Raw genomic sequence first — 516636 nt, forward strand, 5'->3', positions numbered from 1 at the left:
ATAGCCCTCGTAATATAACATCTAAAAATAAAATGAAATGACTAGCTTTTAAAATTTGCTTACAAAACAGAAATTAACAGTGGCATTGTTACCAAACAAACCTGTGTTGTGTGAATATACCTGAGTGTGTAGAAACCCAAGTTGCATACTATGTGAAAATGAGAGAAAAACACCTATACTCTATACAGGTAGTCCTTGACTTAGCACAGCTTATTTAGTGACAATTTGAAGTTACAGTGGCAGTGAACAAAGTGACTTATGACTGTTTTTCATGTTTGTGACCATTGCAGCATCCTTGTGGTCACATCATCAAAATTCAGATGTTTGGCAACTGATTCATATTTATGACTGCTGCAGTGTCCTGGGTCGTATGAGCACTTTTTGTGATCTCCTGACAAGCGATGTCAATGGGAAAGGGAGATAGCAGTAGCACTTAGACTTAACAAGATAAACTTAACATTCATGTGTCAGGTTCCGTCACACGACCAAAAGAAAGCACAACAGCCACAACAGGATTGGATGTAAGCAGTTTATCTTCCTCTGGATTGTGCAGGCATTTAACTGACCAGCTGCTAGACAATGCAAGCTAGCAGAGATTAAAGTCAGGGCTAATTACTTAGCCCACCCCACCACCTTTATACACCCAATGTGCCCTGCCCCGATTATCCTGGCACACGCTCAGTTAGTCTTCCCGAGAGGAGCTCGCCCCCAGCTGTCGGTCCTATGCAATTTCCCTCTCAGCTCTTCTGCTGTCGCTCGAGTTATGCCTGCAGGCTCGCAGCAGCTAAATGATCAGGAGTCACAGGGCTTCACAGCAATGTCACAGCCTGCAGCTTGTATGATTGGGAGTCTTAGGGTTTTGTAGCAATGTCCACGGATGGCCCACCCCGCCCCCCATGGCAGCCCACGGATGACGTCGGGCTGACATCGTGTTACTAACTTAACAACTGCAGTGATTCACTTAGCAACTGTGTCAAGAAAGGTTGTAAAATGGGGTGCAACTCATTTAACAACTGTCTCACTTAATAGAAATTTTAGGTTCAATTGTGGTCGTAAGGTGAGGATGTCCTGTATTTGTTCTGGCATTTAGCAGGATTTAGTAACTTTCCAGTTTATAGAATCTTGTAAACTATGGTTTGGAACCAGAGAAAGATATGTTGAAAGAAGCAAGCAGAATTTGAATTTCCTTCCAAGCCTCACTCTACCACCACCTGTCATGAAAATATCAGTTCGTATTTGTAGGAAGATAAGGGAATGTGTTGATTCCCTTATGCCACATGCTGAACGAGGAAATGATTCCCAATAGTCAGGGAGAAGCACTTCAGAGAAGATCTTCAGTAAGAAGATCACTTCTTGATCACAGTTGGAAGTGCTTTCATTAAATTTTGGGTGAATCATTTTCTCCATTCCATATTCCTAAAAGATCCTTTTCAAAATATTTGTTGAATTTTATACTGTAATAATTATTAGTCTGAAGAAAAATTTCTCATCCTTAATTTCTCATCCTTTAATTCTAGAGAACAGCCAGATAGCAGGGTGCGTCTGTGAGTTTTCTATTTATGTTAATCATTATTTATAGTTAACTGAAATGTAGTAATAAAATAACCACTATTGATTTCCTCCCTTCCAAAGGAGTATCTACCAGCTGAGAAAAAACAAAGGTGGGAAGTGGGGTTGAGGTTGAACTGGTGGGGGTGTAGAGAAGGTGATCATTTGCCTTTTGACAAATTGATATTTGGCTATTATGGCCAATCAGTGGTTGTATTTTGGGAGGATTATCAGATCTGGGCTGCAAAAACCTATACAATAACTAAATGGCAACTAACAGGTTATTCCCTCACCCCACCTCACCCCACAGCGATTTTCTGTGACTACCTCCAGTTGCCCAAAAAAAAACCCCTACTGATTGAAAATACTAAATTGTAGTGGTTTTTCTTAATAATCTCTAGCAAGTTTCAACTAAGTAAAAAACAAAACAAAATAAAGATAAAGTTTGCCTTCCAGCTAAACCTCACTCAGAGTGATTATACAACATAGGGTTTTTTTTTTTTGTAGCAGAACAAAAGTGGTAATTTTCCAAGTAACTGGTGTCTAAGAATGTGCAAAACTGTCTCTTTCATTCTTTCTATTTCAATGGCATTTGTTCATTTAATGCCTTTTTAAAATTATAATAGTCAGTTCAAACAGCTGAACTTTTCATCGTATTATATAACTCATTCCCCCCATTTCTGCACACACAAAGGAGACATTATATTTTTGATTTTTTTTTCTTTTGAAAAACTTGGTTTTAAGATAAGGCGCAAATTAACAGTTAACCCTTTAATAGGCAACAAGAAGATTTCATTTTCACCTCTCTGCCTTCAATAGAGGGATTGGCAAATTCATATAATAAAATCAATATAATAAAACCAACCCTCAAACAATCAGGACAGTATCTTTTTGAGACTGTCCTGATTATGAAGGAGATAAGAAATAGGAGTGGAAGGGTCAAGACAAAACAGGACATGCTTTGAAGCAGATTAGTTTTGTACCGTCATTATGTGTCTAAGACATGCTTATGGTATGGTATGTTTTGCATTCCAGAGGCCTCTCTGTATCTTTCTTCAAGTCCACAGGCTATGGGATAAATGTTAGGCAAGTGATGTCAGACACATATCACAGAAAAGAAAAATCAACCCCAGCTGCTATGATTATGGATGTCTTCAGATTAGATCAGAACAGAGAAGGAAGAATGAGAAGCACTTGGACGTCAGCTAATTAAATGAACTAAAGAACACTCTTGATTTAGGGGACTGGCATTATCTGTCAGGTGACTTTTATGAGTATAAAGCAGAGCCCCCTGGAAACAAAAACCAAGCATTTCCCTCCCATGCCTTCCTACACTTACTTTTCTTTTGTAGTCTCAATTGCCTTAGCAACTGAACAGAAACCTGTCCTCCCTTCCTGTTCAGAAGTAAGTCCCCATGAAGTTTAATGGGACATACTTTAAAAGGATGTAGACTAGTTACCTTCAAACCAACATCAGATTAATTGTATTTTCTCTAACTGTATTAGTATCTTGAATAACCGTAGTTATGCTATTAATCCAATTTTATATGATTACGTGACATAATGAAACACGTTAACTACACAGTTGGAGTTGCACAACTTTGGAAGCTTAGTTTTATATAGTATTAAGATGTTGGCCTAGGACTAGAGAGACTGAGGTTCAAGTCCTCCCTCTCCCAGGGAAGCTTACTGGATGAGTTTGGATTAGCCACTGTCTCTCAACCCAAATTAACTTGTGATAGGAAACAATTGGAGGAAATTCTCCATACATCATCTTGAGTTTTCTTGTAGTTTGGCACCCAGGATGCGTAATGCTTTAAATATGCTGGTTGTAATATTTTATTCAGAACAGATGAAAAAAGAAAGTTTCTGTTTTTGTGAAGGTTTATAGTTAAGCAAATAAATACTTTGTCTTTAAACCTTCTGGTACTGCGGTAACAGGGAGACTTAACTTGAAGCAGAATATGGGTGATGATGTACAACTAGTGATGTCAATGGGTAAACATTCCTAACCAATATCTAATTACACATCACCCAGATTCCACTAGAACTAAAAATAAATTACTGAATTGTGGAAAGCATAAGTCTGGATGTCTATATAACCTGGGTTCTTATAAACTGTTTGTAAGTTTACACTAAAGAATACTTAAAATTGCCCATCAAAATTGCATGTGTTTAAAAATTTTGAGAAAATGTTTATGAATCATTTGTTCTTTTTCAGTCCAATACTCATTCATATTTTTTGAGAGTATTGGCTATACTTCTGTGTACTAGAAAGAAATTGCCTTTTTGAAAATAAGAAACATAACTGAAGAATTATATAAAGAAATTAGAATTGGTGTGTGTGTGTGTGTGTTTGTGTTGTAACATAGTGTTGCTTATATCATGTCAAAATATATATTCTTTCATGGGTATGATAAGGGTGAATGTTTGCTCTCAACAGCCCATTTGATTTGGGAAGATCAAATGAGTGTCTGTTCTGATGTTTCAGTACACCAGTGCACTTTCTCCAAGTAATAGCAGTTAAGAGTCATGTATAACTAACTGCAGGATGAAAAAACAATGCCTCCAGTGCTATAAGTCACCAACAGGTGGCAGTACTGATGCACTAGAAGATCCAACATGTTCTTTAGCATTTATCACTTCAGCTGGCTGGAAGTTGTTGTGAGAAAAGGTATTGTTCATTAAATGGGGATCTGCAATGAGTACTTGTTGGTGTGTATTAAGCAATGTGTGTGATAGAATTTTGGATGTCAAAAGGATCCCTCTAAAATGGATATTCATCCCCTAATGCAGGTTGTTCCGGATGATTGTGTTGATATACAATCATCAAAAAATGTAAAGGACCAAAAAATGTAAAGGAGGTGAGCGGGAAGAGCTGATATATTTATTTATTTATTTGATTTGCCAATTGTTTACAAGATAATAAGTATAAGTGTATACATAGTTGTGAATACATGAAATGGGTACATATAAGAAAAATAAAAAAGAAGAATAAGAGAAACAATAGGACAGGGACGGTAGGCACGTTGGTGCGCTTATGCACGCCCCTACAGACCTCTTAGGAAAGGGGTGAGGTCAATAGTAGACAGTCTAAGGTTAAAGTTTTTGGGGTTTGGGAAGAAACTACAGAGTCGGGTAGAGTATTCCAGACATTGACCACTCTATTGCTGAAGTCGTATTTCCTGCAATCAAGTTTGGTGCGGTTAACTTTGAGTTTGTATCTATTGTGTGCTCTTGTGTTGTTATGGTTGAAGCTGAAGTATTCATTGACAGGTAGGACATTGCAATGTATGATTTTATATACCATGCTTAAATCAGACCGAAGACGGCGTAATTCAAGGTTTTCTAGTTCTAGAATTTCAAGTCTGGTGGCATAAGGTATTCTACAACGAGTAGAGGAGTGGAGAACTCTTCTTGTGAAATATTTCTTGACTTTCTCAATTGTGCTAATATCAGATATGTAATGTGGGTTCCAGACTGATGAACTGTATTCGAGTATTGGTCTAGCAAATGTTTTGTATGCTCTGGTTAGTAGTGTGATATTACCAGAGAAAAAGCTACGTAGGATTAGGTTAACAACTCTTAATGCCTTTTTGGCTATGTAATTGCAGTGGGCTCTAGCACTTAGATCATTAGAGGTGAGTATTCCAAGGTCCTTTACAGAGCTTGGGTCATCAACAAGATCTTGACTATTCAGCTTGTATTTTATTTTCTGATTTTTTTGCCAATATGTAAGACAGAGCATTTATTTGTTGAGATTTGAAGTTGCCATTTGTTTGACCATTCTGATACATAGTCAAGATCTTTTTGTAGGGTAGCAGTATTGTCTGTGGTATTGAACAGCTTTACATCATCAGCGAAAAGAACGCAATTGCTCTTAATATGATCACAGAGGTCATTTATGTAGAGTATGAAGAGAGTTGGTCCTAGAACACTGCCTTGGGGGACACCACTATTGACAGGTACAGAATTTGATAGGACGCTCCCAATTTTGACCATTTGTTGTCTGTTTGCCAGGAATGCTTCTATCCAGTTATTCAGTTGTCCAGAGATACCATAGGATTTTATTTTTAGGAGTAGTTTGTCGTGTACCACTGAATCAAAGGCTTTACAGAAGTCTATGTAGATTGCGTCTATTGCTTTGCCCTGGTCGAGTTGTGTCGTCCATATGTTTTTGCAGTGTAAGAGTTGCAGATTACAGGATAGTTTTTTTCTGAAACCAAATTGTTTATTGGAGAGTAGGTTGTTTGTCTCTAAGTGGAGGATGATGGATTGGTTAATAATTGATTCCATGACTTTACAGGTGACGCAGCATAAGGAGATTGGTCTGTAATTTTCAACTAGGCTTGGGTCTCCCTTTTTGAAGATGGGGATGACAGTGGCTTGTGACCATAGGTTAGGCAAGGATCTGGTCCTGAAAGATTTTTCAAAGATTATGCTTAGAGGTTTGGCTATGGCAGTGGATAGCTTTTTTAAGAAGTAGGCACATATTCCATCCGGTCCAATAGATAGAGATGGTTTTAGATTGCGTAGTGCTTTTTCAACATTGTCTTCTGTAAAATCGATATGTATTAGATCATTGTTGTTATCTGTGTGCGGCTAGGAAATACTGGGCATGATCCATTGCTGTTTACAAATACTGAGCGAAGAATGTGTTAAAGAGGTTGGCTTTAATGGTGTCGTTGTTGCAGTCTTTACCATCAGGTCCTATCAAGGGTGGGATGGACCTTGAGTCTTTTAGTTTGTTGTTTACAAAATTGTAAAAAGCACGGGTGGAATTGGTGCTTAGAAGGTTTTCCTCTTGTTTAATGTGATAATTGGTGCATTCGGTCTTTATCTGGTGGCATAAATTTTTGTATCGGCTTTTGAAATTGGCAACGTGACCAGATTTGTTTTCCGCCAGAGTGATCTCTTTTTTGGATTGAAGTTTCCTTATTGTTATGGGTAATCTGCTTTTTGTTTTGTTTTGGAGTTGTTGTTGGTACATATAGTTTGATGACTCTTTTGACTTCAAGTAAAAATATGTTGTAATGGTCTTCAACAGTATTGCATCCAGTGAATAGAGATTGCCAATCAAGGGATGAGAGATCGTTGTCTATAAGATCATAGTTGCCTTTTTTGAAGTTACAATTGGGATTACATCATTGTGGTGATTTTTGTGTGGGCGTATGTTGAGACAAAAGTCAATCATATTCCTCCCATCACTGCTGGAACAGGGTTACTTTAGTTTGTAGTCGTAAATTAAATTCAAACTATTGCAAGATGAGATCGAGGCAGTTGTTTAGTCTAGTGTTGTTGGTTACTAGTTGTTCCAGTCCCCATGAAGTTTGTGTATGACATACATTTAGGGTATGAGGTAGATTGAAATCACCAAGAAAGATAAAAAAGGATGTAGACTAGTTACGATTCAAACCAACATCAGATTAATTGTATTTAAGGGATTTCACAGATGATGGTCTAACTGTATTAGTATCTTGAATAAGGACGTAGTTATGCTATTAATCCACCTTTTATACGATTCGTGACATAATGAAACACGTTAACTACACAGTTGGAGTTGCACAACTTTGGAAGCTTAGTTTTATAGTATTAAGATGTTGGCCTAGGACTAGAGAGACTGAGGTTCAAGTCCTCCCTCTCCCAGGGAAGCTTACTGGATGAGTTTGGATTAGCCACTGTCTCTCAACCCAAATTAACTTGTGATAGGAAACAATTGGAGGAAATTCTCCATACATCATCTTGAGTTTTCTTGTAGTTTGGCACCCAGGATGCGTAATGCTTTAAATATGCTGGTTGTAATATTTTATTCAGAACAGATGAAAAAGAAAGTTTCTGTTTTTGTGAAGGTTTATAGTTAAGCAAATAAATACTTTGTCTTTAAACCTTCTGGTACTGCGGTAACAGGGAGACTTAACTTGAAGCAGAATATGGGTGATGATGTACAACTAGTGATGTCAATGGGTAAACATTCCTAACCAATATCTAATTACACATCACCCAGATTCCACTAGAACTAAAAATAAATTACTGAATTGTGGAAAGCATAAGTCTGGATGTCTATATAACCTGGGTTCTTATAAACTGTTTGTAAGTTTACACTAAAGAATACTTAAAATTGCCCATCAAAATTGCATGTGTTTAAAAATTTTGAGAAAATGTTTATGAATCATTTGTTCTTTTTCAGTCCAATACTCATTCATATTTTTGAGAGTATTGGCTATACTTCTGTGTACTAGAAAGAAATTGCCTTTTTGAAAATAAGAAACATAACTGAAGAATTATATAAAGAAATTAGAATTGGTGTGTGTGTGTGTGTGTGTTGTAACATAGTGTTGCTTATATCATGTCAAAATATATATTCTTTCATGGGTATGATAAGGGTGAATGTTTGTTTCTCAACAGCCCATTTGATTTGGGAAGATCAAATGAGTGTCTGTTCTGATGTTTCAGTACACCAGTGCACTTTCTCCAAGTAATAGCAGTTAAGAGTCATGTATAACTAACTGCAGGATGAAAAACAATGCCTCCAGTGCTATAAGTCACCAACAGGTGGCAGTACTGATGCACTGAAGATCCAATATGTTTTTAGCATTTTATCATTTCAGCTGGTGGTTGTTGTGAGAAAGGTTGTATTTAGGTATTGTTATTAAATGGGGTTTCTTTTTGGCATGGTACTTGTTGGTGTGTATTAAGCAATTGAAGGAAGAATTTTGGTGTCAAGCTCTAAAATGGATATTCATCCCCTAATGCAGGTTGTTTCGGATGATTGTGTTGATGTATTACAGGACCAAAAAATGTAAAGGAGGTGAACGGGGAAGAGATGATATATGTGATCACATTTGACAGTAACCAACAAGTTTCACATAAGAAAGATTGATGACCTACAATCAGCAGATTACTCAACTGGGAAATGGTTAAAATTGCCATTTCACAAGAATGTATGGATCACATTACTGATGTTCTTCAATATCAGATGTATGCAAGATGTGTTCTTCCCATGCTGAGGGCAGAGATGAAAGCTTCCAAAGTTGAGATTACCAGCAAGTAGACCTGAAGGTTAAGAATTTTTTCACATCATGACAGATGATGAAACATGGTGCTCGTGACTCAGAAACAAAGTATTAGTGCATGGAATATTATCACAAAATTGATATTATCACCTGGAGGGGGAAAAAATCAAAATTCTGTGCTTCAGAGGGAACATGTAGAGTTGCATAGGTTCTGGGGATGAAAATGACCTGGATTTCCTTCAACCTGGAACTAGTGTCAACTGAGTCCAACACTCAAAACTTTGAAAAACGACTAAGCAGAGTTTGGAAATAGGAAAAGGAAAATCTACTGCAAAGTAACAGGCCTTTCATTTAATAAATCACCAAGAGAGAATTGCAGTTGGATTGCAACATTTTACCCCATCTGACACCTGTCTCTCTCTTTCTTTCCTCAAGGCAGCAAACATTCCTAGTATTGTTGTTTTCTGTTTTCCCCACAAGCATAACCTTGTGAAGGTTGGGCTAAGGGAAAGGACAGGCTCAAAGTCACTAAAGCTGGCTTTCATAACTAATCCAGAATTCACAGAGCCCTCGGAATATAAACATTATATTTCAGACTATGGTTAGGTGTGTTTAGGGATCTACATAAGGGCAGTGATGTTGATGAGTGTGATTATATCCTTATTGCTGTATATTATTCTGATTTATTCTTTTTCCATTGTATTATAAGCTCCTTAGAACATAAAGTGAGGCAGCTTATGAACTCTTGTAAATAAATACCTAAACATGGAAATAAATAACTGGTGAGGAATTCCTTGATTTCAAGACACAAAAGGGGCAAGACCTTTGATCAAATTAAGTTGTAGTAGCAATGCCACAAGAACTTCAGGCTTGATGGGAAAAAAAAAATGACATTCATTTCATAGCTGATGAGATATGATTGAAAGTCTGAGGTGTAACTGAAACAGTTCTACACTCACAAAAAGCTTCAGAAATATATACAGGTCATTGACTTACAACCATTCATTTAATTCCAAGTTACAATAACTGAAAAAAGTTGCCTACAATTGGTCCTCACACTTGACCTTTGCAGCAACCCCACAGTCATGTGATCAAAATTCAGATGCTTGGGGGTTTCTGGTTTGCTAGCCTTCGGCGGTGGCAGGGATTTGCGACCGCGCGATCCCTGCTGCGTTCGCCACCAAGGTTCCCCCGATCCATTTGGATCTGGGGGATATAGCTGCCCCATAGAGGCAGCTGAAGATAGGGGGATCCGGCAAGGGGTTTGGGGGTGCCGCAAACCCCCTCCCCAGCCGGCTAAACTCCCTTTTCCCGAGGCAGAGGAACGGCGGTCAGTAATGGCCGCCACGAAGAAAGCTGCAGCCAGATAAGCAAGTGCAGGAGGGAGAAAGCTGGAGAAAGTGAAAGGTGCTTTTAACCGGGACAAGACGGGAGAAAGTGATTTGGAACCTTGAAAGCTGTTAAGGATATATTGTTCCTTGTGAGAGCCACAAGCTGCGAATACCCTAAAGGGGAAAGTTTTTTTTTTCTTTGTTCTACTCTCCTTCCTAAAGTGACAGCGGGGAAAAAAAATCTTTTTGGCTGTGAGTGGGAAGGAGAGTGAAAAAAAATCAGAGCAAAATTTGAAAATAAGGAGAAGATTGCCTAGAATTGCAAAGAGTTTAAAAACTTCCAAAAATATATTTGAAAAGGATTTGTGATTATTTTAACCTCAGAAAGAAAACGTGAAGAAGAAGAAGGTATTTAAAAGAAACAGTCTGTTTGGATTGTTTGGTGATTTTGGAACCTTTGGAAATTATTTCTGATTAAATCATCTGGGTGGTTGTTTGGAAAAACTTTTTCTCTACACAATGGCATCATCTGTGGATGGATTGGAACTTATATATCAAAAATATGAAAGAGAAAAACAAGGAGGGGAAGATGGACTTGGCACTATTTTTCAATACTTAGAAATGGCGGTTTATATTTATTGAAGCAGAATGAGGATGATGGGGACAAAGAAGAAGAAGAAGCCATCTTTGATGAAAAAAGGACTTTGATTGGAGACGGGAAAAAGCAAGAGAAAAAGGAAAAGAGGTCTTTAAGATCTGAAAAAACAGCCCAAAAAGAGAAGAATAAGGTGAAAAGGGGACATTATGTTAAGAAACAACAGAAAGGGGGAAAGCAGATTAAAAGGGAGGTGGAGAGGCAAGGAGAAGAAGAAGCAAGGGAGAAAGGAAGGGATGAGAAGCTCTAATGGTGGGGAGCAAGATATTAAGAAGCAAAAGTTTTTCAGAGATAATGGATAGATCTTATTGTTAATGGGATTCTAGAAAGGTACAGAAGATTGCATTTTTATATCTGTATTTAGAAGTAATTATAGAAAATTAGAAATAATATGTAGCTTAAAATGTGATAAAATATCTAACATAAATAAGTGAAATTTTTGTTAAGAAAAAGAGAGTACTGTAATGAAATATGATTCAAGATTGTGATGTGGGGGGTAATAATCGTGGAAAGCATAAGTGTTCCCACAAAGGCATGATATTCAATTGAAATGGATAAAATGTTTAAGATATAAATGATTGTTAAAATTAATGATTAGAACATGGTATACTAGCAAAATCTTTTGTGAAATGAGATTTGAAGTAGAAGAAGGAGGAACATTTCAACGAAATATTGAGCTATAATATGTGATGTGGGGGGGGATAATTATGGAAAATAGGGCTCTCATAAAAGCATGTGATTTAATTGAAAAGTAATGAGTTAAACATCTAAGATATGAATGAATATCAATACTAATGAATAGATTTGTATTATTTTTGATAATATAGTATAATTTTAGAATGTACCAGACAGAATCCCAATGTATGTTATGTATTTTATATTAAGTACTATAAATATAAGGGAAAAAGATAAAGGCATCATACTCCATATAGTGTACAGGAGAAGTATTTCTTCTTTTTTTTAAAGAAGAAAAATAAATGATTGGCTGGAATAGAACAGACAAAGAATAATAAATATTAGGATATGAATTGAGAGGAGGAAAAAAAAATTGAGAAAATTTAAAGGAGAGGAGAAGTTATATAGAAAATTGAAAATGTTAATAAGATATGAAATGGTATGTAAAATGAATATGGAACTGAACTTGTGTCTGTACCAAGAGTTTTAACCCGGGACTAAGCAACTTTCAGAAAAGAGATTTTTTATGCTTTTATGTTTTGTGTTTATGTGTATTTATGTATTGTTTGTCTTGAAAATAAAACTTGTTTTAAAAAAAAAAAATTCAGATGCTTGGTAACCGGCTTATGTTTACAACACTGAGGAGTCCTGGGATCATGTGATTGTTATTTTTAGTTTATTTAGTTTACTTTATTGTCATTGATTTACAACGAAATCAAACACCATCTTCAGTGCACATCATGACCATGAAACTAAACACAAACACACATCCTTCACCCTCCACACATTGAACTGAAAACCCCTGACACTGCACCAACACTACACTATACAGCAGAATTCAAAAGAGCTACTGCCCTGGGATAGAAACCATTTTTCGGCCTATTTGTCCTTGTTTTTATTATCCTGTACTGTCTGCCAGATGGTAATAGTTCAAAAAAAGGATGCCCAGGATGAGATGGATCTTTAAGAAAGTTTTGAACTTTCTTAAGGCAGTGGGAGCTATAAAGCTCTTCCAAAGAGGGAGAGGGCAACCAATGATCTTCTGGGCAATGACCTTAACCCTCTGGAGTGATGTCCTATCTGCCATTGTGCAATTGGCAAACAGAGGTGCAGTAAGTTAAGATACTCTCTATGGTGCAGCGGTAGAAGGTCACCAGCAGTTTTTCATTCAGTTGTTGTTTTCTGATAAGTCTCAGGTAGTATAATCTCTGCTGGGCCCTTTTGACCAGGGCTGCAATGTGAGCACCTCAGGTCAGCTCCTCGTTTATGGTAACACCCAGAAACTTAAAACTGGCCACTTGTTCCACTCGGTCTCCATTGATAAACAAGGGCTGGATGTCTGAGCTATTCCTTCTATAGTCCACTATAAGCTCCTTGGTCTTATTGGTGTTAAGGACCAAATTATTGTCTCCACACCATGAAAGAAACTGGTCCACCTCATCTCGATAGGCAGACTCATCATTTACGTCCTTCCCAGCTGGCTTCTGACAAGCAAAGGCAATGGGAGAAGCTGGATTTGCTTAACGACAATGTGATTCACTTAACAATTGCAGTTATTCACTTAACAACCATGGCAAAAAAAGATGACAAAATTGGGTGTGACTCACTTAATCAACACCTTGCTTAGCAGTGGAAATTCTGGTTTCAGTTATGACTGTAAGTTGAGGACTACCTATAACCATTCTGATTTGAATGGGCAAATGTATTGTCGTTTCTTTCTTTTTAGCAAGTTCTATATTTAAAATTCTATCCTTGAATTTTAAACATAGAATTTGTAAAAAACAAAACAAAACTATGTGACTGCTAGGAGTAGACACTGACTTGAGGGCGTATCATAATGGATCTAGCACAATTGAACGTGGCTGCCATACCATGCCCACTTCACCATCACAGCTGACCCATTGTGGGCATTCATACTCGGCTAGCCCTCGGCTGGCACTCCTCTCCTGCCGAGGAAAGTGTGTCACTCCCATAAGTGCAAGCGTAGTAATTCTGCCACTCCCGCTTGCAAACCGGCACTGCAACCTCCCTTGCGTGGTAGGGTTAAACATTGTTGTTTCCTTTCATCCTCCCTCATCCTGAAACTGCAATCCTCCTTGCTTCAAGCACTCTGAGCACCAGGAGGAACCTGGAGCCAGATATCCCTGAGAAATCATGAGTGACTTCCCTTTGCACTTGCACAGCAGGAATCTGGTGGTGTGAAGATCACCTGGGCTTCTTCACCCCAGCAGATTGCAACAGCTTGGGGAAAGTGGTAATGGCTTGTTTCCTTCTGCTGAATGTACAAAAAAATCACTATGCTAGTTCGGATGGAAAGTGCCAGGCACTGCTCCTTTTGAATTTGGGGTTGCAAAGTGAGGGGCAAGAAGATAGGAGGAAAAAAAATAGAAGAACAACCTGCTTAGGCTGGAACCTGTCGTTCCCCCCCCCACCACCACTGGATCACAAGCACAAGGTTACACATGGCAAAGCAATTATTACCAACCCTGCCTCCCTAGCAGCCAAGACTACCCACTCCTCAGCACATGGATTGGCTGCTGGGATGCATGGTTAAATGTCCCACGCAGCCAATTGGCTGGGGACAAATGTCTGTCCACGAATGGCCTGGGATGAGGGGCGGGGCAAGAGTGCTAACAGACCAGTAGTGGAGGAGGTGTGCTGGTGAAGGGCCAGCTGAGTATGAATGCCTGTGGTAGGTTGGCTCTGGTGGGAGGGCGGGATGAAGTGGGAATAGTAAGGCAACTGCTTTTGTCCCGTTCTGCATCAGACCAAAAGTGGTATTTAAAATAAATTGTTTCCAATTTAGTTAGCATTTTTTTAATAGAACAGAATATATTTATCCTGAGGTTCTGTAAAACATGTTGCCTTCTGAGATCAATGAAATGAAAGTTCTAAGAAATAAGGCATTGGCTATTCCTGCCAGATTAGTGTCATATGCAAATTTGATGAGTTCCCCTCTATTCCCTCATCTAGATCATTTATGAAGATATTGAAGAGTACTGGGCCTAAAACAGAACCTTGGGGTACCCCACTACTTCCCTCCATGTGGTTGTAGTTCTGTTGAGGACTACAGGTTGAGTACAGTTTGTTGACCAGTTACAAATCCATCTGATGGTAATGCTGTTTATCCCACATTTTTCTACCTTAACAAGAAGCAGGTTATGATCTACTTTGTCAAATGCCTCACTGAAAATCTAAGTTTATTATGTCCATGGCATTTCATCTACTAATTTAGTCACTTTGTCAAAGAATGGAATAAGATTTGTTTGACATGGTCTGTTTTTGATGACTCCATATTGACTACTAGTTATACTTTTATTTGTTTCTAGGTTATAATTTTATTTGTTTCTAGGTTTATGCAGGTTGTTGCTTGTTTTTTTCAAGATCTTTCCTGGTATTGATGTCAGGCTGATTGGTTTTTAATTTCCTTGATCTGTTTCCCCCCCTTTTTTTGAAGATAGGGACCACTCTATTCCAGTCCTCAGGTAGTTCTTCTGTGCCCCAAGAACTTTGAAAGAACTTTGAACTTCGAAAGATGTGGTTCAAAGGTTCTGAGATCATGTCTGCCACTTTTTTCAAAACTCTGGAATGTAATCCATCAGGACCTGGAGATTTAAATCTATCTAGAGCTGACAGGTACTTCTTACCTTATTTTTGTTTATTTTAATTTGCATCCCTGTTTTGTTTTTGGTAAGTTGGTTTGTATTTTCTTTTTGCAAGAAGACAGATGCAAAGAGTGAATTAAGCAGCTGTCTCTCTACTGTCTGTAACTTCCTTGCCATCTTCTCCCATTAATGGACATATTGTTTCTTTGACTTTTTTCTTGTTTTGATGTGCTGAAAGAAACTTGTTTTATTATTTTTAACATTTGTTGTAAGTCTTAGTTTATTTTGAGCTTTAATTTCTTAAGGTCATCTTTGCAGGTTCAGGCAATTTGTTGGTATTTTGCTTTAGTTATTTGTCACCCTTTCCATTTTTTTGTACTTATTCTTTTTTTCTTTCAGTTGGTCAGAAAGCTCTTTATGCATCCATGCTGGATTTTTCTCAGCTATCCTTTTCAGTGGTATTAAGTTGGACTGAATTTTTAGAATCATATTTTTCAGAGTTTCCCAAACTTCTTGAGTTGATTTCCCCTTTAAGATTTTCATCTATGGGATCTTTCTCAAGCGTTGTCTCTGAGTTAGTCAAAATCAGCTCTTTTAAAATCTAAGACTCTTGTTTAATTCTGTTATTTTGCTTGTCTCTGTTTTAAATTGAATTTTAATATGACATGGTCACTGTCCCCCCAAAGTTCCTGCAACTTCAATCCCCTCTATCCCTTCTCTGTTAGTAAGAATAAGATCCAGTACAGCTGTCCCTCTGGTTGCCTCCTCTATCTTTTGGGTGACAAAGTTGTCAGCTAGGTTGGTCAGGAATCTGTTCGATCTCCCACTTGCTGCAGAGTTTGTCTCCCATTTGATATCAGATTAGTTAAAGTCACCCATTACTACTGTGGTGTATTTTATTGCATACATTTGTTAACTGTTTGGCAAAAAGTTCATCCATTTCTTCTGGGTGGTTGGGTGGCCAATAGTACACACCTATGGAAATATCATTCTTTTTTCCTTTTATGTTGACCCAGAAGCATTCTAACAGGCTTTTATCCTTAGTGTTATGTGGAGAGGAAGTGATCTCTAATATATAATGCAATTCCCCATTCTTCTTTTTAAAGGTCTGTTTCTTTTGTACAGTTTATATCCTTCCATCAGCACGTTCCAGTCATGAGTTCCATCCCACCAAGTTTCTGTAATGGCAACTATATTATACCTACCCTCATGTACTAGTACGTCAAGATTTAGATCTCCAGCATTTTCAGGAACATATTAAGTATACAAAAATACATGCAGGCCAAAGTCCTGGAGATATCTGGCACAGAGTTCCTTTGTATTATAATGTGGTTGAGCCAGCAGGAGACAAGGATGAAATTTACCCAGGAGGACTTATGTTTGTGTAACTGATTGTAAAAAGCTACGCCTTGACCACTTACTGTACTGTTCTCCATAGTCATTCAAGTTAGCCTTTGTGAATCCGGACTGTTTATCAACTTAATTATTTATTTATTTATTTATTCCCTATGATTGTTTATTTGTTTTCAAATGCGCAAACTTCCTTATTATCAAATGAAACAATTTTTATATTGTTTTTAAAAAGTTACTGATTTAAATAAGTGCATTCAGAATCTCACAGATGGAATAGGAAACTGAAAATTGCATTTATTAAATTGAATAAGGCTTCAGCCCTCTGTACTGTTAAGTTCTACTGAACTTAGCAGGAGTTGATCCAATTTTATAGGCAATTGTGAGGATAAACTAGATTAGACTCACAGAGGAATGAATTAAAAAACTGCATATACCAAAAAGGGAAAAAAAATCATTCAGTCATTCTACCATTTCACATATTAATGTTATCCCAGGAATGCATTCAACTATCTTATATTGGTTTACATTTATTATTTATATTATCCATTCTTGCCTAACTCAATGACTTTATTTCAAAGCGTTTTGATTACGAGTCACCAATTCACAGCAATGAACTTCAGATTATTGTTTAATTTAGGTGGTAGTGGAAAGGGGGAGGATGATTTGGGAAAATTTTATTTGTTTGGTTCTTAATTATTTCAACAGGACTTGTCATATTAATGATTTAAGCAACATAGAGGCGTGGGAGGGAATTAACAAATGTCTGAGAGCCCCTCAAAAGTTAAAATAGTCATGTCTCAACACTGATTCTCTTCTAGCACTGTGATTTCAACTCAAAGTAACAAAATATGGTTTCAAATGCTTGGTATATGAACGGAATTAAAATCTCAATTTTCAAAATTTACTAGCATTCTGACATCTTAGCGGTGGAATGATTCAAAGGACACACCAGTTTCTTGAAGAAAATATTATTTTTGTTAATTTCCTCTCTCTCATCTTCCAGTGTCTGTTTTGCATTACTTACCTCACAAATATTGACACCTATAAGGAAGCTAATGCTGTCACTCAGGGGCTTTTCCTCCCCCCCCTTCTAACAACTCTTATTAAAAAATGGAAACCTATTATGTTTTCAAAAACAAAGTGATGTTTGAAACAGCAAGGTAAAAAGAAGAGATAATTGCAAATTGAATGCAAACGATTATATTTAAGAAATAATGCCTTTCCATTTTAAAATAAGAAATAAAAGATTAATAGTTTGCTAAGAAGTCAATTCTTATATTCCAAAACGTCCAAAGGAGAATGGACAGCTAATTTATAATTTCCTCCCACATCTTTCCAACAGCATATCAAAAATGATGCAGAGATATGAGCCCAGAAGGTAATCTTGCAATCTATTCTTTTGTAAAAAGAGATAAATGCATATAGTTTCCACAAAAAAAAAAAAAAAAGCCAAACTGAAATGGCAGGCATTACCTAAGCTATAAAATGAACATAAACATCCAAGATATTTCCTACTTCTTTTACAACATGAAATACTGGTATTGGTGTGTAAACACAACACAACAGACATCGCTCTGCACTGTCTGCTATATGCCTACAAAGCAATCTTGGCATTTGGAACAAACATCACCTCTTATTGAGCAAGGTACCACACATACTGTACCTATGCATTTTATTTTTCTTCCCTAAATGTAGAACCTAAATGTAGAACCTTACCTCTTCAGCAGCTCACTAGAAGAGGGTTAGATTTTGTTCTGAACTGTTGTTGCTGTGAATCAACAGACAACTTGCAATCTATAAGTTATATATTCAAATTAGAAAGTTATGAACAGCTGCTTTCCAGCTAATGAATTAAGAAAAATATCTGTTTACATCCTTGTTGATATTATTACTCAATTTATTTAGTGTGACAAGATAAATACTTTGTAGGTGTATTTATCCAGTCAAATTGTCAGAACATTATTTCTAAGAACTGAAATGTAGAACTGAAAGAATAATAATTGTCCTCCTCCCATGGAAACTGATTCATATCAAAGCTCTCCTGAATTCCCTACTGCTTACCAAGGGAAGTGTCATGCAATATTAAGCAGTTCATATTTATCCTGTGCTATTGCTGGATGCCGCTCTTACATACCAAAAGTGTAGTTCTAAGTAACCTGAAATCCTACCCTAATTAACTCTCATTTAACAATAGCTTTCATATGCAGAATGCCAATCCCTTCCTGTTCAAGGGATGGATGCAAATGAAGGTTATGCAGTATTTAAAGTATGGATCAATATTTATAGATTGCTATGATTTTCCAAAACTGAACGGTCCCAATGACGATATTCTGAGTCAGCAGATTCAACCGGCATGCAACTTAGATAAGGATTTATTTAAAATTAAGGGACTGAAAGCTAAATCCAAAGGCAGTCTGTTTTGCAGAAAGAGCACTTCTCTTGAAACCTCTAGCCAATATTCAGTCAAGCAAGTTCTACATGATGTATTTCTCCACAGAACAGGTTTCGTATTGTAAAAACTGTAACCATATATTTCAACAACTGAGTCATGAGGCACAAATTTGAGAACTGGAACAGAATGTGGGAAATAGAACATATATATCATAATTTAGCTTTACTGTCATTGATTATGCTAAATAGATCCCCCTTCAGGCATGATGGATGCGTGAAAATGACCCGTTTCAACAGATTTATGAATCCTATAAAAAGTCTAGAATGATCAGAGGTGCCTTATAATAAATTTTGTTAGTCTGCTTCATTTGGGCTTACCAGAGCAGAGGAAGAAAGGACTATTACCCTTAATAATCAGGACTGCTCCAAGATCAGTGATGGCTAATGACAACCATGAATATCAACATTGTCTGTCCTTCCAGGTAGGTCAGGTGCAAAAGATACTGCAATGAGAACTCATATTATTGTAGGGTATATGAGCAGAACCCTGAAAACCTGCCTGTTTTCTTCTGTCTCAATTACACCATATAAAATTGAGGCAGCTATTCTGAGTCTCCCATACCCGCACCATTCCCAGGCCTGAGAGATTGTTTACTATCTTTTTTACAGACCCCTCACATCCTGGACATAAACTGTTTCAACTCCTTCCCTCAAAACGACGCTATAGGGCACTGCACACCAGAACAACTAGACACAAGGAGTTTTTTCCTGAAAGCCATCACTCTGCTAAACAAATAATTCCCTCAACACTGTCCAACTATTTACAAAGTCTACACTACTATTACTATTAATCTTCTCATCACTTCTTATCACCCATCCCCTCCCACTTGTGATTGTATGACTGTAATTTTGTCGCTTGTATCCTTACGATTTATACTGACTGTTTCCTAGTATTTGATTGCTTATTGTACCCTATGACTATCATTAAGTGTTGTACCTTATGATTCTTGACTCTTGACAAATGTATCTTTTCTTTTATGTACACTTAAGAGCATTTGCACCAAGACAAATTCCTTGTGTGTCCAATCACACTTGGCCAATAAAGTATCCTATTCTATTCCTATTCTATTCTATTCTTATTCTTATTCTATTCTATTCTATTCTTTGCTAAAGGATCTTGCATTTCTTTGCCAACATTGCCTCTGCCTTCTTGAATCTGGTTGACACTCGTCAAGCATAACAATTTTCACTACAAGGTATAAACTTTAATGAACTGCAGGTTACCTTATTAGCTGTTCACAAAAGGTTGTGCCTCATAATTAAATGTCAGTCTTACAAGGTGCTCTGGAACTCTTTCTGATATTTAGCTACTAATAATTTACATTGTATCTCTCCTCCTATTTCCCCCCCCCTGCCCCATTCAATTGTGTCAAATTCTTTGAGACTGTCTGGACAAGTCCCTGAAGTTTTCTTGACAAGATTTTTCAGAAGTGGTTTTCTCTTGCTGAGAGAAAGTGACCGGTTTAAGGCCACCCAGCTGGCTTTGTGCCTAATTTGGAACTAGAACTCACAGTCTCCTTGATTCTAGCCTGATACCTCAACGGCTATACTCCTGGGTTTTGCTTCATGTACTACGTTCAGACAAATCTCTCTTGACATCTGCCAAGCTACTTGCCCTACCTATTTCTTTTAAAGTAACTTTAAAAAAAAGTGAACATGGGAAATAAAGAAAAAGTGAAATCTTGCCTAGCTAAGTGTTAGCTTTTAGGTAAAGGTAAAAGTTTCCCTCGCACATACGTGCTAGTCGTTTCTGGCTCTAAGGGGCGGTGCTCATCTCCATTACAAAGCCAAAGAGCCAGCGCTGTCCGAAGATGTCTCCGTGGTCATGTAACCGGCATGACTAAACACCGAAGGTGCACGGAACGCTGTTTCCTTCCCACCAAAGTGGTCCCTATTTTTCTACTTGAATTTTTACATGCTTTCGAACTGCTAGGTTGGCAGAAGCTGGGACAAGTAACGGAAGCTCATTCCGTTATGTGGTGCTAGGGATTTGAACCCCTATATCTTCTGATCAACAAGCTCAGTGTCTTAGCCACTGAGCCACTGAATCCCTTAGGATTATTTTATGTTCAAGGATGCTTCTGAGCTCCGAGGAGGTTCTCTAAGCCTTAGAAAATAAAAAGGACAAGAGGCTAGAGCTGACTGCTCCATGTGGAACACCTTCTACTAGACAAAAATAAAGGATTGCAAATTGGGGTATACAAAGCATCCTGTAGGGTTAGAATGGTACTGGGGAGCAACCTGAATTTATTTTCTGATAAACTGATATTTCCTAATGCCACACCTCTAGATAAATCTCAGTATGTTGTTGACATTTGAATTTATCCATCAACCCTCTCCCCACCCAGCAATTATCTCTATTCTAGATGGCATTTCTTTTGTCTATAGTTTGTGCCAAAAGATGATGAAAATATTATAGCAAATGTTAGAAGTTCAGCAAATAGTACCATTTATTGATAATTTTTCAAATGATTATCATTCACAACTTACAAGAGAATGTCAGTTGATATCTGGACATCCAAAGTATATTCAACATAATATCAACATTTACTGGTTAATATTACTTCCTAGAACACTAGGAATATGTACAGATAGTCCTCGTTTAACAACTGATTCATTTAATGATTGTTTGCAGTTATGGCTGTGATTAAAAGTAACTCTGAGAACAATCCTCACATTTATACCTTTTATAAGTGTGTAAAGCAAAGAAAATTGGAAGTAAGATCATTGGCACAGTCATAGCCACCACTTCACGTAATGATTAAATTCCCCAGGGGTGGGGAATGATGGCCCTTTTATGACTTGCGGACTTCAAGTCCCAGAATTCCTGAGCCAGCCATGTGCGCAAGTCATAAAGGGGTCATCTTTCCCCATCCCTGGATTAGGTGTTGGTCTCAGTTGTCTGCACTAAACAAGGATTACCTGTATAGCGATTTTCTATCTATGGTTGAAGTAGGCAATATGAGAAATTTGATTCATGTGATAGCTCCTCTGAAAATAAATTTCATTTCTATTTAGTTATTATTCTGGCAGACAGAATTCAGTTAAGATTCAAATTTGCATGTTGGAACTTGGGATATTAGATAGATAGATAGATAGATAGATAGATAGATAGATAGATAGATAGATAGATAGATAGATAGATAGAGATATAGAATATATAGTCAGGGACAGTTTCTGTTCTTGTATCCCATAGAAATTGATTATTGCATAAATTTATTGCATAAATTCTTTTCCCCTAAATTCTTTTCCATCAATCATTGACCTTATCGGGAACGCTTAGTGGATAAAATCCATTGTTTTGTGTAGCAAGTCAAATAGGATTTTTTTTTCCAAAACAGATATTCCTCCCTCTTTTTTTGGGGGGGGGGGGGGAGAAATTTTACAATGATCACAAACTATGTATAACAAAATGGACATGCTAATTTTTAGAATAAGATCACCTATGTCTGAATAATAGATGGAGCTTGTTCCATAATTTACACAGGTAAATTATGAATTGTACATTTTACGGACTTTGCATCACAAGCAACTTTTGAAACCTGCTCAACTATCCATTAAATAATAGATATAATGAGAAATATTTCTTTCTAGGAACCTTAAATGTTCAGCAAATCTTGCCAAGGTGAGAAGCAGCTGCTGGCAGGGAAGCTAATGTTGCAATTGTCTTGAAATTATTGTCTGTCATTCCATCACAATGTCTTCCTATTATGTACAACCTGCTAAACTGGATGGCTGGATACACTGAAACCTGATTCCATTGCCTTTCTAGAGGGAGAATAAAATGTCAACAAAACCTTGAGTAAACATATCTTGTGCAAGTTTCATAAGATAAAAAAGTATCAGAATGCCATAGAGCATGCCCCTTCTTGCAAATTTATCGTTTTAAAAGTGAGTCGCATAGACTTCTCAGAGATCCTGAAGAAGAATGTACAAAGCTCCAGTCCTTAGTTCAATGTCCCTGCATAACTGAGAGGCAACTATTTGCAATAGTAACTGTTTAGTAATGATCTTTTATACCTTTGAAGTGGTGCTATTCTAGAGACCAGACAGGGACCATGACAATTGTTAGCTTTGAAGGTCCTATCTTCAACTGAAAATTATTTGAAAAGAAATGGGAGGGGCAAATTTTTCAACAAAAATTATTGAATATCCTTCAGTCTTCAGCCCCTCAGAATATGTTACTGTATATATCCAAAAGGAAGATGACTCTGATTTGTGATAGTTCTCCCATACCATCACTCAATTTATCTGTCTCAATTATTGTATTGTAAGGTAATATAAGACCTTTCTCCTATTATAAAAGTAATTGGGGGAGGGGGAGAAAAAATCTATTCTTTCTTCTTGGTAACTATTTTTTAACCACAATCTTGTACACTATCTCGAATAATTTCCAATAGATATACCAAGGTTTTACTGCAAATTAAAAATGTAGAAGTTGCATTATTTGAAAATATGTCATCCTGATTATGCTTTCTCTAAAGAAACATGTTAGGGGACCTTTTTTAAAGAAACACATTACAATTCTTGGTCCTATTTTCATGTTTGTTTTTAAGATTCATATTCTTAACATACAGAAATAGACTTCACAACTTAGACACAGAAAGGAAAGCTCAGATGGTCCTGCTACAGTGGTATTCTATCCATAACATTTGTTCCTTTGGAAGGCAACAAGCTAACAGGTGCCAACAGATGAGCTGCTGTACTTGTGCTGAAAGGTATTCTGTGAAGAGGAGATTCATATTTCCTCATATTTCAATTAGAGGCTCGTACACTCCTAGCCAGAATTATAGGTCACAAAAGTCTCACCTATTTCTCTTTGTGTACAGTACATACATTCAGACAGAGGCCTTCTGGGCTATCAGTCAAAAGGAGCTACACAATTACTTCATGTATGTCTCAACTTTTTCTCAGAAAAGAAAAAATATTTAAAAAATTATAAAAGAAACAGTGAGAAAAGGATTTCACATGAATGAAACATATCACTGGGACTTTTTGAAAAGTCCCTTGAATCAGGTCAGTCATACAATAAAAGAAGTTGAAGTTTTCTTCACTGGAAATACCCAGCTTGATTCACAGAACTCCTCCTGACAGGATGCCATACACAAGGGAAACAAAACCAGAAAGACATTTAAATATCGTGAACATTATGTATAACACCATGGCTTAATAAGCTGCATAAATGTAGGGGAAAATATTTTACTAATTTCTTTTTTATTACTTCAGCAAATAGATTGAGCGTTATTCAAAAACTTTGATTTTTAGAGCAGACTAATGTGTCAAGAGGCCAATTTTTTTCAGACATAATTTTTCAAAGATTTTAAATCTTTCTTGGTTTTTAACCTTAAAAATATATCTCGTAATGGCTGTAGAAATTTTTCAAAATAAATTATTGGAACAAAAGTAGCTGAGGTAGAACAATCTCATTTACAAAACAGAACTTTATTTCACATTTTCCCTTAAATATGCTTAAATCCCTGTGCACCCCCTCTCATTGCGGTATAATCTCTCAAGACTGGTCTTCTAGAACCCATTCCTAAATCAAATAAATTAACAGTAGATATTATCACACAAAGGAATTAATCTGAAAAACAGTTTCATTAGTATGTTAAATGAAATATATTTAATTTTGAAAGAGCACATTTGAAGGAAAAGGGATGGGTACTCCGAAACCCAGATTCACACCTTTTTTTGTGCTCTGTTTCCAGGCATTTATTGGCCAAAACCAAACATCACAAACTAGAACATTGTAACCAGCATTCAAAAAGTATTCAAAAAAGGTCAGGACTTACTTTACAAGGTTATATGGCATCAACGCAGCAATTTCCATTTCAATGTTAAAATACTCTCCTGGGAATAAATTAGAGTACAGTCCACCCATTAGTCATAAAAAAAACAAACAGAAGTGCAAAAGAAGCCAAATTTCGCCCTGGCTTTTATCTGAAGTCAAAGCACTTCTAAAATAAATTTATCCCACAATGTCACCCATTCTGTTTATGCTTTAGGGAAGGACTAAACCAAGGTTCTCCCTTGCTTCTGCAGCACCTGGTTCTCTCTCTCTTATATACACAAAGATGTACATAACAAGCCATGGACATCATCCACTTTGGTGGGCCCAGCATATCTGTCTTAGCCCAGGGGTGGAGTCAGCCTTTCCAAATAGACCAGTGGTCAGATAAACTGTTTTTACATTTATGTAAAGCTACATTAACAGAATCTTGTAAGTCTGAAAGTACAGTTCTTCCGCCCTCTCTCTTATGGGCTGAGAAACTAGGGAGGGTACCTTCTGAGCCTCTTCCGCCACCAACTTTCCAATTACAGGCTATGTTATTTCTTATCTGACTATTCTCTAGGCAGCGCCTTTCACCCTGTCTCCTAAGGTCTTTCCCACAAATCATTATACTGTAGATGGATGCTGGACCTCTTTGCTGCCACCCTGAATATCTGCCATTCCGGGTGACCTTGGGGCTCCCGTTGGTTGAGGGGACTTGTATTTAGCCTGTGCAATCCCTGCTGCATAGAAGCTACTGGGGTGCTGATTCCCCCCAGAGACACAATATTAGACCTATAATCCTCCCAGAGTCATTGATTGAAACAGTGGCTATAGAAATTGAATAAATAGACAAACATTCCCAACATTCTTAAGGAGAAACCAAAGGACTTGGCGCCTCTTCTCTTGGGGGCTCAGGGATGCAAGAGGGGACTTCCCAACTCCCACCCCCATAACAGGTGCAGGTAATGAGCGATCAGCTCTATTAACAGCTGCAAACCTAGGTCAGATGGAGAAGGAAGGCCTGCTTTTCTTCCACTTTATCTCCTGCAGCCACCTTGGATCTAGCCTTAACTGTGACCTTTGATCTTCCACCAAAGGACATCGTTGAACTGTTGATTTTGAAATCAAGGAGCTACCAAGACAAAAGCCCCACAAACCTGTCAACATTGGCAGTCCACGCTACTGTATATAAGCATTACTGTTGGCATTACCCAATGAGGGAATGAAAGGTCTGCCAGTATATAACCCAGCTCAAAGAAGCACCAAGGACTTCCCCAGTTCGGCCCTGAGCTACAGATATTCTCTTCCAACAGACCCATCTCTCGCCCTCAAGGAGACCCGGGGGACCCGGGGCCTGGGCCAAGTGCCGAAGAAAACAAACGTGCTGCGCGCAAATTGCCAGGAGGTAAATTATTCAAACCAGGAAGGGAACGCAGCCAACCAAGGACCTGGACGGAGTAACTCTTTCCCTTGCTTACGGCTCCTCAGCCCAGCCCGCGGGCGGAAAAGGAAGCCGGGGATGTAGTCTGCGGCAGCGCAGGGATGGCGGAACCGAGTTGAGGGAGTCAGCCTGGTCTTCCTCCCCCTCCACCCGCCCTTTGACTTCCCCTCCGCCCAGCCTGCACCCCCAGGGCGCAGCAGCGAAAGGGTTAAGCGATCGAAGGCCTGCGGGCGGGGAGGCGGCCGGCTGTCAGGAAGGAGCATGTGCAGTTTGCCTTGCAACCGCATCCACGCTATGGGTTCTCTTCATTGGCACAGTTGATCTTCGGCCGCGGCGCAAGAGCGGCTACAAAAAGAACAGCTGCCGGCTCGCATCCATCCATGGAGCTGAGGCGGATGAAGCGCTGCTGAACGGATCCCAGCCGCGGCGCTGCGGCGAGCAGGCACCTGCGCTGGGCGGCCCTCCTTGCGTCCCGTTGCCCAGCGTCACCCGGGTAGGTACATCCGCAGAGGCCTCCTCCTTCTTCTCCCCCTCCTTCCTGCAACGCGTGTGGGTCGCAGATGCTCGGAGGCGGAGGACCAGGGCGCACGCGATGAGCGCCGCTCGGGCTTCCCCCTTTGACCCGATGCAACTCGCAGCCCCGGGCAATCCCGCGGGAATCCGCGCAAGAGGAAGAGAGAGCCCAGCCCGTAACAAAGCGAGGAGGTGCTTAAGGAGAAGCGGAAGGCGAACGGGCAGTTTTCCTCCGGCTGCCCTTCTTTAGCCGGATCCTGCTTCTTAATCGCCCAACCTCCCATCTTCCTGACTCCGTTCCCGGCTTCCGATCCGCCAAGCCCCCGGCGGCCTGGGAAGGATGCTGAGCTGCTGCATCCTGTGTGGTGGGCTTGGCCTGGAGCGGGCTCGGAGGGTTTCGGCCCGAGGCTCTTTGGCGGGCGCGCTTCCCACCCCCCCACCCCGCGGGAGCTGGGAAATCCCCGCGCGTCTTCTGCGCTCGGCCATGTGTATCGCGGGGAAGCGGGGAATCCTCTTGCTCGCACGCTGGCGTAGCTACTTGCGAGCTTCGCGTCACGCCTGGGTATTTCTTGCCTCTTCCAAAAGGGTTTACTTGAACGCGGTGCCCTCCTCCAGTTGTCTCGCACCCTTCCCAGGCGGCGTGGTCACCTCCCGCTGCTGTGGGAGGGTATTCCAATTGCTAAATCCTCGGGCTTCCCTCAGATTGTCTGCTCCTCTATTTTCCCTGTCATGGATTCGACTTTATCTCCCCAAATTCTGAAGAGCCCCAAATAGGGAGGATGTGCCTTCCAGCTCTCGAGATTGTTATTTCTGATCCTACTCGTCTTGCCCCCAAAATCATGTTTATAAAACTTATTATACCCCCCCTCCCCCCCCCCCAAAAAAGAGCATTGGGCGCATTGATTTTAATGTCAGTCCTGTGAGACAGGCTGGCAAATGGTTCTTCCCATTTTGTAAATGGGAAGCTGAGGCTAGAAGAAAAAGGTAGGAGGTGACTCTTGAAGCAGATCTAAGCATTGTTCTCTCTTAAAATTCACAAGCTTTTTGCAAGCTTTATTTCCTCAGTTTCTAGCTCACAGCTCACATGGTGTATGTCTCCTATCTAGTCTGCCCACTTTGACAGTTAAGGAGTTCCTTGGCTGTCTCCTATCTATAAAGACACATGTTCCCCACATAATTCAGCTAGTGATCTCCAACATGCTATTATACTTTTAATGGATTTTGATGTTACAGAACATGAAGTCTGTTCTCTGAAATCGGTCGTGGTCCTTCTTGCTAACTCCTACAGCAAGATTTATTAGATTGTACAGAAGCATCTATGAGTCCTTGGATGTTTAGGGAAAACTCTTCCAACATGATGTCCTCCAAAGTGTTGGATTATGCCTGGCACTCCATAACCAGCATGCTTTGGTAAGCTCTCCAGAGATTATATGAATGGTAGTGTCACATATCTTGGGTGCCAGTTATAAGGAGGCTGCTGAAGACAAGAGTTTTCTGTACATCCAGTGAATAGAAATTCTTATCCCAGGGGTACGGGGATATAAATTAAGTGCACTTGGTGTGGGTATATCATGTTGTGACGATAGATTTGACCTAATCTCTTGCACATCATACTAACAATGTATATTTATGTAACCAGTAACTATTTATTCATGTAATCAACTGGATCATTGCATTGAATATTGTTTAGGGGATGGATGTTAAAATATGCCGGTGTTGATCACTGTGGGATTCATTAAATAATATATGACACAGCTTCTGTAAGCTGTGTTCTTTTTATCATTAGCAGTATTATATTTATACCACACCAAAAGCCAGGAAGTTTTTCCTCACTTGCTGTGATCAGCAAAACAAAAGTATATCTTCCTTTTAAAAGTTTAAGCTGAAAAATACAGTTACGGACTAAAGTTGAGTGAACGGAGAAGTGTTACTTTTACTGTTTTTCCTGGTTATTCCTAAAGGGGAAAACATCACTAAATGTGTACCAGCATCCCACAGAAAAATGTATTTTATTGTGTGACCAAGAATCTTGTGCTGAAACCCGTTGGACTGTATTGATTGAAGCGGCCAAGTTTTTAAAATAGTGATGATAATCTCCAGCACTGAGGAATAAACAGAACCTTGGGTGGGAGACTGAATGTCCTTCTACTTGAAGTAACCTTCTAACCCTATGAAATTGTTGCATTTTTGTGAACCATTAACTTAATAAATATCCAATTCCAAGAACAAGTTTTCTGAGTAAACTGGAAAACTTAAATACAACAAATTACTACAACATGATAACTTTATTTTCTTCAGAAAATTTTATTTACGCAAAAAGAAGAAACTTAATTAGGCCTTCATATTTCCTTATTTGAAGCACAATCAATTCTGTTCCTCTTTTTCATGGAGAGAAATATTGCAGTTGAACACCCAACCTTAGGAAATTATTTTAAGCCATATGACTTAACTAATGAAGTTTAAATAGGCATAGACTGCATATATTGAAGTCTGTTAGTTATAGCTAGGAAATGCAGAAAGGTATTTAAAAAAATAATATGAAATTTATGGAATACTGGATTAAGTAGTTATTACCATATTGTCTGATTCTGTTCTTTTCATTATTTGTTTTTTCGCCCATGATTTTAAGCAGAACCCTGATTAAATTTAGTAACCTACGCAAGAGCAATTTTGATCTTATATTGTGGTATACTTTACTTCTGTGGAAAAACTATTGGCCATCTATGTTGCTTGAAATTAGAAAAAGAAATCCTTAACTTTAGAAATTTGCATGTCACAAGGCAATATTTTTCTACACTGAAAAAGAAGAAAGTGATACTGGCAGTGGGTTAATTCCATAGAATCTATGATGCAGTTTTTGCTTTCCACATATTTTAAATAGTAAAAGGATTGGTTAGTATGTATGACAGAAAGAATAAGTAGAAAGGGTAATTAAAAATGTATGTTTGAGACAGGAGAATTTGGGGAGAAAAACATTAGACTCCAGTAACAGTAGTGTATAAAATACATGTAAGTGCTTATCCAGCCAAGTTGAAGCCTTTTTAGCAGAAGCATTCTTACTTTCATTCTGGTTGGAGAGCACCTGCCTTAATTTCTAGGAGTAGCTCTTGAGAAATAACACAGTTTGAACTTCTTAAGGTTTACACCCAGATGTGTCATATTGTTAGTATAACTCACTTCCTACTAGAAGTACACATGACATAATCCTAGAAGTAGGAGGGTTTTATAATGGCTGAATTGCAGAACTTTGGAAGTCTGTTTATAGACTCACAGTAAATGTATTTTAAAGTTAAAAAAAGAAATCCTATCAGGGATTTTTGTTGTCCTTTATTGACTAAAACTGGATGGAGGAGCAAAGTAATAAAATTTATAGACTTTCTCGAAAACATTGCTAAAAAGCAGTGGATAAATACATATTAAAACAAACCTGCACAAAAGGACAAAATATCCGTGATCATAAAGCAAGTCCTGCAATGGAATCTACTGGATTCCACCGTGTTTCTCATATAATAAGGCCGGGTCTTATTTTTTTGGAGCCCTGAAAAAATGGCTAGGCCGTCTTTTCAGGGGTGACTTAATTCCCCCCCTTGCATCTTCGGGCGGGCAGGCGGCGATGGCTTGGATGTTGACCTCGGCGTTGGTGGGGCACTTCGTATCGGGGTCAACGCAAGCAGCACCATATCCGGGTGTGCAACAAAAGTACTTCCTAACAGCAACCATTCCCCCCATTTTGCATGTTTTAATATAGCCCTTAATTTGGGGGGAGGGGCTTAATTTCATTTCATGCCTATAAAACATGCTGGGACTTCCTATTGGGGGAGGCCGTATTGTTGGAGAAACAGGGTAATTCTAATGGAATCCAATAGCATCAGACACTTTATTCAATGCAAACTCACGATTTTTCCCTTTGAAAAATAAAGAAACAACTATCCAGTGTGAAAGGAAACAAATTTCAAACTACTGTATGATGTTTGTAAAAATATAAGCCACTGGCTTGGCAGTCAACAAAGTTTCATGGTATACAAACTTGCTGGAGTGATTTTTTAAAAGAAGGGAATCAACTTTTAACATTTGCATTTTCTGAGTTGGCATATAAGCAATTTTAATTTCTAGCCAAATGTAAAACTTTCTCTCCCATTGCTGCTAAGCTGCTCATTCAAAGCAAGAAAAGGAATTTGGTGAATAAAATACTGTGTGAGAGTGCATACATTCTTATTTCATTGTGTCAAATAGAGTATCCAGGAAAAAAAAATAGCATTCCTACTAATGCATGGGAAGCATTTGTATTTACATCTCACCTGATAGATACAGCTTTAACTCTTCCAAATCTTAGAAACTGAGACTTGGTGCAACTTCTTCCTTTCTTGCTTATGTTTTGCATAATTCTCAGCAGCTTGTCCTTTACTGACTGTTAGGTTTGAACTATGGATTTGAGCTTTGACTTTGGCCTCCAGTCACCAGGAATTTTCTGTTCTGTAATGAACGGGGCTTTTTAAATCGGAAAACTATGGCTTAAATCTGATATTTTACCCATAAGGGCTTTCGTAAAAAAGCGTAAATCATTGGTGCTAACCAGGTTCCAGAAAAATTTTGATTAAAAAAAAAAAATCTTCCCATTGGTTTTTCAATTTTTTCTTCTTCTTTGAAAATGTGTGGTAGAAGGTGCTAGGTTGGGAAAAACTGGTTAAAAGGATAGAACATAATAGTGAGCCCAGCTACTACATCTTCTCCTATATATATCAGAAATGGGAAGCTGAATAGTACTTGGTGGGATTAGAACAGTGCTTTTTGTCCATTTCTGGCTGATGGGAGTACTCCCTTCCTAATGTTTGTCATCCTGTCTCTTGCATAATAGTTGGATATAGTAGTGCTGTGCTTGTGGTTCTTCAGAACTGACTAATAACACAAAATTGTTCAGCCACCAGTACCATAAGTGCTTTTATCTATGTCCTAGAAAAAGGCTGAACTGGAGTAACAAGCTGAAATGATGCAATACTGAAGGGGTAATCTTGTTTTCTCCTCCCTATATTTCCTTCTGAAACCTCACAGTAGAATCTGGAAGGTGACAGAAGAAAAGGAAAGGAATACCAGATAGAAATACTGCTTATAATTCAGCTCCTTTTGTGATTCAACCTTTTCATCCTTGACCGTTGAGTTATACTACAGTGGGGAATAGGAAGAGTGGGAAAAGAACAGGAAAGCATCTAGACCTACTTTATCTCAATGCAGTCAATATCTTTTTCCATCAGCTGTTGACATACTGGTGAGGGAAGACAGCAACACTAGAGGACTCTACCAAGCTCTCCTTATCAGGCACTGCACATGCATAATTAGGAAAACACTTCTTTTTTTCTTCTTGTGCCATATCCATCATTGGACGTTGGCAATCATGTTGGCAACCCTATTTTTATCAACAGCCCTACAAAAAAGTGCTGTTGAGTTTTGTCCAAACCAGTCCCTTAGATTTTGAAGCCATGATGTTCTTCTGACTGGACCTCGTTTGCCTTCAATCTCTCCTTGGAGGATTAAGTGAGGTATGCTGTATTTTTCTGGATGTCACATCACATGTCCAAAATATTCTAACTTTTGCTTTTTTATGGTTTTGATGATTTCTCCCTGGCTTTCCCAGGCGGCTTATTACCTCCTCATTTTTGATTTTGTCAACCCAGCTTATAAGTAACAGCCACCTGTAAATCCACATTTCAAATGCTTCTAGTCTCTTCAAACGGCTTTCTGTCAGAGACCAACTCTCCACTCCATAGAGCACTGCTAGGTGGACCAAATACAATAGAGGCTAGATAGTAAATTGTATGCAAATATAGCCTTCTACAAATTCAAGGATGGATGGACAGCACTTTAACTGAGCAATATGGAAAGGCTTTTAATCTGTAGATGATGGTTATAGAGGTAAGTCATTTTTTGCAGGTCAATATGTGGTGTCGGGATTCAGCCTTCGAGATAAAGGAAAATGGTAACTCCTTACAACTTGTAAGAGGGCATAGGGAATGGCTGGGAAGGACTGGAGAAAGCGCCGATATCAAGGCATTATTCAGACATGAACCCATTCAAAGAAATTGATTTGTTGACTGGGATGTTGAGCAAATGTCTCACACAGGCCCCTCCCTAATTTGTACAAAGATAAATTGAGGGAGACTGGGGGCACATGGAGACTTGTCAGATTCTGTTGCTATAGCTATACTATAAAAGTACTTCTAAACTTGGATGGCGTTGATTTCTTAGACTAGCCTATGAGTGGTGGGATTCAAATGTTTTTGCCACCAGCTCGGTGGGCATGTCTTGGTGGGCACCCTTTGCATGCATGCACACACTGTGTGCACGCACGTGCCAAACGCGCACTTTGTGCAGGCGCAGAGGCGTTCTAACTCGCCTCCTGCAAGCCTGCACAATCCCGGTCGCTTCAGTAGCTGCCGCACAGCACTCTTCTGTGCCGCGCAAAGCAGCTGCACTTCAAATTCAGCAGATAGAAGTGAGTATGGGGCCCCTGGTGGGTGGGCCCAACAGCAGAGCAGCAGAGAGAAGCAGTTCGGTCTCCACTGCTTATCGCTCCTACTGGCTCGCCAAAACCGGGCCAAACCGGGTGAATACCACCACTGTAGCCTATCTAATAGGGCTGGAACAATTCTGTAAATGGGAAGTTTATTATTGTCCATTCTGTTGCTTCGCAAATAAACTTCTAGCTTGACAGAATAGTAGTTACTTAAAAAAAACCTATATGGTAGTATAAGCTTGGCTCCCAGTGATATAACTTCATTTCCAATTCTAAAAATAATTAGAGTAATATTCTGGAAAGAAAAGAAGTTTTTCTTGTCACCAAACCTGGCTGGGTTGGTTTAAGGAAAGCATGATTAATCCCATCCCCATGTCTGCCCAGCTTTAATTGGGACAGATTATAAGACTAAGCTCTTGGCGAAATGTCAAAACAAAAGATTGGCCTACTTTTTAAACAAATGACTTTTGTCACATCAGCTTTGCTTCACAGGTAAACATGGAAAGAACATTTCCTATTATGGAGCTGGAAAGACTTATTTAGGGCACCAAATTCCCACCCTTCCTCTTTACTCAGAGCAGGAATCCAAAGTGAAGCTTTTTAGACAGATGGCTGCCTATACTCTCCTTGAACTTGTTCCCTGAAATGAAGCCCATCACCTCTCTAACTAACGTAGTCCATTGGTCCTCTGGTCTCCTTTTCAGAAAGTGTTTTGTAATATGCAAAGTCTACTTTTTTATAACAAATCTGTACTTGGCGTTCTGTACTCTGGATCAAGAAAGGACAGAGTACTATAAATCACGCTAGTTATCCTATACCTATCTATTTCTCTGTTTTTTCTGGGTTCCATTTGGTCTTTCTTAAATTTCATTCCTATTATTTTAGACTATTGAAAATTTCATCCTACGGGTAGTTTTGGTTAAAGACCATTCATTCAGCGACTGTTTGAAGTTGAAGCATTGCTGAATGAGTGGTACTTACCATTGGTTCTTGAAGTTAGGGCCGTTACAGCATTCCTATAATCATGTCATTGTGATTTGAACACTTCCCAGCCAGTTTGCAATTACACAACTGTAGCATCTTGTGGCCATGTGACCACACTTTCTGACATTTCCTGCTGATTTCCCATGAGAAAAATCAACGGGAAACTGTCAGGGAAGGTCACGAGTCACTTTTTCTCTCAAGAAGCAGAAGTAGGCTTCAGAGTACAGGGTGGCCAAAATGGCAGAGATGGCGGAGAGAGAGATGGAGGATGGAAGTTGAAGCAGAGTCAGTTTGAAGTTGGTGGAAGTTGAAGCAGAGGAGGAGATCATGACCCTGGAATCCTGCACCTGGTTGTAAATATGGGCTGGTTACCAAGTGCCCAACTTTTGATCACGTGACCGTTACCAAGTGCCCAACTTTTGATCACGTGGCCGTAGGAGCACTACAATCAGAACTTTGAATGTTGGCCATTACCATTCATTTTGGGTCATCATAACTTTGTTCAAAGTTCACTGAACAGATAGTTGTAACCCAAGGACTACTTGTAGTTATGTTGCTTTGCAGAAATGGAAAGGTAGTATTCTGCTATGCAGAGAAAAGGGTGCTCTAAAAAAATGGTGATATATCAGATCAAACTCAACGTGGAATCTCATTGAGAATGAACCAAAGGATACATGGTTGATGCATCAGTATGATGACCAAATCATATTTTATTAGTCCAGTAGAAAACAGATCTTTCTTCTATCAAATCGCATCTTGTGGTATGAGAAATTTGTAATTCTGTAGTTGTAACATGTTAACATGTAGCTTATTATCTGTGCACTCATCCGAGTTTGCCTATTCTAATGTTTACTTCCTTTGTTGATTAAAAGGGAAGAGATGGAGTCTGCTGAGGAATTCTTAAGAGTCACTCTTGGAGGAAAAAAAGCCTATAAAATTTTCTTTGAGACATAAATGTATCATTACCACTAACAATGAAATGAAAAATAAAAACAAAATCCAAATAAACAGTACTAAAATAAACGGCACTGTAATTGCCATCAAATTACAGATTCAACAGAAACTCTGGGGGGAAAAAACCATGAAGATGGGAAAAAAAAGCATAAACCTATTATTATCTTAAAGGGCAATGATATCATGCGTAATTATTCCAAGAATCAAAGTCCTGTTTGCTTGGGGAGGTGGCTAGTGGGAAGGTAACAGGTGCTTCACTGCGACCAGGCAGGCATTTAGTCCCTGGGTGTTCCAAACAGAACCTCCCCAAAGGAACTCCGAATCTCAGCCCTCCAAGGATTCTGTCCTGAGGGGGAGAGTTGCAGTTTTCCCTGGCTCGGGCATGCAGCTGGTGTATAAGATCTTCTGGAAAGATGACGGAGAGAACAGGGGCCACAGAGAGACTGTCCTCACAGTTTTATAGCACTTAGCAATAGCGCTTCATATACATCTTCATTGTGCTTTACAGCATTCTCTGGATGATTTACAGAGTCAGCATATTGCTCCGAACAATCTGAGAAGAATGGAAGGCTGAGTCAATCTTGAGCTGGTCAGGATCAAACTCTTGGCAGTGGGCAGGGTCAACCTGCAATACTGCATTCTAACCACTGTGCCACCATGGCTCCTTCCCAGCTCCTACATGGGCTGGAGATAACAGTAGAGTGGTAGGCTACTGTGCACCCTTCCTCCCCACAAAGGCCATTTCGTCTTCTGCCAGAGAGGAAGAAAACAATGCAGAGATAGTTGACCACTTGGCATGGATTCTACCAGGTAGCTGCCTATGTCTGTGGACAATGGATTTCCTACGAAGACTGATTCAGAGACTCAGAGGATGGGATGGGTGGGTGGAAAAGGAGTCCTTGACCAGTTGGGTGAGGGTAGCAGGAGAAGGGTCTTTTGTGTGGAAGTGTGTTTGTGGGTGGAGTGTGGAGGTGGTCAACTAATGGCCCTGACAGCTAGTGAGAGCTAGTGAAATTAAAATGCCTCAGCATGTCTGGCTTCCCCTTCCTAGGATGGGTGAAGTTCAGGATGATGAGAGGTTCTTGGCTTAGGAATTGAGGGGGCTATATTGAGAGATAGTGCTACCTTTGAGAGGATGGGGACGGGCTGAAATATTATGGTGACAGATATAAGGAGATATGGTGGAAGGCAGGGAGCAGGGCATTCTCAGGAAATAGCGGGACTGATGTCTTATATCAATTTCAAGTTCTAGCTCCTTGGTATCAATCTCTCTACTCAGTCAGCAGATCTTCAGAAGTGCAGTCTTTTGGCTGCTGGTTCTAATTGCCAGGTCAGTCTATAATAAGGCTTCCCTCAATGGCAATTTAATTGTTGATGAAAGGGCCAACTTGCCCGAACTCCTTGACTTCATTTCAGGGTTGGCAGTTGAGTTCCCCAGACTTATGGCCTTGGGGGACGTCGGGCTGCCTTATTTAGGAGTGGGCTCTGAGGACGCTTAGGAGTTCATGGCCACCATGAGAGCCATGGTTCTATCCCAGGTCCTCCAGAATCCGACACACGTAATAGTATTTGGGAATGACCTTGGAAAACAAGGGGAACATATGCCAAATGTTCCTCCTCATGTTTTATTGGCTTTGTGTTACATAATATAGTCCCATCCCTTCATAATTCAGCTTCTAAAATTAGATTTGTATTATCATCATCTAAAATCTTCAGAGATATATTTATCCATCAAAGCATATGCCTTCAAAGCCAGGGCATTTTAACTATATTTTGTAGATTTTCCAGCTCTTACCACTTTTCTAACTGCCAGGAGGCAGTTTTATTGATGATCAATATAATGGAAAACACTGCACAGAATACAGAGAGTGTAAAAATAGAGACATTTCCTTCCAAGGGTATGTATAAAAGTCACATCAAATCTTCGGGGGTTGTGTGTGTTTTGTAATATAATACCTGCATTTTTTTCTCTCTCTCTCTCTCTGAGTGCTGAACAGAAGATAGACTGTATACTATATACTATTCTGATAGAACACTCTTCTGCACCTATCTCTTCTGCACACTGCAGTCACAGTATGGAATGAAACGACTTGAAAAACATATTCTGTTTTCCACACTGAGTGCTTGTTTGTAACAGTTGTAAATTAAAGTTCTTTTGAAAAACATCTTAGCAAAGTATTCTTAAAATAAATTTAGTAGGAAAGAAAGGAACAGGATGACATTGTGCTGTGACTACTGCTGTTGAATTAACTGATCTACTGCAGTAATTGGGAACTCTCCATAATAAATCCTCTCCATATGCAATCTTGTCTTCAGGTTCTGTATAAGAAACACATTTGAGTAAAGAACCTCATTTGTTAAGCACGTTCAGGATTGCACCTTATTCTCTCTACATATGGCATAACATTTGAGAACTGGTGATACTAGCTGAAAGTTAAGAAGGCGTTCTTCAACTTCAGTCTGTCGCTTGTTCCATGCAACCTAGTATCTTTGAGCAGAATCAAGTGTCTGATAGATATTTCCATATCAGTGAAGAGAAATGTTTAGCTAATAATTATACAATCTATAATCTTCAAGGGATTTGAGGAATGCAGCCTGATAAGAAGCCAGAAACAAAAGATTCAACTGATAAGTGAGATGAGTACTGTATTTCTTTGATAAAACTTTTTCTGCTCTCAGTCTTACTGATGGTTAACTTAAAATATGGTGCGTTGTATCTCAAGGCATTGCCATTCTTATTGATGCAGAAGTATTGTACTTGTTCTGCAGTTTTGTGCAAACTATTTTGTGGAATGAAATAGAAAAGCAACACATTTATTTTTCAAAAAAATTAATGACAGTTGATTTAAAACATTTTAAAGTTCACACCCATTCATCTACTGACTTGGCTAATAAAATGAGACCGACTAATAGTGTAGTCCATGGGTGTCCCAACTTTTGGCTTGCCTGGGCCACATGCGGTCTGTGGGCTATGGGTTGGATGTGCCTAGTGTCGACCTAGACATTTTATCTCAGAAGTACTGTAAATCTCATTAAGTTGAAGTGTGTATAAAATAGCAGGTCCAATTCCCTGCTCAGAATAAAACCATAAAACAGTAGGAGAGCCTGGAACAGAATTGAAGTGTCCCAGTAAATCACCCATTGCTTCTACGGAGTAGGTAACAGTTGGAAAATGTTAATCTGCTAAGTTGCTAAGCAACTACATCCTGACCTTAATTCCTATTGGATCACTGTGAGTTTAACCAGTGAATTAAATATTCTGCTTTAAAATGTGATAGAGATGATGTGATCGTTTTTATACAATTAGATCCCTTTTTCCCCTTGTTCGTAAGAGATCCAGTGGCCTATTTTGTCATTCGGTGACTTTGGAACAGCATACATATAATAGCTTTTATCACTGTGGATTAAATCTTCAAAGGAAACTGATCCTACTAACTGGAAGTTGCACAAGTTATGGGACTGGGAATTCTGAATGATTGTTATAAAAAAAAAGCTTCCTATTATAAATAGCAGTTGGACAGTTGGACAAAGCCCATTATCTACATAATAGCGGGAGATTTTTCTTCACTGAATGTGTTCAAGAAGCTAGATAGCCACCTCTCTGGGATGTTTTGAATTCTTGCATTGATCAGAGATTGAACTCAAGGGTGTAAATGCAATAAGAATAGCAATAGCACTTAGGCTTATATACTGCTCCATAGTACTTTCTAGCACTCGGAATGGTTTTCAAATGTCAACACATTGCCCCCAGCAATCTGGGTCCTCATTTTACTGACTTCAGAAGGATGGAAGGCTGACTCAACCTTGAGTCCTGTCAGGGTCAGACTCCAGTTATGGGACAGAATTTTCCTGCAATACTACATTCTAACCACTGCGCCACCAGGATTATGGCTCCTTTCTATCTATTCTAAGATTCTGATGTTAGGATTCAAACCAGGGATGGGATTCAACCAGTGTTACTACCGGTTTGGTGACTACGTTTTGCGCAAAGCAGCTGAGGTTGAAAAAGCAGGAAATAAAGAGTTTGGGCGGGTGGGTGGACCAAACAGTTCGATGCCTGCTGCTTTTCAGAGCTACTGGTTCTTTAGAACTGGGCAGAACCGGTAGCATCCCACTCCTGATTCAAACCCTAGTAAGCATTCTCGGTTCTCAAGGCTACTGCACTGTTTGGGGAACCAAGGAGATAGCAGGACTGACACCTGAAAGCACAAAGGCATCTTTCTTACTAAAATTCCTCGTCAAGTTTGGAAAATTCTCAAGCAAGCAAAACTCTGTGGTTTCTTCCCCAAAGCCCAAAAACTTTAACCTTAGACTGTCTACTATTGACCTCACCCCTTTCCTACGAGGTCTGTAGCCCAACACAAGCGCACAACATTTCTACCGTCCCTGTCCTATTGTTTCTTTTAATTATTTTTATTTTTCTTATATGTATCCATGTATTCATAACTATGTTTTTACTTATACCTATTATCTTGTAAGCAATTGACAAATAAATAAATAAAGAAAGAAAGAAAGAAAGAAAGACTGACTTAAAGAACATCATAGGTAAGTGTGACTACACAGAGAAACATAAGAAAACCCCGCACACAATAAGCAACTTCACATTCTTTTTCTTCACTATATTCTTTTTTTTCTTTCTTTTCTATTTTTCCATTTTTTTCCCATTTTATTCTTTTAGGTTTTTTTATTTTGTAGTTTTTAGCTTATTAATTACAATTGTAATATGATTACTATAAAAAATGAAAAGCTGTGGGTGTTCAGACTTTTGATCATCCGTGTAAATGTTTGATGAGTTTTTCTAATGATAAATAAAGAATAGATGGTGCTTGGTCATATTGTGGCATCAAATTTTGTTCTCCAAAAGACGGGAGCTGATAGAACTTCTTGAACATTGTTTTTTGCGTGCTCTGTTGTGCTCTTTGGTGTACCTTCCAAAGGCATATTTCTGGAGTCAGTCTAGCAAGTGTCAGTACGTCATTTTATTTTAGAGATACAAGGACTGCAACTTCACAAACTCAGACAATGCTTTGTCCCATTTTTTAAAGAACTATTTGAACACAGCCAAGGCATCCTTCTTCCTCTCAAAACACAGGAGGGGCATCTAAGACCTTCAGGTTTAACCTCATTAAAATAGAGTGAGCAAACTTAACATGTCTGGCCAACCTCCAAAGTAGAGAAGTTCAGTGCTTGCAGAACCACTTGTTCATAAGCTTGAAAATTGAAGCATGGCTAATAATGTGGGGGCATCACTATAAAGGACAGGGTAAAAACATTGAGTGCTTTTCTGTGGTTTGGGACTTGTTTTAAGATAAAATGAATGTATAAAATAGTCAAAGCTTGACATTCCAGTACTAGCCACAATTCTTTAGAAAATTCATTGCTGAAAATAAATTTGACACTGAATTTGAGAGCCGGGCAAGGGGGTTGCAGGTAGCAAATTGATTGTGGGTAGCCTATCTCTTCATTAAAATATCGGCATTCAGAATACTTTGAGGTGCCTTCTCTGTTTTAAGAATCTCTGAGGACTTTGCTTCATTTCATATACTTTACTTGGGAGAGCAATCATTTTCCAGATGCTATCAAAGTATAGTGGTTTTGCACAAAGTTGGATTTCTGTTATTTCAGTGTATTTGGGATTGAGTCTGTTATTATCAATACTTTAATTATCATAAATGCTACCTCAATTATAATTTATATAGATGCAATAGAAATGTTGGCGTAAATGAAAATACTACCCTGTTTCTCCAACAATATGACCTCCCCCAATAGGAAGTCCCAGCATGTTTTATAGGCATGAAATGAAATTAAGCCCCTCCCCCCAAATTAAGGCCTATATTAAAACATGCGAAATGGGGGGGAAATGGTGGGGGGGGCTTGCCGTTAGGAAGTACTTTTGTTGCACACCTGGATATGGTGCTGCCTGCGTTGACCCCGATACGAAGTGCCCCACCAACGCCGAGGTCAACATCCAAGCTGTCGCCGCCTGCCCGCCCGAAGATGCAAGGGGGGGGGAATTAAGTCACCCCCCGAAAAGATGGCCTAGCTATTTTTGGGGGGGCTCAAAAAAAAAAAAGACCCAGCCTTATTATATAAGAAACACGGTATTTATCTTGTTTAAAAGAGAAATTATGCTGATCTATGATTGTAATAACAATTTGATTTGATTTGATTTTAAATAAAAATAAGGGAGAGTTGCCATTTGCGTAGATAACAGGATATACCTAATCTTGTTACAGTATAAGATTTAACTATGGTTTGATTAATCGAAACAATAATTAAATTTTGGAAAAACACATGACCAAAGTATACAACACTCCCATTCTTCTCTCCATCATATCAGTATGGTGAGTGTCCTCCTCCCAGTTTCCCAACATAATTTTGTTTAATTGCAGCATTGCACTGGGGGGGGGGAGAGATAGATCTGAGTAAAGAGCCCTCTTGTAGCTCAGTTGTCCGTTGAATTGAGTGAAGCAAGTTTTCATCAGGTGCCCTCAAGAACCATAAAAAGAAAAATTAGATGCCTGCTATTATTGTTAAATTAAAACCTGAAGAACATAGATACTTTGGCAGCTGAACTGGAACATGAATAATTCATCTTCCACAAACTATGTCTCCCATGACTTTAGCTACTGAAATACAGGCGGATTTATTTCCTAAGCCTTAGGGATTAAAGCTGTACAGGTTCCGATCACCTAGTAACCAACAACACTAGACTAAACAACTGCCTCGATCTCATCTTCTGCAATAGTTTGAATTTAATTTACGGAATACAAACTAAAGAACCCTTTTCCAGCAGTGACCACAATATGATTGACTTTTGTCTCAACATACGCCCACACAAAAATCACCACAATGATGTAATCCCCAATTGTAACTTCAAAAAAGGCAACTATGATCTTATAGACAACGATCTCTCATCCCTTGATTGGCAATCTCTATTCACTGGATGCAATACTGTTGAAGACCATTACAACATATTTTTACTTGAAGTCAAAAGAGTCATCAAACTATATGTACCAACAACAACTCCCAAAACAAAACAAAAAAGCAGATTACCCATAACAATAAGGAAACTTCAATCCAAAAAGAGATCACTCTGGCGGAAAAACAAATCTGGTCACGTTGCCAATTTCAAAAGCTGATACAAAAATTTATGCCACCAGATAAAGACCGAATGCATCAATTATCACATTAAACAAGAGGAAAACTTTCTAAGCACCAATTCCACCCGTGCTTTTTACAATTTTGTAAACAACAAACTAAAAGACTCAAGGTCTATCCCACCCTTGATAGGACCTGATGGTAAAGACTGCAATGACGACACCACTAAAGCCAACATCTTTAACACATTCTTCAGCTCAGTATTTGTAAACAGCAATGGATCATGCCCAGTATTTCCTAGCCGTACCACAGATAACAACAATGATCTAATACATATCGATTTTACAGAAGACAATGTTGAAAAAGCACTACGCAATCTAAAACCATCTCTATCTATTGGACCTGATGGAATATGTGCCTACTTCTTAAAAAAAGCTATCCACTGCCATAGCCAAACCTCTAAGCATAATCTTTGAAAAATCTTTCAGGACCAGCTCCTTGCCTAACCTATGGTCACAAGCCACAGTCATCCCCATCTTCAAAAAGGAGACCCAAGCCTAGTTGAAAATTACAGACCAATCTCCTTATGCTGCGTCACCTGTAAAGTCATGGAATCAATTATTAACCAATCCATCATCCTCCACTTAGAGACAAACAACCTACTCTCCAATAAACAATTTGGTTTCAGAAAAAAACTATCCTGTAATCTGCAACTCTTACACTGCAAAAACATATGGACGACACAACTCGACCAGGGCAAAGCAATAGATGCAATCTACATAGACTTCTGTAAAGCCTTTGATTCAGTGGTACACGACAAACTACTCCTAAAACTAAAATCTTATGGTATCTCTGGACAACTGCATAACTGGATAGAAGCATTCCTGTCAAACAGACAACAAATGGTCAAAATTGGGAGCGTCCTATCAAATCCAGTACCTGTCAATAGTGGTGTCCCCCAAGGCAGTGTTCTGGGACCAACTCTCTTCATACTCTACATAAACGACCTCTGTGATCATATTAAGAGCAATTGCGTTCTCTTCGCTGATGACGTAAAGCTGTTCAATACCACAGACAATACTGCTACCCTACAAAAAGATCTTGACTATGTATCAGAATGGTCAAACAAATGGCAACTTCAAATCTCAACAAATAAATGCTCTGTCTTACATATTGGCAAAAAAAAATCAGAAAATAAAATACAAGCTGAATAATCAAGAACTTGTTGATGACCCAAGCTCTGTAAAGGACCTTGGAATACTCACCTCTAATGATCTAAGTGCTAGAGCCCACTGCAACTACATAGCCAAAAAGGCATTAAGAGTTGTTAACCTAATCCTACGTAGCTTTTTCTCTGGTAATATCACACTACTAACCAGAGCATACAAAACATTTGCTAGACCAATACTCGAATACAGTTCATCAGTCTGGAACCCACATTACGTATCTGATATTAGCACAATTGAGAAAGTCCAGAAATATTTCACAAGAAGAGTTCTCCACTCCTCTACTCGTTGTAGAATACCTTATGCCACCAGACTTGAAATTCTAGAACTAGAAAACCTTGAATTACGCCGTCTTCGGTCTGATTTAAGCATGGTATATAAAATCATACATTGCAATGTCCTACCTGTCAATGAATACTTCAGCTTCAACCATAACAACACAAGAGCACACAATAGATACAAACTCAAAGTTAACCGCACCAAACTTGATTGCAGGAAATACGACTTCAGCAATAGAGTGGTCAATGTCTGGAATACTCTACCCGACTCTGTAGTTTCTTCCCCAAACCCCAAAAACTTTAACCTTAGACTGTCTACTATTGACCTCACCCCTTTCCTAAGAGGTCTGTAGAGGGCGTGCATAAGCGCACCAACGTGCCTACCGTCCCTGTCCTATTGTTTCTCTTATTCTTCTTTTATTTTTCTTATATGTACCCATTTCATGTATTCACAACTATGTATACACTTATACTTATTATCTTGTAAACAATTGGCAAATCAAATAAATAAATAAATAAAATAAATAAATATAGATTCAGCAGCTGCTACGATTGTGATTTAAGAGATTGAATGATGAGCCCTCAATTGTCAACTTAATGGTGGTAGTCAAAGAAGTTTGGCAACAAGGAAAACCATTAAAATTGGTTCACCTCTAGATGAGTCATGTGGAGAGGTGGTTTCAGAGGTGGGATTCAGCAGGTTCTGACTAGTTCTGGAGAACTGGTAGTGGAAATGTTGAGTAGTTTGGAGAACCGGCAAATACCACCTCTGACGGGAGATTTTACAGTATCCTTCCCCTGCCATGCCCACCAAGCAATGCCCACAGAACCAGTAGTAAAAAAAAATGAATTCCACCATTGGGTGATTTGGCTGGTTGCACCAGGAAGTGTGGCAGGTTTAGGAGGGCAGTAACAGGAAAATTGTCCTGTAGTTGTGCCAAGGAGCTCTTCTTGGGGGCCTAGAAGAGAACAGCACATTGTTTTTAGCAAGGCTTTGGTGGTGTAAAAAATAAGGTATTGATTCTGTCCAAGCCTTCATCTCAAGAAGCATAATTGCTTAAGTATTGCTCAGCAACATGAAAATATGCTACTCAGAGTTACTTGTTTTGTGAGATGGGCAACTATATAAATTTGAAAAATAAATTAAAACATTCATATGAATTACGTGGGGTCACTTACATGAGAAGCATGAAAAGCTGGCCATATCTTGATTGGCAACTAAGGATTTCAGAGATAATTTCTCTCCCTGTTTCTGTGGGACACCTTTTAAGGTCAGGAGTGGGGTACATTGGCAGGCCAGCATGACTGGGAAGAAAAAGGGTAAACTGAACTTTGTTCTCCTTTGCTATTTATCCAAGCACCTGTTAAGCAGTATCTCTGCTGAATATTCCTTCTTCCTCCTTCTTTGTTCACTCATTGCCAGCTATTGATTTATAGTGAAGCCTTTGTCCAGATCGTTTGCACAGGGGATAACACTTCTTTCACTTCTGTTCAAACAACAATTTGTATCACAGAAAGTACTCTGTAGAAGAATTCAAAGTAAATATTTAATCTTAGGATGAGTCAGATATTAAAAAAAAAACCAATATATTATTATTGACTACTCAGAAAAATTGCAGTTTGGAGTGATGGGTATCCACTTTGTATTTTTAATTGGAAATCTGAGATCCACAACTGAAATAGACACAATAAAGATATCCTTCCCTTCCCTTTCCATTCCATTCCATTAATTTTCCTTCAATTAATTTTCCTCCAGTTAATTTTCTTTTAGTTAATTTTCTGTGTACCCTAGGCATACTCTATCCAAAAATAATTTCAACAAGATCATCTTTTCTATAGCTGCCAGCTTTTAGACATTGCTCTTATATTCTTGTTACAATAAATGTACACATTAAACATAATTAAAAAAGAAAAAAGACAAATATGAACAAAAATCTAAAAGAAAAAAAGTACAGAAAAGAAGGGGGGGGAAATGAAAGAACAATTGAAAGAAAAAAAGAATACCAATATTCCTCGACTTATAATAGTTCATTTAGTAACTATTTGAAGTTACAACGGGACTGAAAAAAGTGACATGACCATTTTTCATACTTACGACTGTGGCAACATCCCCATGGTCAGATGATTTATATTCAGATGCTTGACAACTGACTCACATTTATGACAGTTGCAGTGTCCAAAGTCATGTGATCCCCTTTTGTGACCTTCTGACAAGCAAAATCCATGGGGAAACCAGATTAATTTAACAGCCGTGTTACTAATTTAAGAACTGCAGTGATTCACTTAACAAAGGTGGTGAGAAAAGTCATTAAATGGGGCAAAACACACTTAACAAATGTGTCAATTAACAACATCATTTTTGGGCTCAGTTGTCGTAAAATTGAGGACTACTTGTATAGTAAAACAAGAAAAAATATGCAAAAAATGGCTTCTCCCTTCATCACATTTCTTTGTTCCTTCTGTCAAATCTTCAAAATATTAACAAGTCCCCTTTGTAAATCCAATATGGGAAAGTTATCCAAATTGCTCTTTGGGTTTGTTATTTTTATACCCCTTTTAATTATTAAGACATCAGCTGATTTCATTTGTATATCCAGTGTAACATCTTTTTCCTCATTGTTTTTATAGCCTACTATTTTTAAATATACCTTTAGATCAGTCTCTTGTCTTGTACCTCTTCATAATATCTTTTAAACATAGACAATCTATAATGGCAAACACTCTAAACATTAACATCTGAATCCTTTGTAACCAAAAATCCTTCAGTGAATAATGGCTGATGAAATCTCAGAAGGTGAATGTTTCTAAATCCTTCTAACTCTTCATAACGCTTTGAACAAGAAAAATAAGCAAAGAAAATGTAAAATATATACAAGTTAAGCTATTACACAAATCACAATTCAGGTTGTCTTAGTGCCAAATTGCAGGGAATTGATATTCATAAGCAATAATTGGGTTTTGGAATAGCATTCAGTTCATCTGATTGTCCATCTTCTTCATGGGCCTCATTTCTATTTCTATTCAATATTATTTTTGTCCTTAATTTCTTATTTTCTTTATATTCTATATATTTCATTTGAACTGTATTTAGCAGAATATCTAACCTACCTGAACTTAAAAGTATCCTAGGCAGCTTTCTGTGGTTAATTATTTTTCTAATCTAAAAAGTTAGAAAGTATCTCATTTAACAATAACACACCTGTCAATAGGATTTGATTTCACAAGTGCCATTGTCAACTTCTCAGAGGGAGGCAAACTTGGGAATCATTAACTAATTGGATATCTAGAAAGATCTATATTGCTGGAATTTTGAAAGCCTTCTAAAGCAATTCTCCAGATCAACTTATACCTAGGATACTTATATCAAGGTTAGTCTGATTCTCTTTTAACAGAGTTGAGAGGGACCTTGGAAGTCTTCTAGCCTGCTCAAACAGGAGATTCTCTACCATTCCAGGCAAGTGGCTGTCCAGTCTCTTCTTAAAAGCCTCCAGTGATGGAGCGTCTACAACTTCTGAAGGCAAGAGGTTCCGCTGGTTAATTGTTCTCACTGTTATCTACTTACTCCTTCATTCTAGGTTGCTTCTCTCCTTGATTAGTTTCCGTCCATTGTTTCTTGCCTTGTCTCTAGGCTATGGTATCTCTCTGTAATAGTCCAGTTTTCTCTCCACAACCTGATAGACATTACATTATAGCCACAGGGCAAAGGAAGTTCTACAGGAAATTACCGGTTGTCATTGTAAGGCAATGTTTTTCTTTTCTACAAGGTTGAAATTTAAAACTTTGCCCTATGGAAAGAGAATCTGGCACCTGGATGCTGGCTAATTTTAGTAACCTTGTACTGAATGGAACACCAATAATGAATAAGCTTAAGAGAAACTTTGTGCTAGTTGTTTTTTCTTATCTTTAAGATTTTATCTTAACATTCAGTTAAATAAAAGTTTTAATGATAGGAGGAAAAAACCACTTCATGCTTCAAAATGCTCACTCCGGAGTGGAGACTTTTGTGGGGTTTTTTTTAAATGTGCAACCCTTTTAAAGGTTACGGTACTTGGTATGCTTTCCTTTTCAAATACTGGAGCTCTTATAGCTGATTTACTTCTTTTTGGTGTAGCCAACTCTCATGATTCAATCTTGCAGAGAAATTACCAAGCTTTACTCATGCTGGAAGCGAGGAGGACAAGATTTGGATCAGTTACATTAGAAGTATTTTAAGTATGATGCAGTGGGGAACAAAGGATTTGGTATTTGCCAAATGTTTAATATTTATCTGAGAAAATAACTCAAATATAATTTCTTGAGCATTGCATAGTAGTTCAATCATATAAGCTGTCCTAGCAAATAAAGGTAGCCTCAACTTACAAACCTTTGTTTACTGACCATTTGAAGTTACCTATGACCGATCCTCACACTTATGATTGTCCCAGAGTATCTATGGTCATTTGATCAAAATTTGGACTCTTGGTAACTGGCATGTATTTACAATGCTGCAGCATCGCGAAGTCATATGTTCACCATTTATGACCATCTTAGCCATCTTCTGACAAAGACAATGGGACAGCCACATGATTCACTTAAAGAATGTGTCAAAAAAGGTTGTAAATCAGGTGCAATTCACTTAATGATGGCATTGCTACGTGATGGAAGTTCTGGTCTCAATTGTAGTTGTAAGTTGAGGAATACCTGTATAAAGCTTTTCAGACATATTTTTTATAAAAATGAATTGAGAATTGGGGTTAATTCTCTGCACAATGAATAATATGGTGTTCTTTAAAACGTTTTGCAAGAAGAAAATGCTCCTCTTGTTGAAACTGCTGAATGTAAATATGTACTGAACTGACATAAAAGTACCAAGATATTTGGCAGTCTAGTTAGGTACACTTGAAAGATTACACTAGACACAGTGCAGACATTCACTCAAGAAAACTGATGAAACTTAAAGGAGAACAATGCACGTTTTTCTTCTTCTTAGTATTTGCAGAAAAATAGCAGTTTGTACTATGAGTAGCTATTACAGGTTAAGAAAAGATAGGGAAAGGGATTTTCAGTTTGTTGAGCGAAACAGTAGAGTTAAAATAGCAAACAACATGGGGTAGTTTTTTTTAATTCCTTGGGAAAACTTAAGTGTTATGGCTGAGATTTGAATAGAGTTAACATTAGCTTGTTAGAATTGATAATGTTTTATAGAAGGGGGGAAAACAAATAATTTAAATGTCAAGCTATTCACAACTTCTTAAAAGTTTCATGGAGGGGGATGACTACTCCGGTTTCACTGTAAGAGTTTCAAAATCAGAATAGGAGAGCATCACTCTGGAACTGTAGACCAATCATCTTGACATCAGTTTCTGGGGAAACCTGGAAAAAATAATCAAGCAGTGGATTTGTGATCATCCAGAAAGGTGATTAGTGGTAGCCAGCATGACCAATTCTGGTCATCACAATACAAAAAAGATGCTGAGACCTTAGAAACTGTGCAGAAAAGAGCAACCAAGATGATAAAGGGTCTGAAGGCTAAACCATATGATGGATGGCTAAGGGAATTAGGTATAACATATCCTAAGGAAGAGAAGGCTTACAGGTGACATGATACCTGTCTTTTAATACTTGAAGAGCTGTCAAAGGAAGAGGGGATAGATTTGTTCTCCAAAGTACCTGAAGGAAGGACAAGAAGCAATGGTTGGAAGCTAGACAGAGAGATACAACCTGGAATTAAGGAGAAACAGTTGGTCAGTGGGACAGTGGGACAGCTTGCCTCCTGGAGTTGTAGGTGCTTCATTACTGGTGGTTTTCAAGAAAAGATTGGACAACCATTTGTCCAGGATGCAGTAAAGATGCCCACCTTGGGCAGGGGATTGGATGAGAAGACTTCCAAGGTTTTTTCCAGCCATATAATTCTATGATTCTATGTTCAGAAGAGGCAGGTTTTGGTGTAAACAAAGCCACTGACAGAGAACTGGCAGTAGTCTAAGCTATTTTTAGGGAATTGCTAAAATAGAACTCAAAATACATAGAGGGCAGTGAAGTGGTCCCTTCCTTGAAAAGTCAATGAATCTGAAGAAAATAAGAACTGGCAAGACAACTGAGGAAAATTAAGTAAAAGAAGAAGCTGAACATTCTCCGTATGTAGTCCCCCATCTTTAGCAAATTGTTACCTTGGCTAGGAGAAAAGTGAATAACTGCATAGAAACCCAACAGTTTTGCATATGCAGGTAGTCCTCAACTTACATCCATAATTGAACCCAAAATTTATGTGGCTAGGTGTTAAGTGAATTTTGCCCCATTTTAAGACTATGCTTGACACATTTGTGAAGTGAATCACTGCAGTTGTTAAATTAGTAACACAGTTAATTGGTTTTTCCATTGATTTTGCTTGTCAGAAGGTTGTCAGAAGGTTGCAAGAGGCGATCATTTATGACACTGCAACAGTCATAAATGTGAGTCAGTTGCCAAGCATCTGAATGTAAGTCATGTGACTGAGGAGATGCTACGATGGTCATAAGTCATGGAAAAACCATCATGTCACTTTTTTCAGTGCTGTTGTAACTTTGAACGGTTACTGAGTGAACTATTGTAAATCAAGGACTTCCTGTATTTCTCTCTTCAAATAATTGATCTCCAAGATCTTTCTTAAATCTTCAAGGAAATAGATTTGTAAAGGTGCTAATATTGTGATTAAATCAGCAGAGTTGAAGGCTCTTAAATCCTTCGTATGCTTGGAAAGGCAATTGGCTAAGGGTGTCAGGAGGTGCTTAACTAAATGGGATGGTGCATCTGGGAGAATAAAAGAGAGAGGAAATGGAAGCCCTGAAAAAAACCCGGACCTGGAAATGTGGATTGGCCCCAAAGAAAACATAGTGGACTATGGCAGATGAACAGTGTGACAGAAAATCATTATTAGAATCACATTATTAGAATCACAAAGTCTGTTGAGTGATTGATTATGTGCCATGAAGTCATTATTGTCTCTCAGCGACAAGATCATCTCCCTGATGATCTGTTCCGGCACCACGATGAGGGATATCCAACAGGGGATAAAGGAAGAAAATTACAGCGTAAGCATCTATATCTTTTTGTTTTCTATGATTGGGAATGTTTAGATGGATATTTTAATGGCACATTCAATTTCCCCTTCATTTTGCCATGTGCCATCCGTTTAGTAATGGACAGTTTATGGCTTCATCTCCCTTCGGTCTTGTGCATCAGGAACAAAAATGGCAGGTTAATATTAGGTTGCAAAAGATAATGAGCAGGAGGGGTAAAAAAGAACAACTCTTGGTTGGAACAGAACAGCTGAAAACTGTCACTTTGGATTTTAACAGCATATATTAGAACACAATTAGAAATGATCAGTGGGTGATTCTCAGTTTCCGAGATAATATAGAGCCACTTTTTATTTTCAAAGAATAAATATCTATCCCCTCTTCCCTCCCCCACTTTTTTTCTTATTTTTTCTCCCAAATATTGTTTTCTTCTGTAAAGACTTGCTGGCACTTCTGCTGTCTTTGCAAATGCACTGAGATGGAAATTTAACACCAGGGTTGGCTAAGGACCTTGATAAAACCGTGGAGAGTACTTCCAGACAACTAGTTCAAATATCTTGTCACCAAGTATCTTACAGATGAGTTGGTGAGTCCTGAGGCTTCAGTCAGTTCTGTTGTAAGCAAACTAGCACCAATGACCTGCCCATGCTTGGTGCTGCAGCGAATGCAAGTGGGGTGTTACTCCTGTGAAGAAGCAGCAATACCCCCAAAATACTCTTTTACATCATTTCTGAGAAAGCAAACAAGAAAGGCATCAAGTTGCTTGATCCACCCTGAAGTAGGAGTGCTGGTTGTGAATCACTCTGTATTAGGAAGATTACATTCCCAAAGAACTAGCCTTTGAGTCCATCCTTTTTTCTTCTTACTGCACTTTATATCAATGTAACATGTTTATCCATGAAAATTAATGGCCCAGTAAAAGGAGGTGTATGGGGAAATCCACAGTGCTGTAAAGATCTTGGAATTACATTTTCATAGGTTAATTTTACTGCTGGAATGAAACATAAGATAAAGGTAAAGGTTCCCCTCGCACATACGTACTAGTCGTTTCTGGCTCTAGGGGGCGGTGCTCATTTCTGTTACAAAGCCGAAGAGCCAGCACTGTCCGAAGACGTCTCCGTGGCCATGTGGCTGGCATGACTAAATACCGAAGGCGCACGGAACACTGTTACCTTCCCACCAAAGTGGTCCCTATTTTTCTACTTGCATTTTTACATGCTTTTGAACTGCTAGGTTGGCAGAAGCTTGGGCAAGTAACGGGAGCTCACTCCATTACGCAGCGCTACAGATTCAAACCACTGAACTGCCGACCTTTCTGATTGACAAGCTCAGCATCTTAGCCACTGAGCCACCGCGTCCCTATGAATGAAACATATGGACCCATATAATTATTTCAGATGTGGAAACTTACTTTGAGTAGGGTTCACTCCTATGCATGACACAAGAAAATTGTCCCCTTTTTGTTCCCCACATAAATGGCTGACTTATGGAATAGCTGAAACTCTAGGAATATAACTGAACCAAGTATGACTGCAGACAGTTTTGAGGGAGAATATGAAGTCCACGTCTATATATATACGAGAAGAAGAGGGCACAGAAGGTTTACTACTTACAAAGGGAAAATGTTGGGAGGTGATCCATGTCTCTAAATCAGGAAGGCAGATGTTCTCTTTTTTATTGGCCCATCTGCTTTCTTTTGCTTCTGTTTGGTGATATATCAAGAAAAATAACAATCACAGGCAACCTTCTCATATGCTCATCTGTTTAGGTACTGACGGGACAGAGAGGGATAGGGATACCACAAGTAAGTTGTAAGATGGCAAGTCCATAGATAAGAAAATCTTGGGTAGAATCAAAATATCAAAACGTGAATTGTTACTTTTAACTTTGTGGACATTTAGACTGCCCTTATTCTAAACTGGCTGATGTTTGTTATATACCTTCAGAGTATAGAAGGCTACCAGTGATGGGATTCAAAAAATTTTACTACCAGTTCTATGGGTGTGGCTTGGTGGGTGTGGCTCGGTGGGCATGGCAGCGGAAGGATACTGCAAAATCCCATTCCCTTCCCACCCTACTTCCAGTTCCGTTCTCCTGTGCAGGACAACAAAAGAAGACCCAGCCGATCAGCTGGGACTCAGGAGGCAGAGAATAGATGGGAGCAGGGCCAGTCAGAGGTGGTATTTGCTGGATCTCAAAATTTGTGCTACCAGTTCTCCAGAACTGGTCAGAACCTGCTGAATACCACCTCTGAATGCTACCCAAGAACCCAATTTCTCTCTTTGATTTCTGTTACTGAATTGGCTTGGTGTTGGGGTGTGAGAGGATTAAAGCTTGCAAGGCTGTGAAAAGAGATTAGAAACAATGGTTAGCGAAGAAGAGTCCAGGTGACCTTCACATCAAAGGTAGAGAAATGAGCAGGAAAAATCTCCACCTAAGGGCACAAGATGTGTAAATGGAGATCCTAATTCAGGGGTGTCAAACTCTATATCATTGAGGGACACATCAGGGTTGTTTTTGACCTCGGGAGCTGGGGTGGGCATGGCCAGCTTGATGTCACTCATGTTGGGGGCATCTGTGGTGGCCCAAGTGCTATGCCAGCGAAAACGGACTCCTGAGCTCTGTTTTTGGCTGCTACAGCCTCCTGCAACCCTCTGCCAGTGAAAACGGAGCTCGGGAGGACCGCACATGGTCCTTCTGAGTTCTTTTTTTTGCTGGCAGAGCATCGCAGGCCAATTCTTCACTGTTTCCAGGGCGGCCCTGCAGGCCAGATCTTAGTACCTCGTGGGTCAAATCCTGCCCCCCGGGCCTTGAGTTTGACACCCCTGTCCTAATTGTTTGATTCTTCAGTGGATGGCCTTTATTATTAAGGGCTCATCCTATCTGCAACAGAAGCAACTTATCTATCCCAACTATATCCTTAGGTCTTTGCTGCTATATTCGAAGAGGTTTCAGCTTCTAGATAAAAATTTACAGGTGAATCTGTCCTGTCTCACTCACACACACAACCATGATTTAATGGATTTATTAATATTCCCCAGCAGTTCCATTCATCAAAAACTCAGAACTGTCCCAATTAAGTCCAGCCAAAAGCAGACCAACGGCCAATGAGTCCACAAGGCACTTGAAAGTTTCCCAGACAATATAAACCCACCAGGCAAAATTAAATCTGCAACACAAGAGGGTTCACAAGGCAAGAAAAGTCCAGAGATCACAAGGCACAACCCGAGGTGTCAGTTCAAAGCAAGGATCATGAAGCACACAGCTAGGAAATGAACACATTGTTCCCAGCATTGCCTCCATGTTTCTGCTGTGCTAAATAGCCAGCTTCTGGTGCAGCCCATTAAGAATAATCACAAGTAATCAGATTGACCTATGCTGCCTTTTCTATGCCCTACATGTTCTTGGATCAGGTGCAGAAGGCAGTTCCTTATCACTGCCTGGGCTATGTGCTTTCTGGGCTATGTGCTTTCCTTACCTGAAGCCTCAGGGCTGTCTTGTTGCAGCTGTGCTTCAGCTAAATCCCTCTCAGATGGCTGCTCAGAGCCATTGACCAACTCCCTGATATGCTGGGAACTGGTTCATCCTCCTCCAAACTGACATTTGGAGAGGTATCTGAAGAAATGTCCTGGGGAGTCATCACACTATGTCTGTTAGGATATGGCATTAGTTCAAACATAGGTTAGATTTAGTCAGTACTATATTTTTGTGACTTGTAGAATTGGGTTTGTTTGAAAACATATTCCTGAACGTTCAATGCATCATCAGAAATCTTGCATCTATTATATTATTTGTACATTTATATAACGGTATTCAGAGGGATATGGATTACAAGAGGAAAAAGGTTAGATACAAAAGGGGGCCTCTAAATGTGCTAGAAGTGTATTTTCACTTCTGGCCTAGCTGTCCCAGCTTGGGTATTGATGGCTGAATCATTGGTAACTCTGACCTTGAGTTACTGATTATAAACATCAAGGCTATTTCTAAAAGAGCCCATGGTGGCACAGTGGTTAGAATGCAAGTTTGTGTCCACATCCTGGAGTTCAATCCTGATGGGGCTCAAGATTGATACAAGCCTTCCATCCTTCCAAGATCAGTAAAATGAAGACCCAGATCATTGGAGACAATATGTTGACATTGTAAACCATCCAGAGAGTGCTGTAAAGCAGTATGGTGTAGTATATAAGTCAAGGGTCTTCAAACTTGACAAGTTTAAGACTTGTGGATTTCAACTCCCAGAATTCCTATGCTAACATAACTGGAAGAGGAATTCTGGGAGTTGAAGTCCACAATCTTAAAGCTGTGAAGTTTGAAGACCCCTGGTCTAAGTGCTATTGCTAATAAGCCCTGAGTCATTCATGACTTGATTGTAGATGAGCAGATGGACCTGGTATATATCAGGTTTCATCTAGACCTGGTTGGGTGATGGTAATGATGTTATCCACCTGGAGATTATCCTCCAGTGGGTTTTAGATCATTTAGCAACCTCAATTCCAAGGCCAAGGGGGAGAGAGAATAATGATTTTGAAAGACACCTTACTGTTATGGCCTTGTCTGAATTTTGAGTTAGAGGCTGACGATATAGACCTGAGACAGGAACAGCCTGAAGGCAATCAGACACCAGCAGCCACTGCAAGAGACATTGACCCTGAGAAATTTGATTCCAGTAATGAGGGACCCGATCCTCTGGCAGGGCATCCTAGCCCAAACCATCAGCTATGAAGGGCTGAGCAAAAGTATTCAGCATGCTTTTCTGAAAAGATGGAAAAGCAATACATTTTAATAGGCAATACCAGCATCTGGAAGTACTTAGAGAAATCTTCGGGTCTTTGTTCCACCACTGGAAACAACTCTCTAACTTCAGATCTGTGTTTCTGTCTTTCTCTTGCTTCTCGCCTTGCATCTGGACTTTCAACTTGACATTTGGGCAGGCTTGTGGAGTTCTGTAATGCTTGAACCTTGGACTTGTGCAAGCAATCTCCTATTCTGCTTTTCTCCTGCAGATGACTCAGATTTCAAAGCAAACCATAGTGCTCTGGTTCATTATTCATTTGATTATCAACTGTTATCAGAAAGTTTATAGCTAGTAATAAAGCCAAACTTGGAACTGCCTAACTATCTGTTTTGAGTTGATTGATAGAGTACACTGATATAGACCAAACTGGCCCTGAGATGACAGAGTGTGCCTGTGTATTAAATTGGGCTGATGTAGTAAACTGGGAATCCTTCTTGAACATAGTCCAACCTGCTTCCTGATAAAGTCCCTATCTAAATTATTGGACCAGGTTGTTGGAATTCTTTTTTTGTCCTGCTGTTGAGTGACTTGTCCTCATGACTAGGATCTAGGAAGTATCAGAAGTTCATGGCCTCCATGGAAATAATGGTGCTTCTTTCAAATGGTCTTGGATTCAACCCTTTGCTGTGGACATTTTGATCCAGAGGAGACAGATCACTACACCTTAACAAGTCTCCATGAGATGATTTAATTGGATAGACAGATTTGCTTCTGATAAAACACTTCATAATGTACCCCATGTTACACTCATAAGACTTTATATATATTGTAAGCCTTATGAGTAACTCATAAGTGTAATTGATTTAGGCCCAGAAATTTGTTGGCAGGCAGTACATTGACTTCAGGAGAGGTTTTATCTCTCAATGATGAGACTGAACCATGATTACTCTCACCATAGCATTCTGGACCAGTTGTAGATTCTTAGTCAAGCTCAAAAGTCTCCCTAATGTAGAGCACACAAAAGTAATTCTGTCTGATGATGATTATAACAATTACCGGAACACTTGCAAACCAGGGCAAGACCTCCCTGACTGACGTTTCTACTACTTTTTAAGCCATTGCTGTGAATCCAGGAGGATCCCCAATTTCTTCCAAGGGAATACAACCCCAATGGAGTGGTTATGTCTGGATGTTTATTGAAGGAACTACCGGTAGGTCTTAAGAGTCTGTAGAGATTCTCAGTCATCCAAGTCATGCTCTTCAAGGAGGATAAACCCTTCCATTCCCCACTATCCTGTCAGAGCTGAAGAAACTTCTTGGATGAGAAGCGAAACGACTTCAGAGAAAAAAAAACAAAAGTCCAGTTGCCTCCTGAAAAAGCATGTTTAGGTCTTAAGAGAGATTTAGTGGGAGTAGTAAGCAGCTTTACTCTCTCCTTAAGTATGCATACCCTGCCTAGCTGCCTGGAAGACATGAATTTAAACTATAAGACAAACCACCCAGATCAGGGGTCTCCAACCTTAGCAATTTTAAGCCTGGCGGGCTTCCCCTAGCTGGGGAATTCTGGGAGTTGAAGTCCACCAGGCTTAAAGTTGCCAAGGTTGGAGGGAGGTTACGTACACTTCCAGGATATTCCTGGATCTGGTAATTACTGCCTAATCATCCACCTCCCCTTTGGGAGAAGCTTATTGAGAAGGTGGTAAGGTAGTAGCAGCAGAGTGATGTAAAAGATGTGAATTACATATTGATCATTTCCAGTCCTTCTTCAAGGCTTGAATGGAATAGCCTTAGTTGCTGTGATCAGGTTGATAATTTCTGTCAACCCTGAATGAGAGAGAATAGCAACTAATGCTATTTCCATCCCAAGCCTGGTCCTGAACATGGACTGAAAATGATCAATATAATTCACATCTTCCATATCATACTGATGAGAAGGCTAGCATTCATTTCCAAACTGGACTGAGACTGTCCCACCTTCACAAAAGACCAAGCCTCCTCTTCCTTATTTGAAAAAGTGAAAAAAATAACCAACATCTTGCTTTTAAATTGCCTACCTAGAACGACTCATAAATGTAATCCACTTAGACTAACTAGATTGCTTCATATTCACTAACATCCCAGGTATTGGCTAAGATGTTACACAAGGGAAGAACCATTGTAAATTTATCCCAAAGCATGGAAACATTGGGATAGATACTCCTTAGCCTAGTCTACTTTATTGGAGGAGGAAGTCCTATGTATGCCATCTGAGCTTTTGATGGAAAAGCAAGTTATAAAACAAGCAGAGAATGGGGTATTGTCTCTGAAGGACATGTACCAAAGTACAGCCCGATCGAATTATTCTCCCATTACAGTATTCTCACAAACTATATTAGAGGAGATATTTGTGGTATATCTGTCTTCAACACTGATGCACGTACCATCTCTTACTTTTGCTATATTCCAGTCCTAAAAACGGGAAAAAAACTTGCACTGAAAAAGATAGATTGTGCTACCAGATTTTTGTTTCTGCTTTTATTTCGTGTGTTTATTTTCTTTCTTTCATTGTTTTATTATGTTTGGGTTTATGTACCTGTTGTGAGCCACTTAGGGTTTATTTCTTTCAATTATTTTTATTACATTTAAAACATTTGCATAGTTGTCCATCTTCAAATCAAACTCTGGGTGGCTCACCAGATGTACAATCCTAAGAGCTGTGCTTCTAATATGGGTGGCCATACAAGTATTGAAATGAATGAACGTGTAATATACAGGGCTGTCTTAATGCATGGGCCTGATGGGCACTTGCCCGTGGGCCCCACAAGCATAGAGGCCCCATATTAATCTCTGTATGTTAACCCTTCAATGCACCTTGTATCACATAAATACAGCAACATATTTATTACATTGTACTGCATTTTTATTAATACTAACATGCAAATATGTGTTTAATCTTATTGACCATTTACATTTTTATTCCTGTGAGTAATTGTCATAGGGGCCCCAGTACACTGCTTTGCCCGGGGCTCATAATGCTGTTAAGACAGCCCTGGTAATATATGCATATATTTAATCCAGAAGTGGGGATTTTGTAGTCCTCGCATAATTTCATGTGATCCTCAGTTTAATTCCAGTACACGTTCGAACCTCTAGTGAGTCTTGCATATCCTTGTAGCTGGGGTGTCAAAGAAATTGGTGTTTTGATCGTTTCTTTAATCTGACTTCACCCTTGTGGTCCCTGAGGAAATATGGCAATTGGTAGGAAAAATAGCACACTCATGGTCTCTTTCACTAAGAGGTGCTTTTCCTTGCTTGCCGAGTACATAAATAATTTGCAGCGTCAAATTATCATCCAAAGATTATTATTGCCTTACCCCAAGGGTTGATGTAATGCATAAAGCTCTGGTAATAGTCAACAACTTAGCAGCTTTTCTGCTAAAAGGGTTTTCTAATTCTGGAAATACCAGAGATTGAACTGGGACCTTTTGCATGCAAAGCATAAGACACTGAGCTATGGTCTTCTTCATTCTTTTAGTCATTATTTTCATTTTAGCAATTCCAAAAATAGCAGAAGAGTAATCAGACTTCTATAAACATTTAAAAAATATATCCAATAATCAAATGCAACTGGATTTTGCTGTCTGTTGACTAAAAGCTATATGCGGTTGCATTTTATTGTCAATATTGGTGTACTTATTTTCCTAGTTTTTAGCTGGCATAAAAAACAACAACAATGAATGCACAGAATATTTTTAATTTTATTATCTAATAAAATGTGAATTAGCTAATAAACAATGAATAGACAAATAACATTGAGAACACTAATAAACATTTGTTCCGCTCCTAATTTCTAATATATTGATTGTTCAGAGGGAAAATGTAAATTTTCAGAATCATATGAACACAGTTTCAAGCAGCATATCTTGATTTCATTAAGTATTTTAATGATAGTGTTTTTAAAAGATTTGATATATATATATTCAATCCAGTTTTGAGTTGAAAGTGACTGTGATTTTTTCAACAAGGGGAAGAGAATGAGAGGAATCAAGGCAGTTGCTTTACATTTCACTATATGGAACATTTTTATTCTTCTAGCATTCATAATTCTGAAGCTAACCCATTCTTACTGTGACATTTCAGCTACTGAAAATGTGAGCCATTTGACAGGACATTCCATTTGAATTTGTTAATAATTTTAAGTATGTTTATAAGATTTTATTCCTTGGATTGTTTCCTTTTATTGTTAGTCATCTTTTGTGCTCACTTGATGAAAAGATGGGATGTAAATTGAATAAATAATGAATAAATAATAACAACACATGTCCAGAAATGAAATAGACACAAGCTACGGTATAGTTCCACCAGTGCAGAAATTCAGATGTCTTCCAAATATTGGTTTTGGCAGCAAAAGTAGTTCAGCTATGGCTAACCTATTTGCTAGGTAATATACAAAGCCCTTGGAATAAATAAGTTGGAATTGGCTGTGTCCTAAATAAAAAAAGAAAGGCAAAAGCCATTCCACCTACCCATAAAACATTTTAAAGCCAAATCACCCCAGACACAGTAATTCTGCAATTGGAATGTTCAATGTTGTTTTAATAAAATGAAAGGAAAAAGAAACGCTGGATTAGAGTTGCAAATATCTAGTTTTTGTTCCATTTTCTATAATTATTATTAAAGTGTAGAAAGCAGTTGCTGTTAGGCTCAGGAGGGAGGAGACTCCCAAGCTTGAAAACTATTCCCTTCCTGCTTTAAGACTAATTCAAATTAGTTTTTTGCACTTTAATTTCCGAAATGTAAGAAGACATTGGAAAACTGCACTGATAATTTCCCCCCTTACTTGTAGTTTGTTCTAAGGAACAACAGAAGGTTCCTGATAATCTACTGAGCATTATTAGTACCGTATTTGCCGGCGTATAAGACGACTTTTTGCCCTGAAAAACATGCCTCCAAGTGGGGGTCGTCTTATACGCGGGAGTGACTCGACTCCCACTTGAGCTTGAGTTGCAGCCGGGAGGGAGGCTGGGGGAGCGGTGTGTGTGTTTTTTGTGTGTGTGTGTGTGTGTGTGTGTGGCGGGTGTCACTCGCCACGCGCTGCGCAACCTTTCCCCCTCTTCCTTCCTTAGCGGTGTGGGGAGGAGAGGATTGAAGATCCTCACGTGCAGGCGTACTTTTCTTTTTCTTTTTCTTTTTGCACGCAGGTTTTGCATGCGGGCGGCTGTAGGTTAAGGATGGGGAGCGGGTGGGTTATCAGGTTTTACGGTGCTTCCAACATGTGCGAACGGTGGGAGAGCGGAGAAGAGAGCGAGCGGCGCCCGCTGTGTGAAATCCTGCCGTCAAAGCAACACTGGGGGAGGCAGGGTATAAATTTACCAGGTTAATGTAGCAATGGTGATTAATGCCCAGAACATTGTTTGCGGGTATTGGGGTGTGTGTGTGTGTGTGGTGGTGGTGAGGAGAGGTTGTCCTTTGAATGCGGAAAAGTAGGTGTGACCTTGTGTAGGAAAATAAAGAGATCCCTTTTAGCGTGTTTGGCTTCTTTGCCTCCTCGTTCGTTTTGACGTGGAGATAATGGCCTTCGGGCAGGAGGAAGAAAGGCGGTAGCTGGATCATTTCAAATTTCACTTACTCTCCTGCCTCACTTCAATATGTCTGAGCGACTCCAGATACTGGAAGACTTTTTGAATGAAAGTGTTACCTCCATTTTTTTTTTTTAAAGAGGGCCACTTGGGGAAAAAAAAAAAAGATTCTAAGGAATTCCTTGTTTCTTGATTAAAGAGAAGGCATTGAATATACTGTTCCTTGGCAGCCTTTTCAGTGTCCGGGTTTTTGGTGTGTGTGTGTGTGTGTGAGAGAGAGAGAGAGAGAGAGAGAGAGAGAGATCAGCTGTATTGAGAAGAGAACGTTTCCTGTGTTCTCATTTTTATTTACAACATATTTTACGCTTTAATGGTAAGCAATGAAAAATATTTTTAAAACTCATTTCTAAACTCCATAGCTATTTGCATATTCTTGGTTCAAAATTGGATTAGCTCATTTCAAAATTGTCCAAAGCAGAAAAGTGCGTAAAAAAAAAAAAAAAAAAGTGCAAAAGTGGAAGGTGTGTGGAAGAGGGGTAGTCTTATACGGCGAGTATATAACAAACTCTATATTTTGAGTGGAAATGTTGGGGGTTGTCTTGTATGCCCAGTCGTCTTATACGCGGCAAATACGGTATATATTCTGCCTGGACATAAGTGTTGCATTCAAAGCTCACTGAAATGAATTAAGTAAGTCCAGCAATAGAGCCATTTAAAATTAATTCGGTATAAAGTTGAAAGGCCTTGTCTTGGAGTAGTAAGCACAGAGAAGACATCCACCATAACTGATCATCAGTCACTTCAGCCTGGCAATGTAAGTTTAATTATATTCAACATAGCACAATTGTATTTCCTAATATGAATGCAGTTGTATCTATTTCTCCTTATGATATATGGCAAATGCAGAAATAATTTGATTAGGAACATGGCTAAATTAAATCCACTCCTAGGATGTATGTTTCATTTGGAGAGTTACTGGTGTTAAATGTGCCCTACTCTTAAGATGTCATATCACATGTCATATTATCTACCAGAGAGCCAGTCTACAATAAGATTCAAAAGCTAGGATCAAAGTCAAGGTCACATTTCACAAAGCAGTCTACTAAGAGGATTTTCTCTTGTTACTTTTTATATCTTGTAATTATGAGAGACATAGATGATACTGAAAAACGATGTGGTCTGCAGTTTCAGAGGATAGGCCCCATCTCTTCTGGACACCATCAATCATGGTTGATGCATGTGGTTTTATTTTTTAAATGGAACTAAATAAGAAATGTATCTGACACACACACACACACACACACACACACACACACACAGAGAGGGAGGGAAGGAGGGAGGTAGATGGTAGATGGATAGGTAGGTAGGTAGGTAGGTAGGTAGGTAGGTAGATAGATAGATAGATAGATAGATAGATAGATAGATAGATAGATAGATAGATAGATAGTTATCTCTCTGTGTGTAGGCCCTGGACTAACATGCATTCAACAAATTGCAACGGTGTCTTCAGTTGGGGATAATAATAGCTCAACAAACCTTACTAAATCTTAGTAACTGCTATTGAGCTACTGACCCAAAAGTAAATAGATCCAGCTATGTAATAATTCTTGGTTTGTTCAGAGCACCCTGCCTAGATTGATCTCTCTTGTAACCATATTAATGGAGCTCTTTTTGTCCACAATTTTCTAGGATACTCACATTTTGTCAAAGGGAATGCAAAATAAAATTAAGAGAAGAACTGGTAGCAGAGGGATATAGTTGTCAATGGTTCCCTATTTACAATTATTAGAAAAAAATTAAAACAGACAAAAGAATGGTTCTGAACATTGTATGACTGAGTTTCAAATAGAATTCTGTACAAATAATGAACATGCAATTGCTAAAATGCATAAACTTATTAAAAATTGAAATAGAAGAAAAACAAGTGAAAGAATGTAAAATAAAACGGGCTAAAGATTTTGGTTATAATACAGGATACAGATGGAGCAGTGGAAAAATATGTGGCTTGAAAAGGATTGAAATTTGCACTGTGCTATAATCTTAAAAAGAATTTTTATAAATGAATTTTTATAAATTTTTATAAATGGATGAATGGTACTGTTGGTATACAGGTAGTCCTCAACGTTTAGCAACAGTTCAAAATTATAACTGACCCCCCAAAAGAGTAATTAGGAACTAGATTCGAAGTGTTGACAGTTGTCTCCCCCCTCCATAGTATGTGACCGAACTTCGAGCACTTAACAACATGGCCACATTTATGGCTGTTTGCAACATCCTGAAGTCATGTGACTGCATTTTACACCCGTTTTGCTAAAAAACAGCACTTCTTATTTTAGGCTAAACCGGAACCATAGTGTACAAATGGTTTACTTAATGACCATGATGTCCACTTAATGACTGCTGCAGCCACTTTAAGGACACCACGTTCACTTAATCTTTGCCACAAAAAGGGTAGTAAAATTGGCGGTTTTATGACCATTACAACATACAGTCATAATGAGCAGGCTCCATTATGGTCAGACTTTAAGGAGACCCATATATCACCAGAGTATGTTGTGGATGTGTAAAAATGCTAGAAAATTCTGGATTCAAATGCATAAACTACTTCAGAGAATTTCAAAGACTTAACATACAATTAATCAGAGGTTTTTGGTTTGAGATTGATAGACAAACAGTTGGAAAAAAGTTATGGAATTTTGTTTTTGTGCATGATAATTTAAGCAAGATTATTATATGCACAAAGATGGAAAGATTCGACAGTACTCACAATGGAAGAATGGTTGGTGAAGACAATAAAGTTGCTGAGATGACTAAATTGATTTCTTTGATCAGAGAAAAGACAATTATCTATTTTTATTGTTGAACAAGACTTACAGACTTTTACTTGAGTCAGAAAAACTGAAGTTATGTTTCATGGTTTTAATGATTAGAAGAGAAAGTTTGTAGAAAAAAGAGAGGTTGTAACCATGGAGTAAGAGGTAATTTTTAATTGTATTTATCAAAGGAAGATTGGAAGCTTCTTCTCTGTAACTTTTTTCTTTTCTAATTTTCTTCTACTTTTCTCCACTTTTACACACCATTAGCTTTCTCTTTGAGTTCCTTACTTTTCTTTTTCACACTTTATATTATAGATTTAAATGTATATATATTAAATATAAATAAAAGGTTTTCCCAGTCCACATCTGGTAACCTAATTTAAGACAGTCATTTGACATTGGAACAATCATCCTACCTGTGGCTGTTTTTAAAAGGTGAGCTTGAAATGCCATTAACTATACATGGGAAGAGATCAGTCACATTGGCTCTCTTAGTGTGCTCTGAGCTATGAAAGTCAAAAGCTTGTACTAAACAAGGAACATAAGTGGCCTTTTAAGACATACAGTACAATCCACCGCTTGTGAAAGAGCACTTTTTTGTGCTGGCAGCAGGTTTTAAATTGATCCAATTCCATGGTATGTCCTGAATGCTCCCAAGAGGTTTGTTTACAGCTCATTTTGATATGAGCCTTTGGAGAATTATATACTTTTCCCAGAATCTTACTTCACTTTTTAATTTCATTTTTTAGGAATTGTTTGTGGCCAGACATGCCCATGAATGTGGAGAAATCTAGGCAGGTGAGCTATGAATTGCTAATGAAACATTTTCTTTTAATTTAAGTTTTTATTGGTTTTTAAAAACAAACATAAACAAACAAAACATAAAAACATCAAATCATCTTCCATATATGTACATACAGTGTGCCGGTTGGTTTACAAATTGTTTTGTGCTTCCATTTCGTTGTCTTCAATTACATTGCATATAATCTCGTATTTTCAATCAAAAATTAGTATCATTATTAATCAATCATTTGACTATACTTTTATTTATTTTTATTTATCATTTGACTATACTTTTATTCATTCATGTTTTACAGGATAATCATAATTTACTTAGTTTGTTTTATAACAGTTCATATTATCATCTCAAATCTATCCTAAAATCATTTTATAGATATAATAAGAAAGAAGTACATCTTTATATATTTATTATTTTCTAAAAGTCTACATATTTCATTACTGTATTTTATTGTCTAACCATTGATAGAATAGATCCCAAATTTTATAAAATTGTTTATCTTCTTGTTCTCTAATTTCAAATGTCAATCTACTCATTTCAGCACATTCCAGTATTTTTTTAATGATTTCCTCCTGTGATGGTGTTTTCTCATTTTTCCAGTTTTTGGCAAATACAATCCTAGCCGCTGTTAATACATTTACAATCAGATATTTCAAGTCTTTACTATATATTTCAGGTAAAATTCCCAATAAAAATATCTCTGGTTTCAAGTCTATATGTTTTTTTGTCATTTTTTCCAACCACATGTGGATTTTAGTCCAGTATTTTCTAGCGTCCGCACAAGTCCACCACATATGGTAATATGAGCCAGGTGTCTGATGACATTTCCAACATTTTTTGGATTTATTCTTGAACATTCTTGCTATTCTTGTCGGGGGGAAATGCCACCTGTAAAACATCTTATACAAATTTTCTTTATATGCTGTTGACATTGTCATTTTATAATTTTGAGACCACAATTTTTGCCATTTCTCTAAATCAATCCCATATCCAAAATTCTTCCCCCAAGCAATCATAGTTTCTTTAACTTGTTCTTCTTCTAATTTAATTTCTAATAAATATCCATACAATTTTTGTTCTGTCTCACCTTTCTTCTTTCCCAAAAGATGAAAGAGTACAAACTCACACAAACACAGGCAGGCAAGCTGACTCGGACTTCACAGAGTTAATTCTTTGGAACTGATAATGTCCTTGGCAACACACCAACCTGCCAACACACTCTGCCTGCCAAGTCCGAATTGATAACAAGTAAAAAGCTACTCACAGAGAATTACAAGGCAGACCACAAGAATCATTCACAACGAAAAACCTGAAGTAAGATTAAACTTTGTCCCGTACAAAGTTTCAGCCGACAACACACCCACTTTTATCCCCTGTGGGGTGTGGCTCAATGACTCAGCTCACTCTCTGACCCTCCCACGCCTCCTACGTTGCTGCTCACGTTTCTCCCTACGACGCTGCTTAGGATCAAGCCAACATTCTTCCTCTTGACTCCCTGTCAGGGGCTGCTCCGATATGCCTTCCTCCTGATTAATCTCAGGCTGTTCCTCTCGGTTGTCTGATGAAACCTGAGGCATTATCAGGGAGGAAGGCATTGCCAGAGAGGAAGGTCCTGGGGAGGAAGGCATTCCTAGTTCCTCCTCCTCATCTTCCGAGTCCTCTTCCTCTAACAGCACAGGCTCGGGAATCGGAGCCACAACAATTTTTTAATCACCTTTTCATCAGTACCTGTCAAAATCTTATCTAAATCAGTCAATTTATCATAGAAACCTTCCATTTTAGAATCTTTATCATACCCTGAATGTATTTGCGCATATGAAAACCAATTCATCTTTATACCTTGTTCCTCTAGTTTTTGTATAGATTTGAGTTCACCCTTTTCATTCAATATTTCACCATATCTAACTGTTTGTTCCTTTTTGTATATTATAAAATAAGAAAATGCTTCAATAGTCGATAGCCAGACTGGAATTTTCAAATAACATTGTCTTTTAATCTTCTCCCAGTTTAACCACAGAGACTCCCGTATATAATGTCTTCTAAAGTACCCCTGTGTTTTAGTTCCTTTATAAAAAAGCATGCCACCCCAACAACAAATCATGTCCTTCTAATGTCAACAATCTAGTATTTCTTAGTGTTATCCATTCCTTAACCCACATCAGATTTGTAGCTTGATAATACAACTCCCAATTAGGCAAACCAAATCCTCCTCTAATTCTAGCATCTTGCAAAAGCTTTAACTTTATTCTCGCTTTCTTACCTTGCCATATATATTTCAACACAATTTTATTTAAATCTTCAGAGTAATCTTTTCCAAGCCTAACTGGAATTGTTTGAAACAAATATAAAATTCTGGGTAAAATATTCATCTTGATTGTTGAAATTCTCCCTATTAGTGACAGTTGTAAATTTTTCCATTTCGCCAGATCTAGCGCTATCTGCTATTTAAGTTTGATATAATTATTCTCTTTTAGTGTGCTACATGTTGCAAGTACTTGATCTTATTCGTGACCTGAATTTTCAATAGGTCTGCCAATTCTTCCTTTTGTCTTAATAGCATATTCTTTGTCAAGATCTTTGTCTTATCTTTATTTATTTTCAAACTAGCCACCTTTCCATATGTCTCTATCTTTTCTATCAATTTTGATGCTGTTTCTAGAGGGTCTTCTAAGATGAAAACCAGATCATCTGCAAATGCTTGCAGCTTAAATTCTTCCTTTTTGATTTTCATTCCTTTTATATTCTTTTCATCTCTAATATTTCTGTTTAGCACTTCCAAAGTTAACACAAACAACAGAGGTGATAGTGGGCACCCTTGTCTTGTTCCTTGTCTTATATTGATATAGTCTGTCAGTTCTCCCTCTATCATTACCTTTGCTGTTTGCTTATAGTATTTAGCTTCTATTGCTTGAATAAATTTTCTAGCAAAGCCCATCTGTTCCACCAGTAATAACATGAATCACCAATTCACATTATCAAATGCCTTCTGTGCATCTGGAAATATCAGAGCCATTTGTTTTTCAGGATGTGCCTCGTAGTATTCCAAGGTGTCCAAGATTACTCTCATATTATCTTTAATTTGTCTCTTTGGCAGAAATCCATTTTGATCAGGATGAATAAAATTATTTAGATATTTTTTAAGTCTTTCTGCCAATATTGAAGCAAAGATTTTATAATCTGCATTTAGTAGAGAAATAAGTCTATAGTTCTTAATTTGTAATGGGTCGGCCTCCTCTTTTGGAATAAGTGTAATATAGGCTTCTGACCATGATTTAGGTATCTTCTTCTTTAACATAACTTCTTTCATAACTTCTAGCAATGGAAGATTCAACGATTCTTGTATTGTTTTGTAAAATTCTGCCGGAAGTCCATCTGGGCCTGGTGCCTTTCCATTATTTTGCTTCTTGAGTGCTTCAGTTAACATTGTTTCAATCTCTTTAGGTATCTGAGGTAAATTAGCATTCTGTAAGTACTGTTTAACTCTTTCCTCATCAATATTCTCTTGCATATGTAGTTTCCCATAGAAGTCTCGAATGATTTCCTTTTTCTCTTTACTACCATAGCAAACTTGGCCTTGGTCATCTGTTAATTGCAATATTTTCCTTGATTCTTTCTCCTTTCTCAATTTGTATGCTAACCATCTGCCTGGTTTGTTTGCATCTTCAAAGTAGTTCTGTTTAGCACCTCTAATTTTCTGTGCTAATTCTTCTTTTTCTATTTGACCCATTTTATGTGTAACTATATCCATTTTTAGCTTGATGTCCTTTTTCTATGGCATTTTCTGTAGCTCTTTTTCAAGTCTTTTAGACTCATCCTCTAAGGCCTTAGAGGCTAATCTTTTCATAGTATTTCTATTACCAAGCCTCTAACACAGGGGTGGGCAACTATGGCCCTTTTATGAATTATGGACTTCAACTCCCAGAATTCCTGAGAGCTAGCATGGCTTGCTCAGGAATTCTGGGAGTTGAAGTCCATAATTCATAAAAGGGCCATAGTTGCCCACCCCTGCTTCTAACATATGCCTTCATATGAGAGAGAGAATGATATTGTTTAAAGGCAAAGATGTGAAGGTGGAAGAACCCCAACAAGTGTGTGTGTGTGTGTGTGTGTGTGTGTGTGTGTGTGGAAACAAAGTTGAAATTGCGAAAATAATATTATATATATTGATACATAAAGAATCTATTATAATTACAATGAGCATATTAAGGTTAGAAGTTGGGACAAAGATTATGTATATTTAATTGTATTATGATTGTCAGCACTGTGTAAAAAATATATTGACCCAGTCAATACGCTGTCCACAAAATATGTTGGTTGTTAAAGGAAAATTACAAATAAAACATATACAACAAAACGAGATAGACCAATATCACAAGAAATATATGAAATCAAATGTCATTTTTTAAAAATAGGAAAAGAAAATGTAAACATCATGTTTTACATTTTGAAATACAAATATTCAGTTTTGAAGAAGATAAATTACACAACCTTTCAGATTATGTGGGAAGAGCACGTGGATTAAAAAAGAAAATGCAAGAGGCAACACAATATTCTCAATAGACCACGTGTTGGTAGACAACTGCCACAAATAGGATTTATCCACCCCACAGTACCAGTAAAGCGAAGAGCGCTCTCCAAACTGGTAGGAAATTTTTTGAAACCCACTCCTGATGCCAGCATGAAGAAAATCCCAAAGGATGAGAAGATCCTCTCTCACATCTCCAGATAAGATATACACTCAGTGAAAGAATACCTTACAGCAGAGATCCATGGACTGACACCAGTCCACAGCATGCCAAGGCTGTGCAAATAAGTTAAACCCCATCCGTGGGATGCAGGTGGCATGCAAAATCATGCCCCCTCCAGTCAGCGGGAAAACCTTTCTCCATGGAATCGGTCCCTGGTGTCCCAAAGGTTGGGGGCCACTGCCTTATAGGAGTGAGCACCCTTCGTAGATGTTGATAGCAGGGCAGAGAAACAGTTTAGTAGAAGAGCTGTTCTGCAAGTGTCTTGGCCTGTATGATTTGGCAAACGAATATCTTGGCTACATTATTTAGCGAAGATATTTGTCTGCCAATACAAATAAATTGATCTTTATCTTAAAGTACATAGTGATAGTGTTTCTGTAGTGTTAATTAGTTTTAGTATGGCCATTTCTTCACTGTCTCTTTTCTGAAATGCACTCCAGTAGTTTTGATTAACAAGAAAGTTCTGGGTTTAACTGTCTAAATACTAGATTTTCCCATACATTTTGTCTTTTTTGTGTCTCTTACAATCTGTCAGCCTCCCAAGTAAACCATACAGGAAACATGACCAGATGATTTAATTCCACTTTATTGAAAGGCCACATTAACAGCAACTTTCAAGTTGAATGGGAGAAACCCAGCAAAATTGTAATCAGCTGATGACAGTGAAACTTGGACACTGATGCTGTCTTGACTTCGCTTAATTATTTGACTGATTTGATCTTCTTTTCTTATTCATTTTTATCCTATATATCCTCTTATGCAGGATGGATTGGCAGTTTGACAGGGACTGTCTGACTGACAGCTTAAAACAAAAGGTTAATGCAGGGCAGTTAATTTAAAGAAAAAGGCTGAAAGCTAGATCAAATGGATATAATATGGGTCTAACCTTTTTAATCCTTATGGGCATATTTGTACCGTTGAGAACATGTAATTCTAGAGAAATTAGGCAATCAGAAAATGCTCATTTACCAGAAGGCAAATTGGTGAGGAAGCATCTCATCACATGTTTCATCAAGTCATCCAGGATGACTTTTGTAATCTCAACTTAGATTTGAAGGGGACAAACCTTCCCAAGCAAAATTGTGGATTGGTGCTATCCATGATTTTTTATTTTCCAACAATGGCTGTAGAACACATATTGGGCATTCTTTGAAATAATGAGAATCCTTATTCATTGCAATTTTGTTCTTTAAAAACAAAAACAAAAGGGTCTTGAAAAATAGATTATTGGGTCAAGGAATGTGGAAAAGAGAAAAGTCTGTGGAGATACTGAGGTCTATAGATATTACTTTAAAGGCCCTAATTTAAAATAAACTCCAAGCTGGAAACAGTTCACTTTGTTTTCCCAAACTTGATCTCTACAGTTCAAATACAGCAGAGTTATCCTGTCAGGTTCAAATAGGTTAGAAACCTTCTCTGTAAGAAACTTCACATTCTGCTAATAAGACTAATCTCTAGCACATAGCTGTATTAATTAAACTGCTTGGGGAATTGTGTGTTATATGATTGATGTGGGGGTCTGGATTGCACCTTAATTATATCATGTAAGCTGAATGATAATACTGCAAATGATTGGTGGAAAGTGATAATTATATGTTATTCTCATACAAATCTCATTTTAAAAACAGTAAGGAAAAAAGCTTTCTTTTTTTGCTATATGCCTTTGTTAGACTAGATGGAAACAATAATAAAACAGAGCTGGGAGACTCGCTGAGGCAAAAGCCAGGGTCTATTTCCCAGCAGGCCAGATGTTATATAGGAAAAGTGTTTCAAGGAGGGAGCTATCTGGCCATCTCCCTTAGGAACTCCATCGAAGGCACAGCTATGAACCAAGTGTTCTTGCAAGCAGAGTAATGGTTCAAATAGACATCCAAACAATTCTTATTGCTAGAGAAGTACTCTAGATATATTCTAAGAACACTACAGCTTTTCCTCTCTCACCCTGTGGCTTATCAAAATCTGACTTTCATTTTTCCCTCTCCCCTCCTACCCTTGGAGATGTATCAATGAAACTAGCATTTCTAAATCTTGGCAGTTTGAAGATGTGTGTACTTCAACTCTCAGAACTCCCTAGCCAGCCATGCCTATCCCTGACAAGAACGCCTGTCCCTGAAACCCACACCCAGGTAGATTTTTTTTTAAGTAAAAAGCAATATTTCTGAGTCTTCTCCCACAGAAATGACCTATTTTTCTTTTCCAAGCATTCAGCAAGTCTCTCTAAAGAGAGAAAATCCTCTAATCTTCAATCTGAAGTTGTTAAAAGATGAGAGGTTGTCCTCTGACCATCCACATGTTCAACACTCGGCCTTTTCTTGGTGGGATTAGAAATGTTAAATAAGGGAAAGGAGACGGTAGGCCAGGTAGGATCTTGGCATGCCCAAATTTTCTCCAGGAAGTGCTAATGGAAAAGGGCAGTGACTTAAGTCAATGCAAGCTGTACCTAATAGCCTGGTTACTTAGTTAAAGTGTAGAGAGGGGAGGGGAGTAAGAATGGAGAAGATTGTTTCTTGACTTACTTCACTGAGAAATGGAAGATTTGAAGATGGCTAGCCAGTTTTGTGTAGTGATTAAGGAATTGGGCTAGAAACCAGGAGACTGTGAATTCTAGTCCCACCTTAGGCACGAAGCCAACTGGGCCCAATCAATTTCTCTCACACCTAGGAAGAATCTTGTCAAAAAAAAAACTCCAGGTAGTTTTTCAGGCATGATTGAATGGAAGGGGGAAAGAAAGTTAAAGATTATGCAAGACATTACCAGAGAAGAAAACCCTAATCAGTAGAAAAGCATCCTAATTAAGGAGAACATTTACAGATAAGTCTACATACACATTCTCTTGTGTTTATACTATTTGGAGTTTCCTAGTACCAGAGCAGAATAGATCCTGTTGGTAAAGTTGTTAAGTTGCATTGATAAATTTAACTCATTTACATATTTAAAACAAGATTTGAATTTGGTGATAGAATATGTACCATCAATTACCTTTTATGTACCATCTATCCTGTTCCCTAGCAGTCTCCCTGTCGAGTCTAGCAAAGCTGGTCCCAGAACTGAACATTGAATTTCCTCCAATTAATTTCATTGGGAGATTTTCCATGTCAGATTATCTTCAGATTTGAAGTAGCTTGGGATCTCATAGTTTCTGGGTCAAATATGAATTTATATTTGTCTTTGTACATATAGTAAAATTAATATTTGCTTAATTAGGTGCTCTGTTGGCAGGAGAAGGAGAAAGGAGTTTATTAATATGAATAGGTCATTACTGAGTGAGGTTTAGACCTACTGGGTGCATCAAGATATTGTTGTCAGCATTCCAAGTAATGCACCCATAGAAACCAGAACGCTGAGGCAGGCAAGTTCCTCAAAGAACAATTTATTGGATACATCATATTGGCACAACTGGTGAAAGCCGACTCTGAAAGTTCCTGTGGCTTTCACCTAATTAAAAAATAAAAATTTCCCCTTCCCCCCCAAGTCACTGGTCATGCTGTCCAATCAAGGTGCTGGCTGGTTGCTTGGTTACTTCACTCCTCCTCTGGCCAGTCACCTGTGAGAATGTCCTTGGTTCCTATAGGAAAACTGTATTGTTTTGGCGACAAAACCCCATCTAGCTATTTCCCCTCCTCTCTCTGTTGTGTGGCAACCCTGAAGCCTCCAAGATGGCCTCAGCCAGCTTCACTTCAGGGTTGACAATTGTTTCTGCAAGTTCTGTTTTTGGAGGACCAAATGGCTAATACTCCAATTGTGTCCTTTCCCTTAAAGGAGTGGATCCAGCCATAATGATTTGTGCATTAATTAGCTCTTACTAAGATTACTTTAACACACATACACACAAGGATGGTGATTGTTTCTTTTTCTTTTTACGCCTTTGAGTCATTGTTGACTCCTGGGAACTGCCTGGAGTAGTCCTGCCATTTTCTTGGCAAGATTTCATAAGTGGCTTGCCACTATCTGCTGCTTAGGACTGAGAGAGAGTGACAGAGCCAAGGTCACTCAGCTGGCTTAGTGCCTAGGGTGGCACTAGAACTCATGGTCTCCCAGTTTCTAGCTCACCCTCTTAACTTCTACATCCAGGTGGCTCTTATATACATAGTTAGGATATCTAAAGTGCCTCCTTCAGCAATTTGCATTCTTCATCAAAGGACCTGTGATTTATCCCCTCACACAAAAAATATAAGTTGATTTGTGTGAGAGAGACTACTTGTTGTGTGTTGTGTGTCTTGTTACTTCTTTCTCTATTTTGTAGCAGGTGCTAGGTGGAAAGCCTTGTGCAGGAGGTTGGGTTGGCACCAGTTGACTGAATGTTTAATAGGCAATAGAATCTGCAATATTTTGCTCTGCTGTTTATGGCATTAGTCTTGCTTTCACACTGGTTACAAAGAAGGTTCCACGCCTTTTGTTATTTTTCTTCAAAGATGTTATTCTATTACCGTAAACTTGTTTTAAACCACATGCATATTGCTGTGGAGTTTTGATAAGTAGAAAAACATTTTGAACATATTCTATAACATCCTACTTCCACATGGAACTCTCTAGATGTGTTGGGCTACCTAATCTCATAATTCCAATTAGCACAGCCTTTGGTATTTTTCCCATCTCCATTTTGGTTCATATTTTGCATTTTTTGTATTATATACATCATTTGTTCCAGCTGTATATTTTCAAGAAGAGTTTTGCAATATTTGTGCAGCAGCCTGTTGAACAGAGGGGAGGGGGAAAGAACCTTACTGGTGGAGTAGAACAGCATGCTATGGCTTCTCCTGAATGTCATAAAAGTCACTGAGAACTTATATATCTTTTGGCACAGCTGGGCATGAAGATATAAACACTGCCTCCCGCACTATCACTTTTAAATATGCTCTTACCTACTTTATTCCCAAGTCAGCAAAATTCTTTTATGACTTCATCAATGACAACTTCACAAGATTTAAAAAGGCTGGGTAAGATCCAGCCTAGGAGCAGGGGATAATGTGCCACATTCAGGAGGCCTAAAGTTGGATTTCTGGCCTGAACATGTCTCTTTGGGGGGGCTGATTTTTTAAAATTATTATTATAGAACAGGCAAAAGCAGAATGTCAACAGCATCATCTTAATCTGAGATGGAGGACCCTTTGATACCAAGTAGGTACTATCATTGCCTTTCTATTTAAGCATGCCCCATAGATGTAACACATGGAAATGCCCCTGAGGTAAAATGAAGAGGACCTAGCACAACTGACAAAAATAAATACCAAAGTGAATATTTTAATCCAGCAGGTCATTAAGCTAGTATTCCTGGCTCCGTTCCTCTTCTTTCTTCCCAGCAGCAGCCCTGCTATATCTCATCTTCCTGGAAGGACAGGTTTCCCTGGGGGATGGAAGCCCTGTTTTCTCTCACAGAAGCGTCTGCTGTAAAATACAAGTCTATTTGGGCAAAACATTTCAGCCCTGTTCTTTGCTGTAAAAGCTTTCCGAGTGGTTTTCCAGAATGAATTAAAAATAATAATAATCCTCGCTTTGAAATTTGTAACCTGAGAGATGCAAAAAGAGAAAAGAAAAAGAAGCGTGAGAGAGGATGAAAACAGTAAATCTGGACCCAGCAACTGATACAAAATCCTAATAAAACTACTGGGGCAGGAACAGCCCAGGTAGAGGAGAAGCTCACAGCATTGGCCCCTCAGCAATGCCGACACTATGGCCTTGCCTCCTAGATCTCTCTCTCTCCCTCTCTCTGCTCTGCAGCCTGATGAAAGGCCACAGCAGGTCACTTGGTGGTCAGATAATCCTTGGCTCCCACAGATGGAGTTAGTTGGTATGATGCAGTAGCTAGAGGGCTAGGTTGGAATTGGGAAGACCACCCCAGCTGCCATTGACAATATGGCATTTTTCACTATACCGTAGAACAGGGCCCCCCAAACTTGGCAACTTTAAGACTTGTGGACTTCAACTCCCAGAATTCTCCAGCCAGCATAGTTGTCAAGTTTGGAGACTTCTGCCATAGAACGTCTTCTACCTCCATATGATTCCCTTTCCCTCTTGGCATCAACAGTTACAGACGCTGCCACTTCAACCATCAGAACAGAACAGAATAACAGAGTTGGAAGGGACCTTGGAGATCTTCAGCCCAACCCCTTGCTCAAGCAGGAATCCCTATCTCATTTCAGACTAATGGCTGCCCAACTCCTTCTTAAAAGCCTCCAGTGATGGAGCACCTACACTGCTCTCCTCTGCTCTTACGTTGGGAAATTTCTCCTTAGTTCTAGGTTCCTTCTCTCCCTGATTAGTCTCCATCCATTACTTCCCATTCCTCTTCTCCTCTTCCACTTCCTCTTCTCCATGACAGTTCCTCAAGCATTGGATAGCACTGCTATCACATCACCCCCAGTCCTCTTCATTAGACCAGACATACCCAATTCCTGAAATCATTCTTCATATCCTAGCCTTCCAATTATGTGATGACCCGGGTGTGACACAAAGGCAACACAGTCAGATAATCAGTAGGAGACCCTTTATTAGCTCCAACTTTGCCCCCAATGTCTTGGTTACCTTCTGACTGGAGAAAACTCTCCAAGGAACAGCCTTTGACTGGGGTGAATCAAGTCCAAAATGTGGTCAACAAAAACTGTAACTATAAGTCCAATCAAGGCAAAATGAGGTAATTAGTCCAGCAGAGCAAGAGCAAGAATTCCAGATGTGAAGGCACAGCAATAACTCAACACAGTTGGGAAGATGCCAGGAACATAGATAACCAAAGTCAACACAAGATAAACTCACGTTTGCTCCCAGCAGCTGCTGCACTCAGCATGCATTTCTTTTAAACTCTGTTCCTAGCTGTGGCTAATGAAGGGAATTAGGTCCCATTCCTCCCCCATAAGCCACGCATCCCATGTTGCTCTCTTCTTCTCCATTCCTCCCTGTGTGGCCTAGGATGAAGAGAGGGTGGGCCTGGATCTTCCTCTGAACTCCCTCTCCCTTGTTCTCCCTTGCTCTGCCCAGCTGGACTTTGCCCTTGCCCAGTTTTCTCCATAGCCATTGGAGCCACACTCCCACTCTCTGTCAGCTTTTTGTCTTCCTCCTTGGATTCAGACTCTGACAGGGGAATGACAAATTATCTCCGTTGCTCCATCAACAGCAGAGCTCCGTGTATTTCAGTGTTACCGGAGAGTTCTCTAACCATTTTTATTTGGAGTTAATACAACGTCTTGATTTGAGCAAGAACACACTAAGGACAAAGTATATTGGACCTGAAATGAATCTTTGCACTGTATCTATTTATGTGCATATGATTGTGGTTTGAAATTGAGGATAGTGGCTGATGAACATAGGCATAGATGGGAGGGATTTAATTTGGTCGAAACTGATTTAAATCCATTTTATCATTGAGATTCCACGTTTCCACCAAGCCATCTACAAGGCACTGCAACCAAGTGTTTACAGGTAGTCCTCAACTTACAACAGTTCATGTAGTGACCATTCAAAGTTACAACGGCACTGAAAAAAGTGACTTATGACCATTTTTCACACTTAACAACCTTTGTAGCATTCCCATGGTCACATGATCAAAATTCAGACACTTATCAGCTGACTCATTTATGATGGTTGCAGTGTCCAGGGGCCATGTGATCACCTTTGGCAATCCTGACAAGCAAAGTCAATGGGGAAGCCAGATTCATTTAAGAAGATTTCTAACTTAACAACTGCAGTGATTCACTTAATTGTTTCAAGGAAGGTCGTAAAATGGAGCAAAACTCACTTAGCAACAGATATGTCGGGCTCAGTTGTGGTTGTATGTCAAGGGTTACCTGTACTATGTTTTGTTTTTTCAGTGTCATCTGCTGTAAATTTTTCCTTCTCATTCTTGATATCAAATCCATTTAAACATTATATTGGAATAAGAATTTGAAAAATGAGAGAGGAAATATGAGTATTTAAGGGCAAAGGGTAAGCAAAAATGGACCTCATTTATCTAGCCAAATTATCATTTTAATATATCTGTGTTGACCCATTATTTTTTGTTGCCCTCTCTTACAGTTTAAAACATGTATGATACTTATGTCATTTTTCACTACTTTTCCATTCTTTGGCATTTCACCTGTCTTTCTTTCATTTCCAGTCCTCCGTGATGGGATTCAAATTTTTTTTACTACCGGTTCTATGGGTGTGGTTTGGTGGGTGTGGCAGGGGAAGGATACTGTAAACTGTCCAGTCAGGTGGTATTTGCCGGTTCTCCGAACTACTCAAAATTTCCACTACCGGTTCTCCAGAACTGGTCAGAACCTCCTGAATACCACCTCTGTCCGTGATGCTTTCTATTTGGATTAGAGTTGTACAAATCTCTTGGCTAAACAGTCTGATTAATCAATATGTTAAACCTTAAAATGTTGTGTTTGGTTTTGGGTGTATATGTTGTATGAGCCCAAACGCTGTTATTCTGTATCCCGCAGAGAGGATAAAACAGAGAGGATGAACTGCATACAGACTGGCAATGCATTAAATTATATTTTGCTTCTAAATGTAAATTAAATATTTGGCTATGGAGCGGGCATATATGAGTGTTAGTGCTTCCTTAACTTAAAACATACACATTTTTCTAGGGTTGTGTACCTACTTTGGGAGCCCAGAAAAAAAAAAGCTATTTCTAGGAAGGCACTGATACCTGTAGGGACTGCTCAGAAGTCCTTTTGAGTTTTTAAGATCTGAAGTGCAACTCATTTCTAAATTTAAACCAAAAGCAGATAGTCCTTCTATTTTCTAATTGTTGCCGGTTGCCTCCAGTTTTTATTTTATACCTTAGCTAGCGATTTTAGGCTCTGGACACATTTTGGCTATCTATTGCAACGATATACATAATGTATCCATCAAGATCTGGCTTTGGTAAGATTAATGGCATTATCTCTGTGTGTTTATTTCCTTGCAGAGTTCCTGCTGGGGACTGTGTGGAAGGATGGCAGCTGCAGAACCTTTGACTGCTTTCTCCCGTTGGTACCTATATGCCATTCATGGCTACTTCTGCGAGGTGATGTTCACAGCTGCTTGGGAGTTTGTGGTCAACTTCAACTGGAAGTTCCCAGGTGTCACCAGTGTATGGGCACTCTTCATCTATGGGACATCCATCCTCATTGTAGAAAAGATGTATCTGTACCTGAAGGATAAGTGTAACATACTAGTGCGCTGCCTGATTTACACCCTATGGACGTATCTTTGGGAGTTCACAACTGGCTTCATTCTGCACCAGTTTAATGCCTGCCCATGGGACTATTCGCAGTTTGACTTGAACTTCATGGGCCTCATAACCCTGGAGTATGCCATCCCATGGTTCTGTGCAGCATTTATCATGGAACAGCTAGTCATCAGGAACACCCTACGTTTGCGTTTTGATGAGAATGCTGAACCAGGTGAACCCACATCTGTTGCAACCTTGGCCAATGGTCATGTGAAAACTAACTGAATTGTACTTTAGACTACACTAAGACTAAGCAATCTCTCCCGCCCCTTCATTACAGATTTGGGATGATGGCCTCAACAGCAAAACTCCTGTTTCCTTTATGATAAACAAACCTCCTTGGTTTGGAGGTGTGCATGAAAAAGTGGAATCAGTAGGTTTTCTATGAATTTTATGCTCTTTCTCTCTCTTGGTTCCTTTTTTTAAAACAAAACTTCAAGTATCATTGTCAACTACCTGTTGACTAGATAGTTTGACTTATAACTTACTCAGAAAACAGTTCTGTGATCAGTACTTTATTATATCTGGGTTAGAAAAAACAAAAGGTTGGCTCAAACTGTTCAAATAACATTAGTATATAGGCACAGATTTGCCCAGTTGACTTAGTGATTGGCTTATATTCCATTCAGGTGCTTGCTTGAAACCAATACCTCCCATGGGACCTGAGATGCTGCAGATTCTATGAAAAACCATTTCCTGTTGAAACAGCCCAACAAAGTGGCAGACTACTGTGGAAATAGAACTTGCTCTGTTGTGTGCTTTCCTTAAGGCTTTTTTTAAGTTGCACCACAGTGTATAGTATTACGGTGCTGGACATCCTGCTGAATTTCTATAAAAATATTACTTTTTGAAACATCCATTCTGACACTCACAGAGAGTTTGTTTCCCACTCTCGTGTACCTATTTTTTAAATAAAGAACTATTTCGCTGGATAAAGTCAATCATTGCTGTGCAACCTGCATTATAGATATGTAGGCAAAAGGAGGAGAAAAATGGCCCAAGTCATCCCTACCTCCTCCTCTCATACTTTCTGGTGGAACTCAGTAGGAAGGCCCCTTCAGAGCTGATTCTTGCTAACTTTCATTGTGACTGTTTACACATCATCTAAATCTTCTCTGGCTTCCTTCGTGGGGAATTTTCTAGTCTCAAAAATCCAAGTGTCTATAAATATGGACTACTGACATCACATTGAAATCTTTGTTTGATGCCTGGATTCATTGGGAGTTGAAATCCTGCAGGACAGACTTTTGAAAGACCTGTGGTCAATCTTTTTTGTATTGATCTTCTCAGCGCTGGTGTTCCCAAATGTACAAATGGCAGAATTAGTAGTGTGGCAGTATCTCTTCATAAAGCTATTTATGAGCAACTGTTGATGGCATCTCTCTGTAGGAACTTTGAAGGATCATCCTTTAAGATGGTCCAAGTAAGTGGAAAATAATACAAAAGGGCTGCAGATATTCTAAAGTCTGAGACCAAAGTGAATGTCCCAAAAGAAATATGTGCTATGCAGGGGCAGTTAAAGAAGAAATAGCAACGAACAAGAAGGGATTCTTTCTGCAGCCATCAAAAGAATCTCTTCTTTAGGTTCATAGAATGAAAGAGAAATGAAAAAAGGAAAGGGAGTCACTTGAACTAAATACATCCAATAGCTTTAAGAAGAAGATATGCTATCACTAGGCTTCTTGGACCAGAAAGAAGTCCAGGTATCATTTGCATAGAATGGAATGCACTGAGATGGAATTGCACCAGCGATGGAATGGGCTTTGTACTTTTGTGGTGGCAACAATTTTTTTATTTAAAATAAGACTGCCTTGTTGTTTGGTAAACAACTGTTCATTTTTAACTACCTGGCAGTTATTATATTGCGGGTCTCCTTGCCTGATAGGGTAGGATCACCATTTGAAGAACTCTCTGCCCCCAGTTTCCACTGCCAGGGAACTCTGGGATTTCCATTCATAACCTACCTGATGGCTATTGGAAAGGTTGAGTTCTGTTCTAGGAGCAACAAAATGGGCAAGCTGCTACCCTGAGTAAATGTTATGTGGGCATGATTAAGAATGAAGGTAATATTAACTTGATGGGTATTTTCAGAGTGTGATTATTTTATTTCTTTACATTTCCCCACAGACCTGATATCCATTGCTGGTAGTGGATGAGCAGGAATATTAACAGTGGAAGTATTCCCAGGTCTACCCTACTGTATTTATTCTCCTGACACACTTAACAGGATTAAACTTTGTAATTTATATACAACTTCTTATAATTCTTCCTTTTTTTATTTTTAATCGCTTCTGATCCAAACTATGTTTCAGGGAAAGGAGGGACCATGCAGAGCAGAAATCTCTGTTATTAGCCCTGCAACGATGGCTATCTATACTAAAAAAAAGAAGAAGAAGAAGGTAGTGGTGGTGTTCATCATATTTCTTTTACACCTGGCAGGAAATGGGCTACATTTGCACTTTCTGGTAACCATCATCTGTGAAGCCTTGGAAAAGACTAAAGGAGTTCAGTCTTGCCATTACTTGAAGATATGTATTCTTGGTTCACTTGAACTCCATGAAATCGTGCTACAGGGGTTAGTAAGTTGAGGAGGAGGATGTTATCCATTCAGTCGTGTCTGACTCTTGCATTACAAATGCACTAAATGAAGGTTAAAGATAGTTAAATTACTGAAAGAGTTGGATTTTTATGCTGGTAATACCATTTCCTTGCCTTTGACAATACTGTAATACAATTCCATGTTCTTTAGGGATTGGAGACTATACTCTGATTCTAAATGACCTCCTGTTACATAGTGGGTCAATAATTATGACATTCTGCAAACGTGTTGCATTTTCCTCTGTTACGTCAGCACCTTCCAAAACTTACTTGATGTCATTTTCTTTGGTACATTGTGCACAAATGTATCCATGCACAAACACAGAAAATCTGTATGCCAGAAACTAGGCTGAGCTATACGTATTAATATTGTTGATGCAGGAATCTTCTTGAACCTGGTGTGTTTGAAATGCGTTGGACAGATTCCCAGGCAGCATGCCTGGAGGTACCAGGTCAGGGAATATTCAACATCCATCAGATAATTCATTGACTGGGTAACTTTCCTTTAACTCAATGCCAAATTCTCTCCAGGTTATCCTATTAGCTGGACTATGCAAATCTCATTTCTGGTCTGGAAGAAATCAACTTACTGGCAGCCAGAGATTTTTCACTTTTATTTTATTTATGTTTCTTTTTTCCCCCTGAATTCAAATGGATGTGGTGGGTGGTAGGAAAAGAACCAAACTACTGATATTTTATTACTGGATTATTGATGGCAGTTATAATATTGATAATAGTCGCCAAAAGGCAGTGGAGGATGCACTGGCATCTGAAATGCATAATAATGAAATAACTCACTTAAATTTTTGCTTGTACGTGTATCCTCCTCCATAAATTAAAATTGCCTGTTTGAATTCACCAGCAATAAAAAAAACTTGTGGTTTGTTCGTTTTGCCCTCTGTCACTTATAAAATGGCCTGTGTTTTAAACTGTGAAACATTGAGATGGACAGATAATGTCTGTAGGTGATGAACTTTCTTATGCATACCCCAAATTCAAAAGCAATTCATCTTTTAAAAAGATAGAGAACTCAACAGTCTTGGATATTTAGTATCCATATTTTGGTAGACAGCTGTCCTGTCCCATCCGGTTAGATCAGTCTTCTCAAATGAGCTTCATTCAGATGTCCTGGATTTAACTCCTATAAATTTCTGGTCAGCACGGAAGACTCTAAAATCCTGGAATAAACACAAAAGCTCCATCATCCTGTTTCAGTTTGACATTGGGCACCATATATAAAAATGGGACATTCTGGCTAAAATGAGTTGGGCCTGGACCCAAGCTCATGAGGACTTCTAGCAGTGTGGAAAATGCTTCTCCCATGTCATAACCCAAGAGTCTTTCCTAATCTAAGGCTCACATGAGTCTCCAACAGATGTTCCAGATGCTGTATTAGAAAAAAAGTGAATCTGGTTGGTAGATTAGATTTATATTTAATTAAAATTAAGTTAAAATATTTGAACACAGTGACTACAGCAGCTTGATTTTTATAACTTTCCCATTGACCACATTAAAGAGTACAATTTTTGATCCACCCAAGATTTCGGGGCTTCCTATAGCTCTGAATTGGAGATATTCTATTTTGGAGACATTTTGTTGTTCCAGCATGACTTAACTTTTAGTTTAGTTAACTTTTACTGTAAATAGGGGAAGTTTTTTCTGAATATATCAGCATGAAGATGATTCAGAAGTTTTCTATTCAGAATGCTTCCTAATATGCAGAGAGGTCAACAGAAGTCAACAGAAAATATATTAATGCAAATCAAATGAAACAAGCATTTTGCTCTCTGGTTTGTCGAAATGTGCAAAATGAAGCATCTTACATTTCCCTAGAATAAAATATTTTAAAATTTGCTTGCATCCTGCTGACCTGTTTGGAACATTGCAGAATAATCAAACTTCCTCCATACTTAAAAAAAAAAAAAAAAAAGAATGCCTGCCAAGCATAATGATGTTGAACAATGCATTTAATCGAAAAGACAGTTGGTACTTATTTGCTTTATCCATTTGCATGGAGCTGCTCATGTCCAAAACATCTCAAAATGGCATATGAACATTTTTGATAAAGCATAATTAACACAGAATTATATAGCATAATTACATTTTAATATTTTAGAAAATTAATAAAATATTTTTAAAAAATCCATTCACAAAACTCAAGGTCTGGATGTTGGAATAAGGATTCAAAAGGTTTCTGAAATGCACCAAAGGCTGGTGTCTTTGAACATTAAAAAATATGACCACATTCGGAGGAAGAAAAGAGCATTTCTATAGTCTTTCTCAAAAGCAACACCGAGAGACATAGCACAATTTCAAGAAGCCTATTCCCCCAGACAGATGAGGTTAGAGAACACTCTCAAGCTATAAATACATGGATTAACGGACACTTTTATCATACATTAGCTGTCAAGGTTGCATTCATATTTTGTGCTAGCGTGGGTCCCTCAGAATGGGTGAGATTGATCTGCATCAGTCCCTGTGGTTGTCTCAGACTTTGTACATTTTAAATATAAGTATACAAGTTAAAATTCAGTTAAAATATTAATTACTGCTGGACATGGCTACCTCATCAATGTGTTGTGGCCCTCCGGTGGCTAGCAGACCTGGCAGCAGAGTCAGACAGTGAGGAGGTTGGGGAGGAACATGGGCCAGTCCTGGAGGCTGAGGAAGGTTCAGACGAGAGCTCTACGTCAGAGGCAGAGATGGGGCCAGGGCAGTCTGGCAGTTGTCAGCTGCCTTCGGAGTCAGACGGGGAGCAGCTGGAGCCGGTTCCCAGCCTGTGCATGCGCAGAGCTGCCAAAGAAAAGAACAATTATGAACTAAGGGTCAATGTGAGAGTAAAGCCACAGGTGGATGGTGAATTACCCTCCCATAGGGATTAAAAGAGGAGTAAAAGGGGAGGGGGCTTTTGCAGGAAATAAGGTGTTCATTGCAGCAGTGTGAAGATCTGTCTGTGCATCTCAGAGACTCTGGCCGAGTCCTTCCTTGTCAGCACTGTGTTTGAAAATATTTACTTGGCAGCTCTCCAAGCTAGATAAAGTCTGTGCTCCTAATTACACCCTTGAAAGACTGTTTGCCAGGCTTTTGGCTGAAAATGAATGCAAGAAATTCACCTTCATTTAATAAAAGGGTTTTGCCGGGACAAAGAGTCTGCTTAGTGCAGGGGTCTCAAACTCGCGGCCCGCGGGCCAATTGCGGCCCGCAGGACGATATCCTGTGGCCCCCACCGTGATATGAAAGTATAATATTAGTGCGGCCCGCAGGGGGAATGGACCTCTGAAGGAAGTCCCGCCCGCCGTTCCTCGTCGTGGCTTCTTCTCCACTCTGAACTTTAACAAGTCCAAGTACAGGTCCAGACTTACTGATGATCATCTTCAAGCCATACTGAGGGTCTCAAGTGCCTCCTCTCTCAAGCCAAATGTGGCTCAGATATGTGAGAGGAAGCATTGTCAAGTCTCTGGCAGCAAGGAGTAAGCTGGAGAAGCCATGTTCTGAGGAACTGTTCATGATCTTCATTCAATGTTCCATTCATGTGTTCAGGACAGTTCATGTATTGGAGAAATCATTAACTGTTGATGACATTTGAGGATATTTTTTTAACAACGTTTTTTGTGGAATCCCTTATGCGGCCCAGCCTCACCCAGACTCTGCCTCCAGCGGCCCCCAGGTAAATTGAGTTTGAGACCCCTGGCTTAGTGCTTTTGGGGGAAGCCTAGGTCAGAACCCAATGTCTGATTTTCATGCGCTTGTCAAGAATATGATAATTAGTTCTGGGCTAATATAGAAACTCTGGAGGCTCAATGGGTTTTATATGGATGAAAAAGTTCAAGCATCTGGCATAGCCGGGCTATGGAGAAAGAAAAGCTGAGGGTCATTTGGCAACTTCTTTCTCACAGTGGCCGCAGCAATGGAGATTGGGCTCCTATGAGCCTCTCCTTGCCCCAGTGACCTCAAATAGGCCTTTCCCACTCGTCTTCAACCTCCTGCACTCACAGCCTTCTCAAGGGTGATTGTAGGAAATGGTTAAAGAAAAAAGTCAATATGGTTTAATTACAGCAGTCAAAGTTCTGCCTTTTTTGGTCTGCTCTGCAACTATCTTCATTAACCTCAAGAATGACCACTAGAACAGGGGTCCCCAACCACCGGGCCGCGGACCGGTACCGGGCCGTGGAGCACTCTTTACCGGGCCGCAAAGAAAAAAAAATAAAAAAAAATGGCGGCTTTCTTCGCCTTCGGTGAATGCTGCTGGGATCGGGGATCAAGGACACAAATGAAAGAAGGGGAGGGAGGAAGCAACCGAAGCCTGTCCTGCTCTCTGGTTGCCTGTCTGGTTGTTTGGGAGCAGTTTCGGCTGAGAATAATAACTATTCGCCTCTTTTTATCAGCGAAGCTGCTCCGAAACGAAGAAGGCAGGCAGGCAGGCAGGTAGAACGGAGCACTGTGGATTGAACCGCGAGCGGGCGGGCGGGCGGGGTGGGGGTGAAACGGGCGCCGGGAAGCTGTGGCGACAGGAAAAGCCACCCCACCCCGGCTTCTTTGAAGCAGTTTCTTCCTGGGCTGCTGTAGGAGCGATAGAGTGACTGAGAGAGGAACGAGGCAGACACCTGAGGGAGGGAGGGAGGGAGACACCTGAGGGATGGGGCTGAGGGAGGCAGGACCAAGGCGCTCCCTGAACTTGGTGGTTTGCTGGCAGACGTTTTATTACCCGACTAGGTAACAACATCAGATGTTACCTAGTCAGGTAATGAAACGTCTGCAAGCAAACTACCAAAGTCGGATTCTCTCTCCTTCCCCCCGGTCCTTGAAAAAATGTTTCTGCTTGAAACCGGTCCCTGGTACAAAAAAGGTTGGGGACCACTGCACTAGAAGGCAGCAAGAATATTTTTCTTGTACAGGTGGTCCTTGACTTAAGACCACCATCGAGCCCAAAATTTATGTTGCTAAGTAAGACATTTGTTAAGTGAAATGTGTCCCATTTTGCAACCTTTCTTGCCACAGTTGTTAAATGAATCACTGTCGTTGTTAAGTTGGTAGCGTCAGGGCTCCAACAAATCCACCCTCATTCAAATCAAAAGTCTCTAGCCGCATCTCAGAGAAAAGCAAATTGATTTATTAGGAGTAGCCATGGCTGGGTGCAGCCGATACTAAATTACATCATATATTTCCCCCTTGACCCTGGTATTTCCCCCACCCACTGGATGTGACTTCTCTAATGGGACACATCCATCTCCAAGAGTCATCCATCATGCTCTCCAATAACCTTCTTATGCTCCGACAACTTTGGGCTACTGGGGTTGATTAGGCATTTTAGGAATGCCTTGTTTTCCCCCACTCCCTTTTTCTGGCAGCTAAAAAGACCAAAGGAGTATCTTTTTAGTTGACAGGTAACACAGGTGGTTAAGTAAATCTGGCTTCCCCATTGACTCTGTTTGGCAAAAGGGGATCACAGGACTCCATGACACTGCGACCATCATAAATATGAGCCAGTTGTCAAACATCTGAATGTTGATGACATGACTATGGGGATGCTACAGCAGCCGTCAAAAGTGTGAAAAATGGTCATGTCACTTTTTTCAGTGCCATTGTAACTTTGAGCGGTCACTAAATGAACTAATGTAAGTCAAAGACTACCTATATATTTTGATTGCCTTCTAATGGCAATTCTGGAGTTTTGCAGCCCAATACGCAAAATTAAATGACCAGCTTTTTTGTAGGTGTGGAGCAAGAAATGGAGGCAAGGATTACTCCAGCAGACACCCTGTCCATGTCAGCCCCATATGGCATTGTTTCTGTTTTTTACTGTTCCTAAGGAATCTACACTGAGATCATAATGACAACAATAAATCATAATATAATCCCCGTTTGAAATGTTCAGGTAAACTTCTGTTTAAAATTGTGAGCAAGTAGGGTTATTAATACCATCACTAAGATTACTGCCATGAAAAATACAGATGGCCTATATTTTCTTTTCTTTTTCTTTTATGATAGCAATAGCGTTTAGGCTTATATATGTCCTCATGCCATTTTAGAGTACTGTCTAGGGCAGGGGTCCCCAAACTTGGCAACTTTAAGACTTGTGGACTTCAACTCCCATTCTGGGAGTTGAAGTCCACAAGTCTTAAAGTTGCCAAGTTTGAAGACCTTTGCTCTAGGGCTAGGCGGTTTACAACGTTGAAGCATTATTTGCACATTGCCCTCAACAATCTGGATCCTCATTTTACCAACCTCGGAAGGACGGAAGGCTGAGTCAACCTTGTGAGCCCCATCGGGATCAAACTCCAGGTTGCAAATGGCGGTCAAATAATTGCAGGGGACTTGCCGTAAATACGAACAAGTTGCCAAGTGCCAGAAATCAGTTATGTAACTGTAGGGGTGGGGAAGGGAAATCATTTACAACAGCCAGAGGCCATAAAACATCTACTCTGTTAGATGAAAGATATGAAAGATTATTAAATGGCAGGTTGTAAGTTGAGGATTACGTGTATTCTTTATCATGTTTAAATATTTTAAAAGGGCTGGCTCTCCATCTTATGATGGGGTTTTAAAATCGGATTACTTTACCTCAGATAGATTGCTTAACTCTTATGAGTTTGTTATCACATTTGGGTTTAATATCCATAAGTACACTAATATTCCAATACAAGAATCAATATAGTTTAAAAGATGTAAGTGTACCTTTAAATTACATATAAAAAACCTGGACCTTATCACCGTATGAAGAATTATGGGTTTATTGAGCATGGAGTACAGCCATAAAGATTAATTATCAGAAGAATAATCATTAGAAAGGCAATCCAAAATAAAACACTGCATCATTTGTAGAGAGAGATTACATTATATTTATGATAATATATAGGGACTCAAGTGTAAATATGAAAAATCTGCTCTACATCCACAAATTACATCACATTCAATAAATATTATTCACTGTGGCATATAGATTTTAGCTATAGGATACAGTGGAAGACAGAAGAATAAAGTAAACCCATTCTTCTTGACCAAACACATTATTCATATACCAAAGATTTGTTGGCAAAAAGATGCTGTCATTATTCCAAGGAGTTAAACCAAAATGAAATAGAATTTTGTTTACTTTTATAAAAATCGAGATTTTGATATTTAGGATTTTTGTTTGAATTTAAACAAATGCAGTGACAATTGTATGTGTGTGAAGGCATTCTCCAGAACACGAGTCCATGAAGATTGTGATGTGAGCAGAGTTTGGTTCAGCAAACGTAGGCCATGAAGAGCAGAACAAGACAGAGAATTCTAGACATGGCAATGACATTAACAAGTTTGTAAAAACTTCTTGGGAAATCCATTGAAGAAAACTCAAGTCTTGGCATGAAGTTGTTTGACAAGACAGTGGACATCCAGAAAAATAAAGTTAAAATCAAATTAATGCTGAATGCAAACAAAACTTCTTAAATGATCAAACTTATCTGTAATCACTGTTATCTGAATACTTGGTAATTGGAATGCTATACCATAGCATGTACATTTATTTATTTATTTAAATGTATTTATTTAAATAGCATTTAAATGTATTTATTTAAATAGCATTGTCTGTGTAGATGGATCTTTTTAAAAAGAAGGGTTGACATGCTCTTGTCATAAACTGGCATGTCATGCTGTATCATAAAGTAGTTAAAACTAACATGGGAAAGGAAGTAGAGGCCTTTTTGTTCATTGTTTTTCTGCTTATCACACCTTTCAAAAACTACACTTCTGGAAGAAGGGTAGGAAAGCTATCAAAATGAGCAAGAGGCTGGAACAACTCCAAGCTGTTATATAAAAATTGAACAATGATGAATAAAGAAGTCCTACAATGGAGGTATATAAAGTTATGTAAGCTATGAGGAAAATCAATAGGGAAGCATCTTTCCCCTTCCTCTTACCATAGGTCATTCACACAAGCTGAACAAAGGAGGAGTCAAGCAACATCTTTAGACAGCACAGAGATAAATTGTGGAATTTTCCAAAGAGCAGATTTCATATAGAGGACTCCAGAAAGATGAACTGATATATTCATGGGAAATTCAAGGATTTCGATAGTAGGGCCAAAAAAACCAGGATGACCACCAGACAGTGACAAACAATTAGATTTTTTTAGAATTATAATTTCTCTAGTTCTTTTTAAACTTGGCCTTTTTAAACTTTACTAAGCTTAAAAAATGGAATTAGCATTATTGAAAAATAATAATTACTATGTGTACTATTATACCTAAACTAAATAGCTTTAGAACTTTACACATTGGGGGAGTCATAGCAGGAAGTGGTTTTGGCTATTTAGGAAACAGAATACTGGATAAGATGGGCTAATGGTCTTATCCATCACAACTCTTCTGTGATTAGCAGAATAACACAGTTGAAAGGGACCTTGGAGGTCTTCTACTCCAACCCTCTGCTCAAGAGTTGCTGATGAGGGAGATCATTCTTTATATTATGAATGAAGTGGATGTCTTGTAAGGAGTTCTCACAATTTTGGCTGTGACCGTGACACTTATAAAGCAGGTCACTACGTGAACAGATCCAATTTTATGACTCTTTTTTGCAGCGGTTAAGCAAATGTGGCAGTTGTTAAGTTTATGCAGTGATCCTTAAGTGAATGCCATGGTTGTTAAAGGAACATCAGGTTGTAAAGCAAACCCATTGTTTGCCATAGGGTGGTTTTTGCCAGAACAGGAAATAAAATTTGGTTTCTGGCAAAACATTGAAAATCATGGTCATATGACTGCGTGGAGACTGCAAGTGGTCATAAGTGTAGTAGGGCCACTGCCAAGTGCCCAAAATGTGGTCCTGTGACCGCTGGGAAAGTGGGCAGTCATCAGAACTTTGAATCTGGGTTGTAAGTTCCATTTTGGGGATCCATCATTATAAATTCAAATGATCACTAAGTGGCTGATCATAAGTCAAGGACAATCTGTGCACCCTAAATGTGCTTCTTAGGACAAGGGGATGGAAGCAGTGTTGGCCTGGGTTCTTCTTTCAGTTGCCATCTGCTGAGTAGGGCATGTACTTTCTATCAAGGACACCTGCAGTAGTTTGTTCCTTTGTGGAGATAAGTGCCTTGTTGAGAATTTATTGGTACTGTTGCAAAGCCAGCAAAAATCCCCCTTTTTTTGCAGAGGTAGAATTCTAAAACTGCTTGTTCCCTGTCATGCAATTTTTTTTTGCAAAGGTACTTACAGGTAAATAAAGATCCATGTCTAGACCTGAAGGAAGCAAGTGTAATTAACTTGTGTTTTAAAAGTGGCCGGATTATAAATAAATATGTATAAATAAATAATAGATTGAAATGGAGCTTGATTCATTGGGTCATTATGAAACAAATGCAGGCTAATGGGTTTCATTTATTTTAGTTTTCCTATTTCCAATATATGTTACTATTTTTCTGCCAAGGAAAAGCATCCAGAACGATGCAAAGCATAATAATGAAAACACAGGACAATGTATCTTGAAAAGAAATCCATAAAACAGTACAGAAATAATATTAAAAAACCCAGGGCAGCTGGAAAAACCATTAGTCAGCAAATGCAGAGGACAGAGTAGGTAATCCTGGATCGATTTTGGATGAAAACAGATGGGGGAAATGCTTTCCTGTGGCTTTATGTAGATATTAAACAAACCTGGGGCCAGGATAAAAGCTGAGGGCTAAATCTTGTATTAGCCAACGCCAATCCTACAGCCCTAATTTGGGGATCTCAGGCAGTTTTTAAAGGTGGACCATATCTGAAGTGTTACAACATGAATTGTTGAACCTGGGTCATCTTTGTTCAGATAGTATCACAGTCTACGTACTGACCTGAGATTATAAAAGATACCTTGCTACGCTTAATTTGCTTCTTCAGTGACAACGTCGAAAACTGAGTATCTCTATATCTGTTCATGGGGACAGCATCTTCTCAGGTAGAAGATGAATGTCACTTGCTTATAGAGGTGACTCATTCCCTGAAAGTATCGGGTCCAAAGTGATAATTCACCTTATTAGTCCTCATCCAAACTAGTCCAGATTTCAAGTACTGATTTAGTAACCTCACCATCCCACCATTCTATTGCCACAGGCAAGTATAGGTGAAAGCAATGCTCATACTGATGAAATTGAAATAATATACACATCTCCTAGGTTCATTTACCAGCCGGGTTACTAACTTATCAACTGCAGTGGTTCCCTTAACAACTGTGGCAGGAAAAGTCATAAAATAGGGCAACACTCATTTAACAAATACACTTTAAAACGGAAATTTGGGGCTCAATTGTGATCATAAGTTGAGGACTACCTATATTTTCATCATCATAATGTCTTTAGTGTGCTGGTAAATGTTGTTTGTTTGTTTGTTTTTAAGTAGTTTGAGACGAAAACTGGCTTAGTAAGACACCTAGGAGATTTGTATATGATTTCAATTTCATCAGTATGAGCATTGCTTTCACCTATACTTGCCTGTGCCAATACAACTGTTGTAAGCCGAGGACTACCTGTATGCAATTACTCTCCCATCTTCACCTCAAAGGAATACACTTAAGCAATGATCAAGCTCACCCTGCCTTACCCCTAGTAGAAGACTCCACCAGAGGAATAATTTGGATCATGCACTTATGTGTAATCAAAAGCCCAGTAGATGAGAAAATAGTTTTGGTGATATCTGTACTACGGATTACTTCCACTTTATTATCTGATCAGTTGCTTGAATTGCATATTCTTCTTCCCTTGTAAGGAAAAGTGCTCATTTTTATTAGTAGGTGTGTCATTTGGCCCAGTGGGTTGATTCTAGGAAGATGTTTGTTCTGGACTATGTAAAAATGGAAGTCTTTCTAACTCCATTTGTCAGATTAACTTCATTGGCATCTCTGGTTTAAAGGACTCAGTAACAATCTTCTCACTACTTCTTATCACCCATCCCCTCTCACTTGTGACCGTATGACTGTAACTTTGTCGCTTGTATACTTATGATTTATATTGACTGTTTCCTAGTATGATTTGATTGCTTTTTGTACCCTATGACTATCACGAAGTGTTGTACCTTATGATTCTTGGCTCTTGACGAATGTATCTTTTCTTTTATGTATATTGAGAGCATTTGCACCCAAATTCCTTGTATGTCCAATCACACTTGGCCAATAAAGAATTCTATTATTCTATTCTATTCTATTCTATTCTATTCTATTCTATTCTATTCTATTCTATTCTATTCTATTCAAATGACAGGCAAAATTTTCTTTGAGTCTGGGAAACTGCTACCATTCAGGCTGGAAAAACTAGCTTAGATGTATCAACAAACTTGACTTAGCAGAAATATGCCTTATAAATAAATCATACAACACCCGTAACATTTTCTGCATATAATCTATTTATATAATTGGTTCACAGGCTTGTCACTGAAGAAGAGAGATTTAGCATTAAGTAGACAACCCACGATCCTCTGGCTCAAGGGTGTCAAACTCAAGGCCTGTGGGCCAGATCTGGCCTGCGGGATGCTTAGATCTGGCTCACGGGACCACCCTGGAAACAGCAAAGGACCAGCCCATGGTGCCTCTGCCAGTGAAAACACAGCTGTTTTGGGCCATAATGGACCCTGTTTTTGGCTGTGACGGCCTCCTGCACCTCTCTGCCAGTGAAAACTGCCCCCATTTTTGCTGGTAGAGCGTGGGGGGAGGCGCGTTGCAGCTGAAAATGGGGCCCGGGGAGGCTGTGGGAGGCCCCCCTAGCTCTGTTTTTGCTGGCAGAGGGCTAGCAAAATAAACTTAAAACCAAAACAAAAGGAGAAATGTTTCCCCTTGTGCATTTGAGCATGCAAGAAGGGACAAGAAAGGAGAAAGGGAAAGACAAAGAAAAAGAAGGAAAGATGGGAGAAGAGCAAGGAAGGAAAAATAAAGGAGAATGAAAAGTAAAGGAAAACAATGAGAAGGAAGGAAGGAAGGAAGGAAGGAAGGAAGGAAGGAAGGAAGGAAGGAAGGAAGGAAGGAAGGAAGGAAGGAAGGAAGGAAGGAAGGAAGGAAGGATTACAATGAGAGTGAGTTGAGGGTCCGAGGGAAGTTCTTTCACAGGTGCCACCCACATGAGTGACATTGAGCTGGCCACGCCCACCCTGGCCTTGCCTCCCCCCCCACCTCCTGAGATCAAACACAACCCTGATGCGGCCCTCAATGAAGTTGAGTTTGACACCCCTGCTCTGGGTCATTGTTTCAGAAATATTTCCTTGCCTGAACAGAGAAATAGAATGACCAAGGACAAAGAAGCAGTGGAAGCAGGAATGACTTCTGACTTCCTTCCAGTCTGAATGTAGCTGATGATCCTGGGGCAGTCAAAGGAGATGCTGGTCCTCCTGCCTCTGGAGGACTAGGGTGGGACCTGTCTACTGAACTTCTGGAAGTAGCCTGATAGCTTTGAAGTAGTCACAAGTTTGCCAAATTTAAATTCCACAGGAGTCATGGGCCCTGAATTTTGGACTCATTCTTTAAATTAGCCTGTTTTAGATACCTTGGTTCAAAAATTGTTGTCCTATGTTGCATTGTTTCACCCAGTTACAGGTTATAGTCATGACTGTTTTAGTAGTATGTGGATAGAAAGCAGCAAAGAGCCCAATTTTATTTTTGTTTGAATGACCCTTCCCTCTACGTGGTGTTTGAGAGAAAAAAATACTACAGTATATGCATTCCAAAAGGGTCAATCACAAATACTGGAAAGAATAAACAATTCATTATTAAACCAACCTAGTTAATTGGGTAATAATTTTCTCTACACATACACACACACACAAAGAGCAAAGTGGGATAGAGTGGTTTTTCTTACAGAATATGTGGTAGCACCTTTTTGATCTTTGTTCATTAGTGGAATCAATTGTTTCATGCATTTTAATATACTATTAAGCTACCACAGTTTATTTGTGTGCTACTGCCCTCTGCTGGCAATATTTCATAGCACTAGAAAGTTCAGGTTAGGTTTTTTTTAGGTTTATTTTTTATTAATTTATCAAAATATAAAATACAGAAATATAAATAGAAGTGAAAATAATGGTAAAATAAGAGAGGGAAAGGGGAAAAGAGAAAAGTGTAGGGTGGAGGGGAGAAAGAAAAAAAGCCTTGACTTCTGACTCCATTGGTGCAAAGAATACGGTAATCACATAAAATCTATTTTTTTTCTTTTACATAATAATATATACTACCCACTTCTATAACAAACAAACCTATTTAATCAGAAAAACCCAAAATCAAAGTTTTAATTTTTTTACCACTTCAAGCACAAAGTCCAAAAGTGTAATTTGTTTGCATTGAAGCTTAATCTTAATCAAACCTTAAGCTAACAAAAGAGGCTGCCTCTATTCAACTATGTTAATCCATAAAAAAACAAACCATAATTTAAATGAACACAGTTGACTTTAGAATGGAATGGAATGGAATGGAATGGAATGGAATAGAATAGAACAGAACAGCACAGAACAGCACAGAACAGAACAGAACAGAACAGAATAGAATAGGAAGCTGGAAGGGAACTTGGAAGTCTTCAACCCCCTGCTCAAGCAAGAGAACTTATACTGTTTCAGATAAGTGGCTGTCTAGTCTTTTAAAAAAAAAACCTCCAGTGAGGGAATACCCAAAATTTCTGAAAGCAAGCTGTTCCACTGGTTAATTATCCTCAGTTAATTTTCTTAATTCCAGGTTGCTTCTCTCTTTGGTTAGTTTCCAACCATTGCTTCTTGTCCTGCCGTCTGGTGCTTTGTAAAATAATTTGACTGCCTCTTTTTTGTGGCAGCCTCTCAAATACTGGAATACTGCTACCATGTCGCTCCTAATTCTACTTTTCTTTAGACCTGTCACTAGCCAAACCCAAATCCTGCAGCCATTTTTTAGTCTCCAGGCCTTTGATCGTCTTAGTTGCTCTTCTCTTAACTTTTTCCAAAGCCTCAACATCTTAATGCGTGAACATGATGTTTCTACTTTTTTTAGTTTTCATCCCATGTGGCAATAGAATAATCTCTGCATTATTTTCATGTGAACTCTGATTTGAAACATAACTACAGCAAAAGTAAACATTGTCTTTTTATATACACACACACACATATTTATATACACACATACACATAATCTACCCACACATTTATATATACAAAAGAACAGTACGCGCAGAAACAAACGGCATTAAATGTACTTTCTCCTTTCCTAAAGATCCTTAAAGCATTTAACGGCGAAGACGAGTCCTTCACCAAAGCCGAACTATAATTCCCAGAATCCCTTTCATCGCGGAAGACTTGTTGCGACGAAGAGCTAGAGTCGGCGGCCAATCATAACTCGAGCTGCACTTTCGGGGTAGTTTCCTGTAAGAGGAGTGGGAGGCTTTGAAAAGAGTCCAGGTTAGGATGCGTGGTTTTGGTTTGGCTTGGGGTTGGGCGGGGTAAAGCGTTCTCCCAACGGGGGCATAATTTTTTTTTTCCCCTGCAGCGGGGGAGGGGGCGTCGTAAAAAGTCTTCGCATCTTTCCCCCTCCATGATGGAGAGAGAGAAACCCGCGCGCTGTAAGGTGTAGGCTGCCATTTGGTGCTGACTTTTATTTCAGGGCGTTTGTGCAAACGTGGATGCATCGCGGTCTCGCAGAGTCTGTGGGGCGGCCGTGGGGTAGCTGCCTTCCCGGGATGCATACCCAGCATGCATACCTGAATGCTTCTCCGTGCCCCCGGGTGCGTTGTTGGACTACCCTGGCACTAGGAATCCGGTTGCTGTTTAGCACTTGGGTGTTAGGGTCCCCCTCCTTGCTTCTCTGCTTTTGCTCAGATTTATGTGACCAGCTCTATCCTGGTGAAAGTTAAGCGCCGCTTCCAAAACACGGAGAGTTGCGCAGCCCCATGAAAATCTTGTGCAGTCGCTGTGTCACCGGATCACAGGCCATAGTCTGTCCCGCAGAAGGCTGCTTTTTCTAGGGGAAAAAAATTAGCCTAATGACAACAAGAACTTTTGGCGGGGGTGGGGGGGGGGAAGGAAAGTGTGAGTGGGAAGGAGACTTGATGGAGCTGAATATAGTTAGGCGATGAAGAAAATTGAAATCATTAAAGAGGATAAAGTAGGATAAAGGATGCATCTCTTCTAATAGAATATACTTGAACTGTGGAAAATTCTGCAATATTTGGGTGGCCATGAACTTAAATGGTTCTAAAAGAGTTATATGGAGCATGAAGATCCATAACAATAAGGGTTCTATATTGCTTTATACCCCGAATATCACTTGCTTGAGAATATATGCAGGATAGTCATGTTAACTATTATTTTGAGTATCGAGTGGTGGACTAGATAGGTCAGATGTCCTGTTTTTCTTCTGTGATTCTTTCAATTCGTGTGCAGGTTGATGATGGAGATAATACTTTGTGTAGTGAATAAAGGCACTTCTCATCTCTTGTATCTTCCAAATGGTCTTTTAAAATAAAGGGATGAAAAGAGTGCTAGGTTTGATATTTTTTCATCATCATCTGCTGGGTAGAATTTGCATTTTCTCGCAAGTTCCAATGTGAAAAAAACGAGCAGAGAATTAATTTTATTATTTTTAGACCCAGAAAAAACATCTTCATTTTGCAATGGGCTGTATTCCAATACCAGTTTGCTCCCTTTGACTTTTTTCCTCAGAGTAATTTTTGTAAAAGTAATAATTTTGCTTTCAGGAGGAGAGATTAAAGAAAGATATATCAAGGATCTGCAGGAAGCAAATATCACTTGTAAGAGTCTGGCTTCAGTTATTCCCTAAAAGATTAAATAAAGAATTGAAATGTAATTTAGGTGGATGGATTATGAAACAAATGCCCTCTAATGGATTGAATGAATTTTCCTACTTCTAGTATATGTAACTGCTTTTCTGCCAAGGAAAAGCATCCAAAATGTTGCAACGCATAATTAAAATATAGTACAATGCACTTTAAAAGTAGAGACATAAAATCAGATAAGTAATACTAAAAAGCCAGGCAGCAGGAAGAAGGCAGATTGAAAATTTCCTAAAGTCAAAAGAACTACAGGCAGATAAATTGATCCTAGCTGCGGTCTCCAAGTGAATAATAACATTTGGGTATTTACAATTAACACAACTAAAGTTGGCTTAAAAACAGTTGTGAAAAAAAAAAAGGTTTTAGTGGACACAGAAAATAAAAGTGTCGTGCAACTTGTGGCTAAATCTCATGGGGGTGGGGTGGGGAAAGATGTAAAATCATTACCCAATATGACTTTTCTTGAGTCACCCAGGTAATAGAGGCATAAAGAATTAGTGGAATGTGGATTATTTATTTACAAATGATTTGTTTTCATTAATACCACATCTGGCCCTTTGGGTCTCCTTGTCCAGTCCGTCTGAGGTCAATTGGAAATTAGAAATCAAGTGTAAATAAGGGTGCCGCAGGGAACAGAATAAAAGCCAAGCCAGGTCTGGCTCTCTGCGGTAGCCATGCACTCCTTCAGCATTTTGGCAGCCATGAAAAGGCAAGGAGAAAAACTGCTTTTCTGCAACTGTGCAGAGCTCACCTCTTACCTGGAGCAGCCTGAGTAATTGAGATGGCAAAGTTTGAGGACATCAAATATGGTTACTCTGGTACACTTCTTCACAACAGTTCTAGTTCCTCAAGTGGCTCCTTTGGAAAATAATTATTCGTATCTGATTTAAACTATACTTTTCATCAGTAAGGCCAGTGGTCGGTCAGTCTTATACAGAACCCATTCCAGACCTCTGATGCAACCCAAATTAAAGTGACTTTCATTTTGAAATGGTATAATCTGAAGATTCCTGAAGTGAAGTCAATTTAGTTTAGTTTAGTTTATTGTCATTGCACCTCGTACAACGAAATCAAACACTATCTTCAGTGCACATCATGACCATGACCATGAAAATAAACACAAAGACACATCCTTCACCCTTCACACATTGAACTGGAAACCCCCGACACCACAGCAACACTACACTATACAGCAGAATTCAGAAGAGCTATTGCCCTGGGATAGAAGCTGTTTTTCAGCCTATTTGTCTTTAATTTAGTAGAATGTGCTAGACTACAAGAAAGAGAAAGACACTTGTCTTTGCTTGCACCTTGAATAATGCAAACTGAGGAAGAATAAAAAATCTTAATAAAGAGTATGTTACAAAGAATGTCATGGTAGAAAGAGCAGGAACTGTTACTGGACAGCAAGTTGAATACATTGAATTGAATATATGTTTGTTCAGCACACATGGTATTATTTAATACAGTGAAAAATGATTTTATTCTTTAGTGGAGATTCTGAACTAATACTGTTTCTTTGTCAGTTGGTTATAGAAGTAACTTTCTGGCCAATAACTATGTGAACATGGCAAATAAAAAGCTAAGAAGAGCAGGTTTACCTCAAGATCTTTGTGAGAGACTAAGTCGACATCAGATTATTACTTGCCGGGTAAGAAAAGTCCTTTTACGAAGGAAAATATATAATAAATGAGACTGTCAAGAATGAAACTTGAAGTTTGAAGTTTTGAGCATATGTAAAGTGTGTACTTAATGCTTGTTGCAGGACTTCTTATGTCTTTCCTTCCTGGAATTAATGAAAATGACTGGACAGAGCTATTGGAGTGTCCAGAAACTTTTTCGGACTGTCAGCCTATCCTGTGCTCCCAGAATGCAAACAGTAAGTATTCTTTCACAAATCAGGATAGGAAAAATAAATCACAAAAGTTGTAAGTTCAATCTTTACACCTTTCTGCTTTCCACCAGCTGACTAATATCTCTCCAAGTTGCTTTGATCTTAGCCTCTAACCTTGTTTTCTGTAGGGGTGGGGTATGTATTGCTGTTCTTGATTGTGTAACCATACATCTCCAGGATTACAGCAGCTGTAACATAGATCAATTTTTGGTTTGAATGCTAATGGCATATTCTAGCATACTGTCTAATGGCCACGGTGGCACAGTGGTTAGAGTGCAGCACTATAGGCTACTTCTGCTGCCTGACAGCAGCCTGCAATTTGGCAGTTCAAATCTCACCAGGCTCAAGGTTGACTCATCCTACCATCCTTCCGAGGTGGGTAAAGTAAGGACCCAAATTGTGGGGGCAATATGCTGACTCTGTAAATCGCTTAGAGAGTGCCCTAAAGCACTGTGAAGTCTAAGTGATATTGTTATTGCTACTTCTATACTGAGCCTTGGTAACCCATTTTGAGGATCGACTATAGCTAGTTTATAGATGATCTTATGTTTCATATTAGCAGTTGTGCTCTGTAATGGAGAGTAATGATGTTTCAGCTTCAAGTATTGGCTACACAACCACCTGTTGTTCCATGTCTTGTTAAGTTGAGTCTGGGATGTAATGTGTAGTTAGTCTTTTGCTGTGAGCAGCTTCCTCTTTACTATGTTGAAGTGTTGAATACCTAGCTGTTTCTCCGTTAGTGTGAATGCAAATTGTCTGTCCATCTATAAAGTTCATTCATACATTTCATATACCTTCTATCATTAAGTCAGTTGTTGTATGAACATCCTATCAATTCCAGGTTCTCTTGTATTATCCATGTATGGTTTGTTAAGTACACCTATCAGGTTGTTCTGGTTCTTCAACATCTGACACAAATCTTATTCATCTGGGCAATATCTGAACTGGTATTAACTCTCCTACATTACGTTACTCTTAATATTTTGAGGTAGGGAATCTTTGCCCAAGGACCCATAATAGTAAAGTAGGTACCTACCAGGTCCCTGATCTCAAAGGTGCTATCCAGCCGCGTTCTCTCATATATATACATGGATGGATGGATAGATATAGATATCCTTAATCTTTTTTTAAATAATTGCCTATATCACCAAAAGATTGGGGAGTAATAAGGTCAATTTTGGGATCCAGTAATTGTGTAAGAATGGAGATATAAGATACTAAAAGCAGGTTCTGGGTAAATTAAAAGAAATTTCTTATTCAGAACCAAATTATCTACTAGATATATTCTTTCATAATCTTGTTCAAAAGGAAGCAACTTGGTTTCTATAGTACAAAGATAAATCCTTCTCACCAGTCTTAGAATTCTTTGAGTGTTATCAAGTACCTGGATTAGGTGACCTGCTGAACATCATTGATTTGGATTTGAACTAGGTCCATTGTCATAACTTCAAACAATCCTATCATTATAGTAGCTTTTGAGTCTGCTTAAAGAATGGACTGCTGTTTAAACAGAATGACTGGCTCTTGCAGTATAGGGATATGGTTCTATATGGGGACTGTTGCTTTTTAATTTATAACTGATTTTGTGACAGCATTCAAGTCTACTGGCAAATATTAAATCATTTATGGTGGCTAAAAGTGAGTGTCCAATTCAAAATAAATACATTTCAATGGTTTTTTTTATGCTAATATATAGAGAAAGTGAATGAAGTTAGAATTACTAAATAAATGGCACAAAGGAAGATTGAATGGGTTGGCAGGAGGAAGAGAACTGAAAAATACGTGATTAAAAAGAATCGATGAGATTCTGAAAAAGGAAAAGCTAGTAGTTTTAACATACAGAAAGCAAGGCATGAAATAGTGGGAGGATATGGCAGAACTTTGCAAGTATAGAAATACAGTGAATGGCATTGTGAAACAGATTTAGGTATCATTTCATTTCTGTTTCTTGTGCTTTAATTTCTTAGATATAATATTTTTTCCGTTTCTCCACATTTTGCATAAAAGAACTTACGTTAAATGGAATAATGTGCATTTATGTCTCATCTCTGTGTGCATGTCTTATCATGTCATGAAAAAGTCCAAAAGTATCATTGCAAACTAGTAGAATAGGGATTAAAATGACAAACTTGCTTTAGCCTAAACTAGTGTATAGTGATATTGATGGGGGTCAGCAAAATACCTACTAAACAGACACACTGATGAGTTTGAAATAGCAATGACAGGCAAGAAAACAATTTTAGGTACATAGTTAAATATAATATATATCAAATATGTGGTTGCTGTAAATCTGGTTCACCCACTTTTTAGTGGAAGCATTTCAAATAATTCCAATCTCTTGAGGAAAAGCAAACTATTAAAAAATATTGAACTTTCCCCTATCTTTCACTTATTGAAATTTTGGATAAATTCCTTTATAAAAATTCATAGTTGTTCTTCATGGGGACTTCAATAAACCTTTCAGAGAACCCAGACATTAGAGCCAGTCAATTTTCCTGGACAGGGATATCACTAAGTGGGCTTTCCAGCTATTTTTAACTGAAACTGGTAAAAAAAATTACTCTCCAAAAAAGGAAAAGACATATAGCTACATGCAGAGGTGGTATTCAGAAGGTTCAGACCAGTTCTGGAGAACCAGTAGCGGAAATTTTGAGTAGTCGGAGAACCAGCAAATACCACTTCTGACTGGAGATTTTACGGTATCCTTCCCCTGCCCATCAAGCCACACCCACAGAACCAGTAGTAAAAAAAAATTGAATTCCACCACTGGTTACATGTCATTGTAATATCAAAGTTGAAGTTTGCATTATACAAATATTGTAACTATTTTAGCCTTATCTTTGGCCAGAAAGCTTGAGAAAATCTTAACAAAGACAAGAAAATAAATTAGAAACTTACCAGGAAATTTCTTCTACATATTGGTAAGCAAATGTACTTTTGTACAACACAGCAGTTGTACTTTTGAAAGAAAGTAATACTAACCAGTTTTCTTAACAATTATATATAGCATTTTTAAAAACAATTCCTTGATTTAGGCTTATGAAATGAAAATGAAAAGAGCGCTCAATCCTTTAGCAGCATTCTTGCCGACAACTCTAGAAGATCTGGATAAAATATTGCATGGTGGAATTGCCTGTGGCAGTCTGACAGAGGTAAAAGGTGGACATTTTGCTAAACTTGTATTTGTTTATTTAACATATTTTCAGTGAATATTCATTTATGGTTTAAAATATGAGGCGTAAAGGTCATTCCTACATATCATTATACTATTTCAAACTACTCTAGATGGTATACAGCATCGGCCTTAAAAACCACATAGAATAATAAATACCTGATTTTTTAAAAAAGTATCAAAACCAAAACAATCAGAAAAAACAAAGATAAGCCCCAAATAAAATGTTAGATAGGTACCACAGTCAACATGGACAAAAGCAGATTGAAAGAAAACAATGTTAAGACATTTCTGGAACTGTACCAATAGAACTTATACACCGCTTAGACTTATATACTTATATAGCAATAGAACTTAGACTTATATACTGCTTCACAGGGCTTTCCAGTCTCTATAAGTGGTTTACAGCATATTGGTAGGAGAATTGAATGTATTTCCTGGGGAGAGTGTTCCATAAGGTGGGGGTTGTTTAAAAAAAAGGCTCACAGACCTCATGAAGGGAGGGATCTTTTAGCTGGCCTTTTCTCTGTGACCTTAGGACACCAGCAGATTCAGTGTTGCCTTGATGTCTCCTGCTACTGCACCATTTAGAGCTTTAGAGATATTAATCAGCATGTTGAATTGGATGTGGAAGTCCACTAATAACCATTGCAGTGACTTAATATTAAATATGTAATTCTGTATTGGCAGTATCATGCCAATAATCATGCCACCGCATTTCTTTTAACCAGCTAAGTTGTCTCCAAAGACAGCCTCAGATAGAGGGCACTACAATAGTCCAATCAAGTGGTGATCAAGTTTGGGTACTTCTGCTCCTGATTGGTTTAAAAGTGGTGATTCAATCAAAGGTAGTCATCAGTGGTGGTATTCAAATAAAGTTGCCACCGGTTCGGTGGGCGTGCCTTGGTGGCCGTGCTTTGCGCGCATGCACACACTTTGCTTGCATGCGTGCACCAAACACGCACTTTGTGCAGGTGCAGAGGCGTTCTAACTTGCCTCCTGCAAGCCTGCATGATGGTGGTCGCTGCAGCAGCTGCCACACGGCGCTATTGTGCACCGCGCAAAGCAGCTGCACTTTGGATTCTGGCCATAAAAGTGAGTATGGGAGCCCGGGCGGGCGGGTGAGCCAACCACAGAGCAGCGAAGAGAACTGGTTCAGTCTCCACTGCTCATTGCCGCTACCAGCTCTCCAGAACCGGCCAGAACCGGTCAAATATCACTACTGGTAAACATAATCTCCTCAGCTATAACTTCTATGTATTGTTTGAGCAGGAGCTATGGATTCAGGAGTACTCCCAAATCACGAACCACCTTCTGTGTGGGGAAATACAACCACATGCACTACTGGGACCAGGTTATGTTTTGCCTCATCCAGGTCTTTATAACCTCATCATCCATTGTGGTTATCCTCTGCTTTAGTTACCTATTCTAAAACATAGGAGTCAATACCTAGACTGCAGTTTTATCACAAGAGAACAGAGTTTTTTTAATCCATACTTTTGTGGCTTCATTTAAAGAACTGATGCTGAAAAAAATTTGCTATTTATTTTTATGACAGATGATGTGGTTGGAAAGTTGGAACTCGGATACACTTTTCCCCTATTGCCAGTTCTTATCCTGGTTCTCTGAGAGTCAGAAAAACGTTCTGATTCTCCAGCATTTTTTTTAAAAAAACCATTTAAACGAGGAATTGAATCATATCTTTTTGTGATTAATCATTGTTTGTCTTGAAAATAATGAACCGTTACATGTAAAATGGCATTATTTCTATAAAGGAAAAGTTAAATGTTGTTACTATACTATACTATACCTAACTTCAGATTAAAAATAGAACAAGGTATTTTCAATGAATTCTCAGCCATGATGGAATAACATGTTCAGCACGTTTCTCTCTTTTAGCATTCATTCCATCAGTTTCTAAATGAAATAATATACTTAGTCAGATTTTTGTGGGAGAGAGTTAAGCCATGCTCACATGGAAATCGATTGGATTCTAAAGCTGTCAACTTGTTATAGTTTCTGCCAAAATGTGAGATCATACAAATACACAAATATGTCTTCAGTTAATATATATATATAACTGTATATATAGAGAGAGACTGGTTTTGAAAATAATACAGAAATAAATTTTCATTTTCATTGATGATAAAACTTAAGATGTATATGGTTTGCAAAGTTTGTGAATATATGCCAATATGTGCCAATTGGGCATGTGTCATCCTGCAGGTGGTTAATGGTTTAAGTTAAAATCCCACCTTCTCTCCATGTGCTTCTTGCTCCCTTCCTTCCTTTGTTAATTCTAACTCCATTTTAATGTTTATATTTATTGTTTTAATATTTAATGCTTATCAATTGTAAACCAGCTAGAGTCGCCACCAGGTGAGGTGGTTGACATATAAATCAATCAAATAAATAAATAAATAAATAAGGACTGATACTGGATACAGAGCTTTAAAGTTTAGATTGGAAAGAATTGCGCCCTATAATGAAAGCAAGCAAGCAAACAAAACATGGTTTAATTACTCATGAAAGAAGAAAATATACGTTTATGAGAAATCTTATGTTTATGTTCCTGGCAATAGTCTGTGGGAGTTTCCAAGTTGAGCAATCAATCACTGGATTGATTTTGATGGTTGTGATAGAGTAAGGACAGGCAGACACAGTGGGCTGGGATTGTGTGGTGAAGCTGTTTTGTTTTGTACATTTGATTATATACTTCATCAAGAGGAGCATTCGGTAACAACTCTGTTGTTTCTGGCAAGGCTGCATTCTTAAGTTAAAGTTAAAGAAAACATCTCAAATGAGCTAAGAGCCTGTTAAATTCTGGCAGCTATTCCAAGCAATGTATGTTTGTATTTCATAATCATATTATTCTGAGTTTAAAAGAAAATACTTTATAACCCACCCTTTCAGTACTTTGGGGGAAAATAAGAAACAAGAAAAGCCCATAGGGAATATGAAGAAATAACTTTTTATTGAATTTTCAGCCTCCAAAACTCAACCATCTCAGTTGGAAATGTTACAGTATTCCATATGCTACTAGAACTGCAATCATTCACTATACTAGACTTAAGACCTGAACCATCAGCTAAGCATACAGGGCCTTCACCTATGTTTTAAGTAGTAATTGTTGTACTAGGGAAAAGAGAGGAGAAGATGTCTGAAAATAAGAATAGCAAAGTGCAGATAGAATTTAGCTGGTGAAAATATCCTGATAATTGCATTCATCTAGTTGAAATAGTATAGGTTCTCCTGCTTGAACAGGGAATTGGACTAGAATACCTGCAAGATCCCTTCCAGCTCCTACTCTACTCTACTCTACTCTACTCTACTCTACTCTACTCTACTCTACTCTACTCTACTCTACTCTACTCACAAATTTGAACCTGAATTGAAACATTCAGAAAGCTGTGAAAGTTGCTCCATGGGTATAGTACTAACCACAGTGCAGCTTTCTGAAAGTTTCTCCCTTGTCATGATATGTGGCTTGGACTTTAGGTATCAAAGAGACAGCCTGCCAAATCCTGATCAGGAATCGAATCTTGAGGTGTGGTGGGGAGGAGATATGAGAGGAAACAGTCTCTTTTTGAGCTCCCCTTCTTTGAAATGGCTTCCCACCTCCACCAATCTGATAGCCTTACAAAGGCAAGTAAACACTTGGTTTTTTAGAAAACTTTGGGGGATTGAAATGATAGGGACCATAACGGTTCTATTGTTTTGTATATTACATGTTAATTACATATTAATTTTGTTATTATAGTCCAAGTTATGCAAAATTTGGTGGAAATGTATTAGTAGAATGTGAGTTGTTGGAAGGAATACATGTGGATCAACAGAAGTAAAACTAGCTGTGTCTATGAGTGTACTTTTGCTTATTTTATTATATATTATAAAATTTGGATATGTCAGGAGAACCCTAAAAGGTATAATGAATAGTGTTGCTATAAACTAGATTTGACTGTTTCCTTATCTTTTCTTATATTGTGCCTTTAAATTATTTGGTATAGCATTACTATATTTTACTTGAAAGAAATGAAGGGTGTTTTAAACATATATATTTTTGAAAAATGACCATATATGCTTTTAAAAATAACGTATTTGGACATTGCATCATATTCTCAAAATTATCTCAAAATCTATTACTTTGGGTATTTTTCAAATTAACCTGAGATATGGTCTTGTAAACATACATGATACTACTGAAGTCTAGCGACGTGTAGTCGAAAATTAAAAACAGTAACTGCAAGTTTACAGAAAGATTATAATGCTGTTTGTGTTTATTTCTGTGATTAGATAACGGGTCCATCAGGTTGTGGCAAAACTCAGTTCTGTATTATGATGAGCTTGCTGGCCACAATGCCCGCTAACACAGGAGGATTGGACGGGGCAGTTATTTACATTGATACAGAGTCTGCATTTACTGCTGAAAGGTAAACACTGATACAAAAAAATATTCACAGCTTTAGAAGACATGTTTCATTACATATATAGTGCATATGCAGCCTGGAATTAGTTGTTCAAGTGCCATAGGCGATGAAAGATCTAAGTCAAATTCCAGTATTGTCTTCTCTTCCCTCTGCCCAATTACATATTTTGCCACCTCCAAACATAGAAACCAGATTTTGTATAGACCAACACTCCTTTGCAAAAATAGCCAGCTTTATTTTTTTGGAACTTGCCACCCATCGGCATTAAAGGAAAACATTGCTTCATTGCTTTTCTAATGCTAATAATTCAGTGAAATTCCCACTAGAGTGCAGTCCTGATCCAGTTGAATTTAATAATGAAGCCATTAGAAGCATCTACAATGTGCTCGTTTCTAGTCCTCTTAAGGATAATGGATAATAAGGATAATAAGAAATATTTGTTAAGTTTTTAATCATTTATGTAATTTAGTTTGGGGCAGAAAGTTTATTCCAAAATAATTGTTAGGATTGTCATTAAATGCTGCTCCTTTGTGTTTCTGTTCACTAGACCTTTCTGGCTACATAGGTATTCCATTGCTCACCTTCAAAGAGGTTAAGCCTCTGAATACTTTCAAAAATTTGAAAGTTTGCACATTTTTCAGAGTAGTTGTTTGTAGGGACTCAAAAGCACTCAATCAAGTGCCCACCTGTCTGCTATTTTTTTGGGATGCACAGAGAAGGTGATTTATAGCAAGAGCTAAAAAAAGAGACCTCTGAAGTTATGCTTGACTCATGATATGATTGGCATGTCCATATTGTTTTGTTTGCTACAATACAGGAGTGATATGCCATGTTCTCTTAAGGGATGTTTTTTTGACATTCCAGAGTGTACTGTAGTTTACAGTAGTAGGAGTACTATAGTCTCTCACTGAATTACTGCATTAACCAACTCCAGCCTCACTTAATTTTTGGAGACCAGCCAAAATCACCTACGATGGATGGAGCAAGGGCTACAATCTACAATCTCTGAAGAAAATGGAGACCATGTTCCTTGAGAAGTGAATCTTTTGTATTCTCCCTTTCTCGATCTTGAAAGAATTTGAGAAGTTGATAGGTAGTCTCTCCTTTCAAGAATCTCATACATTCTTTCCTCGTTTGTTTATGATTCCTACTTCTTTCTATTTCTCTCTGTGTATCTCTCTGTAGTTAGTGAAAAATGAAGCAGTGGCAGCAGAAGACATCTGCTTTCAGTGTTAGAGTAGTTATCTTCCTCTGTCAGTGATGTAGCAGGTTTGGTCTTCCTGAATGATCGGTGATTTAGCTCCCGCAAGCTAGTTGGTCAAGTGGATAATTGGAAAAATGAGAGGATGTTTATAGCTATCTGCTCTTCGTTATTCATCTGTATTTATTGCTATTTTTGAGAATCAGAATATGCTGCTTAGTATGAATTTCACAAAAAATTGGGGTGGGATGTATTTAAAGATATATGTTGAAAAATATGAGAAAGAATCAAATATATACATTGTTATCAATTTGTGTTTACTTTTCATTTAAATTTTCTGCATGGATAGCTTTCTTTCAAGTTCAATAATTCTGAAAATCTATGGTTATCCTCCCTCAGTAATTTTCTCTGGATCCCAAACAGGCTTGTTGAAATAGCACAGCATCGATTCCCAAATTATTTTGCTACAGAAGAAAATCTGATTGCAATGACAAACAAGGTTCTTGTCTATCAGGAGCTAACCTGTGATAGCGTACTGAAAAGGTAAGCAATAGCTCTCTTGGAGGCAGCATTGTGTGTAAAACATTTCATATAGAATATGAAAGCAAATGAATATCTGAGCCCTTATTGTTATATTCGGATACACACATACATACACACATGCCCACACACGCACACATACACAAACACATTCACACACATACAACTTACACGAACACACGTACGTGTGAATAGACATAAACAATACAACATCTCCAAATCCTTAGTGAATGACAGTCTGCTAAAACATTTTCTAAAAAAATGTTCTATCTTACTTTTTTGACCTACAGAAAACAGCAGCATTGAGGATTTTATAGGATGGGGAAGCACTTTCTTAGACGTATTTTTTTAAGTAGATGTTCCAGATAGATTGTTATTTCATACCTCTCTTGCTGTGCAGTGTCATTTCTTTGTAGCACTTCTTCTTATTGTACTTTTATTTAAACCTCAAAAACACTACAATTAACATTTAAAAAAAAGAAAGCCATAGTATAGTATAAAACCTGTATAATAATATATTACGCAGTAATATATAGCAGGGATCCCCAACCTTTTCACGCCGCGCCCGGTTCCGGCGTCAGCTGGCGCCGCGCCGGTTCCGGCGTCAGCTGGGCGCCGCCATCTTTTTGACGAAAAATCACTTCGGTGACGTCACTGGAAGTGATTTTTCGTCAAAAAATGGCGGCGCTAGCGCTGGTGAGCTTTTTCGGGTAGAAATGGCTTTCTACCCGGAAAAGCTCACCGGCGCTGCGCCCGCTCATCTTTTTGACGAAAAATTGCTTTTTTTACCAAAAAGATGGCGGCGCCAGCAACCAGCGGCCCGGTAAGGCTTGTTCATGATTCGGTACCGGTCCATGGACCGGCGGTTGGGGACCCCTGATATATAGTATAATAGTATATAGTAATATATAGTATATAGTATAAAACTATGTGTAATAATAGCAATATGAACTACATTTAGAATAAATAATGTTTATTTAATTATAAGCTTTATAGGCTGCCCCAATATGTAGATAATTAGTCCCTTACAAAAGTAACAAATAAGGTGAAGAAACAAATGAAACAAATATATTAAATTACCTAAAAACAAAACAATAACCAAAAACCTTAAGATGAAACAAAACCTTGTATCAAACTAGAAAATCAAGATAACAAAGTAAAAGTCCAAATATCTAACTTACCTCTTTTTCTAAACTATGCATATAAAACTCATTTAAAGATTTTTTTTTTAAATTTCTATGTATTTATCTATCTAAGAAGCTACTAAGATAACATTATTTAATTTTTCCTCAAGTTGGGCTTCACTTTTTAAATAATTAACTTAAATCTAGGATTTGTGAGAGACTTATGGATACTGTGCTTGGCACATAAACAGCATTCTGGGCCAAATTTTAATATATCAGTTTTAGGAATACATTTTCAAGGCAATAGTTTTACAATTTACCATTTGTATTACAATTTATTTGGGTAATACTCTAACCAACATTATTGCAATGATTAATAGAAAGGAAGTATGTAGAGAGAGTCCAGGATGATATGTCCAAGTTAAAATTATTATTTGTAGTCCTTGGGAGCTTCTGGATAAAACTATCTGAGTATGAAAGATAGGCTGGATCTTTCTCTGGGAAAATGACAATAAGAACAATATGATTCATATTGAAGATAAGAACATTCATGGATTACTTTTCGTAGTAAAATGGAAAAATTTCTAGGAAAATACTGAATTATGAGGAATTGGCCATAGGATCAAATGAGTTTCAGTTGATTCCAAATAGAGAACTCAGCTCTGGAATGGCACTATAACAAAAATACATGCAAAATAAACTTTGAGTTCAAGTGCAAATAAAAGCTTCTAATGAAAGATTACACAAGGATTAAGTACTCTAAAACTCAAGATCACTAGAATGAAGTTGTCAATAATTAATAATGGGAAATCTCAAACAGATTCTTTGCGTTAAAATTAGCTGACTGAGTTTTTTCAAAAGCTATAAATTTCAGGTACTATTAAAAGAAAATAACTAAAAGGAGATAATATACTAATGGTACTAATCTACTGATCCTTCTTGAAATGAGAATGTTGCATTACTGGGTCACAGTAGTGGCTAACAAATTGTTCAGCTTAAATATCTCTTGTTGGGGTTGACTTGGCAAGATGGCTTCCATTAATGTGCAACCACAGTTCCATAGTAGGAATTATTTTAAATTACTCAATAGAAGACACACAGCAGCAGCAGCAGCACTAGTAGTAGTAGTACTGTTAATATAAAGGATCCTGTTAATATAAAGGATCTCTTTTGTGGCAGCCTTCAAGTTTATGTTATTACTTCCCTAATAAAACAAAATCTTTAGTAAGATGCCAGAATGATATTAATAAAACGTATAAGACATATATGCAGATTTCAGCGGTTGGACTTTTCTGTAGTAAAACAGATAATATGTCATTCAGACATAGGATTTCAAAATGTACATATTAAAATATCAAAGCAAGAAATTTGCAAACACATATGCCACAGAAGTACACTTTCTGATATTGGCTGCAGTTTCCTGTTGAACAAGCGGGTATGATGACTTGGCGGTTAAAAATGCTGAGCTTGTCAACTGGAAAGCTGATAGGCCAGTTCAAGACACAAGTGCCACGCAGCAGGGTGAGCTCCTGTTACTTGCCCAACTCCTGCCCCCACCAGTAGTTTGAAAGCATACACACACACACACACACACGTAGATAAATAGGTGGTATTTTGGTGGGGTGATAACAGCATTCCATGTAACTCAGCCTATAATGCTGGCCATATCTTTGGACAGTGGCCTCCCTTGACTAAGAACCTGAAATGAGCACTGCCCCCTATAGTCAGACATGACTGGACAGGGGAAACTTTTATCTTTACCTGTTGGACATGCAGAAGTGGGGGTTGTTTATTTAAACTGGAGGTCTTGGGTATATATTATAATGCATTCATATGCAGATATGGTGCTTAATTTGCTGATGTGAAAAAATGGAGATTGTTTCAAGGCAACAGAGTATCTGTGCACACTTACAAAGTTTATAGAATAACCATGCTACAAAGTGTTACTTGATTTAAAAAATATTGTACCAGCATGTCTTTGTTTTTGAGCAACAACTTAACATTAACTTCAAGAATGCCTTTTCAATTTCCTATCCTAGGTTAGATTTAGGATTTCCTGAAAATCTTTCTCTTAGTTACTGATCAGGTTCAACCCTGCTTCAGTCTTTCAAAATTAACCAAGATCCATTTGCAACTAGAATCTAGAAAGGTATGTAGATATTTACATCAAATTTTACAATTGCTATTTCGGTTATTCTTTTTCCTCCAGAATTAAATCTTTGGAAGAAGAAATAATTTCTAAGAATGTTAAACTAATAATAGTTGACTCTGTTGCTTCAGTAGTCAGAAAAGAATTTGATACAAAGCGTCAAGGTAACCTGAAAGAACGAAGCAATTTATTGACTAAGGAGGCTTCAATATTGAAATACTTGGCTGAAGAATTTTCAATACCAGTAAGCTATTTCTCTATTTTTCATATGTCAAATATTATAAAGCCTTTTGTATTTTTAGTGATTTTGAATGTCTGAAAACTTACTTGAAATACTGTTATATATACGTGTGTGTGTGTATGTGTGTGTGGTATTCAGCTTTGTTTGGGTATTTTCCCACGTGATTATAGTTGTGCTTTTAAAGTTGTAGCAACGTTTCGGCAGAATCTCATCTGCAATCATCAGGCTTCTGTATAGTGTTCGCCTGCACATACTTCCAGCAGATAAAGGTAATGCCACAGTAGTAATGGATAGAAAAGACTACGAAACAAAATTGACAGACCTACTCCAAGACTCCACATACAAACCCATAAACACGGACCCAACCACATATCTGGAAAAAATAACCAAGAAGAAAATTATAACCAGCCACATGAGCAAAGAGATCCAACAGACGATCATCCCAAGAGAAAAATCTTCCAGATGCCCCAAACTATACAGCCTCCCAAAAATACACAAAGAAGGCATACCTCTCAGACCCATAGTCAGCTCCAGAGGAGCACCACTACAAAACCTAGCCAAATGCCTAGCAAAGCAGCTACAGCCCCATGCTGAAGCAGCAGCTTCAAGTGTACAAAACTCATACCACCTCTTGGAAATGATCAAAGATCTACACATGGAACAAGAAGATCTGCTTGTAAGTTTCAACATGGTTTCACTATTCACTCAAGTCCCGATAAAAGAAACCCTACAGATCATCAAAAATAAATACCAAACACCCAAACACCTCATGGAACACTGCTTAACCAGCACATATTTCATATACAAAGGACAAAGATACAAGCAAATTGATGGAGCCCCTATGGGATCACCACTGTCACCCGTCATTGCAAACCTGTTCATGGAAGAATTCGAATCCAGAGCCCTAGCTAATGCCACCCACAAACCCAAACTATGGTTAAGATACATCGATGACACATTTGTGATTTGGCCCCATGGAAAAGAAAACCTAAACAATTTTCTAACACACCTAAACAGCACACACCCCAAAATCAAATTCACCATGGTAACGGAAACAAACAACTACCATTCCTAGATGTACTAATCTACAAAAAAACAGATGGCACACTAGGACACACCATATACCAGAAGAAAACACACACCAACCGCTACCTCAACGCCCAATCCCACCACCACCCAGCACAGATAAACTCCGTGGCCAAAACACTAATTGCCAGAACCAAACGCCTGGCAGACAAGACATACATAAAGACTGAACTATGCACCCTGACTAAAGTACTGACAGCCAACGGCTTCCACAAAAGCAAAATCACCGGCTTGATCCACAAAAACACACTGAGACATAATGGAGACCTAGAAGATGAACAGACCTATGGAACAGCTGTCCTGCCCTACATAAGAGGTACTACAGACAAAATCAGTAAGATACTACACAGGCATCACATCAAGACTGCCTTCAAAACAGACAGAAAAATAGCAGCCATCCTAAGAAACCCCAAACGTAAAATTGACCTGGAAAACCAAGGCACATATGAAGTCCCCTGTGCATCATGCCCGGCCACATACATTGGACAGACCAATAGAAGAATAAGTACCTGCCTAGATGAACACAAAAATGCAGTAAAAAAGCTGGAACACACTTCCTCACTCGTCCAACACATGAAAGCCACAGGTCATAGCATCGACTTCAATGGCACCAAAACCCTAGCCACTATAGAAAACTCCAGCTACAGAATTATCAGAGAAGCCATAGAGATTGAAAAAAGACCTGAAAGCATGAATAGAAGAGATGACTCCACCAGACTGTCAATTATCTGGAAGCCAGCACTCTCAAACAAAAAAATCTCCACACCACAAGCCAGGCAAACACCTGGGCAGAAACAGACCCCCCCAATACCTCCAGCTCAAACACACCCCAATGATAGCCGTCCGTTTACTTGGAGCCAAGCCGCACTAAAAGCCTCCAATACTAGGAAACACAATGTTGCCAGCCAATCAAGACAAAAAAAAAGCCACAAAACAGACAGAAGATATTAGAAACACCAATCAAGCAGAACACAGCAAACTCCAAGACCAATAAACACAGACCAAGACTCCCAACCAATCAGGATGAAGAAAAAAACTAGACGAACACAATACAGAAGCCTGATGATGGCAGATGAGGTTCTGCCGAAATGTTGCTACAATTTTAAAAGCACAACTATAATGACGTGGGAAAATACCCGAACAAAGCTGAATACCATACATATAAATACCCGTAAAAACTTAAGAAAACTATATATATATATATATATATATATATATATATATATATATATATGTATATGTATATATATGTATATGTATATGTATATGTATATGTATATGTATATGTATATGTATATGTATATGTATATGTATATATATATATGTATATATATATATATGTATATATATATATATGTATGTGTATGTATATGTATATATATATATGTATATGTATATATATGTATGTATGTATGTATGTATATATGTATGCACACACACACACACACACACACACAATTTGGCAAGAAGACTGATAAGGTAGTTTTTCTCATGTAGTAGAAAGAATAATGTTTGTTCTGGTTTTTTTATCACAACATGAACAATTAATGCTATCTTTTGCAGATTTGTCCAAGGATATTAGCATCTTGTGTTCCCATTCCTTAGCATTAGCCATTTACTGATGAGTCAAACCTTCTTGTAGAAATGAAGTGGTGGATTATATTCTGAAACATATCTGAGATTAGATTATTCCACCATGGGGATGTTTGCAACCAGCTTTAGGATTAGCCAATATGCTACATGGATTATAGTACAACAGGAGATTCTTGCTGCTGACATGGCAGATTAGCTATGTTCTTTGCATCATTAAGATACTGTATGAGATATTTGAGTGAATAGTCTCTAGTATTTTCCTCAAGTCAGAGATACCTTGCATTTTTTGAATGTGGACTCTGGTAGGATAGTATCATGGGTTTAAAAGAAAACCCCTTAAACTCAGGATTATCTTGTAATTTTAATTTAACTTTGGAAAAAATAAGTTTGTTACATATTTCACATTGCTATTTTTCCTTAGCTCATAATATGCATCTCATGTAGTCAGGTCTTTAATTCAGATCTTTCTTCTACTGGTTACTCATTGTTGTTTTGAAATACTTATATCCCATTAATCCTTCTATAGTTGAATTGTGGTAAAAATAAATATACAGTATTTTTTTAAAAAAAGAAACAATCAAAGCACAGGACAGAGATAATACAACTAGAAACCATATCAGTAGTAACAGGGTATTTGAAAGCTATAGAAACATAATGAAGGGAAATTACATGATAAGAGTCAGAAAGGTAAGAACATAACACCAGGTTTGGATCCCTGAGAAATATTTATATCAATTTTATTTAAAAACAATGTAGAACTTGCAAACAGTTCAACATAAGACCAATGTAAGAACAATCTGGATGACATCTTTCTAAGTGCTATTAATGAAGAGAGGGAATTGCTAGAATTTTGGTAAACTAAACTGAGAAGTTCCAAAGGTGTTTTTTCAAGAGGCAATTGGACTTTCTGGTTTTTCTTTGAAGATGTTTCTTCAGAAAGTTCAGTTTCCTCTTGAAAAAGTATGTTTGGGACAACCATGGTCTGGATGACCGAGAATCTCCATGGACATTAAACTGGGAAATGCATCACTCTTGTGAGGTCTTAGTGGGTTCCTAATTTGATGAAAATTATTATTTTTCAGGGAGATAAAATCAATTGTCCATACTGTGTTTCCCCAAAAATAAGACCCAAGCAGAAAATAAGCCCTAGCATGATTTTTCAGGATGCTTGTAATATAAGCCCTACCCCAAAATAAACCTCAATTAAGATCATCAGCCAGACGAACGTATTTAGTATCATATTTCCCTGAAAATAAGACCTAACCGGAAAATAAGCCCTAATGAATCTTTTGGATCAAAAATTAATATAAGACCCTGTCTTATTTGGGGGGAAATGGTATTTGCTATGAGAATTTAGTAACGTAAGTTGCACTTCCCAATTCAAGGATGATGCACAGTTTGAGGCTCTTGGTGAACCCACAGCTCCTAACAACTATGGCCAGAAGGGCTTTTGCCCAGTTTCACCTGATATGCCAGTTGCACATTTTCATCTGCCTGCCCTTCAGATCGTGGTCACTTCATACCCTGGTCACTTCATGGCTTGACTACTGCAGTGATGTTCATGGGGCTGCCTTTGAAGACTACCTGTTTGATTTTTTTTTTTTTTTAGGATGATATGCCAGGAAGCCCTTCCCAAGAACAATGTCTCTGGGAAACCCTTAACATTTAGTTTTGTTGTTTTCTTGATCAATGTGAATAAATTTGGATTTGAAAATATAACAAGCTAAACAGCTTCTACAAAGAATTTTTATGAATTTTGTGACCTTCTCTTACATTACAACACATCAACATAAACCAAATCCTTATGCTGTTCTGAAGGATTGACAGTTTTATTTATTTTTAATCTGTGCCTGTTATATTAGTTGTAATATAATCCAGACATCAGTTCGTGAATCATTTCAGTTTTATAAAAACAAATTCATTCATCTCAGTGAGTTCAAGTTGCATGATTTTTTTTGAAGTATCTATGTTGTATATGACGAAACAGCCACTAGATGGTGCATATTTATTATGTAGGTAAATCATTGTCCATTACAAGAGGATGCTCAAGGCTTTCCTTTGTTTGACAGGCTTTATAGTGGGAATTAAAAGCTTTGGTTCTATTTGTTGAAATGAAGTAGCACAGGAATTGTCTAACTTCCCACAATGCTATTGCCCCTCTTCATCTGAGCTGTACATTGTTAATATCCAATCAGGTTGAGCACAGTAGTTAAGGTTTGGTTAGTTTTTCATGCATTCATTAGGATGCAAATAGAATTTATTTTATTTTTATTTATTTTATTTATTTTGATTTGTCAATCGCTTACAAGATAATAGGTATAAGTATATACATAGTTATGAATACATGAAATGGGTACATATAAGAAAAATAAAATAAACAATAGGACAGGGACGGTAGGCACATTGGTGCGCTTATGCATACCCCCTACAGACCACTCAGGAAAGGGGTGAGGTCAATAGTAGACAGTCTAAGGTTAAAGTTTTTGGGGTTTGGGGAAGAAACCACAGAGTCAGGTAGAATATTCCAGACATTGATCACTCTGTTGCTGAAGTCGTATTTCCTGCAATCAAGATTGGTGCAGTTAACCTTGAGTATTGTGTGCTCTTGTGTTGTTATGGTTGAAGCTGAAGTATTCATTGACAGGTAGGACATTGCAATGTATGATTTTATATACCATACTTAGATCAGACCGAAGACGGTGTAATTCAAGATTTTCTAGGTCTAGAATTTCAAGTCTGGTGGCATAAGGTATTCTACAACGAGTAGAGGAGTGGAGAATTCTTCTTGTGAAATATTTCTGGACTTTCTCAACTGTGCTAATATCAGATACGTAATGTGGGTTCCAGACTGATGAGCTGTATTCAAGTATTGGTCTAGCAAATGTTTTGTATGCTCTAGTTAGTAGTGTGATATTACCAGAGAAAAAGCTACGTAGGATTAGGTTAACAACTCTTAATGCCTTTTTGGCTATGTAGTTACAGTGGCTCTAGCACTTAGATAATTAGAGATGAGTATTCCAAGGTCCTTTACAGAGCTTGGATCATCAACAAGGTCTTGACTATTCAGCCTGTATTTTATTTTCTGGTTTTTTTTTTGCCAATATGTAAGACAGAGCATTTATTTGTTGCGATTTGAAGTTGCCACTTGTTTGACCATTCTGACACATAGTCAAGATCTTTTTGAAGGGTAGCAGTATTGTCTGTGGTATTGAACAGCTTTACATCATCAGCGAAGAGAACGCAGTTGCTCTTAATATGATCACAGAGGTCATTTATGTAGAGTATGAAGAGAGTTGGTCCTAGAACACTGCCTTGGGGGACATCATTATTGACAGGTACAGAATTTGATAGGACACTCCCAATTTTGACCATTTGTTGTCTGTTTGACAGGAATGCTTCTATCCAGTTATGCAGTTGTCCAGAGATACCATAAGATTTTAGTTTTAGGAGTAGTTTGTCGTGTACCACTGAATCAAAGGTTTTAAAGAAGTCTACGTAGATTGCGTCTATTGTTTTGCCCTGATCGAGCTGTGTAGTCCATATGTTTTTGCAGTGTAAGAGTTGCAGATTACAGGATAGTTTTTTCCTGAAACCAAATTGTTTATTAGAGAGTAGGTTGTTTGTTTCTAAGTGGAGGATGATGGATTGGTTAATAATTGATTCCATGACTTTACAGGTGACGCAGCATAAGGAGATTGGTCTGTAATTTTCAACTAGGCTGGGGTCTCCCTTTTTGAAGATGGGGATGACCGTGACCATAGGTTAGGCAAGGAGCTGGTCCTGAAAGATTTTTCAAAGATTATGCTTAGAGGTTCTGCTATGGCAGTGCATAACTTTTTTAAGAAGTAGGCACATATTCCGTCTGGTCCAATAGATAGAGATGGTTTTAGATTGCGTAGTGCTTTTTCAACATTGTCTTCTGTAAAATCGATATGTATTAGATCATTTTAGTTTTCTGTGGTTCGGCTAGGAAATACTGGGCATAATCCATTGCTGTTTACAAATACTGAGCCAAAGAATGTGTTAAAGATGGCTTTAATGGTGTTGTTGTTGCAGTCTTTACCATTAGGTCCTATCAGGGGTGGGATGGACCTTGAGTCTTTTAGTTTGTTGTTTACAAAATTGTAAAAAGCACGGGTGGAATTGGTGCGTAGAAGGTTTTCCTCTTGTTTAATGTGATAATTGGTGCATTTAGTCTTTATCTGGTGGCATAAATTTTTGTATCGGCTTTTGAAGTTGGCAACGTGACCAGATTTGTTTTTCCGCCAGAGTGATCTCTTTTTGGATTGAAGTTTCCTTATTGTTATGGGTAATCTTTTTTTTGTTTTGTTTTGGGAGTTGTTGTTGGTACATATAGTTTGATGACTCTTTTGACTTCAAGTAAAAATATGTTGTAATGGTCTTCAACAGTATTACATCCAGTGAATAGAGATTGCTAATCAAGAGATCGTTGTCTATAAGATCATAGTTGCCTTATTTGAAATTATAATTGGGGATTACATCATTGTGATGATTTTTGTGTGGGCGTATGTTGAGACAAAAGTCAATCATATTGTGGTCACTGTTGGAAAAGGGTTCTTTAGTTTGTATTCCGTAAATTAAATTCAAACTATTGCAGAAGATGAGATCGAGGCAGTTGTTAAGTCTAGTATTGTTGGTTACTAGTTGTTCCAGTCCCAGATTTGTAACAGCTTTGTAGAAGGTTGCATGTATGAGTTCAGTTTTACATTCGTTTAGGGTCCAGTTAATATGAGGTAGATTGAAGTCACCAAGAAAGATAAAAGCGTGTGGGCAGGATGTTGCTCAAGTTAGTAGTGAATTTAGCTTGTTTACATGTTCGATGTCATAATCAGGTGCTTTGTAACATAGTAAGAATCGAAATGTGATATTCAAGGATAGTTCACAGATGATGGTCTAAGGAAGAGCAAGTTCCTGGGTAACTTGGATGTTTTTTAGATGTAAGGACTTTTTATAGAAGACAGCAACACCACCTCCTCTACGAATTTCATGATCTGATCGGTAAACATGATAGTCTCTTACTGTGGTAATGGAGTCAGGGAGAGATGTGTTGAGCCATCTTTCACAGACAAATATGTCGAATTTAGCCATATTTAGTAAGAGGAGAAATTCAGGTATTTTATTCACAAGGCTTCTTGCATTGAGTAGCTTGCATTTAAGGCCAGCAGTAGTTGGAATTGAGGTAGTTAGGGGCATGTGTGCCTAGTCTTGGGTGATGGTGGATTGGTTGAGGTAGGGTTGTTGTTGAAGGTTAAAGCTGAGTTGCTGGTGGTGTGACTTACTTTTGATACAGTCAGCATGGTAGTCAATGAACAGGTCCTTCTCTCCATTGTCTAGACGTTTTTTGAGTTCAGTGCGGAGTACACGGGAGTGGGCACGTTGCTGTATGGTTAGGTCAGGGCGGGAATGGAGGTTCTTATGGTTGGTGTTGCTTTTGGCAAGTGAATTTATAGTATAAATGAATTTACGTTTGCTTGATTCATTTTTGCAAATGATCCTGCAGAAGTGTGGGACCACAGAGCCGTCTTTGTTTTTGAGCTCTCGGACAATGCGGGAAATGTCAAGTATTTCATCAGGGGAGATGGCTGATCCTTGATAATCACTGATGATGTTTCGGACAGTTGTGATGTCATCATTGTCATTGATGTCCTCTAGACCAAATAAGATGGCGTTTGGACATTTCCGTTCACGCTCAACAGCTTCTCTGATGAGGATTGTGATGAGGATCACAATCATAATCTGCTTTATTGGGGCTTACAATTATGAGAATCTTATTTATGTTTAAATGAATTGCTAGTAGAATTCTTCGGATCATGCTGCTTAATATTGCAGCATTTGAAGCTGATAAGATTTTTGTGGAAGGAGACTGTAGAAGATAATTTCAGTTTTAAATGAGTGACGAGGGCTATGTTTTAAGAAACTCTTCATTTAGTTGGATTACCAAGAATGTTATGGAGAATAATAACTTAATGTTAAAAGAAACAGATCTAGCGACGCGGTGGCCTAGTGGTGAAGACACTAATCTCCCACTTGAAATCCTAGCAGATGTTTCTCTCCTAGAGCCCAAAGAAAAAGTATCTTCTGCAAAATCCAGGTAGGTATTAGGAAGGGCATCTGGCCAGTAAACGCGCTCAGCTCCATCCAGTTGCCCTGGCTGTACCCTGAATAGGGACAAGAGGGTCATAAAAAGAGAGGTTGTTTTTAAATGAAAAAGCACAAATAAAACTGAGATAAAACTGCAAGGAAGAAGTATTAGTGTAAATCAATAGAAAGTCTCAAAACTCCTTTTTCAGACAATATTATTTCAGAAGTAACTTCTAGGAAATAAAGGGGAACTTTCTATTATTATTTTTTAATTTACTTTGTCCTGTCAAATTCCATTGTATTCGTAGCCTTGATTGAAAAGGGACTGAAACTTTTTAAATAATAAAAATATTTGCCGTGCTTATTCCAGAGCCAAAGAGACATCAAGCATTTTGGGGTTAAAGGAGGTTGTACTTAGGGAACAATTTTAATTCCTAAGGAGCTTAAGAACAAATTCCTATTTTCAAAATTTTGGGGGCATTACTGTTTTACCATCTACATAAACAACCTTCCACTAACATTTAGAGTTTGGGAGAATGTTTATATTAATCAGTATGAAGAGTTCCTTCCCTGTAATTTTATTTTTTCTGAACCTATTATCTATTCTGTGATATGGACAGAATATAATGAAGAAAGTTATACATGGCATAATTTTGAAACAGTTATTATATTATGTGCCTTGTAATCAAATATTGTTGATGTATTTGATTAAAAACAATTGTGTTATCCTGCTCTTTTTTCCTAAAGAGAAACTGACTTGCTGGGTGGCTGAAGTTTGGTCTTTGATTTGTAATAAACAGAATGCTTAATATGGCCATATGTAAATTGCTGAAATAATTCAATTTGGAAATCTGTAGATGGCCATGGTATTGTTGATGGAAATTAAAGCCCATTTCCTTTTGAAGTCTTTTATGTTCCATCATACTGCTTTGCCCAATTTACATCTTTCAGATCTTCTGTGACAGTTGTATTGAAATTCTGTTTATCGTATAGGGAATTGATTATAAAACATTAGTTAATCGAACTAGAGAATGATAACTATACATTAGTGAGGAATCTTTTTTTTTTAAAAAAATGATTTTGAAAGAGATGGCTAAAATTTTGCATGTAAGAAAAGCTTTTGCTTATTTGCTTTTTTTGTTTCTCCTATGTGTGCACATAAAGGACATTTTTGTGTGTGTGAGTCAGTGTTGACTCCTGGTCATTCCCTGGGCAAGTTCCCTGGACAAGTTCCTTGGTAAGGTGTTTTGGAAGTGTTTTAATATTGCCTGCTTCCTGGGACTAAGAGAGAGTAACTGGCCCAAGGTCACCCGGCTAGTTTTGTATCTAAGGCAGGTCTAGAACTCACAGTCTCCTGGTTTCTAACCTGGTGCTTTAAACACCACACAATTTTGTGATGTAATTGTTCCACTTTACTTTGTTTTGGTCAGATGCCATTTCATATTTTGTGTCCAATTCTAGAAACTATATGTTACAAAGCAGAAGAATTGAAATAAGTTCAGAGAAAGGCAATGAAAAGATTAGGGGCTGAAACAGAGAGACTGAAGGACCTGGGCATGTTTAGCCTCAATAATAACAGAGGGAAAATGTAGTATATTTTAAATACTTGGAATGAAATCTCATTTATTCATGTTTTCTCTATTATTCCAGATTGAAAGGTATGAAATAAAAGATGTAAATTAAGATTGGCAGACTGTAGATGAATAAACCAGTTCCTTAGACATATGATAGGCTTCTCTATGCTTTAATTTTCTGAAGCATCAATATTAATGGTTGATAACTGTACAGAAGACCCATTCTGTCGGTTTTATGCATTTCAATATTTACCTACATACCAATAATTTGACTGATTTTTTTTCTAGAGTTGTCTGCATAAAGCAAATTTTTTTGGAATTTAAATTTCTGTTCAAGAGGTTTTCTTAACATCAGATCTCTGCTAAAAATGACCAGAATTGATAATAAAATTATACCGTACATAATGTAATCCAGTAATACTTTCCTTCTTACCTATGGCTATCAGAAGACTTAATTATTCAGAGAATAGTGTTCTGTTATCTACTGGGAAAGTTCCTACTTTGTTGTCTTAAAAGTTCCTTTTTTCGAGAGGCAACTGGACTTTCTGGTTTTTCTTTCAAGACGTTTCACTTCTCATCCAAGAAGTTTCTTGGATGAGAAATGAAATGTCTTCAAAGAAAAACCAGAAAGTCCAGTTGCCTCTCGAAAAAGCACCATTGGGATAACTATGACCTGGATGACTGAGAATCTCCATAGACATTTCCTACCTTGTTATGTTAATGAGAGCGACTGCCACTATGTCATAAAGACGAGACTGTGCATTCTTCTGATCAGTGCTACATTCTCAACAAAAACAGGAGCCACAATAGCTCATGTGGTTAGGACACTGGATCAGAGGACCAATGAGAGTGACAGGTCAGCAGTCTACCCTGAGAGCATGAGCCACATGACAGAATGAGCTCCCATCAATGTGTCCCAGTTCCAGCCAACTTAGCAGTTCGAAAGCATTTGAATGAAAGTAGATAAATAGGTACCACTTTGGTGAAAATAACAGGGACATGCAAGGTGCCCCTTAGGGTGTTCTCTGGACAATGATGATGTTACTGGCTAATCTTTCAATCTGAAAGCACCTTGGTAGGTGTTTCTAACATGAATGTAGTAGTCTCACAAAATATCATAATATATTTGCTTCATAGAGAAGTCTAGGAAGGATTGCAGTTAGATTTGCACGTTGCAGTGTTGCTAAAAAAAATCAACTTGTTGGAAAAACAGCTTTCCAATTATTTCAGAACTTGCCAAAGATACTGAGATTTGTTTTTCCAAGACTGGATTAGAATTCTATACCAGCGTGATAATTGTATATGTTTTAGAGCCAAAAAGACCTTCATCCATCCATCTGAATATATCTTTTTGGTTTTGTTGGTCTAAACTCTTTATAGAATTCTTTTAGAACAATGTTTCTCAACCTCAACAATTTTGAGATGTGTGGACTTCTTTTCCAATAATTCCTCAGTCAGCATGCTGGCAAAGGAATTTTGGGATTTACAATCCACAGATCTTAAAGTTACTGAGTTTGAGAAACACTGCTTTAGAGATGATAGAAGTTGCTTTAGCTGAAATCTGCATGTTCCTTTCTCAAATTACATGTCACTTTTATGAATGCAGTACTACTATAATAAGAAAGCAGGGATGCCAACAAATAAAGTGCATAAAAGACTTCATATGTCTTTTGTTTCTGTGTTGGTCTATTTATTCAATTATCCATTACATTTGGAAACCAATTTTTTGGGAGTTGGAAGTTTTTGCCCTAAAACTGCATTTGTTTTTCCTCCTGCTTCTTGCTACTACAGTTACTGAATTGCAGGCACAGTAAGTGGTGCATTATATCTTGTTTTACCCTTATTGAAAATGTAGCACTTCATCAGTCAAGCATTAGAAACTTCATCTTTTGACAAAAGTAATTAAAGACTAGGGTTTTTTTTTCCCTCGGAACACATGGCTGTTCTGAGAAGCCATGTTTTATATCCATTGATTTTAAAAAATATAAAAGTTGATCAGTTGGGATCATTAACCAGTGTTGTACAGATAGTTTCTTTGTATAAGTAATAGTTTAGTAGTTGCGTATATACTGCATTAAATGATAGTCTTTCTGTGTTGGACAGTATTGTCTGAAAGACAGCTTGAAATCTTGAATGATGATCAATTTTCTGAGTTATTGTTCCTAAATAAGTTTTCCAAAGAGGCTTTTGCAACTTCCACTTACCAAAGTGGAACTTCCACTTACCAAAGTGGAAAGTAAAAATTTCTAGGAGACTTGTGAAGTATCATTCTGTTCCAGATGAAATAATTAAAAGAAAGGAACTGGCACACTCTGTTCCTGATTTTCTGCCTTGCATGTGATTTTGTTTAATTAAAAAAAGTGAGCTTTGAATCAAGCTGTCTTTGTAGGTTGCTCAACTATTTGTTTGTAAGACTAGATAAAAAAGGAATTCATTCCTTCCCCTTTTCTTTCTTTTCAAATTCACAATATATCATGATAAAGACTTGTCTTTTTCTTATGCATTTAGCAGTTGGAGTTCTTTCCTTTTTAATCCTGCAATTTTCAAACTGGGTCAGTTTTATAGTATTTTTTTATTTCACATATTTATGCTCTCAGCTTATTAATTAGCTTGACTATTTAAATACCTTCTCCCACCTTTCTTACCTTTCATTTGGGAAGATATTTGCATACTGAACATAGAAAACTAGGTGCTAAAAGCACAAGAACAAAACCCATAATCTTGTTGTGTTAGGAAGATGGATAATTTTTTCTACCTAAGGTGACAGTTCTGTAATTATGAAAAAGATGTTTTGTAATATGATTTCATCATTCCTAAGGATTTATATTGACTTTATCAGATGCTTGAATATTTAGGAACATTTCAAAGGTATAGAGTACTAATGATTATTTATTTGTAATAATACAATCAGTCATCTGTCTGTCTGTCTACCTATCTCCTTTATTCCCAGGAATTTAAAATAGACAATGAGGAATGAATTTTATAGGTGAGAAGAGGCAGGTATGAATAACATGTAAAGATGAGTATATAGAACAAAGATTAAGCAGATAAATTGGTGGCACTGTGAAAAACTGTGTTACACAAATGGATTTGAAAAAGGATGAATCCATAGCACCATTTGCATGTTTAGGAATGGAATTTTTTGCCATAACATTGATTTGTAAAAAGAAAAATAGAGATGGAATAGAATTACAATTTAAAGCTGCTTCCTAATATGCAAAGGGTAGGGGGTTATTTGCCGTTTTTGGCTGGCAGAGTGCTGCAGGAGGCCATGGAGGCCAAAAATGAGGCACAGGGGAGTTGTGTGTGGCCACCCTGCACCCCATTTTGTCTGGTAGGGTGCTACAGGAGGCGTCTGTCCCATCTCTTCCTCACCCCCACTCTCCCCCTCTGCCAGCCTGCGGAGGAGAACTACAATGTTGATCCGGCTCTCGAAGAAATCCAGTTTGACACCCCTGTTTTAGAGCATTACTTCTGCAGTTTTGAAAATGTCTGAAATCCTGAATAATACTCATGCAGAGAGAGTCAGAGAGAGATGATAGGATGTTTAGTGCAACTCAGTGAAAAAATACCTGTATTGGAAACGGCGGGCTACATCTCCATTATGCATAATTGTTGGCAATAAACAAAATGCAAACCTCTACCCCATAAACTAACACACACACACACACACACACGATGTCACTTTAAATCTATCAGTGAAGAACCAATGATTAGCTGTGTTCTTTGAACAATCTTTTCCCCTTGGCCTTGTCCCATTAACACGATGATTTTCAGTCTAGATAGACAGAAAAAGAGCAGTGGTCCCAGACTAGTCCCCCAAACCCCAAACAAAAAAAGCCGGGTTGGCCCAAAAAAACCTTATCCTTGGACTTCTTTTCAGTCTTCTTAGCATGGGATATAATCAGGCCGAAGCACTTATTAACATGTAGTAGACACAGAGCACCAGTTGGGTTTAGGCAGGTCTTGGGTCTGCCGCAAAGGTGCTTGGCAGGAGTAGGGAGCTCTCTGCGCTCTACCATGATCGCCCATTAGGAGCAGCTGGTGGCAAGGAATTGCTGCCCGGGCGCTCTGAACAGCAAGTCCCTCCGCCCTTCCCCCCATTTTGCATGTTTTAAAATAGGCCTAAATTTGGGGGGAGGGGCTTAATTTGATTTTATGCCTAGAAAACATGCTGGGTCTTCTTATTGGGGGAGGTTGTATTGTTGGAGAAACATGGTACTAGTCTCATTTCATCATTACTGCACCATTTCCCAGGAAACATGACAATTCTATACCACCCTGTTGCTTGGAGGTATTAATCCCGCTACAACGAACAGTGTTGTCAGGTTTTGTGCAGCAGTGCTTAAAATCCAGCAGATGATGGCCTGTGTCACAAACTACTCTTGATGAGCATTTAGTTTGTTATTTAAGAGTGCTTTGTATGGAAATTGATTTAGTTTGTTATATGCTTGCTTTTATGTTTCCCTACATTTATCTGATATTCCTAACCTTCCTTTTGGTGTGTGTGTGTGTGTGTGTGTGTGTGTGTGTGTGTGTGTGTGTGTGTGTAAGTTTTAAATTAGACTTTGATGTATCTTTTATATATTTTTAATCATATACACACACACACACATCTTTTAGCTTTTTTTTGTTTAATTCAGCATTCTGGCTGGGGGATACTATTTTTTTTTTAAATTATTGTTTGTATCCCATCTCCAACCTAGTCCAAACCTCAGTCCAGTGTAGGAATTAACTGCTGCAATGTCCTGGTCAGGTGGATCATTCCATCTCTGTTTTAATTGTTTCACCAAAGGAATGTCTACCATATTTTGAGGCAGTTTGAGTCCAACAGCTCTTATTGATAGGATTTTTTTCCCCCACAAAGTCCAACCAAAATCTGTTTCCATGCTATTTGTTTCTTGCCCTATCATTGAAAAACTTTGAACAGTTACGCTCCATCTTCTATGTAGCAATCTTTTGTATATTTTAAGAGGCTTATCATGTTTCATGTTATGAACAGAAACTGAGACAATTTCTGTATGTTCAGAGTTTGACACGTTTTTCTGCAAATATAACTATTTTATGCCAATGTTTACAGAATCAGAATAAGAAAACAGCTTTTCTTGATATGTTGTAGAAGTTGTGTCCACCTCTGTTCACTACGGCAGTGATCTTTTCTGCATTATTGAAATCACCTCAAGAATCCTAGGCCATGTGGGGTGAAAGTTGCTTTTGCCAAATCAGAGTGGTTCCAGTTTTTGAAGCAGGCTGTGCAGGCTTGAGATTTAATATGTTTATTTTTGAAGCTCATTGAGATCAAAACACAGTGGAATAAGCTCACAGTTTTACAGTCCAATCAAACATGTCCTGCAGGCTTTGGCCTTACTCCTTGACTTGCGAAGACACGTTGTTTCTCTTTTCCATCATTTTGAGGCTTCTCTTGTCTTTTGCTTCAGAGTGTTTTTCCTAAAACAAATTAGACATTTTGAAAAGGATGTGAATTGTTTTGATTTCTACTAATGTGGCATTGGTTTCTAATATTTCAATCATATTTTTATAAAAACATTGTCTAAAAGGATATTGTGACAAATAAGCAAGGTGATGCTTGTGCATCCTGAAATTCAGTCTAAATTGATTTGAGTAAAAGAAAATCCTGTTTTCTTTAAACAAATGCCAGAGAGTTGATAAAATTCAAATCATAGATTGAAAGGGCATGATTATTATAGAATTTTAGAACCATCTACTGATATTTTTATGTATGAAAACTCCTTTTCCTATATGTAAAACTACCAGACCATTTTAGTTAAATTTTTAATTAAAAAACAAAACAAAAAATGTCATAGATTTAAAAAGAGGGAGATCTTCATCATATAATCCAGTAATTTTTCAGTCTTACCTTTCTGTGCAACACACAAGAGATAGGTTTCACAAATCTAGAAACTGAAATACAGCCTAGAATGATGACTTGATATGAACTATCTTTAGGACTTATTGACTGGAGATACTGTAGACCCTTGGCACATAAAATGAGTAATTTATTATTCAGAATTACTACATAAAGATATTGCATGCTTTCCATTATAGTATTGCTTGCCACTATCTGGAGACATAATTCCTGGACTTTGTCTACCCTAATTCTATCAAATTGATTATCTGTTGATCAGTATGTTGTTATTTAAAGTTTACCACCTTTAAATGCTTTCTTTTATATGTTTATTTTTTAATCTTTCCTGCTCATAAGAAAAAAAAAAGACCCACCCTACTAACTGAAATATAGCAGTTCTTCTTTGTAAATTGACAATTTTCCCAGTTTTTTCCAGCTTGAATTTGATGTACTATGCCTGGCAATCCTCATTGTAGTTATGTTGTTAGGCTCTCAGTTCAGGGGTGGGATTCAAATTTTTTAACAACCAGTTCTGTGAATGTGGCTTAGTTGGTGGGCATGGCTTGGTGGTCATGTTATTGGCTGGGCGTGGCCAACTGAATATCACTCACATCGAGGCATGCATCTCCTTGCCTGGCCTCTCATGACTGGGGATGCTGCAACAGTCGTAAGTGTTGGAGGAAAAAAAAACTCAGAGAAGTTCCTGAGACAGGAAGTCTAGTCCTGCCAAGAATGTAATAAAGGTTAATGGAGAGGCAGTTTCTGTAAGCAACACCAGAATGTTTCCTTCCTGCCCTCCTTACAGGATTAGGCCAGTAATTTCTTCTAACAACCAGTTCTCCAAACTGCTTAGAATGTTAACCGGTTCTAGCGAATAGGTGCTGGTAGAATCCCACCACCCCTGTCTCAGTTACTCTGTAAACTGTTCTCTTTTATATATTGTTAGATTACACTATTTTATTAACATAGGTATCATCCAGAATACAACCCCTCATTTGTTATGTACTGGCTATGTGTGGGTATAACAGTTTCTATATTGATCCACCCTCTGATATAAACTTTATACCGAGTCTTTCAAAATCTGTAATTCAAAAATTAGCACTGTTATGTTGTTCATTCCACATGAGAGAGGCACTATTAGAAAGTCCAGATTTCCCATGCAGTTGAATACTTTGTCTTGTTTTCTATGTGATGAATGTCCCACTTCTCAGAAGATGATTATTAAGATGGGGAAAAGTTGCTTTAGAAAAAGTATGTCATCACTTTTAATTGTATTGTTAATTAATGGGCGTTAATACCGATTGCATATAGTAAGATAATTGTATCTTGGCAAATACTCATCTATCCTTTACTGCAATGTTCTGCATGTTCTGTGGACACATAACAACATTTCTCATGGGAAGAGATACACTGAAGATACATGGTGAAATAAATAATTACTTTGTGGCATGTGGGAAAAATCCCACCATAAAACAGAACTATTACAATAATCCTAGAAAAAAGTTTTCTGAAGCATAACGTTCCCGCTTAGATTCTCTTTATCAGGTTCAAGTCGTTTTTCATGTAGTCCAGCTATTTTTCTTGGAATCTGTTTTCATGACAATGAATCCCTCATTAAAATTAGCAGCACAAAGATATAGACCACAGTAATACATAATAGATGGATCAAGTTCCTTTAGATTAAATATCATCTTTTAACGATCCCATAATCCCTTGCGGGGTGGAGTCTCAGTAGCAAAATCTTCACGTAGGGCAAATTAACTATTCCTAGACTAATGTCTTAATGAAGGCCATTTGTCTAAGTTGGTTTATTATTTATTATTTTACAGATTAATCTTCATTTAGTGATTGCACTTGGGACTGGAAAGTCAGTCATTAAGTGAAGCAATCGCTAAATGAAACTGTGACTCTGCTTATTATATTTCTTCAGCTTTCCTTTGCTTTACAGATCTGTGAAGGTTGTAAATGCAAGGATTGGTCATAAAGGACTTTTTCATTACTGTTGTAATTGTAAACATTTCATTATTGTTGTAAAGCTAAACGAGGCTATCGCTAAAGTTCACTCCCCTAAAATTCTAAAGTAGAATTACTTGTAATAGGAAAACTAGACTTCAAGTATAGTTTTATCTGTGTCAAAGATATTTTGATTATAAACACACATACAAACTACAACCAAGTATTTAGGATTGTATATACATTGATGAAATCAAAGGAATTATCAATGAAATATCATGTACTATAATTACTTACAACTATTCCAGAATAAGGAAGATTAATTTTACTGATTCCCATATAGAAATATGTTTTCCATTTATATAGTGGTGATTTTGTTATGTATAAAATTCTGAAAGCTTTCCTATGATCATTATTAACTTGGTACTGTCTTGCTCCATTGAAGAAATGAAAATCTGAATTTTTAGCTCAGTATTGTAACAGTTTAGCTTTTTTCTAATAAGTAACCGTGTGCATTTTTAATAGAGTTTAGACTGGGAAATAATAGGAATACTTGAGGAATGTGATAGTATCACCCCATATGAAATAAAGGGAACAAAGATCTGATTGCTTGTCTACTCAGTAGCTACTTCCATTCTTTGGAGCACCTGGCCTTTTGAGATAAAAACTGCCTTTCACCTCCTGATCTTTGGAAAACTCTTAAGACTTGATTGTTCTAGGCATGGCACCAATGATGGCAAGGCTTTCTAAGTTAGTCATCTCACTTTTCAGTATTTTGTTGCTTCTATTCTATTCAGTATTTTGTTATTTCTATTTTGTCTGTTTGTATTCTAGTCTTTAAGTTGATGTGCAGTAGTTGTTTGATTGTAAGCCATTTTGAGTCCAAAGAAGTAGACAGTATATAACATTTTGTATAAAATAAATAAAAGTGTTTCAAAAAGGATACCAATACCCCCACCCCCAATATATTTTAGTGTTTCATTTTCCATTGTGAATTTTGAATGGATATGATTTGCTTTGGCAGAAAATTGTTTGACAAGTGTAATAATTATAGGGATATTTTAAGAAAGAGACTCCTTAAGCAGAGGCAAAAAAGTCAAATGTGTGTAATATAAATTATGAATCTATAGAACAAGTCTGAGAATCATTCATCCAAAACATTCATTCATCCAAAACAAAATTTTTGTCTACAGAAAAACACTAATCATTCAAAGTGGTAACGATATTGCTTATATACATTTTTTAATATCACATGACCTACAAGGTCCCTTCCAACTCTGATTATCTATTATCTGACATGTATATGAATTTTTCCAGACATGTTGGCACTTGTGGTTGGTTTCGGGTTTGTTTCCTTTGATCTTTAATTATAACTGCCTTCTATCAATATGCAAAATAACTTCATGTAAATCATAATTGATGTTTATACTCCCAAGTTTTGAATACTGCACTTGTTGCAACATGTGAATGATGTTATAAATTATTGGCAGTCTTGCACATAATCAATTTGCTTTCCAAACACTTCAGAAAAAATAATAATCCAAATATTCTTATAGTTTCTGTATCCATTCCTGAGTACATTAGAATTAGAAGAAGTAACAAATGTAATTACAGGATAATAGGTTGTATATCTTGGTCCAATTATTTGATGAACCATTATCTAATGACAGTAAGTCCTGATGTCTGTGGAGATTCTCTTTTTTTAAATTGTGAAAACAAATAATAGGAAAAATAGGGAAGGGAAAAGGGAAGGGAAGAGTGTAGAAAAAAGGAAAAAGAAGGAAAAGGCATTGACTTATGACTCCCTTTGGTGCAGTAAAATAAGAGAGCAACATCGAACCTCAACTTTTTACTTTTACATAATAGTATAAACTAGCCATTTTTATATCAACAAATCTATTTAACCAGTAAAACCCAAAATCAAAGTTTCATTTTTTTTCCACCTCAAGCACAAAGTCCAGAAGCAGTTTCCAAGTAGAAACACAAGTAATTATGTTTTTTTCTTTATCAAAGCAGTCAATTAACAGATGACAGATAATCAGAATTGGAGGGGATCCTGTAGGTCATCTAGTCCAACCCCTTGCCGAAGAGGGAGACTGTACCATTTCTGACAAATGGCAGTCCAATCTCTTTTTGAAAGTCTCAAGTGAGACTTTCCCACAACTTCCGAGGGCAAGCTGTTCCATTGGTTGATTGTTCTCACTGTCAGAAAGTTTCTCCTTATTTCCAGGTTAAATCTCTCCTTGTTCAGTTTCCATCCATTGTTCCTTGTCTGGCCTACAGGTACTTTAGAAAAATTTAGCCATCTTTGCTAACTGCATCAACTTTTGCAGCCATTCATCCATTTTTGTGCATAAAATAATATTGCTGTTGTCAACATATATAACATCACAGTTCCAATTTCCCCCCTCATCTTTTCCCATTAACCCAAAAGAAAAGTTTCTGGCTTTATCTTTATATTCACTTTAAGAATCTTCTGTATTAGAATATGAATCTTACTCCAATATTTCTTTGCTTTATCATATGTCCACCACAAACAATAAAAAGTTCCTTCTTTACATTTGCATTTCCAACATTCATTTCAAGTACCTTTATGCATTATCTTGTGTTAAATATCAATGATACATCATCTTATAAAAATTTCTTTTAAACTGTAATTTAGTGTAAATTTTAAATCTTATGTCCACATATTCTCCTATTGTTCAAGCTTTACATTATATCTAAAGGTCCTCGCCCACTGAATCATACAATGTTTTAGACACTTACTTTCTAAATTCAAATTCAATAATGTTTTATAAACCTTAGCAATAATATGTTAATCACTACCACACAGTAGGATTTCCAATTCATTTTTAACAAAGTCAAACCCATAACTCTTTTTGTCTAATTTAATTTTTTATTTCAATTATAAATATGTAAACCAATGACAGACATGTCCCTCTGATTCTAGCTCTTCCTTCAGGATAGGATCACCAAGATTAAATGATATTATTTTACCAAAGGTCCACCAGTTCAGCTTCACCACCATTTCTTTTCTGAAAAAGCTTCCTGAGCTCAAAGAGGCATCTTCGCAGAAAACCTTGTTTTATTCCAAACTCACATCTAACAAAGTGGCGGTTAAAATCAACATTTACTTTAACTTTAGCATACCATAAATAACTGTGCCATCCAAATCTTAATTCAGGACCCTCTAAATCAAGTAGCCTCTTATTCTGGAAGTTCACCTACTCTTTTTGCCAGACCAAACTTCAAGCATCGCAGTACAGTTTCAAATCTGCTAAACCCAATCCCCCTCTTTCCTTAACATCCTGCAGTAGTTTATATCTAATTCTTGGTTTTCCCCCCCCTTGCTATGATGTATATGGAGATTCTCAATCTAGGTCATGGCTGTCTCACCCACACCTACACCTGAAGCCCTTATAAATAGAAGAACACCGACACTGACATCCTCTAAACTCCACTGAAGATGTTAACTAGCCTGGTAACGAAATGTTCGGAAACCAACCCACAAGCTCAGAGAACGAATCTTCACCCTCATCCTCACCTGAGCTACAGATATTCACCACTATTGCAAACACATTTATATCATATTACAACCTTTAATATAGAGCTAGACAATATGGTATCTTCTAATTGTCTTAGAACAGAGCTCCTATAAACCATGGCCATTATTATGGGGATTAGTGCTTATTAGAGTTTTAAATAAAACTCCCGGAGGATAGAGATGCCTATGTGTTTTTCGTTAGGTTGGCACATTTTTTATGCAGTTCATTTTACTATTCCTTTTTGTTCTTAATGTTTTTTAAATTTGTCTTCTTGAGGTAATTTAAGGATCTTGTTAGGATTATATGGGATTATTTGTAATACATAATGCATTGTTTATTATGCTTATTTATTAGATAAATAAAATATAGATAATCAAGAAATGGTTTGTGTTTACCACGCTACATTCAGATAAAAGAAAAAGGTCTGGGTTTTGTTTGTGTTCTCAATGCGTTTTATATGACTATCTGGTTTCCATAGCCCAAGCTGTCTCCTATCAAACACACAGTTGATACATTTTATACCACAGTAATTTAATGTAATATAAGATTGGACTTCTTTGTTCTTTGGGAATATATATGCAGGCATTGCATGCATGCATTTTCGAAGGCTGTACTTATATTACAAGGTTAAATATGACCTTGGCTCCTTGGGGTCTGATGTAAACAAAATTCTCCCTGATGTAGTGAAGCTTTTCTCCCTTTAAAATACCTTTTCAGCAGCTGGCCTGATTAAAATCAGATAGCAAATGGCATCAAGCTAACATATGTTTATAATCTTTAACCATACATTCTGTATTTTGAGTGTTATATTAATTTTGTTACAGCATATGACATACTGTTCTCATTACACAGTTTGAAGCTGTATTTATTCTTAAGGAATTATATTTGGTTTAAGAACTTTTTACCCTACTTTTTCTTCTTCAAGGCATGGCCAGAGACTTCTGGGAAGGATTTGACATTTTCACTGCTTTAAAAGGGGTTGTAGACCAGCAAGAGAGCCTGCAAAACATATTTTTAGAGGTAGTGATTGATTTAAAGGTGGATTAAATGCATCCAGGTTGATTACATTTTAAGAACAACTTGATGATTTCAGTGTAGGATACACTTATTTTTGGTTACTCCTGCAAATAGTACATATTTTTATAGTAGGTTTATATGTTGAGGACCACCAGGAAACAGTGGCTTTTCAGGCTGTTCATGAAAGGAAAATTATAATAAATGTTAGTGCTGTTTAAAATGGCAAAATAAATGTGCACACATTTATTTTGGAATAAGTAAGAAAAGGATATTTCAAAGCTTTTTAAAAAACAACTTTTTAAAGAAGTTTTAATTTAATTTAATAATTAAATTAAAGTTTAAAATAATTAAAACTTTTAAATTATTTGAGCCGCTGTGTTAAGTCTAAAAGCTGCCATGCAGAATTCTACTACAGTGGGTAACCCAGGAGTTCATTAAGATTTGAGGATAAGTATCTTAGAATACTTAGAATGTTCAACTGAAAAAACCCTTCACGTCAAATAATATAATTTTTGTTAGTTTATTTGTTATTGCCAATATATTTGCACTGATTATACAGCACCTTGAATCAGAGGAAATTGTTATTCCCTGAAAAGAATTTCTCTTTTCTGTGTGGAATGGGCTTTTATAGAAGCCAGTTGTTACAGTGGTTTTTCAAATCCTTTCCCTTTTCTGCCTGGTCTCACAGTGTGTCTCTTTAAAATTAAGTGGCTTGTGTGTGTTTTAAGTGAGGCATGAATAAGGCCCTGCTCTGAGAATGCAAGGAGCCTAAATTGGTTTGGTTAGTATTTTTCCAAAGTCTATCATAAATATCATTGGAAATCATTTTAAATTTAGATAAGATGAATAATCTAGCCTAGTTACTGAATTCAGAGAGGCTGCTTTCCACATTGAATACACTGGGGAAAAGGATACTAAATGTACTCTTCTATGAACATTATTTTTAGGCAGCTTACTGCTGAGTCATGTTCAGAGAAAATAAATATGAAGGGAAAAGTGAAATTATTGTGTGATAACCATGTTCTTATTTATTTTTAACTCTACAAATGTACTGAATGCACTCTTTGCTGTCATTTGATATATTAAATTTAGATATAATGCTGTTGCCTGCCCGATCAAAATGCTGGAGCTGATTTAGCAATACTGGAAGAAATTAGGAAGTCATGCAAAAGAGTTGAAATCATGGGGACATCAATTATCTTCATACAGGTTGGGTATATTGATTCTTAGGCTGAGACAAATTCCTTCAGTGACCAAGAATAATCAGTATTGGAGCCAAACAGATCTTTACCATAACTTAGGGCAAGGACCTTAACCTATGGATCATGGACTACATGGACTGTTCATTTTACATAGTTACATCTGAAACACAGCAGGACAGAAGTAGAACAGCAATTTGCGAGCCTTTAGAGTGGAGAAATTCAGGATTCTTAAGGATCCTCTAGGTAGGGCAGTCCTACAAAGGGCTACAGTTTCCACCATCACTATCCTTTTTTTCCATGCATTAAAATGAAAGGATAGTCCTATATTTGTGCTGGGCAGCCCGAGAGATAGCTGCAGTCCTAGTTCTGCAATTACTATCTGCCCTGAGCCATGATTTACAGCTTAAGCTGAAGTGATAGTAGCACTGTGTGCAAGTCTGGTATCTTGGCCCTAGTTATGATGGCTTTCTGCCTTACCCTAGGCAGGTGGAGCTGAGCTTGTGCAAGGCAATCAGTCAATTTTTAACAAGAAAATCACAGTTGATTGGGATAAAATAGAAAGAAACATTGTTCTACAATATCTAAGAAGGATTAGAGGAGACACTGTGGCATACTGTACAAACTATAGAACAGTGTGAATTGATCAGAATGTTTCGTAAGGAATAGGTAATAATTTCTGGCCAGCATCTATATAGATGGGTCAATACAAATTAATATGTTCCATCATTTCAATTATTCCTTCACCGCATGGACAAAGTCTCTGTTCAAAGGGAATCTTTTGCAACTTCCCTGTTGGGAGGGCATTGAATCTGACCCAAGGATAAAGTCCTTCTAATTTTTTTAATTGATATGTGATTACCATATCTGGCTAGTTGGAGAAGGTGTCTAGGATGGTTCAGGAAAAGGTTTCTAGGCAAATCTGCTTGCTGATTTAAATCCATGCTGGCCAAGCAAGGTGATGGCTGGACATGAAAAGCCTGAAAGTTGCAGATTAGCATGTACTGCCTAGCACCAGGCGGACTGAAGGCTATTATAATAAAATTTTCAGTGAATCTAGTTGGAAAAGGAGAGCTTAAGCCAGTAGGGAAAAAAAAATGAAAGTCCAAGTAGAAGTTTCTATTTTAATTTCCCAGCTTCATGGCAAAGCACCACATTTGAAATGTACTTGAAAAATTGATCTCAGAAATCTGAAACACTGAAAAAAACCTGAATCCTTTCAAAAGAAAGGAATGATCTATAGGGGACCAAGTGAACTCCAAAAAGGACCTGAGCTCAGATTGTGGCGGAAAACACTTTCATCGCTGCAGATATATGCTGCACTCCTTTGGAGAAGTAGAAAAATTGTAAAACCAATGTTTTTTTGTGTGTGTGCATTTAGGGTAACATAATTAGTGTGAAATTCACAGTTGCCCATAGCATGGAAAACAATTTCCAGATAATTAAAGGTCTTGACTGATGAATGATTATTTAGACTCCAGACATGTGCCTTAGGGGAGTTAGGAAAAACTATGACTTTGGTTTTGAAATAATTAATTTTTAGCAATTCTTCACAGTGCTCAGCGAGTATATAAAGTTCCCATTTCAGGACAAACTGTGTTTGAGAATGCAAGAGTCCAGAACTAAGTCTTGTAGCAAACTGTGTCTTTTGATTATGAATGTTTGCTAATCACATGAAGTGTTAATACCACTTTATAATGCCTTGGTAAGGCCACACTTGGAATACTGCATCTAGTTTTGGTTGCCACAATGTAAAAAAGATGTTGAGACTCTAGAAAGAGTGCAGAGAAGAGCAACAAAGATGGTTCGGGGACTGGGGGCTAAAACATATAAAGAATGGTTGCCGGAATTGGGTATGTCTAGTTCGATGAAAAGAAGGACTAGGGGAGACATAATAGCAGTGTTCCAATATCTCAGGGGCTGCCACAAAGAAGAGGGAGTCAAGCTATTCTCCAAAGCACCTGAGGATAGGACAAGAAGCAATGGGTAAAAACTAATCAAGGGGAGAAACAAATTAGAGCTAAGGAGAAATTTCCTGACAGTTAGAACAATTAATCAGTGGAACAACTTGCCTCCAGAAATTGTGAATGCTCCAACACTGGAAGTTTTTAAGAAGAGATTGGATAACCATTTGTCTGAAATGGTACAGGGTTTCCTGCCTAAGCAGGGGGTTGGACTAGAAAACCTCCAAGGTCCCTTCCAATTCTGTTATTCTATTCTATTCTAAATGGGAAATTATGTCATCATGGCAAATTATGTTATTGTGTGGAGACGCAAACCAGGCTATTTATATAATTTGTATCACTTAACATTTTTATTGATGTATCCCTGTGGCAATTTGGTGCCTTGCATAAAGTCTACTGTATCAAGGTCCACTTAGTCATTAACATTGGAAACAACATTAAATGAATACTTTTGATTGTTTTCCTTTCAAAAGATAAGTGATTTCATAAAACTGGAGAAATACCCTTTGTCTGGAACTAATTCAATCCATTGTGCCTTGGTTAACATTTGTATTACTTTGGTTTAAATTGCTTTATAGTTTTGGTTTGTTCTTTTTATTGGCTTTCCTTCTTTCTCTTCCTTCATTCTTTTTTTTTTTAAAACAGCAGGTGCATTAAACTTTCTTGTACCAATGATCTACTAGGATATGTGAGCCCAATTTATATTTTCATCATTTAATACGGGCATAGGCAACACATGGATTGCTTGTTGATTAAGCATTGAAAAGGGGTATGTCAGATATTGTTGCATCTTGCAACAAAGTGATTGAGTATAAATCTGTCCAGGCATGTATAAATGGTAAAGATGTAATTGATTGTGATTTTGAACATATTTTATTAACTGAACAGAGTATATACAAATCAACATTTTATTATTTAAAAAATACTTAATCATTATGTAATTCTTATATATGTCTTACATGCGAATATATTATTGTACTTTAATTTTAATTACTCAATAGCTCCTAAACCTTATGGAAATTGGTTCAACAAATATGACTTGGAGTCTTTACTCAACTTGGTGAACTTTCTGTGCTGTCTTTTAAAACTATTTCCTATTTTGTAAACCTATTTGAAAATGTTTCAGCTGACTCACAAGTGCAACCAGGCTTGATCGGATATTTTTTCTGGTGTGGTGAGACAAGTCCCGAAATTTACTGGCATGCATCCTTCATAGAATGCGACTGATGTCATGGAATAACAAAATCTTTTTAGTAACCCTACCAAAATGTACAGTAAACAATAAAAGTTACCACCACCATGTTTTTGGACTTCAAAGATGTATAACAAGATCATGTCTTTCTGTTGAGAAACATGAACGTGCTATTTGTAATATAATTATCCTAAATGCAGCAGCAAATAAGAAAGAGCTATCTATGGCTTATCCATTCTTAGAAAAAAATGTGAATATTTTACAATCCTTTCTTTTACCTGGATTGAGGAAAGTAGAAGAGAAGGATAATACATAAAGTGATAGTTAGGATTAACTAGATTAGTGGAATGTTCTAGGAATGGGCATAGAACAAGATGATGAGCATTTGCCTATTAGGTTACCAGCGGTGAAATATAACGGATGATAATTAAGCTGGTTGGTTGTGTTGGTTTTGAAAACTTGGCCCATAAACATTTAAAAATATTCTAATAATTAGTGAAAGAAATTTTCCAAATAACTTTTTTAATTAAAAAAATTAATGAGATTTTTTCTATTCGTCAATATAAAACTGGTTTGTTAATTAAAAAAACTGATCTTGAAAGATATGGTGATTTGTAGGAGCTTTGTAAATGCATGGTTGCTTAGTGTCTAAAGACTGAAGTGGTATAAAAGCCTTAATAAATTAGTGAATAAATTATGTTTTTGAACAATACTGTTGGAGACCAGCTGCAGTATATGCTCTTAGTATTGGTGTTTATACTATATGGTAATCATAGAAAGTATGTGATGGTCTTAGATTATAATAAATTTAATTAATTATTAATTAATTATTAATTATACAAAGTATATTGAGTTATACTCTGTCACCCTGAAGTGAACCGGGTTGAGGCTATCTTTGAGGTTCAGGGTTGCCACAAAGCAGAAGAAGGGACAGGGAGGGGAGAAATAACTAGATGGTTTTGTAGCCGAAACAAAAAAATTTCCTGTGGGAACCAAGGACATTCTAACAGGTGGCTGGCCAGAGGAGGAGGACCAAGCAACCAGCCAGTGTTGGACAGCGTGACCAGGGACTTGGGGGAAAGGGGAAACTTTATTTTTTAATTAGGTGAAAACTGTGGGAACTTTCAGAGTCGGCTTTTACCAGTTGTGCCAATATGATGTATCCAATAAATTGTTATTTGAGGAATCTATCTGCCTCAGAGTTCTGCTTTCTATGGGTGCATTACTTGGAATGCTGACATCTTCAGTGACAAAGCGTCATTTTTCCCAGAATTTTTAAATAAAGCTATAACTGAAATAATTATTCAACTGTTCAAAAATCATTTTCTGAACAAAACTAGTTCTGAGAAATGATGGTGTATGAGAGAGCTTGTATAAATACAGGTAGCTCTTCACTTATGACCATTTTGTTCAGTGATTGAAGATAGAATGGCATTGAAAAAAGAGATGACCGGTCCTCGCACCTATGACCCTCATAGCATTCCCATCATGGTCACATGATCAAAATTTGGGGAGCTGGCAACTAGCATGTATTTATGACAGTTGCAGCATTTCAGAGTCGTGATTTCCAATTGTAACCTTCCCAGCTGGCTTCCCACAAGCAAAGTCAATGGTGGAACTGGATTCACTTCATGACCACGTAATTCACTTCAAAATTATAATGATTTAATTTACAGCCATGACAAAAATAATAATAATAGAATTGCCTTTCTTAACAACTGCCTCACTTAGCAACAGAAGTCCCAGTCCCAATTGAGGTCAAAAATTAAGGACTACCCACATGGTAGCATTTTCAACATAATGAAATGAAATGTCTATTTGATTTAAATAGAAATTAAATATCTCATATAAAATATGTACTAATGTAAGTTTACAAGTAATTCATTTTTATTTTAGCTTTAGAATACATATAGATAAAAGTTTCCACAAAATAGCTGCAGTTGAATGGACAAGTGGAGGCTGTGGTCATATCGATTGTGAACCTTCTTGGATCATGTGGACTCTGCAATAGTGACTCATATTCTCATTAGTTCTTGACCAATAGAATTCCAGGTGCAATTCAATGTGTTGATTTTGCCTTACAAAGTCATGTATGGTTCGCTGACTAACAACCTGCAAATTGCTTTTCCTACCTGAAGTGGCCCATGTGGTACATTCTTCCTGGAAGAAGCTTATGGTTACACAATATCCCATGTTTTAAGTGTGGAGAATGGAGGCCAGGAGGTGCTGTTCATACTGCTCTGGCTGTATTGAGCATAATTCTCTTAGTATTACAACTTATTTTGTCCCTCCTAACAATTCTGGAAGCTTGTCAAACCTATCAGGTAGATCAGACTAAGGAAAGGACACCATGCAGAACTACTTTTATTAGAACAACTGTAGTAGCAGAATCTTGCAAGTCTAATGTGCTATCTTTCCTCCTCTTTTAATTTTCATGAGAATTAGAGGGTGGCGCTGCTTGAGGCATTTTCTCAAATTAGTTTCTTGGCCTGGATTCCAGTTTCATTTATCTGAGTACTGAGTCTTAGTACTGGATCTTCGCTCTGTGCTTCCAGGCCATTCTTCTTGCCTATTAGAAAGCTGCTGAAGATAGAACTTTGATGAAGAACATTTGTTTGAATAATTTGTTCTCATCATGCTTAATTTAAGTCACTTGGAACTACTTATAATAATGTATTTGTAAATACAATGTTGTTGACTTTTATTTTTATTATAATTACTTATACATTTTCCTTGGGTTGTTCTAACTTTGGTTAGTACAGGTAGTCCTGATTTATGATCACAGTTGAGCCCAAAATTTCTGTTGCTATGTGAGATATTTGTGAAATGAATGTTGCCCCATTTTACAACCTTTCTTGCTACAGATGTTAAGTGAATCAGTGCAGGTGTTAAGTTAGTAACATGGTTGTTAAGTGAATCTGGCTCCTCCCATTGACTTTGCTTGTTAGAAGCTTTCAAAGAGTGTTTACATGACCCTGGGACATTGCAACCATCATAAATATGAGTCAGTTGCCAAGTGTCTGAATTTTGATCATGTGACCATGGGGAAGCTGCAGTGAAAAACGGTCATAAGTCACTTTTTTCAGTGCTCTTGTAACTTCAAATGGTCTCTAAATGAACTGAATGATAAATTGAGAATTATCTAATTTATTGATATTTATTGTGGATGTTTTTCTTGATTGTTTAAACTCGAGAGTTTTTACTGATTTGGCAATATGCAAATAGAATGAACAAATTAATGAATAAATAAATAACTTTTTGCAACTGTACATGTCAATTTTGGGGTTTTATCCCCAGAAAAAAAGTAAATTTGTCTGCTCAGTCTGCTGTTTTAGTATGTAAAGGCTGTAATAGATGTCCCATACTCTCTGTATTTCTACTGTATATCTTAAAACAATGTATGATCGCTTGTACCGATAGTCCTTGACTTGTTTGTTTAATGACTGTTTGAAATGCCATGGCACTGAAAAAAGCGACTTATGACCTTTTTTCACACTTAGAACTGTTGCAGCATCCTCATGGTCACGTAATCAAAATTGGTGTGAATATTATATATGCAATGTTGTATTTAATCCAAAATAGTCTGAACTAAAGGAAAAATATCCCACAGGATCACAGATATATAAGCTATGGTTAATGTCTTCTAATCTGGTCAGCATTTGCCACTCAAGGTTCATTTTGGTTTTTTTAAATAAATGGTGGACAAATGTCTTCATTGCCCATCTAGGAAGCTTATGACTGCACTTTTATCTGCTAAAATAGCACTGGACTCCATTTATTTTTCTTTTCCCAGAGCTGAGTAAGACATTTAGTCTCTCAATTTATTTGTCTTAAATAAATGGGACAAAGTAAGCAAATTAGGCAGATTAATTTAGTAAACAAAAAATGGTAAACGTGTTACCTACTAAGATTAGCACATTGTAAATATGGGAAGAATTGCACAATGTTTACAGTATTTTATATAGACTGTTCTCTTTGTTCCTCAATACATTCAATACATTTTATGTATTCTAGATCTTAATACCTATAAACAGTATTTTCCTTTTCTTTGTGTTGGTAGTAAGATGAAGAAAGATTGCTAAAATGCTTTAAATGGATTTTCTTTTCAGTGAATTTGCCCAATCAGTGTGTCTACCTCACCTCCTCTGTCTTTAGTTTAAGAGGAAGTGTTTGCAGCATCTCAGTAACCTGATAAAACTAGGCAGTGCCAAGTTTCCGGCATAATGTAACCGGGTTCCTTCACATTACTGGGGGGAAAAAAGGGATGTGCTTCTAAACTGTTGCTCAATTTTCCATTGAAAGTGAACCAATCTGAGAATTATTTTGAAAGTAGCAAATGACTCAGTTGACCTCTGGAAAAGAAACAGCCTCTAACTCGCAGGAGAGAAGCATAAATGTTTGTCTTTTCTGTCAGTGTCCCTAGTTAAGGAGTGAATTTCTGATTCTCTGAAATAATGGTCTCTCAAGGTTCATTCTGACTTGATCTCGCTGCAAAAACTGATAAATTGCTACCCATTAACATGTGCTTTTTATGATATTTTCAGGGAGGGAGGGAGGAAGAGAAAGAGAGATGGCCCTACTTGGTTATCCCTGTTTTTAATTTCAGCATTAGGAACAGGGGTTGTTGTTTTCATTGCGTCTTCTAACTGCCTTCAAAGATGCGAATTTTTTGGACCAATGCAAGAATTTAAGGAGGTTTTATGAGAGATAATCCTCGACCTATGACCACAATTCAAAGCAGACTTTTAGTCAAAGGTCATGGTGATTGTATGTTGAAGAGCCCACGTAACCAGACCCAATTTTATGACCATTTCTATAGTGGTCATTAAGCAAATCACACAGTATTTGTAAGTTCGAATCTCACTGACTGAAGGTTGACTTGGCCTTCCATCCTTCCAAGGTTGGTAAAATGAGGACCCAGATTGTTGGGGGCAATATGCTGACTCTGTAAACAGCTTAGAGAGAGCTGAAAAGCACCGTGAAGCGGTATATAAGTTTAAGTGCTATTGCTATAATTTAGGGAAATAACACCATGTTTTCAATCTATTCTTTGAAATAATCACTGTAATTTGGAATAGGGATCTCAAACAGCTGAGGTACACAGTTTACGAAATTGTCAGTCTGTCACCTATGATTCCAGGAATGTTTTGCTATTTAGAAATTCTTATGTTTACATCAGGCAAAAGAACAATTACCACACTACCACACTGATCCAAAGTGTAGGAGTTTTTTTCCAGACAAGCCCTACAATCCTGAAATAAATTGGGTGCAAGTAATGAAATTGTATGAGGCCTGATTTTATTGGTAAATTATAGATAAAGACGTAAGTAGTTTTCATAGAATCATAAATTACTAGAAGCTTAACTCTGAATAATTCAGAGTTAGTTAATTCCTTAATTCCTTTGGTAATTTTATGATAGTATTGCATAGAAAATGGAATTCATTTATCTCTATTGTTCCAGCTGTTCATCCAGTGGAATAAGTTATTACATAAAATTGTGAGTTGTCAATCATTGGGTGTTTTCAGACAAAAGCTATCAGAAATGTTTGCTCAGTTCCTATGCAGGTTTACATCATGAGTTTTCGAAGTTTTTCAGGCCATAGAACCCGAGTTAACTTTAGTTAAAAAATATGGAATCCAGGATCAAGGGAAAAAGTTTTAGTGACAGAAAATGGCTATGTTTGACTGAATGCTTGTAATGGCATCACAGGAAGTCCTCACGACCTTAAGACTTGGGATTAAACCTTGATTAAAATCAATCGTACACCCCCCCATAATCACATGACTGCAATGCATTATAGGCACTTGGCAAGTAACTCACATTTACGACTAGTTGCATCATCCTATGGTCAGGTAACCGCAATTTATGCCCTTTTTTTGCCAGATTCTGGTGCTTTTTGCTGGCTTCCGGCCCATTCAAGGGAATGTATTTGGACTTACACAATTAGCCTGCAATGCTGTGTTCTAACCTCTGCACCACCACGGCTTTTTATATCATTACATAATTTATGTTAATTATGTAATTAAAGCTATATCTGTTTGGTATGTCTCTTGTGAAATGGCAAAAACTATTTTTAATTAGTCACAGGTCAAAAATATTACCACTTTTAAAATGATACCAAAATTTTAAAAAATCTATTTTGCCTCAATCTATTTATAGATTATAAGAATTTGTTATAATTTACTATGACACAGAATCATTAGAAGGAGAAGTATACAGAATAACAGTTGGAAGAGACCTTGGAAGTCTTCTAGTCCATGCCCATTTTGTTGTTTTCAGATTTATCAAAGCAGATTACTAGCTCTTTGTTAATCTTTATTTGCAATTTGCCATCAAAATTCCATGATACAAAAGAGAAAAGCAATGCAGAAGAGACTCCTTTAATATTTTCAATTACTTGTCTAGCAATATATTTAAAATCTGTTGTGTGAGACATAATTTAAGAAAACACTTATTCTAAAAATATAGATTATTGTGAAAGTTTTTTTCTGACAGTATTCTGTCAGTCAAAACCCAATGCTTAGATGTATTAAGGCAGTTATTTGCAGTACTTGCACTTATATAAATAAATAACTCAGAGCTGAGTACGATTACATGACAGTCTTTCCCCCTTTTAAAATGCTTCCTTTTATTTAACGCACTCCAGCAAACATTTCACAACTGAAATTGGCAAAAACTATTCCATTTCACAAAGGGAATATTATAAAGCAAACAACACTATAAGGAAAAATCCACATTATTATTTTTTTTAAAAAACTTGGAGACTGACCTCATGGTTATATATTGTTGCTTACTTTTATTATTAACTTTTTCAAAGCAACACTTCTAAGCGAAATGTATAGCAACTTTATCCTTCAAATCCTATAATTAATTTCACTGTACTTAACCAGGATCTTCACATTTGCTATTCTTCCAATTCTCAGTTCCTCAGCTGACAATACAACAGGGGAGCCCAAAACTTGCATCTGCACCATCTTTGTATCCTGTCTGGCTCTTTGCTTTTTCAGGTTTGTTTTCATGACTGGGGAAAACTAAAAATGGTGCCCCTCCCCTAAACTTAGGAGGCCTGGTAAAATGATGGAGGGAAAGAGGAAGTGAAAAAGCTAAGCGGTGGGTTCGTTAATTGGGAAATTTTTGCCCCATAGTTACACATTAATGCTGTAAAACTGTCTTCTCAGCATTATTCCTAGCTGAGCGGCAAATTACTTTTGTTAATTTAAAAACTGTGACTTAATTCAGAGCACTAGTGAGTGGACTGGCTGTGCTTGAACCAGTCCCATGTCTCAGTCTAGGTCAGAGTCTCTCAACCTGAGCAACTGTAAGATGCAATTTTGGGGAGTTGAAGTCCACACATCTTAGTGGCTCATGCTGAGAAACACTGATTTAGGTAACTGCTCATATTACCTATCCAGATATCCAGTAAGAGTCAAATATAAATACATTGTCATCGCTTATCTTCATTTAACATGAGGACCAGCAAATTTGTTGCTGAGGAGCTGTGGTGGCGCAGTGGTTAGAATGCAGTATTTCAGGCTAATTCTACCAACTGTCAGCAGTTCAATTCTGACCGGCTCAAGGTTGACTCAGCCTTCCATTCTTCTGAAGTTGATAAAATGGAGACCCAGATTGTTGGGGGAAATATGCTGACTCTATAGACTGCTTAGAGAGGGCTGTAAAGCACTGTGAAGTGGTATCTAAGTCTAAGTGCTACTGCTATATGGTTATTAAGTGAAACTTCCCATCACTACCATATGTTAAACAAACTTCATCTGACTTCTGATTGTCTATTCCAATGCAGTTATTAAGCAAATAACAACTATGTGATATCACATGACCATGATTTGGAACTTCTGGCTACTCTGTTGACTTTGCTTGTTGGGAGCTGGTTTTGAGGGTCACAAATTGTGATCATCTGGCTGCAAGATGCCATGGCCATTGTAAATGTGTGCTGATTGCCAAGCACTTGCATCATAATCATGCACTGCAACGGCCATAATTTTGAGGACTGGTTGTAAACCAGCAGAGTCATAAGTTTAAACTGTTGCTAACTGAATATTACCTATAATTTAATTGAGTATTTCAAGCTATTCCTTGCCTATGGGTTAAAGATAGAAAGTTGTCTGAAACAGTATTTTGTGAGACAGTGAAGCTAGCTATAGGGCAGAGAGAATGTTATTGTTATCCTCCCAGTATTCCAAACTAGATTGTACAAAATGCTGTAACTGGTCACTATCATGGCCATGTTTGAGCAAATGGGCTATGGAGACAGAGAATTCTTAAGCAACTCTAAGAGATTAATAATTCGTATTGAAATCAGTATTGGTACTACGTAATCTTCACTTCCCAAACATAATCTTTAGATGTATTGGGATTACAACTCCCTGTGAATTCTGGAAACTAGTCCAAGCATAGCTAAGGGCTGGCCAGGTTTGTATTTAATTTAATCTTGGGTCTTAGGTGTTGAAAAGATCTGCTGGTGTTCAGAGTTTTTTGCTTGTAGGATAGAATATTTTTTCCCTTCACAAATTTTGCTGGAGTGACAACATCGTAAAAAGTCAATTCAGAGGTTATATTTGTCTTCCCCCAAGAATTTTAGTAGTTTACTAAAGGAACAGGTTGACATCATTTCCTGCCTAGCTTCCTTGTGAAGGAAGGTGTTGTATATGTAGTTTGCTAATGGGATGACTTCAACTTTTGTTGGTTGGTTGGTTGGTTTGATTTGTAACACTTTGGTTTCTATATGGAAAGAGAACTTGCAGCGTTAGAAATTGTTTACCTAATTGTTGCTTGGTAAATATGCACATAACCTTGACATCATTAAAAAAGGAATTGCACTGGTGCAACATAAGAGTAGTAGCAAATTAACTTCCACTGTTACTTCAGGGTGTGCAATCTGTTTGATTTGAAAAGTTGGTGGCCTCTAGGTTTTTGTTCTTTTGTACCCTGGCAGTCTAAGCATGGGAACTGCCCTCTGAGGTCATTTTTATAGAGGTGGGTATATATTAAAATGTGTCAGTCCTACTGGCTGAGAGCTCTGCTTTGCATTGCTTAGTGACTCCAGCACAGCAAATGCATAGTTGTGTAGCTCCCCTGTAGGTGGATACCTTACATTGAAATAATGCAGAGTAATAAGACTTTGTAAATTTTTGTCCAATTATTGGTCTTCCAAATTGAATATTATAGTATTGCTAGTTTATTATGCCAATTCGTGTTTTGGAAGATACAGGAAGCGGTTTTTCTAGTGCCCTTTTAAGTTGGTGAATCTATTTTTTCCTGTTTCTTACAAACATTTAGATGTAAGCTTGAAGAAGCACTCTTAATGCTTTTGTTATAAGAAATTTCTTAAGGTACTAGGAACATACCACACAACCTACAAATATTAAATCATTGACGTCTTGTACTTTTCAGAGGAAGACATATTACTCTATATAATGACTAGGTAAAACAAATTGTTTTATTTGCTTTCAAAACTTACTGAATTAAGAAGGGCAAATGGATTATAGTGCTATATATTTCATGTAAAAAAAAGCTACAGAAGAAGAAAAATATGACAATAGTAAGATATTAAAATTATGATGATGTTTGTCCATCGTATTTGAAGAGGACCTTGACATCTAACAGGTTGTGGGCTGTCCATGGTGTGTCCGCAGGTGGCTGGTAAAGCCTATACGGGCACGGAATGTTGGGAAACGTGTGGGTACCATTGTTTTAGCATTTGCAGCTCTGGCTTTGCGGAGTGCTTGCTTTTCTTGTGCTGTGGTTGTTCTTCTGTATTCAGATTAAAGTAGATTTCTCTGTATCACATACAACTTAATATTCAGGCTAGCATTTTATGACATATGTAACTTCATAAAAGTGTTCAACCATATTTTCCAAATAAGTTATTCAATTCTAAGCAACCACCCGATTTCATTTTCTTAAAAGGGATGGAGAAAGAATTGTTCATTTAAAATCTGGCTGCTTGAAAATTGGGAATGATTGCTGCGTTCTATGACACTGTTTTTAATGGAATAGCCACTTCTTTCTTTTAAAGCCATAATATTCCCATAGGCTGGTACCATTTTTTATATAACCGTTTTTTCAAAGTGTGAACATAGCATTCCATTTCACATTTTTCATTATGTCGAAAACTAGGAAAATAAAATAAAAATAAGATGAAATAGAAAATTGTATTGGTGACATAGAACTCCACTTAGAAGTAGGAAGCTCAATAGTTTCTTAGAGAGACATTTGCATAAAGCACAATAAACTTACCAGGCATATTTAAAAATACTTATTATTTTTGACCACCTAAAAACCATTGAGGATTATCCATTGGAATGAAACACTGAAACTATTTTGATTGTGTAATAGCAGATTGTTATTTGTTTGATTTTTGCTGTCAGGTTTTTTTTTTTTTTCGTATGGTAGCTCAAAATTTTATACAAGCTAAATAACATGGGGATTTCCTATAGTTGCAAGAGTTCTGAATTTCCAATTTTATGATATGATTAGCATTCAGTACAGTTAAACTTTAACGTGGGGGCTGCTGATTAACTAAAGTCAGTCATTATCTGGACAAGGCCCAAAGAAAACTACAGAAGCTTAGATTGTGCAAATATACACAGGACCTGTGCATAACAAATGTCCAACCCTATTGTTTCATGTTCTGTGTTTCTAAATTATTCTATATCTATAGGTATATTCAGAAGTAAGTCTCACTGAACTCTGGGTAGACTGAGCCAGGCATAAACATGTGTACAAGAGTACAACCTTAAGTAGGATTTGAAGAGCTGTAGTGTTACATTGTTTTTATCAAGTAAATGTGCCTCAAATATTTTTTTCTCTTTTCAGGTATATATAGATTAAAGTCCTTTATTTAATAGGAGACTCAACATTCTATAAGGTGGACAGCCAAATTGTACAGAATCACAACATGCAGAAATGAATTTTAAAATCACATACATTGTAGAAATAAATATTATTTTGAATGACTAATAGTATAATTTCTATATCTATAAACAGTGAGCTCCTGTTTCTCCTTAGAGCTGCTCGGATCGTCCAGAGAGTGGGTGGAGCTTCAGTCTCTGCTGTTGTAGGCTGAGCTTAATTCTGAGGAACGCTCCTCCTTCCATCACGTGGCTCGCCACCGCGTTCCCCAGTTTATGCTCAGCCCTCGTGCAAGTAGGCAGTTTTGAATGTGCTCTTGGCCGTTTCAGGAAAGCCCTATTTGATCGTATTTCTTCTTCTCCAGGTTGTATTTAAATTCATTTAATTGTTTTCTTCTCTTAGCCCTGCGCAGTTGGTCCTATTTAATTTCTAGAGTCCCCTGGGAGGCTCTCCCCCAGGGGTGTCAGAGGAAGGCTAGCAAACCTTACAAGCTGCCCCCCACCCCTTCCCATTGCCTTACTGCCGTTTCGTTCCGATTGCTTTAAAACGCTCCGTTTCGCTCCATTTCCCCCCCCTCCGAACTCCATTTTTCTGCCGTTTTAAATTCTTTTGGTTCCTTTCTGTTTGTCCTCCCCTGGGGACCTTGGATTGCCCTGGGAGTCTCCTGGTCACTGCAGAAGGGCCCCTGCAGAGTCCACGTGGCGGCCGCCATTTTAAGCGTCGCCTTGTGGCGGGCGCCATTTGTTTTCTCCTTATCTCTCCAATCGCTGCAGCGTACCTAATTAAAGCAGCAGGACCAGCAGGCCTGCTCAGAAGCGACTTATTTCTCAATTTTGAATTGTTCTGTTGGAGGCTTGGTTTCCTACCTCCGTTTGTTGGCTTCCCCCGCAGCCAGCCGTAGCGGCCGCGGTTTCTTACTCACCACTTCCGCCCGGTTCCGCCTGGGAAGGCAGTCTGGTACAGGCCTGGCTTCGCCCTTAAGGCCTCTGTCATGCCTTGATCAACCCAATCAGTCCTTCTAAAAAAAAAAAAAAAAAAAAGGAGATCTTCTACAATTACAAGATCAGAAGAAAATTAAGAGACAGAGAAAGGCGGCCTAATTGAATAAGTTTACAAATAAAAAAAATAAAAAAATAAAAGAATAAAAATAAAAATACAAAGAAATAAGAACAAATAAGACAAACAGATTAAGCATAAGCGAATAATAAACGGGGCGTAAAAAGAATTTCCCAGGGCTCCCGGCCTTCGTTGTAGGTCGACCCTAGCGCGCCAACCGCCTCATATTTGATCCTTTATCTTCCTCAATTATCTAAGATGGCAGAAAGCAATCCTTCAAGAGGCCCTTCTTTAAAGGCCAAATCAAAAACCCACCACCTGCGCAGTCAGGCTAAGGAGTCCTCAAAGCCTCCCAAAGGGACGCCCTAAGGCGACACAAGGCGCTAGAAAAGAAATAGACAAACGCACCAGACAGGCAGGCCCAGTGCCTCCAGCACCAGCCACTCCTTCTACCTCTGCTCTACCCCCCTCCTGTAGCCTTTTCCTCCCTATCCAGGCACAGCTCGCCCTCTCAAGGGCACCAGGCCCCTGGAACACCAGCCAGGCGAACACCAGAGGCTACCTTCACACCCACAGCCGCTGGCCTGCGCCAGGAGGAACCTCTCATTCAGGCGGTTCCAGAGCAGCTGAGAGCCTGGATGGAGCTGGCTATCCGCCAAGGAATTGCGGAAGGACTCCAGCAGATGACTAGGCCGGGTTTGCCTCCGCCGGCCACGAATCCGTAAGATCATTCCCACTCATTCCGGAACAGTCTCAGGATCAGGTACCTCTTCAAGGGAGGTTTCCCCCTCAGTCAGGGAGGACGAGGAGGAGGCGGAGGGAGACCTAGATTTGTGCAGGGAGGAGGAGGAGGAACAATTTGATTTGGGGTCCTTACAATACGAACCCCTTCCTGACTCAGAACCATCAGAGGCAGAGATGTCCGAGGATGAGGGTCTCACCCCCGACCAACCTGCCTTTGTAGGGCTCTTCAAGCCCCAGCTATTCAAATCCCTCCTCTTCAAAGCCAGTAATATCTCGGGTCTAACTTCTCAGAACCCCTCTGATCCCACTCCTCTTGCTCCGGAGGGACCAGAGGACTCCATGTTTAAACAGCCTGTGGTGGAGGCCGAGGTCATCCCAACCCCCCATCTTCCTGGACCTGGTGTCCAAGCAACTTGCCTCCTCAGCTGCCCCCGGCCCCTTCGGCCCATGATAAAAAGTTCTTCAACCTTGACCCAGAGCTCTCCAACCTACTGGCACCCGGAGGTTGATGAGCCCGTCGTGGGCCTGGCCTCTTCCTCTGCCCTCAGCGACCCCTTAGAGGCCCTGAGGCCGGAGGAGAAACAGTCGGAGCTGGCCTTACGGCGAGCTCACCAGTCGGACGCATGGGCGATCAGGGCGGCCGGCCGCTTCCTTCTTCATCAGGTCGTCCATCCTCTGGCTTCGCCAGCTTAAGCAACATGTTCGACCTCCAATATCCGCGCCCATCAGGACATAGCCAAGATTACGGCTGCGGCCGAGTTCTCAGCAGACGCCACTTTTCACTCGGTAAATTCTCCTCCCGCGCCATTTCCTCCCACGTCTCGGCCCGCCGCCTGCTCTGGCTAAGGCACTGGCAGGCAGATCTCAAGAATAAGGTGAAACTAGCCTCTGCCCCCTAGTGGGAAATAAACTGTTCGGACCATCCCTGGATCCTCTCCTAGTCGAAGGAAGAAAAAGAAATTCCTCCCATCCCTCACCCGTAGAGTCAGAACCCAGATCCCTGCAGCCCTTTCGGAGGGCCCCCTTTCGATCCCTATCCCCAACCCCCTTCCCTCCCAGGTACCAAAGGCCCCCCTTTGGTTCGGGACAGCCCCAGGACAGGTCCGACCCCTTTGATAGGCACAGGAGGCGATAACTTCAAGAGGCCCTTTCGTGGCTCTTGCAGCAGGCCCTTCCGGCACTCAGATAAGCCACCTGACTTAATTCCCATTGGCAGGCGACTTAAAACCTTCGCCAACCAGTGGGACTCTTCCACTTCGGACGCCTGGGTCAGGGACACCATCAGGTTTGGCCTTGCCCTCGAGTTCCTCTCTACCCCCCGATTTCTACATGACATGTCCCCTCTCCAAGAACCACACCAAACGCAACCTCATGGATTCAGCAATTTAGCACTTTGACATATAGGCCATCCAGCCCGTTCCTCCGTCCCAAAGGGGACAGGGATTCTACTCCCACTTATTTGTGGTGCCCAAACACTTGGGGTGATGGAGGGCGATTTTGGACTTAAAGTGGCTAAACCGCCATCTTGTATACCGCAAATTCAAAATGAACACGCTGCAATCCATCCTCCTGGGTGTTAGACAGGGAGACTGGTTGTCATCCATTGACCTCTCTGAGGCATATTTACACATCCCAATTGACCCTCCCACTCCAAATTTCTGCGTTTTAGCTACAATAACCTCCACTTCCAATACGTGGCCCTCCTATTCGGGTTGGCCTCTGCCCCAGAACCTTCACCAAGGTCGTGGCCGCTCTGGCTGCCCACCTCAGAACCATCCCGGTGCGACTCCACTGTTACCTGGATGATATCCTCATCCTATCCTCTTCCAGGGAACAAGCCGTCAGGGATACCCAAATTACCCTCACCGCTCTCCAGGAACACGGGTTCCTCATCAATTGGAAGAAAAGCCAATTGGCCCCTTCCACCAGGATATCCCACCTGGGGACTATAATAGACACGGTCAAAGGGAGGGTATTCATCTCTCCGGAGAGAATACTCAGCATTCAACAATCAGTCAAACTCATCAGGCGACTTAAGAGGGTCCCCTCCTCGAACTAACCAAGTTGCTAGGTAAAATGATATCTTGTATTTCCGTTATTCCCTGGGCCCGTTTCCACTCCAGATCCCTCCAGTGGTTCCTGCTCCGTACCAAAGAGCCGGATCAAGCAACTCAAGGCGCAAGGTCAAGGTCTCACCAAGGGTTCTCACCTCCCTCCTTTGGTGGAGCAAGGTGTCGATCAACAAGGGCTGCCTCCTCAAGGAGCCCCAAGACTCACCGTGACCACAGACGCCAGTCTGTCTGGATGGGCGCCCACCTACAGTCCCTTACAGCGCAGGGCAGATGGTCAGCAACAGAAAGGCTGTGCAACATAAACTGGTTAGAGCTTCACGCCATCCACCTGGCCCTCCGCAGTTTCCTCCCTCAGGTACAGGGCTGCCACGTTCTCATTCTCACCGACAACATAACAGCCAAAACTCATGTCAACAAGCAGGGGGCACTCAGTCATCACGCCTAATGAGGGAGACCAAGCGCCTCTGTCGGTGGGCAGAGTCTCACCTCCTTTCACTCAGGGCAGACCACATTTCGGTATCGACAACACCCGAGCAGACTGGTTGAGCAGGGCCACCATAGACCAGGCGGAGTGGCGCCTCCACCCAGCCCTGTTCAGGAGGCGACAGCAATATTCGGTCTGCCAGTAGTAGACCTGTTTGCCTCCCCCCTCAATACCCAACTCCCAAGGTTCGTTTCGAGATTCCCGTCTCTAGGGGCGGAGAATCACAACGCCCTTCGATGCCCGTGGCCCTCGGGCCTCCTTTCGCCTTCCCTCCTCTGGCGCTGGTGCCCAGAGTCCTTCAAAGGTACTCCACGAGAGGGCAGAATTGCTTCTCGTAGCTCCCTATTGGCCCCGCCGCTCTTGGTTCGCGGACCTCCGCAGCCTATCTGTAGCCCCTCCTGGAGGATCCCAGCAGACAGGATCTTCCTGTCTCAAGGCCCCCTTCTTCACCGGACCCCAATGGCTCCAACTAGCCATCTGGAGGTTGAGCGGGAACGTCTGAAGAGGGAAAATTTCTCCTCCGAAGTCATTGCTACCATTTTAGCAGCCAGGCGTCCCTCCACCAGAAGGATTTACGCGCCACTTGGGCCATTTTCCACAAATGGTGTGCCAATCTCTTCATTGACCCAACTGACCCATCTATTGCCCAAATTCTCGACTTTCTCCAAGAGGGTCTCAGCAAGGGACTGTCCCCAACACACTAAGGCGTCAGGTGGCAGCCTTATCCACCGTCATTTCCTGCGAGGGTGTCAGTTCCCTCTCTCACCATCCCCGCATCCGAGGCTTTCTGAAAGGGGCCGCAAACTTACGGCCACCGTCCCTTCACCGGTATCCGACCTGGGACCTCAACAGAGTCCTGACTTCTCTTACTAAGCCACCCTTCGAACCCCTAAGAGAGGTCTTTCTCCAGTTCCTATCCTACAAAGTAGTGTTCCTGGTCGCAGTTACATCAGCCCGTAGGATCTCAGAGATCGCTGCTCTGTCTGTTAGGAAAGACCTGTGCGTCTTCCATCCCGACCGGGTGGTCCTCCGACTTGACCCTTCCTTTCTACCCAGGATTAACTCAGTTTTCCACAGGGCTCAAGAACTTATCCTCCCCAATTTTTGTCCCAAGCCAACTCATGAAAGGAGAGACTATGGCACACTTTAGGCGTCAGACGTGCCTTGTGGATCTATATTAAGTGTACTCAGACCTTCCATAAATCCGAGGCCCTGTTTATATCCTTTCAACCAAAGTCACAAGGGCTCAAGGTACCCTCAACCACCATAGGCCGTTGGATAAGGGCGGCCATTTCCAAGGCATACCAGGCACAGGCCCTCCAAGTGCCCAGGGGTATCACGGCTCACTGCACCAGGAGTGCGGCAACTTCAGCCGCCTGGGCTACCCAGGCCCCAATACTCGACATTTGCTGGGCAGCAACGTGGGCCTCCCTGTCGCCCTTCATTAGGCATTACAAAATCGACAGGTATGCCGCAGCGGAGGCTTCTTTCGGTAGAAGGGTCCTTCAGAGGGTACTCAGGGAACCCGAGGAGTCTACAGACCAGACCGTGTCCCTCCTGTAGGACAGGTCCCAGCTTTGGTATGTCCCACTCTCTGGGACGATCCGAGCAGCTCTAAGGAGAATGGGCGTTGGTTCTTACCTGACACGCCATTTCTCTTCGAGCTGTGAGGATCGATCCAGCCCCCCCTTTTCTTTCACCATCTGGTGGGGTCTTGTTTCGCCAATGCACTTTAAGTCTAGTAAGAGGAGAGCAAGAATGCCTGTTTTCCTCTCGTCTTCGCATAAACTGGGAACGCGGTGGCGAGCCACGTGATGGAAGGAGGGCGTTCCTCAGAAATTAAGCTCAGCCTACAACAGCAGAGACTGAAGCTCCACCCACTCTCTGGACGATCCTCACAGCTCGAAGAGAAATGGCGTGTCAGGTAATAACCAACGCCCATTTTAGAGAAGAAAAGCTATTATTTGCTCTTCCGTTTTACAACTATCCTCTTCAGGGCTGGTAGGTGACAGACATGGAACAATTCAAAACCTACCACGTTCTCAGATTAGAGGAAAAGATTAGACCAGACCACAAATATATTTAAAGTACTTCCTCCCCCATCTTCCCAGATCGATGTGTTTAATTTCCAGAGCAAAGCCTACTGAAGCCTCTTTTCCTATGAGATACTTTGCACAAAGTATGTAGCCTATTCTGTGGGATTATTTGGATGAATCTTTGAAACTGAGGTTAGACGTTCTCAGAGTAGTCATTTATGATCTCAATATGTTTCTGTAACTATGTAGAAAGATTTTCCTGGAAGTATCTCTGTCTTCCCCCTTCCCCCTCAGCCACACTTAAAGTGGCTGCATCCTGTTGTGCAACTTTATGATTTCAACTATACCCTTCTATTGTTTTTTCCATATCCCGTGATACTGTTCATATATAAGTTATAGTAAATGTGTAGTGGTTTATTTGTATTGTTTTTCATCTTGGAGATAGACATAGGTATAATGTTACTTAATTTATTAAATGGAGAATTAGTGTTGTGCATGTCTGAAATAATTACTCATTTAAATGTGGTGGAGATTACTTGTATCTTTAGAAATAATAGTGGAAAATTATTCTTGTGGAACAGATTTTTCCAGTATAATACTTTCCAGATGTTTTAGGAATAGATCTCTCATACTGATGGGAAGGACATTGTTGGTGACATTGTGTAGAATTATTATAATTAGCGAAAGTGAAATTTCAGCAGTTAGCTTTGGAGGAATATAAAACACATCTGTTTTAGTGCTCCTTAAGGTAGGAATTGGAGGGAACTTCATATAAAGGCAGCTAAGGTACTTCTAAAAAAATGTAAAGAGCTTAAGGAGTAGTAGAGCACAAATACGTTTTGAATAAGTCATGCATTTTCATAATGAAAATCAGTAATTCATAATTAGGAGACTAATAATTATGAAACAATTGTTTATTTCACACATCATTATAATCTCAGAGTTATAGTCTAAAATTAAGGCTTGTGCAATAACATATTAACAATTTTTCAGAGACAAGAAATATAGCTTAAAGTTGAGTATAATAAATACAGCCTATGTTAACTCTGAAGCTCCCCAAGTGCAGTCACCAGCCACTTCGATCGGCTGGTAGAAGCGGCCTCGGGGCGAGCGCACACACACACTCCCCTCGCATGCGAGGCCACTTCTACCAGCCGATCGAAGTGGCTGGTGACTACACTTGGGGAGCTTCCATCGCCCGAAAGAGACTGCCTAAAGGTGAGGAGATACAGGCAGCCATGCCATGCCCGAAGCAGCTGGGGATTCTGCCTTCAAGAGAGCTTTCGTCGGCCGATAGAAGCGGCCTCGTGGCAAGGGGAGTGTGTGTGTGCACTCGCCCCGAGGCCGCTTCTACCAGCCGATCGAAGTGGCTGGTGACTGCACTTGGGGAGCTTCCATTGTCCGAAAGAGACTGCTTAATGGCGAGGGGACACAGGCAGCCATGCCTTGCCCCAAAGCGGCTGGGGACTCTGCCTTGAGGTAGCGGGGGAAAGAAGGGGGCCCCACAGAGAAGGGAGGGGGGGGGGGGGGGGGAGGGGGGGGAAGAAAGCAAACCCAACACAAAAAACCCCCCCCCCCCCACAAAAAAAAAAAAAAAAAAAATAAGGCCCGGCCTTATTTTGTGAGAAACACGGTATTAGTGACAGTCCAGTTTCCAAGGTCAGGGATTATACAAATTATTGAGTTCTGGGTGCTCTCTGAGTACAATGGAATGTGACAATGACCTTGGAAGGTGGGGATTAGTGAGTGGGTGGGAGAAGAAATTCTGCCTAGGGGACAATCAGATAACAGGGGAAGGAGGATCCCACCGCAAAGACACAGACAGAGAAAGAAACTTGCAAAGAATCTGGCCTAATTTTTGTGGTAGTTCAAAAAAGACTGAGATTTGGACTTTCAGGTATGTAAGGTTCTATGAATGTAGCCTTACAATAAAGTAGAATTAACTCATCTTGTAATGTTTCCTCTCTGATCTACTTGGGAGTCTGACATTGAGTTTGATTGTTTTCTTCCATACAGTTCACTATCTGGTCAGGTAGCAACATCAGTGTGAGGGAGACATATATAACCTTCCTGGGAGGCTTCTGACAGGCAAAGTCAGTGGGGGAAGCTGGATTTGCTTAATGACCACATGATTTACCTATGACTGCAGTCAAAAAGGTCATAAAATTGGGTGCGACTCAATCACCACATAGCTTAGCGATGAAAGTTCCAGTCTCCTTGTCTTTTTAGGTCAAGGACTCCTGTATCAGAGACTTACCAGTAAATCATAATCAGTCTGTAATCCTCGTTGTGTAATATCCTTGAATAAACGGAGATTCCTCAGCAAAATATAGTATAAACTAGTCATTAGAAATTAGCTAAATTTTAATTTCAGATTCAAGCTTATGTTCAAAATAATACTAAATTATTGAAGTATTGATTACCGTAACAGTAGCAAGGTGAGCTGTACTTCATTTTATTATTGATGTTTTATTTAGTGTTGAAAATTAGTGGCAGATTGTAATAATTACAATAATGAAATAAGCATAATTTGATAAAAGTAAAAATAATTGCTTATCTTCCTTTCACTTTATTTATATAATCAGTTATTGCCCCTGTTGTAATAGAATAATAATTTTCATAACTAACAATATTGGGATTTTACTTTATTATTTAATAAATAATAAAGTAAAACATCCCAATAATAATTTTCATAACTAACAATATTGGGATGTTTTACTTTATTATTTAATTTTAATAAATTCATCATAAAGTCTATAAATGGCATATTAAATCTATCCATGAAGTGCAATTATTGCTATTTTCTCTTTTTCTTAAGCACTTTTATTTTAGGGTTTCCAACTTTGCATGGAACTAACTATTAAATGGATATATCATATATGTAATTTTCCTTGACTCATTAGCATTTGTTGTTTAAATTTTTGTGCATGAATCATCCAGTTGTCAGCTTATTGCATTTGTTTTGCTGCACATTGAACTTTCTGCTATGGCCATCTTTGTTTTCCCTTATATTACAGAACATTTTTGTTGTGTGGTCTCATTTGTTAAAACTTTCTCACAATCCAAAGCGCCTTTGGCATCTAAGCTGTGACCTCATTAAATGAAGGGGACTGGAGAAGACTTTTTATCTTTCAAATTGTGCCTCCCCTTCTATTGATACTTTTAGATGTACTCCATTATGCTTTGTGCCTTATTTAAACTGCAAATAATACCTGATGTAATTGATGAGACCATCTTAATCTATTCTAAATAGCAAAAACTGTTTGAGGTATAAATTTCTATATATCTCCTCTAGGGAGAAAGGTCTCAAGTTGTTTCTGCATGTTAAAGAAGAATGATAAACATAAATGTTGGAAACTACATTGCCTGCCATAATTATATTTACCCTCAACATAAGAAAGAAAAATGTGTGCTATATTTTGGGTATATTTATTTGTTTATTTTCAGGACACTTGTATAGTTAAAAGAAAAAGAAAGAAAAGTGGTTTACACAAGTTTATCTGTCGGACTTCAAATATGATCTAAATGTGGTGGTGGTTTGTATATACAAAGGATGGTGACATGAGCATGAAATCTAATTTTGAACTCCTTGTATATTTAAAGTAGAAAGAAAAAGCATTCCAGACCTTTATGAAAAGCTTTAAGGTCTGTGCTTTCTCCATATGGCTTTTTTAAAATGCATTTGAATTTTTTTTAACTGCATTTCATTTCATTTTGAAATGAAATTAAAGCTGCAGAAGTTATTTCCCTAAGCTTCAGAATAAAACCTTTGAAACAATTCATTAATATTTAAAACTATCATGTTATATATATATATATCTCTGTCTATGTAAATCTTACTGTTTATAATACTAAAAGCACACCTCCGGCCCGGTACACCAGCCCAGCCCCCGGCCCCAACAAAAAACAACCCCCCCCCCCTTTTAAAACAAAAAACCCCCCCGGGCCCCCCCCAACCCACAAAAAAAAAAAAAAAAAAAAACCCCCCCCCCAACCCCTAGAAAAAACAAAAAAAAAAAAAAACCCCCACACAACCCACCCCCCCCCCCCCCCCCCCCACCACCCAAAAAAACACCCCAAAAACCCCCCCCCCCAAAAAAAAAAAAAAAAAACCCAAAAAACAAAAACCCCCAAAAACCCCCCCCCACACCCCACCCCCAAAACACCAACCCCCCCCCCACCCCCCAAAAAAAACATTTTGAATGGTTTCAACTTCAGATTTCAAGAGTAATTGATTTGATAAACATGTGAATTTTAAAACTGAGTAGAATTTGAGAATGCTTTAGCATTGTTAATATTTTCAGTTGCTGCCTTGTTTTATTGTAATTGTAATAGCTTTATAACATGTTATGATATTCTATCCTGGAACTTCACTAATAAAGTACAAAGTACAAATAGTGTACACAAATAATTATGATATAATTATTAAAAAATTATATCATATATCTTCCCAGCCAGTGGATTCTAGCTAGGGATACATAATTGTTTCCTGGGCTGACAACCAAACCTGGTCTTTGATCAATGTACCAATGACTACTATTGGGGCCAGCAAGACCATCGCTAAGTGAAAAGGTCATAAAGTGAGAATCATGTGAACATGATCGATTTATGTCTTTACTTCTCCCTCATTTGTTAAATAACTCACAGTTGTTAAGCAAGATATCACACAACTGTGATTTGCAATTTTCCTGCTAGGTTCTCCATTGACTCTGCTTGTTCACATACTCATACGTGTGTGTGTGTGTGTGTGTGTGTGTGTGTGTGTGTGTGTACTCAATATCTGGGAGGGGAAGTGTGCAGTAGGTATGAGAATGGAATTGCTGAGAACCGATGGGGAGTCTTGGACTCAGAGAGGCCAGCTTGGGTTGTTTAACATCATCAAGACCAACCGTCCTGGGAAGGGCATGCACAAAGGCAGCGCAAAGCACCTGGACCAGAGATGTTCCCAAAACATTTTCCTGGCCAATAATTGCAGATTATCTGCCTGACTACTGGGGAGTGGGCTCTGAGATTATTTTCAATTTGTCTCTTTTGCTCTTGTTTGCTTCAGAACTTTCCTGACTTTTGCTGCAATCAGTTTGTTCTTAGCAAAAGTACCTTTTCTTTCCTAGGAATTGATCGGAGGCAGCTCTGACAATGTGTGTATGTATGTAAATAATCAGTAGGATTTCAGCAGACAAATCTGAATTTAAGAAAATTCAAATTTTGACTTTATTATAGTAGATTCTGTTATTGTTATTATATATTATTATGTAGGAATAAAATGTACCTTGGAAAACTGAATTTTTCACTCATAAAAAAAATCTAGTCTGTATCCCAACAAATGTTGTGATTTTACCTTTATCCAGTGAATTTGCACAGCAAAGAGAACAAATGTATTGTCAAAATAAATCATTATTGTTGTTGTTGTTGTTGTTGTTGTTGTTGTTGTTTAGGGTATAGCCAAAAGTTCAGACTGGATTTTGTATTTTTGTCCACCTGTCAAGTCCTTCCAAAGGATCTAGGATGAGCAGATATGGGTGTTTGAAATATCAACGCAGGCTGTAAGGTGTTCCAAATAAAACTGCCTCTTGCAATTGGCTGATGGTGAATTTGTCAGTGTTGATGTCAACTGGTGCACCAATTGTTTTGGGATTGTACCCGAGGTACCTTGGTACTCTTGTTACTATAGTACCTTTGCATTCTTTTGCCATTGTTGTTCCATTTCTATTTGGTCTTTGTGTTATGTTATTTTCTCCAATTCTTTCTCTTCTCTTCTGCTATTTCCAGATATGCCACATCCACTATCTTTATTATTGACAGTTGTTAAGTCTGGGATATTATGTGGCAGGTATTTGTCAATTTGAATTCTAAAATCCTAGAGCATTTTAGTTTTTTCATTTCCTGCTACTTTGTCTATTTTATGGCCCTACTTACATGCAAATAGTGTTTTTTGCAGAGCTTTAAATGTACCATTGGTTATTATTTTGATGGTTTGTTGGATAGTTAGCCAGATGTTCAGACTGGATTTGGCATTTTTATCCACCTATTGAGTCCTTCTCAGTGACCTGGGATACTGTTGATGTTGATGGTATGACAGATATTGTCACAGGATGTACGTTGTTGTTATTATTATTACTACATTAATTTGCCACCCACCTCATGGTTTAAAGTGATGCTCAGTGGCACAGGTCTAATTGTATAAAAATCAGAAAATAAATTATCAAAGGATCCAGGTTTCTATCCTTATGTCAAACTTCTCCAGAAGTTGCCATTCTTCTTTAACAAGGTTCCTTGGAAAATCGCACTTTTCATGAGTTATTGTACCTTACTGGGTATTCTTAAAACATTTTTTTGAATCTCAAAGGAAATGATTTTTGCTGACTGAGCTCAAAGTAGGGAAGGCCACGTTATATAGATCGATAAGCAAATGAGGCATTTTCTCAGTGGTTTCTTTTCAAGGGCTTTTGAGATGATGGCAGCAATCTTTTTTTTTAATAATTTTTTTATTAATTTTCAATAAACAATACACAAACAAAATACAAAACATGAAAACATAAAACTTCTTTTTGGAAAGCAGCTTAGTCCCGGGTTACATCTTTTTGTACAGACATAAATCAAATTCATGCTCACTTTATATACCATTTCATATCTTATTTACCATTCTACATTTTCTATATAGCTTCTCCCCTCTTTTCACTCTCTTAATTCTATTTTATTTATTTCATCTCAATTTAAATCATTATGCTTGTATCTTTTGTCTATTCTATTTCAATTATCTATTATCTTTTCTCATTAACACAAAATTTCTCCTGTAATCACTGATTGAAGTATGACGCATTTATATCTTTCCCCTAAATTTAACACTTAAAATAATATATAATTTTCATTCTGATTCTGCTTAGTACATTCTAAAGCTACGTACTATATTTTAAAATAGGAAAATAATAAGTTTATAATATAATTAAAACAATAATCCATAGCAAATTAAACTCTATCCTTAAATCTTAAACATTTTACACATTCCTTTTAATATTTTATCCCATTTTATAATCATATAATGTTCCAGTTTTCTAACATTATTTCAAATACAAATACAACAATACAGTCTTATGTACTTTTGCAGAATCTCTTTTTTAATCATATTTTTACCCATTATCTCTGAATAAATCCTGTTTCTTTACATCTTGTTTCAAACCTTTGTAACTTTTCTTCCCTTTTTCCCTTCCTTTCTTCTCCAATCTAGCCTTTTTACCCCCCCGTCTCTTGATCTCCACCCTCTTAATCTCCACCCTCTTCTGTATTCCTCTTTTCTGTTGCTTTCTGACATTGTATCGATTTTTCACCTTATTTTTCCCTTTTTTGGTTGTTTTTTTAAGTCTTAAATTCTCCATTCTCTTTCCCCTCTTTCCCTTTTCTTCCTCAGCTAAAGTTATTTGTTCATTAAAGATGGCTTCTTCTTCTTCATCCCAACCTTCTTGTTCTTGTAATTTCTGATAGGTAGAAATCGCCATTTCTAAAAAATGAAAAACAGATCCAGAAGAGCCCTTCCCTTCTTGTTCCTCTTCTTTTAGCTTTTCAAATTCCATTTTCAATTCATCAACAAGTAATGCCATTGTGAAAAAAATTTTTAAACAACCCAAATGTTTTTAGTCTTTCAAATAATAATTTCCAAAGGTCCCAAAGTCACCAAGCAATCCAAATACGCACAAACTGTTTTCATTTAGCACTTTCTTCTTTTTATACTTTCTCTTCCTGGGGTACAGTTCAATTGCAAAGTTCCAAAATATATCTTTTAGAAGTCTTGTTACAATTTAACTCTAGTCTTATATGTTCCAAGCAGCCTCCTCCAGCAAAATCTTAATATTAATTCTTTTCCTCTCCCTTCCCACTTATAGCAAAAAAAAAAAAAATTTTTTTTCTTTCCAATGTTCAGAAATCTTTAATGTCCCCTTGGCTTTAATTTTCAAATTTAATTACCTGCTGGTGCCAAAACGGGTTTTTCCGATTTCCATCTGCTATCACCGTAAGGAAGGAGAGTGAGAAAAAACAAACTTTCCCTTTTAACTTTCATCCGCAGCTTTTTCTGATCTTCTTTGGAAATGATGTATCTTTAATGAAATTAAAATTCCAGGGTATTTAAATGTTACTTATTATCCCAGTTAGCCAAAACTTTCACTTCTCAGCTTCCTCCTGCACATTCTTATCCGGATGAAAGCTTCTTTGTGGCGGCCATTGCTGACCACCGCTCCACCGCTTTCGGAAAAGGGAGTTAAGCCAGCTGAGGAGGGGGTTGCGATTCCCCTGGACCCCTGCTGGATCTCCCCTGTCTTCAGTTACTTCAACGGGGTAACAATTAGCCCCCAAATCCGGCTGGATCAGGGGCACTCCAGTGGCGAGCGCAGCAGAAACCACGCACGATCGCGGATTCCTGCCGCCGCCGAAGCCTTGCAAACCGGAAGTCCGAGATGATGGCAGCAATCTTGACATGTTACCACACACTTTATTTATCAAACCATTTAACAGAAGAAATTGTGGCCATTTTATATATAGTATAACTTATTTGGTCTTATATTTAAAGAAAGTTTGTCATAGTGAAACATCATAATGTATATAGTTTCTGGAAAATATCTGCTAGATTATGCTGCAAAATGTTTACTAAATTCAGCAAATAAAACTATTATTTATTAAACAATTTTCTATGCTGCCATGGTCAAAAGGACCGTTGGCATACTTGCATAGAATATGCATGTAGTGAGTAAATAACTGAAAGCCTTAAGGAAAAACAAAATTGAGGAAAATGAAACTGAGTTATGTAACTTGCATAGTTTTCAGTCATGCTTGGCTCTCAGTGGAAATGTCATGAAATGGCATTCATTGTGTGGCAAATTGAACTGAAATAATTATGTCTGAACTTTATTTGCTTGTGTTTTCAATTTCTGAACAAATTGAGATCATTCCCGAGTTTGCCTGGTGTACTCCTGAACATATTGGGGATTCATTTTTAAAAATCCTTTGCTCTAATACTTGTGTGTATTTTATGTCACTTACTTTTTTGCAGAACAATTCCTTTATTTGTGATGCTTATATCAAACAAGAAATTACTTTAAATTAACTAGAGGAGCTAAGGGAGATGAAACAGACGAAATGATATTTAGAATGCTACTGAAAGGCAACAAGGTATGAAACTGAGTTACTCTTAGGCCAATCTTGTAGCAGTAAGAGTGAAGAAATGTCAGCATTTCTCCACATTTATTGTGTCTGTGGATAGCTGCTCAAAAGCTTTGTTTAAGGCAATCCAGGCTCTCCTGGGAAGCTTGGAAGTTTATTTGCAAGGTTGCTGTGAGGAATATCTGCTGGATAAAGTCACTTCGATTCACTCCAAATTGGACTCTAGCATTGAAGCAAAAGTGATTAGATTCAGTCTGACTTGATTACCTAGGAGGGGTTTGATCCTGTTGGTCCTGATAGGGCTCTCGTGGCTACTAGCTCAGCCACCTGTAGGTTAGATCCTTCCTACTTGACTAAGCCTCTTGGAAGGCAACATGTTTCCAGGTTATAGTGGCGGTGAATTTGTTTTTAACAGAGGAAGTTATATCACAAGAGGGGGTAGTTTGTCCTAAAGAAGCAGTCACTAGGCCCAATTGTGCTGTACAATTTTCACCTAGTATCCAATCTTTCTTTAGGAAAGATTTATTGTGGCAGCTCCAAAGAACCCTAGAAGAAGCATGTCATCTGGACCTCTTTCAGTCTGAACTTGGACCTGGATGTGGGACCAAGACAGTGTTGATTACATTTGTAGATGACCACAGGTGCAAGTGGGATGGAAGTGGTGCACCTGTGTTTACAGTTCTGGAATTCTTATTGGCTTTCAGTACCAATTATCATGATACCCTGCTGGATAGGCTTTGCACGGCTTCATGTTGAATGCCCATTGTATCTGTTCCTAGACTGGAAGTATTCGTCACTTGTGCTTATAGTCATCTCTCAGTGGTCTGCTGCAATGTGCTTTACAATGCTCTACCCTTAAATAACATCTTAAAGTTGCACCTGATTCAACGTGCAGTGGCGTGGGGAAGTTATGCTTCCTTCTCAATCAGCGCATGTTACACTTCTGCTCTGAGAACTGAATTGTTGCCAGATTGTCTCCCGATTCAATTTAAACTATCGGTAGTTATCAGTAAAGCTCCCCATGGACCTGGCCCAGGTTATTTAAAAGGCCACTTTTCCCTGATTGTGGTTACCAATCTCATCATATCTGGCAGATGAGCCATGCTTCAGGTCCCACCAATTAGAGAAGTCCATCTGGTGGACCCAGAAATAGAGCTTGTTATGTTGATGTTGGACTACGATGTTCTTTATCATTGCATCTCAGCTACTGATTTCGTATTGTGGTTAACTGCCCAGAGTCCCCAAAATGGGATGGGGCATATACAATGAAATAAATACAATACAACACCTTAACCATGGTCAATAATAACAATAACCCTAGAGTACAATATAGCATAGAGCAGAAGAACAGAACTGAACTAAGGATGAAGAAAGGCCAAAGTTGTGGAATAGATAATGTACAGTTGATTTATATAATTTATATGGTTGAAAAATGGTGCTTGGTTTGATCGCTAGTACAGAAGCCTTTTTCATCTGTATAGAAAAAGATGAACCACATCGGAAGCAAATCTATAGAAATATGCTTCCTGTAGAATACCTATAATTGTAGAACATCTATAAACTGAATGGATTTATATTTGTGTTTGTGTGGGAAATACGCATTAAAATGTATTTTCTGAGTCAGTTGTTCGCTCCCAGTAAAGCTGGCTTTCTATATAGTAATATTTCATCTGCCAATTATATTTGTCACTCTCATAAGAAATTAACTCTTTTACTTATTGGCAAGGTCATTCAAATTTATATTATTGCACATTTTTATCAGAAAACATAAATAGAAGTCTTCTAGATGCTTGTGAATTTACCAAGGGGAGGAAAAGTCTTCTTAATAAAATAATTGGCTGTACTTGGAAAGCACACAAAATGCATAAACTCTGCTTGACTTTGGCAGCCCAACTGGAAAATCCTCCCCTGCATTCCTGCAGTTGTGATGAATTGCTGGAGAGTCTCACTGTCCGTCACACTATATTGGCTAGTGAAGTAGCCGGCCTTGTTTTTCTGTAGTGTTTTCTAGAATCCATTCTGAAGAAATCCCATCACTGAAGGTTAATCTATATTCATGATGAAAGTATGTTCCTTTCCCAAATTCTGTTTCCAGAGAAGTGAGAATGTTGTTTTACGAGGAGCCAAAAATCAAAGCCCCTTGAAAGTGGGTGTGTATTTACTCTAGACAGAAGTCCTTATTTGCCAAGACTAGCACCTTACAACAAGCCTTTAATGGAGCTTTGAATCAGGGATAAAGTGTTTTAACTCTTTATTAGCTTTACTGGTATTTTATCAAAGTAACATGGGAAAAACCAAGCTGTTCTCAAAACGAAGAGTTTTCCCCCTTTCTATAAAGGGAGTTGAAGTCTGTACACCTTAAAGTTGCTTAGATTGAGAAATACTGCCATAGAGTAAAGCTAATATAAAGGGCAAGTCTCATACCAAATTATAACAGAAAAAATTGGGGTGGGGGTGAGAGGAATCAAGATAACAAAGCTACAAAACTCACTTCCAAAAATTTTGTGTCATTTTAAAAGCTGATAAATTTATTATTGCATGTTACCTTGGCAGAAAAGCTTATAAATTTGTTAAAAATGTATGAGTCTTCATTTTTTAAAAAGAATGTAAAGGAAAGGTAAATAGAGATTAATATGAACAAAACACAGTGGAAATGGGCAGCTCATGCTACAGAGTTTTATAATTTCCAAGAATAATAGAATTTATTGGAACAATTAAAGGGCAATTTGTATTGGTTGTGGATATGTTAGTATTATAGAAGTACAGCATGTAGGGTTTGATTTCGACCTGACAACATTTTGACAATTTACAGACTATTAGTTAAATATAATATAATATGTTTCTTTTTTGCTTAGCTATCATTTTTATGGTCAGAGTCAGGAGAAGATTCAGTCAAGTGCCAGCTATTAGTTTGTACGCATAATAAAATTACTATTATGGAGAAGGGATAAAAAACGGTTTGCTGGTTTAGATTAGTGGTTCCCAAAGTGGGCGGTACCACCCCCTGGGGAGTGGGGGGATGCCTTAGGGGGTGCTAAGAGGCAATGGGGCCGGCAGGGGGGTGCTAAGAGGCGGCAGGGGGGCGTTCAAGGTGCCGGCTGGCCCTGCAGGTTCACCTATTGAGGCTCCGGCTCTGGAGCGGTGCTACAGTCAATGGGTGAACCTGCCTCGAACGCCCTCCTGCCGCCTCTTAGCGTGCCCAAGGGGGCCAGCAGAGGGGCGCTAAGTGGTGATGGGGTGGCGCATTGAATGCAGCTGCGGCAGCATGTAACATGCCACTGCTTCCGTATTGGAGGCACCGGCTCTGGAGCGGTGCTAGTCAATGGGTGAACCTGCAGGGCCAGCCAGCGCCTCGAATGCACCCCTGCCACCTCTTAGTGCCCCTCTGCCGGCCCCCTTGGGGATGCGAAGAGGCGGCAGGGCGGCGTTCGAGGCACCGGCCAGCCCTGCAGTTTCATCCATTGACTAGCACCGCTTCGGAGCCGGTGCCTCCAATGCGGCAGCACGTTGGGAAAAGCCGTCACCACCGCTTTCACAAAGTGCCGCCACTGTTGCATTCTGTCTGTCCGTCCATCCATCCATCCATCCAAAAGGTCTGTCTGTTTGCCTGCCTGCCTGCCTGTTTGTCTCTCTCTCTATCCATCCATCCATCCATGTTTGAAGCACCGGCCCCCAGGCACATCGGGAAAGTAGAGCAAAGCCAGTCTGGGAGGGAGGGAAGGAGGGAGGGAGGGAGGGAAAGAAAGGGAGACCTTATGCATCAGATTGAATGAGGCCTAGTTTAGACTGAGGCCCTTTTCCACATTGAAACATTGAAATCTCTTTGGCTTCTATTAAAGGTTTTGTGGACAAAACATGGTCAAGACTATCAGGAAGCTCCCACATTTTGTTGAGTTTTTAAACAGGATCCATTGGACCAGATCTGCACCCTAAAAATTACTTTTTCCTAATGTATTACAGTGCCAATTCTGAAGGCAAAACCAAAATGTACTGGTAAATTACAAGGAAAACACACACACACAGACACACTCCCTTCTAACCCTGCTGGAACAGGTGATTGGACTAGAATAGATATCTCATTATCTTTCTCCTCCCTCCCTCCCTCCCTCCCTCCTTCTTCATTTCTTTTTCTTTCTGTCCCTTCCTTCCATCCCCCCTTCTTTGTCCCTTTTTCTTCCTTTTCTCTTTCTTTTCTTCCTCTCTTCCTCTCTTTCTTTTCTCTCTCTCTTTCTCTCTCTCTTTCCCTCTCTCAGGCTTATCTCTTTGGATCAGGGGTCGCCAAACTTTTGATCTCAGGGACCACCAAACTCATAATTTTAAATCCTGGAGACCACTAATATGAATTTTGACTGACTGTGGCTTTCTGGCGTTGGTGGGAGAGAGAGAGAGATATCTGATCCAACCTCTCTCTTTATCTGTCTCTCTCACACACACACACACATAGGGGTGGGATTTAGACCCCTGATCTAAAGCTGTCAAAACTCCAAAAACAGGTCAAGTAGCTCTGGGGAGGCCAGTCATAAATTAGAACACTTGCTAACCAACCAACCATTAAGTGAGGACCAGCAAGACTGGTATTTGGTTTGCTAGTCACCTGGCCACGCCTACCCAGTCACATGACCAGCAAGACACACCCATCCAGTCACATGACCAGCAAGTCACACCCTCAAAATAGGCCATGCCCACAGAAATTTGAATCCCACCACTGGGTGGGGGGCACCGAGGATGAGTTTGTAGCAGCAAGGGGGCGGTGGACCGAAAAAGTTTGGGAACTCATTGGTTTAGATGTTTCCAATTTTTAATTGTTTCGTTATTTTAAAATGTGAAATACTATTAAATAATGCATTGGTGGTTCAAAAAAGTAAGAAGTATTACTATTCATAGGGATTTTTCTGATTTAACCATGAAAACAACAGTAGGTGGCAGAATAGCTACATCTAAAGAACTTATTTCTGTTTGCATTGAATTGATATAATGTTGAGAGAAAAATCTGCTATATTTAGAACTGGATTTGTCAGATAATTCATTTTAGAATTCTACAAACCAGGATAATTTTTAAAAAGTTGTTATGAAGCCCATATCTTCCCTACATTTTCGGTTATATTCCATCCAGATTATTATTTTTATAAATTTTATAGCCTACCTTTCTGATAATGCATTTAATGCACCTACACTATAAAACACATGTATTAAAGTTCTATATGACATTAATATTGTAATCTGCAAAGTACAAAAAAGATTTTTTGAAAAGTATTATTGATGAAATTGTTGTAATTGCTTATTGACTAAGCCATCCGCATCATAATTTATCAGCTATGTTTATATAACTCAGTATACTTTACTACATGGGTATCTGAACATGTTTCATTTTTTTATTCTTAAAGTTTTATGTCTTACTGCTCCATATGTTTCTTTTTATAGATCAAAAATAGTCCAAGTCATTTGAAAGGGTTTTTTTTCCTTCTATTTTCCTATCCTCTTTCCATTAAAGAAATATTTCAGTTTTTTCACGTTAGTGGTATCTTCCATTTCTTCCAAATCTTTTCTCTTCCTTTTTTTTTACTTCAAACAACATCAACCTCTCATTTCAAATACTGTATGCTACTGTTCTTTTTATCTTCAGAAACTATCACTTACTCTCTCCTTCCTTTTGTTCCAAGTCACTTGAAGAAGTGGTCTACTTACACCCTCTGTAATACTCTGATTGCTCTCTTGACCCCTTTTGGTCTTCTACCAAACCAGTTCTTGCAAAATCACCAATGGCCTTCTGGCTGCTCAACTGATGGTTGTATTTTCTGTCTTCTTCTACTTGATCTTTTACCAACTATTGATGTTCGGGTTACTCCTCCTACAACCAATTCTGCACTTTTTAACTTTCAGTGATGGTTTGTCTTCCCTTACCTAGCTCGGACCCTCACCTGTAATTTAGAGAAGACTTTCCTTCTAGTACATGGTAATATGTAATCATTATCTACAACCACAACAAGGGCAGAATAATAAAAATGACTATTTAAAAGGTAAAATTGGTTTACCTTTTTAGTATGTGGCATGTCTGGTGGATAAGGATTCTTTATCACCTCTATTCCTCTGTCAACATTGGATTGTAAATAATCTAAACAACTCTTTATTACTAGAAATAAAAAGCCAGGTGTTTTATAATAAAATAGTTATCATCCTCTTTCTACTTTTTTAAATTTGGTTTATTCGTAAAGGAATTAATACCTCCAGTTTCCCTTCCTTAGTTTAAATCACACATTAACAAAGCTACTATTAGTTCTGGAGTGAAGGGAGCATAGATACAGCATCTTTACTGATCTCTTCACTCACCTGATAATTATTGGAAGGCAGATCGGGGAGAGATTTGAACTGTTTCTTCTCAGTATTTTTCCTAACCTCAAAAATGACCATTTAAAAGTGCTGATTACCGTATATACTCGAGTATAAGCCGAGTTTTTCAGCCCATTTTTTGTGCTGAAAAAAACCCCCTCGGCTTATACTCGAGTCAGATTCCCCTCTGAAAAAAAAATGGTGTGGAGCTCTGGAGCTGGGCAGGCGCTTCCCTGCTTCCGTGTTTCCTTTGCAACTTTTAAGCATGGGGGTAATTGGAAGTAGAAAAGTTCTTGCATGAGGATATATTGTTTTTTCTTTTTTTAACTGTTTTTAGGGGGAAAGACCCACCGTCATGTGAGAATGCTCAGACACAAAATCTATCCGCCCGAAAATAAGTGTGTGTGTGTGTGGGGGGAATTTTAACAGAGGGAAGATGTAGGGAGAAGGCAAAAGCGACGGAAGATCCTTCAGGGAAACTGAGGGGAGACTCACCCTTGGTCCAGATGAGCCCCTTCCCGCCCTAAGGAAGCAGAGGCAGCCAGCAAGGGCAGGCAAGCCCCACTTCACGGACTCTGTCCGTCCTCGCTCCCACCCAAAGCCACGAAGTCCCCCAATCGCGCAGCCCAGAATCGCCCTCCCCTCAGGGGGCAGCAACGACGCCCGGTTTTCCCGAGACAAGAAGCTCCGCCGTGCAATGAAAGCGCCCTGGCTCTAGGCTCGCTGGCTCAGAAAACAACGCGAGCCGAGGTGGCTTCAGCTCCGCTCGGCTTCTCCAACATCTGGCACCGCCCTGTTCTATGTGCCGGGCCCGGCAAGTCCGAGCAGCCAGCGCGTGGAGCAGAGCGGCGCCGGAGATCGTTGGCTGCCTCTTTCGCAGCACGGGAGGCCTCCCCCGGCTGGCCAGCTGCTCTCCTCCTTCTCTGCCTGGGGAGGCTTCTTGTGCTGCAAAAGAGGCGGCTAATGATCCCGGCTCCGCTCGGCTTCTCCAACATCCAGCACCGCCCTGTTCTATGTGCCGGGCCCGGCAAGTCCGAGCAGCCACCGCGTGGAGCAGAGCGGCGCCGGAGATCGTTGGCTGCCTCTTTCGCAGCACGGAGGCCTCCCGGCTGGCCAGCTGCTCTCCTCCTTCTCTGCCTGGGAGGCTTCTTGTGCTGCAAAGAGGCGGCTAATGATCCCGGCTCCGCTCGGCTTCTCCAACATCCAGCACCGCCCTGTTCTATGTGCCGGGCCCGGCAAGTCCGAGCAGCCACCGCGTGGAGCAGAGCGGCGCCGGAGATCGTTGGCTGCCTCTTTCGCAGCACGGGAGGCCTCCCGGCTGGCCAGCTGCTCTCCTCCTTCTCTGCCTGGGAGGCTTCTTGTGCTGCAAAAGAGGCGGCTAATGATCCCGGCTCCGCTCGGCTTCTCCAACATCCGGCACCGCCCTGTTCTATGTGCCGGGCCCGGCAAGTCCGAGCAGCCAGCGCGTGGAGCAGAGCGGCGTCGGAGATCGTTGGCTGCCTCTTTCGCAGCACGGGAGGCCTCCCGGCTGGCCAGCTGCTCTCCTCCTTCTCTGCCTGGGGAGGCTTCTTGTGCTGCAAAAGAGGCGCTAATGATCCCGGCCCGCTTGGCTTCTCCAACATCCGGCACCGCCCTGTTCTATGTGCTGGGCCCGGCAAGTCCGAGCAGCCAGCGCGTGGAGCAGAGCGGCGTCGGAGATCGTTGGCTGCCTCTTTCGCAGCACGGGAGGCCTCCCGGCTGGCCAGCTGCTCTCCTCCTTCTCTGCCTGGGAGGCTTCTTGTGCTGCAAAGAGGCGGCTAATGATCCCCGGCTCGCTTCTCCAACATCCGCACCGCCCTGTTCTATGTGCTGGGCCCGGCAAGTCCGAGCAGCCAGCGCGTGGAGCAGGACGGCGCCGGAGATCGTGGCTGCCTCTTCGCAGCACGGGAGGCCTCCCGGCTGGCCAGCTGCTCTCCTCCTTCTCTGCCTGTTTGTTCTGTGTGGCCGAGAGGAGGAGACCGGCCGGCTGGTTGGGGAGGCTTTCTGCGCCGAGGAGGCGGCTGCTGGTGTCCGGCTTTGCTCCGCTTCTCCGATGGTCCGGCGCAGCCCTGTTCTTTACTTGGGCAGCCGGGCGCCCGCAGCGGCGCCCACGGCGGCAACAGGCAGTTCCGCCCGGGCTCCGCTCAGGTGTCTGGCTGGGGCTGTCGGGAGTTGCTGCCGCCGGTGCGGCCCCAGTCCGCGTCGCCTCGGGAAGGGAAAGGCAAAGCGCGTCACTCGGGAAGGGAAAGGCAAAGCGCGTCGCCTCGGGAAGGGAAAGGCAAAGCGTGTCGCCGCCTCGGGAAGGGAAAGGCAAAGCGCTTTTTGCCTTTCCCATCCCGAGGCGACGCGGACTGGGGCCGCACCGCGGCAGCAACTCCCGACAGCCCCACCAGACACCTGAGTGGAGCCCGGACGGAACTGCCTGTTGCCGCCGTGGGCGCCGTTGCGGGCGCCCGGCTGCCCAAGTAAAGAACAGGGCCGCGCCGGACCATCGGAGAAGCGGAGCAAAGCCGGACACCAGCAGCCGCCTCCTCGGCGCAGAAAGCCTCCCCAACCAGCCGGCCGGTCTCCTCCTCCTCGGCCACACAGAACAAACAGGCATAGAAGGAGGAGAGCAGCTGGCCAGCCGGGAGGCCTCCCGTGCTGCGAAAGAGGCAGCCAACGATCTCCGGCGCCGTCTTGCTCCACGCGCTGGCTGCTCGGACTTGCCGGGCCCAGCACATAGAACAGGGCGGTGCTGGATGTTGGAGAAGCCGAGCGGAGCCGGGGATCATTAGCCGCCTCTTTTGCAGCACAAGAAGCCTCCCCAGGCAGAGAAGGAGGAGAGCAGCTGGCCAGCCGGGGAGGCCTCCGTGCTGCGAAAGAGGCAGCCAGCGATCTCCGGCGCCGCTCTGCTCCACGCGCTGGCTGCTCGGACTTGCCGGGCCTGGCACATAGAACAGGGCGGTGCCGGATGTTGGAGAAGCCGAGCGGAGCTGAAGTGACCTCGGCTCGCGTTGTTTTCTGAGCCCGCGAGCCTAGAGCCAGGGTGCTTTCATTGCACGGCGGAGCTTCTTGTCTCGGGAAAAACCGGGCGTCGTTGCTGCCCCGAGGGGAGGGCGATTCTGGGCTGCGCGATTGGGGGACTTCGTGGCTTTGGGTGGGTGGGTGGGAGTGAGAGGACGGACGGAGTCCGTGAAGCGGGACTTGCCTGCCCTTGCTGGCTGCCTCTGCTTCCTTAGGGGCGGGAAGGGGCTCATCTGGACCAAGGGTGAGTCTCCCCTCAGTTTCCCCGAAGGATCTTCCGTCGCTTTTGCCTTCTCCCTACATCTCCGCTCAGGTGTCCGGCTGGGGCTGTCGGGAGTTGCTGCCGCCAGTGCGGCTCGGTCCCACGTTGCCTTGGGAAGGGTGGGGCAAAACCAGGAGCCGCTGAGCCTGAGCCTCTGGTGCCGCTGCTGCTGTTGCAAGCGCTGCCGCGGCTCTTCCTTTTTGCCTTTCCCTTCCTGAGGCGACGCGGGACTGGGGCGCGCCGGCGGTAGCGACTCCTGACTCAGGGGGCCTCCGAGGGAGGGGAAGAGAGTGACTCCTGCCTCCCGCTGTCATCATCTTCTTCTTCTTTTGGGTTAGTGAATCAATTAAACCTTTCATGATAGTGAGATCGTTTCCCAAAGTAATTATTTTTATTTTTGAAATTTACCAGTAGCTGCTGCATTTCCCACCCTCGGCTTATACTCGAGTCAATAAGTTTTCCCAGTTTTTTTGTGTAAAATTAGGTGCCTCGGCTTATATTCGGGTCGACTTATACTCGAGTATATATGGTAGTTGTATTTGTTATCTTGAGGAAAATACAGTATAAATATACATTTCCTAATTTATCTCTAGTTTAGGCCTAGGTAGCAATCTTCAAAAAGTGTGTGAGAGATTTCTTGGAATGTATGTCAATAAACCCATTTTGTATTTCAACTTATCACATTCTCAAAAAAAGACCCCAACCTAAAGAAATCTCTCCCCATTGATAAACATCTTTAAAGCCTGGTCATTCAGTCCTGGTCAAAAAGAAATTCCATTAATAGCTACCAGAAACCACAACACATGAATTTTAAGCTGGTCAAATAAGTTCACTTTATATTTCTTCAGTTTACATTAAAAAAGCTTGACCTTTAATCCTGTAAAGTAATTGTTCTCCAGATGAGCTGTTCAGAGCATCCATTGTTTGGTATGACGCTTCTGTCGCTCATCTGATAGGCTGGGCTTTAATTGAGAGAACGCTCCTCCTCCTCCACGGGACTCCTCCCTAGTGTCCCCAGTTTTTGCTCAGCCTTCATGGATATAGGCAGCTTAATTTTCTTTCCCTTGGCCGAAACAGCAAAGGCTTCAAAAGGAGACAACAAAAAGGTTTGCTTTTAAGCTCTAAACAAATCCTTTAAGGCTTTTAGTTTCAATGAGTCAAGCAGCTCCCTACGGCATATAACACGAGCCAAGGGAGCTCACCGTAGCTTCAGATAATGATCTCTCGCCCCCAGGACGATCGGAGGTGATAACGCCTCAGCCGCATGGCTAACAACTCACATTTCTTAGCCCGTACCATGACGATCTTTTCAAGCTGAGCAGCTACAATCGCTGCCGCCCACGCCTGATGGGAGAGGCTCCATTTTAAAAGGGTCCGAGGCTTCTTTCTTTCCCCTGGAAACACCGTCTGGGGTGGGGGCATCAGCGCCCATCTGCCCCACTGTGCCTTTTTATTCAAGGGGAAATTCTGCAGTATCAACTCCCCACAAGGCGTGGAAGTGCTGCTAAGCCGATTTAATTCATTACGCGCCTAAAGAGATAACGGCTGGCACCATTGCAGACTCACTAACCATTTGGTAGTGATCTGCATTTTATTTCTGGAACTGTGAGAGGCTTTTCTTTCCCCAAGCAGGGGTCTCCTTCCTGGAACCCAGGGGAAATCACCCTAATATGTGTGTGTGTGTGTGTGTGTGTGTATACATACATACATACATACATACATACATACATACATACATACGCATACGTTGCTACATCTTTAAAAGGACAACTACAGTGACGTGGGAAAATACCCGAACAAAGCTGAATACCATACATGTAAGTACCCGCGAAAACTTAAGATATATATATATATATATATACACATACACACACACACACACACACACACACACACACACACATATATGGATATATGGATATATGGATATATGGATATGCAGATATAATTATTCTATTTTGGACCCTTATTCATTAAGGAGGAAACTGTTGGCTTATGCCCTCACAGAATTAAACAGCAGCACCACAGCAAGCACCAAGGCCCGTGTCCGTCTGTGCAGGAAGCTGTCGCAGGCCTACATCTTATTTCAACAATTCCTCCTTTCTAGGCCTATGAGGTGTTCCAAATTTGGCTAATTCGGAAATAATAATATTAATAACAAAATAATAATAACGATAATAATAATAGGAACAAGAATAAGAATTCAATATTCTTACATAAGATTATACAAAACTGGGGAGCATTGTTTTAGGGTTCCCTGGCCATTGCTGGTTCAGGCCCCTGGGCATGCCAACCACCCAACATTTCAGCCTCATTAACAGTAAAATTTAATAAGCGGTCACAATGGCAAGCGGCAGAAGCTGAAGAGCCATGTCAAATTCTCAAAACAAATTGTGAAGCAGAAAGAAAAAGCAGCAGAAAAAGATGCTAACAAGCGCCAAAAAATACTAGAAAAGCACATGAAGAAGTTCATGTGGGAGGATGAAGAAAATTCTCAAACCTCATCTCCTCCAGGCCTACTTCAGCTCCAGTCCCCCTCTGCAACCACCCCTGGATCTGTCTGTAATCCAGACACAGCGCAGGTGCACAAGTTCAGGTAGCCCATCTGGATCAGTACAAGTGACTCGAAGGGCCTCTGTGGCCACATTGCTCCAACAGCAGCCAGATTCTGTCAAGTTGATGACTTACCGGAAAAGATCCCTGCAAAGATGAGACTGTGGATGGAATTCTCAATACGCCAATGTATCTCTGCGGGGGTGCAGCATACTGCTCTGGACAACAACAGAGCGCTCCTTCCGATTGGAATTCCCTATAACTCTGGTCACTAAGCAGGACAGAGCATCCTTACCCTCAGGTATCTCTCCACAGGAGATTCTGTAGTTTCAGATATACTCCCGCAAGGTATATAGAAGGAGCAAGGGCTATTGATCGGGTGGAGCCAGAGGACTCAGAGTTCTGCTCAAATTCTCAAATTCTAGTTAGATTCGCATCGGCTCATAATAAGAGGTGATGTGTTGAGGTAATTCCCCGTTAGGAGAATGAGCGCATACAGGGAGATGTATTTGAGAGGAGTGTTTGAATAATACACATACAGCACACAGATACACTGTGCAGTAAATGTAGACTTTTACTTCCAGAAACGTTAAGCAAAGTCCAAAATAAGCAATCCAAAGTCATTCACAAGTTAAATCAGTCAGTTTTCAATCCAGGGATAATCCAAATATCAAAGTCCAGTGTCAAAAAACAGTTCAGTAACAGACTTACATTAAATCCAGTAATATCAGTCAATTAGAAGAAATGGAGGAACGGCAATACTTTCCAACAGAAGGAAACAGAGACTGACTCACACTCTCTTCTGAGACAGACTAAACAACCCAGGTTTCTGTCTCTATCTTATGGCCGTTTGAGAAACCACACCTAATTACAGTTTTGCATTTTCTTAAAGATACAGTTTTAAAATGTTTATCCTGGTTTATATATTTCTAACCCAAATACCTGTTAGGTGACTCATATTCCTAACATTATGGTTGATGCTACATCTTGATGACTAAAACAATGCCGGCATCATTTTGTTTATAAGAATTCCATGGCATTATCTATTGAGAGGCCACTTCCCCTCACAAGGATCTCTCGTGAGGGTCCAGGGGACATTTATGCCTATTGCAACCTCTTTCCGAGGTTGACTGTTGGGCTTCCTTTTTAAGTTGTCAGCCCTCACAGAATATAGCAGCACAGTAACAGCGAGCGCCAAGGCCTGTATCCGCCTGGGCAGGAAGCTGTTGAGGGCCAGTGACTGTAGGATCACCTAATTGCAATACAGATCCTGAAAGGTGTTCTCTATTTGGCTTCACAATTTGATTCCATATTCAGTCATCTAATTATGAGTTTGGTAACAGCACAACAATTTATGTTAGTAGCTGTGCACAGATATAACAAAAATATTATCAATAATAACATATTAATGATATCAATATTATTATGAATAATAACAATAACAAATTGAATTTACCCCAAAAAGTGGGGGGAGCAAATATCAAAAGGATTCCCTGCCTCTGTTTACATCAGGCCTCTGGACTTGTCAATGGTCCATTAATATCGCATACACATATAGATATATAGATATCTCACCTCGTGAGCTTTAGGTCAGAATCTTCATGGGCAACCAAAAATACCCCCAGAGGACAATAAACCAACTCAAAGTAGGTCAAAACCTCCTAGAGAGACCTCTAAGGCAACAAAGGATGCCAAGAGACGCCAAAATGCATTAGATAAGCATTTTTTTTAAAAAAAAAAATGCATGAGGGAGGTTAAACAGAAGTCTCAGTCCTCTTCCCCAGCCAGGCTGGTCCCAGTTCCAGAGTGCTCGCTTCAGCAGCACATATACTAAAATTGGAATGATACAGAGAAGATTAGCATGGCCCCTGCACAAGGGGCCAATTTGTGAAGTGTTCCATATTTCACTTTGCCTCCATCCCTGGGTCTCTCAACACCATCCAGGAGAGCCTCAGAGGGACCAGTTCAACCCAAGCCTTCAGCAGCGCTACTTGCCTGAAAGACAGTTGTGGGACCATGCCAGAATTCCTCCTCCCAGAGGATATCCCTGACAAATTGAAGGCCTGGAGGGACATGGCGACTTGAAGAGGCATCGCAGCCGGAGTACAGTGGAAGTTGATGGCTAGGCAGCCTCCACAATCTGACCTCGATTCTCACTCGATTTGGTTACTATGCAGAATGGACCTTCATTACCAGCAGGTACCTCCTTCAGGGGAGTATTATATAATCCAGTTACACATTCACATGATGCACAGGATGAGGGAGAACTAGAGACCAGATGGAACAGGTTGAAGAAGGGTCTACTCACGACAGTGACCAAAATCTGTCAGAGGTGGATCCCCTAAAAAAGGGGGGCATGTCAGACATTGAAGGCATTAAGCCAGACCACTGACCTTCAGGTCTGTTTCGCCCTCAGACTTTTTTTCAAGTCTCTGTTGTTGTTTTTTTTAAAAAAACTACTGCCTGCCTTGATATTCCATTCCCCTCGGCCCAACAATTGTTACTGTGAGCGGGCTCAGACGATTTAATCTTCTCCCAACCAATAATGTAAGAGGAAGTCATAACTTTCCCACAGAGGTTCTTGGACCTCATCCAGAAACAAGGGGTCTCTTCAGTGGCGTATACCCCTCTTACAGGATATGATAGAAAATTTTTAATTTGGTTTTCTGATTCTGCTAAGTTTCTCATCACCATGATAGTAGATAAAACAATAATGGCAATTATCATCCTCCTCTGCAATTCCAACGGAAGAAGAGGCTCTCAAGTTAAAGGATATACAGGGTCGAGTTGTCTCCATGTAGGGCATGTCGATCTGATGTGGGGGCCATAAGAGCGGAGTCGGCCGCATCCCTTTTTTTTACTGGATCGTCTCTCAGGTAGCTCTGCCATCTGAGGGAGATTATCTCAAATTCCAATATCAGGGCACACAAGGACACTGCAAAACTCTATTATCTGCTCGAGTCAGGGCATCTCAGGTTACTCCTCGCCTACTGCTATGGCTCAGACATTGGCAAGCAGATATCACACAACTAATGGAAGCTTGCTTTCTCCCCAATATATGGACATAATTTGGTTGGTGGTGCCCCTGACCTATCTCTGATAGAGACTAGAAGCAGAAAATAAGTTCCTCTCTTTTAATAGACCCCAAAATAGTCCTTCCCAGCTTTTGGGAGGGTTCCTTCGTTCCCTCTACCAGGGACTTTTTCTTTCCAGACTCCAGGGACCAACTGGACGCATGACTCACCAATAGTTGGTTAGTTTCCGATCTGGAGATAGATACTGAAGGGGAGGGCAGACCAAAAGAATCTCTTGAGGAACATGAAATAGAGGTCTCCGAGGCACAACATAGGCCTCACGACTGTGCCCCTATTGGTGGAAGGCTCAAGCCTTTCACAGACAGACGGAATGCCTCTACCTCTGTTTCCTGGGTTAGAGATATCAGAAGATTAGGCCTGGCTATAGAATTTCCATCCTCTCCCCAGAACCTTTGCATTACTTGCCCTCTCTCCGGGGATCCTGTTAAAGGGAGCATGATGGAGACAGCAATTGTTCATTTATTGGAGATCCAGGCAACCGACCTGTGGCACTGGATCAGCAGGGGCAATTTTAGTTTTAAAATGACTAAATGGGTCCATAGTTCATAAGAGGCTTAAGATGAATATACTGAACTCCATACTTCTGAGCTTCAGAAGGGGCGATTTTCTACCCTCCATTGACTTAATGGAGGCTCATCCCCACATTCCAATTAGATCCTCACATAGCAAACCTCTTAGTTTTTGTTATAATACTCAACGTTTTGAATACGTTGCACTGTCTGGGTTGTCATCTGCCCAAGGTTCTTACAAAGGTTCTGATGGCTCTGGCTGTCCATCTCAGGGGAACACCTGTTAGACGGCAGTGTTATTTATATGACATTTTATTATTATCTTGTTCATATAAACAGGCAAAGGGGAGGCCTTAGCATCGGTCATCACTAAGAGAGACTTGCAGTCCATCTCTCATCACCCACGCATATGCAAGTTTCTTGCATGGGGCTACAATCTTACAGCCTTCTGTAGTGCATTGATATCACACGTGGGACCTCAACAAGGTCCTTACCGCACTCAAGAAAACTCCCTTTGAGCCCATGTAGAACCATGAGTCTCCATTCCTAACATACAAGGTGGTTCTCTTGGTTGCCATTACATCGGCCAGTTACATCTTGGATCTAGTAGCCTTGTCAGTTAGACAGGAGCTCTGTATTTTTCACGCAGACAGAGTGGTCCTTAGTCCAGATCCATCTTTCACCCATAGATAAATTTGGGTTTCCACAGACCATAGGAACTGATACACCCATTCGTTTGTCTGAAACCAACATAAAATCTGGCACGACAATGCCACAATCTAGATGTAAGGCGAGCTTTCTGCATATATTTCAACCGCACGATGTGTGTTAGAAAATGAAGGTTCTCTTCATTTCTTTTCAACCACCCACCATTGGGTGCAAGACCTCTTCCTCAATGACCAGTAAGTGGCTAAGAGCACAATTCCCAAGTCCTATGAGACACAGTCTCTTCCTGAATGAGCAGTGATGGGCATCACTGCTCATTCGACCTGGAGCGCTGCGATGTTGACAACATGGGCCACAAGCGCCAATAGAGAAAATTTATAAGGCGACAACATGGGCCTCGCTATCGCCTTTTGTTTAGAAACTATTAAAATGATGTCTTCGCCTCTATGGAGGCTGCCTTTGACAGGAGAGTGTTACAAAGGGTCCATAGGGACCAAGAAAAAGGGGAATCTGAACCAGACAGAAGCCCTCCCATAGGACACACCAAGCTTTGGTATATCCCAAACAATGGATGCTCTGAACAGCTCATCTGGAGAAGGGGCGTTGGTACTTACCTGACACACCCTTTCTCTGTGAACTGTGAAGAGCATCCATCCCCACCCTTATTCATCTGGTGGGATGCTATTTCAGCCAAGTATTAGAAAGGGTGAAGGAGAAGAAATATTTCATCGCTTCGACTTCACCAAAACTGGGGACGCTAGGGAAGAGTCCTGTGGAGGAGGAGGAGCATCCTCTCAATTAAAGCCCAGCCTATCAGACGAGCGATAGAAGCACCATCCCAAACAATGGATGCTCTTCACAGCTCACAGAGAAAGGGTGTGTCAGGTAAGTACCAACGCCCCATTTATTAAAATTTTCTCTTTGTCTCCCTTCAGGAATAACTCCTGTAGTTTTAAAATGTCCCCTTTGTAAATCCTAGATAAAAAGACTTTCCAAATCATTCTTCTGATGTATTATTTCTATGTTCTCTTTAGTTATTAGGATATCAGCTAAAGTAGTTAAGAGAAGAAGTGGGTAAACCCACTGTCCGTTTGAAGGTACTGAACTTTGTCTTAGGCAGGATTATTATTCCCTGGCTCTCAGAGCTCTCAAACTGATTGAAGATTTCTATTTTATGATCACTTCATTGGCAGACTCTGTATGGAGAAAACTTGTGGGTGATCCTAATCCTTTCCTTACTCCAGAGAGGAATTCCAAGGAGCTGATCTGTTTACTTGCTTCTCTTATTGCCAAGTTCTTACAGAACTGTCTTCAGTCTGCCATTGCTTTCCCAGAAGTTCCCCAACCATGTCTTTTTTCAGTATGTTCTTTTTTTTAACCACCTACTCTAACCCACATCCTTAAGCTTCTCTGGTGGACTAAGTAACTGGTGCAAACCTGCTTAGCTTTCTTAGATCAACCAAGGATGGCTGGAAGCTACCACATATTAGACACTTTTAGTCAGTGGTGGGATTCAATTTTTTTTACTACTGGTTCTGTGGGCATGGCAGGGGAAGGGTACTGTAAAATCTCCATTCCCTCCCTACTCCTGGGGGAAGGTTACTGCAAAATCCTCATTCCCTCTCCACCCCACTAACCTGCTTTCCAGCTCCGTTCTCCTGTGCAGGGCAACAAAAGAAGACCCAGCCAATCAGCTGGGACTCGGAGGAAGAGAATATATGGGGACGGGCCAGTCAGAGGTGGTATTTGCCGGTTCTCCAGACTACTCAAAATTTCTGCTATCGGTTCTCCAGAACTGGTCAGAACCTGCTGAATACCACCTCTGCTTTTAGTACCACTTTAAACTTTAAGGTATAATTCACACAACACAAAAAAGTCTTCAGACCTAGAACAATAAAAAGTACATCCCATTAATGTACAAAAGATGACAGTTAGTTAAAATAGGTAAGCTGAAGAACAAGAAGAATTCTGCAATGTTGTATCTGAGGCCTTTACAGCAACTACCGTGTTTCTCCAACAATACACCCCCCCCACATAGGAAGACTTATTCAGCCTACAAAAAATCCTGCAACAGTAGTCTTGATTGGGATCACTGGGTTTTTAGATTGAGATCAGCCATATTTTGTGTATGAGAATGAAGGGGTGAAAATATTCTTCCATGGGTACTTACTGGATCCATGTAATTTCGTCCTTAAAATGACTTACAATTCCTGTGTTTATGACAAGGTAATATGTTGTTCTGTAAATAACCTGTTAGCTGGATGAAAAAAGTATCTTTTCATGTGAAAATACGGATAGAAATAATATAGTGACTGATACCCTATTTGCATGTGTACTTTGGATGGGATAAATTGATGTAGATGTTAAATCATAACAGCCTTGTGGGCAAAATATCAAATTTTGATTTATCAGATCTCCTTCATAATTTTGGACAAAAGCCAATAGCTAAAGGGATGTATTGTTAATTTCTAAAATGCTGAACTGATTTCTAGTTGATACTTGTTCTGATGATCTCTGGAGAACATCACACACTGAGACATAAAGTAATGTTCTGCAGTCAGCAGAACTGCCAAAGTTGCTTATGTAAAATATTGATTTGGTTATCCTTAAATGTATTCTTCAGGAGACTCAGTGAATGAACACATCATACCTAAAATCAAGTCTGTGTAAATCTACTCAGTTTTCATATGGCAACTGACTGCAAGTGACAACTTAGAGGTCAATGTTAGATAAATGAGATAATATTTTATTTCTAAAAAGTGAAAAATCGAAATGGTATGCTGATGACAATGGATTATTTCTTTTCCCTCTATTCCCTTTTGTATTTTATTTGAAATAGGTTAGTTATTAGAGCTTTAGGCCAGACTTGTCAGCATTGCTTTTTATTTCATAAATAACTCTCTAAAACAAGAATGAGGACCCAGAGTCCTATATTCAATTCATATTCCCAGCAAAAGACTGCATGTTTCCTAGATTGCAGGCCAAAAGAATGCCTCAAACTTTAACCTAACCTAGCCAACATCGATCCCATTAATCTAAATTAAAAATATCAATTTTTCTTGGAGAAGCTAGGCCTAGCTTTCTGGAAAATATATCTACTTGATTATTTCAAACTAATACTTTCTGTTATTAAAGTCTATTAAAACATAGAAGTAAGTGACATCCAGGAACTAATTTTCTCTGTCTTCTCTCTATGTAACCTCTTGAGTTGTCTGTGTATTGAGAACATTAAAAAAACCTTTGGTTATCCAGAAGCATATTTGCTAGCATGTTTATTTCTTTTTTTGGAAGGTCTTTTGATGCAATTCTCTTGTTTCCTTACCCATCTCTGTGGTAGTGGAAAGGAATATGTGTCTTGGAAGCCTGTTAATTGCAGCCTGTATTTAGTGGGCAGTGTTTAAATTGTCAAATATGTTCGATGTTTCCAGGAGATCCATCTACAGTAGAATATCCACCAGTATATGAATACAGATATTGTGGGGGATAAAGGCTACATTCCTACAAGTGATGAGGGACAAGACAAAGAAAGGGGGGGAAAAAACCAGGACAAACTAATGGCTTAAATTTGTTAAATTTAAATTAATAAGTGTCAGTATTATTATTTCCTGAGCTTTTGATAATTTTCTCTTGTTTATCACATTTAAAGTTATAATGTGAGATGGCAAGCTTTGGAAGTACTCTGGAATTGGACCTAAAAGATTAGTGTGTCATATTGCTCCTCAACTTGATTAATTATTAATCATTAATTAAGTATATCATTAAGTACATCATTTGATTAAGTACATCATAAATCAAATTATTATTTTCACATGATTTAGTTGGACTTCTGGAATCCTTTGAATTTTGAGGATTATTGATTATAATTTTAAGTTTTCCAACAGTTACAATTAGAAGGAAGAATAAAGTATGGTAGAACATTGAAGTCTATTAGCGTTATGATCAATTCTTTGCTGTAAAATAACAGAACTTATTAAGACTGAGAATCTTAAAAATAGTATTATCCCACATCAAAGCCGCTTTTAATCAGATGCTTCCTATGGAATCTCACATAAGAGTTAGTTGATGCGATCTTCACGTAGTAAATGCAAACAATTAGTGTAGTTTAGGATTATTCTATTGATCAGGCCAATCAATTCAACTGTCTAGTACATTTACAATATTCACATGTTTCAAATCTTCATTCAGAAATCTGTGCTTTTATTCAGAACTTTTCTGGAGGAAAAGAAAAGCATGTTGAAACTAACCTCTAAGCCCCAGTGTCTGGCAGGATGTGGAAGAGGGAAAGCAATATGATCTACCCTGCCCTTTGGGAATATCTTGCGCATGTCTTTACAAACAGGTTTGTACAAGCTGCAAGCGTATGGGGCTGTTCGGCTATGGAGCAGCCCCTCCAGGCATGTAGACTTTTTGTGGAGCAGAACAACACAGGGGGCAGGAGGGTAGCTTTTGAAGGTTACATTTGTGTTGGCTGCACTCCTGGCTTAGAGAGAGGAAAGGCAATACCCTAAGGCTATTTCTGGGTGGTGGTAGTTTCAGCTAGAAGACATGTAGCTGCTTGAGACGAGCACATTTTTGCATGGTGTTTTGTGTGGTTTCCCCCCCCCCCCAAGTTCTGGAACTCCTATTAATTTTTTGGTAATTATTTTTAAACCTTTGGCATAGATTTATATCCAATCTCTCCTCTTCCCAGAAAGCTTTTAAAAATGAGTTGCATAACTTGGATTTTTTTTCTTTAGAAATCAGAATTAAAAGTAAGGGCTAACCTGCACTGATGCTTCATTGTTTTCAACTAAATCTCTAGCCCCTTTTTTCTGATTTAACAGAATATTTAACGGAATAACATAGTGGGAAGGACCTTGGAGGTCTTCTTGTCCAACTCCCTGCTTAGGCAGGAAACCCTTGTTGGAGCATTCACAACTTCTGAAGGCAAGTTGTTCCACTGATTAATTGTTCTGTCAGGGAATTTCTTTTTAGTTCTAGGTTGCATCTCCTTGATAGGTTTCCATCCACTGCTTTCTGTCCTGTCCTCAGGTGCTTTGGACAATAGCTTGACTCCCTCTTCTTTGTAGTAAACCCTGAGATATCAGAACATTGCTACGTCATCTCTAATTCTTCTTTTCATTAAACTAAACATACCCAACTCCAGCAACAGTTCTTTGTATGTTTTAGCCTCCAGTCAATCATCCTTGTTCCTCTTCTCTGTACTCTTTCTAGAGTCTCAACATCCTTTTTTGTGTGAAGTATGACTCAGGTAAGAAATAGCTCTGTGCTGCTGTAGATTGCCCTTGTTAGGAATATATTTTTGTCAGCTGTCATAAGGATCCAGGGACAAAATTGCAAGTTTTGCAAAGAGGGGATAAAACCTATGAAATGCCAAGCACAGTTTTATTGTATTCAAAAATTTTAAGACCAGAGTATATTTGGAAGATGTGCTGAAATAAGAATGTTGGTAGGATATGGACAGAAAAGTGAATTACAAACTTAAGTTTTAATTAAAGGTTTAATTTACAAACTGAAATTCAGTGACAAAAATGTAACATTAGAATAAGAAAGATTATTTCCTGTCAATGGAAATCATGGAGAACCAGTGAGAAGAGAACCCAACCCATACCCTTTGAACAGGTTGATGGGTCAGTATGCATTTTTGAGGACCATGGAAGTCTTTCCCTCCTCTTAGCTGTAGAAAATTGGAAATTTACAGGAAATTCCTGAAAAAAGGCATTGATGGTGTTATCTAGTTGGGTAATGAAATGCTTATAAGGAAACAACCAAACTCAGTTCCAAGCACTCTACAATTCAGCCCTGAACTATACATATACTCTTCTACTGAAAAAGTAATAAATATGGACACATTTTTGTTTAAAAATGTGGGTTTTATTCATTGTAAACTGATTTGAGTTGGTGTTGCAGTAATGCTGATCATTGCAGTTGGATCTTAAAGAGAACTGACTTTCAGCAGCCTTATACTGTACTTTCCCATCCTGGAATTAAAATTAAAACTGATTTATTGGTTGCTACTATCAGTTCTTAAACTTTGTTTGATGAAATTCTATTATATTACTTTTCAACAAAATCTGGTAAATAATTTTGATTTTGCAGAGGATCTTGGGGCCCCCAGAGATTCCTGGCTCATATTTTGAGAAACACTGGTCTAGATTATTAAATATTTGAGATGGAGTGATGTAAGTATTGTGCTGTGAAGTAGATTTTTCCAGAATCTTAGCTGAATGCCTGTTTAGTAAACTATAAGTATGAGGCCCCATTATGGCCCATTTTGCATATATCTGCATTAAAAAGGCTTTTTTCAAGATGTTTGAAAGTTAGTATCAGATTTCAGTGTACGAATGAGGGGTCCTTTGCACTCTCTGAACTAGGTTGTTTTCTTGCAGATGTTTCATTACCCAAACTAGGTTATATCATCAGTGCTCATCATCATCATCATGAGCACTGATGATATTACTTGGTTTGGGTAATGAAATGTCTGCAAGAAAACAGTCAACCTCCAAGAGCACCAAGAACCCCTTATCTCAGGGCTGTCAAACTCCCGGTTCATGGGCCAGATGCATCACGTGCCCATGCCCAGTTTAGTGAAGGGGGAAAAGGTCCTGATACATCGTGTGATGCTGCTGTGACTACATGAGTTTGACATCCCTGCCTTATCTCAACCCTGAGCTACAAATATTTTCCTTTATTGAATGGTATCATCATATAGAAAAAAAAGTTACAGCTGGTAACCGTTGATATTAATGATTTGCCATGTTCTGCAAATAACTTAGTTATTTGGAGTTTACGAGCCAGAAATATATATGAATGGCAACTTGGAGAATGAGCTGCTTTGGATTAAGCAAAGACATTTTGGAGTGCTATTAATTATTATTAAATAAAAAAATGTAATAAAAACTTGATATACCATACCCATCCTCCAGAAATTTACTTTCTGTAAGGAATTCTGCAGGGAACACTGTCAGTTCAGGTGTGGAAGAGCTTTAACGTTGTCATTACATGCTTAAAGCTGTTTCTTTCATCCTGAAATCTATTGGTTTATCATAGTAGCTTCTTAAACTTTGTCTTCTTGTTTTTCACAGTTTAGGAAGACCATTAATTCTTTTGGAATTTTTCATTAATTCTTTTGAAATTTTTCATTAATTCTTTTGAAATGTAACTATGATAGTGATATCATAGTGAGCCTGGTTGAGATAATGGGAACTTGTTCACTCCTGTGCTGTAAGCTGCTAATAACTACCAAATATCCTTCAGTGTTGAAGGACGCCGCTAGTCCAATGTCTAGTCATACTTATGTGTTGTCTGAAATACTGCCTGCTTCAGGAGTAAGTGCAAGTTTGAATACCACCGCTTTTACAAAGCTAGGAAGTGAACAGTGACTGTCACCTCAACTCATCGTCTTTGTCATGCTGTATGATTCCATTTTGTTTATTGGTTACAATGGCTTGCTAAATTCATTTCATAATACTTGTCACTCCTTTTTTTTGACATTAAAACTTGAAGTATTGTTTTTTAAGTAGCTTTTCAGTAATTCACAAATCATAATCACATTTCTGAGCACAAGAAGCATGTATCTCAGGTTTTGGAGATAAAATTGCGATCCTAAAGATTTAAATACATACAGTATATTCCTGTTTCCTTTGCAATATGCTGAGTTACTGTCCCATCCCTATGAAAGTGACTGGTACTTTGGTTGATTTTGTTGTTGCATGAACTAATTTTTTAAAAAAATAACATAATACCAATGAAGAAAGCTTTTTGATTGTTCTTCTAGCTTTTCCGTCTTCTACTCCCAATAGGAAGCCTTTAATACGTATTTTTTTCTAAATAATGTTGCATGTGAAATTGGAAATTTTACTCTGTTCTCATAATAAACAGTCATTTCATGTGAGGTTCTCCCCTCCCTTCTGGTGGATTCCAAAGCCTTTGTACCTTTCCTGGTTACTGATTGATGGTTCTGTACTGTGTTTCCTTTAATTTTGCAATAAACCAACAAGGAGGCTGAGACCACAAGTTTACAGAGGATGATTTATTTACTCAACCAGATTTGCAGGGATGACAGAGTCAGATTTAGTAGTTTCAGTGTGGTCCTTGGGAGGGCAGAAGATGTATCTGAGAAAAAAGCACCATAGAAAATAACATTCTTATTCATCCATATAGAAGCAGTTTTAATTTTGTTTCTTGAGCAGTTATAAGCAGGTACAAGATTACACAAAGATGGACATTAAAGGGAATGCTACTATTAAATTACTAATTTCCCATAAGCTTAAAAAAACCCTGCAATATTTTTGTTACTATATGATTTTTTCCCCCATTTCTGCGCAGAATAGAACAGGAAATCTGAGAATACTCTTAAAATACTCTACATATGATTTTTTTAAAAATCTGTCTTTAGTATGAGCCTTCCTTAATCACAGTCAAAATGAAATGTGTCTGGTATGCCAGCTTCCTTTTCAGTTCTTCCACAGAAAAAAAATCTCTGAGCTGGGTTCTTTTTTGATGTAAGAAGGCAGCTTGAATAGAAAAAATTATTGATAAAAAGTGGTACATAAGGCTTCTATATTATACCGCATTTTTTGTGTTTTATTTCTTAAAGTGACTGCATATTCATTAAGAAATATCAGGTCAATTTATGAAATTGAAAATATCCAAATAAAATCAAATACAGTGTAGTCCTAAATCACCAACAGGAATTCTCCATGAGAAAATAAAGTGATGTATGTTCAGCAGTTGATAAAATTGCAATTCCGAGTCTATTGCATATATAATATCTTTAAATACTGGGCCTTCCATAGTAAGAAAGATACAAGTAAATATGTTTCAAATATTACTCGTTGAATATTATATGTATTATAACACATTATTTAACTCCCCTCTAGTAGACTTTATATTTACAAAGTATTTGACCTTATAGGTAGGGCATTATAAGTCAAAATCAAATATTGAATTGAGCAAAGTGTCTGGATGTGTTTGGTATTTGAAGTTTAAAATACGCAATATTCTGCCTTGTAAGCTGTAACTAAGCAGTGGTGTTATATATCTGGAATTTCTGAACCATCCTCAACATATTATAGTAATTTAAATCCAGGGCTACAAAAGCAGGAAATTTAACGTTTTTGAGAATTTGTTTCACAGATACTTTGGAAGATGCAATGATTGAACACAAGCTATTCTCTGGTTTCCCAGCTTTGGTTAATAATTTTGAAAAAGCTAAAGCTGTTTGGAAATGTAATTGTTTAGTAAGTGAATAATTTCTACATTAGGTTATAATTATTTAGCTCTATATATTTGTTGGTTTTTTCTTTTCTTTTTTGTAAATTTTATTTGAGTTTTCACAAAGAGAAAAAAAAAATACAAATAAAACATCTTTTTTGAAAGCAGCATAATCCCGGGTTACATTTCTTCGTACAGACACAAATTCAGGTTCATGCTCATTTTTATATTCTATGCCATATCTTATTACTATTTTACATTTTCTGCATAGCTTCTCCCCTCTTTTAATTTTCTCAATTTTATTTTAATTATCTCATCTCAATTCAAATCATTGTATTTATACTTTTGTCTGTCCTGTTTCAATTATCTATTATCTTTTCTCATTAAACAAAATTTCTCCTGTAGTTACTGATTGGAGTATGACGCCTTTATATCTTTTCCCTAAAGTTGTAATATTCAATATAATACATAACTTCCATTCGGATTCTGCTTGGTACATTCTTAAAATACACATTGTATTCTTAAAAAAAGAAAAAAATATAAATGTATATAATTAAAACAACATTCCATTCCAATTCAATTCTATCATTAATATTAATATTCATTAAAGTCTTAACATCTTTAACATTACTTTTCAATTAAATATCATACTTCTATGGGAAGAATTATAAGCTTTCCATAGTTAATTCCCCCCCCCTTCACTTATATTTTATAAAACATTAACTAATTAAAATGTTCCCGTTCCTTCCTAATTCAATTTTCTCATTTATTTTATTTCACTTATTTTATTCACAAACATTTCACTAAATTACACTAACTATTTTATCCCTCTTTTTAATCATACGTTGTTTCCAAATTTCTAAAGTTATTTCTATTACTAATATAACAATACAATCTTATGTACCTTTACAGAATCCCTTTTTCAGTTAGATCTTTACCCATTATCTCTAAATAGGTCCTGTTTCTCTATATCTTGCTCCGGTCCTTTGTAACTTCTTTTCCTTTCCTTCTTCCCTCTCTTCTTCTCTCTCCCTTTTTACCCCCTTGTCTCTCTACCTCTATTTCTCTCTTCTGTATTCCCCTATTCTGTTGCTTTCCAGTATTATACTTATTTTTTGAATTATTTTTCTTTTTTTTGGTTGTTTTTTAAGTCTTAAATTCTCCATTCTCTTTCCCCCCTTTCCTTTTTCTTCCCCACATAGAATTACTTGTTCATTAAAGATGGCTTCTTCTTTGGCCCAGTCTTCTTGTTTTGAAGTCTTTTCTTGTTGTTCCAAATCTCCATTTCTAAGAATTGAAAGATGAAGCCAAAAGAACCCTTCCCTTCTTGTGCATCTTCTTTGTACTTTTTAAGTTCCATTTTCAATTCATCCAGAACTGGTGCCATTGTATAAATTTTTAAACAACCACCCAATTGATTTTAGTCATTCAAATATAATAACCAAAAATCCAAAGATCACCAAATAATCCAAATACACGCAAGCTGTTTCTTTTTTGCTCTTTTTTTTCACTTTCTCTTCCTGGGGTTACTATTTAGTTGCAAAGTTTCAGTTGAAAAAAGTATCTTTTAGAAGTCTTGTTGAAGTTTTACTTTAGATTCTTTTTAATTCCAGGCAGTCTCCTTCCTCTTCCAGATCCTGCCCTTATTCTTTTTCTCTCCCTTCCTGCTTATAAAAAGAAAGTTTTTAATGTCCAGAAATCTTTATTATCCCTTTGGCATTTTGTTTTATTTTCAGCTTAATTGCCTATTGATGTCAAAGCGGATTTTTCCGATTTCTTATTTAAGTCTCTTAGTTGTCAGTATAGGGAAGGAGAGAGAAGAAAAAAAGCCAAACCTTTCCCTTTTCACTTTCCTTCGCTGCTTCCGACTCTTCTTTGGGAGCGATGTTATTTTTTATAAGTTTAAATTCCAGGGTACCTTGGTTGTTGCTTTTACAATTTAACCTGGTCAGCCAAAACTTTCACTTCTTATCTTCCTCCTGAACATTCTTTTCCGGTTGAGTTCTTCTTTGTGGTGGCCATTTCTGACCACCGCTGCAACCGCCTTTGGGAAAGGGAATAATGGCCAGCTGAGGAGGAGAGATGCGGCTCTCCTCGACCCTGCTGGTGGTCTCCCCCCTCTTCACCACCTCTACGGGGTGGCTTAGCCACAAAACCAGCTGGCTCGGGGTGCTCCAGTGGCAAACCCAGACAGAAACCACGCACAATCGCGGATTTCTGTCTGTCGCCGAAGCCCTTCAAACTGGAAGCCCTTTGTTGTTTTTTTCTTATTTATCTTTCATGCAATTTATTGGCTGTGCCAATCTATATATACTATCCTCTTCCAAGGATCTTATGGCAATATAGATGAAATTATCTATTTTGTCCTCATAATAACTCTGTGAGCTGTATATATGTATGTATATGTATGTGTGTGTATATGTGTGTATATGTGTGTGTATATTTTAGATATATAAATACACAGGGATACATACATATACATATATCCATACATTTATATTGAACATATTCAAATATCCTGTTGTAATGAGGTATTTTTTTGTAACTGGAAACTAGCAGAATAGGACTTGTTTAATGAAATGGACTATGAATTACAGAAATTTAGTTTGAAAAAGAAATATATAAAAGTGGTATGACATGAACAAGCACACAATGGTACAGAATTCAGTTTACATTGGAACAAATTTGAAATGACCGCATCACACATGGGTTCTCTTGACATTTGTGAATAATATAGTTAGTGTAAAACATCTGCCAATAAAAACTTTAGACCATGTCATAATGTGGCTGCATATTCTGTACATTAATCTAAAATGTTTCATATTCCTTTTTTCACTGTTTAGTCTTTATATTTCTATTCATTTGGAACTGGTATTGGATTGGTATTATTAGTTCTTGCTTTAATATGAATCTATACTAATATTGAACCACTTTAGCAAATATTGTTATGTGAAAGTCATCAATATTCTATCTGTCATGTTGAGTTTACTACTGTGGTGCTTGAAATACTGTATTCTGGATTTTTGTTTCTTTGCCTCTTGTAGTCTTTCAAATCTCTTCTAGTAATGATGGTAGCAGGATATAATTTATTTGTATACAAAAAATGACCACCAAATTGTGTTTGTTACCTTTTGAATGTCCATCACTTACCCAACAGGAAGGAAGGAGGGAGGGAGGGAGGGAGGGAGGGAGGGAGGGAGGAAGGAAGGAAGGAAGGAAGGAAGGAAAGAAGGAAGGAAGGAAGGAAGGAAGGAAGGAAGGAAGGAAGGAAATCTGCCAAACTTTCTGGGAGGCAAAGGCTCTTAATTGTCATTATTGGACTGACAATGGCAATTAACACTTCATGCATGATAAAAGGAAATAGCCTGGTTAATACTACCTGACCCCCATACATTTGTAAAACTTGTAGTCTGCCTAGCTTGAATCAAATTTAATGTTTTTTTTTTCATTTGTGGCAGTAAAAGATGAAGAGAACATAAAACAGGTATAGAGTCTAAGCCTCAGTCATTAACAACTTGAAGCTTTTTCACTGGTCCTTATAACGTTCCCAAGAACCCTAGAAAAATGGAGTTTTGATTTCAGAATGAATTTCAGATTTCTGTCCCAGTGCTTGATGATGAAGATGAATGGCATTTAAACTGAGATTATTATTTTATCTTTTGTCTAATTCTTTATTGTGCAAGGATGATGGAAACTACACAGTTGTAGCCAAACTTATGATGATGCTGTTTTGGAAAACTATTGCCAGCCACTGAGTTATACAAGGAGGAAGCAGAGGTGGTGTTCGGCAGGTTCTGATCAGTTCTGGAAAACTGGTAGAAATTTTGAGTAGTTCGGAGAACTGGCAAATACCACCTCTGACTGGAGATTTTACAGTATCCTTCTTCTGCCACACCTACCAAGCCACGCCACAGAACCAGTAATTAAAAAAAATTAAACCCATCACTGAGAGGAAGGTATAGTTATATTAATATCCTTCATCTAGCCATTGCATCGTTATCAAGTTGAATTCTATGAGAAGACAGTGCTGGAGTCTTGATTGCAATATTGACTGGCAACAGTTTTCCAATTTCCAGATAGGAGTCTAACAATATTTGTATTTGACTTTGTGCTTCCTATATTCAGAATATTTGCCCTTTCACTATATTGTGACAATATTCTAATATGGATCATCTAAGATAACTGGATGTACAGTATCTTCCCATCTTAGCATATAATTGTAATGATGAGGTGCTCCAATTTATTTTTAACCTTTGTCTTTTTTATCTTTTATTATATAATTTATTCACACTGTACTAGCTTGGTATATCCAGCTGGCTCTTTATGTTGACTTAGAGAAGAACTATTTTAGTTCTTCTACACTGCTTTGAGACCCTGTAGCATATATCACATTTCATTCTGGCTTCTCTATGCTTTCTACCTCTCTACTTCTTTTCCTTTTCAACAAAGAAATTTCTTCCTTTTTTCCTGACAAATAAATTAGGTATAATATGAAGCCATTTAGTCATCTTGAGCTGAGTTTTGAAAAGATCTGCTCTCTTTAACATTTTATTAAGATGCTTGATCCAAATGTTTGAGAAAGAAATTGAAATGATGAATGTTATGGTGGGCGTTGAAGGTTGTCTATACATTCTGTATATATCTGAGGTAACTATTGTGCCTATCTTGTAATTCTAATACTTTTTCCTCCTCCATGTCTGTTTGCAGGTAATCTTGACGAATCAGATTACCACATGGCTAAGTGATGGCCTTGCTGTACAGGCAGACCTCCTGTCTCCAGTTGATGACTTGTCCCTGTCTGAAGGTAAGCAGTCCTTTTTATTACAGTTGAAACATGACTCTGATACACATCTCCTCAACCAATTGTAACATTCATGTTTAAGGAACAACCCCATTATAGTTATCTGGCTCAACATAAAATGAAGCTAGAGTTTAAAAGAATAAATTTCCAAAGTTGATTTAAGATCAATAGTTTAATTGATCTTAAATCTATAGCTTGGATAGGGTAAGGAAAGTTAATTCATGATTGTGTTGATGGTTTGTTTGGAAGTAAATAATACAAAACACTCATTCAGCTGGTGCATTACAGTTAAAGAAGATTATTATATATTTTTGTCAATCTAGTATAACTTGGTGATGTATTGAGTGTATTTATCAGTTATTGAAGAAAAACAGTAAGGCTTGTTATATAAAAACAAATATTATCTTTTGAATCTGTTGGATTCTCTTACAATGCGGTAAAGTGCAGATATAATGCAGACTGAAATTTAAAGAAACCTTAACCTTGCATCTGATAAGGATAACAAAATTATGCACTTTGAGCAAAATCTTTCATTTAACCATATGTGCTTTCTCTTTCCTTTGTTATATATTTTACTAACAAAATACTGCATACTTTTGATTTTCTGGCACAGCTTTCTAGACCTGGAGTTAACGTGAATGTATACGATTTAAGAAGTAAACTTTTTTCTAGGTCTGTTACCTTAGAGGAGGCAAGCAGTTCTTTGTGCAACACGGATAAGCAATTATTTCACGGAGAAATAGCTGGAAGACATAATTTTCTCAATCTAATGTAATAGAAACCTAACATACTCTAGATAAAAAAGTAACAAAAATAATGAGTATTCCTCATTAGAAGACATTGATTTAAAAAATCTACCTATAAATGCTTACATACTATATATGCATAGTTATTTGATTTTATATACTTCTGTTTGTCATGGCTATGTGACCCACCAACAGGGCAGTACGGTTGTATCTGGTCATTGTCACTCATTTAGCACTGCACAGGAAACACATGTAGTTTAAGGAATGCTTATTGAATTGGACATCCAGTTATGGGCCACTGCCATTTCCCCATAGAAGTTTTGCATATAATTCATGCAGACTCTGTAAGAAGTAAGAGGTTACTTTTGTCATGTTCTTATAATAGTTCTTAGACTTAGAAATAACTTTATGGTCCTCTAAATATATACTAATCGGCATACATTTTAATGTATACATTAAAATATTCTAAATAAAATAAATAATAGTTATTTGATGGAAACACAGACATCTATTTGGGAAGCAAACAGAAAAAGATATGGGTATAATTCACACAGAAAGAAGAAGATTGAAAAAAAAGAAAGCAGCTACATTTAGTACTGTAGACTGAGGGGTGGGGAGGAGTTAACAAGGAATGGTTTAAATTCAGAACAAATTATTACAGTTGAAAGAGAAAAGTGTTTTTCTCTGGTTAAAGAAGCGAGTTAAAAATGTGAAAGAAATGTAAAAATGTGAGGTGGCTTGAAATGTACATCCCCGAGCTACAGTAATCTTTAGTAATTCTTATGAAAGTGACATGTACAAAGAATCTTTTTTTTTGGTTCTGCAGAGTTGTTTAAGGAAAGTGTCTCAAATATAAGCTGTTCCAGCATGTTAGAAACCAAAAAACACTTGAGGGAATAACATTTTATACATGGTGGGTTGTTCCCTTCATTGTTACAGCTGCAAACTTTTAAGATCTACTATAAACTTGTTTGTACAAGCTCTTCATGAGTTTGTCTCTATGTTCTGAAATAAAGTGATTCATGATTTGTTAAATATTTAGCTTTACTAGAAAGTTAAAACAAATCATAAATGATTAAGTAACTTAGCAGTTGCAATTCATAAGGATTAGCTTCCTGCAATTAAATATGTTGAGTTGATAATAAAATATCTGGATTTAGTTATTCAGTTTATTTCAATTGACAAACTCCAATTTCTAAGAGCATCAGATTTCATCTTGCCTTCCAATATCTATCTTGGTATTCCTCTCACTAAGTATATGGTGTTGAGGGAAGAGAGAGAAAAACTTAGTGGGTTGGTTTTAGGAGAGAGACAGAGATATCACACACTATAACTTCTGTAGGAGAATCCCAGAACCAGGGGGCAGGACTAGATGAGAGTTGCCACCAATAAGAAGTCACCAGGCCCGGACGTTACAGAGGCAGCATGAAAAGTTGAGCCAATTAACTTCCAGGGATGATTGACTTAACCTGTGGTGAGCTCTCAAAGTTCCATGCCATCGTGGGATCTGGAAAGTGGTGGCCTTAGAACAGTGCTACGATAGCTGGTAAATAGTAAAAGTGTTTCAAAATGTTTTACCTGTGCATACTTAAAACAATTCCCTTAAAACATAAACTGAAAGGAAATGGGGATTATGTTTAAACTGTTAGTGGAATTAATTCTCTAGATAAGTCTGTGAACGTGATGTTTCAGTTATGCACTCAGGTATGCTCTAGCACTGAAAAAAACTAAACTTGTTTGTAACTTTCATACTATCGCATAGCCTCTTAACAAAGTAATTTTATTCTTTAACACAATAGCTGCTATACCGAAATGCAGTATGTTGTCCAGATCATAGCTATTTGAAATTGGGTCAAATGATGGCATTTTGGAAAAAAGAGAGAGAAGTAAACTTGACATTCAGTATTCCTATGCTTAAGGTGAAGGCTGTGAATTCTAACTTCTTCTTAGTCACCATAGGAACCTGTGAAAAGGGCAAGAGATTATGTATAAATAAACATTGCATCTCTCTTGTTACAGAGAAGTTCAGACATGCTGGCTGTCTGCACATGTGTAATCTATGCTTTGTTTATTTATTGGCATCACAATGACATCTTGGCTAAAAGATCCATTTTAGTCAAAATAAAGCTGCCAGGAATTAGGGGAAAAAAGATTGGTGAAGCAGGGTGAAAGATTGGTGAAAAGATGACTAGAAGTAAATTGTGTCAGAGTGGCCTCAACTGAATACGTACTTCCTCTCAGGCAGCTCTGTACACATCATGGGTAAATGCTTACCTGACTACCAGAGGATAAATAGTGCTTACTCTAATCTCCATTTTCCAAAGTTCTTTCTGTTTTGAAACAGTAATATATAACTACTTGGACTCCATTTCCTTTTCCTACTTCTTTCAGTTTTCTGAATCTACTTTTTCTGATCCTTATGTAGCCCACACTATTTCATTGGCATTTAATTCCCCTGGTATTCAGCTTCCAAACATAGCTTTGCTATTTCTATAGCACTATTTTCATATTCCTAATTTGGCAAACAGTTTTAATTACCTTGCTTTCATTGTGCTTGGTATTTAGGTTTAGAGTACTAAAAGTAGTATATTGGCCATGTCCTAAGAATTGGAATATTAATTAACCAGTTCCCTTTCCTAGAGCATTTCAATGGTAAAAATAAAAGCTTTTGAACCATATTGATTGTGCTTAGCCTACTTTTATCACTTCTACCATTACCTATCAAATCAAAACATAGAGCATAAACACAGTTCCGGAAACAATCTTATGTATGCATTTGTTTTTATGCTATATACAAGTTGAGGCATGTTGGAAATAGAATACATAATAGGCATTCTTAACATATGTCATAGAGACTAATGTGCTTTTTCTATGCACAGGGAAATCTTTATTAAAAATAGAGGAAATAGTTTGGTTTTTATTTTTCTTTAATTGTAAACAATTACAGAGTTACAAGGAAACTTAAGTATTCAATTAAACCTTGAAGAGCAGGATTTACTATGTCTGACAGCTATATGTGTTTGCCAGATGCTTTTTAATTGTCATTTTATTTTTCCACCTCCTTAAAAAAATATGTTTTATATTATGGCTCATGATTAGTTACTAATGTTGTTCAAATACATTAAAATGTCAACTATTTCCCTCATTAGGAGAGTGGGAGGATCAAGCTAGTCCTTTTCAAATATATATAACTCATTTCTTGTGCTATTGATTATCATAGATTAAATAATAATCATTAATGAGTGGAGGGTAAGGAAAAGACCATCATTTGGCCTGAGGAGAGAGAGACAAAGAGCCACTGTGTGTATCCCGGGCCTTAAGGAACATATTGCGAGGTGAGGAGGACCCTGCTAATAAGATCGGTCATTAAGAAAGCACTTGGATGCTTCTTTTTCTGTTTATATGAGTATAAGAGGAGATTGGAGTGTGAAGGCATGAAGACTGGTGGTTGGGGCTTGATTTTAGGAGATGCATCAGGAAAACTGGGGAGAAACTAGCATAAAGAATAACTTGGCAGATAAGGTGGGGAAACATCCTGGATGACAATAACTAGCCTCTTTTCCTTTTGGACTTAAGTGATTGTATTGTAACAGTTGTGATTGTAGCCTCTTCAGCTAAAATTTCTGATCTTCAATGCTAGTTCAGTCGCTGTCACAACATCTATTGTCCAGTATTTAATCCAGGATGAAGGTAATGCTCTGGCTTGTATCACAAAGGCCTGGTGTCAAGAAGGGTGGTGGTGCAGGTGAATTTACCTTGATGTCTTCCAGTTCTTTTTCCCAGAAATGATATAGTAAAGGGAAATGATACAGCACACTAAAATCAGAGTTGTCTGTGGGGGAGTCCATCTCACCAGCAGATCCTCTAAGTAAATATATCAATTTTGAATGCTTGTTGCTGCATTTCAGTAGCTATGACAGTACAACTGAGCCCAAAAGACAGATGTTACAACCACAATTGAGCCCAAAAGACAGTTTTGTCCCATTTTTACGACTTTTCTTGCCACAGTTAAGTGACTCGCTGCAGTTGTTAAGATAGTAACACGGTTGTTAAGTGAATCTGGATTCTCCCTTGATTTTGTTTGTCAGAAGATGAGAAAAGAAGATTACATGATCCTGAGACCCTGCATCTCTCATAAATATGAGTCAATTGCAAAGTTTCTGATTTTTGATCACGTGACTCTAGGGATGGTACAAAGGTTGTAAGCATGAAAAATGGTCATAGGTCACTTTTCTCAGTGCTGTTGTAACTTTGAATAGTTACTAAACAAATTGTAGTAGATTGAGGATTACCTGTACGTGAATAGTCAGCATAACATGTGGTTTGCTGCCTAAAGGACTTTCTTCCTAAGATAGTCTGAGTGATCTCAGAGGAAATGTTGGGTTACCACAAACTTCTTGCCTTTTTAAAGATTGGCATCCATGCCTATGTTATCCAAGGAGGAACAATTCAGAATTTCAAGATGCTCCATAATGGTCATGGACATGTTTTAATTAGTATATGGCCCCATGTATGGAGAAAAAGCTTAATTTGGATTTGGTTTCTTCTTCTAGGGAGCTGGTAATCTGAAATTTGGGGAAATCCATGTAACTTTGCTATCGTGAGCAAATTGTACCTTAGTTTTTGCAGGTGTGAAATGACCATTAAAATAATTGTAACACAGGCCCCGATGGATTCAGTTGATTTCCTGAGTATATCTGGAGCATTTCTCAAATGTGGTAGTAATGCTGTTGATTTCATGGTTGAGCAGGACATCTTGCAAAGCTTTATCAGTCCAATGGTTTATTACCAAGCTGAGAACAATGAAGTGGATATTATGTCAGAGAATTCCAAACCAGATACTCTTGGAGTGGATCATATGAAATGAAGAGTGAGGCTAAATGAAGATCCACTTGAATTACTTCATTGCGGTAGAAGCAGCAAGCACTTTGATTTCACAGTATTGCTTTTCACTCAAGATTTTGAAAGGAAGAGGCAGTACAAAAAGATGCACAGTGTAGGCAATTCACTATCTTCTTTGAGGACAAAATTGGTTGGTGGATACATATTGATTTGAACTTCGGAATTGGGGCAGTTTATATGAACAATTTGGGGCAACTGCTTGCCTTTTTAGTGGCTTATAAATCATAACAATATGCACAGGATAAGTGAAAAAAATATAGTCCTCACGTGTTGATTCAGTCATTGCACTCTTTGGCTATTTAATGGTATCATGATGGCACTGGTCTTTGTTAATATTTACTGTCCAATTCCAAGGGAACAATTGTTGTCTGTTCAATAATGAGGAAAAACTGGAATTAACTCTAAACAAATTGGAAGAGCTATGGGCGAATAGGAAATGGGCTTAGAAACTGCTGGGTGGAGTTGTAGTTTTCTCAAAAGAGCTGGCTTGCAAACTGGGAGTGCCCCTTGATCTTCAACTGACAATAGAAGCCAGCAGTAGTTTGGCTTAATGAACAATTATACCTAATATGAGCAATTATGCCTAATGTGTCCCTTTCTGACATTTGAAAAAAAACAACTAGCTGCAAAATATGCATGTTGTATCATCATCACAGATTTCAATGGGAATTTATATGCAGGACAATTCTTATTAAGGTCCACAAAATTTTCCTTCATGTTACTGAGTTTTTTTGCAACCACATGCACACAGCGACATTTAGAGTATGTGTGCGAAATAAATGTGTTCCTTTCCCATTCTGTGTATGTCAAGATCAGGGGGATTTTGTTAATCAAGTGTTGCCATAATTCAAGGGTTGGGTGTAACAGAATGCAAGTTTTTTATTCTCTAATTGTTTGATTGTGAGGTTTCTAGTGTTCCATGTGTTTTCTTAGCCTTCTGAAGACAACAGGAATGAAGAGAGTTGCATAGTCAACTTCAACATGCTTTGTAGAAGTTGAGGAACAGCAGAAAAAGGTCATGTGAAAATATTCTGAGCTTTTCTGATTATAGATGTATCACCCTCATTTTCTCTTAATTACAGTGTCTGATGACTATTTTTTCCTGCCATTTTGCCTGAATTAAGATTCAGTAGCTTGGGCCATATTGTCTTATTTATTAGAATTGATTTCATATTACATAGAAAAAGAAAGTTAGAAATCTATTCAATTGCTCAGTAAACTCATTAGTATATGATTATTAGGGTTAAATGATAAAAGAATATACCACATGTTCATACTTATTTGAAAGCAAAGTTGGAAATCTCATCCCTGAATTCTGATGGTAAGCCTTTTCCTGTAATTATTAAACACACGGAATTTTCCAAAATATATTGCCTCATTCTTCTTATAAATGCATGTCAGCGTGTATGTAAATGGATCCAGAAATTGTATTGCATATTGATATAATAAAATTGCTTCATTGAGCAGGACGTGCTCAACTGAAGGATCCTCTAAAGATGGAGAATTACATAATCCCACTCAGGGAATTCTTGACAAAATAGCAACATAGACCATGTATTACAAATTCTTGGAGATGTACCATCCTGAAACTTCAACCATTTAAAACATCATTTTGGCTTTTGCAATAAATAAATTTAATTTTTTAAATTACTGAATTGTTTACAGTTCTTCCTTTAAACCCAGCTGACAAAATCTACTCCAGATGTTGGTAGGCAAGACTAGGAAATGGCAAAGACAGAAAATAAAGTTGAAATTTAATGAACAGGGAATAACTTGCTGTTAAAAAAATATAGCAGCAATAAGAAAAAAATTGTCAGTGAAACATGATATCATTTTAACATGAACAGAATTATTAACATCATATTCATAGAACATCAAATTTATACTTTTCTAACTTCAGAGCTGCAGGGGATTGGCTGATGAAACTTGAAATTGTTGTTCTATAACCTTTGCTTTTATATTAAACAAATGATCTCAGATTTTAAAACAGCTTTTGACTCCAGGGGAAATATGCCATTAAGGAAGTGCCAGAAATGTGCTTAATTGATACAATCTTTGAAATCCTCTTTAAAGGGTGTTATTTCCCACATACAGATTTCTGGGAAATGAAAGAGCCACAGTTCATACATTTACCACAGGCCAAGGCCGAAAAGCTTAGTTAAAGATGAGCATAAGCTTTTGCTGCATGAAGGTAACTTCCCATATAAAGCAAGGCTTCTATAAAACTATATAAAAGGAAATGGCCTATTGCACAGAGATTCATTTCAGGCAAATTTGCTTCTTTTACAAATGTGATTACGGGCGGGAGGGGAATAATTATAGGAAGAAAAAACAATAACAAATTTGGAAGGGACCTTGGAAGTTTTCTAGTTCAACCTTCTGCTCAAGCAGGAAAGTCTACACCATTTCAGACAAATCGTTGTCCAGTCTTTTCTTAAAAACTTCCAGTGTTGGAACACCCACAACTTCTAGAGGGAAGTCATTCCATTAATTAATTGTTCTGTCAGGACATTTCTCCTTAATTCTAGGTTGGTTGTCTCCTTGATTAGTTTCCATTCATTGCTGCTTCTCCTGCCTTTAGCTGCATTGGAGAATAGGTTAACTCTCTCTTCTTTGTAGCAGTCCCTTAAATATTAGAACACTGCTATCATATCACCCTGATATGATAAGATGCTGAGCTTGTTGATCAGAAAGGTCGGCGGTCCCGCATCAAAATTGATAGAAAAGATAGAGACATATGGAAAGGTGGCTGGTTTGAAAATAAATAAAGATAAGACAAAGATCTTGGCAAAGAATATGCTATCAAGACAAAAGGAAGAATTGGCAGACCTATTGAAAATTCAGGTCACAAATAAGATCAAGTGCTTGGGAATATACTTGACAGCAAGATGCAGTACACTAAAAGAGAATAATTATACCAAACTTAAACAGCAGATAGCGCTAGATTTGGCGAAATGGGAAAATTTACAACTGTCATTAATAGGGAGAATATCAACAATCAAGATGAATATTATTACCCAGAATTTTATATTTGTTTCAAACAATTCCAGTTAGTCTTGGAAAAGACTACTTTGAAGATTTAAATAAAATTGTGTTGAAATATATATGGCAAGGTAAGAAAGCGAGAATAAAGTTAACACTTTTGCAAGATACTAGAATAAGAGGAGGATTTGGTTTGCCTAATTGGGAATTGTATTACCAAGCTACAAATTTGATGTGGGTTAAGGAATGGATAACATTAAGAAATACTAGATTGTTGATATTAGAAGGACATGACCTGTTGTTGGGGTGGCATGCTTTTTTATGGTATAAAGGAACTAAAACACAGGGGTACTTTAGAAGACATTATATACGGGAGTCTCTGTGGTTAAATTGGGAGAAGATTAAAAGACAATGTTATTTGAAAATTCCAGTCTGGCTATCGACTATTGAAGCATGTTCTTATCCTATAATATACAAAAAGGAACAAACAGTTAGATATTGTGAAATATTGAATGAAAAGGGTGAACTTAAATCTATACAAAAATTAGAGGAACAAGGTATAAAGATGAATTGGTTTTCATATGCGCAAATACATTCAAGGTATGATAAAGATTCTAAAATGGAAGGTTTCTATGATAAACTGACTGACTTAGATAAGATTTTGACAGGTACTGATGAAAAGGTGATTAAAAAATTGTATGGATATTTATTAGAAATTAAACTAGAAGAAGAACAAGTTAAAGAAACTATGATTGCTTGGGGGAAGAATTTTGGATATAGGCTTGATCTTGAAAATGGCAAAAATTGTGGTCTCAAAATCATAAAATGACAATGTCAACAGCATATAAAGAAAATTTGTATAAGATGTTTTACAGGTGGCACTTTCCCCCGACAAGAATAGCAAGAATGTTCAAGAATAAATCCGAAAAATGTTGGAAATGTCATCAGATACCTGGCTCATATTACCATATGTGGTGGACTTGTGTGGATGCTGAAAAATACTGGACTAAAATCCACACGTGGTTGGAAAAAATGACAAAAAAAGCATATAGATTTGAAACCAGAAATATTTTTATTGGGAATTTTACCTGAAATATATAGTAAAGACTTGAAATACCTGATTGTAAATGTATTAACAGGGCTAGGATTGTATTTGCTAAAAACTGGAAAAATGAGAAAATACCATCATAGGAGGAAATCATTAAGAAAATATTGGAATGTGCTGAAATGAGTAGATAGACATTTGAAATTAGAGAACAAGAGGATAAACAATTTTATAAAATTTGGGATCTATTCTATCAATGGTTAGACAATAAAATATAGTAATGAAATATGTAGACTTTTAGAAAATAATATATAAAGATGTATTCTTTTCTAATTATATCGACAAAATGATTCTAGGATAGATCTGGGACAATGATACGAATTGTCATAAATTAAATTTAGTAAAATATGATCATTTTGGAAAACATGAATGAATAAAAGTATAGTCAAATGATTGATTAATAATGATATTAATGTATTTAATATATTGATTGAAAATACGAGATTATATACAATGTAATTATAATTGGAGACTATGAAATGGAAGCACAAAACAATTTGTCAACCAACCGGCACACTGTATGTACATATATGGAAGATGATTTGATATTTTTATGTTTTGTTCATTTATGTTTGTTTTAAAAACCAATATATATATATATTTTAAAAGAAAGGTCGGCGGTCCCTAGCACCGCATAATGGAGTGAGCTCCCATTACTTGCCCCAGCTTCTGCCAACCTAGCAGTTCAAAAGCATGTAAAAATGCTAGAAAAATAGAAACCACCTTTGCAGTATTAGAAGGCATTGTAAAACAGTACTAACACTTCATGTGATCTTGATTTTGTCCCTCTATAATGCAGAGGGACAGCGTTGGCTTTTTTGGCAGCTGCAGCACACTGCTGGTTCATATTTAAGTTTTTGTCCACTAGGACAGGGATCCCCAACCTTTTCGACGCCGCGGCCCGGTTCCGGCATCAGCTGGGCGCGCGGCCAGTACCGGCGTCAACTGGCGCCGCCATCTTTTATAAAAAGCGCTTCCGGTGACATCACCGAGCGCTTTCGTCAAAAAGATGGCGGCGCAACGCTCGGTGAGCTTTTTCGGGTAGAAATGGCTTTCTACCCGGAAAAGCTCACGTCGCTACGCCGCCATCTTTTATGCGAAAAGCGCTTCCGGTGAGCTTTCTACCCGGAAAAGCTCACCGGAAGCGCTTTTTACCAAAAAGATGGCGGCGCCCAGCAACCAGCGGCCCGGTAAGGCTTGTTCCGCGGCCCGGTCCGTCATGGACCGGCGGTTGGGGACCCCTGCACTAGGACTCCAAGATCTGTCTCACAGTTCATACAGTTGAGCCAGGTACAGTCCTATACTATACCTGTGCATTTGGTTTTTCTTGCCTAAATGTAAAAGCTTACTTTTCTCTACATTGAATTTCATTTTGTTAAATAAGGTACAATATTCAAGTCTGTCAAGATCCATCTGAATCTATCTTTTGGAGTATTGGCTATTCCTGCCAGCTTGGTGTCGTCTGCAAATTTAATGAGTACTCCTTCTATTCTCTTCCTCCCACCCACCACCCACACCGGCTGGCTAAGGGGAGATAGAACACCTAAAAAAAAACTTTATCTGTGTGGTCTTACAATTATTGAAAGTTGTTTGTATTTTGGATGAAGATTTTTTTAAAATAAACTTTATTAATTTTACAGTTAAAATAGACAAACAACACGTACATAAATATGAGAAAGTAAAAGGAAACAAAGAAAGTAGAAAGAAAAATAAGAAAACAATTAAAAACAATTTGGATGAAGAATTTTTGATATATCAATGATTGCACTCTATGTTGAGTGGGCCTGTAGAACTTCTTCAGCATTTTGCCTTGAGTTTATATTAAAAAAAAGAGAATATACATCATTCAAATAGAGGACAAAACAAACCCTGTGTGGCAATTTCTCAAGGTTTGCAGTCCCTCTTGTTGTGGTTCTCTTTGCTTTACTTCAGAAGGAATAAAAGAGCCTGCTTATTGCTTGCAAGTAGCATTCAAGAAACAACTTGTTAAGAACCAAGAAACATTTCTGGGTGCATGTGTGAAGGATGGGGAGATCATGCATACCTGAAATACGCTTTTTGGTTTTCTTATTCAGAGAAGCCCTTATTAATCCCTCGTTCAAGTTATCTACAGTACTTTATTGAGTGGGGAGAAACTAAGATACATGGAGTCTAATTCTTTTTTCTCTGGTAATGGATAATTCTCTTTAAAGGTAGTGAAAGTGGATATAGGAAGCTAAAAATGATAAAAATAAAAAGTAGGGGTTCAGGTAGGGAGATAGGTTTTTAGTATCCTTTCAGGGGCCAGGTTACTACAGAAGGAAGAATATAATCAGAGCAATTTTACAGACATGAGCATTTAGAATTCTTTTTTTTCTTGGACCAGCATGAAACCCAGATAATTCAGAATTTAAGATTTCCTTGTCCCAAGTTGGGTTGTTTAGGGTTCCTATTTCTATGACATTTGGGTGGAAGAAGCTAGAAATCCAACCTTTTGAAATGCATTTAAAAAACAATTAAAACAGAACTCTTTCAAAAGCTTTTATGAGAGTGTTAATTTATGAGAGTGATGGGGAAAGATCTGTCTTAATATTGAAACATAGACTACAGGAGCTTTGCCAAATTCAAGCAGGTTTTATGAATAACTGCAATTTATCTAACCACAAAGTAATAGTCATGTCTTTTTTTTTTTTTGCATGTTCCTCTCATTGTTATTATTATTAGTTCTTTAGTTACACCCTGAATAAATTATCCTTTCCAGTCATGCTCCTCCCAAATGCAGTAATATATTCTTTGTTTTTTTCTTCCTGAGCTCTGATTATGCTTTGTGTCATAAAATAAAGCAAAAAATTGGTCAGAACAGTAGAAATTAATGGTGAAACCTGAAGTTTTTACATTATCTTTTTACAAATTAATACTTGGGGAAAGTTTAAGTGGAATTTTAAAAAGACATATTTTTGTTACTGTTACTACACATATTTCTTCTTTAGAATCTTATGCATTACAAAACTATGCTTGCAGGAATTTAATTTATTAGGTAAAACCTTTCCCCTTCTAGTAAGTTTGAATCAGTCATATTTGTAAGCCTTCCTTTTGAACTTTTAGTTCTCATTCTGTATGGTAAAATTGTTGCTAAACAGATAAATAAAAATATACTTTAGAGCTTATAGAAAGAAACTCAACCAATTCTGATATGTGCCTATTTTCAGATGAAAGATGCATTTTAAGATAGACAAAAGTCCTTTACTTTTTGTTCCTAACAAGTTATTTAATTTCTCTATGGGACAAATTATTTGTATTGGGTACAATCAAAAGAGAAGTGAAAAAGGAAAAATGATAGTAATACACGTGCCGTGATACAAATAACGTATAGAGAAAGATAGCTTTTTTTCTTATGAAGAGCAAGAATTGTTGTATATACCATGTTCTATCAGAAGGTTTTCAAAGCTATGAAAGCTTATTTAAGGATTTAATAAGGAGCTCTCCTGTCTCCTTATTAATATCAACATGAAGCTCCTGGTGTGACATCTGAACACATATCCTGAGATATTATCAAAATGTGATGATTCTAAAGTTTATATCTTCACCTTGGGTAAACCAAACAATGCTAGGGAGGTGTCTCCACAATTGGGGCTGTTGAGGCCTGGATGAGACAGAACAGACTTCAAGTCAATCCTAGCAATACTGAATAGCTTTGGGCTTTAGGGCTTCCAGTTCTGGGGATTTCCCATTACGTTTTTTGGGATGGGGTCCCAAATGTACACAATTTGGAGGTCCTCCTGGACTCACACATCCTATTCAAGGAACAGATGGTAACAGTGGCCAGGAGGGCTTTTGTATTGTTTTAGATTGCATTGTATTGTTTTAGATTGTTGGTCCTTTTCCTGGACCAACTGGCTGTGCTCATGGTCACTTACCTTAGTCACTCCTGACTGATTATTGCAATGTGCTTGACATATAGATTCCCCTGAAGTGTATTTGGAAACTGCAAATTGTACCAAAGCAGTGATATGAACAGTTATGGCTGCTTCTCAAATCTCTACCTGTTAGGAGTTTGCTCCAAAAGCTGCATTGATTGCCAGTATGTTTCCAGGTTCAATACAAGGACTAGGTGTCATTTATACCAGTGGTCACCAACCAGCAGGCCGGGGACCACTGGTGGTCCATGAGAAAATTTTGGTGGTCTGCAGAGAAATACAAAACAATTAACCCAGGCTGCCCAGGAACACAAGGCTTGTGTTGCTTGCTTTGCGAACAACAGGAGGTAGTGAGGGGAGGGGGGAAGGGGTGGAGGGAGAGAACTTGCCCCACGCACCTCGTCTGGCTACCGGGCTGTTTCTTTCCGCTTCTTTCTTCTTCTGCTTTTGACTGCACGCAAGGAAAGCAGCACTTGGGACCCTGCAAGGCCTCCTGCTCCAAGAGGCTGCACCGGCAAAGACTCATTTCTGGTGGAGTTTGGGGGAGAGAAAGAAAGACTTCTGCTGCTTTCCTTGCACAAAGCCAAAACTGACTGACTGACTGACTGACTGACTGACTCTCCTCTCTCTCTCTCTCTCTCTCTCTCTCTCTCTCTCTCTCTCTCTCTCTCTCTCTCTCCTCTCTCTCTCTCTCTCTCTCTTTCTCTCTCTCTCTCTCTCTCTCTCTCTCTCTCTCCCCCTCCCCGAGAACGGAGTTGGAGATGGTATCCTGCGATCCCAAATAAAGAACGATCTATTGGTAGGAAAAAGGGGTGGGGAACTTTCCTGCAGACTTTTGGGGGGATTTTCCCAGGGTCTCTGGTCCAAGGGATTTAAAATTATGAGTTTGGTGGTCCCTGAGGTCCAAAAGGTTGGCAACCCCTGATTTATACAGTCTTTCATGGCATCAGGCCAGATTATCTGTGGGACCATTCTCCTCAGTTATATACCTATCCTATCAGATCTGGCAGGAGAAGCATGTTGCAGATCTTCTTCATTAAAAGTACTATCTGTTAGAACTCCCTTTTCCGTCGTGGCCTTTGGAACATGTTTCCCCTGGAGATCAGATTGGCCTCAATTCTGTCAGGGTTGCCCAAGGCCCTGAAGACATGATGTGTTCCTCAGTATGAAGTGTAAGAACCTGTGAAATTGTTGTACTGTTGGTTATTGCTGTTGTTTTTAATCTTGACCAGCAATTCTAGTTTTGTTTTGAGTTTTTAAAATTGTTGTTAGCCACCTAGATTCATTTGTAAGAAATGGGTGACCATATAAATCAGATAGATAGATAGATAGGTAGATATAGATAGAGTTATGTCCCTGTCGAAATCTGATTCAGAGAGGGAGGCCGAGCAGCTGACAGAGAGTGGGAATGTTGGTCCGTTGGCTGTGGAAGAAACTGGGGAAGGGCAAAGGCCGGCTGGGCAGAGCAGGGGAGAAGTAGAGCAAGAGAGAGGGAATTTGGAGGAAGACCCAGGCCCACCCCCTCTTCATCCTAGGGCACGCAGGGAGGAACGGAGAAGGGAGCGACGTGAATTGCATGGCTTACAGGGGAGGAAAGGGCCCTGATTCCTTTCATTAGCTGCAGCTGGGAACACAGTATTTAAAAAGGGAAGCTGCGCACAGGAAAGTTGTTGGGAACAAATTTTGAATTATCTGGTATCATAGAGGCTTATCTGGGTTCCTGGCGTCTTCCCAAGTCTGTGTGCTTTGCTGCGCTTTCAAGTCTGCAATTCTTTTTCCTGCCCTGTCCAGTTAATTGCTTCAGCATGGTTTATGTGGATTTTTATTTACAGTTTGTATGTATTTTGTTTTCGGACTGAATTTCCTCCACTTAAAAACTGTTCTTGGGAGAGTTTTTTCTCCAGCCAAAGGTAACCTGGACATTGGGGGCAAAGTTGGAGGTATTAAATGGACACTTCTTGCTTATTTGACTGTGTTACCTTTGTGCCACACCCCGGGTTATCAAAGACAGACAGACAGACAGACAGACAGAGAGAGAGAGAGAGAGAGAGAGAGAGAGAGAGAGAACTATATCCATCTACAAGAGTTTTAAGCATGCTCATTATAATTCTGTTTTTTGTTGAATTGGAAATGTTCCATTCACCATCTCTAGCTATATTACAAATGCTTTTGTAAGGCCCTTCCTTTTATTTTATCAGTGGTATGGAAAACTGTTTCTAAGAAGCCCAGTACTCCACATTCATTATAATGTAGTCTTCTTATTTACACATAATTCTGCAAAGAGAGAAAGTACAGAGGCCAGTAGGAGACATCGATTTTTTTTTGTTTCTTATGATTGTGATGGTGATTAGCAGAGCAGAGCCTTTTCAGGGCCTTTGACAGTTTGTATATTGTAAGTATGGGCTTGCCCACGGATGCTGTCTGTGCCAATGTTCTTTCAGTTTGGAATTAATTTCTGAAATAAAATATCAAACATAATTTCAGGACACGTATGATGAAGAAAAGAATGATTTAGTCTGTCAATTTATTCTATTCCTGATTGCTCTATTTTATGCTGCTCGACAAGAAGGGTAGTTTTCTGATAGCCAGGACTATAAATGACCTTCTTAGGAAACACATTTTGGCAGCTTAAAGCCTAAGTAGCTCAGTATGGCCGGAGCTTTTGTAGGCAGCAGTCCAAAGTTTTTCAAATCAGGTTGCAGATATCTGGGAGAACTTCTCAGCATATCCTGCAGGCTTGAAACTCCTCTTGCCAACTGCATCTCTTGGGATCTTGCTGTAGCTGAATGGGGAGTCCATTAATCGCCCAACAGTGGTTTTCGTGTTTATCTTTTTGTAACTGGCATCTCATTTAGATTTAGTTTCCTGTCATCTGTCAAAACTATCTAGGGCAACTTAAGTTCTTTCAGAAGTAACTGCCTCTGAAAGGAATAGTTCACAGTGGAGTAGTCATTTCAGCTTCCTTTGGGCTAGAGGCCAGTTTATAGAATAATGGATCTTTCTTCCTCTTGAGCTGCTGCTCTCTTTGCTCATCTTTATTATTTTCTTATGTAGATAAGGGGAAAAGGGGGATGTTTTTCATGGTGTCAAAGAGCATCTGTGATTATTCAAGGCCAGGAGGTGATTTCCCAGGTTCCAGAGGCCATTATAAATAATGGAATGTCTACCATTCTAATCTGTGTGGCAGTCCAAAGTATGGTTTCCAGTTCTGTTAAGGTCTTTTGTAAAAAAAAAAACAAAAAAAACAAACAAACAACAGACCAGCAAGCTTGTTTGCAAAATGAGGGTTTTTCAGCATGCTTTTATATACTTGTAATGTAATTGAGATTACAGCTGCGAGCTTTAATCAGTAGACACAGCTAAAGTTTTGATTGCTGGGGCAATTCAATCAGTGAGGGTGAATTTTACTCTGGGTTAGAGAGAAGGTCATGCTGCCCATTTGCTGCTGCATCATAATACAGTATGATGGTTTTCTAAAAATCAATGTTAATTCATAGTTTAATTAGAGGATGCCAAATATTTGTAAGGGATGGCAATTTTAACTGGTATCATGAAGAATGCAGCATTAGCTTGATTCTAACAAAAATAATCACTAGTGATTGTGCAGCTTTGGGACATTCTGGACCTAATAGTTATGTGGCAGTTTGGTGAGAAGAAAGCAGAAAATGTTAACACCAATTATTCTGAGTGTTCCGGTGGTAAACTATGTATGGCTCTGATTATAGTTTCTTTAAGACAATAGAAATGATTTTAATATCAAGTTTAGTTTAGTTCTCATAAATTAGTGTCTAAATCTCTCTCTTTCTTCTTTTAAAAACATACAAAGCTAAAGCTGTGTGGGCCAAATGCTGTTTGCAAGAATTTGGTTCTAGCCTCTACTAAGAGTTATCTGCTCAAACTGACTGAAACATGATGCTTGATAGACAGAGAAGAGATTATCAGAGAAAATGAGAGAGGGCAAATGGGAATTGTTAGGAAGAGAAAGAGAGCATCGGATAATTAGTGTCCTCACCACTTTCTCTTTGACCTCATCATTGCCTGCATTAGCCCTAGTTCTCATGTGGTCTGCAACACTTACTACTGAAGGAATCTAACTCTTGGAAAAAAATGGATGAAAGTTAGGTTAGAATTAATTGAGAATACAGATCGACCTAGATTTGCGGCCTACAATTGAGCCCAAAAGTTCCATTGCTAAATGAGACAGTTGTTAAGTGAGTTTTGCCCCATTTTATGATCTTTCTTGTTAAGTGAATCACTGCATTTATTAAGCTAGTAACATCGTTGTTAAGCGAATTTGGCTTTCCCATTGACTTTGCTTGTCAGAAGGTCAAGGGGACCTTGAACACTGCAACGCAACCGTCCACTCTAATTATGTCAAAGAAGGTCGCATAAGTTGTGTATCATAACTTCAAACCACTAATGAACCTATAGGACTACCTGTACCTAATTAAATCACATTTAAACAATCTGATTAAGTATGCCATGAAGTTTTGCCACATCTTAGAAAAGATGTTACCGATTACATGACTATGGGGACCCTGCAACAGTCATAAATGTGAAAAGCGGTCATTTCCTTCTGCCTGGGAAGGAGGTTTGCTGAAGCCAGTGATGTTTTTAAGAGTTTTCCACATGTTTGCTGGTTCATTTGTTGAGAACTGATTCCTTAACTTTTCAGAGTAGCTTCTCTTTGCTTCTCTGATCTCTCTTGTTAATATGTTTCTGGCCTGATTATATAGCATTCTGTCACCTTTTCTGTAGGCTTCCTCTTTGGAACGACGTAGCTGCTTAAGTTTAGCTGTGAACCAAGGTTTATTGTTACCATATATTTGTAGGTTCCTTGTTGGTACACATAAGTCTTTGCAGAAGCTGACATATGATGTTACAGTGTCTGTGAGCTCATCTAGGTCTGCAGAGGCATCTTCAAAACATTCCAATCAGTGCAATCAAGAGACCATAGACCAGTGATGGCGAACCTTTTTGTTGTGGTGTACTGAAAGTGTGCGTGCGTGCGATAGCACATGCCGGCACCCACAATGCAATGCATAGTTCTAGGTTGTCCAAGCCCAAAATCTCAAGCCTGGTGCTGTTGCGAATAGAGGAGTGTAGTATTCTTCTTGTGAAATACTTCTGGACTCGTTCAACTGTATTAATGTCCGATATACAGTGCGGATTCCAGATAGTTGAGCTGGATTCAAGTATTGGTCCAGCAAAGGTTTTGTATGCCCTAGTTAGTAATTCAGTATTACTGGAGAAGCTTCGTAAGATTAAATGTACAACTCTTAAAGCCTTTTTGGCAATGCTGTTGCAGTGATCTCTGGCGCTTAGGTCATTTGATATGAGTACTCCAAGGTCCTTGACAGAGTGAGAGCCGTCAACAAGATCATATTATTATTACATATACCAATATAGCTTACATTGGTATTATTTTGTACTAAAATGAGAAAAGAATAAAGCTACATTATTTATATTCTGAATATTTCAAACTGGGATGTATTTCCTGCAGTGATAGGATTCTCTACTTGGATGATTAAGTAGCTTTTCAGCAAATCATTATGATGCATTCTGTACTTCAAAAACAAGTATGTCAGACTTTGCTGAATTTTTGTCTTGAGGGTTTAGAATATAAAAAGTAATGCTTCTCTGTAGATATTTAACTATTAGATCTTTCTTAACTAAATTGGGAATTAAAATATTGATATTGTAGAAGTCATTCTGGATTAATGCAGTATATAGCTGCACTATTCTTGATGTCCGAACATAACAAAATTTCAATAGAAAGGCACGATACAAATTAAACAGCAGCAATCCTCTCACTCCTATTTTCCTTTTCCATCAGATAGTTTGGGATTGTGTCCTTAGAGGTAGGTAGGTAGGTAGGTATGTGAAGCAGTGCCAGGCTCTGTCTTTATAAATTTATTCTAAATACTAGTTGCCCATTTAAATGTAAGCTGGAGTGAAACCAACACTGCGTGTTATCTAGCCAGTTTGATGGTTTGTGGGAATCAGTGGCTAATAATTTCCCTGTTCTCCTCAGGCTTTTTCTTGACCAATGTCATCCTTGGTCCCAGCATGAAGCTTGTGTACCTGCTCCCGGCAGCCCAAGTGAGCCTCTTCTATTTTTTATAATCAGATACCTTGTGATAAGAGGTTAGCATGTTGGGCATCTCATAGTAATCACATTTTTATTAGATTGCAAAGGAGTTTTCAGTGCCCTAACAGTTAAGTGGAAGCCAAGAGATGGGGAGCAGGAATAAGCAATGTAGCTTATTTTTCAGGATAGGAGAAAGAGGATGGGAGCAGACTAACTTTGATGAGGCATATGGGCATGCTATTAAATGAGATATTTTCCTTCAGTTGCGAATAGAGGGAAAGGAGGCAGAATTGTTTTCCCTAGTTTAGATTACATTCCTGCTCTTGACTTTAGGGGCCATATTCAATTGCTGTACATATGTAAGCTTTCTCTTAGCAATTGAGGGAAATTGTGTAAATATGTCTGGAGACTCCTATTGTTCTGGGGTCTCCCAGCACATGTGCAAAGCTCTTTACAGTCACTCATGTAGTTTTGTTAGAGTGGATACCATATGAGGGTATGTCAAACTTAAAGCCTATTTTAAACATTTGGGGACATATTCATTTGGGAACTAGAATCAAAGATAAAATTCAGCTTAGCTGTCCTCCTCCTCCCATTTCTCAAATAGTAGATGTTCAATAGAAATAATAAAGGTAATCAATGAATTTTCACCATGAAAACTGTCTGGATCTGTTGCAACTAAATTGCTATAATCAAATTTCCCCACAGTTTTAGTGTATGATACAACCAAGTGTCTCAGTGGAGGTTGTATTCAGTCTGTTAGATGGCGGTTTCTGTGCTTCTCCCATTTCATGTGGGAGAAAATGAAATAGAGCAGAATATGCCCTGGCAAGAAAGCATTTTGTATCTGTTCTTCAGACTTCTAAATACACGATATGAATTAGAAAGAAATCAGTCACTTTGAAATTTTATCTTGCGCTCAGCATTTGGCATATCTATATCCTAACCCTGGCTTCAATTTTTGGAATCTACCACATGTTTATGCTGGAAATTTCTTCATACGCATATTGAGTTTGTTCTGTTATGAAATCATGTCTCTTGGGGAGGATAATTTAAAGACATTTCCGTTTGTTATGTCTGAGCTAAACTAGACTATTAGGGTTTGTTAATGCTGCATAAACTCAAACCTAGCACAGCTTTCCAATGTGGATTGTACAATCTCTCGCAAACTGGATTCTGATCTGAGCAATCTGCTTTTGCACAACTGAAATATGGCTTCTTTCCAAGTGCAAATTTCCCATTGTCTTGGGAATTAAGTGTTGCATCACACGCTATCTTCTCCTTTTAGATTTCTGAGTATTGTCATGTACTGGGGAACAATAAAAGCTATGAATAGATTTCATCATATTTAACTCTACTCACTTTTTAACAGTGCTGTACAATCTTGTAGCAAGTATATACAAGTGACTTCTTAATCTCTTGTTTACTCTTTGAAATGTGCAGATTGATTCCTTTAGTTTATGTGTCTATTCCTTTAGTTTATGTATCTTCAGGGCAGAAATCCTGAAGCACCATTTTAAAACCTGTTTTAGAACAGAGATCTAAATTAAATTTTAAAAAATTGAACACAAATAGTTGTTTTAATGAAATATAAGTACATCCTAATCACATTTTGATCATTTTTAAAGCAACTTTGCTGACATTTGCTGAGGTTTATTAAGTCACCTAAATATTTTGGTATATTTTTCAGAGTTTGTAAATTACACACCCAGTTTATAGTTCTATTTGGGATAGATTTGAGATAGATTTAAAATAGTTCATTAGCAGAATGACAAATGTTTTCTGTTCTACTTCAAATGTGTCTTTCACTGTTTTTTAAAAAAAACTGGGTATCCTTCAATATAGAGATAGATTAGAGCAGCGGTTCCCAAAACTGAGTAAATTATTCACAATTGATAAAGGTGATTTTACTTTGGGTAACAGCACACCTCTTACCAATCACAACAGAGACATTTACATTGACTTTCTGATAAGCAGTGTTGTGTAATAAAGCAAAAAAGTTTGGTGAACACTGGATCACTTTAGTCAGGTATATTTTATGATTCTACCATATTTCACATTTGCAAAAAGACTTGATAAGAGGAGGAGGATCATTCTAATCGAGGGGTACGGGCTGATTACCTGAGGCATCAATTGCAACTATCCCCTTCTCTTGTTAGATCAGAAAAGCTCCTTCCCGAGCAACAAACCCTGTCTCAGCCTTACCCACCATGGTGCCAACTAGGAGCCATAGGAGGAACAGGCATATTACTAAAATTCAACTTCCTTAAGCAATTGCCTTTTCTGTCCCTTGACCAATTAATATCAATCCCATTGAGTAGCCCTCTAACTGAGCACCCCAGCCATTACTTGTTCAGTGAGATTTTTTATAAAAGGAGGAATATCCAAAACCCAGAGCCATTCAGTTCTTGCAAGGGTTCAGCTGAATTATGTTGTTCCCCATCCAAACCTCCATAGTCTTCAAAAACTGGGAAAATACATTCACTGCATCACTTAGAATAGAATAGAATTCTTTATTGGCCAAGTCTGATTGGACACACAAGGAATTCATCTTTGGTGCATATGCTCTCAGTGTACATAAAGAAAAAATAAAATACATTCATCAAGAATCATAAGCTGCAACACTTAGTGATAGTCATAGGGTACTAATAAGCAATCAAATCATACTAGGAAATAAATAAAACAATATAAACTGTAAAGATACAAGCAACACGGTTATGGTAATAAGTAGGAAGAGATAGGTACTAGGAAGGATGAGAAGAATGCTAGTAATACAGTCTTAGTAAATAATTTGACAGTGTTGTGGGAATTAGTTGTATAGCAGAGTGATGGCATTCGGGGGAAAACTGTCCTTGTGTCTAGTTCTTCTGGTGTGCGATGCCCTATAGTGCTGTTTTAATTCACTGAGGTGGAGATATGTTACTAGGTATCATTAGCATGCAGAAGATATAATGGCCTCATATAGATGTTAAAATGCAGGGGAGAAAGCACTGGACCTTTGGCACCCCACATGGTAAGGACCGACATTGGGACTTCTCCAGGATTATTACCAACTGGAATCATCCACAGAGAAAGGAGGCAAACATATAACAAATATATCACTGAGATGTGTAATACAAGATGTTTAAGACATTTCTGCGAAAAATGGCTCTTGTATGTATGACCCTGTCCAAGAACCTGGATCCTATTATGACAGAAGAAGCCTGCCTTTTATGAGAAGGACGTTTACTTCTTTAGAGATACTGTTATTACATTTACCATTTTATTAAACGGTATATTCCAATTCATCTGCATCCGTATGCCCCAGATATGTAACCATTCCAATGGTCGGATACGTTGCACTTGGGTTTTATGGCACACACATCCAAAGCAGCAAAAACTCAGCTACAAAATTGTTTTAGTGTCTGAATTTCAAGCACTTTTTTTTTCTTTTTCTTTCCTATTTCGTTTGTGGACTGTCCGTTTCTTTTTTAGCTTGTGTATAATTATTGTTTATCCCGTTTCATGGGTTATTTTCTCTCTCCTCTCACTTGAATCACTGGGGAATAGCTTCAGCAACACTGCTTTATTTTCTAAAAATATAACTGTAGCTTGAAACCCATAGATTATCTCATGCCAGTTTAAATGAAATTTATGACTTGGGAAAGATAGAACTGCTTTCAGCTTTAGTTTCTTACTGGCTTTGCATTCTTTATACAGATTCTATATAATAAAGTGTACTTTTCCTTTTTTCTCTGCTCTCACTTTTTTTTAAAAAAGTTTTTTTTTAACCTTTTTCAGTCCATCAATAATAAATTCCCATGGGTACACCAGACCTTGAATTTTTAAGCAAAATACTGTGAAAAATGTTCCATCTGTGGATAAGCCAACCCATATTTTTCATAGGATTTTGATTAAACATTTGAGGCCCTGCTTATTTGTGAATGGGCATGAGTATATATGGGAAATAGGGGTATTTTAAAAACTAAGCCTTGTGTATAAGCCAAGTCTGACCTTTTGGGTGTATTTTGGCACCTAAAATTCTATGCTTATCCATGAGTATAAATGGTAATTTATTGAATGTCCTTCAGAGCAGGTCATCCCATAATAGCACATGAGTGATATCTTAAAAATAGTTGGAAATATCACAATGTTCCTTTCTGTGGTAATCAGTTTTATGAAAACTGTGAAAAAAAAGTAAGGCGTAGTGGGAAAAATAAAAGCATTCATTCATCATTCATTCATTCTTTACCCTACCTCATCTTGTATTATTGTATGTCTTCCTTAAATATCTGTTCTTGCTTCATTTAGATTTTAAGTATTTATGACATATTCAACTAGCTTCCACATTAGAATGGATAGAAGCATGTCATTACATTGTAGAACCATGTTTAAACAGTCATACTTTGCAACAGGAAGGAATTCCTTGCCAGTATTTACACCTCTTAGCGTTTCTCCATCCATTTCCCACCTTTAATAAAGATTCTACTAAAGTACAGAAATTCATCTATTGATCTATTTCCCCCCTTTTATATCTAAAATATATTCACTATTTTGGTTTTTGGTACATTCGTTTTCTGATCTTTGATCCCAATTGCATTGTATGCTGCCTAACATTTGCTGGAAATTATTTGGGTTTTCAGCCCACAACATAGCATTGTTTGCTTATAGTAGTATACAAACATAAAACTAACTATGAAACCCTTCTTTATATGTCTTCTGGGTGATAGTTTAATTCCATTTCATTTATCATTTAACTGCATGGGGGAAGTGGTACTATATAAACATCTGCAAGCTTGAATGACAGTCCCTTATTTAAGACTAGCATTTGAGTTGATACTATTTGCCAAGTTCATGAAACAGTTCCAGATGAAATGTCAGAATAGCCTTTTTTTTTTTAAAGGTAATTTCATTTCTGGTCATGTCTCCTGTGTCTTCTGCACCATATTTCTGCTATTGCATACTATATCTTCCGCTGCACCGTATGGCTACAGTTGGATACATTCAAAAATTTACTACTGAAATATGTTCTGCATAGAGCTAAGTTCGTGAAATGCCTAGTAATTCCAGTTGCTGCTAACCAGCAAGATATTGGGACACAATATGTTCAGGTTGTAGGACCTGCATAATTTAAATGGTTGGATTTCGCTTTTCAAGGGCTTAGGTCAGTGGTGGCAAACCTTTTTCGGCTCCTGTGCCGATAATTGTGCACGCGCTTGTGCACTCGCGCTTGTGGGGCAACCCCCAGAAGGCAATGTGTGCTGGCCTCCCACCCCCCCTGCACATGTGCTCACGATCCTGCTGCAGCACGCCTGTGCATGTGTGCGCGATTCTACCCTCCGTGCACCATGCATCTCTGCACCTGCACCTACAATTCCCCCCTGTGTGCAGCACATCTCTGTGCATGCGCGCGTGATCACCCCTCCACACCATCCATCTGTGCATGCACGCGCGATCACCCCTCCACGTCATCCATCTGTATATGTGCACATGTCTCCCTCGCACCCCTACCCCCCGCGCATGCATGCCATATACCCGACAATCAGCTGTCGGGCATCGGCGCGCACACATGCACAGTGTGGCTCTTCCCGGTGAGCTCTCACGTGCCGGGGGAAATGGGTCTGCATGCCACTCCCGGCACGTGTGCCATAGGTTCACCATCATGGGCTTAGGTCATAAGTGTCTGGGCTTAGGACACCGAAGATGCCTTCTAATTGTTGAAGGTCTTTTGTTAGACTCATGAAAAAGGATTTTTTTTTTCCTATGCTGTTCCCAGGAAATGAAGCATGCTCTGTTTGGAGCTATGTTCAGGTCCAACGCTTTCTGATTTTTAGGAAAGGAATCATGACATTCCTTTTCAGTTGGGACATTTCAGTCTACATTAATTTTTCAGCAGTTTTATCTTTTTTTCTGCAACTGTTGGAGAATTACTGGAAAGGTAGTTTACAATAACTTTTTCTAAACCTTTAGGAAGATCATCTAATAAGTTTGTGTATTAAAAGTAAAGAACCTGTCCTTTCTTGGAAAGCCAACTGAAAAGTGAACTAAACCAATATACTACCCAATAAAACAAGGGGATTCTAAAGCATATTCTTGCTAAAAGTTATACTAGTATTAAAATCTAACTTCACCAAAGTTTTTCTAATACTGTATCTAGGTCTGATTTTAAGGGTGTTTTTTTCAGGCTTGATATCCTGAAAACATAATTTATTACCGTATTTATCGGCGTATAACACGCACAGGCGTATAACACGCATCTTCATTTTAAGAGGGAAATTTCAGGAAAAAATTTAAATTTCTAAATAAAAACTTTGAAGCACCGCCCGGCCTCGCTTGCCCTCCGCTCGCACCGCCCGGCCTCCGCTCGCACCGCCCGGCCTCCGCTTGCCCTCCGCTCGCACCGCCCGGCCTCCGCTCGCACCGCCCGGCCTCCGCTTGCCCTCCGCTCGCACCGCCCGGCCTCCGCTCGCACCGCCCGGCCTCCGCTTGCCCTCCGCTCGCACCGCCCGGCCTCCGCTCGCACCGCCCGGCCTCCGCTTGCCCTCCGCTCGCACCGCCCGGCCTCCGCTCGCACCGCCCGGCCTCCGCTTGCCCTCCGCTCGCACCGCCCGGCCTCCGCTCGCACCGCCCGGCCTCCGCTTGCCCTCCGCCGCACCGCCCGGCCTCCGCTTGCCCTCCGCCGCACCCCCCCGGCCTCCGCTTGCCCTCTGCTCGCACCGCCCGGCCTCCGCTGGCTTCTTAAACATATATCGGCGTATAACACGCATACATCATTTGCCCCCTATTTTCAGGGGGAAAAAGTGCGTGTTATACGCCGATATCATCGGTAATTTTAAAAATATGCCTGGAGTTTGTAGATTTGCATATGGAGTCAAATACGGACATCAAGACCATGATAAGTAAAACACAATATGTATAATTTATAATCAAAGATTTTGGGTTGGAAAAAAACCCACCTGGATCTAGAAAGCACCATGTATTTAACAAAGTCATTATGTATTATTAATATTAATAGAATAAGTGGGAAGAATAACATTAATTAATAACATTAAAAATAAAATTAATATTTGTAAGTTGATGATTAAATATCTATGATACAAAAAACACAACATAATATAGAAACCAAAGAACAAATCCAAATATCAATAATATCAAGACATAATAGTATAATCATAATAGTGTAAACAAAATTAATCATGGGTGAATGATCCTTCCCTAAAGACTCTCTGAAAGAATTTGGTTTCTTGAAGATCTTTAGGTCTGAAGGAGATTGTATGAGGTCTCTTAACAGTTTGTTTTTCAAAAAAGATATATTCTTGTAAAAAGTTTATTTTGCTTACTGTGTGATAGATACTTGGTACACTAGAAAATTAAGTAGCATAAGTTTACAGTTTTAGATACATTATAAGGCTAAGGTAGATTCCCCTGTTCTTATTCTAGTGAATGATTATTGCTTAACAGAAGGGAGAGTGAGTTTTAATTAGCATTTCTGCAATTAAATGTTTGTGTTCACAGTGCTTCATTTACATACATTTCTTCTTCAGACTGGACTCTTGGTGACTTCATGGCCTTATCTATGTAGTTTTCTTAGCAACAATACAATACTGAAATGATTTGCAATTGTCTTCCTCCATGCTTATTTAGTTTCTTAAACCAGTGAAGGTGCATTTACAAACTCATTCCCCCTTACTTTCAGCTATCCATCTCTGAACAGAGGAACTGGTAAGTCAAACTGACTTGTTTGACTAGAGGAGTCAAACTGTTTCTATGTCTTTTTGGTGGTTCTGGGTTTTGTTTTGTTTTCATTTGTAATTCCCACAAAATTACAAAAAAAACAACAACAACCCCAAAACCTTAGCTCAGCATACATGGATTTTGGAGATAGGCAAGATAGGTGATGTGGAGATCTGCCTTTTTCCAGTTTGAAGTTTTCATGAGTTTCTCTGTAATCTTCTTGAATCCTTACCCCTGTTCCCAGGGATTGAACAACAGTCCAACTATTTTTTATTAATATTTTCTTTCTATTGGAACTTCTTCCAGTTGAAATGCAGGACACAGCTGCATAAAGATAATCACATCACATTGTACTGTACTTCTAAAGGATTAAGAACTAAATTAAAATAAATTATCTAGATTTCAAAGAGGAGGCCCAGATCTTTTCCTATCCTTGTTGTTATTTTTCCTTAGGGTAGCTATAGTAAGAATCTAGATTTTTCCATTTGATTGCTGTTGAAAGATCTAATTGCTTTGTCTATGTGCTACTATACATCCCTGAATTTTTGAAAAATTCTTCTGGTAGCCCACCTAATACATTGATCTAGCACATTTGTTAACTGAATTGTATTGTTCTAATGGCTATTAATTAATAATTAATAAACAACCTTGAGAGCTGCATTGAAATAAATAGGATTTAAATTTGGTTTTGTATTGGCAGGGACTACTGAATGATCACTGATAAGATCATCGGTCACCATGGGCTGAGGTATCATCAGTATGTTGATGATATTCAAGTTTTTATCTCCACCAAATGTTGCTGTGGCTGCCCTCTCGCAGTTCCTGGAGACTGTGAGGGCCTGAATGGGGGACCACAGGCTTTGGTGAACCCTGGCAAGACCGAATGTCTTTGGGTGCATGGAGCTTTAAGATCTGGGACTAACACCTTTAGCTCTGGATGGGGTGGCACTACCCCAGACAGACGCGGTCCGCAACTTGAGAATTCTCCTAGACTCATGACTCCTGCTTGAAGAGCAAGTGGCAGTTGTGGCTAGGCGACCTTTGCACAACTTTGTCTAGTGCACCAGTTGCACCCTTCCCTGGATCAGAAGTTCCTGCACTCAGTCATTCAAGCCCAAATCATCTCACATTTGGACTACTGCAATGTACTCTACATGGGGCTACCCTTAAAAAGCATTTGGAAGCTACAGCTGATGGAGAGAGTGACAGCATGGGCAGGACCTATTACACCACTGTTCCATGAGCTGCACTGGTTGCTGATTTAATTCCAGGTGCAATAGAAGGTGCTGGTTATTATTTTTAAAGCCCTACACAGCATGGGTCCAGGAAATTGTCTCACCCTGATGGGTTTGCCCTGCCCCATATGCATCTACAGAGGGGCATACTGCTGATCCCATCAGTCAAGGAATTTCAGCTGGTGGGGACCAGGAGAAGAGCCTACCATGGCTCCTGCCCTTTGGAATATCTTATCCCCTGAAGTGAGATCTGCTCCTACCCTTCTGACTTTCCGTTAGAGCCTTAAGACTGGTTCTGACAGATGACCAATTCCACCTCGCCCCCTGCATCCAGCTGTCTCCTTTTCCAACTTGTGTCAATGATTTAATTCTAGTGGTATTGGAATTTTATTGGGTACATATTTATACTTGATGATTTTAATGGTATTTATGCTGAAAGCTGCCCATGGGTGCTTTGAAACAAGATGGGTGGCAAATAAATTTAATAAATAAATAAATTTTGTCTGTAAGTATTCAAAATTGCAACTCCTCTAGGTAGATGGGTTGTATAGTAAATTAACTTTTTGCCCAATTAAAAGATTATTGTCCAATTTGCAGGTTAAGCATATCATACCTTTGTGTATAATGTGCATCTCTTCCTGAGCACAACTACTGCAATACTAAAATAAAAAGCTTGAGAAGAACTTGTCTGATAAAATGGTAACGTTTCTCTCACTACTTATTTTTTTTTTATTTATTTGATTTGCCAATTGTTTACAAGATAATAAGTATAAATGTATAATTTAGTTCTGAATACATGAAATGGTCTATAAGAAAATAAAGAATAGAGAATAGGACGGGGGCGTTGGCAGGTTCGCCCGCTTTAACGTACTCCCTAATCTTACATCTTCACCCCTCTCCCCCAAAGTGTAGTATTCATATTCAATATTTATTGTTTGTTGGAACAGAAGAATAGACTTTTAACAATATTGAAACTATTTTTGGAGCAATTTCAGTAGATGTTCACCACATGATTATTCTTCATTTGTTTGCTTATTCTGTAATTGAACTAAGCAGAAAAGCTTGGGAACTGTGGTGGTTTAAAAAATCTGTCTGAGGGGTTTCAAAAGAGGAAAGTGTGGTTAGGAGTATTTGAGCAAGATTCAACACGTGGTAGAAGAGAAGGCTGTTGATCCAGTGGAGTACAAAAAGCTATAGCCAGACTAGGCTGAGTTACTTTATCCAACTGTCTACCTGGCCACAATTTCCATTTCATGTTGGATTTTCCCTCAGGAAAGCAAGGAATGAGGCTGTATTTGCTCACCTGCTTCAGGCACAAAGTTTGTTTATGGTCAGTCCCCATAAGAAATAGTTGGATTATAAGAATGGGGATTATATTTGAAGAACTTCCCATTGGCATCAGGTTGCTTCTGTGGGAAACGGGTTGCTAGACTAAATAGATGCTTTGTCTGATTCAAGAAGGCTCTTCTTAATCTTTATCAATAAATAAAGCAACTATTTCATTAACTTAGAATAAAGTGGTCAAACCACATAATGCAATTTAAATCTATTCTGCTTGAATGCATTTGGATGATATCATCCAAAATTTTTAGAACTTTCCCAATCCGTGTTAAGATTTCTGCAGGATTGCTAAAGAGGTTTTGTATTAATGGCTATTGCATAAATTTAACAGAAGAAAAAGGATCAAGAAATATTTTTTTAATTGGAACAAAAATGGGAAAGCAAAGTTCTTCAAAGGCTGGATTAGAGGTGTTATGATTCATAAGCATGAAAAACTGTTTCTCTGATTCATGTTTTTACCAAAACAATGGTGCTGTTACTGATATTAGATTTGTAATTGGAATGAAAAAATGTATGCATATGAGTAATAACTCTGACTTTTCTGATTTACCTATAACTTTATTTTCACCATTATTTTTATATGACCATCTGTGTGCTGTGATTTTGTGAACTGAGTATTGCATAGAAGTTATTTTTGGTATGCATGGTATTCTATTTGAATGTAATATTTAAACTTGCATTTCTAAATATAATTATCCTGAATTGAGAAACAAAATATAAAAGCTGATAGTTTTTAATGTTAGATTTTTCTGCTGTTTGCTCTATGATGCGCATATATACAAGCAGTTTGTTCCTCTGCCTCCTACTTTCTTAGAGTCTTTATCCTTTTCTGGAAGAGGAAGAAAAGGTGAATTTTAAACACAATTTCCCCCCATGAATTAAATGGTACAAACTATTTAATTCTGATCTACATTAGGACATATATTAATTTAATTAATTAAATTTATATGTTGCCTAGTTTCCAACCACTCTCTAACAAGCAGCTGGTGTTGTTTTCCCCATATCACTCTTCAACCATGAGAAATAAAATTATTTGTAACAAATAAAGTTATTGAGCTATCTTTGGACATGTTATGTATTTAAATATATCCTTCATAGACCACAGTTTATACTTGAGGGTTGTATTTTAAGAGTAATGGAATTTTATTGGTCATCTAATTTATTTAATGTTTATATACTTATTTAAAAATGCTGTTTACTCCCTTTTAATGGCTGCAGATAGTGTAAAATTCTCTATATTTGATATTACATTTAATTTATTTCATAATTCTTTTTGTAACTGTCAAAAACCGTTTTAAGAAGGAAAAAGAGCAGAAAATGTAGAATTGAAGAAAGAAATGAGACTCTAATAGATTCTGTAGATGGATTGATAGATATGATGGTCCTTATCTTTCATTCTTGAACACATGTTCTCAAACCTTCCATAGATAAGGTAGAAAATACAATTATTAGGGTTAATATTTTGATACTTTTACTGATAAGTAGATAGGCTCAATTGCATCTTGAGCTTGAATATATGCTATATTTCCTAGAAACTGTAGTATAACTTGATTGGATTTAGGATTTGATTTTACAGATTAATTTCAGATTAATTTGCACTTCAACTTCATCTTGTACAGGTAGTCCTTGTCTTACAACCACATTTGAGCCCAAAATTTATGTTGCTAAGTGAGACAGTTGTTAAGTGAGTTTTGTCCCACCTTCCTTGCCACTGTTGTTAAATAAATCACTGACTGTATTTGTTAAGTTAGTAAAATGGTTCCAAAGTGAATCTTGGCTTGCCCATTGGCTTTGCTTGTCAGAAGATCACAAAACATGATCACATGATCCCAGAATACTGTAACCGTGATAAATATGAACCAGTTGCCAAGCATCCTAATTTTTATCACGTGACTGTGTGGATACAATCGAGTGTGAAAAGTCACTTTTTTCAGTGCTGCTGTAAATTCTAACGGTCACTTAAAAATGGTTATAAGTCAAGGACCAGCTGTAGAGGGGAAACACTTCAGGTTTTTTAAACTTCTATAGTCACCTTCCTCAAGTAAAATCCCAGAATATCTGTCTACAACAGGGGTCTGCAACCCGCAGCTCTAGAGCTGCATGTGGCTCTTTCATCCCTCTGCTGTGGCTCCGTGTCACTCAAAATATGCATCACAACCGCCAATGTGCAATACCCACCGGCATGCAATTTATTGAGCTTTTCGACCCATCTTTTTTTTCGGAGTTCAAAATGTTTTTGTTGCATACAGAAATAACAATTTGTTTTCTCTGTAGCAGTTCATTGATTTCATAAATGCAACACACTGCAATTTTTTTATACATAAAGGTAAAAAATGATATATGCAGTGTTATCTTCATTTTAGATGTCAAAAGGGTTTTGTGGTTCCCGATGTTTTCTTCTCTGTGGGAAACTGGTCCAAATGGCTTTTTGAGTGTTCAAGGTTGCCGACCCTTGGTCTACAATAACAAGTAACTTCCAAAGTGTGGTCTTCCTGACCAACTGAGGAAAAAGGATTCTCTGTTACATAATCTGTTAAATTCTGAACAGTATACAATTGGATAGTCTCAGCAAGAATATTCAGATTCTTCCAGACTGCAGCACGCAATCTGAGGCTTAGATCTATTAGGTAGGTAGGTAGGTAGGTCTATCTATCTATCTATCTATCTATCTATCTATCTATCTATAGTCATCTATCAACTTAATCTGATATATAGATAGTTGTGCCCAATTTGGAGTGCTGTCTGCCAATTTTAATGTTTTAAGGAGCAGGATACAATAGCATAGTAGTGTGACTCAACTATTATGAATCCATTCTGGAATGAAGGAAGAATTATCTCACCAATGGCTATTAGTTATTTATTAATGACCAATGGTATACTTATTTCTATTTCCATCAAGGTCATTCCTGTACTCTGCAGTTTTTCAGAATTCCTGTGGCTCACATTGAATTGACGTGATTGTTTGAGAAGAGCTAGGAAAACCATGGTTTAAGTTCCTGCTCAACTTTGAAATTTATTTTGGAAAGATAGGAGAAGAATTATGACCTCTCTTGAAGGAGCAAAAACATATTAATATATAATAAAACAAACTTTCCCTGACACTATGTCGCCTAGATACCTTGGCCTTCACTTTTTATTGGTAAAATTTCTTGGAGTTACGGGAGAGACCAGTGCATCTGGATTTCTCTAGATTAGAGAAAATTAATATTTTATATTTATAAAGGGTTAGAGAAAGAGAATGATATTTAATAGAGGATTGACATTTTGAGGTATGGCCTTAAGCTGCAAAGGTGAACATGGCATTTTTGCATTCTGAAGGTAGGTATATCTTCTGAGAAATTCTGATTTTCAATTGATGCCTATTTTGAGAGTATATGGAAGATAATCTGCTTGCCTTGAAAAATTTAGGTCATGTCAGGATGTAATACCAACCTATGCTTTAGCATTTTATGAACAAGGAAATGTGGTATTTTCTAAAAAGCAAAGATTGCCTTCTGCCCACTCTTGGGAATGGGAATTTATGATGTCAAAAAATTTTCCCTTCTCCACTGTCAGCAACACAGAGTCTGAGTCTTCAAAGCATCCCATTTCTCACATTTGGCAGAGCCAGCATCTGATTTAAGCCTGGAAAGTAAATTGCTTCTCACCTCCTGTAGTGAATGCCTCTGTGGGTCAGGGTTGAAATCCTTGGCAAAGCACACAGAGGAAGTTTGCATCAGAGCTGCCTTCACCACATCTGCTTTGTGAATAAATAGGACATTTATTTCTCAGTCGAGCTAAATACCTGACATATAGAACTGCACATATTCACACACCCCACTGTTACCCCCCCTGTGTCTCAAGTATTTTTGAGAATGCTTTAAAAGTCAACAATAAGAGAACAAGTTACCATGTTCACTTGGCTCCCATGACCAATTGATGAAAAAAAAAAAAAAGAGAGAGAGACCAAAGAGACTTTTAAAATATTATATGTGTTTGTAGCTGATTGGCTGCACACCCATCCCTTTAAATCCACTAACATCTGTCCTGTAATTCAAACACCCTGGGAGCATTGTATTCACAGCTTGAGGCACACTTTTTTTCTCTAAACAAATGTTGATTGTTTCCTAAAGCAGCATCAACATGTTGTTCTAACTTAAAAACTATATCCTTCACTTCAAAGGTGCATTGATTGTGGAAGATGAGCAAAGGAGATCCAAGTACATTTCAGAATTTATTGCATGAAAATTATATTTAGTTAGTGATGCAATAAAGTTTCAGTGTTATGAGGAAAACTAAATGTAGTTTGCTGCAATGTTTTAAAGATCACAGAACGGAATTTTTTTTACAAAATGTGTGGTCTTTGGCTTTTTTTTTTGCATTTTTGTACATGTGCTCTAGAACATAAATTTTGTTGTGAAGAAATGGAAATTCACAACCAATTTTGAAAATGTAAACTATGTTTTAAATAGATTTTTAATGTTAATACAGTATATTAAATCAATATGGTTGATATTTTTTGTCTTCCCGGAAGGCGCTCACATAAATAATATACATTTAGGAGCCCAGTCTATCATCTACATCTGTTCATCTATATAATCTGTAGGCTCTAACCTTACTTTCACAACACCTGGGGGAACAGATAGCTCTTAACAGCTTTCCAGAAGATTAAGAGGGTAGGGACCAGCCAGATCCCAAGGGAGAATATTTCAAGGACAGGGCTGCTATGACCAAAAAAACAAAAACAAAAACCATACTTCCTAGATCCCACTAGATGGCACCTTAAGTGTACCTACTCTGTCTGATCTGATAGAAGATCCCCAATGGTACACTATCCCTGACTGGGTAAATGTTATCCTATCAAATATCAAAGGTAACACATCATTGGACTCAAACTTCTTGCTAAAGTAAGGCAGAATTGGTTCTACTCCATCCAGACCCTCACAATTTCCAGGAACTGAGTCAACACTGAAATGATATCACCTGTCTGGACAAAGATGGAGATGTATAATCTGGTACTTTCTGCAGACTGGTGGTTATTTGCGGGATTGCCTCTCTCTGGTTATCCATTCTGTCAGGTCCAGCAGGAGGGGTATGTTGTGGATCCCATAAGCTAAGGAATTTTGTTTGGCAGGAACCAGAAAGGGCATTGGTACTTACCTGATACGCCCGTTCTCTGTGAGCTGTGAAGAGCATCCAGAAGTGGGAGGTGCTTCAGTCTCTTCTGGAAAGGCTGGGCTTAAAACTCCGGGACGCTCCTCCTCCTCCATGGGACACCTCCCCAGCATCCCCCAGTTTTGCGAAGACTGAGTGCCAAAGTCTGGAACTCATCACCCTATCCAGATCCCTGACCGGAACGGAACCCCACCAGACGGAAAGAAATGGGTGGGGCTGGATGCTCTTCACAGCTCACAGAGAACGGGCGTATCAGGTAAGTACCAACGCCCTTTCTCCCATGAGCTGTTCAGAGCATCCAGAAGTGGGACATACCAAAGCTTGGCCTGTCCTTAGGGAGGGACTCCATCTGGATCGAAATCCACTCCTAAACTCTGTGGACCCTCTGCAGGACTCTTCTGCCAAATGAAGCGTCCACTGAGGCATAGACATCAATTTTATAGTTTCTGACAAAGGGTGATGGTGAAGCCCAAGTTGCCGCTCTGCAAATTTTGTCTATGGAAGCCTGTGTGGCCCATGCTGCTGATGTTGCTGCACTCCTTGTTGAGTGGGCTGTAATGCCCTTAGGAACTGAGATGGACTGGCATTTGTAAATTTAGCTATGGTGGCTCTCAACCATCTACCAATGGTCGTCGACGACAACTTGTGTCCTAAAGTGGATGGGTTGAAGGATAGGAATAGAGCCTCAGATTTTTGAAATGCCGCCCTGCAGTCTAGATAGATGCTTAACGCCCTTCGAATGTCAAGTCGATGCCATTGATGCTCTAGTCTATGAGATGGTTTCGGACAAAAATTTGGAAGCACCAACTCCTGCGCTCTGTGGAAGACTGAATTTACTTTAGGGGTGAATGATGGATCCAATCTGAGAACCACTCTGTCCGCATAAAACACGCACAGGTCCTTTCTCATCGACAATGCTGCCAATTCGGAAATCCTCCTTGCTGATGTGATTGCAATTAAGAAGACCACCTTATATGTCAGGAATTTGAGACTAGCAGTTCTTAAAGGCTCGAACGGGCCAGTTGTAAGTGCGGTTAACACCTTGTTGAGCTCCCAAGTGGGATAGCGGTGAATTACAGGAGGTCATAAGTTTGCAGCACCCTTAAGAAAGCTGCAGACATGTGGATGGTGCGCTATGGAACGAAGGTCACCCCAGGATATCACTGAGGCTAAGGCCACCACCTCTCTGCATAAAGTATTTCGAGATAGGCCCTTGGTCAACCCCTCCTGTAAAAAGTCCAATAATTGTCCTATTGATGGGGCGGTTGGGTCGATCTTAGACCCCCGGCACCAGCGACAGAAAGCGGACCACGTGGCCTCATATATATGATTTGTTGAGGACCGTCTGGATGCTTGTATGTTGGCAATGGCATCCTCTGAAATCTGTTGGGTCCTTAAACGGCTCCACTCAACCTTCATATGGCTAGGCTGAGCCATTGTGGGTCCGGGTGAAGTACCGACCCTTGTGAGAGGGAAACCCCCGATGGTGGAATTTTCCAAGGTTGTTCTCTCGACAGGTCCTGTAAGTCCACGAACCACGTTTGCCTGGGCCAGTAAGGGGCAACCAATATCAATTCCACTCGTTCCTCCAATAACTTCTGGATCAACCTGGGTATTACAGGGAGTGGAGGAAACGCATATAGAAGTCCGGGAGGCCACTGACATTGCAGGGCGTTGACGGCCTCTGCCCCCTGAGTCGGGTACCTTGAAATATACCGGAGCAACTGGGCATTGAGGGGAGAGGCAAATAGATCAATCACCAGTTGCCCAAACCTCCGCACTGCTTCCTGGAAGAAAGATGGGTGTAGGCGCCACTCTGTCTGACCTATCGTGGTCCTGCTGAGCCAGTCCGCTTGTGTGTTTAAGGCCCCCTGCTATGTGCTCTTCCTTGAGCGAAAACAGATTGGTCTCAGCCCACTTGAACAACTTGGCCGTCTCCAGCATCAGAAGTTTGGAGTGGGTACCCCCCTGTCTGTTTACGTGGGCCTTGGTTGTGATATTGTCTGTCAAGACCAGAACCTGGCGTGATTGGAAAAGGGGTAGAAAACTGCGTAACGCCAGATGAACGTTGATGCTTTGTGATTGTTCGGAAATAGTCCAACTTCCCTGTGCTGTGTGGGATTGGAAGTGAGCTCCCCATCCTACCAGGCTGGCATCGGTTGTGATCGTTGCCCTGCAAGGTTCCTTGAAAGGACACCCCTTGTTTATCGTGTTTTCCGACCACTAGTGGAGCGATCGGAGAACATTGTGCAGTACCTTTATCCGGACGTTGGAAGTGGCTCTTCCGGATCGCTGGAAAGGTAGCAGGAACTATTGCAGATCTCTAGAATGGAATCGAGCCCAAGGCACAATGGAAATACTAGAAATCAGTTTCCCTAACAGTTGAGACAGAACTGCCAGGGAAACCCTCTTTAAGGCTCTGATCTCTATGGCCAAAGACTGGATACTATTCAACCTGTCCTGAGAGAGAAAAACCTTGTCCTCCACGGTATCTATCACTGCCCCTAAATGAACTAACCAATTTATGGAAAAGCTGTGACCTTGAAGGGTCTCCAGAGTAATCTTGGTATCCAAATTTGCTTGATGTCTGGAAGATGACAAAATTAAAATATCACCCAGATAACATTATAAACGAATAGATTTGATCCTGAGGGAGGCAGCCAAAGCCGCTAGGACCTTGGTAAAAGTCTTAGGGGTCGAAGCCAGACCGAATGGTAGGGCGATATATTCATAGTGCTGATCATAATAGCAAAATCTAAGATATTTGTAGTGAGCAGGTCTAATTGGTATATGTAGATAAGCCTCTGTCAGATCTATAGAGGTCAGGACATCGTTCTCTCTGATGCTGAGCAGAATGGACTGGAGAGTAGTCATCTTGAATTTTCAATAAAGCAATGATCTGTTCAGGCATTTGAGGTCCAGAATTGCCCTCCAACCCCCTGAACTCTTTGGGACCACAAATAATAGAGAGTAACAGCCTTGACCCCGTTGTTCAGATGGGACCTCTCTAATGGCCCGAATATGTAGAAGATGATTGATAGCCTCCTGCACCAACACTCTCTTAATGGGGTCCGTGGACCTAGGGCTCCTAATAAAAAAGTTCGAGGGGAGGATTGAAACTCTAGTGCCAAACCAAATCTAATAGTGTCCTTGACCCATGCATCAGAGGTGGAGCTGTCCTATTGATCAGCAAACAATTTTAGCCACCCTCCAATGGGAACTGCTGTCAAGGACTCACTTGGGGCGATGAAAAAATCGGCCTCCGGTACCTCTGCGGTTTCTTCTGTTCTGGCCTCCCCGCTGATCTCTATCGGAAGATTCCAACCTATCCTGTCTAAAACTGGGCCTGTAGCCTGATGTTCTCTGCGATCTGGGAATGTATGGGCCTTGATAGTAGGGCCGAAAGGAGCCCCTTCAAAATGACTGGGGCGTTCTGTTTTCAGACCTCCGAAAAAGAGGGGGAAGCACTTTTTTCTTGTTTCTATTCTCAAGGGGCTCCAAGACACTGCCAAATAATTTATCCCCCGATGTTGGCGCTGATGCCAGCTTGCATTTATGCTTGGTATCCGCCTGCCAATGACTGAGCCATAGCTGTCTCCGTGCTGATATGTGAGATGCTATGGCTCTAGACGAGAATTTGACTGCATTAAATGTGGCGTTGGTGGAGAATTCTGCTGCTGCAATAATCTTAGCAATGTCCTGGTGGGCTCTGACATTTGATGCCGGCGATATATCCCTCAAGTGGAAGAGCCATCGTAGGGAGGACCGTGTAAAAAAGGACACAGCTGTAGCTGCCCTAATGGCCCAGGCGTCAGAAACATGCGCCCTACGGAGTGCCAACTCTGCTCTCTTTTCCTCCGGTCTCAGGGCTTCCTTGGCCTCGTTGGAAAAGGCTGAAGAAGAGGCCAGTGCCACAATGGGCTCATCCACCTCTGGAGTTTTGAGAAAATTTGAAAACTCTGGTGCCAAATTATAATATCATTTATTGTACCCTGTTGGGGCTGGGTAGGATGCTGCTGATGCCCACTGATTTTGTACTAATTCAGCAAACATACGAGGGACAGGAATAGTTTCTGCCTCATTAGCCGGTTGTGAGAATATTAGATCCTCGGATTCGTTCTGAGACCCTGTTGACAATGGATGAGGGCTTGATGTGCCTAGTTTAGTGGTGTTCTTTGCTTTGAACAGTAAAGATTTAAAGAGGTGCTGACGAAAAAGGCCAGAAAAGGTAGGTTGGTCCGGAATGAGGCCTTCGTCATCCGACATTCCTCGTTCTAGTGGGTCAGCCTCTGACAACCCCAAGTCCATCTGATGGATCGACCCCACCTCCATGGGAACATCCTGGTCATCTAATTCCACCTCCTCCCGAAGACCCTGGACTGGTATGTCAGGAATATTGGGAAATACCTGAGTTTGATGATGTCCCATATGCGCAAAGGATCGAGCAGACAGGGATCCCGCTTCCGAAGTAGCCGAAAAGTGTCTGGTCTGGATGGATTGGTGAACTCCAGCTGCAATGCCCTTTTGTATGGCCATCTCCATCCATTGCCTCATTTCGATGGGAATAGTCTCAGGTAATCCCTCCTCCTGTCTTAAACCGGCGGCCGTAGGGGTGAAGGTTGCCTCTGGGATTCACCAGGCAGTGCTCATTGGAGGAGATATGCCTATGGGAGGCTGTCCAGAAATAGCCTGTCTGGGCTGGGTGGATAAGTCCAAGGGCCCCAACAATGTACTTGGGCCCTGATCCGATTGTTGTGTCATAGCCATCTTGTCCGCCTCCCTGGCCTGTTTCTGCAACTGCCTTTCCAAGGCTTGGTGCCGTCTATGGGCATCCTTATCTGCCGCCTTAGAGGCCTTTTTGGGGCCCACTGACTTATCCCGGGACTTATTTGTCTTGGAGCGGAAGACGTTGTCACCTTCCATTGTGGAGGACTGATTCTCGTGCCTCTAACTTTTTTTTTAAAAAAATTATTATTATTATTATTATTATTATTATTATTATTATTATTATTATTATTATTATTATTATTATTATTATTATTATTTATTATTATTATTATTATTATTATTTAGGGGTGATGCCTACCCCTGTGGTTGAAAGTAGAATGCTTCTCCAGGAGTGTAAGTCTATATATATACATATATACATACATACATACATACATACATACATACATGCATACATACACATATACATATACATATACATACACACACACACACACACATACATACATACACACATACATATACATATACGTGCCTATATCTACATGTAAAACTGTGTATATGGGAAACAGTATCTAAGGGTCCCCAACAAGGGAAACCCCCAAGCGCTCCAAGCAAGAAATATTCTGGATCCCCGATCCCCAACAAGGGAAACCAGCTATACAGGGCCTGGATGGATCCTTTCCTGTCAAAAACGTCCCGCCGTTTGAAATGGCACTTGCGGCTTCACTCCAATATAATGATCCAAAAGCAATTGCAAAAGGAAAAAATTCCTGTTTAAGGACTAGCCTGCTTATCCAACGTCAGCAAGATAAAAGAGAAATAATGCCAGGGAAGTGGAGTGGGAAGGTACTTGCCCCCGGTCCCCAAGAAGGGAAACCAGCAGGGAATGGCGCCTGTGATATTTAGGCGCGAACTTGAAGCCAGCCATTGAAAATGGCGGGAAGGCAGAATCTCTAATGTTAATTGCCTGAGCAGTTTAACGAGCTGCTGCTGCTGACTCTCTAAATTGTCAGATAAATGATCCTGTCAGTCGAAACAGCAAGGAGAAGTGAGCCGTTGCTGCGAGTGCTCCGCCAAGATTGCAGAGATAAGACGATCGGGGGATTAGATAAGCTAATTGCCTGAAGTGGCCGTCTCAGGCTGCCTGCAGAGTGGCAGGCTCCGCCATCCACAAAGAACTGCTCTCAAACTGATCGGGGGGATAACCGAATAGAGCCACAAGCCTTGAAATCACCAAATTAATTGGGGAAAAATTTACAAGCCGAATTAACCCAAGAGCAAACCTGAATTTTGACTAGCTGAATCAGAAAACCGTTCCAGTCGGAGTGCACAACCTCTTACCACGAAGGCTGAGCTAAAACTGGGGGACGCTGGGGAGGTGTCCCGTGGAGGAGGAGGAGCGTCCCGGAGTTTTAAGCCCAGCCTTTCCAGAAGAGACTGAAGCACCTCCCACTTCTGGATGCTCTGAACAGCTCATGGGAGAAGGAGAGCCTTTTCTGCCATGGCACTTGTCCTCTTGAACATAATTCCCTCTGAGGTGAGGTGAATAACCCTATTGGCCATCTTGAAAAGCCTTAAAACCTGGTTTGGCTTGGGGATCCCATGGAGGTGTGAGACCTAACCAGTGGTTGCATTGTGTATATGTTTAAAACAGTGGCAGGGTTCTTTTTTTCTTTTTAACTACCGGTTCTGTGGGCTTGGCTTGGTGGGCGTGGCAGGGGAAGGATACTGTAAAATCTCCAGTCAGAGGTTGAATTTGCTGGTTCTCCAAACTACTCAAAATTTCCGCTACCGGTTCTCCAGAACTGGTCCGAACCTGCTGAATAACACCATTAGTTTAAAATGCATTTCCCCCCATTTTTTATTATTAAAGTTTTCAAATTGTTCTAATAGTATTCTAATAATTTTTCTTAATTATGTTGATTGTTTAGCTTTGTGTTTTAATTATATGCACCATCCAGATGGGTGAGATGGGTTTCTATGTAAATTGAATGAGTGAGTGAGGAAGGGAGGGAGGGAAAGAGGCTGTGAGGGACTGACTGACTGAATATTATACCCCATAGCAATGGGAGATTTTACGCAGAGGTTTCCTGTAGCTGATTAAAAAAAGAGCAGTGAGAATCTGAGGCACCCCATGTGTAGAGGTTTAGGACTGGACCTTTTCCCTAAGAGTGTCTGAAATTGGCCATAGAGAAAGGAGGGAAACGGTTCTCAGCCAGCCCATAAGTATATCATGGTTGATAGTTATCAATAGTTACCGATAGACACAGGAGGGCCAGTTGTACCACCTCTGCTCTAAGTTCTCCATGATTCATTACAGTCATAGTATAGTGAGATATACTTCATGATCATTTGAAATACTTAATTCTGAAATGAAAACTCAATTCAAATCACACTCAGTTTTCATTTGCAAAATGCAGAATGGATTTTATATCATATCATGTGACTTTATATCATGAATGCAAGAACAGAATTTTAAATTTTAAATAAGGTTAAGGGATCCATTTTTAATCTGATTTACAGTTCCCATAGAATTCGCTGCAATGTCTGTAGCCTAAACATCTTGTTTATGTTTAACATTAAGCAAATTCAAGACATAAAAACATAAAGCAAAACATAAGACAAATTCCTTGTGTGTCCAATCACACTTGGCCAATAAAGCTTGCTTGCTTGCTTGCTTTTCCTTTCTTTCTTTCTTTCTTTCTTTCTTTCTTTCTTTCTTTCTTTCTTTCTTTCTTTCTTTCTTTCTTTCTTTCTTTCTTTCTTTCTTTCTTTCTTTCTTTCTTTCTTTCTTTCATTCTTTCATTCTATTTATCTATCTATCTTAGCATATTTCCATCTGATTTAACAGAAGAAGTAGCATATATTCCAGCAACTAATGAGAAGAATTTATTCGCTTAATTTATTTTGTTCCTGGCTTTTGATTTTTTTTCCTTTTTTTGAATGTTATCTTGTTTCAAAGCAGCATAGTAACCTAAAATGCAGACATTATATAAAATATTAAATTCACACAGTGACAAGAATTTTGAAAATCACATTTTAAATGTTAAAGCAAATTCTACAATAGAGGTGAAGTATACAGTATAAAATAACCGTATTTGTGTATCATAATTTCCTTGGAAAATATATCAGTGCTAACATTGTTGCTTGGTGAAATTTAATCATGCCTAAAATGTTTTTATGACATAAATCTGGTTTACAAATAGCAAGAGTGCTTGTATGCAGATAAGATGTGTGGTATGAGATTAGCTAACATTTTATATCCCACATTTTAAAAACTCCTGCTGTTCTTGCAGAGGCCTAAAATGGTGTGGACAACAGATGTGGAATATGGAATGTGTGGGAATATACTTTAGGGGGCACCTGTCTTGAAATTTGAAAGACAAGCCCTGTTTGACAGAACTGCTTCTTGCAAAGCCAGAATGTTGTCTTCTTTCTCTGTGGTTAAGTAAGAGTTAGAATGTATTTTAAATGCTACTATGTTACTTTGGGTTACACAGAATCTTGTGATAGTGACATGACTTATTCTTGAACTACCGGTACATGTTTTTCTTTTATTCTTTTCTTTTTACTCTATGTATGCTCCCCCTGATCAAGTAGTTTATAACCAGTTTTAGCAATGGAATGACAGAATAATAGAGTCGGAAAGGACCTTGGAGGTCTTCTAGTCCAGCCACCTTGCTCAAGCAGGAGACCCTATCATTTCACACAAATGGCTGTCCAGTCTCTTCTTAAAAGCCTCCAGTAATGGAGCATCCACCATTTCTGAAAGCAAGCTTAATTGTTTCCACTTTTAGGAAATTTCTCCTTAGTTCTAGGTTGCTTCTGTCCTTGATTAGTTTCCCTCCATTGCTTCCTGTCTTGCCTTCTGGTGCTTTGAAAAAATAAGTTGCCCCCCTCTGCTCTGTGACAGCCCCTCAAATATTGGAACACAGCTATCATGTCACCCCAGTCCTTCTTTTCAGTATACTAGGATTCCAGCAACCGTTCTTCATATGTTTTAGCCTCCAGAACACTAATCATTTTGTTGCTCTTCTCTGCAGTCTTTCTAGGATCTCAATGTGTTTTTTATATTGTGACAAAAACTGGATGCAGTCTTACTCCATTATAAAGCAGTACTAACACTAACAGTAGTAGCAATACTAACACTTCATGGGATTTGTATTCCTCTGTTAATGCAGCCTAGGATTGCATTGGGAGTTGTTGTTTTTGGGTAGCTGCAGCGCACTGCTGGCTCATGTTTAAATGATTGTCCACTGGAACTCCAAGATCCTCTCACAGTTACTGCTATTGAGCCACGTTTCCCCTAATCTGTACCTGCACATTTGGTTGTTCTTGCCTAAGTGTAAAACCTTACTTTTCTCAGTTGAATTGTATTTTGTTAGGACCCAGTGTTCAAGTCTGGATCTATCTGGACCTTGAGCCTATCATTTGGGATGTTGGCTATTTCTGCCAGCTTAGTGTCATTTGATGAGTTTAGCTTCTATTCCCTTATCTAAATCATTTATGAAGATATTGAACAGTACCAGACCTAAAACAGAACCTTGGGGTACCCCACTGTTTACTTCCCTCCAAGTAAATGTAGTTGTATTAAGGACGACATGTTGAGTGTGGTTTCTCAACCAGTTATGAATCCATCGGGTGGTGATTCTGTCTATCCCACTTTTTTCTAGTTGAATAAGAAGTAGGTTGTGGTCTGCTTTGTCAAATGTTTTACTGAAATCCAGCTATATTCTGTCCACAGCATTTCGCTGGTCTAATTTAGTCACTTTGTCAAAGAATGAAATAAGATTTGTTTGGCATGATCTGTTTTGACCAACCCATGTTGGCTTCTGGTTATAACCTTGCTTGCCTCCAGGTGTTTGCAGATCTATTGCTTGATTATCTTTCCAGGATATTCACAGGTATTGATGTCAGGCTGATTGGTCTGTAATTTCCTGGATCTGTTCCCCTCCCCTTACCTTTTTTTTTTGAAGATAGGAACCAATTGGCTCTTTACTAGTTCTCTGGTAGTTCCCCTATGGTCCAGGATCTTTGGAAGATGTGGTTCTAAGATCACGTTTGCCAGCTCCTTCAGAACTCTTTGGATGTAATCCATTAGGTCCTGAGGATTTGAACTCATCTAGAGTAGATGGGTGTTTTCTTACTATTTTCTTGCCTATTTAAATTTGTATTCCTAGTCTGTCTTTTACAGTTCAGTTTTTGTTAGGTTGTGTTATTTTTTTCCTTTTTACATGAAGATAGATGCAAAGAAAGAATTAAGCAGCTCTGCCTTCCTCCCATTAGTGGACCAATTGTTTCCTTCACTTTTTTCTAATTTGTTACATGTTGAAAGAAACTTTCTTTATTGTTATTTTTGACATTTGTTGCAAGTCTTAGTTTATTTTGAGCCTTAGCTTTTCTGACTTCATCTTTGCAGATTTGGGCTATCTACTGTTATTATGCCTTGGTTATGTGTCCCTCTTTCCATTTTTTATGCATCCTGTTTGTCTTTCAGTTTATAAGATAGTTCTTTGTGTAATCATTTCTTCTTTGGAGTTCTTATTTTTCTTTTTCAGTGGTATTGTGTTGGATTGGGCCTTTATAATCATACTTTTAGAGTTTTCCAACTTTTCTTGAGTTTTTCCCTTTAAAATTTTCATCCATGGAATCCTTTGCAAGCTCTGAATTTGTTAAAATCAATTCTTTTAAAGATGCTAGTTTGATTTTGTTCTATTGCTTGTTTCTGCATTATATTGAATTCAGATATATGGTCACTCGCCCCTAAAGTTCCTGTAATTTCATTTCCCTCTATCATTTATCTCTGTTAGTAATTAAGCCCAGTATAGCTGACCCTCTAGTTCCCTCCTCTACCTTTGGGATGCAAAATTGACAGCTAGGCTCATAAGGAACCTATGCAATCTCCCACTTGATACAGAGTTTGCTTCCCAGTTGATGTCAGGGCATCAGATCTAGAGTCAAAAATAAGCAAAGCTGGCTTGTTCTTTGTTCCCATCTTCTCCCTTCAACATCTAGTATATTTTCTAAACATTTAACAGCCAGTTATACAAAGAGACTTAGTTTACATTTATTAATATGTGCTATCAAACTGATTTATGTTCTAGGAAAATTAGGAATGGAAAGCTTATGGAGATGGTTGGGCTGGAGTTGTGGGCTGAATGCCCCATCCATAATCATAGAGAGATAAATCCCTTTAGAATAAACTTCTACAATTGGGCAGCTTGATGGAGATTTTTTTTCTCTCGGTTCTGAGAGCATACTTCAGGATTTGTTTCAAACTTGTCAACGTTAAAATGTATGGACTTCAACTCCTAGAATTCCCCATCCAGCATGGAGAAATGCACACACATAGCCACAGATCTTACAGTTGCCATGCCCACTGGCATAGCTGATGGTTTTCCTTGTGCTGAATTCTCTAATAGACACTAAATGGCTTCTGTGTTGGTATTAACTGGCATTCAATCTTCATTTTAGCTTTGCGTATAAGGAAATGAAACCACAGCCCCAGATCATCCTGCAAAACTTTTAAAAGATGTTTGCCAGATTTTGAGGAAACTGAAATTGCATGAGAATCATGATGATAATGCACAAGGATTTTTATGCAAGTGTCTATATATCTATATTGATCCAAAGACAAGCAAGATAGTTAGAGCCTATGGATCAAAAACATTCTCAACGAAGTATTTTGCTGATATCAGACTTTCCTCTGTAAAGGGAACAAGGCCTGAGAGATGAGTTTTGAGCCTCAAACATTGCTGCTATTCTTGTGACAGGAATGTTCTCAGAGATTTTTTTCCTGCGCTCTTTATTGATCAAAACAATGTACTTTTACACTCCTCTCTCTCCCTCACCCACACAAACCTGTACACACCAAGATAAAAGAAAAGATGCTTGCAGGGTAGATGGCAATGGTACCTTGTGCTTCCTCCATTGTTTGCATAATTTTAAAGCAATTAACCACTTCTGCCAAATTTCCTTTCAAGTGCACTGGGTAAAAATAAGAGCACAGTCTCTCATGGAGAAAAAATCAAAAAGCTTTGCCCAAGCAGACAGATTTTCCTTTTCTTGCCTGCCCCCACCCCTAGAATTTGCTCCCCAAAGTGCTATTGCTATGTTTGCATCCATGAAATCCATAGTAAAATAAAGCAAATGTCATATTTATTTCCCTTTCTAATCAGAATGCAGGATTCTTTCCAGACAGGCCTATACAGGCAGGGAAGGAGAAAGGTAGAGGAAGGCCTTATCCAGGGGTGGGATTCAAAATTTTTAACAACCGGTTCTGTGGGCATGGCTTAGTTGGTGGGCGTGGCTTGGTGATCATGCTATTGGCTGGCTGTGGCCAACTCAACATCACTCACATCGAGGCACACATCTCCTCGCCTGGCCTCTCATGACTGTGGGGATGCTGCAACAGTCGTAAGTGTGAAAAATGGTCATAAGTCACTTTTTTCAGTGCCATTGTAACTTTGAATGGTCACTCCACACAAGCAAAGTACCAGCAAAGGAAGAAAAAAATACTCCAGAGACGTTCCTGAGACAGGAAGTCTAGTCCTGCCAAGAATGTAATAAGGGTTAACGAAGAGGCAGTTTCTGTAAGCAACACCAGAATGTTTCCTTCCTGCCTTCCTTACAGGATTAGGCCATTAATTTCTTCTAACAACCGGTTCTCTGAACTGCTTAGAATGTTAACAACCGGTTCTAGCGAATAGGTGCGAACTGGTAGAATCCCACCCCTGGCCCTTATCTGTCCATTGGCCAGCACCTAATTGTGCTGGTCCAATGGCCTGGTCCAGCTTTCTTTAAATATATCTGTTACTGGTAGATTAAAAAAAAATGCTTGTAGTGCTTTCTTTAGTTTTAGTTTGATTATGAACATTTTGTGAAGGAAACCCTTATTTAAAAGTACCTCCCATCATTGGAAGAAAACACCAGTATCTATAATGTAGTGGCACAGAGGCATACACAAAACACTTGTTAGTGCAGTGATTCCCCTGGCTGTAATTAACCCCCCCCCCCCAACCCCATTCCTTTGCTTGGGGGCAGGGAGGCCAGCTTACCCACTAGAATGTGGTCTCAGTTCAACCTGAGTGTGGGAACTGCAGTTCTGACTTTTGAAACTTTAAATCCCCCTGGCTTGTTACAAACACACACAACACCCCCTACCCCCACCCCGGCAGCATTATCACCAGAGGGCTATGTCTGAAATATTTCTCTTTTGCTGAAGGGAGCTTATGATTAAAGGGAGCGGATTTCAATGAGCACGGCAAGTTCTGATCTGTCCTTTTTTTCACCTCGGCTGAGGGCAAAGACCAGCAGCTTGAAGTTGACCTCTGAAAAAAAAGCTTGCTCTGAAAAGGAAGATGTGAATGGCTGGAAATGCTCTTTCTAATGCTTGCCTCTGGAGCCAGGAAAAGGCAGCTGTTTCTGGCCTTTCTATTTTTTTCCCCTTGATAGCTGAGAGCTGGGCTTGTTGCCATATCTGTTTGTCTGTCTGAGTCTCCTTGTTTTTCTCAGAAAGCTTCAGAGTCCAGTTGCCCGTAGCGGGTTGCTGGGAACTGAGGTTGTTCCTTGTGTCGTCTTAACTCTCCATGCCAGAACGTTCATGCTTGAATAGGAAACAGCAAGATCTGTCAATATAGGCCTTTTCTTCAGAGCTTTGAGTCTGCATTCTCCACGGCCATCTGTTCCCTTTCACCCTTTTGGACAATGTTGCTATTTGAAACTTCTCTTCCTCCAGTCTCCCACCCCCCTCGCCCCATTTCTATTACAAAACCAACAACAAAAAACTTTCTGTGAAATGCTTTGCTCTCCAATGCCTTATCTATTCCTTTTTTTCCAAATGTTACAAAAATGACATTTTCTCTCTTCCTTTTTTAAGATGAATGACTGAAAAAAAATGAATATATTACAGAAGAGATGAGATCAGCCTTTACAAAAAAAAGGCCGTACTATTTGCAGTAATGGTTCTTAATTTTGCTATATACAAAGTGTCCTTGCTGTTATGTGTGGTAGGGCACTAACAGTTGTGGGTTGCTTATGCACATATATTATCACACTGTTTACGTTTTGATGGTTGATTTTCAAACTACAAAACATTCAATCTCAATAGGAATGTATTCTGGAACGGACAAATTTGGTTGTTTGGAGAAGTCAGTCTGTATTACAATTAAAGTGCATGACCAGCTAGGATTATCAGCCCCAAATCACAAAACTTGTTCCATATACTTTCAGTTTTAGCTGTCCACATGAGAAAGCAATAAGGTAATCACCACCCTGTGACCAGTTTCTGCAAAGATACTATACAGCTAGAGCTAATTATGAATCATTGTCAATGGGAACCATTGGAATCACATGCCACAATGATGGTTTGCTATTCAAATCATAACATTGAATATATCCATGTTTTGCATGAATTTGCCATCATTTCCTTTAATTTAAAATAGGAGGCAGCAGTTTCTGATGTTAATTTTCTTTTACTAAAGAACTAAAGCCCAGATTTTATATTTTATCTCATAGAAACCTCATGATTCTTGCTTTACTTCAAGTTTGACTTCTCATAGTCATTCCCATGTGCTTCTTCCTTCTCACACCATTCTTTTATCACTTTATATTTGTCACTGTATATAATTATTTTATTCAAGTTTTAGAGCTGCCCATTTCAAATCAATCATACTGTGTGGCATACAATTAAAAAGAAAAAAATTAAAATAATTAAAACTTGATACAAAAAGAAATTAAATACAAATAGCAGCCTAGAGATATTATAATAGCAGCAGTACCAATAGCAGTTAGACTTATATACTACTTCACTTATATACTACTTTACAGCCCTCTCTAGACGGATTACAGAGTCAGCATATTGCCCCCAACAATTTGGGTCCTTATTTTACCGACCTTGGAAGGATGGAAAGCTAACACAACCTTGAGCCAATGAGACTCAAACTGCCAAAATGCTGGCAGTCAGCAGAATTAGCCTGCAGTACTGCATTCTAACCACTGCACCACCATGAGACTTTAGTGGCAGCAGAAGCAGAAAATGGGGCCATTCAAATACTCAGGACTCCAGACTTGGAGGCAAAAACAGATTTTCAAGGCCTTCTGAAAGGCCATCAAGGTTGAAGGCCATCCTAATCTCAGGAGCAAAATGTTCTAGAACAGGGGTCGCCAATCTTTTTGGGCCTCAGGGACCACCAAACTCGTAATTTTAAATCACGTGGAGCAGAGACCCTGAGAAAATCCCCCCAAAAGTCTGCAGGAATATTTCCCACCCTGTTTTCCTACCGATCGATCATTCTTTATTTGGGATTGCAGGATACCGTCTCCAATTCCATTCTCAGGGGGAGAGAGAGGGAGAGAGACTTTTGGCTTCATGCAAGAGAATCAGCAGAAGTCTTCCTTTCTCTTCCCCAAACTCCACCAGAAATGAGTTTGTGTGAGACTTGTCACGCCGGCGTAGCCTCTTGGAGCAGGATGCCTTGCAGGGTCCCAAAGACTCTTTTCTGGCAGAGTTTGGGGGAGAGAAAAAAAGACTTTTGCTGCTTTTCTTGTGTGCAGCCAAAAGCAGAAGAAGAAAGAAGTGGAAAGAAGCAGCCTGGTGGCCAGACGAGGCACGTGGGGCAAGTAGGGCAAGTTCCCCCCTCTGTCCTTTCCCCCCTCCCCTTGTGCTGTTTGCAATGCAAGCGATGCAAGCCTTGTCCATGTGGGCGGCGCAGCTTTGTGTTCCCACACAGCCTGGATTAATTGCTTTGGGGATGACATTTCTCTGCGGACCACCAAAATTTTCTCACGGACCACCAGTGGTCCCCAGCCCACTGGTTGGTGACCACTGTTCTAGAGGACACTCTGGTAGAAAAGGCACACTTCCTGCAGCAACTTTCCAGGGCTCATGGGACCTGGTACATGCCCAGATTGGATGTGTAGAAATGATGGGGAGGGCAGTCCCTCAAGTAATCTGGCCCAAGCCACGAAGAGTTTTAAATGTGACAACCAGCACATTTACATCCAGAAGCATACTGGCAACCAATGTAACCTCTAAAGAAGTAGTGCTAGATGTGCTGAATCGCCTATACCATTTACAACCTATGCATTTGCACTCTGCACCAGCTGAAGCTTCCAAGTGCCCCATGTTGAGCATATTTCAGTAATCTATATGAGAGGTCAGAAGGTCATGAGTGACAGTGACCAGAGCCTCTGAGTCCAGGAATGGGCACACAATCCAAAAGTATACAAAGGCCCTCTTAGCCATGGCTACCACCTGATATTCCAGCAGGAGCCATGAGTCCAAGAGGCCTCCTAAGTCTGTCTGAGGCACTATCATCCCAATATGGAAAAAAAAACAGGTACTAGAAGGCCCAAAGTCACTCAATCTTGCTTTGTTTGAGCCAAAGCCCTTTGCACCCCATCCAGGTCCCCTACAGCCTCCAGATCCTGAGACAGCATATTAACAGTATCATTCAGGAAGCCTGCAGTAGAGATACTGACCCCAAACTGTTGTATCACCTCACCCAGTAACCTCATGTAGATGATAAATAAAAGGGGAGACAGAACCGAGCCATGTGGCAACTCACAATTCAAGAGTGTGGGCGGCATCTCTCCTTCCTATCAACACTGACTGGAACTGACTCCAGAGGAAGGACAAGCAACACACAACACCATACCACCCACCCCAATTTCTAAAGCTAATCCAGAAGGGTACCATGATCAATGGGTATGAAAGGCCACTAAGATGTCACAGAAAGAGCAAGGATGGAAGTACTTCTCCCAACATCCAAAGAAAACAGCATTGGGAGTTAGTTACCCAGAGAGTAATTGTCCTCTGTTCCTTTTGTTGGGATCTTTGGAAATTTGACCACTTGATCAACATGGCTGCTCTCATAAGAAACAGAGAAGTATAGGTCATTCATAGAATGAAAAAAAAAATCTCATACCAGTAATTCATAGTTTATTCATGGAAAATGTAAGAACATTTCCCCCTTATGGTAGCATTCTTCTTCTCTGGGCTTATAGAATGGGGACAGTGCCTGCCTTTGTGCAAGACAAGTAGTTGCAGGATGACATGTGGTTACTTGAATTGAGCAATTACCATTCTCTTCAGTTTTAGTAATGCCTATTGAAATAGATAGTCCAGTGATGGGTTACCTATCTTCTTGCCATGTGAAGCTTTATATCTAGTGAGCTATGTAAAAATTTTTTTTGTTTAATTGATTGAGCTCCAGGCCTTAAGTTTTGGGCCTTTAGATTTACGAAGCTCAGCAAGAATTGCAATTCTGAGAGTAATATAACAGCTAAGTGACATGCATATTTTTATTTTGTATCTAAGCTGATCTTACTTAAAATTCGTATATGTTTACTAAAAGATGCTTCTGCTGAATTAAAAAGGGCACAATGGCTTGTAAGACACGGACAGTACTCCATAGTAACCAGCAATTAATTAATTTATTTATTTATTTATTTATTTATTTATTTATTTATTTATTTATTTATTTAATTTTATTTATTTTATTTATTTATTTTATTTTATTTATTTTATTTATATTTATTTATTTATTTTGTCAAACAATTATTAGATAACAGGTATAAGTATAAACATGGTTATAAATACATGAAATGGATACGAATAAGAAAAAAAAGAAACAATAGGACAGGGACGGTAGGCACGTTTTGGTGTGCTTATGCACGCCCCCTACAGACTTCTTAGGAAAGGGGTGAGGTCAATAGTAGACAGTCTAATGTTGAAGATTTTGGGGTTTGCGGAAGAAACCACAGAGTCAGGTAGAGTATTCCAGACATTGACTACTCTGTTGCTGAAGTCGTATTTCCTGCAATCAAGTTTGGTGCGGTTTATCTTTAGTTTGTATCTATATAGTGCTCTTGTATTGTTTTGGTTGAAGCTGAAGTATTCATTGATAGGTAGGACATTGCAATATATAATTTTATATACTATACTTAAATCGAACCGAAGGTGGCGTAGTTTTAGGTTTTCTAGGTCTAGAATTTCAAGTCTGGTGGCATTAAGGTATTCTGCTACGAGTAGAGGAGTGGAGGATTCTTCTCATAAAATATTTCTAGACTTTCTCAATTGTGCTAATATCAGATATGTAATGCGGGTTCCAGACTGATGAGCTATATTCAAGTATTGGTCTAGCAAATGTTTTATATGCTTTAGTTAGTAGAGTGATATTACCGGGGAAAAAGCTACGCAGGATTAGGTTAACAACTCTTAATGCCTTTTTGGCTATGTAGTTACAGTGGGCTCTAGCACTTAGATCATTTGAGATGAGTACTCCAAGGTCCTTGACAAAGTTTTTGTCATCAACAAGGTCTTGACTATTCAGCTTGTATTTGATTTTTTGATTTTTTTTGCCAATATGTAAGATAGAGCATTTATTTGTTGAGATTTGAAGTTGCCATTTGTCTGACCATTCTGACAAATAGTCGAGGTCTTTTTGAAGGGTAGCAGCATTGTCAGTGGTGTTGAATAGCTTTACATCGTCAGTGAAAAGAACGCAGTTGCTCTTAATATAATCACAGAGGTCATTAATATAGAGTATGAAGAGAGTTGGTCCTAGAACACTGCCTTGGGGGATTCCACTGTTGACAGGTACAGGATTTGATAGGATGCTCCCAATTTGGACCATTTGTTGCCTGTTTGACAGGAATACAGTTATGCAGGTATCCAGAGACACCATAAGACCTTAGTTTTAGGAATAGTTTGTCATGTACCACTGAATCAAAAGCTTTACAGAAGTCTATGTAAATTGTGTCAATTGCTTTGCCTTGATCAAGCTGTGTAGTCCATATGTTTTTACAGTGCAAGAGTTGCAGGTTACAGGACAGTTTCCTTCTGAAACCAAATTGTTTATTGGAGAGTAGGTTGTTTGTCTCTAAGTGGAGGATAATGGATTGGTTAATAATTGATTCCATGACTTTACAGGTGATGCAGCATAAGGAGATTGGTCTGTAATTTTCAACTAGGCTGGGGTCTCCCTTTTTGAAGATGGGGATGACCGTGACTTGTGACCATAGTTTTGGCAAGGAGCTAGTCCTGAAAGATTTTTCAAAGATTATGCTTAGAGGTTCAGCTATGGCAGTGGATAGCTTTTTTAAGAAGTAGGCACATATTCCGTCTGGTCCAATAGATAGAGATGGTTTTAGATTGCGTAGTGCTTTTTCAACATTGTCTTCTGTAAAATCGATATGTATTAGATCATTGTAGTTGTCTGTGGTTTGACTAGGAAATATTGGGCATTATCCATTGCTGTTTACAAATACTGAGCCAAAGAATGTGTTAAAGAGGTTGGCTTTAATGGTATAATTATCAATTTAATTATCAACAATGTTTTAGACTAAATGTTTTATTTGGCTGTTCAGCCATTATAATAATTCAAAAAGAAATGTACCTATAGCAGTGTTGATATGGTGAATGCTGTATAAGAACTCATTTTTTAATTCTAACTCTGAGCAGATGTTACACTCAAATGTAATTAATCAAATGTAATTAATTAATCACTATTACTGGACTTAATTAACAAATATTCCAGAATTTTACCTGGAGCTTACTGTTTGAACTACTGCAAGTTTATTGAATATCATAGATTTCTAATAACATTAGTAACTGTTAATGATTATCCTAACATAATACAATGGCTTGCATATTTCCATACTGTAACTGGACAAGAGCATCAACTTTTTTGGCAATTTGCTATTGGAAATTAAGTGTGTCAATTTAAGGTACTTCAGTTTCAAATTACTCTCCATTGGACTAGAAATACAATCAGTTCATGACTGTAGCTATGAACCATATACAGCTTCACGGCTTTGTGATTTTTTTCTAGGTACAGTAAATGACTGCTGGAAGTTAATTGCTTGGGAATTAACCCTGGACTTTTGTATTGTTTTCACTTTCTGCATTGATTTTGAAAAGTGTCATTTACTCCCAAGACAGACTGTTCTGATCATAGTAACTGTCTTAAATTTAATACTTTCAGTTATTTCTGTTTCCAGAAAAGTTATTTCAAATGGGTAGAATAGTATATTTCTGTTATGTTTCTTGAACACAGAAACTATTGATGACATGCTGGTGACAAAGCAGTGGTGCAGAATACTTGTGTGAGAGATTTCTTCAGTGTTTGTTTTTAACATAAGCCACCCAATGGCCCTGACAGTGCATTGATGGCACTATACATTTTCTTAAATTGATCAATAAATAATACACTCTCTACTGTCAACTTGTCCTTGGAGCACAAATGAATGTATTCCACAAAATTTCCAAGATGCTTTGTTTGGTTTTTTCCCTTTTTCTGCACATTTCCAGTCTTTGTTTAATTCCCATCTTGGTTTCTAACAACAGATATGTCTTTGCTAGAATGGAAAACTTATAAGGATACTCCATCTAGGAATTTGGCTAAGCCTTCCACCTCCTTCATTAAACAGAATGGTAATTTCAAAAATATGATTAGATCCTCACAAGTATTAGCAGTTGTCGTATTAGATTTCTGTCCAGCTTTTATGACTTTATAAGTCACTCAAAGTGGTGAACATACCTAATATGCTTTCCTTCTCCTATTTTCCCCACAATAACAACATCGTTGTTCACTCCTAAGGGAATCCCAGAACTCCCAGTATCTTGGTTTCTGGGCCAGCGCCTTAGCTCTACACAAAATGCTCTCCAACAAAGGAGATTTATAAGGCTTCTGTAAGCATCAGCACATATGTTCTTTCAAGTTTATAAGAAAGACAAATATGCTTCAGGGTAGGCAGCTTTAGGCAGGTGCATCCTCAAGAAAATAGTTACAATGACCTTATCGGATACTGCTTTGTTTTCCAAAATAGACACTTTGAAATTCAGGCCTTCTGCCTGTGCCATAAATAAAGAAGCCGTGTTTAGCATTACAGCATTATCTCACATTTCCTTGTGCTCTTCCCTTTGCCTTAGGTTTTACCAGTGAGATTTTTATAGTTAATGTCATAATCAGCTGCACAATCATTTCAAGAATTTCAACTGAGAAATAATCTGTTCTTCACATCCAGTTCAAAATTCAAGAATGAACCATGTTTGGATAGTTCTAAAAGGGTGCAGACTGGATAATTTCTAAGAGCACAATAATGAATTTTCCATTTTTCCTTATAAGACAAAGTAGTTTTATAGAATACAGTAATAATAGAATCCGTGTGAGTTTTATATAAATAAAGTCAGTAGTCTGGTATAATTAATTATTACTTAAGTTTTTAGATTTATGTTAATTTCTGATATTAAGCATGTAGGAAAAGATATATTATCTCCTCTGTTAGAGAAGACCACAAGCCTTTTTCAAAATGGTGCCTGACAGGCTGACTGATGACCATTGTGTAGAATAGAAGACTGATGAGTAGGCCAGTCTGGAGCTTGAGAGAAGGGAGATCATCTACAAGGGCTTCAAATGGCAACTCCTCACGAGAAGACCTTAAAACAGTGGTCTCCCATGGGACTGAGCAACCAGGAGTCCAGGGAGACAACATCTTCACTCTCAGGAGTGCTGGAGCCTTTAATAAAGACACTCAGCCAGCCACATCATTTTGTAATCACATTAGGAGATGTTGAATGTAACCACTGTAGGGATATTAGACACCTCAAAATGGTGCGTTTTTAGAGAACTTCAGCAATGTAGCCATCATGACTGATTCTCAGAGACTGCCTGAACAAATCCCTGCAGTTTTCTTGTCAAGGTTTTTCAGAAATTGCCAAACTAAAGCCATAAGTTTTCTTGTCAAGGTTTTTCAGAAATTGCCAAACTAAAGCCATAACATGGGGCACTACATGGGGCCACCCTTGAAAAAGAACTAGAAGCTCCAGCTATTATAGAATGCAGACAATTTTGTGTTTGCATGGGTGCCAATTTGTGCTGGCTGGTTATGACCTTTAAAAACCTACATGGCATGGGGCCAGGCTACATACACAACCATCTTCATCCCATTTCATCAGCCTGTTTTACCCAATCAGTCAGGGAAGGTATGTTCCAGACCTTGACAGTTGAAGAATCTAACTGAACAGAGCCTTCTCTGCCATTGTCCACTCTCTGTGGAACATACTCCCCACCAGAGGTGAGGCAGGACTCCACTCTCCTGGCTTTCCAGAAAGGAGTGAAAACATGGCTTTGCAACCTTGCTTGGGAAGGTTGACTGAGTCTAGAGTTTGGTTATCCTCAACCATATACTTACTCCCCATTCAGCTTGGAACTGTCCAGTCTCTTAATTTGGGCCTTTCTCTGGTAAGATTTATTGTCTCCTCCTAGGAAATGTGTGCATTGCCAAAATTCTTACCCACTGATTTTCCATGTGCACATTCTATGTAAGCCACCCAGCTAGCTTCGTGCCTAAGAGAAGACTAGAACTCAGAATCTCTCGGTTGCTAACCTGGTGTCTTAACCACTTCACCAAACTGGCTCTCTTTTAGCATTTTATCAGATTTTTGGAGGGTGTTTTTGTTTTGTTTTTGCCCTTTCCTAGGGCACTGTATCTATTAGCAATATTACTAGCGAAGTTGAATATATGACAGGAAAATGGATTTACTGGAACATCCTAACCTTTTGTTCTTATTCTGATTGTGTAATGAATGTTATTAAGGCCATGAAAGAAGATCGATGGTCTGATTACAATTTACACTTGACATAGTAACATAAGCAGCATATTTGAGCTATCTCTTTCCTTTCCTTTTGCAATATTCTGCCACTGAGACATCCGTTGTGTTCTAGCATTCAGCAGTGGGGCAACATACTGATCTGTCAACTGCTACTAAGGAATTGCTCTGTTTCCTCCATAGCTCACACTGAGCTTGGCTCTGTTTCACTTGACGTGAAGGACTGAAGAAAGCTTTTAGCATTTCTTCTATAAATAGAACATAAAGATTAATTTTCCTGCTGCCTTATAAAATGGAAGTTGTTCTACTCTAAAATAATTTGCACTAAAACATATGCATAAAGAATTCTACATGTGGAGGGCTTATCTAAATACAGGTCATAAAAATAATCCATCAAGCAGTTGTCCATGCTGGTACTATTATAGCCTGGCACCACAAGGTTATACCACTCAGACATGAGGGCAAAGTAATTATTTTCTTTGTAATCATTGTGCCCTTGAACCTGGTTTTGTTTACTAAGGGTACCTGTTGACATCATTGGGTGTGTAGTGGAATGTGCCATTGAGTTAAGAGTAATAACCTACTTCCTCTATTTCTAGGCTGTAAATTAATAATTTTCTAATGATTTTGTGGTCAGTTTATGATTTCTATGTGAGAGGTGATAAACAGTGCAATAATAAGAGTTTCAGACAGTTTGTCATGACTTGAATAATAACCCCTTCATTTTCTGATGAGACAAACTTTGCCTTACATCTGTTTAGTTTGTTATGCCTATTTATTAATGGTGTGATAGAAAGTCTATAGTACTATAGTAAATTTTCAGCATTGTGAGCTTTTACTTTTTGAGCAATTTGAATGGAAGAGCAGACATGGGGGTTGCAGCACACACACGAATTGCTCAAAATACAATCCAACAAGTCTACTGTACATTGGCTTTTGTAGTTACTTAATGCAATTATTTAATTATTAAATAATTTGTTTACTGAGCAGAACTTTGTTTATTGGGCAAAATCATGCCAACTGTAAGCAATTGGTGTTGGGCTACTAATTTATAACTTGATAGGTTATCATCTGAATGCTAAAGCGGAATAGCAAATCTGTTTGGTGTAGTTATCAAAGCCAGCAAGCTGGAAACTGGGAGACTTATTAAGCCTGAACCAGTCAAGACTGACTTGAAGGCAAGAAATGAAGAAAGAAAGGAATGGAATAAATAATGTAGAATTTTTCAAGTTAAATTAATGACAAAACAATTGCCTGAAGCTTTTCTCATAATTTTAGACAATAAATTTGTCATAAATGTAATTACTAAAAAGCAGAAACTTCATGATTTCTTAGGTTCATTTCAAACCTATTCTTAGCCATAGAAATTCACAGTGACTTTATGTGAGTTACTGTCTCTTAGATTAAGCTACTCCAGAGGGCTGGGTATAAAATGAAGAGTGATCCTCATGAAAACTGTCTTGCTCTCTTGGAAGAAGTCCTGATATAAATCTAACAAAATCTATATATAAATAACTCCAGATAGGACATAAAATTTCTTCACTGCAAAGGAGTGGATTAGCCGTGATAAATGCAAGAGGAAAATATTATTTCTTTCTGGGTGCACAATATTACAATCATAGATCTTATTATATTTGAGCCAGATCTCTTTCAGACTCTCTGTTCCTTGCAATATTGCCAAAGAGTTTGAAATTTGCTCTAATATATACAGGGGTGGGATACGACAGGGTTAACTACCGGTTCGGGATTTACGAGCTTTCCTGCCAGCTCTGAGCCACAGGCCTGTTAATCGTCATTAGCACGCTGTGTGCTGAGAAGCAGCCTTTGAAACAGCCCTCATTTCTTGTTTTTTTAACTGCAGCTGTGCCTCTTTCGGCAGCTGAAGTTGAAAAATCAGGAAATAAAGATCAGATAAGAGTCCAGGTGGGTGGGTGGGCAAAAACATCAGCAGACATAGAACCAATTCTATGTCTGCTGTTCTTCAGAGCTACCCGGTTCTACAGAGGTGGACAGAACCGATAGAAACACACCCCTGAATATATATTACTGTTCTCTATTCTTTAGTAGAACACATGGCTGCAAGCTTCTTTCTGGTATGATATGAAAATTGCGATAAGTGTAACAATTTGTACATGGATATCAGTCCTTTAAAATACTGTTCTAGACAATATGAGCAGCTGTCTATAATAAACATAGGTATATTATGTATCACCTTTTTTAGTTCATCATTGTAAGTTTATTTTGTACACTTAGATTCAAACTATAAATTTAACTCTGGTTTCAAGAACATAACATTAATGTGTGTATCTTTTTTTTAAATTCTAGGATCTTCTAGAAATGGAGATTGGGATTCTGGCTATGTGACTGCAGCGTTGGGGAACACATGGAGTCATTGTGTAAACACAAGGCTGATTTTACAGTATTTGGACTCAAAGACAAGACAGGTGAGGAAACAAAAGAGGAATATTATTTCTACAGTCAAATCTCATAAACTATATGGTCAAGTTGGCCTGTTTTGCTGAAAGAAGGTACTCTAGTTTGTAATTCACATTTGAAAGTGGAAGCAGGGAGGTTCCCAAATCAAAAATTCTTGTCTATTATGTCTACTTTCTTCCCCCCTGAAGTGAAATTGTTGCTGGAACATTAACTTCATAACTTCCATAAATGACTTAGATGAGGGAATAGAAGGGAAATCAAATCTGTGGATGATACTAAGCTGGCAGGAATAGATGATAGACTCAAGATCCAGATCTTGACAGACTTGAACACTAGGCTCTATTTAACAAAATGAAATTCAGTGTAGAGAAAAGTAAAGACTTGCACTTAGGCAAGAAAAACCAAAGGACATATATAGACTGGATGAAACCAGGCTTAATAGCAGTAACTGTGAGAAAGATCTTGGAGTCTTAGTGGACAACCAATTAAATATGAGCCAACAGTGTACGGCAGCAGCCAAAAAAAAAAAAACAGTGCAATCCTAAGTTGCATTAACAGAGGGATTCAATCAAGATCAAGTGAGGTACTAATACCACTCTATAAAGCCTTAGTAAGACCACATCTAGAATACTGCATCCAGTTTTGGTCACCACACTATGAAAAAGATGTTGAGGCTCTAGAAAGAGTGCAAAAAAGAGCAACAAAGATGATTACGGGAGTGAAGGCTAAAACATATGAGGTTACAGGAATTGAGCATGGCTAGTCTAGTAAAGAGAAGGACCAGGGGAGACATGATAGCAGTCTTCCAATATTTGAGGGGCTGCCACAGAGAGGAGGGGGTCAACGTGTTTTCCAAAGCACCTGAAGGCCAGACAAGGAATAATGGGTGGAAACCAATCAAGGAGAGATTCAACCTAGAAATAAGGAGAAATTTTCTGACCATGAGAGCAATCAACCAATGGAACAGCTTGCCTTCAGAAGTTATGGGAGATTCATCATTGGAGGCTTTCAAGAAGAAATAGTGTAGCGTCTCCTGTTTGTGGGGGGTGGGGGTTGGACCAGATAATCTGCAAGGTCCCTTCCAACTATGTTAATCTGTCAGTTAAAATTTCAGAGCTAGGTATTAGGCAAAATATCTTGGGTTAAAGTAAAACATGTATGTCCTAAGTACTGAAGAGGAAAAAGAGTAGAGAAAAACTATAGCCCCCTATATTTATGCCCCATCCTGTGGTTGTGCAGTTCCTCACTTTTTACAAGTCAAGATAGAACTTCTGAATGAAGAACTTTTTCTATCGAGGGAGACCACCAATGTGATTAAATGCTGATTTCTAGGGTTCTAAGCTGGGCAGGGTGTTGACAGATGCAGAAACGACTGGGAGAAGTCACAAAATCTAAACATGCTGCATTCATGTTGCCTTTTCATTCAAATAATACAAAAATCAGAAAATTGTCGCTTATTGTCCCGTACGTTACAACCTAGCAATTTTCTGCTCTAGGTAAATATTGAGCCCTGTTAAAGCAAGCAACAAATTCCCTGGTGTACTAATGGCAGACATAACTTTCCGGTGCCCTTGGTTACAAACCAGCTGGTTTTGCTCTTGTCTGATCACTGCTGTATAAATAGCATTCCAGCATTGTGTCATAAAACTATAATTTTGAATAGTAGTAACTGGAGAATATGTTATATTAAATATTAAAAGGAAGAATGTATAATTATGCATCTGAGTCTTTTAAATTCTGAAAGACCTAATGTTAAAGAAAATGCTATACTCACTGGGGTTTCAACAGTTTACTCCATTTATGTTATTCATTTATGTGAAGCCAAAATCTGGGGTGAAATAAATGCAAACTTATTTTAGAATAAACAGATCCGAACTGATAAGACTGGCACAGAAGATAGAAGAAGTCAGTGTAATGTTTACCAAAAGGCATGATGTTTCTATCTTTCACTTTTTATAATTCACTTTTTATTAAAATAAACATATGTTTACTAGTATATTAATTATTTATTAGTATGCAGTAGAATTTACCAATTATTTTTAATGAACATGTGTTCTTGCACTGAATTATAGAGCAAAGGCTAGTTGTAATTGGCAGTTGAAGCCGAATAATAATGATGTATGTAAATAATTATATAAAAAAAATTTAAAAATTGAAATATTGTTTTAAAGATTTGCTTGGAATTGTGAAAAGCACTTAGAATGTTGCTGAAAGGTCCTTTGAATAAGACTGGGATGTATTAAAAGTCTTTAGAACCTATAAATAAGAAAATATTACTTTATAAACTTACTTTATATAGGGTATGCAGAAAATGAGTTTTAGAAAGGAAAAGAATCCTGCATTAAGTTTTGGTTATGCTGAGTACAGTCTGGATAGTAGTAACAAATTTGTGAGCATTTGCTAGAAAACATTTGGATCAGGTGTATAAAACTGAGATAATACCAGGCTACCTTATGATTCCTATTTTTTTTTTAACACTATGATTCCAGGTTGCATTCAGGAGTCTCCATTGGATTCTAAGTGTATACCCCACATGCTCTAAAGCAGGGGTCTCCAACCTTGGCAACGTTAAGACTCATGAACTTCAATTCCCAGAGTTCTGGGAATTGAAGTTCACGAGTCTTAAAGTTGCCAAGGTTGGAGACCCCTGCTCTAAAGTACCTTTATTGAACTAAACGTCAAGCATTGCATAAATGAAACAATTAGAACCAGTTTGGTCAAGTGGTTGAGGCATCAGGCTACAAACCAAGAGACTGTGAGTTCTAGTATCATCTTAACCATGAAAGCCAGCTGGGTGATCCTGGGCCACTTCACTTTCTCCCAGCCCAATTCACTTCATGGGGTTGTTGTTGTGGAGAAAATAAGAGGAGGAAAGTATGTTCAATATGTTTGCCATATTGAGTTATTTGTAGAAAATAATAAAGGCAGGATATAAATAAATAAAAACAAATACTGAGCTCAGTATTGTTGAAAAACGTTACTGATAATCCAAATCTGCTACTTTTCAAAAATGCAAGTTTCTTCCACATGGACAAGGTAATAGTGAAAAAGCAGCTGTACGTGGTTTTCAATACGTGGTATCTATTGTTCAAATTTCCAACATAGAAAATGCCATACCATGCTTAGATATTTCAGATACAATCCTATGTATTAGCATTCCATATGGATTCTAAAACAAATCTCATAATGCTCAGATAATGACTGTAGCTATTGCCAGTTGGAGATGATAGTAGTTCTCGGCCTACAGAAAAGAAAATCCCACTGAGTTTGATCAGTTTTTCTGGATTGTACATGTGTTAAAAATTATAGCAGCTTCATCTGTGACACTAGATCTGTTTGTTTAATTATTTTGTATTTTGGTCAACTCAATTGGCATATAGTTTAGTGGACTGAGCGCAACAGGCAATGACCACAAAAACCCAGTTCACCATTTAACAGATGTTTGGGTCTACTTTAGATCATTATCTTTCCATTAAAATCAAGGTTTCCTAAATTTGAAATTACTATTTGAATAAAAATGAAGAAGGTAGTGTTAATGAATTCATACAGTACTATATTTCAAGTTATTCACAACACATGTGGTGTTTTAATATGGTCAAGTAAAATTAGATCAATACATAATACAGATGGACATTTCCCTCAATGTCTCTTTGTAAATCATTGTTTTCCCCAATGGAGTTGATTTATTGGGAAAAGTTATATCTTTTTTATGTGTGGATCATTAACTCTTACAAGCAAAACTCTTATTAAAAAGATAAATATTTCCTTGCTTATCAGCTAACTCTATGTTTACACTATTTTAATTTGAATTCTTTTCCTTTCATTACTAGCCAATACCATATCAGTAGATCTGCTTAATGTTTTGATTTTCCTGTAGCTGTAGGAGAGAATGAAGGATTAAGACTATAACAGGGTATCCATTTTGATGTAGAGCTTTAGATCAGTGATGGATCCCACCCTATAGAAGACTATGTTCCTAAAGATTTGTCAGGTCTTACAATTTGGAGATCGACAATGAATTGATGAATTCCTCCTGCCTCTGGAAATGAGAATTAAATTTGTGTGTCATTCAATATTGATAGTAGTGCAATTCAGATGTTTGGAAGGTTTATAAAGAGGTTTATGTAGTTATAAAAGAACCTGGGGAACAGAAAGAACTCAGGTGTAGGTGAAAGGCTAAGAGAAAGACATGACCTCAGCCTTATTGACACAGTACATTCTAGAAAACATCAAAGCAAGAACACATTTTTATTTCCATAGCCCATCCTGGCAAGTTAGCTAAAAAAATCTGTTCGCTAAAAACTGCAGAAAGGTATAAGAGAGTCAATGGCATTGTATACATTCCTGGTAATTGACCAACATACGTTCTAAGGTTATTTTCACTTTCTAACTAAATCTGAGTCTAGACTAGAACGGAAATAGATAATCAATTTAACCTGACAGTTATCCTTTCTATCTATTGCCTTGCATAGAAAGGGATCACCTAATTATTGTCCACAATGTTTGAGTACAATATTGTTTTCCATTAATGATCTCCCAGTAGGGACTATTCTTTACCTCAGGAAATACTAGGTAGTCTATTCTGCTGCTTTTGATCTTGATTGGGTTAAAATACCTTCAGTTATAATTTCTTGTTAAAAGGACTATACTGTTAAAAAGAAGGAGTTATGTATTTCTTTAGAATTCAGCTTGGTAGAGTGTTTTGCTTCTTCATCAGTATTTAGAGTCACTGTCTGACATAAATATACATCAACAAATGAAAAACTCCCCCACTTTCCCACCCCCAATTTTGTTCTATGCTGAGGGGAATACTTGGCCTGGATTCCTTTACTTATCTTTGCCTTTTAATGTATTCCATTCAGGCTCAGAAATGTGTGTTTTTCATATTGCTGAGTTAATTTTTTTGTAATCATACAGAATGAGGGTTATGACTGAATTTTGGAAAACATCTTGTTCTATGCTAAAATCATTTGGCAGGCAGTCCTGTGGGTAAAAATATTTGTACTGTGGTCTAGTGCTTGGATAGTTTTCTTGGCAAGAAACTAAGTCCCACAACTTTCTACTTCAGACTGTTATTAATGTAGGTTAGAGATGCATGCATGTGTTTGACAGAGTTTCCATTATCCCTCACAAAGTCAAATGGAGAAATGTTAATATGTTGTGTTTTTATGCCTATTCCCGTAAATGTTAACTTATCAAATGAAAACTGCCAGGAACTTACAGGTTGAGGGGAAAGAATTACATATAAAAATTTATGAGCTAGAAGTTAAAAACAAAGAAACACAGCAAACGGAGTTTTACACTAAGAAGGACATTAGGGGACAGGTATATACGTACTGTAATATTATTACATATTATTATACATACAGATGAAACTCAAAAAATTAGAATATCGTGCAAAAGTTCATTTATTTCAGTAATGCAACTTAAAGGTGAAACTAATATATGAGACAGACTCATTACGTGCAAAGCAAGATAGTTCAAGCCGTGATGTGTCATAATTGAGATGATTATGGTTTACAGCTCATGAAAACCCTAAATCCACAATCTCAGAAAATTAGAATATTGTGAAAAGGCTCAATATTCTAAGCTCAAAGTGTCCCACTCTAATCAGCTAACGAAGCCATAACACCTGCAAAGGGTTCCTGAGCCTTTAAATGGTCTCTCAGTCTGGTTCAGTAGGAATCACGATCATGGGAAAGACTGCTGACCTGATAGTTGTGCAGAAAACCATCTTTGATACTCTCCATAAGGAGGGAAAGCCTCAAAAGGTAATTGCAAAAGAAGTTGGATGTTTAATAGAAAGTTATGTGGAAGGGGAAAGTGTGGAAGAAAAAGGTACACAAGCAGCAGGGATGGAGAGGATTGTCAGGAAAAGGCCATTCAAAAGTGTTGGGGACTTTCACAAGGAGTGGACTGAGGCTGGAGTCAGTGCATCAAGAGCCACCACACACAGACGGATCCTGGACATGGGCTTCAAATGTCGTATTCCTCTTGTCAAGCCGCTCCTGAACAACAAACAACGACAGAAGCATCTTACCTGGGCTAAAGAAAAACAGAACTGGTCTGTTGCTCAGTGGTCCAAAGTCCTCTTTTCTGATGAGAGCAACTTTGGCATCTCATTTGGAAACCAAGGACCCAGAGTCTGGAGGAAGAATGGAGAGGCACACACTGCAAGATGCTTGAAGTCCAGTGTGAAGTTTCCACAGTCTGTGTTGATTTGGGGAGCCATGTCATCTGCTGGTGTTGGTCCACTGTGCTTCATTAAGTCCAGGGTCAATGCAGCAGTCTACTAGCAGATATTGGAGCACTTCATGCTTCCTTCCACAGATGCTGACTTCATTTTCCAGCAGGACTTGGCACCTGCCCACACTGCCAAAAGCACCAAAACCTGGTTCAATGACCATGGGATTACTGTGCTTGATTGGCCAGGAAACTCGCCTGACCTGAACCCCATAGAGAATCTATGGGGCATTGCCAAGAGAAAGATGAGAGACATGAGACCAAACAATGCAGAAGAGCTGAAGGCTGCTATTGAAGCAACCTGGTCTTGCATAACACCTCAACAGTGCCACAGGCTGATAGCTTCCATGCCATGCCACATTGAGGCAGTAATTGCTGCAAAAGGGGCCCAAACCAAGTACTGAGTACATATGCATGCGTATACTTTTCAGAGGTCTGATATTGTTCTATGTACAATCCTTGTTTTATTGATTGCATGTAATATTCTAATTTTCTGAGATTGGGGATTTAGGGTTTTCATGAGCTGTAAGCCATAATCATCTCAATTATGACAAATCACGGCTTGAACTATTTTGCTTTGCATGTAATGAGCCTAGTTCATATATTCGTTTCACCTTTTAAGTTGCATTACTGAAATAAATGACCTTTTGCACGATATTCTAATTTTTCGAGTTTCACCTGTACTCGTACAAATACAAAAAAAAATTATAATATATTGGTATAAGAGTTGATACTGTTATATTTGGTACTGTGGTTGTAAGATGTTTTTAACATAAAAAAAGACATGGTAACCACTCTTTGCACATGAAAAAGACATGGTAACCAATCAGAGATTGGATTAATAAAGTTGAGGAACAGAATGGCACTTGACCTTTGAATCTTCATTAAAGTATTGTCCGCCTTTCTGGTGGGACTCCTACCTATCATTCTCCTGATGTGTTTAATCTTTAATTCCCAGAACGTCTGGTTAGCATGAACAAAATAATGCGTCCAAACTGGCTGAATTATGTTCTAAGAAAATTAGGCCGCATTTTAATTCCAATATATAAGCATTACTGTTATAAAGTGTTTGGAGAGTTAGGCTATTATCAGGAAAGAGCAGGGGTGTCAAACTGGCGGCCTGCAGGCTGGATGTGTCACACGCAGGCCACGCCCAACCCAGCTCTGTGAAGGGAAAATTGTCGCAAAATGTCATGACGCTGTGAGTTTGACACCCATGGGAAAGAACATTCTCAGTGAAAAAATATTGTAATCATTTTTGCAGTGTACACTGTGTTAATTTGAAGGAAGGCAAGCTTGGCAAAAAATCCTTTTTTTTATCTGCAAGGAGAAGCACTTCAGTAACTTATGTTTGTTCATGTTGCTATTCTTTATTCTGATCACTACCTGAAGTAGGAATAAATATATCTGAGTGGGATGTTTGTTAAAGCACCAGTGCAACCTATGTACTACCGGTATTTTTATAATTAGGTTGGATTTATAGCCCACTTCTGACAAAGAGCCCACAAACAGCCATTGCCAGTGATTCTATAAAACCAGGAAGAGAGAAAATCCCTTCACAAGTAACTTCCGCTGGTCAGGGTTTTCTCATAGGATGGGGTGATGTATGATACATTTAGATTGCTCTGTAAATGGTTTTATTTAATGCTGACCCATTAACCTGGTTTTAATTAAAGCTTTTGTTAACTGTACTTCTCTTCAGAGGGCTATAATTTCCATTGCAGCATGCAAAAAATAAGTGTGTGGTTTTCTTATTTGGAGACAAATTCTGACATGTTTTTCCTGGGTTAACAGTCCTAGACCACAAATACCTTTTCGACTATGTTATCCAAAATATACTCTATAAGTCCCTCTGAAAGTCACCATATCTGTTTTCCACAGAACAAAAATCGAACAAATACAATCTAGAAAAATATTCTTTCAACTATATGTTTGCAGTTAGGGTATCTGTTTTGATACAGCAGCTGGAAAAATATTCATATCATTCTTCTTTTTTGTGCAGTGTAAACTTAGATGGGTTAGATGCAGGAGTGGACTGCTACTGGTTTGCCCTGGTTTGGGTGAACTGGTTGTTAAATCTATGGCCGGTTCAGTGGACCGGCGAATCCCACCCCTGGCTGGCCCTGCCCAGCCGTCCCAGCCCCTCCCAGCAGTCCCCATGTGGCCTGTTTTTTTGGGCAGCAGTTATTAAGGTAATGCCACAGATATTAAGTGAACCCATTATTTACACTGGGTGGTTTTTGCTGGAAACTGGACCAAAAAAAAAAATGTCATAGATCACAGTCATGAGACCATAAGACAACTGTGTTCAAAATGTGACCACATGACTGTGGGGATGCAGGCCATCTGTTAGAACTTGGAATCCAGGTTCTAAGTATCTTTTTTTTTGAGAGGTGGGGTCCTTTGTAACTTTTAACAGTTGTTAAGCAACCAGTTGTAAGTCAAGGACTATCTTTAGTCATTCCACAACTGGGCTTCAATGTATTCTGCATGAGGCTGTTTTGAAGCTACAACTGATCCATAATGCAGTGACATGGACAGTGAATGGGCTCCACAAACTTCAGTGTTTTCTGGTGAGCTTCTGGGTAAAATTACTATTATCTATAAAGCCCTTCCCGTCATAAAGTTTGGTTATTTGAAGGACCATCTGCCTTCCATAGTTTTTGCCATTCAGTAAGATCAGGCACGTTGAGCTTACTCTAGATTTCAAACTGTAATCTGTCCAGAGTAATTTAGAGCCAGATAACTTCTTAAATAAATAGTGTGAACAGAGTTCCATACATCTCTTTCAGCAATTTACTTTGGGTTAAGTGGCTTATAAATATATTTAATATTATTATTAATTTCAATAAATCATTGCTATATTGTATCATTTTAAGTTTCTTATATGATTTATTTTGGAAAACCAGTTTCTCATTCCTTGCCTATGTGTACAGATAGTCCTTGACTTACGACCACAATTAAGGCCCAGAAAGTATGTTGCTAAGTGTAAATTTGTTAAGTGGATTTTGCCCCATTTTATGATTTTTCTTGCCACAGTTGTTAAGCAAATCACTGCAGTTGTTAAATTAGTCACATGTTTGTTAAGTGAATCTGATTTCCCCATTGACTTTACTTGCCGGAAGTTACAAAATATGATCATGTAAACCCGGGACACTGCAACTGTTATAAATATAGACCTGTTGCCAAGCATCTGAATGTAGATCATGTGAATATGGGGATGGGGCAATGGTCATAAGTGTGAGAAATGGTCATAAGTCACTTTTTTTGGTCTGTTGTAACTTCAAACAATCACTAAACAAATTGATGTAGGTCGAGGACTATTTGTACTCCAATGGGAGGTTGAATCTGCACAGAGCACATTCTGAGGTAGAGAATTGCTGATGTACAGATTAGAGCCAATCCAAGGGTGTCTCTTCATCACCCTAGACCAGTGGTGGCTAAGCTTTTTGGGCTCCCATGCCGATAATTGTGTGCGTGCTTACCTGCTTGTGCTCGCATGCCATCACCCAGAAGGCAATGCATGCGCCCCCCCCATGCCTCCTGCGCATGCGTGAGCAACCTGCCGACTCGCATGACCTGCGCTTCTGCATAACCCCCCTCATGCGTCCCTTGTGCTTCTGCGCATGCACAAGTGTCTCCTGCGCACCGCCACGCCCCCACGGATGGGTGGTGCGTGCGCATGCGCAGTACATGTTGTCTGGGAGAGTGCTCGCGTGCCGGCAGTAATGGCTCTGCGTGCCACTTCCGGCACGCATGCCATAGGTTCGCCACCATGACCCTAGCCCAAAGGTGTCGTCAAACTGGCAGCCCACAGGCCAGATGCGTCACATGCAGGCCACACCCACCCCAGCTCCGTGAATGGGAAAAACATAGCAAAATGTCACGTGACAACAACGTGACACGGCGAGTTTGACCGTGCCCTAGACTCTTAAACTCCTGCTCTTTCTTTCTTGCCTTGCAACAGCAGAGAAAACTGCCTAAATCTGTCAATCATCCCACAGTTTTCTATTTCTTAACTGGGAACTTTTCTAAAAAGAAAAAAAAATTCAGAGAATAGGGAAGAAACCCCCAGGTATTTATTACAAGCTAGAAAATGTTGTGGTTTTAGTAGTGGGGAGACGTTGCTGAGCAGACGTGAAATAGGCAACCACCTTCTTTGGAACTCTTTTTCTTAGTATTTGGTTATACAGGTGATCCAGCACTCTTCTTTCAATTTTATTATGCAGCACCTGACATTTTTCTTATTTCATTCCTTTCCATCGGATCATTCTCTCGTTGTTTTTCATCTTCGCTCACCTCGGCATGGGAAGCACAGGTTTAGACTACTGCACACTGCTAATTAGCATCATTTCTGCCCACTGGTAATTAGAAAGGAAGAGGAGGAAGACATCAAAGGGCAAATATACATTTCCATGTCTGTGTTGGCTTTCCTGGGTAGGTTGCTCTAGGAAACTCTTGTGTCTCTCAGATTCTGGAGGTCAATTGAAAATGATTGGGGAAAAGAAGGAAATTGATTAGGGATATGATTCAGGGAAGAAATTAATCAATGAAGATATGGATAGCAGAGACAAGAATAAAGAGAAAGAATTGCTTCTTTTACTACTTGCTGCAACAGATTACCCACAAAGGAATGTTACTCCAGACAGGGGAAAATGTTCCTCATCTCTACTTTAAACCTTTTGAAAGCAAAAAACAAAGACAACTTGGCATGATAATCCATCCTAGGAGAAAATATGCAGCCGAAGGAAGTGGAACTATCATTTTTCCATTCACATTGTTTATAAAAAAAAAGTGTTACTTGTCATAATAGCAATAAAACTTGAACATTTTCTTCACTAAAGTCACAAGAACTAGACTGGTGTTTCTTTTTTCCTTTATTTACCTACTGCTTCTGTCTTCCTGATTTGTGCCTCCCCTCCTCTCTCTTACACACACACACACACACACACACACACACACACTTTAAGCAGAACACCAAGGATTTGGATATTCAGATAGATAGATAAATTTACCGTCTTTATTACAGAAAGAATCCTTGGATTCTTTCTATTTTTTCCAAGATCTGACAAGATCCACATAGCAGCTTTTTTCTCTGGCCTGAATCAATGCATTACCTAAGAGGGTGGCAAACAAAAGGTGCTACAATCTCCCATATGAAAATTGTACTTGTTCATGATCAGGCGTAGAGAGGTTACATCTGATATCTTATTAAAATACCAACTATATTCACATTGGAGGTAAGTATGCAAAATAGCAATAGAACTTAGACTTATATACTACTTCACAGTGCTTTACAGCCCTCTCCAAGCAATTTACAGAGTCAGCATATTCCCCGCAACAATCTGGGTCCCACCGACCTTGGAAGGATGGAAGGCTTAATCAACCTTGAGGCACTCAGACTTGAACTCCTGGAGTGAGCAGTGAGTTAGCCCTGCAGTACTGCATTCTGACTACTGCTCCACCATGGCTCTTTCTAGGAATTTTAATTGTTCTCATGGTGAGATCACTATTGTTGTTTTTTAAATGACCAGTTTTTCAATGTGTCAAGGACAATGACCAAATTTCTATCTGTAGCTTTAGCCTACACAAACCAACTGGTACCTCCTTCTTAGTTTTGAGTGACTTTATTTTATGTCATTTTTATGCATGCACTTTTGTTGTTCTGTACATTTTAATGTATGTTGGCTTGGTTTCAGGCTATAAAGCAATAAATCAATCAATAAAAGCCATAAAGCAATGAATAAACCCATTTGCTTTTTTGCTATCACAATTTGTCATTGTAATCAGTTCAGCATATGAAACTAGAATATAATTACAGTACAGTAAAGAATGAACAATTGTCTCTAAACATTTGCAAGTGAGGACTCTGATACCCATTTAACTTAATATCCTTTTATGATGGAAATCAGCCATTTTTATGCTAAGATCATAAACAACTCTCCAGAGCAGACATGGTTTTTCATCTTGCTTCAGTCATTTATTTATTACAATTTTCTGGCTACCCTTTACCTGTCTTTGATCTACTTTTATAATGGTTTCATTCCGTTTGAAACATATATGCTGTTACGTTGAACTGACTGGAACGGAAACTTGGACTTTGTGGACAGTATTGTTTGTTTTGTTTTAATTATACTATTAATTCTTAATCCTGTTCTTACATCAGAAAATTTTATGTCTTAGAAAAGAACTGTCCCATAAGATATCTTTAATTATACATATCCTTTGTTGATTTTGTTAATCTGAGCTGAAATAAAAAGTAAAGGCTATTTGAGTTGAACTCTACTTCTTGGCGACAATAAAGTAATGATTTGCCATTTCTGTCTTTTCAGTCTATTTTATACATATAAAATTATCCTGTGATAACCATCTTTTGGGTACTGTCTACTTATGCCTGCAGTTAAGTGCATATTTGAATGCTCCTCCAACACCAAAAATTCAGTTCAATTTAAAGATACTGTTTTCTGGTGGAGGGAGGGAGAGGAGAAATCTGTCTTATGTCTTCCTGCTTGACATCTTGGATGTCCATTCAGAGAGACATTTTTATATGCTGGAACTGTTTGTAATATTACTTTCCACATAGTTTGAAATGGTTTCGTAAAATTGTTCTGTCTGTCTGTCCGTCTGTCCATCCGTCCGTCCGTCCATCCATCCATCCATCTATGTTTCATACTTCCTAAACCACCAAAGACAAATGGAGGGCTCTGATGGCACTAACCAATCCCACAACTGTGTGCTCCTTTGGGCTCCCCACACAAGGACGCAGAGCCATCTTTTTGGTTATTTTTCTGAAAATGTAGTTGGATGCTTTTTCCTTTGGCAATTATCCAATTAATAATATATGTACCTCTTTTCAAAGACTACTTGAATTTTTAAGAGTTGTAATAGCTACAATCTTCTTGCAGTCTTATTTGTATGGGGTGGCAGCAAAATTATATCAATTAGTGTGATGTATCTTAAAGAGGATATAGGTAGTTCTTGCTTAATGACTCAACGGGAACTGGAATTTCCATCAGTAAGTGAAGCAGTCATTTGGTGAAATATCACAGGGCCACATCACTTAGTGGAGGCAGTTGTTGTAGTCCCCAGTGCAGTTGTTAGGCTCTGCAATAGCCATAACTTCAAGGACCAGTCTTAATTATCATTTGTTCAGCACCATCATAACTTCAAACAGTTGCTGAGTGAATGTTCATTAAAGGAATTCAAGAGTGTAATTGCCACAGTCAGAGCTAAGTGAACAGCAATTCATACAGAAAATAGAGCTTTCTGTTCAAGTCTTGTGAAGACTTCTGTAGGTAGGATTGCACTTATTTTATATCCCAGGAAGCATGTTATTTGTATGTTTGTCATTGCAAACAGTTTCCCCACACTAAAGACATTACAATACAATTGAGTAAATAAAATAGTAATGTTATTACTATGGACAATAATACAACACAATCACCAGAAGGTTATTCAATAGAAAATGTTGCAGAAAAATTATATATTTACACCCACTGTCCTCTGCTACAGATGATAAAAGAGGATAATATATCAGTTAGATTATACATATCTTCTTGGTTGCTTGCCAAGTACTGTGTTCTACCTGAATATTTACATTAAAGGCCTTTGAATTAAGCGAGGGGGTACATTGCAAAGCTTTTATTACCAAGAATGCTTCTGAGCCTCAGTTGAGTCCAAAAAGTTTTCAGTAATAAAGGCAGGGAAGGAAAGGAAGGAAGGAAGGAAGGAAGGAAGGAAGGAAGGAAGGAAGGAAGGAAGGAAGGAAGGAAGGAAGGAAAGAAAGAAAGAAAGAAAGAAAGAAAGAAAGAAAGAAAGAAAGAAAGAAAGAAAGAAAGAAAGAAAGAAAGAAAGAAAGAAAGAAAGAGGAAGGAATGAAGAAAAGGGAGGGAGGAGGAATGAAGATAAGAGGGAGGAAGGAAGGGAGGAAGGAAGGAAGGAAGGAAGGAAGGAAGGAAGGAAGGAAGGAAGGAAGGACTTTGTTGGAATGCCCTTGGAAGTGCTGTGGATTGTCTCTGGGATGGATTGAAGGCCATTTGTCTGTAGAGTCAGCAAGCTCTGGACCCAACTTGATGACACTTAACTAAGACCCTTACTTTTGAATAAAGATTTTTGCATTATAGACATACAGTATTTCTTAAAGGATGAGCTTGATCCTGGTGTCCCAGTTGTCTCTTTCTTTGAAGGAAATATAGTAATTGTCCTAAGGAAGGGAAGGCGCTTACATTGCAGGTGTCCACCATGAAGCATGTCGTTGCATTTGCCTCCTATCCAGAGCTGCCTTTGCTGGCATTACAGGTGAAACTCGAAAAATTAGAATATTGTGCAAAAGTTCATTTATTTCAGTAATGCAACTTAAAAGGTGAACCTAATCTATGAGATAGACTCATTACATGCAAAGCAAGATAGCTCAAGCCATGATTTGTCATAATTGTGATGATAATGGCTTACAGCTCATGAAAACCCCAAATCCACAATCTCAGAAAATTAGAATATTGTGAAAAGGTGCAATATTCTAGGCTCAAAGTGTCCCACTCTAATCAGCTAATTAAGCCATAACATTTGCAAAGGGTTCCTGAGCCTTTAAATGGTCTCACAGTCTGGTTCAGTAGGAATCACAATCATGGGAAAGACTGCTGACCTGATAGTTATGCAGGAAACCATCATTGACATCCTCCATAAGGCGGGAAAGCCTCAAAAGGTAATTGCAAAAGAAGTTAGATGTTCCCAAAGTGCTGTATCAAAGCACATTAATAGAAAGTTATGTGGAAGGGAAAAGTGTGGAAGAAAAAGGTGCACAAGCAGCATGGATGACCGCAGCCTGGAGAGGATTGTTAGGAAAAGGCCATTCAAAAGTGTTGGGGACTTTCACAAGGAGTGGACTGAGGCTGGATTCAGTGCATCAAGAGCCACCACACACAAACAGATCCTGGACATGGGCTTCAAATATCGTCAAGCCGCTCCTGAACAATAAACAACGTCAGAAGCGTGTTACCTGGGCTAAAGAAAAACAGACCTGGTCTGTTGCTCAGTGATCCAAAGTCCTGTTTTCTGATGAGAGCAACTTTTGCATCTCATTTGAAAACCAAGGACCCAGAGTCTGGAGGAAGAATGGAGAGCCACACACTGCAAGATACTTGAAATCCAGTGTTTCCACAGTCTGTGTTGATTTGGGGAGCCATGTCATCTGCTGGTGTTGGTCCACTGTGCTTCATTAAGTCCAGGGTCAATGCAGCCGTCTACTAGCAGATTTTGGAGCACTTCATGCTTCCTTCCACACATTAAGCGAGCTTTATGGGGATGCTGACTTCATTTTCCAGCAGGACTTGGCACCTGCCCACAGTGCCAAAAGCACCAAAACCTGGTTCAATGACTGTGGGATTACTGTGCTTGATTGGCCAGCAAACTCACCTCACCTGAACTCGATAGAGAATATGTGGGGCATTGCCAAGAAAAGGTTAGAGACATGAGACCGAACAATGCATAAGAGCTGAAGGCCTCTATTGAAGCATCCTGGTCTTCCATAACACCTCAGCAGTGCCACAGGCTGATAGCTGCCATGCCACACTGCATTGAGGCAGTAATTGCTGCAAAAGGGGCCCAAACCAAGTACTGAGTACATATGCATGCTTATACTTTTCAGAGGTCCGTTATTGTTCTATGTACAATCCTTGTTTTATTGATTGCATGTAATATTCTAATTTTCTGAGATTGGGGATTTGGGGTTTTCATGAGCTGTAAGCCATTATCATCACAATTATGACACATCATGGTTTGAACTATCTTGCTTTGCATGTAATGAGTCTATCTCATGTATTAGTTTCCCCTTTTAAGTTGCATTACTGAAATAAATGAACTTTTGCACGGTATTCTAATTTTTCGAGTTTCACCTGTACATTACTCAAAGCAAACCACTGACATAGGTTCCTAAACCAGGTCTTGCTGTGTTGTATATTTGTCTGGCATTTTCATGGCCTCCCAGTTGCAAAAGAAATGTGTGGGCTAGAAGATGTTAGATATAAATTGAAAGAGGTTGTTTGTGAGGACAACTCTACAGATGTAGCTTCAAGTAAAATCTGACATACTTTTTCAATCCTGGAAGGAGCCTAAGCTCTCCTGTCTTCACACCATATTCAATAGTTGTAGTTCTTCCTACCCCCATTGTTAAAGTCAGTCATTTATCTTTCCTCTCCACATTAGTCTTCAGGTAGACTGTCTGCCATATTTTATTTTTTAATGATACTATGAACATTTATTAAAGTAAACATACATTCATCACTTAAAATAGAAGGAAAATTCATCAAATCTGTCCCCAATATCATTATGAATTCCAGCCAATTATCTCTGAGAACAGCTCAGCATTGCAAACTGAATTGTTTTCTTTCTGTTTGCTTAGAGAGGTATTAAAGTCGCCTTTGTTAGACTATACATGCCAAGTTCCTGCAACTGTTCATTGTATGTTTTAGCTTCCAGTCCCCTAATCATCTTTGTGATTCTTCACTGTACTCTTTCTAGAGTCTCCACATCTTTTTTGAATCATGCTGACCACAACTAAACATAGTTTTCCAAATGGTCTCATCAAGACAATATATAGTGCTACTAATGCACCATGTGATCTTGATACTATTCCTCTGTGATGCAGCCTAGAACTGCATTAGCTTTTTTTTTTTTTTTGGCAGCTGTAGAACACCGCTGGGTTATACTTAAATGGTTGTCCGCTAGAACTTCTAGATTCCTCTCACAGTTATTGCTGTTGAATCAGTAACATCTATTCTATAATCATGCATTTAGTTTTTCTTGCCTAAATGTAAAACCTTACTTTTTTCTACCACTGAATTGCATTTTGTTGGATAGTGCCTAGTGGTCAAGTCTGTCAAGATAGTGCCCAGTGGATCTTGGCACTATCTTCGAAAGTGTTGGCTATTCCGCCCCACTTAGTGTTGTCTGCAAATTTGATGAGTTCCCATTCTATCATCTAAATCATTTATGAATATGTTGAAGAGTACTATGGCCTAAGACAGAGCCTTGCTGCATACTTCCTTCCATATAGATGTAGGTCCATTACGCACATAAAACTGAAGGAAGTACTATGGTCTGGTGTATTTTCTTTGTCTTTAAAAAATGGGCATGACATCACTGTAATTGAAGCAAAATTCTGAAAGAACCAAGAGTGTGCTTTGGATCAGCAGCCTTGCTAAATGGTACCCTTAGGGTTACAAAGTTGGAAATGCCACTGTGAAAACCACAGACTAGGAAATTGCTTTCCAGTGTCTTTCCTTTTTTTGCCTGAGGCAGAAATGAGTGAGGAAATCTGCTTCACATTTGGAATGCATACACATTTAGCAGAAATGACAACAATGGAATCTCTTTAGAATCTCATAAATTATCTCTCTAGAATTTCTAGAGAGTTTATAACATAGGGGCTGCTTTGTTTGGTTTGCTTTTATGGTAAAACATGGATGTTTGGCTACGAATGACTTGAAGTGATTCTGGATTCTTACTAGGAGAACTCTTTTGTAGGATCCCATTGTACCATATTATTTCTTGGTTTTCATCTTCATGCAGGGTTGGTTAAACACTTACCCTGTTGTGTATTTCAGCCAGATAAATAAAAGGTTATGTTAAGACAGGGTAGAACTTTGCAAAGTTTAAATCACTAAATAGAACCTAAAGTAGGATTTCATGAATGGTGGAACAAACTCTTTGTGGAGCCAGTATGAGAAAATATATTAGAAGTGCTGTTTATCCAGCAGAGTTCCTCTGAGTCTGGACACCTTAATATCACTATACCGTATGCGGTTTCATTTTGTTTTGTTTTTGCAGATCCTGGTTGCTAAGACCCCTATTGCTCCATTTACATCTTTCCTATACATTATTGAAAATTCTGGTTTGGTTCTCCAAGGTAAGACTACAATAAAATGAGCTTTGTCTTATTGTAATTAATGTGGAAAGCAAGTGCTTAAAGCTGGTGCTTTTCCCAGCCTGGTACTCTCCACATGTTTAATTTGAGCTCCCTGAATTCAACAAAGCTATTTTCCAGAAAAAATGGGAGTTGGTTCAACCCTGGAAAGTGTCAAACTGAAGAACGTAAATCTTAGTTGAATCTAGTTCTTTTTAATTGAATTTAGTAAATTTTTCGTATTAGGCAAGTCAATATTTGGCATTTTATATTGATGTTTTCTAAATTCTTGAACCTATGGATGCTCTTGAAATGTTGGTGTTAACAAAAATAAATTTAACTGGGGCAATAGCCACTGTAATTCACTGAGAGTGAGTTGGGCAGCTATATAAATTTTCTTGAATAAATAAATATCAGTATATGGCTGTAACAGGTATGATGAACAAGCGGTTGCTTTTACAATAGTAGAGGATCATGTATGAGAATTTGCCTTGGAGAGGTGGCTTAATGTTTCAGTGTTCAGAAAAAAAGTTGATTGTGTAATAACCAGATATACCATCTAAATATGGGTTATATTTGATTGAAACTATAATAATGTAAAACATCCTCATGTGTGCATGTACATTTCTGAACTCTTGCTTTATCTCCGAAATGTTTTCCTGTTGTTTGTTTTCTATATGAATGAGTTACTGTAAATATCAAAAATATATTTGCTATCTGCTTTCAAAAATTTAACAAAATCGCAGTTCTGTTGAATTATGAGTGGGTTGTTCAGTTATTATTTACCCTTTAGCTTTATGTCAAATGAGCTTTGGGTTCCACATTTTACAAGTAGGATGTGATACCCAAAATAAAAGATCCTGTAACTGAATTGAGAATTTCCCTGACTATTCAGTCGAAACCATCTTATTTATGAGAAGAGCTGATTAAATAGATCATATATTTAAGCAAATGTGAGATTCCTCTATTAAGATACTAGCTCATACAGACATTGAGAAAAACAGAATATTTAATACAGGCTGGTGTTAATGCTTTCTACTAGAAATCAAGCAAGAACACTTTGGGCCTTTAGCACTACCAAGTTACACAGTTAGTCACCATCCTTGAATTGACAGAAAAGTATACCTATGTGAAATTGACAATTCCCATTGCTAATCCATATCCTATCTCTCAAACTTCTGTCTCCCATCTGCCAGTCACCTGAATATTCTCCAAAATAATGTGTGACAAAGCTTAACACATTTTACCTATCTGGGGCTGCCCAACAGGGGAAAAAATATGATAAACCTGTCTCACTCATGGGCTGAGGAAGAATGAGATGAAGGTAACATAATAAGGGCCTGGCAAAACAAACATTGCCAGGACATATTTGTGCTGTGATTAGGGCACATGAGAATACAACCAGTGTATTTATCAGTATCAAATTGTTTATTATCTTTTCCTGTACATTCTTTATGTTGCTTTGGCAACTACCTGGATAATCCCTACAGTTTTCAGAAATAGTTGACCATTGCCTAGTGCTGAAAGTGAGTGACTGGCCCAATGTCACCCAGCTAGTTTCATGGCTCAAGCGGGACTAGAATTCAGAGTCTCCCGGTTTCCCACCACTACCTCAAACTGGCTCGCTGTCTCTTTTTTATGGTCTTATGCTTAAGTGCAGTATAAAACACAAAAGAAAAAAAAAACAGAACATAGTTAACCAATAAATAATTGGCAACAATCAGCTCTATGGAGTAGGTTTGTAAGTCGCAATTCTGCTGCTGATCTTACCACATATAGAGGTAAGAAATAATAAATACATAGGGTTTTTTTCCCCAGCCATCTTAAGAAAGTAGGAAGGTTTATGAAAACAAGAGTCATTTTCAAATTGGAAAATGCATTGAGAGGAGTTAGAAGATAGAAACTGCTGTCTACACTGGTGGCAGTGGAACATTTTCGTGGTAATGAATGGGCTCTATTCCACTGGCTGACTGCAGGAGCAACATTTTCATTGATTCTCTATGGTGAGAGGCAGTCAGTGTCAGGAGAAGAGTACATTCAAAGCATATGACAAAGGAACAAGTAGATGAGTGTGGGAACTGGTGAAGAACAACAACGGTCTGAAAAAATGAACTGGAGCGGGGTGGGGTGGGGTGGAGAGGAATCTCATCATCATTCTGCAAATCAGGGGGCCATAAAGAATTTGATGGTGGAAAACTTACCTGAAATTTCTTTTATGGTGGAAACTTGGAAGGAAACTCAAAAAAAAAAAAAAAAAGTGGGGGAAGGTAAAAAGATTGATTTAACAGTTTTGCAGGCAATTCCTCCTGCCATCTCTAGGGGATTAAGAGATGGGGGTGAAGTCAGGCTGCAGGTTGTTCTCCCTTTGTTCTCTGTCTTGGTGGTTAATAAACCACCAAGACAGGATGAGTAGTTGGGGATTTCACTGACTGCTATTTGATGCAGTTTGAGAGGCTCCTCTGCTATTGTTACAGTTAAAATAGAAAGCAGAACTGTTCTTCATTTGCAAAAAGTTTCCAAAGTCCCAGGCTGAGAGTGAAAAAGCTATTAACATGGTAATGCAGCCCCATTCAGGGAGTGCATCAAAATCCCCTTTGTTGATGTAAATTGCTGCTCTATTGCCTGGTCTCTTTGGATCTCATGGTCTAGGTACAAGCACAAAAAATTGTTTAGTGAGAAGGGAAAAAACTCCACCTCTTATATCATTTTAGCAGATTGCCAAAAGGACCAAGAGCACTGAAGTGAGAGACTTCTATGCCTTTGTAAACCTGAAGTACTCGGGTGGTGAAAAGAATCCAATTATTCAGTTGCTTTTTTACTGGACCTTTCAGTCTTGAGAAATGCTGCTCCACAATTTGGAGACAAGGATGGTTGGTCAAAGGTTTGAGCTAGATTTGGAACCATGTTTTCAAATGCATTGTGTGAACAGATAAGCAGCAGTGAGTCTTACAGGAATTTACTAATGCTGCAAAATTCTGGCTTTTAAAATTCTAATTTTCTAAGTATGGTCATTTATATGAAGGGACAAATTAAAAGCCTGTGGGTTTTTTTCTTACATTACTGATCATATCCTCTTATTTGGAATTAAACAGTGTCATTTGAAGTCTGCAAAAGTATCCAGTTCTAAATAAAACTGAACTTTGATTAAACCCATAAATATATAATTGTGCTCCATGTTCATGTCACTGTTTCTTCCCATTGAGTTTGATTTAATGAGACTAAATGTGTAAATGCAAACCTGCTTTTCCTCCTTCAAGTCTAGGAAATTGCTTTGCAGTTCTAGTTCTATTTTTTAATATTTTTTTCAACAAAAGCTCTTTTTTATTCATTAGTCAGATTTGATTCTGTTGATGGGATACACATAAGAATAGTTTAGTTCATGCATCAACATTGTATTGAAAAAAGAAATATGTTTATATCAGGAAAGGAAGAAGATATGATTCAAATACATTTGAAAAAAGAAATATGTTTATATCAGGAAAGGAAGAAGATATGATTCAAATACATTTCTGGAATGTGGAGTGAAAATTTTAATTTTAAAATGTCCTATCTTTAATTGTAGAACCAATATGTAAGCAGATTTTTTTAACAGTTATAATGGCAGTCTTTGTGAAATCTTATACGAGAGTTAGTTCTGATTAGCTCAAATGTAAATGTAATCTGATTTTAATTTAGGGATTATTCATTTGAGGGAGATTGTATAGCACACTTGATTTATTATATTAACTTGTAGAGATGGAAAATGTAATTTTCAGGAATTGAAAGTATTATTTTACTTACCAGTGATCCCAACTGTGACAAATCAGGTGTGTGCCATTTGAAGTTTTGAAGTAGTTTGTAACCTATCTGACTAAGTGACTCTGTTCTCTGCCAAACTCCTACAGAGGTTTATGGTGACTGCAGTATGAACTCTCCTAATGTCTGTCCGCATTTTTTTCTTCTAATTCTCTTTGTTCTCATATCATATTCACTGGATATATTTCTGTTTCACTTCACTGCTCACCAAAATCTCTTAACAAAATCCAAATAGCATCAGCATTGCTGGTATACCTTTACAGTGGTACCTTGGTATTCATCATTAATTGGTTCCAGAAGACCCGATAAATACCAAAAACAATAAGTACCAAACAAAATTTTCCCATAAGGAATAATGTAGTGCAGTGGTTCCCAAACTTTTTCAGTCCACCGCCCCCTTGGTGCTACAAACTCATCCTCAATGCCCCCTACCCGGGGCGGGATTCAAATTTCTGTGGGTGTGGCCTAATTTGAGGGTGTGGTTTGCTGGTAACGTGACTGGGTGGGGTGTGGGTTGCTGGTCACATGACTGGGTGGGCGTGGCTTGCTGGTCATGTGACTGTTGGCATGGCTTGCTGGTCACGTGACTGGGTGGGCGTGGTTGGGTGACTGGCAAACCAAATACAAGTAGTCCTCACTTAATGGTCGGTTGCTTAGCAGGTGTTCTAATTTATGACTGGCCTTCCGGGAACTACTTGACCTGTTTTTGGAGTTTTGACAGCCATGCACACACATATACACATACTCCCTTCCAACTCTGCTGGAGCAGGTCATTGGACTAGATTGCTCTCCTTTCCCAATGCTGCATTCGGGCGAGGCCCGCCGCCCCGAACACAGCGGTGGCGGGGGGGTGTTTGAAAAGAGAGCAAAGCCACTGGCTTTTTGCTCACTCTGGCTTTGCTCTCCTTTCCAATGCTGCATTTGGGGTGAGGCCCCGCTGCCCCGAACACAGCGGCGACGGGGGGGGATGTTTGAAAAGGTGAGCAAAGCCACTCTGGCTTTTTGCTCACTCTGGCTTTGCTCTCCTTTCCCAATGCTGCATTCGAGGTGAGGCCCCGCCGCCCCGAACACAGCGGTGGCGGGGGGATGTTTGAAAAAGAGAGCAAAGCCACTCTGGCTTTGCTCTCCTTTCCCAACGCTGTGTTCGGGGTGAGGTCCCCAGGATCACCCTATTGAGCTCCTTGCACCAGAGCATGCAAGTCAATGGGATGATCCTGTGGGGCCTCGCCTCGAACGTGGCAGGGGTGGGATTTTTTCCCACCCCTGAATTGTGCCCTGCCACTCACCTCCAGCGCCCCCTGCCGCCTTCTAGCGCCCCCCTGCCGGCCCCCTTGCCTCTCAGCGCCTCCCTAAGGGCATCCCTCCGCCCACTTTGGGAACCACTGATGTAGTGAGTCACAAGGCAGCTGACACTGAATAGTTCTAACTTGTGCGCTGAGCACAAACAATGAGTACTGGGACAAAATTTTCATGTCAAAATATGTTGAGTACCAAATTCAATAAGTTTCAAAGCAGTTGAGAATCAAGGTACCACTGTAGAATGAAAGGCCCTCAGATCCAGTGGTGGGGTTCAAAATTTTTTACTACCGGTTCTATGGGTGTGGCTTGGTGGGTGTGGTTTGCTGGGTGTGTCTTGGTAGGCGTGGCAGGGGAAGGATACTGCAAAATTCCCATTCTCTCCCCACTCCAGGGGGAAGGTTACTGCAAAATCCTTCCCTCCCCACCCCACTAACCTGCTTTCCAGCTCTGTTCTCCTGTGCAGGGCAACAAAAGAAGACTCAGTCGATCAGCTGGGACTCAGGAGGCAGAGAATAAATGGGGGCGGGGCCAGTCAGAGGTGGTATTTGCCAAACTACTCAAAATTTCCGCTACCAGTTCTCCAGAACTGGTCAGAACCTGCTGAATACTACCTCTGCTCAGATCACATGCCCAGGATGCCAACTGAGTTCCAGGGCTATACTACATGAGCCTGTGTGCCATAATGTCACTAACTGGACAAGCTAATCACAAAGTAGAGATCAGACACAACTCCTGGCAATTCACACAAAATCTAGGTTATCTAAGTAGCAGAGTGCTTAGCTTGAGAACAAATCTCAGATGGTGAGGAGTCATTGCTTGGAGGAAGGTAATAATGGCAAGTTCCTGATCAGATATTAAGGGGTTGCTTTTATTTCAATCAAATTGATTGTTTCTGGGGTGTGTTTATTCGGTATTATAAGCCATTCAGCATTTCTGTATTTGAATTGGGTGGCCAAATACATAAATAGATGGGTGACTATAATTAGCAATTATATAAACTCAGGAAATAATATGTGGTTGTTCAGGGAGATGAAAACTCTGATGCTGACATTGAGTTGACATTGACTCTGATGCTGAAAACTCTGAGTTGACATTGTAAGCTTCTTTGGCCAGATTTTAATGCTGTTTGCAATGATGAAAAAAATGTGCTGTGGCCCTCAGGTTAAAATTGCTAGTTTGGCATTTTAAATTTATGTCTCATTTTGGGGGGAAATTGAGGATGAGGGATTTTTATTATTTATCTCTGTATTTTTTGTTGGGAGGGGTGTAGTGAGTACAATAAACATGCCAACAATCCAAGAAGAAAATTATAGTTCTTCTTGTGTTATCACTTTTTTAATATTTCATTATCCATATTAGCAAAATGCAAAACACACACACACACACACACACATGATTAAGAAACAAACTTTATTGGAAAAATATAAGAAACTTGTTTAAACTACAGTATGGAAAAATAACTGGATGGGGAGAAACCAACTTTGATTAAACTATGTCGAGAAGGAATGGTTTGGAGTTTGCGGGGGCGGGGGGGTTTATTTATCACTTTTTACTCATGGAATTACATGGTTGTACTTCCATGGACTGAGTTGGTGAGGAATTTGGGGTCTTCCTGGACTCACAGCTGCTGCTCATGGAGTAGGTGGCTGCCGTGGCTAAGAAGACCTTTCTACAGATTCGTCATCTTACTTGTTGTATACAGCAGGGGTCCCCAACCACCGGTCCGCAGAACAAGTCCCTGAACAAGTCCGCTGGTTGCTGGCGCGCCATTTTTTGATGAAAAAGTGCTTCCGTGAGCTTTTCCGGTAGAAAGCTCACCGGAAGCACTTTTCATCAAAAAGATGGCGGGCGTAGCGGTGAGCTTTTCGGGTAGAAAGCCATTTCTACCCGGAAAAGCTCATCGAGCCGCATTTTTATGGCGCCCGTGAGGTCACCGGAATCTTTTTCATCAAAAAGATGGCGGCGCCCAGCTGATGCCGGTACCGGGCCGCGGCATGAAAAAGGTTGGGGATCACTGGTATACAGGGCATATTAAGGAAAGGGATTAATTAGGACTTTCCCATAGCATGGTTTTTCTTCAGTCTCATCAGACTTCAGTGGCCTGTGGAAAATATCTACCAGTTATTCTCCGTGACTTGGAATGATGCTGTTGAAGAGATGAGTGGCAACAGGTGGCTAGAATGGCAAATATAGTCCTGTGCCAAAACTCTGTCCAGACTCTGCAGAATCACTCCCATTTTCTGGAACACTATTCCCTGTACTGTCAACAGGGTCCCAACCTGAGGTGTTTCTGTAAGACTGGGATTTTTCAGCAGGCCTTTGTGACTTGTGGTTTGTGACCCCCACTTCTTGATGTGTGTTGTATATGTGAAGCAGCCAAGAGAACTCTCTGCCATCTTACAGTAGTCCTTGAGTTATAACCAGTTGCTTAGCAAATGTTCAAAGTTATGACAGTCCTCCAAAAAGCTACTTACTACCTGGAGTTGAAGTTCCTGCAGCCGCCCTCTCCTGTAGTCACATGATCATATTTTGCATTCTCGGCAGCCAACCCACTTTTATAGCCATTTACAGAATCCCCACAGTCACATCACCATGATTTTTCTGGAAACCAGCATTTATTTTTAGTTTCTAGCAAAAAACAAATCCATAATAAACAATGGATTCATGTTAACACATATCCACTTACATTACATTAATTACATTACAGTCACTTACATAATCTCCATATTTACTTGATAACTGCTGCAAAAAAGGTTATAAAATCAGGCATGATCACAGGATGAACCACTTAACAACTTCTGACCAAAATTGCAGGTTCAGTTGTGGTTGTAAGATGTGGACTACCATGTACAGTGTTCTTCCCACTCCATTGTTATCATTCATTTTTGGGTTCCTTTTAAATACAGTGGCAAGGAGAGGGTGAAAAGAGGATTTATTTGCTTTGTGTGTGTTTGTGTGTGTGTGTGTGTGTCTGTCTGTCTGTCTTGTAGGCTCAGAAAAAAAATAAATATAATAAATAAAGTAGTAAATTTTATAAATTGGTGCTGCAAAGTTTTGTCACACAAGGTTAGGAACTGAATATTTTCCTTGCTGGCTAGGCCAGGATGTCCTTGAGCTTTGCTGTGTAAGCAACTGAGGGTCTATTCCTTGGGGTTTTGCATATTTCCTCCAAATGTCCAGGATACAGACAAAAATAGATCTCAGTTTCAAAAGATAGAAAAAGTACGGGGAAAAAATGCACTTATGCTTAAAACAATACCCAAAGTGAAAACAAAACTAAAAAGCTGTTTTGGCTGGACTTCAACTTCTTATGACCTAAAAAAAAGTTTGTCTGTTTAAATCTTAAACTATGTGGGGAAAACCAGCTTTGTCTGGATCCGGAAAGTAAAAGTGGCAAAGAAAAACTTTGAATTTCCTCCTTTGTCTTTACCAGTCTGTACAAGAACAGAAAGTAAATAAACAACAAAAATAAATCATTTGAAGAAAAGCATTCTAAATGTCTGGAAAGCTTCTTAACTCTTTTTTGTCTTTTGTTTGACTTTATCCTCAAGTTTCATTTCTATGATATAGAACATAGTTTGCCAGCCTCAGGCTTTGGAATACAATCATACCCTGGCTGAGGATTATGGGAATTGGGAAAATGTATTGCAAAGACTTGACTAATTAAGTAGATGTCTCTATGCTACGGGTATGTGATTGACTAACAATATGTTTATGTTTCATTCAAAGTATAAAAGTGAGAAGAGTACAGTAAGTTCTGAAATATTAAGGTGCCCGACCAGGAAAAGAGGCCCTGGAGTTACGTTGGGGATCTCAAACAAAAACATCCATTCAGTTCCTGAATTGAATGAGTAAAAGCAGCAATTTGCATTCCTTTTCCAACTTCAGTATTAATAATAGTTTTCCTATTATTTATCAGTGACTACTACTCCAGAATTATTTTGTTCTTTCTCACTTTAATTATTTGATAGTATTGTTGAACTGTTAAATAAAAACAGTGTTTAGGAACAGAATAAAAGTTCATTTTCCTTTCTGTGATAAGATGGTAGATTTGTACAATCTGCAAAATATATCTTGTCTATCAATATGCCTTTATTTATATCATAAACAGTGGGTCTTAATGCTATTTTGATTTTTACATTAAGAAATAGACGGAGGAATCTATTTAGAATAGAATAGAATTCTTTATTGGCGAAGTGTGATTGGACACACAAGGAATTTGTCTTTGGTGCATATGCACTTTTCACTTCTCTCTCTGTTCTCCACCAAATATGACTCACACGACTAGAAATTTCTCTAGAATAAAAATGTCTCCACAGCCCTTAATAGAGGGAGTGATCCCTTTGTTGTGCTCTCAAGAATGAATTCCTGAACCTAATGCGCTGTGCTCATCTGTTTTTAGTCAAGTGTTGGAATAAGGACTGCCATGAGTTGTCTCCAAAAGGCTTTTACATACCAAGGTTGAAGATCTTATATTGATGCGATCTAGTAATTTGTGCCAGTAAGACCTCCTGGGTGTGGAAATATAAAACAGGAGAATGGATTTAGATATTTGATTGGTGAAAAACCTTCTGATCATTGTATAAAAGCCAAATAAATATATACCAAAAATTATCTACATTTTATTAAGAAATTCATTTTAATTATAGTGACTTTGATAGTTCTTAAGTCAGTATCACTCTCCCTATTTTCTAAGGCATGCATTCTATCTTCTTGTATTTTCTTACTAAAAGAATTAAAAATCCAGTTGGTTGATTATTCTCCGGCATTTTGTTTTATTTATTTTATTTATTACCCTGTTTCTCCAACAATATGGCCTCCCCCAATAGGAAGTCCCAGCATGTTTTATAGGCATGAAATGAAATTAAGCCCCTCCCCCCAAATTAAGGCCTATATTAAAACATGCAAAATGGGGGGGAATGGTGGGGGGGCTTGCCGTTAGGAAGTACTTTTGTTGCACACCCAGATATGGTGCTGCCTGCATTGACCCCGATATGAAGTGCCCCACCAACGCCGAGGTCAACATCCAAGCTGTCGCCGCCCGCCCGCCCGAAGATGAAGGGGGGAATTAAGTCACCCCTGAAAAGACGACCTAGCCATTTTTTCGGGGCTCAAAAAAAAAATAAGACCCAGCCTTATTATATGAGAAACACGGTAGATTTATTTGCTACCCACCTCATTCGAAGCGACTCTTCGTTTTAATTCTCTGCTGCTGCCAAAAATAGCATTTTAACAAAGAGATATTTTACTTAGACTAGAACAGTTGCTCCCATATATTATATCCAAGTTAAATTCATAATCTTCATACGTTTTACTATTTCCCTTTTGGCTAATGAAATGGACATGAGGAAAGTTTAAAGATTTTTCCCAAAGTGGAGAATGTAGCACCTTTTTTAACCTATAACAATGCCAGAGTGTTTTACACCAATCTTTTACACCAATCCAGGTCTAATTTGGTTCCTTCAGGTAGGAACCTCTGGTCAGATTATCCAAATTGGCCTTGCAACACTAGAATTATGGGATACTACATTACAACTGCCAATGAGGCTTCAAAGGGAGCCTCTCTGGTAGCTTTGGGGAACTTGCTTTAAGGATGATGGTCTCTCTGGTTTTTCAAGGATAATGGGCATCTTCCTCAACCAGTTAGTCTGTCAAAAGTAGGCTTGATTGTACTAACAAACCCATTTATTTTATAGTTTCTGTTCAAAGTCTTCTGAACTTTCCTTAAGTCGTAGATCAACAATTTTTAAATCTCAAACCCTTCAAGTAAACAATGCTCTCTATGGAGACCTAAGAAGCACACCTCTCTTGCAACATTTGCCCTCTAGAACAGTGATCGCCAACCAGTGGGCCAGGGACCACTGGTGGTCCACGAGAAAATTTTGGTGGTCCGCAGAGATATGTCACCCCCAAAGCACCCTCCAAAGCAATTAATCCAGGCTGCGCGGGAACACAAGGCTGCCCACCCACATGACCCGCGGTAACACAAGGCTTGCGTCGCTTGCATTGTGAACAACACGAGGTAGTGAGGGGCGGGAGAAAGGGCGGAGGGGGGAAACTTGCCCCACTCACCCCACGCACCTTGCCTGGCCACCGGGCTGCTTCTTTCCGCTTCTTTCTTCTTCTGTTTTTGGCTGCACACAAGAAAAGCAGCAAAAGTCTTTCTGCTGCTTTCCTTGCATGAAGCCAAAAGTCTCTTTCTCTCTCTCTCCCCTGAGAACGGAGCTGAAGATGGTATCCTGCGATCCCAAATAGAGAATGATTGATCGGTAGGAAAATGGGGTGGGGAATTTTCCTGCCAAGTTTGAAGACCCTTGTACTAGAGCCTGGGATTGCTCCTTCCCTGAATGATTTGCTAGAGTTCTGAGAGGCTCCAGTGCCATGATGATTGATATATTCCATTTCAGCCATTCTTGTATTAAAAATAACTTAGCTATAATTATTTCATTTCTCCAAGTTCTATTATTGGAATTAATCGTTTATGGGTCTGTTTTTGAAGGATAACTGGAAAATGAACTTGGTTCAAAATATTTTCACTGCGCTGTTAACTGAGACCAAGAACATAGACGTACGTTCATTCAGCATAACTCATAATTTTCTTTATCTATTATTAAACTTATATGCTGCTCATTTCACCAGAGGCGACTCTAGGCATCTTAACAATCATTCAATCAAAATGCATTATAAAACATTAAAACAATAAATTAGGACCTTAAATTAAATTTTAAAATTCAGTTAAAATAAAATTGATCAGGATGGAGAGAGAGAAGGAACAAAGTGAATATAGAGAGAAGAGGGCGTGTTATGTAATCCATTAGCCACCTCCAAAATGCCATATCCCGATTGGGGCTCAAGATCAGTTGACACAGCCATGTCTTCAAGACTTTTCACAGACCCAAAAGTGGCGGGTGGATCTCACCTCGAGGGGCACATTGTTCCAAACAAATGCAGTTCATTTGATTTTGGCTTATCATATTTTATCAACCCTACTGTGTTTAATATAATGTATGAAACTACCCCTTATCAATGTTTCAAACAATCTGGCTTTTGGTTTTTAATCCGATTAAATGAATTTTTTTTGCTACATTACCTTTTCGATGTTCTAAGACTGTGATGGTGAACCTATGGCATGCATGCCGGAAATGGCACGCAGAGCCATCTCTCTGGGCACGCCTGCCATCGGCCATTGCTCTTCTGGATTCTGGCGCATGCTGGCCAGCTGGTCTTCACACGTGCAAGAGCACCGGAAACCGGAAGAGCAGCTGATCTTCCGGTTTCTTTTTTTTTCTGGAACAAATTTTATTGATTTTAAAGACAAACAAACCATCATCAACCATTGAATACATAAAACCTCTTTCCATTATTAATTTTACAAGTCAAGTAAAATATTATTTTATACAGCATAATTCTGTTTTACACCATTTCGATATGGACACATAAATATCTCTTAGCAAATTTCTCATTTTTTCTCTTTTCGTATTCAATTTCATTATTATTATTATTATTTTCTATATTTATCCAGTTTATAATCATCATGTACATTTCTCTCTGACTTAATTACCATTATTCTCATCCAACATTCCTCCGAGGTTTTATTAATTCTCAAACAAACACGACACACAAGACACAAAAATATAAAACTTCTTTTAAGAAAGTAGTTTGGCCCCAGATTACCTCTCTTTGTATGGACTTCAATTAAATTCGTGCTCATCTTATATACCATTACCTATTTTATTTACCATTCTATATCTTCTATATAACTTCTCACCGCTTTTCACTCTTCTTAATTCTATTTTATCTAATTCATTTTAATTTAAATCATTATATTTGATCTTCTGTTTTTAAAACACATAAAATAAGGGAAAACAACACCCCGCTGCATGCGTGAAGACCAGCCATTGCTCTTCTGGTTTTGAAGCCTAAAAAAAATTAACGCCAAAAAAAACACTGATTCAAGGCACATGGCTGGCCAGCATGGACCAGGTGGCCGGTGCGCATGATTGCACCAGGAGCTGTTCTTCTGGTTTCTGGGGTATGTATGGGCACGCGCACACATTTTGGCACCTGATGTCTTTTTGGTGCGCTCATGCTCCCATTTTAGCACTTAGTGCCAAAAAAGTTAACCACCACTGTTCTAAAATTACCATCAGAATTTCTTTTTTCAACATTATGCTCAGTTCCATCTGAACTGAGAGACAGTTAAACAAGAGGCCTGGGTTAAAGCTCCCTTATCTGCCCACTGCCTTGGCAGCAGTTCTTTCTGTCCTTCAAGAATATGTCCTCTAGGGAGTTTCCGGTTTGTCGGCTTCATGAGCGGTAGGGATTCGCTAAGCTGCGCGATCCCTGCCGCGCTAGCCGCTTTGGGGCTCCGATCCGGACGGGTGCGGAGCAAGGCTGCCCTGCAGGGGTAGCTGAAGGTAAGGGGGATCCGGAGGAAGGGTCTGGGGGTGTTGCAGACCCCTCCCTGGCCGGCAGAACCCCTTTACCAGGACGGTGCAGCGGCGGTCCGTAATGGCAGCCACAAAGAAGTCGGCAGCCGGGCAAGTATGCGCAGGAGGAAGAAGAGAAAGTTATTGAAAGTGAAAGTTCTTCTTGGTCGACCCAGGGCTTTGAGATTTATCTAATTTAATTCCTGGAAAAGATGGTTTTTTGATGATTTTTTCCACAAGAGAAAAAAAGCGGCAATTTTGAGGTGCTGAAAGGAAAGTTTAACTCTCCTCCCGACGGAATTAAGCCGGAAGGGAGAGGATAAAGAAAATATATAAATCTGGATCTTGTTGTAGGAGATGCCTTGAAGATTTGAGGACAGAAACATAATTTTAATAAGGCTTTAAAATATAGATTTGGACTCTTTTTTATTTGTTTGATACCACCCCTGGAAGAGGAAGGGGGAATTTTGGCTTGCTTGGATTTATTGAGGATTGTGGATTTTGGGATTGTTTTACCTTTCTCTCGGAATATTTGATTGGTGTAAGAAGAAAGAGGAATAAAGAAAAGAAAAGAAGATCTGAGGGATGAATATGAGCAAACAAAAGCAGCCTGCAAAGATGGTATGGAAAAAGCTTTTCTATTTCTAGAAATGGCGCTGGTAATTACCAACAGACAATGAAACAGATGGAAACAGAAGAACAACAACAAGGAAAAGACGAAGACGCCATCTTTATTGAATCCCAAAACTTATCTAAGGAAGAAGGAAGGAAGAGAGCAAGGAAAATGAAGGACTTAAGATCTAAAAACATTTGAGAAAGAGAAAAATATGATGCAAAGTAAATATAATGATAGCAAACAAGAGAAAAAGGAACACAACAGAGAAGGGATCCCAGCAAGGCAGAGGTTAGAAGAAGAAGGGGGTAGGAAGATTTTCGGAGAAAACATTATAAACTCAGTTCCATCTGAACTGAGAATGTACCAAGCAGAGACAGTTAAACATACTGATTAGTGATTTCAGGAGAAATTCTTTGATTTCAGATAGAGGGATAATGAATGGGAGATATAAATATAATGATTTAATTAAGATGGATCAAATAAGATAGAATTGTGAAGAGATGCGCTGTACCATGCAAAGAGATAATCAGAAGAGGCCTGGGTTAAAGCTCCCTTATCTGCCCACTGCCTTGGCAGCAGTTCTTTCTGTCCTTCAAGAATATGTCCTCTAGAATAATTTTTATTTCATTCTTTCTGTGTGTCTGTTTAATACTGCATCACTGAATTCTTGCTAAGATAACTGGGTAGTAATATATAGTGAGCATAGCAGGAGTGTAGAACCACTGTATTTTAAATAAATGCATACATTCAATCATAATTCATATCCCACCTTCCATACAGGAGCCCAAATAGTTTATACAATGTTCCCTCCTCCTATTTTTGCATACAACCACACTGTGAGTAGTTGAACTGATAGATTGAATGGCCAAAATTCACAGCTGCTATCAGTGAGGGTGAATTACAACTGCATATTGCCAGTAACACTCCAGCCTTTTAACTGTTGTATCTCACTGCTTCTCAGATAAACCAATTTCATTTCAAATACCTCTTTCCCTTGAAATTAACATGTAAAAAAAATCAGGTCTCGCTTGTGAAATTTGATTAGGTCATATATAATTGATTATATGTAAAAAAAAAATCTGTACGCTTATACTGATCAGATTCAGAATAGGCTATGAAGCCCAGTTGACAAAATAAAATGAAAACCTCAAAAAAGAGCAGTTGACTCTTTTTCTAATATCAGTTAAGTGGTTTGCTTTTGATATACAGTTTAACTTTTTTGAAGAGAGGTTTCTTGAGACTCTGTTGCTCTCTGAGTAAGTTTTTATGCTTGAGGTTGACTACAGATTGTCTCTGTTGGAAGTGTGACAAGCCACAGGCTAATTTATCCCATATGTTCTGGCACTGCCCAGGAAAGAAGTGGGAGATTGCATAAACATTACTTTATCCACAGGATCTAACTCTTACCTTTAATCATTTAATATTTGGATATGTATCAGCCATCTGAGCACTCCCAAAGAAATACAATGACTGGATAGCTTTAATGGTTAAGAGAATAATCGCCCGATACAGGAAAGGAATGAACACCCCCAAAGAGTAAGCAGAGATTACAAGAAATATTAGATGTTGCTTGGAAAGAAACAGCTTATAATTATTATTATTTTAATCTATTCAGTTGTATCTGATTCTTGGAGACTGCCTGGACAGTCCATGCTGTTTCCTTGGCAAGGTTTTTCAGAAGTGATTTGCCCTTGCCTCCTTCCTAGGGCTGAGAGAAAGTTCTTGGCCCAAGGTCACCCAGTTGGCTTTGTGCCCAAGGTGGAATTAGAACTCACAGCCTCCAATCCCTAGCCTGATGCTGTAATCATTACACTGTACTGGCTTTCAGTTTATAATTATACTATATCCAATTTGCCCGATAACTTCAATTTAAAATAGTTCCAGGTCCTGAAGGTCAATGTTGTAAAGCAGCCTGGGATACCTAGATTGCATCCATGGCCAAATCCAACATTTAAGACATTTTATTGCAGCCCCCAGAACATCAATTTGCCACCAAGCTATAATTTTTGAAGAAACAAAAAGCGAGGAAATAATTACATGCACAAATCATAAATGTATTAATTTTATTTAATTAATGTAATCTAATTTTACATTTACTAATTTTAAGAATTAAATGAAGTTATATTTTGTCCTGGCCCCCATGCAGTTCTGTTTTCTTGAAAGAACTGCATTTTGGAATGTGGCCTTGGTGTCAGTGTCCAAAAGATCAAGTATAATCTTTGCACAAAAGCAAATAAAATACTCCTGCCTTACATTTTACTCAATGTTATCTATTTCTCTTCCTCTTTTTTCCTTTATTCTTTTCAAAAATATCAGTTGGAACTATTCTAAAAGAGAAAAGAAAGGGGGAAATGTTTCTTAAGTGTGAAATACTTCTTCCTTTAAAATTGTGAAATTTCAATTAAAAAAATCTCTGGTGAGGAAGTTAATGTCAACTTTGTTTTCTAGAAGCATATAAATATACTGAATTTATATAACCGACTGTTTTTCTTGACATGTTTTATGCCATAACAAATTTTAATAGCAAATGAAAGAATTTAAAGTTATTTCAGCTACATCACTCATGCCCTGCTTCTACTAGCTTCTCCAAGAGCACTAAAATATATAGAGAAAGCAAACTGTGTTGGTAATAATACAAATCCAAAAGTTATAAAAAGGCAACAAGTTTATTAGACCAATTGAAATGTTTTTAAGTTTCTCAGAACTTTTTACTTGGCAAAGCCGCTAAAAACCAAGTGGAGGAGATAGGTAAAGAGAATGTTGTTTGCTTGATATTTAAGCCAGATATATAGCAATTCATATTAATCAAGCATGGAACAAAGAATTCCTCTCTTTAACAGAAGCACATGAATTCTAACTGCCAATAATGTACCACATATGTCAGTATCCGATCAGCAACTGGGACTGCTGGATAAACACATACAGGAGTAGGTTGCAAAGCTGTGTAAATAAAACGTAGGATCAATAATGAAGAGATTCACAGCAGCTTACTGTAAAGACATAAGTGCAATATTGTCTTTGTGTTTGATTCTTTTTTTTTAATCTCTGAATATTTGGGAGTGAGTCAAGTGGGGGGGCATCATCCAGGGCACTCCATATTTTCCAACATTAAAAAAAACAACACACACACGCTTACCATATTCACTTGCACACCTTTGGAAACTGTCAAACTGATCCTTCATTATCCTAGTGTGACATTTCAGCATGGGGGTGGTGGCGTGGGGAACACTGAGCACAGTTCTTTCTTTCCTGGGTTTTTACTTGAAAATCTTTTAAATTCAGGCTTTGAGGAATCAATAGCTGACAGTCAGTTTCCTTCATACCTTAACACTACAAAGATTGAACTGTGTAACATAAAGCCTCCTTCATTTTCATTTCAAAAGATGCTTTTCCTCCCTCGAGGGTAAAGGCTTACAGGCAAGAGCAGGGAATGAGAGAAGAACCTCCAGATTTCTAACTAGATTCTAGAAAGTTAAGTCTAAAAGGAGTTAAATTCCATCACCAAGTCTGAACAGGAAAAAAAGAGAAGCAGCCACAGCTGCGTGATTTGGCAGAGGCCGCACCAATTGATCTATTCCCCCAAAGGCACAGGAAACGTCAGCACACCACTGTATGTACACAAATCAAACCCATCCATTGAAGAAGGGTTAAGCTTGCTTACTGAAGCCTGGGAATACAATGAACAATTTCAGCACCCCATTCATTTCTAGCAGATTTTAGCTCCTCTTTCATTACAGCTTCAGTTTCTGTGGTGTTTTGGCACATCCTTTGGGAGAGAGAAAGAGAGAGGATTCAGGAGAAGCTCATTAGTATCCCTCCCGACTCGGTCCTTTTATCTATCGCTTTTTCTTATCCATTGCTTTTGAAACTGGCCAAAAAACCAAGAATTACTAAGGCTGTGATTAGTGGGATATCTTTACTACCTTTTTGTAAAATTATGATTAACTAGAGAAGCATGCTAACTTGAAAACCAATTCTTTACCCACCAAAGGAACGGAAATGCCCCTTATCCGCTTTATTTAATGTCTGCTGTATACTTTTATGTAAAGATGTCTCCCAATTTTAATTTGCAGGAATTGATCTTTTTTTTTTTTTTTTTTTAAAAAGCATAGTTCTCAAGATGCAATATAAAATTCCCTGAAGAATAATTGGATTAATGAATTGATTTCTCTCCTGTGACTTCCCTCTGAGAAAAGAACTTTTATTTTTTTGCTCATTTTCAGATGGATTTGAGGGCCAATAATCAGTAAATATGCGTAGGAATATCATTTGCATGAAGCTGCTTTCTTAAAGTCATTCAGAAAAGAAACTGAAGTTTTGCAGAAAAAAAGCTCCAGGGAGGCTTTTCAACCTTTTCTTTCACAGTCCCATAGACATATATAGTTCTACATATTTACATGCCTACACATATTCAAGCTTTACATATTGCTTCTAAGATTTTCTGAATTTTTCCACTTTAAAAAAAAAATATGATGAGAGACTTGGCAAAAAGTCCAGATATTGATAAAAATGGGGGAGAGTAACTTTCAAATCAGTTTGATTAAAATCACCCACGACAAGAAAAGCACCGTCCAAGTTACAGATGGTATTGTAGAGAATATTCAGAGCCTCATCTCTTTTTGCACAAAGAGCTTTTGCACACACAGAGCTTTTGCACACACAGCTGTAATAATGATAACAGAAAATTCCCCAGGCAGATAGAGAGCCTCTGTATTTGATAGTTAAAAGAGCCACATCAGGGGAGCGCAGAAAGACAATATTCAAGTTGTCCTTGACATGACCACAATTTAGCCCAAAATTTATGTTGCTGAGTGAGATATGGAAGATTTAGTCTTGTCACATGCAGAAACAAATTTCTATGCAAAATATAAGAAAATATAGCTAGCAATTTGTCATTTAAAGGAAGATGTGGAGAGCAAAGAGACAGTTTTCAACAATTAGAACAATTAGAGCAATTCCAATAGTGTCCCAATCTCACAGTACAAGGGAGAAAACACACTCTAGGCCTGACCATATGTGTCTGGCCTTTTGCACACATAGGAATAAATTGGCTAGATTTCTGAGTTGGCTTTCCTTGCTTTGGAATGTAGTATTAAAAGCAATAAACTGATGTGAGGTTGCGGTTTAAAAGTTGTACATTCTGTTCAGTTTCCTCGAAAATAATTCTTAATGCAGGTTAATATCAGGGTTATGAGTCCAGGAAAACATTATATCAGAACAACTTCTAATTTAGCTGTTAATACAAACAAAACAAAGAGAGAGAAAGAGAGAGAGAGTTTTGCTACCAGAAAAGGTAGGAAGCCTTGTTGTCTTTAGTGCACTTATGCGAAATTGTGAGGAAGATCAAAGCTTTGCACTATAACATTTTACCAGTACTAACTGACTAAACTTGATATTTTAAGACTAAAATAAGGCAGAGGAAGTTCATAGGAAACTTGCCTCATTGTAATTATTACAGAGGCAAAAATAGTTTAAAGATTCTTTTACTTTTAATTTCTTGTCATCCTGCCTGTCCCATATTATTGGTTTTTAGTCAGATTGATTTAGTAAACTGTAGTATTAAGCCCCAGAGGGTTTTTTTCCCAGCAAGGTGAGCAGCAGATAAATTCTGAAACAGACAAGAAATATTTATGGTCAAGAGCAGGTCAACATTTACCCTAAATGCGGATGGCCTTTTAAAAATATAGCTCTATAATGATAGTCTCAACAATATCATTATTTATATTGTAAATTACCCTAAACCCCCCAAAAGTGGAAAATATATTGGCTGCATCTGGGAGAAGACAATATAGAGTGGTTGGAAGAGAGGTCCAAATAGTCTACCAGCGTGCAGAGATTATGAATATGAAAGTCACTTTTTTGGCAAACCTCCTTGGAAATTTGATTAACCTGACTTTGCATAACATTTGAGATTTTGGAAAAATAAATACAAAGACAAGTTATAATATGAGCATTGTAGTTGCAAAATTAATAGCACTTAGACTTATATATTGCTGTGCAGTAATTTATAGACCTCTCTAAGTGGTTTACAGAGTCATCATATTGTCCCCAACAAGCTGTCTCCTCATTTTACCAACCTCGGAAGGATGGAAGACTGAGTCAACCTTGAGCCAGTGAGAATCGAACTGCCAAACTGCTGACAGGTGGCACTCAGCAGAATTACCCTGCGATACTACATTCTAACCACTGTGCCACTATGGCAAACATAACCTTTTAACTTCTTCTAGACTCTGTTCCTCCCACTGCATGTTTTTGTCTTTCCTGGCTACAGGATAAATGTTGGGAGATTGCATTCAGTTTTTTAACTTCATCCTTATTACCCTTCGCTGATCAACCATTTTGATGGGCCCATCAGATAGCCAATTGTTTGTTCTCTTTGGCTTTTGATATGACACATACTTTCCAGCAATTTCAATGATATTACCTTGGATCGCTTGCCATTGTTCATTTTGATCTTTGCTTTCTAAATTCAGTGGTTCAAACATATTTTAACTTCTATGCCAAACATAGGTGAGATGTTCCTTACACTGAATTTTTTGAGGAAAGACATAGGAGGATATATAGGAGAAGATAAATCCCAGATGAATTAGTTTTCAGAGCAAGAGGACCATTTTAAGTAAAAGTTAATACAAATTGGCTTAGCAGGCATAGAGATTTTAAGTTCTCAATTACACAGTTAAATACTGACATATTTGAAATAAGCAGAAATAGACAGAGTCCATTTTGAAATCTATTCATAAAGAAGCAACTTATTACATAAGCAAAAACATTGGAGCTGAACCCAATCTAGGAAGGTAGAAAAGGCAATTATGAAGAGCCAATTTCCCCAAAAATAATGGTTCTAGAAGTTAATATCTCATTATTCAAAATCTATGACTTGTTGATTAATAAAACTAGAGTTATATGAGAGAACTTGTAATTCTGTTCTCTGAATTCTTGTATTATTGTAACAAAAGTACTTTATATCTGTTTCTATATATACAAGTTTAAACACAGTCAAACTGAAATTAGGTTTTTGCATCTTTGTTATAGCTTAATGAATTTATCACTTTTTATCTGCCCAGCCAGAAATATTTGTTGACTAAGATGACCAATCCTTGTTTTCATTGTGCTCCAGACTGACCAACTGATTGTTTTTCTTGCTGGGTATCCACAAGTGCCCCCCTCCTCTATACCTGAGAGGTCCTGGACATTGGCCAGTTCTGGAACTGAACAAATAAAACCAACTCACAAACCTGTCCACCTTGTTCCACAAAGGCCAAATGCCTAGTCAATGGTTTGCTTCTTACTGACTTTCACAATCTATTTTTCTCCTTGCATCTCTGTGCAGTTAGATGATTGAAACAAATTCTGTGTAAGTCAAGCCCAGAAACAAGACAGTGAGATCCAATCCAGTTTAATCTTTATTGGCTTATACCGATGGACGGAATCTTGCCAAACTAAAGCTATAACTTTCTAAGCTATTAGATATATTCTGAAAGATTCTAGGGTGTGGTTACCAGACCCTCTTTCCCCCTCTCCCCTCTAGCTTTGCACTGCACAGTGATCCAGATCTTTTTCCTGGAAAGTGCTAAATTGGTAAATCCTCCCCTTCTGCTAACAATGTTCCATCACAATGAGGCTATCTTAGACACTTTAGTTGGACTAAGATACAGTGGTTCATCTGCTAACTGGTGATAAGGGAGTGGTGTGATGCTGATGCTACTGTCACTGCCTTGGTTATCCAATTCAAGGGACTGGTTATTACCTGTAAAGCCCTACCTGAGTAGGGCTCCTCAATAATTTCAGGAGAGTCTCTCTGAGCAAGCTTTTATCCATTGTTCCCATCCTTTAAGTGGTGGAAGGGGGGACGCCAAAGGACACCCCACATGAAGTCATTTCAATTTGGAGAAATTCCTTAATGGCTGCCCCCAATGGCTGCCCCCACATGCCAGAAAAGTTTTCTTGCATTCTCATGTAGGGAAGAAACCCCTAATTTCCCAGCCTTCAGGAAATCACTTTTCATTTCAGAGGGAATCAGGATGCCAATGGTGAGAGAACTGCTTTGAATTAATTTAAAATTAAGATTCTGTATTTTGTATTCTTTAATTTACTTGTATATATTATTGTAAATAGTCTTGAGCTCTAAAAACTCTTTTGTGCATACATTTTATACAAAGATACATATATCCACAAAATGTCCTTACATATGAATGACTGCAAGGACAGTAGAGGAATCTGATTTTATATTTTTTTTAAAAATTGGACAGCTGACACAAATATTGGGCCAAACATTAAATAATGCTGGAATAATCTGGATATGTTGTACAATTTATGTGGGTTGGATATTTTCCTGGTATGGTGAAATTGTCAACTGCAAAAGATGTACCTTTCATTGAAAAATGGGAATTTGTGTAAGTCTGCACCATTGTAAAATGCTCACTAAATAAATATTTTGTGCTATGTCAGAAATAGGAAGTTAGCCGATTGTGATCATGCTTAAATGTTGATGTTAACTATTAATAATGTGGTTGTGTTTATTACATTAAAGTGGATTATACTTAAGTGGATTTTTCCAGGTAATGCATAAGGATTTATGAGGCTGCTCTTATAATCCAAGAAGACATATGAGGAAAAAATATTCCTATTTACAGTCAGACTGTTGAGTGCAGCAGCGCCTGTAAGGACATGTAGTGAACCTCTGGATACCTGGCAATTAATTTTGTTGCTGAGGCATTTCTTGCTACATGCAAGGCAAACCCAACGAAGAAAAAAGCTTGAGAGAGATCCAGATTAGCTCTCACTATTAAATAAAATGCAGGCAGGAAATACAAGTTTCCTTTTGTCATGGTTTTTTTTTTCTTCAGCTGTCTCTCCACAGCACACTCCCCCTTCTCCAAACATACACAATTAGAGATACAAATAAACCTTCCATCAACTGCCTACAATCACCTCTCTAATTATGTAGCATCCATTCAAGCAGAAAAGAAAAACTGTTCTGATGTTAACTACATATATTACTGTTTTGGTAATCTATGATTTGTTTCTTTAGCTAAATATATAATTCAGTTAAATAAATAATCTAACAATAAGTGTATTGTTCCCAAACGTTGGGGAAGGGTTGTTATTTTTTATGATCCCACATATTGTTCATAAACATATTCCACAATCCACTTTAGTATGTTTGTCACAGCCCTATTATCATCCTAGTATTTCTTTTCTGGAAGCATTCAAACTTAATAGTCCTCATTATTGGAAGTTTTTTTCCCCATTTGACATACTTTTCAAAGGCTTCAGTTGTGGAAAATTTTAATAAATCGATCCTATCTTGTTATTTTAAAAATTGACAAAAGATTAAATTGTGTTGTTTGCTAGCCAGACAAGGTGAATATAGTTTTGTCAACTGTGTATCTAGATGATCAATATTATCAGGAGAAATGTGAAAAGGAAGAGTGAGTTGGGTCTACACATTATTGTAAATATATACAACTTGCCACTGGGGTGTGAAATACTGTATATGTTAGATCAGGTCATTCAGCTGGCTCTGTAAATCTATATATATAAAAACGAAAAAGCACTCACTACAAACTTGATATTTGCCACGTATGTTCCTCTTGGCTTCTAGGTGCTCACTAAGAAAGGATTTTTCAAAATGACTATCAGAGCATTGGTATTTCGTATATTATTATTAACATGCTCTGATGCTAAGGAGTTCTACTCCCCCTCCCCACCCGAAAAAAAATCTGTTCCAAATGCAAAACACAAGCAGAGGAGTTTCAGTTTCACAGCACCAAGCAGCTTTAGTACAGAGCAGTTGAGCTAAGCCACGCCCAGGCTCCTTGCTGTCTCCTTCTTGCTCACACAGCAAATACTGTTTCAGTTTCCAAACAGCCCTGAACTCTCTCACACACTGACAGGACGCTAGCCAGATGAATACCAATGCATGCTGGTAGGCAGGGGGAGAATTTTTTCCCCTTATTTCCCTTTCCAAAAACTTGCCCGATCACATAGTTTCATAGTGAAGCATGGGTACCCTGCTAGTTAGAAATATATGTGTGGCAGAAAACAAGAATGGAAGACAGAAAGTGAGGTAGTGAAAATGACTCCTTTTCTCAATATCGTGAGAAATGTATCGTGTTTGAGAAGAAGTAGAGTCTCACTATAGCATTGTCAATTGTACTCCATTTCTATTAGAGGCTCACTATCGCATATTTTGGGCCTCAGAGATTATTGTTGCAGTAAAAATGAAATTCAACTAAGGAATAATGTGGCTGGGCAAATCTTCAAATGTTCCAGTGAAAACTCAAACGCTTGCTTGATGAAGCATTGTAACCCCCTTTTTCCTAGAAACACGTTGCCTTGCCTGGCTTTGCTCTGTTCTGCTCTGCTCTACTCTAATGAAAACTCCAGCAAACAGTGCTTTTCCCAAGCTTTGGTGAGCAGTGCTGATGCTCAGTCCTAATTCCAACAGGCTTATATCTAAGGATATTTACCCATGTAATAGGGCTGCATTACTATTATCTTTCTCATCTTTCCTACTACCATCTTCTGTTGGTATCTTATGGTTACATTATATTGTTGTTATGTACACTGAGAGCTTGCATACCGGAAATTCCTTGTGTGTCCAATCACATTTGGCCAATAAAGAATATCCTGTTCTATGCGATTCCCTCGCCAAAGTTGGGAGATGTTTCTGCTCAGACTGTGCAGAAACTTCAACTCCCAGAACCCCTTAGCCAGCATGGCTGGGGAATTCTGGGAGTTGAAATTCATGCATCTTAAAATTGCCAAGGTTGAGAAACACTGCTTTGAGGGGCAGGGAGCTGATAATAGGCTATGTATAGAACAGAGAAAGCACTTAAGATCTCTTACATATCTATATCCAGTAATAAATGGATATATTATAATCACAAAGATTCATCAGTTTGGTGGTTTTTTTCATAGTTTTTTTTTTATTCAGAAACAAAAGAATGGTCACCCCAAAACTTTTACTGAACACTGTACAAAGAACAACCAATTACAATAACCTCTGAAGTTCCTATTTGCATTGTGTGTTGGTGCATTTTTTTAATTACCAGAAGAAATTTGCCAGAGAAAATATTTGTTTACAGGAATGAATTGATGGTTTAATCTAAGTCAGTTAAGCTTAATTCTAGGCACAATGCCCATATCTTTCGCCCTCCTGACCTCTTTGTTTTTTCTGACAACCTCCATTGTGCTTCTCTTGCTGTCTCTCTTTCACCATGTAGCTTCTCCTTCAAGTTTTGTCTATCATGCACCCCATTGTTTTATCTTGTTCCCTCTCCCATCTTTGTGTCTGCTTATTGTTTTCTTGATTGCACCCTGCCTAAATAAAGGGGTTCAAAAGAATTTGGAGCCAGTCCTTTGAGCCTGAATAAACTTTTTTTTTTCATGGCACTCTTGGGCCTGTTCACTCTTATCATCATGCAGGGTGTTAGATGGATTAAACCTTTCAATCCCATGATTTAATGAGGGTCATCTTGAAAAAGCTGGCCCAAGAAAGCTTGACCTCTGATTTCAGAAACAAAGACATTTAGTTTTGCTGCTGAAATATCTCATAAGGCAATTTAAGCAATCATGTTATAGGACAGTTCTTTTTTTTTTTTTAATATACCGAACAGGTATATTCTTCATACTATTGTTTGCATAAATCATCATAGAGTAATTAATTATGATATTACTATGAAATACCACTGATATATTAAAACATGTGACACAAACCCTTTCATGATTCCCTAATATTGACATTTTCTATATCCTCTGTTTACAGGAGGTTAGTATTGAGAGTCATGAGAAAGAGGGAGCACAATCTTATTTAATAAAACTTTAAGAGATCCAGATGCCCATCTGATTAATAGACTTGACTCAACAAGCTTTGTTTAAATTACTGATGATTAAAACTGAATCAAGAAAAAAGCTTGCTATGCAGTTCTGGTGTGCAAGAAGTTGTGAATATGCTAAGAGACAGGGTTGTTAACCCAATTCCCAGGACAACTGAAGAAATATATTTTGTCTTTCTCCCCCCCACTCCGGTAAAGGAATACGATGACTTTGATTTCTTTCTGTAGGGTCCTGTAGACACTATAGAAAAAAAACAATATAATCATTTTATTCCATTTTTTAAAAAAGAATACTTGTTTCACAATTAGTGTGGTATTCAGCCAGTTCGCACCGGTTCACATGAACCGGTAGCAAGGATTTGGCGTGGGTCGCCGAACTGGTAGTAAGTTCTGGCTGGCCAACCCCCTGACCCAGTCGCCCAGTCGCTGCTAACTCACTTGCCCTGTCTACTTGATGCTTGCTCACCCCGCCCGCCTGACGCTCGCCCCTTAAGGTATTTTTCCCCTCCTGACAATCAGCTGTTTATACAATCAGCTGTGCCAGGATTCCCCTTGCCGAGGCCCAGGAAGGCAAAAAAATGGATGGAGGGGCACAGCCCCCTCCATTTTTTGCCCTCCTGAGCCCCAGGGGAGTCTTCTGGGAGCAAAAACGCCCCCCCCCAAGAGGCTGCTCTGAGGTCAGGAAGGCCCCAAAATGGAGCGAGGGGGAGTGCTGTGTGCCTCCTCCAGGCTCCATTTTTTTGTTCCTGAGTCCGAGGGGAGCCTTCTGGGAGCAAAAACGCCCCCCCCCCCAGGAGGCTTGCCTGAGGCCCAGAAGGCCCTCAAAATGGGTGGGGGTGGCTGCAAAAAAGCAAAAATAGAAAAGAAAAAGCCACTCCCGCCCAGTCACATGGCCATGCCCACTTAACCATGCCCACCAAGCCACGCCCACAGAGCTGGTAGTAAAAATGTTTGAATCCCACCACTGTTCACAATGGTTTTGAGTTTACAAAGATGGCTTCCAAAAAAAGGAGGTGGGGAATCCATTTTGTTTGATGAATGCTATTCCTTTAAGAAACAAAGAAAGTTGGGTAAAACTATTTTCTAGAGCATTTGTTTGATTCCTTTGAAAACATGGAAATTTTAAAATTGGAATAAGAAAATAACATCACACGGTCCCAAAGCCAGACCCATATTCTTCCTCTTAAAGAGTCCCTTTTAGATTATAAAGGCAGCAAGCAGTTGGGCTAATCCAATATTTTTTTCAATCTCTATGGTAAAAAAGACCTGAAAGCATGAATAGAAGAGATGATTCCACCAGATTGTCAATTATTTGGAAGCCTGCACTCACAAACAAAAAAATATCCACACCACTAGCCAGGCAAACACCTGGGCACAAACAGATCCCCCCTGATATCTCCAGCTCAAACACACCCCAACCAGGCACCCAGACGAAACCTAGCTTCCTAACAAATGATAGCCATCCGTTTACTCGGAGCCAAGCTGCACTAAAAGCCTCCAATACAGGAACGCAATGTTGCCAGCCAATCAAAATACAAAAAAAGCCACAAAACAGACAGAAGATATTAGAAACACCAATCAAGCAGAACACAGCAAACTCCAAGACCAACAAACACAGACCAAGACTCCCAACCAATCAGGATGAAGAAAAAACCATTCTGGCACAGCAGTAGGCTAGCCCCAAATTTAAAACTGAAACAACTGTAAAAGTCTGATATATATATATATATATATATATATATATATATATATATATATGTATGTATGTATGTATGTATGTATGTATGTATGTATGTATGTATATGTATATGTATATGTATATGTATATGTATATTTGTTTTCTTAAGTTTTCACGGGTATTACATGTATGGCATTCAGCTTTGTTCGAGTATTTTCACGTCATTGTAGTTGTGCTTTTAAAGTTGTAGCAAGTTTCAGCAGAATCTCATCTGCCATCATCAGGCTTCTGATGGCAGATGAGATTCTGCTGAAACGTTGCTACAACTTTAAAAGCACAACTACAATGACGTGGGAAAATAATTCGAACAAAGCTGAATGCCATACATACATACATACATACATACATACATACATACATACATACATACATACATACATATATAATGTGTCTTATATAGTTAAATAATGTGTCTAATGTATCTAATAGCACACAATTTCAGCCTTTTATTTCTGTGTCCTAAATTTCATGTCATAGTTGAAAAAGACAATTGAAAGACAGCAGGCTAGAAGCAAAAAAACAGGAAAGATAAGGCAGAGAAAACACTGAAAGATGCCTCCATATCTTGTTCCTCTGTATGGTCCAAGGCAATTTAATACCAAAAGAAGTGCAGTTTTCCTCTTATGTTTGATTGTTTATGTTCCAAGGGGTATATCTTTTGAATTTTCTCTCAATAACTTATATGGTACTAAACATTTAAATCATACTCCAATCCAGCATGAGACAAATTTTACTTTCTGTTATTTAATATATATTTTGCAAAAAAGCCAATGTAAGATCAATAATTATTTTCACCATCATTCAGCATTGTGTTCAGGTCAGTGCTTATCCACTGGCCTATTACGACACTGCATCTGTTTTTCCCCCCATATTTGAGGATCTGATTTGCCAAACAACTGTGTTATTTCTGTCTTGAAATAAATTAGTCTTTCTGTTTTGTGTCTTATAGCATTTCCCAAAACACAGCTGTACAATAATCCAACAATAAAGATTGCTGGATGGAATTAGGAAGGCAAGGGAAACGGGTACAGTTAATGCCTAAGAGCAACGGGTATTACAAGAGCAATCTTCATCCATGGGCCATGGTTTCTAAAATTACTAAACTGCCATTATCTGAGAAGAATGCTAGAGGCAGGTTTCTGAATGCCTTCTTTTCTAGCATTTTGATTTCAAACAACAGAAGGAGAATACTAGAAATGTAAAAGATAGTGAATAGACACCAGCCATCCATTACCTAAACCTTTTCACTCTGCTTCAAATCACAAGAATATTTTTTCTACTTCTATCTAGGCTGGAAAATTACAGTGTAATACACTTTTAAAATCAGTTATGCAGAAAATTATTTGCCAGGAAAAGAATGTAACTTTTTAAAAACATATAATTAAAAGCAACCTTGGATAAAGAAACCTATCTTGAGCATAACTATTGGGCAAAGCAGGAGGTCTAATAAAGGAGATAAGGAGAAAAGCAGCTGGGGGCATGGAAGGGGAACTAGGAAAGGAAGTAAAAATGTAGTCAACAATGACTTAAAGGCAGGGAGCACAGTTTGTGCGGGTTATGCTCCACCTTTTAGAAAAGTACAAGAGGGCACAGAAGAAAAAATGTCTGGCCATGACAAAGAAATGAAGTCAAATACAAGACTGATGAGGACCATACCGGATTCAGAGGTTGTGTATCCCTGGCTTAAAAAGAAGGGGGTGGATAGGTGAATGGAGATGGAGAAATGATTTTTCGAACAGTAGTTTAACTGCATCATATTTTTTTTGATTTGGGGGGGTGTTGTTTTGCTTTTGTCTTAGCCTCCTTAGATGATTCTATAGAGCAAGGGTCCCCAACCGCGGTCCGCGGACCGGTACCGTCCAGCGGAACAAGCCTTACCGGGCCGCTGGTTGCTGGCGCCGCCATCTTTTTGGTAAAAAGTGCTTCCGGTGAGCTTTTCGGGTAGAAAGCTCACGGAAGCACTTTTTCATCAAAAAGATGGCGGGCAACGCCTTCGTGAGCTTTTCCGGGTAGAAAGCCATTTCTACCGAAAAAGCTCACCGGAGCGCTAGCGCCGCCATCTTTTGTGAAAAAGTGCTTCCAGTGAGGTCACCGGAAGCACTTTTCGTCAAAAGATGGCGGCGCCCAGTTGATGCCTGGTACCGGGCCGCGGCACCCAGCTGATGCCGGTACCGGGCGCGCGTCGAAAAGGTTGGGGATCACTGCTATAGAGGACATAGGGAATGGCCTTGAAGGATAGAAAGAAGAGCCATTTTCAAGACAACAATGGCATAGGCAGATCTTGAGTCCATTCCAAGGTACTAATTTCAGAAAATGTCTCAGGCCCTTCCGTAATTAACAGAAAATGAGGGAAAGGAAACTTTCAAGACTTGCAAGATTCCCATAATTGTCCCCATAGTTGTTCCAACAAAGATACTTTCAGACATGTATAGCATTAGTTTCTTGGTATGGTCTACTTTTATTAGCTCTTCAAAGTAATCAGACAAGAAGTACAACCATAAGTAATGACACTACATTTATTGTAAGGTGACAGTGATAGAGTCTTGCAAGTTTGAAAGTATTTCTCCCCTCCTTTACTTTTTACTGATGGAAAACTAGGGAGGGTCCCTTCTGAAATGTTTCCCATGCCCCTTCTGTTTCTTTAGACTGAAATACATGTTATATGACAGTTGTTGGTCTTTGGCTCTTCCTCCTGTTTTCCAAAATCATTCTCACATACCATTATAACTTTACAGGCCTAACAGAACCAAAGAAAACCATCATTAATTGCTTACAGCATTTGTCTCTCAGCCCAATCTACCACATAGGAATTTTGTTGTGGTAAAAATTGGGAAGATAGTGTTAAGTGGGCTCTTTAAATTCTTGGGGGAAAGGTGGTCCAAAAATCTAGCAAAGTTAAATAAAACACACAAATATTGTCATCCATCTAACCATTAAAGAGCTAAAGAGATATGAACTTAGCCATTCAGTTACATTTGATCCTCAGGAACACATATGCCTTTCCCACCCACATACCCCTCCCCCCAAATCTCCTCTACCAACTGATATTGGTAATGAGAGAATAGACTCTTTACATCTTGCTTTCTGCTCTATGCTCAAAGGACTAAGTTGACATGCCAAGTTAGTAGAAAACTAATAGGGTATGATATGTGGTGGCTATCCCTACTGCTCTAGTTTTCCTGCTTCAAGTTATTGCAGCTGACTGATTTTCTTCCAAGGTAAGATATAAGAAAGCTTCACAGATCATGTGCTGCCATCATTGAATGGATATTTGAATATTAAAAAACCCATCCAAGCTGCCTTATAATACATATGATCTTTAGTTTCAGTACCATGAAGACCAGTTGGTAATGGCTTTTCAGGATTTCAGGCAGAGATATTTTAAAACTATTTTATGGATGGCAAGGATTGAACCCGGGACTATTTGCATATTTGGTACAATGTGTTCTACTATAGTACAATGTGTTCTACTATCTTCCCACACCAAGCAAATCATTAGTAAAAACAAGCTAGAAATGAGAAGAGCTTCTCTTCCCTCAAGCCTTGTTTTGAACATTTAAAAAGCAAGTTATGAAATGCAGGAGATTAAAACATGGTAGACTACAAGCATACACTCATCATATCTATCATTATATGTATAATAAGTCTTCCAATGCTTGTGTAATTATAAAAATTATAAATATGCAACACAGTATTGGTAAAAGAAAAGATTGAGACAGATGGGAGCTACCAAAGATACAATAGGGCTCATTTACCAATGGGGATAAATAAAGTACGGATAAAAAAAGTTACTGCTAACCATCATTTTTGCAAACATTCTGCATGAAGTCTTACTGTGTTTGCTGCAGATTCTGATACATTAATGCTGGCGAAAAAAAGACTGCATCAAAATGATAATTTTAACAGTAAATAAATGAAGAACAGGCAATCTCACTCAGTTTGGATTTGCATTCCCCCTCCACAGTATCCATAGACTTAGCATACTCTGGCTGTGCTTGTAAAAAACAAAATAGCTTGAATTCTGAAGAATCCTAGGATTATTTTTTTAATTTGCAAAGAAATGTCGTGGTGAATGCTATCTGAGTGTTCCTTTGTGGCTTCTTTGATAAGTGAGACAAATTTCAGTGACCAGGAGCTCATTCGGAGGAAGAAAACAAAATGCAACCACTACCACCCCACAAAAATATTCTCATTCTAACAAGCCAAAAACCCAAAGCCAAAGTTTGTGGAATTGGTTTATCTGGGAAGGAGAAGCCAAGCATCAGATTCAAATGTAATGGTAGGTATGTTTTTGTGGCTTTTAAATAATCTGATGAATTTTTTTTATTGATTCCTAAGAGTAGAGGACCAAAGTTGGAGTCAATAAGCAACATGGCAAATTTGTGAATAGCAAACCAGGACTCTCCAGAAAGTAAATGTGGCCTATGATTAATGTCAGGTGCCGGGGAAATCAGGAGAATCAAGGAGTTCAAATTAATATAAAGATTTATTGCAAGCTTAAGTAAGCTCTCTACAAGAATCTGAGCTACTAACAGTCAAGAGAAATTGGCTGGAGATAAGAAAGGTGGGCTGTACTTAGACCTCTTATAGGTGTGTAGGAATTCATGACTGACCCCTTCCCTTGGGCTCAGCCTGGTCATCTCCTACACCTATGGATACAATGTTTATCCTGAGTATTAATCATATATGTCTTATATATAGATCTGGCTTTAGGCACAAAGTAGGCATTGACCTAGGGCATCAAAATTTATGGGATTCCAACACCATCCCAGAATCATTCTAAAAATGCAGATCTTCCAAGTGATGGAAAGTGGTGTGACTAGGGTGTCATCTGCCCTGAACTAGCACTGCTTACCCTGAACCAGCACTGCTTGTTTAAATTACTATCTCTTTTAATTGTATGTGATGTAAAGCAAGCACAGGAAAGCTAGAATTTCGGCCTTCCACCCACAATATTGAATTTGCTGAATGCTCATTTGTTCAAGTTGAATAAAAAAATTGGAAGATACGGAGCTTATGAATTATAGAATAGTGTTCTTTTATCCCAGACACACATACCACACACAGAGACAACTTTCTAGCAGACTTTTCTATTTCAGAGTCGAATTCCCTTATATGATTTTAAAAAATGGGACATTTTATATATGAAATGTACAAGTTGAAAACAAATGTGTTTCTGTTTCTGGGTTCTAATCAAGGAGACACAGGTCGGGGAGATGAATAACAGCTTCTATCTGTCTAACAAGCATTTGAAATCACTTATAGTATTGCTAAATATAACAAGTGAATTAAATAAATTGTCCAAGAGAATACTAGAAAATACTGTCTCTCAGTCTTTTCCTCACAAATGGCCTTTCAGGCTCTAAGCATTATGGAAACTGGATGATATTTCTATTTAATTGCCACAAATTATGGGAGCAAGACAGGCCCTTGTGTGTGTTATCTGTGTTACAGAGTGGATGGAGGCATTATTTCATTTCCCTTCTACTGTACAAAACAAGCACCCTTTATGGCGTAAGAACCAAATAGAGATTTCCATCTCTCCCCCACAGTTTTTCTGCTTTTTGCTTTAAGTTGCTCTCAGCCCTCACTTTCATTTCCTTTTTGCTGGTACAAATGAACTACATGATGAAGTCAGCTTTTCAATACATGCTATCATCCCAACAAATATGTGTAGCCACTCTGTCCCTTTAGGAGAGCTCTTATGCTGCCCAACTATAACAGTTCCCTTATTGATGTTCTTGGTTAATCCAAGACTCTTCCCCATCTTCTTGTACAACTGCACTAGGCCTTTGAAGCATTTCACATGAAATACAGAAACCTAGCAGTAGGGGACTTACAGTAAATTTGGATAAGTATGCAGTTGTTATGGAGAACCATCAGGCCTTTGAATTTTTCAACGCTTTCATCTCTTCTCCTTTTTCACCCTCTTTCAGGTCAGTTGGATCAGTTTATGTTAACAAACCATGAAGCTTATCAAATAAATGCAGCTGGAGCAGGTGTTTGAACCTGGCTGTCTCGGTAGACTAGCCCTAACAAAGTTGACATTGTGGCTAATGCCAAGGTAGTGCAATAATTGCTCCTTTCTGGGTATGATGCCCCCAAGAGATTTCTGGGAATGAGTTAGAAAAACTAACATTGCCAAGAGTAAGATTTTTTTAAAAGGAAGGAAGCGAAAGAGAAAAAGAACAAGAGCGGTGGTTTTCTTTGTGCCAGAGGGTGAAGACAAGCATTTCCACTACAGTATCCAGAACAGTACCCAATTTCTCTTGAACTCATCTCATATTACAGAAGAAGAGGATTATGAGAAGAGAGGGGTTGGGAAGTATATTTGTGTTTGGATGTTCACATCTGGAGGGGCAGCTTATTTTGGCTCGTGCCAACATGTGGGAAGGCAGTTGTTTACTTAAGACAGGAATAAGTGCCAGAAAGGGGGTGGTGGTGAAGCAACAAGACAGAGAAAAAAGAGTAGGATGGAGAGACTGTGGATGCAAAAGTCAAGAAATTCAAATTATATAACTTGGCACAATGGGTTTATCACGTAATGACTGTATCGTGTTATTTTTAAAGCACTCATTGATACAGTGCAACCATTTTAATTAAGATATTGCATCTTATGGAAATATGTAGCTTTTGTTTCCTATGTATTACTATTACTAGTAACACATAAACAAGGCAATTCATATTCAGCGCTCTCATTTAGAAGCACACTTGTGAGAGAAAAGCGTAGCAGACCCTGGAAACTTTGAAGTCCCAGGAGTGCTGTGGGTCTTAGCAGATGCTGAATTCTCTTGATCTGAGATCTTGGCCTTGTTTGTAGTTGATAGTAGAACATGAACACAAGGCAACTCATAGTGTCTATGCTAAATGGGAAAATAGTTTCCTAGCTCTTTATTATCGTGAAACACTTCGAGCATTTTGGAAAGATATTATATAAAGTTATCCATGTGATAGCATCCTTCTGCTCTTTCTTGTTCATAGCTTTGATGCTTTTATTTATCTTTCTTGAGGACATTTCAAATGCCAAAGGAAGCCTATTTTCAGCCTAGTTCATTATGTAGCTTTCTGCACAGTTGATTCCTTTTGTGGGATCAACTAAATATAGCATGACCATTTAACAATTGTCGTGATGCTATTATTCCAGAATTCTCATAGACCTGTCGTTCTTTTGTGAATCTCTCAGATCTGTATATGCAAGAGACATAATGCATTTTGGTGGTAATTGTGAGCATTAAATTAAACCATTATATTAGAAATATGAGAATGAGATGCAGATATAGCCCTGCTGGATAATTAGACTATAGGTCCATGTACTGGTCCAGTATTCTCTTCTCTACAATGGTCTAGTCTGAAACTTACAGGTGGGACTTGAGGATTATAGCTTCCCTCTGCTTGAGGTCCTGGAGGCTGCTACTGAAAGGAAATGGATAGCCTTTGTGAATAGATATTGCTGATATTCTTTTCCTACATTAAGTTGTCTATGTATATTTAAAAATGCTTAGATTGGTGTTTGACAATTAATTCTATAGATATGAGTTTGATGGTTTTAAAAATGCCAGTGGGAAAAAGTGTTCCATCTATATTCCTAGTTCTGTCAGTCAGGTAGATAATTATGACTGATAGAATAATTTAGAATTCTAATGTTATGACAGGAGTTGCTTTCTAATCTAAAAACAACCTAATAAACATTGTAGCCTTTCTTCACAGCAAAGGCATTCAGGCCTCTCAGTCAGTTTGGCTGCTCTTCTTTTCATGTTTTCCAATTCTAATGTTGAGACTGCATCAACAAAACTACTTTTGCATAAAAAGAAAAACTCAAGATAGCCACAATATTAGCATTGGAATGCAGTCATTATCTTTACAAGAATATCATTAGAATATCTGGTATGTGTATTTTTATTAAAATACGCTAATGCGTGATACTTGCTTCATATAGTAAAAAGTTCAAATGCTTTACATAATTATATAAATTGTCTTTGTAACTACATTAGTGTGTTGTCTCTATTCATTCTATTAAATAACCGTCTTGTTAACGATACCTATATTGAGAGAACAATTACTTTTCTATTATTTCTGAACAGCTGGTTTTGCAGAACATGTCCTGGAATGTACTGTGAACAGCTGGTAAAGTCTTCATTTCATTCCAGGTGGTACCCATGATTAAGACTCTTCTTCTGAGCTGTGTCGTGGGAAAGTCTGTCTAGTACTGTACCAGATTACACAATTTCAGATCCCCTCCAAAATTTAGATGTTGCAAAAGACATGCTTCTTATCCTTTACACATCACGCAGTTGCCTTCACTAACAATATATTAACATGGAGTAAGATTCTTCACAAATTGTGGCTCGGGTAATGAACTGCAGTCATTCAAACCTTATGCATATTGTCCAGATTAGCCTTTCTTTTTTAACGACTTGCAAAATTATTGCTACTAGAGCATGCAGTCAAGAAATTTAGTCTAGGTTCTAATTTGATCATGCTGGAGTATTATCTTAAGAGTACAATTTATTGAAACACAAGTGTGATGTAGAAATGAACAGCTAATTTAGTTTTAGGTTGCCTCAGTGAATTTATGGCTTTCAGATTATCAATGTGTGAAAATGGGAAGCCCCTGGCTGCCTCCACCTTCCCACCACCCACCTCAACGCGCTCTCTATGCTTTGCTCCTCCTCTCGCTTGCTTGCCTGCCCAGCTTTCCCTCTGGCTGCCTGAGGTGAATTGTCCCGATGCTGAGTTGGCCGTGTGGAGTTATCTTACAGCAAATTAGCAGCTGTGAGTTGGCAGAGGCGAGCTGCCTGTGGTGAGCTGACTGCACTGAATTGTCCTAGACCAGGGGTGTCAAACTCAAGGCTGGGTGCTTAGATCTGGCTCGCAGGGCTGCCCTGGAAACAGCGTAGGACCGGTCCACGGTGCCTCTGCCAGAGAAAATGGAGCTCCGTTTTCAGCCGCAACGGCCTTCTGAAGCCCGCCAGGCTCCATTTTTGGCCACGACAGTCTCCAGTTTCACTGGCAGACGGCCGCTGGAGACTGTCGTGGTAATGTCAAGCTGGCCATGCCCACCCTGGCCATGCTCACCCCAGTCCCCCGAGGTCAAACACAACCTTGACGTGGTCCTCAATGAAATTGAATTTGAGACCCCTGTCCTAGACACTCTTAGTGATGCCAACAGGCTGTAAAGCAACATTGTATGAACACAGCTTTCAATGCAGGTCATGTAGGCTGAGGAATTGTAGGAGCAGTAATCTAGGGTATCTGGATAGCACCAAATTGGTAAAAGCTGCTTTTGGTCACTTCCCAATTCTAGGTCCCATCCTCTTTTCCACTTTACAATATGAACTTGAAATATTCTTACAGATTTTTGATAGTTTCACAGGTGTCACAGGTGCCATGAATGCATCATTTAATAAGAATTTTCTTGTATTGAATAAAAACCTCTTATTTTGGACACTAACGCTAAATTTCATCTTAGATTATTATATTCTTTATTTCATATGGATTTCTTTGGAGATTATCCAGAAACTGAATGGTTCATTTGTGGATTGCTAATTTCTATACACCAATGCAGATTAGAGTATAAAACGCCATACTGAAAGTGCTTACTTTGAAAATTCATCGACAGGTGATTATCAAGGTGAAGGAGGGCCACAGGTTCCACAATGCATCTATAGCCCCTGGCTTCTTAATACCTATACTAATCTTTTCATTTGTAAACCTAGAATAATGTCTGACTCTCCTTTTCAATCCATCCGCCATTTACCTTTGTCTACTTTTCCTTCCTTTTTATCTGTTGTCTTAGTAATATTCCATTGCAAATCTCCTGGGTTAAATATCTCTCTTCCCACAAAGCACCATTTTTCCAGATGTCACTATAATCATGAATGCATGGCAGCCACCAATGGCACTGGGTACCCAACTTTAATGATGGTGAGTCACTGCACTCCTTCTGCATGTTGTGGGGAAACACTAGAGAAATAATAGGCAAGTAAATGAATAAATTCAGCTGTTGGTTTTGATCTTATTTCAAAAAGGCCAGAAGGTATTTGGGCAATATAAAATATAAGGCAGCTTCATCTTTTGCAGTGCCAGCTGAATCATACAGCTAAATTAAATTATTTGTTTGAGGCAGATCTATGAGTTTTGGAGGGCAGGGGGCAGGGAGGTGCTAATAAATTAAGTCAAGAATTGTTGTTTGAACTCTGAGCAAGATTTTTTTTAATTCAAGGTATCGATTCTAGCAGAGGTAAAATTAGGTAGGGTGCTACACGTTCTCCTTTGAGGCAGGAGAATATTTCTTGGGCCAGAACAGGCAGCAGTGCATCCAAGGTGAGAGTCAGACTTCACTGTGGTTTATCTCTAGTTAGGAAGGAGTGGGCTCCATGTTTCCTGCTCCAGCAAGTTTCCCTGTAATTGCCAAGTCTGTGTTCAGTCATGCAAATTGAAATAACAAAGGAATCCTCCACATGACATTAAGTAGATCCCCTAAGCTAGAGCAAAAATAATTCTACTTTTTAAAAAATTCATACTTAGGAAATCACAGGTATACCCACAGAACTGCAATCCCTTTCTCCCTAATGCCATTCTTTCCTGCACAAATCTGTATTTCAACTGTGTAACGATTTTATTAGCTTTAAAATGCAGAAAAAGAAAAAGAGAACTAAAACATAGTATCAAAAGAACACAAACTAATACAAAAATACATGAAGTAGAATGCACATCTAAAAAATTTTTACAGATTAAATCTTGGTCATGTGTAACAATATTGGTCAGTTTTTCTTTTTCTTTTACACTGATTAAAAAATAAGATCACAAGTTAAGTGTGAATGTATCAATCCAAAGTTTTAAAATCAAGGTCTTGAAAGCCAAGTCTCTCCATCAAAGGAAAAGTATCTTTTTAGGTGCACGCAGAATAAACATGGAGTTTTTCATAAATGAATACATTCCAAATCTCTCTCTCTCTCTCTCTCTCTCTCTCTCTCTCCCTCCCTCCCTCCCTCCCTCCCTCCCTCCCTCCTCTCTCTCTCTCCCCCCTATATATAATCATATTGACATCTCTAAAGCTTAATTCTATAGACATACTTAAAATTAATATGCCAAAGATGGCCATAGAGCAAGCCCAAAACTTAGTTATATTTGTATTTTTATTTATGTCATTGAGACAGAAAATACATAATTCAATGCTCCTTCCATCATATTATATGTTCAATATTACTGAAGTTTTGTTTATTAAATTTGTATCCATTTAGAAGTCAAAATAACATTCATTGTACTCCCTTCTCATATTTTACTCACCATAGCAACAATCCTGTCAGTTGGGTTGGTCTGAGAGAGAGTACTGACTTAATCCAAGTAATCCAGTGAGATTCTGAGGACAAGGTACCAGAATCGTTAATAGTTGGGCAAAAGAGGGAATCTCAGTAGGAATGTCTCCTTTGCCTAGCCGAATCTGCTAAAATAATCTATAGGTAGTCCTCAACTTATGACCACAATTGAGCCCAAAATTTCTGTTGTTAAGCTAAACATTTGTGAAGTGAATTTTGCCCCGCTCTACGATGTTTCTTGCAACAGTTGTTAAGTGAATCACTGCAGTTGATAAGTTAGTAACATGGTTGTTAAGTGAATCTGGCTTCCTCATTGATTTTGCTTGTCAAAAGGTTGCAAATGTTGTTTGCATGACCTTGGGACACAGCAATGGTCATAAGTATGAATCAGTTGCCAAGCATATCTGAATTTTGATCACGTGACCATGGGGATGCTACAAAGGTTGCAACTGTGAAAAAAATGGTCATAAGTCATTTTTTTGTCAGTGATGTTGTAACTTTGAATGATCACTAAATGAACTGTTGTAAAGTGAAAACTACCTGTATACTACACAGCTGTTAGAGAAAAAGGACAGCTGTTCTCAATTACATTTGGTCATTCTACTCCAGTCAACTTTTGACCTAGATGTGGCAAAGACTAAGAAAGATCCATGCATGAGAGAGAGAAAGAAAATACAACATATGTGTCTCATTCAGATATTCTTCAGTTCAGCCAACCCCCTTATCAGTTCTAAGCATAGACTATTGTATAGACATGTTTGACTGAAATCATCCAGAATCAGGTGACTACGTCCTTGTGGTATGTAGGTAATGAGATCATTATCCCCCACTTCCTCTTTGGAACTTGGTCTTAGGAACAATTGGCAGTTCTATTCTGGAGAAGACATGAAGGTGGTGCTTAGATTTACTAGTATATGGCATTCTATAAAGAATATTGTGGTTTCTGAAAAAGAAAGTTCATATTATGGTAATTGCCATCCTGCCTCCTACTATTAGAAATGTAAGGGTATTTTAAAGCAATTCCTTTCCCTCCAACTAATAGAATTTCCACCCAAGGACGTTCAGAGCAGCCATAACCCCCATGACATAGAGCAGTGTTTCTTAACCTTGGCAACTTTAAGATATGGAGACTTCAACTCCCAGAATTCCCCATCTTAAGTTCACACATCTTAAAAGTTGCCAGAGTTGAGAAACATTGACCCCAAGATTTTCTTTTGTCCTAGGGCACTTCCATAAAGCACTTTCTCTACTTCTTCTGAAGCATTTTGAAACAGATCTGCTAATCATCTTCACTCTTGTAACACTGAAAACACAATGAGCCAATCACATCTCTCCCTCTGTTTTACCTGCTCAACAGGGCACTGCAGATAATCATTCAATCAGTGCCCAGCCTCAGCAACAACAAAATCTTCTTGCTTCCATTTCACACAAAAAGGTCATGAAATAAGTTGCTGCCTCCTCTCCTCTTAAAAATCCTATTGAGAAGATGACATGGTATAATATCCTATATATAGTGCTTCTGAAGGTGATGGTGGGTTGCACTTGTGTCTAATATGGGGAATGGAAGCAGTATGTTCTAAACCCGGGGTCTCAAACACAATTTACCTGGGGGCTGCTGGAGGCAGAGTCTGGGTGAGGCTGAGCCTCACATAGAAGTGTTTAGCCAGCTAGCGATGCATGGAGAACGCACTAATATTATACTTTCATATCACGGTGGGGGCCACAGGATATCGTCCTGCGGGCCGCAATTGGCCCGCGGGCCGCAAGAATGAGACCTCTGTTCTAAACAAACTTAACAGTGATTAAGCTACAGGAATTAGCATTTATTGTAATGGCCATTTCTCATCCCTTGTCCACCTGAATGGTATAATCAAACTTCCTTTAAGCTACATCAGTGTTTCTCCATTGTCACAGCTTTAAGATGCCTGGGCTTCCTCTAGTTTAATGAAAAGAAGGACTGTGGGTGACATGATAGCAGTGTTCCAATATCTAAGGGGTTGTCATAAAGTAGATGGAGTCAACCTATTCTCCGAAGCACCTAAAGGCAGGACAAGAAGTAATGTATGGAAACTAATCAAGGAGTGAAACAATCTAAAACAGGGGTGTCAAACTCAAGGCCCATGGGCCGGATCTGGCCCATGCAGTGCTTAGATCTGGCTTGTGGAGCTGCCCTGGAAACAGCAAAGGTGCCTCTGCCAGCAAAAATGGAGCCCGTTTTTGCTAGCCTGCAGAGCGCTAGCAAAAGAAATTAAAAACAAAACAAAAGGAGAAATGTTTCCCCTTTTGCATTTGACCATGCAAGAAGGGACAGGAAAGGAGAAGGGAAAGAGAAAAGAAAAAGAAGGAAAGATGAGTAGAGAGCAAGGAAGAAAAAATAAGAAGAAAGGAGAATGAAGAGGAAAGGGAAAAGAAGAAAAGTAAGGAAGGAGATTATAATGAGAGGGAGGGAGGAAAATCCTGTCTTAGCAGTTGGCCACCACAGGTGCCCCTGACACAAGTGATGTCGAGCTGGCCATGCCTACTATAGCTGCACCCACCCTGGCCATGCACCCCTGGCCCCTCTGAGGTCAAACACAACTCTGATGCAGCCCTCAATGAAATTGAGTTTTACACTCCTGACCTAAAACTAAGGAGAAATTTATTTAGAACAATTAATCAGTGGAGTGACTTGCTTCCAGAAATTGTGGATGCTTCAACACCAGGGGTGGGATTCTACCAGTTCGCACTTATTCACTAGAACCGGTTGTTAACATTCTAAGCAGTTTGGAGAACCGGTTGTTAGAAGAAATTACTGGCCTAATCCTGTAAGGAAGGCAGGAAGGAAACATTCTGGAGTTGCTTACAGAAACTGCCTCTCCGTTAACCCTTATTAAATTCTTGGCAGGCCTAAACTTCCTGTCTCAGAAACTTCTCTGGAGTTTTTTCCCCCCTCCTTTGCTGGTACTTTGCTTGTACTTTGCTTGTGTGGAGTGACCATTCAAAGTTACAATGGCACTAAAAACAATGACTTATGACCACCTTTCACACTTACGACTGTTGCAGCATCCCCACAGTCATGAGAGGCCAGGCGAGGAGATGCATGCCTCGATGTGAGTGATATTGAGTTGGCCACGCCCAGCCAATAACATGACCACCAAGCCACGACCACCCAGTCACACGACCACTAAGCCATGCCCACCACCTAAGCCACGCCCCCAGAACCGGTTGTTAAAAAAATTGAATCCCACCCCTGTTCAACATCAATAGTTTTTAAGAATAGATGAACAACCATTTGTCTGAAATGGTGTAGGGTTTCCTGCCTGAACAGGAGGCTGAAATAGAAGACCTCCAAGGTTCCTTCCAACTCTGTTATTCTGGACTTCAGTGTACAGAATTCCCCAGCCAGCATGATACCTGGGCAAATTTGAGAATTGAAGTCCAGATATCTTAAAGTTTCTAAGAGTGAGAAACACTGATCTGCACAAACAGGGGACGGTGGGGGGAAACAGCCTGGATTTACATAACGCTTCTCCCCTGACAGAGAAGGAAGAAACAGACCCTCTCAAATGAAACCCACATTCTTCTTAAAGGATCTGCTGAGGAACTGGAAAAAAAAGAGTGCGGTAAGCATTCCCATCAATAGGAAAAGGCCACCTACAAACTTGAGGAACAAACAAAAAGTATGGTTTGTTTTGCTTTGTGTTTTTGCCATTTGGATTATGTTGCAGCTGACCTGGAAGTAAACTGGCACAGCTGCTGAATTCAACTGTAGTGTGGGATCACTGAGGCCTGCGGCTGCTTTTGTCTTAGGGCAGAGTCCTGGTGTGGAAGGGATCTTAAGAGAGAGCTGGGCTTGTCCCCATTTGCCATTTTCAGGGAATCCTGAGAATGGGGCCTGTAGTTATCAAACTCTTTGTTTTTTAACCATCCTTGGAAATCCCTCTGCTGAATTTCAGTGACAAACCATAGGGAAAATGGCAGCTGTCTACCCTATCTTTCTAGGAGAGAGGCCAACACAACTAAAAAATAAAAATAAATCCAGAAATCTCAATCTCATCATTGTATAATAGCAGCACATCACTCCCAGTTTTTTCCCCCGTATGGTGACCTGACCACCAAAATATTGCCTGCTTCTTTCATAGAGAAATCTTTTCTTTTTTCCCTTTATGGTTTCCAGCAAGCTTTTTCTTATAACAAGAAAGGCAGAATAGAGGCCATTTCTGATAATGCCAGTGTCCTTTTCTTCTTCTCTTCCCTGTAGTGCAGCCACATTGCTAATTAATTGAATTCCCTTCTTGCCCCTTTGTAAATTATTTCTATTGCTCATTAGCAGAACAGCTTGGGATTTGAGCTATGTTTTCACTCATCTTACTGGAATTTCTCTCTCTTTCTCTCAGGCCCCTTTGTTGTTTCTGTGCTCTCTGTGAAAGGCATTAGAGAAGCTTTAGCAGCAAGAACTTACATTGTTCAGAGCCCCAGCTGCATACTTTTGCACTCTACCTTGTGCGTCACAGCTATTCATCTTGATTTGTACTTGGCTCAACTGCAGATGCTGTATATATGGTAATTTTAGATTCCCAATTTGAAAACGGCTTTAGGGTGGATCTGATGGCAAGAACACTCTTTGATTTACGCTGGTTTGTATTACCTCCATGCAGTTGGGAGGGGAGCAGTCCTAAGACTGAAACAGCTTTGCTTCAGTATTCTTTGTGAGAAAGAGGAGGCTGAATCCAGCTCTCTTCATCTGTATGAAAATACGAGAAACAAAATATTCCATCTCTGGGAAAATGGCTACTTTGCCTGGAGGGGAAGAAAAGCTTTTATGCTATTAGCTGTGCTTTCAAATTATGAAAGTGATGGGATTATACATACTGTAGTTTACTGAATGATGTGCTGTGATACCCTAATTAGTATCATTAGGTTCTTTAGGGATGAGGTGAGGGATGAAAAACTTTTACTGTCTGGTGTCTTTCCCCTGTGGTAAATGTGTGAATGAGCACTAAATTCATCAGTCCTGTCAAGATTTAGCAAGTGCTGTTTGGGAGTCTATTGGGTATTCTGACACTCTTGAGTAAATTGAATTAAGAAATTGATCTTCAGTTGGAAATACAAAGGCTAAAGCTCAACTCCTGAAGGCTACCTTGGAAGCATTACCGAAAGTTGGTGATATTTGCCATTGTTTTCCCCTAGGGGTGTGTGTGTGTGTGTGATGTTTCATTCTAGACACTGGTCCTGGAAGTCTCAGGATCTGCTTTTTTGATTAGCCAACAACAGCTAGGTGCTACCTCTTGCTGAATATAATTGATATTTGATATTGATATTGAATATAAATGCATTAATGTATAATTTACAGCTACATTTGAGGAATTCATAAATATTTTTTAAATGATAATGCGTTTGTCACTAGACTTTTGATAGTTTCCTTTACCAAAGTTCTCCTGAGTTACTGTTTTTTAGAGCACAAGAAACTATAATACAGTATATGCTTTCTTGTGTATTTGTTAGTCGCTGAGGATCATTTTTCCCTGAAGGGGGAAACTATTGCTGGGAACATAGTCACAATAAAAAAAGTCTTTATATCCTGACACTGCCAGTTTCCCAATTTTTTTGAAGCTATATTCAAAAAGCATATGCTTACAACAAACCAATTAGTTGTATCTTGGGCCTGTTGTATTTAATGAAAAATTCCTTTAAAGCCTTGTTTTGCTTTCTGTCTATTCTCACTTTCTTATTTGTAGGTTAAGGCCAAACAGTGCAGTCAGCAATCAAGTAATCTGTCTTTATCATCTCCCTAAATAAATTCCCTGGCAAAACATCAGAAGCTTTGCATATTCCCATAGACTGGAAGCACTGCTTCTTTCTAACCAAATAAAAGAGCTTTTAACATTAATTAACCTTTCATTCCAACTATATCTAAAATATTTTAGATATAGGGCCCTTTACCATCCATTTCCTTCTCTGTTAAAACAGTTCAGACTTCTGAGCATTTTCAAACAAGGTGATAGGAACCTTTTGCAGGAGGCCCTAACTATCTGGTGAAGAATGGGCCAGAGCTCCATTCATGACTACAGGTAGCATCGGGCCTAATATTAGTAATACTGAGATCTAAAATAGCTATATTTCTTTTCTAAGGCCTGGGTGTATACATTTAGTTCAAAGACCATGTATCAACTTAAGTTCAGCTTAAAAGTAAGACCCCCAGGCCCTTTTCTTTCAAATCAAAGATGTTAATCAGGAAAAATAGTGAAGTTCATACCATAGGCAGATATATCCACAGATAGTGGAAAAATGTGTTGTCATCACCTTATTCCTCTAGTTCTCTTCCCTCAAAATTACAATCAAGGGTTTCTCATGAACTACTGTGATTGCTAGGCAGTTGGCTGGAAATATCTAGGATCAGGTTTGAAGAAAATGGGTTCATAGGTCAAATTGTTTACACAAAAACAAGAAATAGATTCCTTTAAGATTTATTAAAATACACAATTTTTCCTTTTCTTTTTTTGCTTTTCTAAACTGGTACCAGATTCCTGAACACATAATTTTATTTTTCCAGTCACATATGGACTATTAAAGTTCAGTTACTGAATTAGCTCATTGCTTGCTCAGTGTAGCATGAAAACAAATGTCTTCTTGTCCGTGTAGAAAAGCAAGTCCCTCTGCAGTCTGCAAGAGAAAACATTTTAATGCAGGAATAATTCTGTAATATTCTGCCAGACTTTAGCATATAGAATCTGCCCCACTAACAATTAGGGTAATTAACCATTCATTGCAAAATTTATTTGTTGAACGTGCAGGCCTGTTAAGTGAATTTACTGTAAGAATACTTAGTTACCCTCCAGATAGAAAGCATAAATATCTTTCACCTCTTACATATTTTAATTTCAGGAGAAGGCTGTCTTGAGGTTCACATCAAGAGAGAAATCCTTTTACTTGCAAAAAAAAATCCCTTAGCTATTCAGCACAGGATCTCATTAAGAATTAGGGCTCTAAAACAAAGGAGGGTGTTGATTTCATAATTAGCAAGCAGGAGAGAGAATCAAGAAGGCTATTCAATAGGAGAATGAATATTCAAGAACCGAAACATCAGTTCTGTAAAACCATAAAAGATTCATGGTGCAAAAAATGGTAGAAGTAATGTTTTGCAGTTTTATTTTCTAGGTTTGGTCAGGTTATTAAAGTCAGAAGTCTTTGTTTCTGTGACAGTAGTGCATCTTACTGACATGATTCAGACAGATCTGAAAGAAACAGTTCTAAAGGGCTATGTAATACCAATTTAGCATAACTGTCTATGAGAAAACATTTCTAGAAACTGAAACAGAAGCTTAATGTTTAGTAGTTTAATTACGTCTGATTAAAAATAACTTAGCAAAGCATAGGTTTTTCCGAGATGGTCCCCTTCCCATGGATTGGATTTCAAATCCCAGGATTACCACTTCTAGAGGAGGAGTTTTGGGGTCTCTGGAAAAGAAGAAGCAAAATGCACTCATAGTTTATGAGTGCATAATTATCTTGTGCTAATGCTCATCTCTCTCTGGTGACCAGTGTGACATCTAGAGGTATTTTTCCATTTCTTCCGTTGCTTAACATAAATTTTGTAACATTAAATGAAAGACTTTTATTTCTCATTTAATAGCCTTCTTTGCATGGTGAACAGGTGCCCTGAAAATGTCTTCTTTCAGGTTTATTTAAAAGAAAGGGACCCTGTATTCCAGGCTAATAAAGCAAGAGTTAAATCCTGTCCTTTGAATCACAAGGGGTTGCCTTTCCTCCCTCTATTCCAGCTTTCTTCTATTCTTTCAAGCAAGTAGGATATTGAAATGTACAAACCATCAAGTCTTTGAAGTGTCGTAAATAAGATTGTGACAAACGTTGTTGTACCTCTGGTTCCTAAGCCATAATAAAATAAGCCCTGAAAGGAGAAAAGAGAGGCTGCTTCAGAAGGTCCACTACTTTACAGACATGACTCTGTGGATTTTGTATTTTGAGCAGAACAGTTAGGTGTCTGAAGTGAAATGTGTTGGACTTTTTTTAAAAAAACTTGCACTTAACCTTGAATGCATACATGTGAAAGAGTAATGCCAGTAATAGGAATGCTGCTTGAAAGTATAAAAGAGTCTGAACCTGATTCTTGCATTTTGGAAGTGGAAATGCAGCCCCTCTAAATAGTTCCTTACCACCTTGTCTTAATTCTGTCTCTTAGTTTGAACTTGTTCACATTGTGATTTACTTTAGGCTCCATTCCCCTAGTAATAGATCCAAGCTACCTTACTGATATCATTATGGGGTTCATTTGATGACTGTTGCCAAAATCACATCAGTTTTAATTTTTCCATTATTCATATTGAAAGAATCACCAGGACAGTTTTCTAAATAATAAAGCTGTGAAGTTTTACCAGTCTATATAATAAACCACCAAGTCCAGACTTTTTACATGGGAGATTTACTTTGGCATGTTGAGTTGAAAAGTATACCAAAATGTACACAAATAGTTACTGATTTGAGCAGACCTCAGCTTTGCCTATTGCAGTATCTAGAAACCACAACTCAGTGAAAGAATGTCAATGTGATGTTTCACTGGCTAAAGGAAATCAGTGTTGTTAAAGCAAGTTTGTGGTTAGACATCTCTACAGTGAGAGGATCCAAGTATCATGTTAGATTTTTTTCCATCCTCTTCAAACACATGAAAATTTATTTTTTCTCTGCAGCTTGAAGCAGCAGCACCTGTATAACATTGGTTGTGAAGGCAACTTCATGCATCTTCCTGCACTTAGCAAACGTCCTGCCAACTTGACAAATATTTTCCTTTTTGAATTCAAAAACCATCTGAAAGTATCCAGCTGAATATTAGAAAATGTAATGGCTGGTTAGCTCTGTTGTGTTTATGCGTAAGAAAGGTTTTATATGCACAATAAACTATACAGATCCTTACTTTTTTCTATATTTGCATAACTATAGGTACCACTTATGTTCATTCTCTGTTTTTTTTTCAACCACGTGGCATTTGGCAGCCACGAGAAACCTAGAGATATGATTCTGTACCCGACATCTTTCCCATAAAATGCACTATGTTTAACAACTTCAGAAACATTTTAGCAGCAACTAAGTGTGCCTTCAGTCAGCATTCCACACTGTGCTGATGTGGTTGAGATAATAGAGCAATTTCTAAGTTGACCATCCATGTATCCAAGTTGACCATCCATGTTTTCCTGAGATCAAAGCACAGTCTATCACTAAGATGGTGATTTTCTCTGATTAAAAAATAGGAACTCCTTTGTCAGGTATGCTGAACTTACATAGGAGTTTTTGAGAGTTCAGTTGTTTCATCTTGCTTCATGAGTCCTTACTTTCTCTTCTTATTCTTGGTTTCCTTCACATTTATTTCCCATTTCTATTTTTACCCTTGTCCTCAACAATTCATAAGACATGTAGTAGGGAGGCACAAGACACAACAATTACAAAAAAGTGATAAATGTACTTATTACTGGAAGGAGTGCCTGAAGATCCCCACACTCAAATACAATAATAAGAATGTTCCTGACCACAATCAAGCATCAAGCATAACAAAGCAAGACCCTGTGAGCATATCTCTGCTTCCTTTATAATCCGTACTGTAGGATTATGATTTTTTAAAATGAGGGCCAACTAGGTGAAGATCTAGAAAAATGTAATCAGTAAACAGTATAGGAAAACTGCCATATTCTTCATCATGAAGTACCTGATTCACACCTGGACTTAAATGATTGCACAACAGCCTATTTGAAATATTCCAGTGTCCAAAACTGTGGGCTCCAGGATCCAATGCAATCTCTCAGTGATGCATGGCCTACAGTCCTTTAAGAAACTGACTGAATGGTTGTAGCAAAATTTGCCACCCACTAGTCATCCTTTGCGCCAAATTTGCCTAATCAGCTTTCATGTAGAAGACAATGTCTCCATTGTCCAATCTGTATTAAGCACAGTTGTCATATAACAGTTTCTCTTACTTCAGGCATCCCCTAGGAAGCAAACTTCTAATTAGGTTAATTACTCAGAAGAGCTGAGGTAGTGGAAGAGTTAGGTCCCTCTAATCCACTGCACCTCTTCACTAACTGTTACTCTTCTGTTAACCTCCTCCATATTGATGTTGCACACAGAAATACTGTTTGTGTAGGTCAGGGGTGTCAATGGCCTCCTGGAGCACTCTGCCAGCTGAAAACAGCCTGAAAATGGCCCTGAAAATGGCCTGGAAAGTGGCCCCCAAAATGGCCCTGAAAATGGCCTGGAAAATGGCCCAAAATGAGCTTAAAAAGCATTAAAAAACAGGCCAAAATAAGCCCAAAAACCGCTGGCAGAGTGCTGTAGGAGGCCACAGACAGTGAAAACGAGGCACCGGGGGGGGGGCGTGGGGCGTGACCCCTGCACCCCGTTTTGGCCTGCAGGGTGCTGCAGGAGGCATTAATTTGGGGGAAGCCATATTGCCTCTAAAATTAAATAGAACAAATGTTTTAATGATAGAGTGATTTTGTTATACATTAGATACAATAAAGAGGGAAGCAAAATTGCCTCTTTTTCATCCCACAATACCTTTAGCTTAAAAGTAAATTGTTTTGTAAGAAATTAATTCTCAATGGCCTATTAACTTTTTATTATTCTGACTGCCATAGCAAACCCCATCCCCCGTAACTCCTTGAGGGTGTTGTGTAGTGGAATCAGCTAATGGGACAGAGCAATTAATCATTTTACTATCTACACATTTTCATCAGTTAATGCCTCCTTTTTCTGTTCACAATGTGCATTTTCTCAAATCAAATCCAAGTTTAGACATAAGGCTGACTGGAGTGCAAACTGGGGGAAAGGGAGGGTGAAATTAGCAGACATGAGAGTAATTCCAAGTCTCTTTCCTGCTAAAACTCACTTAGAAATCTCTCCTCCCTATACATTTATGTCACTTTGATAAAACTTGTGGATCTATGGTATTCATTTATTGACCAAGATATTAAGTTTCTGCTTCATTTTGATGATAAACAGCACAAAAAAGAGGCCTGGGAAGAGATGTGTTGAAGCACTAAAATGGTGCTTAAGGCAGATGTGTTAATAATAAAATTGCTCAGTATGACATGTAAATCCCTATTTGGCTTGGTACCTGCTGGAGTATTTGTAAAACCTCCTCCTTGAACCAGTTATGGCCTGCTCATTCCAAATGTCCTAGAAGAACTTGGTTGTGGGTTCACCACTATTGTAAGGAGAGATGGGTGGAGGCACTTTATTGGGGTACCTACCCTTTGGAATAACTTCCGTTCGGAAATTTAATCAGTGCTCCACATAATTTCTGTTCATTTCTGGTCTTCCGCATACATTTGATAAACACCAGTTTGCATACAGAAGAAATAGATCTACAGAGGATGCTATAGCCATCACTCTTCACACTGCTCTGAGTCATATGGAACAGCGGGGGCGGGCGGGCTATGTGAGGATGTTTTTTGTAGGTTTTAGTTCTTCATTTAACACAATACTTCCACATAGACTAGTGTCTAAATTTATGGATCTTGGACTTTCTTATTCAATCTGCCTTTGGATTATGGATTTCCTGTCTGGCCGCTCTCAGAGGGTCAGATTAGGTAATCATATCTCTTCAGCCCTTATTCTTAACACTGGTACACCACAGGGTTGCGTGTTGAGTCCCTTACTCTATACTATTTATGTACATGACTGCATTCCCTCTCACGCTAGTAATACTATTACTAAATTTTCAGATGATACAACAGTGATGGGACTCATCTCCGGGGGGGATGAGTCTGCCTATTGAGATGAGGTGGACCAGTTGCTTTCGTGGTGTGGAGACAATAACTTGGTCCTTAACACCAATAAGACCAAGGAGCTTATAGTGGACTATAGAAAGAATAGCTCAGACATCCAGCCCTTGTTTATCAATGGAGACTGAGTGGAGCAAGTGGCCAGTTTTACGTTTCTGGGTGTTATCATAAAAGAGGACCTGACCTGGGCACTCCCATTGCAGTACTGGTCAAAAGGGCCCAGCAGAAATTATGCTACCTGAGACTTCTCAGGAAACAACAACTGAATGAAAAACTACTGGTGACCTTCTACCACTGTACCATAGAGAGTATTTTAATTTACTGCACCTGTATATGGTTTGCCAATTGCACAGTGGCAGATAGGACAGCACTCGAGAGGGTTAACATCATTGTCCAGAGGATCATTGGTTGCCCTCTCCCCTCTTTGGAAGAACTTTACAGCTCCCACTTCCTTAAGAAAGTTCAAAACATTCTTAAAAATCTATCTCATCCTGGGCACCCTTTTTTTGAACTATTACCATCTGGCAGACGGTACAGGATAATAAAAACAAAGACAAATAGGCTGAAAACAATATTAATGCACTGTAGGGTTTTCAATTCAATTGTATAGAATGTGAAGGACGTATGTTTGTGTTTTATTTTTATAGTTATAATGTACACTGAAGATGGCATTTAATTTCATTGTACAAGGTGCAATGACAATAAAGGAAACTAAACTAAATTGGCTTTCTCTAAGTTATTAAACAGAATTATGTTGGAGGTCTTTCAATGTATGAATTGATGTCATTAGTTGATTGTGTGTTTATGGTAATTGTTTATTTCCTTTATATTTATACCTTAATTATACTTCTATTTTTATGAATGTATATAAACAGCAAAACATGTCTCTTGATTGTAGTAAGGATAACTCTAATAAATAAAGGATATAAATATAAAAATGTCAGTAAAAACCACCATAAAATGTAGGTAAGCCAATAAAAGTAAAAGTGAAAACACAAGGAAACACGCAGTTTAAACACATCAACTAAAAGAAAACAGAGTTGAAATCTACCTTGAGAAATAGTGTAGTTTAAAGGCCAAATGCCTGCCTCAGTAAGAACATTTTTGCCTGCCAGGAGAAATTCAACAGAGAAAAATACAAGCTTTGCAAAAGAGTTCCAAAGCATGAAAGCAGCCAGAAAGAAAGGTTTCTGACTTCTGTCCAGTAATCATACTTGTCGTTATAGAGGGCTAGGCTGGCATCCTCTCTGGTGATCTTTTGCTGATTAGTTAGGATTTATCTATTTTTATTTCCTTAGACATTGTAATTTATTTTTGAACATGCTATCTAACTGCTTGATCATATACACTTTGTAATTTTTGTATTGTATTTAATATTGTAATATTTAATACCTCATAATTTCCCTGAATATACATATGCATCAGAGGTAAGTTATACGGATATGTTTATTGATCAACTATTTAATTAATTAATCATTACAAATCAATAAAAAGTAGAAAAGTACTAAAATACTTCAAAGGATGATCAGTTCCATGGGAGATCAACTGTACCATCAGAAGTTCATTGTGAGCAGTCAAATTAAAGCTTGAATCCCCATCCTCACTATGGCACGCATTCTGAAGAACAAATTGTCTTTCTCATAAAGAGATGACCCTGGATGGGAGGGAAAGGGGGACGCAGGGAATCTACCAAACACTGCCTTGAAGATATCTACCAATAAACTGTGTGCTGGGAACTGTCATGCCCTTGTTAGAGTCAGACTCTGAGGGAGAGGAGGAACAGCCAACAGGGAGTGGAGGTGTGGCTCCGGAGGTTGTGGAGTAGGCTGGGGAAGGGCAGAGGCTAGCTGGGCAGTCAGAGGAAGAACCAGGCCCATCCCCTCTTCATCCTAGGACACGCAGGGAGGAACAGAGAGGGGAGCAACTTGGCTTATGAGAGAGGAAGCGGCCATGATCCCTCTCATTGGTTGCAGCTGGGGAGAAGTGTATATAAGAGAGACAGTTAAAACACAGCATTACCAGAAGAAAAGCATGTTTTATTTTGGCCTGAAGTTATCTTGATTGGCATCCTTTCAACAGACTGTGCCTTATTATCTCCTTGAAGTTGATAATTACTTATCTTGGTTCATTGTGGAAATTCCTTCATTGTAGTTTGTTTTGGTTTTTTATTTCACCTCCATCTGCTCATTAAGTTCGGACTGTATTGCTTTCTTTTGAAGACTATTTTTGAATAAGTTTTATCTCCAACTGAGAATTATTGAACAGTGGGGCCAAGTTGGAGGCATTAAAGGACATTTATTTATATTTTGGATTTTGTTACGTTTGTGTTACACTCTGGGTCATCACAGGAACAATAATGCCCAACCTGGTTGCTTAGACATGGTATGATTAGGTCATGGGAAGGGCAGTACAATTTATGAACTGCAATTACGATCATAAGTTGTGACATTAAGTAGATGATCATGTAACTGTGATCTCCTCAATGTTACGCTCTTTTTGCGGCAGTTGTTAAGTGAACCCATTATTTCCAAACTAAACACTGGTTTCAGCAAAAATGTCATAAATCATGGTCATGTGACTCCGCATTTCTGCAAATGGCTATAAATGACTAAGCAACATTTATAAGTTCACTACTACTAGTACTTTCTGCCCAATTAAAGGATGAGTGAAAATATATTAATGTGGCTATGAGGAATATGTTCAACACTGGAAGGTTGTGTGATAGGGAAACTGGCAAGTGACTAGAAATTAATGCCCACCCCTGCAGCCATATTCCCCTAACCTGGAGGTCTTGCTTGCTAATTAGAGATCTGGAAGACAATACAGGGTGAGATATACTTTGATGGTATCATTCAACCTAACTATGGTTCAATGTTCCTCTGGCAGCTGGACTGGGGGAGATAGCATTCTAAGCAAACAGGGTATTGAAGGTAACTCTGAAGTTGCTTTGACTCTAAAAGCCAGGAGGTGGCAGGATGGAGAAAATAAAAATTCTGGCCAGAAAACTCACAAGGACTACAGAGTTAAAGCACTGCAAAGAAGACTGAAGCTTTGTTCCAATCTCAAATAAATCGAAGGTGGGGGAAAACCCTGATGTACAGTTACATAGCCCAGAGTTTGTCTTGAACTTGTGTAAAGCTGTCCTGGGAGGTGTCCTTCACATTTCTTTGTCCTTTGTTTTTAGAACTATTGCTTCCTGTTTCCTTATACCAATCTTTTTTTTTTTTTTTTTTTTAGTTTTCAAATGATAACATGTATGGCTTTGTTTGTTTTAAAAAATATTAAACCAATGTGAGATGGATGCCAACCCAAAAAAACCCCATACACAACAGGCTTTTGTGTAAATTTGCAGTAATTTAATTTTATATTTGTATTGAGAATAAAGAAAAGAGTTCCAAATAGCCCCTCTTGTTTTGTTGGCCTCAATTTGCACATAGAGTTCAGAACGCTTGCCTGGGACACTCCTTGAATTAACACAACCATTCTTGCAGTGATAGAGCCAGAAAAATCCAAGGAAATAACTTCATTGGTCTCCATCAGCCTTGCCTCAAAGCCACAAGGTGCATTTTTCTCTTCCTTTAAATTATTTTTGCAGTTAACAAAAGAACAGGACTACTATGAGAGGAGGGGAGCCTTTCATCCCATGCAATGGGTTAGAACAGGATTTTTCAAGTAGATGGAGTTCCGTGAAAGGCTAAGAGGAAGAAAAAAAAATTCATTGTATCACTTAGAGTTTTACCTCTTGATCAGGAGTTCTGGGATGGATGGATAGATGTTTCTGTGTGTCTGTGAAAACTAACTGGTTCTGTAGCCTGTACACACACAGGACAGAGGCTCCTACCCTGCTATAATTGCAACTCTGAGGTCAAAGCAACCATGTTGTGGTAGATGGGATCTCTTTAAAAGGAACATAATGATCTGTGTGTGTGAGCCACAGCTGGGAAATAAGTTCTCCAGAGTTCAGATTACTGTTTTGCAGAATGTTGAATCTGAGTCAGTAATGGAAAACAACAAATATCCATTCATAATAAAAGAGTTATGAATCACTGCAGTGAAGTCACTTTCAGTAAGTATTGAGGAAGGGAGTGAATTGGTTTTGCCCCTGTACACATCAGACAGACATGCATTCCCACTTGACAGACCTCCCAGCGCACAAGTGAGCCATCTTTTGCATCTTGTATGTGTTATGCTATCATACGTAATAGTGGGAAAAGGGACGAGCTCTCCTGATTAGCATGAACTACCACAATTTTCAGAAAGAATTCAGTATTTGTCCATAAAGTACCCTGAATAAAGCTTCTTGATTGTTTGTTAGCCTTTGTGAGAAATTTAGCTGGAAAACTGACTCCAGATTGCCTCATCTCCCACTCCAGTAACCAGTCACTTTCATTTTATGTAGTAAATTTAACAGATTTTCCTTCTGCAGTTGGTATTTATTAACCAGATTGTGTGTGCATGAACACACACACACACACACACACACACACACACACACACACACCATCCATGGGAATGTCTCTGGAATTAGATTTGAAAAAAAAATCTAGGGAGGAGAGAGCAGTTAAGTGGAATGGAGCTGCAGTTACTATTATTGCTGCCTGCCCTTTAAGAGGAAAAATGGAAGAAAGATCACAACGGCTTTTCTATTAAATGAAAAGATTAACATGCCACAGATGCTTTGCCAGGGTGTGATGACATTTGCAGGAGATGGGTGGCTATGAAGTAGGACTAATGAAAAGCAGGCCTGAAACCATGTGCTCTGAGAGCCCCCAAATTATCTCTCTTCTCTCCCCTATGCAGCCTACCATCTGTATTTACTGTGATCCCACCAGAAACAAAACAGGGCTGGGATGAGATCTTTTGACAAATCTGCCTTCCTGAAGTGCTTGGAAGTGATCCATTCTTTGACTTTGCAGCTTTTGTTTCCTCCTTATGTGAAAGAGAAGTACCAGTGCAGTCTGGTTTTAAATTTCATGGTATCTTATTTGGTGCCAGTAGCTCTAAATTAGTTCTGAGCATTCACCCTGGGAGCTGGGAAGAATATTATACATATATTAACTAGATTGGGAATGTGTGTTTTGAATTTGATTCCAACTTTGTGATGTTCTTCTCCCACAATAAATATTCATTTTGTTTCAAACTCTGGGACTCAAATTGTTTCCCCCTCAGAGTGAAAATTATATTCTCAGAGGACAATACTAAAAACAAAATACACAATATTTATTTCTCTTCTTAGCATTACTAAGGAGTTTAAGATGTGTAACAGGCCATAAGAAGATGGAGTTGTATATGTATGAAGGCCATTTGGAACAGCTTAGGTTATCTGCCCAGTTCAGGTAACAACACCTAGTTGATCTTGGCCGATTAAAACAAAACAAAAAACAAAAAAAAAAACAAAAACCTCCTACTAATAACCCCCCCCCCCCCCTCATAAATGGGTGTAGAAAAAAAATAAAAACCCCCCCCCCCCCCCCCCCCCCCCCCCCCCCCCTTCCTCTTTTTTTTTTGGCCCATTTCAGTATTAATATACTCTTCTTATAGAAACAAAAACAAAAAACAAAAACATCCCAACAACTTAGTTTAGCACTGATGGGAAATTACCAGGAAACCCAGGGATTTAGATTAGAAAGAAAAACAGGGAAACATTCTGGAAGAAACCAGTAGCAACCCATTTTCATATTATTGCTAAAAAAAAAATCATGTCAGCCCATATAATCATCAATAGTCAGGGCATATTCAAGGAATCTACATTTACAAGCAATTATACTCCACAGCATAGTTTAAAAAACTAGAATGGTTGGTTTCAAATAATGTGCTGAGCCCAAATCAAACAAGTCATAAATTGTGACTTAGTACAATGTGCAAGCAAGATTAATCTAGGCCCTGGTTTAATAGTAGGTGACTTCTACCATATGACTCTTGAGTTATGTAATTTATACCATTTGGAAAATGACAGTTGTAATCGGGTGGGATTCTACTGGTTCTGGCTGGTTCCGGCAAACCAGTAGTTCCAGCGATCATTTGACCTTACCCACCTGGCCCTGCCCTAGTCTGTCCTTTATGTGTTTTGCAGCTCAACTGATTTGCGCGGCACAGCGGATTGCCACGCCTCAGCTGTTTCACTCACCAGGGCTGCAGTAGCTGAAAATGGATGGTTTTCAAGCGCTTTGCGCGCACACTCACCTAACCGGTTGTTACACCGGTTGAATCCCACCACTGATTGTGACACTGCTTCCCCAATCCCTCTGCAGGTGCTCATGCTTCCTTTGAAAATGAGAGAAAAGATTTGAACTACGTAGCAGGGAAACAAAGTAAAATAGAAAAGGAAACAAGTGGAAGAAAAGAACAATATTTTGGAATGTAGTTTTGAAGAGAAATTGATTGGGGAATTGTAAGGATGGGTAATGAATTAGAGTATACATTTTTACAGATAATTTTTTGGATAGGTTACTTGTCGTTCTGCCTCACTTACTGCACTTTAAGAAATCAAGATAGAAAAACATTTTGGCTTTATGGAACTCATCATCTGATCTCTGCTTTCCATTCACTTTTGAGGAAAAAGAAAAGTTCTCCAGTAGTTTATAAGGGCAGAAATAGTCTTTTTGTTGTTGTTGTTGTTGTTGTCCCTACTTCTATTATGCCAGTAAAAGTGGCTCTTGTATTTGGATTTGTAAGATATAGTTGTGCACATATTAAAAAACACATGTGGTGAGGGAAGATGCTATCTATCCAAAAGGAAGATGATCCAGAATTTAAGAAAGGAGGTCGCAAATCGACCATTCATTCAAGCAAACAAATAATTAGTTAGACTGTGCAGCTTTTCTATCTTCTCGCTCGTTTAAAACTTGTTTTGAAGATGTCTCCATTCACAATAGATGTGTGTATGTGTCACATGTTTGAGCATTGAAGACACATCTGTAAAGGGGCACCCCCTGGACAAAAATGATAATTAAATTAATAACTACTAATGTAATTGCCTGAGAAAGAAACTTTCAGAAATTAATCCCTCATTTGCTTATGCCAAGTATTTTCCATTACACAAACAACTTTTTCATACAGTTATATTCAAATGTGCCCTCACTTTACCTTCCAAACTTGTTCAGCAGAGAAGAACAAGAGGATGAAGATGAGGCAACGCATAAGGCCGCTGGATAAAGAAAGAAAAAGAAGGCTCGCATCAGGCTTAATAAAAAAAGTTAAATTCAGCAGCCAAGTAGCTTCTTCCAAGCAACAGCTAATCTTTCAAAGGTATCTGCAGTTTTCAGCAGCAGGTATATAGTCCTCTGCATTTATAACCCAACAACCACCCCTTTGTTTCCAACAGTTCCAAGGACTCCCACGAGTCACAGATAAGGGAATTGTGTGTGTGAGTGAGTGTGCATGCTTGCGCTTGGGTAGATGTGGCACAGGAAGCCTTAATAGTTTCAGGGATTCCATACCAGCCGGGCAACTATGGAAAAATAAAACCATAAATGACAAGATCTTCAAAAATGTACTAAATGTACACATGGGCAAAAGTCCATCTACCATTTTGCACATCTGTAAAGGAACAAAAAGCCAAAAAACACAGGTGCATGGCAAGCACAAAGAGCCAAAATTTAGACAATAGAATCACAGATAATAAGAGCTGTGTGTGGCAACCACTTAGATTTTAGTTCCCAAACTAAAACAGCTACCTACAGTACTTATTCCTGAACATTCCTGAAAATTTGCCCCTGCATGCCTTGGTGCATTTATTTGTTGACTGGTTTGGTGGAAATTTGATACACTGTATAGACATTGTTTGGTCTGACATTTCCATAATAGTTTTTATATTTATATTATATTTATTTACCACCCATCTCACCACAGGGCAACTTTGAGCAGTTTACAACAGTTTGGCAGTTCGATTCTCAATGGTTGACTCAACCTTCCATCCTTCTGAGGTTGGTAAAATGAAGACCCAGATTGTTAGGGGCAATATGCTGACTCTGTAAGAAAGAGTCGTAAAACACTGTGAAACCGTATATAAGTCTAAGTGCTATTGCTATTATGAATGACTTGCCTGACCAGGAATCTAAAATAAGTGAAAATTTCCCAGATTGCTCATCATATTGGTCCCTAACCATGTCCATATTGTTGCCCACATGTTTGTTTTCACATCATTCTTCTAAGGTCAGGATTCAATCTTTTTCTTTCATTTCTGCCCCCCACAGCTTAATATCCAGACTTCCACATTCAAGAATCCATCTCTCTTCCTGCTCCCTAGCCCAGAATTCAATTTTCTTTCTTTCCTGCTTTCCCAATTTTATATTTAGACTTTCACATTCCAGGATCAAGCTCTCTTCTTTTCTTTCTGACCTCAACATAAGAGCCAGTCCTCATTTTCTGACCCCAGACCCTGTTACAGTTTCCATTGTTGTTGTTACTGCTGCTGCTGCTATTACTACAACATAAGATGTAGTTCTGGAAAATTACAGTGGGGAGTATGAATTTGCTTCTGCATCTGAACCTGTATATAATGTGTGAATACGTGTATGTGTGTGAATAAACATGTAGGTTGTTGGGAAGATCCATATTTAAGACTTCATTTGATCATGGAGGTGGTGCTGGGGATCAGATGCACCAAAGCAGTTTTGAGCTGTAAAAGAAAAAAAGGAGAGAAGCAACCTAGAACTAAGGAGACATTTCTTGACTATTAGAATAATTAATCAGTAGAAGTTGTAAATGTTCCAACACTGGAAGTTTTAAAGAAGAGATTGGAAAACTATTTATCATATAGGGTTTCCTGCCTGAGCAGGGGGTAGGCTAGAAGACCCCCAAGATCCCTTCCAACTATGGTATTCTGTATTATGTAAATACCCTGTTATATAAACAGCTACATTAGATGAAACAACCTCTTTCTCTAGAATGATTCACTTTAGAAAATCTAGGTATGATACCTCTAGCTTGATGCATTATGGGACTAGGAATTTTGTAGTGAGAGAATGATTTCCATTTTCTGACTTGTTAAACTTCACTATTGAGGTATTGGTACTGGGGTCCTGAGTCTTACCTATCATAAATAGATCCTAAGAGGATAAGACGTCAAATATAGCAGGCCAGTCTAGCTTCTTGGGAAGTATAAGACTTCTGAAACCTTAAGTTTGGGGAGCTTGCCATTGGTAGTACTATATCTAATTCCTCAACTAACTGCACAGTCTCAATCCAACTCTGAACATTTGTTGTATAAGTTATTAAAAGTTGGAACAATTCCCTTGAATTCTTACACCATTATTTTTGATTGCCATAAAGTACGATGGATTTTTGTTTTGGCACACAATTTGGAAGCTAAGCAGTCACCATGGTGTTACCATACTAAAAGTATCTGAGTTCTAAACAAGATGTTTCCATTTAGTAAGTCCTTTCTTAAATTTCATAGAATATAATTCATAATGTTATAAACTTTTAAAGAGCTGCCACCATATGCAAAATTACAGGTCTATGCATGCTTTCTATTCCATTACTATGAGAATTGATTTTCTTATGAGACACATGATTCATGGCAATTAGAGCTTAAAGGGCTAGTATAGGAGAAGCATTGTTTTTCAAAAATTTCCTACTTTTCCTACATGTAGGGAAAAATAGTGTGTGTATGTTTACATTTTAAAATAAAATACCCTATTGTATTTATTGTATATTACTACCAAGATGCAATTATTTTGGGGGGTATTGCTTCCCCCATGGTGCTTCACATACTAAAGAAGCTGTGGTGGATCTTGGAGTCTTAGTGATGATCACTTGAATGTGAGCCAGTTGCCAGCAGTGTGCTGCAACCGCCAAAAAAGCAAGCACAGTCCTAGGCTGCATTAATAGAATCAAGATCACATCAAGTGTTACATTAAGTGTTACTTACCACTTTATAATGGCTTGATAAGACCACACTTAGAATATTGTATCCAGTTTTGGTTGCCATAATGTAAAAAAGATGTTGAGATTCTAGGAAGAGTGCAGAGAAGAGCAAAAAAAGATGACTAGGGGACTGCGGGCTAAAACATATGGAGAATGATTGCAGGGATTGGGTATGTCTGGTTTAATGAAAAGAAGGATTAGGGATGATACAATAGCAGTGTTTCAGTATTTGAGGGGCTGCTCCAAAGAAGAGGGAGTCAAGCTATTCTCCAAAGCACCTGAGGGCAGGACAAGAAGCAATGGATGGAAACTAAACAAGGAGAGAACCAACCTAGAACTAAGGAAAAATTTCCTGACAATTAGAACAATTAATCAGTGGAACAACTTGCCTCCAGAAGTTGTGAATGCTCCAACACTGGAGGTTTTTAAGAAGAGACTGGACCAGTGGTGGTATTCAACCGGTTCTGCCCGGTTCTGGAGAGCCGGTAGGAGTGATGTGCAGCGGAGACCGAACAGTTCTCTCCACTGCTCTGCTGGCTCTGCTGTTGGACCCACCCAGCCGCCCAGGCTCCCATACTCACCTTTATCCGCTGAATTTGGAGTGCAGCTGCTTTGCGCGGCACAGAAGAGTGCCATGCGGTAGCTGCTGAAGCGACCGGGATTGTGCAGGCTTGCAGGAGGCGAGTTAGGTCTCCTCTGCACCTGTGCAAACGCCTCTGCGCCTGAGCAAAGTGCATGTTTCACGCATGCGTGCACACAAAGTGTGTGCACGCGTGCAAAGTGTGCCCACAGGGGTGGGATTCTACCAGTTTGCACCTATTCGCTAGAACCGGTTGTTAACATTCTAAGCAGTTCGGAGATCCGGTTGTTAGAAGAAATTACTGGCCTAATCCTGTAAGGAAGGCAGGAAGGAAACATTCTGGTGTTGCTTACAGAAACTGCCTCTCCGTTAACCCTTATTACATTCTTGGCAGGCCTAGACTTCCTGTCTCAGGAACGTCTCTGGAGTTTTTTTCCCCTCCTTTGTTGGTACTTTGCTTGTGTGGAGTGACCATTCAAAGTTACAATGGCACTGAAAAAAGTGACTTATGACCGTTTTTCACACTTACAACTGTTGCAGCATCCCCATAGTCACAAGAGGCCAGGAGAGGAGATGCATGCCTTGATGTGAGTGATATTGAGTTGGCCACACCCAGCCAATAACATGACCACCAAGCCATGTCCACCCAGTCACATGGCCACCTAAGCCACTCCCACCACCTAAGCCACGCCCACAGAACCGGTTGTTAAAAAATTTTAATCCCACCCCTGCGTGCCCACCAAGCCATGCCTACCGAACCAGTGGCAACAATATTTGAATTCCACCACTGGATGGACAACCATTTTTCAGAAATGGTATAGGGTCTCCTGCTTGAACAAGGAAGTTGGATTTGAAGACCTCAATCTCTGTTGTTCTGTTAAAATTCCTCCCCCCAAAATATAGGCTGTTCCCCATTTTTATAAAAGTATCTGCTGTAGTTAAAAATTTAAATCGTATCATATAGTCTGTCGGGGAGGAGGAGATGATTAAATAAACCATCTGTAGATTTAGAGTATAGACTGGCAATTAAAAGAAGAAAAGTTTAAAAAACATGAATCATTTATGACTTCTGACCAGGTGAATTCCCAAGTCCAATGTTAGCAGGAAAATGGATATGTTATCTTTAGCCCTTCTTAAAGTTTGATTCAAATACGTCCTCCCTACAATGAAGTGGAGGGTTGGCAAGCCATCAATTTACATGAGCATGTGTTCAGATTCTTATCTGAGTTATCAAAGGAGAACACTTTATAACGCACATTTACTTATAGTGCTTTTTACAAATTAGCTTCAACTATTTAATGAAGGGAGCTGTGCCGAGAGGAAAAAACTATAGAAGATCATGTCATAAAAAATTATGTCTCTTTATATTAACATTGATTTCACCAGTCTGATGTTTTCTAAATGCATTGGACTATATAATTTGCACACACATTACTGTTCGCTGTGATGACTGTAAAATATAATTACTATGGCCTGAAATATTTGGAGGCCACTATATTACAAAAGGCTCTGCTAATACCTGAGTATACACATGAACAGTACTACTTATGCCACCAGACTTGAAATTCTAGAACTAGAAAACCTTGAATTACGCCGTCTTCGGTCTGACTTAAGCATGGTATATAAAATCATACATTGCAATGTCCTACCTGTCAATGAATACTTCAGCTTCAACCATAACAACACAAGAGCACACAATAGATACAAACTCAAAGTAAACCGCACCAAACTTGATTGCAGGAAATACGACTTCAGCAATAGAGTGGTCAATGTCTGGAATACTCTACCCGACTCTGTAGTTTCTTCCCCAAACCCCAAAAACTTTAACCTTAGACTGTCTACCATTGACCTCACCCCTTTCCTAAGAGGTCTGTGGGGCGTGCATAAGCGCACCAACGTGCCTACCGTCCCTGTCCTATTGTTTCTCTATTCTTTTATTTTTCTTATATGTACCCATTTCATGTATTCACAACTATGTATACACTTATACTTATTATCTTGGAAACAATTGACAAATCAAATAAATAAATAAATAAAAATAAATACTTCATGCTGCACTCCTCAAAGATAGATTTTTTGGAAACATATCAATTATTAAAAATCAAAATCAAAATCAACACTAATGATGTTACCTATTTTGGGTAATGAATTGTCTAAAAGAAAACCACCAAGCTCAGAGAGCATCAAGGACCCCTCACTTCAAAATTTAATAACTAGATAATAAAGTTAATAAAATGCTTGAAGTAGAATAGAAAGAAGGTACATATAATTCCAAAGATGTTGGACCTCACACACAGAGCTGGGCCAACTTAAATAGTTAGCACATCTGCTACAATTCACTGATATTTTTTTCCCAAAAGCTCCATCAGAGTTTGAGAACCAGTTTGCATTTTGGGGGGGAAGAAAATGCAATAGTGTATACAGTCCTAGTACTGGAAAGCAACATCTCAACTCCAACATTGCATTTGAATTTTTATAGAATTCCTATTTAATAGTTCAGTTTGAAGGTACTAGGATTAGAAGAAAGAAAATGCAACTCACTCAGTTGCAATTTACAGGAAATCATAGCAATAGCACTTAGACTTACATACCGCTTTACAGGGCTTTACAGCCCTCTCTAAGCGGTTTATAGAGTCAACAATCTGCATTCTCATATTACCAACCTCAGAAGGATGGAAGGCTGAGTTAACCTTGAGCCGGTGAGAATCAAACTGCTGCAGTTGGCAGAATTAGCCTGCAACACTGCATTTTAATCACTGCCACCACGGCTCTAACACCATACTGATATTATGAATATGGGCTGTCTATTTTCGTGAATAGTTCTAAGTAAGATCATTTTAAACAACTCCTACCATCTTCATTTGTCCTGGAAAAGTTCCTTTCTATGCTTTTCTCTTTAGTTAAATATATACACATCTCATCCTGAGATCAGAAGAAATTGGTGCACTCTGTACACAGCAATTGATAAACAAATTATTGAAAATCAGAGCAACTAATTTTTTATCTGTTTTCTTTTCTATTTTGTAACCATCCTCAGATTATATACAAAGATTCATCTCCCATTTGTGTATTCTGTTGATCATGAATCAGAGCAGTTATTAATCTTGCAACTTTGCTGCACTCCCCCCTCCCAAAAAAAATAATAATAAAACCCTTTAATCTGCCTTATTTTCCCACGGACAATGAATGCAGTGAGACAAAGACAGGATCAACGCCAACACAAGGCTGTCCTTTTTGCTACTTGTTATGGCAGGATCTTATACATAAACCAGAGTGGCTCTCCTTTTATAGTAATAGGAGGGAGGAGGGACGGGAGAGGGAATTAAAGGGGTCAGAGGTCATGCTGTCTGATGGATGGCAGAATCTTTTTCTGGTTTATGGTCTCTGGTAACTTCTGGGCTCCTTGCGTTTAATGACTGACCTAACAAGACATTTCAACTTTCCTTCCTTTGGAGACTAGGCCAAATGCAAAGTTTGACAAGAATTAAAGAAAGAATGTATTGTGCCTTTGATCTAAAGGGACTATTTTTAATCTGTCAGCTGAGAGATAAAATGTCAGAGGTGTGCCTCCATTTATTTTCCAGACGCTCTTAACTGAATGTTTAAAACATCTCTTAAACCTTAATATCAGAGAGTTCTTGTGTTAACAAAAAAAGACCAATGGTAGAAACCAAAATTTTATGATTCCAATTTGATTAAAACTCATAGCCTATTTGCTGGGAATGACATGATGCGTGTAGGTTTGTTTCTTCTTGTGCTTTGAAGTTATGATTACTTAAAAGCCAAATTTTGTGGCCACGAAGGAAATGAAATGTCATTAAGGAACTGTAAACTATTGATAGTATTGCATGTTCCTCTCTTTCTTCTATGAAAGGACTCAGTCTTTCTGTTGTGGCCCTGGAACCAAATTTAGATGTTCATCATGTAAATTTGCTTTAAGGAATTGATACAGTGAAAAATTTTGATCACTGGAACTACATTGATTAAATGGAGATGTACTTCAAGAGTATTGGTTAGTCTAAATCAAGGTTTACCAACTACTTTCAATTGTGCCGTGTGTTTTAATCATTTGGTTTAAGAACAACGAAGTGGTATATTGCTAAAACTGGTCTTGCCATTTACTCTCGTAAGGCAGTTCTGATCATGGTTTGATTATGTTATCTTAATCAGATCCTCTTGTTTGTTTGTTTGTTTTTGAAACAAGTTGGAGAAAGAAGAACTTGTTTTTATCTAAGGTTTGAATCAAACAGCATAATATATGGGGATATTGGACATGATAGTAGAACAAAAAGCTCAATTACATTTATTAAATTTGAATGTGACAATGATCACTTTGGACATTAAGAGAGAGAGAGAAAATATGGAAAATGTTTAAAAACCAAACCAATGTGTGTGATTAATGTCACGCTAAAATAATGCATGGAATTGAGAATGCATGGAAAAAGGTAGGATATGAAATGGTTTCAGTAAAGAGTTTTTGAAAAAGGGACATGTGCTTGAAGTATAATTCCTTTCTGGAAGATATTCATGAAGAAAACCTAGGACTGAACTGCTGTTGGAGAGGTAGCAATGAGTGTTTTGTAGGGTGAATAAACATAAAAGAAGGACCCATTATAGAAAGAGCAAAGAGAAACCCCTGATAGAATGCAGTATCTTAAGGGAAAGTAGAGAAAGCCCTGTCATTTATCTAAAAGTACATCTCTAGGGTGGACTGAGTAGTGTGATTTATTTATTGTTTTGTTTTCCTGTATGCTCTCTCTGCTTTCCGATTTGCTTTCAGCTCCCTTTGAGCAGACCAGTATTCTTTCCTAATTAGGAGGCCCTGGATTTTGTTCCTTCAACCCTCCCACCCCCCAAAAAAAGAGTTCAGGGCATCTTGTAAATTATTGCATAAGCATCTATATCGATCCCAGGGGAATTACAACTCAGAGGAGAGATGAAGGTAGAAATGATTTATTGCAGACTTTCCTGTTGTTGGGTTTGTTGAAGACTTGACCTCTTTTTTATGACTTCAACAGCTGTTTCTGCTTAGAGACTTCTGGCATCTTTATGAACTGTTTTTCCATTCAACCTCTCTCCTTTCTCAGCAGCAGTGAATTATGTAAGATTACATTCCTGCCCTTTTCTTATTAATATTCTGGCAGACCTATTACTATGAAATGTATCCATATCTTCTCTTGGATAAGTAGAAATCAGAAATATCCCCTTAACACATTTATGTTAATAAAATTACACTCAGAATATTTTCTCACAGATAGTCCACCTTTAAGCTGATCTGATTTTTTTCTTAAAGCAAGCATGAAAAATCTTATTTCTGACCAGCATTAGTATAGCTATTGGATTCCTACAGATGTAATGCTTCTACTCCTTTAGCTGTTACAAAAGACAAAGGCCACAGTGTTGTTGCCTATCGATATTAGTGATGGTTAATGTTTTGCCAACCTTATAGAATTATATTTATAATTTGTTTTTAACCAGAATACAGATAGTCCTCGGACTTACAACCATTTGAAGTTATAACAGCACTGTTAGGAGTGACCAATAACTGATTCTCATACTTAAGGACCACTACTGCATCCCCATGATCATGTGATCAGAATTCAGGCACTTGGCAACTGACATGTACTTACGGTGGTTTCAGCATCCTGGAGTCATATGATTGCCTTTTGAGACTTTCCCAACTTGTTTCTGACAAGCAAAGTTAATGGTTTTACTTAATGACCACATGTCCCAAAAGTGCTTTTTCGGGAGGCAACTGCACTTTCTTGTTTTTTCTTTTGGAGACGTTTCGCTTCTCATCCAAAAAGCTTCTTCAACTCTGACAGGATAGTGGGGAATGGAAGGATTTATATTCCTTGCAGACAGCTGGTCATTTGCATCCTTTTAGAGGGTCGTTGAAGCACTTGGAGGTTTATCTGTGTCCTCGGGGTCATCTGAGTAGTGCTCCTGGTTCCTGTCAATCTGCAATTTTTCCTCTGGGTTTTCCTCCTGTCAGATCTGAAGAAGCTTTTTGGATGAGGAGCGAAATGTCTTCAAAAGAAAAAACAAGAAAGTCCAGTTGCCTCCAGAAAAAGCACCTTTGGGACAACCATGACCTGGATGACTGAGAAACTCCATAGACTTTAATGACCACATGAGTCACATAAGAACTGCAGTGGTTCATTTGACAACAGGGGGCAAATAGTTCATAAAATTGGATATGACTCACTTAACAACTGCCTTGCTTAGCAACATAAATTCTAGACCCAATTGCGCTCGTAATTTGAGAACTACCTTTATAAAACTGGCAGAGATGAAGGCCCCTGATTGAAAGTGAACTAGTTAGCTTGGCCTGGTTCAGATGCATCCTAGATTCAGTTAGTTTGTGAACGCGGAGCCAAAGGACTGTCAAAATTGCAGCAAGTGTCACAAATTGAGTAGAGCATCTTGAAAAAAAGGGCCTTCGCAATTGAGCGAATCACAAGACCACCATCAAATTCTTTGTGCACCCCACTGACAGATGGCCAAGTGACAACCTGTACATAGATTATAATATTGATAGTATTCCTTTCTAAAACTTTAGACTCAGTTTTTCAGATTAGTATTAGAGCAATTGTATATCACCAACAAGGTTTTGCTTACCTAAACATGATAGATACAAAAGTCATCCATGTGTCCAAGTGAATTTATTAGTAGGGTCCCATTCATTAAATGTATTGTATTGTCCAAGAGAGATAGGCAGTTAAGAAATATGAAAAACAAACAAGCAAGAAAATCAATATATGCATCCTTCAGAAAAACATCTTCAAGAAAGTGGCTGTCAAGAGTAAAAGAGACGGTGGAAGTAATGCACTCAATCTCTTTCTGCATGTGATTTTTTTCCCTGTTGTTCTTGTACTCCCTCATTTCTGAACATACTTCCCTGCATCATCTGGGTGATAGGAAAAAGAGTAACAATTAATTTCCACCATTGCTTTTGCATCTCCATTCTCCGTTATCTCTTAAAACTGCTTTCCTTATATGCAGGATTAAGGATTTAAAACAAACTGTTGGACATAGTATGACCAAACCAAAATCTTATAATCACATTTCTCAGGTGCAAGACTGCAAATTTATATAAACTTAGGAACGAGGTGTACAGGTGCACTCCTAGAGAATACCAACTGGGCTCTTCTCTCAGTATTTATGCATAAAGAATGAGGATTTCCTTTTCTGATGACTCAGGAGGGATAAAGTTTGGAGTTTGGTTTATATCTGCCTTCCCTTCTGCATCTCTCTAAGTGGCCATTGGCCTCATAACCTTAGCAGCACAAATTCCCTAACACTAGGCTTGTGAATTATTTTTGCAGGCCTGCATGGGAACAAGGTAAAGTCAAGCTGAGGTGTTGAATTGGTCCGGGGTTGGAGTTGCAGTTCACCTGCTGTGTGGTTTCCCCCCACCCCCTCTCTGGGACTTGATAAATCTCCTTTTTACCCTCATCCCTGTCTTCCACAGCAAAGGACATACACAAGGAGGTCCTTTCATCTTAGCATATCCCCCTGCTGATTAATGGGATGCAGTGTTCCCACGTAGGCAGAGACAACACTATGTCGGCCGTATAATTAGGAGCCAGATAATGAATGCTTAAAGGCTATTCAGTCAAGCTCTCTCCCACCTCCCTGCCAACCAAGGCTGTTTCTCAGCAGTGAAGCCAAGTGGAAGAAGGGGTGGCACAAATCCTATTGGCCCTCCAGTTAATTGTAGTGGAAAGCAGGGCCTCAGCCAGCAGAAAAAAAACAGGGTAGGGGGCTGGACAAATGATTCTCTTTTAATACTGTAGAGCCAAACTTTCAGTTGTTTTTTTTAATGTGTTTGACCTTGTGGCCGCAGAAGCTCTAAACACGCACATCACTGTGTGCATTTTTTTGTTTCAGATCATTAGGGAAAGCCATCATAATAAGCACAAGACTCAGCCTTCTCAGTAACCTAAGGGCAAAGATGCTGCTGCTTAGTAGCCTTTGAAATGTGGGAAACAAGCCAGAGATACAATACTATTATTCTTTTTAAGGGGCTTTACAGTTACACCACCATTCATTGTCCAGTTAATAGTTGTAAAAGAGGCTCTCCTTTTCTGTAGCCCTAGGTGCTCAACCAGAGAAAATAATAATCTATTTCTGTAAGTGCTGCTACCCAGTGTTGGCCAGACCTCTGACAAAAATAAAATATAGCTATAAACGAAGCTATAAGACTGTCTTTTAAGCTTCAGTTCCAAGTCAGTAGAATTTACTGCCCGGCTTTTCCGCACCCATTACCAGAAAGTTTCCAAGATGCTTTCTGATATATTTATTAACAGAAAAGAAACCACAACTGAGTATGTAATGAATCTAAAGCATTCGACTTACATGCATTGGAGTGGAACTGATAATTCAGCCAGTTTCTAAAATGAACAGGCCTGAGCAATCTTGCAGTGTGAACAACAGCTGAACTAGTGACTTCTTCTTAAAATGCAAAGCTCAACAAAGATTCATTTACAAGAAAAGAATAACCAAATGGCCTATTGATAAAATCTTGTTGTGATAGCATTATGCAGTCCTGTAAGTATGAGGAAAATAAAACAGTGCATGCTATCAAAAATGGATTTCTACTGAAATTAATGGAGGATCAGAGCATAAGAAGAGTCTTGCTGGATCATATCTAAAGTCTATTTAGATGAGTATCTTAATTACCACAGTTGACAATTTAAAGCTTCTAAACAGGGCTTGAAAGGAATGGCCTTTGTTTCATTCTTTCTCTCTGGCTTTCTGTGATATATGAGTCTAAAGATTTCACAAAGAGCACTTACCACCTTAGCTTAATGCATCCTATTGGAGCTAAAAAGACAGCAGTTTTTCTTCTTCAAGAGAGTATCTTTGGCATGTTACTTGCATCTAAAAAGTTTTAAAATTGTGTTACTAATGAGGATGGGAAGGCAAAATTTTCATGAACTTCTTACATGAAAGTTTACAGGCATAATGTAGAGACCATGTTCTAGCACCATATTTAGCATGCTATTAGCTTTGCAAGAAAGAACTTTTCCACTGCTTTTACTTGAGATTTTTTTTAAAGAGGACCTGAAGGACTGAATTGGTCTTGTTTAAGTGAAACTTAGCCATCTCTCAAAAGCTTCTTTTACAAGCTAATTGTTCAATATAGATCATTTTGAAAGAGGATATGGAAGAAAACAGAGATAAAGTTGACAAAGGTAAGCAAGAAACATAGTTGATCAAAGAGACAATAAACAACATTCCAGACCTGGGAAAGAGAGAGTGTGAGAAACAGAGTAAAAATAATTTGATTCGGTATGGTAAAAGAATAGGGAAAGGAAAACTCTGGCAGACTTTCAAGATTCTGGGATTATACCCTACAACAATAGAGCTCCAGGAGTCCTTTGAATATCTGTTTCCTGACCTGGTCTACCTTGAAGAACTGACACATGATCAAGTCAACAACAATCAATGTTTCTCTACTTATATCAGGGTCAAATTCCTTCCTTCCTTCCTTCCTTCCTTCCTTCCTTCCTTCCTTCCTTCCTTCCTTCCTTCCTTCCTTCCTTCCTTCCTTCCTTCCTTCCTTCCTTCCTTCCTTCGTTACACTGGTTGAATCGCACCACTGTCTGAGAGAGAATGTTTGGCCAAAAGTTACCCAGTAAATTTCTGTGGCTAAGAGTAGACTAGAACATGAGTCTCCCCCATTCCAGGTCCAACATTTTAACCATTAAGTCCATGAATATTTAGGGAATTTACAACTCCAAAAGTCATAATCTATATTTTGTGTCTCTAAAATGCTCTTCCCAGATTCTCTCACCTCTGTTAGGAGGAGTATTTTAGAATGGCCACAGCTTTGTGAATACCCACAACTTTGCAAATAAAGCTGGTCTGAACATCATGGAAATTTCAATTCCATAGTTGTAATGGATCCCAGATTTTATGCACCATTTGGTCTAACTTGAAAATACAAACACAGAAAAACACAATGAGAGTTAGAGGGAGAGAGAGGATCTAGTTTCTAAATAGGCACCATAACTTCTAGTCCTGCCTTAGCACAAAGCAATTGGGTGACTTTGGGCCAGGCACTTTTTTCAGCCGTAGGAAGAAAATTGCAGGCCACTTCTGGGAGGAAAAATACTTGCCAAGAAAACTGCAGGGGCTTATCCAGGCAGTCCTCAAGAATTAGAAATGATTCAATGGAATATACACACACATACACACAAAATATATGTATATGTATATATTCATTCATTTATTTTCTGAACAAAGTTGCTTACTAAATTTTTACTATTACAGGATTTATCTTTCCTGGTCTTAGTTTCCAGGGCCTGTGATCTCTTCTTAGTCTCTTCTTCCAGCTTTATCAGTATTCCTTGGTCTTCTAATTGTTTTATAGCTAAGCTGGCAGGGTTTTATTGTTTCTTAAATCCCCGGGAAGATGATTTGGGAGAGGAATGGTTTGGCTTTCCTTTACTTGCCCTAACCAACAATTTTTCTCCTTCATCTGCAGTGTAGTTAGTCTATTAAGTGTGCATGGGAACTTATCAGGCAGCATTTTGTTTAAATGAGCATGAAAGAACACACTGAATAAATATTTTGGTCTACAGCAAGTCTCCGAGTAGAGTATGAATGGAAGAAATAATTTCTATTGTATGTTTATTAAATTAGAAAAAAGTTGTCATAAAGCTAATAAAGCTTTCTATAAGGAACATTTTGTGTGAATAGTTGAAGACTATGTGCAAACAGCAATATGTAGTAGAAATAAACCATGCATGAAAATGAACAAAATACTAAGCAAATAGTTCAGCACTGAGCAGGGAGTAAGATATGTATGTGTCATATCCCCTGGATTGTTTAATCTGTTATGGATAAATCTCTGTGGATTGCTTGTGGCAACGTTAAAGAAAATGGTTGGCAAAGGGAGTATGCATGCACTTTTGTATGTGGATGATACCAAGTTGTTGGTTGAGGATACAAATGATTTACAGTGAATAATAGATAGATTTCTTGATGAAATGAGAAAGTGGAAGTGAAAATTAATGTATTAAAACCAAAGTAATTATGCTTGACAGAGAAAATGAACAGCTCCAAGGTATGCATAAATTGAAAGAAAATATTGTAGCAGATAGATAGATTTGTGTATCTTACAATTTGTAAATGTTGGGGGAAATTAAAACATTCAAGTATGCAAATACAGGTTGAAAGGTTGATTTATGTTGTCTATTGGAAAGAATGGTTTGTGAAAGAAACAAAAATGGCTGTATATGAGAATTAGCTTCTGTCAATTTACTTGTGTGGAAATGGGAGTTGCAGAGAAACAAAAATATAAATTGAATGCAGTGGAAATGTAATGGGAAGGAATATTGTGTGTCTATGTGTGCGTTTGTGCATGCGCACATGTGTGTGTTAAAACAAGAAGAGACAGGGTAAAAATGAATGGATATTGAATCTGTATGGATTAAAAACAAATATGACTGAACAATGCAGATTCATTGTAGTGGTTTGATCATTTAGACAAAATGAACGAAGATCAGATTTTCAAGCAAATATATGGAGAAAGAGTGAATGGGTCAAGAGGCAAGGGAAGACTGAGAAAATCACAGATGGAATTGATGAGATCCTCTAAATAGAAAACTGAGAAGTCTAAAGAACAAAATACAGTGTATGATGTGCTAGATAGAAGCAAGGAAAGAAAGGTGCAGAAAAATGTAAAGATATCCTTTTCTTTTTTCTTAATTTTGGCTGTAACTTATTTGGTTTACTATTTTGTACTCCTGCACTTTACATAATATTGCTTAAGATAATTACTTGTTGGGTATGTATGATGCATAAATATGGCAGCTTTTTTAAATCAAATTGACTGCAGACAGGGCTCCTGCAGAGTTGTCTTATCCCGATTGGATTGTCTTTTTTCCCCCTTATGTGCAGAGCAGAACAGTTCCCTTCCATTTCTAATTTTTCCAACCAATACCCAGTCTAAGGTAGCACATTTCCCCTAGCAGTAAAGCTCAATTTTCTAATGCTGGATTTAATTTTAGCTGACATTTCTGCAACAAATCTATTGCCACATCTGCTAGGCAAGTTTTTTCCATACTCATGGTCAATATGGACCTTTTTTCCCACGGTTTCCTAATACTGTGCCCTTTCTTTGATTAATTTTACCCTTCTTGACTTCATTTAATGCAACCTAGTTAGGAATATTAGCAGTGAGTTTTTAAAAGTTCAAAAGAATGGTTTATCTGCATGTTTGTTTCATTTCTACCGAAGAGCCACATGAAGTGTGTTTCTTGCGGCAGCCATGCTATACTATCCTTAGTTGCTGTTCCCAAGGGACAAAGCAGGTCAGGCCTAACATGTCTCTGACCTGTCCAGTGGGAGCCAAGAGAGGACCAAACAGGAGAGGTTTTGTTTGAGTTGTTTATACAGTGACTCACTCTGTAGTAACTGGGTTAAAGTCCACTTAAAAAATGAAGAGAACAAAAGGCCTCCTGTTACTACTGGATATTTGCCTCAAGATATCATCGAAAGGATCTTTTTAAATACTGCAGCAGGATGCAGGAAGCCACAAGCTTACAGGGACATAGCAGCACTTTAGAAAGAAAAACAGAACCGTAGACTTAACATCTGCAACTTTCTCCCTTCAATTCTCCTGAAGTTTTGGTTTGGTTTTAATTGCCCACTTAGAAGTGAAAATATGGGAGTCCCACATCTCCACATCTCCGCCACTTCTCCATCCCCACATCTCCATGTATTGTTGTACTTCCATTGTTTGTTTGTATTTTATTCCTTTGCTGTTTATGTTTACGTTTTTTTTAAATCATTCTTTTCTGTTTGATTGTTGTAAGCCGCCCTGATGAGATGGGCACCAGATAAATTTAACAAATAATAACAAATAAATAAATATCTTAGGCTCCTGAAAAGAAAAGAAAAAGTCAAGGCTTGGTGCCTCTATGATTGCATTTCTTGAGATTGGAGGCTTGCTTGGGTAACCTATGGCTTATACTGTAGGGTTTCCTGCTTAAAAAAGTATAGTTACATGACAATCCTGTCTCATATTTCCCCAAATTTCTAACCAAAAGAAAAAAAATTGCTGCTGAGTGCCGAAAAAATAACAAATACTAATTTATATTCTTTGTAAATATAATTTAACTGGTCATTCTAAAAGATTTTCTAAAATGTACACATGCCCAACTGGAATAAATAGAAATAGCTCTGGAAAGAGAGGTATCCTTATTCAGACAGATTAAATTGATTAAATACTTATGTTATCACTTGTAATTCACTCTTGAGTGTTGCAGAATATTCAGTAAGCTGCGTTTTTCCATCTCAGCTTCAACATTTTTATATCTCAAGAAAAGAAAGATTTCCATCATATAACAAGAATTTTGGAAAATATATAGATTGATTCATACCTCTCCTCTTTCACCCCATGTTTTATGTTCTTCCTTTGGCTGCTCAAATCACCCAACATGGTGTTTCAAGTATCTCCAAATTTCTGCCATACAGCTAGGGAACACACATACAGAGGAAGGCTTGTGGTTTTTAAAAACTGGCCAAAAACTTGTATTTCACTTTTATTTTTCTTTAGAGGGGAGGGGTAAGATTAGGATGCTATGCAAAACAGGCCAGAAATTCAGTCTGCCTGGAAGATGCAATTTGGCTTTGCTTTTGAAATCATTTTCTTTTTGGAAAGTATCCTATACAAATTTGAAGTTTGGGGATGTGATATTTGTAAATGCAGAAAAGCTATTTTGAGAATTTTATAGGGGAGGGAGGGGGATATCTCTACTTATGTTCAATACTGAAAGGAGCTAACTTTGGCTGTTGCACTAAATGCCAGTGTCTATCTAGGACAGTGGTTTTCCCTGACCCCAGTTTACAGTTTCCCGAATCAGCTTGTTGCTCATGCCAAAGAAAGCAAACAGGTCTGCAACTTTGATGGCATTGTAGCCTCTATTCTTCATTAATCCTGAAGAAAATGGAGAGCATGTGAAATACATTTTAGGACAGGTGAACAGTGCATTGACTGACTTTTAAACTATGAATAATTTTGCATTATTAAAAGCAAAAAAGAAAAAAAACCACACACACACACACACACACACAAAACTGAGTATTTGTATAAATTCTTATGTTTGTCATCCTAAAATAACTACCTCTTTGCTGGAAAGAAGTTACCTTCCTTTACTAAACAAACTAGAATAACCAGGCCATCAATCATATGCTGTCCTTTGGGGGTAGCAAGTACATATATGCACTCATTAGTAATCCCACAATAACAACCCAAGGCCTATATAGAGAAGGGAAGGCAAATGAACATTCACTGAACAGAGAAAGTAGCAATCAGAGAAAATGTCAGGGAAAGGACAGTCAGCAAAGAAAGAGAAGCAAAACACTGTATTTCATTTTAGACAGGTCTTGAGTTTCCTGAATAAAATTTTAGGACCATTCTTAAAACTTTTCTGGGCTTGTTTGAAACCGTGGCAGAAGTTAAATGCGAGCAAATCTATTTATTTATTTAAAAATAATTTTATTTGTATGGATGCCCATATCAAACCAGTGACTCTGGGTGGCAACCGCATTAGCTTTTTATTTGAATCACTGTGCTTAGAGTTCCTCTGGAGGTAGCAAGATGCTACCCAATCACTCCTTAGAAAACTGCCAGTCATATCTGCCTCACTAAGTAGACCAGACTAGAAACATGACCAGATCAGCTAATTCTACTTTATTACAAGTTTACATTAACAGAATCTTGCAAATCTGAAAGTACAAGTCTCCTCCCATCTCCATTACCATTAGAAATCAAGGAGGGCCTCTTCTGAGTCTCTTGCCCTGCCCACTACCCAGCTGCAGGCTAAGTTGCCTTTTATCTGATTGTTGCCTAGACAGTATCTCTGGACCCAAGTCTCCCAAGATCATTCTCACATACCATTACAAGTCAGAACTGTATGTATTGAGTTGAATTGAACCCATCACACATGAAGAGATTCTGGGAAGCAGTTTGTATCATCGGGGTACATTTTTAATCATTGTTTTGCTTATTTTAGAAATAAACTCTCCCTCGAGATGAGCGTCCTTTCTAATTACTTCATAGAGACACCTATGCAGTTTGTTAGCAGAGGTACAAAAGTGGGTTGCCCTTCCTTTCCTTCTTTCAGAAATGTTCTGATGTCCCAGTTGAACCAACAGCCTTGGTATTCTGTAACAAACCATGTAATAATTGAGCCAAATCCTAGTCACAAAAAAGCCTTTGGCCTACCTAGAATAGTGCTAACTTACACAGACTGCTGGGGATGAATGCAGTTATTCGGACAAGAAAGAACCTCCCCCTCACTGTCAACCATAGAGAAAAGTTGTAAAAAATATTGGCCAATGTAGAGTTACTAATTATTGGTATTCAGAACAATATCTGCAGATGAGAAAGAATCAAAATGTTGGCAGACAATAAAGCATATATTTCTGTAAATGATTACTGGTCACTTTGAGGCCATGCTTTGGTGGAAAAGTGGAATGTAAATTCAGTAAATAAATTATAGAAGAATAGCCTTTGATCAGGTTTATTTTCATCTGAAGTAGAATTTACAGGGTAAAAATGTAGAGTTTGATCAGTTTTTTCTCTGCGCTGTGGAATTTCCATTGAATTGGCAATGGAAATTCGAGGCATTGAAAGGTAGTGCCAGGCTTTTGTAAATAATTACAGTTCCAGATGTAGCTGTCTGTACTGATCCTAGAACACATAAATCTACCATTTGCCCAAACAAAGATTAGCAAAGATTAGTATTCATACCCACTATGATTAATGAAGGTCGGATGCAACACACATGATATCTGAAATATCTTCCGTCTCAGTTATATTACTGCATTAAAAAAATCCAAAACATGAGAATAAGGGTCAATAAAAAGGACACTGCCATCATATTCCTAAACTGTCTACTTGCAAGATGAAAATTACTGTGTATTTTAAATATGTCTGAACTGAAACAACACAAAGCAATTAATGTGTAACATCCTGGTTAGATGCTTTTCATTTGTTCATAAATCAGTCTGTAGATAAGAATAACTGATGAGAAGAATATGTTCTATGACTGCTTTTTGAGTCACTGAAAATTTTCTGGTATTTATTATTATTAATAGTATCACTTCTACCCAAGTATTAGAGGACTAGGGAAAGAAGGGGAAATTAGAAACATGGGTCAAAAAAATTCAAATGCAAATTCCTCATAGGTATCAATTCAAAATTTGTTTCTTTTTTAAAATTCTTTCCAACATAAAAAAAATGAGTCAGGATAATGAGAATGTTGCTATTGTATTGCTAGCCTCACTATTAATGGGTGAAACCAAAAAAATCTCTGTACATGGTTGTGCTACATGAATATTCAAAGACACAATGATGGAACATGAGAACCCCAATTCCACCTTTACACAATGTGACCACTAAAATGTGTATGTCTCAAAGTCATCAATACAAAATTCCCTGTGGCATAGTGGCTAGTCAAAATACTGCCTCATATCCAACCATTTTTCATTGTTTTTCCTATGGGTTTTACAACCCTTGTAGGTATATAGAAGCCTTTATAAGCGTCTGCCTGTTCTGCAGAAGGCTGAGAAGGAGAAGCCTCATGCTTTGTCTATCTGCTTCTTCTTGCCTTTCTGTCCAGATTTTCTTCCTAACAAGACAAGACTGTTGCTTCCTCAAGTAAAGAAGACATGTGGAATCTTTGAGTTGGAAGGGGACGTTTATGCTAAGTTTAATTCCAGTATAACATATTCTTTTACCAGTGATTGCCTTGCCTCTGCTTGCATGAATTGAAGGAGAATTCATTTCCTTTCTTCGTAATTAATTCCATTGTTGGACTCCTTTTATTGCGAAGATGTATTTCCCAGCATTTAACTGGAATTGTCCTTCCTGGAACAAATCCATTATTTTGGCACTTGAAAGCAATAAAAATACTTGTATAGAACTATCTTAGACAGTGTTTTCTTATGGGACCAAGAACCATCTCTGTCCCTATACTCACTGCCACTCCCCTGAGATCCATACAAGTGCATCCCAACCATCCTTCAAGAGAGCCTTGAAAACCTGACTTTTTCCTCCTGGTTCTGGACCAGGATGTTCTGTGAGACCACTACTGATTCTAAAGAACTACTCAGAACATAGTGAAACCATTACTGCAGTGCCTCAGGTTCAAAGGCAAAAAGATCCTTTGGTGTATATGAAGATGTAAACAGCACTTAGTGTGAGTCCCTAAACTATATGCATATTTTATGGGATGGGATAGCAGCCACAGCAAATAGTCATGCAAACCATGACTGCTTTAAGGGTGTGCAAGTAGGTGCCATATGAGTGTCCCTGTATGAGTGGATCATCTTTTTGCCTTCCAAAGTGCTGCTATTATATGTAGGATGTCCCAAAAGTGCAGTTTTAAGCTTTATTTATCAGAAGAAATGGAGTCTGTTCCTAGAATTAATTCTGCTTTTTTGGCAGCTTGATCACATTCTGACTCATATTCAGCTGAAAAGTCAGGTATTGAGATAGTATAATACCTGGCTGTTTTGCCTTACTGAGTTTTTCCTCAGATTTATTATTATGATTATGATGATGATGATGATGATGATGATGATGATGATGATGATTATTATTATTATTATTATTATTATTATTATTATTATTATTATTATTATTATTATTATTTATTGAATGGGAAACATGCCTGGTACAAAGGCACAAATACCAACCCTATTGGTGTTTTTATTTCCAAGAATACATTAAGTCCCATCCTAAGTCCCAGAGGCAATCTTCATCATCATCACATCCTTTGCTAAGCACGTTGGGCTACAAGAGTATACTCCACAATTTTCAGTCCGCACTACAGTCTCTGCATCGTTCTATTCAAAGTTGATGTTTTTCAGATCTTCCTAAAATGTTTGGCGCCAGGTTTTCTTTGGCATTCTTCATTTTCTCCAACCATCTGGTGGTATCCAATTGATTGCAGATTTTGCTGGACTTTGTTCACGCATGCGGCGCACAGGTCCAACAAAGCCCATTCTTCATTGTGTCTAATTATGTCAGAGAGTCTTGGGGAATTGCTTCTTTGTAGAATTTCTTCATTTGTGACATGGTCCCGATATGAGATACCAAGAATCCTTTTCAGACAATGTTGTTGGAAGCCTTTGATCTTATGAATAATTCTTATAGATTTCCAGTCTCACTGGCAGTCGGTGTGACAATGGCGTCAAATAATTTGATCTTGGTTGCTGTGTGTATAGTGGATGTGGTTCATATTGACCACATTTGTTGGAAGACAGCAGTTGCTTTACCTATTCAATATTTCATATGTGCTTCTATTCTATCTGTTTCCGTGATGCTACCAAGGTAGTTAAATTCTTCCACAAATTTTAAGGCCTGTCCTCCTAATGTTATCGGGGCATTGTAAGAGGCAATCTTACAGAATAAAAAATAATGAATGGCAGTAATCCAGTGCTTTGTTCAAATGGGGTTTACAAGCAGAGGGTGACAGACAACATCTGGGGGCTTACAGGATGTGGTATGAAACAAGGGTAGAGTCTGCTTGTTTTGCTATCCAAGAAAGAGCTTTGTGGATATTTTGATCTTTATCGGTTTCCTGAACATCAGCATCATGCCCAAAATGAAAGGTGGGAAATACATGGTCCCGTATATTTTTTAATAATGTGGTTCTTGGTCAGACCTCTGGGACCAAAGTATTATTATTTTATACTATTATTGTTTTGTATTATATTGGTGCTCAAGCAATATTGTGGATTTAAAGGAGCAATATGGGATTTGAAGCTCAGATTCACAGTCTAGGGCAGTGGTGGCTAAACTTTTTGGGTTCCTGTGCCAAAAAATTGCTTGTGCACTCACGTGCCAGCACCCAGAAGGCAACCCTAACCCCACGCCCCTTGCACATACGCACGTGATCCCCCCCTGCCACCCCTTACTTGCACTGCACTTCCCAGCTGATTTTCGGCCTGTTTGAGGCCTTTTTCGGCCTGCCAGAGGCTTGAAGGATGCCTTTGCAGACTGAAAAATGGGCCTGTTTCGTCACTTCCAGTATTTCCAGAAATATCAGAAGTGACAAAATGGGCCTATTTTTCGGCCTGCAAAGCCTTCAGAGCCTTCCCTCAAGCCTCTGGAAGGTCGAAAAAGGCCCGAAAATCAGCTGGGAGGCATGCGCATGCGCAGTGAGGTAAATTTGCCTGGGGCTTGCATGCCTGCACAAATGGCTCTGCGTGCTACCTGTGGCACGTGTGCCATCACGGGTCTAGGGGGAAAAAAGGACTAGGGATGACATGGTAGCAGTATTCCTGTATTTATGGGGCTGCCAAAAAGAAGCAGATGTCAACTTATTTTCCAAAGCGCCAGAAGGCAGGATAAAAAACAAGGGATGAAAACTAATCAAGGAGAGAAGCAACCTGAAATTAGGGAGAAACTTTCTAACAGTGAGAATAATTAACCAGTGGAACAGCTTGCCTTCAGAAGTTGTAGATACACCATCAATTTAGGTTTTTAAGAAGAGACTGAACAGCCACTTGCCTCAAATTGTTTAGGATCTCCTGCTTGAGCTAGAAGACCTCCAAAATCCCTTCCAGCTCTATTCTGATTAATTGATGTACTCACGTTCCTAGGCAAATTATTATTAATATATAACTCAGCTTTGTGATCTTTGAGAATGCATTCCGACTCAAGTGAATGATGAATAAATAGTGAGTGTATATTGAATCAGTGGATTTTTGTTGAATACTCAGTCATCCCATTCACAAAAGTTGAAAGAGGAACTGATTGTCAGAACTTTTGTCAGGAGATTTTTATTCCCAAAATGAGATCTGTTGTTCATAGAAGTTTGTTTGTTTGTTTGTTTATTTAGTCAAGCAATTACAAGATAACAGGTATAAGTATAAACATAGTTATGAATATATGAAATGGGTACATATAAAAAAAATAAAAGAAACAATAGGACAGGAACGGTAGGCACGTTGGTGCACTTATGCACGCCCCCTACAGACCTCTTAGGAAAGGGGTGAGGTCAATAGTAGAAAGTCTAAGGTTAAAGTTTTTGGGGTTTGGGGAAGAAACCACAGAGTCAGGTAGAGTTTAGTTGCAACCTAAAAGTTCTACAGAAAACAAATTGTGATTACCACACATTAGAAACTATGGATCAAGTAATAAAGAGATGGAAGAGTGGCAAGACTCAAAGTCCTGGGCTGACAAAGGCTTTGATCAGCTGCTAGTTCTCCAGCTTGTTCTCCAGTTTGTAACCTGAGCCCCTCATTCATAGTGGTTAGAAGCATATGCAGCTTGTTCAAGGCTAAGAGTGCAGGAGGGCAGATACAGAATGCTCTAACTGGCGTTTACAGCCAAGGTCAGAGATGCTGGAACAGTTTGTCTTCAGCTGGACCATTAACCAGCTGATGAGTTCAAACGTGTGTTTCCTTCCTAGTTGAAAAGAGCAGTATATTGGAAACAGGAGCCAATCTTCCTATTTTTAATTGTTGACTATGTGTTATTCAGCCATCGTCACTTAAATGGAGCACCAAACCATAAACAGATCAATCTTCTACAAAATAAATATTTTGAATCTGGGTTTGCTTGTGAAGTAATAGATGGAGAGCTTGCACAGTCTAGATTGGTGGTGGAATTCACTGGTTCTGTGGGCGTGGCTTGGTGGGCATGGCTGCGGGGGGGGTGTCGTGCAACTCGTGTGCACATGCGCCAAACACATGCTTTGCTAAAACAGTAAAAACTAAGCTACTGCACCTCTCAGCTGTTTAGCACAGCAATCCTCTCTGCCTCGCCATACAGCTGAGAGATTAAAAAGGACCTAGGAGCAAACCAGTTCTCTGCCAGCTGATCTTCTGCGCTACCGGTACGCCAGAACCAGGCCGAACCAGTAAAATACCACCACTGGTTTAGTTCTTGAGACAGTACAACACCTTTTTAACCCTCTTGGCAAACTGAGCTGCAAGATGTTGTGGTTGTCCTATGAGTCTCTGTCACTCCTTGAAATCTGTAACATGGAGGGGATGGAGAAAGGTATGGCTTGGAATCTATATTTCAGAGTGATTTCTAAAGCATATTTCTAACAATGAAAAGCAATTCTGTGGAGGCAAAGGTCACAGGATGGAGCAGCATTACAGGCAACTCATCGTTGAAGCCATAGATTCCTTACTGGGTAGAACCACTCTCTTATCCTCATACTTTTAAGAGAGGCTATATGCAATCCTGGTTCCATAGCCATACAGAATAGTCTTCTTGGCAAGTTTCAGCAGTGCGGGCAAAAAACTGCCGAGTGTTCTCATGTTAGCACAAAATGCTTGCTCTGTTCATGAAAAAGATGCTGCTGGAATGGAATGAGCCAAAGTCAGTAATGGTTTATTACTTCAGTCCTGGGCTAGAGGATGTGCACACATTTTTAATGCCCCACAGACTGACACAACAAATACTCCCAAAACTGAGAGCAGAAAGTAAAATCCTATGACCCAGTTTCAACAACAACAAAAAAGCACATCCATCACACAGCATGGTAATTAAAAAAAATACAGAGGTTAACATTGTTTTCTAAAAATAAAGGCTTTGATCTACATCTGCAGGAATCAGTTTGCTTGAATGAAGCTTTCCTCTCCTCCCCTATATAGGGACCCCATGGCTGTACCCAGCATGCACCTCTTCAGCATATTGGTTTTATCTCTAAAAGTTAAAAGCAAAGACAATTTGCCTTGAGAAAACCTGGATCTGACAAGGAGATGATAGCTTTTGTTGCCTTTGTACAAAGAATAAAGATTCTTATTTGTAGCCCCAGCCAAGTTTGTCTCTTTCATATGAGGAACTTACATAGTTTGTAATAGGGAAGATCAGAGATAAGGCCAGATAACAAGAATAAAATTATGGTCATTTTTCTGCTTCCCTTTCCTCACCTTATTGATTTGCCCCCGGCAATTGATCTATTCTCTCAACTCAAATATTTCAGGATTTTAAAAATTGTAAATTGAAATCAATTGTAAATTATCCATAGTAAGGAAATTAAAATACAAGAACCAAATTTATTTTGAAGCAATTTGATATTTGAAATTGGGAGAACATGGTAACATTCAGGTGTTTGTTGCCAGATCTTTAGGGATTCTCAACAGATGGGATAATAAAAGAATAACAGAGTTGGAAGGGATCTTAGAGGTCTTCTAGTCCAACCCCCTGCTTAAGCAGGAACCCTAATAAGGAAGCAAGTGGGAAAATATGAACATTCAGAAAGCCCCTTAGATTCACTAATTGGTCATACAAACTTTATTTTAAATTTTTTTAATGCCATTGGTATAATGTATTTAAATAAGGCAAACCTTAAACCTATAACTAAATGTAAAAAAAAACCAGGGAAAGGTCTAAACATCAGCAACAAAATAAGAACAAGTACTGTGTTACAATTAATATGTAAAAAGACTCAGTCTTTAAACAACAAATTAAATCTGGTCGACATGGAATCATATTGACCAATCTTTGAATTTGTTGATAGCAGATTCAAAGTTTGAGGGTAAACTCATTCTTTCACACCAGAATAAAGAGACAGCTCTCTTGTCCTGCAAACATGAGGTTTTATCAAGCATAAACATAGCAAGCAATAACTTCCTGACAAAAGAAATTGATATATCAGAAAATTAAATTAAAAGGGTGATCTGCTCCATATATTGGACCATAGGTAAACTAAGGTATGACAAGTTTCATTTTGTTACTGTCATTCTTAAATATTGATCTAAATCTAATACATTAGGTCTGGTGTCAATGCGGATATTTCTGACACAAGAGGCTAGCCATTATCATCATCAGTTCACTTCCAGTTTGTTAAACTGGCAGATAGTTAGTTAAAAACTATCAGGTAGTTAGACCCAAAATGACTGGTCCGTTAACTGAAATCTAGTCATAATTCAGTAACTCAGTAATTCAGTAATTTTCCTTATTAGCATTCACAGTCTGCAGGATGTTGGATTGTAGGATATCTAGCCAGAAAAATGACAGACTGAGAAGGTTAACTTACCTTCAGCAGAATAGAAGCCTATTGAAGAAGTTTTTAGGATGGATGATCCTGCCTGTTCCTTTGAGTGAAGCCGAGATCCTGCCTGTTCCTTTGAGTGAATCCATACCATACAAAGCACTGGCTGCTTTGTAATAATTTGATAGTCAGAATTTTCAACATGGCAACTCCACTTTCCACTTCAAGAGCCCTTTCAGGATGATAGAGCAGAGGGAATTGTCAACAAGAGATCCTGAAATCAATAGGCTATTTTTTTAATGTGTTACAACAAATCCAGTGTTCTTATATATAAGCTTTCTCTCTTGGTGATTTTGAAGTGAAAGCCTAATTATCTCTTTCTTATACAAAATTCAGTTGTTCTTGGGCAAGGTTGTCAAATTCATGGCGTCACGTGGCGTCACATGAATTATCGGGACTTTTTTCACCTTCACTAAACGCATGATACACCTGGCCCACAGGCCGGGAGTTTGACACCTTGTTCTTGGGAGTATAATTACTTGTCTATAGTTGCAAATCTCAAGATGTTCTGGGGAAGTAATTGGTACTCCAGTATATGTTATTTGTATTTACAGTTAAGAAAGTAAGTGATAATGACGCTGTTTTCAAACAATGTTGGTAAGGAATGAGTTAAATCACATCGCTTTTCTCAATCATTGTGTAAAAGAGTTTTGAAAAGATCTCTCTATACTAGGAAGGCACGGGTTTCTAGTCTTAGTTTATTGCTGTTAAGCAGGATTTTTTTTTTCACATTTCCTATCCTCAAATTGTGAAAGAAACAGGCCACATATACCTGGATGTCCATATAAAGAACGCTTGTACGGACATCCAAAAATATTAACTTTTTTTTCAAAATAAAATCAATATATTTAATGAATTGTTTTCACAATCTTAACAATGTCAAGATCTCCTCCCACCTGCCAGTGTTGGAATGAAGCATTGTTTTTACCACATCTCCAACAATAGAATGATTTATTCACTCCTTTTCTATACAAATGCAATATGGTTCCGTTGTCAAAGATGGGAATAATGTAGACTTCTCCTGAAGATAATTATTTAATTTTAAAAGCATTACCTTTACCTATAAAATAAGCCTGAGAATATCTGATAAAGGCATAGCTTTTTTTAAACTAAAATTCATTTTTTTCCTTATGATTAGATTCCTTACAGTTAATTATTATAGTCACTCATTGGACTATGGGTGACATAAACATTATTTTAAGTATGAGTAATGGTAAAGTAATGGGTTTCCTATGAAACGACATAAAGCATTTGATGATACAATTTTCTTAAATTTTAAGAATGTCATATTAAGTTTTAAAAATGTTATCTTCATCACTTAATGAAGCATGTTTTACTGTTATATTAAATTTCAGTGAAATCATACTTTAAAATTTTACTATCCTTCTGTTGATTAACATAGACAATGTAGATATGAATGCATGGATCCAATTGCTATTGTCAAAAACTACCCTGTTTGCCTGAAGCCAACATCAAGACAATGCATGGTTGTGGTTCCAGGAATAAGCTAACTAATAAGCCTTTTACTCTGCATTTGGCAAGACTGCATCCAGGAAAAAGCACGAAACTACCCCTTCCTTTCTATTTCCAGCTATCCACTCTCCTTCAAAGTGAAAAACTATGGAACATATGCTGTCTCCTATCTGTGATTCCAAGTTATTGTGAACCAGCTCACTGAGTCTCCCAAATTGCATCTTAAGTTTCCAGCAGGAGGTCTAGCATGAAACTGAAATGGACCTTTCACCTGCTCCACTGGCTTGGAGCTCTGGGTGCCTAGCATTGACCTGTCCTGGCCTTTAACCTCTGACCCCTCCTTCTGACCCTGCTGGATTATTCCTGCTGTGCCTTTGGCCCCTCGGCTGTGGCTTTAGTGTCAGGAGCAATTGTGAGATGGAATAAGAAAATCTCTCCTAATGACTTGCTATTGTTAGGGGATGTAATCAATACTCTGAGCTAAGCCAGAGTGCCAGAGAAGAGGAACTTTAACCCTGGGTGTGCTGAATTCTGCCTGTGGAAAAGAAAAAACCCCAAGGAATTGCCTTAGATAACACTAAGGACCAATTAACATTGAAGGACAACTCTGGGATCTGAATAATTGTGAGAAGCAATTCATCTAATCTGAGTATTATTGCAAATATGCTTCATGAATCTGCCCATCTTGCTTTGTGTCATGTATACATGTGTGTATACATGACACCAAGTAAGTGTGATTTACATGTGTGATTTTTCCCAAGAAGTCATCTATATATGTGAGTTCTTGGGGAAACCACAGAAACAATACTGTTGTCTAACTTCTGTATCTAGATATAGGACGTTTCCCTATACTGAAAATAACATTTGATTGGTTGACACTTCTGGTTAAGACTTTATTTCTCAAAAACAGCAGAAGAAAGGTTACACTGTGAACTTATGAACTTTTGACAAAAAGGACTCAGATGAATACATCTTTTTTTAAAAATCAAGAAGCAAACCTAATCTTCTCTCATATGTCTTTCCTGCATGCAAAAGGCTTCCTTCTTTTCAGTGAAAGGGTAGTTATGTGACGAGTTCCAGATAAGCAGTTTCTCAGCATCTTGTGAAAAATAACTAAAGTTGTTTTATTAAAAGAACTGTGTTTTTCCATCCACACATTGTCATCCTTGAAAAAGTTACAGAAAGAATGACTGGGAAAAAGAAGGTATTCTTCCTCTCTCATTTCAATCTCCATCTCACCCCCCAAATGCAAGGATTTCAATCAATCTCCTCTTCTTCCATTTGACAACTTGCCTGGCCTGTCTCCTTCCTTCATTGCCTCTCTTTTCTTTCACTGTTTTCTGTTACTTCCAATCTCTCTCCTTTTTTTAAATATCATGGCTTTGGTTTGAGATGTTGAAGCCCTTATGTGATACTTTTACCTGGCAAATTTCTTATTGACTTCTTTAGCAATACAGGTCTTTTGTGATTACTGAATCTAGATCAGTGTTTTTGTTTACAGTTCACTGGTGCTGCCACAAGGAGAATAGGGCAATCACCACTAAAGCTATTAAGATTTCAATGTGGTTTTCGACAAATTTCTCCAGTTTTCCTACAATGCCACAGATTCATCATGATAAATACAGTATATTAGGTTTATGAAGCACTGATGTGCAGCATAGAAATTGTGATGCTATTATAAAAGCATATTTCTCTGATCTCTCTCCATTTCTGGCCACTATTGGTGCAATTCCATGTTAGCATCTGAGTTAGTTTCCCATTTCGATTTCAGGAAGTAGGAAATATCTGGAAAATTGGGAAGCCCAAATCTCTGAAGCCATGCAATGGTTTCTATCCAGAATGGCAAATTCTATTGCTTCACCTTCCCCCAATTCCCAACTAGTTCCCAGTGCAACATTTATTGAGCCTGCCAGTTGTAGGAGTAACAGATTAACTCTCAAGGACTGATATATGTACTCAATTACTGCATATATGTGTTCATGCTGAACACTAGTCTGAACCTATTTAATTCAATTACACAGACACATGCTTTGTATTTTAGATAATAAAATACCTTTTTGTACTATTGTGTTGGGCAACCTTTTACGGTAATGATGTGAGTCATCTTGTTATGGTTGGACACAACCGTAAGCTGGGATTCTTGTGTTCTTTAATGTTGCTATGAAGTTATGATCCCTTACCTAATTATGATCTCTGTTTCATCATACAAGTAATGCAAGGCTGAGTAATTAAATCCTCTATTTGAAAGAAATAAGTACTTTATAAAGAGATCTGTGTGCGGGTGGTGACATTGCAACATCCAGTTTCATAGTATTCTGTCTGTATAATTACCCAATAGTCTAGTGAAGGCTGGCTAGGGATGATGGGAGTTATAGGCCAGAACATCTGGAGGTCATCAAGTTGGTAGTACTGTGCACAGGACAGTGATTTAAGACATCTGGAGACATTTCCCATTACAGGGATTCTTTTGATCCCATGGATTCTGATAGGCAGGTTTATCTGCAGGATTACTTTTCTAAATAAGATAAGAAATTAGCTATTTCAGCTACCTGGGAGGTGATGATGGGTTGGATTTAAGAAATAGTGAGTGCCTCTTTGAGTGAAGGGCACTTGAGGTGGTTGATAGGCACTTGAGGTGGTTGATAGGCACCCTTCTGTGGGCCTAACCAGTTTGAACTTCTGTCCAAGGTGGGGAAGGTGGTAGAAGAGTAATTACAAGGCACCCTGGATTAAATTGACTATTTATATTCCTCCCTGACTGGGTTGAAGCCCAAGCATGCAACAGAAATGGCTTTGATTGCTTAGATAGAAGACCTGGATAAGTGAAAGACAGTCCTTTCTGGTCCTGTTAGATTTCTTAGTGGTGTTCAATATCACTGACACTCTGAATAACAGGAATTGGAGCACTATTTTACCATGGTTCTCTCGTTTGTGAAGTTCCATATAGCAATGATGGGAAGGTGATGTCAAATATTTGGCTCCCACAACTGTGGGCCACCCCAGAGCTCAATTCTCTTGTGGCCTTAACATGTACATGAAGCCACTGAAAGAAATTACCCATCAGTTCAGACTCTTGTAATAATATCACTTTGTAGTGGATTTTTGTCTCAAACCTCCTAGAACAGGGGTGCCAAACTCGCGGGCCATGAGCCGGATGCGTCATGCGCTGGCCACCCCCACCCCTGTTTTAGGGAGGGGGAGGAAAGTTGTGATACATCACATGATGACAACATGACATCTTGAGTGTGACACCCCTTTCCTAGAACAAATTAGAAGACAGAGCTTGGTTACTTTCTTGGACGAGCAGTAGTTCCAACTGATATAAAAGCAGGGCAACAGCATAATTTACCCATTATTACTTTGAAGCAGTCGATGCACGATTTTTTCAATTACTTTCAATTAGGCCTAAGTTTTAATAAATGCATTTGAGATTCAGTCTCTGAATGCAAACGTTGCTTCATCTCCCCAGAGAGACTTTGGTTTAACCTTTTTCTTCAGCTTTTGAAAGTCAAGGAGTTTTTCAGATGTCAGTTTCTTTGTTCAGCAAGATATTATCGGGAAGATGTAGCTGGTGGTTAAGAATGAATAAGTTACATCTCTTAAGATGGCAGGAATCTTAGATTTTTATATACAGTATATATAAAAATCTCTGACTTCTCTCCAAACTAATAGCGTGAAGTTGGAGAATACAAGGAATGAACTGCCTTTGAAAGCGGGGCAAAGGGATTTCTTTTGGGGAATTTGTTCAATTTTGTTGAATTGCCAAGAGGAGCTTGAGTCTAGAAGGCAATGTTCTCATGCAGTTTTGTTGTTGGAATTTAATCTGAATTGGCAGCAGACACTGAAGCTGCGGCAGTCATATGGGTCTATTGATGTATATGGATTTGTTGACATGGGCAGGTCAAATCCTGTCTTGTTCATGTTTCCAGAGTGTACTATACAGTTGATTTAATGTCAAGAAGCTGCAGTACTTCATTAAATAATTTGTGAAACCTTTCAGAACAAATAGGCTTATATTTCCAAAAATAATGTAGGGAATATCAGCCCTGATGTACATCATTCAAAATAAATTTTGTCTGATTGAACTTATTCTCTAGTAAATTAAGCAATTCTGTCAGATTCTACTGTTGTCATCTTACCTTTTTGAAATCTTTGTTCCATCATCCCCCCTCATGTTCAATTATTTGTTCAGAAATATGCATGCAAATATATTCACAATCTATCTCATATGGGCCCAAATATATATCAAATATATACATACATTTTTGAAGACAAGTAATTAGTTGGTATGCAACCTTTTTTTTCTGAAGGCTACTGTAGCTATAGTATTTGTTCAAGATTTCTATAGCTGGTGGCAATTGCTGGTTGTATTTATCTTATGTTGTTACATTTCTTCACCAAATGAACTCCAGGGCTGAAACAAAATATTGGGCTGCAAGAAATCAATATCCACAGAGTACCAAAAGCCATTCTAACTTTAAATCCAGTCAGTTGTTCCTCACTGATCTTCTTTAATGGATACTGCTAAGGGTATTTGCAGCTCACTGGTTCCATAGGTGTCACAAGCATTCAATGTTCAGACATGCATCATAATACGTATTAAAACCATGACTTACATATGCCAGACATCAAGACCAAAGTACAATCAGTTTGGTTTAATCTCAGCTTTCTCAGGATACCCATGAAATTTGCCTCTTGAAATACAGCCGGGGAAAGAGGACATACTATTCTTTTAAAAATGTGTACTTTATTTACTGACTGAATCAATCATTCAGTCCTGCTTTTAAGAAAATCCTTACATTTAATATTTAAATATTCAAATAATATTTAAAGGCATCTATTTTCAGGAAGAGGGTTACATTTTAAAAGATGAAATACATAAACAATATTATCTTCCCCTTTTTAGTCTGGCTTGCTTCTAAAAATATAGAACTTCTACAATAATAGTAGATTCCTTTAATGTGGTTCTGTCTTTTGCGCACAGCCCAGTGTGATGTTTTTCAAATAGCAGCTTAAAGGATGAACCCAGCTCCAAAAAAAATACTCATGTACACACGTATACACACATATACAGTTTGGGGAAGAGGAAGGTTGATTCAGACATCCAGCTTGGCTCTTCAGAGAGAATCCTCTTCTATGTTGTTACAAGACTGTGACCCAATTTCATTCTTTCTCCTACCACCCATTGGCTCTCTCTTTCATGCCATCTGGAAATCACACTGGGAGCCAGAATACTCCAAGCATATACAGTACATTGGGATTGTGTGTGTGTGTGCGTGTGTGTGTGTACTTCATCTTGAAGTACAGTGGTTGCACAGTGGTTAATTCTGCTGACTGCCAGCTGCCAGCAGTTCGGCAGTTCAATTCTCACCAGGCTCAAGGTTGACTCAGCCTTCCATCCTTCTGAGTTCAGTAAAATAAGGACCCAGATTGTTGGGGGCAATAGGCTGACTCTGTAAACTACTTATAGAGGGCTGTAATGCACTGTGAAGCAGTATATAAGTCTAAGTGCTATTGCTATCTTTTCTAAATTAGGACTTCAGCATCTTCTGCAATAGGGGGAAGAGTGAGGTGTCAGTACAGGATCTTCTTGTATGAAGCATTACTTAGGATACATGTCCCCATGCTGTTTGGGAATCAAGGGAGTGATAGTTCAACACTCCCTGGTTTTGGCTGTGAGCTACATTCTGTGTGTGTGTGTGTGTGTGTGTGTGTGTGTGTGTGTGTGTGTGTATTTACAACAGATGTTATCTTCTGTTGTACATACATCAAAACATGATGGGATTACATATATTTCAAACCTAGACACATTAATAAAACTCCACTTATTGACTTATCTTCTGGGATAGACTGCAAAATTCCAGATGGCCACTAGTTGGCTGTAAAATGTAACTCTTGCTGTGCAGATGTTTGCAGCCCAAGTACAGTAGCCGTTCTGTTCCCTGTTCTCCTTGGTGTCATTTTTTTTGTTTTGCTTTTAAGCTGCATGACAGAAAAATTCCATTCTGCCCTGTTTTGCTTTGCTTAGTAAACCCTTATCTCCATCAAGCATCAATTATCTCTTTGAGTGTTTTGAAAACAGAATTATCAGCAAGCATCTTTCTTATCCTTCCTTTCTCTGAAAGGTTCAGCACAAGGGGTTCTTTCCTCTCTTCGATTCTGCAGAACAGAAGTGATTGGTTATAATCCATGTCCTTGTAAATTACCGGACTCATCAGAAAATGAAGGGTGGGGTAATGCAATCAGCTGTTACTCCACCCCAATACATGCAGTGACAGTATTGTGTGCTCCCTCTGCTGGTTCAGCTAGAACTTGTTTAATAACAAACCACATTTCCATAGTTATGCATATGATTGCTCATCAGCAAGCAAAGATGTTCTGGCAAAATGAGCTGTTATATAAGTTGTTGATGAGGCTTAAAGGAAAACTGATATGTATGTTAATTGCAGCATAAAATTGAAACAAGGGATGGATGAATCAATGTTTGCCAAATTTAAAGTAATAGCATGCCAGTATTATAGGAGCAACAGATGTAATGAACATGGAAAACGTTAAGTAACAGTGATTGGATGCTCTTTTTTCTACATTTCTGTAGTGTTTTACCTAAAGTTATAAAGCAATTACTTTCTGCCCTTCAGATTCTCCTTTCCTCTAACTACCATTGTTTAAGAAGGTTCATTTTCTTAATTTGCATGGGCTAATCTTAACCCAAGTAGTTTTTTGTTCAGGCATCTCTTTCATTAAATTAATGTGAGATCTCCATAGTATCAATCAAACAGAGATGTGGAAAAATACAGATTCCTCACACTTTTATATTTCCCCACTATAGCCAAATCAAAACAAAATGATGTATACATTGTACAACAGATGATGTACAGTTTGAAAATTGTGCTTTTCTACATGTGGAGTAAGGAATGTCTTTGGAGATTTTCAGTATTCCGTCATGATTGTTTCAAAGGTCCATTTTCAAAAAACAACTAGGCAAGTCAGTCCTGCTGTCTCGTGGCGTGGAAGGTGCTGCGTTCTTCAGCCAAAGCTAAGGCCGCGTTTCCCCGGCGACTGGCACTGCACGCTCCCAATTCTCAGCCATGGCCTCCCTCTCCATCACCTGCATCTGTTCCACCCTCATCCTGCACCACGACGAAGTCACCGTCACAGAGGATAAAATCAACGCTGTCATCAAAGTGGTGGGAGTGAACGTGGAGCCTTTCTGGCCGGGTCTCTTTGCGAAGGCTCTAACCAACATTGACATCGGAAGCCTCATCTGCAACGTGGGAGTTGGTGGTGGAGCTCCAGCTGCATCGGTTCCAACCGGAGGAGGGACCCCGACCAGCAGTGCTGCTCCCGCTGAAGAGAAGAAAGAGGAAGAAAAGAAAGAAGAGTCGGAAGAATCCGATGATGACATGGGCTTCAGTCCTTTTGACTGAGCTGCACTTTTTTCTACTCTTAATAATAAAGAGAATTTTTAAAAAAAAAAAAAAAAGCAACTAGGCAATGTTTTTTACTTGAGGAAGACATTTCGTTTCTCATTCAAGAAGCTTCTTCAATTCTGATTTCAGTTCTGTCAGAACTGAGTGAGAAATGGGAAACAACATCCTCAAATAAGTCCAGTTGCCTTTTGAAAAATCACCTTTGAGACATGGAGTAAATTCCCATTTGGATGAAAAGTGAACAAATCATCTCTCTTCAGGTGACCCAACTGACTCAGTCAGTTGCTCCACAGAGCAATGAAATCAAACTTTTGTAACAACTTGCAAATGGCAGCTATGTCTGAAATCCTTTAAACTGCTGTAATGCTATTAGTAGACATCCTGCAACAAACGGGTAGTCCTTGACTTACATCAGATCACTTAGCAACTGTTCAAAGTTACAGCAGACCTCCCCCCCCCCAAATACATTTGAATTATCTTCAGGTGTTCAAATTTGGGGTGTTCAGCAACTGGCCTTAATTGGTAGCTGTTTGCAGCATCCCACAATCATATCACTGCAATGTATTATGTTTTTGCTGAAAACCGGCATTTACTTTAGGTTTTCAGCAAGAATACCCCATAACCAACAATGGGTTTGTTAATAGCTGTAGGTTTCCTTAACGACAACTGCAAAAAGGTAATAAAATTGGGTACAACCATTATATTTGTAAGTCAAGGACTACCCGTAGGTAGAGTTGCTGTATTCGTGTGATGGGTGGCATAGAAACCCATTAAATAAATACATATATGAGCTTGATAAATCAATTGGGAACTTACTTATCCCTCATCCCTTATTCCTTCTTTCCAACCATTTTGGGTAAAGGGAATAAAATAAAAAAGATGGGTATCTACAGAAACTCTCTTTAATAGCCTCTCTAAGGCTCTGTTTCAGAAAGAGAAAAAGAGATCTGTTAAACCTCAACTCTGTTTAGGTAGCCCTGTGGATTTGTTGAATTGGTACAGTATATGCCCAAACAATTTCAGATCCAACAAGCCACCTCTGGGTTAGTTGTGTATAAAGTTTCCATGATATTCTAGCCATTCCATTTCACCCTGTGAAGTTTGTTGTATTATTGCCCGACCCATAGGAGGATTTTTTGTTCTAACATAGCCTCATCATACTATTATGTCATTTAAAATATGCAGAATAATTACTGCAAAGGATTGTTTTAGTAACTGTAGATCAGACTTCCCCAACTCCAGATGCATTGATTTTATCTTAATCCTCAATCAGGATTAGCTCTTCTACACGTAGGGCTGGATTTCTGGACACAGACCAGGATCCAGTAGCCCAGGGAATTCCAAATATCCATCTTGAGAATATCATTGATGGAAACAACAGAAAATACAGTGATAGCATATTGGCATTCCAACAAGGACCTCATTGGAACATTAAGGCCAAAGTCTAAAATTAAGTAGCTGTACTACTTACTGCACATTGTCCCTGGAAATTTTAGCTCGGTGTTTCTGAAAGTATCACATTAAAATAGCTATTGTAGTTTCTGTTTACATATGTAACTGGTGCCAATGCTTCAGTATGTTTTTGAATTCACTATATATTTATGAATTCAATGGTAGATTAATGGAATTAATTTGAGCTCCTAAAATGCAGTAATAGCTTTGATTTTATCTATCTCTGGGTCTTGTTACAATATATTAAGGGTAAATTGAAGCTCAGTTAATGGAAGTAAGAAACAGAATTAATCCCACTAAATTCCTTGGAGCAATATTCTGCAGGGGGGAGAACAGAACTAGAGAATACCAAATAGTGCAGTTTTTTAAGATTAAGCAGTCTTTTACAGATTGATCTATACAAAAATAATCTTCTACTGGATACTTCTTTGTAGACCTTACCCACCTGGTTGACACAGTGGAGGCCAGATCTTTTGGAAGATCTGGGCTACTGAGAAAATAATCTCTGAACACAATATTAACTCATTTGACTGGGTCATCTGAGTATTTGAATTTGCCTTGGGTTTGGTTGAAGTTCTTTTGGGCCACTCACATGGATACGTTCTGCTAGAGGAAGTCCAGCCAGACCTCTTCCTGTGTTGTCTTATTTTCAATAAAAGCTAAATGCAGAGCATCTGAGGAAAAATGAAGAAGTATAAGCAGGAGTGAAAGGAAGATATGTGAGTTTGTACAGGATGTAAGGTTTTGTGACATATGATCTTTCCATTATGGATTCTTTAAGGTCCATATAAATAGATTTTTATTGCTTAAAAATCAAATGTTCCCTTCACAGTATCACAGTTAATACAATATTTTATAAACAATAATGTTCATGTAGAAATCTCAAAAAGCATTCTTTTCAGCAACAATGCTTCTCTTACACATTATCCCGACACTTTTCTCTTTGGTACTCTAAGTGTTGCTTTTCAAAAGTAATGCACATTTGCTAATTTTGGTTGCCTTCATGTGATTGTGGCTACAATCCAGATAGCTCAGCCGTATGTACCCAAGGGCTTCTGCCTGAACAATAAAGACTTTTTTATTTTTTGAAAAACAGCCCTGGTTCACAAGCTACTTTGGAAATGCCTGATTTCCAAAAAAAGGAGAGATCAAAAACATTTCAAGGCCCTGAGTAGGCAGCACAGCTTGATGGCCTAAATGGTCTCTTGGTGGTTTACTCACATTACTATTATGATTTTATGAAGATGGTTAAATTGGGACTATTCATGAATTATTCACACGCCAGCAGGAACATTGTGGTTGTTGGCTCAACTTAGGCAATCTTAAGTGATGCACAAAAAGAGGCCCCAGAGTAAAAGGTTCCACAAGGAATCGTGCCTCAGAGGTATAGAATGTCTTACTAGTACAAGCCAAATTATTCATCAGCTGTTGGACCACAATATTTGGAATCCTGGGGCACAAAGCTGGCTAGAAATCCATCATAACTGTCCTCTGAATCAGCATCCCGTGTTTTTCCTCCTTGGTCTACGTGAATAAAGTCTGCACTCTGATTTTTTTTAAAAAGGGTAATGATTTCAAGCTTAATCCACCAGCACAATAGCTTTTCTGTCACAATCTTTTTGCAACATCAAAACATTGTTATTGAAGTAAAAAAGAAAATGAATCCTCTTGTTAGTCAATCAGCAATCAAGACCTTCTTAATATAAGGAAAATTCCTTTTGCTTCTCATCCAAGAAGCTTCTTCAGCTCTGACTGGATGGTGGGGAATGGAAGGGTTTATATTCCTTGCAGACAGTTGGTCATTTACATTCTTTCAGAGAGTCGTTGAGGCCATTTGTAGGTTTGTCTGTGTCCTCAGGGTCACCTGAGTAATGCAAATGGGTGTGGAGCCTTCTTGGAACTGCTGAAAAGACTGTGGTGGAGCTGTGCTTTCTACAGGATGTTTTCTGCCCTATGTCGCTTCACTGTTGAATACAGGTGCAGGCTGTTGGGGATGAATCTGTGTTGTCTGCCTCTCAAACTGAAGCACAAATAGACATGGTTTCAGGGCCTTCATCAAGGTGGAGGCCAGCAGTATCTTTCTGGGGATGAAATTCTACAGGGAGCAAACCTCCATGAAGAAGGTCCTCAAGAGAGGGGACCCATAACATACCCTGCCTACTCATATGACATACGGGTGACATAACTGATCATCACAAACTTTCCTCTCTCCCCTTTTGCAAGTGATCAAAAGTTTTTTGCCTGCAACACTTTGAGCACTTTGGAAACCACAAAGAAAGCTGCAAATGAAGAGTAGAAAACTGTAGAATCAGATTCTAATCAGCCTTTTCCCCCACTCTCACCTAAGCAGAGCACAGTCATGCTCTGGTAACACTTTTTTTTCCTGTCACATCCTCTTAATATTGCCTTTATCTCATCCTCAGCCAATGGGTCAGGCGGGTTTAAGTTGTCTTTTGTTGTTGTTAGTTGCAAAGTCGTGTCTGACCCATCGCAACCCCATGGACAACACTTCTCCAGGTCTTCCTGTCCTCTACCATCCTCTGGAGTCCATTTAAGCTCATGGTGACTGTTTCAACTCAGGTAATTTGAAATAGAGGCAATAGAGGTTCAAGGAAGATCAGAAACTGGGACAGCAAATGTTTATATTGGTATACAAAAAGGAAATGTACATGAAAACAATACTATAAGAGGTTTCTACCCAACCATAAATGTATATCCTCCTTCTTTACCGTATTTCTTGCATCCCAGGATGCACTTCTTGTGAATAGCCTAATGAACAAGATTGTTCTCTCAAATCTTTCAAGTTCTCTGCATTTGGTTCTTTCCTCATAGATTTCTCCTGTGAGAAATTTATACCTGACCACTCCACATCCTCACTTGACAGCTCTCAGTAACCACTATACCTCCTGACCTATTTTTTTCACTATCTCTCATTAATTGCCTGGGCCGAAAGCTTGTAGGGATTCAGGTTTGACACGTGATGACTTTCCTCTTTTCATCTCATAAGATTTGTGGTTAATTTAGTCATTGTGATGGATGATTAAGTTCTCTGCTGCTAGGTATTTCAATTTCAGTTTTATTTTAATTGTTTTTATTTTAAAAACTTGATGTGCATGTGTGTGTGATTCTGAATGGTGCACTGTGTTTTTAAAATAAATACACACATATAGATACGGGTATAGATATATAAAATCTGGGTCTATTATAGATTAACTTCCTATCTTATGGGCATATCTTATCATGCAGCAAGAAAGCTACCACGTTTTGCCTTTGATCAGTTTATTCATTTATTTATTACATTTTATGTTGCCTTTGTTTTGAAAAAAATATACTGATATCTATAAGTAATTCCCCTCTTTTTATTTTATTTTTTAAAATTTTCACAACAAACTTGAGAGATAGATTGGACTAAGAGATATTAACTGATCCAAAATTGCTCGGTATTCCTCTCGGTATATAAGTGAAGTGGAATCTCAAACCTTGTCTCCCTTGGTCTTAGTCCAACATCTATCAAAGACACTAGTTCATCTAGAGAATGGCAGCTAGAAACACAATCTACCAAATGATGGCATTTCGAGGTAGGCTGAACAGTATGAATATCCCCAGTTCCAGTAAGGGAAGAACACTTGAGATTTAGCTATGCCTTTTTATTGTAGTTTTGATCACATAATAATCTGCTTGCTTACTTTTAAAGATACGAAACCAAAAGCAAGAAATAACAGTGCATATACTTTAAAAGTACACTCTGTGTTGGTTTTCATTTGCAATTCAGAGATCATTCCGCAGCCTTGCAACACATACAGGAATTCCCCTATTGAAGGCCAGTCTGCATTCATTTTGTTTTTGTCCTTTCTCCAAGGATGAAAGGACTATCCTGACAATCCCCAGGACAGCAGCTTAGTTTATGCAGCACATTGTCCAGCTTTTCCTTTCCAGAGTGCTAGTAGTAGAAAACGGCTGTGTTCCGGGGGGTGGGGGGGACCCAAAACAATTCTTTATATTTCTTCCAGTTGCACTTTCCTTTCTATTAAGTTTACCTCAAATTTTGCTGTAATTAAAATAATTGGAGAGAGAAAACTGCTAGAGGAAGAGTGAAACAGTCCCTTTCTTTTAGCTCCTTTGTCAGTTCAAAGAATTTCATCCCATGGCCTTGTTGCAAAGAAGAATGAGTTGTTAGAACTTGTGGCAAGCAAACAATGGAAGAGCCAGGGGCAAGAGTTCCTTTGCTTAAAACAATAAGAGCCATGGGGATGGAATTCAGGGTAGACACATGTGGGTTCATGTTTATGCAGTTATGTTCATTAAGACCATCTCTATAGAATCTTTACTGTGTGGAAGAAAACATGGGGATACACATATTCTTCTCTCATATGGCAAATGGGAGCTCTGCAGGGATGGGAATTCAGTGAACAGAAAGCATATAACTGATTGCAAAAATAGATGGAGGAATAATAGGATGCACTGAGCCATAGTGGTGCAGTGGTTAGAATTGCAGGATAACTTTGTCACACTGCCAGGAGTTCGATTCCTTCCATCCTGACCAGCTCAAGGTTGACTCAGCCTTCCATCCTTTTGAAGTCGGTGAAATGAGCCAGATGTTTTGGAGGCAATATGCTGGCTCTTAAACCACTTAGAGAGGGCTGTAAAAGCACTATGAAGCAGTATATAAGTCCTAAGAACTATTGCTATTGCTACTTGGATGGGTTTAAAGAAGAAAATTGGGAGTAAGGAGAAGGATTAAGATTTTGGCTCACCAACATCCAATGGCTGCTCCGGTATTACTTCTGATGTAATTCTCAGTGATCTTTGGGTGATTATTTGTTTATCAAATGTATATGCTACTCATGAGAGGCTTACATCATGATAAAACGTATGGGAATAAAAACAATTATAAAAACAGATTAAAATTACAAGAGATTAAAGCAAACTAAAAAAAACGGGAATTAAGAGTGAAGAGGTGTTGGCGGTTTCTCTTTTATTACATAGCCTCCTTCAGCCAACTACTTCTCCTTCAGGCCCCATGCTAACCCACATAGCCACATTTTAAGGCATTTCCTGAAGGCCAGAAGAGTGGGGGCCCTGACTGACTAAATGATTAACTAGAAATAGCACCTGAATTTTCATATGTACACGTCAAACATTCAAACCACAGTTTTCCACTGAGTAAAGAGGAGGAAAAAAACCGCAAGTTTTTGCCCAGGTGGTGCTTGGAGCTATAGGTATTTCCATTGCTCACACCCGTCTTGATTTTTCTCATTGCCGATATCATCAGTACACACTCTGAACTGTAGGTAAGAGACATGAACTACAGTATCATTAAGAAAATTAATCTCCTTTGGAGGTTGTGAAGCAAACTGGATTATTGGTGATAGTGTATTTTCAAGGCAGATTTTCCATTGAATGGTGTATAATGCATAGGATCTGAAATTAGGTACAATTTGATATTCTCATACTTAAAAAACAGTTCTTAAGGTACCTAATAGACTCTGTTTATATCTGTCATATATAATGATGTAAAATTATAGTGTTTGAAAGTAGCAAAAGGACATCAGGATCAATCCACATCCCAAGACAAATCTATGTATCAAATGGAGTTGTACCTAAACTAGGTTTACTTCACTACAGCTATACATCTGCCTCGTCTAAAGACCTCTTATGACCTTAAGTTGTATTGAGATCAAGCTATGGAACCTCCTCACAAAAATGGGGACCTCAGAACTTCTCATTGTCCCATAAGAAACCCATACACAAGACCAGAAGCCAAATATCATAAAGAATATGGCAAAGCAGAATGGCTCCCTTTTGAATGAGGGAAGGCTGCATTCTCTATCCCTATTTATTCAACCAATATATGAAATATATTGAAGGAAGCTGGATAGAAGAAGATGAGCATATTTTTAAAATTGGACGGATAAATTTAAATTATTTGAACTATGCCGATGACACTATTCTGATAGCTGCAAAGGCAAATGATGGAAGAACTAGTGATGGAAGTTAAGGAGTACAATGAAAAAAAATGGAAATTGGACTAGTCAAACTAATAATGATAAATACAGCAGCAAGCCTTAGAATTCACAATGAAAATATTAAAGGCTTCTGACTTTTGATTCAATTATTAATTAAAGGAATCAGCATTCAAGAATTACATAATAGATTAGCAAGTGATAGGGGAGCAATGTAGGCCTTGGGAAATATATTCACATGTTGTGATGTGTTTGTACACAACAAAACTGAAAATCATGCAGGCAATGATTTTCCTTGTGAATTCAGTGGAAGCAAAAGTTGTTAACAAAGCAAGGTAATTAATGCTTTTGAACATTGATATTTCAGAGGTCTGTTAAAAATATTATCGATGGCAAGCAAAGAAAAAAAAGGATCATACAACAAATTATTCTACAGTTCTCCAGATACAAATAACCAGGCTCAAATTGATTTGGACTTATTCTATGAAGATCCAGCTCCCTTGAAAATCTTTAGTGAAAAGTGGGAAAGGTGGAAGAGAAGAGAGTGTCCAGCAGCAAAGTGAATGGACTCCATTACAACAGTGATGGATGTGTAGTTGGGAGACTTAAAAGATCAGGTTGGAAAAGATCCAGGATGATGGATTTGATTTATACACAGCCTTATTTGAAGGCCTTAGACAATGTACAGAGTTAAGCATATTACAAAGAACAATATAATAAAAAGCAATGAAACTGTAAGCAAAAGTAATGATTGCTTGGATCTTCCTCTAGCTGTGTAAGCATCAAAGGCCTTCTGGAAAAGCCAAGTTTTAACTATCCTTCATATGTGTGGGAGTCATTCTTGTCTCAGGAAAGTAAGCTGTTTGAAAGGAGAGGAACAACTACATAGAAAATTCATCTGTATGCGCACTGAAAGGAAGTGGTCTTGGGCAGATGCTCACTATTCACCTAACTGAGGGAATATCCTTGGAATAGGCAGCCTCTAAGATACTAAGGAACTAAACCTTTTTAGACCTGTCCCTTGATTTTCTTAAAAAATATTGCTATGGGTACTTGGGCTGTTTGGATTCCTTAGCTAATGACTGCATTCATCCTAGCATGCTTTTTCTGAACTTGGCTTCCTTCCTCCGCTCATAAAGAAACCGCAAGTTGTTGTTGTGGAAATTACAGAAAAGGTAAATGATGGCTAAGCCAATGAACAAAGGTGCCCGAGAAGAAAGGAAGGGAGATAACCTGTAGCAGCAGCATTCCCTGGTTCCCCTGCCCACATTATGCCGCTGTTCAGAATATGCAGCAGAGCAGGAGAACTTGGCACTGACAGGCTAAGAGTCATCAGATATTTTAAAAAGAGCTAGAATAACAAAGAAGGTCTTTGTGGTGGGAAGGCACATTAGAAGCCCTTCCCTCCAGCTGGCTTGCTTGGAGCATTACACAGTGGAATACATATTTCCTTCTCATTTCTGTGTGAAAGTTTTACATTCCACATTAGCATGTTGTATGTGGGTGCATGTAGGAACACATGTAACCCTTTCTATGCTGTGGTATTCACAAATCCAGAAAAACTTGTTCAGTTCCACTCTTAGCAAACATTCTACACGCTATCCTCAAGGAAAAGTGGAGGCATCTGGCTTTAATGTTTAGCTGTCTGGACTATTTGTCACAAGACAGATGAAGCAACCTTACAAAAATTACATTATTTCTCATGATTGAGGCTTTTTTTTTTCCTACAACTTTTTTGACTGAGTAGTAATTGATTAATCATGTTTGATGCAAAGTTGTGCAGTAATTCCATTTGCATGTTATTGTTATACTATGATGATATACACCTTATTTGATGTAATAGTATAATGTATAGATTATATTAGGTAAAAGCCATGCATGTTGGTATATTATAACCTGTATCTTTGCAGGGGAGTTTTCAAGGTGTGGTTTAAAAGTCAAAAGATGGTAGTCACAACAGTGTGATCAAAGCTTCAAATACGTGTATGTGCATTTTTTTTAAAAAGTTCTAGAAATAGATTTTTAGAGTTTTAGATATACTTATAAAAATAGAGAAACAAATAGCTTATAATTATTAAATACATGCCCAAATTTATGCTAAATTTTATAGGGAAGTAGGAAGGCAAATCTATTCAATTATTTTGTTTTAATTTCTGTTATAAACCACTACAAAAATTACACTTTCAAAAATTACTTTCAAAATTACTCTTTCAAAAACTACACTTTTCCAAATGACATAATATAGTTTTCTAATTAAAAAAAAATCATACATGAAGAAATAAAATAAAGGAAGGAAATGTCTCATTAGTGAAAAACAAATATGTTACATAGAAAAGGCTTAATATGTAAAATATTGTACCAAAGCATTGATTATAAGAAACACAAAAATTTATACATGATTGATAAAATTGAACACCAACATTTCTGTGTGCTTCATTTTTGCTGTCTCTGCAAATAACCAGGTTTAACGTGAAGGAAATCAAGAAGATAGGTGGATAACATTATTTTTTTTAGCACCACTACTTGTACTGCAGCCAAGTCCAACAAATTTTATTAGCAGTCATCTCACACTTCTTTCCACCTTCCAGAGGTTGCTTCCAAATTCTGTATATTTTTGTTATTTTGTTCCCGCACTTCGGTATGAAAGCCCATTTGGTATAGTGGTTAAGACATAAGGCTAGAAACTGGGGGGCCAGGAGTTCTAGGTTCAGCCTTAGGCCCAAAGCCACCTGGATAACCTTAGATCAGCCACCCTCTCTTAGCCCTAGAAAGACGGCAAGGGAAAACCACTTCTGAAAACTGTGCCAAGAAAACTTGGAAACTAAGAGACTAAGCCAGGCAATTACCAAGAGTCAATACTGGCTCAAAGTCATTGGGGAAAAAAAATCTTCTTTTGGGTGGTGGACCTTCTCCCTAACCTTCCTCATTTTTCCATGATAGGTGTGCACAGCCAAATCTGTATTCATTCCCCATAGCTTAACTCTTCGGACTTAATCTTCAGCTGCTTGGCTCTACTGTTGTTTTAATTTTATTTATTGTGAATGTTTATTTGATGGTCTGTATTGCTATGCTTTTCAAAACTGTTCAGATTTAAATGATAAAGGGGGAAAAGTTTGGCAAGGCAACATGTTTTGTTAGATCAACGTGGCCTGGGTTATGTCAGTAACATACCGGGATGGTTTGAAGCGTGGCCTGTGTCAGGCATATCAAACATTCTGATTCCATAGGAAGGTTTTTTTAAAAAAAAATCTGGAGTGGTTTCTTTGTTGTCAGCAAGTAACCACTAAAGTAGCTCCAGAGATAAGGATGGTGTCCCCTACATTGGTCAGATCCATCTTGAAGGAGGTGAAGATAGAGTGTTACATATGGTAATGTAATGAGTTACAGGACAAATGGACCTTAATGTGTCCCTTCTTTACTTTCTGACTCTATGATCCCATTTCAACTGTTGTTCAGTTAGAAATATGGGTTGCTGGAGGAAACATAGGGCCCAATAGTAGGAACTAAGAGCAAAGTCTCTCCTTTGATTCAAGTGCCAGTGCTATTAACAAACTCTTATGCCACATTTGGATAATGCTGTCTCTGCATTGTTCTACCTAAAGTAGGAATTACAACTGAGTATGATGTCTTAGTTCAGCTGGTCTTTACAGCTTATTTCATGTTCACTTCCTGTTAATTGGTGAGCTGATTCATTAAGTGAAAGAGAGCCAATTTGGTGTAATGGTTAAGGCAGGAGACGTTTAACTAGCTGGGTGACCTTGGGCCAGTAACACTCTCTCATCCCTAGGAAGCAGGCAATAGCAAACCACTTCCAAAATCTTGCCAGGAAAACTGCAAGGACTTGTCCAGGCAATTGCCAGGTCTCAGAGACATGCATATACCCATCCCAAAATAAAGCTTTTAAAAGCTACCATGGTGCTGAATGGCCCTGATGTTCAGATCAGCTCTCTCTCTTTTTTTTTTTTTTCTTAAATGGAAAAACTATTGCAGTTGTAGAGCACAGCAGTCAGTCTTACTGACTGCAAGGATCGCTTCAATAGTAAGGTGGTGAGTTGCGAGTCATAACTATGCATCTCTATGAACATAGAAACTTTCCCCCAACGGTTGTTTTACTGGACCTGCTGGGAGGGAGACAGTGAGGATATTCTCTTTAGGTTTAGCCCTGAGCAAAAGTTCACTCAGTCAAAGGTACAGCGATTCTTAATGCATTACTCAGTGATGCATATTAATTAACTGGGTATATTTATTCAGAAAAAAAAATCCACTTCGGTATATTCAAGTGTACCTTGGATTATAATTTATGTTTGCTATGTCTTCATAACTCTCTCCTTGTAATAGTTCCTTCTGTAGATTTCTAGATCTCTGGGAAAGCTGGCTATCTAAAGATTTGGCTAGAGCAACTACTGTGAATTATAGAGGGTTTAATTAAATAGATTTGAATGGGTGCTTTCATTCTTAGCTTAGGACATCCTAAAAATCCTAAGAACTGCCCCCCTCAAAAAAAAAAAATCAAGTAGATTTTATCATTATTTTAAAGAGAAAAATTTGTGCCTCAAAACTCTGCAAAAAGTAACTCACTTATTACAGCACATGATAATATTCTTCCATTCTTGGCTTCCAGTTGAATTCATCTGCTTCCTCAGCCAGTTCTTGTGATACTAATTTCTAAAGAAATGGTGTGACACAATAGGAATTTAAGTTTTTCGTCGAAGTGGGCAAAGACCTGCAGTTTTGGTGTTGTTTTGTTTTCCTAGTATCCTCTTATTGGCACAGCTCCTTCCTCTTCACGAGTTTTCTCAGCAAGACAATATCAGAATTATTAAAACTGGAGGCTTCTGGAACAGGAAATTGTACCATTTTCTTTGTTCTAAGCAGATTTATTGCTTGAATCTGGCACCTTGACATGAAATGAGTACCATATTCATTTATTCTAAGGGGGAAAAAAGTACTGAGAAAGAGTTTGTAGAGGGCAGATGGAAAACTCTGTTCCCACCCTCCCAAATGTGAAATATTCTTGGAAAGGAAAAGAACCTTCTTCTAAACGGATGTAACTATTTGTCAGTAGATTCTATAGAAACAGGAGGGAAAAGATCAGGAAATTTAAAAAGCTATTTCATTACATTATCACTAGATCAAAAGGAAACCCCCATTGATTATGTTAGTTGAACCTATGTGTATTGAAAACTCTCTAGCTCCCACCAAAAGTCTAACTGAAAAAATGCAATGTTAACTTTTGTACCCAGGATTTAGCAATGTGATCCTATGTATAAAATGATAGCAACTGATACTTCTTACCTGGATAGCATCTTGCCCACACTTGTAAATCTGTCAACAGTAACACAGCAGTATTTTACAAAGACAAGCCTCTAGCAATTCTCTTTAAAAAAAGAAAAGAAAAACATTAAATGTAGCATCACCGTGCAGGAAATACATAGAAGTAGGGTATGTGTCATTCAAAAGACCATATTTCCTTGAATTAAAAAAAACTGCTCCAAACAGAGGAAGCATCACTGGCAATGTTTTTTTTAATGAAGCTATGATTTTATGATAAGTCTCTTCCCTTTAACCAAAATGTACAGTAGTATTCAAATTATAAAAAGAAAGCTACAGGTGACTTTCTCCAAGAACCTTTGATGTCTGCTCCTTCATGCACTCTTGGCCTATGTTGAAGACAATATCCCTTTTCCCTGCCTTCTTTCTACTATGAGGGCTATCCACAAAATAGATTACGTTTTCGTCTGTAGCAAGAAGGGGCGGAGCTAGCACGGCCATCTTTGGTCTGTGCGTCCGCCGCTCAGTCTGCATCTAGTCATGCTAGTGGGAGGTTCGTATCGTTGCCCGTTATTTCACAGCAAACGTTTGAAATGTGTGCTGCAATTGAAAATCCCTCGAGTTGTGAGGTGCGATCAGTGATAAGGTTTTTGTTGGCAAAAAACCATAAACCGATTGAAATTTTTCGGCAACTGTGTGAAGTGTATGGGGACAACATCATCACTGAAGGTGGAGTGCGCCAATGGTGCATTAAGTTTAAAAATGGCCGAACTATGGCACTCGAGAAGTCCTGAATGCTTTCAAGTGGGAGATTTTTCCTCATCTGCCCTACAGCCCCGATCTTGCACCAAGTGACTACCACTTGTTTCCGAGGATGAAGACCTGGCTTGGAACACAGCGCTTTGACGACGACGCAGAACTGCGGGCGGGCGTGACTGACTGGCTCAAATCTCAGGCGTCAAAGTGCTGTGTTCCAAGCCAGGTCTTCATCCTTGGAAACAAGTGGTAGTCGCTTGGTGCAAGATCGGGGATTTTCAATTGCAGCACACATTTCAAACGTTTGCTGTGAAATAACGGGCAACGATACGAACCTCCCAATAGTATGACTAGATGCAGACTGAGCGGCGGACGCACAGACCAAAGATGGCTGCGCTAGCTCCGCCCCTTCTTGCTACAGACGAAAACGTAATCTATTTTGTGGATAGCCCTCGTATAAAAGAATATTTAAAAGCCTGGAAGATATGATCTCGGCCAAAGGTTATTATCAATATCTTTGCATATCTGCAGGAAGACATTTATTATTCTCACATTTGATATAACAGAATTTGAGCAAGCGACTATAAAACCAGCTGATGAAGTGCTAGATGGCTTAACCTAGAAAATAACACAATATAAAGAAATAAGTAATGTAAGGTTGAATCCAAAGATGCTGTGAGTAGCATTCTGGTTGCAGGATATTATTTTTATGTATTCTTCTTCCCTATCCAGTCTATTATACTCCTGAAAAAAATCTATTCTGGACAGAATAGATTTTTCTGAGGTTAGGATTGTAAAGAGAGGCAGGAAGTAGGGAGAAAATGAATGTTTCCCATTCTAAGAGTTTATAGTCCACAAATACAAAAAAATATTTCTGTTGATACAAAGGCCTTCTCTAGATCCAAACTAGGTATTTTAATGTTTAGATCCTAGGGCAGCATTTCCCCACTGGTGCTCCTGAATACGTTTGTACTATAGGACAGAAAATTCAGGGAGTAACAATTGTAAAACTACTGGAAGATAGCTGGATTGGGAATTAAACTACAATGCTTTCAAAGAAAAGGTTCTTAAATATCAGTGTTAATTATATTCCATTGTAAGCTACAACCAAAATTGCCGGTAACTACCCATATTTAAAAATATCATCAATAGTAAACCCAAAATTTGCTATGAATAAAACCTCAATTTTTTACTCGTTATAAAGTAAATAAATAGATGTTTTTCTGACCTTTCTTAACATTTTATATTATTTATTATTTTCTTATCCTGGGGTCAGAGAAGATTTTGCATAAAGCACTCGAGCAGCAGTGGTCTTCTTGGCTTGTATGATAGCAACAGGCTTCACCCATATACTGTTAATCTATCTTTACAATGTAAAACACATTAGCTTAACAAAACAACCAAAAAGTTAAATTTTGCAAGCTTCACTTCTATTTATAAGGTTTTTCATAGTTTTATGATAATAACAAGATTTCCCAAGAACAATAGAAACAATAAACTTATTTATAAATAGTTGGGGTGTTGACTTACGAGAGAGATGCAATTTGTTGGTTAATTAATATTTTTTTAAGTTCAGATGTTGCTTTTGAAATGGGAAAACTGCACAACTTTCTAATAATTACTTTTGGCCTACAAACTTTCACACAAGGGCGGTTACAGCCTATGTTCCAATTGTTTGCCATTTCACAAATTTAAAATAGAAATGAAACGACTGCTACAGAAGTCCTTGCAAACAAAATCTTGCACAATTCTTGCTAAATGACTCATCTTAATATAGTCTATTTAGCAAACTGTTTAAGAGGCATGAAAAGACTTGATCTATTCTTATGGGCTCACATTTCTGTTTAGATAATTCCACCGAAGTTAGTGGAATTATATTGTAATGAATAAAAAAGGAAATGAATCATTTTCTTTAGGGGCAGGGTGGCAAACTAAACTGGAGAACCACAAAATAAAATATTTTGTGCAGTGTGGTTTGTGAGCAAACATTGAACCACTTATAGACTCTACCAGATTTTGTTTCCTTGCTAGATAAGATATTGGCTGAGTACCTAATGAACTAAAATAAGAGAGCTTGGTTTCATTACTATGTTTACGAAGTGCACATATATCTTGTCATTTTTAAAGAATGCTAAGCAACATACATTCCCTTATTTTAGAACAACCTTGAGAGATAAATTGGGTTGCAAGAGACTGACTCCCCCCCCCAAAAAAAATTACTCAATGAACTCCATTGTCAGAGAGGGATTTCAACATTGGTCTTCCTGAACCAAGTTCAACACTATACTGCCTATCTTCCAGCCAGTAGTAAATATTTAAAGACCCTAATTGCAAGTGGCAACAAAGAAGGAATCAGGCCCCAGCTGGAATTAAGAGGGTAATTTCTGCCTATGTTAGCTCTTTCACTGATTGCTAGAGTACAACCTACTCAGTAAAATTAGCTCTCCTCCAGTTCTCAACCAACGTCTTCCCAGAGTTTCAGCAGGGAAGTTCAGCTTTCTACGCATATCTTCAGGATGTTAAATCAAGTCTCATTCAGGGGTGGGATTCTACTGGTTCTGTCTAGCTCTGAAGAACTGGTAGCTCTGAAGAGCAGCAGACATAGAACTGGTTCTATGTCTGCTGCTGTTTTGGCCCCCCCGTCCGCCCGGTCTCTTACCTGACCTTTATTTCCTGCTTTTTTAACCTCAGCCGCTTTGAGCGGCACAGCTGAGGTTGAAAAAGCAGGAAAAAAATGCTTTTTTAACTGCTGCGCACCCACGCGCAGCGCTGCTCAGCTGTCCAGGCAGCAAGCTGACAACGATTCACACGCGCGCGCAGCGATTTACCGGACCAGTAGTTACATCGGTTGGATCCCACTCCTGGTCTCATTCCCTTGTGGCAGCACTTTATCACTTGCACTTTGGTGAGGTCAGAGAGGAGGTCGTTACTCTAGAGTTCAGGATAGTTCATGTACTGTATAACTCTGAAGCCACTTTTCCCTCTGCTGTGGCCAGAACAGGGGTACCACTCTGTGCAGTCTCAGTTGATGGAGGTAACCTACAATGGTCATACACAACACACACCTGTTCTCATACTCAAAAGAAGAAAGTCCTGATACAATCATTTTTCTAGCTCTCACCAGCTGGGCTAAGTTTAGGTTACACTGCACAGAAAGGGGAATACAAGTTCTGCCTTCTTCTATTCCTGCCCAAGCCAAACCCCCAAATCTTGGTAGCCACCATATTAATAAAAGGGGCTCAAGTGAAGTCATGGGGGGGGCGATATTTCTGCCCCTCATTTCCAACAGAGCAAGAGGATGTTGGTTCTGAGATTTCCTTCTTCTCCCTGAAAAAAGAGCACATAGGAAGATATTGTAGAAAAATGCAGTCCATGAAAGTGTCTTAGCTTCCTTCCGGAAAATTGAAGTCAAAGTGTGAATTCACTAATCTGACATGCTGTTCTACCAGTTCATAGTAAATTATATCTGATGTATGTTCTTTTATGTTACAGTACCCCGTTTTTGCTTTTGTCTTCTGGTATTCTTGGCTGGGAGCAAAATGTATTTTTGAAAATGTTCTTAGTGTGATTTTCATTGAGTTAGTTTCTTTTGCAAGTTTTATTAAGCAACAGGCTTTTGGAAAAGCTGATAGTGGAATTTTAGCAATTAAGTTGGAATGATAACTGTTGTGCTCAAAGATGAACAAATCGAAGTTGATGCAATACATGGATGGACTCATCCTAACAGTCTTGCCTGTATTGCTCACACAGCAATTTAATGAATCAAATCCATCTGGTACTCTAGCTTTATGGACACCATGAAGGGTCGTTAAAATCTGTAAAAAAGCAGGCACAGTGTCTCAATCAAGCCCCTTTTGTATGTGCATGATGTAACATTCATGCACAAAGAAAGTTGAGTTTGAAAAATCAGTTTTTAAAAAGTGAACTTTGTTGAACTTTGCTATTTGAAATGACATTTGAGAATATCATGTACAGCCATAAACAAACAAATGGCTAATAGAACAAATCAATTCTGTGCTCTCACTGAAGGTACAAAGACTAAACTCAAATTATTGTATTTTGGGCAGATTATGTGACAACCTAGCTTTCTTGAAAGGTCTGTAATACTGAGAAAGGTGAAAAAGAAAGAGAAGGCAGGATGTAGAATGGATGAACTCATTTACAACTAAGTGGCACCATTGGAAGACCTGAAAGGCCAGGTTAGGGATGGAACCTAACCAACAAAATGAAATTTAATGTGGAGAGAAGCAAGGTTTTACTTAAATGTGAGGCAGCTGTGTGCGGCGGCAGCCAAAAAAGTTCATACAATCCTTGGTTGTATGAACAGAGGCATAGAATCAGAATCACATGAAGTATTAATACTGATTTATAAACCCTTAGTAAGGCCACACCTGGAATACTGCATCCAGTTTTGGTCACCACATTACAAAAAAAGATGTTGAGACTTTGGGAAAAAGTGCAAAGAGCAACTCAGATGATTAAAGGCCTGGAGACTATATGAAGAACGGTTGCAGGATTTGGGTTTGGCTAGTCTAGAGCAGTGGTCCCCAACCACCAGCCCCGGACCGGTACCGGTCCGTGGATCATTTTGTACCGGGCCGCCTATTTTGTTTGGGCGCCACCATCTTGTTTCGACGGTGCTTGAGAAAGTGCTTCCAGGTGAGCTTGTTGGTCGTCGGTTGGAAAGCAGCATTTGGGTGCTGAAGGAATCCTCACGCCTTAGTTTTGTCAAAGGGGGGGGGCGGCTTCAAACGAAGAGCCATCCCGATGGCGGTGGAGTCTCGCATTACTCAGGAGGAGATTAAGAAAGAGCCTGAAAAGCCCATCGACCGCGAGAAGGTACAAAGGAGGAGTTGAAGGTGGCGGGGAGAAGCGGGGGACGGCTGGATGGCCGGTCGCTCAGCTCGCCTTGCCTTGGTCGTGCGTGCTGATGCCGGTACCAGTCCATGGATCATTTCGTACATTTTGTACCGGGCCGTGGTACAAAAAAGGTTGGGGGCCACTGGTCTAGAGAAAAGAAGGACTAGGGGGACATGATACCAGTTTTCCAGTATTTGAGAGATTGCCACAACGAGGAGGGGGTCAACTTATTTTTCAACCCTGTCAACTTTAAGATATATGGATTTCAACTTTTAGAATTCCCCAGGCATATGGTAGCATGATAGAGAACATCCACCTTAAAGTCTTCTTTTCCTGTTCAAGCATAGAAGGAATGCTTTGAAAGGAATTGCTGTATCAGGCCCAGGCTTGAAGCTAAATCACAGAGCACAATGCCTAGAGCATCCTGCTTCAGGACAATAGACAACTCTAGCTATCTTGTGCTGTTGTTTGGTCTTGGCTCTTGCAAAGAGGGCTTTCAAAGAAGTCCTTTTCTTTAAAACCTGGGACGTGCCTAATGCTTTCTTACCCATCTATTTTATTTACAGCATGAGCAGAAAGTGTGAAAGGAGGAATCTGCATTGAGAAATGTTGAAAAATGCATAAGACCCGTGGATTAAGAACCTCTAAGCCCACAGGCAAAACCCTAGATAAAGTTTAGCTAAATACATTAACCATGTTCAGGTGATATGATTACGTGTATTCAAGGAGAGTCGAGCAACCTTTCTCTCACGTCCACAGTCCTCTTCAAGAAATAAGGTTTGTGACAGTTTCCTAGTTCCAGGCAGCTGTACTGTTGCTTACACAGGATCACCAATAAAGCATAACTTTATAGGGGTGGGTGGGTTTTGGATAGCATGGTCCTGATTTAACAAACGGTTATTTTAAATCTACTGTGAGTCCAAAGTGTTCTTTCAGATGATTTTGGGATTGCAACATGAAATCAAACTGAGCCTCCCTACTGATAAGTTGATGCCAATAGTGGGAAGCTGCCGTTGCACTATGCCCTGGTGTTCCTCTGCAGCTGTCCCCAAGTGTTTGGCAAACAGGGAATTCCTGTTTTCAAACAGCAAATCAGGAGTGGTTCATAAAGTTCTAGAGAAGTCTGAATAGTGGTCAAAAGAAATGTCTACTTATCTACTGCTTGGCTCCTTATCGTGGCAGAAAAATAGCATGATTGAGTAAGATGATCTAAATATATAAATCTCATGGAAATGGAAGAAAGAATAAGAGGAGAGTGGATTCTGTGTGTTTTGTTTGCGTTTATTTTTACTTTTTGGATGTACAACCATGAAGGAATAGATAACATAGTCCTAAGTACTAATAGGCAGCAGATTAGCTGTGAGTGGCGGAGACATCTCTGTGTTCATTTATTGATCAGAAACAGAAGATGGCCCTCTACAAGTGTAAATAAGTAAACAAGCTTTTTAAATAATGTTCTGATCACCTTAAATCAGGGGTGTCAAACTCCAGGCCTGCGGGCCAGATCTGACCCACAGGGTGCTTAGATCTGGCCCGAGGGACCACCCTGGAAACAATGAAGGACTGGCCTGGGGTGCCTCTGCCAGTGAAAACAGAGCTCGGGAGGCCATTTTTGCTGGCAGAGCATTCGGGCAATCACAAGCGCCCCCCCAACAGAAGTGACGTCAAGCCCACCCCGGCCCCCTGAGGTCAAACACAGCTCTGATGTGGCCCTCAATGAAATCAAGTTGACACCCCTGCCTTAAATAGTTGGAGCCATCTGTTCTCGGGCCTTTCTTCATTTAAATAGTGTAATCAGAAGACCTGAGCAAAAAAAAGAACAGCGGCCTAGAAGTATGTTAAGAAATGTTTTATACCTTAATATTTTCATTTCTGCAGATAGCAGAATTTCCAATTCCGTAGTTCAATATTCTTGCATACTTTTCAGATGAAAAACTTATCCATGATTATTGAAGAAAAATATATATACAAAAATGCTTGGTGGGGGGAAGTACCATGAACAGCTGGGGGAAAGCAAACTACTGTATATACATTTTCTTCAATTCAGTAATTTTATTAATTTATAATTATTAATATGTGCCTAATAATGACTGAAATGTGAAAGGAATTGCTCAAGATCCTGATACCTTAAATGACCAGAGCACATCTTCTATAGCAGTCAACATTCAGATAAGCAGGGTTAAACACCAGAGAAACAGTCAAGCAGACAACAATAATCAAGGAACTACCAAGGAGAAAACCCCCAGCATTGCTGGCAGTGCAAGATGCTGTATAAATAGGGAACAAATCTCACATTCACTAACATTGCTGAGATTAACTAGTTGAAGAATGAAAGGTCTGCAAACAAACAACCAAGCTTAGAGAGTAACAAGGATTCCACAGTGATGCCCTCCTGTCCTTAAACTTTGAAATCCCTATTTTATTATCCACATAGCTTCTGAGATTCCTCAAGCCTCTCTATCAGTGACCTAGTGAAATATCACTATCAGTTATTTAAACTGTCACATTCTTTTTTTAGATTCTGAAAATGCTGCATTTTTTACAAAACGTAGAGCTCCTTTTGGACAAATAAACCTCACAATATGCAGTGATGCATATATTCATTGTACAGCTATGGTGCGTGTAATACTGTGAATATTCTAAGTCACACTGTTATAAGTTATTACCAAATGACCAGAAGCATTTTTATAATTACACATAATCTCTATCAATACATCTGCTAATTCCATATGGCATTATTTTTCCTCAGTTGCCTTATGGCAGCAAGTCATATAAATGCTTCCAACTTCTTAGGCTGATGTAATGGAAAAATATCATCTTATTCATTTTCCTTGTGATTCTGAATTCTCATTTTTCTTTTTCTTTTCTTTTTTTTAAACTTTAGATAAATTATTGCAAGTCACTGTGTACTATATATAGCACTTTAGTCTATTTTCCATATGCTGAGAACTTGGCAAGCTTCCTTGCTACATTCCAGTCTAATCCAGGCATCACTTTTTTTTACGCTTTTCCTGTCTCCTCTGCATACAAACTTTTGTATTCTGTGGAATGAAATAAAATAAACCGAACAGCTACTAGAGGTTTGTTGCAATTTTGTTGTAATGCTATATTACTGCCATAAAATGTTGAGCAAGCCCGCTGTTCCTCAGCAGCCATTTTGCAAGAATACTCGCAAGTTCTTACAATGGCAAATAAGCCTCCAAAGACTGTGTGTCTCCAAACATTGTGTTTGGTTAGGTTTGAAGATAGAAACTTGCTTTGTTGTAGCTTTCATTTGTTATCCAAGTCTTGTGAGATTAGTAGAACCAACAAAAAGAAACATTTCAGTGATTTGTAGGTTCTAATGCGCAGCACGAAAGACCAGATCCACACGTGAAGCTTCCATTAAATTGATTTATTGCTAAAAACCTATGCACGGAAATCTTCTCAACTAACAGAAGACATCTGCTTAGAATTAGAAAAGAGTCAACGGCACTCTAGGGGGGGTTAAGCTTAGTTCTCTTGTGGCTACATGGGGATTCTAGGCTGATCTCCCTTTTCACTCCACCCCAAGGTTGTAGCATTCTTTCTCCTACACAAGTCATTCTCTCGGTTAGGAAATCCCTATACCAGAAGCCCTCTGCAGTATATCATGCCACCTATGTCCTTTTCCAAGTGCCCATTTATCCAGGTATTTTTAGAAGTTTTATGCACACCGTATGAAGATACGAAATGGGGTTGTAAACGCATTGAACATATTTACAGAACCCTGTCAGGTTTTTGTATTAAACCCAAATATTTCTAAACATAACCAGTTAATGAGGGATTTTGGGATAGCATGCTAAAGAGCATAAATTAGGATTTCTACATGAAGACAAGAGATTTGTGTTGCAATATGTGTCAAGATTTCAAGAAGTAACAGAGTACTGATTGATTTTTTTTTAAAAAAGGGAGCTGTTCAATCACACACTGTTATAGGTGCCATTTTAACTTTTTCAGCCATGCTCTGCTTGGAAGTCTTTTCCAAAGATCACGTGAAGTGTTAATACCACTTCATAACCCCTTGGTAAGGCCACACTTGGAATACTGCATCCAGTTTTGGTCGCCACGATGTAAAAAAGATGTTGAGACTCTAGAAAGAGTGCAGAGAAGAGCAACAAAGAGGATTAGGGGACTGGAGGCTAAAGCATATGAAGAGTGGTTTTGGAACGGGATATGTCTAGTTGGATGAAGAGAAGGACCTGGGGAGACATGATAGCAGTGTTCCAATATCTGAGGGGCTGCCACAAAGAAGAGGGAGTCAAGCTATTCTCCAAAGCATCTGAAGCCAAGACAAGAATCAACAGATGGAAACTAATCAAACTATTTCATAGGCAGTAAGTTATAAAATTTTTCATTTCTAAAATACTTGCATTCCTGTTGGTCCATTATCATTTTTACAATTGTAAATGATATATTTACAATAAATATATTGTTTACAATTGTAAAAATTGTAAGGGACCAACAGGAAAGCAAGTATTTTAGAAATGAAATACTTTATAGCTTGGAGACTGTTGAATAATGTAGACGCCCCATCATAATAAACTATTTGAAAAATCATGAGTCACTGTTGCACACCAGCCAAAGACTGTCAATGTACAACAGGATAACATCAGTGTATTAATGATACCACACCCAAACCAGCAGGTGGCCTTCTTCTTATGCTGTCCCACTCACTCACGCAGACATGTAACTGTGTTTTAGTGAGTTTATTTATATTCCTCAGCCAGCTTCCGATGGAGTCCATCAAGAAGGGCAAGGCTTTCTCCTTCCAAGTAATCTGGCTGACCTTCTCTGCCCCTGCCTTTTTTCTGCCCTACTTGTTTGTGGATCAGGAGCAGAATGCAGTTCCTCTTCCTCATCACTGACCTCATCACTTCCAAGAACATGTAGGGCAACTACATGCTTTCCCCACCTAGAGCCTCAGGCCTGTTCTGCTGCAGCTGTGCTTTAGCTCATAGACGGCTGCTCAGAGCCATCAATCAACTCAGCTCTTGACATGCCATGAACTGGTTCATCCTCCCCCAAAGTGACATCTAGACAAGTATCTGGGGAAGCGTCTGAAAGAGTCATCACACTTCTGTGGTTTAACTTCGGTAATAAACAGGATGAGGGAAAGAGCCAAGTCCAATAGGACTCTATATTGAAATAGCTACCGGTGTGACTCTTCCTTCATGCACCCTGATTAGATCTCTCTACTTAGGAAGGTGGCACAGCTATAACACCTTCAACCTTTTTAGGTGATCCAGAAGGCCAACATAATCAAACACTGCTTAGAGGTCTAAAAGGGCCAGGAAATTTACACACAGTGGTGTACTAGAGCCAGATTGTATTGGCTTGCAGGAGTCAGTAGTTAAATCTTCAGGAATTTTGTGAGTTGAGAAAAAGTTGAGAAAAAGGCTGAGTCACAACAGCCAGCACAATGACTGGAAGTTTGGTGGCTAACATGGTGGTGTGGCAGTGGCAAAAGAATTGGTGGAGTCTTGTTCATTTAACAGAGTACCTCTAGGCCTGAACAAGGATTTTTCATAAAGATGACCAATACTATTGTTCAAGCAACCAAATAAACCAGCATCTATAACCATTAATTCAATATAGATACAAGGTAGGAAGCTATTCATTCTCTCTTCTGGATTTGAGCCTGTACTTTCAAACTCTAGGCTGAATTGCATTCTAGGGCAAATTGAAGGGGTTTTATTTTCCTCCCACCAGGCTAAAAGTGTCCTGTTATCATTTCCAGAGAGAGTTTCCTTCTGTCCTGTATATGATACATATGGTATATGAACCTATGTTATTACTAAAGTATTCACTTGCTTGGGTTAACTGCTATATTTTCCAAGACAGAGAGCAGAAAAAGTTGGGCTGAGAATGTGAAGTCTGTTTTACATATGGATCACATTAAAAGCTTTCAAGGAACAATTATTTAAGACATCTCCAATAGCAGGCCTCCCTGGACTTGTTAGAAATTATTACTTCAAAGGAACACACATAAGTTTTCATGTTAATTTGCATCGTTTGTGAACTGCTATCTACAATGAAGTTTCCTTTTATAAAAAAAATCAAGGTCAATTAGATATCAGCAGGACTTTATGTATTTGTTTGGAGTGATAAATGTGTTTCTTAGTATACAAAGTCTCAGTGGAATTCCAGGCCCAACTGAAGTCTGGTTTCCAAGATTTGTGGTTTTTATAAAACTGCTCTGAGTAAGATAAAAAAAAACAGCATTCTCAGGGGACATCTAGTTCTTGTTTTAGAGATTTATGGAAAAAAAAAAACCTCCCGTGCATTTCTGACACCATCCTCTCTCCCATCCCCCAAAATAGCTTATAAATAGCAGCAGTGATGATGGCATTGCTCCTCACCTCTTTAAACTCCTCTAATAGTTCCCATCCCGTATGTTTCGAAGTGCAAGAGATGTCTCCTCTAAAGCAAGGGGCACTGAGGGCATATTGCATAACCCTCACAGAACACAGCTTTGTGTGGGATGCTTTGATGGGAAGGATGAAGATCACTTCCAGGCTAGAACAAGGAAATCTATTGTTTGCCTCTCTTTGAGTTCATTTTTTTTTTTTTTTTGTTTTCTCTCATTTGTTATGGCATGACCAGATCACAGCTGGCCTAAGGATATACTTTCCAATATGCTTAAAATTTGGAAGAGTCCCAGGTTTCAGAAACACATGGCAAGGAAGAAAGGGCGGGGGAGGGCTATATCCGTAAAATGAAGGGGAAAGTTAATTTCTGGTTTTGTTTAGGTGAAGATTGACTTTCCTGATTACTTATCAGGATTAAACACTAGGTAATTGTGGATGGAATGAGAAATCCTACCTTATAAAAAGGGATACCCAGAAGGAAGGAATGAAATACTTATTTCTGCTTTAGGAGTCCTCAGCATGTTACTGGCATTACGTTGCACTCTGCTCTCTGATTTTTCATAGGTGTTCAGAGTGAACCTTGAACTCAGGCTTTGTGTTTGCCAGCCTGCAGAAGCATCCTCCATTTAGAGATTGTATTTTCTGCATCTTTATAGATTTTCTAAATGCTGACAGAGTAGGGAGAAAAATACAAGGTGTTCTATATTAACATACTCCAAAAGGTGAAATCTGATTGGTCCACACGGGCCGTTCCCTGATTGGTCTACAGAACTGCCGTGATTGGTTTTCTAAGAATCAACCGTGATTGGCCGAGCCGATCGCGGGAGATTCAAAGCCCTGTCATTGGCCGGTGAGCCACGAGCAGTCCCTATATGAAGGGCTGCCGCGGCTCCAAGATCCTGGACAGAACTATACAATAAATAAGAGCTTTGAAGTACACTGGTCTCGCGTCTCTCATTGGGACCGATCTACCCAATCTAACACAAGGCTTCCTCAATCATCTTTCTGAGAAGTGAAACATTTGAGACCAGCATGTAATAGTACAGATCTTAAGGAAAAAGTCCTGCTTACTGCCTCATTTAGGAAGCATAGATTGCCTTTGTTATTTATCAATGAGTCCAATCCTGGCAGACTTAATCAGGCAGGAGATGCAAGGATCGATTACCAAGATCATTCTCCTCTTCCTGCTTCAAACTGAAAAAGAGCAAAGTAAAGTACTACGGTTTTCCTCCATTTTAAATATATTGTCAGGGTTCCGGCAGTTACATTTTGTACACATGTTTTATAGTTGACATATATATACTGCACGTTTGGCCATTTGGCAAAAAACAGTTGAGATATTGGTGCAAGGGGGAAATTGCCTGACTGTAACAGACATCAGGATCCACTGCGGGAACATGCCAACAGTTGCAGAGTATAATTGTTGTATCTGGATAGTGGAGGGAGAAGACATAATTTTCCTGAGTCTAGAGGATGAGAGTAAGAGCAAGGAATGTTGGACCATATAGTTTAAAATAAACAGGGAAAATTAAATTCTGCTAGGTTTTTTAATTGGGATTGCGAAACTGACTGGAAGAATTAAAATTGTATTCACTATGAAGTCTTCCAGATTACACTGGTATTTCTGTTCAAATGAGTCGGAATGGCACAAATAAAAGGCAGACACTCCATGCCCACAGAGATCCAGACTACAGATAACAAAACTTTGCAGCTATCTTACAGTTCAAATCTATTGTCCCAGAGGGCAGGACCAGAATAATTGGATTATAATTATGAGGAAACAAGTTCTGGCAAGACGTCAGGGGTAAATGTCCCGTACCAGCCAGTGAAGCGGCCTTCATGTTCCAGGTACTCGATCAGGCTGCTATACAAAGTGATGAATTCTTCTTTATTAAGATCTGGGTGATTGTCTGTCTGAGATGCTTCAGTGCAGTATTTTTCAAACTTGGCAACTTTAAAGATGTGTAGGCTTCAACCCCCAGAATTCCTCCTCCGGTGTACAAAGCAATAAAAATGGTTAGAGTCTGAAGGCAGATACAATAACATGGAGGCAAAAACAATGAAATAAAATATGCCCATATTCTCTATGTAAACCCCCTCCCACACTAAAATAATAAATAAAACATGTCAAGAATAAGGAATAAGCATACTTGTATGGAGACTGGCTCTAAAATGCAGGGGAAACAGAGACAAGAGCTTCCTTTTGGTTTTACTCCCCACTCAGTTATTTTTAGAATCACTCCCCACGTGTGGGAGGGGGTGTTTGTTCGTTTTGCACTTCTGTTACCCTTTGGGTTTTCCCCCAAATTTGGTGATACTGCTCTCTTGTGAAGAGATGCTACCATTTTGCTTATCCAATTAATACTGCTAGAAATATAAAGCATAATAACATAGCTAAAAAGCTTTTGTCATATCCTCTGTTCCCCTAAAATGGATTGAAGATGTAATATATTTGGCTAGAATATGTCATATATGCTTAATTATAGTTAGCCCACCCTTTGAGTGAACTTTAGCCAGCCCACCAAAAATATGGCTCTGTCTGAACCTAGCCTTGATAAAAGCCGTTCAGAGATTTGGGGACAAATCTTGAATACAGCAAGATCCAGGAATTATGTTCTACACAACATTAAGTACACTTGAAGTTCAGACAGGAAAGTTTCAAAAGGAAACTCAGATCCTTATTAATCCTTTGAAAAGTATCATGACTTTAACATAAGAAAGGTCAGAAGACTGTTTCAGTTTTCCAAGATCCATAAACTTGATTAGTATGTTTATATCTCTGGAAACAGTGGCCTTGTTTATGTCAAAAAGTCCAAGGTTATCCTGATTTTACTATTTTTAATTTAGTTCAGAATAAGCAGAGCGGGAGGACTTAATTACAAACAGGCTGAACTTTATGTAGGAAACATGTATGCCCCTTAGGGGCACCTAGAAAGTGAAGGCCTGAAATTAAAACCATACCTCGCTCCCCCTCACGTTTGTATGCCTCAAATAATGGGTTGCTGTTTGTTGCACACTGTGTCCTCGGGGAGCTTTCTGCTGACTCCAATACTGGCCTTGTTGGGTTTAGGGTAGTCGCCATATGTTAAGCATTTAAAACAAAGCCTACTCTAGGACCTTTTAAAATATCTATACTTTTAAAGTCCACAAAGAAATTGCAATCTGAAGAATAAACGTTCCATTTTAGTTAGAGCCCAACATTTGTCTGGTTATCTGGCATGTAAAAGTTAGCCTTTCAGCACACCTTGTACCTTAACCAGTTCCTACATTTCTTTGCTTCCAGTTGCTTCCAGCCAAGCCTTTTCATAGCTGGTCCTGTGTGAAGATTTTCCCCTGAGTTCCTCTCCCTTTTCTTCATTTAAGGTCCACTAAATCTCTCCTCTTTTGCTACTTGCCAAATATTGTCTCTTTCCTTGGCTATGACTTGACTGCCTCTTTGTCTCTAGCTTGTTTCATTGTGGGTTTTTATATTTCTGTACCTTGTAAGGATTCCATGCTCTTCCATGCTCTTTTTTGTCGCATTTTTTCCATTAATATCTCCCGTTGCTCAAAGGTTCATAAAATTACTTGCATGCACCACCAAGGTGAGAATTTCTTATCTTAATATGCCATCTTTTTTCAGTCCACTTCTGATGACATCCATGCAGTTTGATTCCATTTGATATTTCAAGATATATGGGAACCTAAAGCACTGTTACTTTTTTATTTTTTTAAAAAAAGCACTTTTCTGTTTATGAAACAGATTACGATACATACAATAACAAACAGAAATTGTTAATGTCAGTCTTAGACTCTCTCGTACTTAAACAATCAATAGAAGGAATTCATTGGTAAAAATAAATAAGTATAATCCAACAACAGATATTAACAACAAAACATTATGTTTGATAGAACATAAATAACAGAGAACCCATAGGAAGTAAGAAATAACTGCCACATAATATAATTTAGGAAATATTTAACTCACTGTCAAATGTATTAAATGAAAGTTTAATTAGTTTTACCACAGAGATTATGGTAACGTTTGTCTGTATGAATCTTTGTTTTTTGAGTCTGTTTATTTGTATATTTTATTTTTTTGTATTCAATAAAGTTGATAAAAATTTTTTTTTAAAAAAAAGCACTTTTCTCCTTATTGTTGTGCCATGCCCCAAACATGTTGTCTTAGATATGTAGCTGCAAGCAGTGTTTAACTTATTTCTGTAAAACTAAAGGATCTGTGAAGCAAATGGATGGAGAACTGCAGATTTAATATAAAATTATGTCTGGCTATACCATCAATTGCAGGATCTATGGTAGAATTCTAGTTGAAAGTTAATGTATACTTTTTTGAGCACTATACTAAAGTTGCAGATTGGAGTCATTCTGCTCTCAAAGTCATTTCCAGAGTGATTGCAGCACTTCAACAACACCATCATGGCACTGTAGGCTCTAAGATGCTTCAGAAAAAAAGTGTTTAAGGGAAAAGAGTCTAAATTCTTCTAGAAATATCTAAATATTGAATTTTACCTTGCTCCTGAGATCTGTGTCCCTTCCTTAGCTGCTATTATCATTGGTGTTTAATCCCATGAAATGCTATTTCTAGAGTATGTCAGAATGTATGCAGTCAGTACATGGAAACTGCTGTACTCAACCCCTTTTACCATATTAACAACATTGTCAGCCCTGAGTGGTTAACTCAGTGAGATTCGAACTATTAGTAGTCTCCAAGAATGGGCATACTGATGCCTGTGTCCACTGTAACTGTAGGTATTTTTGAAAGCCCCAAATATCACAATCATGCTCCAGCCTGAAGAAAAACATCCAGAATTGCTGATTGTGGCAAGACCAAGGGATTAAAGGCAGTCCTTTTCAAGTGGAACATACTATTGTGGTTTTCATAAACCATGGTTCATTTTCAGAATCCCTAAATCCTCTACCAAAGAGAGCCTGGTGGATCACTCTGACGGAAATGTGATTGCCTTTACTCTGGAGTATAATTCATCCTAGCTCATTGTAATATTTTAAAACTGCTTAGAAACAGAAAGAATATAAAAATAAGTACTCAAGTTGAAATAAGTGCTGTTGGCAGCAAATGCTAGGCATCCTGATGTTAGCTTCTTGGGCAGAGAAGACTATTGCTCTGCGTCATTTTGTCAGAATTGGGCATTCAAGAATTTCTGTGCTGGCTTCTGGCCAAGTGCTCTATCCATGAATTTCATCTCATAGCAACAGTTGCCATTAAATCATGATACATAAAGCAAACATACATTCTGAGTAGATTTGTAAAAAAGAGATACTCCTGATTTATTTGTTGTGTTTGCATTTTAAAAATGCACAGACCAGAAATTGTAACTGGCTTCCTAAATTGGTAATCTTTTTTAAAGCCATATTTTCATATTATTTCTGTTTATTCGTCTAAAATCCACATTTAGTGAAAGACCTGGGATGTGTCCCATGCTTTCTGTACAGCTAACATTGCTCTTTGTAGTAATGAATGCCAAGCAACTAAGATACAATGAAAATCAAATCAAGCTTCTTGGAAACTATGACAGAAATAATCGTGTTATTCCTTCATTACATCCACACCTTGATTTTCATTTCATCCTTGTGTTCCTTTTAGGACAATCCTCCCTAAGCTAGGTGTCACCAGGTGTATGAACGTCAAAATCCAGGAGATTTAACAATTGCTACATAAACTTGAGAATCTTAGAAATTGAAGTCTACACACCTGGCGGAGGGTGCTCAGGGTTGAGGTGGCTGCTTTATGGGGGGAAATATATTTTTTCAAGCTGTGTGATTTCCATTCACATTTTGCAGCAGATTTTATGAGCAAATGAATCAAGGTTTTTGTTACATTTTGTTCCTAAACAACAAGTTCTCCTACAGTACCGGAATCCAATTTAGGATACATTTACTAAAGAGAAAAATTGCATAAGCATGCATACACAGTGGTCTCTTCTCGATTGCAACTCTAGGATAATTGTGAAGAAGTACCCAATACAGGAATTACAGTTTCTTTTAGTACCAGCTGGTTGTTATGAGCTGGGAGGTGTGGTAATTTAAAATCTCATTGGTAGCCCCTTCCTTCCAAGAATTCCTCAGTAAATAATAATTATGATAGGCTGCCACTAGTCTCTTACACACCCTATCTGTCCAGAGAGAAGGCCTTTTGCCAAGATCTTGTCTTTTCAGACCAGTTCTACGAAATTAGGAAGATATTTGGATCCACCATGAGAACAGCCGCTTTCCCCACCACTCATCAGTTGTAATGGTATGTGGGAATGACCTTGGGAGAGAGGGAAAAGAGCCATTAGCAGGGGAACAATTAGATAAAAGGCAACTGAGCTTGCAGAAGGACTGTGGGTGGGCTAACCATCTCAGAAGGGACTCTCGCTAGTTTCTGGGGCTGTAAAGGAGATGGGGAAGAAATGTATTTTCAGATTTGCAAAGATTTGGTTAATGTAACCTTACAGTAAAGCATCTGGGCATCTGTCTGGACTACCTCACAAGGCCGGCATCAGTTGAAACTGCCTAATTAGGAAGAAGCAGAACCACTGTGAAATAGTGCCTCTGTGCTTAAACCTTTGTAGGCATTCCAGAAGGGTTCAATGATTAATGGTATTGAAGGCAATTGAAAGATGCAAAAGAACTAGGAGGGGTGTGTTTCCTCCATCCATCCTAACAAAAATAATTTTAAAAGTTACATTTGATATATACTTACACACACACACACACCCCTGGGAAGACCATTGTGAGCTCTTGGTCTGAATCCAGATTGCAAGATGCTCAGAATATCCATTTCATCCTAGGAATAGAAGATTGGAATTTGATATTTGCCAGAGAGATGGTTTATTCAAAAGGGGGAAGTTCTCTCTTAATAAAGCATTATTTGTCTCGCAAATCCAGCCCCACATTGTCCTCCAGGTATGGGTCAATCTTAATGAACAGACTGTCAGCTTGGAAGCCATTTTTCTTTGAGGCTTCTGGGCTGCCACATTTAGTGCCTGGGAATTTGGGAGGCGGGATTTCAAGGAGTGGTGGAAGATTAGCCACCACAACATTCCTTTCTCAGAAAGTCAAGGACATGTTACCCTGAACTTGAAGGAGAGTGACTGGGAGTAGTCTCAAGTTGGAACGATTGATTGGACCATGTGATGAACTTTTGGGTGCAAGGGTTGGATTTTGGATTTTCTTTGGGCTAGAAGAAACCTGGAACTCTCAGATTCGGGTTTTCCTCAGATGTGCCAATATGACATCTCTAATAAAATGGATCTTTGGGAAGATATTCTCAGAGTCTTTTTCTTTGGAAGTCGTTACTTGGAATGCTGACACAGAGCCTGTAAAACAGAAATTTCCTATTCACATTCTTAGTCCAGAAAACTCTCTGATGGTTTCTCTAGGTTCATTTTAATGTCTGCTGTACCTCATGATTCACCTTAGAATATATTTGCCTTTGTATAGAATGGAGATCAGGGGATGTTTAGTTCAGGAACCATGGTAGTTTAAGGAATATGGCATTGTTTGAATTGCCTTTTTCTTCTTTTTTGCTTTAACCTCTCCTGTTTGTCAGTTGGAAGGAAACCTAATCCTGTCTGTTCCCTTTTGAGACTGGCAGAAGTGAACACAATTGAAAGGCAGTTTAAAATTAGTTTGTGAGGGATTGAGGGCTAGAAATAAAAAGAAAACTATGCTGTGTGGAAATACTTTCATGTTTCATCTGGTGAACATTCTCAATAGCAATTTAGCTTTACTTTTATTTCAGGTTCTCTGCATCACCCCATCATATCAAGAACAGAATCTTTATTGTGTACAAAATTGCTTTCCAATTTGTATAGTTTTTAGAAATAAGCAATGGCGTTGAATAGAATACATAATGTAAGGAATCTCTTAGTTTCCGTTATGGCATTCGGGGTTCTTTTTTCTTTTTTTTTTGGTCAGGAATTCTTCAATTAAATCTTCAAAATGCAATTCATATGTTTCACTTCTCTTCAGGAAGAAAAGAGCGATCTGCCAGACATATGTTTTGAGCAAGCAGAGAGTGATATGATGTAAATAAGGAGCCTGGAAAAAATATTTAAAGGAGGGCTCTATAGCACTGGTTCTGTGTTAGATTTACTGCCTTTGCTTATGATCATTTTTTTTCCAGGAAAATTGCTACGTTTTATCTTTTTTTTTTTTCAATCTTGAGTAATAAACAAAAATTTTAAAGGAGAGAGAAAGCCAAGAGGAGAAAGTCAGCCCTATTAGTCACACAGCTGCATTTCCTGTCACAAACGTCCTCTGTGGAGTAATCTGTCCAAATATGCCTATTTTCTGCTTTATTTTTTATTGTGTTTGATTCTGCCAATATTTTAGTTTTGGAGAAGGAAATCAAAGATGAGTATTATTCAATAGAAGAGAGTATCTGAAGCTCAGGGTTGAACTCTGGAGTCCTTAATGCTCTTTCAGCTTGGTTGTTTGCTTGAGATGTTTCATTATCCAACTAGGTAACATAATCAGTGATAATGTTGAGGAGGAAGAGGAGGGGGAGGGGGGGAGGACTGATGATGTTATCTAGTTGTGTAACAGACATTTCCACATTTCTAGGAGATAAAACCCATTGAACATAACCTTTTATGCACTTTTATGCATTAATCGTTCTGCTTAATTCCAGTTTGGTTCATCAAGGATCTTTGTAGAGGAAGGCATTCCGGACAACCCCTCTACCTTCTCTTCAAAATGCAGCAAGTAATAAGAAAAGACAATGTTCGTCATGCTCTAAAGTTATGGTGTTCCCTTTTAGCCTTATCTAATGCAAGGCATTTGATGAACTGATCAGAATGTCTTATATCAGCTGATTGTACATTTTACACACATGAATCCCAAATCTGGTGACGCAGTGGTTAGAATGCAATGCTGCAGGCTAACTCTGCCCACAGCCTGAATTTCGATTCGGTTCAGAGTTGACTCAGCCTTTCATCCTTCCAAGGTCGGTGAAATGAGGACCCAGTTTGTTGGGGGCAATATGCTGACATTTGAAAACTGCCCAGAGAGTACCATAAAGCACTATGAAACTGTATATAAGTCTAAGTGCTATTGCTGTCTTAGATATATCTAGGGAATTCCTGAGTAATTTCTTATTGATACATGAATGAAGAAGAAAACAATCCAATATAATATTTGTAAACTATAATGTTTTTGCACAAAACCTTAATCTTACTAAAGAGGATCAAATTTTAAGATATTAATCTAAACTTGGTAGATTATATTGCTGCACTTCCTGAACATTCTCCTTTATTCTTTACTTGTTCACATTAAAATAATGCCATTATTTCCTTTCAGCCAAAAATTATATTGAATATTTGGTGTTAATATCTTATACAGGAAACTATTTGGCTATTTCGACATCTTGTTTGAAAGATATTTCTGGTCTCCATATTTTTTTAGCAAATTGGATGAAACTTGATTGGTCTATTAGAATCAGTTATAAAAAGTTTGCTAGAAGAGTTCTTTTAAAAGAAAGAAAAGCAGGATGCAATTATATAGATAGGACATAGAGATCTACTTAAAATAACTTTGCTAGAATTTAGAATGGGTACAATAAGGGACAAAACATGGTCACTTATGTTTTAAGTTTGGATTACCTTCTATAGCAAGCAGCTAGCTCACATTTTTCTTAACATCAGTACAACAATCCTGTACTTGAAAATCTGTAATTCCTTGCAAATTTGCTGTAGTGTAATCCTGTACAATAGAGTAAAATGTGAATACAATAGGTTGTTTCCTTTAGCATCCTTTTTTGTGTATTGGCAGCATGGAGAAATCATACATAGTAAAAATGGCTCCAATATTGCAATAAGATACACTTGAGAGCACTAAATAAAAGCAATTCCCAAACTGCTTTATTTTTCTGGGTTTGTTTTATATGTATGTATGTATACACATACACACAAGTTGGGGGACTATAGAATAGATTGCCACATGGCATAAAATCCCACATCAGAAACGACAAAGTCTACATTACTGTTGGATCTTAGTCCAAGTGGCCAGGCCACCTAGGAAGAATGCTTACAAGCCCATTTTGGAACAGATGTTAGTCACTGGCTTTTATAAGCCTCACTATTCTGCCCAACAAGGTATTAGTGAAAGGAAATGTCCTGTTTGGGTGGCTGCATAAATAACAGATGAATCAATGAAGTTTACTTTTTGTAATAACAAGGCTCTTCATAAGTGGTGAGGTTTACATTTGTATGTAAATTAGTGGTGACGCCATGTGCTTTTCTTAATTTGCACACATCTTGCAGCTCTGATACGAAGTGATTCTAAGCCACAGTTTACAAGCAAATGCAAATTATAGTTTTTACAACCAATGAGGTTCTGTAACAGCTTTATATACAATTATACTGAAATACTATGAAAGGTTGCTTATGTGTGTGGAGCAATGTGATTTGTTTTTTAAAATGTCCACATGTATAAAGGTAAAGGTTCCCCTCACACATATGTGCTAGTCGTTTCCGGCTCTAGGGGGCGGTGCTCATCTCTGTTACAAAGCCGAAGAGACAGCGCTGTCTGAAGACGTCTCCGTGGTCATGTAGCCGGCATGACTAAATGGCGAAGGTGCATGGAACACTGTTATCTTCCCACCAAAGTGGTCCCTATTTTTCTACTTGCATTTTTTACATGCTTTCGAATTGTTAGGTTGGCAGAAGCTGGGACAAGTAATGGGAGCTCACTCGTTACATGGTGCTAGGGATTTGAACCACCGAACTGCTGATCTTTCTGATCGACAAGCTCAGCGTCTTAGCCACTGAGCCACCACATCCCCTAGTCCACATGTATAAATGACAATAAAACTCTTGTGCCTAGTAAGCCTGGCTTCTCCAAATAGATGCTCTTCTGGTTAGGTGAGGATTATGGATGTTGTAAACGAATACATCTGGAAGACACTGGGATAAGAAAAGCTGTTTGCAGACTCTGCTGTCATCAACTGCAGGATAACTTTCTATCTTATACATCCCAGGTTTTGGTCCATTGGATGAAAACTCCTTTTTTTTTTCATTTTATTGTTTAAGGCTGTGAACCTTTTTCAAGGTTTTTCTTTTATTCCTTTGTTTTACTTAGGCGTTTATGTACTTTAAAAGGCATTAACTAAATGGAGGCTAGGATCTTAAAACTTATTTTAGGCATATAGAAGTTGGGTTTAGACAACCCAATAGGAAATTTTGTTCTTGTTCCATTACATAACAGAACATTGGACAGCCATATTGGAAGCGCCTTCAGATAAAAAAAATGGCACAAAATATGGAGTGGTGGGCTGTATTTAAGAAATTAGTATCCCAGATATCATTGACCTCATGAGACCAGTCATACATTGCTTTGGATACTGGCTAGAACAATTTCTTTTCTGGATTCTGAAGATGTGAGGCAGGCAGTCTAGTGAAGATCCATATGGGTTGGATTCTTCCCTGAACCCTTTTGCTTGTTCCATGTTTATTTATTTATTTATTTATTTATTTATTTATTTGATTTGCCAATTGTTTACAAGATAATAAGTATAAGTGTATACATAGTTGTGAATACATGAAATGGGTACATATAAGAAAAATAAAAGAATAAGAGAAACAATAGGACAGGGACGGTAGGCATGATGGTGCGCTTATGCATGCCCCCTACAGACCTCTTAGGAAAGGGGTGAGGTCAATAGTAGACAGTCTAAGGTTAAAGTTTTTGGGGTTTGGGGAAGAGACTATAGAGTCGGGTAGAGTATTCCAGACATTGACCACTCTATTGCTGAAGTCGTATTTCCTGCAATCAAGTTTGGTGCAGTTTACTTTGAGTTTGTATCTATTGTGTGCTCTTGTGTTGTTATGGTTGAAGCTGAAGTATTCATTGACAGGTAGGACATTGCAATGTATGATTTTATATACCATGCTTAGGTCAGACCGAAGACGACGTAATTCAAGGTTTTCTAGTTTTAGAATTTCAAGTCTGGTGGCATAAGGTATTCTACAGCGAGTAGAAGAGTGGAGAACTCTTCTTGTGAAATATTTCTGGATTTTCTCAATTGTGCTAATATCAGATACGTAATGAGGGTTCCAGACTGATGAACTGTATTCGAGTATTGGTCTAGCAAATGTTTTGTATGCTCTGGTTAGTAGTGTGATATTACCAGAGAAAAAGCTACGTAGGATTAGGTTAACAACTCTTAATGCCTTTTTGGCTATGTAGTTGCAGTGGGCTCTAGCACTTAGATCATTAGAGGTGAGTATTCCAAGGTCCTTTACAGAGCTTGAGTCATCAACAAGATCTTGACTATTCAGCTTGTATTTTATTTTCTGATTTTTTTTGCCAATATGTAAGACAGAGCATTTATTTGTTGAGATTTGAAGTTGCCATTTGTTTGACCATTCAGATACATAGTCAAGATCTTTTTGTAAGGTAGCAGTATTGTCTGTGGTATTGAACAGCTTTACATCATCAGCGAAGAGAACGCAATTGCTCTTAATATGATCACAGAGGTCGTTTATGTAGAGTATGAAGAGAGTTGGTCCTAGAACACTGCCCTGGGGGACACCACTATTGAGAGGTACTGGATTTGATAGAACGCTCCCGATTTTGACCATTTGTTGTCTGTTTGCCAGGAATGCTTCTATCCAGTTATTCAGTTGTCCAGAGATACCATAGGATTTTATTTTTAGGAGTAGTTTGTCGTGTACCACTGAATCAAAGGCTTTACAGAAGTCTATGTAGATTGCGTCAATTGCTTTGCCCTGGTCGAGTTGTTTCGTCCATATGTTTTTGCAGTGTAAGAGTTGCAGATTACAGGATAGTTTTTTTCTGAAACCAAATTGTTTATTGGAGAGTAGGTTGTTTGACTCTAAGTGGAGGATGATGGATTGGTTAATAATTGATTCCATGACTTTACAGGTGACGCAGCATAAGGAGATTGGCCTGTAATTTTCAACTAGGCTTGGGTCTCCCTTTTTGAAGATGGGGATGACTGTGGCTTGTGACCATAGGTTAGGCAAAGAGCTGGTCCTGAGAGATTTTTCAAAGATTATGCTTAGAGGTTTGGCTATGGCAGTGGATAGCTTTCTTAAGAAATAGGCACATATTCCATCCGGTCCAATAGATAGAGATGGTTTTAGATTGCGTAGTGATTTTTCGACATTGTCTTCTGTGAAATCGATATGTATTAGATCATTGTTGTTATCTGTGGTACGGCTAGGAAATACTGGGCATGATCCATTGCTGTTTACAAATACTGAGCCGAAGAATGTGTTAAAGATGTTGGCTTTAATGGTGTCGTCGTTGCAGTCTTTACCATCAGGTCCTATCAAGGGGGGAATGGACCTTGAGTCTTTTAGTTTGTTGTTTACAAAATTGTAAAAAGCTCGGGTGGAATTGGTGCTTAGAAGGTTTTCCTCTTGTTTAATGTGATAATTGGTGCATTCAGTCTTTATCTGGTGGCATAAATTTTTGTATCGGTTTTTGAAATTGGCAACGTGACCAGATTTGTTTTTCCGCCAGAGTGATCTCTTTTTGGATTGAAGTTTCCTTATTGATATGGGTAATCTGCTTTTTTGTTTTGTTTTGTTTTGGGAGTTGTATTTATAATTTATAAAGATCATCTCCTTGTGCCAGATGGTTATCTGATTCCCATCTCATGTTGATTGACAGTTTTTTGTACTAATGCTCTCATTGTTTTTACTCCACTGTTTTGCTTATTGGCTTTCTTGGGATCCTACTCTTGGAGAACTTGGAAGCATATACTGTATTACCTTTGTCTTGCAATTACTATTTGTGTAAAGAACAAGCTTGGCCTAACAGTTGGTGTTTGTTTAGTTGGTTTTGCAATTAAAGACAAACAAGAATCAAAGATGTAAAATGATCTACTGGGATAGACCAAAGGTTCCCTCTGACCAACTAACTACTATAGGATTTATTTGCAATAGCAACCTGAACTCAAGTGCTCCATTTAAATTGTTTGCATTTAGTTTGCAGCTTAGCAGTTTACAATTTCATGTTTATGTGACATGTCCCAGATAAATTGTCTGCCTATAAATCTTGGATCTTTCTGGAACAACCAGTTTGTGCGTGCCCTTAATTGTATAACAGCCAGTTAACAATTTGTGACAGTCCTTAGACACTAAAATAGTAGAATCACAGAATTGAAAGGAGCTGTTTTAATGATCAAATCCTCTCTGCTCAGTTTCATTAAAGCATCTTCAATAGGTGACTGCCCAGACTCTTGTCTATATCAACTGAAGGAGAGTTGATCAACCCATTGGTAACTGGTTCCATGTCAAATGGCTCTTATTCTTACCACCTTTTTTAAACACTCTTGTAACTTAAATTTATATTACTTTCTAATAACAAAGCACAGGTACTAGTGCCTAGTGACAATATAGAAAGTATCTATCTGCAACTTCTGAGGAATTTGAAGAGTGTTAAATATTCCCAATTCCTTCAGTTTCTTTTCATAAATCTGTTCTAATCCTATGATAATCTCATTTCCCATCTCAGAATATGTCACTATTTGAGAATGAAGGTTCGTTCTCTGAGCTTGTGGATTAGATTCTGAATGTTTCATTTCCAGGCTAGGTAACATCTTTAAAAACCAGGATCCATGACAGTGGTGGGATTCTTTTTTTTTTTTTTTTGCTACCAGTTCTGTGGGCATGGCTTGTTGGGTGTGGCAGGGGAAGGATATTGTAAAACCTCCAGTCAGACGTGGTATTTGCTAGTTCTCTGAACTACTCAAAATTTCCACTACCAGTTCTCCAGAGCTGGTCAGAACCTGTGAATACCACCTCTGATCCACGAACACCGGCTAGCAGTCAAATGCTACTATCCCAAATCCTTAATCTCCACCCACACAGACACCAAACAGCACCAGTTCAATTGGAGCAATACAAAAATCATTGGCCATACTACCACCCGCTATGCTTATGAGTTCATCGAAACCTGGCACTCCACAAGCAATTCCATCAACAGATACATTGACCTACAACCAGGCTACGAACCCCACAGAATCCAAATCAACCACACAGCCAACTAGAAACAGTACCGACCCTCAACCAACCCACGCAACCCACTACCACCAGCAGTTCACCTCCCAATGATCCTGGCCTGATATAATCTCCTTATCACAAGACCCATCACAAGACTCACAGCTGACCCATCACAAGACCCTCACTTGACACACCACACTTGAGGCCCTTAGAAGAACACTGACACTGACATCCCCTAAACTCCGCTGAAAATGTTACCTAACCTGGTAATGAAACATTCGGAAACCAACCCACAATCTCAGAGAATGAAACTTCACCCTCATTCTAAACCTGAGCCACAGATATTTTCCACTGTTGCAAAGATATGTCACAGTTTGTCTGAAGTTTTCTTTTAAGGTATGATGCCCAAAATACCTGAGGTGGGGTCTGAAGTGGAAATGATTACTTCCCATGAACTTCCCAGCTGATGCCCACTCATATTGTATTTACCATTTTTGCAACCATGTACTGGTAGTAACTGCTACCTCATATTCAGTTTTCAATAAAATGGTATTATTAGTATAGTAAAATAATATTTTATAGATATTGCTACACAGCCAGGTATTACCTCTCCTCTATTCATTTGATTTGTTCTCTCTCTCTCTCTCTCTCCCTCCCTCTTTCTCTCTCTATTTCTCTCTCTGTGTGTCTAAATACACATGAACACACACACAAACACACACGCAGAGAGAGAGAGAGAGAGAGTATTTTATTCGAATTGTTAGATCCCATCCGACTCCAGGTCAATTCTGGTGAGTATAAAAACAGTCTAGGATATATACAATCAAATTAGAATATGTTAAATATTAAACAAAATGACAAGTCTGGTTAGCAATAACAAAGTATATCATATATTCATCAAGGGCTCTCACCACCCTATCTTGAAGCTTAGAGAAGAGCCAGGCCTTTACGACCTTCTAGAACATCATCAGCGAATAACTTTTTGTTTATGTATTCATTCATTCACTCACTCATTCACTAAATGTATAAGACCACCCACCTCAAATACATGTCCTCTGGACAAATAACAATTAAAACAGTAAAAAATAAATAAAAGCATATTCAATGTAATATAAAACAGCAGCCAATTGTTCCAAACAGCTACCAATGCTTCAATAACAGACTTTCTTAAAAAAAAAAAAAACCCAAGCTCCCTCTGGAACCCAGTTGGGTCCATTAGATTTCTGGGGCGGGCCATTTGAATAGGCTAGCCTCCTGTGTAGAGGAGGGAAGCCATAGAATTGGAGGTTCAGCAAGGAATTATCTGACCATGGCAGGGGGGAAATAAATTACTCCTGTTTTCCAAAATATATCTATTTTTTCCAATATTATGTGTTCTGCAGATTTGATAAGTATTCTCACCACTTTCTCATTCAGATAATTAAAGAAGCATGTTGAAAACATATAAATCAGGGCTGAAACTTTTAGCATCCCTCTTGATAAAAATTTGATGTGGAAACACTGATGGACACTTTGTGAGTATTCGAGCCACCTTAACAGCATTGTTGTCCAATCCATATCTTAGTAGTGGTCATCAGAATATCATTTGGTACTTTGTAAAATGTTTTGTGAAAACGAAATATATTATATTTAGAACATCTCCACAAGGAAAGATGTTATCCTGGCCAAAAATGTATTAAGTTTAATCTGGCAAGATTTGTTCCTAACAATTCCATGGTCATTTGTTCTCAAGGGGCTTACAGATATATCTCTTAGAATTTTTCCACACATTGAATGCTTATCTATTCTTATCTAATCTTCTGATGAATCTTTCTTTTCTTTTTTTTTAGCAAATTTTATTAATTTCAAAGACAAACAAATCATCATCAACCATTACATATTTGAACCTTTTTCCATTATAAATTTTAAGTCAGATAAAACCTTATTTTATACAATACAATTCTATTTTAAGCCATTTCCATATGAGCATAAAAATACCTCTTATCCAATTTCTCTTTACTTCTCTTTACTCTTATTCAATTTCACTATTATTATTTCATCTATTTCTTTCTGACTTGATTACCATTATTCTCATTCTGTATTTCTACAAGGTTTTATTAATACTCTCAAAAACATAAACACACAACAAACAAACATATAAAAATTCTTTTAGGAAAGTAACTTGGCCCCAGGTACCTCTCTTTATATGGGCTTCAATTATATTCATGCTCATCTTACATATCATTACCTATTTTGTTTACCATTCTATATCTTCTATATAAACTTCTCCACACATTTCACTCTTCATAGTTCTATCTTATTTAATCCATCTTAATTTAAATCATTATATTTGTATCTTTTGCCCATTCTTTATTATCCTCTATCTCATTCCTTATAATGAAAAAAAAAAAGAATTTCTCCTGAAATCACTAATCAGAGTATGATGCCTTTCTATCCTCCCCTAAATTAATTAGATTAACATTTAAAATAACACCTAATACCCAATCTGATTCTGCTTGGTACATTCTATCTACTAATTTTTTTCTTTTAATAACAATAAAAACAGAGTAATAAATCCAAAATGATTAAATACATAGTTAAATAATAAATCTAAATATTAAATCTTATAACATTCCCATTGCCTTTCCCTTTAATATTTTATTACATTTTAAAATCAATCATTATTAAACATTTCAACATTTTAATTTCTTATTAACTCTTAAGCCATTCTAATTTTCTATTTCTAATACAGATGTTACAATACCATCTTATGTACCTTGCAAAATCTTTTTAAGGAAATTGTACTTTACACTTTGTCCCTGAAGAAAATTCCTCTTTTCCCATCTAATTTCAAAACATTGTGGCTTTTCTCCGCCTTTCCCCTTTCTTTCTTCCCCCACCAAATCCTCCTACCCCCCTTCTTCTAACCTCTGCCTTGCTGGCATCCCTTCTCTGTTGTGTTCCCTTTTTCTTTTGTTTACTATCATTATATTTATTTTGCATCTTATTTTTCTCTTTCTTAAATGTTTTTTAGATCTTAAGTCCTTCATTTTCTCGCTTTCTTCCTTCCTTCTTTCTTAGTTAAATTTTTTGAATTCATTAAAGATGGCATCTTCGTCTTCTTCTTCTTGTTGTTCTTCTGCCTCCATCTGTTGTATTGTTTGTTGATAGTTAACCAGCGCCATTTCTAAAAATAGGAAGGCTTTTTCCATACCATCTTTACCGGCTGCTTTTGTTTGCTCATATTCTTCCCTCAGTTCCTCAAAAGAAAAAGCCATTATAGATCTTTTCTTTTCTTTTTTCCCTCTTTCTTCTTACACCAACCAAGATATTCCAAACAAAAGGTAAAACAATCCCAAAATCCACAATCCTCAATCAATCCAAGCCAAGACAAAATTCTCCCTTTCTCTTCCAGGGGTAGTATCAGACAAAAGAAAAAGAAAGTCCAAATCTATATTTTGAAGCCTTATTGGAGTTATATTTCTGTCTTCAAATCCTTAAGGCATCTCCTCCAACAAAATCAAACCAGATGAATATATTTTTGTCCTCTCCTTCTGACTTATCCCATAAAGCTAGTTTTACCTGAAAAAACCAGGTTTCTCAATATCCACTTATTAATTCCGTCGGGAGGAGAATAAACTTTCCTTTCAGCACCTCAAAATTGCCGCTTATTTTCTCTTGTGGAAAGAATCATCCAAAAAGCCATCATTTCCAGGAATTATATTAAATGTATCTTAGAGTCCTGGATCAACCAAGAAAACTTTCACTCTCAAAAGCTTTCTCCTCTTCCTCCTGCGCATACTTGCCCAGCTGCCGGCTTCTTTGTGGCGGCCATTGCGGACCGCCGCTGCACCGTCTTGGGAAAAGGGGTTCTGCCGGCCGGGGGAGGGTCTGCAACACCCCCAAACCTCTCTCCGGATCCCCCTATCTTCAGCTACCCCTGCAGGGTAGCCTAGCTCTGGACCCGTCCGGATCGGAGCACCAAAGCGGCTAGCGCGGCGGGATCGCTCAGAGTCGCAAATCCCCGCTCACAAAGCCGACAAACCGGAAGTCTCAATCTTCTGATGCATCTTTCGTGGATCTTTCCTTCTCCCTCTTTTACAAAGAAGAACAGCATCTGCCCTCCTCTATTCATCTTATAATTAACCAGTTCTCCAGGCCATTAGCAATATTGTATGATGTAATTCATTTGCTTCTGGATATTTAAACTTGTCCCATGTAAGTACAGTATGTATTTTTGACCATATTTCTGTCAACCTCAAATTTCTATTCTGCATTTTCTTGCTTAAGGATCTGCTTATTTTTAAGATTTTCCATGGGTTTGGTTTTTGTTTTTTTCTGCAATCAAAATAGGACATTTTAATATAATAAACTCAAAATAAGATTTTTTTTCATGATACTGAAATCGTGTATGGAGATTTTGAAAGCTTGCTTTAACAGTTGGTATCAATCATCCAGTTTTTAAGTTCCCTGTTAAAATATGTTTTTGTAGAATGTCTGAAAATAAGAGAGACTAGAAGAATGTTGCCTAGAAAGGCAAGAGGTGACCATTTATTTCTTGGCATAAACACTAATTGTACTTGTTAGCTGAAGACAACAGTTGTACTGGGGAGTTGGAGAAAGGAACAACTGCCAAAAATCTTAAAGCCAACAGTATCTTATTCTGTTCCAACTTAGAGTACAACGTTCAAATCATAATAGTTTCCACATTTCTGCTTTTTACTGTCTTTAATTATATTCTTTAGCTTTTAGCATCTATTATCTTTTCAAGAAAATAATTGTAAAAAGTTTTCTATTAGTTCACTGGTATTGGCTTAATCTTTTGAGTTTTCAACACCTAGTATCTTAAAGTGATACTTTTTCTATGAACCCTCCATCTAGCACCAACATTCAGGAAACATAGAATAATAATATGGCAATATAGCATAAGAAAACTTTGTATAACAATGCTATACAGATGGTCTATTCTTACCTTTCCATAACTAGTGACTTCCAAATATATTTTGCACAGTTCCCAAAATTCGGAGCACTTCTACTTCTAATATATTCTCTACTCATAGCCCAAATAAGAAAAGCTCCACAATGTCTTAGATTTAGGATATGAATATTTTAGGTGTATTTATATAAAGATGAGACAGCCTGTCCTTACCAGATTCTTCAATGCCTTCAATAATGATCCAACTTCTAATGTACTGCTTGAAAAGTTGGAATACATTCAGAGATGCATCTGCTGTAGATATAGCCCTTGTTGAACAAACAACACAGTCAAATATCAGCCCAGGAAATGTTTTATGACATTTTGTATTATGTCACAAATTGTTTTCTGGTGATTTTTACATCTTACAATGTTTTATAAAATTTGCCTAATTTCAGTTCTATGGGAGTCATGGGTCCCGGATTTTGGATGCATACTGTAAGTGGGCCCGTTTGATTGATGCACCATTTCACCCAGTTGAGGGCATAATGGCTCAGCGGTTAAAGAAGCATGGGCTTGAGACCCAAGCACCACCCAATAGGGTGAGCTCCTATTACTTGCCCCAGCTCCTGTCCACCTAGCAATTCGAAAGCATGCAAATGTGAGTAGATAAATAGTAGATAAACTTTGGTGGGAAGGTAACAGTAGTCTGTGCACCTCAGCATATAGTCATACTGGCCACATGACCATGGAAATGTCTTCAGAGAATGCTGGTTCTCTCAGCTAAGAAACAGAGATGAGCAACACCCCCTAAAGTCAGACACGACTGGACAGGGAAGATCTTTTACCTTTATCTTTTTACCCAGTTAAAAGTTATGGAAATGAGAGTTTTAGTAGTATATCATGCCATGTTGTTCTGCTCCTCATTTGCCTCTTTCATGAAAATTTTTTAGAGTCTATCGTCAGACAGCATTTCAGCCTTCTTTTTTCAAATACAGGTTTGAAGTTGGTTTTCCACAAGTGAAATACTAAGTTTCATCATGCTGATTTTTGAGACTTCTGCAAGTCCTGCTAAGAGTCTGATTTCTAGCAAATAAATCAAGCTAAGAGGGAATACCCTTTTTTCTTCCTACTCCAATACATTCTTCTCATCTCAAATCCCATGCTTTCCTGGCCATCAAGTGCATCCCTGACAGTACTTTGGCTCAGACGCAAGAGCAGACACACAAAAGCGAAGTCTGTAAAGAGTTAATTCAACTTCAGGAAAAAAAAAGGAGGAGGAACCCAATTTCTCCGTCTTAATAAAATACAGGTGTTTTTACTGGAGGACCAAAAAAAATCGAATTTGGGACTGCAGCAAAAGCACGTATAAACAAGAACAGAGTGCTATGGAAAAATGTGCTATTGAATAATGAGAAAGCAGTTTGGAAAAGCAGAAGTGGGCTGTGCTAAGGGTTTATGAGGAATGCAGCAGACTGGCTGAGGTTTACCTTAAGGTTCACAGGTGGGGGGAACGCATTAATCTTACATGAACTGTTCCTCTGACAACATGAAATTAACTTCCACTGTAATAAAACAAGAATTCAGTCTTGAATTCAAAGTTCCTCTCCTGATGTTTCTCTTTTTCCCTAGCTTTTATCTGGGTTTGCTTTAATTTAATATGGGTGTGTGTCTGCACGCAGTAAGGCTTAACCTTACTTAGAGTAGACCCATTGAAAACAGTGGGACTTAAGCTACTCATTTCCACTGATTTGCAGGAGTCTATTTAAGACCAGAGATAATGGTTCTGTCACTACATGTGGTTAAAAACATAAAGAGAAGCAAGCATACGTATTTAGGCACATGACTTCTATCACTCAGCTGCCCAAAGCAAAACTTTGCCCACATGCTCTGTTTCCTCTCCCTCAGAGGAGATGGTATCAATCATGCTGCTATCAGGCTTAACATGAATATACCGTGTAGAAAAAATATGACATGCCTTTTCCACTTTCCCCCAAGCCAAATTTAAAAGTACCTTTGTGGACATGCTCTGTAAGTCTTGCTCCTGCCCCAGAGAAATTGAAAATGGACCAAAAATCCATCGTTTTAATACTGCAGATTACACGGGGAGCTCAGGATGAATGATTTTTGGAATTATTATTATTTTTAGTTAGCAGGAAGGATTCCACACTGAACCACATGCAGAGAGGCGTGATGAAAATGGACTACAGGTAGTCCTTGACTTACAACAGTTCATTTAGCGGGCATTCAAAGTTACAACGGCAATGGAAAAAGTGACTTAGGACCATGGCAGCACCCCCATAGTCACGTGAGCAAAATTTGGATGCTTGGCAAGTGGTTTATATATTTATGAGGGTTGGAGTGTCTCGAGGCCCTGAGATCAGCTTTTGCGACCTTCTGACAAACAAAGTCAATGGGAAATCCAAATTCACTGAACAACCATGTTACGAACTTAACAAATGAAAGGATTCATTTAACAACTGTGGCAAGAAAAGCTGTAAAATGGGGCAAAAACTCACTACAAATGTCTCACTTAGCAACATAAGTTTTGGGCTCAATTGTGGTCATAAGTTGAGGATGACCTGTATTTTCTTCCCAGGGTTCAGTGTCTTGTCTTTTCTCTTTTTAGGCTGTTCTAAATCCTCCTTAAAGTTATGCTTGGTTGCTTCTCTGAAGTGTGTCTGTGTCCCTGATGTAGCTAATGGCTCTGCCTGCCATTATTCAGACTGCAATAGCAGCTGTGATCGTTTATATAACAACTTTCTTTAAAAAAAAGTTTATTTCACAATGGATTGTTGTACTTATTAAATAAAAGCTACAGTTGAAATGCATTGAGTAATATTTGGTATCTGTAGAAACAAGGAAAGGGATGGAAAAAAAGTAATTGATTAGTCAGTTCTTTATTTACTTCAAGACTAGGCTGTTTCATTTCTGAAGACTGAACAACTTACAAATAATAACAAAGTTCAAATATTAAAAATGTAGTAACATAAACAATGGCAAGGCCCAGTTATGTCCAGAGGTGGTATTGAGCCAGTTTGGACTGGTTCTGGTGTACAAAAATTCTGGTGTAGCAAAAATTTTGACTAGTTCGGAGAACTGGAAAATGCCACCTCTGACTGACCACGCCCACCCGCCCCCGCCATTACCTGTCCTATATTCCCTTGGTTTTTAGCTCAGCTAATTCACATGGCAGAACGGATTGCTGCACCTCAGCTGAGCTAAAAAACACCTCAGCTCACCAGTGTTTGGACAGAGATCAGTCTTTGAGCCCTGCGCGCGTGCGCATAGAACCACTCATAGAACTGGTAGGAAAAAATTTGGAATCCCACCACTGGTTATGTCATATGTTTGGACATCAGCATCTTGCAGAATTTCTGTCTGCAAATGGCTCTCTAAAGAACCATTTTTTTTCATGGCTCTTCAAAACTAATAGGGAGGGGTAATAACAGATAATCAGAGTTGGAAGGGACCTTGTAGGTCATCTAGTCCAAGCCGCTGCGCAAGCAGGAGACCCTACTCCATTTCTGACAGATGGGAGTCCAATCTCTTCTTGAAAGCCTCAAGTGATGGCGCTCCCACAACATCCGAGGGCAAGCTGTTCCATTGGTTGATTGTTCTCCCTGTCAGAAAGTTTCTCCTTATTTCCAGGTTAAATCTCTCCTTGTTCAGTTTCCATCCATTATTCCTTGTCTGGCCTTCGGATGCTTTAGAAAATATCTTGACCCTTTTCTCTCTGTGGCAGCGCCTCAAATATTGGAAGACTGCTATCATGTCTCCTCTGGTCCTTGTCTTCACTAGACGAGTCAAGCCCAGTTCCTGTAACCGTTCTTCATATGTTTTAGTCTCCAGTCCCCTAATCATCCTGGTTGCTCTTCTCTGCACTTTTTCTAGAGTCTCAACATCTTTTTTATAATGTGGTAACCAAAACTGGATGCAGTACTCTAGGTGTGGTCTTACTAAGGCTTTATAGAGTGGTATTGGTACTTCCCTTGATCTTGATTGTATCCCTCTGTTAATACAACTTAGGATTGCATTAGCTTTTTTGGCTGCTGCTGCACACTGCTGGCTCATATTTAGCTGGTTGTCCACTAAGATTCCAAGATCCCTCTCACAGTTACTGCTATTGAGCCTGGTTTCACCCGGCCTATAAGTGTACTTTGGGTTTTTCTTGCTTTAGTGCAAGTCTCTACTTTTCTCTAGACTGAATTTCATTTTGTTGAATATGGTAGTCTGAATATGTGGAGGAGGCTGTTTCTGAGGCTGGGCCTATCACTGGGAGGATCCGAGCATGGAATCCCTGAAATTTGTGAGTGTGACCCTTCCTCCCTCTACCACTGTGTCTGTCTATAAAATAGCAATAAATGAATCTACAGCAGAGATGCAATCTCGTCCACCCCAAAATAACTTTTCTAAAGGCCAAAAAAAGGGGGGCCCAGCAAAGATAAGTGTCAGAAAACAGTGATCTTGAGGTATACATTCCAGGCCAAGCTTAATATGATTGGTTGAAAATTAGCTACAAGGGTTTAATCCTATAAGGGTTAAACCTTATAGGATTCTAAGCCAGCATATCTCACGGATCATGTTGAGGAAGACCAGGTTAGGACTCGTCTGTTTCCGTAATAATGAAAAAAGAAGCTGTATTTGTTTCAGTTGTGAAGAAAGTTCTTACAGCAAACCTTGATTCTTGGGACTTCCGTTACCTCCATTCAGCAGAATTTGGACACAATAAATGAAACTATTACTTCAAACTTCATCCCCAAACATCAAAGTCCATTGTATCCAAAGCAAAGCAATGTAATTTACACTTTTTGTGTTAGTTTCCATCATTTACATATTCACACAATTGTTATTTTTACATCATTTTGTATTATCACCTGCATGACTTAAATTATGCAACTGTGGTAAATTATATCATTAACTTAAATCTGGATTTAACAGACAAATTTAATCCACCCTAAAATTGTTAAGTGTTTACTATATATATATAGAGCACATAAAGTATGCTTTCTAGGGGCTAAGGAATAAAAAAGAAAGCTTTTTTTTTTCTTTTGCATGTCTATTTTATTATAAAATACAAACCTTCATGATCATTTTTTAAAAACAAATAATGAACAAACAAAAGTAAAGACCACGTATATGCTTCAAAATGTTACTTTTATTTACTGGATCTGACATTCTGTATAACTTTTGTACTATCATGTGGCACAATATTTACATTGATAACAATATACATTTTAGTAGTTATATATAACTCTCTGTGTGTGTGCATGTGCATGTATGTGTGTTGCACAATTTGAACAGATGGAATTCTTTTGACTTACAACCGGCTGAGAACAGCTACAGATTAGTGCAAGATAATCTTTCAGCCACAAAACTGCAGGAAAATGGATGAATGGTTTGAAATTACACAAGATTGCTTTTTCTTTGCTTTGGAAGAATTGCAGGAGACTTCATAAACATTTAATTAAGGATTCCTTTAACCCATGTTGTCTGAATACTGATCTGCGAATAATGGTATTTCCATAACACCAAAAGGCAACAGTCACTCAAAAAGAAGACAACAGGATCCCAGAAGGAATCTGGTAAATACAAACACATTTTTATTTAGAAAAGAAAAGCATAGCAAAAGGACGAACGCATTTCCTAGTATACAGAACGCAGAGGTCACAAGGTCAGAGGGACTAGGCTATTCATGCGTATCTTCCATTCTTTCCATAGTTGGGCTTGCTCTGAAGCAGGGCAGCGATTTAAAGAGTGGTTTTCATTTTCTCACCCTTTCTTAGCCTTAGCCATTGCATTCAGAATCCTATTGAAAGCTTCCTTTAAACAAGCATGGATAAAAAAACGAATGAACCCAGTGTGCAAACACAATGTGAGATTTGCTCGCGGATTTGAGGGTTGTTGTTTTTTTAATTGTTGTTTTTGTGTGCAAAAGCTTCTTGGTTAACTTATACCCGCAGCAGTTACAAGCAAGCACTTGTCAAATTTCAAGAGATAAAATACTCATTTTAGAACCAGCGTCAGGAAAGAGGACCAGTCTCAACCCCTACTGTAGAATGTAGGATCGAAATCGGGCATTATGCTATGGAGAAGACCATTGCAAAAAAAGGATTTCCAGCAATGTGACTGTACCAGACACAAACATAATTCTCCTTCCAAAACCACTATGTGGGGCTGAGGAGGGGGAAGACAATATGCAGAACTGGGGATATGTCAGTTTCTGAGAATACAGGATAATATGTAGACAGAAAAGGAAGCAGATGATGATTCAAGGGAAAACAGACTGATCCACCTTCCTTTCTTCTAAAAGGAAGTTTGCTAGTTACTTCCTAGGTTACAGTTTCTAGGCCAGAGTAGGAAAACCCTAGAGGAAAACTGGAATGGAGAAAATGGCTGTCTTTGAAGACTGTTCCAGCTATATGTTTCCACCCATCTAATCATGTAATCTAGAATGGGCATGGCTCCAGGCTTCATCTGTTAAGCAGTATGGCAGGGGTCTCCAACCTTGGCAACTTTAAGACTTGTGGACTTCAACTCCCAGAGTTCCTCAGCCAGCTTTGCGGAACTCTGGGAGCTGAAGTCCACAAGTCTTAAAGTTGCCACGGTTGGAGACCACTGATCTATGGAACCTAGGAAGCATATTGTCTCCGTGCCCTGTGAGATGTCCATAAGAGATTTGTACAGTTCCCATTCTCTGACCTTTCATAGACCGCTTAAGATGTGGTTGTTCTGAATATTTGTAGCTCAGGGTTGAAATGTGGGGTCCTTGGTGCCCTGTGAGCTTGTGTCAGTCTGTGCTCCATTCAAAATCCAAGAAAGAAATACTCAGACTCCATAGATTAGAGCAAAGTTTTTTCTTTTACTGAAATTCAAAGTGGAAGCTACAGGTAGAATTCTGAATCTAAGGGATTTGGCGCGCAGATCACATATACAAAGGGATGGAATTGTTCCCACCTCCCAAAGTCCAAAAGACTCTTCCAATTAAAAGTTCTGAATATGATCATGTGGGCATCTTCAGGTGGTGATGAGGCCTCTGTCCGTTGACCTTGACATATTTTGATAAAACTTTGCAGCTGCTGCAAAGGAAAGAAAGCTAGGCAAGGAAATAGAAACTTAAGAACAGGAATTTATACTCCCCCAACTCCTCATTTATACAAGACAAGAATGTAACACCTCCAGTTCTCTTCCCACAAGATGCAAACCCCCCCTTACTCATGGCAGCTGAAAGATGCAAAGCAGTAGAAAGCTATAGAAAAGTAGAAAAGATCTTGAAGGCTGACAGCTTGGTTGGTTTTTTTTTGCAGACGTTTCATTACCAAACTAGGTGATATCATCAGTGCTAGTAGGGAGAGCAAACCCCTCTCTCTACTAGCACAGATGATGTTACCTAGTTTGGCCTGTAGGAAAACAACTAAGCTTATAGACCACCAAGGACCCCACATCTGGTTATTCTTCCTGTATACTCTCTCTCTAAGTCTCTTCTAACTGAGAATAGGCTCAAGCAACATTGAATGTTAGCTATCTTCTTTTTTTTTCCTCTTTATGTATTTTTTTAAATTTTTATCAGTAAATAACCCAAAGTTATTTGGGTTGCTATGCAATCGGGTACCCTCAAAATTAAAATAATTCACAGATATCCCTATAGCTAAAAGATGTGGATCTGATCATACTTCTCAGGATTCATTATTTGTCAGGGTAAAACTTTAAATGGAATTGCATGCTTAATTACAAAGCATATAGAAGAGGTCCCTTACATGTAGAGGATAGTTTGAAAGCTAAAAATGTATCTACTTCCTAAGGCTAAACCCATCTGAGGTATGTTTAAATAGATAGACTAAATAGCAAATGTCATCTCTCTCACTTGCATTCCCAGGATCTGTAGCCTACTCAAGCTACCATTTCTAACCCAGGGAATGAAATAGTTTTGTTTTCCCAACTTCAAAAGCACTCTTATCTTCAAGCAGCTAAGCCAAATAATTGTGAAAAGGAGAGAAGTTGCAAAAAATAAAATAAAAATGGGCAGGCCTACTGAAACCCAGATTAATGCCAACTGCAAAATCAGACTATCATCAGCTAATGTGAATATTTTAGCTAATCAGCACCATCAGCAATGAGAACTGGTTTGCCTGTAAAACTTTATGACAGCAAATCAGCCAATGATCATTTAAAATCAATTATTAATGCAAGTCAACTGACATTATCAATGATGGAGACAACAAAAAGCAAGGGCAACATACCAGGAATGGGGAGATCACAAGATTATGAGAGGAAAGAATTTTGCAGCACAATCTGACAGCATGATGAACAAATTATTGGGCATGCTGTTTGTGACTAAATTCACCCAACTTGTACTTCCAGTGATGGCAGAGCAGTTGGGCTGCACTGTTGGAGTACAATTTTAAGACTTCCATTAACACAAAATTCTTGAAGTCTAACTTCACCGTGGTTTGGCATATGTATCTATTTGAACTTGATTGTCTGGATAGTACTAACCCTTATTTCTGAACTTATGTGTGTGCGTGTGTGTGTGTGTCTATGTGTATTAATTCTGAAGGACTTTGAAGAAGCTGCTCTCATATGAATCAGCTAATGCTTTAGATCAGGAGTCTTCAAACTTGGCAAGTTTAAGACTTGTGGACTTCAACTCCCAGAATTCCTGAGCTAACATGACTAGAGGAGGAATTCCGGGAGTTGAAGTCCACAAGCCTTAAAGCTGTCAAGTTTGAAAGATCCCTGCTTTATATCCTTCTTCTATGGCCTTATTCTTACTGCCTCCTTTTAAAAGAATCATGTTATTTAATAAGGAAAGGCTGCTCTGATGGCCTTCTCAAGCAAGTACAAATGCACAAGCAATTCATCATAAGAAAGCCTTTCATAACACAAAAGCTACATAACTCTAGCTCCACCAGTTTTTCCTGTGTTTTTCTGGCCAGAGAAACTTTACTGTCACATGGAGGATTTACCATGTCCAATTTCAAGCTAATTGTGCAAATAATTCTTGATTTTATGAGGGCAAGGATGATTGCTGTTATTGATATCCTGCCTTTCAAGAGGAAAAACTTACCAAAGCAGCTGAAAAGTAACAACAATCAGAAAAACAAAATTAAAATATAAAAATAACTGGTGTTGGGGGGGGTCCCCCATTAGCAATAAAACTTCAGTGTGGAGGAGAGAAAGCGCAACTGGGGTGGATTTTATGCCTCGCTCCTTCCAAGGGTGTCTAGGTTAAGATGCCTCAAGCAATGGGCCCTTTGCTATAGCTCCATGCTTCAGTGGACATCAGAGTTACCAGCTGCTTTGATTTGTTACCTTGAGCTCTAATTCTAAAAACACCCAAGAGGAAAAACAAAGTACAGCCTCAGTTTTACATCAGAGATGGCTTTCGAGTCTCTTCCTTGAAGAAAATGTTTGTAAAAAAAAAGAAGAAGAAGAAGAAGAAGTGGAACTTAGAAACACTGTATGCCAGGAGTATATTTTCTTGACTTTTAATAATTTTTTTTAATGCTGGGAAGCATGGTATTACGCAGTTGTTTAGGAACTGTTTCTGGCACCTGAAGATGTTTCTTATTCATTCATCCTTATTGAAGGGGATGAGTCTTACTACTTACTGTTTCTTACTTGCAAGCTGCTTAACCTAAGACTCCCTGGACCTGGTCAGCATTGCTGAGGATTTATCTCAGGCCAATGGAGTTTGTGGCTTTTAGAGCTGTGTCTCTTCAGGGCCTGATAGAGATAAGGAAGAACAGTGGGTGGAGAGCATCTCACTGCAAGTGCCCAAGGGCTGGAGGTGGGTGGTAGAAAGCCCAAACATTCTTTTTGAAGCATTCAGACCCTCTTGCTATTTCCTGCTTTGCTCTCATGGTTCTTCACCTGCTTTTATTTAACTGTTTCTCCATTTCAGCCTCTAGAAATCTGAGCTAGAAATTTGGCCTCTCAGACTTCGAAAATGGAAATTATTCGCTACCCTTTCATTCGTTATAGGAGACTTTTCGAGCCAAATTATTTTTAAAAAGCCATTAAAGGCTGGTTCATGGACTTAGCAAGCATCGGTCAAACAAGGAAATGTCCAAGGATCTGTTGGGAGAGTCAAGGTATCCTGATATCTCTTGGCTTATATTTCAGAAATATTTGGTTACTTTGGGGTTTTGTCATGGCACAGAAATACTTTCTCACTTCTCCGCCCCCACACCGGTTCCCCCTTCAAGAACTGAACAGTTTCCAGCTTGCTCTTTTTATAACTGTGTGTCATGCATTTTCTTTATTTCTTTCCGGTGGTTGTTTCACATTTTGCAGATAATCAGTGGAATAATGAATTGAAAATTTGACAGGAAAAGCTGGAGGGAGATAACAAGGACCACAACCAATCCGTTGAAACAGAAACAGCCTGGCCGGGGCACCGGGGTGGGGTGGGGATCAAATCTGCCAGATTCTAGTACATTTACACCAACCCTCTTCAACTAGTACGTTCCTTATGTGAGGATTTCAATCCCCATCAACCCCTATGGATGAAGAAGTTTTAACTAAACATACTGTATCTTGAGGTCATCAGGTTAGGACAAAATGATTTACATAAATTGAATGAATCTGTTTTAACTATGGGATAAGATAGTATGTTTAACTAGGAACAGTCTAATATTAAACAAGTTAGACACTGCTAGGAATGGAATGAAGACAAATGAGTGTAGGAGAATCATATTTAGATTACAGAACTCCAGATGACCACTAGATGGCAGCAAAGAGACAGGAAACATTAACTCTCAGTTATGATTCTTTGATGTTTTGCAGCCCTAATGGAGAGGTGTTGGAAGAGAGAAGTACATGTGCTACACAGATTTATAAGGAGGTCCTAGCTTCCTAAACTGGACATGTTAATCACTCTAGCAGTTTCTCTATAAGGCATGTGGGGGGGAAGATATGTTTTGACTTGCCTTGGAATAAGCTCTTATTAAGACAACAATCTTAAACACGTTTTGTAAGGAATAAGTGCCACTGAACTTGCTCAGATTTCTTTCTAAGTAAACATAGTGAGGAATGTGTTGCAAGGAAGGCGGAACGACACAGAATCATTAAAGCTTTTTCCATCTTATCACAAAGCAATTCTGATAACAGAGCAATTCCCTTTCTGATGTTTTGTTCCTACATTTCTGTACAGAGCCAGGTTTAGTGTACAGATAATGATAATCCCATGTCTAACAGGTAAGAGAAAACGTGTTCCAACTGTATTCTACAGAGCTTAAACCTTGCCAAACCCTTGGGTTTTCTGCAAGTATGTTCAAGATAAGCTAAACCATGAGCACACAAATTCAACAAGAGCAAAGGAAATATTTCAAAACAATTTGCAGCATGGTGCAAAAATCTTGGTGAATCAGAAGGGGCTCCTTTGTCCACTGGTGCTGCTGTTATCTAACTACTACTACTACTACTATTACTACTACTACTATTACTATTATTATTACTACTACTACTACTACTACTTCTTTCTTCTTCCTAGCATATTCCCACAAGTGATCTGCTTTTCAGATCATTGACCACCACTTTGCATGGTCAGCTGCATCTCCAGGGCGCAGGCCCATAGCTTGCATATCTTTGTTGTTTGTGTCTTGCCACCTCTGTTTTGGACACCTGCAAGGTTGCTGGCCATTGACTTCTAGTTGGTAGGCAGTCTTGGCAATGGTGGAAGGTGCTGCTCTCAGGGCATGTTCATACCAGCGGAGCCAGCCTTCTCTCATCTTCTCTATAATTGGTGCCACCCCAACATGCTATTGAATGGTGATGTGATGTGGTCAAGAAGGGAGATGCCCAATATCCAACAGAGCATCCGCATTTCCATGGCATAGAGACAGCTTTCAATCCCTGTTGTTGCAGCCCAGCATTTAATGCCATACAGTGCAACAGGGTAGATGGTTGTCTTATAAATCTTAGATTTAAGACAGGTTGGCATTCATCTGTCATATAACACACCAGTGAGTTCTCGCCAACCCATCCAGGCTGCATTCACCCTTGCTCACACCCTGCCAAGAAAAAAACATGTTAAAATATCTAGGATGGAGTATCATCTCGTGTGAGTTCCATAAACCTTCAGTTTCACATAAATAACCTAACCAGAGAGCATTGATTTTTTCTTAATTTGGTCTATGTTTTCCAAAATAACCCAGGACTGTAGTCATCTTTAAGTAATATTTATCCAAAATTGTAAAGTTTAGCAGTCAAGTGATTGAATATCCTTTATAGTGGAGGTCCTGAAGCCCTGGTCCATGTACTGGCACTGGTCCACGGCCTGCCAGGAACTGGTCCACGCAAGCAAATAAAGCCCTATCCATGCACATGTGAAACCACAAAACCATGCCCCTATCCAGTCTATGGAAAAACTGCTCTCCATGGAACCGGTCCACGGCACCCAAAAGGTTGGGGGACACTGCTTTAGAGTAGTGTGAGCAGTGGTGGGATTAAAAATTTTTTACTACTGGTTCTGTGGGCGTGGCTTGGTGGGTGTGGCAGGGGAAGGATACTGTAAAATCTCCAGTCAGAGGTGGGATTTGCCGGTTCTCCAAACTACTCAAAATTTCCACTACCGGTTCTCCAGAACTGGTCAGAACCTGCTGAATACCACCTCTGAATGTTACTCACTGCATTATTACTTATATTGTATTTTGTGCAATCCATCATGTTTTTTCCTGTTTTGGGGTGTTTTCACATTTAACAAGGTACTCACTTCTTATGTTATATATATCAATCTCACAGGAAAATAAAAAGCTGTTCAATCAATGCCCTCTAGCATGAACAGTAAAGGGATTTATATCAAATAAAATACTGGTATGTTTTCATGAGTAATAATTTTCAGATAAAAGAAAGCATCTGACAGATATTTACATGGTCTTTATACAAGTGGCAGATCTGTGTGGGAAAGGGAGAAGACTTTAAAACAACTCTGCTTTGAAGTATGTGATGATAGTCATTTTTTGTGTGGCCAAAATGTTCTACCAAAGCTTCTACTACTCTCCATACTGGAAATTTAGAGATTAGTTACAGTATCTAGTCAGGTGACCACTCACATCCAGTGCGGTGGCTCTATGGCTACTAGAAACCATCTACTTGTGCAAGATAAAATACCTAATTATCTTATGCTTATGCTTGGGGGCATGCCAGTTTCTGTTATATTCAGAGATGAGGAATGAGAGGAAAAATAACTCAATCTGGAAAGCACAAAGTTTTACAGAGTGGGGAAAAAGAAATAAGATCTTGCTTACAATATTGAATCATGGTTAACTGATAGGTCAAGCAGTCCTTTATTCTATTTCTGTCTCTTTCTGGTCTAATCGACACAGAAGTAACTTTATGTACAATGATTTGTACATTGCTATTTTAGAAATAATATGACCTAAAGAGCCACTATCACTTAGTTGGAAGGAAAGGCCTTGATACCATGTGCTCTGTGTCCTTCAAAGCCAGATGTGTTCCACATATCTTGCCTTTAGACTCAGTTATTTTAGACAAGTTGTAATTTCAAACTTTTGTTTTTGAATGATTTCATTATTATTTATTGCTGCAATTGTATATTATTTCCTGTTATTACAAATTGCAAAAGAGATTACAATCAAACAAATAACATACAAAAAGCATTTTAAAATAAATGAAAATAAATTCAGGTATAAAATAACAAGTTCATTTTTTAAAAGTGAGGAAGAGAAGAATACCAGCTGTGTTTTTTGGACCAAGCACAAGGACAGTCTCATACTGAGCATATGACAGTTGCCTAAAAATGAGGTTCCCAATACATGAATCATGGGAGCTAAAATGTTTCCTTCCAGAAAGCTAATAATTGGTAGTCTTGGCCAGAGTTATTTGGCCCTCCAATTATAATGACTCTATGAGCATCCCCAAATTACTTCCCTGTCCTCATGGAAACGATACAGACTTCTTCAAAACAGGCACACTTTCCAATTTCCATTTGTGGAAACTACCTACCCATCTTGTCAGGATTTAGGTTTATTAATTCAGCCCTTACTACTCCATCATGGCATCCAGACAGTGGTTCAGAATATGCATAGTCTCTTCATATTCAGTTGTCAAGAACTTGAGCTGAATATCGTCAGTGTACTTACTGATCAGTGGTGGGATTCGAACATTTTTACTACTGGTTCTGTAGGCGTGGCTTGGTGGGCATGGCAGGGGAAGGATACTGTAAAATCTCCATTCCCACCCCACCTCACCCCACTAACCTGCTTACCAGCTCCGTTCTCCTGTGCAGGGCAACAAAAGAAGACCCAGCCAATCAGCTGGGACTCAGGAGGCAGAGAATAGATGGGGGCAGAGCCAGTCAGAGGTGGTGTTTGCCAGTTCTCTGAACTACTCAAAGTTTCCACTACCGGTTCTCCAGAACTGGTCAGAACCTGCTGAATACCACCTCTGTTACTGATGACACCCAGTTCCCAAACTTTAAAAACTTCATTTAGATGCAAGGGGCAGTGGCACCCCTCAACCACTCTAATGCTGTCCAATCTGAACTAAAAAAACCAATCTCTAGGAGGATACTATAGCCAAGAGCATCAAAAGCCAATGAAAGGTCAAATGGTTAACAGAGTGCCACTCAGAGGCATCATCAGGAAACCACGCTTTCATTAAAATGATGAAGGCTACAGTGCTACAGATAGGTGAGTGAGATGACACAAATCATGTATAAAAGGGGTGAAGCTTGTGGCATTTAAAGAAGCATTGCCCTTATTATATCTCCAACAAGATGCTGTCCTAGACAATCCTTTTCTACACAAACCTAAGTCCAATATTTATTATTTTTAGTTGTGGGTTAAGATCCATTGACATTCTAGATCAGGGGTGGGCAAACTACGGCCCGTGGGCCACATCTGGCCCGTTGGTCTGTCCAATCCGGCCCGTCCCTGAAAAAAAATTGCTGGGCGTGGCGTATTGCCCTGTGCCGCGTGGCCCCCAAAGCTGCAAAACAGTGCGGAGCGCTCTCGGGGTAGGAAAGAAAAGAACTTTGCAAAGGCCTTGGCTGGGAGTTCGAAATCACCTTCGAGTGCGACCTCTCCGAAGGTGAGTCCCCGCCGATCCCCTTTTTTTTCCGGGGCTTCCAGGCTTAAACTTTGCAAAGGCAAAGTTTGCAGGCTGGAGCGTCTTCCCGCCAAGGAGTGGGAAGGGTTCCGCCCGGCAGGCGGGCGGGCTGCTTAAACTTTGCTCGGGCGGCACTTTAAAAGCCTGCTCCCAGCACTCAAGCAACTTCCCAGCAACTTTCGGCTTCCTTTTTCCTCGCGGGCGCTCGCGCCTGGCCCCGAGCCGTGAGGCGGAGGGAAACCCAGAGTGCTGCCGGGTCGCCTCCTCCAAGCAGCCCGCCCGTCCGCTGGGCGGAACCCTTCCCGCTCCTCGGCGGGAAGCGCTCCCGCCTGCAAACTTTGCCTGTGCAAAGTTTAAGCCTCAAGCCCGGAAACCCGAGCAACTTCACAGCAACTTGCGGGTTCCTTTTTCCTCGCGGGCGCTCGCGCCTGGCCCCAAGCCCGTGCGGCAGAGGGAAGCCCGGCGGGCGGGCGGGCTGCTTGGAGGAGGCTCCGGGCTTCCCCTCCGCCAGGCGTGAGCGCCTGCGAGTTAAAAGGAAGCCGAAAGTTGCTGGGAAGTTGCTCGGTTTCCGGGCTTCCAGGCTTAAACTTTGCAAAGGCAAAGTTTGCAGGCTGGAGCGTCTTCCCGCCGAGGAGCGGGAAGGGTTCCGCCCGGTGGGCGGGCGGGCTGCTTAAACTTTGCTCGGGCGGCACTTTAAAAGCCTGCTCCCAGCACCCGAGCAATTTTCCAGCAACTTTCGGCTTCCTTTTAACTCGCGGGCGCGCGCCTGGCCCCGAGCCGCGCGGCAGAGGGAAGCCGGCGGGCGGGCGGGCTGCTTGGAGGAGGCGACCGGCGGTGCTCCGGCAGCAGCAACAGGCAGTTCCACCGGGCTCCGCTCAGGTGTCCGGCTGGGGCTGTCAGGAGTTGCTACCGCCGGCGCAGCTCGCGCGGCTCCAGTCCCGCGTTGCCTTGGGAAGGAAAAGGCAAAACCAGGAGCCGCTGAGCCTGAGCCTCCGGTGCCACTGCTCCCATTGCAAAGCACTCTTCCTTTTTGCCTTTCCCTTCCCGAGGCAACGCGGGACTGGAGCGCGAGGCGCGCCGGCGGTAACAACTCCTGACTCAGGGGGCCTCCGAGGGGAGGGGAAGGAGGAGAAGAGGGGGAGGAAGGGGGGGGCGATTCCCAAAAAATCTTGTGCTGACCCGGCCCGTCTGTCAAATTTTAAAAGTCAATGCGGCCCCCGAGCCAAAAAGTTTGCCCACCCCTGTTCTAGATACAGAAATTAAGAGGCTCTCCCATTACCTAGAGTTATAGGAACTATATAAATGTGACAAATGTGCAACAAAAACTAAAATTTTCAGAGAATAATATTCTCTTGATCTACATGCCTGGTACATGGAATTTGACAAGCGGACAGCAGAAATGGATTCTCTGTGCCCTTCTAACAGCTAAAAGACAGATATTGCAACATTGAAAATATAAATTATTTATACAAAATACAATAGGTTTTTAAAAAGCATGTTAATCATATAAGTATTTATGCATATGTATATAGAATATATAATTATATGCTTTTGAATGATGCTACATTATCATGCTGTATGAATAATGTTTGAATTATATATAATTATATATATAGAATTGTAACTGTTTATAATTGTAATAACATATTACACTTTTTTCTGCTGTATGGTTTTTACGTACTTTTTAAAGCACTTTTATAATATATGTATTTTTGGATTTTTTTTCCTTTTGCATTTTTTCTTTTATTATTTTAAAAGCAATAAAATTTATGAAAAAAGGTTAGGTTACCACTAAATATACATTTCTTTTTATCTTGTTTTCTATCTGATATATCAGTGTTTTTTCTCAGTAGAATTAGAGAAAATAACTATGAAGGTATCAAATAATAAATGTCAAGAAAGATAAAACCAGATTTCAGTGTAATTTTAGTAGTCAAACCATCTCTTGCTATCAGTATTAAACTTTTCTCTGTTTAACACTTTGGCTAGCTAGAATTGGGTGCATGCAGGATGACTGAATATTGAGCTGATTATCAACATTGGTTGCCTTGTGGTTTGATTGAAAACCTGCACTTCTGCTTCACAGCTATACCAAATCCAATAGTAGTTATACAGGCAAGGAAATTCCCTCATCCTACCCCTCAATTCCAATAACCCTATAAATGTTCAAAATAAGTTACTGCTATACTAATCCTGTGAATTTCAATAGCGAAACTGAAAAATATCATTGTGTCTCTTGATTTGTAGAAACTATTCCTACATTCCTACAAAGATTTGCCATTGGTTGCTTTCCTGCCTAGGCTTAATTAATTAATGCTCTTGCTATATCTTATATTTGAGGCTGATTTTAACCATATTATTGTAATGTAGGTACTGATGAGTCAGTACAAAATGCTTGCATCTACCTCTATTCGTCTTTTGACTGTAATTGGTTAAATGATTAAAAGGGACTAACTGTTTTAAATATCCCTACGCTGTCAGTGCCAAGCTAGGATCGAGAGTTGCAGTTCTGCTACAGCTGAAAGACTCCAAGCTGGGCAAAGCTGAGACCTAGCTCTATTGCCTAGATCCCACATGGGTTGCTTAGTTTGATCAAAGAGTCTGCCTGAATGCTGAAAAGTCTTATGATATCTTAAATTCTAATAAAGGTACTTGAGATAAACCTTTGTTTATAGTTGTACCATCAACGATATATTTTTTATCAAAAGCTTGCACTAGAATTCTTCTTATGCCATATCCGTCATCGGACGTTAGCAATCATGTTGGTGATCCTATTTTTATCAACAGCTGCACAAAAAAGTGCTGTTGAGTTTTGTCCAAACCAGTCCCTTAGATTTTGAAGCCATGATCTTCTTCTTTTGCGTGGACCTTGTTTGCCTTCAATCTTTCCTTGGAGGATTAAGTGAAGTATGCCGTATTTTTCTGGGTATCGCATCACATGTCCAAAATATTCTAACTTTCGCTTGTCCAAAATATTCTAACTTTTGCTGTTTTGATGATTTCTCTTGGCGTTCTCAGGCAGCTTATCATCACCTCATTTCTGAGTTTTATTTATTATTATATTTTTAACCTATCTTGATGCTTGGAATTTAGGTTGGTAGGCAAGGGAATCTCCCTTCATTTCATCCTAACAATTCTGTGGTGAGACTTTGAGCCATTCCCAATATGTCAGCCAGAGCAGTGTAACTATATATTGTCCTGAGAAATCAGAAAATCATTTTCATGCACAGAAGCCAATTTAATTTGGCATTTATCTATTTAATTCAATCTGCATGGTTGCCAATCTCATAAATGAAATTCTGGACAGCAGATAAAGTTTAACATTATACATACGGTTTATATAAACTGCATTTCCCAACCAAATAAACCCAAAACCTATAAATCCACCGGCAGTATGGGCTCCATTTTCTCCAGCTCACCTGCCATGCTTGGGAAACGGGGAAGACAGACTTTCTTTTCCTTCCCTCATTTCCTATGAATCTTCCAAGCCCTCAAGGATTTAGTCACGAGAGATTGGAAGAAGGGAAGTCCCACTGCAGAAATGGAGTTCATTTTGTCCATCTCTCGGTTCAATCTGGGATCTGAAAGAAAATTGTACACTCTCATTATTGGAAGTGCAAGTTGACTCTGTATGAGCTGTTCCTAATATTTGTTTATTTATATCCCATGTCTATTGTTTTTTTTTTTTTAATAAATAACTCAAGGCAGCGAATATATCTAATACTCCTTCCTCCTATTTTCCCCACAACAACCTTGTGAGATGAGCTGTGAGAAAATGACTGTCCCAGGGTCGCCTAGCTGGCTTTCTCATGGTTAAGGTGGGACTAGAACTCCTGGTCTCCTAGTTTCTAGTCTGGTGCCTTTAGCCAAACTGGCTCAAATAAGATTTGAAACATTTTTTTTTTAATCTATGGTCTGAAAGTGTCTCTAAACATCATTCCTGATTCTTGGAAAAGACTTCAGGCTAGATTCTTGATATCTTGCAAATACTGTATCTATTTCATCTTGTATGGAAACTATTGTTTTATTGACTGCAAGCAAATAAAATAAATGTTTTTCTTGGATTTTTTTTAAAAAAAGGATCACATATTGGTTCTCTGCCTTTTGTTTTCCGATTTTTCCTCTCTCAACTTTCCAGCTGACTTTCCACCCTGCATCAGCTAGCTGGCTCATAGTCTCTTTCAAACCCTTCCCTTTAAACTGCATCTTTACTTGCTTTATTGACAAACCTCAAGGCTTTGTTTCTAAACAATGGCAGTTGATTCACCTAAGTACATGTTGCCCTGTAGGATCCTTTGAAAAACTTTGCTTGTTCAGTTTGATCAGGTGGAGAAATCCAAAATGAGTAAGTTTGCTGAGAGGTCTGTGTCACCCGGCAATGCCATTATTAACAGCAAACCCCATTCTGTACTTTAAACTCTCTTCTAAACAGGGGAAGGGAATTCATAAATGGAATTTTAGCACACATAATATTATGGCCAGTTGTGAGTGACTAATAGAACTTATCCCAACGATCAAGGAGGTATGACGTGATTTCCCACATGAAGAGAAGATCGGGAAGAGATTGGCCACTATTTGTATAATACAATATTGACTATTATTCCAGAAGAGTTTGATGAAAGATTCCAGTATCAGTTTGTTTTAAGCTCTCCTGGCTCTGTTCAAACTCAATAAATACTTTTGCCTTTAGAAAATCTGTAATGCAGAGATTGGATAGATTAGCTGAGAGGGCTGTTTGCCTGTCCTCCTGTATTCTCTAAGACATACGTGCAGAATATGCCTAGATTCAGCAGATACAAATCAGCAGTGTTGCATTAATTTCAACAGAGACATACCAGCCCACACCCACTCAAGGTTGGCTCATGGACAGAGGAACAGCTCAGTCTCTTGCCAACCAAGAGAAATCGGCAATATCCTTATTCTGGCCCCCACTTTCCATAAAATGCACTGTTGGATTGCTGACAAAGGCAGAACTTTTTCCTACTACACTGGGAATGATCCTACCCCAGAATGTTTTTTAATACATTCAAAGGAAGTTGAGAGCCCTCACCCCATGGAATTAAATGTCTCCTTTTATCATTGAAGAGGAGGTTCTCATTGCTTTGGAGAAGGCAGCCAACAAGATAGGGAAAATGTGAGTCATTTAAAGTCTAGTCAATTTAAATTAGTCTTCCAAGCAAATTCCCTGCCAGGTAGTTTGTTGCCTAGAAGCCTCTGAAATAGTTGATCAGACTGTTGAAAGACTGGTGATGATTCATCAATAAGAAGCAGAAGAAAGATAAGGAGCAACTTTTCAGGCAGCCAAAATTAGCTGGAATCGGAAAATAAACTCTGTGCTACTGTCTCAAATTGTGATTTTTTTAAAAAATGTGCAAAGAATATAGTATTTGATTCTAGAAATGTACTACCTAATTAATTGAATAGGGGTTTTGTTCATTAGTTCTTAAAAGTATTTCAGCCGAGCATATGATAGTCATTGAACTGGTTTTATTTGCTCACAATTTCAGAAACGGATCCAAAGGAGCAGCCCTCTAGTAATTGGGAAGGAATAAACCCAGCCCTGCAAGCAATAAAAGTGAGGAAAGATACATTTCACAATGAAGCTGAAATGGCTTTATCCAGTTTTACCCTGTGAGTCACGTCAGCAGTTGCCAGAAGCAACCAGAAAAACAGAATACTGAAATCCAGAGAAGAAGAAAAAGTCCATGTTTTTGAACTGATATCATTATGTTCTTGATCTGAAGCAACTTCTGCATAGTTTCCAGCTTTTAGTTTACCAGTTGTAATTTTTTCAAGCTTGACTCTGACATTTGTGATCTTACAGGTTTTCTTTAAACAACATGAGCATAAACAAAATGATCAGGAACATTCATGAATCCTGTTGGTTGATGTCGAATGTCCTCTATTGGTTAAATACAATAAGACTTGTTCATATGGTTGTGCACTCTTGCTGTCCCTCCCTCCCCCCCCCTTTCTCCCTGTCTCCCCACTCTAACTTGAGACTTGGGTATTGTCTGGTGAATCCAGTCAAGTTTGAAAAGTGTGTGATTAACATGATATTCAAAGCACATGATAGTTGTACGCATACCCACCATTTAACTAACATGTCCAGAATGTTCTTAGAGATGTAACTTAATATCATGTAATCTTGCTACATCACAATTGACCAGCTTAATGAAACAACACTTCACCAAAAAGATACATATTCTCCTCAGGGGTGGGATTTTACCAGTTCGCACCTATTCTCTAGAACCGGTTGTTAACATTCTAAGCAGTTCAGAGAACCGGTTGTTAAAAGAAATTACTGGCCTAATCCTGTAAGGAAGGCAGGAAGGAAACATTCTGGTGTTGCTTACAGAAACTGCTTCTCCATTAACCCTTATCACATTCTTGGCAGGACTAGACTTCCTGTCTCAGGAACATCTCTGGAGTTTTTTTCCCCTCCTTTGTTGGTACTTTGCTTGTGTGGAGTGACCATTCAAAGTTACAATGGCACTGAAAAAGTGGCCTTATAACCATTTTTCACACTTATGACTGTTGCAGCATCCCCACAGTCATGAGAGGCCAGGCGAGGAGATGCGTGCCTCGATGTGAGTGATATTGAGTTGGCCACACCCAGCCAATAACATGACCACCAAGCCATGTTCACCCAGTCACATGACCACCTAAGCCACACCCACCACCTAAGCCACACCCACCACCTAAGCCACACCCACCACCTCCCCGCTTTTCTCTCTCTCTCTCTCTCTCTCTCTCTCACACTACACACACACACACACACACATATGCGTGCAAGGGCTAAATAGATTAATGATATATAAAGGCAAAGATCTCTGAAATGGTAGCTTAATACTCTGACGATGTCAGTATAGGCTGACGAAAGCTTAGTAGTACATTAAATGTAATTTTAAGTTTCAGACATCACAGGATGTCTGTTTCTTCTTTTACATACATACATATATGTATACACACACACACACACACACACAAATGGGGTCACATGATTACTGTTTGCAATCTTTCCAGGGGACTTCCAACAAAGTCAATGGATGAACCCAAATTCACTTAATGACCACAGTGATTCACTTAACGGCCATGGCAAAAAAGTTGTAAAATCAGGTGGTACTCGCTTAACAACCACATCACTTAGCAATAGACACTCCAATCCCAGTTGTGGTCATAAGTCAAGGACTACCTGTATATTCTACCAAACTCTTCACTTTAGGAAAAGAATGAATAAACCCAATAAAAAATAGGTTCTGTTCAGACCATTGATCTTATTATATTTTCCTGATTAATAATCATGTTAATTGTGGTGCCTCAAAATGGAACCAAAACCTATGGCTGTCGAATAGGCCCTAGGCTTCTGTAGGAGGATCAAATCCAGAGCCTAACATTATCTGCTGCATCACTGCAAACTGCAGTTTTAAGTTGAAGGTTGTTCCCCTTTCTTTTGATGTTGAGCAACTAAAAAAAGAATATAAAAATTGCACAGATCTCTTAGATTTAAATGCACAGAACATTGCTTGAGGGAAGAGCACGAGAGCTCTGTGGGGGTATTGGTACCACATGCACTTAATTGCAGATTGCACTGGGACAATGATTCATCATTAACCCAATGCTGTGTAAAGGAACCATTGCTGTTTAGTGACAGACCATTTGTGTTCAAGGCAACAGGCAGCATTTTCAGGGGCCCATGTCAACAGGATCCAGAGAGGCTCTTTTAACAACATTCCCCTGGCCCTTGTTCTCCTTCCCAGTCACAACTGTTGCTACAGCTACCAAAATCATTATTAACATTGCAAATGAAGTCTTGGTGGGTGGGGGAAATGTCTTGCCCGCCTTTGGATTACCTGTCAGGGAGGCTTAAATCAGAAATAGAGCCTCCTTTGATGGGGCAGCCCATCCTTTTAAGTGGAGAGAGCAGAGGCAGCAAGCCATTCCTCTGGATAAACATTTGAGATTTTGTGGAAACAGTCAGAGGCGGAGTGGGGGGGTGGGGGGGAGGAATCCCAAACCTAATTTTCAGCCCTTTCAGGAGCAGTTGAATAGCAAGGAAAATTCCACCAAGGAACACAAGGTCTCCAGGAAACTGCTGTGACCTATTTAAGGCAAAAGTCTTGGGGTGGGGGGGTGGAGAGAGAGAGAGAGAGAGAGAATGTGCAGAGGGGAAAGGAGAAACGTAGCCGCTTTTTTAAAATGCAAAAGTTGTTTAACCAGATTCTCCTGTCCTGACAGAACATGGTGATTTTGCAAGGCCGAAGCTCTGGATATTTTCCCCAATGGTTTACTTTTTCTTCCAAGATATTCCACCCTTGGCAATAGTCTGTAAACACAAATAATTCAACTTGCACTGCTCCTCTCGTTTAAATGACAGCTTGCTATTTAATGGTGGAGTAACTGGCTCTTAAAAATCACCAAAGTCCCCTTCGCACAACACAGCCAGCCCAGGGATTCCCCTCCCTAGTCACTTGACTCACATTCTCCCTTTGGCATTATGGGAACCAGGATGACTGGGTCGATTTGCCCCCCCCCCCCCCAGCTAAATCTGCATTGCTGTTCTGTTTAAAAGAAGGCTGGGAGGACTACAGGGGCGACTGATACAAGGACCTAGCCCAGCAGATCCTTTGTTCAGTACAGTGGGGTTTTTTTCCCCCCAAAGATGTGTGGCCTTCAGCTTCCCGAGTTTGCCTGCCAGCATGAGTTGAAGTTCAAACATCTTAAAGAGTCTGGGTTTTTAAAAATACTGGCTTAGCCAAAACAAGATCAGTTCAGTTGGGAACAAATCTAAACCCATCTGGGTTAATTGGTAAGAAACTTTCAGAGTTTGGGAGTTTATGCAACACACTGTCTTCCCAATGTGGGAAGTTAGCACCCACCCCTCTCCTAGAATAATGAAATGTCCTGGGAAATATTAAAAAGGCAGAATATTTCCCCCAAAGAGAGTAGAAACTCAGAAGCAGAAACTCACCTCAGAGAGGCAGAAATGTAGCCCCATCTTTGCTAATGGGCCGTTAAGGCCTAGGCTAGAGTATTTTACATAATAAAGGCCTCTACCCATTTCACCACTTGGCCTGGGAAGATTGTATCAGCCAACACTCAGGTGAAGCCATGTGGTCCAGACAAAGCCTACAAAGTTAGTCAAGACCCCCGCCTCTGGGAGTCTGACAGCCAATGGGATCTATTTCTTGCACAGGAACAGGAAACACTAAGGTGGGGCCCTAAGAGAGGGTATATAAGGGTCTCTCAGCATCTTGGCCCTCTCTTCTCTTTTCACCTTGAAGCATGTGATCATCCTTTTCACTTTGGAGCTCCAAGCCATGTGGTCCTGTCCACCATTAAACCATCTTTCCAAGCAGCCTCAATGTTTCCAGTGTATATTTCCCCACTTGGAACTGAACCCAGAAGGATAATTCTTCCAACACCCGGTAAGGATGTCACATAAATAAGGCCAAAGAGCTGGGAGCACATTTGCAGAAAAGAAAATACTAAAATCTCTGAAGCAGGTTTTTAAGCTATACCCCCACTGCAGGATAGTGAAGCAAGGAAACACTTATTGCATGAGTGATGTCCACTCACCCGTGACATTCAACCCTCTGTTTCTACGCCTGGTGCTTTAAAAGAGCCCTTTCTGATCTTCAGTTTGTCATGATTTTATTCTTTCTCTTGGCTCACTCTCTCCATATCTCCTTCCTTCCCTATTATCTGCTGGCCACACGGAAGCAAGCGGCTCCATAGATCAGACCCTACTCCTGATGAAAGGAAAAACGTCCTTCCAGCCAAGTTCAACCTCTTGTTTTCCCGACAGCGATGGAGAATTAGCTTGCCATGGCTTTTCTCCTGGGTGTTTTGTCAACTATGTTCTTTTACATCCTTTAAAGAAATGGATGATACTGACTCACAACACAAGAATTTCTGGTTTCCCTAAAGTACTTTAAAGTGAAGTCCTGACTCAAGAAGACAGTTCCCTGATAATAATGTAAGTCTAAAAAAGTTTTTTCTTTTACAAAAAAAATAAAATAAAGGCATTTGCTTCTCAAGTTGTTTTTCAAGCTGAATCTTTCCTGATTTGGAGCCCAAATAGCAGGCTGTAATATCATTCTCCTGCTACAGGAAATAATTAAAATGTTACTATAGGTGATAATATCCCTCTTCTTTTCTATTTCCCTAGTGTAAACAATCTTTTTAAAATTACACACACACACAAGCACACAGAGTCATAGCTGGTGAGATAGGAGCCAGCGCTGCTTAGACCAGAATAACTGTCTAAATATGAAGACTTCCAGTCTCAATCCTAAAAAAATGGCCGAGACTCAGATGACCAGAAACAGCAAGAGGAAAATATCTCTTAAGATTTGTAGGCTTGGTTTCTGTGTTCTGCATCAGGCAAATATTCTATGTATAGATGGCTTATTTTTCTCTGCCATAAAGCAATTGATCTAGCAACAACGTCGTTGTTAAGTAGTTCCTAAACACAGGTTTAAATTCTGGAGCAATATAAATTTGTAGTCGGACTTGACCTGAAGTCTGATATGAAAAAGTCAGGACACCAAAATATACTATACATATTTTTAAGCAATTGTTGACAAGAGATTGTACTGCAAAATTATTTTAATCAGAGATGCAAAGGAGGTTCCAGCATGAATGTTATTTAAGTCTGACATTGCAAAAATGAACAATAATGAAGCGAAATGAAGAGGGGAGGGGAGGGACATCATAGTGACATTCAGTGTCATCATTGCAAAGCAAGTGCAGTTGGTAAACTTAAGATATCAAGGGCCATCAATGCTATATGGGCTGCAAGTTGAAAATCTAATTTCATAAATAGGGTGCTTATGCAATGCTTGAAATACTTGATAGGAAACTTTGCTTAAGGCTATTCAGTAGAATTAAAATAGAATACCCTGTTTAGCAACCACAACTGGGACCTGAGCTTGGTCTTTAAGTGAACCTGTCACCAAGTGAAACAGATTAGACTTTTATTTTACTTAAAGCTTTTCTTTGCTTCACAAACCTGTGACGGTAGTAAAAATGAGGACTGGTTGCAAAATTACTTTTTTATCACCATTATAACTGCAAACAAGTATAAGGCAGTTACTGAACAAAGACTATAATTTGTTTAATCAGTGCATTTATTTATAAATCACACACATGCACACACACACATATATATATATATATACCGCGAAATATGATTACTGAAATATTGCATAATTTTCTTTTTTTCCCTCTTTCTTATAATCATATAGCAGTGAACTCAGAAGTTTTGCACATTGCTAGTTTTAGAAAAGTAGATCAGGCAAAAGTAGACCTGAATGCATCACTTCAAAGGATCTTTTTCCAAAAAGTTTTGGATGGGATATTCTTTCTTTGCTCCATCCAGAGTTAAGGATATGTCCATTTACTTTTAAGTCAATGCTTGCTCCAGAACTTCCATGCTCTGTGTTTACCCCCAAATGCCAAGCTTTCCATCATCTATAACACTTACAGGAAACCCTTTCAAAGACTGCCTCTTAATCAGGAAGGCTCACAGACAAAACACTGATTAGAAGCAGAGGAACACCTTGGGTCAATGAAGAAATGCCAAGAGAAGGGCTTTGCGTCAGCAATCTCGGCTTTCTAAGTGATGTTTATGTTATCTTCCAAGAGTTAGCAATGGGGATTCCCAGCCCAGCTATGTACCAAAATAATTATATCTACTGTAATCTACTGCCAGTTATATTAACAGTCAGCTATTTCTTGCTAGCATATACTGTCCAACATTGCCTAAAGATAAAAGTAGGCAAAAAACTTGACTCCTAGTACCGTCCCCTAGTGTTTGTGATATATCATACTTCTTATCCCCTTCAGCCGATTGCAGAATCCAGGACCAATTCAATCCCAAAAGGGAACTTTGAATGTGATTGTTAGGTGTTCCTCTCACCATCACAAATAAGCTTGTAAAATGCATTAATCCCCTCAAATGTTTAATGTCTGTCTTTGGTGTAACTTCCTTCAAAACAGCCTCCTTTAAAATAAAATAAAAATTAAATCCAGACCACTCCAGGCCACTTAAAATCCAGGCCACTTAAAAGCACAACTATAATGACGTGGGAAAATACACGAACAAAGCTAAATACCATATATATATATTTTTTCTTTTATGATTGCACTTTAATGATTGCACGAAAACATTTGGAAACGGTGCAGCGACAGCTGACCTGAAAGTGCAGATAGGCCCAAATCAAATGTATCAGGGCAGCCATTTGTCTGTCTTTCTGACACTTTTATGGCGTTTTTCTGATTCATTTTTAAACCCAACCAAGCTTTCAGGACAGGAACAGCCTGGATTGCTTATCAAAGGCCTGAATTGATTGATTCCCAAGGACTTTTTAAAATTAGGCTGAAGTCCACATGAGCATAGGTGAAGGTTGTGTGCGGTCATAAGGCTGCAGGCTTTTTAGCCCCAAAGTGAACAAACTAGGCCGAAGCCTTTGCCCTGCATGTACTGTATGTTATGTGGATTTCAAGCTTTGGGAACATTGATGGGTTTTCCTGCTTCTTCACCATGTTCAGAAAGCAAACACCAGTCATTTTCCCTTTCTGTAGGCAATTCTTGGAAAACACAGGATTTAAATTTGCATGAGCAAACAATATCAGGGGTCATAGACATGGAAGGAATTAGAAGGCATTTTAGAGATGGTTTCCGCAGAGTTAGGCAACAAAATATTTGGCATGGAACATGGAAAAGCAGACAGAGAATTGTCTTTTTGTATTAGATATGGAGTGAGCTCCTAACCTGGAGAAACCATTTGTGGTTTGTCCTTTCCCTGGGGTAAGCAGAAAATGCAGTGATCCCACTGTTTCATTTAATTCCAAAATTCCACTTTGGACAATTGAACAAAATTTAATTGGACAAAACTTTAATGGTCAAAATGAACAAAAATTGATTGGACACTGGACAAAAATCCCACACTGGACAATATATGTTGGAGTTTATATTTGCCTGTTTTTTTTAATGTGAATTTTTATAAGAGTTTGACTGCACTAGATCTGATGCTTGCAGGCACGTGGGCAGGATCTTTAGAAGGCTACACATTGTTCTGTAGCATGTTTATTAAGCTGAGCTGTCTATTTTATTTCATTTTGGAGCTCTCTTATATAATAGCATTCCATTTCTTGTATAGAATAATTCCCCAAAAATTCTCTCCCCCACCCCACCCCAATGAACTGGCAGGCATTATACTTCAAGGTGAGAATTTAATTGTATACAGATAAATAGTACTTACTAATTTCACAAAAAAAGGGGGAGCTGCCAAATATGTCACTTTAAATCCAGTTTCTGGATCCATCTGCAATGTTCTTTCCTCTCAGATCTTAGCAATAGGGCTGTGTCCTCCAGTAGAAATAAAAAAAATAGTTTGACTAGCACTGATGACATTGCAATTATGTAATTATAGGAATATTTCCAGAAAATAGTTTTAGAAACAACTTTTTTTTTTTATTTTTCAGCTGGGGCACACTTTCCTTTAAAAGGCTTTCAAGGAATGCAGGAGACATGGCTGATGATGCAATGACTGTCTCTGCAACAGATAAAAATTTCAGCACATTTCCCCCCATTGGAGGGAGATTTACTGCAACAACTTAAACTGTATGATAAACACAGAATCATGCCATAAAAAAAAACATATTGTCCTTGTTTTGTCCTTGAATTTCAATGGCATGATTCTGAGGGGTTTGGAGGGCTGCCAAAATGGAGCTTGTGGGGTCAAATGCTGTTTGTGGAGATGGAAGATGGGTTATTCATCCATGCGTGAAAGTGAATAATACATGCTCTACCAAAAATAACCATTCTATAAAGAATGGTCATCCATAAAGTACACTTTCTGGACAAGTGTTCAGGTAGGAGGGATGCATTCAAAATGGTTGCCAGAAAATTGAAACTATCTCCCTTGTTGATCACTATATATGACTAAGTATATAATTTAATGCTTTATAGGTATTCCTAGTGGCTATATTGAAAATAGTATATTAAGTACAGAAAAGGAGATAACATTCTTTTCTGTGGGAAAATCATTTTGCTTTCCTGGAAAATAAACCTGGAACTTACTGATCCATGGCTTTTGTATGTTCACAGGCAGTAAAAGGAGTGTGGCTTGGAATATGCAGTTCATTTCTATCTAGAACAGGTGAATCTTTTTGTTGTGATGTGCCGAAAGTGCACTCACGCGCACGTGCCAGCACCCACAATGCAATGTGCCTCCCCACCGCACATGCATGCACAACATCCCGCACCCCTTTAACTGCACTGTGCATGTGCGTGCCTCGCAGCTGATTTTCGGCCCGTTTGAGGCCTTTTTCGCCCTCCTGGGGACTCCCAGGGAAATACCAGAAGTGACAAAACAGGCCCATTTTTCGGCCTCCAAAGGCTGCAGAAGCTTCCCTCGAGCCCCCGGGAGGGCGAAACAGCCTCCCCTGGGCTCCAGAGGCCCTCCGGAGGCTGAAAACGGTCACTTCTGGTATTTCCAGAAGGCCCGTTTTCAGCCTCCCGAAGCTGCAGAGGCTTCCCTCGAGCCTCTGGGAGGCCGAAAATGGCCTCAGACAGGCTGAAAATCATCTGGGAGGCATGCGCATGCACAGTGCAGGTAAGTTTGGCTGGGGCTCGCGTGCCCGCACAAATGGCTCTGCGTGCCACCTGTGTCATGCGTGCCATAGGTTCGTCATCACGGATCTAGAACATACATTCCTTTAATACAGTTTCCAATGGAGTGAGAAAGACTATTTTTATGAGAAGGGGGGAAAGCTAGACTTCCTTGGCTGTAGGAGAGAATGACATTTAACAACTCTATCAGCATTTAATAGAATAAAACAATTTTTTTTCAATGAAACGAAAATGTAAATACTATACATTGTATATTCCCAACAGTAAATTTTAGCTTTAGTTCAAGAGCGTGTGAGAAGGAATATATGAGAAAACAACATTGATGTGTTGAATAAAAGTATTGCAACAGTTCTTCTCATACTTGCTGATTCCTTAAAACAGTGTGCATAGAGTTCCCAGTAAGTCCTGATCTGATTTCAAAGACCAAATTACATGTGGCACTTAAAGACCATTTGCAGAATGCTTGTGATGCCACAGAAGATTTATTTATTTGTATCCTGAATTCATTACAATTCAAGGCAGTGAACATACTCTTTCCTCCTCCTACTTTCCCTACAACAACAACAACAACCCTGTAAGGTGAATTGGGCTGGGAGAGAGTGACAGGCCTAAAGTTACCCATTTGGCTTTCATGGCTAAGGTGGGACTAGAACTCAGAGTCTCCTGGTTTCTAGTTTGATGCCTTCACCACTAGACCAAACTGGCTCTCAGATTAAAAATCTCGGGTTCTTAATATAAGATTCCCCATATTCTTGCTACTTTCATATGAGATGTCAGAGATGTAGTCTGTAACGCAAGGACATTACTACTTATTGTGCATTTCCAACTAAATGTGCTGTTAGTGATTTCCATATCTATTGCTTTGGTCAGAGACAGCCCAGAAGACAACAGCAAGACCTGGCCTTTAGGATTGGCAGTCTAACATTGAAGAATCAGCAACAATGGAAAAATTATGATATTCATAGCATAGTGTAACCAAATTCAAACAAAAATAGTGAACTTATATTTATCATATCACACATCAAGCCAAGCTAAGACACTTAGAAAAAAGTGTTTTTGGAGAAAAAAGAAAAACTGTTTAAAAATAATTGCAATCAAAATGATCCAAATAAAAACAAGCAATTATCACAGAAGTCCAAAGTATAGTGTAAAAATATTCAAGCAGCAGTTAGCATCTAGGAAAAAAGGGCAACAGGGAGGAAAAAGAGAAGAAGGCTACCAGAATGTTTTTGTAATGTTAATTTTATTTGATATATTTTGCTTTTTTTTTTAATTAAAAAAGATATTTATATAACCATCTTATTTCCGTCTCAACCTTAACCCCAGTGTAATGTTCATTCTTTTCCTTGTCCTTTCCTTTCTTTTGTTGCTTGTTTTACTTAATTAAAAAGAGAAAGAGAATAGAGTGGAGGAAAAACAATCGCAATAAGAAAAATTGTTCCGCTCTGTCTTCCATGTTGCTTTTTAGCTCTATGTGTGACATTCGGTGTATGTTGAAAATGGGTTTAAGTAAATGGTCCTCTCTACCCAGTTCCACCCCCTGCCCTACCAGGGAGCCTAGAAAATCATAGAAAAGGGAGTTTAAGAAATCCAAAGCGGAGAGAAACTGTTTCCCAGTAAGAATACACAAGTCATTTGTGTATCAGAGCCAGTTTCACTTTAGCAGGTTAAGCAAATACAATATAACCATTCTGTCCCTTGACTTGCCTCAAGGCCTCAAAACATATTTTAAAAGGCCCAATCCATTCTGGGTGCTGGTCAAGGAGGATAGATCCCATGTGGTCTTTGAGTCACACTTTGCACTTCTATGATATTAACACTGGAAGCAAAACAGGATAAAAGAATGGTCAGACACAAGTCACTATTCACTTTTCCAAATAAATACAGATAGTCTTTGACTTACAACTGTTTGTTTAGTGCCTGTTGTTTAGCACTGAAAAAGTGAATTATGACCATTTTTCACATTTATGACTGGTCATGTGATCAAAATTCAGAAGTTTGGCAACTGACTCAGATTTATGACAGTTGTAGTTTCCTTTTGCTACCTGTCAATGGACAAGCCAGATTCACTTAACAACCATGTTACTAACTTAACAACTGCAGTGATTCACTTAACAATTCTGGCAAACAAGATCATAAAATGAGGGGGGGAATTGGAATCACTTAACAACTGTTTTACTTAGCCACAAAAATTTGGGGCTGAAATTGTGGTCATAAGTCAAGGATTACCTGCATGTCATCTTGACTTGCTCCTGAAACTGTCAGACATTGGCCAAACCTCAGGGAAGAAATGTGTCTTTCGTGGGAACTTCAGTTTGAACATATTCTCCTCGTATTGTTGATGACTTGACAGGCCTTTTGTCTTTTTCTGGATGAACAGATGTGTGCGGAGTAATTTGCATACTTTGTATGCCCTAATGAAAGATGGATTGGAGCTGGCAACATCAGAGCTGCTTGTCTTGATGCATTAACATTCACCAACCAATGGATAGTATTGATTCAGAAGTGCATACCCAAAATAATGTCAGTGAAGCCAAAAGAGAAACATTTGATTCAATCTAAACCAAAGAAAGCTGTCATCCTGGAACATGAGAACAGCCAACCAGTGGTATGTGGTCCCTTTAGCCTCATTTGATGACTTCCCAAACTTTCAAAGATCACAAGAGTGGTAGTTCATTGACTTTTAACTGCACAGCTAAAAACTTAAATAATTAAACTACGTTAAAGTTTAGAATATGTATTATGTCTTTTTCAAAGTCCAAAATCACTATTCCCCACCATAAAGGAATACTGGGCCAATATTAGGCCTCCCACCGCAAAAGCACAGCCCTAGGCAGAAATGTCCATGTGTAGAGCCTATTCACAATTCAACATCATAATTAAATTGAAGTGCAAATCTCTGGATATACTGTTATTTACTTGTGATCCAGAACATATTATATACCTCCAAAAGTAGAAGACTTGAATCTATGCAGTTGGCTTCAATATTTTCAGTTAATTCAAGGAAACCCTCAAGATTGTTTAAAAAGGAAGTGCGATAAAAAGAATAACTTTTTCCTCCTTTCAAAAGGAGAAAAATATTCACTCCCCAGTTATACACACCCAATCCAGTCTTACAGTTGTTTCTACTCTGCAATTCATAGTGACTTTCCATTTCTAATTTTAAACAACAGTTGTGAGGCAAAACAAGTTGCTTTTTTAAAATGCATTCTTTTTGTAACTGCTTTCTTTCAGTCCAGACTGCAGTATTCTTGCAGAGGCTCTGGTGGGTTGGCTTTTACCACTTACAAACCCCTCTGGGCTGTCTTGTTGGCCCTTCTCTCCTTGCTACCATCTCAGTATAAATCACTGCTCGTGTTATAACTGAACTAGCCATAACATGGAAGTGTGAAAGAATCTCTAGCACAAAGTCTGTTGATTCCTTCCTTCCCCATAACTTTTCCAACTGGGGTAGTCTCATGCCAAGATAAGTGAATAAACACTTAATTGTTTTTCATTGCAGAGTCCTGAAAAACATGCAGTTTTATCCAGAGGATAGCTAATGCAAAAGCACTGTGTTCAGTGAAAATACAGCAACATCAGTCTCTAATATCAGTTTCTGCAAGAATTATATTGGCCTTTCAAGATGGAATGCACAAAATACTTAAGGTTGGTTTCTAGAGATGCCGGAGAACCAGGATACAGTAGAAATAAAGAATATTGAGAGTATCAGCTTTGTTAATGTTCATCTAGAAAGCTTTGGGATTATTTGGTATTTTTTTCAACTTAAAATTCCCCACAAGTTTATTGTGTTGTGTGTGATGGGGCTTTGTAAAAAGTAGCATGAAAATAAGGAAAATGAGACTGTAAGCACAATTCTGCTGGTTTGGACCCCAGGCCCATCTAATACAGAAATTCTTATAGTGCTTAGCCAACTCCACAGCCAATGTTTTCCCCGGTATTCTTTGTCACATGTTGACCAATCAAGAACTCACAAACATAGAGAAACACTTTTGCTTTCTTTCACTCACTATTTAAACTGACCCATAAGATGGGGTACCTGGTAGTCTGATATTCTATTGATTTGTCTCATCCTCATTAAACCCATTTTAAAATGGCAGCCATCACTACAACTGGTGGCAATGAATGCCACTTATATGTTAAATAAAGAATGGCTCCTATTATCAGATCTGATTCTCCCTTTATTTTGTTTCAGTGGATGACTGTGAGTTCAAGGGAACAAAGAGAAGTGTTTCTCTCTGTCCACATTTGCAACATCATAAACTAATTGTAACTTGGTTACCTTTAGTTCTATTCATCCTAGTCTAAATATTGCAGTGCTGTATTCCTTCATCAAGAGATCTATCCAGGGGTGGGATTCTACAGGTTCGCACCTATTCGCTAGAACCGGTTGTTAACATTCTAAGCAGTTCGGAGAACCGGTTGTTAGAAGAAATTACTGGCCTAATCCTGTAAGGAAGGCAGGAAAGAAACATTCTGGAGTTGCTTACAGAAACTGCCTCTCCGTTAACCCTTATTACATTCTTGGCAGGACTAGACTTCTTGTCTCAGGAACGTCTCTGGAGTTTTTTTCCCCTCCTTTGCTGGTACTTTGCATTCAAAGTTACAATGGCACTGAAAAAAGTGACTTATGATTGTTTTTCACACTTAAGACTGTTGCAGCATCCCCAGTCTTGAGAAGCCAGGGGAGGAGATGCATGCCTCGATGTTGAGTTGGCCATGCCCAGCCAGTCACATGACCACCAAACCATGCCCACCAACTAAGCCACGCCCACAGAACCGGTTGTTAAAAAAATTGAATCCCACCCCTGGATCTATCTCTCTAACAAATTACCAGTACGTTCTTTTTCTAGATCCACAGTATTTTGTTAAAGGTGTGGTTACCAGAATTATACAACCACCCCAAAAACAATATAAATGTATATAAGCATTTTACTCTGTAGGCATTTTTATTTGCAGTTTCCTTCTTAATAATTCCTAGCACAAAATTGGCTTTTGGACAGCAGTATGGATGGACTAGGTTGACTTTCTTTATTGAACTGTTACTACTATTTCAAAACCTCTTTGAAAATCAATATCTACCATCTCAGGTCTTTCTAATATATGTGTAGAATTAGAAAAATATTTATTTATATACAGTATTTGTACCAGCACACATTACTTTTTATTTACTTATGTAAAACTCACTGTGTAAAACTTGCCACTTTAATACCCATCCATCCAATGTATAGGTAAATGTGTTACAAGTAAAATAAAATCTGGTTCTCAAATTGAACAGGGCGCCATCTCTCAAGTATGAAAATGTTCTATTTTTCCATGTAATTGGTGATTGGGATGGCAACCCTGCAGACCTGGAGGCATTGTATGCAGAAAGCATGAACTTCTCTTTTTTTCAGTGAGATGTGCAGAGCCTCAAAATGTTTGATAAGCATCCGCCTCTAGCCTTAATGCTTTTTCCCTAATCACTCTCAAAAAGTGGGAGCTATGGGTTGTAGTCAGAAAAAGGGCCTCTCTGTAGATAACTCGTGGCATCTCATTCTCATCTATAGCTTTTCTGGGTCTGCAGTGAAGTTTTTTCTCAAAGATAGAGGATTTGTCTAACAATATAAAGACGGATTATCTTGAGACTTGATATTCTTAGCGGTAGTAGAACATATTATTTCTATGACCTGACTGGCTGGGAGTTGAAGTCAACAAGTCTTAAAGTTGCCAAGGTTGGACATTCCTGGTGTACACCCTCATCCCCTAGGTTTCTGTCACAAAGGCTATTTCACGGTCATGGATGACACATGGAACTACAGTGTATGTTTTGCTCTAGGCAAAGATTGAGGGATCTTGTATACAGAAGCATCTGCAGCAAACTGCAACAATGCCAAAATAATGATGCCTCTGATGATGTAATCATGTACACCCTACAATTACAGACTGTGTCAGGAATAAATCACATTTGTATGATGACTTCATATATATGTTGTCCTTTGCCCTCCCATCACACACACTATTCCTTGTAGGAGGAGCAGATGTGGAACAGATGTGTTTACATTCAGGATCTGAAATCTACTAGCCTGGTATATTGAGCAAACCCCAAAACTAGTGCAAATGCAGGGTAAGAGAGAGACAAGAAAGGCATTGGCTTAAACAACCCACTAGAGCTTGCTGAATGAATTTTTGCCTATATAAACCAAGGCATAAGGCATTCTTTACAAGACACGGTTTAATTATTTAACTCAATGCCTTTTTCATGAAATTATGTGCTGATCTTTGAATGTTTGTGATGTGATTAAAGTAATTGTATGATGTTTTCTATTGTATTGGATTCATTTGATCCAACTTTAATAGAATATAATGAAATTCATGCTTAATCAAATGTAATATTCTTCAAAGGTTTGGCAAAGCATCATGTAAGGAATGGACTGGCATACAATTGTTGTAACAAATGTATGTTGACCCTTCTAAGTCATGCATATGAGTAGCGTTTCTTGCGTTTGAATCAGGTATACCCTAAGCTAGGGCTTTGTTGTTATAATTGTATTGACTTGGTAAGGAAACCAATCTGTCAGCTATAAAATATGTGCAAAGGTAGCCCTGTCTCTCAGATCCTATTGGCTCGATGTCGTGGATGAGACCATGTACAGAAAGAGGTGAAAGGCTCTGTTCCTCACTTCAACTTCTTCAGGTTAGGCTGCCTGTTTACTTCCACCTCTGCCTCACCCCTCTCTGCCCATTGGAGAGGATGTAGAAGGAGGCCTGGGGTGGCTGCACCCTCACCTCCGGTCCATGGAAAAACAAACACAGCCCTTCTTCTGTTTGTTGTTATAGTGCTGGGCTTGCCTTCCATAACAAAACCCATTTCCCTGCAGGCAGCAGGCAGAGACTTGTTTGCTTATCACTCCGTCAAGGAAGAGGAGGCTTCAGAAGGCTTACAGTCTTCAAGCATTTATATCCTGTTGATAAACAGTACAAGAAGGAAAGGAAAGCTGTTCTTCTCCATTCTGGAAAACCTCTCCCCCAAGTTAGGCCTAGCTTTAGCAACTGCAGTTCCTCATAGACTGCACTGAGGTGGGTGGAGGTGGGGCTTGGTGGCTGGCATAGAAAAGGATCCTTTTGGGGGGCGGGGTGCTGTGTTGAGCATGTGTTTGTTCTTTCAAGTAATCTTATGTATTTTGAACCTTCCTAAAACTCCTTATATAGTTATGCTCCTATCTTGCACAACATGGCTATTTTCACTTACCCGTGCAATGCTTGTTGTCAACATGACTTGCATTACTGAAAAAGAACATGACCCTGATCTGTGTGTGAGGGCTTGCACATATCATCAGACTAAATGTTGCAACCAACCATTCCCTCTCCTTTTGCATTGTGCAAGCACATAGATCTTAAGACATAGCAGGGCCCAAGAGGTCTGTGGCAGTTGAATGCGGACGTGAGCAGCTCAGTCACACCCAGCATCTTTTCAGGTTCATAGAAAGTCATCTGCCATGCATTACTTGTCAAGGTCCGTTTTTCAAATCAGTCATTTTTCACTACAACCTTGTTCCTGACAACCAATTTGAGATGCATTTCACTATGTTTCACTGAACTTTGACTTGTGATGACTCAAATGTTTTAAATCTGGCTGGATTCTTTCCAGACTACAACTTACTTAAGCATGAAAAAGGCCATTTGTACATCAAAACTAACAAAAGCCTGATCTTTGTGACTTTCAATAAAATTATAGGTATATTTTTATGACAGTTTGACTGTACCTGTGCGGCCAATTGCAGGTGGTGGATGAACAGGAATTATCCAGCTCCTGGAGAATTTAAACTATTGTTTAAATATGTGACTTTTAATAATGGAAGAATCACATCTGTTTCTTGGTTCTTCCATTTTTAAGAGCCTTCTTTTTAAAAACAACAACACTATCATGCAGCTTACTTGCATGTATTATTAAACTATCTTTGCTTGCAATATAATGCAATGCATTAGAAGGAAAGCCAAACAAATATTTTAACATCAGTTGTGACTAAATTATCAAAATGTGCAAACAAAGATTTCATGGTGTAGCTGTGCACCATTGCATAGGTTATTGAATTCTTGGTTTATAGCTTTGTATGTTGTCACAGATGACTTATATCATTGCTGAAGAACTAAAGAAGTTTCTTGGATGAGAACTGAAACATTTTTAAAAAAAACACCAAGAAAGTCCAGTTGCCTTTTAGAAGAAGCACTTTTGGGATATGTCATTATTTCACAGTTTTGTACATTAGCAATGTACCAAGTAAATGTTGATGATGTGCATGAATTGTCTTCATTTTTTGTGGGGAAAAAATAGATTTGAAATTATAGACCTTTAAACATTGTAAATAGCTTGCACCAATGTGCATCTTTCTTGAAACATGATCAAAACTTTTAGGTGCCATGGACTTCTAGAAACACGCTCTAGAAACCAAGCAGAATGGAAGTCTACTAAGTCAGTGATCCCCAACCTTTCTTATGGCGCGGCCCGGTACCGGCATTAGCTGGGCGCCGCCATCTTTTTTTGATGAAAAAGTGCTTCCGGTGACCTCACCGGAAGCACTTTTTCATCAAAAGATGGTGGCGCCAGCGCTTCAGTGAGCTTTTCCGGGTAGAAATGGCTTTCTACCGGAAAAGCTCACCGAAGCGCTGGCGCCGCCATTTTTTTTGATGAAAAAGTGCTCCGGTGAGCTTTCTACCTGGAAAAGCTCACCGGAAGCACTTTTTCATCAAAAAAGATGGCGGCGCCCAGCAAACCAGCGGCCCGGTAGGACTTGTTCCACGGACCGGGACTGGTCCGCGGATCGGTGGTTGGGGACCCCTGTACTAAGTCACTTGTAAAATTTCGATCATAGATTAATACAGATTAAATGTGCCTATGGATAAAAAAATACTTTACAATGTGTGGTAACCCTCAATTTACAGAAAACCTATGATCTGTCCCTGTGCTTGTTACACAGATCCAAATAGCAGAGGTGCTAGAGCAAACTAAAGTCAGACTAACTCTGGTAACATCAAATGCCTTTGCCAAGAATGCAGAATCTGAGGCCCTCCTGGGTGTATTACAGTACCAATCCTCTCTGAATATTGCTCGTGTCTGTGAATGATGGAAGCTAAGAATGCAACAGCAGTTGGAGTTTTCTGGACTTCCTTATTGTACTAAGAATATTTTAGGCTAGTTGTGACCTCAGAAATTCTGATACTAGCAAGGACTCTGGAAACCATGAAATTATATTTCCTCTTGAATCCTCCAGTAATACCAGTTGACATTCTCCTTTGTTCAGGTAAGCATATCTTCCCAGACAATGGAAACCACTCAGAGAAAAATTATACTTAGCAAAGGAGCCTCCCATCTCTTGTGTCTGGTCAACATTAAGGTTATTTGGCAGCCCTGGAAAGGCTGTTCTTTACAGATGCAAAAGAAAGAGGGAGGGGATGAGTATTCTAAAGCCCTTAGTAATAAAAATACCTTGCAGAGACCACCACAACATCTGCTTTTCCCCAAAACTTGGCTTTAAGCTTGAAGTCTCTGGATAGTTTCCATCCCAAACGCATGTCACATTTCCTCCCAACGAAAGCCAAATATTTACATTAATCTAGGGTCACTTGGAGGCTAGTCTGCTATCATAAGTTGGAAAAACTGCAGAGGAGACAGTGGAGTCAGATGGATGGATTAACAGAGGCATCCAGAGCAAGTAAAGGAATTGGTTGTGTGCTTCAGCTGGAATCGGTCAATTTGGAGAATCAGAGGTAATTTCAGGTGGAGAATCAGAGCTCTGAGCAACACCATAGATTGTTCCATCTTTGGGAAGATGGTAAAGCTTTGGAAACTATATTTTCAGGAGACTGGAAAAGTTTGAGTTTTCCAGATCAAAATTAGTTTGTGCCCCGATCACTTTCTTTTTCAGCCTGTGCTTTGTAACAGCAGAAAACAAGGGTTATTTTACTCACAAAGCATTCATATACCAATGGCATAGGTGAAAGAACATCACAATTGGTAAAGATGCATCATAGGTACTGTAAGCTAGCACAGGGCTGGAACAACCATGTTCACATTATGCAACTGATCTCTGAGATCACCATTTGATAAAGGAATTGCTAAAAGAAAGAAATTAGGTATGTCTACTCTAATGAAAAGAAGGAATTGAGGTGACATGATAGCAGTGTTCCAATATTTGAGGGGCTGCCACAAAGTAGAGAGGGGGGGTCAACCTATTTTCCAAAACTTGTCCAGAAAGCAGGACAAGAAACAATGGATAGAAACTAATAAGGAGAGAAGCAACCGAGAACTAAGGAGAAATTTCCTGACAGTGAAAAAAATAAACCAGTGGAATGGCTTCCGTTCAGAGGTTGTGGGTGCTTCATCACTGGAGGTTTTTAAAAAGAGACTAGACCACAATTTATCTGAAATGGTATAAGGTCTCCTGCTTGAGCAGGGGCTTGGACTAGAAGACTTCAAAGGGTCCCTTCCAACTCTGTTATTCTGTTATCTCCAAATTGGATGATATCTAAGATAATCTTATAGCTGCCTTCAGGAAATATTTAAGTTAGGCCATTACTATTACCATAGAGTCTGACAGTGGGGCATAATGGCCGAGTGGTTAAAGATTCTGAGTTTGTCACCTGGAAAGCTGACAGCCCAGGTTCGAGACCTCCAGTGACAGGGTGAGCTCCCATCACTTGCCCCGAATCCTGCAAATCTAGCTCTTCGAAAGCATGCAAATGCAAGTAGATTAATGGGTATCACTTTGGTGGGAAGGTAAGAGCGTCCCATGCACTTTGGCGTGTAGTCATGCTGGCACATGACCACGGAAAGGGTCTTGAGATAACACTGGCTCCCTCGGCCAAGGAATAGAGATGAGCTCTTCCCTCTAGAATAAAAAATGATTGGACAGGGGAAACCTTTACCTTTACAGAATCTGACATTTATAATTACTGTTACCACCAGGCCCACCACAGCTCATTGGTTTTGTTGGTTTTCAGGTACTTGCTCTAGTTTTTTGTCATCTATGTATAACCTGCAATCATATATTCCATCTTCCTTGTTAAACACAACAAGCTTGGTCCTTGATACAAATTTTTCAGATCTATATCACCACTGCATCATACAGTTAATCTTTCATTTGCTGCAAATTACCAGGTTCTTAGACAACATGCCATCATTTGCATAATGCATATATTGATATCCCCAGTGAACATATCTCTAACACAACAAATATTCTTTATACATTCATCCATAAATACTTCGTACAGTTGTTGTACATCCTTCTATCTATCTCTGCTAAATGTGTGGTTGTTTGTTTTGCATGCTTTTTTTTTTAATATACCACTCTTACTCTATTCAGCAACAAAACATCAGTTCCACATCCCTGCAAAACACTCCATAATTCAAACCTGTATCATGTGTTTTCTCTACATTAACAAAGTCAATAAATCTTATGTTTCTCAGTGACCTGCTGTAGAGCAAAACCTGGTCTGTACCTCCCCTGCTGACATAAAGCCTCATTGCACTTCCCAAATTTTGTGTGTTGTCACCTCACAACCCCTTTTGATCAGAGTTCAGTCAAACATTTTTAGGCACACATAACAAACTAATCCCAATTTATTCTTCATCTCCTTTGAATAGAGGTAATAAAAACATTTTTCCAGCCACCAAGCACAGATGTAGAATTCACAGACATATTAAACAAGTGGTGCAGCCAGTTTGTAAGCATAACATGCCTACATTGTACTGTAGTCGCTCTATCTATACCTACAGCCTTACATTTTTCAATATTCCCACAGCACTTATAACCTCCATTTCATATATTGTTTTTCTCGAATGCTAACATTTACACCACTGGTTTCCGTTCCAGTCTCCCATATATCTCTATAATCCCCTACAAATCTTTAAAATGTTTCTGCAGCATGCATTCCCTTACTTATCCAACATCATTTCATCTCTTTTATTTTTATCACTATCACTTAACAGATAATCGGAGTTGGAAGGGACCTTGTAGGTCATCTAGTCCAACCCTCTGCCCAAGCAAGAGACCCTACACCAGGGGTGGGCAAACTTTTTGGCTCGGGGGCCGCATTGACTTTTAAAATTTGACAGACGGGCCGGGTCAGCACAAGATTTTTTGGGAATCGCCCCCCTTCTCTCCCCTCTTCTCCTCCTTCCCTCCCTCGGAGGCCCCTGAGTCAGGAGTTGTCGCCGGCGCGGCTCCGCGCGGCTCCAGTCCCGCGTTGCCTCGGGAAGGGAAAGGCAAAAAGGAAGAGTGCTTTGCAACGGGAGCAGTGGCACCGGAGGCTCAGGCTCAGCGGCTCCTGGTTTTGCCTTTTCCTTCCCAAGGCAACGCGGGACTGGAGCCGTGCTGAGCTGCGCCGGCGGTAGCAACTCCTGACAGCCCCAGCCGGACACCTGAGCGGAGCCGGGTGGAACTGCCTGCTGCTGCTGCCGGAGCACCGCCGGGTCGCCTCCTCCAAGCAGCCCGCCCGCCCGCCAGGCTTCCCCTCTGCTGCGTGGCTCGGGGCCAGGCGAGCGCCCGCGAGTTAAAAGGAAGCTGAAAGTTGCTGGGAAGTTGCTCGGGTGCTGGGAGCAGGCTTTTAAAGTGCTGCCCGAGCAAAGTTTAAGCGAGCCCGCCCGCCCACGGGCGGAACCTTCCGCTCCTCGGCGGGAAGACGCTCCAGCCTGCAAACTTTGCCTTTGCAAAGTTTAAGCCTGGAAGCCCGGAAACCCGAGCAACTTCCCAGCAACTTTCGGCTTCCTTTTAACTCGCAGGCGCTCACGCCTGGCGGAGGGGAAGCCCGAGCCTCCTCCAAGCAGCCCGCCCGCCCGCCGGGCTTCCCTCTGCTGTGCGGCTTGGGGCCAGGCGCGAGCGCCCGCAAGGAAAAAGGAACCCGCAAGTTGCTGTGAAGTTGCTCGGGTTTCCGGGCTTGAGGCTTAAACTTTGCACAGGCAAAGTTTGCAGGCGGGAGCGTCTTCCCGCCGAGGAGCGGGAAGGGTTCCACCCAGCGGACGGGCGGGCTGCTTGGAGGAGGTGACCCGGCAGCGCTCTGGGTTTCCCCTCCGCCCGCACGGCTCAGGGCCAGGCGCGCGCCCGAGGAAAAAGGAAGCCGAAAGTTGCTGGGAAGTTGCTCGAGTGCTGGGAGCAGGCTTTAAAGTGCCGCCCGAGCAAAGTTTAAGCAGCCCGCCCGCCTGCCGGGCGGAACCCTTCCCACTCCTTGGCGGGAAGACGCTCCAGCCTGCAAACTTTGCCTTTGCAAAGTTTAAGCCTGGAAACCCCGGAAAAAAAGGGGATCGGTGGGGACTCACCTTCGGAGAGGTCGCACTCGAAGGTGATTTCGAACTCCCAGCCAAGGCCTTTGCAAAGTTCTTTTCTTTCCTACCCGAGAGCGCTCCGCACTGTTTTGCAGCTTTGGGGGCCACGCGGCACAGGGCAACACGCCACGCCCAGCAATTTTTTTCAGGGACGGGCCGGATTGGACAGACCAACGGGCCGGATGTGGCCCACGGGCCGTAGTTTGCCCACCCCTGCCCTACACCATTTCTGACAAATGGCAGTCCAATATCTCCTTGAAAGTCTCAAATGATGGCACTCCCACAACTTCCGAGGGCAAGCTGTTCCATTGGTTGATTGTTCTCCCTGTCAGAAAGTTTCTTCTTATTTCCAGGTTAAATCTCTCCTTGTTCAGTTTCCATCCATTATTCCTTGTCTGGCCTACAGGCGCTTTAGAAAATAGCTTGACTCCTTCCTCCCTGTGGGAGCCCCTCAAATATTGGAAGACTGCTATCATGTCTCCCCTTACATTCCTGCCTTCACTTACTTCTAAAAACAGCTGCTTATTTTCAACAAAACAGGCTGGCTGAGGAATTCTGGGAGCTGAAGTTCACAAATTCTCAATTTGCTAAGATTGAGAAAAACTGTTTTAGAGTAATCCTTCCTCTCCTGGGCTACAAGAGTCTACTTCTTTGCAACTATCATTTTCTCCCTATACAGATGACAGGATATAATTTGCTCATATAATTAGCTCATACTTAGCTAAGGTCCCCCCCACCCCCGCCCAGTCACAGCTTCCAACATTTCCTCATTCCACCAAACATCCTTTTTCCCATTTCCCATTTGTGAACCTTCATCTACCTCTGGGGCATTTTGCAACATAATTCTTTTCATCCTTTTCTAATTCCTGTTTCTTTATACAGGTAGTCCTCGACTTAGGAGTGCAATTGAGCTCAAGATTCCTGTTGTTAAGTGGGATGTTTGTGAAGTGAGTTTTGTCCCATTTTACGACCTTTCTTGCCTCAGTCGTTCAGTGAATCACTGAGCAGTTGATCAATTAGTAATCCGGTTGTTAAGTAAATCTGGCTTCCACATTGATTTTGCTGATCGGAAGCAAAAAGGACACAGCAACAGTCATAAATATGAACCAGTGGCCAAGCACCTGAATTTTGATCACATGACTATGGGCAATGGTCGTAACTGTGAAAAACAGTCATAAGACTTTTTTTTTCAGTACCGTTGTAACTTTGAACGGTCGCTAAATTAACTGTTGCAAGTTGAGGACTACCTGTATCTACTTTTGAGAACTTCATCCGTCTTGTCATATTTTCATTAAGGTTTACATCTTCACTCCTTCTTCCAAGTGGATTTGTATCCAAGATCCACTCCTGACATTGCACAAAGGTGATCTGTCCCACGTTCATGAGCCCTGTTGGCAATTTCCATTTTTTTTATCAGAGCAATCTCCCCCTCCCCCCAACTCCAAACTAGGATTTGTTGTTACGGCACCTGCCCCCAGGAATGCCATTCCTCCAGAGCTTTGACCAACCTCCATGCTTTGCTTCTTTAGACAAGCCTTAAGGCTTCGGGTTGGGATGAGTGTGTGGGTTTTTTGGAGATCTGATTGTGTTATAAAGAATGTGGGCTTTTCCCTCTGGCTTAATCATTCTTGTCACTTAAGATTGCCTTATTTTCTTTCCTGATTTGGCTCTTTAGAGTCTTGTTCCCTTCCCGGAGTCATGCTTTTATATCATTAATTCTTGTATATTGCCAAGAATAGTATTTATGGATGAATATAGAGGTGGGCAGCCACTTATTAATTTTAAAATAAACAAACCTTTTGCCTTATATGCTTAAACCACAGATTTAAAACAGATTTTTAGTAAGCAGATACTCATCAAGCAATCAGTGTTTTCGTCTATTCTTGGGTCTTTGAATGTCTGCACCATTTTTCTGTACTCTCTTATCTCTTATCCCTCCCATCCATTCACGTTACCCAACTGAATACACACACACACACACACACACACACACCCGATCTTGTATTCTACACATTTCCATAGGTCATGATCACCACCAGATGAGCCCATCAAGTTTGACCTTTGTGGCTTTGGTCAATCAAAACTTTCACAAAGTTCCTTTGAGTAGGATAAACCAAATATAAATTAGGTTATTAGCCTTAGTCATACCCTTGCCACATGCAGATTCCCTGCAACCGTGAATTCAATACTTAGTCATTTTGGACAGAATTTGTCCAGTAGATTACAAGCTCAAAAAGAACATTGGGTAAGCATATTTCCTTTTCTATTCAGGAACAATTTCTAATCTAAACAATTCTAAAGAACAGGAAAGGGGAAAAGGGAAAAGGGAAAAGGGAAAAGGGAAAGGGGAAAGGAAAGGAAAGGAAAGGAAAGGAAAGGAAAGGAAAGGAAAGGAAAGGAAAGGAAAGGAAAGGAAAGGAAAGGAAAAGATGCATGCCTCAAATGCAATCCTGAAACATCTAGAACACCACTTGAAACCTTAGGCATTGACAAAATCACAATCAGTCAATGCAAAAAGCAGCTTTACGGGAAACAGTTTATATCCTACAATACCTTTAACACCATCAAGCAACAACATCTGGGAAGGACTCAATGGGGGTGGGTGGGTAAAAATGCCAAATCAAGTCTAAACATCTGGCTAACCATACCACAAACCATAATAATAATAAATGTTGGATTAAGACATAAATCTGGGGAGATTTCTGCAAGGCCAATCAAAAAAAATCAAAATCAAGAAATGCACAGACTGCCTTGAGGGTAGGGAGTAGTTAGACTATAAATAACCATTAAAGAAAAGAAATGCCGGATAATGTGCGTATGAAGAATGAAGCTTTAGCTTAGGCAATTATTCATTGTATAAGTTTTATTTTTCTCCTGACATGCCTTTTTAGGCTAAATGTGAGTTGCAGTTGGAAACTCTGATTGCCCTGTTCTTTAAATACAGTACAGGTAGTCCACGGCTTACAAAAGTTCATTTAGTGACACTTTACTAAAAAAAAGTGACTTATGTTCGTTTTCACAGTTACAACCTTTGCAGCATCCCTATGATCAGGTGATCAAAATCCAGATGTTTGGCAACTGGTTCATATTTATGACCATTGCAGTGTCCCAAAGTCATCCAATCACCTTTTGTGACCTTGTGACAAGCAAAGTCAATGGGGAAGCCAGATTCACTTAACAAACGAGTTACTAACTTATCAACTGCAGTGATTCACTCAATGACTAAGGCAAGAAAGGTTGTAAAATGGGGCAAAATTCACTTAACAAATGTCTCACTTAACAATAGAAATGTTGGGCTCAATTGTGGTCGTAAGTTGAAGTTTACCTGTATGTTAAACTAAAGCATGCTACTTCAGCCAGATAATAGTTTGAATATCTACATCTATGTATGGGGAAGGAGATTGTAACAATCTCTCCTGAGATGGTAATATATCTCAGAATTATCCAATAATCACACTGCATCAGATGCAAAACTGGAATAAATCTAGTGACCTTAATGTGACCAGGAGTATTGATACTGTGCTTGTGTTAATCAAATATAAGATTGATTATAATTGATATAAGGCTTTCTTGGCTTTCTGTTGCTTTCCCCCACTCACAACTATTTGCTAATATAAGAGTTTCCAGTTTCCTTCTGTATCAATTTAGTGGGTGAACCAAATCAGCAAGTAGGTTGGACCTAAGCGAGACTTCTGAAAATTTGGCTGGCCAAGCATTCATGGGTATAAGTTTCCTTGGCTTGGCCTCTTCCAGTTCTCATGGAACTGCAACTCTCAGTATTTTCATCCTTGGTAGCTAGGAATTCTGGGAGCTGTGGTCCAAATGTATTCGCAGGATGCCTGATTGAGGAAGGCTGCATTAAAGACCCTTATATTTTCACAACTGCTCTCCTATATATTGCCTGTTTCTTTCCAAAACCCCACTTGTAGAACAATTACTGCAGTTATACTGTAGAGGAAGAAGACATTTTGACCATTGAGTCTAATCTGTTGCTCAATGTGATATCCAAATTCAGGCATTCCAGTCTGATGGCTGCCTGGTCTCTACTCAAATGAACATTTAGGAAGCTCACCACTCTGTGAGTAATTGACTCCACCATCAACCAAGAACACTGTTCTTACTCTGAGTGTTTTGTTTCCAAATACTTAATTAGAATCTGCCTTCCTGGATCTTTGATTTATTATTTGATGTCCCTTCCTCTTCAATGAGAAATCAAGTGACCTTTTTTGTATGCAACTTCTTATTTCTTGAAAAGTGCTATCACAAGTATCATATCTCCTCAGTGATTCATCTTTTTACGGGACAAGCACACCCAGCTTTTTGGTCTCTCTTCAATGCCAGGCTCCTGATTGTCCTCACAGATCATCTTTGCCTTCTCTGGTCCTTCTTAAAACAGGATGCCCAGAATTAAGCACAATATTTGAAGGTGGGATCTGACCAAAACAGAGCAAAGTGGAACAATTACTTTTGCTAATGTAACCTAACACTACATGGGAAGCATTTTTTTCTGCTTTACAGCTATTGTAGTTGTGATGTCTGTGAGTGGCAGACCCAAAGCCCCTGTTATGTTAGTATAATTGTGAACTAAGGTGGGCCTTGTCTGCATATTGGAGGCATTATATAACACAGAGAGAGGAAATACAGAGTTGTGCCTTATATTTCAATAGAAATATACTTTTCTCTGATATACTTTGCATCTGAACTAGCCATGATACGAAGGGGAATTTCTGCCTGGAAGGGAACTCAGCATGACTCATTGCCTCATGAGCGTTCGGAGACAAATATCTTTCTTTCAGTAAAGAATATATGCTCTTGAAATGCAGCCAATCCTGTTTATAGCTAGTGCGTGCCAAATTCCACATACATCCTCTGTTAACCCTCTAAAGTCATTGCTTGATTTCTGTGTGGGGCTTCTGTCCCAAAATGAATCAATGATTGCACTAAATTTGTATGTACATCGAGATACTGACTTTGAGGTTGCTACTCATACTCCTTAGTGTAGCTTGAAATCTTCGCCTCAGTCGTAACAATGGAAATGAGGAACTGCTTTGCCTTTTTTGTTGGGTTGGGCCTCATCTGAGCTTATTATACTATCACAAGGGACAAAATAGAACTACTTAATAAACATCATGAGCCAAAAAGGCTTTTTTCCCCCTAACACAAGGAAGTTAGCAACAATACATTTGTTCTGACAGGCTAATCTCTAGGGCAAATGGTTCATTTTATTGCCTGAGATGAAAGACAAGATGGCACTCTCTGATTTCACAGCTAGATAGATGAATCTTTAATTCAACCCTGGTAGGCTACTTTACAGGTTACAGAGCAAGCCATGTGATACACCCACAGCTTTGGTCTCTAATTTCTTGGGATCACTCTGTCTTCAAACATCTGCTATTGAAAGCAGCTGCTCTTGTCCTTGTAATAGTCAGGGCTGGTTCTGGTCATTTTACAACTGATCTGTAACACAGTGCTGATGACGTAGCCCAAATACACAGAGTATTACAAGTATCTCAGGGACACTGTCTTCTTATTCATTATTATAGCTGCTCATTTCATGGAAAGTAACTCTTGGTGATATACAACAATCCAGTAAAACAGTAACAGTTCAATGACATAGTTCAATGACACAAGTGTCTTCTTGCGTCTGTGACCCTAAACGTTTCCCTTCCAATTCTCTCACCCATCCTTGTTTTTCTTGCCCCACTAATCATTGCTCAGATGTCCACTATTACACTTTCATTTTATTTCATTTCACCTTCTTTTGTTTTGTTTTTTTTAGAAATAAGCTGCCCCAGGGGTTCAGTTTGAACAGAAAGGCAGGCGGTGACTGAAGTAAAAAAAGTAAACATACAGAAAGCAGAGCAGGACCAGTTAAGCATTAAAATCTGAAAAGCAAACATACTAGAGAAGTGAAGTCTGGGGTTTGTGCTCCAGGGCACATTGCAAGTTACAAGAGAGGAGTTGTGACAAATCCAGAATGTTGGTCATACTTGGAAGAGATATAGAGCACCCATTTTTTCACCACATTGGGTAAAAGGAAAATGTACTTTTTAATGTGCTTGTTTACTTCAATGGTTAGATCTTTTGTTCAGGAGCTGAAGGAGACAATTTTTGTCCTCCAATTTTTTTTCCCGTGCAATCACAACTCTGTGAGGTAGGCTGGGCTGAGAAACAGTAACAGATTCATAATTATTCAGTCCATGGATGAGGATAGACTAGAATTTGGGTGCCCCGATGCCAGTCCATCATGAACTTAGAAAAGAGGTTTCTTGTTCCCTCCTACCATTTCTCAAAAATAATTTTCAAATGCTGCTCCAATATGACAAGAATTTATCAGTCTCTGGGCTAACACCAGTGGCCTCATGTTTTCTTAAAAAGCAAACAGAGAATATCACATGCTCAAATTAGGAACAAGAAAAACTGAAAATCAGCCTGACTCTTTTGACTTCAATTCCATAATCCTCCAACTAGTTTGACAAAGGGCCAATTGCTTCTTCATTTCTATTTATTTGCCTGTCTAAAAATTGTGCTGAACTACTATTGTTCTTGATGATGTAGAATAGGGGTCCTCAAACGTGACAACTTTAAGACTTGTGGACTTCAACTCCCAGAATTCCTCAGCCAGCCAAGTTTGGAGACATCTGATCTAGAAAATAAATCTTTTGCAGGACAAGATGAGGCAATTACATTTATTTTTTAAAATGTACAATTCCTACCATTGTTTTTAATTCAGCTTTTGTAAACAAGCACTCATATTAATTCTGAAACTCCATCCAACTTTTCTCATGTTGAGTACTTAACACTGATATTAGGAACATGTGAAGAACTGAAAAAGCCAGTATTCAAAATTATGACAAAGTTAACAGCAAAACAAGGTAATCTTGAGAAGACTTGGGAGGTTACCAAGCACAATACTGTTGCTTCTTGATAAGCTGGAGCATTTCATGAAAGTGTCCTATGACCAGTCTGGCTACTAAAACATCTGGCGTGCCAGCTTTCCGATTCTGAATGGTAACAGTTTTGCAAGGCCTGAGAGCCATTGGCTTAAAACTGGAGCTTTCTGCAAGCAGAACAGCTTCACTATAGTTCTGGACAATGAACAGCAGTTTTTATCTCTCTGAAATGTTTTGGGACACTTGGGGCATGATTGGTTGGCACAGATTCATGGATCTGATAATCCATGGTCTTTCAAAGGACAGTGGGAATTCCCACAACAGTTTCAAACAAATCTCAGCAAATTGGTAGCAGTGGTGGTGGTGGTGGTGTTGTGTGTGTGTGTGTGTGTGCAGGAAATGGGAGTATTGCAGAGCAAAGGCCTACAAAGTTTTCAAGAATATATTCAGTCCCCTTACTAGGATCTAAACCAGGGGTGGGCAAACTACGGCCCGCGGGCCACATCCGGCCCGTTGGTCTTTTTAATCGGCCCGCCCGAAGATTGGTACAGAATTAAGGTTTGATGTGAATGATTGAATGATTGCATTCATTTGATTTTGACTTGTAATGACAGGCATTTCGACACCAGGTAGCGCATTAGGCGCAGTGACTTGATTTTGCGGAGATTTTGCAGTTTTTTATATGTATCGTATCTTGTGCTGACCCGGCCCGTCTGTCAAATTTTAAAAGTCAATGAGGCCCCCGAGCCAAAAAGTTTGCCCACCCTGATCTAAACAAATACAGGGACCCAGGAAGGCAACTGGTATTGCTGCTATCATTATCTATCCGATCAGAATTAAGAGAGGAAAATGAGGAGGGGAGATAAGTTCATTTTTCTCTGAAGTGCCAGGAAGGGAGACTCCTTTTATTTATTTTAAAATAAGAGAACTATGGCTGGCCACAGAGAGAATTGTGATGTCGGCTTTTCCAGATGGCATGTTGTCCAGCTCCATTCAATCCTGACAGTGCCATTGTAGGAAAGATAAGCTGAACCGTGTATATACAAACATGGAGGACAGGTTGGGGTGTGTGAATATGAATATGTTAAGAAATCTCTGGATTAGTTATGTGAACACAAATGTGTCGGCAATGTAAGCTTGTTTCAGATCACTATGTACAATTTTGTGTTCCATGAATAGAAATATATAGAACTGGCACTTAGGGAAAACCTTTTAATTTTTAATTTTATTCTTGAGAATGGAAATAGAGTACAGCATTTCATTGGAAGCTCAATTTTCAAAGAAAGACAAACCAAAGAAGTTATATTGAAATATATACGTCATAATGAATGATGGCGATTCAAGAACTGGGAAATTATTTTGTCTTGGATATGGAGATGTAGCTGAATAAGCCACTTAGGGAAGTTGCAGACAGCTATTAATGAGATGATGAACCACAGAAAAAGCTAACTTAGATATTACAAATGTTGCCTCATCACAGGACCTTGAGCTAAGTGTACATTATCTTTTCAAGTTCTCTGCTGCTGTGATCTTGATCACTAATCTGCATGTTCAGAACAAGCCCAAGATATTATCCTTATTTCAAAATAAAAGTATGAAATCCCATATCAAAATGCTTCCCCAATGTTAAAAAAAGTCCCTGCAATTAGAAAAAGATTAGATTAAAAATGTTTTTCTGGCATATGCTACTATTAATGTACATCCTAAAATTGCATTTAAACTGAGCATGACAGTAATTGAGCATTACAGTAATTGAGGATTATAATTATTCCAGCCTTATAATTCTGAAATCATAGAAGGCCACTCCCAAGATATCTTGATTAGACACATCCTTTTTCTAAACCAGCATTCTGATCAAATTTTAATCTTAAGAAGCATTTTTGAAACACTTCCATTTTTAATTAGGGTGAAATGATTGAGCAGGAAAAAAATGCAAAAAGATTTCTGTTTGGGAAATGCAAGTTCATTGCCTACAAATACTAACTATTAACAACACACTCCAAAGTATTTTCAAATCATGTAGTCCAGATCAAATACAGATTCAAAACATGATGAGGATGCAAATAAAATAATGAATTGCTGGATTTTCCCCCCCAAGACACCCAGTCATTAATTGATCATTCAAATACAACTCCAACAGTATTCTGGTTGCAGGTGTATTAAATAGCAGTGTGAAGGAATGTCAAAAGCATGCTGGGACATGCTCCATAGCATTGAAGGGTCTTCCAGGTGGAGCTTTCACTATTTCTTTTATCTTTCTGAGGAGCAACACTAGGAACAGTCTACAGTCTACAATTGTCTTCGGATATTGTGACAATAATTTCAAGTCAAAGTTTTCAAGTGCCATACAAGAAGAGGGAAGTTTGACTTATTTCAGAACTACAAAGCCCACAGATGAGAACTTTCAACAATTATAGCTAGTTAGTGTATGGCTGCAACCTTGAAAAACTGAAAAGCCTGGGCCTGTTTTTATGCTGTGGGAACTTCCAAGAGGGGATTCACAAAATGTTAGCTCTGAAAAAAGAACTGTGGAGTTTGAATCAAGTAGAAGAGTGATTTTAATACCTTTAAAAAGGTATTAGTCTTTGGAAATTAAAAGAAGATCCGCAACATACACACACATACATGGGGGGGGGAGAGAGAGAGAGAGAGAGAGAGAGACTCTTGGATTTTTGTTTAGTTGGTTTTGACTCTTGGCAGCATCATACACAAATGTAACCCACCAAATTTATAAAGTTCACAATCCGTGTCATTCAGTTATATTTGGGTGAGTTGCTACATAAACAAACATCTTCTGCTTGGCTTTTTTGTGATGTTTTGTGCATTTCCACTCCCCCTTCTATATTAAAAGTAGATTCTCTTCACTGCTACCAACCTCAATATGTTGTGAATAAGGGCAAAGACACTTCTTCCTTGATTCATTTCCCTGCCGCAGCAACCGGAACTTCTCTAGATCCCATAGAAGGTGAAATTAAAAGAAATCTCTTGAACAGATCCCAATGCACTACCCAAGTCATTGCTACATAGAATAATAGAGTTGGAAGAGACCTTGAAGGTCTTCTAGATACATACAACGTGGAGACCTGCTGGGAGGTCTCAACATTGTATACGTTTCTCTGGTGGTCCTATGAAGAACAGGTGCAAAGTTGAAAGCCTCATTGTCTAACAGTTCTCATCCAACACGTTAATGATTGGATGTTGAGTTTCCCACACTGAATCATTGCATTCCCATCCAGCTTCCACTAAAAAGTCTCCAGCAAGAAAGAATCTACTACTGTTTTGGGCAAAAGGTTCCACTGCTCAACAGCTTACCATCAAATTCATCAGCCTGCATCACCTTGCTTTGGATTTCAACCCTTTGTTCCTTGACATACTCCCAGTTTCAAGAAAGAACTGGCTCATTCTCTTGTACCTGGGACAACCTTTTAGATATTTAGATATTTTTAAACTCCTATCAGCAATCAGTCTTCCCTTTTGAAAGCTAAATATGTCGTCTTTTGCAATCATTTCTAGTAGTAGAGACAAAAACAATACTTTAGCATTCATGTGCAACGTCACAATTCATGCAAAAAAGGTGTGGGGTTGTGTGTCACAGCAGCACAATTTTACTTTCATCAGTATGACTCCGTTTGCTTTGCACTGCACATATTGCTTTTCCATGTCCTTTTAAAAGTGTGATGTCTCTTGAGTTTGGTGGTACTCGCCACCGGACTCAGTACTCTTAAGTACGGTCGAACCACTGCAGAAGATCAGGAAGAAAAAACATACTAATAGTAGAGTCTCTTTTCATTTTGATCTTAACTCCTTGTGACTTCATGAATGTATTATGTAGCTTTATTGACAAGAATGTCAAAATGGATTGCTATCTTCTGAAAGATCATTCTTATCTATTTATGACTCAGTTCTAGATGAGAAGGAAAAGCTTCAAACTGCTTTAGGACTGTCCTGTTAGGGTAGTCTTCCAGAAACCATTATCCTCCTGAGAAGATGAAATAAAATTCTCATAACTCCCAGTATATTAATCGGGCTGCTACCTAGGGTGGTAGAAGTTGTTGCAGGACACACTGAATTTTTTTATTTACAGTAAGTGCTTAACACTACTTTGGGAGCATATTTCCAAGTCAATGTGGCCAAAAGAACGGTGCAGTATCTTAAGCCAGTGGCCCCCTAACCTTTTGGGCACCAGGGACTGGTTCCAGGGAGAAAGGTTTTTTTCGTGGACCAAAAGAAGAATGCTTTTGCATGCTGCCTGCATCGCACGGATGGGGCTTTGCTTGTTTGTGTGGCATGCCGTGGATTGGTGCTGGTTCATGGACTGGGGTTGGAGACCCCTGTCTTAAGTTACTTTGACCTACTTATCCATTCATATAACAGGCTCCTTTCATTCTCGTTAGCTCCCATTATGATTTATTCTTCTTCAGGTCATCGTTCTTCATTTTGAGGGGAAAAAGAATATTTTCCTAATTAGAGCCCTAATTATTGGCCTCTTGTCTGCTGTAATTTTGCTCCCACTGCAGGATTAATCCTGTACAAGAAGGAATGCTTTCCTCTGAATTAGTTTACTATTCTCTTATAGCTCTAAGAACCTAAGAATCAGTACGAACAAGGCTAACATTTTTTTTAAAGAGTATATTGTGTTATGCAAACAGATCTGGATAGAATATTGTGAGGAACACTTGGAGGACACTGGAGTAAAGATCTTTTTCTCCACCCGCCCTCCCCAGTTGGGAACTGCTGTTCACTGTAGACACTCCACTGAACTGATTGCAGACCTTGGGATTTGCTCTGTTTATATGACTTGCTCAATCTCTCATTGTTCATTGGTCCAGTCATTTGGAAACTATGGATCTGATCCATAGGGAATTATATGTTGGTCTCTATTGCCTTTTCTAATCTGATGCTTGTTTTTAATTTCTTTGCCACAACATCTGTCCCACATCATGGAATGATTTAATAATTTGGAACCTGTAGCAAATACCAAGTTATTTACTACTGCTGCTCTTTCTCCTCCTTTCGGGGCTTCCACGAAAAAGACATTGGGTACTTGGCTTGTTCCGTTTTGTGTTCATGCTGCCTCTATTCAACTGTCTATATAGGCCTGTGTCAGAATCTGCCTCAACACCATTTGTTGTCTCTTCTACATAAGGTCTATTTCCACCTGTGGCACTTTTTGGATCTACTGTAGATACTTCTAAAAGATCTTCGCTGACATTCCAAAACTTATTAAATGGGCATTTCAGAAACTGCAGCAATATTTCTTTCAGCAAATCCAGACCTCTGAAGTGGTCTTTCTACCAACAAATGACTTCATTTCCTTTTGGGGAAAAGGCAAACAGTTGGCCTCAGCATCTGTCCATTCCCACAACCAAGTACTGAGACATTTGAGGTCCCCATGAGAATAGATGTCAAAGGACAGAACTGTGAAGCTGTGTATACAGTGAGGCCTTTTGAATGCTTTTTGGCAAACATTTAGTTCTAGGAAGTTGCTGTCAGTTTTTATTCCAAAGCTTTAAAAAATAACAAGGCTAAATCCATAGAAATGCCTACAAGGAGATAGATATACATGCAGTATATCAGATGTATACATATTGAATTATTGGGACTGGACCAGTAGCAGAACTGCTCATGAAATCCCCTTTCACAATTCCCACGAATTATGTCCTGTAGCTAGACTGATCTGGGACAAAAAAAAGTCCTCTAGTTTGCTGTGACTCATATTTAATCACAGAAAAATAAGTCATGGCTCCTGCTATTCAACATGTAGCCTACAAGCCCGCATAAGCAATAGTTCAAAAAATGTTCATCATTGAAGCCCTTACAATTACACCGCCTAGGAAGTTCCGCCTAGCTGCTTTCCGTATTTATGTATCTGATCAGTTTAGGGCAGTGGTGGAATTCAAATTTTTTTACTACCGGTTCTGTGGCATGGCTTGGTGGGCGTGGCAGGGGAAGGATACTGTAAAATCTCCAGTCAGAGGTGGTATTTGCCGGTTCTCCGAACTACTCAAAATTTTCGCTATTGGTTCTCCAGAACTGGTCAGAACCTGCTGAATACCACCCCTGGTTTAGGGATCATTCTGATAGGATTTGTTTTGGAGCTTGTGCATGTTTTATATGGCCACATTGTTTAGTTTCCAAATGCCAACTGAGGCCCAGAAGCCAGGGTTTTATTTGCAGAAAAAGATGTGTGGAATCTCAAGCCTGCTTGGAAACTTTACTCTTTGACCTTGGTAAATTAAAGTTCAGTGAACCAGTAGTAAGGCAACGGGCAAATTATCTAGTCCCCGTGTGCTAACCAAATACAGACTGCCCAGCAGAGCCAAGTCACCCTGTGTGCCTTGTCCTCCCCAGCAGCAGCAGCAGCTAGCATTCGATCTGAGGGTAGGTAGATAAGCCTCTAAGGTTGAAACCAACAGGATTCAGCTACTGAAAAAGAGGATCACTGATGATAGAATGTGCCAATTTAATTTGAATTCCACCACTGCCCTAAACTGATGTATGAAAGCCCAAAGCCACAAAACAAGTAAGTAAACAAAAACAAGAGAAGAGCAAAAAGAAAAAGAAAATCAAGTGCCTAAAACTAAAAATAATTGAGGTTCAGAGGCTAAAATTGGAAGGCATGCCACGGGGAGGCATGCCACGGGGTCCAGATGTGAGACGCTCACTTTAGTGCCCCCTTCTGTTTCAGCTCTCAAGAGACAGAGGGCCTTCCACTGGTATTTGCATAGCCTGGATGGTCAAAGTTATGTGGGAATGAGCCTTGTAGAACCTTATAGGAGATAAATACTTTGAATTACTTCTGAATGGTGAATGGAAGACTGAATGCATTTGCAAGTCCAGTTGCCTCAAAAGGAGTTTTTAAGGGCAGAGAGAGTTGTTAAGTGAGATTCGAGACAGAGAGAGACAGATTGAGAGAGGCTGAGAGAGAAAAGAAAACCCAAACTCTGAGTCAAATGGATCCTCATCCTATGTTGACAGTTCCATGGGAAAATAACTACGATAAAAGGAATCATCCAAGGTGGGTAGAGAAAAAGGGGAGACTCCATTTTATTTCTTTATTTAGGAAATTTATTTGTCACCCATCTTGTAGCCAACAACTCTTTGTGGCAAGCACAGGGGTCCCCAACCACCGGGCAGACTAGTACCGGTCCGTGGAACATGCCTATCGGGCTGCCGGTTTGCTGGGCGCCGCCATCTTGTTTGAGAGAAGTGCTTCGGGTGAGCTTTTTGGTTGGAGCCGGCGTTTGGGTCCTGAAGGAATCCTCGCGCCTTGTAGTTTCATAGAGAAGGGGGCTTTGAATGAAACTAAGGCAATAAGACTGTTGCATTTTGCATCCGTTTCCAAGGAGTTCAAGGCAGTTGTCGTTAATGAATCCCATGACAAAGGTACAAAGGAGAGTTGAGAAGGCTGTTAAAGGGAAAACCAGGCGCTGAGTCTGGATCCTGATCCTAGGCTCGCATTTCCATGGAAAATCATACGATGACTGATGCAGGTGGGTAGAGAAAACGGACTCCATTTTGTGATTCGGTTTATTCAGGCCATTATTTGTCACCAAAGCTTGGGGCCAACAACTCTTGTGTAGCAAACTATGCCCTCAAATGAATTACAATGGCGTTTCTTAGTTTCAAAGATTGATGAAAGTGCCTTATCTTAATCAAAGTACTGATACATCTGTAGCATGGTATACTCTGACTAGCAACAACTTTTTAGGAGGATATCTTTCTAACTGGAGAAGCCAGGGATTAAGCCTATGAGCTGGGGCATGCAAAGCATGTGCTCTGCCTCTAAGTTAAAACCTCCTTAGCTCATGGTATTATTGGGGCAGGAAGAGAATACTATTAGTGAGAGCACAGTTATGCAACCACTTTGTCCTGGAGGATTTCTGGAATACGCAAAAGGCCAGGAGTGATCATCTATGAAGGAAATGGATATTTCAACATCACTAATTGACTGCTAACTACAACTGAGAATGGACAGAAGGTGAAGTGTGATTTTCTGGGTTTGGGAAAGCAATGCCATGAGGCAGATGGTCTTGGTGCCATATTCTCCCTGTACAATTTAGGTTTCAAGGAATTGATGTACCTGAACCAGTGAGATCCTGTTGGACTACCTGGCTTCAGAGAAGCAACTACATTCAGAAGGTCTCTTTTTGTTGGGCTTCTTAGAGCTTCAGAAAAAATTCAAGTGAGACATGCAGTAGTTTGATACTCTATACATATGTTCTAAAGTTCTGATTTAATGCTTATGGATTATTATTTTTACCAGAGTTGAATAATACGGCATTTTTTAATTTATGCTCATTCAGTAATAATGCTATAATCTTTAAGCTGGGATGTTATAGCTATTGGCCAAGACCCAAAGCACTGCACAACTAGTTTTGCATGTTTCTCAGAGCACTGAACTTGTCTTTTCTCCATAGTAGCTGCATGGCCAGACCTCTTTTGAAACTGAGGGAGGCTTCAAATAATAGTTTATGATGTCATTGAGTCACGCCCAATCACTATTATATACAAACCTTCTCCTATTTCCATCAAGCTTTCTTCACTTTTGTGGACAAATTTAAATTTGTTGAAAGAGAAAAGCCTTTGTGACCTACTGCAAATTATCAGAAAATCTGTGGAAGATCTGATCTAGCTTCTATTCACTTCTGTGATGAAAGATTAAAACGATGTATTTAAGAGTAGGAAGTGAATTCTTGCTGAGACTGCAGTACAGGAGTGAGAAAAATGATTCACTACCCATCAGTTACTAGGAGGGCATAAATCATCTATTTTCAAGGCAGTCTCTGAAACACAGAAATCTGTTCTTCAGCTGGCCCTGAAAACCTGCCCTTCAATTCAAGTTCTTTGGGCCTTGTTCTGTAATGTTACAACATGCGTAACTTAGTTCCTAGGTAAAGTGATAAATCTGCAACATACAATATTTCATCTTCTGGGATTTACTAGATGGATATTTATATAATGGAGAAGAAATAATAATACTTCAAAAGCCAATCATGATTTTAGTTTTATTTCAGGACTTCCACAAGCAACAAGCCAAAGTTTAGAAAATTGGATGTAATGAGGATGTAATGAAATATACACTAAAAGAAAAAAAGGGCATAGTTGAGACTGATAGCATGAACACATGCACATTTACAACATTTATGTTCTTTGACTAAGGGAAAGAATCTCTTTACTCAAACGTATTGGTAGTTGAAGAGATGTTTTTGACACGACTTGATGGCTGGTGAACCCTAACTATTTAGTCTACCCCAAGGGTCTACAACCTTAAATACTGAAAGAGCCATTTGGACCCATTTCCCACAGAAAAGAAGACACTGTGAGCCAATAACACTGGTGTGACTGGGTGGGCATGGCCAACTCGACATCACTCACTCCCACTCAGTCACCTCGTGCTCTGGAATATGGAGCGAGTCTCAATCTCCCACCATCACCCTTATCTTCTCAGGCCAGGCGAGGAGTGACGGGGAAGGGAGGTTGGCCGCCAGTGGTGGGATCAGCTGACAGGGAGCCACAGCAGAGGGCCGAAAGAGCCATATGTGGCTCCAGAGCCGCAGGTTGCAGACCCCTGGTCTACCCACTTGATTGGAAAGAAGAGCACACACAAGGGCTCCAAAGGTATAATATTACTCAGGAGATTTATTTATTTTATATGTTTAATTATTAGATTTATATCTTACCTTTCCTGAGACGGCTCAAGGTGGCCTGTGTTGTGCTTTCTTCCAATTTTTCCTCACAGCAAGGTTATGAGTTGAGCTGACAGAGAATACAGTAATTAGTCCAATGTCGCCCAGTGAGCTTCAATGGATGAACACAGACTTGGTTCTAGTCTACATTTGAACGAGTGTACCACACTGGCTCCCTAGCTGCCATTTCTGAGATCCATTATCTGTCTTTATGCTTGCCAGCATTCCCTTTCCAACTTTTATATCAATTAATGAACAAATATAAAAAATATTGTATGTCATGAGGGTTTATGCTCCTAAATTGCTGATCTGAAACCATATGTCTCAAACTTCGGAAGTTGGAGAAAGACATATCTCAAGAGAATTATTCAACAATTGACCAGCTGTCAAAACTAATTATTTAGGGCAGCCTTCCCTAACCTAGCTTCATACAGAATAACAAAATAGAGTTGGAAGGGACCTTGGAAGTCTTCTAGTTCAACACCACAGACAATATTGCTATCCTTCAAAAAGACCTCGACTACGTATCAGAATGGTGAAACAAATGGAAACTTCAAATCTCAAGAAATAAATGCTCTGTCTTACATATTGGCAAAAAAAAAATCAGAAAATAAAATACAAACTGAATAGTCAAGACCTTGTTGATGATCCAAACTCTGTCAAGGACCTTGGAATACTTATCTCTAATGATCTAAGTGCTAGAGCCCACTGTAACTACATAGCCAAACAGGCATTAAGAGTTGTTAACCTAATCCTACGTAGCCTTTTCTCTGGTAATATCACACTACTAACATACAAAACATTTGCCAGACCAATACTCGAATATAGCTTATCAGTCTGGGACCCACATTACGTATCTGATATTAGCACAGTTGAGAAAGTCCAGAAATATTTCACAAGAAGAGTTCTCCACTCCTCTACTCATTGCAGAATACCTTATGCCACCAGACTTGAAATTCTAGACCTAGAAAACCTAGAACTATGCCGTCTTCGGTCCGATCTAAACATAGTACAGTATATAAAATCATATATTGCAATGTCCTACCTGTCAATGAATACTTCAATTTCAACCATAACAATACAAGAGCAAACAATAGATACAAACTCAAGGTTACCTGCACCAATCTTGATTGCAGGAAATACGACTTCAGCAACAGAGTGGTCAATGTCTGCAATACTCTACCTGACTCTGTGGTTTCTTCCCCAAACCCCAAAAACTTTAACCTTAGACTGTCTACTATTGACCTCACCCCTTTCCTAAGAGGTCTGTAGGGGGTGTGCATAAGTGCACCAACGTCCCTGCCGTCCCTGTCCTATTGTTTCTTTTTATTTTTCTTATATGTATCCATTCCATGTATTCATAACTATGTTTATACTTATACCTATTATCTTGTAAGCGATTGACAAATCAAATAAATAAATAAACAAACAAACAAACAAACAAACAAACCCTCTGCTCATGCAGGAAACCATTCAGACAAATGGTTATCCAATCTCTTCTTAAAAACTTCCAGTGTTGGAGCATTCACAACTTCTGGAGGCAAGTTGTTCCATTGATTAATTGTTCTGTCAGGAAATTTCTCCTTAGTCTTAGGTTGCTTCTCTCCTTGATTAGTTTCCATCCATTGTTTCATGTTCTGCCTTCAGGTGCTCCAGATGTGCTATAAGTAATGCTCCCAGAATTTCTATCCAGCTGGCAGATCTAGTATCTCTGTAGGACATCTCTTTTAGGAATAGCTGATCATTCCATCATACCATGAGGATGCTGCCTGGAATCATGTAGTGGTAATGCCAATGTAGTGATCCAGATTTGAAGGGGAAAAGGTACTTCCAAGCATGTTTGAGTACAAATGTAGTTTCTTAATTTCAATTCCTTAATTTTTCCTGCATTTCCTTAAAATTCCTGCATTTTTCCTGAGATTATGGTGCAATTTTGAAGCACCAACATTTGAGTTTGGGACAAGGTGTATCTTTTTTAAGGGGTTGCCAACAGATGCAATGCGCATACCCACATATTAAATTATTTTCCTTTCAGATCCAGATCATTGCATAGCTTTAGTTCAGAAAACTGGAATCCCAGATCTATATAATGTTGGAAGATTTGCATTTTCATCTTGTTGGTTTGCATGTTGGGCTGCTGTTTCAAATGTATGGAGCTTTCCCCACCCCTCAAATAGCATCTGACACATTGCATCTGTATACCTAAATGTCTCCTCTGCTTTCCTGCCATATCTACAAGCACTGGAAAAACAGTTCTGACTACACCCCTATTCTAGGGAATAGTCTCAATGCATTCCCTGGCGTTTAAAGTTGAGCCTATTTTTGGAACTTTACAAAGCATCTTGTAGTTATATAAACATGAGCTTCTATGTTTGGAATCAACTAAGTAAAACAATGGTTCCTCTTGAATTTCTCCTAATTCCTGACCAAGTGTGCTCAGCAGGCAAAAAGTCAATTAATGGCATGACCTTGCAATATTTTAAGCTGCTGTATGAAACAAGCCCCTTTTTATTTACCTTTCCAGCAGTCTGGCCCACATTAAGCCCTGTCCCAGTGGCTTCCATTAGATAATCATCCCTTTGGTATCCATGGGGTTGGCTAGACAGCACAATCTATTCACTAGCTGCTAGGTTGCGGGCTATATTTGTATGGAGTGTCAACGTCAATTCAAGAGATGCAACTCAGGAACCCTTGAAACAAGGATCCTGGGAATGGAAATGCCAGTTGTTGTGGTTGCTTGGGGTGATAATATTCTAGGTTAGTTTTAATTGATCTCTGTTGGCTCCATTTAGCCTCAGTTCAATTTGTATCTCAACTCTTACATTTTCTGAAGGCTGGTGTCTTGCATCACATTCTTGCATTGAGAGTCTGCCTATTATCCCCAGATGAAAGGATCTTGGTTACTAATCTGAAAAGGAGCTGTTGGAGAGCAGGCGAGTTATACAACCCAACACTCCCTCACTACAGCATGACAACACAGAAAGGGAGCTCAAAGGCAACACATACAAAGAGGGACACTCTGGATGAGGAACAATGGATTTATTTTGTTTGCTCAACTCCTCTCTCTCCCCTTTAGGTTCTCCCCCCCACCCCATAGCTGATGATTAATCAACAGACAAAATAGAGCAGTTCAAACCTTTGAGAAATGTGCTAACAAAAATAAGAGAAGCAAGAGAAAAAGTGGAAGCTCTCCCACATGCTTCTGAACAAATGGGACATTTTACTTTTCTGACTAAATAGTAATATGGGCCATATTGGCACTTCTATCTGTTTTTTAAAATATTATACTATACTACAGGATTTCAGAATCTCTTGTAGTTCTATAAGGTTTGCTTCTATTTCTTTGCTCCCTTGGCACATATATTTATTTATACACACACATATCACACTCACACTCACTCTCACACACACACAGCTCTAGGTCTTTCCACATGTTAGGACTTCATGTTTCTTTTATTTCTAACAAGCAGTTTTGCGTGTTCCCAATTTTAGGAATTGTGACATTTTGGACCCAATTCCCTCTCACTCTAAACTGAGGGCTTTCTCAAACTGCTTTACTTTAAACCAAATGGCTTTTCCGTGTAATCCAGAATTAATTCATCTAATGTGCCTACCAGCTGATCATCCCTGTCTTGCAGGTTTTAAGATGAAAATGCCAGAGATCATTCTTGGAGCAAGAAACAATGTTTTAGTATCTGAGGCCTTGTTGTGACATTTAAAAAAAACAAAAAACTTCCATCTAGTAGAGCCTGTGCAAAGAAGAAGTAGAATTGAATAACAGAAGTCTGAGTCACACATTAAAAAGTCAGAATACAAAAAAGGCCCATTACTCTGAAAATACAACCAATTGTAGCCCCATTCTTCTGATTTGTATTCCAACTGATGCTTTCCTGATATGTTGGTATGAGACTCCCACTATTCTAAATAACAGCAATTAAAGAATGGAAATTAAAGAAGGGTGATTTGCAGTGTAACAGGCGTAAGAGCTCCACCATGATTGGAGACAGGTCACGTGATTATGCCATCATGACTGATTCACTTTGGTCAGGTAAGACCCTGAGTGATTTAATGCTACTGGTGCTATCCTTTATCCCTCAGCCAGGATCCATTCTGAGCTTGAAAGAAACGTCAACAACTGGGGCATGCCCACAAATGTTTGGAGGAAGGGATGATGTGAGGTTGTCAGGTCTATAAAGAGCTCTATTGCCTTGGATTGACATTGCTTCCAATCAGGCACAGGGGTTGCTGCCTGGGAATGGCAGAAGTTACAGAACAGCACTCTTGGCTGAGGAGTATGGATTCTGTGAGCCCAAAGCATCTAGAAAACCATTTTAAGAGAAAAGGAACAGAAAAAAAATACAACGGACATGGTTTCCTTTTTCAGCATATGAGTAAGCTTCCTTTTTAAGCTTCCTTTTTTCCTAATCTGTAGAAAGAGGCTATGCAACCAGCACTGCATCTGAGGCAAAAAGCAAGGATGGATGCTGTCCTAAATCTCAGAATTTAACTCCAATCTTGTTTCACAGAAGGAAGTACACACGTGCCAAAACCCAGAAAGTTAGCAAAGGCATGAGATTGCCATCAGTCTGTATCTTGTGGCCTCTCCTGCTATGGGAGTCAGGTGGAAATGCTTCTTCAGGTTGCCCCCTCACTACACATTGCCTATAGCAGGGTTGTCAAACCTGCGGCCACACCCATGTCTGGCTTAGCAAAGGGGGGGAAAGTCCCAATATGTTCATGTGATGATGCGAGTTTGACACCCCTGGCCTATAACATAACATCATGTCATTGGGGTGGAATTCTACAGGTTCACACCTATTCGCTAGAACTGGTTGTTAACATTCTAAGCAATTCGGAGAACCGGTTGTTAGAAGAAATTACCGGCCTAATCCTGTAAGGAAGGCAGGAAGGAAACATTCTGGTGTTGCTTACAGAAACTGCCTCTCCGTTAACCCTTATTACATTCTTGGCAGGACTGGACTTCCTGTCTCAGGAACTTCTCTGGAGTTTTTTTTTCCTCCTTTGCTGGTACTATGCTTGTGTGGAGTGATCATTCAAAGTTACAATGGCACTGAAAAAAGTGACTTATGACCATTTTTCACACTTACGACTGTTGCAGCATTCCCACAGTCATGAGAGGCCAGGTGAGGAGATACGTGCCTCGATGTGAGTGATATTGAGTTGGCCACACCCATCCAGTCACATGACCACCAAGCCATGCCCACCAACTAAGCCACGCCCACAGAACCGGTTGTTAAAAAATTTGAATCCCATCCCTGCATGTCATGCTTGGGGTTAGACTTTACAAAGAAAAGAAACATGGGACAAGGCTGGAAGCCACTGACTTCCCTCTGGGGCCAGTGGTGGAGAAGCAGCCAAGGGTTTTAAGAAGTATATTGACTTCAATGTGTAATAAACAAACAACTAATAAACAAACATAAAGCATGGTAAAGAACAGAATTTCTACGCAACCCATTAGCTGACTCAGCAGCATACACTAGGCTAAAATGTGGTTAGCTAGTTTGTGATTTATTGTAGTATGTTATGGATTTAGACAATATGGCTACTATACAGCTCAACGTGCTGAATGACCCCAGGCAACCTCACTAGTATTTTAGCCCTTATAACAGGGGTCCTCAAACTTGGCAACTTTAAAACTTGTGGACTTTAACACCCAGAATTCCTCAGCCATCCATGCTGGCTGAGGAATTCTGGGAGTTGAAGTCCACAAGTCTTCAAGTTGCCAAGTTTGGAGACCTCTGCCTTATAAGATCTAGTTTGGCTCAGAGATGAACGCTAAAAGAAATCCTTCCACAAACCCATCTCCAGCAATCATGGAGATCATGTATAAGTAGTCTATTTAAATACCAAGAGTATTTAGATCGGCTTTTTCAGGCCTAGGAATTTGAGGTCACTTGGGCTACCGAGGGGCAATAGGTTACAGCATGGGTATCGAACTTGCCACGTCACGTTGCCGACACATAATGTTTTGTGATGTTTTTCCCATTTGCAGAGCTGCGGTGGGCATGACCTGCATGTGACTCATCCGGCCACCAGGCCACCAGTTAGAGCTGAGTTAGCGAGTGATCAAGATAAAGGTGCTCCTGAGTTGCATTCGAATCCTGATAACGATGAATCGGTTCAGAAATGGCCTATAAACATATGTACTGTGTATCGTAGGCTCTGATCACCACAGCTAATAGATTGTAACCTAATCTATTATAGATACGCAGCCCACGTGGCTAATTTAGGACTCTGCAGTCATGCAAACTCAAAATAAATGAGTTAATTGAATAAACTATGGGTTAGTTAATGATGGGTAAGCAAGCCTGAGAGGAGATCCTGGAGGTGGAGTCTTTCCTCCCTGGTATTTCCAACTCCTTGTTGCAACGTGTCTCTTTTGACAACTGATCCTCCTTTAGATAAACCCTTTCAACTGGAACGGATTGCTTTACAGCAGCCTGGAAGGGGATGGCTGGTGATAACTGAACAAGATCAAATGCTCAGCTCCGGCACCCTTTCTCAGGCTGAGCTGCCATGCAGAAAATCCTGGCCTCCTCCTGCAACAAGGGAGGCTTGCTTGTTCCTACAACAGAACAGAAGGGATTAGCAGAAAAGGGAGGGAGAAAGGGAGTCCCTTGAAAGTAATCCAGCATCTTGCATTCCGAGAGAATGCAGGTGCTTTTGCAAGCCATCAGCCAAACTACCTTTTGCCCTCTCCACGTGGAGAATCTGAATCTATGGGTGAATTGCAAAGCAGCTAATAACTTCACTAATAACAACAGAAATGGAATTCTGAAACTGACTCCTGATAGCTGTACGGAGAGAAGGTAGCAGCAGGGCTCCAAGAAATAAATGCCCTAGAATTGCCAGGGCTCTAAGGCAGCACTGCTAGAAGTGGACCATAAGGTGCAGGAGAGGATGGCAAATCTTGGAAAGCTTTCAAGTTCAGATAGTACATGTCCCTCAAATGAGTTGTCCTTCTTTTCTTTCTTCCACTTCCTTCTCAGCTCTGCCACCCCCTTCCTTTGTTGCTCTCCATTGTGCTTACTCTTTAGTTTTTAATCACTAGGCAGCTGTATCAGCACCTTTTCTTTTCCTCTAATATTTTAACAAAGCCAGAGAACATTGCAAAATAAAAGTTTCAGTAACTTCTAGTATCTTGATTCCTCCTGTGGCCCCCATACTACAGGTTTTTTAAAAAACTTTTCAACTCCATGTAGTCTATGCATGATAAACTTCTGTTTCTTTTAAAAATGGGGGAATGAAAATTGTTTTAATCCTACCCTTTGTTTTATCCTATATATTTAATATATTATATACACTAATGGATAATAAATTTGCACTCGTTTGGAGTGAGGACTGAGAAAAGGCTGCAGTGCATCTGCACCTTTATACATTCCAAAAATTAAAACTTAATTTAGTCAAGTAGGAAAAGAGAAAGAGGTTGTATTAGTGTTACTGCTTATTTAAAAAGCAAAGGTAAATAATAAGAGAGTTCTAGGAAGAAGGGAAAGAAGGAGAAACAAGAAAGAAACTGGTGAGTATATAATATGGTCAGCAGTTCAAATGGATATTCTGGGATATCTTGCCTAGGAGTGAATTGGGGCTGTTGGTGCCACTAGGTTTTCATGGCAGTTATCTGGTTCTCCATTTTGGCCAGAGCAGGGCTGTCAAAATTGCGGGCCATGGGCTGGATGTGTCATGTATTGGCCATGCCCAAACCCAGTTTAGCAAAGAGAAAAAAGTTGCAATACGTCATGTGATGCCGTGACGATGCAAGTTTGACACTCCTGGGCCAGAAAAATTCAATATCATTAAATGAAAATTATCCACACACACGGTGATGTGGATTTTCACAACTTGTTTGTTCACTCATTTCTTCAAGGTAATGCTGACCTCATCTCCAGCTCCTTCTAGGCTTCTATGCTCTTGCTGAGAATAAAAAAAAAAAGGTGAAACATGAGAGATTTCCTGGCACCATTCTCTTTGATTAAAAAGAACAGTTCCTGGGCACAAATCCATTGCAATTGGAGGAGTCATATTCATAATCATGCCCATAAATCTGCTATGACCTGCTATGAAAAATAAGACAGGTATCAACAGCTACAGAATCATGGCCGGGCTGGAAAGGAATGATAAGTGTTGTAGTGTAATTCTTCTGGGGAATAGAAGGATGAGAAATTGTATCCTCCATCCCTAAACGCTTCATTTCTTGGCAGTCAAGTAACGCAAGAATATAATGAAGCAGCCTTCTACAGTCTATATATACAATATAATGGACCAATACCCATAATCTTCTCAGTCATCATTATTAGAGGCTGCTACTGCTGTTATCATCACTATATACTTGTCAACTTTTCAGGATATATAAATTCCCTAATAAGAAATCCTAAAACACAGTATTAATCTATTAAAAGTTAAACTAACAGCAGTGGGCCTCTAACAGAATATCAACAATGGCAAAAATAGCAACTTTAACATAATCTAAATCAGGGGTCCCCAACCACCGGTCCGCGGACTGCACGTCCAGCATGGAACAAGTCCTACCGGGCCGCTGGTTGCTGGCGCCGCCATCTTTTTGATGAAAAAGTGCTTCCGGTGAGCTTTTCCGGGTAGAAAGCTCACCGAAGCACTTTTTCATCAAAAAGATGGCGGCGCACAGCTTCAGTGAGCTTTTCCGGTAGAAAGCCATTTCTACCGGGAAAGCTCACCGAGCTGGCGCCGCCATCTTTTTGATGAAAAAGTGCTTCCGGTGAGGTCACCGGAAGCACTTTTTCATAAAAAGATGGCGGCGCCAGCTGATGCCGTACCGGGCCGCGGCATAAAAAAGGTTGGGGATCACTCATCTAAATGATGTTAAACAAATATGGTTTTAAGAAATTTTTCCTAAAGGCCAACAGACGATAAGCTGTCCATAGTTTTCACAAACTGCTTTTTGTGGTGGACAAGAGTGCAGTATCTCAAACAGCCATTGCAGAGATTCAACGGAGATACGGAGCTGAGGTGGTATTCAGCAGGTTCTGACCGGTTCTGGAGAACCGGTAGCAGAAATTTTGAGTAGTTTGGACAACTGGCAAATACCACCTAAGACTGGAGACTTTATAATATCCTTCCCCTGCCACGCCCACCAAGCCACGCCCACAGAACCGGTAGTAAAAAAATGTGAATCCTACCACTGATATGGAGGTGTAAGCATGATAGTCAAATGATACTTTAATAATTCCTGTATAATTAAAATCTCAAAGCTGTTGATCACTAGGCATCCACTTCCATCTTGAAGAGAAAATAAAAAACTGGAAAGCTTTTAATACACACACACACACATTACCTAAGGTCTAGTTGTAGTATATTGTTTATGGAGCAAGCTCTTCCAGGAAGAAAAGATCCTTTTCTCTCCTTTCATAAAAATCTTTTATTTCAAAGAAGGATAAGATAATTTAGGCAGCTTGCCTTACATTAACTAGCTTTTTAAGACTGTATCATTCCCTCCTCTCCCTTTGTAAACTTTTCAGCCTTATCAAATTAGCTGGTTTAAAACACACACACACACATACACACATACAACACACAAACTGTTTAGCCAATCTTCTTTCTCCATAATCCTACACATTATCCTGAAATTCATATTGCTGGTGCATGTTTCTGTGTTCTAGCAATAAGGAGGAATCAACAGGGAAGAGTTTACTAATGAAACTGCAGACAGAACGGTGTGCAAAAAAGCAATGACAATAGTGAGAGCTCAGTTTCAAATGTCCTTTCTTTTAAGAACTGCGGATTGAGATAGAAATTATGCTAGTATTAGTTTAAAAAAGGCAAACAAGCATCAATATTAAACAAATCACTTTCTTGCTCCTCAACTTTAGTACTGATGCTTCTGAGACCAAATCCTTAAACTGAAGTATGGGAAGAGCAGTTAAAAAAAAAAGAGATGAATTCATCTTCTTAATGTTCTTTCAACAGGAAAAGTAGCCCTCTCCAATCTAATCCTATTCAATTTTTGACCAAATGTTCTCTGACAAAATATATGGATAAAGCAAAGATGGATCACCACATAAATTGTCTGCATTTGCGGCAAATTTCTGAGAGAGCCAATTTTGTAACTATTTTTCATTCAATATCAAACAATCTTCAGATCAGATTTACAGGAAGAATGGAATTTTGTTTTCTAAAATGTATAATGTGTCTGAAGAATCTTTGCTAACATTGTGTTGTGTATACTAAAGCATCAAGTTCTTTGAAATGTAGAATTTTCTTCAGCATTCTCAGAATTGTCCATGTGAACAAGCAAAATTATGTGATCACAAGGTCAGTCCAGGAAATATGTAGAAAGAGAGCTCTGTTCTCCAGAAAACTGACACTTTTCTAATCATACTGAACTTTTTAAAAGTTAAAGAAGGGTGAAAAGATCCCTTGGCTTCTTTATGCTTCACAAATCACAATATTAAATGAAAACTGTCTCATCATGGATTTTTTTCCAAGGGCAGAAGAACATTAATATACAAAGTTTGTTTTTGATGGGTTCCATAATAAAATTCTTTTTTATCTGCTCATTGTAGAGGTGTAATTTTTTCTTCAGAAATGTACTCAGTAATCTAAATATAATATGTTACAGAGTCAAACTGAATATTATTGAGGGCTACACAGTAAGAACGGAACTACATATTTAATTATTTGCATATCTCCCTTAGAGATATACTTATGAGTCCAAATCTTCCCTGAAAAGTTGCTGTAGCTCACCCATGGGGGAGTGGGACAACTTACAGGTTAAAGAGCATAAGAGGCAGATTCAAATCAAGGGATTGATACAGGATCCTTGAACAGAAATTAAAACCAATTCCCTCTTATTGATGTCTAATTGAGATTTTTAATAGAAAGTGGTATCATATTTAACACAACCACAATAAATGGTTGTGAGATTCACAGTTATAGAAATACAATGGAATTTGCTATGAGCCAAGCAATATTTCAAGACCCTTGGATTTTGTAAGTGACATCTTCAAATTGTGAAAATGAGCCATGTTAATAAATGTTTTGCCCTGCTCTGCTGGAAGGAAGAACAGCAAGGGCCACTATAATGAGATATATAAAGAATTTTGGAAACTTGCCTTTATGTTCAATTTACATATAATCCAGCCATTTCTGCAAACTTCTGCATTGTTAATGCTTCTCTTTATATTTGGGAATGATGAAAAACATACTTTGTTAGCAAATGTTAGCTGCTATAAGCTCAAGATACATATTGCTGTGCTTCACACTTTTTATACTTATTGCATCAAAGTTCTTGATTCTGCTTTTGACTGGAAGTGAAAATGCTGAAATGTCAAAACCTCTTTAGTGATATTTGTCAATGACACAGAGGAAGCACCATAAAAAGATACTGTATGCCAGTTCAACAGTCTTCCAATTGTTGTTGGATTTCAAATCCCATAAATGCCATCTAGAAAACCCATAGGAGTTGCAGTCTGAAATATCTGAAGATTCCATGTTGGGGAAGGTTGGTTTCCTGTAAGGCACATCTCCCCAAGATTGTCAAAAGTAGTGATGGTAGGTGTTGAGGTAATTCCCCGTTAGGAGAATGAGCACATACAGGGAGACGTATTTGAGAGAAGTGTTTGAATAATACACACACAGTACACAGATACACTGTACAGTAAATGTAGGTTTTTACTTCCAGAAAGGTTTAATCAAAGTCCAAAATAAGCAATCCAAAATCATTCACAAGTTAAATCAGTCAGTTTTCAATCCAGGGATAATCCAAATATCAAAGTCCAATGTCAAAAAACAGTTCAGTGACAGACTTACATTAAATCCAGTAATATCAGTCAATTAGAAGAAATGGAGGAACGGCAATATTTTCCAACAGAAGGAAATAGAGATACACTCACACTCTCTTCTGAGACTCAGACTAAACAAACCAGGTTTCTGGCTCCATCTTATGGCCATTTGAGAAACCACACCTAATTACAGTTTTGCATTTTCTTAAAGTTACAGTTTTAAAATGTTTATCCTGGTTTATATATTTCTAACCCAAATAGCTGTTAGGTGACTCATATTCCTAACAGTAGGGGCATAATTGACATTAGTATTCCCTTGACTGAGTTCTAGAATTCCCTCCTGCTCTAAAAACAATTAACCTAAACCAGGGGGTGTCAAATTCAAGATGCACAGGCCAAATGTGGCCCGTGTGGGGTGCTTGGATCTGGCCCACGGGACCATCTTGGAAACAAGACTGGCCCATGGTTCCTCTGCCATTGAAAACGGAGCCCAGCAGGGCTGTGTGGGGCCCTCCCAAGTTCCATTTTTGCTGACAGAATGCTAGCAAAACAAACTACTAGCAAAAGTGGCAGTTGATCAGATGAGTGACGTCAAGCTGACCACACCCACCCTGTCCACCCAAGGTAAAAAACACAATCCTGATGTGGCCCTCAATGAAATCAAGTTTGACACCCCTGACCTAAACTAACTTATAGGTACAGTTACAAATGCACATCTTTTCATAATCTCCAAAGAGAACCAAACCTTGCTGGCATATTTTGGAGAAATATTCTCTTTAGAACCAGCCAGCTAGTATTGGTTCCATTTGGAAAAGAGAACACCAGAGGCTTATGATATTTTGTAATATTTGGTTTGCTTTGTTTTAGTTGCTAAAGTTTCTCTATTTGTTTGGCTATTAGACTTCTTAGAGGCTTTCAGTACCATCAACCATGGTATTCTTCTGCTAAGGTTGCCTGAGTTAATGGTGGATAAAACTATTTTGCAGTAATTCCATTCAGACCTGCATAGTTGTCTTCAGGTGGTGATGGAGGAAGATTTCTATTCAACCTCATGGCATTTCATTAATTTTCACTTGATTCTCTGCAACTGTCTAATGTGAAAATGCTGGTGAAGATCATTTGGAAATTTACAGTGAAGTGTACTGAGCATGAGATGGCTCACAACTCTGTCTTTTTAATTACACCTAGTAGTGTGTGTATGTGTATATTAATATATGCTAATATATTAGAATATATGTTATTACTGATTTGTCTAGCCAAGTAAATGGTGCTGACCCTGTTAGAACTTTGTTACAACTTTGTTCTAAGTACTGTTAGAATTTTGCAATATGAAACACAGTGTTTGAACTAAAAGCAAATATGCTTTATTCTTGAAAATATTAATGGAAGATGGGTGTGACTGAAAGTAAAGAACCTGCTTTCATCTGGCACTGAAGTCATTAAATGAAAGGCTAACAATTTTTTTCAAAATTTGGCAGCTAATATGCATTCTCAGACTATTATGGACCAGGTGCCCCTCCGAAATTATTTGAAATCTCATGAGATCAACATTGCGTAAACTCTTATATAAGACTGCAGAAGTTACTAAAACTTGACTGATTCATAAGTTTTGGATCATTTTATTTCAGTTTAATTATTGGGCAATTATGAGCATGGGAATCACAAAATGATCTGGCATTCATATATATTACATTGCTAATCAAGGGACAAATAAAATTATTAACATTAGTCCTGGAATAACTGTTGTTCTTTTCTGAAATGGTCAGACAAACTAAGACTCCAGTGGAAGTCATAAAAAGGGACTTCTAGTCAAGATTCCAGTACAGGATTGCAATAGCTGAGATGCAAAAATCTGGATGCCCACAAGATGTTAGTAAAATGATGCAGAACATTTGAATTCTTTCTTGCCATTTAGAGATTTCTGGCTTTTTGAACCCAGATGTGCAATCTACTCCTTAAAATGATGATATCATAATATCTATGAATTAAAATCCATTAATTAGTTAAAATTAATTAATTACATTTAAATGGATTGAATGAATTATGAGTTAAATTTTGACTATGAATTAAATTTATGAGAATTGTGAAAAAGCATGTGCTGTGAAGTACTGAAAATACTGATGGAGTTTGGATTTCAACTTATGCAAAGGTTGAAGGAATCCATAAAGATGTTTAGACAAATGCCTTGCAGTTGCTAAGAAACTTCAGGAGCATTTGCTGGACAGTATAACTCTGGGAGACTCTTGGCACCTGCAAAAGAGAAATAGAACAATTGCACTTGCAAAAATAGCTGCCTGCTCATAATTCTGCCTAGGAGATGTACCAATGTGCATAACTGTGCCTATTAAAGAAGGTGACAAAAAGAAAAAAGTTCTACCTCAAATCATGAAAAGAGTATCATTGGAGAGGCTAATTTATACGCTTTCACCTTCATGGGAAAAAAAAATATGGACTCCCATCACAATAGGATGAAAAGGTGTATCAGGATGTATTACACTGTCATTGAATCTCTTACATAACAAAGATAATTTAAGGTTAAGATGTTGGATTAGGACAAATGGCCAAGGTTTGAGTCTACTCTCAGCCAAGGAAGCTCCTTGAGTGACTTTTGGTCATTCACTATGTCTCAGCATAAATGGATTGGAGATTATGGGGAAAACTGGAGGAAGCACTAGCATTTTGAGCTTCTGGAGGAAAAGGTTAATATAAATCTAATTCATAAATAAACAGAAAATATCCAAATGTAGGTGGAGAGTACCCCATTCTTTCTCTGATGCGCTCTCTTTCTCTGTTTGATAACCATCTTTTTCTCTCTTTCATTCTATTTCTCACAGCTTTTTTCTCTTTCTTCCAAGCAATAAGCTGTTGGGAAAGAAAAAATAGTTCTTACCGGTGGTTTGAATTTTTCAAAAAAAAACTTCTGAAATTACAGCATGGACCCCTCAGGTAAGTCCAGATCCTTAAATCTTATCTACCTGTACCTATATCCATATGTTTCCAACTTGAGTGGGCTTGCTCCAGGTTCTGTTCATTAAAGCAGTGTCATCTTTGAGATCTAGGAAGTGTGTCTTCTCAGTGATGGCTCTGCCTGGGAAATTGTGTCCCCCTGGAAATTTGTACTACTCTTATCCTTTTGACCTTTCATAAATCAATTAACACCTGGCTGTTCTCTCAGGCCCTGGACTAGAATGAGGAAAGACTCTTTGGTTGGTTGATTAGTCAGTTGCTGGCTGTTTGGCTTTTGGAGTTTCAACTGCTTTTCCCCCACTTTTGATATATTTCATTTGATGGCAAGCCATTCACAGTGGACTTGACAGCCTTAAAATTAACAAATCTATAAAATAAAGTAAAACAAAACTATTTCAGAATAATTTTAGACTTTGCTTCTTCTCTTCCCTATAGATTTACATTTTAATTTTTTTAACTTCCTACATAGCACATCTAAGACAATTTTCTTTTTATCTTAAATAACATGCAAGAGAAAAAATCAAATGGCAAGTAGATACAATAATTTGTCATGTTTTAATTTGGCTTTGGAAATGCAAGCAGAGGGCAAGAGCAAACTATGGGAAATATTGTCTTTGTATGAAAGGACCTTACATAATTTAATAAGTTATAGTAGAACTCTCAGATTTGGGTGGCAAAAATCTGAATCAGTGGCAGCGAAGAGATTCAGAAAACTAACTTTGTGCTGCTATCTAATACTAGTCAAGATTTGGGACTACCAATATGGCACTTCTATATAGTGGTACATTTTCTATTTTTTTGTAGTGCTCACTTGGTCAACTGCATTTTTTTTATCTTCACTGATTTGACATTTCCTCCAGTATCTTCCACCGTAGTTTGGATGTGATCAGGGTTTTTCTAATGTCCTTACATGCAGAAACTATACAAACATATTTAGTAACGAACGTGAAGCATATATGAGAGTAATATTTTGGTTAAAGCAAGTAGCAGTAACAAGAAGTCCTTCTCCTGGATGCAACCATTTTTTGTGTCGCAAATATACATATCCCAAGATAATGTTGCAGGATCCAATCTGGGTCGGTCACCAGGACCCAGAGGTTTTGTCTTCCAAGCTTTTGGACTAATGTTGGAGCCCATCTTCAGGGAACTTCTCTCTAGCAGAACACTCCTATGTTTCAACTGTTAGCAGTAAGTTTACTTTTCAAGGTAGAAGATTAAGGTTCAAGGTTACTCGCATTAGAGCACATGTTGTGTCTTATGGATACATACAGTTTCTAGACTGTATCCCTGTTAAGGATTTTCCCAGCACCCAACAGGATGTGTAAAACTATATGTACATTCATGCACATATTTCTGAGCCTTGCAGCAGCTGCAGACTCCAACAGTTACAATGGCAGTGTGTAATTTTAGACCTGTTTAGGCTACTACTACTTCAATCAATGGAATGGACATTTACCTATACACAAAACCAACTAAAATGCACAGAACGGTTTCTTTAAGAACTGGAGAGAAGTTGGAGGAAGTCTACCATAAACAGAGATAAAGAAAATGCAGTTGACAAAATTAGCATTAAAAACAGAGATAGGTAAAGTAAAAAAAAAATCCTGGATACTACCATAACCAAGGCCACAATATCGGTGCAGCAAAAATCCAGATGACTATGAGATGGCAACAAAGAGTTTAGAGCAGGATCAAAACTTTTTCTTAACTGAGGCAAGAACAAGGCGAACCTTCTCCTGTGGTCCCTGTGTGGAAATGAACTGGTATGCTTGCCAAACTTCAGCCCTGCCAATCATAGTTGAGGACAGCAGACTTAGCTCAAAACAGGGTCAAGCAAACCACAGCCGTTATGCTGCATCCACTATCACCTACAAACAGCACGGGAAAATTTCAGTCATGTGTTCTTTTTCCCTTCCCTCTTCCTCAAGTAAGAATAGGAATGGGGACGGCATTCCCAGTCCTACCTGAACCTCCAAATAACCTTTTTTTTAAATGCAGCACCATGTCTTCTATTTTAAGTTGTTTAGAATGTCTGGCATTTCTTTGACTTATTTTAGCTTTGTTTTCATTCTTTATGCCATTGTTGTTCTTATTCCTCATCTTCATTCCAGCAGAGAACAGTTCATTCTGTATATTGCAATAGTAAACGTAAACAATTTATTATCTTACTACAAAAAAATGCTAACAGTAGAGAGATCGGGCAGCATAAGTACATTCATGGTATGAACTTATTCTCAGTTTGAACTGAATATGGGGAGGGGGAAATCCAAGATCCATATGCAACCTCAGTACCCCTTTCTGGCAATCCTCAAAACTCTGACCACAATTGCCAAAAACCAGTGGCTTAGTTTCCCATCATTCTGATACTTTTCATAGTAGAAGACTTAGCACTGCTTATTGGAAGTGGCCTTATTTCCTTAGTAGAGACCGTTCTGTGCTTCCTTCCATAGAAAAACCAACTTTTCCATCAGTGCATTTACCGCTATTAAGTTATACTGAAGAATGTGATTCAGAGGTAGATATTCAGCAGGTTCTGGAGAACCGGTAGTGGAATTTTGAGTAGTTTGGAGAACCGGCAAATACCACCTCTGACTGGCCTTGCCTCCATCTATTCTCTGCTTCCCGAGTCCCAGTTGATCAGCTGGGTCTTCTTTTGTTGCCCTGCACAGGAGAACAGAGCTGGAAAGCAGGTTAGTGGGGTGGGAAGGGAAGGGAATTTTGTAGCAACTTTCCCCCAGGAGTGGGGTGGGAATGGAGATTTTGCAGTATCTTTCCCCTGCCATGCCCGCCAAGCCACACCCACCAAGCCATGCCACGCCCACAGAACTGGTAGTAAAAAGTTTTTGAATCCCACCACTAATGTGACTGTACGAGTACTGCAACCAATAAGCTAATATAGCCTTCGGTGTCACATTAGCAGCTTTTCTAAGTGTAAACTGAAAATAAGAATAAGATCCTTATACATTATGAATGCTAGTGAATGCAAATGAATAACTAGAATTCATTTTTAATATTTTGATGCAGCAAAGCAATCTTTATAAATCCTTATACTACTAACTGTCATGCTGAGGAGAGATCTCAAAAATCCTTGTTTAAAGCCAGTTTTGGATAGGATATTTCCTTACTGGCACTGGTTAATGTAAAGTTATTCCTGTTTTCCCTTTTCTTTTTGGTTATTTGTGCTGCTTGCATCATTTTCCCCATTTCCCTCTAAGTGACCTTTTAAACCTTTGCTAATATGTCTCTTCCTCATTTTCACTCATCAGATTTTTCACTGGTTACAGACAATGGAACAACTGATCATGTTCAAAAGGTTATATTTGTTCATCCCATTGTGCCGAGATAGATAACCTTGGCTGATTCTCAAAAGCCAAGAATGGTCAGACTAACCAGTTCTGGGAGCAAGGAGCAGCAGGAAATCCCAGAGCTTCAAGTGAGAAGCTGAAGAAAGCGATGGCAAACGATTCCCATATTACTGCCATGAAAATGACATGAACATGATTATAACGGATGGAGAAAAATCCCATCTGAAGAGAATTAGACCCAAAGAGTTAAGAGATCTACCGCTGTAGAGAGTGAGCAAAGACCACCTCAGACTGGGGTCAAAAAAAGTCCAATTCCTTCTTTCGGGCGGACTGTTAAAAATGGATGAGGAAAATTCCATTTTGTTTTCATGTATCTTCCTTCTTGCTGAGAGCAATGGAGTCATTCTTTCTCAGCTGTCATAAAGCCAAGTGAACAATGGAACCTGGAACTAGATAATGCCCTTCCCCCCCCAAAAAAAATCAGTTTTGGGAACAGTGGATCTGGATTAGTTTGAGAGGGTTTATTTTATGGAATGAAACGGGCTGTTGGGAATTTGTTTTTTGCATTTCTTTGTTTTATCTCATTATTCCGTCCTGTTTCCTTCTGCCCTGGATTTGTGCCAGTGCATTTCTGACAGGCTGAGAGGAATCTCTTCAAATTAGTTGCTTACTTTTCTTTTTGTTTTCCTTTCTCCCTTTGTTTTTAACTCCTGTTAATTTCCTACCTTTTTATACCTAATTTAAAAAACATGATTTTTTTTTTCTTCAGCTGGGGAATTCTGGGAGCTAAATTCTTAAAGCTGCTAAGGTTGAGAAACAATGGACTAAGCTACTGAGAAAAGTCAGAGGAGATTTGCCACTCTGTTCTTTGTAAATAACACCTGTGTAAAGATACTCAAAAAAAGCTCTTACCAGAGATCTGGCAGTACTGTATGCAGTAAGAAGATTGTGGGTAGATAATCTAGAGACTTACTTGTAAGAAGTTGAACTCAATTTGAAAAATACTTTATCTGATAAGTTAATTTCTTGAAAAAGACACTTCCTTTAACCTCATAACACTCCATGCCCCAAGTTATTATTTTAGTTTAAAACAGAGGTGTCAAACTTGATTTCATTCAGGGTTGTGTTTGACATCATGGGTAGGGGGCATAGCCAGAGTGGGCATGGCCAGCTCGATGTCACTCATGCCAGGGGCACCTGTGGTGGTCCGAGCATTCTGCCAGCGAAAACGGAGCTTGGGAGGGTCCCATGTGGCCCTTCCGAACTCCATTTTCACTGGCAGAGGCACTGTGGGGCGGTCCTTCGCTGTTCCAGAGCGGCCCCAGGAGCCAGATCTAAGCACTCCATGGGCTGGATCTGGCCCTGGGCCTTGAGTTTGACACCTCTAGTTTAAAACAAGGAAACTTTTATATTCCTAGAAAATATATATTATAAACAGTTGCAGCCACATTGTCTGTTTAAAGTTTATGCATCTGTCTAGGAATATGATGATGATGATATCCATTCAATTGTGTCCAATTCTTGGCCATTCTATGAGTCAGGTCTCTTCACATCTTACAATCTTGCACTAGTTCTTTGATTTTTTTTTCTAAACTTGGCTGGTGGCAGCTTTGATGGTGTCCGGCCGTTGTGTTCTTTGGTAGCCTAGCTTCCTTTTACCACTAACTCCTCCCAACACAATTGCTTTCTCCAGTTAATATGGTCAAGTAAGTGAGAGGCAGTTTTGTGATTTTGCCTTCCAGTGACATATCTAGTTTTATGTGCTCCAGTACTTGTTTATTAGTCACCTTTGCTATCTAAGGAATACACAGGAGCTTTTTCCAGCATCACAACTCAAATGAATCGATTTTCTTCTTGTCTTTATTTTTTTTAAGATCTAACTTTTACAACCATAGGTTACATTGGAGAACACAGTAGATTGGACTAACCTATCTTTGGTTGCCAGGCTGATGTCCTTGCTTTCCCACATTTGACTCATGTTCATCATTGCTGTTTGACCAAGTGCAGTCTGATATTTTATTTCTCGGCTACATTCACTCCTTTGAGTTACCTGCAATCCTAGGAAAGTGAATCTTGGTACATTAGATGTATAAAGAGGTGCTTAGACACTATTGCTGCCTGCTATGGAAGCCATTTTATAAACAGATAAACCTTGATCATCATTTTCAGAAGACTCACAGCATTCTTTCAAAAGTTATTCCTTTGAATATGCCTATTCCTTAAATAGCCTTTGGATAGCTCTTGTGCTTGTCTTTTGAAATTCCTTGCAATCTCTTTTTGTTTGCATATAATCCTATGAATTAGAATCCAGGGCAAACAGAGTTTAAATGTGTGAATAATATAGAGTGGGCTTCAGTGATAGAGCTAAAAGGTGTACTGTACATACTTTCTCTAAGCAATTACAGATATGTCTCTAAACTCTAACATTATCAACATTATCAATGATACTGTATTTCACAAATTGCATCCATTACTGAATTCAACTACCAGTATAAATCCTTGACATTCAAAAGTAAGTACGCTGGGTCCATGTGTAGCAATTAATTACATGGTCTTCCTGCATCAGGCACCTGCATATAACTATGATGAGTTTCCATGCTGCAGTTTCTCTTGGTTCTATAGCTCTTCATAGAAGAGAGACAAAATAAGGAAGTAGTATAAGCATAGATGGACTTGAGAATGATCTGGATGTGAGCAGATTTGGAGACCCAATATTGTTGTGATTACAAGTTATTCTTTCTTGAAAAAATAATATCTTCCTTTTCTGTTGTGCTAGAAAAAAATAGATTTCCATTTTTATGCTACTCAGTTGTCTATGGAGATTCTCAGTCATCCAGGTCATGGATGGTTGTCCCAAAGGTGCATTTGCTAAAAGCAACTGGACTTCCTTTGTTTTAACCCTAACCCTAATAAATTAGGAAGTTCTAGCATCCAAAATAATTTTAGACAGTATCAAACCACCCAAATGTCATTTTGTGCATACAGATACAGGACAAACCATTTGCAACTTGTTAGGTATGTGAAGGAATGTAATTAATATCCTGTAAAGTTATAAAGCCAGTGAAAGTTTGACAAAAATTACATTTGCCTTGCTGTCTCCAAAGATGCTTTTTCAAGAGGCAACTGGACTTTCTGGTTTTTCTTTGAAGACATTTCATTTCTCATCCAAGAAGCTTCTTCAGCTCTGGCTGGATTCCTTCCATTTCCCACCATCCAGAGTGAAACACCTTCAAAGAAAAACCAGAAAGTCCAGTTGCCTCTTGAAAAAACACCTTTGGGACAACCATAAGCTGGTTTCCTGAGAATCTCCATTTTGCCTTGCTGCATCTTATTCAGTTGAAGATTTAGGGGGAAAAAAACACAATACAAGCATTAACACCGAGTTTAAAAAGTCTTAGCATCTATTCCCCAAAATGAAATCAGTTTTTGGATCCTGGATGTTTGTCCTTAGACTAGCAGTAACTTGGAGTACAAGCCAAAGTACATTAAGAACTGTTGAACTATGGAAAGCAACTCTAACACTCAGAAGAGGAAATATAGAAGAATAGAGAGCTTTTCAATATTTTTATACAGAACTGAATGTGATTTGCTTCACAGTCAGACTTCACGTTCTTCAGTTTTTAAGAGACTGCAAGAGCACATATTATGCCTCTTACCACTGCTCTCTTAATACCTATTTTATTATTAGCCATCTGCAGTGGGGAGTCAGAACTCCTAACTCCTTTCAGCTGCACATAACAGACTATGGGAAAGAGTAGAAGATGGATCAAGAAAAGGGGAGGGGAACCTTCCCTGGTTGCAAAAGAAGCCTGCAGCTCTGTTGTGCTTCAGAAATGTGTCACACAATTCCTTTCTGCAAAACAAATTATAAAATAACATGAGGATTGATAGCATTTGTTCCTTGTGATTTGCTGAAGTTATTTTATCTTGGCCTCTTTTCCCAGATGACAAATTCTTTCACTTTTGTGTCATTTTTCTGAAAAGTTGTTTTTCATTATGTGGTGATGAATTGAGGGTGGGTGTCTGGATTGCTGGTTTTTGGGATGTAGCAGGCTGGCTGATGAAGATATCCTCAGCCGTCTGTAGAAAGTTCCAAGTTCAAGCCTAGTTTAAAATAATAACCCCAGTAAATTAGGATATATTAATAATGGCTGCATTCAGAAAAAGCATCATTCAGCCTACAGTAAATCAAGATACAAATGAATCTTTGATCTGCACATATAGCATGGTCATCCATCCACTCTTTGGGGTACAGGCCATCACATCAGAATTTCTTAACAATCATAGTTGCTACTTCATCGTAGCAGGAAGTCCTGATTACCAGTTTTAAAATAATCTAAATCCATTAACCAGCTTCAAATCGTGGTTTAACTTTTCTCATTTCAAAATTGGAGACAGTATTTCCACAGTGTTGATGAAATGATGAACTCTGGTTAATGTACTTTTTCTTTTATGTATACTGAGAGTATTTGCACCAAGACAAATTCCTTGTGTGTCCAACCACACTTGGCCAATAAAGAATTATATTCTATTAATTAAGGCAATTAAGGCATAAAAATAATTTTAGAGCCAAACTACACAACACACACACACACACAAACCAAAGGTAATTCCTAATGCCACCTTTCCCTCTAACTCTCAATGCATAATGATTCTTTTTCCACTATTCACATTACTCCCCATAATCCCAGCTAGTATAAACAGTTATGAGCATGTAAAGTAAATGAAGCAAATTAGGCTCATAAACCTGGATTTAATTTAGCACTTGGGCTTTGCTTAGTCACCTAGTCACAAAAAGAAGTTTTGTGAATTAGTTAGCTAAAAGAATTACCTGACAGGTTTTCTTTTAGGAAGAGCTGAAGTTTGCCTGGGCATTTATATGCTGCATTCTTCAAAAGTCTACAATCAGCAGAAAAGAGACCTGCTACTTTAAGGCTGTGAATATGTTGCCTGCTGCATAGTGGGAGGAGGACGTATAGAGGAGGACAAGGTGTAATATTTCTGACTGCTTCTCCCCCATTTCTAAGGGATAATTGTGCTTCACCTGTTGTGCAGCTCTTAAAAGTTTTTTTTTTTTTAAATTATCATTATTTCTGACCTGTGGGTTAACATTAATGCTGAGGTGCACAAGCCTGGAGGCCACATCCAAGACTTTGTGAGAGGGAAGATTGTGCATCCCCGTGTACTTTGTTTAATGAGCAGTGATTTCCTTTATCTTCACTTATTTGCCATTTCCTCCAGCTTCTTCCACTGTAATTAGAGAAGTTTGGATGTGATCCATCAGGGTTCTTCTGATGTTCTTACACGCAGAAACTATACAAACACATTCAGTAGCGAATGGGGAGCATATATGAGGGCGCCGGGGACAGGTTCCTTGGTTGTTTTTTTCTCATGGACGGGGTGGTGGTGGTGTCACGCACTGCCTGGATTTCACACAGGCGTGGATGGGGCTTTGCTTGCTTGCATGGCCTGGTTCCTGAGTGGCCATGCTGGTCCATGGGTCAGGGTTTGAGGACCCCTGATCTATCGGATAAAATTGCATTAAACATTAGAATCATCCCTTATAAAAACACAGAGGATAAAAACATTAACAGATAAAATCGTGGGCACAAGATGTCAAAGAAGAGACAGCCCATAGGGGAAGAGAGGGGTTGACTTTTAATTAGTCAACCAACTCCAGTAAGAAGCTTCCTCAAAGGGTGCCCAAGCCATCTGGCAGAGCCATAATCCTAAGACAAAACGTCAGGAAGGGGCGGGAAGCCCTCCTCATGTCCTCTCAAGGGGTAAGATGTTCCAGAGAGGGCAGGAGTTGCTTTAGAGAAGGTTCTTCGCCTGGATCCTGCCAGCCAAAATTCCTTGGCTGATGGGATCCACAGTATGCCCCCTCTGCTGGCACAAGTGGGGCAGGCCAGTCCCATTGGGGTGAGACAGATCTTCCTAGGTTCAGGGCTTCTATTTGAAAGGTCAGTGACAGCTATGGCTTGGAGGACTTTTGCAGAAATTTCTTTTGTGCCCCAGTTGTGCCCATTCCTGAACTGGGAGGCATTACTCATTGTCACTTATGTTTTACTCCCCAAGTGGATTGTTGCAATGTGCTCTAACTTGGGCTGCTCTCAGAGACCATCTGGAAGCTGCAACCCATCCAGAATGTGGTGACATGGGCAAAGTTATGGATGTATCTCAGTATGCACATGTCACTTCTGCTCCATGAGTGCTCCCTATATTTCAAAGTGCTCATTGTCACTTATAAAACTCGTCACAGCATGGGGCTAGGTTATTTTCAGGACTTCTTCTCTCTGGTTCTTTCTATTCATCCCACTAATAGGAAAGGTTCACTTCTAGGTTCCTCAATTAAGGAGTGCCACCTAATGGGACCTGCCTGTGCCAGGCACTTTCTGGAATATTTCCTGAATTCTGGAACACCATAATCTCCCACCCCGCACATTACATGGGCCCTGACCCTGCAAAGCAGTGAAGACCTGGATATGCTCTACAGCAGGGGTCTCCAACCTTGACAACTTTGAGACTTGTGGACTTCAATTCCCAGAATTCCTCAGCCAACAAAGCTGGTTGAGGAATTCTGGGAATTGAAGTCCACAAGTCTTAAAGTTGCCAAGGTTGGAGACCCCTGCTCTACGGCATGAAAATTATGAGGTTAGGTGGCTTGCGCATTGTCATTGATTATTTATTCTTAGAATAGAATAGAAGTCTTTATTGGCCAAGTGTGATTGGACACACAAGGAATTTGTCTTGGTGCAAATGCTCTCAGTGTACATAGAAGAAAAGATAAATTTGTCAAGAATCATAAGGTACAATACTTAATAGTAGTTCTTTGTACCTATTCTAGATGTTTTATGTTTCACTGGTATTGTTTTTCTTATCACTTTTAACATGTTATGTGATTCCCGGAGTTGTATCTTTGAGATGGGCGGTCATATAAATTGATTTAATATAAACAAACTCTAATTAATATTACTGAAAGAATTGACATCAACAGGAGTTATATTATGAAGCTTCCTGCCTCTGATTCTTTTCTCCATTTTTAAAAACCTCTGTGCAAAACTTATACTTTTTGGATTACTGAATTCCCAGAGCATGATTTAAATGTGGTATCATAATACCATTTTTAGAAATGAGAACCAAACCACCTGTTTCTGAAATGGGAAATGATTGGTTCTCAAACCTTAGTATCTCAGTTAGATGGACTGCCAAGAGATATGGTTCTCTTTATGGGAAAGGCAAAGTATACACAGTTTATGGGGCTAAATAATAGCCACACTGAATTTTTTTAAAAAATAGCTGAAGTGATTAAAATTTAAGTGGGTTTACTATTTGAGTGTTCTGTTTATGGAACTAAGGTGCTTATAGATGTATGTGTTAGCCAACCTACTATTAGCATTAGTACCCATAGTTTATTTAATTATTTATGGAAGAGGCTTTGACATCTTATTACACATGAATAAGCTCCCACAATTTCCAAAGGCTATCAAACCTTGAGCATGTTTCTTATATTTTCGGTCATCTGACGATCTCAACCCAGTTGGTTGTAGGAAAACTGTAAAGGTGTAATTAACTGTAATAAACTTTGCATAACATATTATTTTCTCCCTCAAGCTAAATCATCGTTTTCTTTCCCCTTTCCATTACCCAAGTAAGATATTTTTCTGAATGTCAGCAGTCTTCCTCTCATTAGCCACAAGGAAGGACGATAAGACCACGGACTACAGAGCCTTTGGTTTTGTCTGGTGTGCCTCTTATCAGTTACAGGAAAGGTTTGTTCTGGGACCGCTGGGCTAAAGAAGAAAACCAATAACAACGGTAGCTGTCTGACTGCTGAAACAGCAATCTGCATGAAGAAGTGGTAGGTTTAGTCAATGCCACAAACTCCACGCCCTCTACACCAGTCAAGCCTCAGCTTCAGTGCAGAAGCAAAATAAAACTGTTAGAGGAAGTATGTGGTTAAAAACACCCAGGAGAACATAAAGTTCTGTGTGGCATTTGGGGATGGGTGGGGGCCTTGTGATTGTGTGCTGTATAGAAAGGAAGGTGAGGTTAATCTGTGGGAACAGAGCATGCTACAACAAGCCAAGGTTTGCACCATGTGATGGCATGCCTCACCTTGATGCTGAAGCAGAGATAAATGCAATATGTAGATCCAACTTATGTAGGGCATCCTTTTTCCAGTGCAGCTATACTTGTCTCATCTCTTACAGTTCTTATTCCTTTTCTCATCTATCTTCTTCAGATTACAATATCTCAAGAAAGCTCCTGCTGTTGTTTGTTTGTCATCCATATTCAGGATAGGCAGAATCAATATAAATGTGAAATGAGGGAAAATGGTGTCTGCTTTCAGGCTTATTGCAAGTTGCTTGCAGTGAGAATATACCATCAGTCAATATATAGCTTACTAAACAAATTATGCTTTCATGCACTGTGAAGCAGTTGGCAGATACAGATGCGTGACACAATACAGAGAAGGCAAATGATAAATAAGGGTCATTGCAAAGACTACAAGGTGCAAGGCATAGCAATAAGCCTGTGGTATACCTCTGCAGAACCCACCTACTGTATATGTAAAGAAAGGATGAGGTAAGCAACAGCAGACTGGAGAGATTTCAATCTCCAATGTGTTGTTCTATTCACACCTGTACTTGAAGGATGGGGGGGAGAGAAAACCCATGGTACTAATTAAGCCATGGCAGACTTGAATACTCTTTAAGATCCGCAGCCTCATCCTAAATGTAGAAGGTTTCTTCTCGTGTTATTGAGATCTCTTGAGTGAAGTCAGCAGACAACTGGGTTTCAGGTCATATTGACAATATTTAAATAGGGTTCCTTACACATGCAAATTCCTTCAGCTGAAAATTGTGTTTTGTGCATGCATTTGGTCTGAAGTGGTATGGAAATTCTTGGTCAATGTCAGCTGTTTCATACATGTAAAACAAATAGACAGTCAATAGTTAGTGCAATGATACTATCAACTCTTGAAATGACTTTAGCTGAAGCCAAATTTTATTTTCTTTGTTTCTTAGTTGCCATACATATGGGGGGAGGGGGGACCAATGGAGTGTGGAATATTTTCCTCTAACGTGCCAGACAAAACAGCGATAGGGTTTGTGGGAACCAAGGTCATCTCAACGAGCGCTTGTAACAGACAGAGGGAGCAGCTGAGAAGCCCACCACCTATCTGGTTGGTTAATGTGACCTGTGACACTGGGGATGGGGTGGGGGGATATCTATTATTTTAATTATACCAAACTGCGGGGATTATTTAGAGTTGGTTTCACTTTTGAACTTGCTGATATGATGTACCCAATAAAGGAATCTTTCAGTCGCTACAGCCTTAGAGTTCTGAATTGATTGGGACCATTAGTCAGAACCATGACAGATACAACAGTAAGGAAACAAACAAAAGGGGCTATATTTGTGCATCTGGTCCTGGCTGGGATTGCTTTGTTATTGCTGGAAAGTGATAGGAGTAGAGCTTTCCCAAGGACTTGGGAAGAGGACTTTGTTTGACAAGTCTTTAGCTGTAAGCCCTTGGAAAACAACGTTCAGAAATTGTAAGGTATCAGTAAGGTAATCATTTGACTTGGGTCTTCCATGTTTCCCAGGATTCAATAAAAGCCAGACTTGGATTGTTCTTGCCTAAAATAATCAAGAATGACAACAGGAATCCCTTAAAGCAGGGGTCACCAACCTTTTGGACCTCAGGGACCACCAAACTCATAATTTTAAATCCCAGGGACCACTAACCAGTTCTGTGGGCATAGTCTAATTTGTGGGTGTGGCTTGGTGGTCATGTGACTAGCTGGGCATGGCTTGTATGTAAATATAAATATTCATATAAATATTGATTTTTTTTATAAAAAAGAGTAACTTTTACCCAAAATCAGGCAAAGCAGGCAGGCAGATTGAGTTGCTGACAGAATCATTCAGTGATCTATCTATCTGCCATCGGCTAGCTCAGTCTTTCAAATTTGCTTGCTGTGAGTCTGCACTGAATAATAGAAACTTCAGTCCTAAGGAAGGTTCGGCTGTGCCAAAGATCTAACGACTGGATAGAAAGCAAGAAATCCAACCATTTCCTGCTTCCTAGCTAATGTAAATCTCCCGGCAGAGCAGAACAGATGATGGTCAGAAAAGGAAAAATAGCAATTTAGCAAGCAAGTTTGCCCGGTAAGGAGTGAATGGATGGGGAGGGTTCCCACGGGCCATGTGGGCTGCGAAGCCTTGTGTTTCTGCGCAGCCTGGATTAATTGCTTTGGGGGTTGTTCTGGGGGTGAGATTTCTCTGCGGCCGCCGGTTGGAGACCACTGCTCTAAAGGAGAAGCTATTTGGATGGAAATGCCTAACAACAACTATAGCGGACTCTGCATGTATTTTCCAAGAACGCCTACAAAACAAAGAATGATTCTGGAGATTGGCACTTGAAAGTAGATTAGCTCTTTGATAATAATGTTTAAAAAATATTGGGTAGGCAGGAAAGTGTCAAGGAGGTTTCGCCAATACAATAACACCAACGATCATTGTACCATCCACTTTCATAGATTGTCAATCGGCAAAATAAATCCATTCAGTAGCAATAGCACTTAGACTTATATACCACTCCACAGGGCTGTACAGCACTGTATGAGTGGTTTACAGACTCAGCATAATTGCCCCCAACAATTTGAGTCCTCATTTTACCGATCTCAGGATAGAAAGCTGACTCAACCTTGAGCCATTCAGGATTGAACTGCTGGCAGTCGGTAGAGTTAGACAGGAACACTGCATTCTAACCATTGCGCCACCATGGCTCTTGATTACAGTATAAAGTGATTAAATACTTAAATAAGCTCTCCCGCTGACCTATCCATACATTAAGATCTTCAGCAGGAGCTGCCAGAGAATCTTCCATGTACTGGAACATCAGAGCAGTTGAATTCTCTTCCCAGAAAGGTTGATTGGCAACTTACTACTTTTGGCACTGAGATGATACAACTTTATCTGCCCAACTTTTCAGATAAAATAAAAGATTTCTTACATTTTATTTTACATTGTCTTATAATGATGATTTCTTTCCTATTAATTGTCCTGGAAATGTTATCACACAATGGGATTCACAAGAGTCCATAACAAATGTTAGTGTTAGAATATATTGCTACACATACATTATTTCAGCAACCCTTGGATCCACCCTTTAATGCTCATTTGTAGTATATTATCCCGCATTACAGAGAGATGAGGGCTTGAAGCAGAGTTAGTTATCTAGGGCAACCTACAATGAATGCATAATTCCACCTCATTGCTCACACAGTTACTTTATGGTTCCCTGATCTACTGAACATAACTGTAGTCTACTGCATTAATAGAAAGTAAATACAATGCCTTTCAGATGGTTGGCACTGCCAACTCTGTGTGCAGAGTTCAACTGTTTTTCAGAGGAAAACTTTAACATAATAAGAGCACTGTTGCTCAATACAAATAAACTAAGCTTCTACCACCCCCACCCCCCAATGGCTGAAAATGACTAACTTCCATCTGCTTGCACAAACTCCTTAAAGCAAATAAAGCTTTGATAGCTGGTCTTTCTTTTATTCCTTTTCCTCCTCCAGAAACTGTATCTGTATATGCTCACTGTTTTAAGGGCCTCAGTTCTGTAGCACTGCTCTGTGAATCAGCTTCAGTATTTATTCATTCTAATCATCCAAAAACGTTCAGAAGAAATATTTCCTGTTGATGAGATGATGCCGGATGTCACGAACGAAGGATGGAGCAGAGCAATGGACAGAAGTGCTATTCCTAGGCCTACTGCTGAGTCATTGCATACCTTTTGGCCCCTTAAACCAATATTGAGAGGGGCGTGCTTCCACCTGCCTTTCTCCAAAGACTTTAACAGGACTCCAAGTTTGCATAAGGCTAGGAAACATATAGAAAGGTGGGAGCAACATGAATTAAAAACAGTATCCACAGACCTGTTCAATGCCCTCCTAGAAGTAGAACAAATGGTCGATTGTGGGGGGTGGGGGGGAATGCTAGCAAAGCTTTGATTTGTATCTTGTTTGTCTGTTGGTAGTGTAGCTGAAGGGAAAAGCATGCTTGGGGAAAATGCAGGCAGCCCAGCAGCAAAAAAACAAAAACAAAACATTGAGCTTTGACTAGCTTTTAAGTTCCCAGTAAGAAGTAATCGTGACTACTCTTGCATCATTGTTGAAGAATGTGGAATGAGGCTGCCAATGTACTACTTGTACAATTAAACCTAGCATAGGGGGGAAAAAAACACCAGAGAATGTTTATCACAAAGCATCTACAATCAATCCTCTTGATACCTATAGATTTTGATAGGTTTCCTTGTTTGCTTTAATTGACTTGAGCCGTTCCAATTATTTTCCCAGCATTTAAGCAAAGTAAGGAAATGCCAGATGGTACCCTCTGGTCCTCAAGACTTTTCTGAAGATAGTAGTCAGATGTTGAAGACAGTTGAAAAATCTGGAGGCAGTTAAGTGGAGGTTTCACTTCTGCGTGTTGAGCAAGAGGGCGAGGGTAGTGGAAACAAAATGAAACTATTTTTAAAAAAAGATTAATTTCTGGCAGCCATTAAAGGAGCAAAAGCTCTTCTGTGCCTCGCCATTCTTATAAAGCCTTAATCCTACAGGAAACTTTTTCCAAGACTCTGACAGGTCCTAAAAATTTAAGTGTCAAAATATGGGGGAAAATATGCAAATGGAACAGTAGTATTCAAAACATTTGCAATGCAATCAATTCAGCACAGCTCAGGCTAGCTTATAAAACAGTGACAGCAAATAGGGATTCTGTTATAACTATGAGGAAATGTAATAAACCACATTTTGTCTGAAAGCAACTGGCCTACAGTCCTGTTTCCTCTGTTGTTGCAGAATTGTGTTCCATAATCACCTTTAAACACTGCAGTGGTTTCCTTCCTAGCCTCTATAGTTTAATGGAAAAAGTATAAATCAAGAAGCCTACTTTCCTTCATCAATATTCATTTAGGAGGGGGTTGGGCACTCTGTAACTCCTAAGCATGGTTTCTGAGCCTCTTAGAACTTCTTATCACTGATGCCACTATCAATTGAAAACAAGACCTCCTACCATTTTGACAAAAGCAGCATACGAAAAGCCTGTGCAATGGGACAAAATTAGATTTAGCAATTGTTTTTGGCCAAAAGATATAGCAAAAATAATAGAAAACAGGCCAATACCCTTCCCCACCTTTCCACAAAAAACAAAACAAAACTTAACAACAGAAAATTCCAGCTTCAACTTGCATGTCATGGCTATATCCATATTTTTTTTTAAACAGACAGCAGCAAATTATAAAACACCAAGGCTGGCCAAAGTCATGCCACCGATTTCCATTGATAAGAATAGAATAACAGAGTTGGAAGGTATCTTGGAGGTCTTCTTGTCCAACCCCTTCAGGCTCTATACCAGGGGTGTCAAACTTGCGGCCCTCGGGCCAGATGGTCATGTGCTAGCCCCGCCCCCGCCCAGTTTAGTGAAGGAAAAAAAATCCCAATATGGCATGTGACACCGCCGTGACGCCGTGAGTTTGACACCCCTGCCCTATACCATTTCAGACAAATGGTGAGTTTCCTGTTCACCTTTGGACTAAAGCTCTACACTCTACAGCAGTGGTCTCCAACCTTGGGAACTTTAAGACTTGTGGACTTCAACTCCCAGAGTTCCTCAGCCAGCAAAGCTGGCTGAGGAACTCTGGGAGTTGAAGTCCACAAGTCTTAAAGTTCCCAAGGTTGGAGACCCCTGCTCTACAGGATAATAGGCGAATGTAGCTGAGTCTTTTTCTGTTCTAGCTTAGCAGATTCTCCCTCCATGTTAATATACTGCAGTCACAGTATCCTTACAAGATAGGAGTTTAAAAAAAGCTTTTCTCCAGAGAAGCTAAACAAGAATTTGTTTCCTACTCAATTTGGTGCAGTATTATTATTTATGAAATTTTTATTTCCTGCCCATCTCATATCCAACGAGACAGTAATCACTAAAACAACAACCTTCATTAAGAAAAATATGTTCTTTGTAAAGCATGCTTATCACGTTGTAGGTTAAAAAAAAACGATGCAGGAGCAAAAGAAACTGCTCTGGTAGGTTAATGTGTTACACAGTCCACATGCTTTTGTTATGTCATCATTTCCTTTAGAAATGACTTGCAAGAAGTTTTAAGCCAGGAGTCCCAAAACTTGGCAACTTTAAGACTTGTGGACTTCAACTCTCAGAATTCTCCAGCCTGCTGACTTTGGAGACCTTTGTTTTAAGCAAAGGCACTGGCTTACTTTTTCATCCTGAGCCTGAAGCTTCTAGTAAGGGATTAAAACAGATTTAAATTCTATCATTGGGAGTCGGGTGGTGTAGAAAATGAATCGATAAGTGTATACTTGTACTTTTCTTCTATGCCCAAGTTTTATCTCAACTGAGTGCTGAAACTACTGTATATAGGTAGTCCTTGACTTACGACCAAAAGGTGATCATCATATATGGATGCCAGTTGCCAAGCATCCAGATTTTGATCAGGTGACCATGGGGATGCTGCAATGGTCATAAAGCATGAAAAATAGTCATAAGTCACTTTTTTCAGGGATGTTGTAACTTTGAATCGTTACTAAATGACCTGCTATTACATTGAGGCTAACAGATTTCCCAAGCTGCCCTTCTGTCACAAACTAAACGTATTTGTGCTGTGTACTACTTCTTTCTTTCTGGAAGTAAAGAAATTATTTCTGTTAAAATTTGTATTGTAGCTTTTTATGCCACATGTTCTCATCTGCCATGTATTATTTCTTATTGGTTACTTGCATCTTGCTTACTCAGCATTGATTACTCAGCATTGATTACTCAGCTTACTCAGAATTGATTTAACCTCCTTGCCACATAAATGGTATTATTGTAAACCAGGGGTCGCCAACCTTTTGGACCTCAGGGACCACCAAAATCCTGCAGACCAGAGATCCTGGGAAAATCCCCCAAAAAGTCTGCAGGAAAATTCCCCACCCCGTTTTTCTACCGATTGATTGTTCTTTATTTGGGATCACAGGATACTGTCTCCAGCTCCATTATCAGGGGTGGGGGGAGAGAGAGAGAGAGAGAGACTTTTGGCTTTATGCAAGGAAAGCAGCAGAAGCCTTTTTTCTCTCTCCCAAATTCCACCAGAATTGAGTCTTTGTGAGACTTGTCGCACCAGTGCAGCCTCTTGGAGCAGGATGCCTTGCAGGTCCCAAAGACTCATTTTTGGTGGAGTTTGGGGGAGAGAAAGAAAGACTTTTGCTGCTTTCCTTGCATGCAGCCAAAAGCAGAAGAAAAAAGAAGCGGAAATAAGCAGCCTGATGGCCAAGCCAGGCACGTGGGGCGAGTTCCTCCCCCTCCCCTCACTACCGTGTTGTTCGCAATGCAAGTGACGCAAGCCTTGTGTTCCCATGGGCCATGTGGGCGGTGCAGACTTGTGTTCCTGCAAAGCCTGGATTAATTGCTTTGGGTGTGCTTTGGGTGTGCTTTGGGGATGACATTTCTCTGCAGACTACCAACATTTTCTCATGGACCACTAGTGGTCCCCGACCCACTGGTTGGAGACCACTGTTGTAAACCTATTAACTTACAAGACATATCCCTCCTCATGAAAGAGATGTTATAGAATTTCTTCATAAAAGGCTTCTTTGCCCCCACTTAAGCATTCTTTCTGAAGCCAAATGAGATTCCATTAGCTGCTTAGGTACCACTTCTCAACTCTTAAATAATCCCTTTCTTGAGTGGGTCACCAAATACCTTCACCTTGTGTGATAATTGGAAATTCTAGAAATTGAAACGTTCAACGCGCTTGGGCAATACCAGATGAGAAATGGCTGCTTCTGTCAGGCCAAAAATTGCAACCATTGTGGTAGTCACAGCTCACACATTGCTTCTCTACCTAACTTGGGGGTTTTCAAACTTGACAGCTTTAAGACTTGTGGACTTCAACTCCCAGAATTCCTCCTCCAATCATGTTAGCTCAGGAATTCTGGGAGTTGAAGCTCACAAGTCTTAAAGCTGTCAAGTTTGAAGTCCCTTGACCTAACTCATAATAATTCAATGATACATTCATGACCTACAGGTCATCCTTACTTATCTATTTGCACATTTCTTTCCCACTTCCTTCATCTGTCCTAGATTATTCACATAGCACCTCTCCTCCTATTCATCTCTGCACCATCATATTAACTCCTCAGTACCACAAGAGTTCTGAGCTGGTCTTTTTAAGATTTATGGCAAAGCCCACGCCAAACAGATTTTTCCTTTCCTGGTGGAATCTGGATTGCAAAGGTTGAACTGCAGGACTGTTAATAGATGGATTTGTTGGTCAATGTTTTGAAAACACTGTTATCACCAGATACTTCATCCCATTATTGTGTTAATGTATATAGAAACAAACTGCAATGGTGCTCTCCCACCAGTTATCAATCTACAACTGAGCATGTGGATTGGGACAATGCACAAACTATCCCAAATCCAATAGACCTTGACCCACCCTGTTATTTCCCTTACATCAGATTGCCCTTAAGTTAGTTCACATGCAAATGAAGTGGATGACTAGAGGGCAGTGCATGACCAAAATGCATTCAGTCCTATTGTTAGAGGCTTATCAGAAGGAACTATAATAGCCTATATTTTTGAAGGGCCTTATTATAGCAAGTACTTCTCCGATCAGAACTATTGTTTTATTTTTAGATGCATTCTTTTAAAGGCACCGATTACTTTGAGAAATGAACATTGTGTTTGATTTCTTTTCCTATTCATCTGCATATTGAAGGCAACAGGATTCTGATGGAGCCATAGCAACGAAGACCTACAGCTGAGGTGTAAAAAAAAAACTCTCAGAATTCCTTATCCACCACACACTGAAATATATTGAGAGGATAAGGCTAAAGGCTGCACTTTGTCAGTTTAATATATAGTGTTGGGTGAGGACTGGGAAGTTCAAAACCACTTTCAGCTATGGAAGCTCACTGTTATCCCAACCTAGCTTGTATTAGGGGGAAAACTGAAAGGAATGCTTACATAGGCCAAATTTCTGAATGAAAATCAGGATACAATTAAAAAAAAAACATGCCTTTTCTGCATTTCTAAAATAGTAGTGCATACCCCATCTGCCTTATGTTCTCTTTTAAGACTTTTCAAGCTTGACTTTTCCTCCCTTTTGGATGAGAACTGTCCCATTGCACTGTACAACTGGAAAGAATAAATCCCAGACATACAGGAACACCGTTACTCTGAAATATGTGTGCCCATGTAATAAGGATTATCAGAAGGGGATTTCCTTAAATATTTAGGATAATTATTCATCCACAGTGTGTAAAATGGAAAAATGCAAGATGGGGAGGATCCGAGGTTATGGGGAATTTGGTTCGGAAAGAAAGTAAACTAAAATAGTGACACTATCAACAATTCTCTGGAAGCATGAGATAAGGTTTGGATTAAGAAGCAATCTGTCCAATCTTTTCCATTGGAGAGGAACTATCTTAAAGTAGGATGGCCTTCTGTATTTTCTCACCTGGTATAATGTGCTTTGAAAGCAGGAATCCCATCTGCTGAATTAAGAATTGTTTTAGGTATTAAATAATTTGCTATATTAAACGTGTTCTACAAACAGAAGTAAAAACCAACGATAACATTAGCTTGGGCTTATTTTCATTGGGACATCGGCTTTCTTAAAAACTTGTGCAAATCTGATGTTAAGAGGATTTGGCAAAGTAATATATCACTCAGGAGAGCTTCCTTTTACCTTTTTTTGCAAGTAAAACCAGTTTCACTGTCAATTCTTGAAAAAACACTTGGGATTTATTGATTTAAACTGCAAACAGTCGTTACAAAAGATTCTCTTAAATAAACTCACACAAAGGAAAAAGGAAAGAAAAAGCAATGTAGTGAACAGTAATGGGAAAAATTACATTCAATGTGTTTTTTGTGCCAGTAATGTTTACCTTTAAAAGAGGAAACACTCCATTCTTGGAATACAGAAATGCAAAGACAAACTACATTTGGAATGTCTTTAGACAGGCACTTGAAACCAAAGGGTAATTTTTTTTCTCCTTTAAATACTTACAAAAAAAGGAAGCAAAAATCTTCCTTTTCATCGTCTCACAGCACAGCTTATGCTTATACATTCTAGAGGCCAGCAGTGAAATCCGTATTCTACTGAAGTCACTTGACAAAATTCTCCAATGACATCAGTATGGCCAGAATTTCACCCCACCTGGGAGAGGCCTTGTTGGGCAAAGGAAGGCAAAGAAGCACATGAAACTCAATTTGCAGTCTGACACAAAAAGGGTAACGATCTAAAATAAATAATCCGAACACAGTTGTTGCATTTTTTAAATTAAATTTTCATTTTTTAAAAATAAAATAACCAAAAAAGTGTAAAGTTACAAAAATGTCATTGTAGTATAATATATTAAACTGTGGGGGGAGGGGGAAAAGAAAAAGACTTCACAATCTTAAGATTAATATGGAAGATCATAATTTAAACATAAAAGAATATATTCTATGAATTCATCATCCAGATAAATATGAACAAAATTAACAAAAAAGCATAGGTTTCAGCAATAAATACGTTTTGATAAGTTAAATAAGCTTTATATTGTTGTGCAGTGACAAGCAAAATTTGCTCTCCAATTTCTGAAGTTATACAAAATTAAAAACCCAGGAAAAAAATAAAATAAAAAGCTTGGCGTGAGTGCTCTATGGATAGGTCTATTGTACTCTAGAGCAAAACCATTAAAGCTATGACTACTGGAACTTTGTTTACACTGAACTTGCATGTGTGGAATGAACACCGTTAGATACCCCTCCCATCCCCACTTTTTTTGTGTGAAGATGTCACATGTACATGCGGAGAACCTGTAGCACCAAAAGCAAGTCGTTCAATGTCCATCTGGCTTAACTCTCCATTTACCAAGTCCCACGCATGTTAAAGTGAACTGTCCATTCTCAGCTGTTCTTCTGGCTGACCTGAGTTGATTCAGGCAACAAGCCCTTTATAAAAATGTGGAAGGGGCTGGATGTTAACAGATGTCCACCTGCCAGGTGTCTATTGAACACAGGCAAAGGAAGGGAAGACAGAAGGGAAGAGGTTTCCGCATCTGAACTACTGCTCGTGACAGGAGTTGTTATTTCTAGACAACCCTCCTGCACATCTGGAAATGCAGAGCTCTACAGATGCTGCTGGTGCCCTCTGCAGCTGGAGAGGTAATATAGTCACAGTGAACATATTAAAAGGCACTACTACACTTGTAAACGTTATCACTTTCTTTTGTAATTTGGCACTTGCGGTTTCAGCCAGTGTCTGGACTCTAGGCAGGTGGACGACCTTGGCGTTAACATCAAACCCAAAGATGCTAAGGGAGACTTAGGACAGGAAGGGGGCTACAAGTTTAACATTGTAATACATGTGGGAAGAGAGGCCAAAAGGCAATACCAGATTATTCATCAGAGATGGACAGTCTGCTGAAGATGGGAAGACGTCTTGAGGTGTCCAGGATAGGTGAATCCGAGCCACTGTGGCTGCTGCTAGAGCTGCTCAGATAACCTTCCTGGTCGGAGAGGGAGCCCTGTGGACTCGGAGGAGAGTCAAACATATTTGGGGACTCAGACATGGGTCTAAGGAGGAAAGCGGTGGGCGAGCCCCCCGCAGGCACCTGCACCCCCATACTAGGAGCAAAGAGATTGGTCAGCTCCTGGCTGGAGAAGGTGAATGGATTGCTGGCACAGTCAGGCAGAGTAGGAGAGCCCAGGAGGTCATCACTTATGATGGGCGGAGGGGTTATCGAGGTGGGGCTGTCCAGCAGCCCGTTGGCAGCAATAGCACTTGGGAAGCCAGCAAAGCTGAAACTGTGTTGGAGGCGGGGTCTTTCAGCAATCACAGGCTCTCGACCGCCACCAGCTACAGCCCGGCGCTCCTCAGCATTGTGGATGAAATGACAGCGAGGCCCGTAAGGGCAGAAGCCAATGGTATGGAAAGTGCGACAGAGCTCCGTCTTGTACTTGGGATGGCGGGTCAAACTTCGCAGCTCATGGATGCCGTGAGCAAACTGGCACTTGTCTCCGTATTTGCAGGTCCCATTCTCCTCAAACGGGCGGCAGAGCTCCGTCTTGTAGCGACTCGAGTTGACTTGCCCACCGGGCTGCTTTTGCTGAAGCAGGCGCTCTCCACCTTCGGAGAAGGAGCGGTCTCGAAAGCGGTTCTCCCTGGGCCCCAAGGTTGGGGCTGGCTCTCCCTTAAGGCCGTTTAGGAGATGGGTCTGATGGAACTTAGAATTGGGCAGGGTGACAGAATGCCTCCTGGGGAAACCCCCGCCAGCTGGAGTTCCTACCGCCTTCCTGTCCAAAAGACACCCTCCGGCAGCAGAGGGGCCGTAATTCAGCATCTTGTTACTCTGGAAGGAGGAAGTAAAAAAGCAGTCAGCAATCCAGCTTTCAGCTTCATTTGTTTATGCCCTTAAACCTGACCATTCTACTACCCTTTTTCCACAGCTGCACAACTGATTTGCCAACAGTAAAATGACTAAAAGCTCTCTTCTGTACCAGACAGGTCAAACTGTAGGAAGCACACACCACTAATCACAAGCCATGAAGTAGCAAACAAGATTTTCAATGGCTTTCCCATGGGTTCATATTTACTATATCAATGAAATTTTGATTTGTCCTACACAAAGGTGTATCACCATACAACAGGAAGAAGTATCAGCCATAATCTGACCATTATATCATAGTATTTTTCCCAATACTGGCTGTAGATTTCTTTAATTTGTGCACAAGAGCCGAAACTCATTTTAACACAATTCCTCCCCAAACCTCTAGAGAGGAAAACCAGATTTTTTCCAGTAACACTTTCAAGTTTATTTTTTCAGGAACCCAAAATGTAATTCTTGGTGAGGAGAGCCTATGCTACATTTTTTATAAGAAGATGTGAGCTTTGGGATAGATGTTACTTAAAATTTCTCAATGAGTATCATTGTGCCACCTCACTCTGTGCAAAGAAATTACATTTCATGTGGTGCATACATGACTTCATCTCTAAAAATTCCAGTTAGTTTTCTGACCCTACAAGAGGAATCTTTAAAAAAAAAAAAACAGTTCAAGCAACTTTTAGTTTGGGTACATGTGATCTCAACCTAAAAGCACCTTATTTCAAAACTGATTTTGTGCCTATATTATGAACGTTTAACAAAAAAAAGAGGGAAAACCAAACGCAGAACAACTCCCAGGCCGCTCATTTTTGCAAGCCGTAGAGAAGCGGCAGCCCAAGCTGTGGAATCTGTTTCTCAAAAATTGAGGAAGTCGTCACTGGCTTTTCTTCCCACTTGCCTTACGCGTTAAAGCAATCAACAACTCTTCACAAACTTTTAAGAAATGCATACACCCATTGACTTCGGCTAAACAAAGATAAGCTGGGGAGGACGAGAAAAACGTAGCCACATGAGTGGGCTGAGAGATAAGAAAAGCAAACTGTAGAAAAAAGCGAGCTAAGTAACCAGGGCAGAAACCGGGGAGGCGGGAGGGGGCGGGGTGACTTCGCCTGTAAACGGTATTTTGCAAAAAGCCTGAAAGCCAGAACCTCCCTCCCACCCCTACCTTCCCGTCGCCCATCACGCACGGCTCGAGTTCCCTTGCCAGCAAGCCGAGACCGTAAAAGCGTGAGTGAAGCAGCGGGCGCACCAAACTTGCGGGAAATTCGTGGCAACAGCCATCTTTCTCCACCCCGAACAAAACGTGGTGTGCAGCCGAGTAAGTAATCCCAGCAAACTTTTCCAAAGCAGGACACACAGCGACCCCCATACATCCCAGAACACGAGCGCAAAATGGGCTGCAAAGGGCTTTGTTGCATTCCATCACATGGGGAGGAAAACGGGGAGGGGGCCGGAGGAGAGGGGGCGACCGAGAGGAAACACGCCTTAGTCCCAAGTACCGAATTTAGGATGAAGGAGACGTTTCCACCAAAATCGGCTGATTCGCACACGGTTTTAACAATGCAATGGTGTTGTTTTAAAAAAAAAAATGGGGAAACTTTTCCGAACTTTTCGGATGAATGGAGCAACCATTCTAAACTTGTTTCCCCCCAAAAGGGCGAAGTTATTGAAAACGGAAAAATCCTAGGAGACATCCCGTTTTTTAAATCTCGAACTAAAGTCTCGAAATAATTCAAGGGAGAGTCGAGCAAAACAAGAAGCAGAACTCCCCAAAGTCAAATGTAAAAACACTTCCCCACCCACTCACCCACCAAGAGACTTAGCGCTCCAGCAATTCAACTAAGATTTGGGGCTCTCATTAGACAACTTTCCCAAGTAATTTCTCAGCTCTCAGAGCGGTTAAGGCCAAAAAACACAGCTTATTTCTGTTTGTTTTAACGTCCTCGCCAACTTTAAAAAACAACTTGGATTTGGAGGGAAAAAAAGGGAAGAGGGCATTAGATGTAGAACGAGAGAAACCCTGTTTATTCTCCCGAAGCAATCGGAACAAAAGCTTTATTAAAAAAAAAGTTTTAGAAGATAATGCGGGAGATTAACTTACTTTGCATAAAACTTCACTCAAGTCGAAGATTGTTGGCGACACGAGGGCTGTAGACATCTTCAACTACCGTAGTAAAAAGAGGAATGAAAAAAAAATTGGAGTAAAACTCTTTTTAACAGAAAAACAAAATGATTCAGTGTTGTAAAGGCACAGCCTCCAGTTTCCCTGGGACGGACTCCCTTTTGCCCCCCTCCAGCTCCAACAATTCCCCTTTCTCGTTCCTTCCAGAAGAACTTAACCAAAAAGCTCGATTTATAAAGTTTCAGCTCTTACGCCGTGGGAGGAGTTCCAACTTCATTTAAATGAGGGAGGAGGAGGAGGACGGAGCTCGACGACGGAGGGGATCACCCAGTGGGGTCGAACCTACCGAAAGCCCTTCGGGAGGACGGGGGTGGGGGATGGAAAGAAAGGGGAGGGCCTCGAAGCTCTTGTTTTTAATTTGGGACGGGGGGGTGGTGAAGTTTTGAAGAGAGTATAGTGTTTGTACAAGTTACCTCTAATTAGGCGGCGAAGGAAGGGCTAGTTAAGCCTCTTTTGTCGGGACTTGAATGTAACATGTGACGCTATTCGCTGCACCCGATGCGGCGGCTCCCCCTCCTCCTCTACTTAAGGCGGGATCAATTGTTTCCTTGAGAAGTTTTACACGGTTCCTTCGGGCTTGTGTGAGCGGGAGTTCAGGCAAAGTTTGGGCTCTTTCCCCAGTTCCCCTGCCGCTGAGAGGATTTGCTTTTTTTGTGTGTGACTGCGGGATCCATATAATGCAGTCACCTCGACGGCGGCGGGGGTGTGGGACGCCCCATCTTTTAAGGGGAGCCAAAGCTAGCTGAATCCCACGGGACTTGCTTCCGAGTAAGCAAAGCGGGAATTGGGTGCCGGTTGCGCGCTCATTTTCTAAGCGCGTTTACTCTGAAGTAGGTTGTGGTCAAAGCAAGGATAGAGGGCTTCATAAATCTCGATAGGGTCGGAACCTAAAAATAAGGAACTCGCATGACCATGGTATGAAGAAGCAATTAGATGTAGAGGTCCCCCCCTCCCCCGCTTTTTAAAAATTCATATTCTTATAAGTTAATCCTGGTTTGTTCTGGCCCCAGAAATGTGTTGTAATGTTGAAAAATAAAATACTGCAGTCAAGTTTGGGAGGAAAGATTTCGAGAAAATTCCACGAACCATTTGGTCTAAATTCCCGCTGGAAAATGACTTGTGGAGTTTTTGTGTCTTCCTTCCCCCTCTCCTGCAGTTTTTACAGAGATTCTTCTATTGCCACATTGCTACCGTGCGTTTCTGCAAAGGGCGCTTTTTTTTTTTTAAAGTGCTTTCGTGTTTATTTGAATAGCAGACTTCCCAGTGGTTGCATTTTTATCTCTGGCCTCCCTTCCACTTTTTTTTAAATTGAGTATTATGTCGGATAGTTTCCTGACCGAGTCGAATTTTGTTCCTTAACTTTTGGCGCGATTCGAGTTGGGGAAGGGACACATGCATCGGAACGTGACTGACACCGCGATTTGCATCTGGGAGGGGAAAGACGTCGACTTGCATTCGTTCCCCCCGTAGACTTTTAAGTTGTGGAAGAAAGGGCTGGGTGGTGGACCGAAGTGGAGCTGGTAATATTTCCTTCCTCTTTCCATGTGACCTCGCAACTGAAGCCTCACCTCCAGAGACGATTGCGGCACAACACTTCAGAGCTCTCGGCCTGTTAGGAAACGCGGCGCCCGTGAGTGCAGTTTCCATCGCTGCGTAATGAGGCCACTTGCTAGCCGCATTTTCGCGCTCGCTCTCGAGCGCACCATTTTGGTTTCCTCTCTCCGCCCCCTCTCCCGAGTATGTCTGAAGCATGTGTACATACTGCAGGTTATATCTACGTTTTCCATCGCCCAAAAGCTTCCCGCCTTAGGCCGGCTTGCATCTCTGCTTTGATTTTAATTCGACTGCCTCGATACATATTCAGGCGTTGCCTTTTTTTTTTTTCCTTCCCTCCCAGCGTTCCCCTTTTCTGTCTCGTTGCAAGTGTATAAATGCAGAAGATTAAAAAAAAACCTCCCATTTCAGTGTCTCAAAACATGGGTTACTTCTTAACTGGTTAATTAAAGAGGATATCGGCATTTTGAATTTCATTATCTTTCCCCCCCCCCTTTCCATTTGGCAAGAACATGATTTAACTTTTAGGTGTAGTTATGTTGGGAGAATTATTTACACTATTCAACAGGTGCATGAGAACCTGGACACTAACACTATGCTGAGGAAACCCTTCAAATGAAGTTTTACAGAAAATGAGAAAGAAACTGGGAAGTGATTGCTTCCTTTTGGAATGTACTGCTGCCTAACTGGAGAGCTGATGCCAGACTTATTTTGGTGACAATGGAAAGTGAGCAGAACCAGCAATGCCGAAATCGGGTGGGATACGACAGGGTTAACTACTGGTTCGGGATTTATGAGCTTCCCCGCAGGCTGGGAGCCACCCACCTGTAAATCGTCATCAGCATGCTGTGTGCAGAGGCAGCCTTTGAAACAGCCCTCTTTTCCTGCTTTTTTAACTGCAGCTGTGCCTTGTTGGCAGCTGAAGTTGAAAAATTGGTTCTACAGAGGTGGACAGAACCGGTAGAAACCCACCCCTGGCTGAAATGTTTTGCTTTACAGCATTGGTAAAGAAAAAAGTATATTTTCTAGAACAAAAAGTTGATTGAAAAGTTAAACCCTTGTATCCCAACCCTTGAAATATATATTATGCCTGAACTGTAAAAATCCAGTTATGAACTAGCTGTGAAGAAATACAGTAAATAGGGCCATCCTAAGTTTTGCATTTGAAAGATGCAATATTTCTGTTTGAAGACCTTAACCGAAAAACAAGCTTGCTCAGAAATACTTCCTCAGAATGTAGTGGCTCTTGCTTCTGTGTAAGAATGTTCTTCTGTCCTGATTTTTTAAAAGTGATAAACTTTCAAGAAGGCATGAATGTCATTATGAAGACAGAAATGTCATCAAGCACACCTTCCTGCTTCCTCCCTATTTGTTTCAGTCTGGCAACAAATGAATACTTCTGCAAGCCCCTTCCTCAGCTGCTTATTACTTTGTGGCCCCCCACAGGAGCTCTTAAGTAGTGTTCATAGCTTGACAGCATTCATGCAGAAGTAAGCACTATTGGTATCTACGTGATAATACCCAGCAGTGTAAATGTTGTCACAAAAGGGTTGGTACTGTGGTTGTACAATAACAACAGCTGTATAGCTATCTCAATTGTAGAACAAATTGTGACTTGGATAGAGCAAGCATGACTTTGGCATAGGAGCAATAGACCTGGGCATAAAGCTTGCAGTTTGTACAAATATGAAATAGGCTTGACTACATTAGTGGGTTTCATCAGTCGTTAGCCCACGAGAATAGTTATTTGCAAGGCTAAGCTGGCTCCAGAGATACCTGAATGGGTTCAGAAAGAAGACTTCTAATTTCTGTTATTTGGGATTGATTTGAATGGTTTCTAAGAAATCTTGAGAAAATATTTCAGTAGTGGAGGTGATGTCTTTTAAAATTTCTGCTTGGATTATATCTTTAAAAACTGATTTGCTAATTTATCACAATCCATGTTTAAAGTCTTACCCTTTTGTAGTAATTTAACTCTGTAAAAATTATATGATTTCTTTAGGATATGGAGTGTGTGTGCGCCCCTTCAGATCAGTTTTTGACTCTTGACAAATGCCTGGACCAGGGCCTACACTTTTCTTGGCAAGATTTCAGAAGTTGTTTGCCATTTATTTATATTAAATTTATCTTAACCATGAGGTAGTTTACAATGTTAAAACATTGCTTCCTGTCTAGGACAGAGAGTGTGACTTGCCCAAGATTACCCAGCTAGCTTTCTGTATAAGGCTGGACTAGAGCTCATGGTCTCCCAGTTTCTAACCTGATGCCTTAACCACTGCCATACACCAAACTGGCTCTTCATAGGGTATGACTCCTAAATATTTGATGAAGAGCCGGAATCCATTGGAATCTCCATATTATGAAGCTTATGTCACAAAAATAAGCATTTCCAATGACCTTAACTTCCTAACTTCAAAAAACCCATTTAAACTTTAATTGTTTGTGCAAAATGCTACAGTTAACAATGGAACAAGCTTCCTTAGAAGAGAGTCCAGGAGTTACAATATGCCATGCTAAACATGAAATATTCCTAAACTAAATAATTTTTTTTGCAATACCCAGGTCTCATAGTGGAGTAAAAGAATATGATCAGCTGCTTCAATGAGTTACCTCTCCCAGCCCAGAAGCCCAACTACAAAAGCAACAGGAGTGGAGTTGATGAAGAGTTAAGAAAATATGTAGAGCTAGAGCCAGGGTCTTCAAACTGGACAGCTTTAAGACTTGTGGACTTCAACTCCCAGAATTCCCCCTCCAGCCATGTTAGCTCAGGAATTCTGGGAGTTGAAGTCCACAAGTCTTAAACTTGCCAAGTTTGAAGACCCTTGAGCTAGAGGAGCTTCAGCCATTGAAAGACAGGAGGTATTTCCAGGCCACAAATTTGCCTGTGGGTGTGTATGTGTGGAAATGTAAAGATGACAGTGCAATCGGAATACCCATTGATCATAGAAAAGAAAAAGAATTCCCCCAGGAATAAAAGGATTGGCAGAAAATAGGTAAGTGTATAGCTGGAAAGTTCTGTATAAGTTGCAGCCTGGGGCAGAGACTTATAGTTATCCTAATGTAGGAAACCTCCATGCGTGTCCATACAAGGAAGGGAAGTAAGAGGGTGAAGCAATGTATGTAGGGGTAGAGCAACCATTACAGAACAGGATGATCTAGAATTATTGGTTTTGCCTTTGGATGAGATTCATTTTTTTTGTTCTCCATGCCTCCAAATTTGCAGGTGCCTATGAATTTGGGGGACAAGAGTTCTTGTGTAAGTGTCTTGCCTCTGATTACTTTGTAATTTATACAACAGATATTTCCAGCTGCTAACTTGAGTAAAACAACAGAGGTGGTCGAGGAATTTCTCCCAAGATAATGTTTGCAGCAGGGCTTTTTCTTGCATTTTGTATAAAGGAATGCGCTGGGCCATTTGAAGACTCACAAACCACAAGGGAAAAGTTGGTCATGAAAAGCTAGGATTTTGTTTGGCGTTTGGAAGTCCTGTACACCGCAGGACTTCCAAATTGTCAAATTGAGGCTTAACTGAAAAATGTTCAGAATTAATGCAGCTGGTAGGACATCCCCAAGAAGAATATGCCATTTGGACATGGTTTATAATTTGGGAAGAA

At 39.0% G+C, this 516636-nt stretch overlaps 4 protein-coding genes, 2 long non-coding RNA genes and 1 pseudogene across 32 annotated transcripts; 4 read left to right on the top strand and 3 right to left on the bottom strand.

Moving 5' to 3' along the window:
• The first annotated feature begins 21071 nt into the window (after nucleotides 1-21071).
• TMEM229B (transmembrane protein 229B) lies at nucleotides 21072-80699 on the top strand. 8 transcript variants are annotated; one of them, XM_026671140.2, is made up of 3 exons: nucleotides 21072-26338; nucleotides 64305-64353; nucleotides 77996-80699. In XM_026671140.2, the coding sequence occupies exons 2-3, from the start codon at nucleotides 64324-64326 to the stop codon at nucleotides 78524-78526; spliced, it is 561 nt and encodes a 186-aa protein (XP_026526925.1). In that variant the 5' UTR covers nucleotides 21072-26338; nucleotides 64305-64323; the 3' UTR covers nucleotides 78527-80699. The 8 variants fall into 8 exon arrangements, with proteins under 8 accessions (XP_026526925.1, XP_026526928.1, XP_087807708.1 ...); XM_087951582.1 differs by lacking the exon at nucleotides 21072-26338 and adding an exon at nucleotides 26347-27768; XM_087951581.1 differs by lacking the exon at nucleotides 21072-26338 and adding an exon at nucleotides 26381-26550.
• A 14493-nt stretch (nucleotides 80700-95192) lies between these two features.
• On the top strand, nucleotides 95193-443483 carry RAD51B (RAD51 paralog B). Of its 20 annotated transcripts, XR_015746713.1 has the most exons (12): nucleotides 95193-95413; nucleotides 98165-98289; nucleotides 98404-98517; nucleotides 101568-101684; nucleotides 105998-106134; nucleotides 107756-107875; nucleotides 111206-111389; nucleotides 195250-195346; nucleotides 255179-255297; nucleotides 273356-273434; nucleotides 407715-407812; nucleotides 431772-432196. XR_015746713.1 is itself a non-coding variant. In XM_087951601.1 (11 exons), the coding sequence occupies exons 2-11, from the start codon at nucleotides 98206-98208 to the stop codon at nucleotides 431897-431899; spliced, it is 1179 nt and encodes a 392-aa protein (XP_087807727.1). In that variant the 5' UTR covers nucleotides 95193-95413; nucleotides 98165-98205; the 3' UTR covers nucleotides 431900-432196. The 20 variants fall into 20 exon arrangements, 19 of the variants coding, with proteins under 19 accessions (XP_087807727.1, XP_087807729.1, XP_026526922.2 ...); XM_087951601.1 differs by lacking the exon at nucleotides 407715-407812; XM_087951603.1 differs by lacking the exon at nucleotides 407715-407812 and having other exon boundaries at nucleotides 98175-98289.
• On the top strand, nucleotides 178863-178963 carry LOC113414389 (U6 spliceosomal RNA; annotated as a pseudogene).
• Nucleotides 327676-343125, bottom strand: LOC148133374 (uncharacterized). Its single transcript, XR_015746721.1, has 3 exons — nucleotides 343049-343125; nucleotides 331324-331384; nucleotides 327676-327931 (listed from the first exon to the last, which is right to left on the bottom strand). It is a non-coding gene; the product is annotated as an uncharacterized LOC148133374 (long non-coding RNA).
• LOC113414311 (large ribosomal subunit protein P1-like) lies at nucleotides 366195-366661 on the top strand. The gene has a single exon (XM_087951515.1). It carries the CDS (start codon nucleotides 366291-366293, stop codon nucleotides 366627-366629), a length of 339 nt encoding a protein of 112 aa, XP_087807641.1. The 5' UTR covers nucleotides 366195-366290; the 3' UTR covers nucleotides 366630-366661.
• LOC148133375 (uncharacterized) lies at nucleotides 368536-382939 on the bottom strand. The gene is made up of 3 exons (XR_015746720.1): nucleotides 382903-382939; nucleotides 379343-379424; nucleotides 368536-368758 (listed from the first exon to the last, which is right to left on the bottom strand). It is a non-coding gene; the product is annotated as an uncharacterized LOC148133375 (long non-coding RNA).
• Nucleotides 443484-506637: 63154 nt separating the features above from the next.
• Nucleotides 506638-511614, bottom strand: ZFP36L1 (ZFP36 like 1 zinc finger CCCH-type). The gene is made up of 2 exons (XM_026671131.2): nucleotides 511388-511614; nucleotides 506638-509253 (listed from the first exon to the last, which is right to left on the bottom strand). Exons 1-2 carry the CDS (start codon nucleotides 511442-511444, stop codon nucleotides 508300-508302), a joined length of 1011 nt encoding a protein of 336 aa, XP_026526916.1. The 5' UTR covers nucleotides 511445-511614; the 3' UTR covers nucleotides 506638-508299.
• Between the last annotated feature and the right edge of the window lie 5022 nt (nucleotides 511615-516636).

This window comes from Notechis scutatus, chromosome 1 (genome assembly GCF_049901735.1).
Source record: "Notechis scutatus isolate UNSWTSFEM ecotype Mainland chromosome 1, rNotScu1.2, whole genome shotgun sequence".
NCBI classification, from domain to species: Eukaryota; Metazoa; Chordata; class Lepidosauria; order Squamata; family Elapidae; genus Notechis; species Notechis scutatus.

What these genes read in the sequence shown, in the direction of transcription:
- TMEM229B (XM_087951581.1), top strand. Translation starts at nt 26,438, where the DNA reads ATGAGCGCCGCTCGGGCTTCCCCCTTTGACCCGATGCAACTCGCAGCC. An exon ending in GCCCGTAACAAAGCGAGGAG is followed by an intron (nt 26,551 to 64,304) that starts GTGCTTAAGGAG and finishes TTCATTTTTTAG; the next exon opens with GAATTGTTTGTGGCCAGACA. An exon ending in ATGTGGAGAAATCTAGGCAG is followed by an intron (nt 64,354 to 77,995) that starts GTGAGCTATGAA and finishes ATTTCCTTGCAG; the next exon opens with AGTTCCTGCTGGGGACTGTG.
- LOC113414311 (XM_087951515.1), top strand. Translation starts at nt 366,291, where the DNA reads ATGGCCTCCCTCTCCATCACCTGCATCTGTTCCACCCTCATCCTGCAC.
- RAD51B (XM_087951593.1), top strand. Translation starts at nt 95,551, where the DNA reads ATGCTTCTCCGTGCCCCCGG. An exon ending in TGACTTGTCCCTGTCTGAAG is followed by an intron (nt 195,347 to 255,178) that starts GTAAGCAGTCCT and finishes TTTAAATTCTAG; the next exon opens with GATCTTCTAGAAATGGAGAT. An exon ending in TGGACTCAAAGACAAGACAG is followed by an intron (nt 255,298 to 273,355) that starts GTGAGGAAACAA and finishes TTGTTTTTGCAG; the next exon opens with ATCCTGGTTGCTAAGACCCC.
- ZFP36L1 (XM_026671131.2), bottom strand. Translation starts at nt 511,444, where the DNA reads ATGTCTACAGCCCTCGTGTCGCCAACAATCTTCGACTTGAGTGAAGTT. An exon ending in TGAGTGAAGTTTTATGCAAA is followed by an intron (nt 509,254 to 511,387) that starts GTAAGTTAATCT and finishes TCCTCCTTCCAG; the next exon opens with AGTAACAAGATGCTGAATTA.